The sequence below is a fragment of the Somniosus microcephalus genome, chromosome 4 (genome assembly GCF_052327205.1).
Source record: "Somniosus microcephalus isolate GS21.2 chromosome 4, FLI_Smic_1.0, whole genome shotgun sequence".
Lineage (NCBI taxonomy): Eukaryota > Metazoa > Chordata > Chondrichthyes > Squaliformes > Somniosidae > Somniosus > Somniosus microcephalus.
In genome coordinates, this window is record NC_140990.1 from 210,936,940 (window position 1) to 211,500,292 (window position 563,353).

The following is a 563,353-nucleotide window of genomic DNA, read 5'->3' on the forward strand; positions in this document are numbered from 1 at the left end:
TTTGAGATGTCCAATGGTCGTGAAAGGCGTTCTATAAATGCAAGTCTTTCTTTCATGGGTGCAGCATATGTAGTATGCCTTTTTAAATTAAAATTATAAGATTACATGGAAATACTCCCTAATTTTTACACTTTGCGATGTCAGCTGTGGCTCAGTTGGTAGCACCCTCACCTTTAGAGTCAGAAGGTTGTGGGTTCAAGTCCCACTCCAGAGACTTGTAGTACAAAAATCTCGGCTGACACCAGTGCAGTATTGAGGGAGTGCTACACTGTCGGAGGCATTGTCTTTCAGATGGGATGTTAAACCGAGGGCCTGTCTGCTCTCTCAGGTAGGTGTAAAAGATCCCATGGCACTATTTCAAAGCAGAGCAGGGAGTTATACCTGGTATCACTAAAAAAAAAATGATCTGGTCATTATCACATTGCTGTTTGGGGAAGCTTGCTGTGTGCAAATTGGCTGCTGTGTTTCCTACTTTACAACAGTGACTACACTACAAAAAAAAAGTACGTCATTGGCTGTGAAGTGCTTTGGGGCATCCAGTGGTTGTGAAAGGCACTTGATAACTGCAAGTTTCTTTTTATAGCTGAGGTTCAATGGGTAAAAGTTTGCCTTTAAAAGAACATTTAGTCAGAGGGAATGTAAACTTAGTGGAATATTGGCCCGGAATTTGCGGTTGTAGTGATGGTGAAACTGTTGGCGCTCGCTGTGATTACTGTGTAAAAATGACAGCGACTTCTAGCATCTACACATGCGCAGTTAAACGTGGAAATCCTGACGTTGCTGTCAGTGATAAGCTGCTCCTCCACAGGGTGCGCTGTTGCAGTCTTTGCAGATGCAATCAGCACAGAATCAGTGATTTGACGTGAACTTCAACTTTTTACGCACCATTCGCGCTGTAAAAAACATTGAAAATATTAAGCCTCGTTGAATGAGGTGTAATTGAGTTTTTGATGGTGTACTAAGTCATATTTACTGCTGAACTACCTCTTTGACCCTGAAAAACTAATTTTATAATTGTGGAGTGACATTCCCTCAGAATAACAATTAAAAATTCCATGATTTTGAAAATAAAAATTATTATTTTTTTAGTCTGTTTATGATATTTCAGATTCTACCGTAATCCCATGAGTATGTTCCAATCTTTATTTAGCTTTCTGTAAAATGATTAAAATGTGAATTATAATCCATGCTTTTTACTTCCTGGTTTGCTGTCTGTGAGAATTCTTCAATCCGATTGACTGATCAGCCTGCCTGGCAACTTTACTGTTGCCACAGATCCCCTATAGATGGGGTCAGATTCAAAGTCACATTGGAATAGAGGAAATTGGTGCTTTAGAGCCCGCTAAATATTTGTGGGCAGCTTTTTTCGAGGTCAGTGGCGAGCACTGTCACTTCGCTGCTGACCACAAATCCAGGCCATTATTTTCTTGTATAATGTACACAGATCAAAAGTTACACAAATCCAATGGATTACGTGAGACCTCCGCCTACCATGCCCCCTAGCAGCCAGAGTAGGAAACTTCTGTGCCTTCTTGTGTCCTCCACTGGCTCCAGAAGACTCCAGTGTGACCATGATTAGGACCTTTAGTTTATCTTGACTCAATAAGCCAAATTCTATTTTTATGACATGGGATTGTAGGAGTTTTATTTATTTTTTGGCAATCACATTCTGAGATTCTGTCGCTTTTTTGTGTGACGAACACAAACCAGTAGCCGTGATCCAGCAGTAGAGTTGTTGGGGGCTATTTCCCCCACTGTAGCACCAGTAGTTTAGGCGCAAAGAGTCTCCAAGTTGGCCAAGATAGGGCCTTGAGCTGCAACGCCTGGTTAGCCTGCCTTTAGCGCAGGACGCCATCTTGGTAAAGGAGTTTACACATGCGCTAGGAACAACCACACCGAGGATGAGTAAGCCTCTGATTACCAATTAAATTGGCTCCTAACACTCATTAAGTAGGCTGCATTTTGCTGGCTAGTGCTGCAATTGTTGACCTCTCCGAACACCAACCAGCTGAACAAGAGTGACGAAGTCATTGCTGAGGATTTCGAGCACTACTTAAAGACATGCTCAACTTTCACTGTTCACTTGCTGATTGAGATCGACTGAATACACTGCATTTGAAGAGGACTTTTGAGACACTCTGGGACACTTTGCCAAGATTTCACCAATACTCTATCAACATTTATTCTGACAATTCTCTCTGAGGACTTCACCTAAAGAGAGTGAGTGCTGTGCTACTGTATGTTATTGGAGACCTTATAGGAGTCACTAGGAGAAAGGATGTGATTGGTCATGGGGATCTTGCGAGTGGTCACTCTTGGTCTGGAGGAGGAATGGGAGGAGGAGATGAGGCCAGGCAGAGCAGCACCAGCTACTGGAGGAGAGAGGGGCAGGAGGGCGAGGAGGGCTCCAGATTCATGGTGACTTGCTGCATGCTCCACAATTTAGCAATCATGAGAGACCAGCCGTTACCACAAGCAATTGTGCCAGAGTGTCATGCTCAGGAGCCACTAGGGGAGGAGGAGGAAGAGAAGGAGGAGGAGTTTGAGGAGGAGGAAGATGAGGAGAATCAGACGGAGCACCAGAGGGTTCCAGGTGGATGGCCCGCACCTGAGAGGTAAATCATGCTTGACTAACCTACTGGAATTTTTTGAGGATGTAACTGGTAAAATAGATAAGGGAGAACCAGTGGATGTGGTGTACTTGGACTTTCAGAAGGCTTTCGATAAGGTCCCACATAAGAGATTAGCATGCAAAATTAAGGCACATGGGATTGGGGGCAAGGTATTGACTTAGATAGAGAACTGGTTGGCGGACAGAAAGCAAAGAGTTGGAATAAACGGGTCGTTTTCCGAGTGGCAGGCAGTGACTAGTGGGGTACCACAAGGATCGGTCCTAGGACCCCAGCTGTTCACAATATATATTAATGATCTGGACGAGGGAATTGGATGTAATATCTCCAAATTTGCACATGACACAAAGCTGGGTGGGAGAGTAAGCTATGAGGAGGATGTCGTGAAACTCCAGTACGATTTGGCCAGGTTGGGTGATTGGGCAGAAACATGGCAAATGCACTATAATGTGGATAAATGTGAGGTTATCCACTTTGGTGGCAAAAACAGGAAGGCAGATTATTATTTGAATGGCAATAGATTGGGAGAAGGGGAAGTGCAAAGAGACCTGGGTGTTCTTGTGCACCAGTCGCTGAAGGTAAGCATGCAGGTGCAGCAGGCGGTTAAGAAGGCAAATGGTATGTTGGCCTTCGTAGCAAGAGGGTTCGAGTACAGGAACAAGAATGTCTTGCTACAGTTGTACAGGGCCTTGGTGAGACTGCATCTTGAGTATTGTGTGCAGTTTTGGTCGCCTTACCTGAGGAAGGACGTTCTTGCCATGGAAGGAGTGCAGCAAAGATTCACCAGGCTGATACCTGGGATGGCAGGAATGACGTATGAGGAGAGATTGTGTCGATTGGGCTTATACTCATTGGAGTTTAGAAGATTGAGAGGGGATCTCATCGAAACCTATAAAATTCTGTCAGGCCTGGACAGACTAGATGCAGGAAGGATGTTTCTGATGGCCGGGGAGTCCAGAACCAGGGGTCATAGTCTAAGGATAAGGGGTAAGCCATTTAGGACTGAAATGAGGAGGAATTTCTTCACCCAGAGAGTGGTGAACCTGTGGAATTCTCTGCCACAGAGGGCGGTGGAGGCCAGTTCATTAAATATATTCAAGAAAGAGTTGGATATATTTCTTAAGGCTAAAGGGATCAAGGGATATGGGGAGAAGGCAGGGACAGGGTACTGAATTTGAATGATCAGCCATGATCTCATTGAATGGTGGAGCAGGCTCGAAGGGCCGAATGGCCTACTCCTGCTCCTATCTTCTATGTTTCTATGTTTCTAAGAACACAATAAAAAAGACCACCAATTCCACCACTACCCAATTACCATAATCACTCTTTATTTAGAGCAAACACAAACAATGAAAACATGACACAACATAAGAACATAAGAAATAGGAGCAGGAGTAGGCCATTCAATAAGATCATAGCTGAATCTTCTACCTCAACTCTATCTGTACTATCTACTTCCTTCACTATCCCCATAGCCCTTGATTCCCTTAGTATCCAAAAATCTATCGATCTCTGTCTTGAATATACTCAACTGACCATATATGACTGACTATCCACAGCTCTCTGGAGTTATGAATTCCAAATATTCACAAACCTTTGAGTGAAGAAAGTTTTCCTCATCCTAGTCCTAAATGGCCAACCTCTCATTCCAAGGCTGTGGCCTCTAGTTCAAGACTCCCCAGCCAGGGGAAACATCCGCCAGCATCTACCCTGTCAAGCCCTGTAAGAATTTAATATGTTTCAATGAGATCAACTCTCATTCTTTTAAACTCTAGGGAATATTGGCCTAGTCTACTCAATCTCTCCTCATGGGACAACCCCCCATCCTAGAAATCAGACTGGTGAACCTTTGTTGCACTCCCTCTAAGGCAAGTATATCCTCCTTAGGTAAGGAGACCAAAACTGTGCACAATACTCCAGGTGTGGCCTCACCAAGGTCCTATATAATTGCAGTAAGACTTCCTTACTCTTATACTCCAACCCCCTTGCAATAAAGGCCAACATGCCATTTGCCTTCCTAATTGCTTGCTGTACCTGCATGCTAACTCTCTGGGCTGGATTTTTATTCAGGGGACGTGATGGAAGCGGGACTACAACTTTCGGGGTTGTTGTCCCGCCTCCATCAAGATGTGGCCAATCCACGTGATTTTAACTTGATTGACCTTTTTGAGCCCGCCTAGCGGGCTCAGCAGGCCAATTAAGGGCCACCCGGCAACAGGTGATGTCACAGACTGAAATTTCATCTGTCAAGAAATAGTACTGGTGAAATTAATGGGACTAAAAGCCAACAAACCCCCTGGACCTGATGGCTTATATCCTAGGAGTTTAAAAGAAGTGGCTGCAAAGATAGTGGATGCATTGGTTTTGATCTGAAGACATCTGAACTGCCCTCTTCAGATTCTCAGCAGCCATCCACCTTGCGTGCTGATGCCACTCGGGGTGCACTTTATAGAGCCACCAGAGTAGGCAAGAGCACTTATAGGATAGCCACTAAGGGTAAGCACCAGGGTGAATAGTTTAATATTTGTAAATGCTGTTGGTTGGGGAATAAGGAAATGGCAGAGACGTTAAACAAATACTTTGTATCTGTGTTCACGGTAGAAGACACAAAAAACATTCCAGCCACGGCCCGTAAACTTTCAGGCAGGCTGTCCGTTGCACAAAGCTTGGCCCAGTCTTACTTCTAACATGAATCCTTCTCCACAGACTCAGTTAGAAATCTCTCCTGCGTGGTTTGGAGCCATCGGGAATCCCACACTTCAACTTTAAAAATAGGGATTAGGTTGAAAACTGCCTGTTAACTACCTGTTAACAGGCAGTTAACTGGCACTAAGCCCCTTCCCGCCTCGGGGAGGCGGGTCCCAGTGCGGGGCGGGTACCCGACTCCTTTTGAAACTGACATGGAGGTGGGTTGGGGGCGGGATGATGTCGAGACCCCTGATTTCGGGATTTTAACCCCCCCACGCCTCCAATCCTGCCTCCACGGCCCAATGAAAATCCTGCCCTCTGTATTTCTTGTACTAGAACACACAAATCTTTCTGAACACCAATATTTAATAGTTTCTCACCATTTAAAAAATATTCTGGCCCAGAAATTCGGGTCCCAACGCGTGAGTACGGACGAAGTGCCGGAATCTTGCATGCACTACACATGCGCAGGAAACCGGCACTTCCGATCCTCTGAAACAAGGGGTTCAGAGGTTGAATGCGTGCGCGCGGGAGTCTGCGCGTGCGCGTTGAACTTCCTTTTTTTTACAGGTTTTAACGTGCGGGTGAGTCTGTACTTTTTAGAAATGTAAAAAGCAGCCGTAAGGACTTCATTTTCAAAGGTAAGTGGTCAATTATTTAAAATTAAAACATTTTTTCCACAGGTTTTTCACTTTTAAATACTTTAAAGCAAGGTAAGTTTATTTTTAGCCCCATTTTTTTATAAAATTATTTTTTTCAAAAATTTAAATTTTTGTTTAAAATAGTTATTTAATGTCATTTATAGTTTATTTACAAAGTGTGATTTAAAAAAAAATTATTTGAAGGTAAAGTACAGTTTTACAGCCTCAGCATTTATACGTTTTGACAGGTCTATCTGTCAAGACTTATGGATGGAGCATTCCCTGCTCCGATTGGCTGCCTGTTGCTCACGTGATCCCAGGGGACGCTTCACACTAACTACGCCCCTGGGACACGCCAGCATAGCGCGCCGGCCTCTGGGACAGGCCTCGGAGAGGAATTCCACGCAGGCCAAGAGGTCAACTGCCGGCGCGCTAGGTAAGTGTAGGTCGGGGGCTTGCACCCGCGGGAAGCCCCCGACCCGAATTTCTGGGCCCGTTCTTCCTACCAAAGTGAATAACCTCACATTCCCCCACATTATACTTCATCTGCCATCTTATTGCCCACTCACTTAACCTGTTTATATCCCTTTGCAGGCTCTATGTGTCCTCCTCACAGCTTACTTTTCCACCTAGCTTTGTATCGTCAGCAAACTTGGATACATTACACTCGGTCCCTTCATCTAAGTCATTGATAGAGATTGTAAATAACTGAGGCCCCAGCACTGATCCTTGCGGCACCCCACTAGTTACAATCTGCCAACCCGTTATTCCTACTCTCTGTTTTCTGTCCATTAACCAATCCTCAACTCATGTTAATATATTACCCCCAATGCTATGAGCCCTAATTTTGTGTAATAACCTCTTGTGTGGCACCTTATTGAATGCTTTTTGAAAATCCGAATAAACTACATCCACTGGTTCCCTCTTATCTACCCTGATAGTTATAACCTCAAAAAACTGTAACAGATTTGTCAAACACGATTTCCCTTTCATAAATCCATGTTGACTCTGTCCAATCATACTATAATTTTTTTAAGTGCCCTGTTACCAGGGCACTTAAATTCTAGCATTTACCCTACTACTGATGTCACGCTAACTGGCCTATAGTTCCCTGTTTTCTCTCTCCCTCCTTTCTTGAATAGCCGGGCTACATTTGCTACCTTCCAATCCGCGGGGACCATTCTAAAATCTATTCTGGAATTCTGGAAGATCAAAACCAATGCATCCACTGTCTCTGCAGCCACTTCTTTTAAACTCCTAGGATGTCGGCCATCAGGTCCAGGGGATTTGTCGGCTTTTAGTCCCATTAATTTCACCAGTACTATTTCTTTACTAATTCTAATTTCTTTCAGTTCCTCATTCTCACTAGACCCTTAGTTCCCCACTATTTCTGGAATGTTTTTTGTGTCTTCTACCGTGAATACAGATACAAAGTATTTGTTTAATGTCTCTGCCATTTCCTTATTACCCAACCAACATCATTTACAAATATTAAACTATTCACCCTGGTGCTTATCCTTAGTGGCTATCCTATAAGTGCTCTTGCCTACTCTGGTGGTTCTATAAAGTGCACCCCGAGTGGCATCAGCACGCAAGGTGGATGGCTGCTGAGAATCTGAAGAGGGCAGTTCAGATTTCCTCCTGCGATGTCCTCGAGAGGCTGTGGTCCGTGATGGCCCTGCCTCCGACTGCACCATCTCAGCATGGGCTTCAGCAGTCTGGGCCGCCTGGCTGACAGGCAACTGCAAAGGCAATGGTGGAGTGCGGGGAGGGCACAGGAATGCTGCCATCCGAAGAGAGGCCAGTAAGTTCCTGCTCCATGATTCCCACGCCACCACCTCGGGACGTTTGTTCAGCCCGCCCAGTGATGATCTGGAGGACAGATCTCTGGGCAGCTGAGATACTCTACAAGCCCCTTTCAACCGCGGAGCCCAGAGCCACCAGGGCAGCTGCCTGAGCTTCCATTGCAGCACTTTGTCGTTCCATGCAAGCTGCCACGACTGCAGTGGAAACTGCGACACCAGTCATCAGGCGCTGCATGATGTCGGGCTCCACAGGTCACTGGCTGGAATTGTCCAGCCTCTCCACACTGGAGAGGATGGGTTCCAGGCTCTTCATCAAGCCACGGGCCAAGCTGGAGGCGTACTCCTCCATCCCCATAGCCACGGCCCATAAACTTTCAGGCAGGCTGTCCGTTGCACAAAGCATTTGGTTTGTCAAACCCATCAACCTTCTTCTGAAGCTTGGCCCTGTGAGGTCCTCATCTGACTTCTCTACAGCAGAACTAGTATGCGACCTTGCCCCCTGGCAAGGTGGCACCTGTGCTGTCCCTTCCATCTGGCATGGCTGATGCCCACTGGTACCCAGTGCGTGCCACTGTGAGGATCCATGTTCTACCCTAGCCTCTAAGTTAAGTGTGGTGCCGGCCTCTGAGCTGGTGACTGCGACAGTGGTAGCCATTGACACAGTACCTTCTTCCTCGGGTTTGAGGTCCTGGTCTTCAAACACTCTCTTCCTCAGGCGACCGAAGGCTGCACTGGCACACTGAAGGCGGTGTTGGACTTCGTCGTCGACGTCTGCCCTTGTTGACAGTAGGCTCCCGAGGTATGGAAAGTGGTCCACGTTGTCCAAGGCCTTGTCGTGGAGTTTGATAATCGGGGGGCAGCACTGTGTGGCGGGGGCAGGTTGGTAGAGGACCTTTGTCTTACGGATGTTTAGTGTAAGGCCCATGCTCTCGTATGCTTCGGTGAAGGTGTTTACGATGGTTTGGAGTTCGACCTCCGAGTGAGCGCAGACGCAAGCATCGTCTGCATACTGTAATTCGATGACAGAGGATGGGACGACCTTGGATCTGGACTGGAGGCGACGGAGGTTGAACAGATTCCCGTTTGTTCTGTAAATTAGCTCCACTCCAGTGGGGAGCTTACTGAGGGTGAGATGGAGCATTGCAGCAAGGAAGATTGAGAAGAGTGTTGGTGCGATGACACAGCCTTGCTTGACCCCGGTTCGTATGTGAATTGGGTCTGTGGTGGAACCGTTGGTCAGGATCATAGCTTGCATGTCGTCGTGAAGCAGGCGGAGGATAGTGACAAACTTTTGAGGGCAGCCGAATTTGAGGAGGACACTCCATAATCCCTCATGGTTGACAGTGTCGAAGGCCTTTGTGAGATCAAAGAAGGCCATGTACTGTTGCCTGCATTTCTCTTGTAATTGACATGCGGTGAAGATCATGTCCATTGTGCCCCTTAGTGGGCGGAATCTGCATTGCGACTCTGGGAGGAGCTCTTCGGCCACTGGGAGAAGGCGATTGAGGAGGATTCTTGCTATGACTTTCCCTGTGGCAGATAGCAGGGAAACTCCTCTGTAATTACTGCAATCGGACTTGTCACCTTTCTTGAAGATGGTCACAATTACGGCATCTCTGGTCATGGTCTACAGGGCAGCAGTGATACCTGCCCTGCTGTATGCCTCAGAGACATGGACCATGGACAGCAGGCACCTCAAAGCACTGGAGAGGTACCACCAACGCTGCCTCCGCAAGATCCTGCAAATCCATTGACAGGATAGGCGCACCAACGTCAGTGTTCTTGCTCAGGCCAACATCCCCAGCATTGAAGCTCTGACCACGCTCAATCAGCTCCGATGGACGGGTCACATTGTCCGCATGCCCGATACGAGACTCCCAAAACAAGCGCTCTATTCGGAGCTCCGGCACGGCGAGAGAGCCCCAGGTGGGCAGAGGAAACGCTTCAAGGACACCCTCAAAGCCTCCTTAAAAAAGTGTAACATCCCCACCGACACCTGGGAATCCCTGGCCCAAGACCGCACAAAGTGGAGGAGAAGCATCCGGGAAGGCGCCAAACACCTCGAGTCTCTTCGCCGGGAGCAAGTGGAAGCCAAGCGCAGGCAGCGCAAGGAGCGCACGTCAACCCAAGCACCCCACCCACCCGCCCCTTCAACCACCGTCTGCCCCACCTGTGACAGAGTCTGTAGGTCCCGCATTGGACTCATCAGTCACCTGAGAACTCATTTTTAATGTGGAATCAAGTCATCCTCGGTTCCGAGGGAGTGCCTAAGATGAGAAGAAGAAGACCTTCTTCCTCGCTCTCTTCCTTCTCCTCTTCCTGGGTTGGCGAGGTGGCTCTCCCTCCCCTTCCAGTTCCTCCAGGGGGTTGAGGTGAATCTTGCTCCTGGAAACCTACAATGATAAAGCTAGAAAGGTTAGAGTGCAGCATGTTTGGCCACTATAGGAGGATGTGTGTGATGAGACCATATGGAGTTTGTGAGTGAGGATAGGCTTGGGGGATTAGGGATCAGGAATAGTTGTGTGTGTGATGCTTCACATGGTTTAAGAGCTGTGAGATGTGTTTGAAGTGTGAGCCCAGAGGAGCATAAAATGATGGTTACAGCCACGGAAGGAGTGTTCACGTCACAGCCTGTCAGGCTGTTAGTCAGTCTGCGAATCCTTCCACTATTTCACACTATTCTCCAAGGGAAGTGTGTGAAGATACAAAAGCAACAACCTGCCAGAACTCAACAGTCCAGCATTTGAGCAAATAATCCTGAGTGTCTGAAAGGTTAATCAGACACCAAAAGACTGTTTCTCAAAATAAAAGCTCTTCAACCATGTGAAGCATCACACACACAAGGTACAGGTGGTTAGTCTTATACGGCAGGAGGGTTTTATGGACTCCCACAACCCATATGATGAGGGGAAGCGACCCACACCCACTGGACGCGAGTACCCAGCTCGATATTAATTCGAGCCGGAGTTCCAGTCTCTACTCGCCTGGACTGTGGAGCAGGGTTTAAATTACACACCTTTTGACTCAGAGGCAGGAATGCTACCGCTAAACCAAAAGCTTGCTCCAAATTCAGCCAGGTGACAACTCTAGCTCAGGGACTGGCTTGAAGATCACAGCTACAGACAAACACAACAAATGAGAACATATCACGGTAGAGGACACAAAAACTGCACCTTACCCCTCTCCAACACTTCACCCTACAACGGAGGTGCAAGCATGTGCAAAGAGTTGGGGAGGGAGAATATTATGGGCATTTCTGGGATTTGGAGTAGGGGGAAGAGGGAGACATAACCCATGACAACAAAACCTAGGGGGGGAGGAGAAACATGTTTCTCTCATTTTTCACCCCAGTGGTTGCTACTTTGCCTTCAAGATTACACATGCAGTAAGTCCAACAATCATTAAAGTCAGATTTTATTGTCTGTTTAAAAACCTGTGTTTTTTTCAGGTTCTATTAGTGTTCTGCAAGATGGCAATGGGGTACTTTAAATATGCCGATTGTGCCTTAAAAATGTACATGCAGCACACACTGGCTCCTGCCTTCAGGTTCCTGGAGGTGGCCATTGTGATGCTGGTAGTGTTCCTGTGAAGAGCTAAGAACCACAAAAAGAGGAATAAAATACAAAACCCACAAGCAGTGCAAAGCACAGAAGCTTCTAACGAGATAGCGTTGAAATGAAATGAATATAAATATAAAAGGAGCTAGCTCTACTCCCTCAGTCTCCCACTGTAAGAGACCTTCATGCTCCACTTGAAGTCTTAGTCCATCCCAGATACTTTCTTTGTAAGGTTAGGAAATGTTGCCTTGCCAATGGAAGCTGGGTTTTGTCAGCACCCCAACTTCTGAGACAGCAGGTTGCGGGTTCAATTCCCACCCCAGAGACTTGAGCACATAATCTAGACTGACACTCCAGTGCAGTACTGAGGGAGCGCTGCACTGTCGGAGGTGCCGTCTTTCAGATGAGACGTTAAACCAAGGACCCATCTGCCCTCTCAGGTAAATGTAAAACATTCCATGGCACTACTTCGAAGAAGAGCAGAAGAGTTTTCCCTGGTGTCCTGGCCAATATTTATCCCTCAAGCAATATCACTAAAACTGATTATCTGGTCATTATCACATTGCTGTTTATGGGAGCTTGCTGAGTGCAAATTGGCTGCTGCATTTCCTACTTTACAACAGTGACTACACTTCAAAAGTAAGGACTAAATGTAACATTTCCAAATTTGCTGATGATACAAAGCTAGGTGGCAGTGTCAGTTGCGAAGAAGATGTGAAGAGGCTTCAAGGGGATCTTGACAGGCTCAGTGAATGGGCGAGAACATGGCAGATGGAATATAATGTGGATAAATGTGAAGTTATCCACTTTGGTAGAAAAAACAGAAAGGCAGAGTATTTCCTAAATGGTGAAAGATTGGGGCATGCAGATGCTCAAAGGGACCTGGGTGTCCTTGTACATGAGTCACTGAAAGTGAATGTGCAGGTGCAGCAAGCCATTAGGAAGGCAAATGGTATGCTGGCCTTCATTACAAGAGGATTTGAGTACAGGAGTAAAGAAGTCTTACTCCAATTATATAAGGCCTTGGTGAGACCACACCTGGAGTACTGTGTACAATTTTGGTCTCCTTACCTAAGGAAGGATATACTTGCCATAGAGGGAGTGCAACAAAGATGTTTGATTGATTCCTGGGATGGTGGGACTGTCGTATGAGAAGAGATTGAATAAACTAGGCCTGTATTCTCTTGAATTCAAAAGAATGAGAGGGGATCTCATTGAAGCATACAAAATGATTACAGGGCTTGATAGGGTGAATGCTGGGAGAATGTTTCTCTTGGATGGGGAGTCTAGAACCAGGGGCCACAGCCTCAGGATAAAGGGTAGGCCATTCAGGACTGAGATGAAAAGAAATTTCTTCACACAGAGGGTGGTGAATCTTTGGAATTCTCTACCCCAGATGGCTGTGGAGACTCAGTCATTGGGTATATTCAAAACAGAAGTCGATAGATTTCTGACTAGTAAAGGCATCAAGGGATATGGTGATAGTGCCGGTGAATGGAGTTGAGGCAGAAGATCAGCCATGATCTCATTGAATGGCAGAGCAGGTTCGAAGGGTCGAATGGCCTACTCCTGCTCCTATTTCTTATGTTCTTATGTACCTCATTGGCTGTAAAGTGCTTTGGGATGTCCAGACGTCATGAAAGGCGCTATATAAATGCAAGACTTTCTTTGTGGAGAGCACGAATAAAGAGTATCAAGAAGTAGCCCAATTTTAGCAGACACCTTGTGAAGTATAAACAGGATGCATTTGAAAAGCTTTACTGCTTTGCAGAATACTTCAAGAGCTCTGGAAAATTGTTCAGTGCAGCATCTGGCCCCAGTCCCAGGACATGTACAATCAAATAATCTATATTGCATTTACAGTGAGGAACATAGGAACAGGAGGAGGCCATTTAACCCCTTGAGCCTGTTCTGCCATGCAATGAGATCGTGGCTGATCTGTGGCCTAACTCCATATATCCGTCTTTACCTCATATCCCTTAATACCTTTGGTTAACAAAAATCTATCACTCTCAGATTTAAAATTAACAATTGACCCAGCATCAACTGCCATTTGAGGAAGAGAGTTCCAAACTTCTACCACCCTTTATGTGTAAAAGTGTTTCCTAATTTCACTCCTGAAAGGCCTGGCTCTAACTTTTAGGCCTTGTCCCCTAGTCCTAGACTCCCCAACCAGCAGAAATAATTTCTCTCTATCTACCCAATCAGTTCCCCTTAATATCTTGAAAACTTCAATCAAATTATCCCTTAATCTTCTCAATTCCAGGGAATGCAATCTTAGTTTGTGTAATCGCTCCTCTAAATTTAAGCCTTGGAGTCCAGGTATCATTCTGATGAATCTACGCAGCACTCCCTCCAAGGCCAATATATCCTTCCTAAGGTGTGGTGCCCAAAACTGCTCACAGTACTCCAGGTGTGGTCTAACTAGGGTTTTGTATAGCTGCAGCATGACTTCTACCCCTTGTATTCTAGTTTTCTAGATATAAAGACCAGCACTCCACTAGCCTTTTTGATTATTTTCTGTACCTGTCCATGACATTTTAATGATCTATGTATATGGACCCCCAAGTTTCTTTGAACCGCCACTGTTTTTAGTTTTTCACCATTTAGCTAGTAATCTGCTCTATCCTTTTTAGGCCCAAAATGGATGACCTCACTTGCCTATATTGAAATCCATTTGCCACAGTTTTGCCCATTCACTTAATCTATCAATATCCCTCTGTAATTTTAGCTTCCATCTACACTGCTTACAATGCCACCTATCTCATTGGCAGACTTGGATACGATGCTCTCTACTCCATCATCTAAGTCATTAATAAATAGGGTGAATATTTTAGGCTCCAACACAGATTCCTGTGGGACGCCACATCCTGCCAATCAGAGTACCTGCCCATTATCCCTACTCTTTGTTTCCTGCTACTCAGCCAATTTCCTAACCAGGTCAATAATTTGCCTTCAATTCCATGAGCTTCAACTTTAGCTAACAGTCTCTTATGAGGGACTTTATCAAATGCCTTCTGGAACTCCATATAAATAACATCAATAGACATTCCCCTGTCCACTACTTTAGTCACCTTTTCAAAAAATTCAAACACATTCGTCAGGTATGACCAACCCTTTACAAGTCCATGCTGGCTCTCTCTGGTCAGCTGAAAATTTTCAAGGTGTTCAGTCACTCTATCCTTAAATATAGACTCTAGTAATTTTCCGACAACAGATGTTAGGCTAACTGGTTCATAATTCCCTGGTTTCCCTCTCTCACCTTTTTTAAATAGCGGAGTGATATGTGAAATTTTCCAATCTAAAGGAACGGTTCCTGAATCGAGAGAACTTTGGAAGATTAGTTAGGGCATCTGCATTGTTCTCACCTATTTCCTTTAAAACCCTGGGATGGAAACCATCTGGTCCTGGGGATTTGTCACTCTTTAGTGCCATTATTTTCTTCATTATTGTTATTTTGCTTATGTTAATTTTGGTGAGTCTCCGTCCCTAATTCAATTAGTTTCATTGGGATGCTATCCTCTTCCTCTACTGTAAATACTGATGCAAAGTAATTATTCAACATGTCCACCATTTCATTATTTTCATTTACAATGGGCCATATTTTCCGATCGGAGGCTTCCCGTGTGTGGAAGCCTCCGATCTGGAAAAAATCTACTCACTTACCTGTGGGCGCCCGAGGAGCATATAGTTCCGATGCTGGGCCTCTCGAACTCCAGGTGCGCAAGGCCTACGTATCCCAGAGGCGCATGCAGTTCGCAAGCATCCCTGGGATCATGTGGGCCATGGGGAGCCAATCAAAGAAGGGAATCTCTCTTCATACACTTGACAGATAGACCTGTCAAATATATGAATGGAGATCACCCCAAAACACTTTAAAACATTTTTTAAATTTTTTTTAATCACATTATTAAAATTAGTTGAAATTACAATAAATTAAATATTTTAAACAAAAATTTAATTTTTTGCAAAAAATAATTAAAGTTTTTTACGGGGCTAAAAATAAACTTACCTTTTTTTAAAGTATTTTTAAATGATAAATGACTGAAATTTAAAAAAAAAAAATTTCAACTCTTAACCTGGTAAAAGCAGGCCTTACGCTTGCTTTTACCAGGCGTAAGATTTCTAAGGGTTTTCTGTGGGCGGAGGTTCTACAGAAAGCGAAACTCTCCACCCGCAGAGGCCCTTCTCCAGGGCAGGCGTCCGATCTGTCAAGGGCATTCTTGACAGATCGAAAATGCCAGTTTTCAGCGCATGCGCTGTGCATGCCTGAAACTGGCATTTCCGATGTCCCTACGGGTGGGTACACAGCACGTTCCTACCCGTAGTGATCGGAATATCCGGGCCAATATCACCGTTATCAGTTTTCAAGGGGCTCAGATTGCTTCTGACCACCCTCTTTTTCCTAATATAATTGTTAAAAAATGTTGTATTGATTTTAATATCCCTCGCATATTCTTTTCATACACCCTTTTTGTAGCTCTTACTATCTGTTTTGCCACCTTTTGTTGTTCTTTCCCAGTCTCTCCCAGTCACCAAGATCTGTGCTATTTTCTGCATTTTTGTATGCTTTTTCTTTTAGTTTTATGTTGTCCCTTACGTCTTCTGTCGCTCATGGCTTTTTTCTGGCAAGTGGACCTCTTGCCTCTTAGGCATATAAATTAATTCTGTATCACGTTAAGTTATTTTTTGAACACCTCCCACTGACCGTTTTACCCATTAACAGATTTGCCCAGTTCACTGTGGACAGTCTCTGTCTCATCCCATTGAAGTCAGCCTTACCTAAATCTAGAATTTTAATAGCTGTTTTGCGTTTCTCCTTTTCAAACAGAACGTTGAACTCGATCATATTATGATCACTATTAGATAAATGTTTACGCACCGTTAGGCTGTTAACTAAATCTGGCTCATTACTTATTAGTAAATCTAATATGGCCTGTCCCCTTGTGGGCTCTAGGACATATTGGGCTGAATTTTTACCTTGCCATCAGTATGGGTGCGGGGGTGGGGGGGGTGGGGCGGTGGGGGGGTGGGTGTGGATCGTATCAGGAACCCGGACGTTGAAGCGGTGTGTCTTGCAGTGGCTTTTTAACAATTAACAATTAACTGGAGTGGGTCTTATGATGTCACGGATGACTCAATTTCAGCTCAGCTATTTAAAGGAGCAATGCACAGATGGCAGTTGAAGGTTGGTGGAGATGCAGGAGATGTTGGTGGGGGAGACAGTGCGTTGTTGACAGAGTAGGCTTGTTGTTGGTATATAAATTTATACAGATTGATAATCAAAAATGCAGGCTCAGTGCCAAAAAGCTGCCCCTTGATTTAGTGATGCCTCCCTGGAAATCCTGCTCCGGGGAGTCCGGGCCCGCAGGGAGGTCCTCTTCTCTGGTGACAGGAGGAAGAGGCCAGCAGTTAAGACCAAGAGGGCATGACTGGAGATCGTGGAAGAAGTGAGCAGTAGAAATGTGGTACCCAGGTCGTGGATACAATGCAGGAAGAGATTTAATGACCTCATGAGGTCAGGAAAGGTGAGTACAATGCCACATTGCCCTACATCCTGCTGTGCGTGTCACCCCAACCCCCCACTCTGCCTTCCCACATCACTCCTCACACCAACGTACCTTGCAGATGCACACATCCCTCACTGTCTATGCACCTACTCACATCCCCAACTGACCATCCACCACTGACACTCACCCTCATCCTAATGCAATCATAGAATCATAGAAATTAATTCCACAGAAGGAGGCCATTTGACAATGTCACACCACTCCCTCATAGTCACCCTCTACAGATGTAGCCCATAGATCCCTTACCCTCATTGCATGGCCCTCACTCAAAGGTCTCTTGTTTCCCTCCTTGCAGGAGAAGAGAGCACAGAACACACGGGAGAGGCAGCGAACCAGAGTTGGCCCTCCAGTAACAACATCTTTGACTGCAGCAGAGGAGGAGGCGCTGGAGCTCAGTGGAGTTGCGGTGCTGCTCACGGTGGGAGATGGAGAGAGGAGGACCTCCCAGCTACGTAGTGACAGAATTAAATATCATGCAGCCACATGGCATATAACAGTCACTCATGGTGACTTGATGTCAGCAGCCAGTGAAATATGATCATGTGCATAATGGTAACTTAAAGCATTCTTATCATAACAGTTCCAATTCATGTCTTTCCTCTCCCACAGGCCCATCAACTGCCCCCACCCCTCCACTGTCCAGCCAGAGGAGGAAGACGGCTCCTCAGAGGAGGTCGCAGTCTCTGAGGGTATACTGTCGCACAACCCATGCACACCCAGCACCAGCGCAGATACACACACGTCGGTGGGTCCAGTAAAAGGGAGTAGTGTTGTCATCTGGTGTCTCACAGATCACATGTGAGCAAGAGCAGATGGTGGAGACAGGGACAGCAGTGGCGAATCCTCGTTGGAAGGTGCAGGACGCTCCAAGCAATGCTCAGCTGGATACAGGTGCTGAACCTCGAGGGCCATCGACAAACAGGATGATTCTTGAGGAGCAGCAAAAAATACTGGAGGCTCTGGCAGCTTTTCCAGCTGCAATGTGCTCGATTGTAGGGAGAATGGAGGAGTCCATCTGGAACATAAGCAGCACAATATCGCATGCGATGGCTACAATGTGTTCGTCCATGGAAAGGTGGCCACCTGCATGGAGCATCAAATGTGCCAGTCGAACGAGTGCATGCTTGCTGTGAACAACAGCTTGCAGACTCTGATTGCAGCCATATCCAGGATGGATAGAAACCTAGAGTTGGCCGTTCATCGCCCCACTGATGTGCAGCAAGGTGCTCTCCAGCTCCTTGCTAGCAGGGAAGTGCAGGTGGGCCATGAGAGGGATGATGGTGAGAGGGGACATGGAAGTGGGGGCTCTACTCAAAGCGCTCCCAATTCTCCCCTGTTGCCCGCCCCCCCCTCCAGTCAGAGCCCCACATGCTGCCTCGGATTCCGATGGCCGAGTCTGTCCCTGCACAGGTGCAGGAGGAGCAGGCTTTGGCGGGGCCCTCACAGGCTCCAAAACCCAGAGAACGTCCGCCAAAAGAGTCTAAGAAATCAGAGCAGGGAAGTTAGCAGCCTGCCTCTGACTCTGCTGAAGCCACAAGGGTTACATGTCATAGAAGTAGCAGAAAAAGAAAAAGGACATAATTTTAGATGTGCAAGGGATACAGATGGGTGTGTTATAAAATGTTAGAAGGTTAAGTTTTGTTGAAGTTATGAGCCACATAAATTTATTTCTTTGCACCACTTTCCCATGTTGTCCATTTTTGCCTGTGACCTGGAAAATGGCCTTGTCAGTTGGAGTGAATGGTAAGACATTACTTAACTTCGAGCAATGGGTGTGTGTGACAGGAATGGTTTGGTCATTTTAGGACTGCTTTGTGGTGGGGGGGATGCAGGGGTGGAAATTGGCCCAGCATCTGGGAGACAGATGGGTGCACTAGTGCAACTTAATTAAATCGTGCCATTATGAGGCCATTCTGGGCCTCCCAGGCAGCAATATGCACCACTGCTGGTGCCATGTCCACTTCAGGTTCCTCCTCCTCCTCCTCGTGTTCCTCCTGTTCCTACCTCATTCTCCTCTTCCTCTGAAGAGGCTCTGCGTTCTGTGCCTTGCTCCTCCTGCAGCTCCAGTCCTCACTGCTGCGCTGTGTTGTGCAGAGCGCAGCATATGATGATCATTCTGGAGACCCTGGCTGGTACGTATTGAAGGGCTCCTCCAGATCTGTCCAGGCATCTGAATCGTATGTTCAGCATCCCAATTGCTTGCTCTATGACACATCTCGTCGTCATGTGGCTTTGATTATAGTGTTCTTCTGCCTCATTGCTTGGCCTCCTCAAGGGTGTCATCAGCCATGTCTTCAGCGGATAGCCCTCATCTCCAAGCAGCCAGCCGGTAAGTCTGGTCGGAGGTGCGAAGAGCTGAGGGAGGGTAGACTGGTGCAGGATGAATGATTCATGACAGCTCCATGGGAATCTGACACACACATGCATGATGATCTTGTTGTGGATGCAAATGAGCTGCACATTGAGGGAGTGAAAGCCCTTATGGATCACGAAGACTCCTGGGTGATGATGGGGTGCCTTGATGGGCATGTGTGTGCAGTCGATGATGTCCTGCACCTGTGGGAAGCCAACCAGAGCCACAAAGCCGAGCACCTGCTCAGGCTGCCTGGCTTCATCAGTGGCAAAGTGTACATAAGTGCCTGACTTGGCAAACATGGCATCAGTCACCTGGGTGATGCGTTTGTGGATGGCCAACTGCGAGATCCTTCAAATGTCTCCTGCAGATCCCTGGAAGGAGCTTGAGGTGAAGAAGTTGAGGGCAGTGTTGGCTTTGACAGCCACTGGTAAGGCATGTACACCAGGTCCTCTGGGCAGCAGGTCTTCTTCCAGCAAGCTACAATTGTCTGCCATGACCTGGCGCGATAGCCTGAGCCTCCTGAAGCACTGCTGCTCCATCATGTCCAGGAAGCTCATCCTCTGCCTGTATACCCTGTGTTGGGGGTATCGCCTCCGGTGCGGTGCACCCCTGTGCTGAGCCCCTCTTTCCTGTGGAACGGCAGGTCGGTGAGGAGAATGCTGCTGCTGCTGCTGCTGCTGTTGCTGGTCTTGTTGCTGCTGATGCTCATCTTGGTCCGAATCTGAGGTCGAAGGTGAAACAGCATAAGCGGCACCCATGCTGATCTGATAGATGCCAGGTAAAGTGAAGATCAGAGGCACAATCCTACAATGTAATGAGAGTGACTTGCAGTGTCATGAGAATGACTTCTAAAGTTGTAGAAGTCACCTGCAAACTCCTGAAAGCAAACTCTCAGCAAAAATGGTGTAAGCAAGACCCTTTCCTTTAGGCAAGGAAACAGCTGTGAGGTATGAGTATGTGATTTATTTTTAACTATCAGTTGTTCAACTCCCACAATTGCTGCTGTGTTCTCGCCTTACTTTCATTGGCGAGGTTCAGCAAGCCCATGAATCCCTTGGACGGCCAGTAAAAGCTCCAACATCAGCTTAAAAAGGCTGATAATAACCTCTTAACGAGCTCTCAACTACTTTAACTAGGTCGCCCACCTCTCCCGAGCGTGTCTTTGGCACGCTGCCTAACACGCCCGAGTTAGAGGTGGAAGCCAGCGGGTTGAAACCAGCTTCCTGATGCACTGACAATTTCAGTGCTTTTAACTGCCCACCCACTCGCAAACCCACACACTCTTCAAAGTATCCTGAACGCACTTAAAAAATTCACTACCTTTCTGACACGAGCTAGTCTGCTTGTCCCAATCTATATGAACGTTAAAATCACCCATTGAAACTACTCTGCCTTTACTACATGCTTGTCTAATCTCTGCATTTATACATTCTGCCACTTCACAGCTCCTTTTTTATTTTTTAATTCGACTCATAGAATCTCCACTCCCTGCTTACCTCTCATTATATCCTCTCATCATTAAATAATTTCATCCTTAATCACCAAGGCTACTCCTCTCCCTCTACCAGTTTCCCTATCCTTCTTGTAGACTTTATAGCCTAAAGATTCGGTTGCTTTGCGCCTCCCGTTAGCGCCCGTCATCACCGTGCGCAGCGCCTTGCTCGTGCCCCGGCCGCAATCTTCGGTAGCGCTCCCTGACTTACCGCCAGACGCTATGTCCGACAGGGTCAGGGGGGCCTACCTGCGGCCAGGGCAGCGCTAATTAAAGGCGAGGTGCTGGGCGGCCATTTATGTTGCTGGCTGCCTGCCAGCACCTGCCCCCGTTGCCATCCCTGGCCTCCTGTGCAGCCCCTCCGTGGAGTGCCGGCTGCGCTCCGTGAGCTCGGCACTTCTCTTGAGTGCCGGGCTCTTTTGCCGACACTCCGATCCCTGGTGGCCAGCTGGGTTCCGGGTCGCGCTGCACTAGTCCCCTCCCCTTTAATAAGGGGAGGAAGGCCTGCAGTACCACGGCGCGACCTGCCGCAGCGCCCACTGCGATATTCACTCGCAGCTCCCGAAGAGGGAGGTGGGGCTCTTCCAGTAGCGCCCCACCTCCCTCTTGAGGCGCTACCGGTGAATTTCGGGCGCGGGGGTGCTAATTATTTCGGGGCGCTAAAAGTAGTGTCCCATCGAAATTACCGCCCCAAAGGGGGTGCGGTGCAATTTTTCCCCCTATAATTTTTTAGTTCCCAGTCCTGACCACCTTGCAGCCATGTCTCAGTAATGGCTACCATGTTGTAACCCCTAAGTTGAATTTGCGCCTGTAGTTCATTCAATTTGTTCCCTATACTCCGAGCGTTTGCATAAAGAATGCTTATTTGGGCCACACACCTTAACCTGTCCTTCACTCTAGTTTTTTTCTCACACATTTCTTATCTCTCTCTCCTGATTTAATTACTTTACATCTTTTAGTTTTTCCCTTTACCTGTAGTGCCTAAAGCACAATTTCTGATTATTATTCTACTCCCTTCCCTTTTGTTTGTTTTAGAATTATTGGCCCAGAAATTCAGGTCGGGGGCTTCCCGCGGGTGCAAGCCACCGACCTGCACTTACCTAGCGTGCCGGCTGTTGAGCTGTGGGCCCGCGTGGGATTCCGGTCCTGGGCCTGCTCCAACTGCCGGCGCGCAGTGCTTGCATATCCCAGGGGCGCAGTTAGTTCGATGCATCCCCTGGGATCACGTGGGCCATGGAGAGCCAATGGTAGCAGGGAATGCCCATTCATAAAATTGACAGGAAGAGCTGTCAAAACCATAAATACTATAAGCCCCAAAACATCACTAAAACTTCAAATACATTTTTTTTAATCACATTTTTAAAATAACTATAAATTATATAAAATAACTATTTTAAACAATAATTTAAATTTTTGAAAAAATTAATTACATTTTCTAATGGGGCTAAAAATAAACTTACCTTTCTTTAAAGTATTTAAAAATAATAAACCTGTGGAAAAAATGTTTTAATTTTAATGAATTCACCACTTACCTTGTTAAAAGCAGGCCTTGCGCCTACTTTTTACATGTGTAACTCCTGGAGCTTACCCTCCCGGAAAAACCTGGGAAAAAAAGGTAATTTCAATGCGCACGCGCTGCCTCTCCGGCGCACGCGTTCCACCTCTGAACCCCTTCTTTCAAGGGAACGGAAGTTCCGGTTTCCCGCGCATGTGCAGTGCAAGCACGAAACCGACACTTTCGTTGGGCCTACGTGTGAGTACTCAGCGCGTACTCACGCGTGGGGACCCGAATTTCTAGGCCATTATTTATACTTTTGTAGGTTTGTGATGCGGTGTTAAAATAAACTCTGTAATATTTGCTATCTCCACCTCAGTTTCCTTTTTTAACATTTTGTGGTTAACATTTCTATTTTTTTCCCTATTTGTATTGTGTGTGTCTGTGGAGCAGGAGGCGCTCGGGGCAGCTGAAACATTGTCCTCAGTCTAGAATATAGTTCACCCATTAAGGCAGATACATAGCCAGACAGACAAATGTTAAAATAATAACAGCAGTTACCACTTATATCTGAAAACCAATAGATTACAATAAACTATGATCTGAATTTTGAATCTTACTGTCAAAAATAACATGTTAACTGGTCAGTCATCTCATTGATGTTTGCAGAATGGCTGCCACATTTGCCTGCACAACAACAGTTACTATATTTCAAAGTTATCCATTGTATGTGAAACATTTTGAGACATTACTGAGGGAAGTGATATGGCACTATATAAATACGAGTCCTTTATTACGATGATATTCATCCCAGTTCTCTGGAGTGGAAGCAATAAAACTGAGTAAATTAAACATTTTCCCCCTGCCATTAATTTAACAGCTTTCAAGAACAACAGTGTCCCGTAATGGCCATGTAATATTTTGCATTTCTTTCTCAAAAGTGTTTGTAGAGCACAAGAATGATTGCTTTAGGGATCTTTCTTATGTTCTACAAACACTTTGAGTAAACAGTTGAAATTTCCCTTCTGCCCAATGTATAATCCATTTTAGACAGCTGTGTCCACAGCTCAGATAATCGACTCCTCCTTTGCCGACTGTTATCAGTTTTTGAGCGTCAACATCTTGCCAATATTTATGGAGATAGCTGGTTGTGTTATCTCCTAACACTTTGTCATCTTATTAGCTTACCAAACAGGACTAATAGTAATGACCATCAGGGACATGAAACTGAACTCTTTTTAATGCTGTGTCAGATTATGTCTTCTAATGGTTTTCTGCTTTGGGCCCATTAAGATTTATCAAAAGATAATAAAGCATCGGCAGCAGCTGCCACTCACCATCAATTTGGCAGATTTTAAGTGCACACTGTCCAGTAGTGTCCAAGCAATATTTTGTATTTCACTGGAGCTAACCAAATATGTCCTATGGATACATGGGGGCCAATTTTGACTTAAGACAGACTTCAAGTGGGCGGTGGGTGGGGAAATCGGGCCGTCTGCCCGATGTCATCACTGTGAGGCTCAAACTATTTTTGATGATTGAGCCTGATTTGAGCCTCTTGGCGAGCAATGGGGGGCGGTGGGGGCAGTAGGAGTGGAGCGGGGGGTGGGGGGGAGGAGCCGATGACAGGCAGCTCGTCCAATTGGAGGGCAGGATTTGCGATGGGGCTACTGAGGGAGTTTGAGCAGCTAGGGGCCAAATTAAAAAGCAGAACCACAAGGGTAATAATCTCTGGATTACTACCTGAGCCATGTGCAAATTTAGCTAGGGTAAACAAAATTAGAGAGTTAAAAGCATGGCTCAAAGACTGGTGTGGGAGAAATGGGTTTTGCTTCCTGGGACACTGGCATCAGTACTGGGACGGGAAAGAGCTGTTCCGTTGGGATGGACTTCACTTGGCCAGTGCTGGGACTAGAATCCTGGCGAATCGAATAGCTAGGGCTGTAGAGAGGGCTTTAAACTAATTAGTGGGGGGAAGGTTTTAAGAGAGCGAAAAATAAAAATGACAGCGGAGAAGGCAATAGAGCAAGGTAGCAGTGGGGGAATTAAAAACCAGAGCATGTCAGGAAGGGACAGAATGTATAATGATAAAGGTAAAGTAGTAAAAGGGGTAAAAGCAGGAATAAATTGTCAGAAAACATATTTGAAAGTTCTTTATCTGATTGCACGCAGCATTCATAACAAAATTGACGAGTTGACGGTGCAAATAACTACACATGGGTATGATCTGGTGGCCATTACGGAAACATGGCTGCAAGATAATCATGAATGGGAACTAAACATACAAGGGTATTTGACAATTAGGAAGGACAGACAGGAAGGAAAGGGAGGTGGGGTTGCTATGTTAATCAAGGATGGAATCACTGCAATAGTCAGAAATGATATTGGGTCAAAGGATCAGGATAGTGAAACAGTTTGGGTGGAGATAAGGAATAATAAGGGGAAAAAGTCACTAGTGGGCGTAGTCTATAGGCCTCCTAACAGTTGCAACTCTGTTGGTCGGAGTATAAATCAGGAAATAGTTGGGGCTTGTAATAAGGGAACAGCTATAATCATGGGGGATTTTAACTTTCATATTGACTGGACTAATCAAATTGGGCATGGCAGCATTGAGGAAGAGTTCATAGAGTGTATTAGGGATGGCTTCCTTGAGCAGTATGTAACTGAACCAACCAGGGGGCAGGCAATCTTAGATCTGGTCCTGTGTAATGAGACAGGATTAATAAAAAATGTCCTAGTAAAGGATCCCCTTGGAATAAGTGACCATAATATGGTTGAATTCCAAATTCAGTTTGAGGGTGAGAGAGTTGGATCTCAAACCAGCGTACTAAGCTTAAATAAAGGAGACTATGAAGGTATGAGAGTAGAATTGACTAAAGTGGACTGGGAAAACAGATTAAAGTGTAAGACGGTACAAGAGCAGTGGTCTACATTCAAGGAGATATTTCACATCTTTCAAGATAAATATATTCCACTGAGGAAAAAGGGGAGTAAAAGAAAAGACAGCCATCCGTGTCTTAGTAAAGTAATAAAGGATAGTATTCGACTGAAAACAAGGGCATATAAATTAGCCAAATCTAGTGGGAGGATAGAAGATTGGGAAGCATTTAAAAGCCAGCAAACAATAACTAAAAGATTAATTAAGAAAGGGAAGATAGATTATGAAAGTAAACTAGCAAAAAATATAAAAACAGATAGCAAGAGTTTTTACAGCTACATAAAAAGAAAAAGGGTGGCTAAAGTCCCTTAGAGGATGGGACTGGGAAACTAGTGGTGGGGAACATGGAGATGGCAAAGACGCTGAACAAATATTTTGTATCAGTCTTTACAGTAGAGGACACTAAAAATATCCCAACACTGGACAAACAGGGGGCAATGGGGGGGAGGAGGAGCTAAACACGATTAAAATCACTAAGGAGATGGAACTCAGTAAAATAATGGGACTTAAGGCGGATAAATCCCCCGGACCTGATGGCCTACATCCTAGGGTCTTGAGAGAAGTGGCGGTAGGGATTGTGGATGCATTGGTGATCATTTTCCAGAACTCCCTGGACTCAGGAAAGGTCCCGGCAGATTGGAAAACTGCTAATGTAACACCCTTATTTAAGAAGGGAAGTAGACAAAAAGCTGGAAACTATAGACCAGTTAGCCTAACATCTGTGGTTGGCAAAATGTTGGAGTCCATTATTAAGGAAACAGTAACAGAGCATTTGGATAAACATAATTTAATAGGACAGAGTCAGCATGGTTTTACGAAGGGGAAGTCATGTTTGACAAATTTGCTCGAATTCTTTGAGGATGTAACATACAGGGTGGATAAAGGGGAACCAGTGGATGTAGTGTATTTGGACTTCCAAAAGGCATTTGACAAGGTTCCACACAAAAGATTACTGATCAAGATAAAAAATCACAGGATTGGGGGTAATATACTGGCATGGGTGGAAGATTGGCTATCTAACAGAAAACAAAGAGTTGGGATAAATGGTTCATTCTCGGGCTGGCAATCAGTAACTAGTGGTGTTCCGCAGGGGTCAGTGCTGGGACCCCAACTCTTTACAATCTATATTAACGATTTGGAGGAAGGGATCGAGTGCAACATATCCAAGTTTGCCGACGATACAAAGATGGGAGGGAAAGCAGTGAGTGAGGAGGACATAAAAAACCTGCAAAAGGACATAGACAGGCTAAGTGAGTGGGCAGAGATTTGGCAGATGCAATATAATGTTGGAAAGTGTGAGGTTATGCACTTTGGCAGAAAAAATCAAAGAGCAAGTTATTATCTAAATGGAGAGAAACTGCAAAGTGCTACAGTACAAAGGGATCTAGGGGTCCTGGTGCATGAAACACAAAAAGTTAGTATGCAGGTGCAGCAGGTGATCAGGAAAGCCAATGGAATCTTGGCTTTTATTGCAAGGGGGATGGAGTATAAAAACAGCGAAGTCTTGCTGCAGTTATACAGGGTATTGGTGAGGCCACACCTGGAATACTGCGTGCAGTTTTGGTTTCCATATTTAAGAAAAGATATACTTGCTCTTGAGGCGGTTCAGAGAAGGGTCACTCGGTTGATTCCAGAGATGAGGGGGTTGACGTATGAGGAAAGGTTGAGTAGGTTGGGACTCTACTCATTGGAGTTCAGAAGAATGAGAGGCGATCTTATCGAAACATATAAGATTGTGAGGGGGCTTGATCGGGTGGATGCGGTGAGAATGTTTCCACTGATGGGTGAGATTAGAACTAGGGGGCATAATCTTAGAATAAGGGGCTGCCCTTTCAAAACTGAGATGAGGAGAAACTTCTTCACTCAGAGGGTAATAAATCTATGGAATTTGCTACCCCAAAGAGCTGTGGAAGCTGCAACATTAAATAAATTTAAAATGGAGATAGTGTGGCGACACGCCACCACTGGACATAATCCGCTCACGGCGGCACAGACAGTCTAAGCAGAAGCCCCCAGCCGGGGACCCTTTCCTCCAGCAACTTGTTTCCCGCAGGGACAGGCTGCCGGGAACACTTCCTGTCTGGGAAGTATTTAAGTGGATGCGTGGGCTTTTCTAGTTCCTGTTTGTCATGTGGTTGGAATAAAAGCAGTTGTGTTTTCAATAGCTCTGGTCTCGACTCCCACGTTTGCCGCGGTATCTCAACACTGGTGACCCCGACGCTCAGGACGAATCCTAAGCTAGCATGGCGGATACAAACGCAGTCACGGTTAAATTACCAGACTTTTGGGAGAACCTCGCCGAAGCCTGGTTCGTTCAAGCCGAGTCCAGATTCCGGCTGAAAGGCATTACAGTCGACGCCACGAAGTACGACTACCTCGTCGCCTCGCTTACCTACGCTACAGTCCCCAAGGTTTGGGCAGCGCTGCAGAATCCACCAACGGAGGGCAAGTACGAACATCTGAAGGCTGCGCTACTTGAAAAATTTCAAACGTCCTCTTACCAGCGCCACTGCCAACTCCTGGACCTCCCCGGCCTTGGTGACGCTTCACCATCAGACCTGCTTTCCCACATGCTGTCCCTCTCAGATGACAAAAACCCCGGCGCCCTTTATCGCACGCTTTTCATTCGGCAGCTCCCCGCCAGCATCCGCCCGCTCATTGTGGAGTCTGACTCCACGGACCTGAATGATATAGCCGAAGAGGCCGACCGGCTGCTCTCTGCACAGGCCGCTCGCGACGTCGCGCCCGACCTCACGGCAACGACCACGCGGTCTTCCCGGGCCGCTAGGCCCGACCGCCCTACCACTCTGGGTCACTGCTACTACCACACCTGTTTTGGCGCTAGGGCTCAACGCTGCACGCCACCGTGTACCTTCAAACCCCCCCCCGCACCGGCCCCCACGATGGCCGCGGGGCAGAAGGAGCCCCTACTGTACGTCACTGACGACAGAACCAACTGCCGATTTCTGTGCGACACAGGGGCCCAGCACAGCATCACCCCCGCCTCCGCCCTCGAGATCCAACGCGGCACACGGGGTATCACACTGGCTGCAGCCAACGGCTCTGAAATCCGCACATATGGCACCCGCATGGTCACGCTCGACCTCGTGCGCCGCCGCTACCGCTGGGAGTTCCTCACAGCCAAGGTCCTCTGCCCACTCATCGGCGCCGACTTCCTACGCGCCCACGGCCTCCTTGTCGACATTCCGAGGCACCGCCTCGTCGACATCAACACTATGGCCCCCATCGTGGGTAGGGAAAAAGCAGGTAATTACAGACCTGTAAGCCTTACATCAGTTGTGGGCAAAATGCTGGAGTCCATCATTAAGGATGAAATAGCGGAGCACTTAGCAAATGGGGACAGGATAGGACAGAGTCAACATGGATTTACAAAGGGTAAATCGTGCTTGACTAATCTATTGGAATTTTTTGAGGGAGTAACTGGTAGAATAGATGGGGGAGAGCCAGTAGATGTGGTGTACCTGGACTTCCAAAAGGCCTTCGATAAGGTCCCACATAAAAGATTAGCATGGAAAATTGAGGCTCATGGGATAAAGGGGAAAGTTTTGGCGTGGATAGGGAACTGGCTGTCAGATAGAAAACAGAGAGTTGGAATAAACGGCTCATTTTCTGAATGGCAGGCAGTAACAAGTGGGGTACCACAGGGATCTGTCCTGGGCCCCCAGCTGTTCACAATTTACATTAATGACCTGGATCAGGGAGTCGGATGCAGCATTTCCAAATTTGCAGACGACACTAAACTAGGAGGGGGGGTGGGCTCAGAGGAAGAGACCAGGAAGCTCCAGAGCGATTTGGACAGACTGGGCGATTGGGCGGATAAATGGCAGATGCACTATAATGTGGACAAGTGCGAAGTTATCCACCTTGGGTGCAGGAACGGGAGGGCAAATTATTATTTAAATGGCAATAGATTGGGAGAGGGGGAAGTACAGAGAGACCTGGGTGTTCTTGTACACCAGTCACTGAAGGCGAGCATGCAGGTGCAACAGGCGGTCAAGAAGGCAAACGGTATGCTGGCCTTCATAGCAAAAGGGTTAGAATACAGGAACAGGGATACCTTGCTGCAGCTGTACAGGGCACTGGTGAGACCACACCTCGAGTACTGTGTACAGTTTTGGTCGCCTCATCTGAGGAAGGATGTTCTTGCCATGGAGGGGGTGCAGCGGCGATTCACCAGGCTGATACCAGGAATGGCGGGAATGACCTATGAGGAGAGACTATGTAGTTTAGGGATGTACACACTGGAGTTTAGAAGATTGAGAGGGGACCTCATAGAAGTGTATAAAATTCTGACAGGTCTAGACAGACTGGATGCAGAAGGAATGTTTCCCTTGGCGGGTGAGAACAGAACTAGAGGACATAATTTAAGGATAAGGGCTAAACCATTTAGGACAGAGATGAGGGGGAATTTCTTCACTCAGAGAGTGGTGAACCTGTGGAACTCATTGCCACAGAGGGCAGTGTACGCCAGCTCATTAAATATATTTAAGAGGGAATTAGATATATTTCTACGGGCAAAAGGGGTTAAGGGTTACGGAGAGAAGGCGGGGACGGGATACTGAATTAAAGGATCAGCCATGATCTCATCGAATGGCGGAGCAGGCACGAAGGGCCGAATGGCCTACTCCTGCTCCTATCTTCTATGTATCTATGTATCCCCGGTGCCTTTACCCCGGCCCGTTCGGCCGGCCTGACGACCTACTGCCTCGCCAGAGCCACGGACGACTACTCGGCACTCCTAGCTGAGTTTCCCGCCCTCACTAACCCGACCTTTTCGGCCAAAGCCGCCAAGCACGGTGTGGAACACTATATCCCCACCACTGCCCCCCAGTTTCTGCCCACGCCCGCAGACTCAACCCGGCCAAGCTGGAAATCGCGTGGGCCGAGTTCACCAACATGGAACAACTCGGCATCATCCGCCGCTCCAGCAGCCCTTGGGCCTCGCCCCTCCACATCGCCCCCAAGCCCGGCGGAGGCTGGCGCCCTTGCGGGGACTACCGCCGCCTCAACGACGCCACCACCCCCGATCGATACCCGGTGCCACACATCCAGGACTTCTCGGCCCGACTGGCCGGACGAACCGTCTTTTCCAAAGTCGACCTGGTGCGCGGTTACCACCAAGACCCCGTACACCCCGCGGACATCCCCAAAACGGCCGTCATCACCCCATTCGGCCTGTTCGAGTTCCTGAGGATGCCCTTCGGCCTCAAGAATGCAGCACAGGCTTTCCAGCGCCTTATGGACTCAGTCCTCCGGGACCTGAACTTCCTATTCGTCTATCTAGACGACATTCTCGTGGCCAGCTCCTCCAAACAGGAACACCTCGAACACCTTCGCATCCTGTTCGGGCGCCTAGCCCAACACGGGCTCATCCTCAGCCCGGCGAAGTGCCAATTCGGCCTAACCGAGATCGATTTTCTCGGTCACCACATCACCCCTGCTGGGGCCGTCCCCCTGCCCAACAAGGTGCAGGCCGTCCAGCAATTCCCCCGCCCCACAACCATCAAGGGCCTCCAGGAGTTCCTCGGGATGGTGAACTTCTACAACAGGTTCATCCCCAGAGCCGCAGCCCTCATGAAGCCCCTATACGACTCCCTCCGAGGAAAATCTGGCAAGATGGACGTAGCCTGGACCACTGACACGGCAGCCGCCTTTGACGCCACCAAAAACGCGCTCGCCGACGCCACTCTGCTCGCGCACCCGAGGGCCGATGCCCGGGTCGCGCTCACCACCGACGCCTCCGACCACGCGGTCGGGGCCGTGTTCGAGCAGTGGGTCAATGGCGCGTGGCAGCCACTTGCCTTCTACAGCCGCCAACTGCGCCCCCCGGAGGTCAAATACTCCACTTTCAACCGCGAGCTTCTCGCACTCCACCTGTCGGTCCGCCATTTCAGGTTCCTCCTGGAAGGCCGCCCCTTCACCGCGTATGTGGACCACAAGCCACTCACATACGCGATGGCCAAGCACACCGAACCCTGGTCCGCTAGGCAGCAACGCCAGCTCGCGGCCGTCTCCGAGTTTACTACGGACATTCAGCACGTCTCCGGTAGAGACAACGTGGTCGCCGACTGCCTTTCCCGTCCCGCCGTCTGTGCGAATCACCTCGCGGTCGACTACGCACAACTAGCAGCGGCCCAGCTCACGGACCCAGACCTCCTCTCGGCGGCTACCAGCCTTCCAGGGCTACGCCTAGCCAAGGCCGCGCACGGGCCCGAAGCCACGGCAGTCACGTGCGACGTCTCACTCGGCCAACCCAGGCCAGTCGTCCCTGAGACCTGGCGCCGCCGCGTCTTCGACGCGCTCCACGGGCTCTCTCACCCGGGTTCTCGCGCATCCGTCAAACTCCTCTCCAAGCGCTTCGTCTGGCGCGGCCTCAGCAGAGATGTTCGGACTTGGGCCACCTCCTGCCTCGCCTGCCAGCAGGCTAAGGTACAGCTGCACACCAAAGCACCCCTGGGAGACTTCGAGGTACCCAGCCGCCGCTTCGACCACGTACACGTCGACATCGTCGGTCCCCTGCTGCCATCGCAAGGCCAAACTTATCTCCTCACGATGGTCGACCGCTACACACGCTGGCCTGAGGCAGTGCCGCTGACCTCCACCACCACAGCCGACATCGCCAGGGCGTTCGTTAACACCTGGGTTGTGAGGTTCGGCGTACCAGCCGACATAACCTCCGACAGAGGCGCCCAGTTCACCTCCGAACTCTGGACGGCCACAGCACGCAACCTCGGGGTGACGCTCCACCGCACCACGGCGTACCACCCGCAGGCCAACGGACTTTGTGAATGCTTCCACAGGTCACTCAAGGCCTCACTCCGCGCCGGCCTGCAGGACAGTACCTGGACTGACCGCCTACTGTGGGTGCTACTCGGCCTACGCACCGCGGTCAAGGAAGACCTCCAGTCCTCGGCAGCGGAGTTAGTCTACGGACAACCGCTGCGCGTCCCAGGCGAATTCCTTCCGGAGCCTACCAAGCCTTGGTCGGCCGAACAGCAGCGGCTCGACTCTTTCTCTTCTGCTCAGCAGTTCGCCCCACTTCCAGTCAACCGACACGGCGAACTCGCACCTCACGTCCCGCCAAATTTACAGCAGGCGCACTTCGTCTTCGTGCGACACGACGCGCACCGCGGGCCCCTGCGACCCCCGTACGATGGTCCGTACGAGGTACTACAAACCGGGGACAAGGTCTTCAAGCTGCGACTCGGCGACAGGGTCGAGACAGTCTCCATCGACCGGCTCAAACCAGCTCACACAGAACCAGGGGAACAGGTCCCCGTGGCCCAGCCTCCAACTAGAGGCCGTCCCCCCGGCAAGCCAGCACAGCCGGCGGCGAACCGCCCGACCCAACCAACCAGACTGGCGACCACTCAGAGCCGCTGCGGCAGAACCATTAGACCACTGTCACGACTCGTCCACTCCTCCTAAGCGGATTTTGGGGGGAGCTCTGTGGCGACACGCCACCACTGGACACAATCCGCTCACGGCGGCACAGACAGTCTAAGCAGAAGCCCCCAGCCGGGGGCCCTTTCCTCCAGCAACTTGTTTCCCGCAGGGACAGGCTGCCGGGAGCACTTCCTGTCTGGGAAGTATTTAAGTGGATGCGCGGGCTTTTCTAGTTCCTGTTTGTCATGTGGTTGGAATAAAAGCAGTTGTGTTTTCAATAGCTCTGGTCTCGGCTCCCACGTTTGCCGCGGTATCTCAACAATAGACATTTTCCTAGCAGATAAGGGAATTAGGGGTTACGGGGAGAGGGCAGGGAAGTGGACGTGAGTCTAGATTCAGATCAGCCATGATCCTATTGAATGGCGGAGCAGGCCCGAGGGGCCGTATGGCCTACTTCTGCTCCTATTTCTTATGTTCTTATGTTCTTAAAGAGCGCTTGCACCTTGTAAAGTCTGGTGTCATTTTATTCTGCTGAAATTGTTTTGCCGATTTTGCGATTGGGGGTGAGAGATATCCCATGCCAGAGCTCCAAGGTTTAGTGGTGGAGGTTTTGGTGGAGCAGGTGAGGGTCTGGTGACTGGTCCTTTTCCTCTCTGTTGGCAGGAGGGTGCCAGGGCAAAGACTACAGCAGACCTGGCGGGAGGTGGCAGAAGCATGATTTCCAGGAGGAAGGTGCAGTGCTACAAAAAGTTCAATGACCTTACCCAGACAGCAAGGGTGCATATGATGTCTTGCTATATCTATTTCTGTCACCACAGTACTTCTCCCTATTGCTACATCTGCTTCTCCTCCAAGCACAAGCGGACACTGTGTTGAGATACCGCGGCAAACGTGGGAGTCGAGACCAGAGCCAGTGAAACAGTACAGCTTTTTATTTCAGCCTCATGGCAAAACAGGAACTGCTAAAGCCCGCGCATCCACTTAAATACTTCCCAGACAGGAAGTGCTCCCGGCAGCCTGTCCCTGCGGGAAACAAGTTGCTGGAGGAAAGGGCCCCCGGCTGGGGGCTTCTGCTTAGACTGTCTGTGCCGCCGTGAGCGGATTATGTCCAGTGGTGGCGTGTCGCCACAACTGCACCATTTCTCCTTCTCATTCTAATCACACACTCTCCTGCTGCTGCTGCCCACACAACAGGCACAAGCAGCATTCTGCTTTTACCTGCTAACAACTCCAACAAATCTTTTCACTCCTCTGCTAACTACTTCCATATTTACACTGGAGCCACATTCTTTCAAGTGACCATCTCCCCATTCTGCTTGCAACTTGCTGCTTCTCTCTCTCGGTAGGCACACTATATGAAGCTGCCTCACACATCTGCACAACCCTTTACAACAACCACACACTAACTCACTCCCACTCTTTCTGCAGGATACGCCGGCACATAACATCTGAGAGAGGACCAGAGCTGGGGGTGGGACAGCCTCACCTCTCCTTCACCGAGTTGGATGAGGAAGCTCTGCTGATCCTTGGCACAGGCAGCACGAACAGCATCGACAATGGTGAGACTGGAGGACACGTACAGCAGGCTATCTGCCTATTATTCTTAGCTTTTCTCTTTCCTGAAGCAATCACACAGACAGGCAGCATGGCAATCTGGTGCTGCATGGCGCTGTCAATCATCTGGTACTGCCTAACCTTTCCATGTCATGCTGGACCATGTCCTTGCCCCTTTTTCTAGGTCCTTCCAATGACTTATACCCTGCAGCAGAAGACTTGGAGGGAGACAACCCTCCCAAGCACCAGCATGGAAATCGGGACCTCTGGTAAGACTGATAGTGAGTTAGAGGGGTCTGTGCAGGGTGAAACACACAGCACAAGTGAGCAGGAGCTGGTGCTAGTGCAAAGAATAGACCAGGAAACTGCTCGCCGGAGTGTAAGCTCGGGTCCTAGCTCAGCCGGAGGACAGAGTTGCCAACTTCAGTAACCCAGCCTTTAAAAGGTAGATTTTCTATGTGCGCCAGCAACTGCTGAAGGCACTGGAGCTACCTAGGAGCTGATGCACCATGACTGGCAGTATGGAGGAGTCCGCTTCCAGCTTGAATGGCTTTCTGGCACAAAGCATCAGCACTCTGCAGTCTACCATGGAGCATGTGGTTACTTCTATGGATGCTGCAGCTGGACCCTCTATCCAGGAGTCTATTTTAGCAGCTCTAGCAGCTTTGACCAAAGCTCAAACTGGTGTTATTCAGGCTCTTGCTTTGCCATTTTTGAAAGGCTGGGGGAACTCATTGATAGCGGCTTCAATCTCCTACACTCTGGTCTCCCAGACATCAGTGGGAGTGACAGGCCACAGCCGGGCGGAGTGGCAGTGGCAGAATGAGAAAGGCACAGGTTGCCCTCTCTCAGGATGACAGCAAGTCTGCTTCCTCGCCACCCCCTCAACCAATACCTCCCGGTGCCAGGAAGCCAGTAGGGCCAGACCACCTTGACAGCAGCTGAGAAGCTGTAGTCTGCTGCCAAGAAGTGGGAGTCTGTAGTGGGGTCCTCTTGGGCCCAATCTCTGTGAGGTTGCTGACCACAAGCATTTCAAGGGCCCTCATCTGAGCATCAATAGCCTTCCACCACCTATGCTGAAGCCACGAGGGGTGCACCTCACTGGAGCACTAGAGTAGTGAAGGGATCATTTGAGGAAGGCACCATGGGCTAACTCCTAGGTGATAATGTTGTTTCATGGCAGTTATGTAAGCCATTAAAAAATCACATCACTTATGACTGTCTGCAAGGTGTTGTTATAGTAGCTACTGACCCTGCAATAATCAGTGTATTGTATATCAGTGTTGGTCAGTGGTTAGAAGTACTTTATTGGAGGGTGGAAGGACTGATCAGGACTACTCTAATCCAATTTCTTTGCCCTTTCTCTCGTTTTAAAAGTATTCTTCCAATTCAATTAGATATATACAAACAAATAATAATCTGAATCTGTTCATGTCCTCTTACAATCTCTTACATCCATCCTCACAGTTTATCATACACCTAATTTGGTATCTTTTTTTTATTCGTTCATGGGATGTGGGCATCGCTGACAAAGTCGGCATTTATTGCCCATCCCTAATTGCCCTTGAGAAGGTGGCGGTGAGCCGCCTTCTTGAACTGCTGCAGTCCGTGTGATGAAGGTACTCCCACAGTGCTGTTAGGGAGGAAGTTCCAGGATTTTGACCCAGCGCCTGTAGTGTATGTACCCGTCTACCTTTAAGAGAACTATTGTATGTAACCGTTCACCTTTAAGAGAACTATTTTAGGTGTGGCACTACTTTGTTTGGCTTCTGTATACTGTAATACTGACGGTGACCACACCAGTTTATAAGTGTTGTGTCAGGATTTATTGGGCAGATTCGCCCTGACCTTCGAATAGTAAAGTCCTGTTTTAAGTTACTCTGGTAGTCTGTGTATTAATTAACCAAACAACCCACAGACTTTACAGTGGCGATGAGTCCGATCATACCCTGCGGCAACAATACTTCCGAAGCAGTTAACGAGCGTCGAGAAAAGGCAACCGCCCTCGTCGTTCTGCTGGGAGAAAACTCGAGGCTGCAGAACTAGAAAGGAGGAAGAATTTAGAGACAAAGACTTCCATCGGCAACAGGCACTGACTGTCCCTTCTGCCACGGTGAGGAGTGAGCCGATCAGCACGAGAAGCAAGGCGGCCACGGTGACTGTGAGTAAGGGAAAGTAAAAAGAATAACCGGAGGATAAGGGCGGTGCACTCGACCACGGTCGAGGGGGAAAGGAGCCGGACAGAAGTCGGGTCCAGAGGCGCTGAGACTGGGGCAGCGTGGAGCAAGGAAGCCGCGGTACAGACAGGCTGGGGGACGCAACGGCGTCGTGAGACAGCTAGACCGCGACCGGCGAAAAAGGCCGGGCAGCGACCGAAGCCACGAAGCGCTGCGACCGGGAATGTAGGCGCGGGAAGAGATAAACTCAGCCGCAGCCGGGGAGGGAAGCACCGGACTGCGAGAGGGCTGGGAGGCGCGATTGGGAGCCAAGCGAGCGGGAGAGGCAGAGCCAACCAAGGGAGACTGAGCGAGAGCCAGTCCAGCGGCTGAAACTGTTCTCCGTCAACGGGGTGTACCCAGCGCTGGTAGAGCCGAGCGAGCGGGAGAGAGACAGAGCCCGAGCAAGGGAGACTGAGCGAGAGCCAGTCCAGCGGCTGAAACTGTTCTCCGTCAACGGGGTGTACCCAGCGCCGGTAGAGCCGAGCGAGCGGGAGAGAGACAGAGCCCGAGCAAGGGGAACTGAGCGAGAGCCAGCCCAGCGGCTGAAACTGTTCGCCGTCAATGGGGTGTACCCAGCGCCGGTTGCCCTGCCAAGAAAAGGGAAAGCACTGAAGCCGACGCGCAGGCTGTGAACCTGAAAGCCAGCGGCCGTCGCCCGTGGGGAAAGTGTACCCCTCCCGCCAGGGAAGAAACGCGGGAAGCCGCCATTAGGCGGGGAAGAAGACAGAAGCAGGGAACCGCCATTGAAGTGGGCGGGGAGAGAAGATAAGCACGGGAAACCGCCATTTTCGCGGGAACCGCCATCTTGAAAAAAAAAAAAAAATTTTTAAAGAAATAATTCGTGGTGTTTATCAGGAAGAGAGGAAGATGCCTAAGCGTGGTAACATCAACGATTTTAATTCTGAGGTAGACGACTGGGCCACGTATGTGGAACGCATTGAGATCTATTGTGAGGCCAATAAAATAGAAGAAGATGACAAAGCTATAACCTTGCTAAACTCGATGGGCGCGAAGACATACGGGCTCTTGAAGCATCTACTATCACCAGCTAAACCGGCGGATCAGACTTTCGATGATATTGTGGCTGTTCTGAAGGATCACTTGAACCCCACACCGTTGATGTTGGCGGAACGATTCAAATTCTATGCGAGAACGCAACGGAAAGACGAAAGCAACGCAGAATACTTGGTCGAACTGCGTAGACTAGTGAAATACTGCCAGTTTGGAGGGAATCTGGCAGAGGCATTGCGAGACAAGTTCGTGTGTGGATTGGCAAAGGAAGGAACGCAAAAGCGACTACTCGAAGAGAACGACCTTACACTTGACAGGGCTGTCCTTATTGCAGCATCGCACGAAGCCGCAACGAAGGGAACTGCGGAAGTGCAGCTAAAGACAGCGGCACTCAGTGTGGACCAAATTACCTCGACAACAACAAAATGTTATCGTTGTGGGAAGACAACACACGACCAGAACCAATGCTGGTTTAAGAACCAAGAATGTAGGAAATGTGGCAAACTGGGTCACATAGCTAAGGTATGCCGGTCAGGGAAGAAGACCAACAACCAAAGGAAGCCATCACAGGAAAAGTACAACAAGGTACACAAGGTGGCTGAGAAGAGTTCAGACGAACAGAATTCGGACTCAGACCCAAACGGCCAGGAGCTGGGTAGTCTGAGAATTCACAATGTGAGTAAGGAAGCTGACCTACAAACTATCTGGGTCATGCTAAAAATAGCTGGAGTCCAAGTGAAAATGGAGTTGGACGCTGGATCAGCTCTATCAGTCATAAATCGAAGGGATTACCACCAGCTATTCTCACATATACCCTTAAGAGATACCAAGTTCGTATTGCAGACATACACGGGGCATAAAGTATACCCCATGGGAAAGATAAGAGTCAAGGTGAGAGATAGGGGTAAAGAACACCCAAGAATGAACTTATACGTACTACCTGAGGGAGGACCACCACTTCTAGGACGGGAGTGGATCAAGAAAATAGACATGGAATGGCACTATCTAAAAGCCATAACGAGTGAGGACTCGGTGCAGACAATCAGCTCAGATTCTGAATCGGATGACGATAAGACCAACCCAAATGTGAAAGACAAGGCTAAAATGGACTTGCCGACTAAGGTTGGAAAAACGAAGGCAGGCAGAAAGGCTTATGCTCCAGAGAAGAACAAAGTTTCAGAACAGATCTCCACCGAACAACGACAACATAGTTTGACAGAGAATTCTGAGTCTGTTCAGTTTAAGGACATATCCATGACAGAAGAACACCGAGCTCGGACTCAACTTTATTTCAAATTACGACAACAATTAGAACAATTGAGTTACCGTCTCGTACAAGAGATGAAAACAATGAAAAAGTTCTATGACACCGAATGGGAGAATCTGGAAAGACAACAGAAGCAGCTAGCTCAAGCAGAGAGCGACCATAGAGCCATCGTGACCAATCACCGATCACATCTCCCTTATGATGTTCAGGAGTTAGAATATTTGCAGAAAGAAGCAAATGAAGAGGAATCTTCAGGAAGCCAGGATTTTATTCCAGTTCTTCTCTACGACGCCTTACAAGCAGAGTTTGAGAAGTTGAAGGAACAGTATGAACAGGCCCAGGCTACAATCCTGGAGGGGGTTAACTCGGCAACCTCCGAAAAGCTAGTTTCAGTGGAAGCTTATGAGCAACTAAAGGTTGAACATGAGCAAGAAGTCCAAAGGCTGCAGGAAATTCTTGATGAGCTCAAGGCCAAGACAGACTCATCGGTAGAAGTTCCATCCATAGATGAGAAATTAGAGGTGAAAGACATGGCAGAACATGAAAGTCAAGATGTCCAAGAACTCATAAAAATATTGAAGGAAACCCAAGACAAATATGAGGCGGCAATGACCGAGGTTCAACAACTTGAAGAACAGATTCAACTGGGAATTCTTTCAGTGAAAGAAAAGGCAACTGTAAGAAACACAGAGACTGTAAGAATGGCCCCTGAACATGAGCTAGAGAGCATCAAGGCGCAACTTCTCCGAGCGCTTAAAGCCAAAGTACAAGAGGAAAAAAAGGTGAAAGCATTGGAGGAAAAGGTGGATGAAATGGAGAAGACTCTGATCCACAGGGTCCCCGTGGAAGAGTTAACGGTCAGCCAACTCCTTCATATGCTGAGCGACAAGACTCTGCAATGGGAACCATTTGAACACGAGCTTCAATCTTCAAAGGGAAGGGGTTCGGAGCTCTCAAAAGTTTGGGGAATAGTTGAGGTTGCAACACAGATTTTACGGGGCTGCCGAAAGTACGCTGAATCACGTCAATGTGAACTACAGAATGTTGAAACAGCTGCTCCAGTAGAAGGATTGAATAGCCCGATCAATCAATCCCCGATGGAAGGGGAAGTATTGGAATCACAAATGAGGTCATTAGTGAAGGATTGTCAGGAAACCCAGGAAGAGTGGGATGAATATGAACGCATGAAGAAGTCTCTTCAGGAAAGATGTCTAGGGAGGGAACAACAGTCGGCTAACGTCCAGTTGGGTAAGGAAGAAGTAGCAGGCCCTCTCGCTAGACTAGCTCAGGACGACACTGAATATTACCATGACCTGTTGAGTGACACGGAATATTACGATGACTTGGTCTGCCCAGCTTGTGATGAAAACTCCCAAAGTGCAGAAATCAGGATGAAGCACTTAAAGTCTAAGGAACATAGGGAGATGGTGGCGCTACAGCTGGCAGCGGATAAAGGAGCCCCAAGAGTCTCCAAGAAGCAGAAAAGAAAAAGACGAAGCAGAAGACGATAACCATCTAAATCATTATCACTTCTATCAGATCATGCACGTGGGCCCTACGAAGGGGGCCAAATCAGTTGGAAAGTAGGAAAAATTACCAAGGCAGTCCAGCTGTTTGTAAAAGTCAGCACTGCTGGTTCAGCAGGACGGAAGTTCAAGCTGTTAAGCCAAGGGAAAGACTATTGGATGAGTCACACTAGAAATGTGAACCGGCTACACCACAGAGATGTTGTTCGGACCGAGTCAAGACCAGAGACTGAATCTGTGAACTGTTCCTGCAGAGACTGAATCTGTGAACTGTTTCCCGCAGAGACTATATCTGTGAATTGTTTTACATGAAGTTGATTATATGTTATGTTTAATGGGGAATAAGTATGTTGTAAGCTAAAAAGGGAGGATTGTAGTGTATGTACCCGTCTACCTTTAAGAGAACTATTGTATGTAACCGTTCACCTTTAAGAGAACTATTTTAGGTGTGGCACTACTTTGTTTGGCTTCTGTATACTGTAATACCGACGGTGACCACACCAGTATATAAGTGTTGTGTCAGGATTTATTGGGCAGATTCGCCCTGACCTTCGAATAGTAAAGTCCTGTTTTAAGTTACTCTGGTAGTCTGTGTATTAATTAACTAAACAACCCACAGACTTTACAGCGCCGATGCAGGAACGGCGATATACTTCCAAGTCAGGATGGTGTGTGACTTGGAGGGGAGCTTGCAGGTGATGGTGCTCCCATGCACTTGCTGCCCATCCTGGATGCATGTGCCTCATTTTGACCACAAACTTTTGTCTTATTCTAATCTACTTTAAGTTAGTTAACATCCCTGATAATTACAACTCTGTTTCCATTGCAAATCCCTTTAAATGTCTTAAAAATCTCATCCTTGATTTCTTTTGTGCTATTTGTTGGCCTACACTACACTGACAATATGGTAACAGAGCCTTGTTTGGTTTCTTTATTTAGCCATACAGCCTCTAGCAGTGAATTATCCAAATTGATGCCCTTGGTACTGAATCTGGGAAAAGTTTGTGCTGCAGAGTTATGTCCACTGTAAACTGGATAGATCCTACTTCAAACTGCTCAAGACATTTAACATCCATCAGAGAGGGCTTTTATTTAATCCATCTGGAATGGATTCAATCCATGTTGTATGGACTGTTGAATAAAAGTATAACAACATTGCCAAAGTTTGCAACAAGTAACCAGGTGTAGCTATCCAAGTGGGTTTCTTCCAGCAGGAGAATCTGACATTGTGGCCGTCAAGCTATTTTTTTTTGATTTGGTAACCAGAACGTCTTGCTTCTAAACAGGTATTTAAATCATTAATTTAGAGTTGATCTGAAGGAGTATCTCAGATTGAAAGTATTTCCTCTGTAACTCGTCATTGCTCCCAGAGTTGTCAACACCATTGACTTCATGTGAATAATGTTAGTGTGGCTTTCAAATCCAAAATACACAAACATCTTCAGGATTAAAGCAATGAGAATCAGCATGCCATGCATCCTTTGTAACATTTGCATATTGATTTATCATTGGCCCACAGGCATCTGTAAGGAATACCTATTATATTCACATGTGATCACATGTTGAGTTGTCATTGGCCTGCAGGCATCTGTAAGGACTGCTATTGTTTAGAAGACCCAGGGGGTCCTGACTCCATCTTGTCCACATGGTGCTGTACTGCTGTGAGTCAGATCAAACCTAATGCTTTCATTGAAAGAGTTTAAACTGTAATACTCCGTTGTCCTGCAATTTATTATTTTTGTACAAAGTGTGCAAAACAAGTCATGGTGTCAGAACAGGGATTTGAAATGGACATCGTTGGAGCTCCCTTACCTCGAATGAATTGGGAATCCTTGAACTTACATAGAGAATGGTGCAAGTTCAAGCAACACGTTGTGGCAAAGCCACTAACAGACCCTCACAGGGACTTGTATAATTGCCTTTAATCATGTTTATTACCTTTCAATGTTGGCTCTGGTTAAACAGAGCTAGATCGACAAAATCGCGATCTGACGCGATGACGTCATCACGTGGGTCATGTGACGTCCCTAATGGCGGGAAACGTGATGATGTCATGACATCAGAGGTAGAGGGTGTGGCCAGCCAGTCCTCGTGTGGAGTGACAGAGAAAAGACCTGTTTAGAGCTTCTCCTGCATTTTCTTGTTTTGTAAAGTTTTAATACATTAAACTCAGTTTGTTAACTTCCAGTGAGTTTATAGATTCTTTGCTAGGAGTGCAGAGACTCCTACATTGGTGACCCCGAATCCTCGCGATCGTTTTTCGCGGTGAACGCAGAGAACGGGCCAGTAATGGAGGCCAATGCAGTGGCCTTGAAGCTCCACCAATTCTGGGAACAACAGGCGGCCTCTTGGTTTGTGCAAGCCGAGGTGCAATTTGAGCTCCGCAACATCGTACAGGACCAGACCAGATATCTCCATGTGGTCTCCGCCCTCGAGAGCTCGATGGCGTCGAGAATCATCAGCCTTCTGGAGAGTCCCCCGAATGCTGACAAGTATGTCGCCATCAAGACACGATTGCTGCAGGTATTTGGTCTTACCAAAGCGGAGCGCGCTCGCCGTTTACTGACGCTACCAGGGTTAGGTGACTCCAAACCCTCGGAGCTTATGAGCCATATGCTGACTCTCCTGGGGTCCGAGCCCCAGTGCTTTCTGTTTCGCAAGCTGTTCCTTACTCAACTCCCCGAGCAAGTGCAGGCGGCCCTCGCCTGAGCAGAAACCGCAGACTGCGTTGCGCTCGCCGAAGAGGCGGATAAGATTTACGCGGTCCGGCAACAGTACTGCGCCCTCGCGCAATGCTCCGCCACGAGGAGCCCGGCCCCGGCTCCGACCACGGCGCCTCCGATGACCGGTTACTGCTACTACCATGCTCGTTTCGGACCGAAGGCTCGCTGCTGCCGCCCACTGTGCAGTTTCGTTACCAGACCGTCGAATAGACCGCCACGAGTCAAGCACACCGGTCCTGGTACTTCCCCCGCGGCCACGATGGCGATCGGCGCTTCCGGGAATCTCACCTACTTAACCGACTCCATCTCGGGCCGTCGTTTTCTATGCGACACGGGGGCGCAATGCAGCATACTTCCCGCCTCGGTCATCGACCTTCGCTCCGGCGGACGGGGTCCCCCTATGCAAGCGGCCAATGGGGGTTCGATCCGCACTTGCGGAACGTGGCTCGTCCAAGTATGTTTCGGTGGACAGTTTTTCACCTGGAATTTCGTCACCACTCAAGTCTCGCAGGCCCTGTTGGGTGCTGACTTTTTGGGCGCCAACGGCCTCTTGGTGGACGTGAAAAATCGACGCCTCGTTCGTGCCGCCACACTCGACGATATTTCAGGGGCGCGCAGCACGTCTGCGTCACACACGATTTCATGTGCGCAGCCACAGCCTGACGATTTCGCCGGTCTCCTCGAGGAGTTCCCCGAGCTGACGAAGCCCACCTTTTCAGCTCCGACCATCAAGCATAGGGTGGAGCATCATATTTCGACTACCGTCTCTCCCGTTTATGCCAGGGCGCGACGTTTAGAACCCAGCAAGCTAGTGGCAGCGAAGGCGGAGTTCGCCGTGATGGAGAAAATGGGGATCATCCGTCGGTCCAGTAGCCCCTGGTCCTCCCCGCTCCACATCGTCCCCAAGCCCGGCGGGGGATGGCGGCCCTGTGGTGATTATCGCCGCCTCAATGAGACAACGACGCCCGACCACTACCCCATTCCCCATATACAGGACTTCTCAGCCCATTTGGCAGGGACATTCATCTTCTCGAAAATCGACCTCGTCCATGGTTACCACCAGGTGCCAGTGCACCCTCAAGATGTCGAAAAGACAGCGGTAATTACCCCCTTTGGGCTTTTTGAATTCCTGCGAATGCCCTTTGGGCTTAAGAACGCGGTGCAGGCGTTTCAGCGCCTCATGGATTCAGTCCTGCGGGACCTTGACTTTTTATTTGTTTATTTGGATGATATCCTGGTTGCCAGCACCTCCAAGGAGGAACACCTCGCGCACCTTTGGGTCCTTTTCCGACGGCTTCAGCAGCACGGCCTCATCGTTAACCCGGACAAATGCCGTTTCGGCCTAGCGCAACTCGATTTCCTGGGCCACCGCATAACCCCCACTGGGGCAATGCCGCTTCGAGTCAAGGTGGAGGCAATCGCGGCGTTCCCGAAACCGAAATCCGTGAAAGCCTTACAGGAGTTCCTGGGGATGGTGAACTTCTATCATCGTTTCATCCCCAGGGCAGCACAGCTCATGCGTCCGCTCTACGAGGCCCTCAGAGGCACGACGGGAAAGGAGCCAGTGGTATGGTCGCAAGACATGGATCGCGCCTTCGAGGAGACGAAAGCTGCGCGCGCCAATGCGACCATGTTAGCACACCCCCTGCCGGGAGCCACCATCGCCCTCACGACGGACGCGTCAGACTACGCGGTGGGGCCATCCAGGAGCAGTGGGTCGATGGCGCGTGGCAACCTCTGGCCTTTTTTAGCCGCCAGCTACAACGGCATGAGCGCCGGTACAGTACTTTCGATCGAGAGCTGTTGGCTTTGTTTTTGGCCATCCGCCATTTTTGTTTCCTCCTCGAAGGACGTCGCTTCATCGCGTTTGTTGACCACAAGCCATTGATGTTCGCAATGGCCAAGTCTGCGGAACCATGGTCGGCTCGGCAGCAACAGCGGCTGACATACATATCGGAGTTCACCACCAACATCCGGCATGTGGCCGGTAAGGACAACATCGTCGCCAATTGCCTCTCCCGTGCCGCCGTCCAATTGGGCATTGACTACACACAGATGGCGGTTGACCAAGCGGCCGACCCGGAGACCCAGGGTTTTCGTTCGGTTCCAACCAGCCTCCAGCCGAGGGATGTGCCATTCCATTCCGCAGGTACTACTCTGCTCTGCGATGTTTCGCTGGGTGCACCCCGTCCGATCGTTCCGTCTAAATGGCGCCGAGCGGTTTTCGACGCCATACACGGCTTATCGCATCCTGGAGTGCGGGCATCGCAAAAGCTGCTGGTCTCCAAATTCGTATGGAGGGGAATACGCAAAGACGTCAGAGACTGGGCGAACACTTGTGTTGTTTGCCAACGGGCCAAGGTGCAGCGGCATGTCAGGGCCCCGCTCGCCACCTTCGAGGTTCCGGAGCGGCGATTTGATCACATTCACATCGACTTAGTGGGCCCGCTTCCACCTTCCCGGGGCTTTACGTACCTTTTGACGATGGTGGATCGCACCACGAGGTGGCCGGAGGCGGTCCCCATGACGTCCACCACCTCTGCGGATGTTGCTCGAGCTTTCGTTTCATCATGGGTAGCCCGTTTTGGTGTCCCTGCGGATATCTCGTCGGATCGGGGGCCGCAATTTTCGTCTGAACTGTGGAGTGAGGTGATTTCCGTGTTGGGCGTTAAACTCCACCGCACTACGGCCTATCACCCGCAAGCGAATGGCTTGTGCGAGTGGTTCCACCGTTCCTTGAAGGCATCGCTCAGGCCCAGCCTGCTGGATGCATCCTGGGTTGACAAACTGCCGTGGGTGATGTTAGGACTCCGCACGGCGCCGAAGGAAGATCTCCAGTCGGCGGCGGCGGAGATGGTTTACGGGCAACCGCTTCGAGTCCCGGGTGAATTCCTGCCATCCCCTACGTGACCATGGTCCGCGGCCAGGCAAAGAGAGACCCACCGGGATGCGGCCTGCTGTTTCCGCCCAGTTCTGACCTCACAGCACGGTTTGCCTTTGTCCAACGTCCCGGGGGAGTTGTCGAAAGCCAAGTTCGTGTTTGTGCACCAAGACGGCCATCATACCCCGCTCGCACCTCCTCATGCCAGGCCCTTCAAGGTTTTGCAGACAGGGGACAAGAGTTTCGTGACTGACGTCGGGGGCAAGCCAGATCACATCTCTGTCGATCGCCTCAAGTCTGCGCACCTGGACCTCGAACGACCGATCGAGCTGGTGCAGCCTCCGCGCCGCAGCCGGCCACCAGCCGCCGCCACACCTGACAGCGCCGTGTTACCTGCCAGCTCGCTGCCTGCTCAGCGTTTTCCCCTCCGGGAATTTAGGAGTCGGTCCAACAGACTTGTCCGACCTCCTCAGCGATTGACTCTTTTCGTTAAAGACAATTCTGGGGGGGCGTATGTGGCAAAGCCAGTAACAGACTCTCACAGGGACTTGTATAATTGCCTTTAATCATGCTTATTACCTTTCAATGTTGGCTCTGGTTAAACAGAGCTAGATCGACAAAATCGCGATCTGACGCGATGACGTCATCACGTAGGTCATGTGACGTCCCCAACGGCAGGAAACGTGATGACGTCATGACGTCAGAGGTAGAGGGCGTGGCCAGCCAGTCCTCGTGTGGAGTGATAGAGAAAAGACCTGTTTAGAGCTTCTCCTGCATTTTCTTGCTTTGTAAAGTTTTAATACATTAAACTCAGTTTGTTAACTTCCAGTGAGTTTATAGATTCTTTGCTAGGCGTGCAGAGACTCCTACAACATGGAATTAATGTTCTCGGGTCCGTTGAAAAGAAAAGGAGAGGAAGAAAAATGCAGCTACCTTCTCCTGTGGATCGAAGAAAAAGGGAGAGACATTTTTAACACATGGTCTCTCACCGCGGATGAAGCAAAGGTACTGAAATGTTATTTTGACCATTTTGAAGCATATGTGATGCCCAAGACAAATATGATATTCGCTAGGTACAAGTTTCAGGAGAAAGTACAAGGAGCTAGTGAGTCGTTTGAACAGTTCGTGACTGAGTTAAAACTGCTGGTAAAAGACTGTGTATATGCAGATAAAGATGAGATGGTCAGAGACCGCATCGTGTTTGGAATACATTCAGCTAAAGTGAGAGAGAAACTTTTGAATGTTGGGTCCAGGCTAACGCTGGACAAAGCTATGGACATAGCTAGATCGCACGAGATAGCCCAAGCACAGTTGAAAATCATAACCGGCACCACGAACAGCTCGAGTGAACAGACAGTGCACGCAGTTAATAGATACACACCAAAGAACACCACCCAGAGAGCGTGTTTCAGAACAGAAAGAACAGCGAGAGTTCTAAAAATGGGCGACACAGACATAAAACGCTTCAAAAACTGTGGATATTGTGGAAACAACTGGCATGGAGAAAAGGTGCAATGCCCCGCCAAAGGAAGGCAATGTACTAAATGTGGTAAACGGAACCACTTTGCTAAAGTTTGCAAGACTGTTTTCGGAAAAGCAGTACACACAGTGAGTGACAGCCAAATGCCAGATAGAGAGCCAAATGCAGAGGAATTGTTTATTGATTCTGTGTCACAGAAAAAACAGATTTCAGAGACTGAGCAAGCCTATGCCGATATTGAGATAGGAAAACAGGGCAAAGAGCTTAAGTTTAAACTAGACACTGGAGCTCAGGTTAATGTAATTCCTCTGAGTGAGTATCACAGCTTGAAGGATGAGTGTGAGCTACAGCCCACCTCATGCAGGCTGACCGGCTATGGGGGTGAGCAGCTCATTGTAAAAGGCACATGCGTGATGAAATGCAAGTACAAAGAAAGCGACATGATGTTGAACTTTTACATTGTTGACACTCAAGCACCTCCAGTGCTAGGTCTAAAGGCATGTTTAGACACGGACCTTGTCAAGCTAGTGCTATCATTGACAGCACCAGGTGATAAGCAGACAATCATGGAGGAGTTTGCTGACGTTTTCAAAGGAATCGGACTATTCCCAGGTGAATGCACTATTCACCTTGACCCAGCAGCAACCCCTGTGGTTTGCCCACCGAGAAGGATACCCCTTGCTCTACGTAGTCGCCTGAAGGAGGAGCTGCAGAGCATGGAGAATACAGAAATCATCGTCCGGGAAACAGAACCGACAGAGTGGGTCAACGCGTTAGTAGTGGTTGAGAAGCTCAGAGTCTGTCTCGACCCCAGAGATTTGAACAAGGCTATCAAACGCCCTCACTACCCTCTACCAACGCTAGACGACATCACACCCAAGCTAGTGGGAGCACGTTACTTCAGTGTAATGGACGCACGATCAGGATACTGGAATATCAAGCTCACGGAAGAGTCATCTAAGCTAACAACGTTCAACACACCATTTGGACGCTACCGATTTCTGCGTTTACCATTTGGTCTCATCTCAGCTCAGGATGAATTCCAGCGGAAGATCGACGAAACCTATGAAGGCCTCGACGGAGTCGTCGCAATCATAGATGACATCCTCATCTATGGCAGGAATAGAGAGGAACATGACGGGAACCTCCGTGCGATGCTACAAAGATCACGGGAGAAAGGTATCCGGCTCAACCCCGAGAAAAGCATAATCGGATCCACCGAGATCAGTTATTTTGGGCATCGCCTCTCAACTGATGGCATTAAGCCAGATCCAGAGAAAATCTCCGCCATCAAGAAGATGGAGCCGCCGAAGAACCGTGCAGAGCTAGAGACAGTACTAGGCATGGTTAACTACTTAGCCAAGTTTGCCCCGAGCCTCTCCGAAATCAACGCACCCATGCGTCAGTTGCTCAAACAATCCAATGAGTTCCTGTGGGACAAACAACATGACACAGCATTTCAGAAAATGAAAGACCTAATCACCAGAGAACCAGGACCAGTTCTTGCCTACTTCGACCCCAACAAAGAGCTCAGACTACAAGTGGACGCGTCAAAGTATGGACTAGGCGCAGTATTACTGCAAGAAGGAAAGCCCATCGGCTATGCTTCCAGATCTCTCACAGACAGTGAAATCAACTATGCTCAAATCGAGAAAGAGCTATATGCAATCCTGTTTGGATGTAAGCGTTTCCACCAGTAAGTCTATGGCTGACAAGTCATTGTGGAAGCTGACCGCAAGCCCCTCGAGTCAATCATGAGGAAACCACTAGCCGCAGCCCCACCAAGGCTACAGAGAATAATCCTTCAGCTACAGAAGTATGACTTCACAATCATTCACCGTCCAGGCAAAGACATTCCTGTCGCAGACACGCTCTCCAGAAAGTCTCTTCGCTACCAGGACAGCAGCCTCAGTGAAGGCATGGATGTGCAGGTGCACATGGCGTACAACAGCTTACCTGTGAGTGACTCAAAACTGAAGGAGATCCGAGCAGAAACAGAGAAAGATGCACAACTCACACTGCTGAGAAAAGTCATACATGAAGGATGGCCTGAGGAAAGGAGGAAATGCCCTCAGAGCATATCTGAATTCTGGAACCACAGAGACGAACTGTCACAAATCAATGGGATTGCCTTCAAAGGGGAGAAAATCATCATTCCTACCAGTCTCAGAGAAGAGATGTTGACAAAAATTCATGCTGGACATATGGGCATGGAAAAATGCAAACAAAGAGCACGCGACATTATGTTTTGGCCCGGAATGTGCAAACACATTGAGGACATTGTTGGAAAATGTTCCATTTGTCTAGAACACCGCCCATCAAATGTCATCGTATCCCAGACATGCCCTGGCAGGTCGTCAGCTGCAAGCAAGTGCATGCAAAACGTGTGCAGAGACAGCAACACCAAAAGAGATACTATGACAGGTCAGCTAGACTACTGCCACCACTGCACAATGGAGAATCTGTCAGAATCCAGGAGCATAACTACTGGAAGCCAGCAGTCATCATCCAGCCAGCTGACACTGAGCGATCATATCACGTCCACACCCCAGAAGGACAGGTGTACCGCCGCAATCGCAGGCACCTCCTGAACACCAAGGAACAACCCCGTCATTCCGACGAGAGGATCAGTTCAACAGAGTGTGATGAACAGAGCAATACACAAAACACATCATACTTACCTGAACCTAAACCTGAACCTGATTTGTTGACCAATTCAGGAGCATGCTCAGTTCCATACCACACAAGGTCGGGACGAGAGGTCAAGCCTAGAGTTTTCCTTGACTTGTGAACTGTCAAAGGGTGTAGGCGGATCGCTGCCCTAAAAAAACTGTACATCGTTATTGAAACGTTGAGATGTTTTCAGTGCTAGTTAAATGTTGAGTTTACTTATATGTTGATGCTACTGAGAACATTATGTAGAAGAAAGGTTCAAAAGTAATGCATAACATTTTACTTTTAAAAGAAAGGGGATGTAATATTTGCATATTGATTTATCATTGGCCCACAGGCATCTGTAAGGAATACCTATTATATTCACATGTGATCACATGCTGAGTTGTCATTGGCCTGCAGGCATCTGTAAGGACTGCTATTGTTTAGAAGACCCAGGGGGTCCTGACTCCATCTTGTCCACACGGTGCTGTACTGCTGTGAGTCAGATCAGACCTAATGCTTTCATTAAGAGTTTAAACTGTAATACTCCGTTGTCCTGCAATTTATTATTTTTGTACAAAGTGTGCAAAACAAGACATCCTTCATTCCATCTTTGGTAATATACTTCAGGCAGAAGAGCATTGGTCGATCTAGCCTGCCTATCCAATCATCCCCTTTTTTCCTGTAAGATATCTCCATATCAATTATAAAATGTAACAACTACAAATCTTTTCTGATGCCAGAATCGTGTCTATTTCCTTTCTGAAACCTCTTCACGTTTTCTGTTCAACTACTTACACTAGCAGTTTGTTCCATTGGTTGACTATCCTTCGGCTATAGAATTTCATCCGAATTGCTTATATGTCTTTTAATTTTCCTTATCCCAAAATGTGTTTCCTTGGTTCTAGAATGCTATATATGAGAGAAAAACCTACCTGTTTCACAAATAACACAGTGTCCGCTTGGCTCAGTGATAGTACTATTGCCTCTGAGTCAGAAGGTGGTGAGTTCAAACCTCACGCCAGGACATAATCTAGGTTCAATGCATCGTCAGATGTGCCATCTTTTGGATGAGACTTTAAACTGAGGCTCTATTAAAAAGAGCAGGGGAGTTCTCCTGCTGTCTTGGCCAACATATATCCCTCAACCAGCACCACCAAAAAGAGATTAATTGGTCTTTTATCATATTGCTGTTTGTGAGATCTTGCTGTGAACAAATTGGCTGCTGCATTTGCCTACAGAAGTGACTACACTTCAAAAGTAATTAATTGGCTGTGAAGCACTTTGGGACATTCTAAGGATGTGCAAGTTGCTAAATAAATGTAAGTTCTTTCTTCTTTAGAAACACATGTCTCCTCCTGCACTCAAGGATTTTTCACCTTGAATCATTCCACAGCATTTCCTCCATTGGCCTGCCATAAAGACCATTCCTGCTATTGCATTAAACCAATTCATAATTTTTAAAACTTTCATCGAGTTACCCCTTAGTCTTCTCAAGAGAGAAAAGTCTCAATGTACACAATCACTCTTCATAGCTCAGACCTTTAAAGTTCTTTTTACCTGTTACATTGTAAAACAAAACACAACAGAAAACTCCAACACAAGGTTCAGAATCAATAAAACATGAATATTTATTTAATTCTTCTTTTGAGCTAAAGTTAATCAGTGAACACATTTGAAGAAAGGTTACAGGCAGACCTCAAGACAGTTTCTTTGCAGTCCTTGCTAGGGGTGCAATGATCACTTCACAAATCAACTCATGGGATCGTAAATGTTGCAGCCAAGCTAGAAGCATAGTGGGTTGCATAATCATTTAGTATTTATAAGAAATATAAAAACATTTAAGCTGGATAAATAAGATGAACGAGAAGATAATCATGTTGCCTAATGGTTTTACGTACAACAGTGAATAGCTCATATCAGTTGACCTAATCTGTCTGTGTGGAGTTTGCACATTTTCCCCGTGTTTGCGTGGGTTTCCTCCGGGTGCTCCGGTTTCCTCCCACAGTCCAAAGATGTGCGGGTTAGGTTGATTGGCCATGATAAAAATTGACCCTTAGTGTTAGGGGGGATTAAATACGTGGGGTTACGGGGTTACGGGGATAGGGCTTGGGTGGGATGGCTGTTGGTGTAGGGACCGGGTGCTAGGGTTTGGATGATCAGCCAGGATCTCGTTGAATGGTGGAGCAGGCTCGAAGGGCCGAATGGCCTACTCCTGCTCCTATCTTCTATGTTTCTATGTTTCTAATCAGGACTAAACTTGTGAATTCTGTGAGTCTCAGTGATTGTGTCTGGCAATGATTAATTATTACTCTGTAGACTTTCTGCCTATTGACTACAAATGAGTGAAAAATCCAGCCTGTGCTGCCCTTTCACAACTTGCTGAGTTCCCTTTTCACTGGAACATTATGACTGGGACTAATTGTTGAACCAGCAATATGACAGGATACGATATTCCCTTTGACTCTTAACTTCATACTAAAATGACAGTATCATTGTTGCTATTTATATTCATAAACACAACAAGAGTCATTTTGTCACCGTTGTTGTGCAAAGCTACGTGTGTAACTTCACACGAGAGTACAGGCAATAGCGTATTATCTACAGGCAAGCATCAGTATGTCATGGAAACATGACTGGGAGGTTGAAAACTTCCAATAATTCAGATGGGAACAGCTAGCGTACTATTCAAATACAGACAAGTGATATCCTCATTTTCCATTTACTTGCCCTAAAATGGGGAATGACAAAAACAGGGTTTATTCAAACCTAATATACTCTTGGCTGGATAAACATTCAAGCTGAGCATTAAAGTTGCTCCAGCTTGTAATTTCTTCAGCACTTGCTGCAGTTACTCAGGGAGATTTCAGTTATCAATCAGGTGACAGTGTGACTGCTGCCTAATACTGGTGTGTGATTGGTCTAGCACAAAGATTACAGCAAAGTATAGCTGCAAATTGACAGATGCAGGTAAATAAAGGTAACAGTAAAACAGGACTGACAATACAGTGATATTATTCGTTATAAAATAGGAACAGGACTCTGCTGAAAAGAAATTGACTTTTAATATGATTACAAAGAGCATGTGCAGGACTGTAAATGGTCTATTTTAGTTTTCTTTACACTTGGGATTTTACTGACGAATATCTGTTGGGTTATGAGAGATATCTCATCAGAAAATCCTAAGGATTGTCATGTGGCAAATACTGACAATGGGGTGGAAATTTAAACCCAAAAAAACAGGTGGGGGGTTAAAACGTTAAAAAAACTGAATCCTGACCCCAACCCGCCCACTTCTGATTGTAACCGAGGCGGGACGGGGACAGGGGGCCAACCCGCTCTCAGGAGACGGGTCGCTAATCTAAATATTATAATGAGGCTGTGTGCCTCAGATTTAACCACCATTTCAAATTTAACTCTGGGTGGTCAGGTATCTCAGGGAACCCGGCAGCTAAAGTAAGGCACTAGCTGCTAGATCCAGGACGTAATGCAGTGTCCCTGCCTCACCCACCCACCACGATCGGACACCCTGGTGCCGCAGGCCTACCCGCCCGTAGCCAGCCAGCCAGCCTCTCCATCTTCTAATCAGGCCCTCCCGACCACTTTCTAGTCCCCCCACTCCTGACCTGCCTCCAGATTAAAATTCCAGCCAATGAGTGAGTTAATTCTATCTGGAAATACATGTATTCAATCAGTATTAGGATAATACCTGCTAACTAACTAAGCCTACCCTGTTTACTTACAAAATCCTCCACTGTAAATTGAACCATGTGCTGGTGCATTGTGCAGAAATCCAGCTTCTATCAATTATATGTTCCACAGCAGGGAATGCTACTGCTTTGCCTCCATTCAGCGGGTTCTGGTTAGGTTACTGTGGCTGGCTTCTACTGTTGAGTTCTGCTATAACATTTTCCACAGAAACTTGCGTCACATAAAAAAGTAATGTTCTATTTTCTTCACAAAGCAAAAGTCTCTGGATTGGGTTAAGAGTACAACTGTTGCAGCGAATGAGCCGAGTTCCATGGTTCTAACCATCCCAGAAGGCACAACAGTAAAAACAAGCAATGGCTTCCATCTGGTGGTGACAAACTGTCATTGCAATCTGGCCTTCAGTATGCTAGCTGATTTATTTGTTTTGTGAATCAACTATTGAAATTTAGATTTTCTTAACTAGGGTGGAATCATCTCACAGTACGATCAAATATCAGTTTAAAAAGGAAGTAGTTATTAACAAAATTAATATCGACAGCTTCTACTGAGATAAGAAAGTTTACAGTAAATGTAAAAAAGAGGTTACCCCAAAGTGTAATATAACTGATGGCCAAATAATCTACAATGCCACAAAGTGTTTCTTTTCCCTTTCATTTAATGACATGGGCTGTAAAATCACATTGTGCAATAGTAGGATGTGAATGTTTAATGAGTTTTTGTGACATTTTTCTGGCCGCTATTTATTTTACATGGGCTAATGTCTCTGATAAACAGCAGACTGAGGAATTATATACAAAGCCTCAATACTGCACATCATAATGTCAAGGCCATTGACTTCCAGCATGCTCAGCTGTGCTGGGGGAAATAAACAAACTTTTCCAAAGTGCACAAACCCACAAATACACACGGATAGCAGTTTGAGCATGCTCAGTTATGATTTTTCAAAACAGGATTTTAAAAATAGACAAATCCAGTCAAATTGACAAAAGGTCAGATTGTCTCTTTTCAACTGAAGCCTGAAAAGTAGTACAGATTTCAGGCTCAGATTCATTGTCATCCTGAAATAGGCCATTAATGATCATTTACGAATTTTCACTTTGGTTAGTTTTCAACTCCCAAACCAGCAAAAACACCAAGTACTGATTACAAAACAGAAAAAAAAATACATGTAAACTGGACATAAAAACTGAGAATGCACGTGAGATTGATAACCATCCTTCTTTTTCTTTCTCTATCAGGTGCAGATTAACCTGCATTGCATTTACAGCATTTTCTGTTTAAGCTTCATAAAATAAACCCTGACTAGACCATACAGTTAATCTAAACCTTTTGAATGCTATCAGCAGCTTTTCAGAGGTAAAACGAGTTCTGAGATCAAATACATGAGACTGACTTTTCATGACAGACAGAACTAAATCTATGAGATCTCAGCTGTGTCCAGTATCTCATCCAATACACTGAATTAGTTCTTTGAGTGGCAAAGACTTCAGTTCGATCACTGCACACTCCCGCCCACCCCCCACAATTTATTGCACACCTTGACTAACAAAAACAAACACAATTCAGATACACGAGCAGGCTAACATTATACCCTATTGGTCTACTCGGATTCTAGATTAAACATAAGGTACAAAATAAACACACCAGTCCAATGAAAACAAGAATTGTTGGACAAACAGCACCTAGGGTGGCAATCATGACATGTTCTAGAAGAACCTGAAGACTTATTTCAGAATGTAATGAGATAGACACTTTGTAAACATACAGTGGCTAGGGTATGAAGCAGCAGCATTGTAACAAATGTTCTGGCATTCACTAGCTGTAGCTACGAAGACAGGCCATGAGACTGAGCTGAATTCGACTCCTATTACATGACATGTTTCAATCGGCACCCAGTTCAAATTAGAGACTCCTGTAGAATCTTTGGTCCATTTGTTTTGAACATTCACTTAATGACTCTGTACTATTCAAAGGCACTATTTATTCTTGTGAGAAAATAATTAAATATGCGTCATCTATAACAACAATGGGTCAAATCAAAAACAATTTTTGCTTTTGTGCTCAAATATTAACAGTTGGCGGAGAGTTCAAAATATGTCAGCAGATTTGTGATTACTAATTCAAAAACTGAGGAAAGTATTTTGGACCTGAAATTGTGGTCGGAGGCTTCCCGCGGGCAAATGCCTCCGACCCACGAGAAAAGCACACACCTGGTACCTCTATCTTCGGACTCTTCCAGTCCTGGGCCTGCAGGCGTACGCCTGTGTAAAGGCCCACGAATCCCAGGGGCGCACGCGGTTCGCAAATGTCCCTGGGATCACGTGGGCCGGCTCAACCAATCAGATGGGGGGATTCCCATTATGCTTATGGGGATTCCATTTACGTACGGAGTCTCCATAAGCACGAATAGGAATCACATAAAAAACACTTTCACACAACCTAAATAAAAATAAATCACCCCCTGTTTAAAATTAATTAAAATACAATTTAATTAAGCATTTAAAACAAAAATTTAATTTTTTGAAAAATAGATTTAAACATTTTTAAAGGGGCCACAAATAACCTAAACTAATTTTAAAGGTTTTTGAATGTTTAAATGATTTTTAAGAATGTACTTTAATATTTATTTAAACCCTTACACTGATAAAAGAAGGCCCTACACCTGTTTTTACCAGGTGTAAGTGTTTTGTGAGCATTCGCTGGGCAGTAGTTGGGCAAGGGCTGAAACTTGACAGATCGCAAGTTCCGGGTTTTCGTGTATGCGCAGCGCATGCGGAAATCCGGAAACTTGCGGGGCACTTAGGGCCGTGTACGCTGTGCGTCTGTGGTCATAGGCCCCGGAAAATCTGGGCCATTATCTTCTTAAAATGGGAATCAATAAACCAACAAAATGATCACCGCGATCCACATGTCTTCAATGATTCCTGAGTATGTTTCTGCCAGGTTTTCTGTACAGTTTGGAGTTAGCTTCCAGAGTCAGCACAAGGAGCCAGCATTTGTCGATGTATTTTTGTGTTCGCTGCAGTGCAAGTGTATGATTAGTGCTAGTTATGAGACCTGGAGCAGAATCTCGAAAGTAACTGCTATTCAGCAAACAGGTGGTGGGGACCACTTGCACAGATACTTTTAGATAAGCACAAGAAGATTTTAAATAATGATTAAATATACGCATGGAGCTGGTCTGACTTTTGCCCATTTGTTTACAATTATTAAGAGAAAGGTGAGATTTACAGTAAAATATGAGGAGGCGAATATGGATCAACATCTTAAGTTATGTTGCCACTTTCTCCCCCTGTGCTACAAACAAAATGGTGGCTTTGACATCTGTTAGCACCAAAAGCCACATTAGGATGTAATTTAGAGAAAGTACCTGACTGACCAGCCACAGTTTTCAACTGTGCTTCTGTGCCACAGCCAAAAAATGAATGAAAAAACATTTTGTCATTAGGAGAATGCCTGCACAAACCATGACACCACACCTGTGCTCAAATAACGTGTGTGTATGCTTGCTATACATGTGATGCATATGCATATACAACGATTCCCTTACAGGATTCTTCAAATAACCTAATAATATTTATCGTGCTATGTTTCATTTTGGCAAAGGAATGCAGGCTTGCCTTCTATCACAACTGTAGAACAAATTTATTTTTTGATGTTGTGGCGGAGCCACCAAAGGACTCAGAGCGGTTGTACATAATTCCTTTAGCAGCAACGTAGTTACTGTCTGTGCCTGTACCTTTAATTACACTGTTTGACTGTACAATGTCTAGTTACCTTTACAGCGCGGTTTCAACGTGATGCCCCAATGGCGGGAAGAACGTGATGACGTCATGACATCAGTCTTCTGACCAGAGGATCAGTCCTCGTGCAGCCCTCAAGGAGAGTAGACCTGTAATTGATGTGTTCTAGCAGTTTCCAGTTTAAACTTGTTGCGTTTCATTAAAGTTCATTATTTTAATTGCCTGAGTCGAACTCAGTCTTTTTGATAGGAACCTCCGTTCCTACATTGGTGACCCCGACTTCTACAAGCGATTTTCGTGGAAGATTCGACATGGACACGAACGGCGTCACGCTGAAACTGCCACAGTTCTGGGAGCAACAACTAGACACCTGGTTTATCCAGGCTGAAGCCCAGTTCGCCATTAGGAACATCAACGCGGATCAGACCCGTTATTATTTCGTGGTCTCCACCCTCGACAGCGCAACTGCATCACGGATCATCAGCCTCATCGGTAGTCCTCCTACTGACAGCAAGTATGATGCAATTAAGGCGCGGTTGCTTCAGGTTTTCAGGCTCTCAAAGTCGGAGCGCGCTCGCCAGCTCATCACGCTGCCCGGCCTCGGGGACTCCAAACCGTCCGAGCTCATGAGCCAAATGCTCACGCTCTTGGGTGCTGAACCGGAATGTTTCATCTTCCGGGAGCTTTTCCTCTATCAACTGCCTGAACAGGTTCAGGCTGCCCTAGCCAGATCCGACAGTACAGACTGCGCCAAGCTTGCGGCCGAAGCCGATAAGATTTTCACGGTTACCCAGCAGTGCTGCGCAGCCACGAGGCGCCCATCCCCCACAGACGCGGTTCTGGCTTCTCCTACAGCGGGCTGGTGCTCCTACCACACCCGTTTTGGCACGAAAGCACGATGCTGCCGTTCCCCCTGCAGTTTTTCGCCCCAAAAAAAACAAGAAAGCGCAGGCGGCGTCCCTGGCAACGGATGACCAAGTCTAACGGGCGTTCCGCGGTGGCGATGGCCGTCGGCTCTACGGGGAAACTCCTCTATATCACCGATTCCCTCTCAGGCTGCCGTTTTCTTTGTGACACCGGGGCGCAATGTAGCATTCTACCTGCGTCGAAGCTCGACATGCAGACTGGGAACCTCGGTTTTTCCCTCGTAGCTGCTAATGGCGCAGCAATTTGAACGTTCCGAAAGTGGCGGGTCCAAGTCTGTTTCGGCGGTCAGCGCTTCTTTTGGGAATTCGTCACAGCCACAGTCTCACAGGCTATCCTAGGGACGGATTTTCTGTGTGCCAACAGCCTACTTGTCGATGTCCGGCACCGCCGGCTGATCAACGCGGCCACCTTCCACTCGATTCCATGCTACCACGGTACCTCCGTGGTGCACTTCATTGTCTGTGCTTTCACTCCTCCGGATGACTTCACGCGGCTCCTCGGGGAGTTTCCGGAGCTGACAAGGCCCACCTTCTCCTCTTCGGCGATGAAACATGGTGTTGAACATCACATCACCACTACTGGCTCCCCGGTTTATGCGCGGGCTAGAAGGCTCGAACCCGGCAAGCTCACGGCTGCGAAGGCAGAGTTCGACACGATGGAGCGGCTCGGGATCATTCGGCGATCCAAGAGTCCCTGGTCCTCTCCTCTCCACATTGTGCCGAAACCAGGCGGCGGCTGGCAGCCATGCGGTGACTACCGGCGCCACCACTCCGGATCGGTACCCAATCCTGCATATCCAGGATTTCTCGGCCCATTTGGCGGGAAATTCTTTCTTCTCTAAAGTCGACCTCGTCGGTGGCTATCACCAGGTTCCAGTGCACCCACAAAACGTCCCAAAAACCGCAGTCATCACCCCTTTTGGCCTCTTTGAGTTCCTGCAGATGCCGTTTGGCTTAAAGAACGCAGCACAGGCGTTCCAGCGTTTAATGGACTCCGTTCTTCGAGACCTGCATTTCACCTTCGTCTACCTTGATGACATTCTCATCGCCAGTGCCAGCAAGGAGGAGCACATCTCCCATTTGCATTCCCTCTTTATGCGCCTCAGCCAACACGGTTTAATCATCAACCCGGCCAAGTGCCAGTTCGGCCGGCAACAGATCGATTTCCTGGGACATCGCATAACATCGGACGGCGCCGTCCCTTTGTCGACGAAGGTTGAAGCGGTTACCTCTTTCCCACGGCCGTCGACAGTCAAGGTCTTGCAGGAGTTCCTGGGGATGGTCAACTTCTACCACCGTTTTGTCCCTAAGGCGGCTCAACTCATGCAACCTTTGTTCGGGGCCCTCAAGGGCAAGTCCAGTAAAGATCCAATCAGCTGGACAGCCGAGATGGTCCAGGCGTTCGGCGACACCAAGAGCGCTTTGGCCAACGCAACCATGCTGGCGCACCCACTTCCAGGTGCTACAATCGCCCTTACCACCGACGCGTCAGACTACGCCATCGGTGCAATGCAAGAACAGTGGGTCAACGGCACGTGGCAACCGCTGGCGTTTTTCAGCCGTCAACTACGGAAGAATGAAAAAAAGTACAGCACCTTCGATAGGGAGCTACTGGCCCTTTTCCTCGCCATTCGCCATTTTCGGTTTTTATTGGAGGGGCGTCCCTTCACGGCTTTTGTCGACCACAAACCCCTTACGTTCGCCATGGCCAAGACCGCCGAACCGTGGTCCACTCGTCAACAATGTCACTTGACGTTCATTTCCGAATTTACCACGGACATTCAACATGTGTCTGGTAAGGACAACCTGGTGGCAGATTGCCTCTCCCGTGCGACGGTCCACGCGGTGCACCGGGGGATCGACTACGCCTTCATGGCTGCAGATCAGGCCTCGGACTTGGAGGTCCAATCAAATAGAACCATTCCCTCTAGCTTCCAAGCGACCGACGTCATCTTCCAGGCCGCAGGTGCCATGCTCCTTTGCGACGTTTCCATGGGATTTCCTCGACCTATTGTGCCAGTCGCATGGCACCGGAAGGTTTTTGATGCCATACACGGGTTGTCGCACCCAGGGATGAAGGCTTCACAACGGCTTATGTTGGCTAGGTTCGTCTGGAAAGGTATGCACATCGATGTCCGTGACTGGGCTAATACCTGCGTTGTATGCCAGAAGGCCAAAGTCCAGCGTCATGTCAAGGCTCCAGTGGCTGCGTTCACTGTTCCGGAGCGTAGTTTCGACCACGTGCATGTGGACCTCGTGGGGCCGCCTCCGCCTTCTCAGGGTTATACTCATCTCCTCACCATAGTGGACCGCACCACTAGGTGGCCAGAGGCAATTCCTTTGGTTTCCACCACTTCGGCAGACGTCACTAGAGCTTTCATCTCCTATTGGGTTGCCCATTTCGGGGTACTGGCGGACATCTCTTCTGACCGCCAGCCGCAATTTTCCTCGGAGCTTTGGAACGCTGTGGCTCAGGGGCTCGGCACCAAACTTCATCGCACCACCGCCTATCATCCACAGGCAAATGGCCTTTGCAAGCGATTCCACAGATCGCTTAAAGCCTCTCTTTGGGCCAGTCTTCAAAGTGCAGGATGGGTGGACAGACTTCCATGGGTCCTTTTGGGTCTTCGTACGGCGTCCAAAGACGACCTACAATTGTCTTCAGCTGAACTCGTCTACGGCCAGCCACTCCGTGTACCAGGGGATTTCCTCCCTTCTCCCACGGAGCCATGGTCCGCCTCCCAGCAACTAGTTCGCCACCAGGAAGCGGCCAGATGCTTCGCTCCGATACCTACGTCCAGTCATGGTTTGCAGAACTCCTACGTGCCACCGGGACTGAAGAATGCGGAGTATGTATTCATCCGCCACGACGCTCACCGGGATCCGCTCAAGCCCCCTTACACTAGTCCTTTCCGCGTCATCGAACCAGGAGACAAATCCTTTTCGGTCGATGTCGGAGGGAAGCCGGATCACATCTCGGTGAACCGCTTGAAGCCGGCTCACCTGGACCACCCTGTCGTAGTCGCTCAACCACCCAAACGTGGCCGACCGCCCGCAGCCGCCGCACCAGATCAACCAAAGCCGCCTGCCAACTCGACCGCGCTCGCCGCGCCTGCTCAACCACAACCGACTGCCAACTCGACCACCATTCGTCAACTTGCTCTACCAGGGTATCGAAGTCGATTGGACAGGCTTGTCAGGCCTCCTCCTCGCCTCACTTTTTCTGTTAAAGACAATTCTGGGGGGGCGCATGTGGCGGAGCCACCAAAGGACTCAGAGCGGTTGTACATAATTCCTTTAACAGCAATGTAGTTACTGTCTGTGCCTGTACCTTTAATTACACTGTTTGACTGTACAATGTCTAGTTACCTTTACAGCGCGGTTTCAACGTGATGACGTCATGCCGTTAGTCACGTGATGCCCCAATGGCGGGAAGAACGTGATGACGTCATGACGTCAGTCTTCTGACCAGAGGATCAGTCCTCGTGGAGCCCTCAAGGGGAGTAGACCTGTAATTGATGTGTTCTAGCAGTTTCCAGTTTAAACTTGTTTAAGTTGCCGCATGGCGGCATGGCGGCGCTGGAGCTGCGAATGGACTCACTCTGGAGCATACGCGATGCTGAGGATGTTGTGGATAGCACATTCAGTGAGTTGGTCACACCGCAGGTAAAGGCTAGCTCAGACAGTAAATGGGTGACCAAAAGGCAGGGTAAAGGCAGGAAGGTAGTGCAGGAGTCACCTGCGGTCATCTCCCTCCAAAACAGGTTTACCGTTTTGGGTACTTTTGGGGGAGATGACTTATCAGGGGAAGGCACCAGCAGCCAGGTTCAGGGCACCATGACTGGCTCTGCTGCACAGAAGGGCGGGAAAAAGAGGGATAGTGCTATAGTGATAGGGGATTCAATTGTAAGGGGGATAGATAGGAGTTTCTGTGGCCGAGACCGAGACTCCAAGATGGTATGTTGCCTCCCTGGTGCAAGGGTCAAGGATGTCTCGGAGCGGGTGCAGAGCATTCTGAAGGGGGAGGGGGATCAGCCAGTTGTCGTGGTACATGTAGGTACCAACGATGTAGGTAAAAAGAGGGAGGAGGTCCTACAAGCTGAATTTAGGGAGTTAGGAGCTAAATTGAAAAGTAGGACCTCAAAGGTAGTAATCTCTGGATTGCTACCAGTGCCACGAGCTAATAAGTTTAGAGAGAGTAAGATAGATAAGCTAAATACGTGGCTTGAGCAGTGGTGCAAGGGAGAGGGATTTAAATTCTTGAGGCATTGGAACCAGTTCTTGGGGAGGAGTGACCTGTACCAAGGGGACGGTCTACACCTGAACTGTGAGGGAGCCGATGTCCTCGGGGTAATATTTTCTAGGGCGGTTCGGGAGGATTTAAACTAATTTGGCAGGGGGATGGGAACCTAGGTAGTGGAAAAGAGGGAAGTCATATGAAGTCAGAAATAGATGGTAGAAAGGTGAGAAGCAATAAGCAAAGGAGAGAAACACAAAGGGCCAAACTAATTCATAATGAGAGTGTGAAAAAAGCAAGCCTGAAGGCTTTGTATCTTAATGCTAGAAGCATTAGGAACAAGGTGGATGAATTAGTTGTGGAAATAGAGGTAAACAAGTATGATTTGATTGGGATTACAGAAACGTGGCTGCAGGGTGGGCAAGGCTGGGAACTTAACATCCAGGGATATACAATATTTAGGAAGGATCGGCAAAAAGGTAGGGGAGGTGGGGTAGCATTGCTGGTAAAGGAGGGGATTAATGCAATGGAAAGGAAGGATATTAACTCGGATGAAACGGAATCTGTATGGGTAGAAATGAGAAATAGCAAGGGGAGGAAAACGTTAGTGGGTGTGATATATAGGCCTCCAAATAGTAATATGGAGGTGAGGGAAGGCATAAAAAGGGAAATTAGAGAAGCGTGCGATAAGAGCACAGCTGTCATCATGGGTGACTTTAATTTACATATTGATTGGACTACCCAAATTAGTAAAAATTCTGAGGAGGAGGAATTCCTGGAATGTTTTCGGGACGGTTATCTGGACCAATATGTCGAGGAGCCGACTCGAGATCAGGCCATTTTAGACTGGGTATTGTGCAATGAGAAGGGACTTATCAGCAATCTTCTTGTACGAGGCCCCTTGGGTCAGAGCGATCATAATATGATCGAGCTCTCAGTCGAGATGGAGAGTGAGGAAATTGAATCAGAGACTAAGGTCCAGAACTTAAATAAAGGGAATTACGAGGGTATGAGACGGGAATTGGGTAAGATTGATTGGGTGGTGTTTCTGGGGGGATTGACAGTGGAGAGACAATGGCAAGCATTCAAAGATAGAATGGAAGAATTCCAGAACATGTTTATACCGGTTTGGCATAAAAATAAACCTAAAAAGGTGACTCAACCGTGGATAACGAGGGAAATTAGGGACAGCATAAAATAAAAAAAAAGGGCATATCAACTGGCAAAAAAAAGCACCAGACCGGAAGATTGGGGGCAGTACAGGATACAGCAAAAGAGGACAAAGGGATTAATCAGGAAGGGGAAAATAGAATACGAAAGTAAACTTGCAGCAAACATAAAGACAGACTGCAAAAGCTTTTATCGGTATATCAGGAGGAAAAGACTGGTAAAATCCCAAGTCGGTCCCTTGCAGTCCGATTCGGGAGAATATATAATGGAGAATAAGGAAATGGCAGACCAATTAAACTCATACTTTGGTTCTGTATTCACAAAGGAGGACACAAATAACCTCCCAGGAATATCGGCAAACATAGGGACTAATGAGAGGGAGGAGCTGACAGAAATTAGTATCTCTAGGGATATGGTGTTGGGTAAGTTGAGGGGACTGAAGGCCGACAAATCCCCGGGGCCTGATAAACTACATCCTAGGGTACTTAAGGAGGTGGCCCTGGAGATAGCAGATGCTCTAAGGATCATCTTCCGGAACTCCATTGACTCGGGAACAGTACCCGTGGATTGGAGGGTAGCTAATGTTACCCCAATATTTAAAAAGGGGGGTAGAGAGAAAGCAGGGAATTATAGACCAGTAAGCCTTACATCGGTTGTGGGCAAAATGCTAGAGTCCATTATTAAGGATAAAATAGCGGAGCACTTGACAAATGGGGAAAGGATCGGACAGAGTCAACATGGATTTACAAAGGGTAAATCGTGTTTGACTAATCTGCTGGAATTTTTTGAGGAAGTAACTGGTAAAATAGATGGGGGAGAGCCAGTGGATGTGGTGTACCTTGACTTCCAGAAAGCCTTCGATAAGGTTCCACACAAAAGATTATCATGCAAAATTAAGGCTCATGGGATTGGGGGCAAAGTATTAACGTGGATAGAGAACTGGCTGGCGGATAGAAAACAGAGAGTTGGAATAAACGGCTCATTTTCGGAGTGGCAGGCAGTGACCAGCGGGGTGCCGCAAGGATCTGTCCTGGGACCCCAGCTGTTCACAATATATATAAATGATCTGGATCAGGGAATTGGATGCAATATTTCCAAATTCGCTGACGACACTAAACTAGGAGGAGGGGTGGGCTCTGATGAGGATGTCAGGAGGCTACAGTGCGATTTGGACAGGTTGGGGGAATGGGCGGATACGTGGCAGATGCACTATAATGTGGATAAATGCGAGGTTATCCACTTTGGGGGTAAAAACAGGAGGGTAGATTATTATCTAAATGGCAATAGATTGGGAGATGGGGAAGTGCAGAGGGACCTGGGTGTTCTTGTGCACCAGTCACTGAAGGAGAGCATGCAGGTGCAACAGGCGATTAAGAAGGCAAATGGTATGTTGGCCTTCATATCAAGGGGGTTCGAGTATAGGAATAGGGATACCTTACTACAGCTGTACAAGGTGCTGGTGAGACCGCATCTGGAGTATTGTGTACAGTTTTGGTCGCCCCATCTGCGGAAGGATGTTCTTGCCATGGAAAGAGTGCAACGGCGATTCACCAGGCTGATACCTGGAATGGCGGGAATGACCTACGAAGAGAGATTAAATAGTTTGGGCTTGTACTCACTGGAGTTTAGAAGATTGAGAGGGGATCTCATCGAAACATATAAAATTATGGCAGGCCTGGACAGGCTGAATTCAGAGAGAATGTTTCCAATGGCCGGGGAGCACAGAACCAGGGGCCACAGTCTAAAAATAGCGGGCAAATCATTTAAAACAGAGATGAGGAAGAATTTCTTCACTCAAAGAGTGGTGAGCCTGTGGAATTCCCTGCCACAGAGGGCTGTGAAGGCTAATTCAATAAATATTTTCAAGAGAGAATTGGATATATTTCTGAAGGCTAAGGGGATTAAGGGTTACGGAGAAAAGGCGGGGACGGGGTACTGAACTGGTAAGATCAGCTATGATCTCAGACGAAGATCAGCCATGATCTCATTGAATGGCGGAGCAGGCTCGAAGGGCCGAATGGCCTACTCCTGTTCCTATCTCTATGTTTCTATGTTTCTATGTTTCATTAAAATTCATTGTTTTAATTGCCTGAGTCGAACTCAGTCTTTTTGATAGGAACCTCTGTTCCTACAATGTGACATTAAAATTTTTGCCTAACACTGAAGATGAGTGCTTCACATCAGTAGCTCTGATTGCAGTCACCATGGTCCTAGTGTATCTACCATTGGTTGTGATGCTTGGAAGTATAATAAAAACACTCTATTCATTCCTGGGAGCACCCTTTACAGGATTAGTGAACTGGATCAATAGGCACAATCCAGAGCTGCTCTTCTGGTCTCTGAAAGCTTGTCTAGGATAAAGTGAATTGGAGAAGGGATATGTTTACGCTAGAAGTCATAAAGGAGCTACGTACCAGAAGATGATATTTCTTCTGACAATGTAATCACTGGAATGCTTAATCTTAGCATTTTCTATCAAGTTTCAAAGAAATCATAGGTTGCTGCAGTGCTTTACCAACTACACAATGAGTTAGCTTTGTTACTTGGAGTCCTGATTCCAAAATGGCCTGTTAGTATTGCTAAGAATCAATCATGTCAATAAAGTCACTTTTTATTAAGGGGCAATCTTCATCAAAAAAATGCCTGACAAACTTTATTGGTTGTTTGACAAACAAGATGCGAGGGCATAATTTTCAAAAGATAGCATTGCATCACAGATTGTTCAGGAATGGCCTGGACATTAAATCATTGAAGTTTTAATGATTTTATTTATTGGTATCCAAGCCCTTTAAGGTCTTTCTCTCCAAACCCCCACACCACCCCACCCCCCACAAAAAATGTGAAGCCTCTTTTAAGATCATTGTTCATATCTGTAAAATGGTTGCAGTTTACCTTCATTGCTTTAACATTGCAACATTTAAAACACTGCTTAACAAATGCAAAATAATGCAATTTTCAGCAAAAAAAAAGCCTATTTTCATGAGCTTCTTGATCTGAGGCAAGAAAATATAAAAAGTAATAATATTTTTCAAGACTTAAACTGGCAGAAGTTGCATAAAGGTAAGTTATGAAAGAATTTGCTACTGCAAAGAATGGTACTCAATTAAATTAGGCTACCACAGTCATTCTACTAGGTATAGACAATACTTTGGTATCAACAGATGTCTCTTGCTTTATAGGGCATGACCTATACTGAGAAACTCTGTCACTGAGGACTACAGACATAGTGGTAGCTAGTTCAGGGGGTGCCAATTGGGAATTGATTTCAGCCAGCGGTACAGTAGCACTGGAATCTGTTGGTAGCGGTTTGTCTATATCATGCGATGAGCCCTGTTCTCTAGACTTGCTAGTCTGATGCTGGTTTTTATAGCCATCCTGGGGAGGTCCCTTTCGGCTCCGGTTCCTACCATCATCTGATCTTCCAGGAAAACTACTTCCATTGAGCCTGTGAACTTGCGCTCTAGGGTAGAATCCTCGTTTTTGACCAGATGGGCCATTACGTTGATAATTCTGCAAGAAAGGATGAAAAAAAGGTCAAAAATTATTATGCTTGATTTAAAATGCGACTGGGTTCTAATTCAGTTGGCAAAGATGAAGAAAGTAGGGAGATTGGCTCATAAAACATTGTAAAGTGTAAAATATAAGATGAATAAATCTAACAGATAACAGGCCCATTGGCTCTTCCTGTTTGAATTCATGAAACCGTCAAGTCTTCTGTCTGAACTTATGGTGTAACTGGGCATTGTTATTTGAAATTTTCGGCCGTGATTTTGCCGACACTCAGAGTGCGGGTTCGGAGACGGGTCCGCTGTCAATATTGAAATGATTGACAGCGGGTTGGGAGCCCGCTCTGAACCCGCTTCCGTGTAAGTTTCCAAAGTGTCGGGTCTGCAATTTTAGAACAGACTCGACACCAAGTGGTGGGGGAGGCATTTAAGATAGTTAAATGCTTTTTAAACACTTGTTAACTACAATTTTGCCAGCCTATTTCTATTTTAGCACTTTTTTAACGAGGTTCACGTCGTTCGGAGATCACGTCAGGTAAGTTTTTTATTCGTTAATGGGATGTGGGCATCGCTGGCAAGGCCAGCATTTATTGCCCATCCCTAATTGCCCTTGAGAAGGCGGTGGTGAGCCGCCTTCTTGAACCGCTGCAGTCCGTGTGGTGAAGGTACTCCTTTCGGGAGTTAGGGAGGGAGTTCCAGGATTTTGACCCAGCAATGATGAAAGAATGGCGATATACTTCAAAGTCAGGATGGTGTGTGACTTGGAGGGGAACTTGGAGGTGGTGGTGTTCCCATGCGCCTGGTGCCCTTGTCCTTCTAGGTGGAAGAGGTCGCGGGTTTGGGAGGTGCTGCCGAAGAAACCTTGGCGAGTTGCTGCAGTGCATCTTGTAGATGGTACACATTGCAGCCAGTGGTGGAGGGAGTGAATGTTTAAGGTGGTGGATGGGGTGCCAATCAAGCGGGCTGCTTTGTCCTGGATGGTGCCGAGCTTCTTGAGTGTTGTTGGAGCTGCACTCATCCAGGCAAGTGGAGAGTATTCCATCACACAGTAGGTCGGTTCTCTATGTCTCCCCATTGCTGTGAATAGGTGACAGCTGCAAAAGTGGTATAAAAACTACCATTTCACAGCTGTTCACTTTCCAGTGTCAGAAGCTTGAGCCTTCAGGACTTGGAAGACACTTTTGAGCTGTATGCAGTTTGGAAGTGTTTGGAGTAAACGCTCTATCCACTGTCACCTCCTTGGAGCAAGCTCTCTCACCATTGACAGATCGCTTCTGTCATCTGAACTTCAGCTGCCATCTATTCCAGCAACATCTTGCCCTTGAAAAAAATCTCACCTTGGTCCTCTGAATCCCTCCACGATCAGCCCCAACACCAACATCACCAACAACAATACCAACCTCCGCAATCACTTGATGCTGCACAGGTCACAGGGCATCAGCACTCGACAATATTGCTGCCCGGGAGGCCAGTGATGGCCTCACCATGGCCAGATTTACTTCACTTGATGCTGTACACCCTGGCTGCCACATGATGCGCCAAGTTGACACCACCCCACACCAGCACCATAAAGCATCCCTACAAGCCACTCCTTTCACACTCATCACAATTGGGAGGGTGGGGGGGGGTGAAGTTATGTCTCAGCATTCACTGCAACTCACTAAGCCACTTCCAAAGGTGAGCACAGATCTGTCCAATAAGGTAAAGTGTTGAAAATAAAGATTTCAATGTTTGACAGCACATTAACAGAAACTTTACATGAACATTGCATAAAACACCCAAACGCCTACCCTTGTGTGTTGTTATGATTTCACTAGGATGAGGGTGAGTGGCTACTGAGATGGGGAAGTGATAATGTAGATAGAGAGGGATGGATGGAGGTGCAAGGTAAGTTGGTCTGAGTAAGGATGTGCAGGAGTAGGGTAGGGAAGGCAGAGGGATGGGGATGTGATGAGTGGCACAGCAGAATGAGGTTGAGTGTGGCTTGGCAGTAATGTTTCATGATCTACTGAGATCATTAAAAGGTTTGTGTCACTACAGCCTGGTCCTCCTGACGACATCCCTGCATGTGCCCTTCTGTGCAATGTGCAACCAGGCTGTGTTGGTGTCCTGGGAGGTCTCTTCCGCCCATTGGAAGGGAAGAGAACCTCCCTGCGTGCTGTGACTCCCTCAATAAGCATATGGAGGGAGTCATGAGAGAGCCGGGGTTTAGCCGTGCACCTCTGTGCAGTGCTTGTCAGTGTTTTCAGCACCTCAATGCTGTAGAACACTGACAGCAGGACTGTCAAAATCAATTTGGACATGGCCCCTTTAAGGAAACTGGCTGATGACGCGTCATCGAATGACGTCATCAGACCCGCTTCCTATTAATTGGCTGGGAACCTCGCAGGATGGGCTTAACAAGCCCTATTAACGTAAAATCACTTGGAGAGTGCGGGCTGCAGTAGGCAGTGGGCTGGGACCACGCCATCGCCCTGCACCCGCCTCGGTCGGCGAAATCGCGGCCATTGTGTCAGTTATCCTTTTAACGTGCTGGTGGGTCATCTCCATGGCCGGGGACATCTTGGCAATTGTGGAAATTTTCTCGAGAACCCTTATTCTTAGGAAGCATAATAAGTGGGAGTTCAAAACAATCTTCCCTACTTTCTTAAAGCATCAGGCTTTCCATTTCTTCCCCTGTAGTGAGACCCTGTTAGAGCAAGTCATGGTTGCAAGATTAGCGAATAAGAGACCAAGTGGGAGAAATTCATTATAGCCCCGTTTGGGGCGCTAACTTTTAAAAGTTGAAAAAATTAGCGCCAGGCTCTAATGTTTTTCAACTTTTAAAAAATGTGGTTTTGCGCTCCAGGAAGGAAGTGGCGTGCTAAATCAAGCGTTCCACTTCCTTCCTGGAGCACAACAGGCAGCAGACGGGGTGGTAGGTGAGCAGCATTGTACACTGGGCCGTGCAGCGCTGCCGTGTTGGAAGGCTGCTTCCCTCCCTTAAAGGGAAGGGCCATCGCTGCAGGCTCTGCAAGAGAAAAACTTACCTGCTCCCCGACGGCAGCCGCGATCCGGCCCAACCAGCCCGATGCACTGCAGCAGAGTGCCGGGCTGATCAAACGCTGACAAAGAAAATGGAAAAAAAACAAAGAGCATTTGAGAATTTATTCCACTTACCTCAGGCCACCTCGCCTTTAAGTATCGCCCCCGAAGCGCCCGGCCTCCCGATGAACGCCTCCTGCAGCTGCCGGTGTTTTCGCCCGGCGATGCTGCAGGGAGCGGAACCAAAGTTCCGGTCGGGGCGCTACCGGGGCGATGCACACGGCAATGATGTCACGATCTCTGGGCAAAGGAGATCGGGGCGCAACGCCATAGTGCCGCCGCAAACCTCCCGCCGAATATAGCGGGAGTCGATCTTCTCGCCGGTCAGTAAGTCCGCCCCCCCGGAGGCGATAACGAGGCGCTAAGATGCCCAATTTCTAGCCCCAGGATTTGATATGGGTCTAGGTAAAGTCATTCAATGTCAGTACTATAGCTACCTTATTATTCTTTTCCAATTAATATAATGATCAGAGTTGATGACTATAGAATCTGTTATTGGGGTTCACCTCACACTGTTCCAGTGTGACTAATTCTCAAGATGCACCACTGAGTTTTTATTAAGAGTATAATTTTTAATTAGATTAATTAAAAACAATTAGATGGTGCAAAGGAAAGACAGTAGCTTGGTATTCTGGAAGGATGCGATCAAATGGGCTGAAGGGCCTTTTTCATCTGAACCTACCTTGTGGTCTAGGTGATTTAAAATTACTTTTGTTTGTGGTACTCAATATTCAGGATAGAATATTTTTCTACTTTGGACACCAAGGCCTCTGAATTCAGCCATGTAGTGAGCAATGCCCATAGCTGAAACAGGCGTTAGACCCTTTGTATATGCAAATAAGAGGCCTAACATCTCTTTGAGGCTCCACTGCAAGATTGGTTTGTCTTGAGGCTGCACTCAGGAAAACCAGATTTACATGCGGCCTAACAGGCGGTTCCTAGGCTGCAACAAAACAAGGTAAGCTTTTAAAAAATACTTTTCTGAACGTGGAGCCGGGTGGAACAGGACTGCAACACTCTCCCCCGCCCCGTCAATCGCCGCTGCTACTTCCTGACTCAGTCGTTTTCCCCCCTCAACCCGGTCACCCTCCCTTCCTGGTCGCCTGCCCTTCCTCACTTACCTGAGGGCCTCTATGACGCCAGCAGCAGCCGGATCTTTAATTGTGCCTCATTCGCAAGGTGCATGTTGCTCTCGGATGCTCGGTGGCTCGATGGAAATGAGGCCCAAGATCGGGGGCCTCTAGGGCCTCACCATTCAGGGGCAGTGATTGATCCCTGTGTGCCCAAAAATGGGCGTGCCCGAATTTCTAGGCCCCAGTGTCAAGATAGCATGGGCAGTTGGAAAGCAAAACTCCTTGTTCTCTGATCCAACAAGGCGCTTTTGCCCCAATTTCAGAACCAGCAAGATATTTCCATTTCCTCCGAAGGTTATCCTGTCACTAAGTGAGGTGGCTAATTTAATACCAAGTTATGGACAGTTTTGTGCTCAGAGGCTGTAGCCCTAGGAACTATATAGAGACTGCTCAAGTCATTTCACAACGTATCTTTACAATGAGCTGACAGGAAGCTTTCATCTCATCATGCTGGGCTGGATTCAAACTGAGGTCCTAAAAGCCAACGTGCTAGCCCACTGTGGCACTCAATCACCTTTTACAGGCACTATAATGACATTTTCACATTTGGTAGAAAACCAAGATGGCAATAACAATGGCAATGTGCTATTCTTACCTGTCTGTTTGCAGGTACCTTCTGAAAGTTAGAACTGTCCTTAGGATTCATTACTTTATGACTAACTGATGACAATGCACTAAGCGAGGATGGCAGTGAAGGAACATTACTGGAACTGCCTCGAGGATTCAGATGTAATGGAGTCAGTGAGGAGATGCACTGTGATCTTGTAGAGTAGTTATTCTTTGGATGTGAAACTGTGTAGAGAAAAGATTTTTAAAAACAAGATGTAAAGGTCCAGCTTTAGAGCCTGAAGAGGACATCTCATAAATCATGTCCAAGGTTACCATCTGGTTTTCTACATTGACTGTATTAGATTAAAGGTGCTATATAAGTGAAGGTTGTCATTCCTGTTGCAATAGATCTGAAATAACATATCTCTATTGTAGTCCGCCTTTACACATAGATTAAAGAAGTACCACAGAAATATATTGAAGTTACAACACAGAAAACAGCCCATTTGGCCCAACGAGCCCATATCTGCGTTAACCCTTTACCTGAACAAATGGACCTAATCACATTTATCCACCCTTTTTCCATATCCCTTCATTCGCTTTTGCTTCATCCACCTTTCTAATCTAATCTTGATTGTTGACATCGTTTCTGCCTCAACCACTAACTCTGGAAATGAATTCCACAGCCTCATAATTCCACGTAAAGAGGTTTCTCTTGCTCCTTGTTCTAAATCTCTTAAACTTAATCTTGTATCTATGATCCCTTGTTACACCCCTCAACTATTGCAAACTGCCTGCTTCTATCTACTCTGCCCCATCTTTTCATTATTTTAAACACTTCAATCATATCACCTGGCAATCTGCATTGTTCGAATTTTCAAATCTTTCTTTGTATTTGTGCTTCCTCATACCAAGCAACATCCTAGTGAATCTGCACTGTACCCGCTCTAAAGCCTCAATATTCTTCCTATAATGCAGAGCCCAAAACTGCACACAGTACTCTACTGAGATCTTATTAAGTTTTTATATAGGCTCATCATTATCTCTCGGCTTTTGCATTCTATACCTCTTATGATAAAACCTAGAATTCTATTAGGTCTTTTACAACCTTATCAAGCTGAGGTGCTGTCTTTGATGTCCTGTGAACCTGTCCAGCTCCCCAGCAAATCCCTCAGCTCTTCCACAACAGTGTTTACCATAATCGGTTCATTTGCTCATTTTGGGAAAAAGTATGTTATTTCCCATAATTCCAAGTTCATATTGCATTCAAATCATATTACAGTATTTGTTCTCTCATTTTCAGGTTACTCTGACCTTAGATTGTTTCCTCACCTTCTCCAAACAGCTGGATTTGGGACTGCAGGCTGTTGGTGTTACCAGTAAATCGTGCTGACCTGCCCAGGTCCTCATCATATTTGCGTTCACTTACAAATTGCTGTTAGGAAAAGATAAAAATGCAGTTAAAGTCAAAACATTGTCATTTGCAATGCACAAAATCAAAATTCAAAACATCTAGGCCTAGAAATTCAGTTGCGTTCGCCAGCCGCTAACGCCATAAGAGGGGTAGATTTGCAGCGCTAGGCACTTAGCGCCCGGGCGCAGAACGATCTGCGCCTACGCCCAACTTCAGTTGACATTTAGCGCCGGCGCAAAGTGTTTGCGCCCGCTCAGCTGCGCGCGCAGCTTATGACGTCATTTCGTCGTGCAACGCTGTTTGTGCGCCCCAAACCGGAAATTCAGTGGCGCCCGGCCAATGTGGGCGTGGCGCTGTTAAGAACTGTGAAGTGGAACGCAACAGAGGCCCTGTGGGCCTCGGGGAGCGCTAATTAAAGGGCACTTACACTGACCTATAAAGCCCAGCCATTTTGCTGCAATGACTTCAGTGCTTTGGATTTCTGGACAGAGACCAAGGAACAGAGCTTACTGATTTGGGACAACATAGGAGAGGTATTTTTGGCTTCTGGCCAGAGCTTGGAAATTTGAATCATTGTGATTTAACTGTTTGCAAGTTTATTATGGGGGCTGTATGGGGTTCCAACCCTCAGTTCCAGCATTATGTGCGAAGGGCTCGCAGACGCTGTGTGAGAGGGCCAGCCATGCCTAGACGCAGAGGGGCCATCAGGCGTCGGCAACGTAGGCCTTACCCACTCAGGGAATACCGGCAGCAGGTGTCCTATCTCACCATGACTGCCGCGCATTGTGTTAAGAGGCTGTGCTTCAGAAGGGAGGTGGTTGCAGAGATCTGCCAGCTGCTTCACAGAGATCTGCACCCACAGCTGATGTGCAGGACGTCTCTCTAGGTGGAAGTGAAGGTCACGGTGGCTCTGAACTTTTATGCAAGCGGCTCCTTCCAAGCCGCTGCTGGGGACATAGCGAACATCTCCCAGTTCGCCGCGCATCGCTGCATCCGGCAGGTCACCGATGCCCTTTTCGCGAGGAGACACCAATTCATTTCCTTCCCCATGACCCTAGAGAGGCAGGAGCAGCGTGCAGTCGGATTTGGCAGGATCGCGGACTTCCCCATGGTGCAGGGCGCCATTGACTGCACGCATGTGGCTGTGCGGGCACCTATCGACAATGCCGAGAATTACCGCAACCGGAAGGGCTACCATTCCCTCAATGTACAGCTGGTGTGTGACCACAGGCAGCGCATCCTAGCTGTCAATGCCCGCTTTCCAGGAAGCAGCCACGATGCATTTATCCTGCGCCAGACTACTGTGGCTGACATGTTCGAGGCACAGCCTCCACCAAGGGGATGGCTTATTGTGGACAAGGGCTACCCTTTGTGTACATGGCTCATGACCCCGCTCCGCGCGCCCAGGACCCCTGCGGAGGAGGCATACAACGAAAGCCATCAAGCCACAAGGAACATCATAGAGCAAACGATTGGCATCCTCAAGCAACGGTTCCGCTGCCTGGATCGCTCCGGCGGATCTCTACAGTATTCGCCGGATAGAGTCTCCCAGTTCGTCGTCGTTTGCTGCATGCTGCACAACCTGGCTATCCGCAGGACTCAGGCACTGCCACCTGACGTAGCACCACCACCTCAGGAGGACGCGCAGGAGGACCATGAGGAGGAGGAGGAGGAGTACCAGCCCAGGAGGGAGCCACAAGGTCCAAGGGCCGTCCGCCGGCGGCTTATTGAACGACACTTCTAGGCCCCCTGTCAGGGAATGGATTGTGGCAATGAACGCACCTGAATGCAGCCGCTCCGCAAGCCCTCAGCCGCTTAACGCAACAACCACTGGAAACATGACACCTGGACAAGCTGAATAAATAAAAAGCTTTATTTAACAAACTCAGGGCCCTTCCCACGTGAAACAGAAAAACAGACAAGACCCCCAAAAAACAGTCACAAAAATATCTCACTCCCACAACCTGGGGAGGAATAACAAAACTTGCCCATCCAATTGGCCTTCATCCTCGGCCTTACCAAAATAAGCCCCCCCCACAACACAAACACCCCATATAAAAAAAACCGTTGCCAACACACTCTACTGGGTGTGCCGAGAGGGCGAGTCCTTGTGCAGCCTTGTGCGGCCCCTGCCCGACCTGTTGCTCCGCCTCAACCTGGGCCCTGTGGGTGTTGCAAGGCTGGGGGAAGGCTCCTGAGGGGCAGAATGCGTGATGGCAGATGCCCTTGGGGGTCGGCCTAGACGAGGACCGGCCCTGGAGGGGCCGGCTGCTGACTGCTGCAGCTGTGGCTGGGCAGCATCAGTCTCTGCAGCAGCTCGTCGCACCTTGGCTGGGGGAGTTGCAGTGGCGGCTGCAGCAATGGGGGCAAGCTGGCTGATGCCAGGCGCTCGCTGGTCGCCAGAGACACTGGCACTCGGCCGGGCTGGCAGTGCAGCAAGCGCAGCAATCTGGTGGAGGCCAGACTGCTGTGCTGCAGCAGGGCGGCGGGTGCCCTGGCGATGCTTCCGCGACACAGCGAGTGTGGCAGAAGTGAGTGCCCGAACTGCCCTGGTCTGTGCCCGCATCAGATCAGTGAGTGTCTGCACGGCACCACTCATGAACTCGCGACTCGCGTCCTGCGCTGCCGCGAGTTGCTGGACACCCCTGTCCTGTGCTGCCGCGAGTTGCTGGACACCCCTGTCCTGTGCTGCCGCAAGTTGGTCGACACCCCTGGCCTGTGCTGCCGCGAGTTGTTCGACACCCCTGGCCTGTGAGTCCCCGAAAGCGGCCACACTATGAGCCAGGGACTCAATGGCCTGAGGCAACTGTCCCACAACCCCCATGAACTCCTTGTGGTGGCGCTCAGAATCCGCGGACATTTCATCTAGGAGGCGCACCTCCTGGGCGAGGACCGTCTCCGGACTGGAGGCCGGACTCTCCCTCTGGGGAGAAGGCCGCCGTTCTGCCCGACCCTTCCCACATGCCTGGACGCCACTAGGCCCAGGAACTGGCCTCCCCTGCAACACTTGCCCCCTCTGGGGAGAAGGCCGCCGTTCTGCCCGACCCTTCCCACGTGCCTGGACGCCACTGGGCCCAGGAACTACACCCCCCTGCAGCACTTCCCCCTGGCTCTCCTCCAGGCAAGACGTCTCCCCTCCATTGCCATCCCCTGGCGCGGATGAGGCTTCTCCCGATGTGCCGCCTTCCTGTTGGTCCTCGTCGTCCTCCTCTTCCGAGGGACTGGCACTCTCAGCTTCAAGGACCTCCTCCTCACCAGCTGAAAGCAGGAAGGCACAAGAGTAGCTTTAGAGTGAGGACAGGGCGTCAGCGAGGGAGGCATGAGTGGTGGCATTCAGCGCATTGGTCGGACAGTGGCAAAGGATGTAGATCTGATGCGCTAGGGGAACGAGAGAGGTCCAAACGGTCATGTCCTTACCATTGGGTCGCAGCACAGGGTCGGCATCTCCAATGGCAACAGGGCCAGTCACCCGGCCACGCATGAGTCGAGCCACGCTCTCCTCCAGCTCACTGAGCTCCTGGAACTGGGCACGGCCTCCCCCGGTGACATTCTGGCTCTTCAAATTCCGGGCCATCTTGGCCTGCAAGAGAAAGGACGGCCTCTAAGTACATTGTGGTGGCCTGTTGTTGTGTGCACTGCCTCCCATGGTGGAATAGCTTGGCCAGTGTGGTGGCCTGTTGTTGTGTGCACTGCCTCCCATGGTCGAATAGCTTGGCCAGTGTGGTGGCCTGTTGTTGTGTGCACTGCCTCCCATGGTCGAATAGCTTGGCCAGTGTGTTAAGTGCAGAAAGTGCTATTGAGGATCATGCCAGTGCCATAGCTGCGGGAGGAGGGCTGGCCATTAGGCCTTTGAGGTCCCTTTGCCCATAATGTGAGGTGCACATGCAAGGATGAGGAGGACACTGGAAAGGGTACTCACCTTGACCATCCGAGTGAGGTCGTTATACTTCTTGCGGCATTGGTCACCAGTCCTGGGGACATCGCTGTTGACTGACACCCTGTGGGCGATTTTCCTCCAGGCTCTCCTGTACTGCCTCCTGGGAGCCTTCTTGCCACTGTCCGGGCACAAGATCTCTTTGTACCTTTCCAACCCCCTAACCAGCACCCTCAAAGCATGCTGGGAGAAGCGCTGCGCTTGTTCACGGGCCTTCTCCATGGCTTCAGGCGCTATTTGGGTCCACCAGCAGTGTTCAGGCCTAGCTGCAGGGCTCCACTATCCAGGGCGTGGCTGCAGACCAAGTTGACCCTTCCCCCTTTAAGAGCTGGCCGGCGTCAGGGTGTCTGCTGTCAATCAAAACATGACCGCACCTGCGCTGCGCCCGGCCTCGGCGTTATCAGTCCGCACCGCCGGCTTATCGGCTAAAGATAGGAGTGCAACACCAGTTTCAGCGCTCGCCCAAACTCTTGGCCAAATCTACTGAATTTCGGCGAACTGACCTGCACTTTCCGGCGGGCGCTAACTTTAGCGACCGCCCGACTTTACCGCCCCAAAAGTGGCTATACTGAATTTCTAGGCCCTAAAGTTTGTTTTTTAAACCAACCCTACAGCACCCGAGCGCTGCTCCACACCCGCTCCCGCCGCTCCGCACACCCTCCCGCCGCTCCGCACACCCTCCCGCCGCTCCGCACTCCCTCCCACCGCTCCGCACCCCTTCCCGCCGCTCCTCACGCCCTACCGCCGCTCCTCACGCCCTACCGCCGTTCCTCATGCCCTACCGCCGTTCCTCACGCCCTACCGCTGTTCCTCACGACCTACCGCCGTTCCAGACACCCTACCGCCGTTCCTCACGCCCTCCCGCCGCTCCACACTCCCTCCCACTGCTCCGCACCACTTCCCGCCACTCCTCACGCCCTACCGCCGTTCCACATGCCCTACCGCCGTTACTCACGCCCTCCCGCCGCTCCACACTCCCACTCCCTCCCGCCGCTCCGCACACCTTTCCGCCGCTCCTCACGCCCTACCGCCATTCCTCACGCCCTACTGCCATTCCACACGCCCTACCGACGCTCCTCACGCCCTACCTCTGTTCCTCACACTCTACTACAGTTCCTCACACTCTACCGCTGTTCCTCACACTCTACCTCTGTTCCTCACACTCTACTACAGTTCCTCACACTCTACCACCGTTCCACACACTCTACCGCCGTTCCACACACTCTACCACCGTTCCTCACACTCTACCACCGTTCCACACACTCTACCACCGTTCCACACACTCTACCACCGTTCCACACACTCTACCACCGTTCCTCACACTCTACCACCGTTCCTCACACTCTACCTCTGTTCCTCACACTCTACCACTGCACCACACACTCTACCACTGCTCCACACACTCTACCACCGTTCCACACACTCCACCACTGCTCCACACACTCTACCACCGTTCCACACACTCTACCACCGTTCCTCACACTCTACCACCGTTCCTCACACTCTACCACCGTTCCTCACACTCTACCACCGTTCCTCACACTCTACCACCGTTCCTCACACTCTACCACCGTTCCTCACACTCTACCTCTGTTCCTCACACTCTACCACTGCTCCACACACTCTACCACTGCTCCACACACTCTACCACCGTTCCACACACTCTACCACTGTTCCACGCACTCTACCGCCGTTCCACACACTCTACCGCCGTTCCACACACTCTACCGCCGTTCCTCACACTCTACAGCCGTTCCACACACTCTACCACCGTTCCTCACACTCTACCGCCGTTCCACACACTCTACCGCCGTTCCACACACTCTACCACCGTTCCACACACTCTACCGCTGTTCCTCACACTCTACCACCGTTCCACACACTCTACCGCCGTTCCACACACTCTACCGCCGTTCCACACACTCTACCACCGTTCCTCATACTCTACCGCCGTTCCACACACTCTACCACCGTTCCACACACTCTACCACCGTTCCACACACTCTACCACCGTTCCACACACTCTACCACTGCTCCACGCACTCTACCACCGTTCCACACACTCTACCACCGTTCCTCACACTCTACCGCCGTTCCACACACTCTACCACCGTTCCACACACTCCACCACTGCTCCACGCACTCTACCACCGTTCCACACACTCTACCACCGTTCCACACAATCTACCACTGCTCCACGCACTCTACCGCCGTTCCACACACTCTACCACCGTTCCACACACTCTACCACCGTTCCTCACACTCTACCACCGTTCCACACACTCTACCACCGTTCCTCACACTCTACCACTGTTCCACACACTCTACCACCGTTCCACACACTCTATCACCGTTCCACACACTCTACCGCCGTTCCACGCACTCTACCGCGGTTCCTCACACTCTACCACCGTTCCACACACTCTACCACCGTTCCACACACTCTACCGCCGTTCCACACACACTACCACCGTTCCTCACACTCTACCACCGTTCCTCACACTCTACCACCGTTCCACACACTCTACCACCGTTCCTCACACTCTACCGCCGTTCCACACACTCTACCACCGTTCCTCACACTCTACCACCGTTCCACACACTCTACCACCGTTCCACACACTCTACCACCGTTCCACACACTCTACCACCGTTCCACACACTCTACCACCGTTCCTCACACTCTACCACCGTTCCACACACTCTACCACCGTTCATCACACTCTACCGCCGTTCCACACACTCTACCACCGTTCCACACACTCTACCGCCGTTCCACACACTCTACCGCCGTTCCACACACTCTACCGCTGTTCCACACACTCTACCACCGTTCCACACACTCGACCGCTGTTCCACACACTCTACCACCGTTCCTCACACTCTACCGCCGTTCCACACACTCTACCACCGTTCCACACACTCTACCACCGTTCCACAGACTCTACCACCGTTCCTCACACTCTACCACCGTTCCACACACTCTACCACCGTTCCACACACTCTACCACCGTTCCACACACTCTACCACCGTTCCTCACACTCTACCACCGTTCCTCACACTCTACCGCCGTTCCACACACTCTACCACCGTTCCACACACTCTACCACCGTTCCACACACTCTACCACCGTTCCTCACACTCTACCACCGTTCCTCACACTCGACCACCGTTCCACACACTCTACCACCGTTCCTCACACTCTACCGCCGTTCCACACACTCTACCACCGTTCCACACACTCTACCGCCGTTCCACACACTCTACCGCCGTTCCACACACTCTACCGCCGTTCCTCACACTCTACCACCGTTCCTCACACTCTACTACAGTTCCTCACACTCCACCACCGTTCCTCACACTCCACCACCGTTCCACACACTTTACCACCGTTCCTCACACTCTACCACCGTTCCTCACACTCTACCACCGTTCCTCACACTCTACCACCGTTCCTCACACTCTACCACCGTTCCTCACTCTACCACCGTTCCACACACTCTACCACCGTTCCACACACTCTACCACCGTTCCTCACACTCTACCACCGTTCCTCACACTCTACCGCTGTTCCACACACTCTACCGCCGTTCCACGCACTCTACCACCGTTCCACACAATCTACCGCCGTTCCACACACTCTACCGCCGTTCCACACACTCTACCGCCGTTCCACACACTCTACCACCGTTCCACACACTCTACCGCTGTTCCACACACTCTACCACCGTTCCACACACTCGACCGCTGTTCCACACACTCTACCACCGTTCCTCACACTCTACCGCCGTTCCACACACTCTACCACCGTTCCACAGACTCTACCACCGTTCCTCACACTCTACCACCGTTCCACACACTCTACCACCGTTCCACACACTCTACCGCCGTTCCACACACTCTACCACCGTTCCACACACTCTACCACCGTTCCACACACTCTACCACCGTTCCTCACACTCTACCACCGTTCCTCACACTCTACCACCGTTCCTCACACTCTACCACCGTTCCTCACACTCTACCACCGTTCCTCACACTCTACCACCGTTCCACACACTCTACCACCGTTCCTCACACTCTACCACCGTTCCTCACACTCTACCACCGTTCCTCACACTCTACCGCTGTTCCACACACTCTACCGCCGTTCCACGCACTCTACCACCGTTCCACACAATCTACCGCCGTTCCACACACTCTACCGCCGTTCCACACACTCTACCACCGTTCCTCACACTCTACCACCGTTCCTCACACTCTACCACCGTTCCACACACTCGACCACCGTTCCTCACACTCTACCACCGTTCCACACACTCTACCACCGTTCCTCACACTCTACTACCGTTCCACACACTCTACCACCGTTCCTCACACTCTACCACCGTTCCACACAGTCTACCACCGTTCCACACACTCTACCACCGTTCCACACACTCTACCACCGTTCCACACACTCTACCACCGTTCCTCACACTCTACCACCGTTCCTCACACTCTACCACCGTTCCACACACTCTACCACCGTTCCACACACTCTACCACCGTTCCTCACACTCTTCCACCGTTCCACGCACTCTACCACCTTTCCACACACTCTACCACCGTTCCTCACACTCTTCCACCGTTCCACACACTCTACCACCGTTCCACACACTACCACCGTTCCACACACTCTACCACCGTTCCACACACTCTACCACCGTTCCTCACACTCTACCACTGTTCCACACACTCTACCACCGTTCTACACACTCTACCACCGTTCCACACACTCTACCACCGTTCCTCACACTCTACCACCGTTCCACACACTCTACCACCGTTCCTCACACTCTACCACCGTTCCTCACACCCTACCACCGTTCCACACACTCTACCGCCGTTCCACACACTCTACCACCGTTCCACACACTCTACCACCGATCCACACACTCTACCACCGTTCCTCACACTCTACCACCGTTCCTCACACTCTACCACCATTCCTCACACTCTACCACCGTTCCACACACTCTACCACCGTTCCACACACTCTACCACCGTTCCTCACACTCTACCACCGTTCCTCACACTCTACCGCCGTTCCACACACTCTACCTCCGTTCCACACACTCTACCACCGTTCCACACACTCTACCACCGTTCCACACACTCTACCACCGTTCCACACACTCTACCACTGTTCCACACACTCTACCACCATTCCACACACTCTACCACGGTTCCTCACACTCTACCACCGTTCCAGACACTCTACCACCGTTCCTCACACTCTTCCACCGTTCCACACACTCTACCACCGTTCCACACACTCTACCGCTGTTCCACACACTCTACCACCGTTCCACACACTCGACCGCTGTTCCACACACTCTACCACCGTTCCTCACACTCTACCGCCGTTCCACACACTCTACCACCGTTCCACAGACTCTACCACCGTTCCTCACACTCTACCACCGTTCCACACACTCTACCACCGTTCCACACACTCTACCGCCGTTCCACACACTCTACCACCGTTCCACACACTCTACCACCGTTCCACACACTCTACCACCGTTCCACACACTCTACCACCGTTCCTCACACTCTACCGCCGTTCCACACACTCTACCACCGTTCCACACACTCTACCACCGTTCCACAGACTCTACCACCGTTCCTCACACTCTACCACCGTTCCACACACTCTACCACCGTTCCACACACTCTACCACCGTTCCACACACTCTACCACCGTTCCTCACACTCTACCACCGTTCCTCACACTCTACCGCCGTTCCACACACTCTACCACCGTTCCACACACTCTACCACCGTTCCACACACTCTACCACCGTTCCTCACACTCTACCACCGTTCCTCACACTCGACCACCGTTCCACACACTCTACCACCGTTCCTCACACTCTACCGCCGTTCCACACACTCTACCGCCGTTCCACACACTCTACCGCCGTTCCACACACTCTACCGCCGTTCCACACACTCTACCGCCGTTCCTCACACTCTACCACCGTTCCTCACACTCTACTACAGTTCCTCACACTCCACCACCGTTCCTCACACTCCACCACCGTTCCACACACTTTACCACCGTTCCTCACACTCTACCACCGTTCCTCACACTCTACCACCGTTCCTCACACTCTACCACCGTTCCTCACACTCTACCACCGTTCCTCACTCTACCACCGTTCCACACACTCTACCACCGTTCCACACACTCTACCACCGTTCCTCACACTCTACCACCGTTCCTCACACTCTACCGCTGTTCCACACACTCTACCGCCGTTCCACGCACTCTACCACCGTTCCACACAATCTACCGCCGTTCCACACACTCTACCGCCGTTCCACACACTCTACCGCCGTTCCACACACTCTACCACCGTTCCACAGACTCTACCACCGTTCCTCACACTCTACCACCGTTCCTCACACTCGACCGCCGTTCCACACACTCTACCACCGTTCCACAGACTCTACCACCGTTCCTCACACTCTACCACCGTTCCACACACTCTACCACCGTTCCACTCACACTACCACCGTTCCACACACTCTACCACCGTTCCACACACTCTACCACCGTTCCTCACACTCTACCACCGTTCCTCACACTCTACCACCGTTCCACACAGTCTACCACCGTTCCACACACTCTACCACCGTTCCACACACTCTACTGCCGTTCCACACACTCTACCACCGTTCCTCACACTCTACCGCCGTTCCACACACTCTACCTCCGTTCCACACACTCTACCACCGTTCCACACACTCTACCACCGTTCCTCACACTCTACCACCGTTCCTCACACTCTACCACCGTTCCACACACTCTACCACCATTCCTCACACTCTACCGCCGTTCCACACACTCTACCACCGTTCCACACACTCTACCACCGTTCCACACACTCTACCACCGTTCCTCACACTCCACCACCGTTCCTCACACTCCACCACCGTTCCACACACTCCACCACCGTTCCACACACTCTACCACCGTTCCACACACTCTACCACCGTTCCTCACACTCTACCACCGTTCCACACACTCTACCACCGTTCCACACACTCTACCACCGTTCCACACACTCTACCACCGTTCCACACACTCTACCACCGTTCCTCACACTCTACCACCGTTCCTCACACTCTACCACCGTTCCACACACTCTACCACCGTTCCTCACACTCTTCCACCGTTCCACACACTCTACCACCGTTCCACACACTCTACCACCGTTCCTCACACTCTTCCACCGTTCCACACACTCTACCACCGTTCCACACACTCTACCACCGTTCCACACACTCTACCACCGTTCCACACACTCTACCACCGTTCCTCACACTCTACCACCGTTCCACACACTCTACCACCGTTCTACACACTCTACCACCGTTCCACACACTCTACCACCGTTCCTCACACTCTACCACCGTTCCACACACTCTACCACCGTTCCTCACACTCTACCACCGTTCCTCACACCCTACCACCGTTCCACACACTCTACCACCGTTCCACACACTCTACCGCCGTTCCTCACACTCTACCACCGTTCCACACACTCTACCACCGTTCCTCACACTGTACCACCGTTCCACACACTCTACCGCCGTTCCACACACTCTACCGCCGTTCCACACACTCTACCGCTGTTCCGCACACTCTACCACCGTTCCACACACTCTACCACCGTTCCACACACTCTACCACCGTTCCTCACACTCTACCACCGTTCCACACACTCTACCACCGTTCCACACACTCTACCACCGTTCCACACACTCTACCACCGTTCCACACACTCTACCACCGTTCCACACACTCTACCACCGTTCCTCACACTCTACCACCGTTCCTCACACTCTACCACCGTTCCACACACTCTACCACCGTTCCACACACTCTACCACCGTTCCTCACACTCTTCCACCGTTCCACACACTCTACCACCGTTCCACACACTCTACCGCTGTTCCACACACTCTACCACCGTTCCACACACTCGACCGCTGTTCCACACACTCTACCACCGTTCCTCACACTCTACCGCCGTTCCACACACTCTACCACCGTTCCACAGACTCTACCACCGTTCCTCACACTCTACCACCGTTCCACACACTCTACCACCGTTCCACACACTCTACCGCCGTTCCACACACTCTACCACCGTTCCACACACTCTACCACCGTTCCACACACTCTACCACCGTTCCTCACACTCTACCACCGTTCCTCACACTCTACCACCGTTCCTCACACTCTACCACCGTTCCTCACACTCTACCACCGTTCCTCACACTCTACCACCGTTCCACACACTCTACCACCGTTCCTCACACTCTACCACCGTTCCTCACACTCTACCACCGTTCCTCACACTCTACCGCTGTTCCACACACTCTACCGCCGTTCCACGCACTCTACCACCGTTCCACACAATCTACCGCCGTTCCACACACTCTACCGCCGTTCCACACACTCTACCACCGTTCCTCACACTCTACCACCGTTCCTCACACTCTACCACCGTTCCACACACTCGACCACCGTTCCTCACACTCTACCACCGTTCCACACACTCTACCACCGTTCCTCACACTCTACTACCGTTCCACACACTCTACCACCGTTCCTCACACTCTACCACCGTTCCACACAGTCTACCACCGTTCCACACACTCTACCACCGTTCCACACACTCTACCACCGTTCCACACACTCTACCACCGTTCCTCACACTCTACCACCGTTCCTCACACTCTACCACCGTTCCACACACTCTACCACCGTTCCACACACTCTACCACCGTTCCTCACACTCTTCCACCGTTCCACGCACTCTACCACCTTTCCACACACTCTACCACCGTTCCTCACACTCTTCCACCGTTCCACACACTCTACCACCGTTCCACACACTACCACCGTTCCACACACTCTACCACCGTTCCACACACTCTACCACCGTTCCTCACACTCTACCACTGTTCCACACACTCTACCACCGTTCTACACACTCTACCACCGTTCCACACACTCTACCACCGTTCCTCACACTCTACCACCGTTCCACACACTCTACCACCGTTCCTCACACTCTACCACCGTTCCTCACACCCTACCACCGTTCCACACACTCTACCGCCGTTCCACACACTCTACCACCGTTCCACACACTCTACCACCGATCCACACACTCTACCACCGTTCCTCACACTCTACCACCGTTCCTCACACTCTACCACCATTCCTCACACTCTACCACCGTTCCACACACTCTACCACCGTTCCACACACTCTACCACCGTTCCTCACACTCTACCACCGTTCCTCACACTCTACCGCCGTTCCACACACTCTACCTCCGTTCCACACACTCTACCACCGTTCCACACACTCTACCACCGTTCCACACACTCTACCACCGTTCCACACACTCTACCACTGTTCCACACACTCTACCACCATTCCACACACTCTACCACGGTTCCTCACACTCTACCACCGTTCCAGACACTCTACCACCGTTCCTCACTCTCTCCCGCTGTTCCACACACTCTACCACCGTTCCACACACTCTACCACCGTTCCACACACTCTACCACCGTTCCACACACTCTACCACCGTTCCAGACACTCTACTACCGTTCCTCACACTCTACCACCGTTCCTCACACTCTACCACCGTTCCACACACTCTACCACCGTTCCTCACACTCGACCACCGTTCCACACACTCTACCACCGTTCCACACACTCTACCACCGTTCCACACACTCTACCACCGTTCCACACACTCTACCACCGTTCCACACACTCTACCACCGTTCCTCACACTCTACCGCCGTTCCTCACACTCTACCACCGTTCCTCACACTCTACCACCGTTCCTCACACCCTACCACCGTTCCACACACTCTACCACCGTTCCTCACACTCTACCACCGTTCCTCACACTCTACCACCGTTCCACACACTCTACCGCCGTTCCTCACACTCTACCGCCGTTCCACACACTCTACCGCCGTTCCTCACACTCTACCACCGTTCCACACACTCTACCACCGTTCCACACACTCTACCACCGTTCCTCACACTCTACCACCGTTCCACACACTCTACCACCGTTCCACACACTCTACCACCGTTCCACACACTCTACCACCGTTCCACACACTCTACCACCGTTCCTCACACTCTACCACCGTTCCTCACACTCTACCACCGTTCCACACACTCTACCACCGTTCCACACACTCTACCACCGTTCCTCACACTCTTCCACCGTTCCACACACTCTACCACCGTTCCACACACTCTACCACCGTTCCTCAAACTCTTCCACCGTTCCACACACTCTACCACCGTTCCACACACTCTACCACCGTTCCACACACTCTACCACCGTTCCACACACTCTACCACCGTTCCTCACACTCTACCACCGTTCCACACACTCTACCACCGTTCTACACACTCTACCACCGTTCCACACACTCTACCACCGTTCCTCACACTCTACCACCGTTCCACACACTCTACCACCGTTCCTCACACTCTACCACCGTTCCTCACACCCTACCACCGTTCCACACACTCTACCACCGTTCCACACACTCTACCGCCGTTCCTCACACTCTACCACCGTTCCACACACTCTACCACCGTTCCTCACACTGTACCACCGTTCCACACACTCTACCGCCGTTCCACACACTCTACCGCCGTTCCATACACTCTACCGCTGTTCCACACACTCTACCACCGTTCCACACACTCTACCACCGTTCCTCACACTCTACCACCGTTCCTCACACTCTACCACCGTTCCACACACTCTACCGCCGTTCCTCACACTCTACCGCCGTTCCACACACTCTACCACCGTTCCTCACACTCTACCGCCGTTCCACACACTCTACCACCGTTCCACACACTTTACCACCGTTCCACACACTCTACCACCGTTCCACACACTCTACCACCGTTCCACACACTCTACCGCTGTTCCACACACTCTACCACCGTTCCACACACTCGACCGCTGTTCCACACACTCTACCACCGTTCCTCACACTCTACCGCCGTTCCACACACTCTACCACCGTTCCACAGACTCTACCACCGTTCCTCACACTCTACCACCGTTCCACACACTCTACCACCGTTCCACACACTCTACCACCGTTCCACACACTCTACCACCGTTCCACACACTCTACCACCGTTCCACACACTCTACCACCGTTCCTCACACTCTACCACCGTTCCTCACACTCTACCACCGTTCCACACACTCTACCACCGTTCCACACACTCTACCACCGTTCCACACACTCTACCGCCGTTCCACACACTCTACCACCGTTCCTCACACTCTACCGCCGTTCCACACACTCTACCACCGTTCCACACACTCTACCACCGTTCCACACACTCTACCACCGTTCCTCACACTCTACCACCGTTCCTCACACTCTACCACCGTTCCACACACTCTACCACCGTTCCTCACACTCTACCGCCGTTCCACACACTCTACCACCGTTCCACACACTCTACCACCGTTCCACACACTCTACCACCGTTCCTCACACTCCACCACCGTTCCTCACACTCTACCACCGTTCCACACACTTTACCACCGTTCCTCACACTCTACCACCGTTCCTCACACTCTACCACCGTTCCTCACACTCTACCACCGTTCCACACACTCTACCACCGTTCCTCACACTCTACCACCGTTCCTCACACTCTACCACCGTTCCACACACTCTACCACCGTTCCACACACTCTACCACCGTTCCTCACACTCTACCACCGTTCCTCACACTCTACCGCTGTTCCACACACTCTACCGCCGTTCCACGCACTCTACCACCGTTCCACACAATCTACCGCCGTTCCACACACTCTACCGCCGTTCCACACACTCTACCGCCGTTCCACACACTCTACCACTGTTCCACAGACTCTACCACCGTTCCTCACACTCTACCACCGTTCCTCACACTCTACCGCCGTTCCACACACTCTACCACCGTTCCACAGACTCTACCACCGTTCCTCACACTCTACCGCCGTTCCACACACTCTACCACCGTTCCACACACTCTACCACCGTTCCACACACTCTACCACCGTTCCACACACTCTACCACCGTTCCACACACTCTACCACCGTTCCTCACACTCTACCACCGTTCCTCACACTCTACCACCGTTCCACACACTCTACCACCGTTCCACACACTCTACCGCCGTTCCACACACTCTACCGCCGTTCCACACACTCTACCGCCGTTCCACACACTCTACCGCCGTTCCTCACACTCTACCGCCGTTCCACACACTCTACCACCGTTCCTCACACTCCACCACCGTTCCTCACACTCTACCACCGTTCCACACACTCTACCACCGTTCCTCACACTCTACCACCGTTCCTCACACTCTACCACCGTTCCTCACACTCTACCACCGTTCCTCACACTCTACCACCGTTCCTCACACACTACCGCCGTTCCACACACTCTACCGCTGTTCCACACACTCTACCACCGTTCCTCACACTCTACCACCGTTCGACACACTCTACCACCGTTCCACACACTCTACCACCGTTCCACACACTCTACCACCGTTCCACACACTCTCCCACCGTTCCACACACTCTACCACCGTTCCACACACTCTACCGCTGTTCCACACACTCTACCACCGTTCCACACACTCTACCACCGTTCCACACACTCTACCACCGTTCCTCACACTCTACCACCGTTCCTCACACTCTACCACCGTTCCACACACTCTACCACCGTTGCACACACTCTACCACCGTTCCACACACTCTACCGCCGTTCCACACACTCTACCACCGTTCCAGACACTCTACCACCGTTCCACACACTCAACCACCGTTCCACACACTCTACTACCGTTCCTCACACTCTACCACCGTTCCTCACACTCTACCACCGTTCCACACACTCTACCACCGTTCCACACACTCTACCACCGTTCCACACACTCTACCACCATTCCACACACTCTACCACCGTTCCACACACTCTACCGCCGTTCCTCACACTCTACCGCCGTTCCTCACACTCTACCACCGTTCCTCACACTCTACCACCGTTCCTCACACCCTACCACCGTTCCACACACTCTACCACCGTTCCTCACACTCTACCACCGTTCCTCACACTCTACCACCGTTCCACACACTCTACCGCCGTTCCTCACACTCTACCGCCGTTCCACACACTCTACCACCGTTCCTCACACTCTACCACCGTTCCACACACTCTACCACCGTTCCACACACTCTACCACCGTTCCACACACTCTACCACCGTTCCTCACACTCTACCACCGTTCCACACACTCTACCACCGTTCCACACACTCTACCACCGTTCCACACACTCTACCACCGTTCCACACACTCTACCACCGTTCCTCACACTCTACCACCGTTCCTCACACTCTACCACCGTTCCACACACTCTACCACCGTTCCTCACACTCTTCCACCGTTCCACACACTCTACCACCGTTCCACACACTCTACCACCGTTCCTCACACTCTTCCACCGTTCCACACACTCTACCACCGTTCCACACACTCTACCACCGTTCCACACACTCTACCACCGTTCCACACACTCTACCACCGTTCCTCACACTCTACCACCGTTCCACACACTCTACCACCGTTCTACACACTCTACCACCGTTCCACACACTCTACCACCGTTCCTCACACTCTACCACCGTTCCACACACTCTACCACCGTTCCTCACACTCTACCACCGTTCCTCACACCCTACCACCGTTCCACACACTCTACCACCGTTCCACACACTCTACCGCCGTTCCTCACACTCTACCACCGTTCCACACACTCTACCACCGTTCCTCACACTGTACCACCGTTCCACACACTCTACCGCCGTTCCACACACTCTACCGCCGTTCCACACACTCTACCGCTGTTCCGCACACTCTACCACCGTTCCACACACTCTACCACCGTTCCACACACTCTACCACCGTTCCTCACACTCTACCACCGTTCCACACACTCTACCACCGTTCCACACACTCTACCACCGTTCCACACACTCTACCACCGTTCCACACACTCTACCACCGTTCCACACACTCTACCACCGTTCCTCACACTCTACCACCGTTCCTCACACTCTACCACCGTTCCACACACTCTACCACCGTTCCACACACTCTACCACCGTTCCTCACACTCTTCCACCGTTCCACACACTCTACCACCGTTCCACACACTCTACCGCTGTTCCACACACTCTACCGCCGTTCCACACACTCGACCGCTGTTCCACACACTCTACCACCGTTCCTCACACTCTACCGCCGTTCCACACACTCTACCACCGTTCCACAGACTCTACCACCGTTCCTCACACTCTACCACCGTTCCACAGACTCTACCACCGTTCCACACACTCTACCGCCGTTCCACACACTCTACCACCGTTCCACACACTCTACCACCGTTCCACACACTCTACCACCGTTCCTCACACTCTACCACCGTTCCTCACACTCTACCACCGTTCCTCACACTCTACCACCGTTCCTCACACTCTACCACCGTTCCTCACACTCTACCACCGTTCCTCACACTCTACCACCGTTCCACACACTCTACCACCGTTCCTCACACTCTACCACCGTTCCTCACACTCTACCACCGTTCCTCACACTCTACCGCCGTTCCACACACTCTACCGCCGTTCCACGCACTCTACCACCGTTCCACACAATCTACCGCCGTTCCACACACTCTACCGCCGTTCCACACACTCTACCGCCGTTCCTCACACTCTACCACCGTTCCTCACACTCTACCACCGTTCCACACACTCGACCACCGTTCCTCACACTCTACCACCGTTCCACACACTCTACCACCGTTCCTCACACTCTACTACCGTTCCACACACTCTACCACCGTTCCTCACACTCTACCACCGTTCCACACAGTCTACCACCGTTCCACACACTCTACCACCGTTCCACACACTCTACCACCGTTCCACACACTCTACCACCGTTCCTCACACTCTACCACCGTTCCTCACACTCTACCACCGTTCCACACACTCTACCACCGTTCCACACACTCTACCACCGTTCCTCACACTCTTCCACCGTTCCACGCACTCTACCACCTTTCCACGCACTCTACCACCGTTCCTCACACTCTTCCACCGTTCCACACACTCTACCACCGTTCCACACACTACCACCGTTCCACACACTCTACCACCGTTCCACACACTCTACCACCGTTCCTCACACTCTACCACTGTTCCACACACTCTACCACCGTTCTACACACTCTACCACCGTTCCACACACTCTACCACCGTTCCTCACACTCTACCACCGTTCCACACACTCTACCACCGTTCCTCACACTCTACCACCGTTCCTCACACCCTACCACCGTTCCACACACTCTACCGCCGTTCCACACACTCTACCACCGTTCCACACACTCTACCACCGATCCACACACTCTACCACCGTTCCTCACACTCTACCACCGTTCCTCACACTCTACCACCATTCCTCACACTCTACCACCGTTCCACACACTCTACCACCGTTCCACACACTCTACCACCGTTCCTCACACTCTACCACCGTTCCTCACACTCTACCGCCGTTCCACACACTCTACCACCGTTCCACACACTCTACCACCGTTCCACACACTCTACCACCGTTCCACACACTCTACCACCGTTCCACACACTCTACCACTGTTCCACACACTCTACCACCATTCCACACACTCTACCACGGTTCCTCACACTCTACCACCGTTCCAGACACTCTACCACCGTTCCTCACTCTCTCCCGCTGTTCCACACACTCTACCACCGTTCCACACACTCTACCACCGTTCCACACACTCTACCACCGTTCCACACACTCTACCACCGTTCCAGACACTCTACTACCGTTCCTCACACTCTACCACCGTTCCTCACACTCTACCACCGTTCCACACACTCTACCACCGTTCCTCACACTCGACCACCGTTCCACACACTCTACCACCGTTCCACACACTCTACCACCGTTCCACACACTCTACCACCGTTCCACACACTCTACCACCGTTCCACACACTCTACCACCGTTCCTCACACTCTACCGCCGTTCCTCACACTCTACCACCGTTCCTCACACTCTACCACCGTTCCTCACACCCTACCACCGTTCCACACACTCTACCACCGTTCCTCACACTCTACCACCGTTCCTCACACTCTACCACCGTTCCACACACTCTACCGCCGTTCCTCACACTCTACCGCCGTTCCACACACTCTACCGCCGTTCCTCACACTCTACCACCGTTCCACACACTCTACCACCGTTCCACACACTCTACCACCGTTCCTCACACTCTACCACCGTTCCACACACTCTACCACCGTTCCACACACTCTACCACCGTTCCACACACTCTACCACCGTTCCACACACTCTACCACCGTTCCTCACACTCTACCACCGTTCCTCACACTCTACCACCGTTCCACACACTCTACCACCGTTCCACACACTCTACCACCGTTCCTCACACTCTTCCACCGTTCCACACACTCTACCACCGTTCCACACACTCTACCACCGTTCCTCAAACTCTTCCACCGTTCCACACACTCTACCACCGTTCCACACACTCTACCACCGTTCCACACACTCTACCACCGTTCCACACACTCTACCACCGTTCCTCACACTCTACCACCGTTCCACACACTCTACCACCGTTCTACACACTCTACCACCGTTCCACACACTCTACCACCGTTCCTCACACTCTACCACCGTTCCACACACTCTACCACCGTTCCTCACACTCTACCACCGTTCCTCACACCCTACCACCGTTCCACACACTCTACCACCGTTCCACACACTCTACCGCCGTTCCTCACACTCTACCACCGTTCCACACACTCTACCACCGTTCCTCACACTGTACCACCGTTCCACACACTCTACCGCCGTTCCACACACTCTACCGCCGTTCCATACACTCTACCGCTGTTCCACACACTCTACCACCGTTCCACACACTCTACCACCGTTCCTCACACTCTACCACCGTTCCTCACACTCTACCACCGTTCCACACACTCTACCGCCGTTCCTCACACTCTACCGCCGTTCCACACACTCTACCACCGTTCCTCACACTCTACCGCCGTTCCACACACTCTACCACCGTTCCACACACTTTACCACCGTTCCACACACTCTACCACCGTTCCACACACTCTACCACCGTTCCACACACTCTACCGCTGTTCCACACACTCTACCACCGTTCCACACACTCGACCGCTGTTCCACACACTCTACCACCGTTCCTCACACTCTACCGCCGTTCCACACACTCTACCACCGTTCCACAGACTCTACCACCGTTCCTCACACTCTACCACCGTTCCACACACTCTACCACCGTTCCACACACTCTACCACCGTTCCACACACTCTACCACCGTTCCACACACTCTACCACCGTTCCACACACTCTACCACCGTTCCTCACACTCTACCACCGTTCCTCACACTCTACCACCGTTCCACACACTCTACCACCGTTCCACACACTCTACCACCGTTCCACACACTCTACCGCCGTTCCACACACTCTACCACCGTTCCTCACACTCTACCGCCGTTCCACACACTCTACCACCGTTCCACACACTCTACCACCGTTCCACACACTCTACCACCGTTCCTCACACTCTACCACCGTTCCTCACACTCTACCACCGTTCCACACACTCTACCACCGTTCCTCACACTCTACCGCCGTTCCACACACTCTACCACCGTTCCACACACTCTACCACTGTTCCACACACTCTACCACCATTCCACACACTCTACCACGGTTCCTCACACTCTACCACCGTTCCAGACACTCTACCACCGTTCCTCACTCTCTCCCGCTGTTCCACACACTCTACCACCGTTCCACACACTCTACCACCGTTCCACACACTCTACCACCGTTCCACACACTCTACCACCCTTCCAGACACTCTACTACCGTTCCTCACACTCTACCACCGTTCCTCACACTCTACCACCGTTCCACACACTCTACCACCGTTCCTCACACTCGACCACCGTTCCACACACTCTACCACCGTTCCACACACTCTACCACCGTTCCACACACTCTACCACCGTTCCACACACTCTACCACCGTTCCACACACTCTACCACCGTTCCTCACACTCTACCGCCGTTCCTCACACTCTACCACCGTTCCTCACACTCTACCACCGTTCCTCACACCCTACCACCGTTCCACACACCCTACCACCGTTCCTCACACTCTACCACCGTTCCTCACACTCTACCACCGTTCCACACACTCTACCGCCGTTCCTCACACTCTACCGCCGTTCCACACACTCTACCGCCGTTCCTCACACTCTACCACCGTTCCACACACTCTACCACCGTTCCACACACTCTACCACCGTTCCTCACACTCTACCACCGTTCCACACACTCTACCACCGTTCCACACACTCTACCACCGTTCCACACACTCTACCACCGTTCCACACACTCTACCACCGTTCCTCACACTCTACCACCGTTCCTCACACTCTACCACCGTTCCACACACTCTACCACCGTTCCACACACTCTACCACCGTTCCTCACACTCTTCCACCGTTCCACACACTCTACCACCGTTCCACACACTCTACCACCGTTCCTCAAACTCTTCCACCGTTCCACACACTCTACCACCGTTCCACACACTCTACCACCGTTCCACACACTCTACCACCGTTCCACACACTCTACCACCGTTCCTCACACTCTACCACCGTTCCACACACTCTACCACCGTTCTACACACTCTACCACCGTTCCACACACTCTACCACCGTTCCTCACACTCTACCACCGTTCCACACACTCTACCACCGTTCCTCACACTCTACCACCGTTCCTCACACCCTACCACCGTTCCACACACTCTACCACCGTTCCACACACTCTACCGCCGTTCCTCACACTCTACCACCGTTCCACACACTCTACCACCGTTCCTCACACTGTACCACCGTTCCACACACTCTACCGCCGTTCCACACACTCTACCGCCGTTCCATACACTCTACCGCTGTTCCACACACTCTACCACCGTTCCACACACTCTACCACCGTTCCTCACACTCTACCACCGTTCCTCACACTCTACCACCGTTCCACACACTCTACCGCCGTTCCTCACACTCTACCGCCGTTCCACACACTCTACCACCGTTCCTCACACTCTACCGCCGTTCCACACACTCTACCACCGTTCCACACACTTTACCACCGTTCCACACACTCTACCACCGTTCCACACACTCTACCACCGTTCCACACACTCTACCGCTGTTCCACACACTCTACCACCGTTCCACACACTCGACCGCTGTTCCACACACTCTACCACCGTTCCTCACACTCTACCGCCGTTCCACACACTCTACCACCGTTCCACAGACTCTACCACCGTTCCTCACACTCTACCACCGTTCCACACACTCTACCACCGTTCCACACACTCTACCACCGTTCCACACACTCTACCACCGTTCCACACACTCTACCACCGTTCCACACACTCTACCACCGTTCCACACACTCTACCACCGTTCCTCACACTCTACCACCGTTCCTCACACTCTACCACCGTTCCACACACTCTACCACCGTTCCACACACTCTACCACCGTTCCACACACTCTACCGCCGTTCCACACACTCTACCACCGTTCCTCACACTCTACCGCCGTTCCACACACTCTACCACCGTTCCACACACTCTACCACCGTTCCACACACTCTACCACCGTTCCTCACACTCTACCACCGTTCCTCACACTCTACCACCGTTCCACACACTCTACCACCGTTCCTCACACTCTACCGCCGTTCCACACACTCTACCACCGTTCCACACACTCTACCACCGTTCCACACACTCTACCACCGTTCCTCACACTCCACCACCGTTCCTCACACTCTACCACCGTTCCACACACTTTACCACCGTTCCTCACACTCTACCACCGTTCCTCACACTCTACCACCGTTCCTCACACTCTACCACCGTTCCACACACTCTACCACCGTTCCTCACACTCTACCACCGTTCCTCACACTCTACCACCGTTCCACACACTCTACCACCGTTCCACACACTCTACCACCGTTCCTCACACTCTACCACCGTTCCTCACACTCTACCGCTGTTCCACACACTCTACCGCCGTTCCACGCACTCTACCACCGTTCCACACAATCTACCGCCGTTCCACACACTCTACCGCCGTTCCACACACTCTACCGCCGTTCCACACACTCTACCACTGTTCCACAGACTCTACCACCGTTCCTCACACTCTACCGCCGTTCCTCACACTCTACCGCCGTTCCACACACTCTACCACCGTTCCACACACTCTACCACCGTTCCACACACTCTACCACCGTTCCACACACTCTACCACCGTTCCACACACTCTACCACCGTTCCTCACACTCTACCACCGTTCCTCACACTCTACCACCGTTCCACACACTCTACCACCGTTCCACACACTCTACCGCCGTTCCACACACTCTACCGCCGTTCCACACACTCTACCGCCGTTCCTCACACTCTACCGCCGTTCCACACACTCTACCACCGTTCCACACACTCTACCACCGTTCCTCACACTCCACCACCGTTCCTCACACTCTACCACCGTTCCACACACTCTACCACCGTTCCTCACACTCTACCACCGTTCCTCACACTCTACCACCGTTCCACACACTCTACCACCGTTCCTCACACTCTACCACCGTTCCTCACACACTACCGCCGTTCCACACACTCTACCGCTGTTCCACACACTCTACCACCGTTCCTCACACTCTACCACCGTTCGACACACTCTACCACCGTTCCACACACTCTACCACCGTTCCACACACTCTACCACCGTTCCACACACTCTCCCACCGTTCCACACACTCTACCACCGTTCCACACACTCTACCGCTGTTCCACACACTCTACCACCGTTCCACACACTCTACCACCGTTCCACACACTCTACCACCGTTCCTCACACTCTACCACCATTCCTCACACTCTACCACCGTTCCACACACTCTACCACCGTTGCACACACTCTACCACCGTTCCTCACACTCTACCACCGTTCCTCACACTCTACCGCCGTTCCACACACTCTACCACCGTTCCACACACTCTACCACCGTTCCACACACTCTACCACCGTTCCACACACTCTACCACCGTTCCACACACTCTACCACCGTTCCACACACTCAACCACCGTTCCACACACTCTACTACCGTTCCTCACACTCTACCACCGTTCCTCACACCCTACCACCGTTCCACACACTCTACCACCGTTCCACACACTCGACCACCGTTCCACACACTCTACCACCGTTCCTCACACTCTACCGCCGTTCCACACACTCTACCACCGTTCCACACACTCTACCACCGTTCCACACACTCTACCGCCGTTCCTCACACTCTACCACCGTTCCTCACACTCTACTACAGTTCCTCACACTCTACCACCGTTCCTCACACTCTACCACCGTTCCTCACACTCTACCACCGTTCCTCACACTCTACCACCGTTCCTCACACTCTACCACCGTTCCACACACTCTACCACCGTTCCACACACTCTACCACCGTTCCTCACACTCTACCACCGTTCCTCACACTCTACCGCTGTTCCACACACTCTACCGCCGTTCCACGCACTCTACCACCGTTCCACACAATCTACCGCCGTTCCACACACTCTACCGCCGTTCCACACACTCTACCGCCGTTCCACACACTCTACCACCGTTCCACAGACTCTACCACCGTTCCTCACACTCTACCACCGTTCCTCACACTCGACCGCCGTTCCACACACTCTACCACCGTTCCACAGACTCTACCACCGTTCCTCACACTCTACCACCGTTCCACACACTCTACCACCGTTCCACTCACACTACCACCGTTCCACACACTCTACCACCGTTCCACACACTCTACCACCGTTCCTCACACTCTACCACCGTTCCTCACACTCTACCACCGTTCCACACACTCTACCACCGTTCCACACACTCTACCACCGTTCCACACACTCTACCGCCGTTCCACACACTCTACCACCGTTCCTCACACTCTACCGCCGTTCCACACACTCTACCACCGTTCCACACACTCTACCACCGTTCCACACACTCTACCACCGTTCCTCACACTCTACCACCGTTCCTCACACTCTACCACCGTTCCACACACTCTACCACCATTCCTCACACTCTACCGCCGTTCCACACACTCTACCACCGTTCCACACACTCTACCACCGTTCCACACACTCTACCACCGTTCCTCACACTCCACCACCGTTCCTCACACTCCACCACCGTTCCACACACTCTACCACCGTTCCACACACTCTACCACCGTTCCACACACTCTACCACCGTTCCTCACACTCGACCACCGTTCCTCACACTCTACCGCTGTTCCACACACTCTACCGCCGTTCCACGCACTCTACCGCCGTTCCACACAATCTACCGCCGTTCCACACACTCTACCACCGTTCCTCACACTCTACCACCGTTCCTCACACTCTACCACCGTTCCTCACACTCTACCACCGTTCCACACACTCTACCACCGTTCCTCACACTCTACCACCGTTCCACACACTCTACCACCGTTCCTCACACGCTACTACCGTTCCACACACTCTACCACCGTTCCACACACTCTACCACCGTTCCACACACTCTACCACCGTTCGACACACTCTACCACCGTTCCACACACTCTACCACCGTTCCACACACTCTCCCACCGTTCCACACACTCTACCACCGTTCCACACACTCTACCGCTGTTCCACACACTCTACCACCGTTCCACACACTCTACCACCGTTCCACACACTCTACCACCGTTCCTCACACTCTACCACCGTTCCTCACACTCTACCACCGTTCCTCACACTCTACCACCGTTCCACACACTCTACCACCGTTCCACACACTCTACCACCGTTCCTCACACTCTACCGCCGTTCCTCACACTCTACCGCCGTTCCACACACTCTACCACCGTTCCACACACTCTACCACCGTTCCACACACTCTACCACCGTTCCACACACTCTACCACCGTTCCACACACTCTACCACCGTTCCACACACTCTACCACCGTTCCTCACACTCTACCACTGTTCCACACACTCTACCACCATTCCACACACTCTACCACGGTTCCTCACACTCTACCACCGTTCCACACACTCTACCACCGTTCCTCACACTCTACCGCTGTTCCACACACTCTACCACCGTTCCACACACTCTACCACCGTTCCACACACTCTACCACCGTTCCACACACTCTACCACCGTTCCAGACACTCTACCACCGTTCCACACACTCAACCACCGTTCCACACACTCTACCACCGTTCCTCACACTCTACCACCGTTCCTCACACTCTACCACCGTTCCACACACTCTACCACCGTTCCACACACTCTACCACCGTTCCACACACTCTACCACCGTTCCACACACTCTACCACCGTTCCTCACACTCTACCGCCGTTCCTCACACTCTACCACCGTTCCTCACACTCTACCACCGTTCCTCACACCCTACCACCGTTCCACACACTCTACCACCGTTCCTCACACTCTACCGCCGTTCCTCACACTCTACCACCGTTCCACACACTGTACCGCCGTTCCTCACACTCTACCGCCGTTCCACACACTCTACCACCGTTCCTCACACTCTACCACCGTTCCACACACTCTACCACCGTTCCACACACTCTACCACCGTTCCACACACTCTACCACCGTTCCTCACACTCTACCACCGTTCCACACACTCTACCACCGTTCCACACACTCTACCACCGTTCCACACACTCTACCACCGTTCCACACACTCTACCACCGTTCCTCACACTCTACCACCGTTCCTCACACTCTACCACCGTTCCACACACTCTACCACCGTTCCTCACACTCTTCCACCGTTCCACACACTCTACCACCGTTCCACACACTCTACCACCGTTCCTCACACTCTTCCACCGTTCCACACACTCTACCACCGTTCCACACACTCTACCACCGTTCCACACACTCTACCACCGTTCCACACACTCTACCACCGTTCCTCACACTCTACCACCGTTCCACACACTCTACCACCATTCTACACACTCTACCACCGTTCCACACACTCTACCACCGTTCCTCACACTCTACCACCGTTCCACACACTCTACCACCGTTCCTCACACTCTACCACCGTTCCTCACACCCTACCACCGTTCCACACACTCTACCACCGTTCCACACACTCTACCGCTGTTCCTCACACTCTACCACCGTTCCACACACTCTACCACCGTTCCTCACACTGTACCACCGTTCCACACACTCTACCGCCGTTCCACACACTCTACCGCCGTTCCACACACTCTACCACCGTTCCACACACTCTACCACCGTTCCACACACTCTACCACCGTTCCTCACACTCTACCACCGTTCCACACACTCTACCACCGTTCTACACACTCTACCACCGTTCCACACACTCTACCACCGTTCCTCACACTCTACCACCGTTCCACACACTCTACCACCGTTCCTCACACTCTACCACCGTTCCTCACACCCTACCACCGTTCCACACACTCTACCACCGTTCCACACACTCTACCGCTGTTCCTCACACTCTACCACCGTTCCACACACTCTACCACCGTTCCTCACACTGTACCACCGTTCCACACACTCTACCGCCGTTCCACACACTCTACCGCCGTTCCACACACTCTACCGCTGTTCCGCACACTCTACCACCGTTCCACACACTCTACCACCGTTCCTCACACTCTACCACCGTTCCTCACACTCTACCACCGTTCCACACACTCTACCGCCGTTCCTCACACTCTACCGCCGTTCCACACACTCTACCGCCGTTCCTCACACTCTACCGCTGTTCCACACACTCTACCACCGTTCCACACACTTTACCACCGTTCCACACACTCTACCACCGTTCCACACACTCTACCACCGTTCCTCACACTCTACCACTGTTCCACACACTCTACCACCGTTCCACACACTCTACCACCGTTCCACACACTCTACCACCGTTCCACACACTCTACCACCGTTCCTCACACTCTACCACCGTTCCTCACACTCTACCACCGTTCCACACACTCTACCACCGTTCCACACACTCTACCACCGTTCCTCACACTCTTCCACCGTTCCACACACTCTACCACCGTTCCACACACTCTACCGCTGTTCCACACACTCTACCACCGTTCCACACACTCGACCGCTGTTCCACACACTCTACCACCGTTCCTCACACTCTACCGCCGTTCCACACACTCTACCACCGTTCCACAGACTCTACCACCGTTCCTCACACTCTACCACCGTTCCACACACTCTACCACCGTTCCACACACTCTACCGCCGTTCCACACACTCTACCACCGTTCCACACACTCTACCACCGTTCCACACACTCTACCACCGTTCCTCACACTCTACCACCGTTCCTCACACTCTACCACCGTTCCTCACACTCTACCACCGTTCCTCACACTCTACCACCGTTCCTCACACTCTACCACCGTTCCTCACACTCTACCACCGTTCCACACACTCTACCACCGTTCCTCACACTCTACCACCGTTCCTCACACTCTACCACCGTTCCACACACTCTAGCACCGTTCCACACACTCTCCCACCGTTCCTCACACTCTACCACCGTTCCTCACACTCTACCGCTGTTCCACACACTCTACCGCCGTTCCACGCACTCTACCACCGTTCCACACAATCTACCGCCGTTCCACACACTCTACCGCCGTTCCACACACTCTACCACCGTTCCTCACACTCTACCACCGTTCCTCACACTCTACCACCGTTCCACACACTCTACCACCGTTCCTCACACTCTACCACCGTTCCACACACTCTACCACCGTTCCTCACACTCTACTACCGTTCCACACACTCTACCACCGTTCCTCACACTCTACCACCGTTCCACACAGTCTACCACCGTTCCACACACTCTACCACCGTTCCACACACTCTACCACCGTTCCACACACTCTACCACCGTTCCTCACACTCTCCCACCGTTCCTCACACTCTACCACCGTTCCACACACTCTACCACCGTTCCACACACTCTACCACCGTTCCTCACACTCTTCCACCGTTCCACACACTCTACCACCGTTCCTCACACTCTACCACCGTTCCTCACACTCTACCACCGTTCCACACACTCTACCACCGTTCCACACACTCTACCACCGTTCCTCACACTCTTCCACCGTTCCACACACTCTACCACCTTTCCACACACTCTACCACCGTTCCTCACACTCTTCCACCGTTCCACACACTCTACCACCGTTCCACACACTACCACCGTTCCACACACTCTACCACCGTTCCACACACTCTACCACCGTTCCTCACACTCTACCACTGTTCCACACACTCTACCACCGTTCCACACACTCTACCACCGTTCCACACACTCTACCACCGTTCCTCACACTCTCCCACCGTTCCTCACACTCTACCACCGTTCCACACACTCTACCACCGTTCCACACACTCTACCACCGTTCCTCACACTCTTCCACCGTTCCACACACTCTACCACCGTTCCTCACACTCTACCACCGTTCCTCACACTCTACCACCGTTCCACACACTCTACCACCGTTCCACACACTCTACCACCGTTCCTCACACTCTTCCACCGTTCCACACACTCTACCACCTTTCCACACACTCTACCACCGTTCCTCACACTCTTCCACCGTTCCACACACTCTACCACCGTTCCACACACTACCACCGTTCCACACACTCTACCACCGTTCCACACACTCTACCACCGTTCCTCACACTCTACCACTGTTCCACACACTCTACCACCGTTCTACACACTCTACCACCGTTCCACACACTCTACCACCGTTCCACACACTCTACCACCGTTCCTCACACTCTACCACCGTTCCTCACACCCTACCACCGTTCCACACACTCTACCGCCGTTCCACACACTCTACCACCGTTCCACACACTCTACCACCGATCCACACACTCTACCACCGTTCCTCACACTCTACCACCGTTCCTCACACTCTACCACCATTCCTCACACTCTACCACCGTTCCACACACTCTACCACCGTTCCACACACTCTACCACCGTTCCTCACACTCTACCACCGTTCCTCACACTCTACCGCCGTTCCACACACTCTACCACCGTTCCACACACTCTACCACCGTTCCACACACTCTACCACCGTTCCACACACTCTACCACCGTTCCACACACTCTACCACTGTTCCACACACTCTACCACCGTTCCACACACTCTACCACGGTTCCTCACATTCTACCACCGTTCCACACACTCTACCACCGTTCCTCACTCTCTCCCGCTGTTCCACACACTCTACCACCGTTCCACACACTCTACCACCGTTCCACACACTCTACCACCGTTCCACACACTCTACCACCGTTCCAGACACTCTACCACCGTTCCACACACTCAACCACCGTTCCACACACTCTACTACCGTTCCTCACACTCTACCACCGTTCCTCACATTCTACCACCGTTCCACACACTCTACCACCGTTCCACACACTCTACCACCGTTCCACACACTCTACCACCGTTCCACACACTCTACCACCGTTCCACACACTCTACCGCCGTTCCTCACACTCTACCGCCGTTCCTCACACTCTACCACCGTTCCTCACACTCTACCACCGTTCCTCACACCCTACCACCGTTCCACACACTCTACCACCGTTCCTCACACTCTACCACCGTTCCTCACACTCTACCACCGTTCCACACACTCTACCGCCGTTCCTCACACTCTACCGCCGTTCCACACACTCTACCACCGTTCCTCACACTCTACCACCGTTCCACACACTCTACCACCGTTCCACACACTCTACCACCGTTCCACACACTCTACCACCGTTCCTCACACTCTACCACCGTTCCACACACTCTACCACCGTTCCACACACTCTACCACCGTTCCACACACTCTACCACCGTTCCACACACTCTACCACCGTTCCTCACACTCTACCACCGTTCCTCACACTCTACCACCGTTCCACACACTCTACCACCGTTCCACACACTCTACCACCGTTCCTCACACTCTTCCACCGTTCCACACACACTACCACCGTTCCACACACTCTACCACCGTTCCTCACACTCTTCCACCGTTCCACACACTCTACCACCGTTCCACACACTCTACCACCGTTCCACACACTCTACCACCGTTCCACACACTCTACCACCATTCCTCACACTCTACCACCGTTCCACACACTCTACCACCGTTCTACACACTCTACCACCGTTCCACACACTCTACCACCGTTCCTCACACTCTACCGCCGTTCCACACACTCTACCACCGTTCCTCACACTGTACCACCGTTCCACACACTCTACCGCCGTTCCACACACTCTACCGCCGTTCCATACACTCTACCGCTGTTCCACACACTCTACCGCCGTTCCACACACTCTACCACCGTTCCTCACACTCTACCACCGTTCCTCACACTCTACCACCGTTCCACACACTCTACCGCCGTTCCTCACACTCTACCGCCGTTCCACACACTCTACCTCCGTTCCTCACACTCTACCGCTGTTCCACACACTCTACCACCGTTCCACACACTTTACCACCGTTCCACACACTCTACCACCGTTCCACACACTCTACCACCGTTCCACACACTCTACCGCTGTTCCACACACTCTACCACCGTTCCACACACTCGACCGCCGTTCCACACACTCTACCGCCGTTCCTCACACTCTACCGCCGTTCCACACACTCTACCACCGTTCCACAGACTCTACCACCGTTCCTCACACTCTACCACCGTTCCACACACTCTACCACCGTTCCACACACTCTACCACCGTTCCACACACTCTACCACCGTTCCACACACTCTACCACCGTTCCACACACTCTACCACCGTTCCTCACACTCTACCACCGTTCCTCACACTCTACCACCGTTCCACACACTCTACCACCGTTCCACACACTCTACCGCCGTTCCACACACTCTACCACCGTTCCACACACTCTACCGCCGTTCCTCACACTCTACCGCCATTCCACACACTCTACCGCCATTCCACACACTCTACCACCGTTCCACACACTCTACCACCGTTCCACACACTCTACCACCGTTCCACACACTCTACCACCGTTCCTCACACTCTACCACCGTTCCTCACACTCTACCGCCGTTCCACACACTCTACCACCGTTCCACACACTCTACCACCGTTCCACACACTCTACCACCGTTCCTCACACTCCACCACCGTTCCTCACACTCTACCACCGTTCCACACACTTTACCACCGTTCCTCACACTCTACCACCGTTCCTCACACTCTACCACCGTTCCTCACACTCTACCACCGTTCCACACACTCTACCACCGTTCCTCACACTCTACCACCGTTCCTCACACTCTACCACCGTTCCACACACTCTACCACCGTTCCACACACTCTACCACCGTTCCTCACACTCTACCACCGTTCCTCACACTCTACCGCTGTTCCACACACTCTACCGCCGTTCCACGCACTCTACCACCGTTCCACACAATCTACCGCCGTTCCACACACTCTACCGCCGTTCCACACACTCTACCGCCGTTCCACACACTCTACCACCGTTCCACAGACTCTACCACCGTTCCTCACACTCTACCACCGTTCCTCACACTCTACCGCCGTTCCACACACTCTACCACCGTTCCACAGACTCTACCACCGTTCCTCACACTCTACCGCCGTTCCACACACTCTACCACCGTTCCACACACTCTACCACCGTTCCACACACTCTACCACCGTTCCACACACTCTACCACCGTTCCACACACTCTACCACCGTTCCTCACACTCTACCACCGTTCCTCACACTCTACCACCGTTCCACACACTCTACCACCGTTCCACACACTCTACCGCCGTTCCACACACTCTACCGCCGTTCCACACAGTCTACCGCCGTTCCTCACACTCTACCGCCGTTCCACACACTCTACCACCGTTCCACACACTCTACCACCGTTCCTCACACTCCACCACCGTTCCTCACACTCTACCACCGTTCCACACACTTTACCACCGTTCCTCACACTCTACCACCGTTCCTCACACTCTACCACCGTTCCTCACAATCTACCACCGTTCCTCACACTCTACCACCGTTCCACACACTCTACCACCGTTCCTCACACTCTACCACCGTTCCTCACACTCTACCGCCGTTCCACACACTCTACCGCTGTTCCACACACTCTACCACCGTTCCTCACACTCTACCACCGTTCGACACACTCTACCACCGTTCCACACACTCTACCACCGTTCCACACACTCTACCACCGTTCCACACACTCTCCCACCGTTCCACACACTCTACCACCGTTCCACACACTCTACCGCTGTTCCACACACTCTACCACCGTTCCACACACTCTACCACCGTTCCACACACTCTACCACCGTTCCTCACACTCTACCACCATTCCTCACACTCTACCACCGTTCCACACACTCTACCACCGTTGCACACACTCTACCACCGTTCCTCACACTCTACCACCGTTCCTCACACTCTACCGCCGTTCCACACACTCTACCACCGTTCCACACACTCTACCACCGTTCCACACACTCTACCACCGTTCCACACACTCTACCACCGTTCCTCACACTCTACCACTGTTCCACACACTCTACCACCATTCCACACGCTCTACCACGGTTCCTCACACTCTACCACCGTTCCACACACTCTACCACCGTTCCACACACTCTACCACCGTTGCACACACTCTACCACCGTTCCTCACACTCTACCACCGTTCCTCACACTCTACCGCCGTTCCACACACTCTACCACCGTTCCACACACTCTACCACCGTTCCACACACTCTACCACCGTTCCACACACTCTACCACCGTTCCTCACACTCTACCACTGTTCCACACACTCTACCACCATTCCACACGCTCTACCACGGTTCCTCACACTCTACCACCGTTCCACACACTCTACCACCGTTCCTCACACTCTACCGCTGTTCCACACACTCTACCACCGTTCCACACACTCTACCACCGTTCCACACACTCTACCACCGTTCCACACACTCTACCACCGTTCCACACACTCTACCACCGTTCCACACACTCAACCACCGTTCCACACACTCTACTACCGTTCCTCACACTCTACCACCGTTCCTCACACTCTACCACCGTTCCACACACTCTACCACCGTTCCACACACTCTACCACCGTTCCACACACTCTACCACCGTTCCACACACTCTACCACCGTTCCACACACTCTACCACCGTTCCTCACACTCTACCGCCGTTCCTCACACTCTACCACCGTTCCTCACACTCTACCACCGTTCCTCATACCCTACCACCGTTCCACACACTCTACCACCGTTCCTCACAGTCTACCACCGTTCCTCACACTCTACCACCGTTCCACACACTCTACCGCCGTTCCTCACACTCTACCGCCGTTCCACACACTCTACCGCCGTTCCTCACACTCTACCGCCGTTCCACACACTCTACCACCGTTCCACACACTCTACCACCGTTCCACACACTCTACCACCGTTCCACACACTCTACCACCGTTCCTCACACTCTACCACCGTTCCACACACTCTACCACCGTTCCACACACTCTACCACCGTTCCACACACTCTACCACCGTTCCACACACTCTACCACCGTTCCTCACACTCTACCACCGTTCCTCACACTCTACCACCGTTCCACACACTCTACCACCGTTCCACACACTCTTCCACCGTTCCTCACACTCTTCCACCGTTCCACACACTCTACCACCATTCCACACACTCTACCACCGTTCCTCACACTCTTCCACCGTTCCACACACTCTACCACCGTTCCACACACCCTACCACCGTTCCACACACTCTACCACCGTTCCACACACTCTACCACCGTTCCTCACACTCTACCACTGTTCCACACACTCTACCACCGTTCTACACACTCTACCACCGTTCCACACACTCTACCACCGTTCCTCACACTCTACCACCGTTCCACACACTCTACCACCGTTCCTCACACTCTACCACCGTTCCTCACACCCTACCACCGTTCCACACACTCTACCACCGTTCCACACACTCTACCGCCGTTCCTCACACTCTACCACCGTTCCACACACTCTACCACCATTCCTCACACTCTACCACCGTTCCACACACTCTACCGCCGTTCCACACACTCTACCGCCGTTCCACACACTCTACCGCCGTTCCACACACTCTACCACCGTTCCACACACTCTACCACTGTTCCTCACACTCTACCACCGTTCCTCACACTCTACCGCCGTTCCACACACTCTACCGCCGTTCCTCACACTCTACCGCCGTTCCACACACTCTACCACCGTTCCTCACACTCTACCGCTGTTCCACACACTCTACCACCGTTCCACACACTCTACCACCGTTCCACACATTCTACCACCGTTCCTCACACTCTTCCACCGTTCCACACACTCTACCACCGTTCCACACACTCTACCACCGTTCCTCACACTCTTCCACCGTTCCACACACTCTACCACCGTTCCACACACTCTACCACCGTTCCACACACTCTACCACCGTTCCTCACACTCTACCACCGTTCCTCACACTCTACCACTGTTCCACACACTCTACCACCGTTCTACACACTCTACCACCGTTCCACACACTCTACCACCGTTCCTCACACTCTACCACCGTTCCACACACTCTACCACCGTTCCTCACACTCTACCACCGTTCCTCACACCCTACCACCGTTCCACACACTCTACCACCGTTCCACACACTCTACCGCCGTTCCTCACACTCTACCACCGTTCCACACACACTACCACCGTTCCTCACACTCTACCGCCGTTCCACACACTCGACCGCCGTTCCACACACTCTACCGCTGTTCCACACACTCTACCGCTGTTCCACACACTCTACCACCGTTCCTCACACTCTACCACCGTTCGACACATTCTACCACCGTTCCACACACTCTACCACCGTTCCACACACTCTACCACCGTTCCACACACTCTCCCACCGTTCCACACACTCTACCGCCGTTCCACACACTCTACCGCCGTTCCACACACTCTACCACCGTTCCACACACTCTACCACCGTTCCACACACTCTACCACCGTTCCACACACTCTACCACCGTTCCTCACACTCTCCCACCATTCCTCACACTCTACCGCCGTTCCACACACTCTACCACCGTTCCACACACTCTACCACCGTTCCTCACACTCTACCACCGTTCCTCACACTCTACCGCCGTTCCACACACTCTACCACCGTTCCACACACTCTACCACCGTTCCACACACTCTACCACCGTTCCACACACTCTACCACCGTTCCACACACTCTACCACCGTTCCTCACACTCTACCACTGTTCCACACACTCTACCACCATTCCACACACTCTACCACGGTTCCTCACACTCTACCACCGTTCCACACACTCTACCACCGTTCCTCACACTCTACCGCTGTTCCACACACTCTACCACCGTTCCACACACTCTACCACCGTTCCACACACTCTACCACCGTTCCACACACTCTACCACCGTTCCACACACTCTACCACCGTTCCACACACTCTACCACCGTTCCACACACTCTACCACCGTTCCACACACTCTACCACCGTTCCACACACTCTACTCCCGTTCCTCACACTCTACCACCGTTCCTCACACTCTACCACCGTTCCACACGCTCTACCACCGTTCCACACACTCTACCACCGTTCCACACACTCTACCACCGTTCCACACACTCTACCACCGTTCCACACACTCTACCACCGTTCCTCACACTCTACCGCCGTTCCACACACTCTACCACCGTTCCTCACACTCTACCACCGTTCCTCACACCCTACCACCGTTCCACACACTCTACCACCGTTCCTCCCACTCTACCACCGTTCCTCACACTCTACCGCCGTTCGTCACACTCTACCACCGTTCCTCACACTCTACCGCCGTTCCTCACACTCTACCACAGTTCCTCACTCTCTACCACCGTTCCTCACACCCTACCACCGTTCCACACACTCTACCACCGTTCCTCACACTCTACCACCGTTCCTCACACTCTACCACCGTTCCACACACTCTACCACCGTTCCACACACTCTACCACCGTTCCACACACTCTACCACCGTTCCTCACACTCTACCACCGTTCCACACACTCTACCACCGTTCCACACACTCTACCACCGTTCCACACACTCTACCACCGTTCCACACACTCTACCACCGTTCCTCACACTCTACCACCGTTCCTCACACTCTACCACCGTTCCACACACTCTACCACCGTTCCACACACTCTTCCACCGTTCCTCACACTCTTCCACCGTTCCACACACTCTACCACCATTCCACACACTCTACCACCGTTCCTCACACTCTTCCACCGTTCCACACACTCTACCACCGTTCCACACACTCTACCACCGTTCCACACACTCTACCACCGTTCCACACACTCTACCACCGTTCCTCACACTCTACCACTGTTCCACACACTCTACCACCGTTCTACACACTCTACCACCGTTCCACACACTCTACCACCGTTCCTCACACTCTACCACCATTCCACACACTCTACCACCGTTCCTCACACTCTACCACCGTTCCTCACACCCTACCACCGTTCCACACACTCTACCACCGTTCCACACACTCTACCGCCGTTCCTCACACTCTACCACCGTTCCACACACTCTACCACCATTCCTCACACTCTACCACCGTTCCACACACTCTACCGCCGTTCCACACACTCTACCGCCGTTCCACACACTCTACCGCCGTTCCACACACTCTACCACCGTTCCACACACTCTACCACCGTTCCACACACTCTACCACTGTTCCTCACACTCTACCACCGTTCCTCACACTCTACCGCCGTTCCACACACTCTACCGCCGTTCCTCACACTCTACCGCCGTTCCACACACTCTACCACTGTTCCTCACACTCTACCGCAGTTCCACACACTCTACCACCGTTCCACACACTCTACCACCGTTCCACACACTCTACCACCGTTCCACACACTCTACCACCGTTCCACACACTCTACCACCGTTCCTCACACTCTACCACCGTTCCACACACTCTACCACCGTTCCACACACTCTACCACCGTTCCTCACACTCTTCCACCGTTCCACACACACTACCACCGTTCCACACACTCTACCACCGTTCCTCACACTCTACCACCGTTCCACACACTCTACCACCGTTCCACACACTCTACCACCGTTCCACACACTCTACCACCGTTCCACACACTCTACCACCGTTCCTCACACTCTACCACCGTTCCACACACTCTACCACCGTTCTACACACTCTACCACCGTTCCACACACTCTACCACCGTTCCTCACACTCTACCACCGTTCCACACACTCTACCACCGTTCCTCACACTCTACCACCGTTCCTCACACCCTACCACCGTTCCACACACTCTACCACCGTTCCACACACTCTACCACCGTTCCTCACACTCTACCACCGTTCCACACACTCTACCACCGTTCCTCACACTGTACCACCGTTCCACACACTCTACCGCCGTTCCACACACTCTACCGCCGTTCCACACACTCTACCGCTGTTCCACACACTCTACCACCGTTCCACACACTCTACCACCGTTCCTCACACTCTACCACCGTTCCTCACACTCTACCACCGTTCCACACACTCTACCGCCGTTCCACACACTCTACCGCCGTTCCTCACACTCTACCGCCGTTCCACACACTCTACCACCGTTCCTCACACTCTACCGCTGTTCCACACACTCTACCACCGTTCCACACACTTTACCACCGTTCCACACACTCTACCACCGTTCCACACACTCTACCACCGTTCCACACACTCTACCACCGTTCCACACACTCTACCACCGTTCCACACACTCGACCGCTGTTCCACACACTCTACCACCGTTCCTCACACTCTACCGCCGTTCCACACACTCTACCACCGTTCCACAGACTCTACCACCGTTCCTCACACTCTACCACCGTTCCACACACTCTACCACCGTTCCACACACTCTACCACCGTTCCACACACTCTACCACCGTTCCACACACTCTACCACCGTTCCTCACACTCTACCACCGTTCCTCACACTCTACCACCGTTCCACACACTCTACCGCCGTTCCACACACTCTACCGCCGTTCCACACACTCTACCGCCGTTCCACACACTCTACCGCCGTTCCTCACACTCTCCCGCCGTTCCACACACTCTACCACCGTTCCACACACTCTACCACCGTTCCACACACTCTACCACCGTTCCTCACACTCTACCACCGTTCCTCACACTCTACCACCGTTCCACACACTCTACCACCGTTCCTCACACTCTACCGCCGTTCCACACACTCTACCACCGTTCCACACACTCTACCACCGTTCCACACACTCTACCACCGTTCCTCACACTCCACCACCGTTCCTCACACTCTACCACCGTTCCACACACTTTACCACCGTTCCTCACACTCTACCACCGTTCCTCACACTCTACCACCGTTCCTCACACGCTACCACCGTTCCACACACTCTACCACCGTTCCTCACACTCTACCACCGTTCCTCACACTCTACCACCGTTCCACACACTCTACCACCGTTCCACACACTCTACCACCGTTCCTCACACTCTACCACCGTTCCTCACACTCTACCGCTGTTCCACACACTCTACCGCCGTTCCACGCACTCTACCACCGTTCCACACAATCTACCGCCGTTCCACACACTCTACCGCCGTTCCACACACTCTACCGCCGTTCCACACACTCTACCACCGTTCCACAGACTCTACCACCGTTCCTCACACTCTACCACCGTTCCTCACACTCTACCGCCGTTCCACACACTCTACCACCGTTCCACAGACTCTACCACCGTTCCTCACACTCTACCGCCGTTCCACACACTCTACCACCGTTCCACACACTCTACCACCGTTCCACACACTCTACCACCGTTCCACACACTCTACCACCGTTCCACACACTCTACCACCGTTCCTCACACTCTACCACCGTTCCTCACACTCTACCACCGTTCCACACACTCTACCACCGTTCCACACACTCTACCGCCGTTCCACACACTCTACCGCCGTTCCACACAGTCTACCGCCGTTCCTCACACTCTACCGCCGTTCCACACACTCTACCACCGTTCCACACACTCTACCACCGTTCCTCACACTCCACCACCGTTCCTCACACTCTACCACCGTTCCACACACTTTACCACCGTTCCTCACACTCTACCACCGTTCCTCACACTCTACCACCGTTCCTCACACTCTACCACCGTTCCTCACACTCTACCACCGTTCCACACACTCTACCACCGTTCCTCACACTCTACCACCGTTCCTCACACTCTACCGCCGTTCCACACACTCTACCGCTGTTCCACACACTCTACCACCGTTCCTCACACTCTACCACCGTTCGACACACTCTACCACCGTTCCACACACTCTACCACCGTTCCACACACTCTACCACCGTTCCACACACTCTCCCACCGTTCCACACACTCTACCACCGTTCCACACACTCTACCGCTGTTCCACACACTCTACCACCGTTCCACACACTCTACCACCGTTCCTCACACTCTACCACCATTCCTCACACTCTACCACCGTTCCACACACTCTACCACCGTTGCACACACTCTACCACCGTTCCTCACACTCTACCACCGTTCCTCACACTCTACCGCCGTTCCACACACTCTACCACCGTTCCACACTCTCTACCACCGTTCCACACACTCTACCACCGTTCCACACACTCTACCACCGTTCCTCACACTCTACCACTGTTCCACACACTCTACCACCATTCCACACACTCTACCACGGTTCCTCACACTCTACCACCGTTCCACACACTCTACCACCGTTCCTCACACTCTACCGCTGTTCCACACACTCTACCACCGTTCCACACACTCTACCACCGTTCCACACACTCTACCACCGTTCCACACACTCTACCACCGTTCCACACACTCTACCACCGTTCCACACACTCAACCACCGTTCCACACACTCTACTACCGTTCCTCACACTCTACCACCGTTCCTCACACTCTACCACCGTTCCACACACTCTACCACCGTTCCACACACTCTACCACCGTTCCACACACTCTACCACCGTTCCACACACTCTACCACCGTTCCACACACTCTACCACCGTTCCTCACACTCTACCGCCGTTCCTCACACTCTACCACCGTTCCTCACACTCTACCACCGTTCCTCATACCCTACCACCGTTCCACACACTCTACCACCGTTCCTCACAGTCTACCACCGTTCCTCACACTCTACCACCGTTCCACACACTCTACCGCCGTTCCTCACACTCTACCGCCGTTCCACACACTCTACCACCGTTCCTCACACTCTACCGCCGTTCCACACACTCTACCACCGTTCCACACACTCTACCACCGTTCCACACACTCTACCACCGTTCCACACACTCTACCACCGTTCCTCACACTCTACCACCGTTCCACACACTCTACCACCGTTCCACACACTCTTCCACCGTTCCTCACACTCTTCCACCGTTCCACACACTCTACCACCCTTCCACACACTCTACCATCGTTCCTCACACTCTTCCACCGTTCCACACACTCTACCACCGTTCCACACACCCTACCACCGTTCCACACACTCTACCACCGTTCCACACACTCTACCACCGTTCCTCACACTCTACCACTGTTCCACACACTCTACCACCGTTCTACACACTCTACCACCGTTCCACACACTCTACCACCGTTCCTCACACTCTACCACCGTTCCACACACTCTACCACCGTTCCTCACACTCTACCACCGTTCCTCACACCCTACCACCGTTCCACACACTCTACCACCGTTCCACACACTCTACCGCCGTTCCTCACACTCTACCACCGTTCCACACACTCTACCACCGTTCCACACACTCTACCACCATTCCTCACACTCTACCACCGTTCCACACACTCTACCGCCGTTCCACACACTCTACCGCCGTTCCACACACTCTACCGCCGTTCCACACACTCTACCACCGTTCCACACACTCTACCACTGTTCCTCACACTCTACCACCGTTCCTCACACTCTACCGCCGTTCCACACACTCTACCGCCGTTCCTCACACTCTACCGCCGTTCCACACACTCTACCACCGTTCCTCACACTCTACCGCTGTTCCACACACTCTACCACCGTTCCACACACTCTCCCACCGTTCCACACACTCTACCACCGTTCCACACACTCTACCACCGTTCCTCACACTCTACCACCGTTCCACACACTCTCCCACCGTTCCACACACTCTACCACCGTTCCACACACTCTACCACCGTTCCACACACTCTACCACCGTTCCTCACACTCTACCGCCGTTCCACACACTCTACCACCGTTCCTCACACTCTACCACCGTTCCTCACACCCTACCACTGTTCCACACACTCTACCACCGTTCCTCCCACTCTACCACCGTTCCTCACACTCTACCGCCGTTCGTCACACTCTACCACCGTTCCTCACACTCTACCGCCGTTCCTCACACTCTACCACAGTTCCTCACTCTCTACCACCGTTCCTCACACCCTACCACCGTTCCACACACTCTACCACCGTTCCTCACACTCTACCACCGTTCCTCACACTCTACCACCGTTCCACACACTCTACCACCGTTCCACACACTCTACCACCGTTCCACACACTCTACCACCGTTCCTCACACTCTACCACCGTTCCACACACTCTACCACCGTTCCACACACTCTACCACCGTTCCACACACTCTACCACCGTTCCACACACTCTACCACCGTTCCTCACACTCTACCACCGTTCCTCACACTCTACCACCGTTCCACACACTCTACCACCGTTCCACACACTCTTCCACCGTTCCTCACACTCTTCCACCGTTCCACACACTCTACCACCATTCCACACACTCTACCACCGTTCCTCACACTCTTCCACCGTTCCACACACTCTACCACCGTTCCACACACTCTACCACCGTTCCACACACTCTACCACCGTTCCACACACTCTACCACCGTTCCTCACACTCTACCACTGTTCCACACACTCTACCACCGTTCTACACACTCTACCACCGTTCCACACACTCTACCACCGTTCCTCACACTCTACCACCATTCCACACACTCTACCACCGTTCCTCACACTCTACCACCGTTCCTCACACCCTACCACCGTTCCACACACTCTACCACCGTTCCACACACTCTACCGCCGTTCCTCACACTCTACCACCGTTCCACACACTCTACCACCATTCCTCACACTCTACCACCGTTCCACACACTCTACCGCCGTTCCACACACTCTACCGCCGTTCCACACACTCTACCGCCGTTCCACACACTCTACCACCGTTCCACACACTCTACCACCGTTCCACACACTCTACCACCGTTCCACACACTCTACCACTGTTCCTCACACTCTACCACCGTTCCTCACACTCTACCACCGTTCCACACACTCTACCGCCGTTCCTCACACTCTACCGCCGTTCCACACACTCTACCACTGTTCCTCACACTCTACCGCAGTTCCACACACTCTACCACCGTTCCACACACTCTACCACCGTTCCACACACTCTACCACCGTTCCACACACTCTACCACCGTTCCACACACTCTACCACCGTTCCTCACACTCTACCACCGTTCCACACACTCTACCACCGTTCCACACACTCTACCACCGTTCCTCACACTCTTCCACCGTTCCACACACACTACCACCGTTCCACACACTCTACCACCGTTCCTCACACTCTTCCACCGTTCCACACACTCTACCACCGTTCCACACACTCTACCACCGTTCCACACACTCTACCACCGTTCCACACACTCTACCACCGTTCCTCACACTCTACCACCGTTCCACACACTCTACCACCGTTCTACACACTCTACCACCGTTCCACACACTCTACCACCGTTCCTCACACTCTACCACCGTTCCACACACTCTACCACCGTTCCTCACACTCTACCACCGTTCCTCACACCCTACCACCGTTCCACACACTCTACCACCGTTCCACACACTCTACCACCGTTCCTCACACTCTACCACCGTTCCACACACTCTACCACCGTTCCTCACACTGTACCACCGTTCCACACACTCTACCGCCGTTCCACACACTCTACCGCCGTTCCATACACTCTACCGCTGTTCCACACACTCTACCACCGTTCCACACACTCTACCACCGTTCCTCACACTCTACCACCGTTCCTCACACTCTACCACCGTTCCACACACTCTACCGCCGTTCCTCACACTCTACCGCCGTTCCACACACTCTACCACCGTTCCTCACACTCTACCGCTGTTCCACACACTCTACCACCGTTCCACACACTTTACCACCGTTCCACACACTCTACCACCGTTCCACACACTCTACCACCGTTCCACACACTCTACCACCGTTCCACACACTCTACCACCGTTCCACACACTCGACCGCTGTTCCACACACTCTACCACCGTTCCTCACACTCTACCGCCGTTCCACACACTCTACCACCGTTCCACAGACTCTACCACCGTTCCTCACACTCTACCACCGTTCCACACACTCTACCACCGTTCCACACACTCTACCACCGTTCCACACACTCTACCACCGTTCCACACACTCTACCACCGTTCCACACACTCTACCACCGTTCCTCACACTCTACCACCGTTCCTCACACTCTACCACCGTTCCACACACTCTACCACCGTTCCACACACTCTACCGCCGTTCCACACACTCTACCGCCGTTCCACACACTCTACCGCCGTTCCTCACACTCTCCCGCCGTTCCACACACTCTACCACCGTTCCACACACTCTACCACCGTTCCACACACTCTACCACCGTTCCTCACACTCTACCACCGTTCCTCACACTCTACCACCGTTCCACACACTCTACCACCGTTCCTCACACTCTACCGCCGTTCCACACACTCTACCACCGTTCCACACACTCTACCACCGTTCCACACACTCTACCACCGTTCCTCACACTCCACCACCGTTCCTCACACTCTACCACCGTTCCACACACTTTACCACCGTTCCTCACACTCTACCACCGTTCCTCACACTCTACCACCGTTCCTCACACGCTACCACCGTTCCACACACTCTACCACCGTTCCTCACACTCTACCACCGTTCCTCACACTCTACCACCGTTCCACACACTCTACCACCGTTCCACACACTCTACCACCGTTCCTCACACTCTACCACCGTTCCTCACACTCTACCGCTGTTCCACACACTCTACCGCCGTTCCACGCACTCTACCACCGTTCCACACAATCTACCGCCGTTCCACACACTCTACCGCCGTTCCACACACTCTACCGCCGTTCCACACACTCTACCACCGTTCCACAGACTCTACCACCGTTCCTCACACTCTACCACCGTTCCTCACACTCTACCGCCGTTCCACACACTCTACCACCGTTCCACAGACTCTACCACCGTTCCTCACACTCTACCGCCGTTCCACACACTCTACCACCGTTCCACACACTCTACCACCGTTCCACACACTCTACCACCGTTCCACACACTCTACCACCGTTCCACACACTCTACCACCGTTCCTCACACTCTACCACCGTTCCTCACACTCTACCACCGTTCCACACACTCTACCACCGTTCCACACACTCTACCGCCGTTCCACACACTCTACCGCCGTTCCACACAGTCTACCGCCGTTCCTCACACTCTACCGCCGTTCCACACACTCTACCACCGTTCCACACACTCTACCACCGTTCCTCACACTCCACCACCGTTCCTCACACTCTACCACCGTTCCACACACTTTACCACCGTTCCTCACACTCTACCACCGTTCCTCACACTCTACCACCGTTCCTCACACTCTACCACCGTTCCTCACACTCTACCACCGTTCCACACACTCTACCACCGTTCCACACACTCTACCACCGTTCCTCACACTCCACCACCGTTCCTCACACTCTACCACCGTTCCACACACTTTACCACCGTTCCTCACACTCTACCACCGTTCCTCACACTCTACCACCGTTCCTCACACTCTACCACCGTTCCTCACACTCTACCACCGTTCCACACACTCTACCACCGTTCCTCACACTCTACCACCGTTCCTCACACTCTACCGCCGTTCCACACACTCTACCGCCGTTCCACACACTCTACCACCGTTCCTCACACTCTACCACCGTTCGACACACTCTACCACCGTTCCACACACTCTACCACCGTTCCACACACTCTACCACCGTTCCACACACTCTCCCACCGTTCCACACACTCTACCACCGTTCCACACACTCTACCGCTGTTCCACACACTCTACCACCGTTCCACACACTCTACCACCGTTCCACACACTCTACCACCGTTCCTCACACTCTACCACCATTCCTCACACTCTACCACCGTTCCACACACTCTACCACCGTTGCACACACTCTACCACCGTTCCTCACACTCTACCACCGTTCCTCACACTCTACCGCCGTTCCACACACTCTACCACCGTTCCACACTCTCTACCACCGTTCCACACACTCTACCACCGTTCCACACACTCTACCACCGTTCCTCACACTCTACCACTGTTCCACACACTCTACCACCATTCCACACACTCTACCACGGTTCCTCACACTCTACCACCGTTCCACACACTCTACCACCGTTCCTCACACTCTACCGCTGTTCCACACACTCTACCACCGTTCCACACACTCTACCACCGTTCCACACACTCTACCACCGTTCCACACACTCTACCACCGTTCCACACACTCTACCACCGTTCCACACACTCAACCACCGTTCCACACACTCTACTACCGTTCCTCACACTCTACCACCGTTCCTCACACTCTACCACCGTTCCACACACTCTACCACCGTTCCACACACTCTACCACCGTTCCACACACTCTACCACCGTTCCACACACTCTACCACCGTTCCACACACTCTACCACCGTTCCTCACACTCTACCGCCGTTCCTCACACTCTACCACCGTTCCTCACACTCTACCACCGTTCCTCATACCCTACCACCGTTCCACACACTCTACCACCGTTCCTCACAGTCTACCACCGTTCCTCACACTCTACCACCGTTCCACACACTCTACCGCCGTTCCTCACACTCTACCGCCGTTCCACACACTCTACCACCGTTCCTCACACTCTACCGCCGTTCCACACACTCTACCACCGTTCCACACACTCTACCACCGTTCCACACACTCTACCACCGTTCCACACACTCTACCACCGTTCCTCACACTCTACCACCGTTCCACACACTCTACCACCGTTCCACACACTCTTCCACCGTTCCTCACACTCTTCCACCGTTCCACACACTCTACCACCCTTCCACACACTCTACCATCGTTCCTCACACTCTTCCACCGTTCCACACACTCTACCACCGTTCCACACACCCTACCACCGTTCCACACACTCTACCACCGTTCCACACACTCTACCACCGTTCCTCACACTCTACCACTGTTCCACACACTCTACCACCGTTCTACACACTCTACCACCGTTCCACACACTCTACCACCGTTCCTCACACTCTACCACCGTTCCACACACTCTACCACCGTTCCTCACACTCTACCACCGTTCCTCACACCCTACCACCGTTCCACACACTCTACCACCGTTCCACACACTCTACCGCCGTTCCTCACACTCTACCACCGTTCCACACACTCTACCACCGTTCCACACACTCTACCACCATTCCTCACACTCTACCACCGTTCCACACACTCTACCGCCGTTCCACACACTCTACCGCCGTTCCACACACTCTACCGCCGTTCCACACACTCTACCACCGTTCCACACACTCTACCACTGTTCCTCACACTCTACCACCGTTCCTCACACTCTACCGCCGTTCCACACACTCTACCGCCGTTCCTCACACTCTACCGCCGTTCCACACACTCTACCACCGTTCCTCACACTCTACCGCTGTTCCACACACTCTACCACCGTTCCACACACTCTCCCACCGTTCCACACACTCTACCACCGTTCCACACACTCTACCACCGTTCCTCACACTCTACCACCGTTCCACACACTCTACCACCGTTCCACATACTCTACCACCGTTCCACACACTCTACCACCGTTCCACACACTCTACCACCGTTCCTCACACTCTACCACCGTTCCTCACACTCTACCACCGTTCCACACACTCTACCACCGTTCCACACATTCTACCACCGTTCCTCACACTCTTCCACCGTTCCACACACTCTACCACCGTTCCACACACTCTACCACCGTTCCTCACACTCTTCCACCGTTCCACACACTCTACCACCGTTCCACACACTCTACCACCGTTCCACACACTCTACCACCGTTCCTCACACTCTACCACCGTTCCTCACACTCTACCACCGTTCCACACACTCTACCACCGTTCTACACACTCTACCACCGTTCCACACACTCTACCACCGTTCCTCACACTCTACCACCGTTCCACACACTCTACCACCGTTCCTCACACTCTACCACCGTTCCTCACACCCTACCACCGTTCCACACACTCTACCACCGTTCCACACACTCTACCGCCGTTCCTCACACTCTACCACCGTTCCAGACACACTACCACCGTTCCTCACACTCTACCGCCGTTCCACACACTCGACCGCCGTTCCACACACTCTACCGCTGTTCCACACACTCTACCGCTGTTCCACACACTCTACCACCGTTCCTCACACTCTACCACCGTTCGACACATTCTACCACCGTTCCACACACTCTACCACCGTTCCACACACTCTACCACCGTTCCACACACTCTACCACCGTTCCACACACTCTACCACCGTTCGACACATTCTACCACCGTTCCACACACTCTACCACCGTTCCACACACTCTACCGCCGTTCCACACACTCTACCACCGTTCCACACACTCTACCACCGTTCCACACACTCTACCGCCGTTCCACACACTCTACCACCGTTCCACACACTCTACCACCGTTCCACACACTCTACCACCGTTCCTCACACTCTACCACTGTTCCACACACTCTACCACCGTTCCACACACTCTACCACCGTTCCACACACTCTACCACCGTTCCTCACACTCTACCACCGTTCCACACACTCTACCACCGTTCCACACACTCTACCGCCGTTCCACACACTCTACCGCCGTTCCACACACTCTACCGCCGTTCCACACACTCTACCACCGTTCCACACACTCTACCACTGTTCCTCACACTCTACCACCGTTCCTCACACTCTACCACCGTTCCACACACTCTACCACTGTTCCTCACACTCTACCACCGTTCCTCACACTCTACCACCGTTCCACACACTCTACCGCCGTTCCTCACACTCTACCGCCGTTCCACACACTCTACCACCGTTCCTCACACTCTACCGCTGTTCCACACACTCTACCACCGTTCCACACACTCTACCACCATTCCACACACTCTACCACCGCTCCACACACTTTACCACCGTTCCACACACTCTACCACCGTTCCTCACACTCTACCACCGTTCCACACACTCTACCACCGTTCCACACACTCTACCACCGTTCCACACACTCTACCACCGTTCCACACACTTTACCACCGTTCCTCACACTCTACCACCGTTCCTCACACTCTACCACCGTTCCACACACTCTACCACCGTTCCACACATTCTACCACCGTTCCTCACACTCTTCCACCGTTCCACACACTCTACCACCGTTCCACACACTCTACCACCGTTCCTCACACTCTTCCACCGTTCCACACACTCTACCACCGTTCCACACACTCTACCACCGTTCCACACACTCTACCACCGTTCCTCACACTCTACCACCGTTCCTCACACTCTACCACCGTTCCTCACACTCTTCCACCGTTCCACACACTCTACCACCGTTCCACACACTCTACCACCGTTCCACACACTCTACCACCGTTCCTCACACTCTACCACCGTTCCTCACACTCTACCACAGTTCCACACACTCTACCACCGTTCTACACACTCTACCACCATTCCACACACTCTACCACCGTTCCTCACACTCTACCACCGTTCCACACACTCTACCACCGTTCCTCACACTCTACCACCGTTCCTCACACTCTCCCACTATTCCTCACACTCTACCGCCGTTCCACACACTCTACCACCGTTCCACACACTCTACCACCGTTCCTCACACTCTACCACCGTTCCTCACACTCTACCGCCGTTCCACACACTCTACCACCGTTCCACACACTCTACCACCGTTCCACACACTCTACCACCGTTCCACACACTCTACCACCGTTCCACACACTCTACCACCGTTCCTCACACTCTACCACTGTTCCACACACTCTACCACCATTCCACACACTCTACCACGGTTCCTCACACTCTACCACCGTTCCACACACTCTACCACCGTTCCTCACACTCTACCGCTGTTCCACACACTCTACCACCGTTCCACACACTCTACCACCGTTCCACACACTCTACCACCGTTCCACACACTCTACCACCGTTCCACACACTCTACCACCGTTCCACACACTCTACCACCGTTCCACACACTCTACCACCGTTCCACACACTCTACTCCCGTTCCTCACACTCTACCACCGTTCCTCACACTCTACCACCGTTCCACACGCTCTACCACCGTTCCACATGCTCTACCACCGTTCCACACACTCTACCACCGTTCCACACACTCTACCACCGTTCCACACACTCTACCACCGTTCCTCACACTCTACCGCCGTTCCACACACTCTACCACCGTTCCTCACACTCTACCACCGTTCCTCACACCCTACCACCGTTCCACACACTCTACCACCGTTCCTCCCACTCTACCACCGTTCCTCACACTCTACCGCCGTTCGTCACACTCTACCACCGTTCCTCACACTCTACCGCCGTTCCTCACACTCTACCACAGTTCCTCACTCTCTACCACCGTTCCTCACACCCTACCACCGTTCCACACACTCTACCACCGTTCCTCACACTCTACCACTGTTCCTCACACTCTACCACCGTTCCACACACTCTACCGCCGTTCCTTACACTCTACCGCCGTTCCACACACTCTACCACCGTTCCTCACACTCTACCACCGTTCCACACACTCTACCACCGTTCCTCACACTCTCCCGCTGTTCCACACACTCTACCACCATTCCTCACACTCCACCACCTTTCCTCACACTCTACCGCCGTTCCACACACTCTACCACCGTTCCACACGCTCTACCGCCGTTCCTCACACTCTACCACCGTTCCACACACTCTACCACCGTTCCTCACACTCTACCACCGTTCCACACACTCTACCGCCGTTCCACACACTCTACCGCTGTTCCACACACTCTACCGCTGTTCCACACACTCTACCACCGTTCCTCACACTCTACCACCGTTCGACACACTCTACCACCGTTCCACACACTCTACCACCGTTCCACACACTCTACCACCGTTCCACACACTCTCCCACCGTTCCACACACTCTACCACCGTTCCACACACTCTACCGCCGTTCCACACACTCTACCACCGTTCCACACACTCTACCACCGTTCCACACACTCTACCACCGTTCCACACACTCTACCACCGTTCCTCACACTCTCCCACCATTCCTCACACTCTACCGCCGTTCCACACACTCTACCACCGTTCCACACACTCTACCACCGTTCCTCACACTCTACCACCGTTCCTCACACTCTACCGCCGTTCCACACACTCTACCACCGTTCCACACACTCTACCACCGTTCCACACACTCTACCACCGTTCCACACACTCTACCACCGTTCCACACACTCTACCACCGTTCCTCACACTCTACCACTGTTCCACACACTCTTCCACCATTCCACACACTCTACCACGGTTCCTCACACTCTACCACCGTTCCACACACTCTACCACCGTTCCTCACACTCTACCGCTGTTCCACACACTCTACCACCGTTCCACACACTCTACCACCGTTCCACACACTCTACCACCGTTCCACACACTCTACCACCGTTCCACACACTCTACCACCGTTCCACACACTCTACCACCGTTCCACACACTCTACTCCCGTTCCTCACACTCTACCACCATTCCTCACACTCTACCACCGTTCCACACACTCTACCACCGTTCCACACACTCTACCACCGTTCCACACACTCTACCACCGTTCCACACACTCTACCGCCGTTCCTCACACTCTACCGCCGTTCCACACACTCTACCACCGTTCCTCACACTCTACCACCGTTCCTCACACCCTACCACCGTTCCACACACTCTACCACCGTTCCTCCCACTCTACCACCGTTCCTCACACTCTACCGCCGTTCGTCACACTCTACCGCCGTTCCTCACACTCTACCGCCGTTCCTCACACTCTACCACCGTTCCTCACACTCTACCACCGTTCCTCACACCCTACCACCGTTCCACACACTCTACCACCGTTCCTCACACTCTACCACCGTTCCTCACACTCTACCACCGTTCCACACACTCTACCGCCGTTCCTCACACTCTACCGCCGTTCCACACACTCTACCACCGTTCCTCACACTCTACCGCTGTTCCACACACTCTACCACCGTTCCACACACTCTACCACCGTTCAACACACTCTACCACCGTTCCACACACTCTACCACCGTTCCACACACTCTACCACCGTTCCACACACTCTACCACCGTTCCTCACACTCTACCACCGTTCCTCACACTCTACCACCGTTCCACACACTCTACCACCATTCCTCACACTCTACCACCGTTCCACACACTCTACCACCGTTCCACACACTCTACCACCGTTCCACACACTCTACCACCGTTCCACACACTCTACCACCGTTCCTCACACTCTACCACCGTTCCTCACACTCTACCACCGTTCCACACACTCTACCACCGTTCCACACACTCTACCACCGTTCCACAAAGTCTCCCACCGTTCCACACTCTCTACCACCGTTCCACACACTCTACCACCGTTCCACACACTCTACCACCGTTCCACACACTCTACCACCGTTCCTCACACTCTACCACCGTTCCACACACTCTACCACCGTTCCACACACTCTACCACCGTTCCACACACTCTACCGCCGTTCCACACACTCTACCACCATTCCACACACTCTACCACCGTTCCACACACTCTACCACCATTCCACACACTCTACCACCGTTCCACACACTCTACCACCGTTCCACACACTCTACCACCGTTCCACACACTCTACCACCGTTCCACACACTCTACCACCATTCCTCACACTCCACCACCATTCCTCACACTCTACCGCCGTTCCACACACTCTACCACCATTCCACACACTCTACCGCCGTTCCTCACACCCTACCCCTGCTTTCAGCACCCTGTAACCCTTACCCAGTCTGGCCTATGTAATGATATCAGCAAATAGTGATGGTATTTGCCTGTTTGATTATTTATGCCTTACCAGCATATTTGCCTGATTGATTATTTATGCCTGACCAGCAGAGGGCATGTGAGAGACAGGCAGTTTAGTTTTGGTTTCGTTTTAGATGGATCTCTAAGATGGTGTCTCCTGTAATGCTGTTAACTGAATTGAACATACTTTAGATAAAAAGTCATTCTCTTTCATGAATGTGTCGTCATTGAACCCACATACAAATCAATACATGGTGTCAGAAGTGGGATTGAAAGAGATGAAGAGGAAAAATCTGAAGTTAAATCAGCTCTCCACATATTAGCAAGCCAAAAGCGAACATCATTACTTACCATTGGAGAATAGCTAACGAAGTGAAAAAATGGTAGGATTACACCCACCGGCGAAGCTTCAGTTGACAGGTAATGTAGCTGAAAATTGGAGGAGGTTCAAACAACGTTTGGAGTTGTATTTAGCGGCAATCGGAGCTGACGAGAAATGTGATAAAATGAAAGCGTCAGTGTTCTTACATGTCGTGGGTGATGAAGCGCTGGAGGTGTATAATAACTTCACATTCGCTGCTGATGGAGACAAAATGAAGCTGGATAAAATAATGGAACAGTTTGAGGCCTACTGTATACCTAAACGGAATGTGACGTTTGAGAGGCACAGATTTTTCACATGTGTACAGAAAACGGGAGAGAATATTGATCAGTATGTGACTGAACTGAGAAACCGAAGCAAAACATGTGAATTTGGGGGACTGACAGACTCGCTGATAAAAGACAGACTGGTGTGTGGTATTCCAGATAATGGTCTAAGGGAAAGACTGCTAAGAGAGCAAAATCTAGACCTGGGAAAAGCCATAGCACTGTGTAGGGCTACAGAGACTGTGAAGTCGCAGGCAAAGGAGCTGTTCAGTGAGAGTAGCTGCAACGTGGATGCAGTGAGAAAGAACGGACACAAACCGTTTAACAAAAAGAGCGCCAATGTGAAAAAAGAGGCGTGGCCAGCGAACAAAAATGAAAGGGGCAATCGAAAGTCATGTAGTCGATGCGGTACACAGCATACACCAAAAAAGTGTCCAGCATATGGTAAAACATGCAATAGTTGCAACAAAAACAACCATTATGCCCGTTGCTGCAAGAACCAAGCGCAACAAAGCAAGGTCCATACAGTAGATGAAAGCGAGATAGAGGAGTTCTATGTAGATGTTGTGTCTGAAAACAAAGAAGAAAACAGAGATTGGATGTTGACACTAAAAGTGAATGACATACATATTCCATTTAAATTGGATACTGGAGCACAAGTTAATGTGATATCAGAGACTGATTTTAAGAAAATTAGACCCAGACCAAAGATACATGGAATAAAAGTGAAAGTGACAGGATACTCAGGTACTGATATACCAGTGAAAGGAAGATGCATTGTCAAAGTAACACACAAGGACAGAGAGCACATGCTAGCATTAATCATGGTGCCAAAGGATGTGCAAGCCATACTAGGTTTAAAAGCCTGTGAGAGACTGAACCTGGTAAAGAGAGTCCTCATTGTGGAAAGCGAAGGAGAGACAGTCTATGATGAACTCATGAAAGAGTACAACGACCTATTTCAGGGTCTAGGCTGCCTTCCAGGAGAACACACGATCAGAGTAGATAAAAATATGCCAACGGTCATACATCCATGCAGAAAAGTTCCGTTTGCTCTTCAAAAGCAACTGAAGGCAGAGTTGGACAGGATGGAAAGCCTGAACGTGATTCAGAAGATAGATGAGCCAACTGAGTGGGTGAGTTCCCTCATCGTTGTGGACAAAAAGAATGGAAAGCTCAGAATTTGCCTGGATCCAAGAGATCTGAACAGAGCAATAAAGAGAGAGCACTTCAAGCTTCCTACATGTGAGGAAATCATGTCACAGTTTGCAAATGCAAGGTATTCCAGCAAGTTAGATGCATCATCAGGATTTTGGCAGATGAAATTGGACGAGGCAAGTTCAAGACTGTGCACGTTCAACAGTCCATTTGGCAGATACAGATTCCTAAGGTTACCATTTGGCATTGCCTCAGCTCCTGAAGTGTATCACAAAACTATCCATATGATCTATGAGCACCTGGAGGGAGTTGATACATCAGTGGATGACATCATAGTATGGGGAACCACGAGAACTGAGCATGACGAGAGACTGAAAAAAGTGCTGGAAGCAACAAGGAAAACAAACCTGAAGCTGAATAGAGAGAAATGCCAGCTCGGGGTGACAGAACTGACATTCGTGGGAGATACCCTTAGCAGTGAGGGCATCAGACCAGATCCCAGAAAGGAGTCCGCCATTGAGAATATGCCAAAGCCACAATGCAAAAAGGACGTGCAGAAGTTTAATGGAATGATCAACTACATGGGGAAATTCATATCCAACCTCTCAGAAAAGATGGCGCCACTGAGAAGACTAACTGAAAAGAACATAGAATGGGAATGGAATCATGAGCATGAGAAGTCATGGAGCGATCTGAAGAAACTGCTCACAGAGGAACCAGTTATGAGGTTTTATGACCCATCAAGATATCATCAGATGCATCACAGAGTGGGCTCGGTGCCGTTCTTCTGCAAAAATATGACTACTGGCAACCTATTGCATATGCATCGCACTCAATGACAGACGCGGAGGCGCGATATGCTCAAATAGAAAAGGAGCTGCTCAGCATCACATACGCCTGTGAAAGATTTCACCAGTTTGTGGCAGGACAAGCAATCAGTGTAGAGACTGACCATAAGCCCTTGATTGCATTGTTCCAAAAGCCACTAAATAGCTGTCTGCTTAGAATACAAAGAATGATGATCAGGCTGCAACGCTATACACTGAATGTTGCGTACACACCGGGTAAGCTGATGTATACAGCAGACACGTTGTCCAGAGCTGTTGACCCAAGTGAGCCCGCAAACACCAAAATGGATGAAAAAGTGAATGCCTACGTGGACATGATCACAAGTGCACTGCCCATAGCAGATGCAAAAATGGAGCTCATAAAGACTGAGACAAACAAAGATGAAACAATGAGACGACTGAGGAAAAGCATCTTGGATGGATGGCCTAACATGAAGCAAGACTGCTCACCTGACATGGCAGAGTACTGGAACTGCAGGGCGGAACTATCAGTGGTCGAAGACATCATCTACAAAGGAAGTAAAATAGTTATCCCAAAGAGTCTGAGAAAAGAGGTGCTAAAAAGGATCCATGGAGGACATCTGGGAATCGAAAAGTGTAAGAAAAGAGCATGAGAGGTGATGTACTGGCCACGAATCAACCAAGATGTGACAAATGAGGTGTCAAACTGCACAATATGCCTGAAATATCGAGCAAGCAATCCGGTAGAACCACTAAAATCACACCCAGCGCCAGACAGACCTTGCCAGAAGGTAGACGCTGACCTATTCGTATGTCAAGGGAAGGACTATCTTGTAGTCACAGACTATTACTCCCTGTATCCAGAGGTTTGTAGACTGTACACCACCACTGCAGATGCTGTGATAAGATGTATGAAAGCCATATTCTCCAGACATGGCGTGGCAAGCGAGGTCTTCACAGACAACGGACCCCAGTTTTACAATGCAAGTTTCCGACACTTTGCCAAAGAGTGGGACTTTGTCCACACAACGTTAAGTCCTCACTTTCCACAGTCCAATGGACTAGTGAAAAAATCGGTCCAGACAGTGAAAAGACTGATGTACAAGGCAAAAGACAGTGGAACTGACTTCTACCAGAGCATGCTTGTATACCGCACAACGCCGCTCGAGTGTGGTATGTCACCAGCCCAACTCCTTATGGGACGTCTGCTAAGGTCAAACCTACCCATCCCGGAGAACCTCCTGAAAACAAAAGAGGGGGAGAAAGTGAGGAAGTTCAAAGAACAACAGAAAGAAAAGCAAAAGTACTACTATGACAGAGGAACACAAAACCTACCTGAACTCCACACTGGTGACCAAGTAAGGTTCAAAGACAAAACAAACATATGGACTCAGAAGGGAACTGTCCTGAGTGAAGTTCAACCAAGATCATACACCATTCAGACAGATGAGGGTGCTGTTCTGCGAAGAAATCGTCAGGATCTTCTCATGGGACCAGCCACAGCAGGTCAAAAGACTGATACTGTTGAACAACCCGATCACACAGCAGGTCAAAAGACTGATACTGTTGAACAACCTGATCACACAGCTGAGAAATCATCATCTGAGGCAACAACTCAGATTCAAGGACAATCAATCAGAAAATCCTCAAGACGTGTGAAGCCTCCTAAGAGACTCATTGAGCAAATTTAAGGACTATTGTTATCGAAGGAAGTAATGTTATCTTATTCTCTCTTCAAGTTCTAGGTATTTACATATTTCATGTGAACACACAAAACAAGGTTAAAAAACCTTGATCATGATAATGATAATGTAAGTTCATTAAAGGTTACAGTTAAAATGCAGAGTAATACAAAGAAAACATGTTGTTAGATAAAAGTAAAATACTTTTGTTTTAAGAAAGGGAGATGTAATGATATCAGCAAATAGTGATGGTATTTGCCTGTTTGATTATTTATGCCTTACCAGCATATTTGCCTGATTGATTATTTATGCCTGACCAGCAGAGGGCATGTGAGAGACAAGCAGTTTAGTTTTGGTTTCGTTTTAGATGGATCTCTAAGATGGTGTCTCCTTTAATGCTGTTAACTGAGTTGAACATACTTTAGATAAAAAGTCATTCTCTTTCATGAATGTGTCGTCATTGAACCCACATACAAATCAATACAGCCTATAAGCGACTCCAGTTCCTTACCAATGTGGTTGACTATTAACTGCACTCAGAAGTGGCCTCACAAGCCACTCAGTTGTATCAAACTCAGAGCCACTAGGGACGGGCAATAAATTCCAGCCTTGCCAGGAATGCCCTCATCCCAAGAATGAAAAACAAAATGCAAGGAGACATACAGGACAGAGCTGTATAGTCTCAAGGAGCACTATAGTGCTATATAGCTGCACTGGACTGTACAGCTCCCTGCTACTATACTGCACTCTTTTGCTACTGCACCAGTTGTTCGAAGTTCCTATAATAAACCAGTGTGACTTATGTCTTGGTTAATCACCAAGTCCTTTGTGATAGTGTTCTAATCTTGTCTTACAGTAATCATAATTTAAATAATGCAGAAAACCACATTTTGTGGATGATGTGGGACAGAAAATATTTGGAAATTTGCAAGCAGTCAGAGGCCAGTGCTTCCATATACTTAGCTTACAACCTTGGCGTGAAATCTCATTTGGCAGGAAACAAGTTTGCTCACAAAAACTGTTACGGTTATGACTGTGCACCAGCAAAAACATTTTCAAATAATGTCATGGGGATTGAGCTTTCAACAGCCATGGAATAACTCATGCAGGAATGCTATAAAGAAATACAGCATGATCTACAGGGAGCCAGGGTTTAAAACAAGTATAAAACTCACATTGAAACACCAGGGGAGATTTTTCAACCTTCTTCCAAAATGGGCGCGAAGTGGGCGGGTGTCTATGGTGCCCATTTTTAGCTTCGAGCCTTATTTGAATTCAGCTGGCCAAGCTGCAGGCGCTGAAAAGATGCTCTGCTGCAGTTCACTGCAGTTTTCGAAGGCTGAAACTTGACCAACATTTACATGGAGCGGGCCAGCAGATTGGGCCTGTTGGGGGGTGGGATACCAGTTCCAGGCTGGTGGGGTGGTGGGGGGAGAGGGACAGTGTGTAAGGTCCCACAAAACTCTTTTTTAAAAAACTGCCCTTTTCCTGCACAGCCTGCAGTGGTCCCTTCAAGTTCCACTGGTTCGGCTGCTGAGTAGCTGGGACAACTGGGTCGAGCATGCCCAGTGCACGCTCCACAACCGGAGTCCTACATCCAGCGTAGGTTCCTGATTTTCATATTTAGACAGCCTCTTGTTTGTTTTGTGCGGGAGTGTCGGCTGTTCATTTAAAGGCTTAGCCTTGGGCGTCAAAGGAGTGGCCGAGGTGCCACCTGATTTTCGTCTGCCGGTCACCCATTTTTCAGGCAAGAAACAGACGGCCAGCAGTTGAAAATTACCCCCACCATTTTCTTTTACCTTTATCAGTCAAGCAGTATGGTTTGAACAGGTCAGGCTTTTGCGTTCATTGTATTCTGCTGCACAATCAGTACCATTTGAGACACTAGAAATGGCAGCATATGTAACTGATCTTTTCAGGTCTGTTCTGATTTCATGTTCCTGCACCCCAAATCCTAATTTCATTGAGCTATGTGCTGATTTCAGAATTGCATGCTTCACATTTTTAAAGACAGTTTTTAAAAAATAACAACTTTATGCAATATGAAAAAAGTCACTAGTTCTTCAGCGCTCAGCCAATCAGTTTCATCACAACCTGTTGTGTCTGACCCCATGCCTCCCAGATAGATCGGTTATTGTCCTGCCCAGTGTCATCCCCGGCATGTTACTTTTTCAGTTCCCCCACCCCCCTCGCACCGTACCCTGACCTGCCAATCTTAATCCCCACCTCCCCCACTACTCCAAAATTTGGGTCATCAGTGTTGACAAGTATGGATGTACACCACGTGGCAGCTTGTGCTAATAGACTAAAAAAGCAGGTTCAGGCCACTAATAAACTTGCAGGATTTTGGATGATTTTTGTGAGTGAACTGGATCCTGCGATGTTAACAGCAGTAACGTGTGCTCAGAGTTACATAAACAGATGTATAAGAGAGCAGTGACATCAAAGCATTCAGCAAGGATGGGGGAGAAATCCATTGAGCAGAATTAAGTTCTCCCTTGTCAGAATGATGCATTCAACTGCACTTCAGCGAGGCATGTGTTTGTTGCCCATCTCTGTGGGGGCCCTTTCTGTCACTGACCTTAATCTCTGCTCTAAGTTCAGCAAGCTGTGATTCTGACATCTGGATGGCCATATCTGTCAATCTCTTCAGCTTCTCAGCTCTCCTCTGTCTTGCATCCAGGATCTCCACTGAGAAACGTAACAGAAACATAACATGAATTAACAAATCCTGATGACTTTTGAGCAGTATATAGCCTGTGGGACATGCTTCACACTGTGTCTCTAGAACAATCAATCAGTAATTCACTCTATTTTGCCTATCTCTTAACAGCAGACCAAAATTAGTGGATGTCTTAACAGCGACACAAATCAAAGATGACAGCTAACTCTTTCCAGGACTACCTTAACTCTTACAATCATTTTCGTTAACCGTTCTGAAATCATTGGGCCAGAATTTGCAGTCAAAATTTATTTATTATTATGCGCAAATGGTACAGCAACTTCAAGCAAGGAGCAGATGCGTGTTTAAATGCCAATATCCAAAAGTTTTTGTCCGAGTTGTGCCGCCCCGCTGTTAGCTTCGCAAGAACAGCATTTCGCTGTCTGCCTCACCACAGGCATACATTGAACGTCATGAAGTTGCGATATTTGCGTGGTAGATACAAATTAAACCCGCTGTAGATATTTAGGGCTAATAATTAGTAGCGTAGGTACCCCTTTAACAATGTGATAATTGTTCGTTACTGCCAATCAACCTCTCTGGCACTGAAAATTAACTGGAGTCTCATTTCTTCAGGTTTTGAATTTTTCTGGGAGATTTTAAAAAGGTCAAATTATAAATTAAAATGTTTTTTCTTACTTTTCCTTTCTGGCTCTTTTTTCTCTCTCTCTCATTTCCTATATTACAACAATGACGACACTTCAATAGTATTTCATTGGCTGTAGAGTGCCTTGGGATGTCCTGAGATTGTGAAAGGTGTTATATAAATGCAAGTCTTTCTTTCTTTTTAATCCAAACTTCCTATCCCTCTCTTTATTTCTCTTTCTGTACCTGATTTGACATTGAATTCATCCCCTTTAATTTACCCTCCTTCTCAGTCCTTCCTGTGTTTATTTCCCCAATCCTTCAATCTGATTGGTTAAGGAGGTACCCTGTTGGTTTCCCTGTTCACTAAGGTCCCAGATGCCCTTAAGTGAATTTTTACTAGCAGGAGTGCATGGGTTTGGGAGCGGGTGGGGGGTTAAAAGTATGGAAATTGACAGCGCATCGGGAAGCCAGCTCCAACCCGCCGACTTCCGCATTTAACTGCAGCGAGTTAGGCTGCGTGCGAGAACCCCCCTTGGGAGAGGCAGGTTGTCAATTTCAATATGCCAATCGCTTATTAACAGCAATATTAACATGAGTTTAGGGATTTAACTGTGGGTGCATGGGTTTCCCGGGCTTCCTGGAACTTGCCAGTGAATGCAATGCGAGAACACAGCGGCAATTGAGGGGACCAAAGACATGGCAGGGAAAGATTCCAATTAGTACTGAAACTTCACAGCAGCTTTCTTGCCTGATTGTGTGAAAGGCTTTGTTCACAGTACTTGTGCTGGGAGGTTACTTTCACAGCATTAGAGGTTTGTACATCTGATCTCCACTTTGGAGCTCTGGTCTACCAGATCAGCATGGTTGCTGCTTATGCTGTTTTACTTTGGACCTCAGATGAGGACCAAGATGACCATCAGCATCAACAGTGCCAGCAGGAACAGCACCACCAGCCTGCTCCTCACAGGCCTGCCGCTCAATAGGAGAGAGGGGATGAGCAGAGAGGTACAGCTCGCAGGAGGCCACTCGTTTGATTGCCACATTTGATGCTCCATGCAGGAGCCCACTCTTTCCATGGATGAAGACATCATCGCAAAGGCCTGTGACATCATGCCACTCATGCTTGAGACGGACTCCTCCAATCTCTCTGCAAGTGTGCACAGCGCAACTGGAAAGCCTGCCAGTACATCACACATTCTCTGCTGCTGCTCCAGAGGTGTCCACTTTGTCGACGGCCTCCAAGGTTCAGCATCTGCATCCAGCTGAGCAGAGCTTGGAGCATCTTACGGCCTCCGACGCAGATTCACCACTGCTGTCCCTGTCGTCACCATCTGCTCTTGCTCACTTATGATGTGAGAGTCACCAGGTGAAAACCCATCTCCCTTACTGGTCCCACTGAAGTGTGAGTATCTGAGCTGGTGCATGGTCTGCATGAGTCCTGTGATGGTGCATCCTCAGAGTGAGTGACCTCATCTGAGGAGTCTTCCTCATCCTCCTGCACCACCTCATGCGGGATGCTTGAAGGCCCTGTAAGACGTGAATTAGAACTGTCAAGGTAAGAATGTTTTAGGTGATCATTATGCACATGATCATATTTCACTCGCTGCTGACATCAAGTCAACATGAGTGAGTGTTGTATGCCATGTGGCTGTCTGATATTTAATTGTCACCAGGCATCTGGGAGGCCCCCATCTCCGACGACCAGGAATGCCGAGACTCCACTGATGTCCAGCACATCCTCCTTTACAGCTGTCATTTGTGAGATGGCTGGAGGGCCACCTTCGGTTCTCTGCCTCTCACTGGTGTTCTGTGCACTCTTATCCTGCAAGGAGGGAAAGAGACCTATGAGTGACAGTAATGACATGTGTTGAACAGATGAATGGAGAACATTTGTTGAGTGTGACTATAAGGGAGAGGCATGACATTCCATAAGGATGAGGGTGAGTGTCAGTGGTGGATGGACAGATGCAGATGTGAGGAAGTGCATAGACAGAGAGGGATGGGTATACCCGCGCGGTAAGTTAGTCTGAGGAGTGATGTGCTGGAGTTTGCTTGAGAAGGCAGAATGAGGGGGCTGGCGTGATACACACATCAGGATGTAGTTGAATGTGCCACTATACTCAACTTTCTTGCCCTGTTTAGGTCATTAAACCACTTTCGACATTGAATCCAGGAGCGTGGCACCACACTCCAGCTCCTCTTGAGCAACCTCCAGCCATGCCTTCTTGGTTTCATTGGCAGGCTTCTTCCTCCCATCAGTAGGGAACACGGGCCCTTACAGCACCCAGGAGCACATCCAGGGAGGCGTCACTAAAACGAGGCGCAGACTTTGAATGTCTGGACTCCATTCTGTCAATTACTTGTATTCTACTCCCAACTCCAGAATCCATCAAATATCATCTTTGCAGTATCCCTTCAATTACTGGAGTAGAAATCGATTCAATGTGGGTCATCATCACGCCCGCTCAACCCAATTGGTCGGGAAACCCGGAAGTCATATGCTGATGCAGTGGCTGGGTTAAAAAGCCACTGACAGGCTTATTGCGCGCGAGCGGACCCCCACCCCCAGCTCCCAGCAGGTTGGCAAGTTAAAATTACCCCCCATGTTTCTCTCACTGCACCATTATCAGCTCGCATTTTCAGCACCTTGTGCGCAAAAAGTTTGGAGCTGAAGAGTGCAGGGCAAGTCTCACTAACGGCAAAGGCTGTTTGCTGCCCTGCTACTGCAAAATCTGGCTCAAATTACGGCAAATAGATGCTTCGATACGCTCTCAGAACAAGACATTTCTGTTGTTCTGTAACAAAATCATCCCTAAGGAAGTTAGATAGCAAGAGGAGCTTGAGCGGGGCTCACATCTGTCTACTGGTCCTCCAGCAAGATCCCGTGAACAGCTGTGGAACCTGAAATCCATTTGTCAATAGCAGACGTAACTCTTTCACCGGTATAAGCACTTAGTTAAACACTGAATTCTAGCTGCTTGTATGATGTATTTTGTTATTTGACTGAATACTTAGAACACTAAATCTTACCTACCAAATGAAATTTTAAGAACGACATGAAATTTGTTTGTGCAATCCACAACACAATTGGGATTTCTTCCAGGTTTCCACAGAAATATCAATGCCAAAAATCCCTCGACAGTTTAAAAAAATATTGATTAATAGGGAAAGAGATTGAAATAATTCTGTTCAAACATTAAACAAATGTAACAGCCTCTGCGTGCATGTTCATAAGAGTACAAACACCAAGCTTTGTTCTTCAGACGGCTCTGGGTTTGCAACTCATTTTAGGTCTGACTCCCAATTTACACCATTTTATAAGATGCACCCCTCTGTGATGTGGGCAGAAATGTCTCTATTATTGTGGAAAGCGTTCAAATGTTTATTGGGACCACATGTGTCAGTGAATTAGTACTCAAACTACTACAGCTGGGACACATCAGCAAATGCATCCGCGAATCATTCAATTCAGGGTCGTTGGGTTAGTATGAGAATGTTAGAAAAGTCAAAAGTTGAGAAGAAGTCATTTGACCCCATTGAAGATTACCCCCACCCCCCACCCCGACCAATTCTTTAACTCTCCATCACGACATCTAATTGTTTTTTGAATAACTCAATGTTTTGCCTTTATTGCCTTGCTTGTTGGACTATTGCAAACATCTATCACTCTTGAATAAAGATTTTTTTTCTGTTATCTGTTCCTAATATACGATTCACTAATTTCCATTTAAGTCTTCTGGCACACTTTGATGTTGAATTCATTTAGTAGATTACTTGGTTATCTGTGCAGTAAGTCTCACATTTTCCTGCCTTAAGGGAAATCGTTGTAGACGATTATGAGACTGTGGTGTGTTCCTAACAATCTGTAAAACAATGCAGTACTGAGAGGGAAATGAAAAAAGATTATAATAATAATTTCAAGAATAATTGTCCAAACCTTCCACTATATAATCCTAAGAAGAGCACATTGCCAAATCTCTACCACAGCTTTAAAAAAATGCAAGAATTACAGCCAAGTGGCATATGCCGTTAAACCTCATTATTACACACTCACGACCATGGCAAAGTGGTCTTTCTCGTCCAGAGTTGAACTCCTTAAGTGATTACAAGACAACGTCTATTACGAACAGAGCAATTGTTTATTACAATGAGAGATTATAACAGATGCCAGGGCAATTCAGACATGTCCTTTGTGTTCAGTTAAACCTCTCTCTCACTCTCTGTTGCTTACTAACCTGCCGCGCATTCCTAGATTTTATTTTACATATGCGTCTTCTATATTTGATACAGACACGTTCAGTGCATTCCACAGCTATGGTCTTGTGTGTTTGGCACTTGTTACAGCTTTTCTATATGTTCTCTATTTCATGTAGCTAATCTCTTCTGTAGAACCATAGAAGGAGATAATTTGGCCCATTATATCTGTGCCGGTTCCATACAACAACACTCCAAAACTGATCCCGCTGACCTGCTTCCTCCCCATAACCCAGTATCTTCCTCAGCATCGAATGTGTATCTACTCAGTTAAAAGATGCCTAACCATTCTGTGATAAATCCATTAAGTGGAACAAGGACTCAAAGAGGCGATATCGTAGAATTAACACGAGTACTTTATTAACAACTGGGAAACACGTTTACAGACAGCCTGCATCAGCATCCTGGCATTCCACCTTGTGCTGACCTATACAGGAAGCAAACTTCTGACCTTAACAGGAAGCAAACCTCTGACCTTAGTAGCAGCATTGGCTACAGCACCACCTGGTGGATAACCTTAATCATAACATCCCAGATTACTATATCCCTCCCCCCTTAAGATTTCAGTATGAATTTCTTAACAAACAACCATTCCTGAGGGTCACATAAGGAGTCTCCATTCATCATGTTCCATACTTGACGAATCTAACAGTTCAGTATCAATCTCTCTGGTGGCTTGCGAGCACCTTTGTGAACGTCTGACAGTAAAGTCCCTGCTTGTTTGTGGTGAAGCCACCAGCTGCTCCTGAGCAGTGCTCAGAGTATCTGACTCTGCAACGATGGTTTCCTCTTGACGGATAGGTTCCTGTGGAATTATCTCTGTCCCTGGTGGTGGCACCATAGATGCACTTGGATAACTGGGGGCAACCCTGTCTTCAGTCATTGCATCTGGAACCTTCATTTCAATTTCCCCTTGTCTGGGAAGTATCTGATCTACATGTCTGCGTACTACCCTACCATCTCCCAACATGACCTTGTATGATACTGGACCTGTCATTGAGTCTATGAAGCCAGGAATCCACTTTGGTCCATAACTGAAATTCTTGGTAAGGATCGCATCTCCTTCTCCAAAACTTCGGCTCTTTGTTCTTTTGTCATGGTTCTCTTTTTGTTTGTTTTGTCTGTTTTCCATTTTCCTTTTTAGGTTTGGGTGGACAAGGCCAAGAGTGGAGTGCAGTCTACGACCTAATAACATCTCAGCAGGAGAGAGTCCTGTGGTGGATTGAGGTGTTATTCTGTAGCTGAACAGAACCCGTGGACACTTTGGCTGCTAAACTCCCTTCTGCACTTTTTTTCATCATCTCCTTAAATGTTTGTACGGCTCTCTCCGCAAGTCCATTCGAGGACAGATGATATGGAGCCGAGGTCACCTGCACTATGCCATTTTTTCTCAAGAACTCTTTTGTCTCTGTACTCACAAAACAAGTGGCATTGTCACTCACCATGATTTCCGGTAGCCCTTGATTACTGAAGCTCCGACGCAGGCAGTCTATAGTAGTAGTGGCGGAAGCAGAATTTACAGGATAAACATCCATCCATTTGGAATGTGCATCAATGATTATGAGGAACATCTTCCCCATGAATGGACCCGCATAATCTAAGTGCAATCTTCTCCATGGTTTATCCGGCCACTCCCAGGGGTGGAGAGGAGCCGCTGTTGGTGCGTTCCGGTGTTCCTGACAAGTGCTGCATGTCTTGACTAGATTTTCTATCTCCTCATCTAGCTTTGGCCACCACAAGTAACTCCTAGCCAAGGCTTTCATACGCGAGACCCCAGGATGACACTGATATAGTTGCTCTAGGATAGACTGTCATGCTGGCCGTGGAATAATCACTCGTGCTCCCCACAACACACAACCATCCTGCACACTCAGCTCTGTTTTCCTGACACTGTAGGGTGTGAAGTCAGCCCCTTCCGGATGCTGTGGCCATCCCCTCACCACATATTCTCGAACTCTAGACAGTACTGGATCTTTACCTGTCCATGTTCTTACTTGCTCTGCAGTCACAAGTGCCATGTCAGTGTCCTCCAACATCAAAACTCTGTCCTCTGGAGCTGCACGGATAGGTGTGCCTGGCAGTGGAAGACGGCTCAAGGCATTTGTGTTCCCATGGTACTTTTCCGCCTTGTAGACGATGACATACTCATAAGCCCTCAACGTCACTGCCTACTTCTGGATCTGGGGTGACACCATCTGTGGAACTGCTTTCATTTCGTTGAAAAGAGAGAGAAGAGGTTTATGATCGGTGCATATGGTGAACTTCCTGCCATATATGTACTTGTGGAACCTCTGTAACTCAAACATTACTGCTAACCCCTCTTTGTCTAACTGGGAATAGTTTTTTTCCGCTGGTGTTAGAGTTCGGGACATAAACCCTATTGGTCTTTCAGTTCCATCTTCCATGCAGTGTGAAAGAATTGCCCCACCCCGTAAGGTGAAGCATCACAAGAGAGAATGATGTCTTTCTCTGCATTGTAGTGAACCAGCACATCCGACGACAGCATCAGTTTCTTGGACTGTTCAAATGAAACCCCCTGCTCCTCTCCCCACTGCCACTGTGTCTCCTTGCGCAGTAGTTTGTGAAGAGATGCTAACACAGTCGACAAGTTTGGTAAAAACCTGTTATAATAGTTCAGCAGTCCCAGGTAAGCTTTTAACTCAGCCACATTTGTAGGAGCAGGGGCGTCCTGCAGTGCTTGTACCTTCTCCTTGAGTGGATGGAGCCCGGTGGCGTCCACTCTGTGTCCCAGGAACACTGACTCATTCCCCAAGAAAGTGCACTTACTCCTCTTGAGCTGGAACCCTGACCTCTCCAATCTCTTTAGTACCTCTCTCAGAGTGCTCAGATGCTCCTGGTCAGTTCTTCCCGTCATCAGAATGTCATCCAGATAGATGGAAACATGTGGACTCCCTTGCAGTACACCTTCGATTGTCCTCTGGAAGATAGCTGGACTAGATGAGACACCAAACGGTAAGCAGTTATACGTAAACAAGCCCTTGTGTGTATTTATGGTGACATACTTCTTTGATTCGTCATCCAGTGTAATCTGCAAGTAGGCATGACTCATATCCAACTTTGTGAATTTCTTTCCTCCAGCCAGGTTTGCAAAGAGATCCTTTGTTTTGGGAATAGGATACTGCTCTAGTTTGGACACCCGATTGACAGTCAATTTATAGTCTCCACAGAGTCTTACCGAATTGTCCGGTTTTAACACAGGTACTATGGGAGCTGCCCATTCCGAACATTTCACCGGCTCCAGTATGTTCTCTCTCAATAGACGGTCAAGCTCAGCCTCTACCTTTGGCTTCATGGCATAAGGCACAGGTCGTTGTTTAAAAAACCTTGGCGGTGCCTCCTTGTCTACATAAATCTTAGCTGGGGGGGCCATTAAATGTGCCAAGTTCCTCCTTGAACACACTCTCATGTTCACTCAACACTTCTTGCAAAGTCAACTGTTTGCCCGCATCTATTTGATGTACTGCTCCCCAGTCTAATTTAAGTTCTTTTATCCAGCCCCGACCTAACAGGTTTGGTCCAGTACCCGATACTATAACTACAGGTAGCTGTTCCACTGTGTCCCTGTGTTGCACAGTTACCTTAGCTGAACCTAATGTCGCTACTTGTTCACCTGTATATGTTTTAAGATGCAGGGAGCAAGGCTTTAACTCTGGAACTTTTGCACGGTTCCACAATTTTGAGTACTCTGCCTTGTTCATTATGGTCACGCCGCACCCTGTATCCACTTCAAAGTTCACCTTAGAGTCATTTACTGTCAGTTGCAATGTGATAGGAGCCACTTTTGGAATGTTCTCTAACATGCTATACATTATGAACATGTCCTCTTCTTCCTCAGCTTCCCCGCTGATGTGGTGTGCTCCATGTTTTTTCACTTCTCTCCCTTGGTTTTGCTGTCCTGCCCCTTTTGGTTTGGATTCCTCCACAGGTGATTTCGCCCTGCAAGCTCGTTTTATGTGTCCTTGTTTCCCACACTTGTAGCACTTTTCCTCCAGAAACCGGCATTCACTCGCCAGGTGGTCGCCCTTGCATCTATAACATGCCTTCACATGCTCACGTTGTGGTTTCTGATGCATGTTCAACTTGTGCACAACAACCTGATCTGCAACTTGCGTAGCATTAGCCCTGTTTGAACCCTGTATTTCTTTTACATCTCGGTTTGCTGTCTCTATGGCTTGAGCATGTTCCAATGCTTTTTCATAAGTAAGCCCAGTCTCGGATAATAATCTACGTTGCATTCGGTTGTCCATAATTCCGCAAACTAGTCTATCTCGCAGCATTTCCTTCAGGTTGTTCCCATAATTGCAATCTTGTGCTAATTTATGCAACACCACTACATAGTCCATTACGCTCTCTTCCTCTTTCCTGTTCCTTGAATTAAACTTGAACCGCTGTACAATCTCACTAGGCTTAGGGTTGAAATGTTCTTTTAGCAAAGCCACTAATTCAACAAAATGATTTGTCTCCAGGCTTTTCAGGACTGAGTGTTTGGTACAGATTGTTGGTAGGTGAGTGATGGGGGCGGGGGGGAGTGGGTGCATTGAAAAGTGTGCGAGGCCAGTGGTGCAGTTGGTAGGAGACAGATTTTGAAAATGCATTCACTGACCTTGACCAGTGGTCTGAGGTCAAGAAGCTTCTTTGGGCACTGGAGCCAGGTCGTGGGGGTGAAGGTACTCCCATAGTGCTCTTAGGGAGGGAATTCCAGGATTTTGACCCAGCGACGATGAAGGAACGGCTAGATACTTCTAAGTCAGGATAGTGTGTGACTTGGAGGGGAACTTGGATGTGATGGTGTTCCCATGCGCCTGCTGTGCTTGTCCTTCTGGATGGTAGAAGTTGCGGGTTTGGGAGGTGCTGCCGAAGAAGCCTTGGCGAGTTGCTGCAGTGCATCTTGTAGATGGTATACACTGCAGCCACGGTATACCTGTGATGGAGTCAGTGAATGTTTAAGGTGATGGATGAGGTGTCAATCAAGCGGGCTGCTTTGTCCTGGATGGTGTCGAGCATCTTGAGTGTTGTTGGAGCTGCACTCATCCAAGCAAGTGGAGAGTATTCCATCACACTCCTGACTTGTGCCTTGTAGATGGTGGAAAGGCTTTGGGAGTCAGGAGGCGAGACACTCGCTGCAGAATATCCAGCCTCTGACCTACTCTTGGAGCCACAGTACTTATGTGGCTGGTCCAGTTAAGTTTCTGGTCAATGGTGACCCCCAGGATGTTGATGGTGGAGGATTCGACAATGGTAATCCCGTTGAATGTCAAGGCTGATAGTTAGACTCTTGCTTATTGGAGATAGTCATTGCCTGGCACTTGTGTGGCACGAATGTTACTTGCCATTTGTCAGCCCAAGCCTGAATATTGTCCGGGTCTTGCTGCATGCGGGCACGGACGGCTTCATTATCTGAGGAGTTGCGAATGGAACTGAACACTGTGCAATCATCAGCGAACATCCCCACATCTGACCTTATGATGGAAGGAAGGTCATTGATGAAGCAGCTGAAGATGGTTGGGCCGAGGACACTTAGGAACTCCTGCAGCGATGTCCTGGGGCTGAGATAATTGACCTCCAACAACCACAACCATCTTTCTTTGTGCTAGGTATGGCTCCAGCCAGTGGAGAGTTTTCCCCCCGATTCGCATTGACTTCAATTTTACTAGGGCTCCTGGATGTCACACTCGGTCAAATGCTGCCTTGATGTCTAGGGCAGTTACTTTCACCTCACCTCTGGAATTCAGTTCTTTCACACATGTTTGGACCAAGGCTGTAATGAGGTCTGGAGCCGAGTGTTCCTGGTGTGATCCAAACTGAGCATCGGTGAGAAGGTTGTTGGTGAGTAATTGCCGCTTGATAGCACTGTCGACAACACCTTCCATCACTTTGCTGATGATTGAGTGTAGACTGATGGGGAGGTAATTGGCCAGATTGGATTTGTCCTGCTTTTTGTGGACAGGACATACCTGGGCAGTTTTCCACATTGTCAGGTAGATGCCAGTGTTGCAGCTATAACAGCTTGGCTAGAGGCGTGGCTAGTTCTGGAGCACAAGTCTTCAGCATGACAGCCAGGATGTTGTCAGGGCCCACAGCCTTTGCTGTATCCAGTGCGCTCAGCCGTTTCTTGATATCACGTGAAGTGAATCGAATTGGCTGAAGAGTGGCTTCTGTGATGGTGCCGACCTCAGGTGGAAGCCAATATGGATCATCCACTCGGCACTTCTGGCTGAAGATTGTTGCAAACGCTTCAGCCTTGTCTTTTGCACTTGCGGAGCCTCCTCCTCTCATCAGTTGTTTAATTGTCCACTACCATTCACGACTGGATGTGGCAGGACTGCAGAGCTTTGATCTGATCTGTTGATTGTGGGATCACTTAGCTCTGTCTATAGCATGCTGCTTCCCCTGGTTAGCATGCATGTAGTCCTGTGTTGCAGCTTCCCCAGGTTAACACCTCATTTTTAGATACGCCTGGTGCTGCTCCTGGCATGCTTTTCTGCATTCCTCTTTGAACCAGGGATGGCACTCCTCTTTGAACCAGGGATGGTCCCCTGGCTTGAAGGTAATGCTAGAGTGAGAGATATGCCGGGCCATGAGGTTACAGATTGTGGTGGAATACAGTTCTGCTGCTGCTGATGGCCTACAACACCTCATGGATGCCCATTTTTGAGCTGCTAGATCTGTTCTGAATCTATCCCATTTAGCACGGTGGTAGTGCCACACAACATGATGGAGGGTGTCCTCAGCATGAAGATGGGACTTGGTCTCCACAAGGACTGTGCGGAGGTCACTGCTACCAGTGCTGTCATGGACAGATGCATCTGTGACAGGTAAATTGGTGAGGACAAGGTCAAGTATGTTTTTCCCTCGTGTTGGTTCTCTCACCACCTGCTGCAGGCCCAGTCTGGCAGCTATATCCTTCAGGACTCGGCCAGCTCAGTCAGTAGTGGTGCTACCAAGCCACTCTTGGTGATGGATGCTTGCTACACTCAGCGTTTCTTCCAAGTGGTGTTCAACATGGAGGAGTATTGATTCATCAGCTGAGGGAGGGTGGTAGGTGGTAGGTGGTAATCAGCAGGAGGTTTCCTTGCCCATGCTTGACCTGAAGCCATGAGACTTCATGGGGTCCCGAGTCAATGTTGAGGACTCCCAGGGCCACTCCTTCCCGACTATATACCACTGTGCCACCACCTTTGGTGGGTCTGTCCTGCCGGTGGGACAGGACATACCCAGGGATGGTGATGGAGGAGTCTGGGACATTGGCTGAAAGGTATGATTCTGTGAGTATGACTGTGTCAGGCTGTTGCTTGACTAGTCTGTGGGACAGCTCTCCCAATTTAGGCAAAAGTCCCCAGATGTTAGCGAGGAGGGCTGGGCTGAATGTGTCATTTTCGTGTCCGAAGTCGGTGCCAGGTGGTCCGTCCAGTTTTATTCTTCTTAATGCTTTTCGTAGCGGTTTGTTACAACTGAGTGACTTGCTATGCCATTTCAGAGCGCAGTTAAGAGTCAACCACACTGCTGTGGGATGGAGTCACATATAGGCCAGAACAGGTAATGACGGCAGATTTCCTTCCCTGCAGGACATTAGTGAACCAGATGGGTTTTTACGACAATCGGATAGTTTCATGGTTTACTGATACTAGCTTTTTATTCCAGATTTTATTTAATTAACTGGATTTAAATTCCCCAGGTGGGATTTGAACTCATCTCTCTGGATCATTAGTCCAGGCCTCTGGATTACTAGTCCAGTAACATAACCACTTTGCTACCATTCCTCTATAATAATTAATCACATTGTAAGGATGGAAATACAGCATTCAGGAGGGCTTAAAGCAATAAATCAAGAACCCAAAAGCAAACTAAATGGGCCACAGGAAGACAGGTCTTTAAAATCCTCACATTTGTGATGATAATTTTTTTTAGTACACTATCCAAGCTAATACTTAATGACACTGATCGCTGTAGTATAAATTATTTGAAAATTATAAGAACTTATTTAAAATGTTAGAATACAGCACTATCACCCTAATGTGCAGTATCACGGCATCCTTGGTTTCAGTCATTTCATTGTGTGGAAGTGGAGGCCAGATGTTGCCCACAGGGATTGAGGGAAGACTCAGGGAGACAGTTCTGGATCAGTCTCATGCATGTCTTAGCTGCTGGCTCAGAGCAGTATATGTATAGTTTAAGAGTAGGTTTTTGGACTGCCCTCTTGGTCACATCTGTGCATGGTCTAGTGAGACTAAAGAATGGGGAGAAAAACAACGGAAGACTTACCATAACAAAACAGAAGATATGTTTAGTGAAACTTCATCCATAGGCTTCTACTTTAGTAAAGTGCTGAGGATTTCAAAGCTGATTCAGCTAGTTGTTACTTGTGAAGGTTTCAAAGCCAACAATGTTGACAGTAACAGAGTAATTAGTGCCGCACTGATTACTTCCAAGGTGACTATTGACGCCATTGCCAACTGGTTGGTGCTGAGCAGCTCCAGAGTGCTCATAGATGGTCTATCCCTGAGCCAATGGAGAGCCCTGGGTTGGTGTGTTCTTTGTCAGATATGCTGCACTCAGTACCTTGTCAGGATTGAGGCAATCCGTATCTCTCCAAGGATGCTGATCCCTCTGGTAAGCAGCAATAGCTAAAGTGGAATTTATTAAGAGGAGGTACTCATCCTCCCCCAGCTTGTGTGCCTTTGAGCCCATCCCATAAGCAAATTCAATAAAAAATAGACACTATGTATGAATTAAATCAAATACCATATATCAATTACATATAAATACTTTAATGTGCAACTTAATCTATTTTTAATTAATTAATTTATCTTTAATAGACATACCTGTTACTCTTAAAGCCGCAGAGTTATGTAAAAATCTTTCTATATATACACTTTATTTTATGCCTACTTAATTTAAATTTCTATATAGAATTTAATCTTTTTTTACATTCATTTATTTGTTTTGAGGCAACATTCACTTTATTCCCATGGGGCAAAAATATATATCTTACATTACATCCAATAATACTCTTGAACTTATAAAACAGCATACCTTCTGACTTACCATGTTAAATGCTACAGGAAAGAGTCATTTATGATTTCATAAATGCATCATGAAATGCATGCACCATTGCACCTTATAAAAGTTATCTTCTCACTGATGATCCAATCCCTTCGATACTGAAAAGTATGGGTTGCTGGCTCGGTGGCAAAAGGAAGCAACCAGTCAGAATCAGGGGAATTTATAATGGGGAACAAAGAAATGGCAGACCAATTAAATACATACTTTGGTTCTGTCTTCACAAAGGAGGACACAAATAACCTCCCAGAGGTGTTGGGGAACATAGGGTCTAATGAGAGGGAGGAATTGAATGAAATCAGTATTTGTAGGGAAATGGTGTTGGGGCAATTGACGGGATTGAAGGCCGATAAATTCCCAGGGCCTGATAATCTACATCCTAGGGTACTTAAGGAAGTGGCCCTAGAAATAGTAGATGCATTGCTGGTCATCTGCCAAAACTCTATAGACTCTGGAACAGTTCCCATGGATTGGAGGGTAGCTAATGTTACCCCACTATTTAAAAAAGGTGGTAGAGAGAAAACGGGGAATTATAGACTGGTAAGTCTGACATCGGTAGTGGGGAAAATGCTAGAGTCCATTATAAAAGATGTAATAGCAGAGCACTTGGAAAACAGTGACAGGATCGGACAAAGTCAACATGGATTTACCAAAGGTAAATTTGGCTTGACTAATCTACTGGAATTTTTTGAGGATGTAACTGGTAGAATAGATAAGGGAGAACCAGTGGATGTGGTGTATTTGGACTTTCAGAAGGCTTTCGATAAGGTCCCGCATAAGAGATTAGCGTGCAAAGTTAAAGCACACGGGATTGAGGGTAAGGTACTGTCTTGGATAGAGAACTGGTTGGCAGACAGGAAGCAAAGAGTTGGAAAAAACGGCTCTTTTTCCAATTGGCAGGCACTGACTAGTGGGGTACTGCAGGGACTGGTCCTGGGACCCCAGCTATTCACAATATATATAAATGATCTAGACGAGGGAACTAGATGTAATATCTCCAAGTTTGCAGACGATACAAAGCTGGGTGGGCGTGTGTGCTGTGAGGAGGATGCCGAGAAACTCCAGTATGATTTGGACAGGTTAGGTGATTGGGCAGAAGCATGGCAGATGCAGTATAATGTGGATAAATGTGAGGTTATCCACTTTGGTGGCAAAAACAGGAAGGCAGATTATTATCTGAATGGCAATAGATTGGGAGAAGGGGAAGTGCAATGAGACCTGGGTGTCCTTGTGCACCAGTCGCTGAACGTAAGCATGCAGGTGCAGCAGGTGGTTAAGAAGGCAAATGGTATGTTGACCTTCGTAGCGAGAGGGTTCGAGTACAGGAACAAGGATGTCTTGCTGCAGTTGTACAGGGCCTTGGTGAGACCACACCTTGAGTACTGTGTGCAGTTTTTGTCACCTTAGCTGAGGAAGGATGTTCTTGCCTAAGTCTGGACTTCAAGGGACCCCTTCCCTCTGCCGACCGTAACGTATACTTCCTCAATATCATCGATGAATATTCCCGCTTCCCCTTCGCCATTCCCTGCCCAGACATGACCAGTGCCACGGTCATCAAGTGTCTCGGTAATCTATTCTGCATGTTTGGCATGCCGAACTACATACACAGCGATAGGGGGACGTCATTTATGAGTGACGAACTGTGCCAGTTCTTGCTCTCAAAGGGGATAGCCACTAGCAGAACCACTAGCTACAACCCCCGGGGTAATGGGCAAGTGGAAAGGGAGAATGCTACTGTTTGGAAGGCTGTCACATTAGCCTTAAAGTCAAAAGGCCTTCCGACCTCCCGCTGGCAGGAAGTCCTCCCAGACGTGCTCCACTCCATAAGGTCTCTGTTATGTACAGCCACTAACGCTACCCCTCATGAAAAAATGTTCGTTTTCCCCTGGAAATCGACCTCGGGCATATCTCTACCCGCGTGGCTGACGTCTCCGGGGACAGTACTATTGCGGAAGCACGTGAGAGGCCATAAAACGGACCCCCTTGTGGAAAAGGTACAGCTCCTCCATGCAAACCCTCAGTACGCCTATATCGAATACTCTGACGGGCGAGAGGACACTGTTTCCATAAAAGACCTCGCTCCCTCGGGGAGCGGAGAGAACGATGAGAGACTACCCGAGGAAGACCTACACTACAAAGAGACAGGACGCCCAGAGGTATCAATACCCAACTTTAACCTGGAGGACACTGCAGATAACCTGGAAGACACTGCGGAGGCCCGGACAGCGGAGGAACCAGAATCCGCTCCCCTAGAGGCACCCCAACCGGCTTTGCGCCGATCACTGAGAACCGCAAAGCCTCCTGACAGACTCACTTATACCAACTTTTAAGAAACATCACCCCGATGGACTAAATCTAAAGAAGGGGTGAATGTAATGAAATCTGTTTGTCTTGCCTGTATTCGTTCTTGCCTGTATTCGTTTTGCACTCATGTATATTACCCTCCCCCACACGGTGTATAGTTTCACTTCCTCTTTCCTGACTAACCTGGAAGGTTCCAGGTCTTGGCTCTTGGCTCCACCCCTGACTTCTCTTACATAAAGATCCCAGGATCTGTATGACTCATTCCTGCGAGCCAGTCAGTGTGTTGAGATGTTAGCTCTGACCTTAGTGATTAAAAGCCAACTTGTTAAAGTCTATAACTTCTAGTTTTGTGGTTATTGAAGGCACATCACCACACCGACACCCACACCCTAAGTCAAATACTAGCTCTCAGCTCAAGTCCTGCCACTTGGCCTCAGCCCTCAGCCCAAACACCAACTCTCATTACAACATCAGCATTGAAAAAATCTTTTTAACTGGGATTAAATATTACTCTATGCACATTGAACCAAGACTGTTGCGACAGGTGGTGAGAGAACCAACACGAGGGAAAAACCTACTTGACCTCGTCCTCACCAATCTACCTGTCGCAGATGCATCTGTCCATGTCATTATTGGTAGCAATCACCACCGCACAATCATTGTGGAGACGAAGTCCCATCTTCACACTGAGGACACCATCCATCGTGTTGTGTGGCACTACCACCGTGCTAAATGGGATAGATTCAGAACAGATCTAGCAACTCAAAACTGGGCATCCATGAGGCGCTGTGGGCCATCAGCAGCAGCAGAATTGTATTCCACCACAATCTGTAACCTCATGGCCCAGCATATCCCTCACTCTACCATTACCATCAAGCCAGGGGACCAACCTTGGTTCAATAAGCAGTGTAGAAGAGCATGCCAGGAGCAACACCAGGCATAACTAAAAATGAGGTGCCAACCTGGGGAAGCTGCAACACAGGACTACATGCATGCTAAAAAGCAGAAGCAGCATGCTATAGACAGGGCTAAGCGATCCCACAATCAACGGGTCAGATCAAAGCGCTGCAGTCCTGTCACATCCAGTCGTGAATGGTGGTGGACCATTAAACAACTAACGGGAGGATGAGGCTCCATGAATATCCCCATCTTCAATGATGGTGGAGCCCAGCACGTGAGTGCAAAAGACAAGGCTGAAGCGTTTGCAACCATTTTCAGCTAGAAGTGCCGAGTGGATGATCCATATCGGCCTACTCCTGAGGTTCCCACCATCACAGAAGCCAGTCTTCAGCCAATTCGATTCACTCCATGTGATATCAAGAAATGGCTGAGCGCACTGGATACAGCAAAGGCTATGGGCCCCGACAATATCTCGGCTATTGTGCTGAAGACTTGTGCTCCAGAACGAGCTGCGCCTCTGGCCAAGCTGTTCCAGTACAGCTACAACACTGGCATCTATCCCACAATGTGGAAAACTGCCCAGGTATGTCCAGAAAAAGCAGGACAAATCCAATCCGTCCAATTACCGCCCTATCAGTCTAAACTCAATCATCAGCAAAGTGATGGAAAGTGTCATCGACAGTGCTCTCAAGCGGCACTTACTCACGTATAACCTACACACTGATACCCAGTTTGGGTTCCGCCAAGACCACTCTGCTCCCGACCTCATTACAGCCTTGGTCCAAACATGGACAAAGGTGCTGAACTCCAGAGGTGAGGTGAGAGTGACTGCCCTTGACATCAAGACTGAGTGTGGCATGAAAGAGCCCTAGTAAAAGTGAAATCAATGGGCATCGGGAGTCATACTAGTCAGCCGAGGCATGTCCAGACCTGTACCTAGTGGAATACACATACACATACAGACAGGTATAACAGTGGTTTACCACATTCACCCCTTGTTTAAAAATGAGTCCGGCGGGGTGAAGTGTATTTAAAAGTTCGTGTATTGGAGTCTCTCCGGAGGTCTTGTCTGCCGCTGTGATCGACGTGGCGATGGCAGGGGTGGTGCAGCTTCCGGCGTCGCGTCCCGTGTAGGCTGGGGCACTGGAGTGTAGTCCTCGTGGGTGACGGTCCAAGGCGAGCCGGCTGCTGGGGTTGGATATCGGGTCGTTGGGGGGGGGGGTGGTAATGGGTAGTGGGTTACAGCGGTCCCCGAGGGTGTCGTGGGGGGGGGTGGTAATGGGTAGTGGGTTACAGCGGCCCCCGAGGGTGCGAGGTCTCGTATGGAGACTATGTCCTCCCGCCCGTCCGGGTACGTAATGTAAGTGTACTGGGGGTTGGCGTGGAGGACGTCGACCCTCTCGACCAGGGGGTCTGTTTTATTGGTCCTCACGTGTCTTCTCAGTAGTACCGGCCCTGGGGACGTCAGCCATGGCGGTAACGCTGACCCCGATGTGGATTTCCTTGGGAAGACAAACATTTTCTCGTGAGGGGTGGCATTGGTGGCAGTGCAGAGCAGTGACCGAATCGAGTGGAGCGCATCGGGGAGCACCTCCTGCCAGCGGGAGGTCGGGAGGCCCCTAGACTTTAAGGCTAGTAGGGCGGCCTTCCAAACTGTTACATTCTCTCTTTCCACCTGTCCGTTCCCCCGGGGGTTGTAACTGGTGGTCCTGCTTGTGGCTATACCCCTAGCGAGCAGGTACTGGCGGAGTTCGTCGCTCATAAACGATGAGCCCCGGTCGCTATGGATATAGCTGGGGAAACCGAACAGGGTGAAGAGGCTGTTCAGACATTTAATGACCGTGGCACTGGTCATGTCCGGGCAGGGGATAGCGAATGGGAAACGGGAGTACTCGTCAATGATGTTGAGGAAGTACACATTGCGGTCAGAGGAGGGGAGAGGCCCTTTAAAATCGACGCTCAGGCGTTCGAAAGGGCGAGTGGCTTTTATCAGGTGGGCTCTGTCTGGTCTATAAAAGTGCGGTTTGCACTCAGCGCAGACTTGGCAGTTCTTGGTCATGGTCCTGACCTCCTCAATGGAGTAAGGCAGGTTGCGGGCCTTGATGAAGTTCATTGAGCTTCCCAGGCCGGTACAAGATCTCGTAATTGTAGGTGGAAAGTTCGATTCTCCACCTCAAGATCTTGTCATTTTTGATTTTGCCCCTCTGCTTGTTGTTGAACATAAAAGCAACTGAACGCTGGTCAGTGAGCAGGGTAAATCGTTTTCTGGCCAGGTAGTGCCTCCAATGACGCACAGCCTCCACAATAGCCTGGGCCTCCTTCTCGACCGCGGAGTGTCTGGTCTCCGGGCCCTGGAGGGTTCATGAGAAGAATGCCACAGGTCTCCCCGCCTGATTAAGGGTGGCGGCCAGAGCGAAGTCGGACGCATCGCTTTCCACCTGGAAGGGGATGGATTCGTCCATTGCGTGCATGGTGGCTTTGGCAATGTCCTCCTTGATACGGTGGAAGGCCGAGCGGGCCTCTGCCATCAGGGGAAAAGAGGTGGATTTGATCAGCGGACGGGCTTTGTCTGCATAGTAGGGGACCCATTGGGCATAGTAGGAAAAAAACCCTAGGCACCTCTTCAGAGCTTTTAGGCAGTGGAGCAGTGGGAGTTCCATAAGGGGACGCATCCGGTCCGGGTCGGGACCGATGACCCCGTGTTCCACAACACAGCTAAGGATGGCGAGGCGGTCTGTGCGGAATATGCACTTCTCCTTGTTATATGTCAGGTTCAGGAGTTGGGCGGTGCGGAGGAATTTCTCGAGGTTTGCGTCATGGTCCTGCAAGTCATGGCCGCAGATGGTCACATTGTCTAGGTAAGGGAAGGTGGCCTGCAGCGCGTTTTGATCGACCATCCAGTCCATCTCCCTTTGGAAGACGGAGACCCCGTTGGTAACGCCAAAGGGAACCCTAAGGAAGTGATGGAGGCGGCCGTTTGCCTCAAAAGCAGTATACTGGCAGTCTTCGGGGCGGATGGGGAGCTGGTGGTACGCTGATTTCAGGTCAATGGTCGAAAAGACGCGGTGCTGCGCGATCTGGTTGACCATGTCAGCTATGCGGGGGAGTGGGTAGGCGTCCAGCAGGGTGTAGCGGTTTATTGTTTGGCTGTAGTCGATGACCAGGCGCTGTTTCTCGCCGGTCTTAACGACCACAACCTGGGCTCGCCAGGGGCTGGAGCTGCCCTCAATAATCCCCTCCTTCAGGAGCCGCTCCACTTCGGTTTTGATGAAAACCCTGTCCCCGGCGCTGTATCGCCTGCTCTTTGTGGCGATGGGCTTACAGTCGGGGGTGAGGTTAGCAAACAGTGGGGGGGGTGGGACTCTGAGTGTGGAGAGGTTGCATCTGGTGCGTGGCGGGCAATTTGGAGGCTGCTGGCTGCGGACTGTGAGTGGGGGGAGGGGGCCACCGTACGCCATCGTAACGCTTGCTTTTGAGGTGGCACTGGAAATCCAACCCCAGTAGAACGGCAGCGCAAAGTTGGGGCAGGACCAGGAGTTTAAAATTATTGAACACAGTCCCGTCTACTACTAGTGTCACCACGCAGTAGCCGCCAATGTCCGCTGACTGGGACTCAGCGGCCATAGAAATCCGCTGGTGCGCAGGCAGGACTGGGAGAGAGCAACGCCGCACCGTGTCGGGGTGGTTGAAACTCTCTGTGCTCCCGGAGTCAAAAAGGCAGTTTATTGCATGGCCGTTTACCTTAACGTCCATTTTGGACCGAGCTAGTTGGTGCGGTCTCGTTTGGTCCAGCGTAACAGAGGCCAGCGTAGGGGTCGGTGTGTCGCTGCGGGTATCAGATGGGGGGGGGGTTGGCGGCCTGCTGCGTCCCGGCTGGTGTCCAAGATGGCGGCGTCCATGATTCCCATGTGGCTGGAGTCGTCCAAGATGGCTGCTGCTGCGGTGGTCCACACATGGCTGGGGAGGCCCAAGATGGCGACCCGCACAGCCCACACGCGGCGCTGTTGGGGGCCCAAGATGGCGGCTCGCACGGCCCACACGCGGCGCTGCTGGCGTTCGAGGTGGCTTTGGCCTTGCAGACGCTAGCGTAGTGTCCCTTTTTCCCGCAGCCCGAGCAGGTCGCATTCTTCGCCAGGCAGCGCGCTCTGGGGTGTTTGGCCTGGCCACAGAAGTAGCATTTCTGGCCTTGGGATACTGCTGTCTGACTTTGGGACACTGCTGCGGTGGTTGGGCCATTGTTGGGCTGTGGCTGGGGTGGCACGGTGCTATGGGGCTGTCCTACCGTGTCCCAGGTTGTCGTTCCCCGCGGCGTCCATGGTGCAGAGGAGTAGGCATCCATGCCCCGGTAGGCTGCGTCCAGCGTTAGTGCGATTTCGGAGGCTTTGTCGAGGGTGAGGTCACTCTGCTCCAGCAGTCGCTGTCGGGTGTAGTTGGACCTGTGGCCCGCTACGAAGGCATCCCGGATCAGTTCCTCCATGTACTTAGTGGGCGTTACCGCCTTACACCCACAGGCCCGGCCAAGCACGGACAGTGCTTGGAGGTATTCCTCAGTCGATTCCCCAGGTTGTTGCTTGCGACTCCCCAGGAGGTGCCTGGCGTAAACTTCGTTCACAGGGCGCGTGTACTGGGTCTTGAAGAGCTGGAGGGCGGCTGTGTACGAGGTCGCGTCCCGGATGACTGAGTACACTCGGTGGTTCACCTTGGAGATCAGGACAGACAGTTTGTTCGCATCCGTTACGACCGCAGTGGAGGCAGTCAGGAATGCCTCGAAGCACATGAGCCAGTGAGCAAACTTGGTGGAAGCGTCCGCTTCCCGACTGTCCAGGTCCAGGCATGCTGGTGTGAGGATCTTCTCCATTATAAAAAATTTAGTTAATAAAATTGATGCGCCATCAATTACTCAAAAGACTGAGGTTAAGCGAGTAACAACCAGGCTTTTATTAACTAAAGAATGAAGGTCTAGTCTCGAGTGGTCGACCCGTCCAGAATACTAAGGGACTGGGAGGTAGTAACTTATATACCTGGAATAGTGGGAGGAGTCAGCCGAGGCATGTCCAGACCTGTACCTAGTGGAATACACATACACATACAGACAGGTATAACAGTGGTTTACCACACCTAGCACAAAGGAAGATGGTTGTGGTGATTGAAGGTCAATCATCACAGCCCTATGACATCGTTGCAGGAGTTCCTCAGGGCAGTGTCCTAGGCCCAACCATCTTCAGCTGCTTCATCAATGACCTTCCCTCCAACATAAGGCCAGAAATGGGGATGTTTGCAGATGACTGCACAGTGTTCAGTGCCATTCACAACTCCTCAGATAATGAAGCAGACCATGCCTGCACGGAACAAGACCTGGACTACGTTCAGGCTTGGGCCGATTTTGAAGGAATAGCCATGATTCAGAGAAATACACGATACCATGAACAGAATTCTGATATTATTAATACATGATATACTGGGTTTAAAAGTCTGGAAAGCCTCGGAGACACAGGCTGCAAACAGAACACAGGCTCCTGAGATAAAGATCAGTTGATAACAAAGTTATAAACAAGCTTTGAAATGGGAATTCGTTAAATATACTAAAACAATGAAAGATTGAAGCAAACCATTGGTGCTTCCGAAAGGTCTATGGTTTGCAACGAACACAATGAGAAGACCCAGTTTAAAGTGTTAAGAGCTAACATGTGAAATAGAAATAGAAACATTAAAAGAGGCAAGTGCCTTTGAAAACATGACATCAAATAAAAGAAACACCTGCTGGTCAAATAGTTTTATGTTAAACTTGGGAGACAGGAACCATAAGATTAAATATGCAACCCATTGAGATAGCTAGAAATGCAGGAAACACTCTGGTCAAAGTGTCTTTAATATAGATATAGTAAATATGATACCAACAAGGACACTTTGAAGATATGACTTCAATAGAGACACCAAGCAATTGCATTGTGTTTGTATTGAACTTGGAGCAGCACAGAGTCACAATGTCTGCTAAAAACCAGTAAAGCCAATATTAAGAATTGAATGAAGAATCTTCGATAAGAATGGCATTAAACAGAAACCATAGCTGTCATTGTTTTTATGATGGTTTTTGGAACACCTAAAGGTAGAGAAATAATTATGCATGCAATAGTTGAATTGATAGTAAGATAGAAAGCATTCAAACAGAGGTATCAATAAAGACAATTAGCTGACATCAGCAGAGAATATCAAAGAAGAAACCACTGCCAAAAGAGTATAAAACATAGACCTTTTCAACAGAAAGGCAGAACTCGCTGAACGGGCAAAGCGTTTCTCAACTCTTCAGAGACATCTCTGTAAGTCTTTAACTATGAGTCTCGGGAAGTCAAAGTGATTGATTTTGGTGGATGTTCTGGATTTAGAAATAAGTAAGAAATAAGAGATGTAACGAAGTAAAGATTTGAGAATAAGGATCTCTGAGAAATAAGAAATGTAAGCTAATTGTATTTTGAATTGTTAATGTTGTGACTGATTCAACAGATGTTAACTGAATGTCGGCTCTTAAATAAAACTATATATTTTTAGAATTGTCTCAAAGAGTAATTCTGTATAAACTTGCGAACCCACAATTCTGTACACTCTTTTGTAAGGAGTTGCAGAATTCTGGGGGGTATTCCGGACCCTCATAATATCCAGACGGTTACAGTCTAGTTCAAATTATTAAAAGTACTATCTGGAGGACGGTAACATCTTCAGTCGTTCCTTTCCTTTGATTGGCACCTTAAACATTCACTCCCTCCACCACCGGCGTAACGTGGCTGCAGTGTGTACCATCTACAAGATGCACTGCAGCAACTCACCAAGGCTTCTTCGACTGTACCTCCCAAACCCGTGACCTCTTCCACCTAGAAGGACAGGGCACCAGGAGCATGGGAACACCACCACATCCAAGTTCCCCTCCAAGTCACGCACCATCCTGACTTAGAAGTTTATCGCCGATCCTTCATCGTCGCTGGGTCAAAATCCTAGAACTCCCTCCCTAACAGCACTGTGGGAGTACCTTCACCACACGGCCTGCAGCGGTTCAAGAAGGCAGATCCCCACCACCTTCTCAAGGGCAATTAGGGATAGGCAATAAATGCTGGCATTGCCAGCGACGCTCACATCCCAGAAACAAATTTAAAAAACATTGCACAGAGCTCTGTGCACACTATGTAGCCCATCATTTCCAGTCTGCAAAGGATGGTAGACTCCCAGAGAGACCGTGGTGACCCAGACCTGATGCCGTGTGCGATGGCCGATCTGGCAGCTTCCATTGCAGAACAGGTGGAAACGACGCAATGTCTTAGTGCTCTAATGCAGTCTATGATTGGTGACATTCAATCTCAGACAGCAGTCATGCAGTCTCAGCTTGATGCAACGCAAGCTCTGACTGCTGCCACCGTGGCTGGGTCTACCACCGTCGACCGGGGCTTTCACAGTGTCACAGCAGGCCAGCAATCTGTGCTCCGACAGATTGCTAGGGATGCTGAGGTGCTGCCCCGGAGGAGTGGCAGTGGGTCAGTGGAGCAGGAACCTGCTGTCCTCTCTCAGGATGACAGCATTCCTGCTCCCATCACTGGCACTCCGCCATTGTCTTTGTCGCTGCCTGTCATCCAGCCAGCCATGCTGAGGTGATGTAGTCTACAGCAGGGCCTTCCAGGCCCAGAGCTGTTTGAGGCCGCCCTGCAAGGCTCTCTGAAGTCTCCCGCACAGACACTCAGCAGCCTTCCACCCACCGTGCTACAGTCACTGGGCCAACACTTCATAGGAGCACTAGAGTAGGCAAAGGCACAGTAATGACAGGTACTAAGGGATTGTACAAGGGTGAATAGGTAATAATGTTGCTGTAAATATGTGTTCACTGATTATTGATAAATTTATCAATTCAGTTTGCCTTATTTTATGGTGTGTCTCATTTCAGCTTTGCGCTGTGATATGGCCTGTGACAGGGATGGAATGATGGGGATGTGGTGAGCAACGGGGATCTGGGGTTTAATTCATTCGAACCACAGTCTGATGAGGCGGTCACGTACTTCCGGATCGCTGATTGAGTGGCTGCCTCCTCCCTCGCTCCCGTTCCTCCTCCTCCTCCTCCACTTCCTTGTCTTCTTCTTCCTCCTCATCCTCCTCTCCCGCTCCCTCTTCCTCCTCCTGAGGTGGTCCCGCAATTCCTGGTGGCAATAGCTGGGCTCTCATGATGGCCAAGTTGTGGAGCATGCAGCAGACCACGACGAAATGGGACACCCGCTCAGCCGAGCACTGGAGGGCTCCTCCTGAGCAGTCAAGGCAGCGGAACCATTGCTTGAGTACCCCAATGTTCTGCTCGATGATGTTCCTGGTGGCAGCTTGGCTCTCATTATATGAGTGCTGGGCAGGAGTGTTGGAGTTGCAGAGAGGAGTCATGAGCCAGGTGGAGAGCGGATAGCCCTTGTCTCCAACCAGCCAGCCGTGAACTTGATGTGGTTGCTGGAAGAGTGCTGGCACACTGGTCTAGCGTAGGATGAAGGCATTGTGGCTGCTGCCAGGATAGCGGGCATTCACATTGAGGATTCGCTGTCTGTGGTCGCACACTAACTGCACATTAAGTGAGTTGTAGCCTTTGCGGATACGGAGGACCTCAGGATTGTTATGCACTGCCCGCAAAGCTACGTGGGTGCAGTCAATGGTGCCCTGCACCATGGGGAATTCCGCTATCCTGGCAAAGCCACATGCATGTTCATCCTGCTTCTCTCTGGTGATGGGGAAGGAAATGTAGTCCCTTCTCCTACTGTAGAGAGCCTCTATGACCTCCGCGATGCAGTGATGGACGGCAAACTGCGAGATGTTTGCTATATCTCCTGTTACAGACTAGAAGGATCCATTGGCGAAGAAATTGAGGCCGACGGTGACCTTGACTGCCACTGAGAGAGTCGTGGTCACCCTGATCTGAGACTCGATGTCTGGTTTCAGGAGGTGGAAGAGTTCTGTGGCCACCTCCTTTCTTAATTGGAGGTAGGAGAAGTGCTCTCAGAGTACCCTCGGAGGGTAAGGCCTCCTGTTGAGAGCCCTCATGGCCCTTCTCCTCCCTCTGGGCACATGTTCCAATCTTTCTTGCTGCCTCCGTTCCCTCTGCCATAGATCCTGGAGGGCGAGGTCGACTGCCAGTACAGCCCCCATTAATGTAACCAAGTGTAGCACTTTGATATGTTGTGAGAATAAATGTAACTAATTGTTAGTAGCCACAACACTCCTGATACTAAACAACCTTTAAATGACTGAATTAGACTGTTGCACAATGTGAAACTGACAAGGAAGCAATGAAACAGCAATAACATGACAGCTTACTTATGATCCCTTTAAGTAATGCCCCTGGAGCTGGCATCCGCCTGCTTGATGCCTCCTCTCCCTGTCGCCGTCAGAGGCAACTGAATGAATGGTCTCTACCTTGGTGACAAAAAACTTGTTTTTATAAGAGGTGGGGGTGGAGTGGGCAGGGCAGAGGGGTTTAAGAAAGCAATTGTTGGTAAAGAAAGGAGCCCGGGCTTATTTATGCCCTCCAGGATGATCCTAAAATAGTGGGATGGTTTTAGCCGTGGAGAGTAAGGTCCAATAAAGCATGGCATGTTTGAATCGGATCTAGTGATGGATGGATATCTGTGTGCCTTGGACTTGAGAAAGTGCAGATGGGGGCTATGCCAGGGAGAAGGTCCAGTATGGGAGACCGAGAAGGTTTTGCTGGGGACAAGGACATCAAAGGTGGAGGTAAACTCAAAAAGCTCAAAGCAATCTGACATTGAAAGTTATTTTGATTAAACACACGTTTAAACATGCCTTGATACAGTTGGCACAATAGAACAGTTGTGCTTGACTTTGTGTGTTCTGTTAGAGTCTACTCATAGAGCTGCAGTTTAAATAACTAGCTGCACCTGAATACATTTTCCCGGAGCTGTCTCCAGGATTAATGGTCTTCTAGAGAGTTAGAGGATGAAGCACATTCCTTTGACTGAATGAACAAAGTGTAAGTGTGATCCTGCTGCTAAGCATGATCTGAGTCTCCACATTTCCCGTAAGTACAGCGTCTTTCAAAAACGATCATGACTTCAGAGGGCACAATGCCTACCTAACGGTAGGACAAAGGGAGATTTGAATGTGATACGTTATAATGAAATATGATGCTGATCTCGAGTAGACCTGAGAAGTGGATTTGAGTTACCTAATCTGCTTTTATGCAACACCTTGCTATATAACAGAATGTAACACTTTGGCCACTAAACACTTGTTTTTTTGGCGCTATGGGTGCTGTTTTAGGTCCAAAATGGCATCCACTCTGTGCCGCACACTTCTGGTATTGGGCACACCGGACACCATTTTGGGTAGCACGGGCACTCGGAGCGTGTGCCAGAAGTATGCAGAGTACGCAGATCGTGACATCAATCAGCGTGTAATGCTGATTTGATGCCAGCACTGCCATTTTCAATCTCAACGTTCCAGCTAGCGCCCTCTCTTAAATACGCAAGGCTGATCATGCATTCAGCAGCAGGAAGGAGCCCCCATCCGTGCTATTTAAAGAGATCATCAACTGCATTCATGTTATAAGAAAAGAAAGACTTGTATTTATAGAATGCCTTTCATGACCACCGAACGTCTCAAAGCGCTTTACAGCCAATGGAGTACTTTTGAAGTGGAGTCACTGTTGTATTGTGGGAAACGCGGCAGCCAATTTGCGCACAGCAAGGTCCCACAAACAGCAATGTGATAATGACCAGATGTTTTAGTGATGTTGGTTGAGGGATAAGTATTAACATAATAACATAAGAATTAGGAGCAGGAGTAGGCCCCTTGAGCCTGCTCCGCCATTCAATAAGATCATGGCTGATCTTCAACCTCGACTCCACTTTCCCGCTCGATCCCCATTTCCCTTGATTCCCTTAGAGTCCAAAAATCTATTTATCTCAGCCTTAAATATACTTAACCACTCGGTTTCCACAGCCCTTTGGGATAGAGAATTCCAAAGATTCACAACCCTCTGAGTGAAGAAATTCCTCCTCATCTCTGTCTTAAATAGCTGACTCCTTATCCTGAGAATATGCCCCCCAGTTCTAGACTCTCCTGCCAGGGAAAGCAACCTCTCAGCATCTACCCTGTCAATCCCCCTCAGAATCTTATATGTTTCAATGAGATCACCTCTCATTCTTCTAATCCCCTTTTCTCCATTTATTATTTCTACTTCTTTATACATTTCTGTTTCAGTTAATCTGTGCTATTTGCATTGTATTGGATTTAGATAGAATGGAGCATTCTTTTGAGGTTTCCACCAGCAAGACAGCCAAAAGGTGGAAGGATGCAAATGAACTATTAATTTTACATTTGCCTGCCACCTATCTCCTTACCTTATAATTCCCTCTTGGGGAAACCAGTTGAAAATGGACAGGAGAATCATAGCTTATGCACACTTTCCCCTCCCCGAATTGAATCATCCTTCTTTCCACTGTGTGCCAGAAAATCAACACATGGGGAACTGTCAAAACATTGAGTTGTGGGTTCGAGTCCCACTCCAGGGACTTGAGCACAAAAATCTAGGCTGACACCCAGTGCAGTACTGAGGGAGTGCTGCACCGTTGGAGGTGCCGTCTTTCGGATGAGATGTTAAACCGAGGCCCCGTCTGCTCACTCAGGTGGACGTAAAAGATCCTGTAGCAATATTTCGAAGAAGAGCAGGGGAGTTATCCCCGGTGACCTGGCCAATATTTATCCCTCAACCAAAATCACTAAAAACAGATTATCTGGTCATTATCACATTGCTGTTTGTGGGCTCTTGCTGTGCGCAGATTGGCTGCCACGTTTCCTACATTACAACAGTGACTACACTTCAAAAAAGTACTTCTTTGTTTCTTTCTTTCTTACATTATTTCTTATAGGCCCAATCTACTCAATCTCTCCTCATAGGACAACCCTCTCATCCCAGGGATCAATCTAGTGAACCTTCATTGCACTGCCTTTAAGGCATGTATGTCCTTCCTCAGATAAGGAGACCAAAACTGTGCACAGTACTCCAGGTGTGGTCTCACCAAGGCCCTGTACAATTGTAGTAAGACTTCCTTACTCTTATACTCCAACCCCCCCTTGCAATAAAGGCCATTTGCCTTTCTAATTACTTGCTATACCTGCATGCTAACGCTCTGTGTTTCCTGTACGAGGACACCTAAATCTCTCTGAACACCAACATTTAATAGTTTCTCACCATTTAAAAAAGATTCTGTTTTTCTATTCTTCCTACCAAATTGAATAACCTCACATTTCCCCACATTATACTCCATCTGCCATCTTATTACACACTAACTTAAACTGTCTATATCCCTTTGATGGCTTTTTGTGTCCTCCTCACAGCTTACTTTCCCACCTAGCTTTGTATCATCAGCAACTTGGATACATTACACTCGGTCCCTTCATCTAATTCATTAATATCGATTGTAAATAGCGGAGGCCCAAGCACTGATCCTTGTAGCACCCCACTCGTTACAGCCTGCCAACTGGAAAACGACACATTTATCCCTACTCTCTGTTTTCTGTCCATTAACCAATCCTGAATCCATGCTAATATATTACCCCAACCCATGAGCCCTTATCATATGTAGCAACCTTTTATGTGGCACCTTAATATAGGGAGAAAGGGATAGGCCGAGTAATTACAGGCCAGTCAGCCTAACCTCGGTGGTGCGCAAATTGTTGGAAAAAATTCTGAGGGACAGGATAAATCGTCATTTTGAAAGGCGCAGATTAATCAAGGACAGTCAGCATGGATATGTTAAGGGAAGGTCATGTCTGACTAACTTGATTGAATTTTCTGAGGAGTTAACAAGGAGGGTTGATGACGGAAGTGCATTTGATGTAGTCTACATGGATTTCAGCAAGGATTTCCAGTGGGGTGCCACAGGGCTCAGTACTAGATCTCTTGGTTTTTGTGGTATACATCAATGATTTAGACTTCAATGTAGGAGGCATGATTGCAGATGATACAAAAATTAGCAATGTGGTTGATAATGAGGAAGAAAGCCTGTAGACTGCTGGAAGATATCAATGGACTGGTCAGGTGGGCAGAAAAGTGGAAAATGGAATTCAATCAGGAGAAGTGTGAGGTAATGTGTTTGGGGAGGGCTAACAAGGCAAGGGAATACACAATAAATGGTAGGATACTGAGAAGTGTAGAGGAACAGAGGGACCTTGGAGTGCACGCCCACAGATCCCTGAAGGTAGCAGGGCAGGTAGATAAGGTGGTTAAGAAGGCATACGGGATACTTTCCTTTATTAGCTGAGGTTTAGAATATAAGAGCAGGGAGGTTATGCTTGAACTGTATAAAACACTAGTTAGGCCACTGTGTACAGTTCTGGTCACCACATTACAGGAAGGATGTGATTGCACTAGAGAGGGCACAGAGGAGATTTACGAGGATGTTGCCAGTACTAGAGAATTTTAGCTATGAGGAAAGATGGGATAGGCTGGGGTTGTTTTCTTTGGAACAGAGGAGGATGAGGGGAGACTTGATTGAGGTGTATAAAGTTATGAGGGGCCTAGACAAAGTGGATAGGAAGGACCTATTTACCTTAGCAGAGGAGACAATACCAGGGGGCATCGATTGAAAGTAATTGGTAGAAGGATTAGAGGGGAGTTAAGGAGAATGTTTTTCACCCAGAGGGTGGTGGGGGTCTGGAACTCACTGCCCGAAAGGGTGGTAGAGGCAGAAACGCTCATCACATTTAAAAAGTACTTGGATATGCACTTGAATGCCATAACCTACAGGGCTACGGACCAAGAGCTGGAAAGTGGGATTAGGCTGGCACAGACACGTTGGGTCAAATGGCCTCCTTCGGTGCTATAAATTTCGATGATTCTAAGGAGGTGCTCACTGAAATCTGCCACCTGTTGCAGGCAGAACTGTAGCCTCAGAGAAGGGCGATGATGGCATTGCCAGTGGCTGTGAATGTGAGCATGCCCAGGAATTCTTATGCATCGGGCGCCTTCCAGGCTGGAGCAGGCAATATTTCCAACATCTCCCAGTTTGCAGTGCACTGTTGCATAAGGGAGGTCATTGAGGCTCTGTATGCAAAGAGGAGTGAATACATTTCATTCGGTCTTGCCAGAGGGAAGCAGGCGAAGCGAGCATGCAGCTTCGTCAGGATGGCAGGCATCCCCATGGTGCAGGGTGCCATTGACTGCACACACGTTGCTTTGTGGGCACCAAGTGTGAATTCGGAGGCGTATCACAACCAAAAGGCATTCCACACCGTCAGTGTCCAGCTGGTGTGTGACCATACTCAGCGCATCATGCAGGTCAATGCTCAGTATCCTGGTAGCAGTCATGATGCCTTCATTCTGCGGCAGTCCGCTGTACCATCTGCATTTGAGCCACAATGACAAGCCAAAAAGTGGCTACTGGGCAACAAGGGCTATCCGCTGACCACCTGGCTCATGACTTCGGTGCGCAATCCAAGCACACGTGGGCAGCATGCATATAACGAAAGCCATTCTGCCACATGGAATCTGATAAAGCAGACCATTGGCGTGCTTAACCAACGCTTCCATTGCCTGGACCACTCTGGAGGAGCCCTGCAGTACTCACCAGAGCGCGTCTCAAGATTCGGTATTGTCTGCTGCATGCTCCACAACCTCGCCATCATGATGGCACAGCCTTTGCCACAATGAAGAGTTGAGGAGGAGGAGGAAGAGATGGAGGAGGAAGGGAGGAGGCAACCAAGACAGCCCCTTTCTGGCCGGGCTGTCTGTGATTGGCTCATTCAACTGCAGTACGAGTGAACGCAACCCCAATTCCCCATTCACCAACAGTTCGACACCTTACCATCCCTCTATTACTGACCATCACAGTGTCCTCTTGGTCACAATGCTACAATAAAAGCCACCACAAAATAAACATTCCAAACCAAATTTATAAATCAAACCATCCAATACTACGTACCAAAGTCAACTAATCACCCTTGCGCATTCCCTTAGTGCCTGTCTGCTGTGTGCCTTTGCCTGTATTAGTGCTCATATGCAGTGCTATCCCAGTGGCTGCAGCATGGCTGGTGGAAGGCTGCTGACTTTCAGTTGGGGAGACTGCAGATGGCTTTGGAGGGTAACCTCGAGTAGCTCTGGGCCTAGAAGGCCCAGCTGTATATTGCACTACCTCGGCATGGGCGGCAGCAGTCTGGGCTGGCTGGCCGACAGGAACGATAAGGGCGCTAGCCGAGTGGCAGTGGTGGGAGGATGAATGCTGTCATCCTGAGAGAGGACAGCAGGTTCATGCTCCATGGAGCCACTGCCACTCCCCCAGGGCGGCACCTCAGTAATCCTAGTAATCTGTTGGAGGACAGATTGCTGGACTGCAGTGACACCCTGCAAGCCCCTTTCCACACTAGTAACCACAGTCATGATGACAGCAGTCTGAGCTTGCGTGGCATCAAGCTGACCTTGCAAGACTTCAGTCTGAGCTTCCACTGCAGCACTCAGACATTAGGTGGCTTCTGCTTGTGCTGCAATGGAAGCTGAGACATTGGCCATCAGATGCTTCATCATGGTTGGGTCCACAAGTGCGCTAATGGAGTTGTCCACCACTTCCGTGCTGGAAAGGATGGTCTCCAAGCTCTGCGCAAAGCTCTGTCCAAGGTTGGTGCTGGACTCCTCCATGCTCCTTGACATTGCACTCAGGCTTTCTGGCAGGCCTGCCAATGCACCAAACATTTCATTGTGCATATCCATCAGCATTCTTCTGAAGACCGCCCCATCGAAGTCCTCATCGGAGTCCTCTGCAGCAGAATTCATGGGTGACCTCGCCCTCCGGCGAGCTGGCACCTGTGCTACCCTTTTTCCCTGCCCTGGGTGCAGGCCACTCATGCTCCGTGACTCACCAAGTGCAGATCCCGCCTTTATCCTATCTAATTTGCATGCACTGTCTGTATCTGAGCTGGTGGCTGCGAGTGTGAATTCGAGTGACGGTGGCGTGTCTTCAGCATCACTGCCTTCTTCCTCTTCCAGTTCCTGCTCCTCCACCACTGTCTGGCCAGGTTGCAGTTCTTGGGTATCTGAAAGGAGAAAGGCACAAGGGTAGGGTTGCGGTGAGGGGATGGGGGGAAAGCAAGAGGTGCATGTTTACACCATCTGCAGCTTGTAAATCAGAAGAGGTTGTGGGATGAGGGGGAAGTGGGATGTGAGAAGGAGGATTAGGTATGAGGATACCGTCACCTTGGATTGTTTCAGCCCCACCGTTGGCCACAGGCTGAGCAATGGCCGCTCCAATAATCTCCAGCACTGTCTCCTCCATAAGGGTATGGTCATGCAGGAATGCCCGTCTCCCAGCAGGTAGCCCCTGCTGCCTCCAGTTATGAGCCACCTTGTCCTGCAAGAGAGAGGGAAGTGTGTCAGTGAGTGTGGTGCAATGTGTTTGGGTGATGTCCCTGTCATGGTTGAATAGCTGGCAGTGTGTGAAAACTGTGAGATGTGGGTGTGAGGCTTGCAGCAGTGCTAAGTGTGCAAGGGTGAGGTGAAGCTATGAATGTGAGGTATGAGTCGTGATTGATAGAGATTGTTGGTAGGTGAGTGAAGCTGCGGTGGTGAATTGAGCAGTGTCTGAGCCTAGTGGTTCAGTTGTAAGAATATGGCATTTGAAGATGAATTCACTGACCTTGAACACACGATTGTGGTCATTAAACTTCTTGTAACACTGCATTCAGGTCCTCAGGGCTACACTACTGGCATTGACTCCGACGGCTATCTGCTCCCATTGCCTTCTCAGAGTTTCTCTGGATGGCCTCCTGGCCCCCTGTGAATACAGGGCCTCTTTCCTCCTGTCTTCCTCCTGTACTAAGGCGTCCAGTGCTGCGTCACAGGACCTTGGAGCACACTCTCTGCCCTGTTGTGCCATTACTTAGTGTTTTTCCTGCTCAGATTCTGTTCCCCAGCCACTTCCAGCATGTGCTGCAGCCAGAATGCACCTCCCTTTAAGAGGTGCAGGCTGCCTTTAAATAGTGCAGGCTAGCTTTAAGTGGTGCTATCCTCACAAGAACTTGGGCCCCCAGCTGAGGCGTGCGGCTACTCAGCAGCGCGTTCAGCATTGGGCTGCACGCTACTATTATTTAAATTAGCAGGCAGCACGAAGTTTGCGTGCTGTTGCATCGGAAGGAATGGCGCGGGTTGATTGTGTATCACAATCCCCGCGGCAGTTTTCAGGCCTTGTCCAATTTCAAGGCCTTTATGTACATTTGAACTGTTAAAAAGATGATTTTTTTTAAAAACACAACTAATTTGTGCATTCAAACAGAGGAGATTGAACCTCTGGTTCGTGCAAAATCTATTTAAGGAAAATGTAGTTTAGTGCCAGAAGACTTGGAAGGCAGAGAAAAATGTGGACAGTGGTGCCAGAGAACTGTAAAAACTGAGTCAGGTCAACTAAGGACACAGCATGATGGCGCCAGTGTGTTTCTGCAGCAGCATCTAATCAAGCAGCTGGAATGCTTATTTGTCCATTTGTTTAAGAAAGCAAAACTAATGAATGAGGGATTCATCTGCTCTAAATAAGCAACTCTTTAAGACACTTGACAAACCAATGAGTGTAAAAGTGCTGAGGTACAAAATGTCTCAGTAAATCCATTTTCCATAGTTTAACATCATGGTGATACAGTCGCCCCTCTCTCTTAAAATTTCTGATGTGCCACATTATGTATAGCTTCCAAATGCACACACAAAACATAAAGGGGTAGGAATTGGACATACTTGCACCCGTTTTACGGCCCAGCAAGGGCCAATTTTATGGTCCAACGTGCTGCTCCCAAAAGACACCGGGAAAGACATCCGATCTGATATTCAGTCAGGTGATTTTTCAGGTGTTCCTGATAGGGCCTAGTGCCTGGTTTAGACCCCTCGCTATCAGAGAATGGAGCAGGAGCCTGTCCTGCTTCACTCCAGATAATTAAGTGATCGCAAGGCGACCACCATCAAAAGGTAAGTGTTTTTTTTAACTACAGAATAATCATGGCTGCAGAGCCAGGAGGAGCAGACGTGCTCCCTGTCACCACGGTATATGGATCACATCCCCCATTACTGCTCCACACGCCCCCTCCCAGGACTTACCATCAGGATGCTTGTCTCAAATGGGCGCGCTACCTGTGGAGGCATGAGAGTTGTCAGCAGCTCGCCCAGTGAATAGTAATGAGGCCTAAGGCCCAGTGAATAGTAATGAGGCCTGAGGCCCAATGTTCGGCCAGCCTCGGGCTTCCTGGTTTGGGCGCCGACGAACTTATACCTGAAATATCTCCATAAAAGACACAGGGTAGAGTTTATAATTTGGGGGCAATCGGGAAAATGCGTCCCAATTGCACTGGTTAGGTTTCAAGTTTCCGCTAAAATTCATTTGCATAATTAGAAACGTAAAATCTTCCATGAACTGGCGTAATCAGGTAGTATTGTTGGAGTCGCTAGAAATCAACAGGCTCTGAGACTTTTGTTGCAGCAAAGGCAAAACGCGTGTTACTTTCTTCACTCTCCATGAGGACTGAGGTCCTCAGCCTTGTTGCAGGGCTATGATGTCATCACGCTTCCGACGCATGACGTCATCACGCTACCGACGCTCTTAAAGGGACCCTGCCCCGATAACCCAACCCAGTACGTACATATAACAACATTGGCTATACATTGTGAATTGTGTTATTGTCCCTATGTGGCCTCCGCCACATACGTCCCCCCAGAATTCACTAGCACTGGCAATGTCAGCTGTTAGGGGGGCCGGATCACACGGTCGGAACGGCTCCTCAATTCCGGGGCGGGGACCGGGGGGTTCGTCGGAGGAACCTCGGGCGCTCGGTGGTGGACTGAGGGTGCAGAAACCAGAGGTCGGCCCCGCCTCGGGGGCTGTGCCAACTCAACGGGTTGGTCCAGATCCAGGTGGGCCGGCTTAAGACGGTCCACGGAAATGCAGTCCGGTTTACCGCCGACATCCACTACGAAGGTCTTGTCCCCGGTTTCCAGGACGCGGAATGGTCCATCGTAGGGTGGCTGAAGAGGGCACCAGTGGGCGTCGTAGTGGACGAAAACGTACTCCGCCGCACGAAGGTCGAGTGGAACGTGGGACAGCGGGAGGCCGTGCTGCGACGTGGGCACCGGCACGAAAACCTTGGCATTGTCCAGAAGGTCAGACCGCTGACAGGCTGCGGACCAAGGTTCTATTGTGTTGGGGACGAAATCCCCAGGAACCAGAAGCGGCTGTCCGTAGACGAGCTCGGCGGATGAGGACTGGAGGTCCTCCTTGGGGGCGGTCCTGAGTCCCAGCATGACCCACGGGAGTCTGTCGATCCAACTGTTGTCTCGGAGGCTGGCCCGGAGCGCGGCTTTCATGGAGCGATGAAACCGTTTGCACAGTCCGTTAGCCTGAGGGTGGTATGCTGTGGTGCGGTGGAGTCTCAACCCGAGGCCTCGGGCGACAGCGTTCCAGAGCTCCGACGTGAACTGGGGCCCCCGGTCGGAGGAAATGTCAGATGGGGTGCCGAACCGGGCGATCCAAGTGCTGATGAACGCCCGAGCCACATCGGCGGACGCCGTTGAAGACAGCGGGACGGCTTCCGGCCATCGGGTGGTTCTGTTGACCATTGTGAGAAGGTGGGTGAACCCGCGGGAGGGCGGCAGGGGCCCCACTAGGTCCACGTTAACATGGTCGAACCGCCTCTCGGGCACCGCGAAATGCGCCAACGGGGCCTTAGTATGGCGATGCACTTTTGAGCATTGGTATACCACGCAGGTGCTGGCCCAGTCGTGAACGTCTTTCCTGAGCCCGTGTCAGACGAACTTAGCCGCCACCAGCTTCTGTGACGGCTTCCTGCCCGGGTGGGAAAGATTACGGACGGCGTATAAAACTTGCCGTCTCCACCCGTCAGACACGCCGGGACGTGGCTGCCCAACGGAGACGTCGCACAGGAGTGTGGTGCCGGCATCGTCGAACGCGACGTCTGCTAGTTGAAGGCCCGTGACCGCCGTTCTGTAGGCCTGGACGTCCGGGTCAGAGGTCTGGTTGGCCGCCATGCGGGTGTAGTCGATGCCGAGGTGTACGGCGCTGGCGACGGCTCAGGAGAGACAGTCGGCGACGGGGTTGTCTTTCCCAGCCACATGCTGGATGTCCGTTGTAAACTCTGAGATGAAGGCCAGCTGGCGTTGCTGACGGGCCGACCACGGCTCGGAAGCTTTCGCCATGGCGAAGGTCAACGGTTTGTGGTCCACGAACACGGTGAACGGGCGAGCCTCCAGTAGGAAACGGAAGTGTCGGACGGCGAGGTAGAGGCCGAGAAGCTCGCAATCGAAGGCGCTGTACTTCCACTCGTTGGGGCGGAGCTGCCGGCTGAAGAAGGCGAGCGGCTGCCAGGTGCCATTGACCCACTGTTTGTGGACGGCACCGACCGCATAGTCCGAGGCGTCGGTGGTGAGAGCGATCGGCGCATCAGGTAACGGATGCGCCAGCATGGTTGCGTTAGCCAGGGCCCTTTTCATGTCCGTGAAAGAATTTGCCATCTACTCGGACCAGTCGACGGCGAGCTTGTCAGGCTTGCCTTTGAGGGCCTCGTAAAGGGGCCGCATAAGCTGGGCTGCTTGGGGGACGAAGCGATGGTAAAAGTTCACCATGCCCAAAAACTCCTGCAGGGCCTTCACGGTGAGGGGTCGCGGGAAGTCCATCACGGCCTCCACTTTCGATGGCAGTGGCACCGCCCCGTCCTTCGTGATGCGGTGCCCGAGAAAGTCGATCGAGGACAGCCCGAACTGACACGTGGCCGGGTTGACGATTAGGCTGTGCTGGCTGAGGCGATGGAAGAGAGTCCGCAGGTGCGACACATGCTCCGTCCTGGAGGCGCTGGCGATGAGGATGTCGTCCAGGTATACGAACAGGAATGTCAGGTCCTGTAACACGGTGTCCATTAGGCGTTGAAAAGCCTGGGCGGCGTTTTTGAGGCCGAATGGCATGCGAAGGAATTCGAACAGCCCGAACGGGGTGATCACCGCGGTTTTCGGGATGTCCTGCGGCCGGACAGGGACCTGGTGGTAACCCCGGACGAGGTCCACTTTCGAGAATACCACTTTCCCGGCCAGGCGGGCGGAAAAGTCCTGGATGTGTGGAATCGGGTAGCGGTCGGGGGTCGTAGCGTCGTTGAGGCGCCGGTAATCGCCGCCTGGTTTCGGAGCGATGTGGAGGGACGAGGCCCACGGACTGTTCGACCGGCGGGTGATGCCGAGGCGCTCCATGGTGTCGAACTCGGCTTTAGCAATGTCGAGTTTCCCCGGGTCGAGGCGCCGAGTGCGGGCGTAGACGGCTGGACCGGTGGTCGAGATGTGGTGTTCTACCCCGTGTTTGGTGGCGGCGGACGAGAACATGGGCTTCGTGAGGTCCGGGAACTCGGCGAGGAGGCGGGAAATCTCGTCGGAGGCCGAGAGTGCGCTGGACAACTTCGTCGTGTTGGACCCGCTGAGGGAACACGGGAGCGAGCTGAAAGTCTCAGCGTTGATGAGACGTCGGTTCTTGACGTCCACCAAAAGGCCATTGGCGCAGAGGAAGTCCCCGCCGAGAAGGGGGGTGGACACTTTTGCCGTGACAAAGTCCCAGGTGAACCGCTGCCCGCCAAAACAAAGCACCACGCTCCGTTTCCCGAAGGTGCGGATGGAACTGCCATTGGCGGCTTCGAGGACGGGGCCGTGGTCCCCCCTTGCATGTCTGTGGTTGACGCGGGCAGGACGCTCACCTGGGCACCTGTGTAGCAAAGAAAACGACGTCCGGAGTCGGTGTCCATAATAAATAACAAACTGCCTGAACGGCCGACAGCCATAGCAGCTGACGAGTGGTCTTTCGTTTGTTTCGACGCGGGAAAACTGCACGGGGGCCGGCACTTCCTGGCTTTGGGGCCGAACTGTGCGTGGTAGAAGCAGAGGCTTGGGAGCTGCCGCCGTTGGGCTGTATCAGTGGGGGCAGGGCTCCGTGTGGCCACACAGTACTGTTGCCCGGCAGAGAAAAATTTGTCGGCCTCCTTGGCCAGGTCGCGGAAATCGGTACTGGAAGAGTTGGCTAAAGCCGACCGTACCTGACCTGGCAGCTGTTGAAGGAACAGTTCCTTGAAGAGGAAGCACGGCCTGTGTGTGCCCAGGAGGGCCAGCATGTGGTCCATCAGCTCTGAGGGCTTGGAGTCGCCAAGCCCGGGTAGAGAGAGAAGCCGGCGTGCACACTCGGCTTCGGTGAGTCCAAAAATTTCTAAGAGGTGTGTTTTCAGCGTTTCGAATTTGTTGATCTCCGGGGGGTTCTCGAGCAGGCTCATGACTCTGGCCGCGGTGGAGCTGCCGAGAGCAGAGACGATGTAATAGTACCTCGTGTCGTCTGCGGTGATGTCCCGGAGTGCAAATTGAGCCTCGGCCTGGGCGAACCAAGCGGCAGCCTGTCGTTCCCAAAACTCGGGTAATTTGATGGAAACGTCGTTCGTCGCCATTTCGGAAGAGGTCTTTGGAATCGTCCAAAAGAGCAGCGGGGTCACCAATGTTGGAGTCGCTAGAAATCAACAGGCTCTGAGACTTTTGTTGCAGCAAAGGCAAAACGCGTGTTACTTTATTCACTCTCCATGAGGACAGAGGGTCTCAGCCTCATTGCACGGCTATGACGTCATCACGCTACCGACGCTCTTAAAGGGACCCTGCCCTGATAACCCAACCCAGTACGTACATATAACAACATTGGCTATACATAGTGAATTGTGTTTAGGTACATATAACAACATTGGCTATACATTGTGAATTGTGTTATTGTCCCTATGTGGTCTCCGCCACAGTATAATGGAACATAACATAAGAAATAGGAGCAGGAGTAGGCTGTTTGGCCCCTCGAGCCTGCTCCGCCATTCAATAAGATCATGGCTGATCTGATCTTGGCCTGAACTCCACTTTTCTGCCTGTTCCTCATAACCCTTGACTCCCCTGTAGTTCAAAAATCTGTCTATCTCAGCCTTGAATATGTTCAATGACTCAGTCTCCACAGCTCTCTGGGGTAGAGAATTCCAAGAATTCAGGACCCTCTGGGAAAAGAAATTCCTCCTCATCTCTGTCTTAAATGGGCGACCCCTTATTCTGAAACTATGCCCCCTAGTTCTAGATTTTCCCACGAGGGGAAACACCTTCTCAGCTTTTACCCTGTCAAGCCCCCTCATAATCTTTTATGTTTCAATTAGATCACCTCTCATTCTTCTAAACTCCAATGAGTATAGGCTCAACCTGCTCAACCTTTCCTCAAATGACAACCCCTTCATCCCAGCAATCAACCTCGTGAACCTTCTCTGAACTGCCTCCAATGCAAGTATATCCTTTTTTAAATAAGGAGACCAAAACTGTACGCAGTACTCAAGGTGTGGTCTCACCAACCGCCTGTACAGCTGTAGTAATACTTACCTACTTTTATACTCCATCCCCTTTGCAATAAAGGCCAACATGCCATTTGCCTTCCTAGTTACTTGCTATACTTGCATGCTAACTTTTTGTGTTTCATGTACGAGGACACCCAGATCCCTCTATACCGCAACATTCTGTAGTCTCTCCATTTAAATAATATTTTGCTTTTCTATTCTTCCTATCAAAGTGGATAACCTCACATTTTCCCACATTATACTCCATCTGTCAAATTTTAGCCCACTCACTTAACCAATCTATATCCCTTTGCAGACTCTTTGGGTGCGATCTTGCCAGCCCTGGGGAGGTGGGTTTGGAGGCGGGACTGCCAGGAAAATGGCAGAATCTGGGGGCGGGTACCCATCCCGCCCCCAACCCACCTCCGTGCCATCTTCCCAGGAGGTGGATAGCCGACCCGTGCCGGGTCCTGTCTCCTGGAGGCGGGAAGGGGATTACAGCCACAGGTAGTTAACAGGCAGTTAAGAGGATTATCCACATTTTTCCAGCAGAGGTGCGGGCTTCCAGACGTCGGGAAACCCCGCCAGGGTCACCGAGGCGAGAAGTAGATCTGCGGGGGTCGGAGGGGTCCAAACGTGCGCTGTGGAGTAAGTGATGGGTGCAAGTGTGGAGAGGTAAGTGTGTGAGGTGAGTAAAAAGTGATAGAAAATCTTTACTTACCTTTGTTTCTTCCTGCAGGCTTCAACAGTTGGGGTGCGGAGAGTCTCACATCTCACCGGCAGAGATGACAGATGGCTGCTGCATTCTCTGATGTAACAGCCATCTAATTTCTGCTCACAAAAGAGGTTTGAAGAGTCTTGAATACAAGAACTCATCAAACAACAGAGACTGTCAGTGTTTGACAGCTTCACAGAGCTGTCAAACGATGACAATTCATCTGTCAAAATTTTTTTGGCAAACCTCCTCTGTACTCGCTCCAGGGCCTTGACATCCTTCCTAAAGTGTGGTGCCCAGAATTGTACACAATACACCAGCTGACATCTAACCAGAGATTTGTAAAGGTTTAGCATGACTTCCTTGTTTTTGTACTCAATGCCTCTATTTACAAGCCAAATATCCCATATGCTTTCTTAACCGCCTTCTCAAGATTTGTGACTATGCAACCCAGATCCCTCTGTTCTTGCATCCCACTCAAAATAGTACCATTTAGAATTTAGATTATACTGCCGCTTCATGTTGTTTCTCCCATAGTGCATCACTTCACACTTATTCACATTAAATTGCATCTGCCATGTATCTGTCCATTTCACCAGTCTGTCCTCCTGAAGTCTGCTACTATCATGCTCACTATTTACTACGTTGCCAAGTTTTGTATCATCCGCAAACTTTGAAATTGGACCCCCTATACCAAAGTCCAGGGCATTTATATATAACAAGAAAAGCAATGGTCCTGGGGGACCCCACTGCATACTTCTCTCTAGTCAGAAAAACATCCGTTCACCATTACTCTCTGCCTCCTATCTCTTAGTCAATTTCATACCCAAGTTACCACCATCCCTTTAATACCAAGTGCTTCTATTTTCCGAATAAGTCTGTTGTGAGGTACTTTATCAAATGTCTTTTGAAAATCTATATCATATATACAACATCTGCTGCACTACCTCCATCAATCCTCTCTGTTACTTCATCGAAAAACTCAATCGGGTTAGTCAGACACGATTTGCCTTTAACAAATCTGTGCTGGCTGTCCCTTATTAACCCATGCTTCTCCAAGTGAGAATTAATTTTGTCCTTGACAATGGTCTCTAGTAGTTTTCCCACCACTGATGTTAGACTGAAAATTACTTTAAAATACTATATTGAGCCATTTAATAGTTTCACTGGTGTACACTAGTCAGCTTCTTAGTAAATTAAATATTTTTGATATGAAAAAACGTTTAAAATGTGCCTACTAGTGCCTGTGAGCCTAAGAAAATGAGCCTTCCCGAACCACCACAATATGTGGAATCTCGCAATTTTGACCTGGGGGCGTGGCCAGTTTTTGGGAGAGGAATGGTAGCACAGTGCTTATGTTACTGGACTAGTAATCCAGAGGCCTCCCCAACCGCAAGACTGGCCAAACATATTAATGCTCGATAGGAATTGAAAAATTAGGATAAAAACCTCACCAACATGAATAGGAAAGGTTTCATGCACAGGGTGATGCTGCCACAGATAGTGCAACCTGCTATTGGAATAATTCAGTTACCGCTCAGAACACTTGAATACTGAACCGGTCAAGGACATACTGCTGATGTCAAATCTCAACGGGCAACGTTCGCATTTGAGTAGTGATGCTGCTTATTTCTTACATTACAACAGTGATGATGCTTCAATAGTACTTCATTGGCTGTAAAGCGCTTTGGGACATCCTGAGGTTGTGAAAGGCGCTATATAAATGCAAGTCTTTTTTATGAATGCTCAAAGAGTTGAACATCTGATGATAGAACTGGCACAGGGAAAACAGGATCTTAAAACAGGTTTTACAGGCTTCATTCAACCAGCTGTGATAAAGGAACCTCTGTCTATTACTTACTGGCTTCCTTTTTGACTTTATCCATTTCTGTCATCAATGCGACCTCCCGATCCATGATGCTGGAATGTTAAAGAGAAGGATATTAGAGCTGTCTGCAAATTGCCTTTATAGTATGAGTGCTACTCTTCACAGAATCGAAACAGACAGTGTTTTTTTCAACAGGCTGTTCAGAGATTTCCAAATATGAAAAGTCTGATTTCTAAAATAGAAGACAGTTTCTTCCCCTTACTTCTGAGGAGGCAATGCTTGCTCATTTTTGTCAATGAATTTTCATCAGAAGCAAAGCTAGTATCTGAATGCAACCTTGGCTTTTGAAGGTGAAGTTGTGCAGACGTATGCGGTAGGGGTTGCTTCAGCCTGTCCAGCCTGCCTGAGAGAATGTGCTGAGTATACATCTGGATGTGTAAACTATGTCTGCCTAAAATGTTTTATGTAGCCAGTGCTGAAAGTAAATAGCGAGCTTTGCTCATTATTTTCATTTAATTTCTAAACTAAACAACAGAATGTTTCAATAAAGTTGTAGTTGTAACCTATTAAAAATAATCTCCACAAGAGCCCTGCTTTCATGCCACCATAACCACACACCTTTTCATCCATTACTGCGTAGGATTATATTTCTTTATTGGGAAAAACAATAATAGCTGACATAGTGGGAACTCTTTCGACGACAGCACTCTGCTCTCTGCTGATCAGTACCAAAGTGAAACAGATAGTGTCCAAAATGGCCACAGTCAGTGAAGAGGGCATTCTTCAATAAGTGAAATACAGATCATTTGAACGTTTAAGATATTAAAAATTGACCTTAAATACAATTTGTTGACGAGAGATACTAACATTGATTTTCTAGCACCAGACATGACTGGAGGCTTTATAAATCAACTTTTCACAGTATAGGAGGAGCACCTGTGCCAGCTCTCTGAAAGAGCTATCCACTTGGTCCTATTTCCCTATCCTTTCCTGGCATCCTTTTAATTTTCTTTTTTCAAATGTTTCTCCATTTCCCTTTTAAAGGCTATTATGGATTCTGCTTTCATCACCGTTTATGACAGGGCATTCCATGTCCCAACGACCCTCTATGTAAAAAAAAACTCTTAACCTCTCCCTTTGTCCTTTTGTCGATGACCTTAAATTTATGCCGATCTTTCTCGCTTTTTAGCTCTCTAAATGTTGTAGAGTATTACTGCGCATTAGAGGCATCTGGTAGCAGTGAAAAGGTACCTGCTCTCATCTGGAGAAAGAATTAAAAACACAGCAATCATTAGAAGGATAATTGATCTTAAAAGATCCTGAACTAGATTTAAAAATTGGAAGGCTATTTCCCAGACGCTGATAAATTCTGCCTTTGATTTCTGTCAGGCAGAAAACCAGGAAATCCTTTAGCCAATTTGACATTTCAGCACAAAATGTTCTTGGCACCATGTAAAGAGTCGTCACTTTATGTAGAGGGCATGGATCCAAACAACTGTAGACACGATGCAGTCTTCCAGTGTAGCTATAGGATTCAGCAAGGTGTGGAAATAAAGCTCGATTAGACCAGCATTAATAAATGCACCGCCTGTAATATTGAAAGAACTTAGATTTGTAAATGAAAGCATTTTACAATCTCACTTTTCAATAATAAATAATTATAGCAGTCAACTAATGCCAGTTTCCTGCACTGTTGTAGACTAAAATTTCCTACCATAGACCTCAGTGCAATTATTTAACTGCATTACTCGGACCATAGCAATTGGAGTAGGCTATTCAGCCCCTTGACCCTGTTCCGCCATGAGGTCGACTTCAACTCCATTTACCCGCCTTTGATCCATATCCCTTGAAACCCTTAACTAACAAAAATCTATTGATCTCAGTCTTGAAAATTTCAATTGTCTCAGCATCCACAGCCTTTTGGGGGGAGAGTTCCAGATTGCAACTATCCATTGTGTTAACTGGCCTAGCTCTAATTTTCGGATTCTGCCCCCTTGTTCTGAATTCCCGCATCAGAGGAAATAATTTCTCTGTAGCTACTTAATTGAATCGCTTTTTCATTTTAAACACCTCAATTAGATCATCCCTCATTTTGGACGGACAAATAAGGCAAGGGAATACACAATGAGTGGTAGGACCCTAGGAAGTACAGAGGGTCAGAGGGACCTTGGTGTACATGTACATAGATCCCTGAAGGCAGCGGAACAGGTAGATAAGGTGGTTAAAAAGGCATATGGGATACTTGCCTTCATTAGCCGAGGCATAGAATATAAGAGCAGGGAGGTTATGATGGAGCTGTACAAAACGCTGGTGAGGCCACAGCTGGAGTACTGTGTGCAGTTCTGGTCGCCTCACTATAGGAAGGATGTGATTGCTTTGGAGAGGGTGCAGAGAAGATTCACCAGGATGTTACCTGGGATGGAGCGCCTCAGCTATGAAGAGAGGCTGGACAGGCTGGGGTTGTTTTCCTTGGAGCAAAGAAGGCTGAGGGGGGACCTGATTGAGGTGTATAAAATGATGAGGGGCATAGATAGGGTAGACAAAGAGGAACTTTTCCCCTTAGTAGGGGGGTCAATAACAAGGGGGCATAGATTCAGGGTAAGGGGCAGGAGATTTAGAGGGGATTTGAGGAGGAACTTTTTCACCCAGAGGGTGGTTGGAATGTGGAACTCAATGCCTGAAAGGGTGGTAGAGGCAGGAACCCTCACAACATTCAAGAAGCATTTGGATGAGCACTTGAAATGCCATTGCATACAAGGCTATGGACCAAATGCTGGAAAATGGGATTAGACTGGACAGGGATGGCTGGGCGGCGCAGACACGATGGGCCGAAGGGCCTCTTTCTGTGCTGTAAAACTCTATGACTCTATGACTCAGCCTTCTAACTTCAAGGAAATAAAGTTTATGCAATCTGTCCTCATAATGTAACCCTCTCAGCCCCAGTATCATTCTGGTGAATCTGGACTGAACCGTTGTAACATCCTGCTCCCATTTACGCAACTTATTGTGCCACCTAACTTAGTGTCATCTGCAAACTTGAATATGCAACTCTCTATTCCTTCATCCAAGTCATTAATATATATGGTGAAAAGCTGAGACCTCAGTACAGATCCCTGGGGAACACCGCTTGTCGCCACCCGCCAATCAGAGATTGTTCCCTTTGAAAAATATGCACATTAAAATTTAAGGATGTAACAAATTTTTTATACTTGTGATCTTGTACAATCCAAACCACCAGTATAAATCAGGGATATATTGCAGATAATTTCAGAAATTGTAGATATGAGAGTTACATTGCTAGACTGAGAGCTCATCTGTAAGGAAGCGTTGGATGCAATCTTTTTACTTCAGTAGTATAGAAAATATCCAAAGCAAAAAAATCTGTATTGTAAATTGATTAAAAGTTAAATGAAGTTTTAGAATCATAGAAATTTACAGCATGGAAGGAGGCCATTTCAGCCCATCATGTCCACGCCGGCCGACAAAGAGTTATCCAGCCTAATCCCACTATCCAGCTCTTGGTCCGTAGGTTACGGCACTTCAAGTGCACAGCCAAGCACTTTTTAAATGTGGTGAGGGTTTCTGCCTTTCAAGTTACTTGCTCTGCCTTTCCCAGTTCTCTCCTCTGCTGAAGATGCCATGCTGGTGTGTACGGCACTAAATAACTTTTAAGTTTAAAACATCAATCATAAATCTTGCAGAGATTACTTTTTCCAAGTAAAACACATACAACTAAACAAACCACTGCAGTATCAATATTTGCAAATATATATATGTCTATAGTTTAACCTGAATTTAAATAAGATAAACAGCTAATAATTTTCTGTAAAAGAAACTTCTCTGAATGTATTTACATTGTCTCTTTCTAAAGGCAGCAGAATTAACTGTCTGGAACTTTGGGAGGAATCCTCAATGAAGGTATCTTCTCTATCGCGGAGTCTCGTTCGTCACATGTAGGTAGCAATATTCCTCAACCTCAATGCCTCTTATTTCTGGGTCTCTGCCCTCTTTGTGCCTGATACACATTTTCTGAGGAAACCCTGGTGTGGGTGGGAAACTCCCACCTGAAATAGGCCAGGGTCATTTCAATTTTATGTAAATAACACAGGAATGGTATCGTAACACTTCCCATGTTATTGTCCAGGGTTTCTGCTCAGTGTCCCACAGCGTGGAAAAGTGCCCAGAAGTGTACGTTACAGCTTGCAGGGCTGCCCCTGCAGATCACAGTTGTCAGCAACCTCCTGGGGCATCAGGTTAATTTGTTCCAATTTAAGACTTTTTTCCTTGAACAAACCACTGGCCACCCAGCTTCTTTATCACACCTCACAAAAATGCTTGCAACAATCCTCGGTAGCATTTAAACACTTTGAGGGCCTTATCTTCCAGAGGTTATTTTTTTTGGACCCAGAAATATAGCCTTTTATTTCCTAAATCTCTTCATCTGAACTTTTAATTTGCTTGTTGAATATGATTTCTGCTCTGCATTGCGTTACACTGCCATTTTCTGCTGGTAGCTTCCTGTGCGGAGTGGGATCAATGCCGTTTGTGTGGGTCAAGTGACTTCTTTCTGGTAGATAAGGTATAACATTTTAATAAATACACCTGATTGCCAACTTAATGTTATAATTTTGCACTGGAAGAACTTCAGTATAATTGCATCAGAAAATACATAAAAAATGCTGGGTGGAAGTCCTCCAGTAAAAATAACTGCAAGCTGCCCAGATTGTTTTATCATACAACACCAGCAAAAATAAATGAAGATTTGATTGCATCAATAGAATGTTGAACTGTATAGCTGAAACAGTAGAAGAGGGGGGAGATTTTCTTGGGTCTACACCCGGGTGCCCTGAATTGCCTGGGCATAGTGAATATGGATAAATTGGGTGTGCTGGAGCACATGCCTGTGAAAGCGCATGAATTGCTTTATCACAATGGCTCAGGCAAGAGGTAGATACAGAGGTATGGAGAAAGAATGGAGAAGTAGGATTAATTTTACATTGCTCCTGCAAAGAGCTGGCACAGACATGATGGCTGAATGGCCTCCTTCAGGGCTGTAAATGTTTATGGATTCATGATGCTAAAGGTTAAAAATCAACTTCCCTTGCACTTACCAAACTCAGTCTGCTCGTTGCGTACAGCAACAACTTGCAATTATATAGTGCTTTTAACATAGTAAAACATCCAGAGGCGTTTCACAGGAGCGTAATCAGACAGAAATTGACACTGAGCCAAAAAAGGAGACATTAAGACACATAGGTAGGTTTTAAGAAGTCTTAAAGGAGGAGAGATAGATAGAAAGGCAGAGAGGTTTAGGAAGGGAATTCCAGAGCATAGGACCTAGACATTCTGATTTGTTACCTTCTGGGCTGTAATTCTGAAGATTAAAAATCAACTTCTTTGAAAAAATATATTCTATGTTATACTGAACAATAAATATCTGGCATAAAAACATAAAATGCCAGAAATAAAAACAGAAAATGCTGGAAATACTCAGCAGGTCAGGCAGCATCTCTGGAGAGAGAAACAGATTTAACCGGCGCTCAGCGGACCCATTTGGTGGCGGGTCAGCTGTGAAATTTTAAATGATTGACAGCAGGTCGGGAACCCGCTGTCAAAACGTGCACACCTGCATTTCCCGAAATTGGGTCTGCCAGCGCTGAGTAGACCCGACAGGCTGCAGTAGGGGACCCAATTCAAATCATTAGTGGCTTGTTTACAGCCACTGAAAAATGCTTTTTTCCCAGCTTTTTAACTTTCACAGGCCTCCCACCGGTTTCCCGCTGTGCCTAGACCTCGTCTGTGAAGCTGAGGTGGGAGGTCAGTGGCCGTTGAATCAGTTGATGAGTTGACAGCTTCAAATATCAAGTCAAAGCTCTCAGCTGATTCAGATATCTTCCCTTAAGCACTAGCATCTCTAAACTGCATTTCCACTACAGATTCAGGATGCTGCAAGTCTTTACATAAGTCTCCATGCAGTCTGACCTTATTACCTCTCCCACCATTGATAGATTGCTTCTGTCATCTCTACTTCACCTGCCATCTATTCCATCAGCATGGGTACACTTTATACTCCCTCACCTTGGTACTCAGAATCTGACCACGATCAGCCCCAACACCAACATCACCAGGTACACCAGCAGCACCAACAACACCACCAAATCATGTGATGCTGCACAGGACCAGGGCATCAGCACCCGACGACATTGTTGCCCGGGATGCCAGGGATGGCCTCACCATGGCCAGGCTTACTTCACTTGATGCTGTACACCCTGGCTACCACATGATGCGCCAGGTTGGCACCACTCCACGCCAACACTATAAAGCATCCCTACAACGCCCAAGCCATTCCTTTCACACTCATCAACATTGTGGGGGGTACCGTTATGTCTCACCATTCACTGCAACTCACTAAGCCACTTCCAAAGGTGCACACAAATCTGTCCAAGAAAGCAAAGTGTTGAAAATAAAGATTTCAAAGTTTGACAGCACATTAACAGAAACGTCACATGAACTATGACTAAAGCACACAAGTGCCTACCCTTGTGTGTTGTTAGTTGGTATGATTGGACTAGGATGAGGGTGAGTGTGAGGGGTGGCTATTGAGATGGGGAAGTGATCATATAGATAGAGAGGGATGGGTGGAGGTACAAGGTAAGTTGGTGTGAGTAAGGATCTACTGAGATCATTGAAAGGTTTGCGCCACTGCAGCCTGGCCCTCCTGACAACATCCCTGCTTGTGCCCTCCTGTGCAATGTACAACCAGGCTGCGTTGGTCTCCTGGGGAGGTCTCTTCCTCCCATTGGAAGAGGAGAGAACCTCCCTGCGTGCTGTGACTCCCTCCATAAGCGTATGGAGGGAGTCATGGGTGAGCCTGGGTGCAGCTGTGCACCTTGCCAGAACTGGAAAATGTTAGAGAAGTTTGTCAGTCTTGGGCTGTGCTAACACTGAGAACCACTCAAACTTTATTCTCATGGATGAAAAAATGGACAGACACATTTGATGGAATTAGTTATAACTTGCTGGTAGTCACACTCAGTGGAACCTCCTTTATCTGCCATAATAATGGGGAGACTCCCCTAGCTGGTGATGGTAATTGGTGAATACTCAAGAGAGCTCACATTTTGGCTTTTCACTTCTGGTACAGCACTATGCTTCCTAGGCACAGGGTGGAGACAAATACAATACAAATATTAACTAAATGCAATCCTACTTGTGCTGTGTAGCTTATTTATATCAAACAGGAGGAGACTGGTTTTAGCAGACTGTGCAGTAAATGTCATCTCATGCAAGGATTTGTCACATGGAAATTCTGGCAGATAATTGGGAAGGGGGATAATTGAAGTCTGGATAATGGAGGTTCTGGAGTATATTCAAATGAAATGGCTTCAAAACTCAGGGAAATCATGAATCTAGTGTTGAACTGATAGCTCCAAATTCTCTCCTAAAACTGAGCCAAATTAATGAATCCATTGTGTAAGAATATGACCTTAACAGGATGTACAGAAGTTTACTGCAAATAATGATTTATTGAGAGCACAACTTAATATCTGGTCCAGCAATAGTAATTTTATTTCAAACCCGAATGATCTCATTTCACTTCCTGCTTTTTCAAGAAATCTAGTCCAATTTTTCCGCAGGCACCAATTTTAATATTTTTAACTTTTTGACAGATTTTTTCACATAAACGGACCATTTACTGTTGATAAGAGCTGGCATGACTGGAGGAGGGTACAGGCCAAGTAACGACCATGTTGCGTTTGCAAGGATGACTCAATGACAGCATGTAGAAATCAACTCGTATTGTTTTAATGGCCGATCTAACTAACTCTTACAGGCCAAGGCAATCGAGTACCTATCACCAATGTCAGACATAATATAACGATAACAGCACTATCAAACTTCATGTGCTGGAGTAACTCTAATGCAGCACTGTAACTCAGTGTGCAGTCATAACATTTCCTCCCCCTCACAGAATTTCAAACATGAAATGTAGTGACAAAGTCCTGTAGGTGGCCAGGGCGAGAACGTGTACAACAGGCCGAGATGGGGGCTGGTGAAGAGCAGGCCGAGGTGGGGACTGGGGAGGAGCAAGCCGAGGTGGGGACTGGTGAGGTTGTGGCTGAGGCACAATATCTGCTTGAGGGTTGGCTGGCTGAGCCACATGTGCATCCCGCCACTCTGGGGGTAAGGCTTGGGGGTTAGATCCGTGTAATCCTGCATCAGGGGGTGCTGGCACATTCCGAAGGCGGCTGGCATGCCACCGAGAGCCGTCAGTGAGGCAGAAAGTGGCTGGTCCAAGTTGGCGGCTGATTTGGAGAGGGGAGGACCAGAATGAGGCCATCTTATTGTTGCGGTGAGGCCTGCGGACTCTGACCCAATCGGAGACTGAGATGTTGGGCGCCTTGGCCCTCTTCGACTGGTCGAAGCAGAGTTTCATCTTCTCCTGCTGTCTGGCGACTGTGGCTTGAGCCGGTGGAGCAGGGCTCTGAGCTAGCGAGGGGCGGAGCCTGCCAAGGGGCAGCATGAGCTCACGGCCTAGCATGAGGGATGCGGGTGAGACCCCTGTAGTGGAATGCTGGGAGGCTCTGTAGTGCAGCAGTGTGTGGAGGAGGGCCTTGTCAAACGCACACCCCTGGGATAGGTGTGCTCTGAGGCCATTTTTCAGTGTCTGGTTAAAACGCTCCACCCCCCATTTGACTCGGGGTGGTATGTGACGGATGCCCTTGCTCTCAAGGTAGGAGGAGAGTTCCAAAGAGACCATTTGGGGGCCATTGTCTGTGGTGATGGCCTTTGGATGCCCCCAGCGGGAGAAGAGGGACTCAAGGATATCGATGAAGACCCGAGAGGTGACGGAGCCCACGGCAGTGACCTCTGGCCATTTTGAGTGCAGGTCATAGGTCACCACTAGGAACCGTTGATGGTGGGGGACACCATGGATCTCCCTGCAGACGTCCAGCTGCAGGTGCTCCCAGGGCTGAGGGCCAGGCAAGGGGTTGCAGGGGTGGAGGAGCTTGGTGGCCAGTCGTGCCACTTACAAGGCAGGCTGCACAGTCCTTGACCAGGGCCTCAATTTCCCTGTCGATACCCGGCCACCACACTAGGTCTCGGCATCGTTGTTTGAGCTTCACTATGCCCAAGTGGCCCTCGTGCGCCATGGATAAAACACGCGCACGAAGGGCACTTGGGACCACAGTGCAGAGCCCACGTGCAACACAGGAGTCATTCCAGCAGGAGAGCTCCTCTTTAACTCTGGAGTAGGCAGACAGTTCCTCAGGCACCTTGCGAGGCCAGCCATCTCTGATGAAGGTGCACAGCTGGGAGAGGGCCGGATCCTGTTCAGAGGCCTCTTTGAGCTCCTGGAGAGAGACTGTGGTTTGGAGAAGCGTGTGCAGCATCTGTATGATATCCTGTTCCACATGTTCAAAACCAACGAGTGGGACTGGGGCAGAGACAGTGCGGGAGAGCAGATCTGCAACAACATTGTCACATCCTGGCGTGAACTGGAGACTGAAATTGTATTGGCGGAGGTGGTCAGACCAGCGGTGTAGACGCAGTGGTCTGTGGCCCGTGCCGAATGTCGACAGCAGGGCAGTGAGAGCCTGATGATCGGTTCGCAGGGTGAAGGCACGGCCATACGTGTACAGGTGCCACCGCTCACATGCCCAGACGCACGCCAGCGCCTCACGCTCGCCTACTGAGGACTTCTGTTCAGTGGGGCTAAGGGCTCGGGAGGCAAAGGCGATTGGTTTCTCCACTCCCTTCTCTATCTGCGATAACACTGCCCCCACAGCTGCAGCGGACGCGTCGCAGGTGACGAGGGTGGGGCTGGCGACGTCAAAGTGAGCCAACACTGGAGGCGACGTGAGCTGCGATTTGAGGAGACGTACAGCTTCCGTACAGGCTTGTGACCACACCCAGGAGCTGGCGCAGTGGGGCTGTGGTGGCTGAGTACTGGGGCAAAAACTTCAGGTAGTACCCAGTCATGCCAAGGAAGGAGGCAACCTATGCTGCAGAGCTGGGTTCTGGGATGCTGTGAATGGCATCCACGTTTGACTGGAGTGAGGATATACCATCAGCCAACAACTGAAACCCCACAAACTCGATCTCTGAAACCGCAAAGACACACTTTTCACCATTCAGTGTGAGCTTGTGTTTTTGCTAGAGCCGTGAAAACTCTGTGAAGGCGTTCGTCGTGAGTGGAGGTCGAGGGCCCGTGCACGACGATGTCATCCAGGTAGATGGCCACCCCAGGAATGCCCGCGAGCACAGTGGACATCACCTTTTGGAAGCAGCTGGGTGCCGAGCTAAGTCCAAATGGCATCCTGGTGTACTGAAAGACGCCAGCATGTGTCACAAAAGCAGTGAGGTCCCTGCTGCTGGGGTGGAGGGGAACCTGTAGATAGCCCTGTCGAAGGTCCAGTTTCGAGAACAGGATGGAGCCATAGAACTGCGCTGTGAGTTCCTCTGACGTGGGCAGTGGATATTTGTCAGGGATTATGGCCTTATTCACTGCTCGAAGAGCGACACAGACGCGTAGACCACCTGACTTTTTCTTTGCGACCACCAGGTTGGAGACCCATGGGGAGGCATCAACTGGTTCGATGATGCCAGCTTCCAGTAGCTGCTTTAGTTCAGCTGTGACCCTGTCACGGAGAGCAACCGGGATGCGGTGCAGTGGCTGAATGACAGGGGTAACGGTGGAGTCAACCATGGGCTGGTGGGTGAAGGCAGTCAGGCAGCCCAGACCCTCGAAGAGTGCTGGCCATGTTTGGCGCCACGGTGAGGCGACGTGCAGAATCGCAGACCCGCCGGTGTCCAAGAGAGAAAAACCCAGGTCAGTGAAAAGATCCAGTCCCATCAGGTTAGCTCCTTGGCGTGCCACATGAAAACAAAAATCTGGCAAAACTTTTGTTCCATAGCATACAGTGAGGTTGACTGAGCCCACTAGTTCAATTTTCAAACTACCATACCCGCAGAGGGCAGTGGAGGGCGCAGAGAGTGGCAGGGAGCTGAAAAAATGTTTGAATGTGTCCACATTCAGCAGTGAGACACTGGCACCGGTATCCAACAACAGAGGAATGCACACATCATTCAGGTTAATTGTGCATGACTTGAAAGCCACTACTGACCCAGAGCTCACGTTGTGAATTATAGTGCTTGAGGACTGAGAGTGTTCATTTGTAGCAACAGGGGCAGAGCGGCAGACATTTGCAAAGTGATTTTGTTTTCCACAATTGCGACAGGCTTGGCCGCGTGTGGGGAAATTCTGTGCTCTGGTAGCATGTGAACGAGATCCACAGTTTCCACACTGTTGCCGCGGTAGCGTGCGTTGCTGCCGTTGCGCGAGCATTACACTGTCAGAGCTGTCGGGGCCGAGGGCGCTGTCACTGGGTGTCTGTGGCTGAGCCGTGTGTGAGAGTTCAGAGTGGAAGGGGGCGCTGGAGAAGCCGCTCACTGGATGTCTTGCTAGTTTCGCTGCACATTCGGCTGCAGGCTCCACTTGAAAGGCAATGTTAACTGCCTGCGACAACAACAGATCGTTGGACTTGAGTAGCAGTCTTTCACGCACTCTCACGTTGTTGGTGTGCTCTATTAGCTGATCACGCACCATCTCATCTTATAGTGCACCGAACTTGCACGAGCTAGCTAACCCCCTCAAATTAGCCACATACTGATGCACAGACTCGCCGGGAAGTTGGTGACGCTGTCTAAAAATGAATCGCCGGAGGAGGGCGCTTTGAGGGGCAGAGAAGTGTGTGCTTAACAGAGCCACAGCCTCATCATATGTTTGTATTGAGTCTGCTGTCCATAATGTCCCAAGAACACGCTGGCCCTCCGCTCCCAAGCAATAGGATAACAGTGCCTTTTTCCATGCTGCACTCACATTTTCTAGTCCGAGAGCGATGAGGTAGGTTTCAAAGGACTTTAACCAGTGAACCCATGGGATCGGGGGCTCACCGGGTAGTGCAAGGAAGGGAGGAGGTGGTGGAAGAGAGATTTCAGCCATCCTCGTCGCCAAATGTTGCGTTTGCAAGGATGACTCAATGACAGCATGTAGAAAGCAACTCGTGTCGTTTTAATGGCCGATCCAACTAACTCTTACAGGCCAAGGCAATCGAGTACCTATCACCAATGTCAGACATAATATAACGATAACAGCACTATCAAACTTCATGTGCTAGCAATGTCAGACATAATATAACGATAACAGCACTATCAAACTTCATGTGCTAGAGTAACTCTAATGCAGCACTGTAACTCAGTGTGCAGACATAACAGACCAGCCCTCCAGTCCAACTAACACCATTCTCTCTCCTGCAGAAGTTTCACAGATTACTGTAAAATCTGAAAACAGCAAGGAAAGTGGTGAAAAGAAACTCAAAAAACTGGGGAATGTTCCTGTTACAGAAATGTTGTTAAACTTGTATAGAACCTTGATTAGACCACACTTGGAGTACTGTGAACAGTTATGGTCTCCATATTATAAAAAGGATATAGAGGCATAAGAACATAAGAAATAAGAACATAAGAAATAGGAGCAGGAGTAGGCCATTTGGCCCCTCGAGCCTGCTCCGCCATTCAATATGATCATGGCTGATCTTTTACCTCATCACCACTTTCCTGCACTATCCCCATATCCCTTGATTCCCTTAATATTCAAAAATCTATCGATTTCTGTCTTAAATATACTCAACGACTGAGCCTCCACAGCCCTCTGGGGTAGAGAATTCCAAAGATTCACCACCCTCTGAGTGAAGAAATTTCTCCTCATCTCAGTCCTAAATGGCTGACCCCTTATTCTGAGACTGTGACCCCTGGTTCTTGACTCCTCAGCCAGGGGAAATATCCTCCCTGCATCTACCCTGTCAAGCCCTGTAAGAAATTTGTATGTTTCAATGAGATCACCTCTCATTCTTCTAAACTCCAGAGAATATAGGCCTAGTCTACTCAATCTCTCCTCATAGGACAATCCCCCCATCCCAGGAACCAGTCTGGTGAACCTTCGTTGCACTCCCTCTATGGCAAGTATATCCTTCCTTAGGTAAGGAGACCAAAACTGTACACAATACTCCAGGTGTGGTCTCACCAGGGCCCTATATAATTACAGTAAGATGTCTTTACTCTTATACTCAAATCCTCGTGTAACAAAGGCCAACATACCATTTGCTTTCCTAATTGCTTGCTGTACCTGCATATTAACTTTCAGTGATTCGTGTACCAGGACACCCAGGTCCCTCTGAACACCAACATTTCCCAATCTTTCACCATTTAGGAAATACTCTGCTTTTCTATTTTTCCTACCAAAGTGGATAACTTCACATTTCTCCACATTATATTCCATTTGCCATGTTCTTGCCCACTCACTTAGCCTGTCTATATCCCCATGAAGCATCCTTGCATCCTCCTCACAACTTACATTCTCACCTAGCTTTGTATCGGCAACTAACTTGGATATATTACATTTGGTCCCCTCATCCAAATCATTAATATAAATTGTAACTAGCTGAGGCCCAAGCACTGATCCTTGCGGTACCCCACTAGTTACAGCCTGCCAACCCGAAAATGACCTGTTTATTCCTACTCTCTGTTTTCTGTTCGTTAACCAATCCTCAATCCATGCTAGTATATTACCCCCAATCCCATGAGACCTATTTTTGTTTAATAACCTCTTGTGTGGCACCTTATTGAATGCCTTCTGAAAATCCAAATACACCACATCCACTGGTTCGCCTTTATCTATTCTGCTAGTTACAACCTCAAAAAACTCTAACAGATTTGTCAAACAAAATTTCCCTTTCATAAATCCATGTTGACTCTGCCCAATCCTATTATTATTTTCTAAGTGCAGTGGAGAAGGTTCCAAAAAGATTCACTTGAATCATACAAGAAGTCAGAGGTTATACCTATCAAGAAAGACTGAACAGGCTGGAGCTCTTTTCTCTAGAAGGGTGTCTTGCGTTTGCAAAGATAATCCAGAGACCGTCAGTGAGTTCAGTTCATACTGCTTTTAATATGGCTGCCACACACACACACACACACACTTCCAGGCACAAGCAATCGAATACCTATACACAATACAATGATCACAGCACTATCAAACTCCATGTGCTCAGGCCAAGGCAATCGAGTACCTATCACCAAATGTCAGACATAACAGGGTGACTTGATAAAGGTCTTCAAGATTATGAAAGAGTTTGATAGGGTGAGACCAGAACTAGGGGTCATAATTATAAGATAGTCACAAATAAATCCAATAGAGAATTCAGGAGAAACTTCTTTACCCAGAGAGTGGTTAGAATGTGGAACTAGCTATCACATGGAGTAGTTGAGGCGAATAGTATAGATGCATTTAAAGGGAAGCTGGATAAACACATGCGGGAGAAAGGACTGGAAGGTTATGCAGATAGGGTTAGATGAAGATGGGTGGGAGGAGGCTTGTGTGGAACATAAACACCGGCATGGACCTGTTGGGCCGAATGGCTTGCTTTTGTGCTGTAAATACTATGCAGTACTATGTAAATAGGGATCCATCTCTAATTTAGGATCTGGATTCTCCTCTTTAGGGCAGGGCTCCAGCGAGGTGGGAGTTCCGCCTGCACCTGCAAATCCACCTCAGCCCAACTCTTTTTCCTGGGTCGGTGGTCACTATGCACGACAGGCTCCCAACAATATTCCCACAAATGCAGAGGAATCCCAAAGCCAAATTGATAAATTTTCCATGTTTCCCTTCCCCTCTGCTATTCTGCAGTGACCATTTACACCTCCTCTGGACCCATCTTTTGTTTCTACACTTGACCCATTACCTCCTTTTGCCTTGCACCATCCCTTTTGTCATTTAATTACTCCTGCCCTCCACCTTATCATTGACCTCTGTCTTTTCTGTTCCCTTCCTGTCCCCTTCTTCCTAGTTCTGTACATGCTTAAAAGCTGTTCATCACTTTCATCTTCCAGTTCTGATGAAAGGTCATTGACGTGAAATGCTGGCCCTGATAATAACTGCGTGGCGGGGTCGATAGATTTTTGAATATTAAGGGAATCAAGGGATATGGGGATAGTGCAGGAAAGTGGAGTTGAGGCAGAAGATCAGCCATGATCTTATTGAATGGCGGAGCAGGTTCGAAGGGCCAAATGGCCTACTCCTGCTCCTATTTCTTATGTTCAAACATCCTTTTATTCCCATCTCCAATATTTTTATGAATCATAAATAAAAGTGTTCAAAGAAAATGAAAAAAAAACATTTTTTTTATACACCTATGATTTTATTTCTCCCGGGTTGCTCGCAGCAGTGCCCAGGACATTAATCTTTCATTCCTAGAGACTCCAGGACAATCTGGGAGGGTTAGTAACCCAACATTGGACAGTGCATTCATCCACTGAGTCTCCAGGCAGTGTAACACAACATTTATCTGCAGTGAATTAGGGCTTAGGTTTAAAGTCAAATATGATATGTGATGCAGCACATCCCATTCACTCTCTTGACCTCAGACCCACCCTCAGACAATTACCCTTTACCATCCTGCTGTTACATTCCTATTCCTTGGGCTATTTATTTGACCTTTCAGCATGAGAATTTGTGGCATTCAGTGTCAAATTTAAGATGCAGGAATTCAAGCTCGCTCCGGTCACCCCTGAAGCCCAAATGAATACTGAGTACAGGAAGCCAGAGAGAGGAACCAGGACAGACAGTAAAAGAGACAGAAGGAGATAGAGGAAAGGCTGGAGAAACAGACATAAACCATACTGGGATCTTCCAGGAGTTTTCTGAAGCTATGTAAACATTATTTCTTGAATACTGTTCATGTTCTTCCGACCCCAATCTCTATCTTTGCTTTGGATGTTTCTCACCCTTGGCAGTTCTGAATGAGCCCTTTGCATTCTGCAGATACCAGAGATTCCTGTCGTAGGGATTTATGAAAAGCTGCTTGCAAAAAAAAATCAGTTCAAGCATGAAGTTAAATGAAAAACTGACTGCTTTAAGATACTCAAAAGAATTCTTCAATTTAATTGTAGCTATGTAGAAAAAAAGCTCATCAGAGGAGCAAACATTTACATAGAAATTGCCTCACGGAAATAGGCAATTCGGCCCAACCAGTCCATGTTGGTATTTATCCTCCACCTGTGTAATTTGAATAAAGTGCACTGAGATTCATAGGAAATGTAATCTTTGGGAAAACTAGGAAATTCTTGTCATTTAATTGACTTTTTCCAATTCAGGTACAGAAGCGTACAATTTGGAATCAATTTCTCCCAACAGAAATACAGGCTTCCATTCAAATGCCATGTGTACTGACCAAAGTGTCATCGGAAAATGGTCTGATACAAGTGCTGGGATCCAGTGGTCTACCCGCCACGCACACACATACTTTAAAAAACGTGAACATCTGTCAAACTGGAAAGTCAGCAGGTCTCTTCTGTGTGCTCAAGATTTTTACTTGAGAACACATGTCGGCCTTAAGACAGATGATTGTGGAATTTTTGGAAATGAAAGCCTTTTGTTGCATCCAAATGGAGTTCTTGTATTACTCTGGTGTGACTACTATGACTGACGGGCCACTTGGAGCCCACAAGCCTTGGCAATCCAGCCCATGATGCTGCAGTGACTCCATGTCAACATTTCTTTTCCTTGTGATGAATTTTGCACACTTATACTTCTGGTGCTACTGTTTTACTGTGTTTGAATTTCATAGGCCTGATGGTTTGGAAAGGGTTGCTTCTTCAATGACAGCTTTAGGATTTATCCACCAATGGGGAAGCAGTCCTTTTGCACCAATAAATGGGCAGTGACTGTCAAAAGTAGTGTGCTCAATAAATCATTCCCTGAATTGAGGCTTTGTACAGTAATTGTTTATATGTGGGCAACACATATAACTAAGTGACACATAACAAGGAAAGTTTTTAGTACCCCTGTTGCCGATGGTTACATGAATGTACAAACTATAAATTCAAACCTAAAAACATAAAAAGCTGGAAATACACAGCATGTTGATCAGTATCTGAAATAGAACCACAGTTTTCATATGAAAACTGCACCAAAGTTGGCACGGCCATTTATATAAGACTACAGACTAAACTGAGCAAGCCCAAGAGTGCAAAGGGGGGGGGTGAGAACAGGCCAAAAGTTTGAATCTACTAATTACTTTCACAAGAATGTAGCTAATGGATTTAACAGTCTATTCTTTTCCTCAGCAATTTTCTCTGCTTAGCTCTCCTGAAGGGATTGATTCTTTCCTGTGAAAGGGATCCACGGATGCCAGGCGCCCTCTGAGGCTTCACCCATGGGTCCCTATCACAGTAAAGTGGTCAATATTCACATGTCAGCCATAGAGGTGAGTGTAGGCAGGCTATCTGACTGTAGTGAGGCATCATATCAGAACCTAATCTTGTCCTCATTCAGTGAGCGCTCACATACACCCAGCAGCGGTTTCTGGATCATGTTCTGGAACAGGAACCATGGCCAATTCTTCCCTCTTTAATTCAAAGGCACTGAGGCTAAACACAGTGCCCCACTGTCACCCCAGCTTAGATACACTATCTCAGACAGGCAGGGAATCAAAGCTGGGAACTTTCTGGTCTATATAACGAACAGCTGATTAACATATTCTTAAATGTAGGAAAGAGGCACAATGGACACTTGAAATTCATCTTACTGTTCATGTGGGCTTTTGGGGGTGAAAGTAACAGGACAAGATGTAAATAACTTTAAAAATTAAACCATTTAAGGATTTAGAATGCTCTAATGTTAAACTTAATGCTTGAACATTTCACGTCAACAACACACACACTGGCCGGAGTTTTAAGGGTGAAGGCGGGTTGGGGGCGGGGAGTCTCCGAGGCGGTCGGGAAATCCAGGAGGACTTTAACGGCATGGCCTGATTTTCATGCGAGGCCTCAGTTTCCCGCCCGCAGCCAGCCAGACTGAGAGACAGGCTGGCTGCGGGCGGTTGGCCTGCAGACGCACAGAGGAGGAAGGGAGGGTTTGCGTGGGGGGCGGGCCATTGAATGCTGGGGTGGGGGGAGTCAGATAGAGGATCGGGGGTCAGGCCGGGCCATTAAATGGTGGGGGGGGGTGGGGGTCAGATAGAGGATCAGGGGTCAGGCCGGGCCGTTAAATGGTGGGGGGGGTGGCGGGGGGGGAAGGTCAGATAGAGGATCAGGGGTCAGACCGGGCCATTAAATGGTTGGGGGGGCGGTGGGGGGGAGGTCAGATAGAGGATCGGGGGTCAGGCCGGGCCATTAAATGGTGGGGGGTGGTGGGGGCTCAGATAGAGGATCGGGGGTCAGGCCGGGCCATTAAATGTTGGGGGGATGGGGGGGTCAGATAGAGGATCGGGGGTCAGGCCGGGCCATTAAATGTTGGGGGGGTGGGGGGGGTCAGATAGAGGATCGGGAGTCAGGCCAGGCCATTAAATGTTGGGGCGGGAAGGTCAGATAGAGGATCAGGGGTCAGGCCGGGCCATTAAATGTTGCGGGGGTGGGGGGGTCAGATAGCGGATCGGGGGTCAGGCCGGGCCATTAAATGTTGGGAGGGTGGGGGGTCAGATAGAGGATCAGGAGTCAGGCCAGGCCATTAAATGTTGGGGGGGGGGAAGGTCAGATAGAGGATCAGGGGTCAGGCCGGGCCGTTAAATGGTTGGGGGGGGGTGGTCAGATAGAGGATCGGAGGTCAGGCCGGGCCGTTAAATGGTTGGGGGGGGGGGGCGGTGGTGGTGGGAGTTGGGCAGAGGGGGGAGGGGGGTTTAAGAGGATTGGGGTCGGATGATTGGGGGGGGTTGGTGAAGGGAAGGTCGAGGCCGGTCACCGGAGGATCGTGGGGAGAAGATTGTGGCCGTGCACCAGAGGATTGTTGGGGGGATGGGAGGGAGGGAGGATCGTGGCCCGACTCAGCATCATCGCTGGGGGGCAGAATGCCTGTGGTGGTGATCAGAGGCCTTGTGGGGGGGTCTCCGGTCGCGGGGGCTGGGTTAGGCAGGGACCCTGGATCCAGGAAGTAGGTATAAAGCCACTTACCTCCTGGATCCAGCAGTCCCCGCCTCGCTTTAACTGCCAGGTTTCACGAATTGTGTGAAACCCGTCCACATGCAGTTAAAAACAAAATGGAGGTTAAAAAAGAGGCTTCCAGCCTCATTATGGGTTGGTCGCCCGCCCCCTGTCAAAACCGGAAGTGGGCGGTTTGGAAGCGGGTTCAGGTCGGGAATCCGATTTTTAACAATTTAACTAACCTCACGCTCCAAACCCACCCATTTTATAAGGTTAAAATTCCCCCCACTGTGCCTACATTAAATATGTATCAACAAAATTCATGTTCGGATTGTCTGAGAATTATACAAAAGGGTTACATTTGTAAATAGTTACAACTGGCAATAACAAATTCAAAGTGGGGATGTTTGAGGTGTTAACATTAAAGTTTAATGAACAAGAAGGGAATGGGGGAAAGCAAGGGGACTTCAACCTCAAACTATACCCAGCACGCCGATGAGTGAGAGGGCATGACTCATGAACTTTGGTTCAAATCTAATCAAGGGGCTACTGATGTAGTGAGTTTTTGTGGATCACTGCAGATAGAGTTCCCAATGTGCATGGTTGTGAAAGGAGCCCAGTGTTTGAGAAGAGAAAGATCATCTGTAAAGTTCAGCTAATTCTTGGAGAACAGCAGTGCAGTCCCATTATTTACATATAAGTCACAACCTACAGTGTATTGGAATCTAGGTTGGTGTTTGGCGCAGGAGTCTGTTCTTCTGTAGAACGAGCAAATCAGCTGGCTTTGGAGACTTATGAGCCACAGGTGCTTTCCTCATTGCTGTTTCATGCCAGAGTGTCCCAATTAAAATGGGACAGTTGATGAGTATGTTAATTAGCACAAGAGACCTTGCCATTGCAAAAAACATAAAACCAATTAAGAACTGAGGAATATTGTGTATTTCACCAATTCTACTTTACAACAATCAGAGTTGGGCACTTACTGGGATAAAAATAGGAATGCTGGAAATAAACAGAAGGTTGATCAGCATCTGAATAGAAAAGTTGGTTAACATTTCAGGTGTAGGCCCCTGTCCAGTTCTGACAAAGGGTGCCTACCCGAAGCATTAACCTGTCTTTAACCTTTACAAGAGCTGGCAGACTTGCTGTGTATTTCCAGAATTTCTGCTTTTGTTTCAGATTTAAAGTACAGTCCCCAACAATCACAATGTCCGCACTTAGGCTGGGCACTTACCATCACCACAGGCGTCAATTACAAAGGTGCCGCTTAAAACATATTGGGAGAGAAATTCAGTTGGTTAGCACCTCCCGTTAGTGCCTGGCAGGGGCACTGATGGAGCACTAATGAGGTAGTGGCAGGATGAGGTGAATCCAGCGCCGCACGTCAAATCCAATCGCCCGTTAGTGCTGCTGCTAACAGTTAGTGCCTGGGTCTTTAGCGCCAGGCAGATTGTGATGTCAGTGAGTGTGCAACACTCACTGAGCACCCGATCTGCCAAACTGATTATCGGCCCTTGCCTTAGAGCCTCGCCCCAAAAACGACAGGAAGAGGAGGCATGAAGCAGGCGGATGGCGGCTCCAGGGGCGATATTTAAAGGGATGAGTCGCAGCTGTCAGGTTAGTGCTGTTTCACTGCTTCCTTGCCAGTTTACGATTGTGCAAGAGTTCAATTCAGTCATTTAAAGGTTTTTTAGTATCAGGAGTGTTGTGGCTACTAAAATGTTGTAACATTTATTCTGACAAAATTTCAAAGTGTTACACATCGTTACATTAATGGGGGCTGTACTGGCAGTCGACCTCACCCTCCAGGATCTACAGTGGAGGGAGCGGAGGCAATGAGAAAGCTTGCAAGATGTGGCCAGAGGGAAGAGTTGGGCCATGAGGGCTCTCAACAGGAGGCTTTACCCTCTGAGGGTATTCCGAGAGCACTTCTCCTATATCCAATTAAGTGAGGAGCAGTGTATTAGAAGGCTCCGCTTCAGCAAGGACGTGGTCGCCGAAATCCGACACCTCCTGCAACCAGACCTCGAGCCTCAGATCAGGGCGACCACGGCTCTCTCGGTGCCAGTCAAGTTCACTGTCGCCCTCAATTTCTTCGACAGCAGCTCCTTCCAGTCTGCAACAGGAGATATAGTGAACATTTTGCAGTTCGCCGTCCACTGCTGCATCCAGGAGGTCACAGAAGCTCTCTACAGTAGGAGAAGGGACTACATTTCCCTACCCATCACCAGAGAGAAGCAGGCTGAATGTGCATGTGACTTTGCCAGGATAGCGGGCTTCCCCAAGGTGCAGGGCACCACTGACTGCACCCACGTGGCTTTGCGGGCACCACATAACAATCCTGAGCTCTTCCGTAACCGCAAAGGCTACCACTCACTTACTGTGCAGTTGGTGTGCGACCACAGACAGCAAATCCTCAATGTGAATGCCCACTATCCTGGCAGCAGCCATGATGCCTCTACCCTGTGCCAGACCGGTGTGCCAGCACTCTTCCAGTCACCACATCAAGCTCGCAGCTGGCTGGTTGGAGACAAGGGCTATCCGTTCTTCACCTAGCTCATGACTCCCCTCCGCAACCCCAGCACTCCTGCCCAGCACTCATAATGAGAGCCATGCTGCCACCAGGAACGTCATCGAGCAGACCATCAGGGTGCTCAAGCAATGGTTCTGCTGCCTTGACCACTCGGGAGGAGCCCTCCAGTGCGCGACTGAGCGGGTGTCCCATTTCATCGTCGTCTGCTGCATGCTCCACAATTTGCCCATCATGAGGGCCCAGCTCTTGCCAGCAGGGACCACCTCAGGAGGAGGGAGATGGGAGAGGAGGAGGAGGACGAAGAGGAAGACGAGCAGAAGGAGGAGGAGGTGGAGGCGGAGAAACAGGAGCGAGGGAGGAGGCAACTACTCAACTGGCCTTCCGGAAGGGCGTTCCGTGACCGTCTCATCAGACTGTGGGTCCAATAAATTAAACCCCAGATCGTCATTGCTCACCACATCCCCATCATTCCATCCCTGTCACAGGCCATATCACAGCGCAAAGCTGAAATGAGACACCACAAAATCATCCAAAGCCAATTAATAAATCTATCAATAATCAGTGAACATATTTACAACGCTATTCACCCTTGTGCAATCCCTTAGTGCCTCTCGTTACTGTGCCTTTGCCTACTCTAGTGCTCCTACGAAGTATTGGCCCAGTGGCTGCAGCAGGGCTGGTGGAAGGCTGCTGAGTGTCGGTGCCAGAGACTACAGATGGCCTTGCGGGACGCCCTCGACCAGCTCTGGGCCTGGAAGGCCCGGCTGTAGACTACACCACCTCAGCATGGGCAGCAGCAGTCTAGGCTGGCTGGATGACAGGCAACGACAAGGGTAATTGCGGAGTGCCAGTGGTGGGAGCAGGAATGCTGTCTCCATTCCTGCTCCATTGACCCACTGCCACTCCCCCAGGGCAGCACCTCAGCATCCCTAGCAATCTGCTGGAGCACAGATTGCTGGCCTGCTGTGACACTGTGAAAGTCCTGGTGGACGGCGGTCGACCCAGTCACGATGGCAGCAGTCAGAGCTTGTGTTGCATCAAGCTGAGACTGTATGAGAGCAGTCTAAGAATCGATGGCACCAAGCATAGACTGCATTATAGCACTAAGACGTTGTGTGGCTTCCGCCTGTGCTGCAATGGCAGCTGCGACATCACCCATCACACGCGGCATGAGGTCTGGGTTGCCATGGTCTCTCTGGGAGTCCACCATCCTTTGTAAACTGGAAATGATGGGCTCCGTGGTGTGCGCAGAGCTTTGTGCAATGTTGGAGGTGGACTCCTCCACGCTCCTTATCATTGCCGAGAGGCTCTCAGGCACCCTTGCCATTGCACCTATCATCTCCGTGTGCATGCCCATCACCCGTCTTATAAAGGGCTCCCCATCGATGTCCTCATCTTTCTCTTGTGCAGCAGAACTTACACGTGAACTCGCCCTCCGGGGAGCTGACTCCCGAGCTACCCTTTCCCCCTGGCCTTGCTGCAGCTCACTCGTCCCCGGTGCATCACCCTGTGCGGATCCCGCTACTATACTAGCCTCTGGAGAACATGTAGTGCCAGTATCTGAGCTGGTGCCTGCGGGTGAGACATGCAGTGATGCGGTGTCTTCTTCATCCTCCTCTTCTTCCACCTCACTCTCTACGGTGCCCTCAGGGACAGGCTGTTCAGCTGCTTGCTCATTATCTGAAAGCATAAAGGCACAAGAGTCAGGTTAAGTTGAGGGGAGGGGGGCAGGAAAAGAGAAAGGCATGCATACAGCATGATTAGGTGGAAAGTGGGAAAGGCTTGTGGGGTGAGGGGGAAGTGGGATGTGAGAAGAAAGAGTAGGGATGAACATACCGTTGTTGTCCTCAAGGGGGTCAACGTCACCGGCGGCCATGGCGCCCACCACCTAGCGCCCAATAATCTGCAGCACTCGGTTCTCCAGCGCAGACAGTGGTTGGGTATCGGCTTGTCCCCCGCCTATGTGTTCATGCTCCCCACCGTTGTGAGCGACATTGGCCTGCAAGAGAAAGGAAAATGTGTGAGTGAGTGTGGAGCAATGTGTTTGAGAGACGTGCCTGCCATAGTTGAATAGCTATCATTGTGTGCAAGGCGTGAGATGTGGGTGTGAGTGTCGGTAGGTAGAGATTGTTGGTAGGTGAGTGCTGGGGCTGTGGTGCTTTGGGCAGTGTGTGCAGACTGTGGTTCAGACGGTGGTATGTAGCATTTGTTGAGGCATTGACCCACCCTGACCACCCGAGTGAGGTCGTTAAATTTCTTCCTGCACTGTGTGTAGGTCCTGGGGACCACAGTGCTGCCCGAGACGTGCTGCACTACCTCCCTCCACATGGTGCGGGAGACTTGTGGCGAGGGCCTCCTGCCGCTTGCTGGGTACAGCACCGCCCTCCGTCGCTCCACAGCGAAGACCAAGGCCTCCAATGCCTGGTCACAGAATCTGCGAGCTCTCTCCCTGGGCCGTTGATCTGCCATAATGACACCTCCTTCAGTGATCCGGTTCCTTCTGCTTGGCCTTCTGCTGCTTGCTGAGACAGCTGCAGAATCAGCAATGCTGAGAATGAGGTTCTGCAGCATGATTGAACCTTCCCTTTAAGAACTGGAAAGAGCCTGTGGCAATGATGACCTGCGATTAGGCTGCACCTGAAACTGCTTAGCGCTTTGAGTCTAACGCCACTGAACTAGGTCATTAGCGCTTGATTTAGCGCTCCCATCCTTTCTTTGAGCGAAGACACTGAATTTTGTGTGAAGCGAGATTCATTAGCGCCTGGCGCTAAATCTCAAACTTTGCCAAAGTTAGCGCCCACTCTTGGGCTATAATGAATTTCTGCCCCATTAAGTGTGCTGGCTATTCCATGCCAGTTCAGTACTCACCATTTTGAAAGCCCCGCTGATTTCAGACAAAGTCAGCCCTTCAAGCAGCTTCAGTCAGCCGTTCGCACTGTTGACAACTAGAGGACACAGTTGCAAAGTGGGGACTTCGGGCAGCTTCAATCAGATGGTTTTACCGCCCACCGCGTATAGCAGGCAAATCGCGTTAGCTCAAACTTGCCCGCTGTATGCGTCGGGGACTGTATTTGTACTGGGATTCCCACCCCTCCCCCACCATCATATGGTGCATGAAAGGAAAAGGTATTTTGAAAGTGGATAAGGTTTTCACTGTTCAAAACCAAAAAGGGGTTTTGAAGTCATTGTGGAAGTGCAAGTTGGCACTGAGAGACACACACACACAGCTGCACAATTCCCAGTATTCCTGTTCTCAAAAGGGATTTAGCAACTGAGGAGAATAATGGTTTTGTGAAGTTTGTTTGAAATGTGGTGACGTTTTTAAGTCATTATCGGAAGTACAAACCTACACACAGTGTGCAAAATGACCACAAGTGAAGAATGTCTTGTGTAACAAAGAACAGTTACACAATTTCACCAGACATAGTCCACAGAGGAAATCTTCCCCCCCAACCCTCCAAACCTCCCACACTTGCACTGCCCGGGCCCAGTCTGTCCTGAACAAGTCTGCACTATGGATCTCAGCATGTGATAAATGACCTGTTCTTAAAAAAGCAGTCTTAGAAATGGAGCCATGTAAAATACATGCCTTTTGCAATTCTGGAGGGATTCCTTCAAATATATGGCAGTGTAGTTACTGCTGTGGAGAACAAAAATGTCTCACTGGAAATAATCCATGGAAAATGTCACAACTCGCTTTTCACTACCAAGAAGATTGTAAAGGTGTGGTTATTCCGACATTTACAACGTCTGGGTCTGCTTTTTGCACAGGTTTTACTGAATGCTGTACATGCTGACTACTACCGGGATTGGATAAGGTGAATTCTCAGAGTCCGAGTCCTCGGCAGAACGCATCAGAACGTGCTTGTGATTTTCCAATATGCACTGGCGCTGGATGAAGACTCAGAAAATCTACCCTTGTGTCAGCTGTGGCTCAGTGGGTAGCACACTTGCCTCTGAGTCAGAAGGTTGTGGGTTCAAGTCCCACTCCAGGGACTTCGAGCACATAGAGCTAAGCTGTTACTCCAGTGCAGTGCTGAGGGAGTGCTGCACTGTCGGAGGTGCCGTCTTTCGGATGAGACATTAAACCGAGGCCCCGTCTGCTCTCTCTGGTGGATGTAAAAGATCCCATGGCACTATTTCGAAGAAGAGCAGGGGGATTATCCCCAGTGTCCTGGCCAATATTCATCCCTCAATCAACATAACAAAAACAGATTATCTGGTCATTATCACATTGCTGTTTGTGGGAGCTTGCTGTGCGCAAATTGGCTGCCGCGTTTCCCAAATTACAACAGTGACTACACTCCAAAAAAAAGTACTTCATTGGCTGTAAAGCGCTTTGAGTCGTCTGGCGGTCGTAAAAGGCGCTATATAAATGCAAGTCTTTCTTTCTTTATGTATCTGTTTAATAATCGCAGCCTTATAACAGTAATCCTTGTTATAGGACAAAGCATATGTAGCCTGTGGGTTAAATGTCCACCCGCAGTACCGTGAATGCACTGAGGTCAATGGAACATTTCCCCATATTCTGTCACTAGTGCAGCCTGAACACGTTATTGTCACTTTAACCTACCTGCTTATCACTTTAAGTTAGGCCATACCCCATAGCGTAGATTTTCCAATCCAAGCGTGGAAAGAGCAGGAACATTGAAACCACCCAAACCATGCATGGCTGACCCTGGTGAAGATTTCTGAAATCAGGCCTCATTACACATGGCGAGAGGTCATAGTGATCTGCCAGTCATTTGGGGCTGCTTGGTTATGAGGTGAGATATCCAACGCAACTGCGGGTATTTCAAAAAGGAATACGTTTTGGTCCAGAAAAAAAGTTCTGCAACACTTGTTTGGCACTATATAGTGTGAGAAAGGAGCAGGGTTACATCAGGACAACCAGGCTGCCAGATTCAACAATGGAGGTGCTGCTGAAAGAAGTGCGACATGGGACGATTACTTCTTTTCCTATGCTCCAGGACACCCTCCCCACAGGAGAGAAGCCCGGGAGGATGCTGTGCGTAACGTCCGTGTGTAATTGAGACACGGACTGCAGAAGTTGGTTATAACAGGTGTTTACTGAATGGAGACAAAACTGGAACTGCTATACAAAGTTACTACACAGGCTTATATACAGGGGTGGTCACTACTGGTACTGCAGTATACAGGGGCTGCAGAATATAGTTCCTTCTTCAAGGTACATACACTACACTGTGTTCTGTGTCAATGCTGTGTCTATCATCCAGAGTACCTGGCTCCAAAGATGGGAAAAGTTTGCAGACCTGATCATATCCGTCAAAGTACGGTTACCACCATTACCTTATACCAAAGGGGGCATGCCACCAAGTATTTCCTCCCACTCAGACTATCTTACAACCCTTGAATGCATAGCAAGCATGTCTATTCTGCAGCAGGGCATAAGTTGCAGCTGCAACTTTATCTGAAAGTTTTAACACTTAAAAAAAGGCCTCATCCATAAAAATCCCTCTGGCAAAATATAGCTGTATGATGCATGTGCGTTTACTCACCCTCACAGCAGGCTCCAGGGTGGATATTTGTGTGTTTCTTTATGCACTCCTCACACTTGCACCATCTCAACAGGGCTTCTCTGCTTGTTAGAGAAGGTTGCGCATAACAGCCTCATAACACCAAAAGGTGGAGTGTATTTGAAGAGGCCACACTGAAAATCATTGCCATGGAGTAGATAGTTGAAGTGGGGGAAGCTGAAGCTGGAGGCCTCCCCCTAAGTTCAGAGCTATTACTAACCCTCTTAGGTTCTTTCTTCCCCTACTCACACCTCCCCCGCCCGCGACCCCCCAGCATACCTCAAGCATAACATCCCATGACACCGAGTATGATCATATAAATACATTCTGCTTTGCCTTACTATATAGGCAACTCAAATTAATAAAGGATTACTTTTTTCAGCACAGTAAATTATTTCTTCCATTTTCCATATTTTTTTGTTCTAGTAAATGAGCATCTATTGGGAGAATCAGGAAACTGGATGAGCTACAGACAGTTATGTCATGTGGAGAAACATTTACCAGACTGGTTCCTGGGATGGGGGGATTGTTCTATGAGGAGAGGTTGTGTAGACTAGGCCTATATTCTCTAGTGAGAAGTCACACAACACCAGGTTATAGTCCAACAGCTTTATTTGAAATCACAAGTTTTCGGAGCACTGCTCCTTCGTCAGGTGAAGTCAAGAGATGCATATAGACACAGCATATACAGTCACAGAACACAGCAGTGTTCTGTGACTATATATGCTGTGTCTATATGCATCTCTTCACTTCACCTGACGAAGGAGCAGCACTCCGAAAGCTTGTGATTTCAAATAAAGCTGTTGGACTATAACCTGGTGTTGTGTGACTTCTCACATTTGTCCACCCCAGTCCAACACCGGCATCTCCACATCATGGCTACTATCGACACCACAAACTGCCGGCTCAAAGTGGCGAGGATCTCCAAGAAGATCGTGCATATCGACACAGACATCAAGTCTCTACAGAGATGCAAGAAAGCAGACAAGATCCCGAAAGGACTACGGATCACGAACCCACTCAAGTCGGCCTACAACACAGACTACGCTGAGAGACTCTGCCGTCGTACCTCTCGCACACTCCTCAACCATCTCGTACACCAGTTCTACAGCAGACGCCACAACCTCAAAACCAAGATAGAGTCCATGTTCTCAGCCTGTGCTCAGGACACAGCAGACCAGCTACGAGACACCGCCAAACAGACGAGGCAACGGAACTACGCTACCTACATGCACACCAAGAACAGGAAGCTTGAGAAACTCGGCATCACCACCAGCAGCAACCAAGCCTCCCCCGGTACCACAGTTGAAACCACAGGGAAGTCCATCATCAACTTGTCTGACCACACCCTTCAACCAGACGAAATCGAAGTTCTCAGCCGAGGGCTCAATTTATGCCCCACCACCAAAATGGACCCCATCAGTCTCGCGGCAGACACAGAGGAATTCATCAGGAGAATGAGGTTCCGGGAATTCTTCCACAAATCTCAAGATGTCAGCAGCGAACCCAATGAGACAATCAATGATCCAGAACAGCAGACAGAGGGATCTGCAGTGCAGCAACCGAAGAAGAAAGAGTCAAATTGGACCCCTCCAGAGGGTCGCTGCCCTAAGCTTGACATGTATGCTCAAGCTGTCAGGAGATGCATCAACGCCAGATTCATCAGCCGCACTCACAAGACAGTCCAGAATGTCAACCGAGCACAACGCAACGCCATCCACGCTCTCAAGACCAACCGCAACATCGTCATCAAACCAGCAGACAAAGTAGGAGCCATCGTCATACAGAACAGAATGGACTATTGCAAAGAAGCAGACCAACAACTGGACAACCAGGAACACCACAGACAGTTACCCGCAGATCTGACCAAAGAACACACCCGCCAACTCAACAGACTGATCAAGACCTTCGATCCAGAACTTCAAAGCATCCTACGCGCTCTCATCCCACGTACTCCCCGTGTGGGAGACTTCTACTGCCTCCCAAAGATACACAAAGCCAACACACCCGGACGTCCTGTCGTATCAGGCAACGGAACCCTGTGTGAGAACCTCTCTGGGTACGTCGAGGGCATCCTGAAACCCATCATACAGGGAACCCCCAGCTTCTGTTGCGACACTACAGAATTCTTACAGAAACTCAGCACCCATGGACCAGTTGAACCAGGAACACTCCTCGCCACGATGGATGTCTCGGCACTCTACACCAGTATCCCCCACGATGACGGCATCACTGCGACAGCCTCAGTACTCAACACCAACAACAGCCAATCTCCAGGCGCCACCCTACAACTCATCCGCTTCATCCTTGACCACAATGTCTTCACCTTCGACAACCAGTTCTTTACCCAAACACACGGAACAGCCATGGGGACCAAACTCGCACCCCAATACGCCAACATCTTCATGCACAAGTTCGAGCAAGACTTCTTCGCTGCACAGGACCTCCAACCAACGCTATACACCAGATACATCGACGACATTTTCTTCCTATGGACCCACGGCGAAGAATCACTGAAAAGACTACACAATAACATCAACAAGTTCCATCCCACCATCAAACTCACCATGGACTACTCAGAATCGGTTTCATTCTTGGACACACGAATCTCCATCAAAGACGGACACCTCAGCACTTCACTCTACCGCAAGCCCACGGACAACCTCACAATGCTCCACTTCTCCAGCTTCCACCCTAACCACGTTAAAGAAGCCATCCCCTATGGACAAGTCCTGCGAATACACAGGATCTGCTCAGACGAGGAGGAACGCGATGGACACCTACAGACGCTGAAAGACGCCCTCGTAAGAACGGGATATGACGCTCGACTCATCGATCGACAGTTCCGACGGGCCACAGCGAAAAATTGCATAGACCTCCTCAGAAGACAAACACGGGACATAACCAACAGAGTACCCTTCGTCGTCCAGTACTTCCCCGGAGTGGAGAAACTACGCCATGTTCTTCGCAGCCTTCAACATGTCATCGATGACGACAAACACCTCGCTAAGGCCATCCCCACCCCTCCACTACTCGCCTTCAAACAGCCGCCTAACCTCAAACAGTCCATCGTTCGCAGCAAATTACCCAGCTTTCAGGAGAACAGCGACCACGACACCACACAACCCTGCCACGGCAACCTCTGCAAGACATGCCAGATCATCAACACAGATACCATCATCACACGTGAGGACACCACCCACCAGGTACATGGTACATACTCATGTGACTCGGCCAACGTTGTCTACCTCATACGTTGCAGGAAAGGATGCCCCGGAGCATGGTACATCGGCGAGACCATGCAGACACTGCGACAACGGATGAACGGACACCGCACAACAATCGCCAGGCAGGAGTGTTCCCTCCCAGTTGGGGAACACTTCAGCAGTCAAGGACATTCAGCCTCCGATCTTTGGGTAAGCATTCTCCAAGGCGGCCTTCGAGATACGCGACAACGCAAAATTGTCGAGCAGAAACTGATAGCCAAGTTCCGCACTCATGAGGACGGCCTCAACCGGGATCTTGGGTTCATGTCACGCTACATGTAACCCACCTGACGTAGAGTCATCCAGACTTGAGTCGTCGTTGGCTTGTTCTCTCTACACAGGTGCGGCCGGACCTGCTGTGATTTCCAGCAAAAAAATTTTTTTTTTTTATATTGTATTTTGCTTGTTCTTCTTTGTTTTTCATACAGACCCCAGCAGCTGCAACATTTGACCCCTTGTGACCCCACCTCATTGTTCTTTGATGTAATGTTTTTCTGACTGACCTGTTTGGACACCATTCACACCTTTGATTGCTGTGATTATCTCTCTGCCGAGGTGTGATAAAGGGCAGTTAGAAAGATTACCTGTAATCATCTGGCACTGTTCTGTGACTATATATGCTGTGTCTATATGCATCTCTTTACTTCACCTGATGAAGGAGCAGCGTTCCGAAAGCTTGTGATTTCAAATAAAGCTGTTGGACTATAACCTGGTGTTGTGTGACTTCTCACATTTGTCCACCCCAGTCCAACTCCGGCATCTCCACATCACATATATTCTCTAGAGTTTAGAAGAATGAGAGGTGATCTCATTGAAATATATAAAATTCTTAAGGGGCTTGAAAGGGTAGATGCAGGGAGGATGTTTCCCCTGGCTGAGGAGTCTAGAACCAAGGGTCACTGTCTCAGAATAAGGGGTCGGCTATTTAGGACTGAGGTGAGGAGAAATTACTTCACTCCAGAGGGTAGTGAATCTTTGGAATTCTCTACCCCAGAGGGCTGCAGAGGCTCAGTCGTTGAGTATATTCAGGACAGAAATCAATAGATTTTTGGATACTAAGGGAATCAAGGGACTCAGCCAGGATCTTATTGAATGATGGAGCAGGAGTGAAGGCTGAATGGCCTACTCCTGTTCCTAATTCTTATGTTATGTTCTTATAACACTTAACATACCAAAATCAATGGAGCTCTGTAGAGGGCCTAAGCGTTTCTTTAATGCGACTTGGTCACAGTACACTTTGCTTTGTGGATTTGCATAGCTCCTGTTATCCCATGTGTTTGCACATAAAGTCCAGTAGTTGGTGCCTAGGCACGCATCTTAGGCTGGGGTAGTATCGTACTGGTTTGAGACCTGTAGCTGCAGTGAATAGTTTGTAGCTGACAAGACCCATATTATCACTGTGTCAGTTTTGCTCAGTGGCAGCACTCTACCTTTGAGTCTGATGATTGTGGATTCAAGACCCACGCCAGGGCCCGAGCATGTAATCAAGGCTGATACTTGAGTGGAGTCTCCATTGTTGGAGGGTCTGTCTTTCAGATGGAACGTTAAACCTGTTCAGGTAGAAGTAAAAGTTTCCACAGTACTATACGAAGAGGAGGAGGAATTTCTTCCCATATCCCAGCCAATATTTATCCCTCAACCAACCAAAACAGATTATCTGGACAATCATCTATTTTGCTGTTTGTGGGACCTTGCCATGCACAAATTGGCTGCTGTGATTGCCTACCGAACAATGACTACACTTCAAAAATATTTTTTTAGTTGTGAAGTGCTTCAGGATGTCCTGAAGACATGAAAGGTGCCATATAAGAAAACTGCACTCTGATCGCCAGGAGAGACCTGCTAAAACACATGTGCAATGCTCTGCTCTCGATCTGTAATCTATGATTATGTTGAGAGCACAGATTACAGTGCCTACACTCTCAAAACATTCAGAAAGATTAAGTTTACAAAATGCTCAGGAGGTCTAACAGACCCCACCCCTTCCCCAAGCACTTTTAAAATCTGACCTGACAGTACACTGGAGTTATATGTATGTGGCATCAAACCCAAGAAGTACGGGAGTGCCTCACTAAGGGAGTCTCACACCACTGCGTTCCACAGTCAGACTGAGACCCGAGTTTGGAGTTATACTATCACTTTTGCATCACTGCACACCAGAACCAAGCTCACTATGATACAACTGTATCTTCAATGTGCTCATTTGTTTTACCCCAATCATTGTTAAAGGAGCTTTACACCGGAATTGAAGAACTTTATTAATTTGGTGTCGAGACATTATCTAAGCAATCTCAAAATATTTTTAATTTACAGTAGCTCTTTTAAAAAAAAAACGAGCTTTGATTTAACCTATTAGTCTTTAACACTGTCAGAATTGCCATTTTGGAATCAGGTGTCACAGCAACCACGCTCTCCCATTATACTGCTGGTATAGCACGGCAGTCGCCTATAGTTTTTCTTACAAAATCATCATCAGCATTATTTCTCTGAGATACTCGAGTGAATAGCTGAGCTATAGAGGCCAGCAAAGTCTGGACTATGCTGAGTTAGCTGGGATGCCTTTTGGATGCTACTATCAGCCTCAGTGCTCCTGAATTAGGAAAGGAATTTTCCCACTGTTCCTTTCTTTGATTATTATTATATCACTTGGCCACTTCTTTGAGTTTTAATAATTTTACAAAGTTCTGTTTTCCAGTCAGACCTAGCATAGGTCGCTCCGCTTCTATAACATTGCTTTCAGTCCAGCAGCTATGTGATGATTTCTTATATAGGAAACTTTCGATTAACCGGCCCCTAAATAACCGGAACGCTCTATCCACCGGCAAAATTCAGGAGTCGGTTCAGGTAACATTTTTTACTTTTAGTCACTTTTTTTACTCCATTTGTTGCTGTGCAAGGGTGTAGCTGAAGCTGTTGCTAAGCTACAGAGACGTTTACAACTTGTGCCGATTGTTTTGAAGCTGTTGCTAAGCAACAGGGTTTGTTGCTTTATACGGAGCTCTGAGCTCCATATCTTTTACTATAGCGTTCGGTTATCCGGAATTGTTGATGAACCAGCAACACGTCGGTCCCGTCCGTGCCGGATACCAGAAAGTTTCCTGTACTCCTATAGTATCTTTGGGGAAAATGATTCACATTCAATATCACAAGCTGAGCAAAGCTTGATCTCTTAGTAAACTCATGTAAGAAACTGCCAATAAATTTGTACAAGTCTCTCAACTCGCACCAGGTGACTCACAGATAATAAAAGCAGCCAAAAAATACAGAATCTGAAAACATTCAGTTGTCTGTCTTTGAAATGTCTGCAATAAAGGCCAGTACAAACAGGACACTCAATAGTAAAGACTACTTTGCACATATTTTGCTTTGGGCACTTTTCAACCCTGCCAAGTGCTTTTGTTAGAATCACAGAATGACTGCCGTATGGATTTGCAATCCAATTCCTCGATGTCAGCTATCTTCAGTGACCAATAGTGAAAAAATTGCTGAATGTACTGATCGTCAGAAACCGTCTGCAAAGCAAACTGAAGATTAGAGGAGAGATTTCCTGCCTGCTATTTGTCATAAATGGTAACTCATTCTTTATACTTTATAAATTGGTACAAAATCATTTGGCCAGAAGTGAACATAGGAACAGTTGTAGGCCATTCAGCCCCTCGAGCCCGTTCCACTATTCAATTAGATCATGGCTGATTTGTACCTAGAACATAAGAAATAAGAGCAGGAGTGAGCCATGCGGCCCCTCGAGCCTGCTCCTCCATTCAATAAGATCACGGCTGATCATCGACCTCAGCTCCACTTTCCCGCCCGATCTCCATATCCCTTGATTCGCCTAGAGTCCAAAATCTATCTATCTCAGCCTTGAATATACTCAAAGACTCAGCATTCACTGCTCTCTGGGGCAGAGAATTCCAAAGATTCACAACCCTCTGAGTGAAGAAGTTCTTCCTCATATCAGTCTTAAATGGCTTACCCCTTATACCTCAACTCCATTTACCCGCCTTGGTTCCATTTCCCTTAATAAGCTTACCTAACAAAAATCTATCGATCTCAGTTTTGAATTTTTTTATGGACTTAGCCTCAGCAGTTTTTCGGGGAGCAGGTTCCAGATTTCCACTATCCCTTGTGTGAAGAACTGCTTCCAGATACCACCCCTCAACATCGGAGCTCGAAGTTGAAGGTTATGTCCCCCTGGTTCTGGACTCCCCCACCAGAGGAAATACTTTCTCTATCTAGCCTATTAATCATCTTAAACACCTCAATTAGATCACCCATTAATCTTCTCTACTCGAGGGAATACTTCCATTTATAGTTTTGCTACAAATAGTGGACGGAGGAATTCTTCCTCCCTAGCACTCTTCTCAATGTGTCCATTAATATGTGAACACTTGGCTTTTGATTTGACCATTGTAAGAATTTCATACACTCTATAGAACAATCGATGGTCAGTGGTCCGTTGTGTGTATGCCTGTGGAAAACTGAATTGGCTTTGGGCACAATAAATGTCCAAACCAATCACAGGGTTCTACAGCACTGAGGGAGGCCATTCGGCCAGTCATGCCCGTGCCATCAATGAAAACTCTGTAGTAGCTGGGCTTTACGCACAACTCAGGATCATCAGATTTATACCCCTTTAGCTTGATGGAGTACTGTCGACCACTGACTTATGGTCTGCCCACTGCTTGAAGCGCACTCACATGTAAATGGACTGGAGACAGCATCAGAGGCGCACTTCTTTATGGGTCTTGTGAGTTGCCATTGGGTTCGTTGCCCCCTGTGCTGTGCCTCTAAACATGTAGGGCTGTTTCTGCATGGCCAGCACCACCAGGTGATGAATATAAATGGGGAAAACAGTTCATGCAGGTACACTTGCTGCACTCAATTCTTATGTTCCTGACCCACCACTTCTCACCTTGGTGTCAAGCTAGTTGGAGTGCTGCTATCCTGAGACTAAACATCAAAGGTAATAGAGCTAGAAGGTGCTACTTCAGAATCACTTGGCATTTTAGATGCTATCCCATCAAATGTCTGGAGTGGGGAAAGCGATTTGGGAATGTTTAGACCAGACTCTGAATTTAGTATCTCAGTGTCATACCATACGGTTCATTTACTCAGTGAGTCACTGTAGGAGCACAGAGGGGCATTATCCTCTATGTTGCTCAGCCTCATATTGTTTTGAGTGGATTATACAGATGGAAAGGCAGCTTGTAATAAAATACTCCAGCACCTCCTGGCTTTACAAAGGAAAGTTTTCTATTTATTTTGGCGGGCCTCTTCTGTCTGTAGACCTGCTTTGACCTGGCGGAAAAGTTGTGGCGGTTTCTCCACCCAGTTAAAACACAGTTGGGGTCTCATTGATGTAATAGGACCCCAACTTGTATAAGTTCATGAGGCCTCCGCCTGCTTTAGATGGGCATATCATCCACCTGCACAACCCCTGCAGGTTAAAATCCAAAATAGTTTGAAATGGTTGAGTTTTTTTTTAATTCGTTTATGGGATGTGGGCGTCGCTGGCAAGGGCAGCATTTATTGCCCATCCCTAGTTGCCCTTGAGAAGGTGGTGGTGAGCCGCCTTCTTGAACTGCTGCAGTCCGTGTGGTGAAGGTACTCCCACAGTGCTGTTAGGGAGGGAGTTCCAGGATTTTGACCCAGCGACGATGAAGGATCGGCGATATATTTCCAAGTCAGGATGGTGTGTGACTTAGAGGAGAACTTGGAGGTGGTGGTGTTCCCATGCGCCTGCTGCCCTTGTCCTTCTAGGTGGTAGGGGTCGTGGGTTTGGGAGGTGCTGCTGAAGAAGCCTTGGCAAGTTGCTGCAGTGCATCTTGTAGATGGTACACACTTCAGCCACGGTACGCTGGTGGTGGAGGGAGTGAATGTTTAAGGTGGTGGATGGGGTGCCAAACAAGCGGCTGCTTTGTCCTGGATGGTGTCGAGCTTCTTGAGTGTTGTTGGAGCTGCACTCATCCAGGCAAGTGGAGAGTATTCCATCACACTCCTTACTTGTGCCTTGTAGATGGTGGAAAGGCTTTGGGGAGTCAGGAGGTGAGACACTCGCCGCAGAATACCCAGCCTCTGACCTGCTCTTGGAACGGGTCAGTTTTTAACTGCCCACCTGCCTGGGTTCCGCCAGACGGGTCGGGTTATAATTGAACCCCTGTGTCACTTTGACAGTTCTTGAGTTCTTGTTCATTACCTAAAATAGTACCCTGCCTTTTCTCTCTTCAGATGCTGAAAGACCTGCTGTGTATTTCTGATATTTTCGGTTTTCATTTCAGCCTTGAATTCTCATGTATTTCGTTTTTGTGAATTTCCTATGGCAGCATAATCGACAAGTTATGCTGAAATTTATGCCCGGCATCACGCCCAATTTGCCAATGCCAATTTACACCCAAGTTTAAATATAACCTATAAATCAGTCTCATACAATAGATTTCACTGCTCCGACAGGGGTTTTATTTGAATTGAATACAAATAGACAAAATGCACCATTCTAATTAGGAGTGTACAGTCTAGCTACACATATTTCCATCCCGAACGCCAGACATCGGAAATGTGTAGGGCAGCAAGCCTTTACCTGCTGGTCTTTTCTAATTCACCCCTGGTCAAATGATTTTGTATCAATTTGTAAAGGAACCTTAGAGACCTTGTTTAAATGCTCCCCAGCCCCACGATTACATCCACCCTTCTGATACTTTTCCAACTTGTGCTCTGAGACAGTGCAAAACAAAGAGTAAGAATATAATCGGTGTTACATCAAAATGACTTTATTAAAGAAAAATATCTGGCCGAATGAAGAAGAATGCATGCTCAGTGGCATGATTTTACTTCCAGATGATCACGTTTCTCCGAACCTGCCCCAGGTACACCTTACTTTATGGTTAAAATGCTGATCAGCAGGTACTGTGCAAAAATCAGCTCGACAAGTCTGCCTGCCTCATCCTGTTCTTAAACCCAGTGCTCACCACCCCATCTCCCTGTATGTACCTCGACCTGATGCGCAGTATGAGAGATGCCCGTGATTAAATGCTTCATCACCTGGTGTAAGGCTGTGTTTGTCATTGTTCAGTTTTGTCGCACATCTTTTTTTAATAATCTAATTTAAACAAAACACAAAATTGATCCACGTGATATTGTTTTATTCAATAATAAATGTGGATTTGTTTCTACTTTAGAGAAACAATTTTGCTTATTTAACCTTTTGGCAGATGCAGGAGAAACCCAGTTAATTTATCTTTTCAATCTCTTCCAAAAAATCATATACTACCATTCCAAAAAACTGTAATTTGCACTTTGATGAACTTCCTAATGTAGCAAGTATGGTAGCATCGTGTTTATGTTACTGGGCTACTAATCCAGAGGCCTGGACTAATGATCCGGAGATGTGAGTTCAAATCCCACTACGGCAGCTGGGGAATTTAAATTCAGTTAATTAAATAAATCTGGAATAAAAAGCTAGAATCAGTAATGGTGACTATGAAACTACCGGATTGTTGTAAAAACCCATCTGGTTCACTAATGTCCTTTAGGGAAGGGAATCTGCTGTCCTTACCCGGTCTGGCCTATATGTGTCTCAAGACACAGAGGAATGTGATTGACTCTTAACTGTCCTCTGAAATGGCCTAGCAAGTCATTCAGTTGTACCAAACTGTTATAAAGAAGATGGACTGCAGCGGTTCAAGAATGTGGCTCACCACCACCTTTTAAGGGCAATTAGGGATGGGCAATAAATGCTGGCCTTGCCAGCGGCACCCACATTCCATGAATTAATTTTTTTAAAGTAATTTCAGCCTCCCCATTTAGAAAATGTCTCGGGGTCCATTACTTGCTGGCATGCATCATACTCTTCTCCTAATAACATTATCATGTTGACTGATTCATTGCTATAATTTTAAATTTCAACTCACAGAGCATCAAAGCATTTAGAAGGACTGGAAACAACCTTTGTGTGACTCATTGACCTAGAAATTCAGTATAGCCACGTTTGGGGCGCTACAGCCGGGCGTTCGCTAAATTTAGCGCCCGGCGCAACTTAGCGCCACCTTCGCCGAAATTGAGTTGCATCGCCCCAAGAGGTTGCTGCTGCGCTAAAGCAGACGGTGCACGACTATCATAAGGCGCTAAGCTGGCGAGCCGAGGCGCTACCACCGAAGGCGGGCGCAGTGCAGGTGCGGCGAGTTGTTGATTGAAGGCAGACACGCTGGCGGCGGTCAGCTCTTGAAGGGGGAGGGTCGATTTGTTTTGCTTCCACGCCCTGCACACTGCAGCCCTGAATCCAGGCCTAAACAGAGCTGCTTCAAGATTGCAACGCCCACAACTATGGAGAAGGCCAGGGAGTGAGCGCAGCACTTCAGCGAGGGTGCCCTGAAGCTTCTGGTTGGCACAGTGGAGCGCAGGCGACCTGTCCTGTTCCCTGACAGTGGCAGGAGGCCGCTGCCCAGCGAGTACAGAAAAGCCTGGAGGGAGGTGGCAAACAGGGTGACCTCCAGCAGCTTGGTCCTCAGGACACCCACGCATTGCAGAAAAAAGTTCAACGACCTCACTCGGGTTGTCAGGGTGAGTACCCTTTCCAGTATCCTCTTCATCCCTGCATGTGCACCTCACTTTACGGCCAAAGGGCCCTGAAAGCCCCAATGCCCAGCCCTCATCCAACAGCTATGGGACTCTCATGAAAATCACATGCACATTCACCACTTTACACACTGTCAGGGCTATTCCACCATGGGAGGCAGTGCAGGCAAGATCAGGGCTTGACACTGTCAGGGCTATTCCACCATGGGAGGCAGTGCAGGCAAGATCAGGGCTTGACACTGTACTCAGAGGCCGTCCTTTCTCTTGCAGGGCAAGCTGGCCCACAATCGCAGGCAGCAGCTACGAACCGGGGGAGGCCGTCCTGACCTTAAAGAGCTCAGCGACCTGGGGCAGCGACTTGAGCGGATTATGAGAGGCTGGCTGATTAGCCCCATCGCCACTGGAGATGCCGACCCCGTTCTGGACAGCAATGGTAAGGTCATCACCTTTTTGACCTCTCTCTTTCCACTTGTGCCTCACACCAGCATCCTTTGCCACTCTCGAACCAATGCAGTGCATAGCAGCACTCATGCCTCCCTCGCTGCTGCCCTGTCCTCAATCTAAAGCAACTCTTGTGCCTCCCTGCTTTCAGATGCTGAATTGCCAGGTGAGGAGGCGGGCCCTCAAGCTGGCACTGTATCTGATTCAGAATTCGAGGAGGAGGAAGAGGAAGCCGGCCCATCTGTGCCACCCTCAGCCGAGGCAGCCCATGGCCATGATGGGGACACGTCTTCCCTGGAGGGGAGCAGGGGGGAAGGGTCTGATGAGGGTGAAGCTCTGAGGCCCAGCGGGCTGCAGCAACGCGGGAGGGGTGGGGAAGCTCGGCGGCCTTCTCCCCGGAGGGCGAGTGCGGCCTCCAGTCCTGCTACGGTGAGCGCAGAGGAGGTGCGGCTCCTTGGTGAAATGGGCGCCCAGGCTGAGCGCAGGCACACTGAGCTCATGGCTGCAGTGGCAAGGATGCCTGACTCCATAGAGTCACTGGCAAGGAGTGTTCAGGAATTCGGGGCAGCACAGGCCAGGAGTCTGCAGGAATTCAGTGCAGCACAGGCCAGGAGTCTGCAGGACTTCGGGGCAGCACAGGCCAGGAGTCTGCAGGACTTTGGGGCAGCACAGGCTAGAAGTCAGCAGGACTTCGCTGCATCACGTGCGGCTTCCAGCCAAGTGCTTAGTCGTGCCATGCATTCACTGGCTGGTCTGATGCAGACACAGATCAGGGCCACACGGGCACTAACTGCTGCCACCCTCGCTGGATCAGCCAGGAATCACCAGGGCCCTCGCCGCACCATAGCAGCCCAGCAGGCTGTGCTTCAGCAGATTGCTGCGCATGCTTCAGTGCTGGCCCGTGCAAGTGCCAGTGTATCGGCCGACCAGGGAGTGCCTGTGCTCTGTCAGGTTGGCAGCATTCCTGCTGCCAACACTGTCACTCCTCCACTGCAGCTGCCACCACCCGTAGGACAGACTGCTGCCGCCCAAGCAGAGTTGGAGCAGTCAACAGCCGGGCCCTCCAGGCCCAGAGCTGGTTCAGGCTGTCCCCCAAGGGCATCTGCCGACTCACCATCTGATGCTCAGCAGCCATCCTCCAGCCTTGCTGCAGCCACTGGGGTCCCATTAAGGAGGAGCTGCAGGGCGGGAAGGGACCAATTGCGCAAGCGAGGCGGATCACCCTCACAGGCGAAAAAGTAGAAGGTGTGCCAAAATGTTTTTTTTTTATATGAAGGCCGAGAATGTGATTTTTTTTATATGAAGGTCGAGGATCATGGTCATTTTTGTTTAACTGTTTTTTTCATTTTCTCCAGGTTGTGAGAGCCAGTTATGTGTCTGATTGTTTTTGGGGGGGTTTCTCTGTATTTGTTTGTCATGCGGGAAGGGCACAGAGTTTGTCAAATAAAAAATGGTCTTTATTCAGATTGTCCATGTTTGCACTTTGAACTATTTGTTGCCTTGACCAGCTGTGGATTTGCGGAATGGCTCCATTCATGTTCTTTCAATGGCACAAGCCATTCCCTGAGAGGGGGCCTAGAACCGACTTGCAATAAGCCACTGACGGACGGCCCTTGCACTTTGTGCCTCCCTCCCGTCTTGGTGCTCCTCCTCCTCCTCCTCTGGTGGTCCTCCAATGTCTGCTGGCAGTGGCTGAGTCCTGAGGATAGCCAGGTTGTGCAGCATGCAGCACACTAAACGAAATGGGATACTCGCGAGTACTGTAGGGCTCCCCCGGAATGGTCCAGACAGCGGAACCGTTGCTTCAGCACGCCGATTGTGTGCTCAATGATGTTCCTGGTCGCTTGATGGCTGTCATTGTATCGTTCTTCAGCAGGGGTGGTGGGCGCACGGAGCGGGGTCATCAGCCAGGTGCACAAAGGATAGCCCTTGTCTCCGATAAGCCAGCCTCCTGGGTGAGCCGGGGCTTTGAAAATGTCTGCCACAGAAGTCTGGCGCAGGATGAAGGTGTCGTGGCTGCTGCCTGGAAAGCGGGCATTGACAGCTCGTATGAGCTGCCTGTGGTCACACACCAACTGGACTTTCAGTGAATGATAGCCCTTCCGCTTGCGGTAATCCTCGGCATTCTCTAGAGGTGCCCGCAAAGCCACATGCATGCAGTCAATAGCGCCCTGGACCATGGGGAAGCCCGCTATTCTTGCAAATCCCATTGCGCGCTCTTGCTGCTTGTCCGGGGTCATGGGGAAGGAAATGTACTGACGTCTCCTTCTGAAGAGGGCATTCGTCACCTGGCGGATGCAGCAATGCACCGCGAACTGGGAGACATTGGCAATGTCCCCAGTAGAGGATTGGAAGGAGCCGGTGGCTTGGAAGTTGAGAGCCACTGTCACCTTCACTGCCACCGACAGCGACGTCCTGCTCCTCAGCTGTGGCCGCAGATCTCTCTGAAGCAGGTGGCAGATCTCAGTGACCACCTCCCTTCTGAATCGCAGCCTCCGAATACACTGCTCCTCAGACATGTTGAGGTATGAGAACTGCTGGCGGTATACCCTGGGTGGGTAAGGCCTCCTGTGCCGATGCCTGTTGGCCCTCCTCCATCTGGCCATGATTGGCACTCTCTCTTGGCGTCTCTGAGCCCTTTCAATGCAATGGAGAAACCCAACATTTCCACCCAATGCAGCCCCCATTATATGTGGCGACTCAAGGCTATGGCACTGAAAGTTAAATCCAACTGCAATGCTCTGGCCTGAAGCCAGAAGTACCTGTGCGAGCGTTGAGTCAAAGCAGAAAGCTCTCTCCCTTTGCCTCTCTCCAAAACTCTCTCACACAGAAGGAGTGGAACAAAATGGCTGCCACAAAGAATGCAGGAAGAGTCCCCTTTAAATAGCACCCCCCGTGCCCCACAGCGACTGGGAACCGTTCCACTCAACCAGTCGCTGGGAGCGCCAGGTGCACAGAAGGGGGGCGCCACTGAAGTTCCGGTTCAGGGCGCACCAAGGGCGTTGCACCATGAAATGACATCAGGATCTGCGCGCGCACCTGAGCGGGTGCTGCGGTTTTGCGCCGCCGCTAATTCTTGACTGAAGTTTGCGAGAGGTGCAGATCGCGCCACGCCCGGGCGCTAGCCCCTTCGCGCCCCACTTCTCGCCCTCTTAAGGCGCTAGCGGCTGGCGCTAACAACTGAATTTCTAGGCCATTGTATTTTGAACTTCTGCCACAAGCTGAGACCGGACACCTTTCGGCAGAATATCCACACACATCAATCTCAGCATACAAGTGTCAAGTGCCAAGGTTCATCAGGGTAGTGTGTAACTTGGAGGGGAATTGGAGGTGGTGGTGTTCCCATGTGCCTGCTGCTCTTGTCCTTCTAGGTGGTTGAGGTCGCGTGTTTGGGAGGTGCTGCCAAAGAAGCCTTGGCGAGTTGCTGCAGTGCATCTTGTAGATGGTACACACTGCAGCCACAGAGCACCAGTGGTGCAGGGAGTGAATGTTTAAGGTGGTGGATGGGGTGCCAATCAAGCGGACTGCTTTGTTCTGGATGATGTCGAGCTTCTTGAGTGTTGTTGGAGCTGCACTCATGCAGGCAAATGGAGAGTATTCCATCACACTCCTTACTTGTGCCCTGTAGATGGTGGAAAGGCTTTGGGGAGTCAGGAGGTGAGACATTCGCTGCAGAATACCCAGCCTCTGACCTGCTCTTGTTGCCACAGTATTTATATGGCTGGTCCAGTTAAGTTTCTGGTCAATGGTGACCCCCAGGATGTTGATGGTGGGGGATTCAGCGATGCGAATGCCATTGAATGTTAAGTGCTTTGTGCATTGAGTGCTGCTGGAGTTTTGGTAAGTGGGAGAAAAATCATTTAAGTGTATTTTGTGAATTTTAGTGTGTTAAGAAGTCAATTATTTGAAGTAAGTTAAATTTTTTAAGGGTATATTAAACTATTGGGCAGTTTAAACCGGAAGTAGAATCCAGGTATAAAAGGGGAGGGGCTAGTGCTGTGCACGGAGTGCTTTGTGCATTGAGTGCTGCTGGAGTTTTGGTGCGTGCGAGAGTTCGGGCAAGTGGGAGGTGAGGGTGTGTTTTTTGCTCTGTTTTTCCCCCCACTCCCAGGCTTAGGCAGCACTGCGGAGGCGGAGCAGCAAGACGAGTCAACCAAACAGGCCCCACAGACAGTATTCAAGGAGGAGGTTGGTGATCAGCTGATTGGTTGGTTTTCTTCCTTCTCTTCTCTTTTATACCTTTAGGTTGGTAAGTCCTATTGAATAGTGGTGTGATATTATCATCTATATCCGGGCAGGGTCTTCATAACTAATAATAAGAAATTTAATTAATTATATAGAATGGAGCAGGTGATGTGTTACTGTTGCGAGATGTGGGAGCTGGTGGACCCCATTGAGGCTCACGGTGATTACATCTGTGAAAAGTGTTTGCTGCTAGAGGAACTCAAGGTACAGGGATCCAGGATGTAGTTTTGAAGGAGACGCAGCCCTTGCTCTTGTCCAGCAGGATCGAGGTTCTTACTCCCTGTGAGGGCGGGAGCGGGGACTGCAGGGAGGATGAGCAACCTGGCCACAGCACCGTGGTACAGGGGGCCATTCAAGTGGAGGGAGTAAAAAGAAATGTTGTAGTGGTAGGGGATAGTATCATTAGGGGGATAGATAGGGTTCTCTGCAGTCAAGAGCGGGAGTCCCGAAGGCTGTGTTGCCTGCCCGGTGCCAGGGTTAAGGACATCTCTTCTGGGCTGGAAAGAAACTTGGAGTGGGAGGGGGAGGATCCAGTTGTCGTGGTCCATGTTGGTACAAACGACGTAGATAGGACAAGGAAGACGGTTCTGTTAAAGGTGTATGAGCAGCTAGGGGTCAAATTAAAAAACAGAACCTCAAATGTAATAATCTCTGGGTTATTACCTGAGCCACGAGCGAATTTGGCTAGGATAAATAAAATTAAAGAGTTAAATGCGTGGCTCCAAGACTGGTGTGGGAGAAATGGGTTTTGCTTCTTGGGACACTGGCACCAGTACTGGGACAGGAGGGAGCTGTTCCGTTGGGACGGATTCCACTTGGCCAGTGCTGGGACTAGAGTCCTGGCGAATCATATAACTAGGGCTGTAGAGAGGGCTTTAAACTAATTAGTGGGGGGGGAGGTTTCTAGAGAGCAAATAATAGAAATGACAACAGAGAAGGTCATAGACTTAGGTAGCAGTGGGGGAATTAAAAAACAGAACGTGTCAGGAAGGGACAGAAGGTATGGAGTAAAAGGTCAAGTACTAAAAAGGGAAAAAACAGGAACTAAGTGTTACAAAACATATTTGAAAGTTTTTTATCTGAATGCACGTAGCATTCGTAACAAAATGAATGAGTTAATGGCACATATAACGACATATGGGTATGATCTTGTGGCCATTACAGAAACATGGCTGCAGGGTGACCATGACTGGGAATTAAACATACCAGGTTATTTAACAATCAGGAAGGACAGGCAGGAAGGGAGAGGAGGTGGGGTGGCTATGTTAATAAAGGAAGGAATCACTATAATACAGAGAAATGATATTGGGTCAAAGGAGCAGGATAGTGAAACAGTTTGGGTGGAGATAAGGAATAATAAGGGGAAAAAAACACTAGTGGGTGTAGTCTATAGGCCTCCGAACAGTTGCAACTCTGTTGGACGGAGTATTAATCAGGAAATAGTTGAGGCTTGTAATAAGGGAACAGCTATCATTATGGGGGATTTTAATTATCATATTAACTGGACAAATCAAATTGGGCAGAGCAGCCTTGAGGATGAGTTCATTGAGTGTATTAGGGATGGGTTTCTTGAGCAGTATGTAACTGAACCGACCAGGGGGCAAGCAACCTTAGATTTGGTCCTGTGTAATGAGACAGGATTAATTAAAAATGTCCTAGTAAAGGATCCCCTTGGAATGAGTGACCATAACCTGGTTGAATTCCATATTCAATTAGAGGGTGAGAAGGTTGGATCTTAAACAAGCGTGCTGAGCTTGAATAAAGGAGACTATGAAGGTATGAGAGCGGAATTGATTAGAGTGGACTGGGAAAATAGATTAAAGGGTAAGACGGTACATGATCAGTGGTGTACATTTAAGGAGTTATTTTACAACTTCCAAAAAATATATATTCCACTGAGGAAAAAAGGGTGTAAAAGAAAAGATAGCCATCCGTGGCTAAGTAAAGTAATTAAGGATAGTATCCGACTAAAAACAAGGGCATATAAGGTAGCCAAATCTAGTGGGAGGATGGAAGATTGGGAAGTCTTTAAAAGACAGCAAAAAATAACTAAAAGATTGATTAAGAAAGGGAAGATAGATTATGAAAGTAAACTAGCAAAAAATATAAAAACAGACAGCAAAAATTTCTATAGTTGTATAATAAGAAAAAGGGTGGCTAAAGTAAATGTTGGTCCCTTAGAGGATGAGACCGGGAAATTAATGGTGGGAAACATGGAGATGGCAAAAACACTGAACAATTATTTTATATCAGTCTTTACAGTAGAGGACACTAAGAATATCCCAACACTGGACAAACAGGGGGATCTAGCGGGGGAGGAACTAAATACGATTAAAATCACTAAGGAAGTGGTACTTGGTAAAATAATGGGACTCAAGGCGGATAAATCCCCTGGACCTGATGGCTTGCATCCTAGGGTCTTGAGGGAAGTGGCGGTAGGGATTGTAGTGGATGCATTGGTAATAATTTTCCAAAACTCACTGGACTCAGCAAAGGTCCCGGCAGATTGGAAAACTGCTAATGTAACACCCTTATTTAAAAAGGGTAGTAGGCAGTAGGCTGGAAACTATAGACCTGTTAGCCTAACATCTGTGGTTGGTAAAATGTTAGAGTCCATTATTAAGGAGACAGTAACGGGACATTTGGATAAACATAATTTAATAGGACAAACTCAGCATGGTTTCATGAAGGGGAAGTCATGTTTGACAAATTTGCTTGAGTTTTTTGAGGATGTAACATACAGGGTGGATAAAGGGGAACCAGTGGACGTAGTGTATTTAGACTTCCAAAAGGCATTTGACAAGGTGCCACACAAAAGATTACTGCTCAAGATAAAAAATCATGGGATTGGGGGTAATATTCTGGCGTGGGTGGAGGATTGGCTCTCTAACAGAAAGCAGAGAGTTGGGATAAATGGTTCGTTCTCAGATTGGCAACCAGTAACTAGTGGTGTTCCGCAGGGGTCAGTGCTGGGTCCCCAACTCTTTACAATCTATATTAACGATTTGGAGGAGGGGACCGAGTGTAACTTATCAAAGTTTGCAGATGATACAAAGATGGGACGGAAAGTAGTGAGTGAGGAGGACATAAAAAACCTGCAAAGGGACATAGACAGCCTAAGTAAGTGGGCAGAGATTTGGCAGATGGAATACAATACTGGAAAGTGTGAGGTTATGCACTTTGGCAGGAAAAATCATAGAGCAAGTTATTATCTTAATGGCAAGAAACTGGAAAGTACTGTAGTACAAAGGGATCTGGGGGTCCTGGTGCACGAAACTCAAAAAGTTAGTGTGCAGGTGCTGCAAGTGATCAAGAAGGCCAATGGAATGTTGGCTTTTATTGCTAGGGGGATGGAATATAAAAACAGGGAGGTATTGCTGCAGTTGTACAAGGTATTGGTGAGACCGCACCTGTAATACTGCATACAGTTTTGGTGTCCATACTTAAGAAAAGACATACTTGCTCTCGAGTCAGTACAAAGAAGGTTCACTCGGTTAATCCCGGGGATGAGGGGGTGGTCATATGAGGAGAGGTTGAGTAGATTGGGACTCTACTCATTGGAGTTCAGAAGAATGAGAGGCGATCTTATTGAAACATATAAGATTGTGAAGGGGCTTGATCGGGTGGATGCGGTGAGGATGTTCCCAATGAAGGGTGAAACTAGAACTAGGGCATAATCTTAGAATAAGGGGCTGCTCTTTCAAAACTGAGATGAGGAGAAACTTCTTCATTCAGAGGGTGGTAGGTTTGTGGAATTTGCTGCCCCAGAAAGCTGTGGAAGCTACATCATTAAATAAATTTAAAACAGAAATAGATAGTTTCCTAGAAGTAAAGGGAATTAAGGGTTACGGGGAGCGGGCAGGAAATTGGACATGAGTCTAGGTTCGGAATGGTCATGGCCCTGTGGGTAGTGGAGTGGGCCCAGGGGCTGTGTAGCCTGGTTCTGCTCCTACTGTGTTCTAATTCTGTGTTAGATTTCGGGAGATGGTTTTATTCCTGTTCCTGGCTGGGGTGGAGATCGCCTTTACAGAAGGTAAGTACTGTAGAAAATATAGGGACAGAGTGACCTCCTGGAAGAATTTCGACCGCCTAGATGGGTCGGAGAGGAATTTCCCAGATTTTTTCTCCCAAATTGGCCATTGGGTCTTTATCTGGTTTTTCGCCTCTCCCGGGAGATCACATGGGTTCGGGTGGATGCAGAGTGATGGAAGATTTGAGGTTAGGATCAGATCAGCCATGATCTTATTGAATGGTGGAGCAGGCTCGAGGGGCCGATTGGCCTACTCCTGCTCCTATTTCTTATGTTCTTATGTTCTTACAAAGGGATCTGGGGGTCCTGGTGCACGAAACTCAAAAAGTTAGTATGCAGGTGCAGCAAGTGATCAAGAAGGCCAATGGAATGTTGGCTTTTATTGCTAGGGGGATAGAATATAAAAACAGGGAGGTATTGCTGCAGTTGTACAAGGTATTGGTGAGACTGCACCTGGAATACTGCATACAGTTTTGGTGTCCATACTTAAGAAAAGACATACTTGCTCTCGAGTCAGTACAAAAAAGGTTCACTCAGTTAATCCCGGGGATGAGGGGGTGGCCATATGAGGAGAGGTTGAGTAGATTGGGACTCTACTCATTGGAGTTCAGAAGAATGAGAGGCGATCTTATTGAAACATATAAGATTGTGAAGGGGCTTGATCGAGTGGATGCGGTGAGGATGTTCCCAATGAAGGGTGAAACTAGAACTAGGGGGCATAATCTTAAAATAAGGGGCTGCTCTTTCAAAACTGAGATGAGAAACTTCTTCACTCAGAGGGTGGTGGTTTTGTGGAATTTGCTGCCCCAGAAGGCTGTGGAAGCTACATCATTAAATAAATTTAAAACAGAAATAGTTTCCTAGAAGTAAAGGGAATTAAGGGTTACGGGGAGCGGACAGGAAATTGGACATGAGCCTAGGTTCGGAATGGTCATGGCCCTGTGGGTAGTGGAGTGGGCCCAGGGGCCGTGTAGCCTGGTTCTGCTCCTACTGTGTTCTAATTCTGTGTTAGATTTCAGGAGATGGTTTTATTCCTGTTCCTGGCTGGGGTGGAGATCGCCTTTACAGAAGGTAAGTACTGTAGAAAATATAGGGACAGTGATCTCCTGGAAGAATTTCGATCGCCTAGATGGGTCGGAGAGGAATTTCCCAGATTTTTTTCTCCCAAATTGGCCATTGGGTCTTCATCTGGTTTTTCACCTCTCCCGGGAGATCACATGGGTTCGGGTGGATGCAGAGTGATAGAAGATTTGAGGTTAGGATCAGATCAGCCATGATCTTATTGAATGGTGGAGCAGGCTCGAGAGGCCAATTGGCCTACTCCTGCTCCTATTTCTTATGTTCTTATGTTCTTAAGGGGCGGTGGTTAGACTCTCGCTTGTTGGAGATAGTCATTGCCTGGCACTTTTGTGGTGCGAATGTTACCTGCCACTTCTCAGCCCAAGCCTGAATGTTGTCCAGGTCTTGCTGCATTCGGGCATGGACTGCTTCATTATCTGAGAAGTTGCGAATGGAACTGAACACTGTGCAATCATCAGCGAACATCCCCACTTCTGACCTTATGATGGAAGAAAGGTCATTGATGAAGCAGCTAAAGGTGGTTGGGTCTAGGACACTGCCGTGAGGAACTCCTGCAGTGATGCCCTGGGGCTGAGATCATTGACCTCCAACAACTACAACCATCTTCAGACTCTGGATCTACGTCTGAATAAAGAATGATTTAATGCTTGACTATACTGCTGGGTACAAAGTAGACAAACCTTAAGCCCTGGGAAACCATTACTTTAAGCATTAAAAAGCTTACTACAAGCACCACATTTTCAGATAATAATAAACTTCATTGAAACATACAAGATTCTGAAGGGGATTGACAGGGTTGATGCCAAGAGGTTGTTTCCCCTGGCTGGAGTGTCTAGAACTATGGGGCATAGTCTTAGGATAAGGGGTCAGCCATTTAAGACTGAGATAAGGAGGAATTTCTTTACTCAGAGGGTTGTGAATCTTTGGAATTCTCTGCCCCAGAGGGCTGTGGATGCTGAGTCTTTGAGTATATTCAAGGCTGAGATAGATAGATCTTTGGACTCTAGGGGAATCATGGAGATCGGGCGGGAAAGTAGAGTTGAGGTCGATGATCAGCCATGATCTTATTGAATAGCGGAGCAGGCTCGAGGGGCCGTTTGGCGTACTCCTGCTCCTATTTCTTATGTTCTTAAAAGCAAGAAAATAGATAAATAAATTGACCTGGCTGATAATTATCCCTCAATCAACATCACTAAAACAGATTATCTGGTCATTATCACATTGCTGTTTGTGGGAGCTTGCTGTGCGCAAATTGGTGGCCACGTTTCCTACATTACAACAGTGACTGCACTTCAAAAAGTACTTCACTGTCTGTAAAATGCTTTGGGACGTCCTGAGGTCATGAAAGGTGCTTTATAAATGCAAGTCGTTTTTTTTATTAGAAAGATGTTTAAAACGGCACATTTTGAAGGTTATGAAGCAATATTGTAGCTTTTATTACTAGACAGTGATCTCTCATATCTATTACAAGTTTATATATCTTCCCCTTTGTGATGTTAATATGTGTAAATGTGAATGGTAAAATAAACATGCAGTGAACTACACAAAACACACAATTATTTCATTAAACATCGCTAAATAATACAATACACTTGTATTTGTTGAATGCAACAATCGAGCTGTGGAAACTGCAGGTCGATCTTTCTCACTCCTTAATTGACTCCAAGACAAATCAGTGTTCTTGCTCATAGATGCTTATCTGCTTAGATCAAGTGTCTTGTGGGTTGAGAATTAGAGCAAGAAGGGTATTCTGTATTGAATTTTTATGAAACTTCATATACTTGAGACTACTCTGCCATGCAGCTGTAGAATTGAGAATACACTGGCTTGACTTGCACTCCTGCTTTCACTTTTTCCTTATGCGGGCAGGAATCCATGTCCCACCATGCTGTAAAGCAGGTGGCCAGTGCACCATTGTGCTGCACCGATGAGCCATTGGACGTTGTGTTTCATATTTTACTCTGTAGCTCTGTAGATTCCTTGAATTCATCGTCGCTGGGTCAAAATCCTGGAACTCCCTACCCAACAGCACGGTGGGAGTACCTTCGCCACACGGACTGCAGCGGTTCAAGGTGGCGGTTCACCACCACCTTCTCAAGGACAACTACGGAGGGGCAAAAAAATGCTGGCCTTGCCAGCGATGCCCACATTCCATGAATAAATTTTTAAAAATTGAAGCGCTGATAACAACAAACGGTGGGAGAGATTCACACTAGCCTGTCAGAGCCTGAAGGATTTCACTTCTACTTCGTAGCATTCAGTATAAAATCTTACATAAAGTTATTTATGCAGCTGCCATGATAGCAGAGCACCCTTCAAGTTACATCATTGATTTATTTTTTTACTTTTCTTCGAATTATTTTGTACACAATTTATATAAAACTAGAGGTGAACCAAGAATGATTAAAAAAAAACAACTTTTATGGTTTCGTACTGAAAGTTTGATCAAGCACAAGTTTGCCTGAAACCTGAATGTTAATTTTTGTCATAATCTACATAAGTGATTATTGCGCAGAGCTGATTTACACTGAGACCAGGTCATTCGATGGAATCTGGAACAGTACCCATGGATTGGAGGGTAGCTAATGTTACCCCACTATTCAAAAAAGGTGGTAGAGAGAAAGCGGGGAATTACAGACCGGTAAGCCTGACATTGGTAGTGGGGAAAATGCTAGAGTCCATTATAAAAGATGTAACAGCAGAGCACTTGGAAAACAGTGACAGGATCGGACAAAGTCAACATGGATTTACAAAAGGTAAATCGTGCTTGACTAATCTACTGGAATTTTTTGAGGATGTAACTGGTAAAATAGGTAAGGGAGAACAAGTGGATGTGGTGTATTTGGACTTTCAGAAGGCTTTCGATAAGGTCCCACATAAGAGATTAGCGTGTAAAGTTAAGGCACATGGAATTGGGGGCAAGGTATTGACTTGGATAGAGAACTGGTTGGCAGACAGAAAGCAAAGAGTTGGAATAAACGGGTCTTTTTCCGAGTGGCAGGCAGTGACTCGTGGGGTACCGCAGGGATCGGTCCTTGGACCCCAGCTATTCACAATATATATTAATGATCTAGACAAGGGAACTAGATGTAATATCTCTAAATTTGCAGACGACCACAAAGCTAGGTGGGCGTGTGTGCTGTGAGGAGGATGCTGAGAAACTACAGGATGATTTGGACAGGTTGGGTGATTGGGCAGAAGCATAGCAGATGCAATATAACGTGGATAAATGTGAGGTTATCCACTTTGGTGTCAAAAACAGGAAGGCAGATTATTATCTGAACGTCAATAGATTGGGAGAAGGGGAAGTGCAACGAGACCTGGGTGTCCTTGTGCACCAATCGCTGAAGGTAAGCATGCAGGTGCAGTAGACGGTTAAGAAGGCAAATGGTATATTGGCCTTCATAGCGAGAGGGTTTGAGTACAAGAACAAGGATGTCTTGCTGCAGTTGTACAGGACCTTGGTGAGACCACATCTTGAGTATTGTGTGCCGTTTTGGTTGCCTTATCTGAGGAAGGATATTCTTGCCATGGAAGGAGTTCAGCGAAGATTCACCAGGCTGATACCTGGGATGGCAGGAATGACGTATAAGGAGAGATTAGGTCGATTGGGCTTGTACTCGCTGGAGTTTAGAAGAATGAGAGGGGATCTCATTGAAACTTATAAAATTCTGGCAGGACTGGACAGACTAGATGCAGGGAGGATGTTCCCAATGGTCGGGGAATCCAGAACCAGGGGTCACAGTCTAAGGATAAGGGGTAGGCCATTTAGGACAGAAATGAGGAGGAATTTCTTCTCCCAGAGAGTGGTGAACCTGTGGAATTCTCTACCACAGAAGGCAGTAGAGGCCAATTCATTAAATATATTCAAGAAGGAGTTGGATATATTTCTTAAGGCTAAAGGGATCAAGGGGTATGGGGAGAAAGCAGGGACCGGGTACTGAACTTGGATGATCAGCCATGATCGCATTGAATGGCGGAGGAGGCTCGAGGGGCCGAATGGCCTACTCCTGCTCCTATCTTCTATGTTTCTATGTTTCTAAGGGTCCCTGTGCACCTAATATTTTGGTTGTATACTTAGACTCGTAATCGCAGGAAATTTGTGTTTTCCGCTCTTTCCCATGGGGGCGGAGCCACATTAATGAACCACGAAGGGCCTGGGCACAGGTCTCAATGAACCAGCATAAAAGATCGAGGAGATTCAGCCGTAGTGTAAGAATGGCCGTAAGTCACTTACGCTCAAACTTATTCGAACTTTCACGCTGAAAATTGGCATTATGTCGCAATTGCGCATTTGCTTGGGGCAGAAATTTTAGACCATATAATCTTCAGTATTGTTATATTAAGATAGAAGATGACTTCAGAGTATGGATCAAGCTTTTAGAAATCTAGCACAGTCGTCCCCATAGATGTGACCCCTTAATGATGGAATCATTATTTTTCCATACATAGACTGCTAAAGTTTATAAAATGGTTGCAACCTTGGCTCAGTGGTAGCAATCTCGCCTTTGAGTACGAAGGTCGAGGGTTTCAGTCTCACTCCAGAGACTGAAGTCTATAATCTAGGCTGACACTTCAGTGCGGTCGTGAGGGAGTGCTGCACTGTCGGAGTGGTCATTTGGAAGGGATTTTAAACCGAAACTCATCTGCCATCTCAAGTCAACATAAAAGATCCCATGTCTGTAGTCAAAGAAGAGCAGGGGAGTTCTGCTGATGTCTTGGACAATATTTATAAGAACATAAGAAATAGGAGCAGGAGTAGGCCATTCAGCCCCTCGAGCCTGCTCTGCCATTCAATAAGATCATGGCTGATCTCCTACCTCAACTCCACTTTCCCGCCCGATCCCCATATCCCTTGATTCCCCTCATATCCAAAAATCTATCGACCTCTGTCTTGATTTCCTACATTGCAACAGTGACTCCACTTCAAAAGTACTTCAGTGGCTGTAAAGCGCTTTGAGACGTCTGGTGGTCGTGAAAGGCGCTATATAAATGCAAGTCTTTCTTTGTTGAATATACTCAATGACTGAGCCTCCACAGCCCTCTGGGGTAGAGAATTCCAAAGATTCACCACCCTCTGAGTGAAGGAATTTCTCCTCACCTCAGTCCTAAATGGCCGACCCCTTATTCTGAGACTGTGACCCCTGCTTCTAGACTCCCCAGCCAGGGGAAACATCCTCCCTGCATCTACCCTGTCAAGCCCTGTAAGAATTGTGTATGTTTCAATGAGATCACCTCTCATTATTCTAAACTCTAGCGAATATAGGCCTAGTCTACTCCATCTCTCCTCACTCAACCAACTTCACTAAAACAGATTATCTGGTCATTTATCTCACTGTGGTTTGTGAAATCTTCCCGTGCGCAGACTGGCTGCCATGTTTTCCCTACATTATAATTGTGACTACACGTTAAAAGCTCTTCACTGGCCACGAAACACTTTGGAATGTCCCGAGGTTGTGAAAGGCAATATATAAATGCAAGTTCTTTCTTTAAAAGGTGTCTGTGAACCTCCAGATGTTCTGTTTACAACTTTATTGCTGAGAAAATGACACCTCATCCAAACAAAAGCAGTCCGTTTTCCCCTATTATTATTGAAAGAGCCAGCAAAGCCAACAGAGGCCTCCACTTAAGGTTAAGCCTACACTCAGGTGCATTTAAAGACTAAGGGGTCGGTTTTAACCCACAGCACCCGGCATGAACAGGGCCAGGGGGCCTTCAAAATGGAGCATTGTGACTTAACGCCCGCTGCCGCTGGCCACCATTTTAACTGCTCACTGCAGCTGGGAGGCTGAGGCGTCCGCTGGAAGCGGGCGGGAGCCTCATAAATCTATGCAAATCAGGGTCCTATTAAAGTCAACGGTGTTAGATCCGTGTATTTTGATGTTGTGTGTCCTTCAATAACTAGACACGAGACTGCAGGGAACAATCAACAGGTGTTTACTGGATGAGAGTTACTCTAAAACTAAACGTACAGATCCCTACTCAGGGTTTATATACAGGTGTGGTCACTGCCGGTACTACAGTATACAGGAGCTGTAAAAAGTAGTTCTCCCCTTAAAGGTACATACACTACAATTCCTCCCCTTTTAGATTAACAGTACCATAACATTCATTTAACAATTAACACTTTTAACATGCACATTAACTGAAAATAGTCCATTTATAAATTCAGTCTTTGGGGCGGCTTCCTGATCCTTTCTGGATAGCGCCTTTCCTGAGTGTCTTGCTCTTGGTGCGGAGGCCCCCTGTCATCAGTTGGTTCATCAGCTTCCGATGCTACTGTTTCTGGGGTAGATGCTACTTGTACGTCGGGTTCATCACCAGGTGCGCGAGACATGGGGTTGACTCGTTCCTGTGACTCTAGGATCTGGTTGACATGGCATCTCACAATGTTCTCCCCAACATCCACTGTGTACATTAGTGGCCCCTGCCGTGTGCATATCGTTCCTGGTTGCCATTTCTCTGTTCGGTAGTCGCGGGCCAAAACTGGTTGCCCTACATTGAAGCTCCTTGTCGGCTTCTCAATAATGTGCTGGAATTGCTTATTCTCAACATCTCTTCGTGCATTTGGTCTGAGCAAATCCAGACGAGATCTCAACCTTCGGTTAAAGAACATCATGGCCGGGGTCTGGTTGGTGACTGCATGTGTCGCATTTCTGTAGGCTAACAGGAAATTGTCCACCTTATGCTGCAGTGGAATGTCGTCATCGCACATGGCCCTTACTGCTTTCTTAAAGGTTTGTACGAACCTCTCAGCCAATCCATTTGTGGCTGGATGATACGGGGCGGATGTGTAATGCCTTACCCCATTCCTTTTCATGAATCTTCGAAACTCTTCGGACACAAACTGTGGTCCGTTATCAGAGCAAATCTGCTCTGGCAAGCCGTTCCTGGCAAATATGGTCCGGAGGACTGCAATAGTTTTCTCCGTGGTGGTGGACGACATTTTGATCACCTCAGGCCATTTCGAGTGCGCATCCACGGCTATTAAAAACATTGAGTCCATGAATGGACCAGCAAAATCAATATGCACCCATTGCCATGGAGATGAGGGCCACTCCCATGGGTGTAGAGGGGCATGTGGTGGTGCATTTTGGACCTTCTGGCATCCTGAGCAGCTCTTTGTCAAGTCCTCAATTTGCTGATCGATCCCTGGCCACCACACATAAGCCCTAGCAAGGCTTTTCATTTTCACCCCTCCCAGATGGCCTTCGTGAAGCTCATTTAGCACTCTCTCCCTTAACTTGGGTGGAATTACCACTCGGGATCCACACATCAAGGTCCCCTGGCATACTGACAGCTGTTCTCTTCTGGATGAGAATGCTGGCAACAGTGAGTCGCCATGTGTTGGCCATCCCTTCACCGTCAAGTCATATACCCGAGACAGTGTCGGGTCATTTCGGGTCTCCTTCTCTATATCAGTGTTAGTTACTGGCAAGCGTTCAATTATAGTCGAATAAAATATTTCGACAGGGTCCACTGCTGGTGCTTCCTCCGCAGTTGGCAGTGGCAGGCGTGATAGCCCATCAGCGTTTCCATGCTGTTTTGTGCCCTTGTACTCGATTTCATATTGGTTCGTCCCTAGAAAAAGGGACCATCTTTGTAGCCGTTGCGCAGTCATCACCGGAACGCCATTCTTTGGATTAAAGATGGAGACAAGTGGTTGATGGTCAGTCAGCAAGGTGAACTTCTGCCCGTGCAGATAGTGGTTGAAATTTTTCACTCCCCACACTAGGCTGAGGGCCTCCCTGTCAATCTGGGCGTAGTTACGCTCGGCTGAGGTTAGTGACCGAGACGCAAAGGCTACCGGCCTCTCCGAGCCATCCGGGAACTTGTGCGACAGCACCGCTCCAATGCCATAGGGTGATGCATCACACGCCAACCGAATTGGTAGTGCTGGGTTGAAATGAGCCAACACCTCTTTTGACGTGATCAATTCTTTGCACTTCTGGAAAGCTCATTTACATTCATCATTCCACTTCCATGGTACCCCCGTTTGCAGTAGGGTGTTCAGTAGGTGTAGTACTGTAGACAAATTCGGCAAGAACTTATGGTAGTAGTTCACCAGCCCGAGGAACGACCTCAGCTGTGACACATTTTCCGGTGCTGGAGCCTTGACTACTGCCGCAATCTTTTCAGGGGACTTATGTAACCCCTCTTCATCAATAACGTGGCCACAATACGAGATCTGCTTCTGGAAAAACTCGCATTTGTGGCGATTTGCTCGGAGCCCATATTCCTTTAATCTAGTGAGCACAGCTGCTCCAGGTTGGCAAGGCGATCACTGTCATTTTCGCCCGTGACCGGGATGTCGTCCAAATAACACTGGGTCCCTGGAATCCCTTGCAGGACTTGATCCATTGCCCTTTGCCAAATAGCCGGAACTGATGCTACCCCGAACACCAGCCGGTTGTATTGGTAGAGACCTTTATGAGTGTTGATCGTGAAGTACTGTTTCGAGGCTTCTTCTACCTCCATTTGCAGGTACGCCTGGGCCAGATCAATCTAGTGAAGCGTTTCCCTCCAGATAGCGAGGCGAAAATATCTTCAATCCACGGAAGCGGATATTGTATTTGTACCGTGTGAAGGACTGGGTTCACTGTCACCTTAAAGTCCCCACGGATGCGAACCTTCTTTGGTTCCCCAGGCGTATTACTCAATGACCTCTTCATTACAGGAACGATGGGTGTAGCCCACTCGCTCCAGTCCACTTTGGACAGTACTCCTGAACGTTCCAAACCTTCCAGCTCTGCTTCGGCGGCTGGGCGGATCGCATAAGGCACCGGTCTGGCCTTAAAAAACTTTGGGCTTGCATTTTCCTCTATTTTGATCATCGCTGTTATGCCTTTTAGTGTTCCAAGTCCCTCCTGGAACACTTCTTGTGCGTCAGTTAGCATTTTTGACAGTCGTCCAGGTGTGGCGTCGTCATCCTTTTTGGCATCTACAGTCAGTGCTTGTATGGAATGCCAATCTAGCTGTGTCTTCCGGATCCATTCACGTCCTAGTAGGGGTGGTCCTCCATCTGGCAATACATATAAGTCCATTTTTGGTGTTTCCTTGCCGTTGTATATCACGTTCACCCTTATTTTTCCTTTGGGGTAGACTTTTTGCCCTGTGTACGTCTTCAAGGCAATCTCTGTATCTCTCAAGGGTATATGTGAGAATAGCCGCTTGTAGTCCCTTCGGTTTATGACTGTTAGGGCTGATCCTGTGTCCAATTCCATTTTCACTTGGACTCCAGCTATCTTGAGCGTGACCCAGATAGTTTGGTGATCCTCCATTTTGATCACCTTATGTAGTTTCAGACAACCCAGCTCCTTGCTTCCGGAGTCTGTATCACTTTTCTGTTCGTCTGAACTACTCTCCGTCACCTGAAGTACCTTCTTGTACTTCTCCTGTGGAGATTTCTTGCTGCTGGTTTTCTTTCCCGACCTGCAGACTCTTGCTATGTGTCCTACTTTTCCACACTGTCTGCACACTTTGTCCTTGAACCAACAATCATTATGGTTGTGTGTTGTTCTGCTGCAGTGATAGCACTTCACTGTTCCGTATGACATTTCATTTGTGCCATATTCTTGCAGTCTCCGTTGTATCTCTGCAGCGCCCCGTGCGGCTGCTTCGTGTGATACTGCCATGCTGAAAGCCTTGTCCAGCATAAGATCCTTTTCTGATAGAAGCCGTTTCTGGGTTCCTTCACTTTGAAGCCCACACACAAACTTGTCCCTTAAAGCATCTGCTAGTCCCGTTCCAAACTGGCAGTGTTTCGATAGCTTGCGCAGTTCCGTTAAATACTCAGCATTACTTTCATCTTTATGCTGGTTCCTTTTGTGAAACTTAAATCTTTCTGCTATCAGCAGCAGTGTGGGGTTTAAGTGGTCCTGTAGGATTGACACTATGTTTCCAAAATCCTTTTCCACTGGCTTCTCTGGGGTTACTAGGTTTCGCAGTAAGCCATACGTTTTTGCACCCATTGAATTCAACAATACCAGCGCTTTCCTCTCATCTGGCACTTCATTCACCTTGCAGTACACTTCTATGCGTTCGACATATGTCGTCCAATCTTCGACTTCATTGTCGAACGCTGTGATACTGCCACTCTTCGGCATCCCTGGGTGTGGTTAGACTGGCTCAAAATGGCGTTTTCCCGCGCTCTCCCTTCTTCTCCGCTGCGGCTCAAAATGGCATTTTCCCGCGCTCTCCCTTCTTCTCTGCTGTGGCTCAAAATGGCGTTTCCCGCGCTCTCCCTTCTTCTCCGCTGCGGCTGCTCGGCCCTTGAACACCGGCTGCGCTCTGCGCGTTTCCCTTTCTTCCCCACTGACACTGCTTGTCCCTTGAACACCGGCTGCGCTCTGCGCGTTTTCCTTCGTGCCTCTCTCTCTTCTCCCGTCGACGCCGTTCGGTCCTGAACACCGGCTGCGCCCTGTGTGCTCTACCCTCTCTCTTCTCCCGTCGACGCCGCTCGGTCCTGAACACCGGCTGCGCCCTGTGCGCTCTACCCTCTCTCTTCTCCCATTGACGCTGCTCGGCCTTTTCTGTGCCGTCGGTCGGCTCTAGCCGCCGCTGTCCGGGAAGGGTCTGCGCCGTACCTGTTGCCAGCCCGTTTCGCTGGACCGCCGTGACTGGAGAACCAAGCCCAGCTCTCAACAGCCTCCCCTGCGATGCGCAAGTCTCCGCTGGATGGTCGACGCCCGTGCTTCTAGACTCGGCCTTCTTTTTTTTTCTTTTCTCCAGGAGCGAATCCCTGGGAGGTGATGCAGAGTTGCAGGTAGGTTTGAATCTTCTCGTCGCCAATGTTAGATCCGTGTATTTTGATGTTGTGTGTCCTTCAATAACTAGACACGAGACTGCAGGGAGCAATCTACAGGTCTTTACTGGATGAGAGTTACTCTAAAACTAAACGTACAGATCCCTACTCCGGGTTTATATGCAGGTGTGGTCACTGCCGGTACTACAGTATACAGGAGCTGTAAAAATAGTTCTCCCCTTTGATGCGCTATCAATTACTCATAAAAGACTGAGAGTTAAGAGAGTAACTAAAGGCTTTTATTAACAAAAGAATGAAGGTCTGCCTCGAGTGGTCGACCGGTCCAGAAATACAAAGGGCTGGGGAGCAGTCACCTTTATACTAGGACTTGTGGGAGGAGTCAGCCGAGGCATGTCCAGGCATGTACACAGTGGAATACAAACAGTGGTTTACCACATTCACCCCTTGTTTAAAATTGAGTCCGGCGGGGTGAAGTGTATTAAAAGTTAGTGTATTGGAGTCTCTCCGGAGGTCTTGTCTGCCGCTGTGATCGGCGTGGCGACGGCAGGGGTAGTGGAGCTTCCAGTGTCGAGTCCTGCGTGGGCTGTGGCACAGGCGTGTCGTCCTCGTAGATGTCGAGCGGGTCGCGGGGCCCAGGCCTGCCGTCTGCTGGGGCTGGATATCGGTTCGTGGGGGGGGTGGTAGTGAGTAGTGGGTTACTGCAGCCCCCGAGGGTGCAAGGTCTCTTATGGAGACTGTGTCCTCCCGCCCGTCCGGGTATGCAATGTAAGCATACTGGGGGTTGGCGTGGAGGAGGTCGACCCTCTCGACCAGGGGGTCCGTTTTATGGGTCCTCACGTGCCTTCTCAGTAGGACCGGCCCTGGGGATGTCAGCCATGGCGGTAGCGATGTCCCCGATGTGGACTTCCTTGGGAAGACAAACATTTTCTCATGAGGGGTGGCGTTAGTGGCAGTGCAGAGCAGTGACCGAATAGAGTGGAGCGCATCGCGGAGCACATCCTGCCAGCGGGAGGTTGGAAGGCCCCTAGACTTTAAGGCTAGCAGGGCGGCCTTCCAAACTGTCGCATTTTCTCTTTCCACCTGTCCGTTCCCCCGGGGGTTGTAACTGGTGGTCCTGCTTGTGGCAATACCCCTAGTTAGCAGGTACTGACGGAGTTCGTCGCTCATAAACGATGAGCCCCGGTCGCTATGGATATAGCTGGGGAAACCGAACAGGGTGAAGAGGTCGTTCAGACATTTAATGACCGTGGCACTGGTCATGTCCGGGCAGGGGATGGCGAACGGGAAACGGGAGTACTCATCAATAATATTGAGGAAGTACACATTGCGGTCGGAGGAGGGGAGAGGCCCTTTAAAATCAACGCTCAGGCGCTCGAAGGGGCGAGTGGCTTTTATCAGGTGGGCCCTGTCTGGTCTATAAAAGTGCGGTTTGCACTCAGCGCAGACTTGGCAGTTCCTGGTCATGGTCCTGACCTCCTCAATAGAGTAAGGCAGGTTGCGGGCCTTGATGAAGTGGAAGAACCTGGTGACCCCCGGGTGGCAGAGGTCATTGTGGAGGGCCCGCAGTCTATCGATCTGCGCGCTGGCGCAGGTGCCACGCGATAGCGCATCCGGGGGTTCATTGAGCTTCCCGGGCCGGTACAAGATCTCGTAATTGTAGGTGGAAAGTTCGATTCTCCACCTCAAGATCTTGTCATTTTTGATTTTGCCCCTCTGCTTGTTGTTAAACATGAAAGCAACTGAACGTTGGTCAGTGAGCAGGGTAAATCGTTTTCCGGCCAGGTAGTGCCTCCAATGACGCACAGCCTCCACAATCGCCTGGGCCTCCTTCTCAACAGCGGAGTGTCTGGTCTCCGGGCCTTGGAGGGTTCGTGAAAAGAAGGCCACGGGTCTCCCCGCCTGATTGAGGGTAGCGGCCAGGGCAAAGTCGGACGCGTCGCTTTCCACCTGGAAGGGGATGGATTCGTCCACTGCGTGCATGGTGGCTTTGGCAATGTCTTCCTTGATACGGTGGAAGGCTAAGCGGGCCTCTGCCGTCAAGGGAAAAGAGGTGGACTTGATCAGCGGATGGGCCTTGTCTGCATAGTAGGGGACCCACTGGGCATAATAGGAGAAAAACCCTAGGCACCTCTTCAGGGCCTTGAGGCAGTGGGGCAGTGGGAGTTCCATAAGGGGACGCATCCAGTCGGGGTCGGGGCCGATGACTCCGTGTTCCACAACACAGTCAAGGATGGCGAGGCGGTTTGTGCGGAATATGCACTTCTCCTTGTTATATGTCAGGTTCAGGAGTTGGGCGGTGCGGAGGAATTTTTCGAGGTTTGCGTCATGGTCCTGCAAGTCACGGCCGCAGATGGTCACATTGTCCAGAAATGGGAAAGTGGCCTGCAACGCATTTTGATCTACCATCCGGTCCATCTCCCTTTGGAAGACGGAGACCCCGTTGGTGACGCCAAAGGGAACCCTAAGGAAGTGGTAGAGGCGGCCGTTTGCCTCAAAGGCAGTATACTGGCGGTCCTCAGGGCGGATAGGGAGCTGGTGGTACGCTGATTTCAGGTCAATGGTCAAGAAGACGCGGTACTGCGCGATCTGGTTGACCATATCAGCTATGCGGGGGAGTGGGTAGGCGTCCAGCAGGGTGTAGCGATTTATTGTCTGGCTGTAGTCGATGACCAGGCACTGCTTCTCGCCGGTCTTAACGACCACAACCTGGGCTCACCAGGGGCTGGTGCTGCCCTCAATAATCCCTTCCTTCAGGAGCCGCTCCACTTCGGTTTTAATGAAAACCCTGTCCCCGGCACTGTATCGCCTGCTCTTTGTGGCGATGGGCTTACAGTCGGGGGTGAGGTTAGCAAACAGTTGGGGGGGGGGTGACTCTGAGTGTGGAGAGGTTGCACCTGGTGCGCGGCGGGCAATTTGGGAGCTGCTGGCTGCGGACTGTGAGTGGGGGTAGGGGTCCACCATACGCCATCGTAACACTTTTAAGGTGGCACTGAAAATCTAACCCCAGCAGGACGGCAGCGCAGAGGTCGGGCAGGACCAGAAGTTTAAAATGATCGTACATGGTCCCGTCTACTACGAGTGTCACTACGCAGTAGCCGCCGATGTCCGCCGACTGGGACTCGGAGGCCATAGAAATCCGCTGGTGCACAGGCAGGACTGGGAGAGAGCAACGCCGCACCGTGTCGGGGTGGATGAAGCTCTCCGTGCTCCCAGAGTCAAAAAGGCAGATTGTATCGTGGCCATTTACCTTAATGTCCATTGTGGAACTGGCCAGCTGGTGCGGTCTCGCTTCGTCCAGTGTAACGGATGCCAGCGTAGGGGTCGGTGTGTCGCTGCGGGTATCAGATGAGGCGGTGTTGGGGGCCTGCTGCGTTCCGGCTGTCATCCAAGATGGCGGCGTCCATGATCCCCATGTGGCTGGAGGCGTCCAAAATGGCTGCTGTACCGGTGGTTCGTACATGGCCGGGGAGGCCCAAGATGGCGGCCCGCATGGCCCACACGCGGCGCTGCTGGGGTTCGGGGTGGCTTTGGCCCTGCAGACGTTAGTGTAGTGTCCCTTCTTCCCGCAGCCCGAGCAGATCGCGTTTTTCGCCGGGCAGCGCGCTCTGGGGTGTTTTGCCTGGCCACAGAAGTAGCATTTCTGGCCTTGGGGCACTGCTGTCTGGCCTTGGGACACTGCTGCGGTAGTTGGGTCATTGCTGGGGTGTGGCTGGGGTGGCACGGCGCTATGAGGCGGTCCTACCGTGTCCCAGGCTGTCATTCCCCGCGGCGTCCACGGTGCAGAGGAGTAGGCATCCATGCCCCGGTAGGCTGCATCCAATGATAGTGCGAGTTCAGAGGCCTTGTTGAGGTCGAGGTCACTCTGCTCCAACAGTCGCTGTCGGGTGTAATTGGATCTGTGGCCCGCTACAAAAGCGTCCCGGATAAGTTCCTCTGTGTACACGGCGGCCTTTACATCCTTACAACCACAGGCCCGGCCAAGCACAGACAGTGCCTGAAGGTATTCCACGGTCGATTCCCCAGGTTGTTGTTTACGACTCCCCAGAAGGTGCCTGGCGTACACTTCGTTCACTGGGCGCGTGTACTGGTCCTTGAGGAGCTTGATAGCGTCCGCGTACGAGGTCGCGTCTTGGATGACCGAGTACACTCGGTGGTTCACTTTGGAGGTCAGGACATCCAGTTTGTCCTCGTCCGATTTGATTGCTGCGGAGGCGGTCAGGAATTTTTCGAAACACTTAAGCCAGTGAGTAAACTTGGTGGATGAGTCCGCCTCCCGATGATCTAAGTCCAGGCATGCTGGTGTGAGGATCTTCTCCATTATAAAAATTTTGTTAATAAAATTGATGCGCTATCAATTACTCATAAAAGACTGAGAGTTAAGAGAGTAACTAAAGGCTTTTATTAACAAAAGAATGAAGGTCTGCCTCGAGTGGTCGACCGGTCCAGAAATACAAAGGGCTGGGGAGCAGTCACCTTTATACTAGGACTTGTGGGAGGAGTCAGCCGAGGCATGTCCAGGCATGTACACAGTGGAATACAAACAGTGGTTTACCACACCCTTAAAGGTACATACACTACAAACGGGACCCCCGATTGCACTTTAACCCTTTAAGTGTGGAAGTCCCTGAGACTTTCACTCCAGGTGAAAGCAGGTCGGCAGCTGTTGGGAAGGACGAATAGGCCCTCTAAGGTAAGAAATAAAGAAAGAATTTGTATTTGTACAATGCCTTTCATGACCTCAGGACGTCCCAAAGCACTTTACAGACAATTAAGTACTTTTGAAGTGTAGTCACTTGTAATGTAGGAAATGCAGCAGCTAATTTGTGCACAGCAAGGTCCCACAGACAACGATGTGATAATGACCAGACAATCTTTTTCAGTGATGTTGATTGAGGGATAAATATTTTCCAGGACACCAGGGAGAACTCCCCTGCTCTGCTTTGAAGTAGTGCCATGGGATCTTTTATGTCCACCTCAGAGGGCAGACGGGGCATCGTTTTAACTTCTCATCTGAAAGACGGCACCTCCGACAGTGCAGCACTCCCTCAGTACTGCACTGAAGTGTCAGTCCAGATTTTGTGTTGAAGTCCCTGGAGTGGGATTTGAACCCACGACCTGCTAACTCAGAGGTGAGAATGGTAAACGAAAATCATTCCTTTGCAGGGCCAGGAGGAGCTGGGTGCTTATCCAGCCCCACAAGGAAAGTTACTACCTGCCCTGCCCCAGACTCCCCACCCCACCCCACCCTCTTCCCTCCCGTGAGAACTCCCAAAACACCCTCACCACGACTTTCCTGTTTGCTGGTGAGCCTTGCTTTGATGCTGGCCAGCTGCTTCTGTCTGCCTGAACTTCATTCAGCATTGTAAGCAGTGTAGATGGAAGCATAAAATTACAAAGAGATATTAATAGTTTAAGTGAATGGGCAAAACTGTGGCAAATGGATTTCAATGTAGGCAAATGTGAGGTCATCCACTTTGGAACTATAATGGATAGAACAGTGTATTTTCTAAATGGTGAAAAGTTAGTAACAGTGGAGGTCCAAAGAGAATTGGGGGTCCATGTACAAAGATCATTAAAATGTCATGGACAGGTACAGAAAATAATGAAAAAGGCTACTGGTATACTGGCCTTTATATCTAGAGGACTAGCATACAAGGGGATATAAGTCATGCTACAGCTATACAAAGCCCTGGTTAGACCACACCTGGAGTACTGTGAGCAGTTCTGGGCACCACACCTTAGGAAGGATATATTGGCCTTGGAGGGAGTGCAGCTTAGATTTACCAGAATGCTACCCGGACTCCAAGGGTTAAATTACGAGGCGAGATTACACAAACTAGGGTTGTATTCCCTGCAATTTAGATGCTTAAGGGGTGATTTGATCGAAGTTTTCAAGATATTAAGGAGAACTGATAGAGGAGATAGAGAGAAACTATTTCTGCTGGTTGGGGAATCTTTGACTAGGGGGCATAGCCTAAAAATTAGAGCCAGGCCTTTCAGGAGTGAAGTTAGGAAATACTTCTTCACACAAAGGGTGGGAGAAGTTTGGCATTCTTTTCCAGAAACAGCAATTGATGCTAGATCAATTGTTAATTTAAATCTGAGCATGATAGATTTTTGTTACATAGGATATACGGCACAGAAACAGGCCATTTGGCCCAACCTGTCCCTGCCGGTGTTTATGCTCCACTCGAGCCTCCTCCTGTCTTTCCTCATCTAAATCTATCAGCATAACCCTCTATTCCCTCCTCTCTCATAAGCTTATCCAGCCTCCCCTTAAATACATCTATATTATTCGCCTCAACCACTCCCTGTGGTAGCGAGATCCACATTCTCACCACTCTTTGGGTAAAGAAGTTTCTTCTGAATTCCCTATTTGATTTCTTGGTGACTATCTTATATTGATGGCCTCTAGTTATGCTCTTCCCCACAAGTGGAAACATTCTCTCTGTATCCACTCTATCAAAACCTTTCATAATTTTAAAGACCTCTATTCGGTCACCCCTCAGCCTTCTTTTTTCAAAAAGAAAAGAGACCCAGCCTCTTCATCCTTTCCTGATAGCTATATACCCTCGCATTTCTGGTATCATCCTTGTAAATCTTCTCTGCACCCTCTCCAGTGCCTCTATATCCTTTTTATAATATGGCGACCAGAACTGTATGCAGTACTCTTGTGTGGTCTAACCAAGGTTCGATAAATGTTTAGCATAACTTCCTTACTTTTCAATTCTATCCTTCTAGAAATAAACCCTAGTGCTTAGTTTGCTTTATTTATGGCCTTGCTAACCTGTGTCACAACTTTTTAGTGATTTGTGTATTAGTACTCCGAGATCCCTTTGTTCCTCTACCCGACCCAGACTCGCACTCTCCAAGTAATAAGTGACCTCCCTATTATTCCTACCAAAATGTAATACCTTGTAGGAGTCTACGTACTCCTAGCAAAAAATACTGAACTCGGAGAGGTTCAACAGAAAAGGTTTAATTCTTGAGACTGCATGTTGAACACAAAATGGCGTCAGAGCCTACACCAAGCATGACTGCCTTTCATCAGTCCATAGTTTCGACTGCTCCTCCCCCGCTCTGGGCTTAACTATGTTGCAGTTCGAGTTTCTTAAAGGTGTGATCCTTCTTAAAGGCATGACGCCTGACTTATAGTCTACGGACCGAAAAGCGGATTGTGTCCTTTCTGTGGTCGGTACGCCACACAGCTCCCCCCAGAATCCACTAGTAGGGAGTGTACGAACTGGCGTGGCGGCTTGATGGCACGGCCGGAACGGCTCTTGGCGGTTGGTGTCGGGAGCGGGGCGGTCGGACGCGTCGGGCTCTTAGGCGGTCTGCCCCACGGTGGGGGTTGGCCCACTTGAACGGGTTCGTCGGGCTCTAGGTGCGCCAGCTTGAGCCGGTCGACCGACACCTTGTCAGTTCTGCCGCCCACTTCGAGGAGGAAGAATTTGTTCCCCGTCTGGAGTATCTTGTAGGGTCCATCGTATGCGGGCCGTAGAGGTCCTCGGTGGGCGTCATGGCGCACAAAAACAAATTTGGCCATGTGCAGCCTAGGTGGTACGCGGGTTGCTGGTTCGCCGTGCCAGCCGGTGGGTACCGGAGCGAACTGTTGTGCTCGGTTGGCGAAAGCGCGGCGTTGCTGGTCAGCCAACCAGGGGGTCGTGGCGGTGGGCAGGAACTCTCCGGGTACGCGCAGCGGCTGGCCGTACATGAGTTCCGCCGCCGAGGCTTGCAGGTCTTCCTTGACCGCGGAGCGTGGGCCAAGTAGCACCCACGGGAGGCGGTCGATCCAAGCCTCGTCCTCGAGGCTGGCGCGGAGGGACGCCTTCATGGACCTGTGGAATCGCTCGCACAGTCCGTTGGCTTGGGGGTGGTAAGCCGTGGTGCGGTGAACAGCCACCCCGAGGTTTCGGGCGATGGCGGCCCACAGATCAGAGGTGAACTGCGGGCCTCTATCCGACATCATGTCGGAGGGGACGCCGAACCGAGCGACCCAGGTACCGATGAACGCCATCGCGATGTCAGCGGTGGTGGTGGACGTCAGTGGAATGGCCTCGGGCCAGCGGGTGGTATGGTCCACGATTGTCAGCAGGTGCGTGTGACCTTGTGATGGCGGCAGGGGGCCGACGAGGTCGATGTGGACGTGGTCAAACCTTCTTTCTGGCAAGGTGAACTCCTCGAGTGGGGCTTTGACGTGCTGGTGGATTTTGGCACGCTGGCAAGCTATGCAGGATCTGGAGCAGACGCGCACATCTTTGCGCAGGCCGAGCCAGACAAATCGGTTGGCCACCAGTCTAATGGACGCGCGGGTGCCGGGGTGTGAGAGGCCGTGGACGATGTCGAACACCCGTTTTCACCAGGACGCCGGGACTACGGGGCGGGGTTGCGCCAAGGAGGTGTCGCATTTGACTGTGACGGCGGACGGGCCGCAGGCGACGTCGGTCAGTCGCAGCCCTGGGACGGTTGTGGGCGCGGACAGCAGATCGGGGTCGGTGCGTTGCTCCGCTGCCAGTTGAGCATAGTCCACTGCCAGGTGGGCGCCGTGGATGGCGGGGCGGGATAGGCAGTCGGCCACCACGTTGTCTCGACCGGAGACGTGCCGGATGTCCGTGGTGAATTCGGACACCGCGGCGAGCTGGCGTTGTTGCCTGGCTGACCACGGGTCTGCAGATTTCGCAATCGCGAATGTCAGGGGTTTGTGGTCGACAAACGCGGTGCAGGGGCGACCCTCCAGAAGAAATCTAAAATGGCGCACTGCCAGGTACAGTGCGAGGAGCTCGTGGTCAAAGGCACTTTATTTGGCCTCCGGGGGGCGCAGTTGGCGGCTGAAAAAGGCCAGCGGTTACCAGGCCCCGTCGACCCACTGTTCATACACGGCGCCGACCGCATGGTCGGAGGCGTCCGTGGTGAGGGCCACCCTGGCATTGGGCTGTGGGTGAGCGAGCATGGTGGCGTCGGCGAGCGCCGTTTTGGTCGAGTCGAAAGCGGTCAACATGTCCGCCGACCACTCGATCGCCATTCTGTCTTTCTTACTCCGGAGGGCTTCGTATAGGGGCCGCATGAGGGAGGCCGCTCCGGGAATGAAGTGGTTGTAAAAGTTGATCATCCCCAAGAACTCCTGGAGGCCTTTGATGGTGGTAGGCCGGGGGAACTGCTGGACGGCTTGCACCTTGGCGGGCAGGGGAATGGCTCCGTCCTGCGTGATGTGGTGGCCGAGGAATTCGATCCTGCTGAGGCTGAATTGGCACTTGGCTGGGCTGATGATGAGCCCGTGCTCACTGAGCCGCTGGAACAGGGTGCGGAGGTGCTCGATGTGTTCCTGCTTGGAGGAACTAGCTACCAGGATGTCATCCAGGTAGACAAAGAGGAACTTCAGGTCCCGGAGGACCGAGTCCATGAGCCGCTGGAAGGCCTGGGCCGTGTTTTTGAGGCCGAAGGGCATTCGGAGGAACTCGAATAGCCCAAAAGGGGTGATTATGGCCGTCTTGGGAACGTCCGTGGGGTGGACTGGCACCTGATGGTAACCGCGCACCAGGTCGACTTTGGAGAAGACTGAGCGGCCGGCCAGTCTAGCCGAGAAGTCTTGAATGTGCGGTATGGGGTACCGATCCGGCGTGGTGGCGTCGTTTAGGCGCCGGTAGTCCCCGCAGGGGCGCCATCCCCCGTCGGGTTTGGTGACGATGTGGAGTGGGGAGGCCCAGGGGCTGTTGGAGCGGCGGATGATGCCGAGCTGTTCCAATGTGGCGAACTCGGCCCGCGCGATCTCCAGCTTGGCCGGGTCCAGCCTGTGGGCGTGGGCATACACCGGTGGGCCTGTGGTGGGGATGAAGTGTTCTACCCCGTGCTTAGCAACTTTCGCGGAGAAGGTCGGGTTGGTGAGGGCTGGGAACTCAGCCAGGAGTGCTGAGTAGTCATCCGTTGAGCGGGCGCGGCACTGCCACACCATTTCGGCGGGTTGGGGGGGGTGCCATGGCGCCCGGGATAGGTGACATGGTGTTCATGTCCACGAGGCGGCGCCGAGGCATGTCGACCAACAGGCCGTGGGCGCACAGGAAATCCGCACCGAGGAGTGGGGAGAGCACCTTGGTGGTGATAAACTCCCAGTGGTAGCGGCGGCCTGCGAGGTCGATGGTGACGGTGCAGGTGCCGTATGTCCGGATGTCGATGCCGTTGGCGGCAACCAGCGCAGGGCCGCGGCCGCCTCGCTGGATCTCGAGGGCGGACGCGGGGATGATGCTGCGCTGCGCGCCCGTGTCGCATAGGAAACGGCGTCCGGAGGCGCTGTCCGTAACGTACAGCAGCGCGCCTGCTTGCCCCACGGCCATCGTGTAGGCCGATGTGGGGGCGGTTGGAAACGTGCAGGGATGGCTGCAGCGGCGTGCCCGTGCGCCAAACCGGGTATGAAAGTAGCAGTAGCCCTGAGTCGGAGGGCTTGGGGGACGTGGGGGCCTGGGGGGCCTCGTGGCCGAGCTGTGTGGCCGCGCGATAGAGGGTGGAGCGCGCGCCGACGCTACGGAGGCCAGGTCGGGGGTGACGGCGTGGTTGGAGCCGGTGGACAGGAGCTTATCGGCTTCGTCGGCCAGGACCTCGAGGTCCGTGAGGCTGGACGCCACGATCGCCGGGCGGATGCTGGGAGGTAGTTGGCGGATAAAGAGCGTGCGGAAGAGGGAGCCGGGCGGCTTCTCGTCGGTCAGAGCAAGCATGTGTGAGAGCAAGTCTGACGGCGTGGAGTCACCGAGGCCCGGGCGGTCGAGGAGGTGGCAGTTGCGCAAAAATTGGGAGGCTGTGAATTTTTTAAGGAGCACGGCCTTGAGATGTGCGTACTTGCCTTCCTCCGAAGGGTTTTGTAGTGTTGTCCAGACTTTCATGATTGTGGAGCTGCCCAGGGAGGCGAGGAGGTAGTCGTACATCGTTGCGTCGGCAGTGATGCCGCGGAGTCGGAATTGCGATTTGGCTTGAAGGAACCAGGCGGTGGCTAGGTTCTCCCAGAACTCCGGCAGCTTCACAGAAACTGCGTTTGTGTCAGCCATGGTTACGCTTAGGAGTCGTCCTGAGCGTCGGGGTCACCAATGTAGGAGTCTACGTACTCCTAGCAAAAAATACTGAACTCGGAGAGGTTCAACAGAAAAGGTTTAATTCTTGAGACTGCATGTTGAACACAAAATGGCGTCAGAGCCTACACCAAGCATGACTGCCTTTCATCAGTCCACAGCTTCGACTGCTCCTCCCCCGCTCTGGGCTTAACTATGTGCAGATCGAGTTTCTTAAAGGTGTGATCCTTCTTAAAGGCATGACGCCTGATTTATAGTCTACGGACCGAAAAGCAGATTGTGTCCTTTCTGTGGTCGGTATGCCACAACCTCACATTTATCTGTGTTGAGCTTCATTTGTCAATTATATGTCCATTCTGCAAGTTTATTAATGTCCTCCTGTAATTTGTTGCAGTCCTCCTCAGTATTAACTATCCCCCCGCCCCAATTTGGTGTCATCTGCAAATTTAGAAATTGTGTTTTTGATTCCAAAGTCTAAATCATTAATATAAATTGTGAACAGCAGTGGTCCCAGCACTGATCCTTGTGGAACACCACTACCCACCTTCTGCCACTGTGAATAGCTATCCTTTACTCCTGCTCTCTGCTTTCTGTCCTAAGTGCCCAGTTATTGCATCCTTTATAATAGATTCCAGCATTTTCCCAACTACTGATGTGAGGCTAACAGGTCTGTAGTTCCCCGTTTTCTCTCTCCCTCCTTTCTTAAATAGCGGGGTTACATTTGCTATCCTCCAATCTGCAGGAACCGTTCCAGAATCTATAGAATTTTGGAAGATGACAACCAATGCGTCCACTATCCCAATGGACACCTCTTTCAAATCCCTAGGATGTAGGTCATCTGGTCCTTGGGATTTATCGACTTTTAGTCCCATTAATTTTGCTAGTACTGGTTTTTTTTACTAATAATAATTTCTTTAAGTTCCTCATTCTCGCCACACCCTTGGTTTTCTCGTATTTCTGGGAGGTTTTTTGTGAAGCCATTTCCTCATTCCCCATTATAAATTCTCCCATCTCTGACTGTAAAGGACCTACATTTACCTACTTAATGTATACCTCTTTCCTTACCCTCAATTGTTCCCTTATGGCTTTATTCATCCATGGAGTCTCATTAGTGTTTAATTTGTTCTTTTCTTTTAGTAGAATATAATGTTCCTGCACTCTGTTGAACGCCGTTTAAAATGTTTCCCATTGCTGTTCTACATCATTGTTTGCCAATATTGTTGCCCATTTTATTTTCCCAAGTTCTATTCTCAGCCCCTCAAAATCAGCTTTTCTCCAATCTATTAACCTGGTTTTCATTGTGCTTACGTCCTTCTCAATTACCATCTTAAAGCGTATTATATTATGGTCACTATTTCCTAGATGTTCCCCTACTTTTACTTCTCTTATCTGCTCTGGTTCATTCCCCATTATTAGATCTAATAATGAATCCTCCCTTGTTGGGCTTTTTAAATATTGGTTTAGAAAGGAGTCCTGTAGACATTGTAGGAATTCCATTCCTTTATCCCCTTTACCTACTTCTTCTGTCCAATTAATATTGGGGTAGCTGAAATCTCCCATGATTATTATTCTGTTTTTTTACTAATTTCCCTAAACTGTCTGTATATTTCTTCCTCCATCTCCCTTCCACTATTAGGTGGTACGTAGATGACGCCTATTAGTGTGATTGATCCTTTATTATCTTCTATTTCTATCCATATGGATTCTATTTTTGTCTTGCTGATAGCTGCATCACTTTTTCTACTGCCATTAGGTTATTCCTAATAAGTACAGCTACTCCACCTCCCCTTTTTCCCTCTCTATCTTTTCTAAATATGTTATACCCTGGAATATTTAATTCCCAATCCTGACTTTTCTGTAGTTATGTCTCAGTAATCCCTACTATGCAACGCATGATTGCCTCCAGCTCCCCTGTTTTATTACGGACACTGTGTGCATTGCTGTACAGACGGTTTAACTCATTTTTAACCAAATGTATTAAAGGATATGGGATAAAGGCGGATATATGGAGTTAGGTTGCAGATCAGCTATGATCTCATTGAATGGCGGAGCTGGCTCAAGGGTTTAAATGGCCTACTCCTGTTCCTATGGACTGAATTTTTATCTTGGAGCCGTGATGGGTGTGGGGGGCTGTGGATCGTGTCAGGAACCCAGAAATTGGAGAGGCTTTTTAATGAAGCCACTGCAATTGAATCAGACTTCCAGGATTCCCGACCAATTAACTGGAGCGGGTCCGATGACATCACTGATGGCTCTACTTCAGCTGAGCTATTTAAAGGAGCAATGCACAGATGTCAGTTGAAGGCTGGTGGAGGTGGAAGCCAGATTGTGACAGAGAGGAACTGTTTGCGCTACAACACTTCGACAATACTAAATCTTAATTATGCAGAGTCAAAGGCAGAAGACAGCCCAGAGATTTAGTGATGCCTCCTTGGAGATATTACTCCAAGGAGCCAGGGCCCACAGGGACATCCTCTACCCTGCTGATGGGAGGAAGAGGCCAGCGTCACTGACAAAAAATGCATGGCTGGAGAGTGCAGGAGAGCAGCAGGAGAATTGTTCAAAGGGCATGGATCCAGTGTAGGAAACATTTTAACAACCTCATGAGGTCAGGAAAGGTGAGTAAAATGACACATTGCCCTACGTCCTGATGTGCCTGTCACCCCAACCCCCTCACTGCCTTCCCAAGTCTACTCCTGCACGTCATTCCTCACACCAACCTACTTTGCAGGTGCACCCATCCCTCACTGTCTTTGCCCTTACTCACATCCCCATCTGACCATCCACCACTGACAGTCACCCGCCCCCCCCCCCATTTTAGTACAATGTTATGCCTCTCCCTCATTGTCACTCTCAACAGATATTGCCCATCCATCCCTTACACTCATTCCATTTCTCTCACTCAAAGGTCTCTGGTTTCCCTCCTTGCAGGAGAAGAGAGCGCAGAACACGTGGAAGAAGCAGTGAACCGGTGGAGACCCACAAATCACCACACCGCTGACTTCAGCAGAAGAGCAGGCCCTGGAACTGAGCTGCATTGCGGAGCTACTGGCGGTGGGAGCTGGAGAGAGGAGGACCTCCCAGCAACCTGGTGACAGAATTAAATATCATGCAGCCACATGACATACAACAGTCACTCATGGTGACTTGATGTCATCAGCCAGTGAAATATGATCATGTGCATAATGGTAAATTAAAACATATTAGAACAGTTCCAATTCATGTCTTTACTCACTCACATACCCATCAAGTGCCCCACCCCCCCCCCGCACTGTCCAGCCAGAGGAGGAAGACGGCTCCTCAGAGGAGTTCGCAGTCTCTGAGGGTATACTGTCGCACAACCCATGCACACCCAGCACCAGCACAGATACACACACGTCGGTGGGTCCAGTAAGAGGGAGTAGTGTTGTCATCTGGTGTCTCACAGATCACATGTGAGCAAGAGCAGATGGTGGAGGCAGGGACAGCAGTGGCAAATCCTCGTCGGAGGGGGCAGGACGCTCCAAGCAATGCTCAGCTGGATACAGGTGCTGAACCTCAAGGGCCATCGACAAACAGGATGATTCTTGAGGAGCAGCAAAAAATACAGGAGGCTCTGGCAGCTTTTCCAGCTGCAATGTGCTCAATTGTAGGGAGAATGGAGGAGTCCATCTAGAACATAAGCAGCACGATATCGCACGCGATGGCTACGATGTGCTCTTCCATGGAAAGGTGGCCACCTGCATGGAGCATCAAATGTGCCAGTCGAACGAGTGCATGCTTGCTGTGAACAACAGCTTGCAGACTCTGATTGCAGCCATATCCAGGATGGATAGAAACCTAGAGTTGGCCGTTCATCGCCCCACTGATGTGCAGCAAGGTGCTCTCCAGCTCCTTGCTAGCAGGGAAATGCAGGTAGGCCATGAGAGGGATGATGGTGAGCGGGGACATGGAAGTGGGGGCTCTGCTCAAAGCGCTCACACTTCTCCCCCGTTGTCCCCTCTCAGTCAGAGCCCCATATGCTGCCTCGGATCCCGATGGCCGAGTCTGCTCCTGCCGCAGGAGGAGCAGTCTTTGGCGGGGCCCTCACAAGTTCCAAAACCCAGAGGACGTCCGCCAAAAGTGTCAAAGCAGCCACAGCAGGGTAATGAGCAGCCTGCCTCTACCTCTGCTGAAGCCACAAGGGTTGCACGGTGTAGGAGTTGTAGAAAAAGAAAGAAGACACCATTGTAGACACACAAGGGTATACACATGGGTGTGTTATAAAATGGTTACATTTCTGTTAAAGTTATGAGTGACATTAAACTATTTCTTTGCACCACTTTCCTCTCCGGTCAATTTTTGCCTGCTGCCTGGCAAATGGCCTTGTCAGTTGGAGTGAATTGTAAGACATTACTTAACCTCGAGCTGTGAGTGCATATGACAGGGATGGTTTGGTCATTTTAGGACTGCTTTGTGGCGTTGGGGGTTGGGGGGGGAAGTTGGTTCAGCATCTGGGTTCCATGTGGGTGCTCTGGTGCAACTTAATTAAATCAGGCCATTATGAGGCCATCCCGGGCCTCCTGGGCAGCAATATGCACCACTGCTGGTGCCATGTCCACTTCAGATTCCTCCTCGTCCTCCTCGTGTTCCTCCCGTTCCTACCTCATTTTCCTCCTCCTCTGAAGAGGCCTTGCTCTTCCTGCATCTCCAATCCTCGCTGCTGCGCTGTGTTGTGCAGAGCACAGCATACGATGATCATTCTGGAGACCCTGGCTGGTGCGTATTGAAGGGCTCCTCCAGATCTGTCCAGGCATCTGAATCGCATCTTCAGCATCCTGATTGCTTGCTCTATGACACATCTCGTCGTCATGTGGCTTTGATTGTAGCGTTCTTCGGCTTCATTGCTTGGTCTCCTCAAGGGTGTCATCAGCCATGTCTTCCCTTGTGTCCAAGCAGCCAGCCGGTAAGTCTGGACGAGAGTGCGAAAAGCTGAGGGAGGGTGGACTGGCGCAGGATGAATGAGTCATGACAGCTCCCTAGAATCTAGCACACACATGCATGGTGATCTTTTTATGGTTGCTGACGAACTGCACATTGAGGGAGTGGAAGCCCTTATGGTTCACGAACACTCCTGGGTGATGTGGGGGTGCCTTGATGACCACATTGTGCAGTCGATGATGCCGTCGATGATGCCCTGCACCTGTGGGAAGCCAGCCGGAGCCGCAAAGCTGAACGCCTGTTCAGGCTGACTGGCTTCATCAGTGGCAAAGTGTACATAAGTGCCTGACTTGTCAAACATGGCATTGGTCACCTGGGTGATGCATTTGTTGGCAGCCAACTGCAAGATCCTGCAAATGTCTCCTGCAGATCCCTAGAAGGAGCCTGAGGGCGGTGGTGACTTTGAAAGCCACTGTTAATGTGTGTCCACCAGGTTCACTTGGCAGCAGGTCTTCTTCCAGCAGGCTACAAATGTCTGCCACGACCTGAGGCGATAGCCTGAGCCGCCTAAGGCACTGCTGTTCAGTCATGTCCAGGAAGCTGATCCTCTGCCTATATACCCTGTGTTGGGGGTATCGCCTCCTGCGAGTTACACCCCTGTGCTCATCCCCTCTGTCCTGTGGAGCGGCAGGTTGGTGAGGAGAAGGCTGCTGCTCCTGTTGGTGTTGTTGCTGCTGGGGCTCATCTTGGTCCTCATGAGGTCCAAGGTGAAACAGCATAAGCGGCACCCATGCTGATCTGATATATTCCAGGTAAAGTGGAGATCAGAGGCACAATCCTCCAATATAGTGAGAGTGACTTCCAAAGTTGTAGAATTCGCCTGCAAATTCCCGAAAGCAAACTCTTAGCACAAGTGGTGTCAGCAAGAGCCTTTCCCTTAGGCAAGGAAGCAGGTGTGAGATGTGAGTATTTGTGATTTATTTTAACTGTCAATTGTTCAACTCCCACAGTGGCCACTCTGCTCTCACCTTACTTTCACTTGCGAGGTTAAGCAAGCCCGGGAATCCTGTCGACAGCCAGTAAAAGCTGCAACATCAAGTAAAGAAGGCTGTTAATAGCCTCTTAATGAGCTCTAAACCGCTTTAATTAGGTCACCTGCCTCTTCCAAGCGGGTCCCTGGCACGCTGCCTGACTCGCCCCAGTTATAGGCAGAAGGTAGCAGGTTGAAGCCAGCTTCCCGACGCACATTTCAGCGCTTTTAACAGCCCACCCACTCACAAACCTGCACTATCTTCAAAGTAAAAATTCAGCCCTATGTTCCTATGAGGTGAGGGAATGGTTGAGCAAATTAACAGCTGTGGAGGTATCATGGTGAATGGCATGACAAAAGCCAGGCAGTGGGAGTTTGGAAGTTCCAGAGGAAAGGCAATTGCAAGTGGGTAGGGAATTGTGGGTGGTGAGAGATACAAGGACGTGGTCAGAGATAGCCTTGCCGGTGATTGAGACCATGGGAGTACAGAGACCACAGAAGATGGCGAGGTAACTGCAGAAAGTTAATGGGCATTTAAACCTCACAGCCATTGAAAAATTTTGTGTTGATTTCTCATTTCTCAAAGGAACTAGAAGCACAGAAACAGGAGTAGGCGATTCAGTCCATCGAGCCTGTTCTGCAATTCAACAGCCTTTGCTCCATATTCCTTGATACCTTTACCTAACAAAAATCTATCGATCTCAGTCTTGAAAATTTCAACTGACCTCCAGCATCCACAAACTTTTGGAGGAGCAAGTTCCACATTTCTACTAACTTGTGTGTGAAAAAGTGTTTCCTCATTTCCTAACTGTGCTAGCTCTAATTTTAAGTTTATGCCCTTTGGTTCTGGCTTCCCCCACCAGAGGAAATCTTTCTCTGTGTCTACCCTATCAAATCCCTTTATCATTGTAAAGACCACGATTAGATCACCCTTCAATCTGCTTAACTCAAGGAATATAAGTTTATGCAACCTGTCCTCGTAATGTAACTGTTTCAGTCCCAGTATCATTCTGGTGAATCTGCAATGTACCTTCTCCAAAGCCAATAGATCCTTCCTGAGGTACGGTGCCCAGAACTGAACGCAGTGCTCCAGTTGGAGTTTGACCGAAGCATCACTTCCTTACTTCTGAATTCCATCCCCCTTGAGATAAAGGCCAACATTTCATGAGCCTTTTTGATTACTTTTTAGATCTGTGCACTAGCTTTTAGTAATTTGTGCACATGGACACCTACATCTCTTTGCTCTACCACACCTCCTAGACTCACACCATTAATCTGGTTCAACAAAAGCTCAAATTGTTAATTTGTTTCCATATCACACATTGTAGTTAAATTGTATTAAGTGCTTTTTTTACATCTTTAAAGTGTACAAATAACTGATCTTTTTTGCCAAGTTTTCTCCCCATCTCTCCTCTCATGAGGATGTTACCTTCTGCAGGGATACCACTCTACAAATGCTGGTCGCTCTCAACTACCTCAGCCAAGTAGCCTTGGTAGTGAGTGTCAGTGTGCTATTCGACCATGGAGATGACCACAGCCAAACCCCAGCTTGTCATATCCTGATATGAACACACACTGTGGCTTACTGGACAGTGATCAACAGTAGCCGAATTTCCCCCTCCCTATCGTAGGGGCACCAAGGTGGTTGCACCCCTAATTTCATCCCAGCTGGGGTGTTCAAACCTGGGACTTTCCAATCTGGATGGCTCAACAATTTAACTGGATCAACTTGCTGAGACACTGCGAACTCCTGGATTCCAATAGTATGATTACTCACTGCGTTCCAGAAGCTGATAGTATTAATAAAATAACTATGTAATGTCATTAACTGCTAAATCTGTGGCTATTAAATTGCAGCAATGGTGGAAGATAATGGGGGAGAAATTCAGTAGCGCCCAGGAAGGGGCACTAACATTTGAGAAGTTGGAGGTTTCGCGCCAGGCGCTAATCAATCTCGCTGCCCGCTAAAATTCAGTCACAGCACTCAAAGAATGCAGGGCGGCGCTAAATCAGGTGCTAATGGCATAGGTGAGTGGCGTTAGGCTCCAAGCGATAATGAATATGAGATGTTGTGTAATCGGAAGTGAGCATTGGCGCAGGCGACTTCCAGCCATTAAAGGGCAGGGTCACTGGAGTCTGCACACCAGCCCCCCAGTGATTCGGGGAGTGCAGAACGGTGATCTGCTGTGGGATGAAATACAAAGTCATTTGACGGGCCGCGACACTCCGGGGACAAAGCAGCCTTTATTTGGCCGCAGATACATCCTGCGCTCTCTGCCACTCATAACTGACCTTTGGAACGGAAATTCCTTGACAGCTGGGGCGCATCCCTTTAAGTAGCGGCCCGCCAGCTGGCTGATTCACGCCTCCACTCCCTGGCGCTGTCGGCTTTGCAGATCAGGCGCCCAGTGAGCGTTACCCGCTCACTGACATCACAATCTGCATGGCGAAAGGGACCGAGGCACTAACTGTTATGTGGGGCCGGCGAATTTGCCGTGCGGCGCGGGATTCGCCCCATCGCGGTGCTACTACCTGAGCACCCCATTAGCGCCCCTGCCAGGCGTTAACTGGGGGCGCTAACGTACTGAATTTCACCCCAATGTCTTTTATGAAACAAATTCTTGAAAAATATCCTTATTAAAATTGTAAACTTTTCCTCTGTCACGTATTAGATTTAGAATCCCTTACCAGGCCTGCAACTCTGCAAAGGTAGCCTTGATCTTCTTTACAGAAGCATCCATTTCCTCTTTGATCAGGAGTTGGTATCTGACCAACGAGACGGTGCATCGCTGCAGGTCTTTCACCGATTTTTCAATGCTCGTACCTATTTTGAGAAACACAAACTTCAGTATCATCATTAGGTAGTTTAATAATATCTTTCCTATTTTGCAGGGTAATTATAAATTGCGTCCATAACCAGCCAGCGTGACTGCAGGATTACAGTGAGTGTAACTCTCCACACTAGCATTGGCCACCATTCTGAGCAGGCACATGAACAGCCCTTTAATTATCAGGGTAACTGCATCGATGCAAGTGAGAGTAATTAATTTTTTTTATTGAACAACTGTACTGATAACCGTCATCAGGAGGAAATTTGTATCACAAGTCTGGCTTGGATTCAGAGGTGAGAGGAAGGTTTTCTTATTCAGTCCATCAAGTAGTAGCCTCCCTGAAGTTAAACTTAATAATGGCCTTCAGTTAAAATTAAGGTATACATTGTACATTTAGTAATTCCATAGCGATCAGCCCATTTTAAAACAACTTGTTTCACTTTGGCTTTAATTACAATACTTCTTTTTACATACCAGTGATATCTGTCCACAATGCAGTGTTGCAGCCCAAATACCTTTTCATTACAAGCTTAAATTCTGTGGTTTATATTTTCTTGGGTCTCTGTGGTATAGTGGGGACAGTTGGTAAATAAGTGCCCTAGAGTATATCTTTAACTGGTGGTATTGAATTAATTTAAATTAATTAAAGGGGTAAGTCATGCCAGGAGAGCCCAATCCTGTGTTATGCTCCTCTTGCTCTATGTGGGAATTCAGGGACGCTGCCAGTGTCCCTGACGACCATGTGTGCCAGAAATGCATCCAGCTGCAGCTACTAACGGGCCGTATTGAGGCGCTGGAGCTGCGGATGGATAGGTTGTGGAGCATTCACGATGCTGAGAGGGTCATGGATTACACGATTGATGAGTTGGTCACGCCGCAGGGTAGGGCTGCACAGGCAGAAGGGAAATGGGTGACCACCAGGCGGAGCAATAGAAGCAGGCAGGTAGTGCAGGGGACCCCTGTGGCCATCCCCCTTTCAAATTGGATACTGTTGAGGGGGATGACTCACCAGGGGAAGGCAGCAGCAGACAACTTCCTGACACCAGGGGTGCTTCTGCTGCTCAGGAAGGGAGGAAAAAGAGTGGGCGAGCAATAGTGGTAGGGGATTCTATCGTAAGGGGAACAGATAGGCGTTTCTGTGGCTGTAGACGTGACTCCAGGATGGTTTGTTGCCTCCCTGGTGCCAGGGTCAAGGATGTCACTGAACGGCTGCAGGGCATTCTGAAGGGGGAGGGTGAACAGGCAGAGGTCATGGTTCACATTGGGACCAGTGACATAGATAGGAAGAGGGATGAGGTCCTGCAGCAAGAACTTAGGGAGCTAGGTAGCAGATTAAAGAGTAGGACCTCAAAGGTTGTAATCTCTGGATTACTCCCGGTGCCACGTGCTAGTGAGTATAGGAATAGGAGGATAGAGCAGAAGAATGCGTGGCTAAAGAGTTGGTGCAGGAGGGAGGGCTTTAGTTTCCTGGCTCACTGGGCCTGCTTCTGGGGAAGGTGGGACTTGTACAAGTCGGACGGGTTGCACCTGAACCAGAGCGGGACATATATCCTTGCGGAGAGGGTTGCTAGCACTATTTGGGGGGGTTTAAACTAAAATGGCAGGGGGTTGGGAACCTGAGCAGGGAGACAGAGGAAAGGAAAACAGGGATAACAGCAAAAGATAGGAAGGAGAAAAACAAAAGTGGCAGTCAGAGAAATCAACAGTTTAAATCAAACATGGCCACAGTAAATAATAATTCTAATAGGTCTAAGAGCGTTAAAAAAACAAGCCTGAAGGCTTTGTGTCTTAATGCGAGGAGCATTTGTAATAAGGTGGATGAATTGGCTGCGCAAATAGAGGTAAACGATTATGATTTGGTTGGGATTACGGAAACATGGCTCAAGGATGGCCAAGACTGGGAACTCAACATCCAGGGGTATTCGATATTCAGGAAAGATAGGCAAAAAGGAAAGGGAGGTGGGGTAGCATTACTGGTTAAAGAAGGGATTAACACAATTGTAATGAAGGATATTAGCTCTGATGATGTGGAATCTGTATGGGTAGAATTGAGAAATACTAAGGGGAAAAAAACATTAGTGGGAGTGGTATATAGACCTCCAAACAGTAAGGCGGAGGTTGGGGATGGCATTAAAAGGGAAATTAAAGAAGCGTGCAATAAGGGCACAGCAGTCATCATGATTGACTTTAATCTACATATAGATTGGGCCAACCAAATTAGTAACAATACTGTGGAGGAGGAATTCCTGGAGTGTTTACGGGATGGTTTCCTGGACCAATATGTCGAGGAACCAACCAGAGATCAGGCCATCTTAGACTGGGTACCATGTAACGAGAAAGGATTAATTAGCAATCTTGTTGTACGAGGCCCCTTGGGTCGGAACGATCATAATATGATCGAATTCTTCATTAAGATGGAGAATGAAGTAGTTGACTCAGAGACAAGGGTCCTCAATTTAAATAAAGGAAACTACGATGGTCTGAGGAGCGAGTTGGGTAGGATTGATTGGGGAATGGCACTCAAAGGGTTGACGGTGGATAGGCAATGGCAAACATTCAAAGACCGAATGGATGAGCTACAGAATTTGTTCATCCAAGTTTGGCATAAAAATAAAACAAAAAAGGTGACTCAACCGTGGCTAACAAGGGAAATTAGGGATAGAATAAGATCCAAGGAGAGGACATATAAATTGGCCAGAAAAAGCAATAATCCTGAGGATTGGGAGCAGTTTAGGATTCAACAAAGGAGGACAAAGGGATTAATTAAGAAAGGGAAAATAGAATATGAGAGTAAGCTATCAGGCAACATAAAAACTGACTGTAAAAGGTTTTATAGATATGTGAAGAGAAAAAGATTGGTGAAGTCAAGCGTAGGTCCCTTGCAGTCAGAATCAGGGGAATTTATAATGGGGAACAAAGAAATGGCAGACCAAATAAATACATATTTTGGTTCTGTCTTCACAAAGGAGAACACAAATAACCTCCCAGAGATGCCGGGGAACATAGGGTCTAATGAAAGGGTGGAACTGAAAGAAATCAGTATTTGTAGGGAAATGGTGTTAGGAAAATTGATAGGACTGAAGGCCGATAAATCCCCAGGGCCTGATAATCTACATCCAAGAGTACTTAAGGAAGTGGCCCTAGAAATAGTAGATGCATTGCTGGTCATCTTCCAGAACTCGATAGACTCTGGAACAATACCCTTGGATTGGAGGGTAGCTAATGTTACCCCACTATTCAAAAAAGGTGGTAGAGAAAATGCGGGGAATTATAGACCGGTAAGCCTGACATCGGTAGTGGGGAAAATGCTAGAGTATTATAAAAGATGTAATGGCAGAGCACTTGGAAAGCAGTGACAGGATCGGACAAAGTCAACATGGATTTACAAAAGGTAAATCATGCTTGACTAATCTACTGGAATTTTTTGAGGATGTAACTGGTAAAATAGATAAGGGAGAACCAGTGGATGTGGTGTATTTGGACTTTCAGAAGGCTTTCGATAAGGTCCCACATAAGAGATTAGCGTGCAAAATTAAGGCACATGGGATTGGGGGAAAGGTATTGACTTGGATAGAGAACTGGTTGGCGGACAGAAAGCAAAGAGTTGGAATAAACGGGTCGTTTTCCGAGTGGCAGGCAGTGACTAGTGGGGTACCGCAAGGATCGGTCCTAGGACCCCAGCTGTTCACAATATATATTAATGATCTGGACGAGGGAATTGGATGTAATATCTCCAAATTTGCAGACGACACAAAGCTGGGTGGGAGGGTAAGCTGTGAGGAGGATGTCGTGAAACTCCAGCACGATTTGGACAGGTTGGGTGATTGGGCAGAAACATGGCAAATGCACTATAATGTGGATAAATGTGAGGTTATCCACTTTGGTGGCAAAAACAGGAAGGCAGATTATTATTTGAATGGCAATAGATTGGGAGAAGGGGAAGTGCAAAGAGACCTGGGTGTTATTGTGCACCAGTCGCTGAAGGTAAGCATGCAGGTGCAGCAGGCGGTTAAGAAGGCAAATGGTATGTTAGCCTTCGTAGCAAAAGGGTTCGAGTACAGGAACAAGGATGTCTTGCTACAGTTGTACAGGGCCTTGGTGAGACCGCACCTTGAGCATTGTGTGCAGTTTTGGTCACCTTACCTGAGGAAGGACGTTCTTGCCATGGAGGGAGTGCAGCGAAGATTCACCAGGCTGATACCTGGGATGGCAGGAATGACGTAGGAGGAGAGATTGTGTCGATTGGGCTTATACTCACTGGAGTTTAGAAGATTGAGAGGGGATCTCATCGAAACCTATAAAATGCTGTCAGGTCTGGACAGACTAGATGCAGGAAGGATGTTTCGGATGGCCGGGGAGTCCAGAACCAGTGGTCATAGTCTAAGGATAAGGGGTAAGCCATTTAGGACTGAAATGAGGAGGAATTTCTTCACCCAGAGAGTGGTGAACCTGTGGAATTCTCTGCCACAGAGGGCGGTGGAGGCCAGTTCATTAAATATATTCAAGAAAGAGTTGGATATATTTCTTGAGGCTAAAGGGATCAAGGGATATGGGGAGAAGGCAGGGACAGGGTACTGAATTTGGATGATCAGCCATGATCTCACTGAATGGCGGAGCAGGCTCGAAGGGCTGAATGGCCTACTCCTGCTCCTATCTTCTATGTTTCTATGTTAACAGATAATTTCAACAACTGTACTGATAACCGTCATCAGGAGGAAATTTGTATCGCAAGTCTGGCTTGGATTCAGAGGTGAGAGGAAGGTTTTCTTATTCAGTCCATCAAGTAGTAGCCTCCCTGAAGTTAAACTTAATAATGGCCTTCAGTTAAAATTAAGGTATACATTGTACATTTAGTAATTCCATAGCGATCAGCCCATTTTAAAACAACTTGTTTCACTTTGGCTTTAATTACTATACTTCTTTTTACATACCAGTGATATCTGTCCACAATGCAGTGTTGCAGCCCAAATACCAAGATTCCTCTTTGTAATATTTTGTGCTTTTATTTAACTCGGGAAAACTACTTTGAAGTAAATTTAGCCTGGAGCTGCCACTTTGTTTCGGTTATACTGAACCATGTGACTGTACTGAACCATGTGACTGTTTACATAGCATACTGGGCTGGATGGGCAGGCACCGATCTGTAACAAACCATCCCATTGGTTCAATTAATGTAACAGAATGGGAGAATCAAAAATCATATTTATTTAATCAACTGGATAATAATGTAAAAGCACTTTCTCCATAGGTATTCAATTTCTTTAAAAAAAATCCATTCCCCACTGACAAACTTTGATTTGTTTGCATTCATTTATTAATTCATTCCCCCTCCTTTCTGTGGTCTCCATGGTCCCTGCCAGCGCCATTCTACCACCTGCCAGTAGGGGGTGTGTGAGAGCGGATTGTTGTCTTACAACGAAGGGCCCGGTTTCTGTACCAGGGTACAATGTGAGGTAACTCCAATACACAACCCCACTATACAGCTCTCTTAGTGCTGCAAACTTAATGCAGCAGTTAAAGTATCTTGCCAAGAATTTCTGCTTTGCAAACCAGACATCTCTGCATGGCATTTTGAGTTTTGTTTAAAGTAATGATATCCAGATAAATCCCTATAAGTTTTCACATTTACATTTTGAAGCTATTCGAAAAGTTGATTATTATGTGAATTATTTAACAGACCCACACGGGTATGGTCACTTTGCCACCCTCTCCGCAGAGCTTCTCATTTACATTCTGGCTTGCAAGCTCAAAATTCTTGACCACAAGTGTTCCTTTAAGAAAAGGAACAAGCACAATAAATACTCAGAAGGATATTATCTGGGCTGCATGCTGAGTTCGAAAGTTAGCAACTAATCTCTTGGTTTCGCTTCCCCCTCAGTATTTCATAAAACTCTTGGCTCTGGACTCTGCAGCTGCACTCAGGGTTTTGGCATTATTTAGTAACAGCTATTTCTTTGAGGACCTTTCACTGTGAACGGCTTTGCTCAATGGGCCCTGTAAAACTGATGGCTGCCGAGTCACATCTGGAGGTGGTCAGCAACGTTCAATTCAGTTCAATTCAATTCAATTTTTATTTGTCATATATGCAGCAGACGTGTGTACTGCACAATGATTTTTACGAGTCCTCCCAACATTGGAATAAATATGGCATAACAATGATAAAATACTAATAGAAATACAGTAATAATAAATAAAACAACAGTAATAAATAATAATAAATTATACGTTCATGAGTCTTATGGCCTAGGGGTAGAATTATTCTACAGCATAAGCTAAGCTGAGATCATTGGGTCCATTTTTCCAGCAATCATTCATCAGTATGGAGCAGGCTTCAGAGCCTGGGACAATACTATTATTTTCCAATAAATGCAGAGTTTTATTCCCTCCACAAAATCCCGTTCAGAAGATTTACTCGACCCTCCTTTTCTTCACCACGCAACCATTTACATAGAATTCAACAGAATGTACAGCACAGAAACAAGCCATTCGGCCCAACTGGTCTATGCCGGTGTTTATGCTCCACATGAGCCTTCACTCAGGTTGCCAACTCTGGTTGGGGGCAATCCTGGAGTTTTGATCACGTGACATTCTGACCATGTGATGCCCAATCATGTGACATCTGTTCACATAACTTCTACAAATGTTACTGCATTTACCTTATAAAGGTTGGGTCGGCTGTAGTTGAGTATGTTTGCTCGTGACTTTGGGCCAGCAGCCATTGTGTGACAAGTTCCAAGAACCAGGAGGCCATCCATGAGCAGGTGAAGAGGGGAGACCGAGTGCTGGGAAGAGGGGAGACTGAGGGCGGGGGAGAAGGGACACAAGGGGCGGGGAAGAAGGGACACAGGGGGCGGGGAAGAGGGGACACAGGGGGCGGGGAAGAGGGGACACAGGGGGCGGGGAAGAGGGGACACAGGGGGCGAGGAAGAGGGGAGACCAGGGGCGAGGAAGAGGGGAGACCGGGGGCAGGTAAGAGGGGAGACCGGGGGCGGGTAAGAGGGGACACAGGGGGCGAGGAAGAGGGGAGACCGGGGGCGGGGAAGAGGGGAGACTGAGGGCGGGTAAGAGGGGACACAGGGGGCGAGGAAGAGGGGAGACCGGGGGCGAGGAAGAGGGGAGACCGGGGGCAGGTAAGAGGGGAGACCGGGGGCGGGTAAGAGGGGACACAGGGGGCGAGGAAGAGGGGAGACCGGGGGCGAGGAAGAGGGGAGACCGGGGGCAGGTAAGAGGGGAGACCGGGGGCGGGTAAGAGGGGACACAGGGGGCAAGGAAGAGGGGAGACCGGGGGCGGGGAAGAGGGGAGACTGAGGGCGGGTAAGAGGGGACACAGGGGGCGAGGAAGAGGGGAGACCGGGGGCGGGGAAGAGGGGAGGCCGAGGGCGGGAAGAGGGGAGACCGAGGGCGGGGAAGAAGGGAGACCCAGGGCGGGGAAGAGGGGAGACTGAGGGCGGGAAGAGGGGAGACTGGGGGGGGCGGGGAAGAGGGGAGACTGGGGGCGGGGAAGAGGGGAGATCAAGGGCGGGGAAGAGGGGAGACCGAGGGCGGGGAAGAGGGGAGACCGAGGGCGAGGAAGAGGGGAGACTGGGGGGGTGGGGAAGAGGGGAGACCGAGGGCGGGAAGAGGGGAGACTGGGGGGGTGGGAAAGAGGGAAAGAGGGGAGACCGGGGGCGGGGAAGAGGGGAGACTGGGGGACGGGAAGAGGGGAGACTGGGGGGGGGTGGAGAAGAGGGGAGAACGAGGGTGGGGAAGAGGGGAGACCGAGGGCGGGGAAGAGGGGAGACCGAAAGCGGGGAGACCGAGGGCGGGGAAGAGGGGAGGCCGAGGGCGGGGAAGAGGGGAGACCGAGGGCGGGGAAGAGGGGAGGCCGAGGGCGGGGAAGAGGGGAGGCCGAGGGCGGGGAAGAGGGGAGACTGAGGGCGGGGAAGAGGGGAGACCGAAAGCGGGGAAGAGGGGAGACCGAAAGCGGGGAGACCGAGGGCGGGGAAGAGGGGAGGCCGAGGGCGGGGAAGAGGGGAGACCGAGGGCGGGGAAGAGGGGAGGCCGAGGGCGGGGAAGAGGGGAGGCCGAGGGCGGGGAAGAGGGGAGGCCGAGGGCGGGGAAGAGGGGAGACTGAGGGCGGGGAAGAGGGGAGGCCAAGGGCGGGGAAGAGGGGAGACCAGGGGCGGGGAAGAGGGGAGACCAGGGGCGGGAAGAGGGGAGACCAGGGGCGGGAAGAGGGGAGACCGAGGGTGGGGAAGAGGGGAGACCGAGGGCGGGGAAGAGGGGAGACCAGGGGCGGGGAAGAGGGGAGACCAGGGGCGGGAAGAGGGGAGACCAGGGGCGGGGAAGAGGGGAGACCAGGGGCGGGAAGAGGGGAGACTGGGGGGGCGGGCAAGAGGGGAGACCGAGGGCGGGGAAGAGGGAAGACCGAGGGCGAGGAAGAGGGAAGACCGAGGAAGAGGGGAGACTGGAGGGGTGGGGAATCAGAAGGTGGGTGAGCGATTTGCAGAGGGGAAACCAGAGGTGGAAGGAACTTTGATTCCACTGGTAACTAATGGTAACTCACTGAAGTTGCACTGATAACTAATAGTAAAGTGGTATCACTCATATTCCCCTTGTCAGCCATTGGTCAGTGGATAGCACCCTCGCCTCTGAATCAGAAGGTTGTGGGTTCAAGTCCCACTCCAGGCACATGAGTGAAAAAACTTAGGCCAACACTCCAGTGCTTTCTCAGGTGGACCTAAAAGATCCCAGGAGACTATTTCGAAGAAGAGCAGAGGAGTTATCCCCGGTGTCCTGGCCAATATTTATCCCTCATTCAACATCACTAAAACAGATTATCTGGTCATTATCCACAGTACTGTTTGTGGGAGCTTGCTGTGCACAAATTGGCTGCCGTATTTCCTACATTACAATAGTGACTACACTTCAAAAAGTACTTCATTGGCTGTAGAGCGCTTTGGGATGTCCGGTGGTTGTGAAAGGTGCTATATAAATGCAAGAATGCAAGTCTTTCTTTCTCATAAGCAACAATAACTCACTGATAGTCTATAATAATAAGTGTAATGCCCCGATATCCTGCCTGTAACTAGTAGTAATCCTATAACGTGCTGATATTTACCCTGAAACCATAGGCAGAATCCCCCTGCACTGCACAAGGTGTGGTCAGACTCCCAGTCGAGGCCACTTTTAACAGGCCCGATCTCTTTCCTTATCTCCCTGGACTCTGGTTCCGTGTGAAGGTGACACTCTGAACTGGGAGCCTCAGTCAGAGCTGATCTGTACTTGGACTTCACACTTCAAAACCAGAAGGTACAGACCAATCTGAACCAAACAGAGAGATCGAAGGGCAGCGGGCTCTGTGTTTGGGACACTTCTCACAGGGCACATTGTCCTGAACTCAGCTCAGCACCAACATTTATAAACCACTCCCTGAGCTCAGACTCAATAAAGGTGTGTTTTCATAGAATTATAGAAATTACAGCACAGGAGGAGGCCATTCGGCCCCCGGTCCATGTGCTTGCGCTTTCTATTGTAACCCCATGCCCCTCCGCAAAGATCTTTTTATATTCCTCCTTTCCAAATATATATCCCATTCCCTTTTAAATGAAGTTTTAGTCTGTACCTCAATAGCCACATGTGCTGATATATCCCACAGTCTAATAGTCTTCAGTTCTTCTTCCTCCTTCCCCCTTGTTTCTTCCAGTGAGAATCCTTGTTTTCCGTTTCCTAGTTCCCCATTAGCCCACCAATGGAAATAACCCTTTACTATTTACCCACAGCAAGGCCTCCGAGTTTCACTCACCCCTTTACTGGCTGCTCCTCTCTTTGTGCTGCTCATTCTCACCATCTTGCTGCTGCTGTTGCTGGTTGTGTGGGAGATGCTGGCCCCCATACTCACCCCCAACCTATCCCCCCCACTCGCTTGAGCCCTAATGTCCCTTCTCTCCCACGACCTCCCATCCCCTAATTCGCCATCTCTCCCTGAGCCCCCCATTCCCCAGTCCCTCTTGCCCTTAGTCCCCCATTCCCCAGTCTCTCTCGCCCCCATTTCCCAGTCTCTCTTGCCCCGAGCCCCCATTCCCCAGACTCCTGCTCCCCGAGCCCCCATTCCCCAGACTCCTGCTCCCCTGTGCCCCCATTCCCCAGTCTCTCTTGCCCTGAGCCCCCATTCCCCAGTCTCTCTTGCCCCGAGCCCCCATTCCCCAGACTCCTGCTCCCCGAGCCCCCATTCCCCAGACTCCTGCTCCCCTGTGTCCCCATTCCCCAGTCTCCATCTCCTCGAGCCCCCATTCCCCAGTTTCTCCTTGATTCCCCAGTCTCCTTCTGTTCCCCCCCACTCTCGAGCCCCCCCCCCCTGATTTCAGACGCCCCCCACCTATTTCAGACCCTACTCAGGCACAGACCCAACAAAATCTCTCCTAATACGTCTTTAGCCACGTGGAAAGTAACTCCTGCTCGGTTCAAAATATTTATATTCTTTTAATGTATCAAAACTATACACGTAGGGAGGGTGCCATACCATTTACATAGAATTACATAGAATTTACAGCACAGAAACAGGTCTTTCAGCCCAACAGGTCCATGCCGGTGTTTATGCTCCACACGAGCCTCCTCCGATCCTACTTCATCTCACCCCATCAGCATTAGGTTCTGTTCCTTTCTCCCTCATGTGTTTATCTAGCTTCCCCTTAAAGACATCTATGTTATTAGTGACTATCTTAAATATATATAATATATATGACCCCATTTTTTGCTATAGAACAGTTATATGGCATCCATTATGTGGCCGGAAGTTGTCTCAGCTTTGCACTGACATCAATAGTGTGGCATCACAGCAGTGCAAGGTCACAAGTCAAATTCAGGCAAGCTTCCGGAGACCACCTTCACCTTGAGGGGAGAGCCAACCAAATCTTCGCACTGGCTACAGTATAACTGCGCTCAGTGTGAGGGGAACTTTTCATTTGTTTTCTGCCCTCCCTTCTTTTCCCCTGCTCTCCTGAAATCATTGACTTCCAGCCGGAGTAGAGTTCCACAGGAACCGGGCTCCTTCCAGTTCCATGCCCAAGTGGTCTTTATTCGTGTGAAGGCCTTTACAGTGACGGTGCATTTACACTTCAACGGCAGCATCAGTGTGAAGCTTCTCACAGATTCTGCAGTTACAATGTGAGTGCAGCCGAAATCTAGAGTCAGGGCCCAACCCGATACCAGAGCCAAGGAGTGAGGATTCCCGGGGGACTTGGTCTCACTCAGCTTCACTTGAAGGGCTTGAAACCCAATTTACACTCCACAAGTTTAGCGGCAGCTGTAACGCCAAAACAACTTTGCATCCGGCACTAAACCTGTCATCTAAATCCACTCCGAGAGTCAGCCGGCTGTTCAACCTGGGAAAGCATCGCGCCTGAACCTGATCCTGTTTTCACCTGGCGTCCACACACGTGGACTCATGCCAGAGGTTGGTGAATAGCAATCAAGGGTGGGAACCTTTGCCAATTTTGCACTCCCCAACCCAGGGCCAGTTCTGGCATTCCTACTGCCGCCCCAGCTGACATTAGAGAACTCAGCACAGATCGCGGTTCGAATCCGGTACATTCCCGGGCTGCACAGCTAAGTCCTCGGGAGGTGTGAAATAAATAAATAAATGTTAAATGCACCCAGGAGGGTTAACTACAGTTTGACAACTTTTTCAACATCAGGTTTAACTGTTCGCAAAGAGCTGGCTGTGCTGTCCTCGGGTATCTGCAGTGAAATCGTTGAGTTCAGTACTTTTCAATAAACATTAATGCAGAGAATTCTCATTCAGTGTGGGCAGCTCCTGATGAACAACAAGTGTGATGGAATTAAATATATATTTCTTCAAAGTGCAACTGAAAGAGAAGTGCACAGCGAATTAAGCAAAGCGCGGAGGATGAACAGCAGCTTCCAGAGATAAACAGCTGCTCGGTGCAAGCTGGGATTTCACTCGCTGCTTTCAGAATGTGTCGCGGGGTTTTTATAACTCCCAAAGGAACCCCACATCTTATTGGAAACATTCAAATTATTCTTCATTTTTTAAGCAGATGTCCCCTTCAGTTAATATTTCCAGTATGTCTTTAACCATTTAACCAGGTGAGATGATTTCCCCCACTGCTTCATTCGTAGCTGAAAAACAGGCAACCTCAGATCACTTGGTTTTAATATGACAGTGCCTGTTCCTTTATCCATTTATTCGTTTAGTTTCTCTCCACCCTCCTGTAAAGGGACATTTTCTACTTTAAGCCGCTATATAAATGCAAGTTGCTGTTGGTGAATTGGGTAGATTTGGGTCCCCAATATACACAACACAGACTTAATGGGGTAAACATCCACAATAGTTACTCAACAATGTGAAGAATTTAAACTATGGTCAGGGCACCTGGGCCAATGTTACACCAGTTGTGCTAGAACACATGGGCCAGTGCTATACCAAGGTGTGCTAGAACACCTGGGCCAGTGCTATACTAAGGTGTGCTAGAACATATAGGCCAATGCTATACCAAGGTGTGCTAGAACACCTGGGCCAGTGCTATACCAAGGTGTGCTAGAACACCTGGGCCAGTGCTATACCAAGGTGTGCTAGAACATATGGGCCAGTGCTATACCAAGGTGTGCTAGAACACATGGGCCAATGCTATACCACGGTGTGCTAGAACACCTGGGCCAGTGCTATACCAAGGTGTGCTAGAACACATGGGCCAGTGCTATACCAAGGTGTGCTAGAACACATGGACCAGTGCTATACCAAGGTGTGCTAGAACACATGGACCAGTGCTATACCAAGGTGTGCTAGAACATATGGGCCAGTGCTATACCAAGGTGTGCTAGAACACATGGGCCAGTGCTATACCAAGGTGTGCTAGAACACATGGGCCAGTGCTATACCAAGGTGTGCTAGAACACATGGGCCAGTGCTATACCAAGGTGTGCTTGAACACATGGGCCAGTGCTATACCAAGGTGTACTAGAACACCTGGGCCAGTGCTATACCAAGGTGTGCTAGAACACATGGGCCAGTGCTATACCAAGGTGTGCTTGAACACTTCAACTCACTTTATCTTGATCCCAGAGCCAATAACTATCAATCTTTGTTAAAAGTTTTGGAAGTTCAATGGCCAAAAACACCATCCAAAATGGACCTAAATTAACAACAGAATAATCAATGAACTATTATTTTTGGAATCAGAAAATAATGGAGCTCTACAATGGTGCCACTGTGGAAGTAGTTTAGCTCAGTGCCTGTAATTGTCACAAGCTTTAAGGGAGTGTCATATGGGAAGAAAATTCTAATTGGCTTTATTTTCAGGCCTGAAATAAACTGCTCCCCTGCCTGTTAACAATGAAGCTGGGTCTTCAGAGAAGCAGCCTAATATGAAAGCATTGCTTTGACCTGGCTGTCGAAAGCCTGCTTGTTCTACTCTATGTGTGGCTGGCTTTCCCTATTCTGCAGTTCATTTGCTTCCACCATTTATTTACACATTGTGGTGGTGGTCAGATGGGATTCTGTGGGCAGAAGGACGTCCACATTAGTGTCTTCAAAGACTCAGTTAAAGGATTCTGAAAAGGACTCTCACGATTGTGGCTGCTTTATTAATTTCAAGGCGGTAGTGTGTAAGTCAAGCATTGTATTATTGACTATTTTGCATAAATCCATTTGCTTCTATGTAATTATAATTCTTGTTAATAAATTCAATAACTAGTGTTGGCCTGAAGGGTATGGTCTGATGGCATGGTGTTTTCCACCATTCAGAGTGCACAGGAGTGCATATTGGGCAGCTTGTACAACTTGTATATCAGTGTATAAGGGTAAGTGGCAATCCTGTGGCGCACCAACCATTTCCATTCACCGCATGTATAAGGGTGTATGTTCCGGATCACAGGAAACACAGGTCTGCATATGGAAACTGCAATTTACTGTGAAGAAAGTTGGGAGATGGCCTTAATTGTAACACCATGTAGAAACTTAACTGGACCAGCCACATAAATACTGTGGCAACAAGAGCAGGTCAGAGGCTAGGTATTCTGCGGCGAGTATCTCACCTCCTGATTCCACAAAGCCTTTCCACCATCTACAAGGTACAAGTAAGGTGTGTGATGGAATACTCTCCACTTGCCTGGATGAGTGCAGCTCCAATAACACTCAAGAAGCTCGACACCACCCAGGACAAAGCAGCCCACTTGATTGGCACCCCATCCACCACCTTAAACATTCACTCCCTCCACCACCGGCGTACTGTGGCTGCAGTGTGCACCATCTACAAGATGCACTGCAGCAACTCGCCAAGGCTTCTTCAGCAGCACCTCCCAAACCCTCGACTTCTATCACCTAGAAGGACAAGGGCAGCAGGCGCATGGGAACACCACCACCTCTAAGTTCTCCTCCAAGTCACACACCATCCTGACTTGGGAATATATCACCGTTCCTGCATCGTCGCTGGGTCAAAATCCTGGAACTCCCTCCCAACAGCACTGTGGGAGTACCTTCACCGCACGGACTGCAGCGGTTCAAGAAGGTGGCTCACCACCACCTTCTCAAGGGCAACCAGGGATGGGCAATAAATGCTGGCCTTGCCAGCGATGCCCACATCTCATAAGTGAATTAAAAAAAAATATATATAATTTGTAACTACATGCTTACGGATTAATTTATTGAGCGTTATGTAAAGGAATCTAATCTGATCCTGCCTGACATTTTCTTCACACATTACTAAAGTCAGGGTGGTATGGTAAGGACCTGTTGTTATCATTGGCCCAGAAATTCGGGTCCCAACGCGTGAATACGGACGGAGTACTCACGCGTGAACCCGATGGAAGTGCCGGAATCTTACATGCACTACGCATGCGCGGGAAACCGGCATTTCCGATCCTCTGAACCAAGGGGTTCAGAGGTTGAACGTGTGCGTGCAGGAGTCTGCGGGTGTGCGTTGAACTTCCTTTTTTTTCCAGGTTTGCCCGTGCGTGAAGGCCTCCACTTTTTACACTTGAAAAAAGCAGACGTAAGGACTTAATTTGAAAAGGTAAGCGGTCTAATAATTAGAATTAGAATTTTTTTTCCACAGGTTTATTATTTTTAAAGACTTTACAGTAAGGTAAGTGTATTTTTAGCCCCGATTTTTTATAAAATTATTTTTTTCAAAAATTTAATTTATTGTTTAAAACAGTTATTTAAAGTTATTTATAGTTCATTTAAATAGTGTGATGTTTTTTAAAATTTTATTTCATGTTTAAGTACTGTTTTGGGCGCCCGGAGTTTTCATGAGTTTGACAGTTCTTACTGTCAAACTCATGAATGAACTTTTGCATCCTCCGATTGGTTGTCCAGTGCTCATGTGATCCCAGCCGACGCATCGCACTAAGTACGCCGCTGGGTCACGCAAGCACAGCGCGCCGGGAGCTGAACCGGGCCACAGACAGGAAATCCACGCAGGCCCAGGCTTCAACTGTCGGCGCGCTAGGTAAGTGTAGGTCGGGGGCTTGCACCCGCGGGAAGCCCCCGACACGAATTTCTGGGCCAATATTCCTGACTGGTTAAATTAGAAGTAGTAGCGAAATGCATTTCCACCTGCAATGCCCATGCAAACATGGACCTGAATTTCCTTGGGGCTTCTGCCAGACTCCCACCGTAACCCTGGCTGAAGACCAATGGAGGGGGCTAAGAGAACATTGCTGAGGTCTGAAGTCGAGGGGCATGAAGTGAGCAGCCGAGGAGGAGCGGACCTAGCTGGGAACCGGAGCAGAGGCCAGTAAATAAAGAGCGCGGTCGGAGAGGGGCCTGAACTCACTGTGAGCAGCCGAGGAGGAGCGGACCTAGCCGGGACCCGGAGCAGAGGCTGGTAAATAAAGAGCGCGGTCGGAGAGGGGCCTGAACTCACTGTGAGAAAAGAGAGAGAAGTAAAAAGTAATCGAAGTGTGACGTCACCAGAAAGCAGGTAAGTGATTGGTTGGTGAGTATTTCTCTCTTTCTCGCTTTCTTCCAAATTTAATTTTGTGGTTTATACTTTCTAAGGTGTCTGTGGTGTAGCGGGGACTGCTGGTAAACAAGGGCCCTTCAGTATATCATTTAATTGTAGTGTAATTGGTGGGATTGATTTGATTTAATTTGAATTAATTAAAGGGTAAGTCATGGCAGGACAGCTCGGCCCCGTGGCATGCTCCTTCTGTGCTATGTGGGAAATCAGGGACACTTCCTGTGTCCCTGACGACCATGTGTGCGGGAAGTGTTTCCAGCTGCAGCTACTAACAGACCGCATTGCGGCGCTGGAGCTGCGAGTGGATACATACTGGAGCATTCGTGATGCTGAGGATGTCGTGAATAACACGTTTAGGGAGTTGGTCACACCGCAGGTAAAGGCTGCACAGGCAGGAAGAGAATGGGTGACCATCCGGCAGAGTAGTAGGCGCAGGCAGGTAGTGCAGGGGTCCCCTGTGACCAACCCCCTCTCAAACAGATATACTACTTTGGATATTGTTGGGGAGGATGGCTTATCAGGGGAAGGCAGCAGCAGCCAACTTCCTGGCACCGTGGGTGGCTCTGCTGCACAGGACGGGAGGAAAAAGAATGGGAGAGCTATAGTAATAGGGGATTCTATTGTAAGGGGAATAGATAGGCGTTTCTGCGGCCGCAAGTGTGACTCCAGGATGGTATGCTGCCTCCCTGGTGCAAGGGTCAAGGATGTCTCAGAACGGCTGCAGAACATTTTGGAAGGTGAGGATGAACAGCCAGTTGTCGTGGTGCATATAGGTACCAACGATATAGGCAAAAAATGGGATGAGGTCCTAAAAGCTGAATATAGGGAGTTAGGAGGTAAATTAAAAAACAGGACCTCAAAGGTAGTAATCTCAGGATTGCTACCAGTGCCACGTGCCAGTCAGAGTAAAAATAGAAAGATATTTCAGATGACTACGTGGCTAGGGGAATGGTGCAAGGGGGAGGGATTCAAATTCCTGGGACATTGGAACCGGTTCTGGGGGAGGTGGGACCAGTACAAACCGGACGGTTTGCACCTGGGCAGGACCGGGACCGATGTCCTAGGGGGAGTGTTTGCTAGTGCTCTGGGGGAAGATTTAAACTAAAATGGCAGGGGGTTGGGAACCTGAGCAGGGAGACAGAGGAAAGGGAAACAAGGATAGAAGCAAAAGACAGGAAGGAGAAAAACAAAGGTGGCAGTCAGAGAAATCAAGGGTTTAAATCAAACATGGCCACAGTAAATAATCATTCTAAAAGGTGTAAAAGTGTTAAAAAAAAACAAGCCTCAAGGCCTTGGGGGTGAAATTGGGTATAGCCCCACTTGGGGTGCTAGAATTGGCGGTGCGCAAATTCTATCGCCAGGCGCAACTTAGCGCCACCTCGAGCGATATTGGGTTGCATCGCCCCTAAAGGTGATTGCGGCGTTAAATCAGGCGCTGCACGGGACTCCTAAGGCGCTAACCTGGCGGCGCTACTCAATATCTGGGCGGCCGGGCGCAGCGCAGGTGCTGTCAATAATCGATGACCATGAGACATGCTGGCGCCGGCCAGCTCTTAAAGGGGCGGGTCATCTAGGATCAGCAGCCACACTCATCGCCCTGTAGGCCTCAAAATCGGCGCTGTGCATTCTGTGGCATTACAAACTTTGACCAGATGGAGAGGGTGAGGCAGAGAGCGGAGCGCTTTACTGAGGGCATTGGATGCTTTGGTTGGCGCAGTGGAGCGCCGGCGAGCAGTGCTGTACCCTGACTATGGCAGGAGGCCTCATCAGAACGAGTACCGCAGAGCTTGGAGGGATGTTTCGCAAATAGTCAAATCCAGCAGCGTGGCGCCCAGGACTCCTGTGCAATGCAGGAAGAAGTTCAACGATCTCACTCGGGTCGTTAGGGTGAGTGGCTTTTTGGCAATCTTCTTCATCCCTCCATCTGCACCTGACTTTATGACCAGAGGGTGCGCGATGCCCCAATGGCCATCTGTCAGCCAGCACCCATGGCCCTTTCTGGGAACGCACACGCACATTCAACTCAGGGCATTGATGCGCCATCAATTACTCGAAAGACTGAGGTTAAGCGAGTAACAACCAGGCTTTTATTAACTAAAGAATGAAGGTCTTGTCTCGAGTTGTCGATCCGTCCAGAATACTAAGGGACTGGGAGGTAGTCACTTATATACCTGGAATAGTGGGAGGAGTCAGCCGAGGCATGTCCAGACCTGTACCTAGTGGAATACACATACACATACAGACAGGTATAACAGTGGTTTACCACAGGCATACTGTAAGGGCTGTTCCACCATGGGGGGCATGAGATGACAACTCAGGGCATACTGTAAGGGCTGTTCCACCATGGGGGGCATGAGATGACAACTCAGGGCACACTGTAAGGGCTGTTCCGCCATGGGGGGCATGAGATGACAACTCAGGGCATACTGTAAGGGCTGTTCTACCATGGGGGGCATGAGATGACAACTCAGGGCAGCATGTTTCATCACTTCCCATCCTTTCTCCTGCAGGCCAAGCTGGTCAGGAACCGGAGGGAACAGATTCGTACCGGAGGAGGCCCTCCTCAGCTGCAGACACTGACGGACCTGGAGGAAAGAGTCCACCAGATTGTTGGAGGCCGGATGAGTGGTCCTGTCACCACTGGAGCTGCCAACCCCATTGTGCACAGCGATGGTAAGGTCATCACCTTTTTGATCTGTCTCCTTCCACTTGTTCCCCCCACCAGCATGCTTTTTCACTCTGGACCCATGTCAGAGCATTGCCGCACTCTTGTATCCCTTGCTGCCACCCTGTCCTTTCGCTAAAGCCACTCTTCAACCACCCTGCTTTCAGATGCTGCATCACCAGCTCGGGAGCCGGGCCATCAAGCTGCCAGGGACACTGACTCCAGAGGCAACAAGCAGGAGGAAGCCGAACCATCCATACCACCCTCAGGCGAGCCAGCCCATCTGCAGACTGGGGATAGTGCTTCCCTGGAGGGGAGCGGGGGGGATGGCTCTGAGGAGGAACCAGTTGCAGGAACCAGCGGGCTCCAGCAACGCAAGGGGGGTAGGGAAGCTTGGGAGCCGTCTCCCCGGAGGGCGAGTCAGGCCACGATGACTGCTGCACAGAGCGCAGAAGAGGTGCGTTCCCTCGCAGAAATGAGCGCCCAGGCTCAGCTCAGGCACACTGAGCTGATGGCTGCAGTGGCAAGGATGCCTGAATCCATCGAGACACTGGCAAAGAGTGTGCAAGACTTCGGGGCAGCACAGGCGAGGAGTGTACAAGACTTCGGGGCAGCACAGGAAAGGAGTGCCCAGGGCTTTGGGGCAGCACAGGAAAGGAGTGCCCAGGGCTTCGGGGCAGCACAGGAAAGGAGTGCCCAGGGCTTCGGTACATCACTGGAAAGGACTGTCCAGGGCTTCGGTACATCACTGGAAAGGACTGTCCAGGGCTTGACCGAAGCACTGGAAAGGACTGTCCAGGGCTTGACCGAAGCACTGGAAAGGACTGTCCAGGGCTTCACCGAAGCACTGGCACCTGCCACGCAAGTGCTGAGTGCTGCCATGTAGTCACTCTCTGGCCTCTTGCAGAGACAGATTGAGGCCACGCAAGCACTGACCGCTGCCACCCTCGATGGATCAGGCAGGATTACCTGGGGCCCTTGCAGCACCACAGCAGGCCAGCAATCTGTGGACCAGCCGATTGGTTCGCATGCTGCGGTGCTGCCCCGTCAGAGTGCCAGTGTGTCAGCCGACCACGGAGCAGGTGTCCGCTCTCAGGATGTCAGCATTCCTGATGCCACCGCTGGCACATCTCCACTGCAGCTGCCATCACCTGCAGGACAGATTGCTTCCACCCATGCCCAGTTGGAGCAGTCAGCGTCCGGGCCCTCCAAGCCCAGAGTCCGTCCAGGCCGTCCCTCAGGGGCATCTGCGCTTTCGGACAGTCAGCAGGCGTCCCCCAGCCTTCATGCAGCCACTGGGGTCCCATTACGGAGGAGCTGCAGGGAGGGAAGGGGCCGTTCTCGCAAGAGAAGTAGATCACCATCAAAGGGAAAAGAGTAGAAGGTGCTGCTGAGACGTCTTATTTCTAGAAATCAAGGCCGTGGATGCTGGTCTGAATGTTAGTAATGTTTTGGATAGTCTCCCGGATGTGCGAGTCACTTGGTCTGAATGTTAGTAATGTTTTGGATAGTTTCCCGGGTGTGCGAGTCACTTGGTCTGAATGTTAGTAATGTTTTGGATAGTCTCCCGGGTGTGCGAGTCACTTGGTCTGAATGTTAGTAATGTTTTGGATAGCCTCCCGGGTGTGCGAGTCACTTGGTCTGAATGTTAGTAATGTTTTGGATAATCTCCCGGGTGTGCGAGTCACTTGGTCTGAATGTTAGTAATGTTTTGGATAGCCTCCCGGGTGTGCGAGTCACTTGGTCTGAATGTTAGTAATGTTTTGGATAATCTCCCGGGTGTGCGAGTCACTTGGTCTGAATGTTAGTAATGTTTTGGATAGTCTCCCGGGTGTGCAAGTCACTTGGTCTGAATGTTAGTAATGTTTTGGATAGTCTCCTGGGTGTGCGAGTCACTTGGTCTGAATGTTAGTAATGTTTTGGATAGTCTCCCGGATGTGCGAGTCACTTATGTGTTAGTTTGTTAGTTAAGCTTTCCGGTGCCATTGCTTTGCCATGTTGGAAGGAAGCACAGTTTTCAAAATAAACAAATTATTTTATTGACATTGGCCATGTCTGCTATTTACATTCATACTGGCCTTCATAAGCTTTGGGTTATCCGAATGGTTCCAATCCTGGTCTTCGATTGGCACCAAGCATTCCGTGAGAGGGGCCTAGAACTGACTCCTTATCAGTCTCTGACGGACGGCCCTTCCAGTTTCTGGGACCCTCCCGTCTTGGTCCTCCTCCTCCTCCTACTCCTCCTCCTCCTGCTCCTCCTCCGCTGGTCCTTCAATGTCTGCTGGCATTGGCTGGGTGCGCAGGGTGGCGAGGTTATGGAGCATGCAGCAGACAACGACGAAGTGGGAGACTCGCTCTGGTGAGGACTACAAGGCGCCTCCCGAATGGTCCAAACAGCGGAACCGTTGCTTCAGTACGCCGATTGTGTGCTCCACAATGTTCCTCATCGCCTGATGGCTGACGTTGTAGTGCTCTTCTGCAGGGGTGCTGGGCGAACGGAGCGGGGTCATCAGCCATGGGCACAGAGGATAGCCCTTGTCACCGAGAAGCCAGCCTTCTGGGTGAGCCGGGGCCTCGAAAAGGTCTGCTACTGAAGTCTGGCGCAGGATGAATGCGTCGTGGCTGCTGCCTGGGAACTGAGCATTGACCGCGAGGATCAGCTGCCGGTGGTCACAGACCAGCTGCACATTCAAGGAGTGGAACCCCTTTCGGTTGCGGAAGTCCTCAGGATTCAAAACAAACGCCCGCAAAGCCACGTGCGTGCAGTCAATGGCGCCCTGCACCATGGGGAAGTCGGCTATTGCCGCGAAGCCCTCTGCGCGCTCCCACTGCTTCTCCGGTGTCGCAGTGAAGGAGATGTACTGCCGCCGCCTTTTAAACAGGGCCTCTGTTACTTGCTGGATGCAGCTATGCACCGCAAACTGGGAGATGTTGGCAATGTCCCCAGTTGCTGCCTGAAAGGAGCTGGTCGCATAGAAATTCAGTGCTACTGTAATCTTGACAGCCACCGACAGAGAGGTCCTGCACCTTATCTGCGGCTGAAGATCTGCCTGAAGCAGGTGGCACAGCTCAGTCACCACCTCCTTTCTGAATCGCAGCCTCCTAAGACACTGCTCCTCCGACATGTTGAGGTAAGAGAACTGCTGCCTGAATACCCTGGCAGCGTAAGGTCTGGTGTGGCGACGTCTGTTGGCCCTCCTCCGTCTGGCCATTCCTGGCCCTCTCTCCCTCCGTCTCTGTGCCCTTTCCAGATGGTCAAGCAGCGGGACGTTCCCCTCCAAAGCAGCCCCCATAATAATAGGTAACAAGAAATTATACAGGGTGTAAACGCTCACCAGCAGCAGGGTGATGGTCTGAAGGCTGAAGGTCCTCTGACAGCGCTGGGTCACTAGTGATATGGCTCTCAGAGTGCAACTCTGCAACTCTGTGAAAATCTCAAAGAAGTTGAGCTCCCAAAATGGCTGCCGCTTTTATACCAGTGCAGTCCCCTTTAAAGAGCGCCCCCCTAAGCCCGAGAGCGACTGGAGAGCATTCCAGTAAACTGTCCTTATTAGCGCCAGGCGGAACGAAGGGGCACACCACTGAATTTCCGGTCCGGGGCACCAAAAAGGCGTTGCACACTGAAATGACATCATGATCTGCCTGCGCCCGCGAGCGGGCGCTAAGATTTAGCGCCAGCGCTAAAACCCACTCAATATGGCAAGAGGCGCTGGGTTCACTGCGCCCGTCCAAAAATTGGCTAACGCCACACTTCTCGGCCTCTTTAGGCGCTAATCGCTGGTGCTACCAACTGAATTTCTCCCCCCTTGTGTCTTAATGCGCGGAGCATTCATAATAAGATGAATGAATTAGCTGCGCAAATAGAGGTAAACGGATATGATATGATTGGGATTACAGAAACATGGCTCCAGGGTGACCAAGGCTGGGAACTCAACATCCAGGGGTATTCAATATTCAGGAAAGATAGGCAAAAAGGAAAAGGAGGTGGGGCAGCATTGCTGGTTAAACAGGGGATTAACACAATTGAAAGGAAGGATATTAGCTCTGATGATGTGGAATCTGTATGGGTAGAACTGAGAAATACCAAGGGGCAGAAAACGTTAGTGGGAGTGGTATACAGACTTCCAAACAGTAATGCGGAGGTTGGGGATGGCATTAAATGGGAAATTAGAGATGCGTGCAATAAGGGCACAGCAGTTATCATGGGTGACTTTAATCTACATATAGATTGGGCTAACCAAATTAGTAGCAATACTGTGGAGGAGGAATTCCTGGAGTGTATACGGGATGGTTTCCTGGACCAATATGTCGAGGAACCAACTAGAGATCAGACCATCTTAGACTGGGTATTATGTAATGAGAAGGGATTAATTAGCAATCTTGTTGTGCGAGGCCCCTTCGGTCGGAGTGATCATAATGTGATAGAATTCTTCATTAAGATGGAGAATGAAATAGTTGACTCAGAGACTAGGGTCCTGAATTTAAATAAAGGAAACTACGTTGGTCTGAGGCGCGAGTTGGGTAGGATCGATTGGGGAATGTTACTCAAAGGGTTGATGGTGGATAGGCAATGGCAAACATTCAAAGATCGCATGGATGAACTACAGAATTTGTTCATCCCTGTTTGGCATAAAAATAAAACAAAAAAGGTGACTCAACCGTGGCTAACAAGGGAAATTAGGGATAGTATAAGATCCAAGGAGAGGACAGATAAATTGGCCAGAAAAAGCAGTAAACCTGAGGATTGGGAGCAGTTTAGGATTCAGCAAAGGAGGACAAGGGGATTAATTAAGAGGGGGACAATAGGGTATGAGAGTAAGCTTTCAGGGAACATAAAAACTGACTGTAAAAGCTTTTATAGATATGTGAAGAGAAAAAGATTGGTGAAGTCAAGCGTAGGTCCCTTGCAGTCAGAATCAGGGGAATTTATAATGGGGAACAAAGAAATGGCAGACCAATTAAATACATACTTTGGTTCTGTCTTCACAAAGGAGAACGCAAATAACCTCCCAGAGATGCCGGGGAACATAGGGTCTACTGAGAGGGAGGAACTGAAAGAAATCAGTATTTGTAGGGAAATGGTGTTAGGGAAATTGACGGGATTGAAGGCCGATAAATCCCCAGGGCCTGATAATCTACATCCTAGGGTACTTAAGGAAGTGGCCCTAGAAATAGTAGATGCATTGCTGGTCATCTTCCAAATTCTATAGACTCTGGAACAGTTCCCATGGATTGGAGGGTAGCTAATGTTACCCCACTATTCAAAAAAGGTGGCAGAGAGAAAACGGGGAAATATAGACCAGTAAGCCTGACATCGGTAGTGGGGAAAATGCTAGAGTCCATTATAAAAGATGTAATAGCAGAGCACTTGGAAAACAGTGACAGGATTGAACAAAGTCAACATGGATTTACAAAAGGTAAATCGTGCTTGACTAATCTACTGGAATTTTTTGAGGATGTAACTGGTAGAATAGATAAGGGAGAACCAGTGGATGTGGTGTATTTGGACTTTCAGAAGGCTTTCGATAAGGTCCCGCATAAGAGATTAGCGTGTAAAGTTAAGGCACATGGGATTGGGGGCAAGGTACTGGCTTGGATAGAGAACTGGTTGGCAGACAGGAAGCAAAGAGTTGGAATAAACGGCTCTTTTTCCGAGTGGCAGGCACTGAATAGTGGGGTACCGCATGGATCGGTCCTAGGACCCCAGCTATTCACAATATATATAAATGATCTAGACAAGGGAACTAGATGTAATATCTCCAAGTTTGCAGACGACACAAAGCTGGGTGGGCGTGTGTGCAGTGAGGAGGTTGCCGAGAAACTCCAGTATGATTTGGACAGGTTGGGTGATTGGGCAGAAGCATGGCAGATGCAGTATAATGTGGATGAATGCGCGGTTATTCACTTTGGTGGCAAAAACAGGAAGGCAGATTATTATCTGAACGGCAGTAGATTGGGAGAAGAGGAAGTACAACGAGACCTGGGTGTCCTTGTGCACCAGTCGCTGAAGGTAAGCATGCAGGTGCAGCAGGCGGTTAAGAAGGCAAATGGTATGTTGGCCTTCGTAGCGAGAGGATTCGAGCACAGGAGCAAGGATGGCTTGCTGCAGTTGCACAGGGCCTTGGTGAGACCACACCTTGAGTATTGTGTGCAGTTTTGGTCGCCTTATCTGAGGAAGGATGTTCTTGCCATGGAGGGAGTGCAGCAAAGATTCACCAGGCTGATACCTGGGATGGCAGGAATGACGTATGAGGAGAGATTGGGTCAATTGGGCTTATTCTCGCTGGAGTTTAGAAGAATGAGAGGGGATCTCATTGAAACTTATAAAATTCTAACAGGACTAGACAGACTAGATGCAGGAAGGATGTTCCCGATGGCCGGGGAGTCCAGAACCAGGGATCACAGTCTAAGGATAAGGGGTAAGCCATTTAGGACAGAGATGAGGAGGAATTTCTTCACTCAGAGAGTGGTGAACCTGTGGAATTCCTTACCACAGAAGGCAGTGGAGGCCAATTCATTAAATATATTCAAGAAGGAGTTAGATATATTTCTTAAGGCTAAAGGGATCAAGGGATATGGGGAGAAGGCAGGGACAGGGTACTGAATTTGGATGATCAGCCATGATCTCATTGAATGGCGGAGCAGGCTCGAGGGGCCAAATGGCCTACTCCTGCTCCTATCTTCTATGTTTCTATGCTATGCAACACCCCATCCCCCAGATGGTGTGCAGGCACTGGGTTCTCTGGCTTCTTGGGGTGCCTGCAGTAGTGTCTGTGCCCACCTGCCTCGTGCAGATCAGCTGCCCTGCCACTGACCCCAGTGGGGTCAGCGTTGGAGGGCACCAGCGGGCACGACTTGGAGCCTATGTTTTTTTGTCGCTCTGCAATCGCTAGGAGGTATTTTAAAAGCCGGTCAGCTTTCCCAAATACCATTATTGAAATGAACAAATAAAAACCCCGTAATAAATGACAATAATATTGTCTGCGGAGTGCAGTACCTTCATTCTGCTTGGAATCGGAAGGTAATTAATTGAAAAACTGCCAAGTAACTGTGTCCATAATTTACAGCAATGCATGAGGACAGCAGATTAATCATGTCTATAGCTTATGAACATGCGCGGGGGCTGAGTGGGATGTACTGGGATATACTGGAATTGCTTCTACTAATAACATTGTCAAATTTAAAATTCCCAAACCTTCCATCTCCAGTAGCTGCTGAGTTATTGTTTGTTGGGAAAAGGGTTGTCCTAATGACTGTCAGCAAGGAGTTGCAGTAAGAAAAAGAGAAGTTGATGCAACTTCGTATCCCATTAATCATCTTACTGAGCCTGCAATTAACAACTTTCTCCTTACAGTACTTAAATTCTTTTCCTTTACTCTTTCTTGCTCATGTAACGTCCCTGGCCAAGAGGATAGTTATAAGATGTGTGTGCGGGTATTAATCAATGGGGCCTGCTGGTTGGGTGCTGGTAAGCAGGCAGGAGCAGCCTCTGGTTCCAGCTGAACAGTGTTTCGGGGGAAGAACCCCTGGTTCATCCTGAATCCCTGCATGTGGCAACATGATTGAAATCGGGAACAAGTTAACAGGCTTCTCGGTCTGTGAGATCCGTGTGTTGGGTTTATTGTTGGAACGATCAAAAAAACAAAGAATGAGACAGACGAGTACGGCTACTGTGACCTTAATTGACATAGGAAGAGGTAAATTGCTGATATTGTGATACTGGAAAGAGAGGAAAAGTTTGAAATGTATCCCCAACTATACATGTCTTTATCCTACAAGGACACAAGACAACATATGGCTTTCAGTTACATAGAAATGCATAGAAGGTATAACACAGAAACAGGCCATTTGGCCCAACCAGTCCGTGTCATCATTTACCCGCCAAGTAAACTCAAAACAATGGCGCCAAAAGCGGCCATAAACTGACCGTAACATTTTAGCTCTAGTATATTTTAAACAGTTACCAAATAAAGTTTCACTTAGTGTTAAAAGGGAGGAGGGGCAACTGCCATATTGAAGCTGTACAAAGTCCTTGTGACATTACAAGAAGTTACCCTTTTACCTCTTTTCTTGTTTGATACTGGGTCTCCTGGTGTTGTTGGAGACTGTGGAGCAGTGGAATGGGAACCAGACAATGCTCTTGGTTTTGGCTTGTTTGTTGTTGGTCTGGTGGTCTGACGTTTTTGAGTAACAGGCTGAGGTATTGGCTCCAAAGGCAGTTTCTCCTCTTCGGGAGTGAGACCAACTGGAAAAAGGTTGAAGTTAACAATTTCAATGCTGGCTTCCTAAACAGAGGTAGATTATAATATGACCCCGTGTGTATGACATGATACAACCCCCAGCACACTCTGAGCCATATATTAACAGAAAAATCTAATATCCATATATAATACTTACACACACCTTTGTTGGTTGAAAACTGTTAAATTAACTGACCATGTGCACTCTAGGAACTAGAGTGTGGTGGAAAAGCTTAATTTATTTTACCATTTTTCCATGAATTTTCTGTTTGTTATGACAGTTACTGCCACTTGATGTTGTGGTTGTACCAGTTTAATTCATGTATTGCCAGTACCAGTTCCCGAGTCGTTCGTTTGAGTATCTGTGTACATCACACACCCAAACATTTGGGAATTTGGAGATGTGGCATGTGTATTATACATGAATATTTAAGGTAAAAGCAGTATTTCAATTCTTATTTACAGAAATCCATTCTCGTGCAAATGCAACAGAGGCCAGCACGATGGCACAGTTTGCTCGAGCCGCAGGTTACACCATGGGAGTTCCTGGCATGTTGCAGTGGGGAAAACACTGGACAGAGATCATCTGTTTTATCACCAGAGGGAAGGGACAATTAAATCTGTGACCAGGGTTCAGTGAGAAGCTACAGAACACAAGCAGTCCAGTGTGACCGGGGGTGAAATTAGTCTTGGACAATGGCATCAAATAGGTGATAGCCAATTGGCAGCCCATCTCACAATTTGCCCGATTTTCCTTTCAATTGACTTCAATGTAAAACCAGCTGCCAATTCATTATCGCTCATTTTGGGCTACTACCTAAGACCACTTTCACCCCCATATTGTCCTGTTCAGAACACAGTGTACGACAGAAAAAATAGATCAACATTTCTACTGGAGACTTTGATCAAAATTAGCACTGAAGGATCACACCTGAAATGTTAACAATTCTTTCTCTCAGATGTTGCCCAGCATTTTTATTTTTTATTTTGTACTTTCCTGTTAAGTTTAACAGATAAAACAATGTCGGGAGCTGACCTGCTTTTTCTGGTGCGTGCAGCCGATGTAACTCCAGGTTTACTGCTGCCTTCTCATCGTTGGAAACGGTCTCCATTCTCTCACTGAGAGAGTCTACTGAGGAATCATCATTTGCAGAGCCGTTGGCATGGTACCCGTTCAGCCCACCTTTGGATAGGGGGAGATCCGCATTCTCTTCCAGTCTGTCAGGCCTCTCCTTCTCTTCCTTCACTTGGCCATTTGGCTGTTTTGGTTTTCTTTTCCTTTTCTTATTGTGCTAGGTGAAATAATTGTTAGATTATTCATATTGCCAACAAAATAATACAATTTAGTATTGCACATTTGAAAATAAGGCTTCTCAAGCTTACCTTCTTTTTACCTGGCACGTTCCATTCTTTCAAAACCTCCACTGCACTGCCTGACCAAGAACAGAAAAGAAAACATCAAGAAGGGAACTTCAACATTACCTAATGACAGTTTCCTTTATCGATTAACTAAAATGACTGGTATTGTGCGTGCAGAACAGGGTTTCAATAAAATTAGAGAGAAAGCATTCTCATTACAGAATCCCTATCCCTTTGTTTATTCAGCAGTATTCGTTCCAACTCATTGGTCGGGAATTTCCTCAGAGCTGCTCCTGCTCTGCCGCTGTAACTTTGCCGGAAGTGCAGTGGAAATCCCGTTTACACGTCTCAATGGCGTTTCTACCGCATTTCCGGCAAAGTTACGGCGGTGGAATGGGAGCAGCTCTGAGGAAATTCCGAGCCATTCATTTTGTACCTCTCAACGAGGTGCTTAGCATGTGAATTACAGCATTACCTCCCAGACTCGGCTCCCTCTACATGATGCATATGTCTGTTAACATAGTCCTACATTACATAATTAGACCTTTGAGAGTTCTCACCATTAAATGAGCTTGTACAAATTACTTTGAGTCTAATACTCATTTGTTTCACACCCAATGTCAAAAAGCGTACCTCCACTCTCCTGAGTGTAAAACATAATAATGAGCTTGTGCAGGATATAGCAGGATTCTCTTAGAATAATTCTCTGCAAAATGCCCGTGTGATTTAAAAATGACTGTATAACCATATTAACAGAACAACTTGCATTGATACAGTGCCTTTAACATAGTGAAAGGTCCTCAGGCACTTCACAGTTCAGTGTCAGAGCCTAGCAGGAGCAGGAGGGGGAGGTTTGGCGGAGGTGACCAAAAGTGAGGTCAGAGCTAGGTTTTAAAAAGGCTTTTGAAAGTGCAAAGAGATTTGGCGAAATAAAGAGGTTTAGGGAGTACCTGAGCGTGGGGGAAAGATGGCAGAGAGCCCTGCCACTGATAGTAGAGTGGGGGCGGGGTTGGGAAGCATGTGCAGAGGGTGCTGGCAGGGACGTAGGGTTGGATAAGGTTACAGACATACAGAGGTGCGAGACCATGGAGGGATTTGAGGACAAGGATGAGAATCTTAAAATCGATGTGTAGAGGGGTGGAGAGTTCATGGAGATTGGTGAGGTGTGGAGTGGCATTTTGTGTGGCATAGGATGCAGGCACCAGCGTTCTGGAAGAGTTGGACTTTATGGAAGGTGGAGCTTGGGATGCCAGCAAAGAGGGCATGAGGAAAGTAGAATCCAGAAGTAGCAAAGGCATGGAAAAGCATTTCAGTGGCATGAGGTAGGGATGGACTAAGTTATGTTTGAGGTAGAAGTAAGCAGTTTTGGTGCAGATGGTCATAGTTTACTTTGGGTTTGAAGCTAAGCTCAGGGTCAAGCGGGACACCAAGGTTGCATACTGTCTGGTTGAACTTGAGTGGACATCGGGAAGGGGGTTGGGGTAAAGCACAGAGTTTCTGGCGAGGGCCAACGGGATGACTTCAAGCTTGCCAACGGTGAGCTGCAAATAATTCCTGACTCATTCACACTGGACTGTTGGACAGGCATCCTGGCATCAGGGTGAATGTTAGGAAATCAAGGGTGGTAGTGGAGAATTAAAGTCGGGTTTCATTGGTGTAAGATGAAAAGCAACCCCATGCTTATGGAATGTTGGGACCTTGCTGTCACTAATTCTATGACATAAACTCTTTCCCCTTTTAATGTCCATTACTCAGTGATAATGGGGCCTATGTGGTCCTGAAAATCCACTTTAAAAAAAAAGTGACTGCTTTTACTCCATAATTGATGATCTGTTAACAAAATTGTGAAAACTGCTGATGTTTGAAAAAAACATTTCCTTAGTGGGTCATTAATCTCAGAAGAAATGAGCTGTTCCCGCTTTTTCCATTAAAAGGGGAATTTCACCCCCTTTGGCATCAGGCATCAAAGAAACCATCTGTAACATCTTGTTACCAGACTAACATGGTTCAGCTTTATATTCTGAAACAGTCCCATGAATGAAGCAGTGGATGGGATCAGCGTGCAGTACATCTTAGGAAGAGTTTATGGTGAACCACAGAGCTGAATGTTTGAGGGTGTTGTCAAACCTATTTACAATGGCAGCAAGGGCAGAAGCAATTTTTTTTACCATCCATGAAGGCCTGCACTGCCTTGTTCACATTGTTATCGAAGTGTTGTAGCACCAGGACAATTTCATTGTTGCTTCTGTTTGGAACCACAGTTCGAACAGCAGTGATCTGGAATAGGGAACAGGTTCATTAATAAATAAGTAACACTCCTCTTTTTTGATGAAGCTTTACATGGTTACACATGCCCTTTTTTTTACCCCTTACTTTTGTCTCCTAGGCCTCATGCACCTGAGAGGCAGGTATGGCTGGCCTGGTCTCTGACCATTAAAAGTACATGAGAGTAGCCCACTGGTAGCTCCCCATCTAGTTTCCCTTCTCTGTATGAGAATCATAAAGCAGAGACTGTAGCATCAATAAAAATAAAGAATATAAAAGGAAAAGGGAAGGTAAATGGGATTAGTTTAGATCGCTCCAGTTGAAGAACTAGCACCAGAACAGGCATGATGGATCAAGTAACTTCCTTCTGTGTTGAAATTTCTATAAAAGGTTTCTACGATTCTATGCCTGTTCCCTGCTTAGTAACATTCTGTGCCCCTGACTGGGAGGTTCATTCTGTGTTCCCCATTACAACAGTGCTCCAAAGAACAGCATCATTTTGCCACTTGATTAATAATCACTTAAAAGCCCGACACATGGAATAGATAGTCTGGGCGCAAAATTCAGTTACGCCCCGTTTCTAACACCCCAGCCGCTAAATTCGGCTTATCGCCCCACACAGGAAGTGGAGTGCAATCTCAGACGTCCACTTCCTGGAGGGGCGGTAACCGAGGCGATGTCGGGGCGCAATTGTTTCAATGCCCCTGCCCCTTCAGTTAAAAGGGAGGGCTATTGTGCACTCTGCAGGGCCTCCGATGGCCCCAAATAGGCCACCAGGGCGGCGTGGTGCCGCAGCCACAGCCCGGCACTGGGACGCGGTGCCGGGCTGCGCGATTGTGGCCAGCACCACGCCACAGCCAAAAAAAGAAAATGGCGGCACGGGTCGTGGCCACACCTCCCCTTTAAATACTGCCCTGCAAGCGGAAGTCGGCCTGGTTCGTGACTCGCGAGGCTGGCACTGACACCGCCCGCGGCAGCCTCGGGGGCGCAGCCGAATTTCTGCTGCAGGGCGATAAGGGGTACTAAGGGGTTGCGGCGCACGGCGATGACGTCATCGCCGCTGGCGCAGTGGCCCAGGCGCTACTGGCAGGGGCACAGTGCTATCGGGTAGCACCTCAGCAACACCCTGCCGAATTTCTCGGGAGGTGCTTTTTCCGCACCCCCAGGCGCTAATGGCAGGCGCGAAGGAGCCGAATTTCTAGCCCTCATGGAGTTGTGGAACCCAGAATTCATAAGTACTTGTCTGAAAAGAAGGATATTCAAGCAATATTGCACCTACATACAGGCTCTGAGGTTGTTGTGTCGGTACCTTTCTACCTAGACACAATTTAGGACTCAGAACTCAGAGATTCAAACCTGAAGTGCTTTATTGGAAGGAAAGGAAGTTCTGGCAAGTTCCGAACAAAGAGAGCTAAACTTAACCGAGAGAATACCCAACCATTTATCTCCTGTGACAGCGCCACCACAGGTGGGAGGAGAACACACAATAGAGCAGCCCGAGGCGGGAGGGCTTGAAGGCTTAAAAGGGAGCAGTCAGAGGCACTGAGGCCCACAGCCCCGAGACCGGAGAAGCAGCGGACCTGCGCGGGAGCAGCCCGAGGCGGGAGAGCTTGAAGGCTTAAAAGGGAGCAGTCAGAGGCACCGAGGCCCACAGCCCCGAGACCGGAGAAGCAGCGGACCTGCGCGGGAGCAGCCCGAGGCGGGAGAGCTTGAAGGCTTAAAAGGGAGCAGTCAGAGGCACCGAGGCCCACAGCCCCGAGACCGGAGAAGCAGCGGACCTGCGCGGGAGCAGCCCGAGGCGGGAGAGCTTGAAGGCTTAAAAGGGAGCAGTCAGAGGCATACCAATCCAGGTTCCAGGAGAGAGGTAAAAAGTAATCCAAGTGTGACGTCACCAGGGAGCAGGTAAGTGATTGGTTGGTGAGTATTTCTCTCTTTTCAATACAAGCTTGAATTCTGTGGTGTTAAATTTCTGTGGTGTAGTGGGGATAGTTGGTAAATAAAGCGCCCTAGAGTATACCTGTAACTGGGGTATTGAATAAATTTTTTAATTAATTAAAGGAGTAAGTCATGGCAGGAGAGTTCAGACCCGTGTTCTGCTCCTCTTGCTCCATGTGGGAAGTCAGGGACGCTACCAGTGTCCGTGACGACCATGTGTGCGGGAAATGCATCCAGCTGCAGCTACTTGTAGACCGCATTGCGGCGCTCGAGCTGCGGGTGGATGAATTTTGGAGCATGCGCGATGCTGAGAGGGTCGTGGACAGCACGTTTAGCGAGTTGTTCACGCCTCAGGGTAGGGCAGCACAGGGGGGTGACCATCAGGTGGAGCAACAAAGGAAGGCAGGTAGTGCAGGGAACCCCTGCGAACATCCCCCTTTCAAACAGGTATACCAAGTTGGATACTGTTGAGGGGGATGACTCACCAGGGGAAGGCAGCAGCAGCCAGCTTCCTGGCACCAGGGACGCTTCTGCTGCTCAGGAAGGGAGGAAAAAGAGTGGGAGAGCAATAGTGGTAGGGGATTCTATCGTAAGGGGAACAGATAGGCGTTTCTGTGGCCGCAAACGTGACTCCAGGATGGTTTGTTGCCTCCCTGGGGCCAGGGTCAGGGATGTCACTGAGTGGCTACAGGGCATTCTTAAGGGGGAGGGTGAGCAGGCAGAGGTCGTGGTCCACATTGGGACCAACGACATAGGTAGGAAGGGGGATGAGGTCCTGCATCAAGAATTTAGGGAGCTAGGTAACAGATTAAAGAGCAGGACCTCAAAGGTTGTAATCTCTGGATTACTCCCAGTGCCACGTGCTAGTGAGTATAGGAATGGGAGGATAGAGCAGATGAATGCGTGGCTAAAGAGTTGGTGTAGGGGGGAGGGTTTTACTTTCCTGGATCACTGGGCCTGCTTCTGGGAAAGGTGGGACTTGTACAAGTCGGACGGGTTGCACCTGAACCAGAGCGGGACAAATATCCTTGCGGGGAGGTTTGCTAGCACTGTTGGGGGGGGTTTAAACTAACTTGGCAGGGGGATGGGATACAGAGGGGAGCTGAAATAGGGGGTGATGTGCTGCCAATTATAGAGAAAAAAACAAGTCAGCTTGGTAGACAGGGCAAATATATAAGGGCAAGGCTGGATGGCATCTATTTTAATGCAAGGAGTCTTGCAAGTAAGGTGGACTAACTGAAGGTGTTGATAAACACATGGGAGTATGATATTGCTGCTATCACGGAGACATGGTTGAGGGAGGGGCAAGACTGGCAGCTCAATATTCCGGGGTACAGAATCTTCAGGCGAGACAGAGGGGGAGGTATAAGAGGAGGGGGTGTCGCAATATTAATTAAGGAGTCAATTACTGCAGTAAGGAGGGATGATATATTAGCAGGTTCCTCTAATGAGGCCATATGGGTGGAGCTTAAAAACAAAAAGGGGGCAAGCACTTTGCTGGGAGTGTACTATCGGCCTCCAAACAGTCAGGGGGAGATAGAGGAACAGATATGTAGGCAAATCTCAGAGGAATGTGCAAATAATAGGGTAATAATAATGGGGGATTTCAACTTCCCCAATATTAACTGGGATAGTCAGAGTGTGAAAGGCTCAGAGGGTGTAGAATTCTTAAAGTGCATCCAGGAGAGCTTTTTGAGCCAGCATGTAGAAAGTCCTACAAGAGAGGGGGCGGTACTGGACCTAATTCTAGGGAATGTGGCCGGCCAAGTGGAAAAAGTGCTAGTAGGCGAGCACTTTGGTGACAGTGACCATAATATGGTAAGATTTAAGGTGGTCATGGAAAAGGACAGGGATGGGCCGGAAATAAAGGTTCTAAATTGGGGGAAGGCCGATTTTAATAGGATAAGGCAGGATCTGGCCAAAATGGACTGGGATCAGCTACTTGTAGGAAAATCCGCATCAGAGCAATGGGAGGCTTTCAGAAGGGAGATTGGGATCATACAATGGCAACATGTTCCCGTAAAGGTCAAGGGTGGTTCCAAAAACCACAGGGAACCTTGGATGTCAGGGGATATACGAGAATGGATTAGGAAAAAAAGGAGGGCTTTTGGCAGATACAAAAGGCTAAAGACGGAGGAAGCCCTAGAGGAGTACAAAAAGTGCAGGGGGATACTTAAAAAAGAAATTAGGAGATCAAGGAGGGGCCATGAAATAACACTGGCGAGCAAAATAAAGGAAAATCTTAAAATGTTTTATAAGTATATTAAGGGTAAGAGGATAACTAGGGAAAAAATAGGGCCCATTAGGGACAAAAGTGGCAATCTGTGTGTGGAGCCGGAAGATGTAGGAGGGGTTCTAAATGAATTTTTTGCATCTGTTTTCACTATGGAGAAGGACGATGTAGACATAGAAATAGGGCGGGGGGTCTGTGATATGCTCGAACATATTCACATCGAGAGGGAGGAGGTATTGGCGGTTTTAGCTGGCCTAAAAATGGATAAATCCCCAGGCCCGGATGAAATGTATCCCAGGCTGCTGTGTGAGGCAAAGGAAGAGATTGCGGGGGCTCTAACACATATATTCAGGACCTCTCTGGCCACAGGGGATGTGCCAGAGGACTGGAGAACCGCTAATGTAGTACCATTATTCAAGAAGGGAAGTAGGGAAAACCGGGGAACTACAGGCCAGTGAGCCTAACATCAGTGGTAGGAAAATTATTGGAAAAAATTCTGAGGGACAAAATTTGTCTCCACTTGGAGAGGCAAGGATTAATCAGGGATAGTCAACATGGCTTTGTCAAGGGAAGATCATGTCTGACTAATTTGATTGAATTTTTTGAGGGGGTGACTAGGTGTGTGGATGAGGGTAACGCAGTAGATGTGGTATATATGGATTTCAGTAAGGCCTTCGATAAAGTCCCGCACAGGAGACTGGTCAAGAAGGTAAGAGCCCATGGAATCCAGGGTGCCTTGGCACATTGGATACAAAACTGGCTTAGTGACAGAAGGCAGAGGGTGATGGTCGAACGTTGTTTTTGTGACTGGAAGCCTGTGGCCAGTGGGGTGCCACAGGGATCGGTGCTGGGTCCCTTGCTGTTTGTGGTCTACATTAATGACTTGGATATGAATGTAAAAGGTATGATCAGTAAGTTCGCGGAGGATACAAAAATTGGTAGGGTGGTAAATAGCGAGGAGGGTAGCCTCAGTCTGCAGGACGATATAGATGGGTTGGTCAGATGGGCGGAACAGTGGCAAATGGAATTTAACCCGGAAAAGTGCGAGGTGATGCACTTTGGGGGGACTAACAAGGCAAGGGAATACACAATGAATGGTAAGACCCTAGGCAAGACGGAGGGTCAGAAGGATCTGGGTGTGCAAGTACACAGATCCCTGAAGGCGGCGGAACAGGTGGATAAGGTGGTAAAAAAGGCATATGGGATACTTGCCTTCATTAGCCGTGGCATTGAATATAAGAGCAAGGAGGTTATGATGGAACTGTATAAAACACTGGTTAGGCCACAGCTGGAATACTGTGTGCAGTTCTGGTCGCCACACTACAGGAAGGATGTGATCGCGTTGGAGAGGGTGCAGAGGAGGTTCACCAGGATGTTACCGGGGCTGGAGCGCTTCAGCTATGAAGAGAGACTGGGCAGATTGGGTTTGTTTTCCTTGGAGCAGAGGAGGCTTAGGGGGGACATGATTGAGGTGTACAAAATTATGAGGGGCATAGATAGGATGGATGCTGAGGAGCTTTTTCCCTTAGTAGAGGGGTCAATAACTAGGGGGCATAGATTCAAGGTAAAGGGCAGGAGGTTTAGAGGGGATTTGAGGAAGAACTTTTTCACCCAGAGGGTGGTTGGAGTCTGGAACTCACTGCCTGAAAGGGTTGTGGAGGCAGGAACCCTCACAACATTTAAGAAGCATTTGGATGAGCACTTGAAATGCCATAGCATACAAGGCTACGGACCAAATGCTGGAATATGGGATTAGATCAGACAGGGCTTGATGGCCGGCGCGGACACGATGGGCCGAAGGGCCTCTATCCATGCTGTATAACTCTATGACTCTATGACTCTATGAGAACACACAATACATAACATTTCCTCCCCTCTTAAATGGAAGGTCCACATTATTCCTCAATAGGTAAGTTACTTTCAATACACTCAACTAACCTAGGGTAGAGGTAGACTGCCTCAAACCCTGACTTTACCCTGGGGTTTATTCTGCCCCAGTCTTGTGGGTAAGTCACTAAGCCTACAGATCCAAGCATCTTGGAGGCCGCCGCTCTCTGACAGGATACCGGCGGTCATCGCTGGCTTCCACAGCAGTAGGCATTGACACAGGCCTGGATGGAGAAGGTGCCTGTGTCAGTTGAAAGTCAGGAGTTTGCACAGGTGGAACAGTCTCTTTGACTTCCTGTGTTGGAGAAGAGCACTGTGGCAAAGGATGCTGGTTTGCGGTATCATTCGGAAACAGTTCAGGCCAACCAGCCGTTGGAGCCTCTGTGGCTGTCTCTGCTCCTAGCAACAGTTGATCTGTGTGTCTTCTCCAGACGACGTCCTCAGCAGTCTCAACCGTGTAAGACACAGGGCCCGTCTGCACGATCACCATAGCAGGAACCCATTTCGGTCCAGTGTTGTAGTTTCGAGCTAGGACATGCTCTCCCGGATGAAACCGTCTCTCCTTGGCTCTTTTCTCTCTCTTTTCAACTTGAGCTTGTTGTTGACGATGGACAACCTGCTCTGCCCTTGGAGGTTTGAGTAAGTCAAAACTTGTCCGCAACTGCCTCTTCATCATGAGCGAAGCGGGGGAAGTTTTGGTTGTGGCATGCGGCTCGTTCCTGTAGGACAACAGGAAGCTGTTCAGACGTTGGTGGATTGAGCCCTGACCTTGCGATGCCTTCGAGGCATGCTTCAAAGTTTGCACGAACCTTTCTGCCTGGCCGTTAGTAGAGGGATGATAGGGCGCAGACCTGATGTGTTGGACACCATTCACATGCAGGAAGGTTGCAAACTCCTGTGATACAAATTGTGGACCATTGTCACTTACGAGTTGTTCCGGTGAGCCATAACGGCTGAACATCTCACCAAGTTTCTCAATTGTTTTCTCTGCCATGGTAGACCTCATCACAGCGACCTCCGGCCACTTGCTACGAGCGTCCACAACCACCATAAACATCTTCCCTTCGAAAGGACCGGCGAAGTCCACATGTACTCGCTGCCACACTTCTGCAGGCCAATCCCAGGGGTGTAGGGTTGCCAGCTGTGGAACATTCCGGACCCTTTGACATGGGGAACATGTTTTAGCTTTCTCCTCAATATTCCCATCGAGACCTGGCCACCAGAAGTAGCTTCTTGCCATTTCCTTCATCCGAACCATTCCACTGTGGCCTGTATGAAGTTGTTGCAGTATAGGTTCCCTCAGAGGTGGCGGAATGATGACACGGCGTCCCCAAAGAAGACAACCTGCCTGGACGGAGAGCTCATTTCTTTTTGAAACGTAAGGTTTCAAACTAGGAGAATCTCCTATTGCTCTCCCTCGAATGACATCGTCCATTACCTCAGACAGGACTGGATCGTTGCGGGTGTACCTTCGCACCTGAACTGCAGTGACAGGTGCTCCCTCCACTTGTCTAAAGTAGAAGATGTCAATCTGACGAGGCTCTGGGGGAGTAACAGGCAAGGGTAGCCTCGAGAGACCGTCTGCGTTGCCGTGCAAGTCTGATTTGCGATATTTGATGTCGTATGTGTGTCCTGACAACAGTGAAGCCCACCTTTGCATCCTGCTTGCAGCGAGAGACGGAATTCCGGTGTGGGGCCCGAAGATTGAAGCCAATGGACGGTGGTCTGTCAGGAGTGTGAACCTTCTCCCAAACAGGTACTGATGAAATTTTCGAATTCCAAAAACGATTCCCAAGGCCTCGCGCTCGATCTGCGCATAGTTACTCTCGGCCTTGTTCAAGGTGCGTGATGCGAAGGCGATAGGTTTCTCTTCACCCGAAGGCATGATGTGGGATATGACTGCTCCCACACCATATGGTGATGCATCACATGCTAGCTGCACGGGTAGCTTTGGGTCAAAGTGTGTCAGGACCTCCGAATTCAGCAATGCTTTCTTTGCTTGGGCGAAAGCTTCATTGCACAGTTCAGTCCATTTCCATGTTTTGCCTTGACATAGCAACTGATGTAATGGCTTCAGCAATGTTGCTAAGTCTGGAATAAACTTCCCATAGTAGTTAAGTAGCCCCAGAAATGAACGTAACTGGCTCACATTCTGGGGTGCTGGGGCCTCCACGATCGCCTTGACCTTTGGCGGCGCCTTATGCAGGCCAGTAGCGTCAATCACATGCCCCAGGTACTCAACTGAAGACTGAAAGAATTCACATTTGTCTTTACGAACTCTGAGTCCGTACTCTTTCAGTCGTTGTAGTGTCGCATCCAAGTTCAGAAGATGATCCTCCTCATTTGTCCCAGTGACAAGGATGTCGTCCAGGTAGCATTGGACTCCTGGCAGTCCACTCAAAATCTGATCCATTGCCCTTTGGAATAGAGCAGGGGCCGACGTAATTCCAAACGGAAGGCGGCAGTACCTGTATAGCCCCTTGTGTGTCACAATTGTCAGCAGCTCCTTTGATTTGTCATCGACATGCATTTGTAGATAAGCCTGGCATAAGTCTATTTTGCTGAACTTTTGCCCTCCGGCCAGGCCCGTAAAAAGATCATCAATGAGGGGAAAAGGGTACTGTTCCACAGACAGCACCGGGTTAATAGTCACTTTAAAATCCCCGCAGATTTGAACAGATCCATCCTTTTTCAGGGCAGGAACAATGGGTGTGGCCCATTTGCTCACGCTCACAGGCTCCAGGACTCCATTCTCGACGAAGGCCTCCAAGTTAGCCTCAACTTTTGGCCTAATTGCATAGGGTACAGGTCGGGCTTTGTGAAACTTCGGCTTGCTGTCAGGTTTAATGTCCAGTCTCACGCTGATCTTTTTCATGCTCCCAAGTTCCCCATTGAAGAGTTCTGCATGTTTGTTTAACACTGCAGTCAGACCTGACTCCCCTTTTGACATCATGCGGACTGCAGGCCAGTCCAGCGTGATTTTCTCTAGCCACGCGCGTCCCAGTAGTGATGGGTAATTTCCCTTTACCACATATAGTGGCAGTTTTGCAGTCTGTCCGTTCAATTTAACTGTCACCTCAATGGCGCCTCTCATGGCCACAGGTTCGCTGGTATATGTCTTTAGCACAATGTTTGTTGGCTGAAGGGTAAGATGCTTTAGCATTTTGTTGTAGACAGTGTCTGAAACAAGGGACACAGCCGCGCCTGTGTCCACCTCCATCCGCACTGATTGTCCCTCCACCAGTGGTGACACCCAGTAGCCGTTTGAACCACCTGCAACCGTCAGTATATGCACCTCTTCCTCCTCAGAGGTGTCGCTCCCCTCTGTTTTGCTTGTTCCATCATACTGCACTGAATGAACACTCTTTTTCCTCTCTTGTCCAAATACAGACATTTTGCTTGCATGCTTCCCAGCTCTGTCTGTTCTTTTTTTACCTCTACAGGCGCGTTCAATGTGACCCTTTTTGCCACAATTTCGGCATTCCAGCTCCGTACACCAGCAGTCATTAGCGTGATGGCCCGTTTTCCCACAACGGTAACATGTGCCGTTCCGCGCACCTTTAGGCTCAGACGACACCTTGTGAACTCTCCCTGTTGAACTCAACTGGTGAGCCTCCTTTTCCGCCATCTCCATGGAGACACTAACTTCAATGGCCTTTTCAAGAGTAAGGTTGTCCTCAGTAAGAAGGCGCTTCAGTGTGGCTGCATTTTGCAGACCACACACAAGTCTGTCTCTAATGGTGTCATTCAGCACCTCCTTGAACTGGCAGTGTTCCGACAACCTTTTTAAAGCAGCAATAAACATCGTCATTGATTCCCCCTCCTCTTGATTCCGTTTGTGAAATCTAAATCTCTCAGCCATAACCAGAGGTTTTGGTGAAAAATGTGCTCCAAGAATTTCCACTAGTTGCTTATATGTTTTAGTTCCTGGCTTATCTGGCTGCACGAGGCTGCGAAGTAAATTGAAAGTCTTCGGCCCGATTACACTCAAAAAGGTAGGCACGACCTTTTCATTTGCCACCGCATTCGCCAATACAAAATAGTCAAAACGTTCCGTATATGCGCTCCATTGCTCCACATTTTCATCAAAATCACCGATGTTTCCTAATATAGTAGCCATCTCACGTTTCAAATTAAATTTTCTGTTTACTCACTGCACCCGTAACGTACGCAGATTCATCCGCTCCTCGTTGCCACTTGTTGTGTCGGTACCTTTCTACCTAGACACAATTTAGGACTCAGAACTCAGAGATTCAAACATGAAGTGCTTTATTGGAAGGAAAGAAAGTTCTGGCAAGTTCCAAACAAAGAGAGCTAAACTTAACCGAGAGAATACCCAACCATTTATCTCCTGTGACAGCGCCACCACAGGTGGGGGGAGAACACACAATAGAACACACAATACATAACAGAGGTCAATCGCCAAGGATGTACAGGAACTGACAGATGTGACTCTCGAGTCTACAACTCTCAATTGCAACAACATTAGGGAAGCTTTTTATTCATTGCAGACACCAGTGGGGCATGTGACACCTTCACTGGAACGTGCAGCAGACCCCTACCTTAGAAACAGCCAGTGACCAGTCTGTGCCTCCACCTCCAGCGAGACACAAACTCCAGCTCTGTTGCAATAAGGTAGAGCATAGATAGCACCCTGCATACTGGCTCCCAGACCAGGATGGCAGCGTTGCACATTGCTGCCTCTCAAGGCTTTCAGGATCTGAAAGCTGTCATTAGACCAGCCATCCAGGTGATCAGTGGGAATACAGATCCAGAGCCCTGTCGGATGGCAACGGCTGGAGTCCACCTGCCTGATACTGCCATCTGTCAGAGCAGCAGCATGTGCCAAGCCTGCAGGCTTCCTTCTCGGAGCACCCTACTAGTGGAATGTAGGAGGTGACACCAAGCTGCCCAGGAACAAGCTCCAGAGATACAACCAGCGATGGCCCCCTGCCAGTAGCCAGATGCCATGAGAGGAGGGCCACCTCAGTCACATGATGCTTTTGTAGAGCATGAGCATCCAACCGCCTGTGGTGATACTGACCCTTAGGTTGCACCTAGGGGAAACATTTGAATAAGTGAAAGAAAGGCGCATGTAACCACCCAGAGGAAGCATGGTGTTAGGAAAGATGAGGTTGGCCTGGGCTCACTATAGATGCAGTGCTTTGTTATTCATGTAGGTTAGAGTCATACAGGAAATGGCGCATTTATTTGATGCAGCCATGTTCAGTTGAGTAATGATTACTGGCATGGTCACATAGGAACAAAGAGGGCTGCTGTGTAGTCATGATGTAGGATATGTCGTGGATTGAGGGAATGTCCCTTTATTTGAAAGTGAGGAAGAAGGAGGTAAGGTGGTGATGTCAAAGGTAGACTGTGTTACACAGAAGAGAAGACTTTAGTGATGTGATGTGCCCTTGCAGCAGTCACTGAGGAATCCTCTGAGTGCAGGTTATCGTGATGCCCCCTGTATATAATTCTGGCTCCAACAGAGCCAAGACCTCCTCACCAGTAACGTCAAAGTCCAGCCCTTTTTGATTGGCGAGGCTGTGAAGGGTACTGCTGGCCCTGAACTCTTCATTTCAATCATGTTATCATGGGCCATTGCCAAATGGAGGCCAGACACGTCCCACAGGAAAAGGAAGTAAAACAAACTGTAGGACAAATAGTTACATTAAAAAGCTCTATTTTAATAGAATCCTTTCAATACCTGTGTGGAAGCTGCAATAGCCCTGTCTCCAATGAGCATTTGCTGGCTTTCTTTTGTTCGAGAGCAAATAAAGGAACTGGAACAGCATTGAAGCTCAATTTAGTCAAGATCCCACAACCTGTGAATGAAAGGCCAAAGGCACACGGAAGAGGAAGCCTACTGAGGGCCACAGGTGGGGTGAAGTGGACTGCAAATGATCCCTAGCCCGCATCACTGCTAACACCTCTTTACATTGGAAGATATGATGTGCAAATCTTCTTGGAAAAATAACGGCAAATTCACATACACACGCCGCTATTAATGCGCAAATTGGCCAGCAAGTTCAGGAGATTCAGAGATACGCCATGAGTTGTGAATCTCCAGAACTTGCTGGTCGATTTACATTGCTTCACCATTTGCTTCACACAAATGGCATCTCATCCTTAGCCTCCCCGTAATTTTTGAGAACTTGCTGGATTTGCACATTAATTGACCATTAAACCACAGAATGTTAAGGCACATAATTAACAGTAAGTACCCTTTAACAACATGATAATTGTTAATACAATGCCAACCAACCCCTTCAGCCCAGAAATGGAACAATTTAAACCGCTGAGTCTCATTCCTGCATGTAGTAAATTTTTCTTTGAAATTTTAAAAATGTCAAATTTTAAATTTTTACATTTTTTTCTTGCTTTACATTTCTGTATCTGTTTTTCTCTCTCTCTCTATTAATCTGATCTTTCTTTCCCTCTCTTTATTTCTCTTTCTGTTCCTGATTTGTCTCTAATTCACCCTCCTTCTCCAACGTTTCTCTGTTTTTTTCTCAATCCTTAAATCTCATTTGTTAAGGGTTAAGGAGTAGACTGTTGGTCCCACCATTCACTAAGGTCCCAGATGCCCCGTTGCCCTCGCCAGCTTGCATTTCCAACAAGTTACAGCGCAAATTATATTCAGGCTGAAGGGTGCAGGAAAAAATCTAGCTAACAGTGCACGCTGCAGTAGGATTTTCCCATTAACATACAGTTTGAATCTACATCAGCACAAGTATTGTGGTGCAGTTTACTGACATTTTATAAAACTCCCTGTGTATGTAATCTCACAGTAAGCAACTCAGCAGCATTTGCTGCACCCCCCCCCCCCCCAATCATATGCCTCTCCAATTTACATGCTCAACAATCTCAATTTAAGTGGAGCACCAGTAATGTGTAGATGTGTATAAAGACTCACTGGACTAACCTGAATTTTAAATTTTTTATCCAATTTGATTCATCCATATAGCATGTGAAACCCTAGTACTGTGTGCTTAATAGATATGAAACTTCTCCTGTTAAAGAACCAGGAGCTGTGGAGATAGTTCTGTCTGAGGTTCAACCTCTGACTCTGTACCTACAGCACCGATAGCAATAGTTCGGCAGTGGTGAGGGGGCCTCTAGATGCGATTGGTGGGAGGGGGGAGCCTGGGGCAAGGGAGGCCCAAGGCTTCCTTGTGAGCACTCCTGGCCCACAAGGAAACCTAAAATAACATTTTAAAACTTAGCTGCCTGGGCCTCTTCTCACCACGATCCACCTCCCAGCAAGTCTGGCCTTGTTGTGTATGTAATATGTGTGCTACTTTGAACCTATGGACAGGACTGCACTACTTGTTGGGCGTAGTGATACGCAGTACCACTCCTGGCCATAGGGGTATAAATAGTACTGTGGGTACTGATCTCCCCTCAGTTCCCGCCTGTGGGCATGAAGTAAAGACCTACGTATAGTCCCTACCTCCAACCAGTAAAGACCTGTTTTATTGTTACTGATTAAGTCTGAGTATTAATTACTTGAACAACTCACAGATTTAACACTGGCGACGAGTCTGATTCGGACCCTGCGGCAGTCACTCCACGGCAGCTTCGTCCACAGCCAGGACGTTGCAGAGAGGTTTCCACCCTCTCCACCCCACTGGAAGACATCCTGACCTCGGAGCCTCCATCGGCGACCGTCAGCTTCTTCTCCAGCTTGGTGGTGGGTAAGCCGTTGTCTGAGCCGGGCAGCGACGCGACAGGCAGTCGACCGCGTTGGCCGCACGAACGGGGCTGGGGGAGCTGGAGGAATAGGGCTCGAGAGCCGCTTCGAGCGGGAGGCATTTCAACGGAGCGATCGCATCTCCTGATAAGAGCCGAGAGCCGCTTCGCGATCCAGCGATCGCATCCGCTGATAAGGGCCGCACTCGGGCGATCGCGGCGAAGATAAGGGCCGCACTCGGGGGCTGAAGGGAGACGGCGTTGGGGGACGGGTGAAGACCGCCAAGCGCGGGAAAACCGCCATTTTGTGGGTGGAGGACGACGGCAAGAGCGGGAAGCCGCCATCTTGGATAGCAGTAAAAAAAAAAAAAAAATCTGAGAAATTGCAAATCTACAATGCCTAAACACGGGAATATTAGCACCTTTGATAGTGACCTCGAAGATTGGGCCATATATGTTGAAAGAGTAAAAAATTATTGTAAGGCCAATAAAATTTGTGACCAAGATAAAGCTCTAACATTATTAAATTTAATGGGTGCGAAGACATACGGGCAATTGAAACACCTGTTATCACCAGATGAACCGGCGGATAAGACGTTCGATGAGATTGTTACTGTCCTGAAAGATCATCTAAACCCCACGCCGCTGATGCTAGCGGAACGATTTAAATTTTACGACAGAAGGCAGCTACAGCATGAAAGCAATGCTGATTATTTGCTGGAATTGCGTAAATTAGCGAAATATTGCCAGTTTGGAACGGGACTGACAGAGGCACTTCGAGACAAATTTGTGTGTGGTTTATTTAAACAGGATACACAAAAGCGACTGCTCGAGGAGAATGAGCTGACGCTTGAGAAGGCGGTCACTATGGCAGCAGCACACGAAGCCGCAGCGAGAGGCACGGCAGTAATGCAGCTACGGTCACCGGAGCTCAGTGCACACAAATTGGGTGTGAGTTCTGGCAAATGTTATCGTTGTGGAAAGACAACGCATGATCAGAACCAGTGTTGGTTTAGAAACCAAGAATGTAGAACTTGTGGTAGGCTTGGACATATAGCTAGAGTATGCAGGTCAGCGAAGAAGACCAGCAACAAGAAGTCACCGCAAGGAAAATACGCAAAGGTACACAAGGTGACCGAACAGGAGTCCGATTCAGACGCTAGCAGTAATGAACTGGCTAGCTTAAGAGTACTCAACGCTGGTAAGGGTGCAGACCTCCAGACAATTTGGGTCACTCTTCAGATAGAAGGAGTCCAAGTAAAACTGGAATTGGACACTGGATCGGCATTGACGGTCATAAATAAGAAAGATTACGGAAAGTTATTCCAACATATTCCCCTACAGGATACGGGGATTATATTGGAAACATACACGGGGCAAAGAGTGTACCCCATCGGGAAAATAGAGGTTGCAGTGGTCCACAAGGGCGAAGACAGTCAAATAATGGACTTATATGTGATATCTGAAGGAGGTCCTCCACTACTAGGACGGGAGTGGATTAGGAAAATGAATATGGACTGGCATTTCCTACAAACAATAACGAGTGAGAACTCGGTGAAGATAGTCGGCCCAGACTCTGGAACGGATGATGGTAAGCCCAACTCAGGTGCAAAAGACAAAGTTTCAGCACAGAATTCCACTGAGCAACAACAACATAGTTTAACTGTGGATTCTGAGTCTGGCAAGTCTACTGATGTGCCCATTTCTGAGGGACACCGGGCTCGAACTCAACTCCATTTCAAACTACAACAGCAATTAGAACAAATGCTTCGCCGTTGTGAGCAAGAGTTGAATGCAACGAAAGAGTTCTTTGATATAGAGTTGGAGAATCTGGAAAGACAACAGAAGCAGCTGATGGAGAAAATGGAACAGGAGCACACAAAACGTCTGATGTCAGAGGAGTTAACGGTCAGCCAACTCCTGCATATGCTGAAGGACAGGACTCTGAAATGGGAAAAACTTGAACACGAACTTCAATATTCAAACGAAAGGGGTTCGGAGCTCTCAAAGGTTATTGGAAGAGCTGAGGTGGCAACACAGACTGAGATGACTGCAACAGAGCAGCCCTTGGATGCCAAAAGTACGCTGACTCACGTCAACGTAGAACAACAGACCGCTGAAACAGCTGCTCCGGTAGAGGGATTGCATAGTCCGATCAATCAATCTCCAAAGGAAGTTGAAGTATTAAAATCACAAATGAGGTCACTAGTAAACGACTTGCTGAAAGCCCAGAAAAAGCTGGATGCAGAGGTACACATGAAGAAGTCTCTTCAGGAAAGATGTCTGGATTTGGAACAAGAGCTGGCTAACGTCCAGCTGGGTATGGAGGAAATAGACGACCCTCTCACTGGTCTAGCTCAGGACGACACCGAATATTACTATGACCTGGTGGACGACACCGAATATTACGATGTCCTGTCCTGCCCAGCTTGTAACTTCGACTCCCAAAGTACAGAAATCATGGAGGAGCACCAAAAGTCTACGGAACATCGGGAGAAGCTGGCTCTACGACGGAAACAGGAGGAAGAGAAGGAGGAACTGCGCATGCAGCTGGCAGCTGTGGCAGCTGACAATGGAGCCCAGAGAGTCTCCAAGAAGCAGAAAAGGAAAAGTAAAAACAGAAGATGACCCATCTGAACCATTATCACCTCTACCAGATCACACACGTGGTCCCTCCGAACGGAGCCAATTCAGTTCGGAAGTTCAAACTGTTAAATCCATGGAAGGACTGTTGAATGAGTCACTCCAGCAACGTGAACCGACTCCACCACAGAGATTGAATCTGTGAACTGTTTTCCGCAGAGACTGAATCTGTGATCTGTTTTGACATGAAGTTATCTATGTATCTATGTTATTCTGTTATGTAAACCTGAAGTTATATATGTATATATGTTATTACGTTATGTTAAATGGGGAGATGACTGTAAAGCTAGGAAGGGAGGAATGTTGTGTATGTAATATGTGTGCTACTTTGAACCTATGGACAGGACTGCACTACTTGTTGGGCGTAGTGATACGCAGTACCACTCCTGGCCATAGGGGTATAAATAGTACTGTGGGTACTGATCTCCCCTCAGTTCCCGCCTGTGGGCATGAAGTAAAGACCTACGTATAGTCCCTACCTCCAACCAGTAAAGACCTGTTTTATTGTTACTGATTAAGTCTGAGTAGTAATTACTTGAACAACTCACAGATTTAACAGGCCTGACGGAGAAGCCGGCACTGCTCTCCGCTCAGACCTCCGACTAATATTGCAGTCGGGTCCCGATGACATCATCGGACCTTTATATAAAGAAGGATCCCGCTGTCTTCCCACGGGTGTCCCGTCGCCTGCTCAAAAAAAACAGGTTAACATCGGAGCAGGGCGAGAAGGCAGCGGGATCAGAGGAGGTATGTCACTGCCCTCATTTTAACTGTCCTGAGAGTTAACGTCAGGACCAATGAGTCAGTGTTGTGACACAGTGCTTTGGTACTAATGCAAACGATGCTTAGGAAATCAAGGACTATTTCTTTAAATAGGCACAGATTGGAATACAAAACCTACAACGAGACCTGGGCGAGTGCAACTAGACCTGGGTGTCCTTGTGCACCAGTCGCTGAAGGTAAGCATGCAGGTGCAGCAGGCGGTTAAGAAGGCAAATGGTATGTTGGCCTTCGTAGCGAGAGGGTTTGAGTACAGGAACAAGGATGTCTTGCTGCAGTTGTACAGGGCCTTGGTGAGACCACATCTTGAGTATTGTGTGCAGTTTTGGTTGCCTTATCTGAGGAAGGATGTTCTTGCCATGGAAGGAGTACAGCAAAGATTCACCAGGCTGATACCTGGGATGGCAGGAATGACGTATGAGGAGAGATTGGGTCGATTGGGCTTGTACTCGCTGGAGTTTAGAAGAATGAGAGGGGATCTCATTGAAACTTATAAAATTCTAACAGGACTAGACAGACTAGATGCAGGAAGGATGTTCCCGATGGTCGGGGAGTCTAGAAACAGGGGTCACAGTCTAAGGATAAGGGGTAAGCCATTTAGGACAGAGATGAGGAGGAATTTCTTCACCCAGAGAGTGCTGAACCTGTGGGATTCTCTACCACAGAAGGCAGTAGAGGCCAATTCATTAAATATATTCAAGAAGGAGTTGGATATATTTCTTAAGGCTAAAGGGATCAAGGGATATGGGGAGAAGGCAGGGACAGGGTACTGAATTTGGATGATCAGCCATGATCACATTGAATGGCGGAGCAGGCTCGAGGGGCCGAATGGCCTACTCCTGCTCCTATCTTCTATGTTTCTATGTTTCTGGAATTAAACTGCAAAAATCTCAACTATTGACAGAAATCTATCAACAGGAAAGGCTCAGTCACAATATCATTGTGAAAATATATGTAGACCATAGGTATAACATTCCAAATGCTGGATTTGAAATAAAGAATTCCCAACTTGTTATATACAGTGTAAACCTTTCTCTTATACCCTTAAACCTATAAATATAATGCTGAGTATTTGTGCTGAGCCCTTACCTTTTCCTTGAACTTTTCCTGAATATTGGTTTCAGACATTGCTGTTCTGATGCTGGCCTGATATCAAACACGATCCCAATCGAACCTGCAGGAAATACAGGGCAAAACGGTCAATACTCTAAGCTTGTGTCTTAACTAACTGATCCTGGAAGATTGAAAACCATCATTAGTGCCAATTTAAGATTAACACAGAATGAGCCAAACATTATAAATGACAACATTTGTACAGTTGCTACTTCACTCTACTAACTTAATGTCTGATAAATTCATCTATTGTTGATGTTAGCAGGGCTCCAGTTTATCAGCAATAATGATTATTCACATTCTGTCAAAATACAAATACTTCATGCACTAAGGAACGTCAGGCAAATGGTTTAGAAACAAGCAGCATCAATGATCTGGTATATTCCTGACTATTCAATCAATAGTGTTTTGTAGACTTTATCCTTCAAGCCCTTTCAGCCCAGTGTTTCAGGCAGAAAGCCATCCAGAACACTGCTGCATTTTCATGATCATTCTCTGTTTACCTTCATTACGTATATCCTACAAGATCCAATTAGTAGTGTTTCACTACACACCAACACCACTCATATCTTCCACTGGCAACCAAAAAATGGAATAGTAGTTACTGGCAAAATCTTTGTTTCTGCGTCAAATTGGGTCACATTCAGTCAACGTGAGATGACTTTACAATCAAACCATACATTCCTTTTGGGTTTTAAGGTAATACAGTACAAAACAGAAAATGATAGTTAGGAGACCAATAGACCTCTGAATCTCCACTCGCAAATCATACACGTGGCTATAGTAACAAAGACTGTTCTATCAGCAATTATTCATCTCCCAAATATTTCCTCCATCTCTAGGCTCACCCACTCCCTAACAACCTGGCTCTATGCCTGACTGAAATTATCTCACGGTCTCAAGCCTTTCATTTCTTTGGCACAAAGCAATTGTTTTAATGCCTGTTTCAACAGAATCTACCAACTAATTCAATATTTTGGAATTTGATCTGAAATTCACATCATAGTCAAGCCTTAGACATTTTGATTGAGAGCTGAGCAGTGCCACTCAGCTGGAATTGCCATTTTCACAAAGAACTGCAGAATACAAATTCAATATTGTCTCCCTTAATTATGCATTATCAGCTGCACATCTATGAACATTAAAGGCTTTCGGCCTTTCAGAGGCTCAAATGGGAACTTCCGCCCAAACCTTTTAAATAAAAATTCTGCAACCGTTTGTTTTCCCACATTTTTTTTGAATGATCAGCAATCCTAGATATTGATTTCATCATTTCACCATCAAGGCTGCTTATGCAGAGGGACTGCAGATCCTCTTAAACTCTACCACCAAGTGATGCCAGTACAGAAAATCTGTTTATGATTATTCTGTTGGAGTCGCTTGAAATCAACAGGCTCTGAGACTTTTGTTGCAGCAAAGGCAAAACGCGTGTTACTTTATTCACTCTCCATGAGGACTGAGGGTCTCAGCCTCGTTGCAGGGCTATGACGTCATCACGCTACCGACGTATGACGTCATCACGCGACCGACGCTCTTAAAGGGACCCTGCCCCGATAACCCAACCAAGTACGTACATATAACAACATTGGCTATACATTGTGAATTGTGTTATTGTCCCTATGTGGTCTCCGCCACATACGTCCCCCCAGAATTCACTAGCACTGGCAATGTCAGTCGTTGGGGGGGCCGGATCACACGGTTGGAACGGCTCCTCAATTCCGGGGCGGGGACCGGGGGGTTCGTTGGAGGGACCTCGGGTGCAGAAACCGGAGGTCGACCCCGCCTCGGGGGCTGTGGCAACTCAACGGGTCGGTCCAGATCCAGGTGGGCCGGCTTAAGACGGTCCACGGAAATGCAGTCCGGCTTACCGCCAACATCTACTACGAAGGTCTTGTCCCCGGTTTCCAGGATGCGGAATGGTCCATCGTAGGGTGGTTGAAGAGGTCCCCGGTGGACGTCGTGGCGGACGAAAACGTACTCCGCCGCACGAAGGTCGAGCAGAACGTGGGACTGCGGGAGGCCGTGCTGCGACGTGGGCACCGGCGCGAAAACCTTGGCGTTGTCCAGAAGGTCGGACCATTGACGGGCTGCGGATCCAAGGTTCCGTTGCGTTAGGGATGAAACCCCTGGGAACCCGCAGCGGCTGTCTGTAGGCGAGCTCGGCGGACAAGAACCGGAGGTCCTCCTTGGGGGGGGTCCTGAGTCCCAGCAGAACCCATGGGAGTCTGTCGATCCAACTGTCGTCCCGGAGGCTGGCCCGGAGCGCGGCCTTCATGGAGCGATGAAACCGTTCGCACAGTCTGTTAGCCTGAGGGTGGTGCGGTGGAGTCTCAACCCGAGGCCTCGGGCGACAGCGTTCCAGAGCTCCAACGTGAACTGAGGCCCCCGGTCGGAGGAAGTGTCAGATGGGGCGCCGAACCGGGCGACCCAAGTGCTGATGAACGCCCGAGCCACATTGGCGGACGTCATTGAAGACAGCGGGATGGCTTCCGGCCATCGGGTGGTTCTGTCGACCATTGTGAGGAGGTGGGTGAACCCGCGGGAGGGCGGCAGGGGCCCCACCAGGTCCACGTTAACATGGTCGAACCGCCTCTCGGGCACCGTGAAAGGCGCCAACGGGGCCTTAGTATGGCGATGCACTTTCGAGCGTTGGCATACCACGCAGGTGCTGGCCCAGTCGCGAACGTCCTTCCTGAACCCGTGCCAGACGAACTTAGCCGCCACCAGCTTCTGTGATGGCTTCCTGCCCGGGTGGGAAAGATTATGGACGGCGTCGAAAACTTGCCGTCTCCACCCTTCGGGCATGACGGGATGTGGCTGCCCAATGGAGACGTCGCGCAGGAGTGTGGTGCCGGCATCGTCGAACGCGACGTCCGCTAGTTGAAGGCCCGTGACCGCCGTCCTGTGGGCCTGGACGTCCGAGTCAGAGGCCTGGTCGGCCGCCATGCGGGTGTAGTCGATGCTGAGGTGTACGGCGCTGGCGATGGCTCGGGAGAGACAGTCGGCGACGGGGTTGTCTTTCCCAGCCACATGCTGGATGTCCATTGTAAACTCTGAGATGAAGGCCAGCTGGTGTTGCTGACGGGCCGACCACGGCTCAGAAGATTTGATCATGGCGAAGGTCAATGGTTTGTGGTCCACAAACGTTGTGAACGGGCGAGCCTCCAGTAGGAGACGGAAGTGTCGGATGGCGAGGTAGAGGCCGAGAAGCTCGCGATCAAAGGTGCTGTACTTCCGCTCGTTGGGGCGGAGCTGCCGGCTGAAGAAGGCGAGCAGCTGCCAGGTGCCGTTGACCCACTGTTCGTGGACGGCGCCGACCGCATAGTCCGGGGCGTCAGTGGTGAGAGCGATCGGCGCATCAGGTAACGGATGCGCCAGCATGGTCGCATTAGCTAGGGCCCTTTTCGTGTCCGTGAAAGAATTGGCCATCTCCTCAGACCAGTCGACGGCGAGCTTGTTGGGCTTGCCTTTGAGGGCCTCGTAAAGGGACCGCATAAGGTGGGCTGCTCGGGGGACGAAGCGATGGTAAAAGTTCACCATGCCCAAAAACTCCTGCAGGGCCTTCACAGTGAGGGGTCGCGGGAAGTCCATCACGGCCTCCACTTTCGATGGCAGTGGCACCGCCCCGTCCTTCGTGATGCGGTGCCTGAGAAAGTCGATCGAGGACAGCCCGAACTGGCACTTGGCCGGGTTGACGATTAGGCCGTGCTGGCTGAGGTGTTGGAAGAGAGTCCGAAGGTGCGACATGTGCTCCATCCTGGAGGCGCTGGCGATGAGGATGTCGTCCAAGTATACGAACAGGAATGTCAGGTCCCGTAACACGGTGTCCATTAGGCGTTGAAAAGCCTGGGTGGCGTTTTTAAAGCCGAATGGCATGCGGAGGAATTTGAACAGCCCGAACGGGGTGATCACCGCGGTTTTCGGGACATCCTGCGGCCGGACAGGGACCTGGTGGTAACCCCAGACGAGGTCCACTTTCGAGAATACCACTTTCCCGGCCAGGCGGGCGTAAAAGTCCTGGATGTGTGGAAGCGGGTAGCGGTCGGGGGTCGTAGCGTCGTTGAGGCGCCGGTAATCGCCGCACGGGTGCCACCCGCCACCTGGTTTCGGAGCAATGTGGAGGGGCGAGGCCCACGGACTGTTCGACCGGCGGATGATGCCGAGGCGCTCCATGGTGTCGAACTCGGCTTTAGCGATGGCGAGTTTCCCTGGGTTGAGGCGCCGAGCGTGGGCATAGACGGGCGGACCGGTGGTCGAGATGTGGTGTTCTACCCCGTGTTTGGTGGCGGCGGACGAGAACGTAGGCTTCGCGAGGTCCGAGAACTCGGCGAGGAGGCGGGAAAACTCGTCGGAGGCCGAGAGTGCGCTGGACAACTTTGTCGTGCTGGACCCGCTGAGGGAACACGGGAGCGAGCTGAAAGTCTCAGCGTTGATGAGACGTCGGTTCTTGACATCCACCAAAAGGCCATTGGCGCAGGGGAAGTCAGCGCCGAGAAGGGGGGTGGACAATTTTGGCGTGACAAAGTCCCAGGTGAACCGCTGCCCGCCAAAACAAAGCACCACGCTCCGTTTCCCGAAGGTGCGGATGGAACTGCCGTTGGCGGCTTCGAGGACGGGGCCGTGGTTCCCCCTTGCATGTCTATGGTTGACGCGGGGAGGACGCTCACCTGGGCACCCGTGTCACAAAGAAAACGACGTCCAGAGTCGGTGTCCGTAATAAATAACAAACTGCCTGAACGGCCGACAGCCACAGCAGCCGACGAGTGGTCTTTCGTTTGTTTCGACGCGGGAAAACTGCACGGGGGCTGGCACTTCCTGGCTTTGGGGCCAAATTGCGTGTGGTAGAAGCAGAGGCTTGGGGGCTGCTGCCGTTGGGCTGTATCAGCGGGGGCAGGGCTCCGTGTGGCCACGCAGTACTGTTGCCCGGCGGAGATAAATTTGTCGGCCTCCTTGGCCAGGTCACGGAAATCAGTAATGGAAGAGTTGGCTAAAGCCAACCGTCCCTGACCTGGCAGCTGTTGAAGGAACAGTTCCTTGAAGAGGAAGCACGGCCTGTGTGTGCCCAGGAGGGCCAGCATGTGGTCCATCAGCTCCGAGGGCTTGGAGTCGCCAAGCCCGGGTAGAGAGAGAAGCCGCCGTGCGCGCACGGCTTCAGTGAGTCCAAAAGCTTCTAAGAGGTGCGTTTTCAGCGTTTCGAATTTGTTGAGCTCCGGGGGGTTCTCGAGCAGGCTCACGACTCTGGCCGCGGTGGAGCTGCTGAGAGCAGAGACGGCGTAGTAGTACCTCGTGTTGTCTGCGGTGAAGTCCCGGAGTGCAAATTGAGCCTCGGCCTGGGCGAATCAAGCGGCAGCCTGTCGTTCCCAAAACTCGGGTAATTTGATGGAAACGGCGTTCGTCGCCATTTCGGATACGGTCTTTGGAATCGTCCAAAAGAGCAGCAGGGTCATCAATGTTGGAGTCATAGAAACATAGAAACATAGAAGATAGGAGCAGGAGTAGGCAATTCGGCCCTTCGAGCCTGCTCCGCCATTCAATGAGATCATGGCTGATCATCCAAATTCAGTACCCTGTCCCTGCCTTCTCCCCATATCCCTTGATCCCTTTAGCCTCAAGAAATATATCCAACTCTTTCTTGAATATATTTAATGAACTGGCCTCCACTGCCCTCTGTGGCAGAGAATTCCACAGGTTCACCACTCTCTGGGTGAAGAAATTCCTCCTCATTTCAGTCCTAAATGGCTTACCCCTTATCCTTAAACTATGACCCCTGGTTCTGGACTCCCCGGCCATCAGAAACATCCTTCCTGCATCTAGTCTGTCCAGGCCTGACAGAATTTTATAGGTTTCGATGAGATCCCCTCTCAATCTTCTAAACTCCAGTGAGTATAAGCCCAATTGACACAATCTCTCCTCATACGTCATTCCTGCCATCCCAGGTATCAGCCTGGTGAATCTTCGCTGCACTCCTTCCATGGCAAGAACGTCCTTCCTCAGGTAAGGCGACCAAAACTGCACATAATACTCAAGGTGCGGTCTCACCAAGGCCCTGGACAACTGTAGCAAGACATCCTTGTTCCTGTACTCGAACCCTCTTGCTACGAAGGCCAACATACCATTTGCCTTCTTAACTGCCTGCTGTACCTGCATGCTTACCTTCAGCGACTGGTGCACAAGAACACCCAGGTCTCGTTGCACTTCCCCATCTCCCAATCTATTCCCATTCAAATAATTATCTGCCTTCCTGTTTTTGCCACCAAAGTGGATAACCTCACATTTATCCACATTATAGTGCATTTGCCATGTTTCTGCCCAAACACCCAACCTGTCCAAATCGTACTGGAGTTTCACGACATCCTCCTCGCAACATACCCTTCCACCCAGCTTTGTTTCGTCTGCAAATTTGGAGATATTACATCCAATTCCCTCGTCCAGATCATTAATATATATTGTGAACAGCTGGGGTCCTAGGACCGATCCTTGCGGTACCCCACTAGTCACTGCCTGCCACTCGGAAAACGACGCATTTATTCCAACTCTTTGCTTTCTGTCCGCCAACCAGTTCTCTATCCAAGCCAATACCTTGCCCCCAATCCCATGTGCCTTAATTTTGCACGCTCATCTCTTATGTGGGACCTTATTGAAAGCCTTCTGAAAGTCCAAATACACCACATCCACTGGTTCTCCCTTATCTATTTTACCAGTTACATCCTCAAAAAATTCCAGTAGGTTAGTCAAGCATGATTTACCTTTTGTAAATCCATGTTGACTTTGTCCGATCCTGCCACTGCTTTCCAAGTGCCCTGCTATTACATCTTTGATAATGGACTCTAGCATTTTCCCCACTACCGATGTCAGGCTTACCGGTCTATAATTCCCCGCTTTTTCTCTACCACCTTTTTTGAATAGTGTGGTAACATTAGCTGCCCTCCAATCCATGGGTACTGTTCCAGAGTCTATCGAGTTCTGGAAGATGACCAGCAATGCATCTACTATTTCTAGGGCCACTTCCTTAAGTACCCTGGGATGTAGATTATCAGGCCCTGGGGATTTATCGGCCTTCAGTCCCATCAATTTTCCTAACACCATTTCCCTACAAATACTGATTTCTTTCAGTTCCACCCTTTCATTAGACCCTATGTTCCCTGGCATCTCTGGGAGGTTATTTGTGTTCTCCTTTGTGAAGACAGAACCAAAATATGTATTTAGTTGGTCTGCCATTTCTTTGTTCCCCATTATAAATTCCCCTGATTCTGACTGCAAGGGACCTACGCTTGACTTCACCAATCTTTTTCTCTTCACATATCTATAAAAGCTTTTACAGTCAGTTTTTATGTTTCCTGCAAGCTTACTCTCATATTCTATTTTCCCTTTCTTAATTTATCCCTTTGTCCTCTTTTGTTGAATCCTAAACTGCTCCCAATCCTCAGGATTATTGCTTTTTCTGGCCAATTTATATGTCCTCTCCTTGGATCTTATGCTATCCATAATTTCCCTCATTAGCCATGGTTGAGTCACCTTTTTTGTTTTATTTTTATGCCAAACTTGGATGAACAAATTCTGTAGCTCATCCATTCGGTCTTTGAATGTTTGCCATTGCCTATCCACCGTCAACCCTTTGAGTGCCATTCCCCAATCAATCCTACCCAACTCGCTCCTCAGACCATCGTAGTTTCCTTTATTTAAATTGAGGACCCTGGTCTCTGAGTCAACTACTTCATTCTCCATCTTAATGAAGAATTCGATCATGTTATGATCGCTCCGACCCAAGGGGCCTCGTACAACAAGATTGCTAATTAATCCTTTCTCGTTACATAATACCCAGTCTAAGATGACCTGATCTCTGGTTGGTTCCTCGACATATTGGTCCAGGAAACCATCCCGTAAACACTCCAGGAATTCCTCCTCCACAGTATTGTTACTGATTTGGTTGGCCCAACCTATATGTAGATTAAAGTCACCCATGATGACTGCTGTGCCCTTATTGCATGCTTCTTTAATTTCCCTTTTAATGCCATCCCCAACCACCGCCTTACTGTTTGGAGGTCTATATACCACCCCCACTAATGTTTTTTTCCCTTTAGTATTCCTCAATTCTACCCATACAGATTCCACATCATCAGAGCTAATATCCTTCATTACAATTGTGTTAATCCCTTCTTTAACCAGTAATGCTACCCCACCTCCCTTTCCTTTTTGCCTATCTTTCCTGAATATCGAATACCCCTGGATGTTGAGTTCCCAGTCTTGGCCATCCTTGAGCCACGTTTCCGTAATCCCAACCAAATCATATTCGTTTACCTCTATTTGCACAGCCAATTCATCCACCTTATTACAAATGCTCCTCGCATTAAGACACAAAGCCTTCAGGCTTGTTTTTTTAACGCTCTTAGACCTATTAGAATTATTATTTACTGTGGCCACGTTTGATTTAAACAGTTGATTTCTCTGACTGCCACTTTTGCTTTTCTCCTTCCTATCTTTTGCTTTTATCCTTGTTTCCCTTTCCTCTGTCTCCCTGCTCAGGTTCCCAACCCCCTGCCATTTTAGTTTAAACCCACCCCCACAGCACAAGCAAACACTCCCCCTAGGACATCAGTTCCAGCCCTGCCCAGGGGCAAACCGTCCGGTTTGAACTGGTCCCACCTCCCCCAGAACCGGTTCCAATGTCCCAGGAACTTGAATCCCTCCCCCTGGCACCATTCCTCTAGCCACGTATTCATCTGAAGTATCCTTCTATTTCTACTCTGACTAGCATGTGGCACTGGTAGCAATCCTGAGATTACTACCTTTGAGGTCCTGTTTTTTAATTTATCTCCTAACTCCCTATATTCCGCTTTTAGGACCTCATCCCACTTTTTACCTATATCGTTGGTGCCTATATGCACCACGACAACTGGCTGTTCACCCTCCCCTTCCAAGATGTTCTGCAGCCGCTCGGAGACATCCTTGACCTTTGCACCAGGGAGGCAACACACCATCCTGGAGTCTCGTTTGCGGCTGCAGAAACGCCTATCTATTCCCCTTACAATTGAATCCCCTATTACTATAGCTCTACCCTTCTTTTTCCTCCCATTCTGTGCAGCAGAGCCACCCCTGGTGCCAGGAACTTGGCTGCTGCTGCCTTCCTCTGATAAGCCATCCCCCCCCAACAGTACTCAAAGTGGTTTATCTGTTGGAGAGGGGGATGGCCACAGGGGACCCCTGCACTACCTGCCTGCGCCTAGTACTCTGCCTGTTGGTCACCCGTTCCCTTTCTTCCTGCCCAACCTGCGGTGTGTCCAACTCCGTAAACGTGCTATTCACGAGTTGTTAGAAATCAACAGGCTCTGAGACTTTTGTTGCAGCAAAGGCAAAAAGCGTGTTACTTTATTCACTCTCTATGAGGACTGAGGTTCTCAGCCCCGTTGCAGGGCTATGACGTCATCACGCTACCGACGCTCTTAAAGGGACCCTGCTCCGATAACCCAACCAAGTACGTACATATAACAACATTGGCTATACATAGTGAATTGTGTTTAGGTACATATAACCACATTGGCTATACATTGTGCATTGTGTTATTGTCCCTATGTGGTCTCCATCACAATACTATGATAATCCTTTTCTTTTAAGTTGTGTATTAAACCACACCTCCCACGATCCCATTCACATTAGGAAAGTGAGCAACGTAGATCCTCTCAAGATCAGGCCACAGTTTGGGTCACATGATGCCTTCGGTAGCTTCAGCTACTATTAAATTCCCATCCGTCAGCAGAGCAGTGACAATACAGGTAATTTTCAGTTTGGGCTCAGACGGAAAACTGGTGGTTGTGGATCGGTCGCCCGTCATACAACTCGCTCAATTTTCCTGTCGATTGACTTTGAATTTGGGACAGAAAACCGGCCAAAGAAAGCTACTTGCCTTGATCATATGCTGAAAAGAAGCCAAGAAACAGTGTGGAATTTCTAGGCCAAAGGCTTTCGATCACCTAGTCCTGGAATGGATTCCATTCTGGATCTCCAACCGTGGATAGCACAGGTGGAGAGTCCATGGGGGTAACTTTCAACATCAGCGGGGGCGTAACACTGATGGCAGCGATAGGCATTTTGTGTGCTTAAAAAAAAGTGAATTGGCCAGTAAATTGAATTAAGCAAAAAATAAGTAACACAGCAAAATAAGAATTTAGTGCTAAAAATTGGAATGATCAGATAACGTGAATTAAGCAACTTTATATGAAGAGGTGTAGACTCTGGCCCCAAAATTCCTCAAAGGTTACACCAGGCTCTCACCCTAAATCCAGTGGGAGTCCAGCAGAACCCACTGGAAAAAGACTGACTACAAGACAATGATACCAAGGGGGCAGAGATATGGGTAGGGACTCCCTACAGTGGGAGTTCCCACTCCTGGCTCAGAAGTGACCTGGCATACTACTGGAGGCCAGTGCGCTGAGAAAGATGAGGCATACTGACCTCAAATTCAATGCAAGTGGGTCCTACTGGGGAGTCCAGGTGAAGGAATAAAGGTTTGTGCTTATTTCAGAAACAAATTTTGGGTTGGCTCCCTCACACAGGATGCTCGAATGGGTCTTGAGGATGGGCGTGGAGTAGTTGTGCACCTTGCTCCTCTCCCTGGCCTGTGGGTAGTCACTGAGTCACTGGATGTTCTGGCTGCATGGGGTAGGTGAGTGTTGCAGATGTACCCTTAGAGCCGTGGACATAAGGAAGGCCCACACAGACTCTGGAGAGGTTGGTACTGGAGGGCACTGGTGGGCGCAGTCCTGGCAGTTACCCCGGGATTATGGCCCTCAGATTGTTGGGCTCTGTATCACTTTACCAGTAATCCACAGCAAGATTAATTTAATTTCATGAACCTTCTGGCCAAAGCCCAAAAATAATAATGGATTACGAATCTTTATTTCAGGAACACTACATGTGGGTAAAAAAGACAAGCTACAATTGTGTGTAGTTTTCAAATTCTAGACAATAACATTTATTGTTAGAAATAAGTAGAAAATATTTATTTTGCTGTATCAGAGATTTTTGGTGCATATTCTCAAACTTACAAACTGCCCCCTCTTGACAGTCCTACTGATATATTAATTACTCACACCTCAACCTACATTAAGGATCATCTGCTCACAAACATGATCTGAAGATGCTCCTAAAGGTGCCTGCTAAACAGGTTTCATTGTAAACGGTTTTAAAACAGACCATTATTAGTGAAGCTAAGCATCACTGTGTGATACGGTGCATTGTATTGCAGTACACAATGAACCTCACTGCAACGTGAACTTGTTATTGAGATACATTCTCTATGCATAAAATGCAAATCATTTTTATTCTGCACGCTTTTAATTAATATTACCCTCTGTGCCAACAATGGCTTCAAAAAGACATTGCAGTGAACTGATTGATTGAACTTTCAAACAAATAAGAATCAATTCCAGCTACTCACAGCTCTGAGTCACTCTGCTCCCCAAAGCACTGTGCATCTGACCGCTTTTCAGCCAAGCTCTTGCCTTTGTATTCCAGGTATTTTAGCTGGCTGGCTGGCATTTCAGACTAACAGACATGCTGCTGGCTAAGTTTTAATCACATAATAATGAAAGTTTGCATTGCGAATGCTACGCGCAGCAGCACCCTGAGCCAATGAAAATCCTTGAAGGAATTAATATTCTTCTTCTCAATGTTTGATGCACTCCACCCCCATCTAAAGCATCTGATCATAGTATTCCCTTACTGTCCATAGGAAAGGGCGACTCTCTCCATAGCTTTCCATTTTTCTATTCGAAGATGTAGGTGACTTTATTAATTACCATTGCTTTCACAACAAAAAAAAGATTATGGGAGAGGGCAGTGGGGAGCTGTTAATATTCAAGATACACTTTCTCCATGGAGTATTGATGTGTAATATCAATTTATTTAGCCATGACAATTCATAGAAACATAGAAGATAGGAGCAGGAGTAGGCCATTCAGCCCCTCGAGCTTGCTCCGCCATTCAATGAGATCATGGCTGATCATCCAAACTCAGTACCCTGTCCCTGCCTTCTCCCCATATCCCTTGATCCCTTTAACCTTAAGAAATATATCTAACTCCTTCTTGAATATATTTAATGAATTGGCCTCAACGGCCTTCTGTGGTAGAGAATTCCACAGTTCACCACTCTCTGGGTGAAGAAATTCCTCCTCATCTCTGTCCTAAATGGCTTACCCCTTATCCTTCGACTGTGACCCCTGGTTCTGGACTCCCCTGCCATCGGGAGCATCCTTCCTGCATCTAGTCTGTCTAGTCCTGTTAGAATTTTATACGTTTCAATGAGATCCCCTCTCATTCTTCTAAACTCGAGCGAGTATAAGCCCAATCGACCCAATCTCTCCTCATACGTCATTCCTGCCATCCCAGGTACCAGTCTGGTGAATCTTCGCTGCACTCCCTCCATGGCAAGAACATCCTTCCTCAGATAAGGCGACCAAAACTGCACACAATACTCAAGGTGTGGTCTCACCAAGGCCCTGTACAACTGCAGCAAGACATCCTTGTTCCTGTACTCGAACCCTCTCGCTAAGAAGGCCAACATACCATTTGCCTTCTTAACCGCCTGCTGCAGCTGCATGCTTACCTTCAGCGACTGGTGCACAAAGACACCCAGGTCTCATTGCACTTCCCCTTCTCCCAATCTATTGCCGTTCAGATAACAATCTGCCTTCCTGTTTTTGCCACCAAAGTGGATAACCTCGCATTTATCCACATTATACTGCATCTACCATGCATCTGCCCAATCACCCAACCTGTCCAAATCATACTGGAGTTTCTCGGCATCCTCCTCACAGCACACACGCCCACCCAGCTTTGTGTCATCTGCAGACTTGGAGATATTACATCTAGTTCCCTTGTCCAGATCATTTATATATATTGTGAATAGACTGGGTCCTAGGACCGATCCCTGCGGTACCCCACTAGTCACTGCCTACCACTCGGAAAAAGACCTGTTTATTCCAACTCTTTGCTTCCTGTCTGCCAACCAGTTCTCTATTCAAGTCAGTACCTTGCCCCCAATCCCATGTGCCTTAACTTTACACATTAATCTCTTATACGGGACCTTATCGAAAGCCTTCTGAAAGTCCAAATACACCACATCCACTGGTTCTCCCTTATCTATTCACAGAATCACAGAAACCCCACAGTGCAGATAGAGGCCATTTCGGCCCATCGAGCCTGCACCGACACATAGCCCACCCGATCCCCGTAACCCCTACACATATCCCACCCTATCCCCGTAACCCCACATATTTTAATCCCCCTAACACTAAGGGTCAATTTATCATAGCCAATCAACCTAACCCGCACATCTTTGGACTGTGGGAGGAAACCGGAGCACCCAGAGAAAACCCACGCAAACACGGGGAGAATGTGCTACCAGTTACATCCTCAAAAAATTCCAGTAGATTAGTCAAGCACAATTTACCTTTTGTAAATCCATGTTGACTTTGTCCGATCCTGTCACTGTTTTCCAAGTGCTCTGCTATTACATCTTTTTTTATGGACTCTAGCATTTTCCCCACTACCGATGTCAGGCTCACCGGTGTATAATTCCCCGTTTTCTCTCTACCACCTTTTTTGAATAGTGGGGTAACATTAGCTACCCTCCAATCCATGGGAACTGTTCCAGAATCTATAGAATTTTGGAAGATGACCAACAATGCATCTACTATTTCTAGGGCCACTTCCTTAAGACCCTAGGATGTAGATTATCAGGCCCGGGGGATTTATCGGCCTTCAATCCCATCAATTTCCCTAACACCATTTCCCTACAAATACTGATTTCATTCAGTTCCTCCCTCTCATTCGACCCTATGTTCCCCCAATTCTTTACAGGATTGTGGATGCTCAGTTTGCCGTTTCTCCTCGGTAGTTGTGGCATCTTCACTGGTGTTAATCAAAGTGTTTTTAATAAACCAAACAGATATTTGTATCTGTTTTATGGATGAGGATAAGAGATTAGATAAACTGTATTATAGCGGTACCACCGGGTGTCCCTTACCTATTATACATAATTCCCTTTAACTATGTTTGTACATACAGTTTACCTGTACGGGGCGTTGCCCCTTTAAGGACGCGAGCCGGCCCAGCTCGGCCTTCCGCTCCCGTGACGGCTGCCGGCCCGGTTCGGCCTCCCGCTCCCGCGACGGCCGCCGGCCCGGTTTGGCCTCCCGCTCCCGCGATGGCCGCCGGCCCGTTTCGGCCTCTCGCTCCCGCGACGGCCGCCGGGCCGGTTCGGCCTCCCGCTCCCGACTTCGGCCGCAACGGCCAGCTGCAGTGCCGGATGCTGGGTAAACGCGCTGACATCATCATGCACATCACGTGACCGCCCTAAGCGCAGGCAAACGCGATGACGTCACGATGCAAGTCACGTGACGCCCCAAGCGCGGGAAACGCGAGCAACGTGATGACGTCACGACGCAAACGCGATGACGTCATCACAGAAACCTCCGGACTGCCTAGTCAGTCCTCGTGGCGTCCCCACTGGGGAAAGTCCTGTTCCACGGCTCTCCTGCATCGATCTACGTTGTTTGTTGTATTTTGTCAAATCCTTCATTAAAGACTTATTGGATTGTTTCTCCTGAGTCGACCTCAGTGATTTGGTTAGGAATACACCTATTCCTACAGTATAACACTTACATGGATAACCTAAAACTGCAAGATTTCTTTTCCTTTGAGGAGCCCTTTTTGCACCTGTACTCCATACTGCAGCAGTTTCATTTCACATGGAAAGATAGCATCTCTACCTGACTCACAAAGCACAATGCACACAGTGGGAGGAAGCACTGATATTCAGTGTCAACCCTGCCTAGATTCAGATATCAGAATAAAACTGCCCTGCAAAGATGTCTTCCCATGCCTGGACTTCATACCACTGTAAACATCCATACCTGTTTTACACGAGGATTTTCATACCAAATTCATACCTGTCACAGCATGAAGTTCCTGAGAACATTGCCGAATAGAGCAGCTGAATTCAACTTATCAAACTGCTCCATTACCACCAAGACTACCTGATCATGTGCGGGTTAGGTTGATTGGCCATGATAAATTGACCATTAGTGTTAGGGGGATTAAAATATGTGGGGATAGGGTGGGATATGTGTCGGTGCAGGCTCGATGGGCCGAAATGGCCTCTATCTGCACTGTGGGGTTTCTGTGATTCTGTGATGTGGGTTGACTGCCCGCACCCCAACCTGCCTCTGTCAAAACCAGAAGTGAGCGAGTTGGAGATGGGTTGGGGTCAGGATTCAGATTTTTAACACCTTAACCTCTCACCCGACTCCAACACACCCAGTTTTGGGGATTAAAATTCCCCCGTGTCCCAGATGCAAAGTGTGTTGTGACAAATTTCTCTACCTTCCTGTCACCATTAATCCAATGCCTATTCATTCCTATCCCACAAAGAATTGGGCCAGTAGATTTAAATATATTCAACATGGCTGGCCAGGCTATATAAAATGGCAAACGCATTACCTCCAAAGCTCAGAGAAAGGCACGTATATGTGATACAGTAAAATGATGCTGTGCATCACTCCATATAGCCCTGTCTACATAACAAAAGCATGTGGTGGTTTGAAGACACTAATTGCATTCCAAAAGTCTTTTTTAATGAAATGTCCAGTTCTGACTAAAGGTCATCGACCTGAAACATTAACTCTGTTTCTATTTCCACAGATGTTGCCTGACCTGCTGAGTATTTCCAACATTTTCTGTTTTTATTTTTAAATGAATGTTGCCTTATCAAAGTGATAGATGTTAGCACTAAGAAATGGAATACTCTGTCACTTTAGACACCCAGTATTAGCATCAAGCACTCCCAGGTCAGGTATGGTATTGTTAAATGTAAAGTAAAGCAGCCCCTACCCTCCCCCAACATTGCACCTCCAACTGCACCAATGTGACATTTTTCATTTTCTACATCAGCTATATGGCCTTTCTGAGTGAGCTTGCCTGTTGTTGTCATGGTAATGGAGATGCTGCCCACATTAATTCCTTCATGATGGTCACACTCGTACAATCTTCCCGCCACTGATCTGCTATAATAATCAAGGAAAATTTTAATCTTATCTACATGCGTTGGAGAGACCAGTCCCACAATACAGTGTAACTGGGCTAACCAGCTATCTCATGTATAATGTATTATTGCCTGTGTAATCTCAGCATGGCCAGCCCATTCCCTGTAGGCCAAGGTTTTAAATGATCGCAGCAAGACCTGCTTCAGTTGCGTTCAATGACACCTAGTACACAGGATCAAGGCTGCTATTTTATGTGATCTGCTTTCAGAAGCTGGAATACTGTACTTTAAAGAGTGGGATCAGCATCTGCTGCTGAAGATCAATAAAGCCCGATACAGTTTGTGACCCGCTAAAAGCGATCCCTTACCTCACAGCATGCAGTTTTCATTATGAGAGGCAGCAAGAAGTATTGAGATCAGCTTATGGCCACTAATGTATTTCTAAACTGCAAAGAATAGTAACGTGGCTGCTGGGAACTGATCGCACAGAGACAGCAGTCTAGTTCCAGTAAACTCTCTGTCACTGAAAGCAGCATAAGCAGGTCTTCCTGCTAACACAGGGAATGCCAGTCACAATGATGCCACATTATAGTCCAGGAGATTCCCTCCACCCCATCTCTGGCCCTAATTTAAATTTCAATGAAAATGTCATTAGGTACTCCTTTGATGGCTCAGTAGCTGAATGCACTGAGCCACACACACCAGGACTGTTTCAGGCTTGTGTTGCGATTTCAGCCAGATTAGTGGTGGGGATTTCTACAGTTGGCCTCAGTGTCCCTAGGTTAGGAAAGTGGGGGGTGGGGGGAAGAAATCAGCCAGGATTCCCACTCTTTCATCACTATTCAATGACTCCTGCTGGTCTGTCTCTCAAAATCCTCCCCTTTGTCCACCAATCCCTCCATGACCTTGCCCCTCTCTAACTCTACAAGCTCCTCAACACCTACGTCCGTACCTGCTGTTCCAACTCTGGTCTACTGGACATTTCTCCCTCCCCCACTCCCCACTCCCCACTCTTCCAGCGGTCACAGAGCCTTCAGCCATCTCTCATTCCTCCCTCCCCCCACCCCAAACCCTTCCATCTCATGACATCTCAACAGCCTCCTTAAAATCTATCACACTGACATTACCTCCTGACCATGCCCCGCACCCCCCCTCCACCTATGTCCCTCCTATTCTTGCTCAAGTCTGACCTCCAACTGTGAAGCACTTTGGGGCATTTTGCTGCATTAACAGTGATATAGGAACATAATTTGTCGTTGTGAAAATGTTCATGAACATATGTCAGTGGAGGACAGCATTGGATTTGGCTATTTTCAAGTAACCAGCCACAACTTGCACTCTAGCTTCACACATCAAGAATGGACACTTAGGTGAGGTGACTGAAACCAACAAGTGTCCACAGAGGGGAGAAAATTGGAGGGAAAAATTAGAAAATAAATAATTAAAACTCAGCAGAGTAGTTTAGAAGAGAAAAGCAGCAAATGTACGAACTCTATGGTGCATAGTAGCTACATGTGTCCTAGTAGCAAATGGCACAGCTCGGCATCTGCCCCTCTGCTGACCCGAGGCGGCAGGTTTCCACGGTCATTCCCAGGTAGGCTTATCCGGGTCCACAAAAGTGGTTGGTGGCATCTTGGCAGTTGCAGAACAGGCAACGCTGGCTCCTGGTCATTCTGGGCAACCTTCTTCCATGCAGTACCGTGTAAAGAATGCAATGCTGTGATTGGGGTGCTTCTGAAGAAACCTCCAGCATAATGGTCAGTCAGGCAGGCATTCTCATCTCCTTGTAATGCCCTCAGAGGTCTGTTGGCACAACCCTCTTTAGAGAGAGGAGTCTCCACCAATACAGCATCTGCCAAAGCAAGCTATGCAACATCTCTCTGCAAAGGCAGCGGTGCGGGTGCTGGTAGGAGCGGATGGAGCTCCTTTCAGACAGTCTAACGCTTCTGGCATCCCTCCACCGCTCCTTCTCTTCCTCGGAGCATGTCCGTTCAGAGGATCCCTCTTGGCCAAACCACTGGTGGTAATAAAGGGAGCTTTATAAAGGGCCACTTATCTTTAAAATCTGAGGACCTTCTTAAGGCACTCCTGTCCACAGGTCCACTGGTGGCCTCCTGCCCACCAGTTTTCAATGAGCATGATGGGGGCTCGACCGCTAGCATGCCCGCAGACCAGAAAAAGATGTCGCCCTCTCCCCCACCTCCTTTTGCATAGGATTATGAGGTTCCCACCTGCTTCAGATGGGAGCCCTCTGCATCAGCACACTCTTCCCATGCCCTGGATAATTGGGCATCCTGTAAATCACGCTAAGTGGGCAGGACCGAATCCTGCTCCATTTGCCAACCAATCTCCCTAAACCCCATCTTTGGAGGCAAATGGGGTGATGTAGAGACCAAAATCAGGCCCATTCTCCCCTCCCATGTAGATAAACATTACATCCAAAGCTTTCCACATTCATTTCAAGAACAGCAATTGTCCTTTAAAGAAAAAGATAGATTTATAAAAGAAAAAAAGAGTAAAACAGATGTCAGCCTTGGCTTGGTGTAAGCATGTAACCGAGTCAGAAGGCTGTGGATTTAAGCCCCGCTCCAGAGGCTTGAGCACATAATCTAGACTGGCACTTCAGTACAGTACTGAGGGAACGGATACTGTCGGAGGTGCTGTCTTTCAGACGAGATGTTAAACCACCTGCCCTCTCAGGTGGACATGAAAGAATCCATGGGACTATTCGAAGAAGAGCAGGGGAGTTCATCGGTGTCCTGGACAACATTTTTCCCTCAACTAACACCCAAAACAGATGATCTGATCATTTATCTCATTGCTGTTTGTGGGACCTTGCTGTGCATACATTTGCTGCTGCGTTTCCTACATTACAACAGTGACTACACTTTAATTGGCTGTAAAGTGCTTTGGGGCGTCCGGAGGTCAGAAAAGGCGCTATATAAATTCTTTCTTTCTTTAAAACTACTTATTAATTCTAAGCACACAATATTAGAATGATAAGACAAAAGAATTCATCAACCAAACCAAAGCAAATAAATAGTATTTTTCAAATGAACTGGTAATTATCAAGCTTGACAGATTTTTGAAAATGTTTTATCATGATGCAAAAACTCCACAACAGACATTTTTGACAGTGCCTTAAATCTGGTTTCGTAACTGCAGCAATCTAATCTGACCCACCTTGTCCAGGTCAGATTGTGTTCACTGCGGAGCCACGGCCACCCTGGCCTGAAAGGACTTTTGACAGCATTCCAACACTGCCTGTTACCTGATGAGCCAAAGGGGCCTTGGCCTCTGCACAGCCTTCAGCTGGTACAGCAGCTGCTGTTAACAGCCATTCGTACCAAGGGATAGCAAAATACTGCGGTTGCTGGAAGTCTGAAATAACAACAGAAAATGCTGGAAAAACTCAGCAGTCCAGGGCAGCATCCGTGGAGAGAGAAACGGAGTTAACGTTTCAGGTCGAAGACCCTTCATCAGAACTGGAAAAAAGGCAGGAAGTGGGATAGATTTTAAAGCAGGTGGGGGCTGGGAAAAGGAGGAGGGGATGAAAGAACAAAAGGGAAGGTCAGAGGTAGGATAGAAAGCAGGAGAGATTAAGAGACATTGAGAGACATTAAGAGATATTCAAGGAATAAAGGATGGCTCTCGATGAAGTGTGAATGGCCCTGGCAGAATAAAGGACAGCTGTCATGTGGGAGGGAAGAAAAAAGCCCAGATGAAAGTGTGGATTAAAAAAAAAGGTATATATATATATATATGTATAAAATAGGGGCCAAGGTTATGATCTGAAATTGTTGAACCCTATGTTGAGTCCAGAGGGCTGTAGAGTGCCTAATCGAAAGATGAGGTGCTGATCCTCAAGCTTATGCTGAGCTTCCATGGAACAATCTAAGAGGCCGAGGACAGTGAGGTCTGAGTGGGAATGGGGCGGTGAATTAAAGTGACAGGCCACCGGGAGCTCGGGGTCCCCCTTACAGACTGAACGGAGGTGTTCCGCAAAGCGGTCACCCAATCTGCGTTTGGTCTCCCCAATGTAGAGGAGTCCAAATCATGAGCAGCAAATACAGTATACTAAATTGCAGGAAGTACAAGTAAATCGCTGTTTCACCTGGAAGGGGTGTTTGGGGCCCTGGACAGTGGGAAGGGGGCAGGTATAAGGGCATGTGTTGCATCTCCTGCGCTTGCACGGTAAGGTGCCGGGCGAAGGGGAAGGGGTGCTGGGGGTGGTAGAGGAGTGGACTAGGGTGTCGCGGAGGGAGCGGTCCCTACAGAATGCTGAAAGGGGAGGGGAGGGGAAGATGCGTTTGGTGGTGGGATCACGCTGGAGGTGGCGGAAATGGCGAAGGATGCTCCGTTGAATGTGGAGGCTGGTGGGGTGAAAGGTGAGGACAAGGGGAACTCTATCGTGGATCCGGGAGGGAGGGGCAGGGGTGAGGGCAGAAGTGGCAGGAGATAGAACGGACACGGTCGAGGGCCGTGTCAACCAGAGTAGAGGGGAATCCTCGATTGAGGAAAAAGGAAGACATGTCGGAAGCACTGGTATGGAAAGTGGCATCGTCAGAGCAGATGCGGCGGAGACGGAGAAACTGGGAGAATGGAATAGAGTCCTTACAGAAGGCTGGGTGGGAGGAAGTGTAGTCCAGGTAGCTATGGGAGTCAGTGGGCTTGTAGTGAATGTTTGTCAATAACCTATCCCTAGAGATGGAGACGGAGAAGTTGAGGAAGGGAAGAGAAGAGTCGGAGATGGACCATGTGAAGGTGAGGGAAGGGTGGAAATTGGAAGCAAAGTGAATGAAATTGTCTAGTTCAGGGCGAGAGCAGGAGACGGCACCGATACAGTCATCAATGTACCGGAAAAAGAGGTGAGGGAGGGGACCCGAGTAGGACTGGAACAAAGAGTGGTCCACATATTCCACAAAAAGGTAGGCATAGCAAGACCCATGCGGGTACCCATAGCAACACCTTTGATTTGGAGGAAATGAGTGGAGTCAAAGGAGAAGTTGTTCAATGTGAGAACAAGTTCAGCCAGACGGAGGAGGGTGGTGGTGGATGGGGACTTCTTGTGCCTCTGTTCAAGGAAGAAGCGGAGCGCCATCCTGGTGGGGGATGGAGGTGTAGAGGGATTGTACGTCCATAGTGAAAAGGAGGCGGTTGGGGCTGGGAAACTGGAAACTGTTAAAGTGGTGGAGGGCGTCGACAGTTTCCAGTTTCCCGGATAGGGAAAGGTTATTGACAAACATTCACTACAAGCCCACTGACTCCCACAGCTACTTGGACTACACTTCCTCCCACCCAGCCTCCTGTAAGGACTCTATTCCATTCTCCCAGTTTCTCCATCTCCGCCGCATCTGCTCTGATGATGCCACCTTCCATACCAGTGCTTCCGACATGTCTTCCTTTTTCCTCAACTGAGGATTCCCCTCTACTGTGGTCGACAAGGCCCTCGACCATGTCCGTTCTATCTCCCGCACTTCTGCCCTCACCCCTGCCCCTCCCTCCCGGAACCACGATAGAGTTCCCCTTGTCCTCACCTTTCACCCCACCAGCCTTCACATTCAACGGAGCATCCTCCGCCATTTCCGCCACCTCCAGCGTGATCCCACCACCAAACGCATCTTCCCCTCACCTCCCCTTTCAGCATTCCGTAGGGACCGCTCCCTCCGCGACACCCTAGTCCACTCCTCTACCACCCCCAGCACCCCTTCTCCTTCGCCCGGCACCTTACCGTGCAAGCGCAGGAGATGCAACGCATGCACTTATACCTCCCCCCTTCCCACTGTCCAGGGCCCCAAACACCCCTTCCAGGTGAAACAGCGATTTACTTGTACTTCCTGCAATTTAGTACAGTATACTGTATTTGCTGCTCACGATGTGGACTCCTCTACATTGGGGAGACCAAACACAGATTGGGTGACCGCTTTGCGGAACAGCTCCGTTCAGTCTGTAAGGTGGACCCCGAGCTCCCGGTGGCCTGTCACTTTAATTCACCGCCCCATTCCCACTCTGACCTCACTGTCCTCGGCCTCTTGCATTGTTCCACGGAAGCTCAGCGTAAGCTCGAGGAACAGCACCTCATCTTTCAATTAGGCACTCTACAGCCCTCTGGACTCAACATAGGGTTCAACAATTTCAGATCATAACCTCGGCCCCTATTATATATATATTTTCCCTTTTTTTTAATCCACACTTTTGTCTGGGCTTTTTTCTTCCCTCCCACATGACAGTTGTCCTTCATTCTGCCAGGGCCATTCACACTTCATCTAGAGCCATCCTTTATTCCTTGAATATCTCTTAATGTCTCTCAATGTCTCTTAATCTCTCCTGCTTTCTATCCTACCTCTGACCTTCCCTTTTGTTCTTTCATCCACTCCCCCTTTTCCCAGCCCCCACTTGTTTTAAAATCTATCCCTCTTCCTGCTTTTTTTCCAGTTCTGATGAAGGGTCTTTGACCTGAAACGTTAACTCCATACGGTTGGGTTAGAGGCATTTGAAATGCTCATAGGTTTTCTGGAGTTGCCAAGCCAAGGGTTTGTAGTTAAATTGCTAATCTCTTCCAAATATTTGCTAACTACCAACTGCATTGCTTAATCCTGGATGCTTTCCAAATTTTGTCTGATTTGAGTTAGCAGGTTGGCTAGATTTGAAAATTCAAACTCGTTCTCAGAGTTTTAACTTTTTTCGAAACTCTTTACATTTAGCATTGCATTTCAACACTGAATGTATTTATCTAGATGGGGGAGCCTCACCACGATGCCCCCTTTTAGAAATCAGTTGCAAAGAAACAAAGATTGACATCAACATCCTTTTCTATGGAAAAAAAATATATTTTGTTCAAATGTTCCTCTGAGATTTCCATGGCCAATTTAGTAGTATTACAAGACTAGCAGAATAATGTCAACAGCTAGAAATCTGCCAGATCTACCTCCTTTGCCCCTAATGCAAAGTACACCAACATGATGCAAAGTGCTGCTCCAAGATTCCTGGATCAATGCGTGGCAGATACCCTGGGAATGCTGGAAATGGTGTGGAGCAGACACTTTTCGCTGGTGTCATGCACTATGGACCTTGACCTTCGTCTCGGCTTCCTAATAATAAAACATGTTTAATAAGAGAGTTTAACTGCAATCAGTAGCAGATGGAGCAAAGAGATCCTGTGAGAAGGGAATTGTACCGAAAGGAATCCATCTTTTCTTACTTCAAAATGAGAAGAAATGAAGTGAAAATCAGTTAAAAGATTGTTAATATGGCACAGATGTGGTAATTTTATTTTTATTCATTTTTATAATCTACTTCCTCGCTCAGATAATTGAAATGACATTAAATGGAGATGCCAGGTTAGCAGATAACATTGCAGTGTCTGCGAGTTCTCACTCGCTGCACTTTCAATTTTCAGGGAGAATAGATTAAAAAGACATTTGTGCATCTGCACCATTGTGGACTGTATTTCAATGGTTCCAGTTTATGTTGTCTTCTTAATTTACGCAGCACTGAGGTGAGGAGTGGAACTCTGGCTGCATGAAAACCTCAAATTATGATGAATTAAATCTGAAAGAAAAGAATTACATAGAAGGTTGCAGTTCATATCATTAAATAGTTCATTTTTTTCAGTGCTATTTGTGTTTTGAAGCCATTTAGTACTTACACTATGATTTTATATAGTCTTGTTGAAACATTGTACCGTCAAGAAATTGTACTTCAGTTGTACTATAGAACATGTTAAGATAGAAAATTAAGAAGTGAGAAAACATAGTCCAATCTGTCTGGCTCATTTGGGAAGATTTTCCTCTGTGTGTTTTGTTTAACAAAATCATAAGTCTTAGACGATGATGTTATACTGATAGGGTGGCGCTTTCAACTGAAGCATCCATCAGCTGGATAGATATGAAACCAGCCTGTCCACAGCTCCAAAGTCACTCCAGGTATCCACAACCTGAAGTCAATGGAAAGGAAAATCAGGCAGGCTGTACAATGAGCGGTCTGCCCGATATTGCCCGTTTTACACCCCCAGGGCCTAAACGCGATGTGGAGGCTGGAGACCATTTGCTTGCCTTCCCAATTAGTGAGGTTGTGTAAAGATAAGGGCCTAGAAATTGAGTTGCCTTAGCGCCGCTTTTGCGGCGCTAGAGGGCCTAGCGCTGCAATTGGCGCCGGCGCCGAAATTGCCTGGGGCCCTTCCGCCGCGCTAGACTGGTAGTGCTGCGCCGGCACCGATGACGTCATCGGTGTGCGCAGCGTCCCGGTTGCCATGGCGACGGGCCCCAGCGCCGAAATTCAGTTGCGGCCGCCTCGCCCGTGGCAGCCGCAACTAAGACTCTGGCAACAGAGTCTTACCTGACTTTGCGCCGGCGCATTAAAGGCCCCGCGGCGGCCGGCCGCTTTCCCGCCGGCCGCCTGGCCGCAGCTCCCTCCCCGGACTTCCCCCCCCCCACCCGGAACAGAAGCAAGCCCGGCACTTGTCCGAGGTGCCGGGCTCATTTTTAGAACGATTTTCGCGGGCCGCGGCCGGGTGCAGGCAGCTCCTCCTTAAGGGAAGGAGGAGGCCTGCACTTCCCGAACCTGCCGCACCGCAGCGGGCGCCGCAGCGCCGGAATAGCGCCGATATTCAGCACGTAGCGCCAGTTTTCAGGCGCAAACACCTCTCAGCAGCGCCGGCAGCCGTTTGGGCGCAGAACTATTGAATTTTGGGCCCGACCAGCGCGACTTAGCTCCGGCACTAACTTCCGGCGCTAAAGCCCTGGCTGTGCCAAAACTCAATTTCTAGGCCAAGAGACCACAAGATAACAAGTATCTTATGGCCTTTTATCTGTACAGTAAAAGAATAAATTAAACTATTTCTGAAGCCTGTCTTGTATATACTGGGAACAAAATAATTCCCTGCTTGGCGCAGTTATTTCAGCTTTGTCTAAGAGTGACCTTTTTTTTTAAATCACCAAAAGACTACACTTTCTTAACTACAGTCAATTCCATTTTAACATTTTCTAAAGCGTTTGTAACATGATCTCCAGCTGGTTCCAGCCCACCCAATGTGGTCTTTTCCTCCAGCTGTAACCTTGGCACACAGTCAACAGAACTGTCAGTGAAACCGAAGCCAGGAGCAGAACGACACGTCCACTGGGCAGACTCCTGGGCAATAGCCAGGAAATTGCCACGTACTCAGAAGAAAGTTCAGTGGCAATATGAAACACTCAGCATTGAAAGAAAAAAATACTGGAACTAAAATAAAATTGTTACTCCCCTTGCCCTGTTTCAGTTATAATTGTTCAACCTCCCTGGTTCTTCAAACAACAGCAATGGTGGGCAACTGGGTCATGGATTCCTTAGTCATTTTCAGCATTAGTGTTGCTTGGTATTAATCCAATAGGAGGCTCACATCCTCCCACTTTACTAACCCTCTTCCATACCCAAGAGATGCTCAGCCGACAGAAACCATCACAATACGGTTTGCAGATACAGGTGTCAGATCATGACTGGCAAGGAAGCAATGTCCTAACCATTACACTTTCTGTTCACTTTTTTTCTCAGTTTTAAAAAGAACACTTGATGTTCCTAATTAATTTATTGGGAATTCAATCATAAATACTGTTGGCATAAACACAGCACCCAAAGTATTATTGAAATGAAAAGAAAGTACTCAATCCAGCATGTTGTAATGTGGTAGCGATAATGCCGCAAAAGCCTCAAAGCCTATCTTCGTGACGACATTATGTAGCACACAGCAAGTTACAATGTTTCTGTAAATTCTCTTTGTGCTACCATGGGTCACACCGGACACCATCTTGGTTAAGGCATTAGCGCGGGCGCAGCTAACGTCTGCCGGAAATATGCAGAGAAGGCAGATCATGACGTCAATCAGCATGTAACACTGATTTAATGCCAGCGCTGCCATTTTGGACCTCAACGCTCCAGCTGACATCCTCTCTTAAGCTCGCACAGCTGAACACGTGTTAAGCAGCATGAAGGACCCGCCACCAGCGTCATTTAAAGGGACCATCAATTACTTACAGGTTAGTTGCTGGTTAATTTTTCCTGGCTGTAGTTACAATTCTACAAGTGTTTGGTGCTTTCTGTAGTTGTTTCAAGTTGCAAAAGTCTACAGGGAATGGCGTGGCAGATGCTGAAGGACTTTTTCCTGACTTCAAGGCTTCTTCACAAACCACTTGCACCAAGACATGGGTGTACTAGTAGGAATTCCCCTTGGAATACAACATGACTTGGAGAATGAACAGAGGCCACCTAGAACAGGACATGCTGCTGGAAGAGGGAGGAGGAGGAGGGGGAGAAGGGCTCTCAGCAAGAGGCCATACTCACCCAGGGTGTTCAAGGAGCAATTCTCCGACCTGAAGCTTCAGTGGGACGTCCTCACTGAAATCTGGCACCTGCTGCAGCCACAACTCCAACCTCAGAGCAGGGCAAGGACCACATTGCCAGTGGCTGTGAAGGTGAGCGTGGTTATGAACTTCCATGCGTCTGGCTCCTTCCAGGCTGGCGCTGGAGATATTTGCAACATCTTGCAGTTTGCCATCCACAGTTGCATAAGGGAGGTGAGTGAGGCTCTCTATTCAAAGAGAGCTAACTACATTTCCTTCTCTCTTGCCAGAGACCAGCAGGTGGAGCGAGCACAAGGTTTTGCTAGGATTGCAGGCTTCCCCATAGTGCAAGGGGCCATTGACTGCACGCACATCGTTTTGCGGGCACCACACATCAACTCTGCCCTATACCGGAACCGAAAGGGATTCCACTCCATCAATGTCTCGCAGATGTATGACCATTGGTCACAGGTCATGCAGGTCAATGCCCGGTACCCTGGCAGCAGTCCTGATTCCTTCATTATGCGGCAGTCCGCTGTGCTAGCTGCAATTCAGCCACCACGGCAAACCAAAGGGTGGCTAACGGGTGACAAGGGCTATCCGCTGACAATATGACTCATAACTCCAGTTCGCAACACACGCACATGTGCGCAGCATGCATACAATGAGAGCCATGCTGCCACAAGAAATGTGATAGAGCAGACCAACTGGCATGCTGAAACAATGCTTCCGCTGCTTGGACCATCCTGCAGTATAGAATCATAGAATGGTTACAGCACAGTAGGAGGCCATTCAGCCCGTTGAGCCCATGCTGGCTCTCTGCAACAGCACTTCAGCTAGTCCCACTGCCCTGCCCTTTCCCTGTAGCCCTGCAATTTTTTTTCCTTCAGGTACTTATCCAATTCCCTTTTGAAAGCCATGATTGAATCTGCCTCCACCACCCTTTCAGGCAGTGCATTCCAGATCATAACCACTCACTGCAGAAAAAAGTTTTCTTTGGTTCTTCTGCCAATCACCTTAAATCTGTGTCCTCTGGTTCTAGACCCTTCCACCAATGGGAACAGTTTCTCTCTATCTACTCTGTTTAGACCCATCATGATTTTGAACACCTCTATCAAACCTCCTCTCAACCTTCTCTGCTCAAAGGAGAACAACCCCAGTTTCTCCAGTCTATCCACGTAACTGAAGTCCCTCATCCCTGGAATCATTCTTGTAAATTTTTTCTTTAATCTCGCTAAGGCCTTCACATCCTTCCTAAATTGCAGTGCCCAGAATTGGACACAATAATCCTGTTGAGGTCGAACCAGTGTTTTATAAAGGTTCATCATAACTTCCTTGTTTTTGGACTCTATGCCTCTATTTATAAAGCCCAGGATCCCGTATGCATTTTTAACCGCTTTCTCTACCTGCCCTGCCACCTTCAACAATTTGTGCACATACACTCCTGGTCTCTCTGTTCATGCACCCCCTTTAGGATTGTACCCTATAGTTTATATTGCCTCGCCTCATTCTTCCTACCAAAATGTATCACTTTGCACTTTACTGCGTTAAATTTCATCTGTCACGTGTCCACCCATTCCACCAGCCTGTCTATGTCTTCTTGAAGTCTATCACTATCATCCTCACTGTTCACTATACTACCAAGTTTTGTGTCATCTGAAAATTTTGAAATTGTGCGCTGTACATCCAAGTCCAAGTCATTAATATATATCAAGAAAAGCAGTGGACCTAGTACCAACCCCTGGGGAACACCATTGTGTACCTTCCTCCAGTCTGAAAAACAACCGTTCACCACTACTCTCTGTTTCCTGTCACTTAGCTAATTTCGTATCCATGCTGCCACTGTCCCTTTTATTCCATTGGCTTCAACTTTGCTGGCAAGCCTATTATGTGGCACTTTATCAAACGCCTTTGGAAGTCCATGTACACCACATCAACCAGTACTCGGCTGAGTGGGTCTCACAATTCGTGGTGGTCTGCTGCAAGCTGCACAACCTTGCCTTCATGAGGGGACAGCCCTTGCCACCAGCTATCAGGCGAGCAGCTGAGGAGCAGGAGCAGGAAAAGTAGGAGGAGGAGGAGGAAGAAGAAGGAAGGTGGCAACCTAGACAGCCCCGTTCTGCCCGTGCTGTACGTGAAGAACTAATTCGAGTGAGATACAAGTAACCGCAACCCCATTTCCCCATTGACCAATAGTTCCATACTCTTTACCTTCCCTCTGTCACTGACCATCACATCGTCATCTTGGCCACAATGCAAAAATAAAAGCCACCACAAAATAAACATTCCAAAACAAATTTATAAATGAAACCATGCCATATTGGATATAAATGTCAAATAATCACCCTTGTGCATTCCCTTAGTGCCTGTCTACCATGTGTCTTTGCCTCTCCTAGTGCTCCTATGCAGTGCTACCCCAGTGGCTGCAGCATGGTAGTGAAAGACTGCTGACTTTCAGTGGAGGACGACCTTGAGCAGCTCTGGGCCTAGAAGGCCCGGCTTCAGACTGCACTCTTTTGTTCATTAATAAATAGACATTCTTATGATGAACACAACTAGCTTTTGCTAGACACTTTTATTGAGCACATGTGGACTAGGTACAGTATCTGTAGAGGCTTCCATCTTGACTGCTGCCTTGTGGGTAGCCTAGTGCCTCATGGGTAATGTAGTCTTAATATACATACAGCTGGGTAGTGTAGTCTTATACATACAGCTATATACAGCTCTACACAGCTCTACGGCTCCACCTAGTGTCCACTATAGAATGACATGTTATTGATCATTACATCCCCCTTTCTTTGAGGTTTAACAAAATCAATATCAATCAACTTTCAAGAAAACAATAAAGATAATATCAGTAACTCTTTTGTTAGTGCTCTATAAACATAAACATTTTCAAAACAGTCAACACATTTTCAAAGCTTTACATTGTACTCAAAGATTAAGTCTATCAGGCTTTTTTACTTCACGTGTGGATCTTCTCAACACGGGTAAGTCTGATGTGTCTTCATGAGATTGTTCTGGTGGTGAATGACAAGATGCAGTTGCGGCATTGTCATCAATCTGCTCTTGAATAGTCTCTTGTGTTTTTAGGAGGGAACGGCGGTTCCTCCTGAGAATCTGTCCTTCCTCAGTTCTAACAGTGTATGATCTTGGTCCTACTTCCTCAAGAACTGTAGCTTTCCTGTTCCATGCATCTGGATCCTCAATCCTGACAACATCATCCCTTGTCAATGGTTTTAGAGTTTTGGATGACTTGTCATAGTGTGATTTCTGTTTCAGCTTTAACAGTTGAAGTCTCTGTCTCAGTTCCTCACTTTGCTGTTCTTTTGCACAGCAGGGTAGCGTGGTGCGCAACTTGCGACCCATTAGTAGTTCAGCAGGTGAAGAACCACAGTCTAAAGGTGAGGCTCGGTAGCTCAGCAGGGCAAGATAAGGATCAGACTTGCTTTCTGTCGCTTTCTTCAGTAGCTGCTTGAGAACTTGAACACCTTTCTCTGCCTTACCATTTGACTGAGCATACAAAGGACTGGATGTAATGTGCTGAAAGTCATAATGTGCTGCAAACTGTTGCCACTCCTTACAGTTGAAGCACGGACCATTGTCGCTAACGGCAATCCTGGGAATTCCATGTCTGGCGAAGATGGATTTCACATGCATTATGACACTGCTTGCTGTGGTGCTTGAGAGCAGCGCCATCTCAGGATAGTTAGAATAGTAGTCAATCACTATTAGATAGTCTTTACCATTTAAATGAAAAAGGTCCATACCAACATTTTGCCATGGTGCTGTTGGTATGTCAGCTACTATCATTGGTTCCTTTGCTTGTTTGTTTTGGTGTTTCTGACATGTCTCACATTTGCCTATCATGTTCTCAATGTCCTTATTTATGCCAGGCCAATAAACAGTGTCTCTTGCCCTCCTTTTGCATTTTTCAATTCCGAGGTGTCCCTCATGAATCCTTTTGAGCATGTCTTGACGTAGAGCCTGTGGAATGACTATCCTGTTCTGTTTTAGTAATAGTCCACTTGCGACACTCAATTCTGAACTTATGTGAAAATATTTTGGACAGGAACCTTTTGGCCAACCATGATGAATGTGCTCTATTACTGTTTGTAACACTGTATCTTTTACTGTTTCTTCTGCTATTTGCTTTGATTTTGTGTCTGACACGGGCAGCGCAGCAGTGACCATACTCACATGAACATCCACGTCTTCTTCAGTAGAGCTCACATGACTCATTGTGGGTGCTCGGGATAGTGCATCTGCTAACACTATGTATTTGCCTGGTGTGTAGATCAGTTCAAAGTCATATCTTTGCAGCTTCATCATGAGTCGTTGAATCCTTGGAGACATCTCATTCAGGTTTTTTTTTATGATGGCAACCAGAGGGCTGTGGTCTGTCTCAACTGTGAAGGTGGGAAGTCCATATATGTAGCCATGAAACGTTTCTACTCCAACTACCAAGCCTAGACATTCCTTTTCAATCTGGGCGTATCGACACTCAGTATCAGTCATAGACCTGGAGGCATAGGCAACAGGCTTCCAATCTTCACCCTCTGCTTGTAGCAAGACTGCACCTAGGCCATCTTTTGATGCATCCGTTGACACTTTGATTCTTTTTGTTGGGTCAAAGAAGGTGAGTACAGGTGTGGTTGTCAGCACTGTTTTGAGGTTTACCCACTCTTGTTCATGTCTTTCTGTCCATGCGAACTCATTTGTTTTATGTAGCAGGTCTCGCAGACAGGCTGTCTTGGCTGACAAGTTAGGAGTGAACTTTCCAATGAAGTTTATCATCCCCATGATGCGTAGCACTCCTTTTTTGTCAGTGGGTCGGGGCATTTTGAGTATGGCGTTTACTTTTTCCATATCTGGCTCTATTCCTTTACCAGATAGATTATCGCCTAGGAAAGTGACTTCCTGGACGCCAATCTGACACTTGGCTTTGTTGAGCTTCAGTTCATTCCGGCGTATGCTCTGTAGCACTTTAGTCAGTCTCTCATTGTGTTCTTTCAGTGTGGAGCCCCAGATGATGATGTCATCAACATAGACCCGAACTCCTTCCAGACCTTCAATTATGTGTTCCATCGCTCTATGAAAGATTTCAGATGCAGATATTATCCCGAAAGGCATTCTGAGGAAACAATACCTGCCAAATGGTGTGTTGAAGGTACAGTATTTGGTGCTCTCTTCATCCAGTTTTAGTTGCCAAAATCCTTGTGAGGCATCGAGCTTTGTAAAGTATTTGGCACCTGACATTTCGCTGGTGATTTCTTCTCGCTTGGGAATCTGGTAGTGTTCACGTTTTATGTTTGCATTTAAGTCCTTTGGATCTATGCATATTCTTAGATCATTGTTCTTTTTCTTTACACATACCATGGAGTTAACCCAGTCTGTTGGCTCTTCGACTTTCCTGATGACTCCTACTGTGGTCATTCTGTCCAGTTCATTCTTGAGCCGGTCACGCAGGGGTGCTGGAACTCTTGGTGGAGCATGTACCACTGGCTGAGCATCCTCCTTTAGCTGGATCTTGTATGTGAATGGTAGAACTCCAAACCCTTTGAACACATCCTGGAAATTATTCACTACAGAATCCACTGAGTCATCTGGTCTGCTTATGGCACAGTTTATACGGTAGACTCTCTTGGCCAGTTCTAAGTCTTCACAAGCTTTGTCACCTAATAGTGAATCAAGTCTTTCAGCCACAACAGAAAACATGAGATGATGCACTTTGTCTTTGACTGTCACTTTAAGTCTGCACACACCTAAGCTATCTATTTTCTGTCCATTATATTCCTTCAGTAGTACTGACTTTTACTGTATTTTTAGCTTTTCTTTCATATTGTTAATGTCACTCATACTGATTAAGTTTGCTTTTGCCCCAGTGTCTAGTTTCAAGGTAACTAATGCTCCATTTACCTGCAGTGTGATCATCCATTTGTCCTCTTTTACTGCATTAACTTTATGTTCAGCATTGTCCATTTCTGAGGGCTGCACATTTTCTGTATCCTTTTTGATATTGTCACATGACACCATTCCTACAAAAAATGTCTCACTTAAATCAGTGTCCTCAATTACATTAACTCGTTGCCCTTTCTTAGTTTTTACTTTTGAAAAGCATTGTTTGGCAAAGTGATTCTTTCCATTACACTTTGTGCACATTTTTCCAAACGCTGGGCATTGTCTTAACTGGTGTTTGTAACCACAGCGTTTACAATTAAAAATTTCATCCTCCGATTGCTTTTCATTTCTGTTCTGCCCACGTTTCTTCCCCTTGGAGGACACTGACAGCAGCATTATCACTCATTACAATCGCGTTATTATTGATTTCACTGAAAGTCTTCGCATGCTTTCGAGCTAGCTCACTGGCATGGCATATTTTCACCGCATTTTCCAAATTTAGTTCGGTTTCTCTCAACAGGCGTTCCCTGACTTTTTTTATCATGAATACCAAACACAATCTGGTCACGAATCATGGATGCTTTGAGCTCAGAGAAATTACATGTCTGTGCTTTCAGTTTCAGATCAGTTATAAAGCTATCAAAAGTCTCATTTTGCTGCTGTGTCTGAGAACAGAAGATGTATCTTTCATAGGTCTCATTCTTTTTGGGAGAGCAATGTGCATCAAATTTTTTTAACACATCTTCTAATTTTTCTCTGTTCTCCTCTGGATTAAATACAAATGTATTAAATACCTCTATCGCCTGTGGGCCTGCAACCATAAGCAGCAACGCTATCTTCCTTGCATCTGGCTTCGTACCGAATCCGATGGCTGCAATGTAGAGTTCGAATTGTTGTTTAAGAGTCTGCCAATTGTAGTCGATGTTTCCTGTGAGTTTCAAATGCTCTGGTGGCTTCAAATTCTCCATGTCGCTTTTCACAATTTTCAGCAGATCTTCACCATCCTGGTACCATCTTATGTTCATTAATAAATAGACATTCTTATGATGAACACAGCTAGCTTTTGCTAGACACTTTTATTGAGCACATGTGGACTAGGTACAGTATCTGTAGAGGCTTCCATCTTGACTGCAGCCTTGTGAATAGCCTAGTGCCTCATGGGTAATGTAGTCTTAATATACATACAGCTGGGTAGTGTAGTCTTATACATACAGCTATATACAGCTCTACACAGCTCTACGGCTCCACCTAGTGTCCACTATAGAATGACATGTTATTGATCATTACATGCACCACCTCGGCATGGACGGCAGCAGCCTGGGCTGGCTGATGGCGGGCAACAGCAAGGGCACCGGTGGCGTGGCAGAGGTATGAGCACAAATACTGTCATCCTGAAAGAGGACAGCAGGCTCATGCTCCACAGAGCCACCGTCAGTCCCCCGGGGCGGCGCTTCAGCAAACTAGTAATCTGATGGAGGGCAGATTGCTGGACTGCTGTGACACCCTGCAAGCCCCTTTGAACACTGGTATCCGTAGCCATGATGGCAGCGGTCTGAGCTCGCATAGCAGCAAGCTAAGTTTGCATGAAAACAGCCTGAGCTTCCACTGCAGCACTCAGACTTCATGCTGCAATGAAAGCTGAGACATCGGCCATCAGACACTGCATCATGGTTGGGCCCACAAGTGTGTTGATGGAGTTGGCTATGGAGTTGGAGTTGGAGCTGGAAAAGATGGGCTCCAAGCTCTACGCAAAGCCCTGTGCCAATTTGGTGCTGGACTCCTCCATGCTCCTTGACATTGAGCGCAGGCTTTCTGGCAGGCTTCCCAATGCACCAAGCATTTTGTTGTGTACACCCATCAGCCTTCTTCTGTAGCCTATCCTATCAAAGTTCTAATCTGAGTCCTCTGCAGCAGAATTCCTGTGTGACCTCATCCTCTGGTGAGCTGGCATCTGCGCTATCCTTGCCCCCTGCCCTGGCTGCAGCCCACTTGTACCTGGTGTCCCACCATGTGCAGATCATGCCTCTAATCTATCCTCTGAGGTACACGCAGTGTCAGTATCTGAGCTGGTGGCTGCAAGCATGAAATCAAGTGACAGTGCTGCATCTTCCTTATCAATGTCTTCTTTCTGTTCCTCCACTGCCTGGGTATCTGAAAGGAGAAAGGCGCAAGGACAAGGTGGTGGTGAGGAGTGGGGGGGGGAAATTAAGAGGTGCATGCTTACAGCATCTGCAACTTGTGAGTCAGAAGAGATTGAGGAAAGAGGAGGAAGTGGAATGTGAGGAGGAGGATTAGGTATGAGGATACCGTCATCTTCAATTGAATCAGCCCCACTGCTGGCCTCAGCAATGGCCATTCCAATAATGGCCAGCACCATCTAGTCCATGGGGGTTGGAACATGCAGGTGCATCTGTCCCCTTTGGTTAGTTCCTGCTGCCTCTAGTTGTATGCCACCTTGTCCTGCAAGAGAGAGGGAAGTGTGACCGTGAGTGTCATGCAATCTGTGTGATGTGGCTGTCATAGTTGAATAGTTGGCAGTGTGTGCAAGCTGTGAAATGTGGGTGTGAGGCTTGAAGCAGTGCTAAGTGTGTGAGGATAGGGTGGAGCATATGAATGTGAGGTATGTGTCCTGATTGATAGAGATTGTTAGTAGGTGAGTGATGGGGGTGTGTTGAATTGAGAAGTGTCTGAGGCTAGTGGTGCAGTTGGTGGGATATGGCATTTGAAGATGCATTCACTGACCCTGACTGCTCGTTTGAGGTCGTTGAACTTCTTGCGACAGTGCATCCAGGTCCTCGGGGCTTGGTTCCTGGCATTGACTGCCATGGCTATCTGCTCCCACTGCCTTTTGACTGTGTGTCTGGAGGGCCTCCTTCCCTGCGGATATAGGCCATCTCTCCTCCTGTCCACGTTCTCCACCAAGACCTCCAGTGCAGTGTCCGAAAATCTTGGAGCCCTCTCTCTCCCATGTTGTGCCATTCTTCACTGTTTCCCAGGTCAGATTCACTTCCTACATGACTCCCAGCACCTGCTCCAGCCACAATGCACCTCCCCTTTAAGAGGTGCAGGCTAGCTTTAAGCAGTGCAGGCTAGTTTTAAGTGGCAATAGGAAGTTACGATTTTGGGGCCCCTTCTGATGCACGCAGCCAATCAACAGCGCAGTTAGTGCTGGCTGCATGAAGCAATCATGATACTGAGTAGACAGCACGAAGATGGCGTGTTGCCTGCATTTCAATCAATGGGCACGGGTCAATCGCGCATCGAGATCCTCGTGCCCGTTTTCAGGAGCTATCCAATTTAGCCCCCAGGGAGTTATGTTTAAATGACCCCAGTAATTTCCTATTATGTTGGATACATGTTGACACTGTTGCAAAATGCTACGATTCTCGTTATAGTCTCCAAAGCTAATACAAAGAGAAATAATGTTGAGTTGCATGTTGGTGTAGATAGGGTACTTGTTTTATTACCAAATGGTCACTTATATCTTAATGTTTGGATAAGGTTGGCTAAGTGTGCCACTGAAAGTGGAGGGAGAATGGTAGCACAGTAACTTCACAAGTTAATTATTTACCAACTGAGATCATGCCTTGCGTCATCAGATTACAGACTATTTTATATGGTTCTACAGTACTGAACTTTGCACTTTCCAAATGAACTTTTCTTAGAATTTAATTTAATTACTGAATCCACCACTTTAACTTTCAGACAGTAAAGGTTGCTCAAGTCTGAGAACTCATAGCTGATATTATTATGAAGAATAAAGTGGCTCGGTGAGGGCTGGGCTGTTTAGAAACAGCAGATGACTCATGTCTAAGAGTTGCTAACACTGCCTCAGACAAGCCACAAGGGCAGGACAACCTGTCCTATGGTCAGAGTGTCTCGCTCTATTTTGAGGACCTTCAGTTTTGTAAGCACCTTCAGTTTTGTAAGCAGAGTATGTTGTGTTTTAATATTTTTATCTGCCATAAAAAGGTTTTGAATGAAATACCTCATAAAGGCCAAACGTAGAATCATAAAAAATTCAGATCTTTGTGGCGAGTGATCATATTCATGATTTCTTAAAGATGAAGATTTCTATCAGGATCTCACCAGTGGCGATGTGCAGTAAAAGGTCCAATCTACATGACTGAAAGCAAATCTCTGTGATGGGTTTAGCCAAAAATTAGAAAATGGAGGTAAAGAACACATGTTCCCTCTAATAACAACAGAAAATGCTGGAAAAACTCAACAAGCCAGGGCAGCATCCGTGGAGAGAGAAACAGAGTTAACGTTTCAGGACGATGACCTTTCGTCAGAATTGTTTTTTTTAGTAGCGCGGTCCCTTTAATGGGCTGAGCAGCCCATTCAAATTCTCACGCAAAGGCAGTTTCTTGCATTGTAAAGCTGGCGAACGGCCTGCGCGGGACCTCCAGACCGCTGCTCACCAGAATTGGAACTTTTCTTTTCTGTATGGCTCAGTACTACACTGAGCTTCAAATTTACCAGCTGCGCCATTCAGGAGCAAAATATACCAGCCCTGTATTCCTCTTCCCCGCCCACCCTCCCCCACCCCCAGAACACGCGGGGTGGGGGGGGGAGGGGGAAAGAGGAATACAAAGGTCTACCCCCGCAAAGTGGCCTGAAGCAGCAGTAATGGTAGCTGCCTGTGATGCTCTCTGCTCTGTTCCTTTTTAGGTATTCTGGCCTAGAAATTCAGTATAGCCACGTTTGGGGCGCTACAGCCGGGCGTTCGCTAAATTTAGCGCCCAGCGCAACTTAGCACCACCTTCGTCGATATTCAGTTGCATCGCCCCAAGAGGTTGCTGCTGCGCTAAAGCAGGCGATGCACGACTATCATAAGGCGCTAAGCCGGCGTGCCGAGGCGCTAACACCGAGGGTGGGTGCAGCGCAGGTGCGGCAAGTTGCTGATTGAAGGCAGACACGCTGGCGCCGGTCAGCTCTTAAAGGGGGAGGGTGGACTTGTTTGGCTGCCACGCCCTGCACACTGCGGCCCTGAATCAAGGCCTGAACATAGCTGCTTCAACATTTCAATGCCCACGACTATGAAGAAGGCTAGGGAGTGAGCGCAGCGCTTCAGCAAGGGTGCCCTGAGGCTACTGGTTGGCGCAGTGGAGCGCAGGCGACTTGTCCTCTTCCCTGATAGTGGCAGGAGGCCACTGCCCAGCGAGTATAGAAAAGCCTGGAGGGAGGTGGCAAACAGGGTGACCTCCAACAGCATGGTTGCCAGGACTCCTGTGCAATGCAGAAAAAAGTTCAATGACCTCACTTGGGTTGTCAGGGTGAGTACCCTTTCCAGTATCCTCCTCATCCCTGCATGTGCACCTCACTTTATGGCCAAAGGGACCTGAAAGCCCCAATGCCCAGCCCTCATCCAACAGCTATGGGACTCTCATGAAAATTACTTGCACATTCATCACTTTACACACTGTCAGGGCTATTCCACCATGGGAGGCAGTGCAGGCAAGGTCAGGGCTTGACACTGTCAGGGCTATTCCACCATGGGAGGCAGTGCAGGTGAGATCAGGGCTTGACACGGTCAGGGCTATTCCACCATGGGAGGCAGTGCAGGCAAGATCAGGGCTTGACACTGTCAGGGCTATTCCTCCATGGGAGGCAGTGCAGGCAAGATCAGGGCTTGACACTGTCAGGGCTATTCCACCATGGGAGGCAGTGCAGGCGAGATCAGGGCTTGACACTGTCAGGGCTATTCCACCATGGGAGGCAGTGCAGGCGAGATCAGGGCTTGACACTGTCAGGGCTATTCCACCATGGGAGGCAGTGCAGGCAAGATCAAGGTTTGACACTGTCAGGGCTATTCCACCATGGGAGGCAGTGCAGGCGAGATCAGGGCTTGACACTGTCAGGGCTATTCCACCATGGGAGGCAGTGCAGGCGAGATCAGGGCTTGACACTGTCAGGGCTATTCCACCATGGGAGGCAGTGCAGGCGAGATCAGGGCTTGACACTGTCAGGGCTATTCCACCATGGGAGGCAGTGCAGGCGAGATCAGGGCTTGACACTGTCAGGGCTATTCCACCATGGGAGGCAGTGCAGGCGAGATCAGGGCTTGACACTGTCAGGGCTATTCCACCATGGGAGGCAGTGCAGGCGAGATCAGGGCTTGACACTGTCAGGGCTATTCCACCATGGGAGGCAGTGCAGGCGAGATCAGGGCTTGACACTGTCAGGGCTATTCCACCATGGGAGGCAGTGCAGGCAAGATCAGGGCTTGACACTGTCAGGGCTATTCCACCATGGGAGGCAATGTAGGCAAGATCAGGGCTTGACACTGTCAGGGCTATTCCACCATGGGAGGCAGTGCAGGCAAGATCAGGGTTTGACACTGTCAGGGCTATTCCTCCATGGGAGGCAGTGCAGGCGAGATCAGGGCTTGACACTGTCAGGGCTATTCCACCATGGGAGGCAGTGCAGGCGAGATCAGGGCTTGATACTATCAGGGCTATTCCACCATGGGAGGCAGTGCAGGCGAGATCAGGGCTTGACACTGTCAGGGCTATTCCACCATGTGAGGCAGTGCAGGCGAGATCAGGGCTTGACACTGTCAGGGCTATTCCACCATGGGAGGCAGGGCCGGCGAGATCAGGGCTTGACACTGTCAGGGCTATTCCACCATGGGAGGCAGCGCAGGCGAGATCAGGGCTTGACACTGTCAGGGCTATTCCACCATGTGAGGCAGTGCAGGCAAGATCAGGGCTTGGCACTGTCAGGGCTATTCCACCATGGGAGGCAGGGCAGGCAAGATCAGGGCTTGACACTGTCAGGGCTATTCCACCATGGGAGGCAGTGCAGGCAAGATCAGGGCTTGACACTGTCAGGGCTATTCCAACATGGGAGGCAGTGCAGACAAGATCAGGGCTTGACACTGTCAGGGCTATTCCACCATGGGAGGCAGTGCAGGCAAGATCACGGTTTGACACTGTCAGGGCTATTCCGCCATGGGAGGCAGTGCAGGCAAGATCAGGGCTTGACACTGTCAGGGCTATTCCACCATGGGAGGCAGTGCAGGCAAGGTCAGGGCTTGACACTGTACTTAGAGGCCGTCCTTTCTCTTGCAGGGCAAGCTGGCCAACAATCGCAGGCAGCAGCGACAGACCGGGGGCGGCCGTCCTGACCTCAAAGAGCTCAGCGACCTGGAGCAGCATGTGGAGCGCATTATGGCAGGCCGGCTGATTGGCCCCGTCGCCAGTGGAGATGCCGACCCTGTTCTGCACGGCAATGGTAAGGTCATCACCTTTTTGACCTCTCTCTTTCCACTTGTGCCTCACACCAGCATCCTTTGCCACTATCGAACCAATGCAGTGCATAGCAGAACTCATGCCTCCCTCGCTGCCGCCCTGTTCTCACTCTAAAGCAACTCTTGTGCCTCCCTGCTTTCAGATGCTGAATCGCCAGGTGAGGAGGCGGGCCCTCAAGCTGCCACTGTCAGTGATTCAGAATTCGAGGAGGAGGAAGAGGAAGCCGGCCCATCAGTGCCACCCTCAGCCAAGGCAGCCCATGGCCATGACGGGGACACGTCTTCCCTGGAGGGGAGCAGGGGGGAAGGGTCTGAGGAGAGTGAAGCTCCGGAGCCCAGCGGGCTGCAGCAACGCGGGAGGGGTGGGGAAGCTCGGCGGCCTTCTCCCCAGAGGGTGAGTGCAGTCTCCAGTCCTGCTACGGTGAGCGCAGAGGAGGTGCGGCTCCTTGGTGAAATGGGCGCCCAGGCTGAGCGCAGGCACACTGAGCTCATGGCTGCAGTGGCAAGGATGCCTGACTCCATAGAGTCACTGGCAAGGAGTGTTCAGGAATTCGGGGCAGCACAGGCCAGGAGTCTGCAGGAATTCAGTGCAGCACAGGCCAGGAGTCTGCAGGACTTCGGGGCAGCACAGGCCAGGAGTCTGCAGGACTTCGGGGCAGCACAGGCTAGGAGTCAGCAGGACTTCGCTGCATCACATGCGGCTTCCAGCCAAGTGCTTAGTCGTGCCATGCATTCATTGGCTGGTCTGATGCAGACACAGATCAGGGCCACACGGGCACTAACTGCTGCCACCCTCGCTGGATCAGCCAGGAATCACCAGGGCCCTCGCCGCACCATAGCAGCCCAGCAGGCTGTGCTTCAGCAGATTGCTGCGCATGCTTCAGTGCTGGCCCGTGCAAGTGCCAGTGTATCGGCCGACCAGGGAGTGCCTGTGCTCTGTCAGGTTGGCAGCATTCCTGCTGCCAACACTGTCACTCCTCCATTGCAGCTGCCACCACCCGTAGGACAGACTGCTGCCGCCCAAGCAGAGTTGGAGCAGTCAACAGCCGGGCCCTCCAGGCCCAGAGCTGGTTCAGGCCGTCCCCCAAGGGCATCTGCCGACTCACCATCTGACGCTCAGCAGCCATCCTCCAGCCTTGCTGCAGCCACTGGGGTCCCATTAAGGAGGAGCTGCAGGGCGGGAAGGGACCAATTGCGCAAGCGAGGCGGATCACCCTCACAGGCGAAAAAATAGAAGGTGTGCCAAAATGTTTTTTTTTTATATGAAGGCCGAGAATGTGATTTTTTTTATATGAAGGTCGAGGATCATGGTCATTTTTGTTTAACTGTTTTTTTCATTTTCTCCAGGTTGTGAGAGCCAGTTATGTGTCTGATTGTTTTTGGGGGGGGTTTCTCTGTATTTGTTTGTCATGCGGGAAGGGCACAGAGTTTGTCAAATAAAAAATAGTCTTTATTCAGATTGTCCATGTTTGCACTTTGAACTATTTGTTGCCTTGACCAGCTGTGGATTTGCGGAATGGCTCCATTCATGTTCTTTCAATGGCACAAGCCATTCCCTGAGAGGGGGCCTAGAACCGACTTGCAATAAGCCACTGACGGACGGCCCTTGCACTTTGTGCCTCCCTCCCGTCTTGGTGCTCCTCCTCCTCCTCCTCCTCCTCTGGTGGTCCTCCAATGTCTGCTGGCAGTGGCTGAGTCCTGAGGATAGCCAGGTTGTGCAGCATGCAGCACACTAAACGAAATGGGATACTCGCGAGTACTGTAGGGCTCCCCCGGAATGGTCCAGACAGCGGAACCGTTGCTTCAGCACGCCGATTGTGTGCTCAATGATGTTCCTGGTCGCTTGCTGGCTGTCATTGTATCGTTCTTCAGCAGGGGTGGTGGGCGCACGGAGCGGGGTCATCAGCCAGGTGCACAAAGGATAGCCCTTGTCTCTGATAAGCCAGCCTCCTGGGTGAGCCGGGGCTTTGAAAATGTCTGCCACAGAAGTCTGGCGCAGGATGAAGGCGTCGTGGCTGCTGCCTGGAAAGCGGGCATTGACAGCTAGTATGAGCTGCCTGTGGTCACACACCAACTGGACCTTCAGTGAATGGTAGCCCTTCCGCTTGCGGTAATCCTCGGCATTCTCTAGAGGTGCCCGCAAAGCCACATGCATGCAGTCAATGGCGCCCTGGACCATGGGGAAGCCCGCTATTCCTCCAAATCCCATTGCGCGCTCTTGCTGCTTGTCCGGGGTCATGGGGAAGGAAATGTACTGACGTCTCCTTCTGAAGAGGGCATTCGTCACCTGGCAGATGCAGCAATGCACCGCAAACTGGGAGACATTGGCAATGTCCCCAGTAGCGGATTGGAAGGAGCCGGTGGCATAGAAGTTGAGGGCCACTGTCACCTTCACTGCCACCGACAGCGACGTCCTGCTCCTCAGCTGTGGCTGCAGATCTCTCTGAAGCAGGTGGCAGATCTCAGTGACCACCTCCCTTCTGAATCGCAGCCTCCGAATACACTGCTCCTCAGACATGTTGAGGTATGAGAACTGCTGGCGGTATACCCTGGGTGGGTAAGGCCTCCTGTGCCGACGCCTGTTGGCCCTCCTCCGTCTGGCCATGATTGGCACTCTCACTTGGCGTCTCTGAGCCCTTTCAATGCAATGGAGAAACCCAACATTTCCACCCATTGCAGCCCCCATTATATGTGGCGACTCAAGGCTATGGCACTGAAAGTTAAATCCAACAGCAAAGCTCTGGCCTGAAGCCAGAAGTACCTGTGCGAGCATTGAGTCAAAGCAGAAAGCTCTCTCCCTTTGCCTCTCTCCAAAACTCTCTCACACAGAAGGAGTGGAACAAAATGGCTGCCACAAAGAATGCAGGAAGAGTCCCCTTCAAAAAGCACCCCCAGCGCCCCACAGCGACTGGGAACCGTTCCACTCAACCAGTCGCTGGGAGCGCCAGGTGCACAGAAGGGGGGCGCCACTGAAGTTCCAGTTCAGGGCGCACCAAGGACGTTGCACCATGAAATGACACCAGGATCTGCGCGCGCACCTGAGCGGGCGCTGTGGTTTTGTGCCGCCGCTAATTCTTGACTGAAGTTTGCGAGAGGTGCAGATCGCGCCGCGCCCGGGCGCTAGCCGCTTCGCGCCCCACTTCTCGCCCTCTTAAGGCGCTAGCGGCTGGCGCTAACAACTGAATTTCTAGGCCATTGTATTTTGAACTTCTGCCACAAGCTGAGACCGGACACCTTTCGGCAGAATATCCACACAATTCACAATTCACAATTCAAATCGCTTTATTGGCATGATAAGTTACATCTTATGTTGCCAAAGCATCAAAATACATTTATGGTTGAGCACATAAACGCAGTTCTATTCATACAGTGTATAAACAGGTATATCCCTGAGTGTATAAATATACATTCGCATTGTTTATATATATTCATTTCTTAGTTTACTGGTTGTCCCTCTGTTCATGGCAAGCTGTAACATAGTGTGCCGCCAGTGTTACACAGCTTCTCTCCTCTCCCAGTAGGAATGGGAGTTTTTGGTTGTCATTCAGATTTCTGAATTCAGGGCATATTTGTGAGAATTTTTGGTAGAAATTCTCCCTGATGTCCTGATATTTTCCACAGGCTGTGAGGAAGTGCATCTCTGTCTCCACTACTCCCTGATTGCAGTGAGAGCATATCCTGTCTTCTCTTGGCAGCCTGGTCTGCCTGTGTCTGCCTTTTTCGATCGCTAGGCATCAATCTCAGCATACAAGTGTCAAGTGCCAAGGTTCATCAGGGTAGTGTGTAACTTGGAGGGGAACTTGGAGGTGGTGGTGTTCCCATGCGCCTGCTGCTCTTGTCCTTCTAGGTGGTTGAGGTCGCGTGTTTGGGAGGTGCTGCCAAAGAAGCCTTGGCGAGTTGCTGCAGTGCATCTTGTAGATGGTACACACTGCAGCCACAGAGCACCAGTGGTGCAGGGAGTGAATGTTTAAGGTGGTGGATGGGGTGCCAATCAAGCGGACTGCTTTGTTCTGGATGATGTCGAGCTTCTTGAGTGTTGTTGGAGCTGCACTCATGCAGGCAAATGGAGAGTATTCCATCACACTCCTTACTTGTGCCCTGTAGATGGTGGAAAGGCTTTGGGGAGTCAGGAGGTGAGACATTCGCTGCAGAATACCCAGCCTCTGACCTGCTTTTGTTGCCACAGTATTTATATGGCTGGTCCAGTTAAGTTTCTGGTCAATGGTGACCCCCAGGATGTTGATGGTGGGGGATTCAGCGATGCGAATGCCATTGAATGTTAAGTGCTTTGTGCATTGAGTGCTGCTGGAGTTTTGGTAAGTGGGAGAAAAATCATTTAAGTGTATTTTGTGAATTTTAGTGTGTTAAGAAGTCAATTATTTGAAGTAAGTTTAATTTTTTAAGGGTATATTAAACTATTGGGCAGTTTAAACTGGAAGTAGAATCCGGGTATAAAAGGGGAGGGGCTAGTGCTGTGCACGGGGTGCTTTGTGCATTGAGTGCTGCTGGAGTTTTGGTAAGTGGTAGAAAAATCATTTAAGTTTATTTTGTGAATTTTAGTGTGTTAAGAAGTCAATTATTTGAAGTAAGTTTAATTTTTTAAGGGTATATTAAACTATTGGGCAGTTTAAACCGGAAGTAGAATCCGGGTATAAAAGGGGAGGGGCTAGTGCTGTGCACGGAGTGCTTTGTGCATTGAGTGCTGCTGGAGTTTTGGTGAGTGCGAGAGTTCGGGCAAGTGGGAGGTGAGGGTGTGTTTTTTGCTCTGTTTTTCCCCCCACTCCCAGGCTTAGGCAGCACTGCAGAGGCGGAGCAGCGAGATGAGTCAACCAAACAGGCCCCACAGACAGTATTCAAGGAGGAGGTTGGTGATCAGCTGATTGGTTGGTTTTCTTCCTTCTCTTCTCTTTTATACCTTTAAGTTGGTAAGTCCGATTGAATAGTGGTGTGATATTATCATCTATATCCGGGCAGGGTCTTCATAACTAATAATAAGAAATTTAATTAATTATATAGAATGGAGCAGGTGACGTGTTACTGTTGCGAGATGTGGGAGCCGGTGGACCCCATTGAGGCTCACGGTGATTACATCTGCGTCAAGTGTTTGCTGCTAGAGGAACTCAAGTTCCATGTTATGGAGCTTGAGACCGAGCTTCAGACACTGCGACACATCAGGGAGGGGGAGAAGTTCCTGGACTCCATGTTTCAGGAGATGGTCACACCTATGAAGTTAATTACTGCAGATGTAGTCCGTGGTCAGGGACAGGACGGTGTGACTGCGAGTGAGGAAGGTACAGGGATCCAGGATGTAGTGTTGAAGGAGACGCAGTCCTTGCTCTTGTCCAGCAGGATCGAGGTTCTTACTCCCTGTGAGGGCGGGAGCGGGGACTGCAGGGAGGATGAGCAACCTGGCCACAGCACCGTGGTACAGGGGGCCATTCAAGTGGAGGGAGTAAAAAGAAATGTTGTAGTGGTAGGGGATAGTATCATTAGGGGGATAGATAGGGTTCTCTGCAGTCAAGAGCGGGAGTCCCGAAGGCTGTGTTGCCTGCCCGGTGCCAGGGTTAAGGACATCTCTTCTGGGCTGGAAAGAAACTTGGAGTGGGAGGGGGAGGATCCAGTTGTCATGGTCCATGTTGGTACAAACGACGTAGATAGGACAAGGAAGAAGGTTCTGTTAAAGGAGTATGAGCAGCTAGGGGTCAAATTAAAAAACAGAACCTCAAGGGTAATAATCTCTGGGTTATTACTTGAGCCACGAGCGAATTTGGCTAGGATAAATAAAATTAAAGAGTTAAATGCGTGGCTCAAAGACTGGTGTGAGAGAAATGGGTTTTGCTTCTTGGGACACTGGCACCAGTACTGGGACAGGAGGGAGCTCTTCCATTGGGACGGACTCCACTTGGCCAGTGCTGGGACTAGAGTCCTGGCGAATCATATAACTAGGGCTGTGGAGAGGGCTTTAAACTAATTAGTTGGGGGGAGGTTTCTAGAGAGCAAATAATAGAAATGACAACAGAGAAGGTCATAGACTTAGGTAGCAGTGGGGGAATTAAAAAACAGAACGTGTCAGGAAGGGACAGAAGGTATGGAGTAAAAAGTCAAGTACTAAAAAGGGAAAAAACAGGAACTAAGTGTTACAAAACATATTTGAAAGTTCTCTATCTGAATGCACGTAGCATTCGTAACAAAATGAATGAGTTAACGGCACAAATAACGACATATGGGTATGATCTTGTGGCCATTACAGAAACATGGCTGCAGGGTGACCATGACTGGGAATTAAACATACCAGGTTATTTACCAATCAGGAAAGACAGGCAGGAAGGGAGAGGAGGTGGGGTGGCTATGTTAATAAAGGAAGGAATCACTATAATACAGAGAAATGATATTGGGTCAAAGGAGCAGGATAGTGAAACAGTTTGGGTGGAGATAAGGAATAATAAGGGGGAAAAAACACTAGTGGGTGTAGTCTATAGGCCTCCGAACAGTTGCAACTCTGTTGGACGGAGTATTAATCAGGAAATAGTTGAGGTTTGTAATAAGGGAACAGCTATCATTATGGGGGATTTTAATTATCATATTAACTGGACAAATCAAATTGGGCAGAGCAGCCTTGAGGATGAGTTCATTGAGTGTATTAGGGATGGGTTTCTTGAGCAGTATGTAACTGAACCGACCAGGGGGCAAGCAAACTTAGATTTGGTCCTGTGTAATGAGACAGGATTAACTAAAAATGTCCTAGTAAAGGATCCCCTTGGAATGAGTGACCATAACATGGTTGAATTCCATATTCAATTAGAGGGTGAGAAGGTTGGATCTCAAACAAGCATGCTGAGCTTGAATAAAGGAGACTATGAAGGTATGAGAGCGGAATTGATTAGAGTGGACTGGGAAAATAGATTAAAGGGTAAGATGGTACATGATCAGTGGTGTACATTTAAGGAGTTATTTTACAACTTCCAAAAAATATATATTCCACTGAGGAAAAAAGGGTGTAAAAGAAAAGATAGCCATCCGTGGCTAAGTAAAGTAATTAAGGATAGTATCCGACTAAAAACAAGGTCATATAAGGTAGCCAAATCTAGTGGGAGGATGGAAGATTGGGAAGTCTTTAAAAGGCAGCAAAAAATAACTAAAAGATTGATTAAGAAAGGGAAGATAGATTATGAAAGTAAATTAGCAAAAAATATAAAAACAGACAGCAAAAGTTTCTATAGTTATATAAAAAGAAAAAGGGTGGCTAAAGTAAACGTTGGTCCCTTAGAGGATGAGACCGGGAAATTAATGGTGGGAAACATGGAGATGGCAAAAACACTGAACAATTATTTTGTATCAGTCTTTACAGTAGAGGACACTAAGAATATCCCAACACTGGACAAACAGGGGGCTCTAACGGGGGAGGAACTAAATACGATTAAAATCAGTAAGGAAGTGGTACTTGGTAAAATAATGGGACTCAAGGCGGATAAATCCCCTGGACCTGATGGCTTGCATCCTAGGGTCTTGAGGGAAGTGGCGGTAGGGATTGTGGATGCATTGGTAATAATTTTCCAAAACTCACTGGACTCAGCAAAGGTCCCGGCAGATTGGAAAACTGCTAATGTAACACCCTTATTTAAAAAGGGTAGTAGGCAGAAGGCTGGAAACTATAGACCTGTTAGCCTAACATCTGTGGTTGGTAAAATGTTAGAGTCCATTATTAAGCAGACAGTAACGGGACATTTGGATAAACATAATTTAATAGGACAAACTCAGCATGGTTTCATGAAGGGGAAGTCATGTTTGACAAATTTGCTTGAGTTTTTTGAGGAAGTAACATACAGGGTGGATAAAGGGGAACCAGTGGACATAGTGTATTTAGACTTCCAAAAGGCATTTGACAAGGTGCCACACAAAAGATTATTGCTCAAGATAAAAAATCACGGGATTGGGGGTAATATTCTGGCGTGGGTGGAGGATTGGCTCTCTAACAGAAAGCAGAGAGTTGGGAATAAATGGTTCGTTCTCAGATTGGCAACCAGTAACTAGTGGTGTTCCGCAGGGGTCAGTGCTGGGTCCCCAACTCTTTACAATCTATATTAACGATTTGGAGGAGGGGACCGAGTGTAACATATCAAAGTTTGCAGATGATACAAAGATGGGACGGAAAGTAATGAGTGAGGAGGACATAAAAAACCTGCAAAGGGACATAGACAGGCTAAGTAAGTGGGCAGAGATTTGGCAGATGGAATACAATACTGGAAAGTGTGAGGTTATGCACTTTGGCAGGAAAAATCATAGAGCAAGTTATTATCTTAATGGCAAGAAACTGGAAAGTACTGTAGTACAAAGGGATCTGGGGGTCCTGGTGCACGAAACTCAAAAAGTTAGTATGCAGGTGCTGCAAGTGATCAAGAAGGCCAATGGAATGTTGGCTTTTATTGCTCCATTCATGTTCTTTCATTGGCACAAGCCATTCCCTGAGAGGGGGCCTAGAACCGAGTTGCAATAAGCCACCGACGGACGGCCCTTGCACTTTGTGCCTCCCTCCCATCTTGGTGCTCCTCCTCCTCCTCCTCCTCCTCCTCTGGTGGTCCTCCAATGTCTGCTGGCAGTGGCTGAGTCCTGAGGATAGCCAGGTTGTGCAGCATGCAGCACACTACAATGAAATGGGAGACTCGCTCAGGCGAGTACTGCAGGGCTCCCCCGGAACGATCCAGACAGCGGAACCATTGCTTGAGCACGCCGATTGTGTGCTCAATGATGTTTCTGGTAGCTTGATGGCTGTCATTGTATCGCTCTTCAGCAGGGGTGCTGGACGCTCGGAGCGGGGTCATCAGCCAGGTGCACAAAGGATAGCCTTTGTCCCCGAGAAGCCATCCTCGTGGGTGAGCCTGGCTTCAAAAATGTCTGCCACAGAAGTCTGGCGCAGGATGAAGGCATCGTGGCTGCTGCCTGGAAAGCGGGCATTGACAGCTAGTATGAGCTGCCTGTGGTCACACACCAACTGGACGTTGAGCGAATGGTAGCCCTTCCGGTTGTGGTAATCCTCAGCATTCTGTAGAGGTGCCCGCAAAGCCACATGCGTGCAGTCAATGGCGCCCTGGACCATGGGGAAGCCCGCTATTCCTCCAAATCCCATTGCACGCTCTTGCTGCTTGTCCAGGGTCATGGGGAAGGAGATGTACTGACGTCTCCTTCTGAAAAGGGCATTGGTCACCTGGTGGATGCTGCAATGTACCGCGAACTGGGAGATGTTGGCAATGTCCCCAGTAGCGGATTGGAAGGAGCCGGTGGCATAGAAGTTGAGAGCTACCGTCACCTTCACTGCCACCGACAGAGACGTCCTGCTCCTCAGCTGTGGCTGCAGATCTCTGCGAAGCAGGTGGCAGATCTCAGTGACCACCTCCCTTCTGAATCGCAGCCTCTGAACACACTGCTCCTCAGACATGTTCAGATATGAGAACTGCTGGCGGTATACCCTGGGTGGGTAAGGCCTCCTGTGCCGACGCCTGTTGGCCCTTCTCCATCTGGCCATGACTGGCACTCTCTCACGGCATCTCTGAGCCCTTTGAATGCAATGCAGGAAGCCAACGTTTCCACCCATTGCAACCCCCATTATATGTGGCGACTCAAGGCTATGGCACTGAAAGTTAAATCCAAGTGCAAAACTCTGACCTGAAGCCAGAAGTACCTGTGCGAGCGCTGAGTCAAACCAGAAACCTCTCTCTCTTTGTCTCTCTCCAAATATCCGTCTCTCACAAAGAAGGATTGCCACAAAATGGCTGCCACTTATAATGCAGGAGGAGTGCCCTTTAAATAGCGCCCCCCGCGCCCCGCAGCGACTGGGAACCGTTCCCCTCTACCATTCGCTGGGGGCGCCAGGCGCACAGAAGGGCAGCGCCACTGAAGTTCCGGTTCAGGGCGCACCAAGGGCGTTGCACCATGAAATGATGTCAGGATCTGCGCGCGCAGCTGAGCGGGCGCTGCAGTTTTGCGCCGCCGCTAAATCTTGAGTGAAGTTCGCGAGAGGCGCAGATCGCGCCGCGCCCGGGCGCTAGCCGCTTAGCGCCCCACTTCTCCTCCTCCTAAGGCGCTAGCGGCTGGCGCTAACAACTGAATTTCTAGGCCTCTCTGTCTTGTTGCCCGTCCCTCTTGGACCCTCTGATCTGAGGGGGACCAGGGACAAGGGTTCTCAACATCGTCTTCAAGCACCCTTCAAAGTGGGTGCACCACCAGCATTGCCAGAGGAAGTTGTGCAGGAAGCACTGTTAGATCCCGCCCACCTCATTTCCATGGCATTACAATACGCGCACCTATTGGAGGCACAGGCACTCCAGGCTCCTTCAGGGGAAGCCCTGGAAAACCTGGGGCAACGTAAAGGGAGTGGAAACCTGGCATCACGAGTCTCCGCCCATTTTTCCCTCTCCCTTGTGCCTATAACTGAATGTTCCCCAGGTGTATAAAGGAGGAATTATGTTCCCTTTATGTCACAAAAAGACTATGGTTTATAATTCTTTCTCTTACCTTTTAAATTATGAATATTGTATGAAATAATTATGTCCACGGAAGCATTCGCCTCTTTATTTTAAATGATGGAAGGGGAATTATATACGCACATATTAAGCACTTGTTTGTTAATATTTGCACAGTGTAATTACGAGGCTTTAATCTTTAATACAAGCACCTCATTATAAGTATCTGCATTAAACTGACCGTTAAATTGGGATTTTGACTTTTGAAACCCACGACAATTTGTAGCTATTTCTATAAATTGATAGATAGATATTCTTTATAGGCTAATCCTCTTACTATTGAATTTTATCGACTGCTCTAACAAAAGGGGTGCCTTGGAGGGTCAAAACACTTGAGTGCTTTACGCCCTAAAATGTCATGATTTCAAACACTAAACCTAAATTAAATGCCTACACTGGGAAACTGTGCTATTTCCTGGCAAGGGTGATGGTTGAAGCACAATCCAAAAGCAAGTTTTTCCAGACTGGAAAAGAAAAAGATGGCATTATTTGTTTTCATATAAGCTATATCAGGTGTCAGCCGTGGCTCAGTGGGTAGCACTCTCTAGGTGGGAGGGGCTAGGAGTGAGCCAGGTGTGACTGGTTGCCTAATTGCAGCTGGGTGTTGGAGGAAGTTTTGTAAAAAGTTGGTGGAGGGTTTTGGGGTTTTGTTTTCAGGTTTTAGGGCCTTTTTGGCCCACAAAAAACAGCCAGATGGCTGCTGAGGGGTCCGGAGTGCCGGGCCCCTCAGAGGACAATATTCCCGAGAGGAATTTTATTAGGGAAGAAACTGTGGTGGGAAGGGGAAAAAAAAGGCCCAAAGATTTGGGCCGGGACCTCAGGAGGTTTGGTAAAGAAAATACGGTGGTGGTGCAATGTGAAGATAAGAAGATTCGAGCCTGGGATATAATCCAAACGGTTCATGAGGACTGTGGTGAGGGAAGCTGTTTTGCCTGCTGACCAAAACCAAATGTGGGATTTGAGGTGACGGTCAGTGGCCGTGAGGAGGTGGAAAAACTGCTGCTCAGTCTGAAAGTTGGGGAGAAATTTTTGGAGGTGACTCTGCTATATTCAGAGGAGGTGGTGGTTTCATTTTTGAACTTGCCTGTGTACATCGAGGACGAAGTGCTGAGCAAAAAGTTGGAGTCGTGGGACGTTAAAATCTGTTCCGAAATAAAGAGGAGGTACTATCCGGGAACACGGGTAGCAGACGGAACCCAGTATGTAAAGGTGCGGTTCCCAGAGGGGGTGAGGTCTTTGCCTTACAGTATGAAGTTCGAGAGACTGGAAGGAGTACAGTACTTTCGTGTGCTGCACGAAAACCAAGTAAAGGTGTGTTACTATTGTCTGGGACATGACCATCTCGTAAGAAACTGTCCTGATTTGTATTGTTACAATTGTGGTGAGTCGGGACATATCGCACAGGGCTGCAAGGCGGAGAGCGGTGGGGTGTGTCGAAAAGGCCCTGCCCGCTGTGAGTGTGTGGCAGAAGGGAGCGAAATGAGTGATGAGGAGATGGGAGAAGGAGCAGGAGAGGAGTGTGGAACGGCCGGAGGTGCGGTGCAGTCGGGGGACACAGCCAGTAAAATGAAGGAAAAAGGAGCACAGGAAGAGGCAGAGGTTGGCGGAGCGGAGATCGAGATGGAGATGGCGGAAAACACGGCGAGTGCTATGGAGGGGAATAAAGACAGCAGCGGGCAGCAAGGGTCGAGTGCAGACTCGAGCCTTAGTGCAGTTCGGCTCTCCCTGGGGAGTCTGGTGTCTGCGGGGGGAGAGGAGGCAGGAGCGGAGTGTGTGGTGGAAGTGAGTGCTCCAGGGAGAGGCAGGGAGTCGGATATTTTGGTGAGCGGGAGGGGGCAGGGCGGGGAGAGGGTGCAAGAGGCAGGAGCCTTAAAGGGACAGCAGAATGGGATCGGCGAGATAGAGACGTCAGAAGGGAACAATTTAGGTGCGCCATTGTCCCATGGAGTGAGGGAACAAGGTGCAAGGGTCAGAGGTAGAGACGTGGTTGAAGGGGGCGGCACAGTGGGACAAACTGCGATAGCAGGAAGACTCTCTATGGGAGATGAAGTATCTGACGGGGAGCAGGATTATGTATCGGACGGGGAGCAGGCACAGGGGGTTGCAGAAGAGCTTGAGTGTGAGGAATTAGAGGGGGACAGAGACATGGAAGTCAGGGGTGGGGTGGCATCATGTGGAAAGGGAAAGGTTAGTGAGGGGCAGAAGGAGGGAGAAAGGGCAGCTCCTGGGTCCAAACTTAAGGCAAGGAAGAGACTGAAACAGCAGGGAGGGGTCAAACAGGAGGGGCAAAAGAGCCGGAGGCTGCAGGAAAAAGCAACAGCTGTCCGAAAAGTTGAGAAGGAGCATGAGAGGAGGGAAAAGCCAGAGATTAAATGATGGGGAGATTATTGGGCATACTCCCCTTCTTTGGAGCCATGATTACATTGGTCTCGATTAATGTGAACGGACTGAGGGGTGAGAAGAAATTGCAGCAGTTGTTGCAGGGTTTTAAAGGCTCGGACTTGTTGTGTCTGCAAGAAACCTTTTGGGATGAGGATATTCTAGAAAGAGTTCAGAAGGTTTGGAAGGGAGAGGTGTTTGCAAGTTGTGCAAACAATAACCGTAGAGGGGTGGCTGTTTTGGTGAGTCCGTCCATAGAAGAGAACATTGCCTTGGTGGACAAGGACACTGAGGGGAGATTTTTACGACTAAGGGTAAAATTGGAGGGATTTAATTGCGATCTTTTTAATATCTATGCACCGAACGACCATTGCAAGCGTCGCGAGTTTTTTCGGGGGTTATTCACTGAAGTGGCAGAGGTGGAAAATCCTTGTATAGTGGGGGATTTTAATGTATTTTTATCTTGGATGGACATTTCAGCCCAGATGACCTTTAAAGAGGATAACTCCAGAGGGATGATTATAAAAATGATGGCAAATTTAAATTTGAGAGACTTATGGAGGGACCGGAACCCCATAAAAAGGGAGTTCTCCAGAGCAGGTTGGGTGGGTGATGTTTTAAAACAGAGCCGAATAGATTTTGTATTAATGCGGGAAAGGTTAAGTTCGGAGGTGATGGAGATTTATTATAAAAAAGTATTTTTTAGTGATCACTCGGCTTTGGTTCTTAGAATTAGGAACAGCAGAGTTAAGATCGGTTCAGGGGTGTGGATTTTAAACAATCAATATCTGAAGGAAAGTGCTTATCAAGAAGGGATTATAAATATAATAAAGAATGCGCGGAAGGAACTTTTGTTCTTGAAAGAAAGAAGAGTTTGGTGGGACAATTTCAAATGTGAGGTAAAAGTTTTTTCGGTACGTTATGGGAAAAAGAGGGCGGCAGCTAACTGGCATCGAGAAGAGAATATAAACAAAAGGTTTACGGATGTCTGTAAAGCAGTTGACAGAGGGGATAAGGGAGCTGAGACTAAGTTCCGGGTGCTAAAGGAAGAGTGGGAATTATTGCAAGCTGAAAAATGCAAGGGGGCCATTCTCCGTGCAAAGGCTAGAGATGCATTGGAGGGCGAAAGATGCACTAGATATTTTCTAGAGCAAGAGAAGCTGCGATAGAGATTATTGTTAATTGAGGAGTTGAAGGTTGGGGAGAAGATCATTCATGAAAGTGAGGAGATTTTGGAGGCGGCTAGCAGCTTTTATCAAGAGCTATATACAAAAGAAGACATTTCCAATTTGGAGATGGAGAAGGTTACTGCTTTTATTGAAAAGGGTTTAAAGGAGGATGAGAGAAGCATGTGTGATAAAGAAGTAGGATTAGCGGAAATAAAAATAGCAATAAGTGGAATGAAGGGGGGGAAAAGCCCAGGGTCCGATGGACTAAGTGCAGAATTTTATAAGGAATTTTTTGAGATTTTAAGTCCATTGCTCTTAGAAGTTTTTAAGGAAATTAAAATTGAGGGAAGCCTGGCCCCATCTATGAGGAGAGGTACCATAAGCTTAGCTTATATAAAAATAAAGGGGATAGACGGGATCTGAAGAATTGGAGGCCCATCACATTATTAAATGTGGATTATAAGATCTTGGCGAGGGTTATGGCAAATCGTTTGAAGGAGGTGTTACCGGAGATAGTTTGGCCCTCTCAGTCCTATGGAGTCATAGGCCGGGACATCGCAGACTCTGTGGTCTCAATCCGAGATGCGATAGAGCTCATGGAAGAGAGTGGGAGGGAGGCTTATGTATTAAAGATAGATCAAGAGAAAGCTTTGATAGGGTCTCTCATGAGTTTTTATTGAAGGTTTTGGAAGCATTTGGTTTCAAGGAAAATTTCATTCAGTGGATAAGGATTTTTTATTCAAACATATTTAGCTGTGTTAAATGTAATGGTTTTTTATCTAAGTATTTTCCGATACAGAGATCAGTGAGACAGGGTTGTCCCCTGTCCCCACTGCTGTACACATTGGTAGCAGAACCATTAGGTTACATGATGCAAAAGAAACAAGGTGTAGTTGGGATTGTGGTACCCAGTTCCGGGCTGGTGTCAGTGATACACCAATATGCAGATGACACAACCTTAACATTGAGAAATGGGGAGTCAGTGAGGAAAGCTATGGAGGTAGTGGAGGAATGTTGTAGAGCTTCAGGTGCCAGAGTGAATTATAGTAAGTCCCAATGCCTGGTTGCAGGGAGGGGTAGGGGGGAATAGTTGGGGGAATGTCCCTTTAAGGTGGTGGAGGTTTTGGAAGTTCTGGGGGTGCATATGGGGTGCAAGAAAGACAGGGAAGAAGTGGATCGATTAAATTGGGAACCGAAGGTTATGAAAATTAAAAAGATTTTGGGAAGATGGGAAAGAAGGTGGCTGAAAGTGCAAGGAAGAGCGACAGTGGTGTCTGCTCTCCTGCTATCTAAGCTATGGTACTTATTGACGGTGGAGGATATTCCTGAGTGGGCAGAAAAGTCCATCCGAGAGGCTTGTGTGAGGTTTTTATGGGAAGGGAAACCAGCCTTGGTGGCTTACAATATCATCATTGGATGGAGAAATCAGGGAGGACTCAACTTCCCAGATATTGATTTGAAGAAAAAATCCTTTAGAATCAAATGGGTGAAGAGATTTCTTCAGAAGTCAAATTCAAGTTTTTGGAAGAGTTGTTTTGAGCATTTTTTAAAATGAAGTGTGATAGGAGGGCAGGGGGTATTGTATATGGAATACAATAATATGTTTTTGAAATCGATTAAGCTTCTCCCTAGGTTTTATAAGGGGGTTGTAGAGACTTTGGCTCAATTTTTAAAAAGTGTGCAGTTTATGCCCAAGGGGGCTGAGGAATTTTTAGAACAGCCTTTATTTTTGAACAGGTGGGTCAACATCGAAGGAGAGGTTTTATTTAATCAAGCTTTTATGAAATACGTGGGGATAGGGTGGGTTATGTGTTGGTGTAGGGGTTACGGGGATCGGGTGGGATATGTGTCGGTGCAGGCTCGATGGGCCGAAATGGCCTCTATCTGCACTGTGGGGTTTCTGTGATTCTGTGATTTCTGTGATATATCGGTGAAAGATGTATTATACGAGGTGATTCCAGGTTGGTTGCCGGAAGCGATAGTTAGGGACATGGTGTGGGAGGAGGATCAGGAGGTAGAAGGAAAAGCAATAGAAATCATGTATGAGAAGATTTGTGAGGGCAATGCCACAGGATTGGATGGAAGAAATAAATGCGGAAATCTCCAAAGGAAGTAAAATGCGTCCTGCTTTTCCAAGCTTTGTACTGGAGAAAGGGGGAGTTAGTCCAATTTGACAACTGTAATACTCGAGATTTCTATGAGGTATTCAGAGAATGGAGATTCAAGTCACCTGCTGGTCAGAAGTTTTGGCAGAGTATATACCCACAGCTGGACTTCAACAGGATTTGGAAGGGAGTGTGGGCGAATTTTAAATGCCCAGAATGGATTGAACTGGATTTCAAATTGGCTCATAACCGGATTTTTACCATGACGGTCTTGTGCAAGATTGGACGAGTGGAGGCGGCAACTTGCCCAATGTGTGGGACACAGGATGAGACTCTGTCCCATTTACTGGTGTTATGCCCGCAGTTAAATGACTTTAAGTACTATGTTCGACAGTTGTGTGAAGCTCTTTTGCTGGGTGGGGACCGAACAGCGAGAATGGGAATCCCGTGGGACTCAATTTTGAGATGGGGATTGCAGGAGAGTCTGCCAGAGTCTAGCGGAGTGGCAATTAATTTAATGTTCAGTTTGGCTAGATTCGTGATTGTGCAAAGAAGGAATGCTCTGTTTTTTAAGGGGAGAATCAATCTAAAAGAGTATTTTAAATATAAGCTAAAAGACCATTATAAGGCTCTGTGGATGTTTTATTCAGAAAGGAATTTAAGGACAGTATTTTACAACCAATTTTTAAAGTGACAAATTAAACTTCAGGTTTTGATGTTAAAATGTGGTGGCGGAATGGCTGTGTAGGGCGGTGGAATTGATTTGTATCATACAATGTAATGATCACAATGTTGTAAATGCTCTTAATGTTCAATAAAGTATTATAAAAAATTTTTAAAAACATTGGTAGCACTCTCGCCTCTGAGTCAGAATGGTTGTGTGGTTCAAGTCCCACCCCAGAGACTTAAGCATAAAATCTGGGCTGACACTCCAGTGCAGCAGGTGTAAGTGTTGCAGTGTTGGAGGTGCTGTCTTTCAAATGGAACATTAAACCAAGGCTCTGCCTGCCCTCTCGGTTGGATGTGAAAGACCCCATGACACTATTTTGAAGAAGAGCATATTTATCCCTTAACCAACATCTAAAACAAATTATCTGGTCATTATCACTTTGCTGTTTGTGGGACCTTGCTCTGCACAAATTGGCTGGCATATTTCCTACATTACAACAGTGACAAAACTTCAAAAATCCTGTGTGCAGGCTGCCATCTTGACTGTTGCCTTGTGGGTAGCCTAGTGCCTCATGGGTAATGTAGTCTTAATATCTATAAAGCTGGGTAGTGTAGTCTTATATACATACAGCTATGTACAGCTCTACACAGCTCTACGGCTCCACCTAGTGTCCACTATAGAATGACATGTTATTGATCATTACATCCCCCTTTCTTTGAGGTTTAACAAAATCAATATCAATCAACTTTCAAGAAAACAATAAAGATAATATCAGTAACTCTTTTGTTAGTGCTCTATAAACATAAACATTTTCAAAACAGTCAACACATTTTCAAAGCTTTACATTGTACTCAAAGATTAAGTCTATCAGGCTTTTTTACTTCACGTGTGGATCTTCTCAACACGGGTAAGTCTGATGTGTCTTCATGAGATTGTTCTGGCGGTGAATGACAAGATGCAGTTGCAGCATTGTCATCAATCTGGTCTTGAATAGTCTCTTGTGTTTTTAGGAGGGAACGGCGGTCCCTCCTGAGAATCTGTCCTTCCTCAGTTCTAACAGTGTATGACCTTGCTTCCTCAAGAACTGTAGCTTTCCTGTTCCATGCATCTGGATCCTCAATCCTGACAACATCATCCCTTGTCAATGGTTTTAGAGTTTTGGATGACTTGTCATAGTGTGATTTCTGTTTCAGCTTTAACAGTTGAAGTCTCTGTCTCAGTTCTTCACTTCGCTGTTCTTTTGCACAGCAGGGTAGCATAGTGCGCAACTTGCGACCCATTAGTAGTTCAGCAGGTGAAGAACCACAGTCTAAAGGTGAGGCTCGGTAGCTCAGCAGGGCGAGATAAGGATCAGACTTGCTTTTTGTCACTTTGTTCAGTAGCTGCTTGAGAACTTGAACACCTTTCTCTGCCTTACCATTTGACTGAGCATACAAAGGACTGGATGTGATGTGCTGAAAGTCATAATGTGCTGCAAGCTGTTGCCACTCCTTACAGTTGAAGCACGGACCATTGTCGCTAACGGCAATCCTGGGAATTCCATGTCTGGCGAAGATGGATTTCACATGCATTATGACACTGCTTGCTGTGGTGCTTGGGAGCAGCGCCATCTCAGGATAGTTAGAATAGTAGTCAATCACTATTAGATAGTCTTTACCATTTAAATGAAAAAGGTCCATACCAACATTTTGCCATGGTGCTGTTGGTATGTCAGCTACTATCATTGGTTCCTTTGCTTGTTTGTTTTGGTGTTTCTGACATGTCTCACATTTGCCTATCATGTTCTCAATGTCCTTATTTATGCCAGGCCAATAAACAGTGTCTCTTGCCCTCCTTTTGCATTTTTCAATTCCGAGGTGTCCCTCATGAATCCTTTTGAGCATGTCTTGACGTAGAGCCTGTGGAATGACTATCCTGTTCTGTTTTAGTAATAGTCCACTTGCGACACTCAATTCTGAACTTATGTGAAAATATTTTGGACAGGAACCTTTTGGCCAACCATGATGAATGTGCTCTATTACTGTTTGTAACACTGTATCTTTTACTGTTTCTTCTGCTATTTGCTTTGATTTTGTGTCTGACACGGGCAGCGCAGCAGTGACCATACTCACATGAACATCCACGTCTTCTTCAGTAGAGCTCACATGACTCATTGTGGGTGCTCGGGATAGTGCATCTGCTAACACTATGTATTTGCCTGGTGTGTAGATCAGTTCAAAGTCATATCTTTGCAGCTTCATCATGAGTCGTTGAATCCTTGGAGACATCTCATTCAGGTTTTTTTTTATGATGGCAACCAGAGGGCTGTGGTCTGTCTCAACTGTGAAGGTGGGAAGTCCATATATGTAGCCATGAAACGTTTCTACTCCAACTACCAAGCCTAGACATTCCTTTTCAATCTGGGCGTATCGACACTCAGTATCAGTCATAGACCTGGAGGCATAGGCAACAGGCTTCCAACCATCACCCTCTGCTTGTAGCAAGACCGCACCTAGGCCATCTTTTGATGCATCCGTTGACACTTTGATTCTTTTTGTTGGGTCAAAGAAGGTGAGTACAGGTGTGGTTGTCAGCACTGTTTTGAGGTTTATCCACTCTTGTTCATGTCTTTCTGTCCATGCGAACTCATTTGTTTTATGTAGCAGGTCTCGCAGACAGGCTGTCTTGGCTGACAAGTTAGGAATGAACTTTCCAATGAAGTTTATCATCCCCATGATGCGTAGCACTCCTTTTTTGTCAGTGGGTCGGGGCATTTTGAGTATGGCGTTTACTTTTTCCATATCTGGCTCTATTCCTTTACCAGATAGATTATCTCCTAGGAAAGTGACTTCCTGGACGCCAAACTGACACTTGGCTTTGTTGAGCTTCAGTCCATTCCGGCATATGCTCTGTAGCACTTTAGTCAGTCTCTCATTGTGTTCTTTCAGTGTGAAGCCCCAGATGATGATGTCATCAACATAGACCCGAACTCCTTCCAGACCTTCAATTATGTGTTCCATCGCTCTATGAAAGATTTCAGATGCAGATATGATCCCGAAAGGCATTCTGAGGAAACAATACCTGCCAAATGGTGTGTTGAAGGTACAGTATTTGGTGCTCTCTTCATCCAGTTTTAGTTGCCAAAATCCTTGTGAGGCATCGAGCTTTGTAAAGTATCTGGCACCTGACATTTCACTGGTGATTTCTTCTCGCTTGGGAATCTGGTAGTGTTCACGTTTTATGTTCGCATTTAAGTCCTTTGGATCCATGCATATTCTTAGATCATTGTTCTTTTTCTTTACACATACCATGGAGTTAACCCAGTCTGTTGGCTCTTCGACTTTCCTGATGACTCCTAGTGTGGTCATTCTGTCCAGTTCATTCTTGAGCCGGTCACGCAGGGGTGCTGAAACTCTTGGTGGAGCATGTACCACTGGCTGAGCATCCTCCTTTAGCTGGATCCATGTAAGTGAATGGTAGAACTCCAAATCCTTTGAACACATCCTGGAAATTATTCACTACAGAATCCATCGAGTCATCTGGTCTGCTTATGGCACAGTTTATACGGTAGACTCTCTTGACCAGTTCTAAGTCCTCAGAAGCTTTGTCACCCAGCAGTGAATCAAGTCTTTGAGCCACAACAGAAAACATGAGATGATGCACTTTGTCTTTGACTGTCACTTTAAGTCTGCATACACCTAAGCTATCTATTTTCTGTCCATTATAGTCCTTCAGTAGTACTGACTTTTTCTGTATTTTGGGCTTTTCTTTCATATTGTTAATGTCACTCATACTGATTAAGTTTTCTTTTGCCTCAGTGTCTAGTTTCAAGGTAACTAATGCTCCATTTACCTGCAGTGGGATCATCCATTTGTCCTCTTTTACTGCATTAACTTTATGTTCAGCATTGTCCATTTCTGAGGGCTGCACATTTTCTGTATCCTTTTTGATATTGTCACATGACACCATTCCTACAAAAAATGTCTCACTTAAATCAGTGTCCTCAATTACATTAGCTCGTTGCCCTTTCTTAGTTTTTACTTTTGAAAAGCATTGTTTGGCAAAGTGATTCTTTCCATTACACTTTGTGCACATTTTTCCAAACGCTGGGCATTGTCTTAACTGGTGTTTGTAACCACAGCGTTTACAATTAAAAATTTCATCCTCCGATTGCTTTTCATTTCTGTTCTGCCCACATTTCTTCCCCTTGTAGGACACAGCACCGACAGCAGCATTATCACTCATTACAATCACATCATTATTGATTTCACTGAAAGTCTTTGCGTGCTTTCGAGCTAGCTCGCTGGCTTGGCATATTTTCACTGCATTTTCCAAATTTAGTTCGGTTTCTCTCAACAGACGTTCCTTGACTTTTTTATCATGAATACCAAACACAATCTGGTCACGAATCGTGGATGATTTCAGCTCAGAGAAATTACATGTCTGTGCTTTCAGTTTCAGATCAGTTATAAAGCTATCAAAAGTCTCATTTTGCTGCTGTGTCCTTGAACAGAACATGTATCTTTCATAGGTCTCATTCTTTTTGGGAGAGCAATGTGCATCAATTTTTTTTAGCACATCTTCTAATTTTTCTCTGTTCTCCTCTGGATTAAATACAAATGTATTAAATACCTCTATCGCCTGTGGGCCTGCAACCGTAAGCAGCAATGCTATCTTCCTCGCGTCTGGCTTCGTACCGAATCCGATGGCTGCAATGTAGAGTTCGAATTGTTGTTTAAGTGTCTGCGAATTGTAGTCGATATTTCCTGTGAGTTTCAAACGCTCTGGTGGCTTCAAATTCTCCATGTCGCTTTTCACAATTTTCAGCAGATCTTCACCATCCTGATACCATCTTATGTTCATTAATAACTAGACATTCTTATTATGAACACAGCTAGCTTCTAGCTAGTCATTTATTCAGTACACATTCTCTAGGTACAGTATCTGTAGAGATGCAGCATGTGTGCTCCTGTGTGCAGGCTGCCATCTTGACTGTTGCCTTGTGGGTAGCCTAGTGCCTCATGGGCAATGTAGTCTTAATATCTATACAGCTGAGTAGTGTAGTCTTATATACATACAGCTATATACAGCTCTACACAGCTCTACGGCTCCACCTAGTGTCCACTATAGAATGACATGTTATTGATCATTACAGGCTGGGACATCCTGAGGTTGTAAAAGGCCCTATATAAATGATAATCTTTCTTTATATCGGCAGCAGTTAAGGAAAAGGTGATAATGCCCTTAAGCCTTGATCTTCCAGGTAAACCCTTAAATCCGTTTTGTAACTTTTTCACCTGATTTGCATCATAAGTTACTTGTAGCTGATATAGCAGAGATGAAAATAAACCTTACATTTAACCTATTTCATTTCTCATTACAGCATTAATGTTATAATAGATTATTTTAGGAAACGGGGTGATAACATAAAGTTACAATGGAGAATTCAGAAGCACTGCCTACTAAATTCACCCTCTTAGAATGTCTCTGGTATTCAATAGCATCCCCTGCAGTTTTCCAATCTAAATTAGCTTTCTTAAGGACAGGTCGCTTTCCTTTGGGAAATTTGAGAAGTAAATTTGTAAAGCTGCCTGCATCGGACCAACAAAGGGAGATTATGTGACTTTAAGAGAAGAATTTGCCGACTGCACGTCAGCACCATGCTGCCTTCTCAATAGTATGGTTGTCCGACGAACAGTGGACAGATGACTGTCTTATGAACATGTTTAACATTCATCCTCTGATGACACCAACAGTGGGCCAGATCTTGCTGGAGCGAGCCATCTTGCAGCGTGCGGCATTAGTTAGATAATTTCCTGAACCCTTCAGCGTCGAAAAAGTTTTGCACCGTAACTTGCTGGAAGTGCGAGCTGATAATGGCGTGGCGAGGGCAACAGGGCATCTGGGATCTTAGTGAACAGTGGGACCAACAGTCTATCTCCTTAACCAAAGAGATTTAAGGACTGAGAAAGAAACAGGAATATCAGAGAAGTAAGGCGAATTAAAGTCAAATCAGGTACAGAAAGAGAAATAAAGAAAAGGAAAGAAAGATTGGATTAATAGAGAGAGAGAAAAGAGATTGGAAAAGTAAGAAAACATTTAAAATTTAAAATTTGACATTGTTTAAATCGCTAGGAGGAATTTACTACATCCTGGAATGAGATTAAACACTTTAAACTGTTCCCTTTCTGGACCAGAGTTTGATTACATAGGATTACATAGGATATATGACACAGAAACAGGCCATTCAGCCCTGTTGGATCCGTGGTTCAGTGGATATGCTGTTATTAAATAATCACACAAATGCTGTACATTAACAATAAACAGGTCTTTACTGGAGGAGGGTAGTCTCAAGACTCGGGGTACAGAGGCATCCGCAAAGCTTATATACAGGTGTGGTCACTGCCGGTACTACAGTGTACAGGAGCTGTAAAAGCAGTTCTGACTTAAAGGCACATACACTACAATTCCTCCCCTTTTAGATTAGTAGTACCCCTAATATTCAAATAACAATTAACATTTCAACATGTACATTAAACAACAAAAGTCCATTTATAGATTCAGTCTTTGGGGCGGCTTCCTGACCCTTTCGGGATAGCGCCTTTCCGAAGGTTCTTGTTCTTGGTGCAGAGGCGATTCTGACCCCTTTTCATCGGGTAGTTCATCGGGTTCCACTGCTACTGGGTCTGAGGTATGTCGGGTTCATCCCCAGGTACTCGAGACATGGGGTTGACGCATTCCTGTGACGCTAAGATCTGATCGACGTGGCGTCTCACAATGTTCTCCCCGACATCCACTGTGTACATTAATGGCCCCTGCCTTGTACATATCGTTCCGGGTTGCCATTTCTCTGTTCGATATTCACGGGCCAAGACTGGTTGCCCTACATTGAAGCTCCTTGTCGGCTTCTCATTGATGTGCTGGAATTGTTTGTCCTCAACATTTCTTCGCACATTTGGTCTGAGCAAGTCCAGACGAGATCTCAACCTTCGGTTAAAGAACATCATGGCCGGGGTCTGGTTGGTAACTGCATGTGTCGCGTTTCGGTAGGCTAATAAGAAATTGTCCATCTTATGCTTTGTGGAATTTCATCATCGCACATGGCCTTTATCGCCTTCTTAAAGGTTTGTACGAACCTCTCAGCCAATCCATTGGTGGCTGGATGATACGGGGCGGATGTGTAATGCCTTACCCCATTCCTTCTCATAAATTTTTGGAACTCGTCGGACACAAACTGTGGTCCATTATCAGAGCAAATCTGCTCTGGCAAACCATTTCTGGCAAATATGGTCCGTAGGACTGCAATCGTTTCTCTGTAGTGGTTGAAGACATTTTTATCACCTCAGGCGACTTTGAATGAGCATCCACTGCTATTAAGAACATTGAGTCCATGAATGGACCAGCGAAATCAATATGCACCTGTTGCTATGGAGAGGAGGGCCACTCCCATGGGTGTAGAGGGGCATGTGGTGGTGCATTTTGGACCTTCTGGCATCCTAAGCAGCTCTTAGTTAGGTCTTTGATTTGTTGATCAATTCCCGGCCACCACACATAAGCCCTAGCAACGCTTTTCATTTTCACTCCCCCCAGATGACCTTCATGTAGCTCATTTAGCACTCTCTCCCTTAACTTGGGTGGAATCACCACTCTGGATCCACACATCACTGTCCCCTGGCATACTGACAGCTGTTCCCTTCTGGATGAGAATGCTGGCAACAGTGAGTCGCCATGAGTTGGCCATCCCCTCACCGTCAATTCATATACCCGAGACAGCGTCGGATCATTGCGGGTCTCCTTCTCTATATCCGCGTTCGTTACTGGCAATCGTTCAATTATTGACGAATAAAATATCTCGATAGGGTCCACTGCTGGTGCTTCCTCCACAGTAGGCAGTGGCAGGCGCGATAGCCCATCAGCGTTCCCATGCTGTTTCGTGCCTTTATATTCTATTTCATATTGATTCGCCCCGAGAAACAGGGACCATCTTTGTAACCGCTGTGCAGTCATCACTGGAAAGCCCTTCTTAGGATTAAAGATGGAGACAAGTGGTTGGTGGTCAGTCAGCAAGGTGAACTTCTGCCCATGCAAATAGTGGTTGAATTTTTTTACTCCCCATACTAAGCTGAGGGCCTCCCTGTCAATCTGGGCGTAGTTGCGCTCGGCTGAGGTTAGTGACCGAGACGCAAAGGCTACTGGCCTCTCCAACCCGTCAGGGAATTTATGCGACAGCACCGCTCCAATACCATAGGGTGATGCATCACATGCCAAACGAATTGGTAGTGCTGGGTTGAAATGGGCCAACACCTCTTTTGATGTGATCAATTCTTTACACTTCTGGAAAGCTCGTCTACGTTCGTCATCCCACTTCCATGGTACCCCTGTTTGCAGTAGGGTGTTCAGTGGGTGTAATACCGTAGACAAATTTGGTAAGAACTTGTGGTAGTAGTTTATCAGCCCGAGGAATGACCTCAGTTGTGACACATTTTCCGGTGCTGGAGCCTTGACTACTGCCTCAATCTTGTCAGGGGACTTATGTAACCCCTCTTCATCGATGACGTGGCCGCAATACGAGATCCGTTTCTGGAAAAACTCGCACTTGTGGCGATTAGCTCGTAGCCCATACTCCTTTAATCTGGTGAGCACCTTCTCCAAGTTGGCGAGGTGATCACCGTCATTTTCGCCCGTGACCAAGATGTCGTCCAAATAACACTGGGTCCCTGGAATCCCTTGCAGGACCTGATCCATCGCCCTTTGCCAGATAGCCGGAGCCGAGGCTACTCCAAACACCAGCCGGTTGTATTGATAGAGACCTTTATGAGTGTTGATCGTAAGGTATTGTTTCGAAGCTTCTTCTACCTCCATTTGCAAGTACGCCTGGGCTAGGTCAATTTTGGTGAAGCGTTTACCTCCAGATAGCGAGGCGAAAATATCCTCAATTCGTGGAAGCGGATATTGCACCGTGTGAAGGACTGGGTTCACTGTCACCTTAAAATCCCCACAGATGCGGACCTTCTTTGGTTCCCCAGGCGTATTACTCAACAACCTCTTCATTACAGGAACGATGGGTGTAGCCCACTCGCTCCAGTCCACTTTGGACAGTACTCCTGAATGTTCCAACCCTTCCAGCTCTGCTTCAACAGCTGGTCTGATCGCATAAGGCACTGGTCTGGCCTTCAGAAACTTTGGGCTTGCATTTTCCTCTATTTTAATCATTGCTGTTATTCCTTTTAGTGTTCCTAGTCCCTCCTGGAACACTTCTTTTGCGTCAGTTAGCATTTTTGACAGTCGTCCAGGTGTGACGTCGTCATCCTTTTTGGCCTCAACCTTCAGTGCCTGTATGGAATGCCAATCTAATTGTATCTTCTGGATCCATTCACGTCCTAGCAGTGGTGGTCCTCCATCTGGCAGTACATATATATCCATTTTAGGTATTTCCTGGCCTTTATATGTCACTTTCACCCTTATTTTCCTTTGGGGTAGACTTTTTGCCCCGTATACGTCTTCAAGACAATCTCTGTAGCTTTCAAGGGTATGTGTGAAAATAGCCGCTTGTAGTCTCTTTGATTTATGACTGTTAGCGCTGACCCTGTGTCCAATTCCATTTTCACTTGGACTCCGTCTATCTTGAGTGTAACCCAGATAGTCTGGTGATCCTCCATTTCTGTTACCTTATGTAGTTTCAGACAACCCAGCTCCTTGATTCCGGAGTCTGTGTCACTTTTCTGTTCGTCTGAACCACTGTCCATCACCTGGTGTACCTTTTTGTACTTCTCCTGTGGAAATTTCTTACTGTTGGTTTTCTTCCCAGACCTGCAGACTCTTGCTATGTGTCCTGCTTTCCCACACTGTCTGCACACTTGGTCCTTGAACCAACAATCTTTCTGGTCATGTGTTGTTCTGCCGCAGCGATAGCACTTCCCTGTTCCATAGGACATTTCATTGGTGCCATATTCTTGCGGTCTCCGTTTTATCTCTGCAACACCCCTTGCGGCTGCTTCATGTGATAATGCCATACTGAAAGCTTTGTACAGCGTATGGTCCTTTTCTGATAGAAGCCGTTTCTGGGTTCCTTCACTTTGTAGCCCACACACAAACTTGTCCCTTAACGTATCTGCTAGTCCCGCTCCAAACTGGCAGTGTTTCGATAGCTTGCGCAGTTCTGTTAGGTACTCAGCATTGCTTTCGTTTTTGTGTTGGTTCCTTTTATGGAACTTAAATCGTTCTGCTATCAGCAGCGGTGTGGGGTTTAAGTGGTCCTGTAGGATTTCTACTATGCTTTCAAAATTCTTGTTTACCGGCTTCTCTGGGGTTATTAGATTTCGCAGTAACCCATAAGTTTTTGCACCTATGGAATTTAACAGAACCAGTGCTTTATTAGCATCTGGCACTTCATTCACCCTGCAGTACACCTCAATACGTTCCACATATGTCGCCCAATCTTCGACTTCATTGTCGAACGTAGAGATACTGCCACTCTTCGGCATCCTTGGGTGTGAGTTAACTGTCAAAAATGGCGCCTCCCGCGCTTCCCCTTCTTCTCCGCTGGCACAAAATGGCGTCTCCCGCGCTTTCCTTCCTTCCCGCGCTCGCCCTTCTTCTCCGCTGCGGCTTCTAAAAATGGCGTCTCCCGCGCTCTTTTTTCTTCGTGGCTCAATGGCGTCTCCCGCGCTCCCCTTTCTTCGCCCTGCGGACCCTGTTCAGCCCGTGAGCCCTGGCTGTGCTCTGCGCGTTCTTCTTTTTATATTTTTCGATGCCGCTCAATCTAGAACCCGGCTGTTTCTCTACCCTTTCTCTCTCCGGTTCGTTTTCTTTTTCTCGACGCTGCTCGGTGTTCAACCCCCGGCTGCGCCCTGCGCTCTTCACCCTCTGTCTTACCCCGTCGACGCTGCTTGGCTTTCTCTCCGCCGTCGGTCGGCTCCAGCCGCCGCTGCTCGGGAAGAGTCTGCGCTGGACCTGTCGTCGGTCTCTTGCTGCTCGTCGTGGCTGGGGAACCAAGCCCGGCTCTCCACAGCCTCCCCTGCGAAGTTCAATCTCTGCCTGACTGCTGGGCGGTTGCTCGTGGTCGACGCCCGTGTTCCTGGCCTCGACTATTTTTAATTTTTTTTAATGTTGCAGGTAGATTCGAATCGACACTCGTCGCCACTGTTGGATCCGTGGTTCAGTGGATATGCTGTTATTAAATAATCACACAAATGCTGTACATTAACAATAGACAGGCCTTTACTGGAGGAGGGTAGTCTCAAGACTGGGGGTACAGAGGTATGTGCATAGCTTATATACAGGTGTGGTCACTGCCGGTACTACAGTATACAGGAGTAGTTCTGACTTAAAGGCACATACACTGCAAGCCCAACCAGTCCCAGCCGTTGTTTATGCTCCACTCGAGCCTCCTCCTGTCTTTCCTCATCTAAATCTATCAGCATAACCCTCTATTCCCTTCTCCCTCAGATGTTTGTCCAGCCTCCCCTTAAATGCATCTATACTATTCACTTCAACCACTCTCTGTGTTAGGAGTTCCACATTCTCATCACTCTTTAGGTAAAGAAGTTTCTTTTGAATTCCCTACTGGATTTTTTAGTGACTATCTTATATTGATGGCCTCTAGTTTTGCTCTTCCCCACAGTGGAAACATTCTCTCTGTATCCACTCTGTCAAAACCTTTCATAAGTTTAAAGACCTCTATTAGGTCACCCCTTAGCCTTCCTTTTTCAAGAGAAAAGAGACCCAGCCTGTTCATCCTTTCCTGATATGTACACCCTCGCATTTCTGGTATCATCCTTGTAAATCTTCTCTGCACCCTCTCCAGTGCCTCTATGTGCTTTTTATAATATGGCGACCAGAACTGTACGCAGTACTTGAACATTGCATTAACAATTATCACATTGTTAAAAGGGTACTTACGCTGCTAAGTTTCAGCCCTAAGTTTATGATGAGTTTAATGGGCAATTCATGTGCAAATCCAGCAAGTTCTTAAAAATAACAGGGAGGCTAAGGGCGAGATGCAGTTTGTGTGAAGCAGATGGAGGAGTGGCGTAAATCGACCATCAAATTCTGGAGATTCGTAATTCACGCCATGGCCGGAATTTTGCCGGTGCTCAGAGGGCGGGTTCCATGTCAGTTTCCCAAGTGTCGGGTCTGTCTGCGCTTTACAGATCCAACACCAAACGATGGGTGAGCCAATTCAGATATTTAAAAGCTTCTTAAAAGGTACTTAAGCACCATTTTACCGTGTACTTACCTTTTTCATGAGGTTCCTGGCACTCGGGGATCACATCAGGTAAGTAGGCCGGGCTGTCAATGACTCTCCATTTCTCTGAATAGTTGACAGCTGCAAAAGTGGTATAAAAACTACCATTTCACAGCTGTTCACTTTCCAATCTGAGAAGCTGGAGCCTTCAGGATTTGGAATACACTTTTCAGCTTTCTGCAGTTTGGAAGTGTTTGGAGTAAACTCTCTATCCACTGTCACCTCCTTGGAGCAACATCTCTCACCATTGACAGATCGTTTCGGTCATCTCAACTTCAGCAGCATCAGTACCCTTGAAAAAATTTCACCTTGGCCCTCAGAATCCCACCACAATCAGCCCCAAGACCAACATCACCAGGCACACCAGCATCACCAACAACAACACCAACCTCCTCCGCAATCACCTGATGCTGCACAGGACACAGGGCATCAGCACCCAACCACATTTCTGCCCAGGAGGCCAGGGATGGCTTCACCATGTCCAGATTTACTTCACTTAACGCCGTACACCCTGGCTGCCACATGATGCGTCAGATTGGCACCACCCCACACCAACACCATGAAGCATCCCTACAATAGCCAAGCCATTCCTTTCACACTCATCGCCATTGCGGGGAGACCGTTATGTCTCACCATTCACTGCAACTCACTAAGCCACTTCCAAAGGTGCACATAATCTGTCCAAGAACGCAAAGTGTTGAAAATAAAGATTTCAATGTTTGGCAACACATCAACAGAAACTTTACATGAACATTGGCAAAAACACCCAAGTGCCTACCCTTGTGAATTGTTACTTGGTATGATTGGATACGGATGGGGGTGAGTGTGTGGTGTGGCTAGTGAGATAGGGAGGCAATAATGCAGACAGAGAGGGATGGGTGGAGGTCCACGGTAAGTTGGTGTGAGTAAAGATATGCAGGAGTAGGGTAGGGAAGGCAGAGTGATGGGGATGTGATGAGTGGCACAGCAGGATGAGGTTGAGTGTGGCTTTGCAGTAACGTTTCATGATCTACTGAGATAATTGAAAGGTTTGCGCCATTGCACCCTGGTCCTCCTGACAACATCCCTGCTTGTGTCCTCCTCTGCAATGTGCAACCAGGCTGCGTTGGTCTCCAAGGCAGGGGTCTCTTTCGCCCATGGGAAGGGAAGAGAACCTCCCTGTGTGCTGTGACTCCCTCCATAAGCATATGGAGAGAGCCATGGGAGAGACTGGGTGCAGCTGTGCACCTCTGTGCAGTGATTGTCAGTGTTTGCAGCACCTCAATGCTGCAGAACACTGACAGCACAACTGTCAAATGAATGTGAACATGATCCCTTTAAGGAAACCGGCTGATGACACGTCAGCAAATGACATCATCAGACCTGCTTCCTTCAATTGGCCGCAAATGTGCTGGGCGGGCTTAACAAGCCCCATCAATGGAAAATTCTTCTCACAGAGTGGGATGGAGCTGGGAGCGGGGTCACTACCCACCACCTACCTAGGCCACACTGAGCCCACCTCGGTCGGCGAAATTGCAGCCCATATCTCTTAATCCCCTGAACTTGCTGGCCGATTTGTACATTACTAACAGTGTGTGTCGTTAACATGCAAGATTCGGTCCAGTAAGGTCTCGGCCAGTGGTGTCAAACATACGCCTCATGGGACAGTCCCGGCCCACAGACTTCCCATTAACGTTCGAGGGAAAATCTCTTGAAAAGACGAGGCCGCTTTCTGAGCAGCGGTGCATGGAATCGGAGGAAAGAGCTGGAGACGTTACCAGTCATAGAAACTGGCGGGTGCAAAAAGCAGAAGATGTATTGGGAGTTGAGCACCGGTTACTGAAGAGAAGCCAGTAGTAGTTTATCTGGAATAGCGGCAGCATGTTGAATCAACAGGTGGGGATCAGAAGGCCAAGAACGGAAGAGCAACGATGCATGGGTTAGTAGATACACAGCTAAATAATAAAACTAGCCAATTATTATATTCTTTACTAATTGCTGTTTGCAGCTCATTGACATGTAATGCACTTTCAAAAAGGCATTGCTTAAATTTATACAGTCACCTCAGCATTTGTTTTAAACCAGTCAGTGCTGTATACAGCTATCAACATAAAATCGGCATATTAATCACTCAATAAAGCCAGCCAGCAATTCATTAAGTTAATTAAGAAATTCAACCAGCAGCTTCATAATTATTTATTATTTAAATAGTTGACTAATTTAATATTAAATGTGAAAGACAAATATATACTGAAGAGATATAAATGTAAGGGATACAAGCTGTCTCTAAAATGGAAAAAGAGGTAAGGAAGACAATGTACTGTAGAAACCAAACAGGGAAAGGAAGGGGAAAGAATATATTAAAAACATTCAAAGGTCTCATCTGTAAAATATAAAAAGAGTGGAATAATTGAAGATGAATGAAAAAAATTAACTAATTAAGGATTATCATCCAGGGCTAAATATGGTTTATCTTTATCTATTTCTATTTTATTAACTTTTGCTGAATGTGGCCTATGCCAAGTGCCGGGATATTGGATCCACCATATAAAATGAGTTTGACACTCTTGTTCTACACTGGCATCCTGTTCACTGATATTGTCACAGAACAACAACAAATCTGGAGGATGGCATTTCTCCTGTTGGTAATTTTACTGAAAAATTCACTGTGACTACAAATGGTTCAAAAATGCTAATAGAGGCCATCCATAACAAATATTAAACAATAAAAATGAGCAGCAGGTGGGTTCCCTGAATACCAGCAGCATATATTACATTTACTCAAACATTTGAGTAAACATATTTCCATGCAAGTATTGGCAAGTGGGAATGAAAGGCAGAGGCAAAGACAAAGAGCCAGGCAGCTACACACTTCATGGGCAAGACAATCGATTCAAGGCAGGAGATTGTCTATATGGCTCCCTCTGCACGGGAAGAATCCTAGCTGAAAGCAGCACTCCTTGCTTTTGATTTTACAGGTCCATTTTAAAGAAAGAAAGAATTTATATTTATATAGCATCTTTCACGATCTCAGGACATCTCAAAGCAGCTAATGAAGTTCTCATGAAACGTAGTCACTGTTGCAATGTAGGGAAATGCGGCAGTCAATTTGGACACGGCAAGCTCCCACAAACAGCAATGAGATAAATGACTAGATTAAGGGGTACAAATTGGGTAGCGCCCCCTCTGGGGCCCTACCTTCACCGGGGCGCTAGTGCCCCCGCAGCCGATTTCCCAGGTAGCGCCCCGAGAGGGCTACGTGGCGCTACGTGCCGCGGTACATAGAAACATAGAAACAAAGAAGATAGGAGCAGGAGTAGGCCATTCGGCCCTTCGAGCCTGCTCCACCATTCAATGAGATCATGGCTGATCATCCAAATTCAGTACCCTGTCCCTGCCTTCTCCCCATATCCCCTGATCCCTTTAGCTTTAAGAAATATATCCAACTCTTTCTTGAATATATTAAATGAACTGGCCTCCACCGCCCTCTGTGGCAAAGAATTCCACAGGTTCACCACTCTCTGGGTGAAGGAATTCCTCCTCATTTCAGTCCTAAATGTCCTACCCCTTATCTTTAGACTATGACCCCTGGTTCTGGACTCCCCGACCATTGGGAACATCCTTCCAGCATCTAGTCTGTCCAGGCCTGACAGAATTTTATAGGTTTTGATGAGATCCCCTCTCAATCTTCTAAACTCCAGTGAGTATAAGCCCAATCGACACAATCTCTCCTCATACGTCATTCCTGCCATCCCAGGTATCAGCCTGGTGAATCTTCGTTGCACTCTTTCCATGGCAAGAACGTCCTTCCTCAGATAAGGCGACCAAAACTGCACACAATACTCAAGGTGCGGTCTCACCAAGGCCCTGTACAACTGTAGCAAGACATCCTTGTTCCTGTACTCGAACCCTCTTGTTACGAAGGCCAACATACCATTTGCCTTCTTAACCGCCTGCTGCACCTGCATGCTTACCTTTAGCGACTGGTGCACAAGAACACCCAGGTCTCTTTGCACTTCCCCTTCTCCCAACCTATTGCCATTCAAATAATAATCTGCCTTCCTGTTTTTGTCACCAAAGTGGATAACCTCACATTTATCCACATTATAGTGCATTTGCCATGTTTCTGCCCAATCACCTAACCTGTCCAAATCGTACTGGAGTTTCATGACATCCTCCTCACAGCATACCCTCCCACCCAACTTTCTGTCGTCTGCAAATTTGGAGATATTATATCCAATTCCCTCGTCCAGATCATTAATATATATTGTGAACAGCTGGGGTCCTAGGACAGATCCTTGCGGTACCCCACTAGTCACTGCCTGCCACTCAGAAAATGACCCGTTTATTCCAACTCTTTGCTTTCTGTCCGCCAAACAGTTCTCTAGCCAAGTCAATACCTTGCCCCCAATCCCATGTGCCTTAATTTTGCACACTAATCTCTTATGCGGGACCTTATCGAAAGCCTTCTGAAAGTCCAAATACACCACATCCACTGGTTCTCCCTTATCTATTATACCAGTTACATCCTCAAAAATTTCCAGTAGATTCGTCAAGCATGATTTACCTTTTGTAAATCCATGTTGACTTTGTCCGATCCTGTCACTGCTTTCCAAGTGCTCTGCTATTACATCTTTTATAATGGACTCTAGCATTTTCCCCACTACCGATGTCAGGCTTACCAGTCTATAATTCCCTGCTTTTCCTCTGCCACCTTTTTTGAATAGTGGGGTAACATTAGCTACCCTCCAATCCATGGGTAATGTTCCAGAGTCTATTGAGTTCTGGAAGATGACCAGCAATGCATCTACTATTTCTAGGGCCACTTCCTTAAGTACCCTTGGATGTAGATTATCAGGCCCTGGGGATTTATCGGCCTTCAGTCCCATCAATTTTCCTAACACCATTCCCCTAAAATACTGATTTCTTTCAGTTCCACCCTCTCATATGACCCTATGTTCCCCGGTATTTCTGGGAGGTTATTTGTGTCCTGCTTTGTGAAGACAGAACCAAAATATGTATTTAGTTGGTCTGCCATTTCTTTGTTCCCCATTATAAAGTCCCCCGATTCTGACTGCAAGGGACCTACGCTTGACTTCACCAATCTTTTTCTCTTCACATATCTATAAAAGCTTTTACAGTCAGTTTTTATGTTCTCTGCAAGCTTACTCTCATATTCTATTTTCTCTTTTTAATTAATCCCTTTGTCCTCCTTTGTTGAATCCTGAACTGCTCCCAATCCTCAGGATTATTGCTTTTTCTCGCCAATTTTTATGTCCTCTCCTTGGATCTTATGCTATCCCTAATTTCCCTTGTTAGCCACGGTTGAGTCACCTTTTTTGTTTTATTTTTATGCCAAACTGGGATGAACAACTTCTGTAGTTCATCCATTCGGTCTTTGAATGTTTGCCATTGCCTATCCACCGTCAACCCTTTGAGTAACATTCCCCAATCAATCCTACCCAACTCGCTCCTCAGACCATCGTAGTTTCCTTTATTTAAATTGAGGACCCTAGTTTCTGAGTCAACTACTTCATTCTCCATCTTAATGAAGAATTTGATCATATTATGATTGCTCCGACCCAAGGGGCCTCGTACAACAAGATTGCTAATTAATCCTTTCTCATTACATAATACCCAGTCTAAGATGGCCTGATCTCTGGTTGGTTCCTCGACATATTGGTCCAGGAAACCATCCCGTAAACACTCCAGGAATTCCTCCTCCACAGTATTGTTACTAATTTGGTTAGCCCAATCTATATATAGATTAAAGTCACCCATGATGACTACTGTGCCCTTATTGCACGCTTCTTTAATTTCCCTTTTAATGCCATCCCCAACCTCCGCCTTACTGTTTGGAGGTCTATATACCACTCCCACTAATGTTTTTTTCCCCTTAGTATTTCTCAATTCTACCCATACAGATTCCACATCATCAGAGCTAATATCCTTCATTACAATTGTGTTAATCCCTTCTTTAACCAGTAATGCTACCCCACCTCCCTTTCCTTTTTGCCTATCTTTCCTGAATATCGAATACCCCTGGATGTTGAGTTCCCAGTCTTGGCCATCCTTGAGCCACGTTTCCGTAATCCCAACGAAATCATATTCATTTACCTCTATTTGCGCAGCCAATTCATCCACCTTATTCCAAATGCTCCTCGCATTAAGACACAAAGCCTTCAGGCTTGTTTTTTTAACGCTCTTAGACCTATTAGAATTATTATTTACTGTGGCCACGTTTGATTTAAACCCTTGATTTCTCTGACTGCCACTTTTGTTTTTCTCCTTCCTATCTTTTGCTTTTATCCTTGTTTCCCTTTCCTCTGTCTCCCTGCTCAGGTTCCCAACCCCCTTCCATTTTAGTTTAAACCCTCCCCCACAGCACTAGCAAACAAACCCCCTAGGACATTGGTTCCAGCCCGCAGTACTGCAGGCCTTCCTCTCCTTATTAAAGGGGAGGGGCCTGGCACAGTACGTCCCGCCACCCAGCTGGGCCACCATTGATCGGGAGTGCCAGCAAACGAGCCCGGCACTCAAGGCGAGTGCGGGACTCATGGAGAGCAGCCGGACTCATGGAGAGCAGTCAGCACCCCGCGGGGGGGCTTCACGGGGGCTGGTGGACAGCAACAGGGGCAGGTGCTGGCAGGCGGCCAGCAACAAAAATGGCCGCCCGCCACCTCCCCTTTAACTAGCACCGCCCCGGCCACAGGTAGGTCCCCCTGACCCCAGCGGACCTAGCATCTGATGGTAATTCGGGGGGCACCACCCAATATTACAGCCAGGGCGTGAGCGGGGCGCTGTGCACGGTGATGATGTCATCGCCGGTGGTGCAGCGCCGCGCGGTGCAAATGGCTAGCGCCGCCACTAACCTCCCGCTGAATTTCACGGGAGGCGTTAGCAGTGCCATGCCCAGGCGCTAGTTGATTTGCGCCCTGGAGGCGCAAATCAACCGAATTTAGCCCCCTAAATGTTTTAATGCCATTGGTTGAGGGATAAATATTGTCCAGGACACCGGGAGAACTCCCCTACTCTTCTACGAATAGTGCCATGGGATTTTTTACGTTCACCTGAGAGGGCTGACGTGGCCTTGGTTTAATGTCTAGCTGAGTTTGTGACCACAGGAGAACAGTAAATACATCCGGCTTTTCATATCATTACTTAACATTTAGCTTACTGTGCACTTCAAAGAACTAACCCTTTGACTGAGCATTTTACACAGTATGTAGAAAGCTAGACAGGAACAGCTGGTCCAGGTTCAAGCATCCTGCAGAATGAAGACAAATATGAAAAAATGTTTGACATATTTACGATCAAATAGATTAACCTACTGTCTAACCTGACAATTTTTATTCTATCTGTAATCGTTGATCAGGATTTTCGAACACCCCTCGCTGATCTTCCTTGCTGTGTGTACACAAGCATTGGTGGCTGAAATAAAGACAGACATTTCCCATTTCCCTAGAGGAAGAACATACTCTGAATATGTTATTTTCACAGTATTTTGTAACAGCTGTTTGGCTGGGCACTGGAGTTTGTCTTTTGTCTCCCAACTTGGAAGACCATTTATATCTGGTTACTCTTTTGTTCTAAATATCTTTGTGACTTTTGAAACAGAAATAAAAACAAGCTGCTAATTGTTTTCTTAACTTTTGTCTATTTTTCATGAACCGTGAAGTAAACCTTGTGAGGAGCGAGTTTCCCTTTCAGTGTAGCATTGACACTGAAGCAGTTCAGCAACTAATTGTACAACAGCAGTGATTCTGAGAACTGACAGTTCAGGTCCCATGGGTTGCTTCTCGCTCAGACTCACTTATCTTAGTTGGGCTTCATTTGGCATTTTTCAGCTAACCCATATGAAGATACAGAATTGACGGGCAGAAAAAGACCAGCTGGCCCATCAAGCCTGCCCCATACATGAAACAAAAAAAGAGGGTGTATGATACACGTCAGGTGAATTCTTCAAGTGAGAACCAGACCAAATACAGTAAGTTGAGAGGGGATGTGAAGATGAAAATAAGATTGGCAAAGAGAGATTATGAGAGTAGAATGGCTGTTAACATAAAAGGGAACCAAAAATCTTCTGCCAGCATGTAAACAGTAAGCGGGTAGTAAGAGGTGGGGTGGGGCCCATTAGAGACAAAGAAGGTGATATATGCTTAGAGGCACAGGGCAAGGCTAGAATACTCAATGAGTACGTTGTATCAGTGTTTACTAAGGCGGTGGATGCTGACAAAATATCGGTAGAAGTGGAAAAGGTGGAAGCAATGGAAGGGGTGAAAATTGATAGACAGGATGTACCAGAAAGGCTGGGTATGCTTAGAGTGGACAAATCACCTGGTCCAAATGGCTTGCATCTCAGGTTGCTAAGGGAATTGGGGGAGGAGATAGCGGAAGGACTTGCCATAATTTCCAATCTTCCTTAGATGCGGGGAAGGTGCCTGAGGATTAGAAAGTGGCAAATGTGACACCATTGTTCAAGAAAGGGTATAAGGACAAACCTAGTAACTACAGGCGGTCAGTTTAACATCAGTGGTGGGTAAAAATTTAGAAACAATAATCAAGGAAAAATTAACAGGCACTTGGAGAGGTTTAAACTAATTAAGGAGAGCCAACACGGATTTGTAAAAGGCAGATCATGTTTGACTAACCTAATTGAAATTTTTGATGAAATAACAGAGCGGATTAATGAAGGGAATGCAATGGATGTTGTCTACATGGATTTTCAGAAGGCATTTGACAAAGTACCACATAGAAGGCTGGTTAACAAAATTGAGGCTCATGGAATAGGTGGGTCAGTGGCAGCTTGGATAAGGAATTGGCTTAAGGACAGAAAACAGCGAGTTGTGGTAAATGGCTGTGACCCCAGCACTGACCCTTGGGGAACACCACTATCTACCATCCTCCAGTCAGTCCCATTCCCCCGCTCTATCCCCATAGCCCTGCAAGTTTATTTCCCTCAAGTGCCTATCCAGTCTCCCCTATTTTTTTGGTATATATAAATGACCTGGATATTGGAATAGAGAGTAGAATTTCTAAATTTGCCGATGACATCAAACTTGAGGGTTGTGGCAAACAGTGATGATGATACCAGTCGACTTCAACAGGACATAGAAAGGCTAGTGGAATGGGCAGACAAGTGGCAGATGTAATTTAATACAGAGAAGTGTGAGGTGATGTATTTTGGCAGAAGGAACAGGGAGAGGCAATATACACTTAATGGCACAGTTTTAAAGAGTGTGCAGGGACAGAGGGACCTGGGAGTTAATGTGCATAGGTCCCTGAAGGTGGCAGGACATATTGAGAGAGTGGTTATCAAAGCATATACGGGAAAAATTCGGTTGCTTTGCGCCTCCCGTTAGCACCCTAAGTGGGAGGTTAGCGGCGGCGCTAACCGTTAGCACCCCGCGGCGCTGCGCCGCCGCCGATGATGTCATCATCATGCGCAGCACCCCGCTCGCGATCTTCGGACGCTATATCTGACTGTGTCATGGGGGCCTACCTGCGGCCAGGGCGGCGCTATTTAAAGGCGAGGTACCAGGTGGCCGCCTACCAGCACCTGCCTCCACTGCCGTCTCCGCCCCATGGAGTGCCAGCTGCGCTCCATGAGCCCGGCACTTCTCTTGAGTGCCGGGTGCTCTTTTGCCGGCAGTCCGATCCCCGGTGGCCCAGCTGGGCCCCAGGTCGCGCTGCGCACGGCCCCACCCCTTTAAAAAGGGGAGGATGGCCTGCAATACCACGGCACGTCGCGCCGCGATATTCCCTCGCAGCGCCCCAAGAGGGAGGCGGGGCACTTCCAGTACCGCCCCGCTTCCCTCCTGGGGCACTACTACTCAATTTCGACAGCGGGGGTGCTAGGTTTTCTGGGGCGCTAAAAGTAGCGCCCCAGCTAAGTTAGCATCCCAAAGGGGGAGCGACTCAATTTTTCCCCATGGGATCTTGGGCTTCATAAATAGAGGTATTGAGTACAAAAGTAGAGAAGTTATGCTGAACCTTTATAAAGCGCTGGTTAGGCCACAACTGGAGTATTGCGTCCAGTTCTGGTCACCACACTTTAGGAAGGATGTGAAGACCCTTGAGAGGGTGCAGAGGAGATTTACCAGAATGGTTCCAGGGATGGGGCATCTTAGCTACAAGAACAGGTTGGAGAAGCTGGATTTGTTTTCATTAGAGCAAAGGTCGTTGCGGGGTGATTTGATAGAGGTGTACAAGATTATGACGGGTTTGGATAGGCTAGACAGGGAAAGGCTGTTCCCACTAGTTGATGGTACAAGGACTAGGGGACACAGATTTAAGGTTTTGGGCCAGAGATACAGTGGGGTATGTGAGGAAAAACTTTTTTACACAGCGAGTGGTGATGACCTGGAATTCACTGCCAACGGAAGTGGTGGAAGCGGAGACACTCAATGTTTTCAAGGGGAGACTGGATAGGCACTTGAGGGAAATAAACTTGCAGGGCTACGAGGATAGAGCGGGAGAATGGGACTGACTGGATTGCTCTACAGAGAGCCGGCATGGACTCGATGGGCTGAATGGCCTCCTTTCGTGCCGTTTTGACACTACGGGCTCGATTTTGCCATTGGGGGCGGGCTAGGGTGTGCCAGGTGGTTTTCGTGACAGGACCTCGACTCCGATGTGAAGTGGGAAAAAAGTGCGATTTTGCCCTAATTGGGCACTTGATTTCCAGCGTGTGGAAACCCCTGGCTCAATGAGTCTTTTTATACAGAAAGTCGCCTCTGATTATGTCATCAATGCTGCTGAATTTAAGGCCTGCAAGCAGCCTTGCTTCTTCTGGAGACTTTAAACTTTATGACCATTGTTGTGATCGCTTCATTCAGCAACTGTGTCCAGCAGTAGGCCAAAGTATGCTCCAAGGTTCGATGAGGCCTCCCTCCAAGCTCTGGTGGAGGGAGCAAGATCAAATAAGGAGGTGCTCTTCCCTTCCTCAGGGAGGAAAAAGCCTCCCCAGCAGACTAAAGCTGTGTGGATGCAAGTGGCCCAGGAGGTCAACTCAATGTCTATGTGCAGCAGAACCTGGCTGCAATGCAGGAAGAGGTTTCATGACCTTCTCCACACAGGAAAAGTAAGTATGACATTCCCATCACCCTTAATCTGATCCCCATCGCCTCTCATCACCAACACTCTGCTTTGCCAACCTCTTCCTCCACATCCCACTTGACCCTTACATCCCTGCACCCTTACCCATTCCCTCTCTCTCTATGGTCACATTCACTTAGCTATTCTACCATGCAGCCCTCACACTCCCTATCACTGTGATGCAATGCCAACAACTTACAACACACAGGGAGGGCCCTTTGTCTCCTTCTAAGCATCTATGCTATGGATTCTCTACACTCACTCCTTCATTCTCACTCAAACTCCACTTGTGTCCCTCATTGCAGGAAAAGAGAGCCCACAATAAGAGGGAAAGAGTGAGGACAGGAGGAGGGCCACCCTCAGTAGCCCAGCTCACCACTTCGGAGGAGGCGGCCCTGGAGATCGCCGGAGTGGAGGACGATTCGCAAGTGGGGGGCGGACAGACGGGCGCATCACAGTAAGCTGGTGACAGAATAGTTTTGCATCTCTCTCATTGACATTGCATGAGTGACTGATAAGTCAATCTGTTAGAGCATCAGAATCATTATGATCATCTGCACAATTCAATGTGCATGCAACCTTTACCTCCATCTCTAACTCTTTCCTTTACTCCCCCACAGGACCATCAACAGCCCCCATCCCCACTGTCCAGGAGGAACAACCTGAGGTTTAAGACTCCAGCAGAATTCAACGCACCCAGCACCAGCGCAGACACTCACACCTCGGTGGGACCGTCGCGAGATATAGTGTTGTCAGCTGGTGTATCACAGCTCACAAGTGAGCATCAGCAGATTGTGGAGACAGGGACAGCAGTGAAGAGTCCTCGTCGGAGGGCGCAAGACTCTGCCAGCTAGGCTCAGCTGCATGTCGACCTTGTGCCTCCGGGTCCATCCAGAAGGAGAACAGTGCTGGAACTCCAGGAACAGGTGCAGGAGTCTCTGGCAGGTTTTGTCTCCAGGGTCGCTGCGAGTGTGGAGCGAATGGAGGAGTCCATCGCGAACATGAGCAGAGCCTCTGTGGAGTCATTGGCGCATGAACGCAGCACCACGGAAAGGATGGCAACATCCGTGGAAAGGATGGCTACTGCCGTGGTAAGGCTGGGTACCATAGAGGAGAGGATGGCTACAGCCATGGAGGAGCTTAGTCGCCAGGGTATTGAAAACATGGTCATTGTTCAGAATAGACTTACATCTCTTGAGGAGCGATGGTCAGCTATTGAGCATAGAAACCAGACCTTCATGGAAGTCCTCTGGAGTAGGACTTCCAGTACAGTACAGAAACGGGTCCTCATGGCCCCCCTGAAGTGCAGCAAGGTGCTCTGGGGCTGACCGATGAGAGTGATGTTGGTGGTAAGAAGGGGCACTTCGGGAAGGTGTGCAGAGGGAACCCCGCCGGAAAACCCGCCACCGCCGCGTGTGCGCCGTGGGAGCGGCCATCTTGGACGCCATCTTGCCCGACCTCGTGGGGTCTGCCATCTTGTGAGCAGACAGCGTGGACGCCATCTTGTCTCGATCAGGGCCCTAAAGTGGCATCGGTCACAGTGGACCAGACCAGGCCGCACCCGCTATCCAAATCAATGGTGGACATCGAGGTAAACGGGTGCAGGGTTAAATGTTTAATTGACAGTGGAAGCACGGAGAGTTTTATCCACCCTGAACTGGTACAACAACTCTCCCTAAAGGTGGTCCCTACTCGGGGTACCATCTCTATGGCTGATAAAACCCAGACATCGACCATTATGGGTTACTGCACGGTACAATTGTCCGTTAACGGAACTGTATACGATAATTTTAAAGTATTAATCATGAAGAATCTATGTGCGAGCGTAATCTTGGGCCTGGATTTCCAGTGCTACCACCAAAGCATCACGCTCAATTACGGTGGGTCCCAGCCGCCCCTCACAGTGTGCGGTCTGGCTACCCTGAAGGTAAAGCCGCCTTAGCTATTCGCGAACCTTACCCCTAACTGCCGGCCAATAGCGACCAAAAGCAGGAGGTACAGCTGGGAGGACAGGCGGTTTATCGCGACCGAGGTAGACAAGCTCCTGAAAGAGCGCATTATTGAATGCAGCAATAGCCCGTGGCGCGCCCAAGTGGTGGTGGTAAGGGGTAGCGAGAAGAAACAGATGGTGATCGACTATAGCCAAACGATCAACAGGTACACCCAACTAGACGCCTACCCGCTACCCCGCATATCAGAAATGGTGAACCAAATCGCCCAATACCGGGTGTTCTCCACCATCGACCTCAAGTCAGCGTACCACCAGCTCCCTATCAGACCAGAGGACCGCCCGTACACCGCCTTCGAGGCGAACGGACGCCTCTACCAATTCCTCAGAGTCCCCTTTGGGGTGACGAATGGGGTCTCGGTCTTCCAGAGGGAGATGGATCGCATGGTCGATGACCACCACTTGCAGGCAACCTTCCCCTACCTCGACAACGTCACCATCTGCGGTCACAACCAGCAGGATCACGACTCTCCGTGCTTCCACTGTCAATTAAACATTTAACCCCACACCCGTTTACCTCGATGTCCACCATTGATTTGGATAGCGGGTGGGGCCTGGTCTGGTCCACTGTGACCGATGCCACTGTAGGGCCCTGATCGAGACAAGATGGCGTCCGCGCTGTCTGCTCACAAGATGGCGGACCCCACGAGGTCGGGCAAGATGGCGTCCAAGATGGCCGCTCCCACGGCGCACACGCGGCGGTGGCGGGTTTTGGTTTTCCAGCGGGGTTCCCTCTGCACACCTTCCCAAAGTGCCCCTTCTTACCGCACTTAAAGCAGGTGGTGCCTTTCGCCGGGCACAGGTTTCTGGTGTGCTTTGGCTGCCCGCAGAAGTAGCAGTTGGGTCCCCGACGCGTCGCGGCTGTCGTAGGGCTTCTGGGGGGAGAGCGGGGCCCCGACGGTGTCGGGCTGCCGGGCGGGGAAGATGCCTTCCAAGATGGCGGCGCCCTTGGTGCACACGTGGCGGCGTGGACGGCGCGGGCTGAAGAGTAGGCGTCTGAGTTTCTCTGGGCCACATCCAGGGATCGCGCGGTGTCCGCAGCCTGTTTCAGGTCCAATCCCGTTTTTTCCAGCAGTCTTTGCCGGATGTAAGTGGAGCTGAGGCCTGTGATAAAGGCATCGCGAACAAGCTCGTCGGTGTGCACTGCGGCTTTTACATCTCGGCACTTGCAGTCTTTGCCAAGCATTTTCAGGGTGCCTAGGAACTCCTCCACCGATTCCCCAGGTCGCTGTGCGCGAGTGGCGAGCAGATGCCTAGCATACACCTCATTCGTAGGCTGCTGGTAATGCGCCTTTAAGATGTCGCAGGCGGCCAGGTACGTGTCGGCGTCTTGGATGAGGGGGTAAACCCGGTGGCTTACCCAATTCCGCAGAATTCCGAGTTTCATACTCGCAGCGTCCGTAGCGTCTTTGACGGCTGCGGAATTGTCCAGGAAGAATTCCATACACATAAACCAGTGTCCGAAGCGTGCTGATGCGTCCGGAGCATGCTGATCCAAATCCAAACGTTCGGGTTTCAGGAGTTGATCCATTGTGTTGAAAAATAAGTTAATAAAATTGATGTGCCTCAATAATCCCGAGACTCGATGTTAGCGAAACAAAACAAGGCTTTTATTAACTTAGAAGATAACACGCTGTAGAGAGAGGTATCTTCCCTGGAGGTCTGCAGTACTGGCTGTGAGGCCAGACTGAGCTGGCTTACATAGAGGCCAGGTATGGGCGGAGCCCTACACACAACACATTCCATACATTCCAATACACAATACAATGGTGAGGAGAAACCTGAAACCAACCACAGCCACAGGCAATACAATGGTAAGGGGGAACCTGAAACCAACCACAGTCACAGGCAGTGATGAATGGAATATTTCATCACATAGCGCACCACCTCCTGACCATTCGGAATGGCCAAGGTGGAGTCTGTAACCTGGCCCAGACTACACCACTCTCCTGGTTGTTGGGTGATGCCCAGGTCAAGTGGCCCAGAAAGGGAGAAAATAGATGGGTAGAATTTAACTAGAGTGATAAGCAAAATTTCAGGGGTGGAGGAGTGAGGGTAGATGAGGGAGGGAGGAGTTAACAAACTGACTGCAATAATCAGCTCTTTTATAATAACCGGCACTTTCTTTCTCATTAGATTTGCACACTGTGAAGTAATCAGACTGCAAGTCAAGTACAAATCTATCATCATCACTTTGCTATTTCAAGGAATCTGTTTGCTTTTTGATTTGATTTGGCTGAGGAGAGCTGTTGAAAGTTAATTAAATTCCCTGTTCCTTGGCTTGATATCAAAGTCTGGTACAGGAGTTTATTTGCTAAACTACACAAAGCGTTGCCGTTAGCTCCCCATCGCACACTGGGTATGATAGAGATTAGATACTGTGGGAGATCACACCTTCATGCACTATAACTAAGCCACATGTTGTAAAGTACTGAGAATGATGAGGCTAAGGAAAACAGGCACAGACCGCAACTTGGAAGATATACAGGTTGACTATCCCTTATCCGAAAATCTTGGGACCAGCTGTGTTTCGGTTTTCGGAAATTTTCGGATTTCAGAAGGTATTATTTCAGACTGGGAAACTCTGAACATTAAATTAATTTGGTAATTAGTATTTGCATTTAATATAAATTTTAAAAGTTCAGGCTACCTCTTGCGACTGTTCCGTGTCTCATTCCCCTTCCTGCTTCTCTGTACTGCCGCTCACAGTCTGTTTACAGCTCCCCCTGCTCCGTGTCTCATTCCCCTTCCTGCTTCTCTGTGCTGCCGCTCCCAGTCTGCTTACAGCTCCCCCTGCTCCGTATCTGAATTCCTTGACTTAGCGGGGGTTTGGGGCTCGACTGCCGCCACCAGTTGTGGGAAAGCCGGATATCGGCTGACTCCTACGCTAAGCTGGCCCGCAAATCAGGTCAGAAAAGCATCAGCCGCGTCGGGTCATGTTTGGCGCCACTCGGGTTATGTCATGCGCACAACTTACGCTCCACAAAAAAACTTTCGGTTTTCAGAGGTTTTCAGTTTTCAGAAGTGCGGATAAAGGATAGTCTACCTGTACAAAATAGAGTCTAAGGCCTAGAAATTCAGTTGTTTGCGCCAGCCGCTAGCGCCTTAGGAGGAGGAGAAGTGGGGTGCTAAGCGGCTAGCGCCCGGGCGCAGCGCGATCTGCGCCTCTCGCGAACTTCAGTTAAGATTTAGCGGTGGCGCAAAACCTTTGCGCGCGCTCAGCTGCGCGCGGAGCTCCTGACATCATTTCATGGTGCAACGCCCTTTGTGCGCCCCAAACCGGGAATTCAGTGGCGCCGGCCTATTGTGCGCCTGGCGCCCCTAGCGACTGGTAGAGGGGAACGGTTCCCAGTCGCTGCGGGGCGCGCTAATTAAAGGGCACTCCTCCTGCAGTATAAATGGCAGCCATTTTGCACCACTCCTTCTTTGTGAGAGACGGATCTTTGGAGAGAGACAAAGGTAGAGAGCTTTCTGGTTTGGCTCAACACTCGCACAGGTACTTGTGGCTTCAGGCCACAGCTTTGCACTTGTCTTTAACTTCAGAGTCATAGCATTGATTGGAAACATATAATGGGGGCAGCAATGGGTGGAAACGTTGGGCTTCTCCATTGCATTCAAAGGGCTCAGAGACGCCGTGAGAGTGTGCCAGTCATGGCCAGACGGAGAAGGGGCAACAGGCGTTGGCAAAGGAGGCCTTACCCACCCAGGGTATACCGCCAGCAGTTCTCATATCTGAACATGTCTGAGGAGCAGTGTGTTCGGAGGCTGCGATTCAGAAGGGCGGTGGTCACTGAGATCTGCCACCTGCTTTGCGGAGATCTGCAGCCACAGCTGAGGAGCAGGACGTCTCTGTCGGTGGCAGTGAAGGTGACGGTGGCTCTCAACTTCTATGCCACCGGCTCCTTCCAATCCGCTACTGGGGACATTTCCAACATCTCCCAGTTTGCGGTACATTGCTGCATCCGCCAGGTGACCAATGCCCTTTTCAGAAGGAGACGTCAGTTCATCTCCTTCCCCATGACCGTTGACAAGCAGCAACAGCGTGCAATGGGCTTTGCAGCATTAGCGGGCTTCCCCATGGTGCAGGGCGCCATTGACTGCATGCATGTGGCTTTGCGGGCACCTCTAGAGAATGCCGAGGATTACCGCAACTGGAAGGGCTACCATTCGCTCAATGTGCAGTTGGTGTGTGACCACAGGCAGCTCATCCTAGCTGTCAATGCCCGCTTTCCAGGCAGCAGCCACGATGCCTTCATCCTGCGCCAGACTTCTGTGGCAGACATGTTCGAGGCCCAGCCTCACCCACGAGGATGGCTTCTCGGGGACAAAGGCTATCCTTTGTGCACCTGGCTGATGACCCCGCTCCGTGCGCCCAGCACCCCTGCTGAAGAGGGATACAATGACAGCCATCACGCAACCAGGAACATCATTGAGCAAACAATCGGCGTGCTGAAGCAACGGTTCCGCTGTCTGGATCGTTCCGGAGGAGCCCTACAGTACTCGCCTGAGCGAGTCTCCCATTTCGTTGTCGTGTGCTGCATGCTGCACAACCTGGCTATCTGCAGGACTCAGCCATTGCCAGCAGACATTGGAGGACCACCAGAGGAGGAGGAGAAGGAGGAGGAGGAGAAGGACCAGCACAGGAGGGAGGCAGAAAGTGCAAGGGCCGCCCGTCGGCGGCTTATTGCAAGTCGGTTCTAGGCCCCCTCTCAGGGAATGGCTTGTGCCAATGGCAGAAGATGAATGTAGCCGCTCCACAAGCCCTCAGCCGAGCAGGGCAACCAGGACTTCCAAAAGAAAGCATGGACAGTGCGATTTAAGAATTTTTTTTACTATGATACCTCTGTGCCCTTCCCACATGATAAACTAATGGAGAGAAACCCCCCCCCAAAAACACAAATACACCAGTCTCGGCCTTTACAAGTGAAACAAATAGACCAGTCTCGGCCTTTAAATATGAAACAAATACACCAGTCTCGGCCTTTACAAGTAAAACAAATACACCAGTCTCGGCCTTTAAATATGAAACAAATACACCAGTCTCGGCCTTTATATATAAAACAAAACATTTGGCCACACCTTCCTCCTTCTCTATGTCTGACTCGGACACAGTGCCAGCTTGAGAGGCCACCTTCTCACCTGGCGAGTCACCATCTGAAAGCAGGGAGGCACAAGAGTTGCTTTAGAGTGAGGACAGGGCAGCAGCGAGGGAGGCATGAGTGCTGCTGTGCACTGCATTGGTTCGATAGTGGCAAAGGATGCTGGTGTGAGGCGCAAGTGGAAAGGGAGAGGTCAAAAAGGTGATGACCTTACCATTGGTGCCCAGAACAGGGTCAGCATCTCCAGTGGCGACGAAGCCACTCAGCCGGCCTGCCATGATCCGCTCCACTCGCTGCTCGAGGTCGCTCAGCTGTTTCAGGTCAGGACGGCCTCCCCCGGTCTGTCGCTGCTGTCTTCTGTTATGTGCCAGCTTGGCCTCCAAGAGAAAGGACCGCCTCTAAGTACAGTGTCAAGCCCTGATCTTGCCCGCACTGCCTCCCATGTTCGATTAGCCCTGACAGTGTCAAACCCTGATATTGCCTGCACTGCCTCCCATGTTTGATTAGCCCTGACAGTGTCAAGCCCTGATCTTGCCCGCACTGCCTCCCATGTTCGATTAGCCCTGACAGTGTCAAGCCCTGATCTTGCCCGCACTGCCTCCCATGGTTGAATAGCCCTGACAGTGTCTAAAGTCCTGATTGCGCAAGTGTTTTTCATGACAGTCCCATAGCTGCTGGATGAGGGCTGGCCATTAGGGCTTTCAGTCCTGTTTGGCCATAAAGTGAGGTGCACATGCAGGGATGAGGAGGATACTGGAAAGGGTACTCACCCTGACAACCCGAGTGAGGTCGTTGAATTTTTTCCGGCACTGGGTTGGTGTCCTGCCAACCACGCTGTTGGACGTGACCCGGTTTGCCACATCCCTCCATGCTTTCCGATATTCGGCGGGCAGCGGCCTCCTGCCACCCTCAGGGAAGAGGATATGGCGCCTGCGGTCCACTGCGCCAACCAGCAGCCTCAGGTCACTCTCACCGAAGCGCTGCGCTCTCTCCCTGGCCTTCTCCATTCTCCTGGGCGTGGAGCTGTTCCAGAAGCAGTGTTCAGGCCTTGCCTTAGGGCTGCAGTGTGCAGGGCATGGCAGCCAAGCAATTCCACCCTCCCCCTTTAAGTGCTGACCGGCGCCTGACTGTTTGCCCTCAATGAGCAACTCGCCGCACCTGCGCTGCGCCCGCCTTCGGTGTTTGCGCCCCGGATCGCCGGCTTAGCGCCTAATGATAGTCGTGCATCGCCTGCTTTAGCGCAGCAGCAACCTCTTGGGGCGTTGCAACTGAATATCGGCGAAGGTGGCGCTAAGTTGCGCCGGGCGCAAAAGTTAGCGAACGCCATGCTGTAGCGCCCCAAACGTGACTATGCTGAATTTCTAGGCCTTAGTATGTTATGTGTGAATTCAATTTATGCTTGTTATTTCCAAGTACATTTGCATTAATTCTGGTAATGGCTGGATTGAACTGGATCCAGTTCCCAGGCAATACATTGGCAAAGTGCCAAACAGAAACATTTCATTGGTTCCACAAAAGATGTCTTTAATACAGACTGAAAAACATGTAGATGCAGACTGGTAATTGAAAGGTCATGGTTCATCTCTAACTGAAATTAAATTGTTCCAGCTCATCGAGAAAAAATCATGAATATTGATTTGAATATATTATGAATCAATGGAGCCTTGAGAAAATATCTCCATTGAAAGAACATCTCTAATAATCATATCACCATTGACTGGCTCCAGCTGAGTTTCTGCTTGTTTTTTCTGGGGGGGTGAGCACTTTCCAAGATGCATCAATCTTATGATCCTCCACGTACCAGAACCAGCCACGACACATGTGATTACATTATATAGAACATGTTTTACCAAAGACGGGGAGAAGTTAGCCACATGTCTTTAAACAGTTAACGCTCTGTGTATAAACATCCTGCATCAGGAACAGGGTGTGCGCTGTGACCCATCACCACCATCAATACTGTTCGCTCCCATATTTTATATATATATATATAATAAAACACGAATGTGTGTGTGTGTGTTACATATGTATATATACTTAAGGAAAGTTACTGGAAACTGTGTTATCTAATGTCAGAGTTTTTATGATACTGTTATCACCGACAGGAATTTCTGGGCCAACCTTCTTTCTCCACCGAACGTTATCAATCTCTTGAGAGAAAGCAATGGTTCAGTTGAAAATGAGACAACTATAATTCCATTTTCAACTGATGCAAGGGTTTTGTTACAAAGAAGCTGAAAATTTGTAAAACATATTCTCCAGGAAGCTCTACAAATTATATTTTTGTCATACTTCTGGGATATTAAAGGATTGTCTGTGTCTTTGATATGTATTGAAAGATCAAGCGTGCACCTCGGCTGTGCAAGTTCCAGAGCAGGATTATTATTAATCAACTTCTTCCAGACAATACACGCACACAAATACACACACCAAACACACACGTGTAGCGGTTCGTGTAGATCGCCACTAAATAAGAGAGTTTGACTTCGACGAACTATTAACAAGTTGTTTATTTACAGGAACAGACTAATTACATTAGGTAAGATGGCAGGTAAGATGGCTGACTGTAGGAGCACCATGGTGTAGGTCTTGTCCCAGCGGGGACTCCACGAGGACTGCGAACTCACGGTCCCCGCACTTGCTCACGGTCCCCGTACTCGGCTTTCCTACCGCCACACGGATCGTCCGCCTCTACGTCCACAGCGACAGCAAGTATAAATCTCTCCAAGCGCGGGGTACAGTATGTTCAGGCCCACAAAATCGGAGCGTGCCCTGCGGGGATACCACGAGGACTCACCCCCGCGAAACACGAGGACCCACTCCTCGCGCACAAGGACCCATCCCTCGTGAACCACGAGGACCCATCCCTCGTGAAAAACGACGACTCCTTCTCCACCGACGACGCACCAGCCCTTCAGCCTGCTGGTTGTGTTACCTACTACACGATTCGGCGTGAACAAAAAGCGTGCCACCCTCCCGGCTGTTTTCTCCTAAATCTACAACTGTTACAAGTGTTGCCGCCCTCCAGGCAGAGTTAACCCCTCCTGCAAGCAACAACAACCTGGACCGTTGCCGCCCTTTCTCCAGTTTTCCCTTTAACAAACGCAAACGTCTACTAAGCTGCACACATCGAGGACGGGTCCAACAGGCATCCTGCGGCCGCAATCAGCCACATGAAAGTTGCTAGCCTCACCGATCACTGGTTAACGCAGTAACTCTTCACCCTCTGTTGTGTTAACGTCGTAGCACTATGGCACGCACCGTTCCGCGTGTTCCAGCCTCCTGAAGATTTCGCTCACCTGTCGGCGAGTTCACTCACCTCGCCTGTCAAGTCCTTCTGGAACGATCATTTGGCGTTCCTGCAGAGTTCGTCGTAACAAGGACTTGTTCCAACACCAACAGAGTCATCGCCCGCGTTCGCCCTACCTGCCCATCACTCTGACAAGGCCTGCTGTTTCGCATGTCTCCACGGTCCTTCGCTGGACGGATACACTTTATTCGCCACGACGCGCGTACAGATCCGCTCACGAGCAGCATCTTCGGACCTCGCTCGCCAAGTCGAGACAGCACGACCGCCGAGACCACCAGCTTGTCAGACCATCTCATCCTTGGACTTTTGTTAAAGCGAATTCTGGGGGGGCCCATGTGGCAGTACCACTGGTTGTCCCTTACATAAAGATATACATAATTCCCTTTAACTTACCTTACTGTATGTATAACTTACCTGTTGGGGCCGTTGCCCCTTTAACTTACCTGTTGGGGCCGTTGCCCCTTTAAGATGCACCCTAACGTGTTGACGTCATGTACGACGTGACGTGCGTGCGGCGGCCGCCGGCCCGACTCGGCCTTCCATGACAGCGGCCGGCACAGCCCGGCCTACCGCGTCTTCGGCCAGCCGACAGGAGCGACACGATCTTCCGCTCCCGCGGCAAGCACCGGCACAGCCCGGCCTCGCGACCTCGGCCTCACCGGCCAGCCTCCATACCGGGAAGAGGCACCGACACAATGGCACAGGTCATGTGACCGCCTAAGCGCACGCGAACGTGCTGACGTCACGACGCGGTCACGTGACGCCCAAAGCGCGGGAAGACACAGCAGAGCGTGATGACATCATCACGCTCTCCACAGGACTGCGAACTCAGTCCTCGTGGAGTCCCCGCTGGGACAAGACCTACACCACGGTGCTCCTACAGTCAGACATCTTACCTGCCATCTTACCTGATGTAATTAGTCTGTTCCTGTAAATAAACACCTTGTTAATAGTTCGTCGAAGTCAAACTCTCTTATTTTGTGGCGATCTACACGAACCGCTACACACGTACAGATACACATACCAAACACACATGTACAGATACACACACCAAACACACACACAGATACACACACCAAACACACACACACAGATACACAGACCAAACACACACACACACAGATACACACACCAAACACACACACAGATACACACACCAAACACACACACAGATACACACACCAAACACACACACACAGATACACACACCAAACAATGCACACACATGGATACACACACCAAACAATGCATACATGTGGATACACATACCAAACAATGCACAGGCACAGACACATGCACACATACACATGTATATGGTTTTATTTTTGAAGAGTTCTGATGATAGCTACAAGCTTTCACTAATTTTAAGTCCCGGACTAACTAAACATTAGAAGAGGAAGCTGCAGAGTCAAGGACATATGTTACTGCTTGTCTAACATTGCTATCCACTAATTGCATCTATTTATGTTGTATATATAATAAAGCAGCATTTTCAACCATATATTTCACTTAATAAGCTGACTGTGAAAAATGAAGTGAACCTTGTATGAAGCTGGTACACGGGGCCGACTGGGGCAGTTAGGGAGGGAAGATTTGCTCTAGTTGCTACATCTTAGAGACATTGTAAATTTAATCAGCTTCGTATTTCAACTTAAACCGTAAGTACATTCTTTTAGAAAGCTTATTCGAGTGTGCTAGAAATAATTACTTGGAAGAATTTTTTCCTCCATATTGAGGATGTCACTAACGCAATGGAAAGGAGAATCGGGCAGGGTGTATAACGGGCGGCCGATCTGCTGCTGCCCATTTTTATACACCTGCCGAAATTGGAAGTTCGGCCAATTGTAAACCAAAGTAGCTCTTCCCACTATGTCCAGGATGTCACTAACATGTAACACTTAGAGAACGAGGCCTAGAAATTGGATCCCCTCCCCCCAAATGGGGCATGATCCTGGTGCAACACATGTTACATGCACCAAATGGGGCATGATCCCAGTGCAGCACATGTTACATGCACCAAATGGGGCATGATCCCGGGGCAGCACATGTTACACGCACCAAATGTGGCATGATCCCAGTGCAGCACATGTTACACGCACCAAATGGGGCATGATCACAGTGCAGCACATGTTACACGCACCAAATGGGGCATGATCCCAGTGCAGCACATATTGCTCGCACCAAATGGGGCATGATCCCAGTGCAGCACATGTTACACGCACCAAATGGGGTATGATCCCAGTGCAGCACATGTTACACACACCAAATGGGGCATGATCCCGGTGCAGCACATGTTACACGCACCAAATGGGGCATCATCCCAGTGCAGCATATGTTACACGCACCAAATGGGGCATGATCCCAGTGCAGCACATATTGCTCGCACCAAATGGGGCATGATCCCGGTGCAGCACATTTTACACGCACCAAATGGGGCATGATCCCGGTGCAGCACATGTTACATGCACCAAATGGGGCATGATCCCAGTGCAGCACATGTTACACGCACCAAATGGGGCATGATCCCGGTGCAGCACGTTACATGCACCAAATGGGGCATGATCCCAGTGCAGCACATGTTACACGCACCAAATGGGGCATGATCCCAGTGCAGCACATATTGCTCGCACCAAATGGGGCCTGATCCCAGTGCAGCACATGTTACACGCACCAAATGGGGCATGATCCCGGTGCAGCACATGTTACAGGTACCAAATGGGGCATGATCCCGGTGCAGCACATGTTACATGCACCAAATGGGGCATGATCCTGATGCAGCACATGTTACACGCACCAAATGGGGCATGATCCCAGTGCAGCACATGTTACATGCACCAAATGGGGCATGATCCCGGTGCAGCACATGTTACATGCACCAAATGGGGCATGATCCCAGTGCAGCACATGTTACAGGTACCAAATGGGGCATGATCCCGGTGCAGCACATGTTACACGCACCAAATGGGGCATGATCCCGGTGCAGCACATGTTGCACACACCAAATGAGGATGGCAGCAGGAGCAAGGCCAATCGGTCTGTCGGCAGGTGCCAGTTGTATCCCCAGGCCCAGCTCACCGCTCGCGGAGTTGGCCAGCTCAGTCCAAGGGCCTCAAGTGATTGGGAGAAGGAGAGGCAATCGGGAGAGGGTCGATCTGTGGCCATGGTTTTAATGTGGAGCTGGGAGGAGAGCTCCTGCACTATCTGGCTCCACATTAAGGTAAGTAAAAAAACTTCAAACTTACCTTTTGGATGGCAGCCTCCAGCGGCTGGTTTGACTGCCAAGCGCTTGAGGATAGTGACCACAGTGTGCCAGTTTCAGACGGGTACCCTGGATGACTACAGGCTACCGTAACCAATATGGCATATGGCGAACTACCAGCACGTAAAACGGGAGCTGCTCAATTGAATTTCTAGGCCCTAGTCTCCTCAGGCTGTAAAGAGGCAAGAATGTTTGATCTGGAGTGGATTGTGAAAATTTAATTTTAATTACCGCTATATATTTGTTCCAGTTCAGTGACAAGACAGCCATGGGGAGAGAGGGAAAGATTCAATTCTTTTAATTAATTTTTTTTTGCCCTTGTTTTATTTATGGTGGCCTAGAATTTCCACGGCGTTTTGGCAGAATTTCAGCATATAATCAGGGCAAGTAACATATTTTAGCAGTAAAACAGGACACAAGCTGTTTCCACCGGTTTTCCATCCCAAAATGGATCCCATTGCGTTTTCTCTCCCTTTCCATGAGTCCCGAGTGACCCAAGACGCTGTTCTGAGTTTCCAGCTTTTACACTCATGATACACTCAGGGTAAGTTGGACTGATAAGGCACATCTGCTGCCAGTATCAGCTGAGACAGGCGACAATGAGAAGCTTCAGTGTCTGGAGAGTTTCAGTAGCAATTTCTGTAGTAGGGAACGATTTTTAGCAGCAATTGTTTTGGCATTCTGTCTACATAGACCTTGACTTGCATCCCACTGTCTCTGACAACGTGAGATGGCCAGGAGATTTTCACTCAGCCGCCCCCCCTTGCCACCCCCACCTCACACACAGTGAGGACTTCCTAGGAGCAGTCATGGCATACCCTATGGGTATACCCTTGCATGCCAGTATAATTGAGGAGGAGGAGCAGCACAGGATGGAGCAAAGGATATTCAGGCAGCATTTAATGAAGATGGACTTCTACAGCGATTATCCCCCCGCCCTGCCCACCCCCCACACACAGAATATACAGGTATCACAAGTCATATGAGGACCTTATGACGAGATGTGTATAAGAAGATCGCAGTTCACTAAAGTGACAATAGCGGAAGTGCTGCCACCCTAATATCTTGAAGCCATGGCCATCTGCCCATACCGCTCTCTCTGTGGCTATGAAGCTAACCACCACACTCAACCTTTATAGCACATGCTCATTTTAGGCAGCCTTTGGGGACCACTGTAATATCAGCCAGATATTACAGTATGGGAATGAATTCATCAGGTGACTGGCACATTTTACAAGTGAGCAGGGTAATTCACCATGTTTGGCATCACAGCAAATCAACGGTGAGATAAGCACATCTGGTTTTACCAGGTTGCCGGCTCTCCTGAGGTTCAAGGTGCAACAGATGGCTCTCTTATTGCTTTGTAAGCTCCGACAGAAATGCTTCTCAACTGCCTCAGCAAGAAGGGCTTCTACTCCCTGAATGTACAGTTGTGTGGAACAACATTAAAAATCCTACAGGTCAATGCTAGATTTGTTGGAAGTTGTCACGATGCATTCATATTTTGAAATTTGCCCCTCAGACCTCTTCAGGGCAGAAAATCAGGTCAACAGATGGCCTTTGGTTGACAAAGCCTACTATTGTACCTGCTCCCATGGAAATGACATCACTAAGAGTGGCCAAAAAGCAGCAGAGGAGAACTACAAAGAGGCACATACCACAACATGATTGGTCATCAAGAGGACAATCGACTTTTGCTTCCGCTGCCTAGACAGGTCAGGAGAAGTTGCACATAGTTGTAGTCTGCTGTGCCTTGTACCCATCAAACAACATGTCTGGACTTTGACATTGCTGGGGAAGCAGCCCCAACGTTGTTTGAGGCAGAACTACATGGAGCAGAGCATCATGGTGACCTGCACTCAGAGGATTTCTCAGTGACTGCTGCATGAGGCAGCAGAGCATGTCGTATCACTGAAATCTTCTCTTCCGTGTAACAGTCTATCTTTGACACCAGAGATTTACCTCCTTCTCCCCCACTTTCAAATAAAGGGACATTCCCTCAATCCACCATTTATAGAAACATAGGAATAGGAGTATGCAAATCAGCCCTTCGAGACTGCTCCGCCATTCAAGTAGACCATGGCTGATCTGTATCTTAACTCCATTTACCCACCTTGGTTCTGTAACCCTTAATACCCTTGCCTAACAAAAGTCTATCAATCTCAGTTTTGACGTTTTCAATTGACCTAGCCTCGACAGCATTTTGTGTGAGAGATTTCCAGATTTCCACTACCCTTTGTGTGAAAAAGTGCTTCCTGACATCACCCCTGAATGACCTTGCTCCAATTGTAAGGTTATGCCCCCTTGTTCTGGATTCTCCCACCAGAGGAAATAGTTTCTTTCTATCTACCCAATCAAATCCTTTAAACATCATAAACACCTCTATTAGATCACCCCTTATATACAAGCGAATACAAGCTTAGTCTACACTCTTCCTACAACAGGACAACACATCAGCTTTCTTTGCCCCTATATAACTGTGCCAATATCATTGCCCAACTGAATAAACCAGCAATAAATAAGTGCACCATTTCCTGTTAACCCCAATCACCTTGGATAACAAAACACAACATCAGTGCATATTGTATTTCATTACAACAATGTACAAAGTGAACACAAGCCAACCTATTCTTTCCTAACACCGTGCTTCCTCTGGGCGGTTAGAATCATAGAATGGTTACAGCACAGTAGGAGGCCATTCAGCCCATCAAGCCCGTGCCAGCTCTCTGCAACAGCACTTCAGCTAGTCCCACTCCCCCGCCCTTTCCCTGTAGTCCTGCAAATTTTTTTCCTTCAGGTACTTATCCAATTCCCTTTTGAAAGCCATGATTGAATCTGTCTCCACCACCCATTCAGGCAGTGCATTCCAGATCCTAACCACTCGCTGCGTAAAAAAGTTTTTCCTCATGTCGCCTTTGGTTCTTCTGCCAATCACCATAAATCTGTGTCCTCTGGTTCTCGACCCTTCCGCCAATGGGAACAGTTTCTCTCTATCTACTCTGTCTAGACCCCTCATGATTTTGAACACCTCTATCAAATCACCTCTCAACCTTCTCTGCTCAAAGGAGAACAACCCCAGCTTCTCCCGTTTATCCACATAATTGAATTCCCTCATCCTTGGAACCATTTTTGCAAATCTTTTCTGCACCCTCTCTAAGGCCTTCACATCCTTCCTAAAGTGTGGTGCCCAGAATGGGACACAATACTCCAGTTGAGGCCGAACCAGTGTTTTGTAAAGGTTCATCATAAATAACTTCCTTGCTTTTGTACTCAATGGGGTCGATTTTAACTCAGGTGCGGGCAATTGTTGGATTCCCCGAATTTCGTGATTCCCACACAAATCTAAATGGATGTGTGAGATTGATGCAATTTTAACTCAATTGGCCAATTGTGATCCAACGTGTGGGAAGCCTTTGCAAATGGGTTTTTCATGACTGCAAGTCCCCTCCGATGACGTCATCATTGCTGCTGCATTTAAGGTCCACAGCAAGCCTTGCTTCCTCTGCAGGCTTCTAAGCTTTCCCCTTATGATGGCACAGGAGCCTGCAGGAACAATGGTCAGCGGGAGGGCAAGAGCTGCGCCTAAATTTGATGAGGCATCACTGCAGGCATTGTTGGATGGGGCTAGGGCCCACAGGGAGGTCCTGTTCCCTTCTTCAGAGAGGAAGAGGCCTCCCAGTCAGACCAAGGCTGTGTGGCTACAGGTGGTTGGGGAAGTCAACTCCTTGGGGCTCACACAGCGCACATGAATGCAGTGCAGGAAAAGATTCCATGAACTTAATCGCACTGGAAAAGTAAGTATGAAGTTTCCATTACCCTCAATCTGATCCCCATTGCCTTTCCTCACCAGCACTCAGCTTTAGCAATCTCTTCCTCCACATCCCACTTCACACTCACATTCATGTACCCTTAGCCATTCCCTCTCTCTCTATGCTGACATTCACCTAACTATTCTACCATGCAGCCCTCACAATCCATCTCACTCTGATGCTTTGAACACAACTGACAACACACAGGGAGGGCCCTTGGTCTTGCAACCCTCACTCCATCTTTGTCTCCTTCTAAGTATCTATGCTATGCAATCTCTACACTCACTCCTTCATTCTCACTCAACCTCCACTTGTCTCCCTCATTGCAGGAGAAGAGAGCTCACAACAGGAGAGAGCGAGCCAGAACAGGAGGTGGGCCACTCTCATTAGCCCAGCTCACGCCCTGGGAGGAAGCCATCCTGGAGATTGTCGGGGCTGATACAGATGCAGAAGTTGGGGCAGGACAGACAGGTGCATCCCCGCAAGCTGGTGACAGAATAGTTTTCCATCTCTCTGATTGACATTGCATGAGTCGCTGATAATGATTCTGAAGCTACATCATATGGACTTATGATCATCTGCAAAATGCAATGTGCATGTAACCTTGGCATCACATCTCTAACTTTTTCCTTGGCTCCCCCACAGGACCATCGAGAGCCCCCGTCCCCACTGTGCAGGAGGAAAAGCCTGAGATTCCAGACTCCTCAGAGGAATCTGCAACCTCTGAGGGCGCAGCGCCAGCAGAAAAAAGCGCCCCCAGCACCAGCACAGACACTCATACCTCGGTGGGACCTTCGGGACATAGAGTAGAGTTGTCACCTGGTGTTTCACAGCTCACAAGTGAGCATCAGCAGATTGTGAAGACAGGGACAGCAGTGGAGAGTCCTCGTCGGAGGGCGCAGAACTCTGCCAGCTCGGCTCATCTGCATGTCGACCCTCTGCCTCTGGGTCCATCCGTCAGATCAGAAGTGATGGAACTCCATGCACAGATGCAGGAGTTTCTGGCAGGTTTTGTCTCCAGGGTCGCTGCGAGTGTGGAGCAAATGGAGAAGTCCATAGCGAACATGAGCAGAGCCTTTGTGGAGTCAGTGGCGCATGAACGCATCAACACGGAAAGGATGGCAACCTACGTGGAAATGATTGCTGCCTCCATGGTAAGGCTGGCTACGGTAGAGGAGAGGAGGGCTACGGCCATGGAGGAGGTTAGTCGCCAAGGTATGGAAAACATGGTGAGTGTTCAGAATAGAATGACATCTCTTGAGGAGCGATGGGCATCTATTGAACAGAGAAACCAGACCTTCATGGAAGTCCCTCTGAGTAGGACTGCCATTGCAGATATGGGTCCCCATGGCCCCCTTGATGTGCAGCAAGGTGCTCTCAAGCCACTTGCAGGCGCGGAGGGGAGCTGACCCATGAGAGGGAGGTTGGTGGCAGGCCTCAAGGAAGTGGGGGTTCCTCTCCAAGCGCTCACACTTCCATGCTATTGCAGAGCCCTGCCAGAGTCCACACCCAAGTGAGATAGATGTCTCAATCGCCGCAGGAGCAGCAGACTGCTGACGAGCCCTCACAGGCTCACCACCCCAGAGGACGCCCGCCAAAGGTGTCGAGACAGGAGCAGCAGGAAAGTGAGCAAGGGGCCTTCACATCTGCTGAAGCAACAGGGGAACCACTACGTAGGAGCACACGTAAGAGGAAAATAAAGCACAAGCAGTCACAAGGGTAGTCACTTGGGTGAAATATTGTGTATATTGTAAAAATGCCATCAGTTGGTTCTTGTGCATAAAAATTCTGATGGCAACTGTTGCAGTTCTGGCGTGTGTCATTTCGCGAATGGGGCTTTCACATTGAGGGCTTAGGATTACTTGCAGTTGTCAGGATGCTGGTCAAATAGCTAGGAATCCGCAGGGTTTGGCCATTGTCAATGCTCAGGTAAGAAGCTGCGAGGCAAAAGAGTTTGATTTACTAGGCTAAGCAAATCTGGCCAGGATGAGTGCGTTCCTTGCATCCCGGGCAGCAATGTTCCCGCGTAATGCTGCCGCTGGTTGATGGCCCTCTGCAGGATGCTCATTTTCACCCTCCTCCTCCTCCTCCTCCTCATCATCATCATCTGAGGAGGGTATGTGAGGAGCCACTTGGTCCTCAGGAATCTGCAAGCCACAACGCTGTGCCATGTTGTGGAGTGCACAGCAAACCACGACGATTCTGGAGACCCTGGCTGCTGAGTACTGTAGGGCTCCACCTGATCTATCCAGACATCTGAAGCGCATCTTCAGCAAGCCGATGGTTTGCTCGATTATGGATCTGGTGGAAATGTGTCTGGAGTTGTAGCGCTCCTCAGCTTCGTTGGCTGGCCTCCTCAACGGCGTCATTAGCCACGTCCTCAGGGGATAGCCCTTGTCTCCAAGTAGCCATCCGTGAAGTTGGTCTGGCGGCCTGAATAGCGGAGGCACACTCGACTGGCGCAGTATGAAGGAGTCATGGCAATTGCCAGGGTACTTGGCACAAACATGCAAAATCTCCTTCTTGTGGTCACACCCCAGCTGAACATTAAGGGAGTGGAAGCCCTTGCGGTTGACAAAAATACCTGGATTGCGATGGGGTGCCCTAAGGGCCACATGTGTGCAGTCAATGACGCCCTGCACCCTTGGAAAGTCTGCCAGATGAGCTAATCCAACCGCTCGCGCTGTCACATTTGCGCGATCCCTGGTGAAATGGATGTGATTGTGCGCGAGGGCAAAAAGGGCATCGGTTACCTGCGTGATGCAAGTGTGTGCGGCTGACTGGGTGATGCTGCTGATGTTTGCTGATGATCCCTGGAATGAGCCTGAGGCAAAAAAGTGCAGTGGTGACTTTGATGGCCACTGGTAAGGAGTGTCCACCTGGTCCTTTGGGCTGCAGGTCTTGCTGTATCATTGCGCAGATGTCAGTCACTACCTGTTGCGAAAGTCGGAGCCGCCTTTGGCACTGCTGCTCAGTCATGTTGAGGTAGCTGACCCTGTGTCTGTAGACCCTGTTTGGGGGGTATCTCCTGCGCCGACGGGCTTCCATGTGCTGGCCCCTTCTGGCCTGTGCTGCTTCAGGTGGGTGAGCAGCAGCCTGTCGCTCCTGCTGCTGCTGCTGTTGCTGGTGCTGCTGTTGTTCCTGGTTCTGCTGCTGCCATGCCTGGTGCTCGAGCTCCTCTAATGCCAAGAAGGGAAGGAGAAAAATGGCTCCCATGCTTCTGGCATATGCCTCCGCTGAGGAAGCGCTGAGTGAGGGTGGCAAGAGGGGTATCCCAAGAGTTCACACTGGAGATGTGTGTGAGGCTCCAACCTTCCACAGGTGTGGTTAAGCCTGGTAAAAGTTGCCCCAGGCCTGAAACAACAAAGTCCTGCCACCTGCAAATGATGACTGATCAAATCTCCTCTTTAATGGTTGACCTGCAGCTGATAGTCAGCAAGCCAATAGTGCTCACGCCAGGTTTCACAGGCGTGATCCCCACCAGGCGTGTTTTATGTGGGAAAAGGGTTAAAAATGCAAGGGCCTGTTAAAATGGCATTATAAAGGCCAATTATTGCTGATTAAGGGCCTTAAAGACCAATCCCGCCTGTTGGAGGCGGGACTGGTTCGGGACCATCAGACATGCCTGGGTTTAAATGGCTCGGGAACCAGGCGGGGGGGGGGGGCCCACCCACCAGTTTTAGCGATTTTAACCCCCTGCATGCCTCAAAGCCTGCCTCACGGCTCAGTTAAAATCGACCCCTATGCCACTATTTATAAAACCCAGAATCCCGTATGCTTTTTTAACCACTTTCTCAACCTGCCCTGCCTCCTTCAATGACTTGTGCACAAATACCCCCAGGTCTCTCTGTTCCTGCACCATCTTTAGAATTGTACCCTTTAGATTATATTGCCTCACCTCATTCTTCCTCCCAAAATGTATCACTTCGCAATTTTTTGCATTAAATTTCATCTGCCACGTGTCTGCCCATTCCACCAGCCTCTCTATGTCCTCTTGAAGTCTATCACTATCCTCCTCACTGTTCACTATACTTCCAAGTTTTGTGTCATCTGCAAATTCTGAAATTGTGCCCTGTACACCCAAGTCCAAGACATTAATATATATCAAGAAAAGCAGTGGTCCTAGTACCGACCCCTGGGAAACACCATTGTATACCTTCCTCCAGTCCGAAAAACAACCGTTCACCGGTACTCTCTGTGTAGGATTCGCAAAATTGGACTTTGTATTAATAAGGGTCAAATGGCAGAAGAGGCCGTGATTTTAAAGACTGTTTTAAAAGAAGCCCAGAAAAAGGGGTATACAAAATGGCTGCCATACCATGTGACCAGCTTATTGGGACACTTTAAAATGGTTCCTGCGCAACCTCAGACAGATTTGTGGATTCAACCCACAGTAAGTTCTGGAAGCCGTTTCTGAGAGAACGAAACCAGACCCACACGTATGCATATAGATTAGATGCAGATCTAGTCAAGATCGGCCTGGAGACAGAGGCCATCTAAATGTTGACCCAGACAAAAGGGGACAATTTCATATTCATGAGAACAGCACCCAGGACTAGATAACGAGATCAGCAGGACATTAAAAACAATGAAGGTAATTCCAGACCAGAGATGGGCCTCTTACCAGCCGTTTAAGACATTTTAAAATATAATGACTACCCCACTGTGCTCCCAGCCCGCCAAAAATTAAACAAAGACTAACCTGATTTTGGGCGGGAGACGGAGGTTTCTGGAAGAAAGTATATCTGGAAGACTTTTTGGGTAGTTGGACACGCAGGCACACAGGCAGACACGCAGGCTTGGAGAGCTGGAAACACACAGCTTGAATCCGGACACCCAGAAGAAGGAGCAGGCAATCGCAGGAGGAAGAAGAAAGCCAACATCAAGAAGGCCGTCTCGAAGCCGGCGTCCCGCCCCGGGGAAACACATCGGGAGATCATCGACCGTCCCCGGGCTGTTGCCGGAACGAGAGGCCATCGACCCAACTTGGGAGAAGAGACAAAAAAATAAAAACCCCAAGAGGAGAAACCTTCCAGCCACCCCGGCTCAGGAGAAGAGAGAAAAGAAAACTGAAGAAGCGATGGGAGCCAGCCCAAGGCTCCTCTAACCAGGGTCGAGCCGACGATCCTCGACCCCGCCGACATCCAGGCCCGCCGGTGTCCAGCCGCCCCCGACCCCCACCTCAGGAGAGAGGTGTGGTGCAGCTCGCAGAGGCTCCACGATCCACGTGGAGACGAAACGCCTGAAAGGACCAAACACAGACTCGATTTCAAAACCTTGCACTTCCCAGTGGGATTGGTGAGCATGTTTCTGGCCCTTCACAATCAGATCTAGATAGGTTTAATAAGGGGGTGGATTTAAGGGTACAATTAACATGAGTTGTTGTCCCTCGATGTTCCGTGTGTTTCCTTATTTCATGATGATCTTTGTAGAGTATAAGATGCCTGTATTTGTCTGTTAGTACTGTGTCGTTATGATTTGTTTGTGTTTTTCCCTCCCATGTACTGCCTTATCTGCTTGCATTTGATTTGATATTTTTCCTTATGCAATAAAATTTCATTTTGTTTCATCAAACTTGGTCTACAAGAGTTTTCTCTACATTGTAGTTCCTGCACCTAAGTCCAGAGTATAGAATCTAAGGGGCGAGTGGGTCGAACCACTCAAGGTTTTACTGTGCAAGAGAGAGAGGCCTCTAGAGAGAGAAACCTCAGAGAAATCTCTCAAGGAAAACCCCTTAGAGAAAATGGCGACCGCGGCAGAACTCTCGCAGCAGGATTGCAATGTAGTAGATCCAAATTTGAATGGTCAAAATGCAATGGATGAGAGGATAGCGGATTATGTCTTTGGCAAGGTAAATCTCACTAAACAGTGGATTTCCGATCTCTTGCTGGATGGGCGTCCGGTGGACGCAGCCATCAGGTGGACAGAAAGCAAAGAGCATAAGAAGTCAGTGGAAAAGGCAGTGTGGCTGATGTGTCACAAGAAGCAGGTCCAGATCTTGGACCGGGTCGTTGCAGCACAGGCAGCCAAGATCACAACCCAGGCAGCAGAGATAGAGGAAAAGGCCATGTGTGGGGAAAAACTCATCACAGCGCTTCACGCGCTGAATCAGGAACGCCAAGTGGTAGCTAGTCAACATCAGGCTAGGATAGAGTACCTGGAGTGCCAGGTTACTGAGGCAAAGATTAATGAAACGAGGATACGGGAGAAAAGCACCCGCCTCGCACAACAGCTAAGAGCGCAGGAGGAGAGAGTAGTGGAGGTTAAGGCAGCTTACAAGCTGGCCCTCGAGCACGGGTTTGAGAGCACGGACCACGGCCCCTGCCAAAAGACCATAGAGGACCTAAGAACGGCCCTGGTTAAGGCAAGAGGCATGGTGTGTCTCGTCAGCCCGAAAGCCAGTCACATGGACTTTTTAAAGGAATCAAAACAGCCGATTCCAGCTGAGGTAATTGTGGTCCCAGCCACCGAGCCCTCAGCACCACCGAGCTATAGTGAGACTTGGTCGGAAAAGGAGGGGGTAGCGAAAGAGGAGGTAGCCGAGGTGGAGTGTGAGGAGGAGCCACTGGTCGCAAAGCCGGGACTGGCACCGATGTGTCCCGCTCGGCACCAGAGGTTCGGTCCCAACGCTGCCGATGGCAGTGTCGGACCCCACCAGAACCAACTCATGGTGCCCTACGCTGGCCCGCAATTAAGGTCCATGGTGAGCCACCTCACACGACTCACATTAAAGGGAGATCCCTCAATTCATTTCAGGGAGATAGAGGAAACAGCAGCCATTAATTACTGTGATGATCAGGAACAGGTGAAACTGTTGCTTTTCTCCCTGGATTCCACAATCCTTCAGTGCCTCTCAGAGGATGGCAAGAGGGGACGGAAAGGGTATACGGATCTCAGGGAGGAAGTTTTAGAGGTAATGGGAGTGGACGACGGTAGTCCGTTCGACCGTGTGGAAGGGACCGTGCAGTTATCTGGAGAACCCCCACGGGTTTTCGCAGAAAGGCTGTGGCCAGTATATCGACGCAGCTGTCCGGTTATGCCTGAACGTGCTCTAATGAGCAATGAACAGCGGGTTCATTGGCTCTGTTGTTTGGTTACCAACAGTTTGCCAGAGATACGGGCCCTAGCCAGGCCATTGTTTGATCCCCAAGGTCCTGGTGTCACGGAGGAGACGGTACTCCGTCAGCTTAATGTGGCATACAAGAATTGTAGAGGTCAGGAAACACCTCCCCAGAAGGGAAAGGTGCATGAGGCAAAACCCGCAGCCCCAAGCCAGAAGGAGTGGCGTCAGGAGGGGAATCGCCCTGTCCAAGCCAAGCTCAATTGCTACGGGTGTGGGAAGGATGGACATTGGCGCAAGGACTGTAGAAATCCGTGGAAGGATAATAAAGGGAGATTTCCCGCAGCCCAAGCCCAAGCCCAGACCGCTGCCCCAGCCCCAGCCCAAGCCCAAGCCGTAGCTCCTGCCCCAGCACAAGGAGCTGGTGCAGTTATGAATCCCGCTGCAATTGAATCGATTTTAGAGACAATGCGGTCTCTGATGATTTCGCAGGGGAAAATAACTGTCACCACCGGTCTTGTCGCTCCCGAAACCCCGACAGTTGCACCCAAATGACTAGAGCCAGCACAGCCTGTCGACCTGTGTCCCCCAGAAAGACACGCACAGGAAGAGACCTTCTGTAAAATGGAGGAATACCTGCGGTGCCAGGTTGGGGAGGCTAAGTTAGTTGAGCAGGTTTTAAGGGAGGAGAACGCTAGGTTAACAGCGAGGGCTGGCAGTTTAGAGGGTCAGCTAAGGGCTTGTAAATGGTTTCACATAAATCAGTGCAAACTGTTTAAACCGGGTGCAAGAGCATCAGCAACCGAAGCCAGGTCTGAGGGTAAAGATCCTCAGCCTGAGGCGCGCGATGAGTCACAGACCACACAAGCTGGCGTTGTAGCCTGCTTGGAAGGAGAAGAGGTCCCGCCCACCTGGGGGGAGCTTTCTCCGATGGCCTGGGACTCGGACGAGGAGGGGCCCGAACAACAAGGTCCCGACCTCGACACGATTCTGGAGGAGGTGGAGTCGGAGGACGGAGGTCCCGCCCTCGACTCGAGCGTGGGGGAGGTAGAAATTGGGGGCAGAGATTCTCCACCTGTAGGGACAGGTGGGGAGGAGCCGTCTGCCGCAGGCCCAATTCCCGAAGGGGCGGAGCCTGAGGGGAGGGAGCCGAAGCCCACAGTCGTGGAAGAGCCACGGGCTGTGAGAGCTGAAGTCCCACCCGAAGGTCCACTCGCCAAGGGATCCTGCCCAAATCCCAAAGGGGCGGAGCCTGAGGGAAGGGAGCCGAAGCCTACAGTCGTGGAAGAGCCACGGGCTGTGAGAGCTAAGGTCCCACCCGAAGGTCCACTCACTAAGCGAGCCACGCCCAAGGTACCTTTTCGCAGGTCGACTCGAACGCCTCAGCCTGTAAAACCTTGGCCCAATTCCCCCGCTCCCAGTAGACGCCGACTTCAGAAATCCATGAAAAAACACAGTCCCCGATTAACAGCAAAAGGCTGCGGGGAACCAGAACCACAGGTTACTGCAGCCCCGCCACAGGGAGCGGCAAGCTGCAGTCCAACCAGGGATTAGACAAGCCACCCGGGGACGGGCGGCGCTGTACATAAGTTTAGTGATGTGCCTCAATAAATCCGAGACTCGATGTTAGCGAAACAAAACAAGGCTTTTATTGACTTAGAAGGTAACACACAGAGGAGAATGTATCTTCCATCCAGAGGTCTGCCGTACTGGATGTGCTGCAGGCTGGGCCAGCTTACATAGGAGCCAGGTATGGGCGGAGCCCTACACACAGTACAATACAATGGAAATGAAACTGAAACCAACCACAGTCACAGGCAGAGAAATACTGATGAGTGATGAATGGAATATTTCATCACATTCACCCCTTCTATAGATTTAGTCTGTTCGGGGGTTTGGTAGTCCTCTGCGACCGACGTGGCTGTTGTGGTGCCGCGGGTGTCGGCTGGGTGTCCCCGGTGGCCTCCTGGGTCTCTGCCAGGGGTGCCGCCAGGGTTGTTGAAGGGGTAGTTGGTGGGGGTACCGTTGGTCGATGTTCTTCCGGGGGTGATGAAAGAGTAGTGGGTGGGTAAGAGTTGCTGTGGTCGTTGTTGCTGCTGTTGTCGTGGTTGTTGTCGTTACTGGCTGGGGCGACGTCTTTTATGGACACGGTGTCCTCCCTTCCGTCGGCGTGCCGGACATACGCGTATTGGGGGTTGGCATGGAGTAGGTGCACTGACTCCACGAGAGGGTCCGTCTTGTGGCCCCTCACATGCCTTCGCACGAATACCGGACCTGGGGTGGAGAGCCATGACGGCATGGATACGCCTGAGGTGGATTTCCGGGGAAAGACAAACATTCGCTCGTGAGGCGTGGCATTAGTGGCAGTACACAATAGCGACCGTATCGAATGGAGCACATCTGGGAGGACTTCCTGCCAGCGGGAGGTAGGGAGGCCTTTGGTCCTTAGAGCTAGAGAGACTGCTTTCCATACTGTCCCGTTCTCTCGCTCCACTTGACCGTTACCCCGGGGGTTGTAGCTGGTGGTACGGCTCATGGCGATCCCCCTGGACAGCATGTACTGGCGTAGCTCTTCACTCATGAAGGACGCCCTCCTATCCGTATGGATGTAGCTCGGCATACCGAACAGGCAGAACAGGCTGTTGAGGCATTTAATGACCGTGGCGCTGGTCATGTCTGGGCAGGGGAAGGCGAATGGGAAACGAGAGTATTCGTCCACAATGTTCAGGAAGTAAACATTGCGGTCGACGGACGGGAGGGGGCCCTTGAAATCTAAGCTGAGCCGCTCAAAGGGCCGTGTAGCTTTGATTAAGTGGGCTCTATCTGGGCGGTAGAACCGAGGCTTGCACTTAGCGCAAGTGCGACAGTTCCTGGTCAGGGACCGAACTTCCTCAATCGAGTAGGGTAAGTTGCGGGACTTTATGAAGTGGAACAGCCGCGTGACCCCTGGGTGGCAGAGGTCATTGTGGAGGGTCTGTAGCCGATCCCCGGTGGCGCTGGCACACATCCCTCGTGAGAGGGCGTCGGGGGATTCGTTAAGGGCCCCTGGCCGGTAAATGATGTCATACTCGAAGGTGGAGAGCTCGATCTGCCACCTAAGAATCTTATCATTTTTAATCTTCCCCCTCTGTTTATTATTGAACATAAACGCTACCGACCGCTGGTCGGTAAGTAGGGTGAAGCGTTTGCCGGCTAGGTAGTGGCGCCAGTGGCGCACTGCCTCCACGATGGCTTGGGCCTCCTTTTCTACGGAGGAGTGTCTGATCTCAGGCCCTTGGAGGGTCCTCGAGAAGAAAGCTACGGGCCGCCCCGCCTGGTTGAGGGTGGCCGCCAAGGCAAAGTCAGACGCATCACTTTCCACTTGAAAGGGAGTGTTCTCGTCCACTGCCTGTAGCGTGGCCCGCTCAATATCCTGCTTAATGCTTTTGAAGGCGGCATGGGCCTCAGCAGAGAGCGGAAAAGAGGATGCTTTCAAGAGGGGGCGGGCTTTGTCGGAGTAGTTGGGGACCCATTGGGAATAATAAGAAAATAACCCCAGGCACCTTTTCAGGGCTTTGGGAGTGTTGGGCAGGGGCAGCTCCCGTAGGGGGCGCAATCGGTCGGGGTCTGGTCCGATTTCCCCATTCTCCACCACGCTGCCTAGTATGCAGAGGCGTGTGGTGTTGTAAACGCAATTGTCCTCGTTGTAGGTGAGGTTGAGTTTTTGTGCGGTTTTCAGGAACCTCTCGAGGTTCGAGTCGTGATCCTGCTGGTTGTGACCGCAGATGGTGACGTTGTCGAGGTAGGGGAAGGTTGCCTGCAAGTGGTGGTCATCGACCATGCGGTCCATCTCCCTCTGGAAGACCGAGACTCCATTCGTCATCCCAAAGGGGACTCTGAGGAATTGGTAGAGGCGTCCGTTCGCCTCGAAGGCGGTGTACGGGCGGTCCTCTGGTCTGATAGGGAGCTGGTGGTACGCTGACTTGAGGTCGATGGCGGAGAACACCCGGTATTGGGCGATTTGGTTCACCATTTCTGATATGCGGGGTAGCGGGTAGGCGTCTAGTTGGGTGCACCTGTTGATCGTTTGGCTATAGTCGATCACCATCCGTTTCTTCTCGCTACCCCTTACCACCACCACTTGGGCGCGCCGCGGGCTATTGCTGCATTCAATAATGCGCTCTTTCAGGAGCCTGTCTACCTCGGTCGCGATAAACCGCCTGTCCTCCCAGCTGTACCTCCTGCTTTTGGTCGCTATTGGCCGGCAGTTAGGGGTAAGGTTCGCGAATAGCGAAGGCGGCTTTACCTTCAGGGTAGCCAGACCGCACACTGTGAGGGGCGGCTGGGACCCACTGTAATTGAGCGTGATGCTTTGGTGGTAGCACTGGAAATCCAGGCCCAAGATTACGCTCGCACATAGATTCTTCATGATTAATACTTTAAAATTATCGTATACAGTTCCGTTAACGGACAATTGTACCGTGCAGTAACCCATAATGGTCGATGTCTGGGTTTTATCAGCCATAGAGATGGTACCCCGAGTAGGGACCGCCTTTAGGGAGAGTTGTTGTACCAGTTCAGGGTGGATAAAACTCTCCGTGCTTCCACTGTCAATTAAACATTTAACCCTGCACCCGTTTACCTCGATGTCCACCATTGATTTGGATAGCGGGTGCGGCCTGGTCTGGTCCACTGTGACCGATGCCACTTTAGGGCCCTGATCGAGACAAGATGGCGTCCACGCTGTCTGCTCACAAGATGGCGGACCCCACGAGGTCGGGCAAGATGGCATCCAAGATGGCCGCTCCCACGGCACACACGCGGCGGTGGCGGGTTTTCCGGCGGGGTTCCCTCTGCACACCTTCCCGAAGTGCCCCTTCTTACCGCACTTAAAGCAGGTGGTGCCTTTCGCCGGGCACAGGTTTCTGGTGTGCTTCGGCTGCCTGCAGAAGTAGCAGTTGGGTCCCCGACGCGTCGCGGCTGTCGTAGGGCTTCTGGGGGGAGAGCGGGGCCCCGACGGTGTCGGGCTGCCGGGCAGGGAAGATGCCTTCCAAGATGGCGGTGGCCTTGGTGCACACGTGGCGGCGTGGACGGCGCGGGCTGAAGAGTAGGCGTCCGAGTTTCTCTGGGCCACATCCAGGGATCGTGCTGTGTCCGCAGCCTGTTTCAGGTCCAATCCCGTTTTTTCCAGCAGTCTCTGCCGGATGTAAGTGGAGCTGAGGCCTGTGATAAAGGCATCGCGAACAAGCTCGTCAGTGTACACTGCGGCTTTTACATCTTGGCACTTGCAGTCTTTGCCAAGCGTTTTCAGGGTGCCTAGGAACTCCTCCACCGATTCCCCAGGTCGCTGTGCGCGAGTAGCGAGCAGATGCCTAGCATACACCTCATTCGTAGGCTGCTGGTAATGCGCCTTTAAGATGTCGCAGGCGGCCGGGTACGTGTCGGCGTCTTGGATGAGGGGGTAAACCCGGTGGCTTACCCAATTCCGCAGAATTCCGAGTTTCATACTCGCAGCGTCCGTAGCGTCTTTGACGGCTGCGGAATTGTCCAGGAAGAATTCCATACACATAAACCAGTGTCTGAAGCATGCCGATGCGTCCGAAGCATGCTGGTCCAAATCCAAACGTTCGGGTTTCAAGAGTTGATCCATTGAATTGAAAATTAAGTCAATAAAATTGATGTGCCTCAATAAATCCGAGACTCGATGTTAGCGAAACAAAACAAGGCTTTTATTGACTTAGAAGGTAACACACAGAGGAGAATGTATCTTCCATCCAGAGGTCTGCCGTACTGGATGTGCTGCAGGCTGGGCCAGCTTACATAGGAGCCAGGTATGGGCGGAGCCCTACACACAGTACAATACAATGGAAATGAAACTGAAACCAACCACAGTCACAGGCAGAGAAATACTGATGAGTGATGAATGGAATATTTCATCACATTTAGGTTTAAGTTTAAGGTGTGTAAATATTAAATGAATAGAGTTTAAGTAGTTTTAAATCTGCCCAGTATGTGTGTTGTTTTGGACCGAGGTCGAAAGACTCGATCATGCCGTCACCTAAGCCAGAATCTCTCGAGAACCTGGCTATATTGTTTGATTTATTGCAGGAACCAGGAGAAAGATGAGAGGGATCCTCGTCGCGTTCGTGGTAATCGGATGGAGCTGGGCCTATCGGGGCCACACCAAGGACTCCACCATATACGGGTGCTCTGGAAATAGAGGCCCCATCGCGACTGACGGAACCGGCTCACGGGACGCTGAAGAGACTGCTGCCTACTTCCATGAAGGGAGATGGCCAGGCTGGCTGGGGTCAAACTCTACTGAATACTCCAGCCAGACGGGATTTGCATACAGAGAAACGTCTCTGATGTGCCCCAGGGTGCGGATCATTGCGCCCAGGATCAGCGTCACCGTGGGCAAGAAGATTTGCTTAAATTGTTTGGGACATGTACCTTTGGACCGCTGGTGGTGGCTGCGCAAGTTGAGCAGCACCATGAAGAACTCGACGGTGGAATGAGAAAGATTGGATAATAACACTCATCAGACAATAACGGGAACTCACGGGGGGTTGAGTGTCTGTTGGGACAAATGGTGGAAACCAGATGAGGGGATCTACATCTGTATGTGGGGTTCAGAACGCGCTTGCCCCACAGGCGTCTCCATCTTTTTCCAAAGACAGTGGCAGGATGCTGGACAAGGAATGAGGTGGGACGTCAGCACACGGGCGTGCAGAGTCCCATACTCACAGATCCCAGTAAACGCCACGGAGCTCATCACCCGACCCCGCAAGCCGCTGCCCACAGTTCCAGTAGCTAAAGCCCTCAAGGAAGGGTGCCCCACCACGACAAAGGGACCCGGGAACGGATTGGTGTTGGTACCCACAGATCAGGTACTGTACCAAGGGGTCCACTACGCGGTGGCTTCGGTGATTTTAAACCTCACCGAGGTAAGATTACCAGCGTGGTGCCCTAAGGAAACGGAGCAATTATACCAGGTCCTGTTAACAAACATGTTTAAACAGTTTTACAAATTCGACTTTGCCGATGTTGACAGAGCTGAATTGTACACCACATCACATGAGGTCTTGGACAGAGTAGGGAGACAAAGAAGGGGTGCAGTAAATGATATTTTCACAGCTTTTAACACAGGAACTTCCATCATCAACACACTGGATGACGTGGAGCTGCAAACCCAGATCAATGGTTTAAAAACACAGTTAAGAAAGATACTGACTGATGAGAATAAGGTAGTGGGTTCTGAGTTACATGAGGACCAGGCCATGACACTACACTTAAAAGAGATTATAGCTGAGCTGGAGAAACACGCCAGAACGGTAAATGCTCTCATCAGGGAGGATCGGAATGCGTCCGATCAGGCTGCGCGGAACGAAGCTTGTGTGCTATACGGGGCGTGGTTACTGGGTGAGGGCCGCAGTAATCTGGAGGATTTAAAACAAGGTTTGGTCCCCTCCTGGATCAGCAACAAGCACCTCGCAGCCCTCCACCCTTTTGAGAATACATTGAATCCGTGCCAGCTCAGACTAGCTTCAGAGGCCTATCCAGTCCCAGTGGACTGTGGATGGTCTAATCACACCATTTTGGGTATAGTGGTAAGAATGCCGGTGATGGGAAAGACAGCCAAACCCGCCCCGGTATACAGGGTGGAGAACATTGGAGTCATTCAGTGGGGTGCGCACATTCGCTACACGGGGGTCCCACATTACGTCATTCGATGGGAGCATGCAATGATGGGTACCGACCTCTCGGGGTGCCGGAGCCGGGGAGCACACATCATCCTGTGTCCCCAGCACTTGACTGCCCATTCAAAACCACAGTGTGGGTTCAGAACTGCTGGCGCGAAGCCTATAAATTGCACCATGGAGGCAATGGCACAAGGCCATGTGCCCCCGCAGGTGGCATATATAGGAGGTGGGACATACTGTGTCACCACTGCAGCGCCCCACTACTGTAGTGTATGTGCTTTAAGTCAGAACCACTTTTTACAGCTCCTGTATACTGTAGTACCGGCAGTAACCACACCGCTGTGCGCATGCCTCTGTACTCCAGTCTAGAGATTGCCCTCCTCCAGTAAAGACCTGTTATTTGTTTATGTACAGCATCCGTGTAATTATTTATCCACTGAACCACGGATCCAACAGTGGCGACGAGTGTTGATGCGAATCTACCTGCAACATTAAGCAAAACAAAAAAAACAAAAAAAATAGTCGAGTCCAGGAACATGGGCGTCGACCGCGAGCAACCGCCCAGCAGTCAGGCAGAGATCCAACTTCACTGGGGAGGCTGTGGAGAGCCGGGCTTGGTTCCCCAGCCACAACGAGCAGTAAGAGACCGACGACAGGTCCAGAGCAGACCCTTCCCGAGCAGCGGCGGCTGGAGCCGACCGACGGCAGAGAGAGAGAGCCGGGCAGCATCGATCGGGTAAGAAAAAGGGTGAAGAGAGCAGGGCGCAGCCGGGGGTTGATCACCAAGCGGCGTCGAGGAAAAATACTGCAAAACCGGAGAGAGAGAGGGTAAGAAACAGCTGGGTTCTAGACTGAGCGGCGTCGACAAATATCAAGAGAAGAACGCGCAGAGCACAGCCAGGGATCACGGCCTGATCAGGGTCCGCGGGGCGAAGCAAGGGGACATGCCATTGAGCCGCGGAGAAGCAGGGAGAGCGCGGGAGACGCCATTGAGCCGCGGAAAAGCAGGGAGAGCGCGGGAGGCGCCATTGAGCCGCGGAGAAGGAAGAGCGCGGGAGACGCCATTTTGCGAAGCCGCAGCGGAGAAGACGGGCGAGCGCGGGAAGGAAGGAAAGCGCGGGAGATGCCATTTTGTGCCAGCGGAGAAGAAGGGGAAGCGCGGGAGGCGCCATTGGTGATAGTTAACGCACAACCAAGGATGCCGAAGAGTGGCGGTATCTCTACGTTCAACAATGAAGTCGAAGATTGGGCGACATATGTGGAACGTATTGAGGTGTACTGCAGGGTGAATGAAGTGCCAGATGATAATAAAGCACTGGTTCTGTTAAATTCCATGGGTGCAAAAACTTATGGGTTACTGCGAAATCTAATAACCCCAGAGAAGCCGGTAAACAAGAATTTTGAAAGCATAGTAGAAATCCTACAGGACCACTTAAACCCCACACCGCTGCTGATAGCAGAACGATTTAAGTTCCATAAAATGAACCAACACAAAGACGAAAGCAATGCTGAGTACCTAACGGAACTGCGCAAGCTATCGAAATACTGCCAGTTTGGAGCGGGACTAGCAGACACATTAAGGGACAAGTTTGTGTGTGGGCTACAAAATGAAGGAACCCAGAAACGGCTTCTATCAGAAAAGGACCTTATGCTGGACAAAGCTTTCAGTATGGCAGTATCACACGAAGCAGCCGCAAGGGGCGCTGCAGAGATACAACGGAGACCGCAAGAATATGGCACCAATGAAATGTCCTATGGAACAGGGAAGTGCTATCGCTGCGGCAGAACAACACATGACCAGAAAGATTGTTGGTTCAAGGACCAAGTGTGCAGACAGTGTGGGAAAGCAGGACACATAGCAAGAGTCTGCAGGTCTGGAAAGAAAACCAACAGTAAGAAATCTCCACAGGAGAAGTACAAAAAGGTACACCAGGTGATGGACAGTGGTTCAGACGAACAGAAAAGTGACACAGACTCCGGAAGCAAGGAGCTGGGTTGTCTGAAACTACATAATGTAACCGAAATGGAGGATCACCAGACTATCTGGGTTACACTCAAGATAGACGGAGTCCAAGTGGAAATGGAATTGGACACAGGGTCAGCTCTAACAGTTATAAATCAAAGAGACTACAAGCGGCTATTTTCACACATACCCTTGAAAGCTACAGAGATTGTCTTGAAGACGTATACGGGGCAAAAAGTCTACCCCAAAGGAAAAATAAGGGTGAAAGTGACATATAAAGGTCAGGAAATACCTAAAATGGATATATATGTATTGCCAAATGGAGGACCACCACTGCTAGGACGTGAATGGATCCGGAAGATACATTTAGATTGGCATTCCATACAGGCACTGAAGGTGGAGGCCAAAAAGAATGACAACGTCACACCTGGACGACTGCCAAAAATGCTAACTGACGCAAAAGAAGTGTTCCAGGAGGGACTAGGAACACTAAAAGGAGTAACAGCAACAATTAAAATAGAGGCTAATGCAAGCCCAAAGTTTCTGAAGGCCAGACCAGTGCCTTATGCGATCAGACCAGCGGTTGAAGCAGAGCTGGAAGGGTTGGAACCTTCAGGAGTACTGTCCAAAGTGGACTGGAGCGAGTGGGCTACACCCATCATTCCTGTAATGAAGAGGTCGTTGAGTAATACGCCTGGGGAACCAAAGAAGGTCCGCATCTGTGGGGATTTTAAGGTGACAGTGAACCCAGTCCTTCATACGGTGCAATATCCGCTTCCACGAATTGAGGATATTTTCGCCTCGCTATCTGGTGGTAAACGCTTCACAAAAATTGATCTAGCCCAGGCATACTTACAAATGGAGGTAGAAGAAGCTTCAAAACATTACCTTACGATCAACACCCATAAAGGTCTCTATCAATACAATCGGCTGCTGTTTGGAGTAGCCTCGGCTCCGGCTATCTGGCAAAGGGTGATGGATCAGGTCCTGCAAGGGATTCCAGGGACCCAGTGTTATTTGGACGACATCTTGGTCACGGGCGAAAATGAAGGTGATCACCTTGCTAACTTGGAGAAGGTGCTCGCCAGATTAAAGGAATATGGGCTACGAGCTAATCGCCACAAGTGCGAGTTTTTCCAGAAACAGATCTCGTATTGCGGCCACGTCATCGATGAAGAGGGGTTACATAAGTCCCCTGACAAGATAGAGGCAGTAGTCAAGGCTCCAGCACCGGAAAATGTGTCACAACTGAGGTCGTTCCTCGGGCTGGTAAACTATTACCACAAGTTCTTACCAAATTTGTCTACAGTATTACACCCGCTGAACACCCTACTGCAAACAGGGGTACCATGGAAGTGGGATGACGAACGTAGACGAGCTTTCCAGAAGTGTAAAGAATTGATCACATCAAAAGAGGTGTTGGCCCATTTCAACCCAGCACTACCAATTCGTTTGGCATGTGATGCATCACCCTACGGCATTGGAGCGGTGCTGTTGCACAAATTCCCGGACGGTTTGGAACGGCCAGTAGCCTTTGCATCTCGGTCACTAACCTCAGCCGAGCGCAACTACGCCCAGATTGACAGGGAGGCCCTCAGCCTAGTATGGGGAGTAAAAGAATTCAACCACTATCTGCATGGACAGCAGTTCACCTTGCTGACTGACCACCAACCACTTGTCTCCATCTTTAATCCTAAGAAGGGCGTGCCAGTAATGACTGCACAGCGGTTACAAAGATGGTCCCTGTTTCTAGTGGCGAATCAATATGAAATAGAATATAAAGGCACGAGACAGCATGGGAACGCTGATGGGCTATCGCACCTGCCACTGCCTACTGTGGAGGAAGCACCAGCAGTGGACCCTATCGAGATATTTTATTCGTCGATAATTGAACGATTGCCAGTAACAAATGCGGATATAGAGAAGGAGACCCGCAATGATCCGACGCTGTCACGGGTATATGAATTGACGGTGAGGGGATGGCCAACACATGGCACGTCACTGTTGCCAGCATTCTCATCCAGAAGAGAACAGCTGTCAGTATGCCAGGGGATAGTGATGTGTGGATCCAGAGTGGTGATTCCACCCAAGTTAAGGGAGAGAGTGCTAAATGAGCTACATGAAGGTCATCTGGGGGGAGTGAAAATGAAAAGCCTAGCTAGGGCTTATGTGTGGTGGCCAGGAATCGATCAACAAATCGAAGACCTAACTAAGAGCTGCTTAGGATGCCAGAAGGTCCAAAATGCACCACCACATGCCCCTCTACACCCATGGGAGTGGCCCTCCTCTCCATGGCAACGGGTGCCCATTGATTTCGCTGGTCCATTCATGGACTCAATGTTCTTTATAGCAGTGGATGCTCATTCAAAGTGGCCTGAGGTGATAAAGATGTCTTCAACCACTACAGAGAAAACAATTGCAGTCCTACGGACCATATTTGCAAGAAACGGGTTGCCAGAGCAGATCTGCTCTGATAATGGACCACAGTTTGTGTCCGATGAGTTCCAAAAATTCATGAAAAGGAATGGGGTAAGGCATTACACATCCGCCCCGTATCATCCAGCCACCAATGGATTGGCTGAGAGGTTCGTACAAACCTTTAAGAAGGTGATAAAGGCCATGTGCGACGAGGAAATTCCACTACAGCATAAGATGGACAATTTCTTATTAGCCTACCGAAACGCGACACATGCAGTTACCAACCAGACCCCGGCTATGATGTTCTTTAACCGAAGGTTGAGATCTCGTCTGGACTTGCTCAGACCAAATGTGCGAAGAAATGTTGAGGACAAACAATTCCAGCACATCAACGAGAAGCCGACAAGGAGCTTCAATGTAGGGCAACCAATCTTGGCCCGGGACTATCGAACAGAGAAGTGGCAACCCGGAACAATATGTACAAGGCAGGGGCCATTAATGTACACAGTGGATGTCGGGGAGAACATTGTGAGACGCCACGTCGATCAGATCTTAGCATCACAGGAATGCATCAACCCCATGTCTCGAGTACCTGGGGTGAACCCGACATACCGGTAGTATCTACTTCAGACCCAGTAGCAGTGGAACCCGAAGAACTACCCGATGAAAGGGGGTCAGAATCGCCTCTGCACCAATAACAAAAACCTCCGGAAAGGCGCTATCCCGAAAGGGTCAGGAAGCCGCCTCAAAGACTGAATCTATAAATGGACTTTTGTTATTGAATGTACATGTAAAAATGTAATTGTTATTTGAATATTAAGGGGGTATTATTAATCTAAAAAGGGAGGAATTGTAGTGTATGTGCTTTAAGTCAGAACTACTTTTTACAGCTCCTGTATACTGTAGTACCGGCAGTAACCACACCGGTATATAAGCTGTGCGCATGCCTCTGTACTCCAGTCTAGAGATTGCCCTCCTCCAGTAAAGACCTGTTATTTGTTTATGTACAGCATCCGTGTAATTATTTATCCACTGAACCACGGATCCAACAACTACCAGCATGGACAGCACGGTTGGTGGCCGGTTACTGACAGCAGCTTCTGTTTCAAGCCCAGGGCAGAAGTTCAAGTGGCCCAAGAGCGAATTGTCCCCATTCCTGAACCTTCCACTGTTCACATCACTGTGAAAGAGAATTTCACCGATTTGCAGCAATTCGTTGCACATTTTGGGTATATCATTCCCCCTCTCCCTGAACACCTCACCAAGATATTAAAAGCCGTTGTTGTTTCACAGAAACACTTCTACACACTGGAGCAGAAGACTTTAGAGATAGGGGCAGACATATTGGATATAGTGACCCCACCTGTTCACTAATATATAAGTCCCTTCCTGGATTAGGATAGCCTCCCACATTCTTGTTGTGTGCCAGGTTGTCATTGTAGTTTATTTACTGTTTGTACACTGTAAAAAGGTCAAACATTCGCAGAAGTATGAGAATAGAGGGGAATGGAGGGAGCATTATGTGCGGGTAGAAGAAGAGACACCCGTTTAGATTTTGCTGCTCTGTATAAAGTTAAAATTTTCCTTCCCTCCTCTATTATTTTTGACATGTATTCATGTGCATTTTGAATTTTTCGTGTATGTACTTTATTTTTATTATTGAAGTTTTATTAGATGTAAAGTTTTATTAGAAGGTAATGTGTATGCACTAGGTGATGTAGGGGTATAAGGACCCCCTCCATGCCTGGAAGTAAGTTGTTAGTTTTAACTCCAAGGTATTGCCATCTATGGATGCTTAATGTACACGAGATTTTTCTGAAATGGGAAATGCATGTGTCGTGGGTCATAGATAGGTAAATACTGGGGATGGTTAGATTGTGGAAAGTCAGAACATTTTGCTCACCCAGAATTATGATACTTCAAGCAAGTTATAGTATCATCAGGGGGGAGTGTAGGATTCAAAAAATTGGACTTTGTATTAATACGGGTCAAATGGCAGAAGAGGCCGTGATTTTAAAGACTGTTTTAAAAGAAGCCCAGAAAAAGGGGTATACAAAATGGCCACCATACCATGTGACCAGCTTATTGGGACACTTTAAAATGGTTCCTGCGCAACCTCAGGCAGATTTGTGGATTCAACCCACAGTAAGTTCTGGAAGCCGTTTCTGAGAGAACGAAACCAGACCCACACGTATGCATATGGATTAGATGCAGATCTAGTCAAGATCGGCCTGGAGACAGAGGCCATCTAAATGTTGACCCAGACAAAAGGGGACAATTTCATATTCATGAGAACAGCACCCAGGACTAGATAACGAGATCAGCAGGACATTAAAAACAATGAAGGTAATTCCAGACCAGAGATGGGCCTCTTACCAGCCGTTTATGACATTTTAAAATATAATGACTACCCCACTGTGCTCCCAGCTCGCCAAAAATTAAACAAAGACTAACCTGATTTTGGGCGGGAGTCGGAGGTTTCTGGAAGAAAGTATATCTGGAAGACTTTTTGGGTAGTTGGACACGCAGGCACACAGGCAGACACGCAGGCTTGGAGAGCTGGAAACACACAGCTTGAATCCGGACACCCAGAAGAAGGAGCAGGCAATCGCAGGAGGAAGAAGAAAGCCAAAATCGAGAAGGCCGTTTCGAAACCGACGTTCCGCCCCGGGGAAGCACATCGGGAGATCATCGACCGTCCCCGGGCCGTTGCCGGAACGAGAGGCCATCGACCCAACTTGGGAGAAGAGACAAAAAAATAAAAACCCCAAGAGGAGAAACCTTCCAGCCACCCCGGCTCGGGAGAAGAGAGAAAAGAAAACTGAAGAAGCGATGGGAGCCAGCCCAAGGCTCCTCTAACCAGGGTCGAGCCGACGATCCTCGACCCCGCCGACATCCAGGCCCGCCGGTGTCCAGCCGCCCCCGACCCCCACCTCAGGAGAGAGGTGTGGCGCAGCTCGCAGAGGCTCCACGATCCACGTGGAGACGAAACGCCTGAAAGGACCAAACACACACTCGATTTCAAAACCTTGCACTTCCTAGTGGGATTGGTGAGCATGTTTCTGGCCCTTCACAATCAGATCTAGATAGGTTTAATAAGGGGGTGGATTTAAGGGTACAATTAACATGAGTTGTTGTCCCTCGATGTTCCGTGTGTTTCCTTATTTCATGATGATCTTTGTAGAGTATAAGATGCCTGTATTTGCCTGTTAGTACTGTGTCGTTATGATTTGTTTGTGTTTTTCCCTCCCATGTACTCCCTTATCTGCTTGCATTTGATTTATTTTTCCTTATGCAATAAAATTTCATTTTGTTTCATCAAACTGGGTCTACAAGAGTTTTCTCTACATTGTAGTTCCTGCCCCTAAGTCCAGAGTATAGAATCTAAGGGGCGAGTGGGTCGAACCACACAAGGTTTTACTGTGCAAGAGAGAGAGGCCTCTAGAGACAGAAACCTCAGGGAAATCTCTCAAGGAAAACCCCTTACATCTGTTTCCTGTCACTTAGCCAATTTCGTATCCACGTTGTCACTGTCCCTTTTATTCCATGGGCTTCAACTTTGCTGGCAAGCCTATTATGTGGCACTTTATTTAATGCCTTTTGTACGTCCATGTACACCACATCAACCGCATTGCCCTTATCAACCCTTTAAGAACATAAGAACATAAAAAATAGGAGCAGGAGTAGGCCATTCGGCCCTTTGAGCCTGCTCCGCCATTCAATGAGATCATGGCTGATCTTCTGCCTCAACTCCATTCACCGGCCCTATCGCCATATCCCTTGATTCCCTTACTAGTCAGAAATCTATCGACTTCTGTTTGGAATATACCCAATGACTGAGCCTCCACAGCCCTCTGGGGTAGAGAATTCCAAAGATTCACCACCCTCTGTGTGAAGAAATTTCTTCTCATCTCAGTCCTGAATGGCCTACCCTTTATCCTGAGTCTGTGGCCCCTGGTTCTAGACTCCCCAGCCAAGGGAAACATTCTTCCAGCATCCACCCTATCAAGCCCTGTAATAATTTTGTATGCTTCAATGAGATCTCCTCTCATTTTTCTGAATTCAAGAGAATACAGGCCTAAATAACAATAGAAAATGCTGGAAAAACTCAGCAGGTCAGGCAACATCCATGGAGAGAAATTTGAGTTGACGTTTCGGGTCGAACCCTTCTTCAAAACTGGAAAGAAAATAGATTGGCAGCTAACATAAAATGCAATCCAAAAATATTCTATAGGCATATAAATAATAAATGGGTGTTAAGAGTAGGAGTGGGGCCGAGTAGGGACCAAAAAGGAGACTTACGCATGGAAGCAGAGATTATCGTTTCTAAAAGCTTCCCCACTACCGAGGCTAAACTGACTGGTCTGTAGTTGCTGGGTTTATCCTTACACCCTTTTTTGAACAAGGGTGTGACATTTGCAATTCTCTGGTCCTCTGGCACCACCCCCGTATCTAAGGTGGACTGGAAGATTATGGCCAGTACTTCCACAATTTCCACCCTTAGCATCCTAGAATGTATCCCATCCATTCCTGGTGACTTATCTACTTTAAGTACAGCCAGCCTTTCTAGTACCTCCTCTTTATCAATTTTTATCCCATCCAATATCTCAACTACCTCCTCTTTCACTATGACTTTGGCAGCATCTTCTTCCTTGGTAAAGACAGATGCAAAATATTCATTTAGTACCTCGATCTAATTTCTTTTCTTTCCAGTTTTGAAGAAGGGTTCGACCTGAAACGTCAACTCAAATTTCTCTCCACGGATGTTGTCTGACCTTGCTGAGTTTTTCCAGCATTTTCTGTTGTTATTTCGGATTTCCAACATCTGCAGTATTTTGCTATCAGAATACAGGCCTAGTTTATTCAATCTCTTCTCATACGACAGTCCCGCCATCCCAGGAATCAATCTCGTGAGCCTTCATTGCACTCCCTCTATGGCAAGTATGTCCTTCCTTAGGTAAGGAGACCAAAATTCTACACAGTACTCCAGGTGTGGTCTCACCAAGGCCCTATACTCCTGTACTCAAATCTTCTTGTAATGAAGGTCAGCACACCATTTGCCTTCCTGATGGCTTGCTGCACCTGCACATTCACTTTCAGTGACTTATGTATAAGGACACCCAGGTCCCTTTGGGCATCTGCATTCCCCAATCTTTCACCATTTAGGAAATACTCTGCCTTTCTGTTTTTTCTACCAAAGTGGATAGCTTCACATGTATCCACGTTATATTCCATCTGCCATGTTTTCGCCCACTCACTGAGCCTGTCGAGATCCCCTTAAAGCCTCTTCTCATCCTCTTCACAACTGACACTGCCACCAAGCTTTGTATCATCAGCAAATTTGGAAATGTTACATTTAGTCCCCTCAGCCAAATCATTGATATAGATTGTGAATAGCTGGGGCCCAAGCACCGATCCTTGCGGTACTCCACTAGTCACAGCCTGCCATCCTGAAAAAGACCCGTTTATCCCTACTCTTTGTTTTCTGTTACCTCATCAAAGTACTCAGTCGAGTTAGTTAAACACGATTTGCCTTTAACAAATCCATGCTGGCTTTCCTTAATTAATCCACACTTGTCCAAGTGATTGTTAATTTTGTCCTAGATTATCGTTTCTAAAAGCTTCCCCACCACCGAGGCTAAACTGACTGGTCTGTAGTTGCTGGGTTTATCCTTACACCCTTTTTTGAACAAGGGTGTGACATTTGTAATTCTCCAGTCCTCTGGCACCACCCCCGTATCTAAGGCGGACTGGAAAATTATGGCCAGTACTTCCACAATTTCCACCCTTAGCTCCCTTAGCATCCTAGAATGTATCCCATCCATTCCTGGTGACTTATCTACTTTAAGTACAGCCAGCCTTTCTAGTACCTCCTCTTTATCAATTTTTATCCCATCCAATATCTCAACTACCTCCTCTTTCACTATGACTTTGGCAGCATCTTCTTCCTTGGTAAAGACAGATGCAAAATATTCATTTAGTACCTCAGCCATGCCCTCTGCTTCCATGCGTAGGTCTCCTTTTTGGTCCCTACTCGGCCCCACTCCTCCTCTTACCACCCGTTTATTATTTATATGCCTATAGAATATTTTTGGATTGCATTTTATGTTAGCTGCCAATCTATTCTCATACTCTCTCTTTGCCCCTCTTATTTCCTTTTTCATTTCCCCTCTGAACTTTCTATATTCAGCCTGGTTCTCATTTGTATTCTCAACCTGACATCTATCATTCATCTTACTGTCTATCTCTTTCATCATCCAGGGAGCTCTGGCTTTGGTTGCCCGACCTTTCCCCCTTGTGGGAATGTACCTCGACTGTATCCAAACCATCTCCTTTTTAAAGGCAGCCCATTGTTCGATTACAGTTTTGCCTGCCAATTTACCCAGTCCAGATCCGTTCTTAACCCACTGAAATTGGCCCTCCACCAATTAAGTATTTTTACTCTAGATTGCTTCCTGTCCTTTTCCATAGCTAATCTAAACCTTATAGTACTATGATCACTGTTCCCTAAATGTTCACCTACTGACACTTGCTCCACTTGACCCATCTCATTCGCCATAACCAGATCCAGCAATGCTTCCTTCCTCATTGGCCCGGAAATGTACTGATCAAGAAAGTTCTCCTGGACACACTTCAGAAATTCTTCTCCCTCTCTGCCCTTTACACTATTCCTATCCCAGTCTATATTAGGATAGTTGAAGTCCCCCACTATTACTACTCTATAGTTCTTGCACTTCTCTGTAATTTCCCTGCAAATTTGCTCCTCAATATCCTTCCCACTAGTTGGTGGCCTATAGAATACACCTAGTAGTGTAATGGCACCTCTATTGTTTCTCAACTCTAACCAAATAGATTCTGTCCTTGACCCCTCCAGGACATCCTCTCTCTCCAGCCCTGTAATATTATCCTTAATCAATACAGCCACCCCACCTCCTTTCTTTCCTTCCCTATCTTTCCTGAACATCTTATATCCAGGTGTAGTGGTTCGTGTAAATCGCCACTAAATGAAAGAGTTTAACTTCGACGAACTATAAATAAGTTGTTTATTTACCAGAACAGGATAATTACAGCAGTTAAGGTAGCCGGTAAGATGGCTGACTGCAGGAGCACCATGTTGTAGGTCTTGTCCCAGCGGGGACTCCACAAGGACTGAGTTCCCAGTCCCGTGGGGAGCGTCATGACCTCATTACGCTCTGCTCTATATTCCCGTGCTTTGGGCGTCACGTGACCGCATCGTGACGTCAGCACGTTCGCGTGCGCTTAGGTACATCTCCCCGGTACGGAGGCTGGCCTTTGAGGCCGAGGTTGCAAGGCTGGACTGTGCCAATACTTGCCGCGGGAGTGGAGGATCGCTTCGTTCCCGCCTGCTGGCCGATGCGGCCGAAGTCGCGGTAGGCCGGGCTGTGCCAGCGGCCGTCTAGGAAACCCGAATCGGGCCGGCGACCGACGCGCATGCGTCACGTGATGCGTGACGTCAGCGCGTTAGGTCGCCTCTTAAAGGGGCAACGGCCCAACAGGTAAGTTAAAGAGACAACAGCCCCAACTGGTAAGTTATACAAATAAGTAAGTTAAGTACATACAGTTAAGTAAGTTATACATACATAAGTAAATTAAGTTAAAGGGAATTATGTATCTCAATGTAAAGGACAACCAATGGGACCGCCACACAGGAATATTTAGTACCCAATCCTGTCCTTTTTTGAGCCAGGTCTCCATTATCGCCACGACATCATATTTCCATGTGACTATTTTCGCCTGCAATTCACCAACCTTATTTACCACACTTCTTGTGTTTACACACATGCACTGTAAACCTATCTTAGGCCTTCTTGTATTCTCTCTTAGTCTGACCCCACCTAATACTCTACTATTTCTTACTCAATGCTATCTGTCTCTCCCAATCCTTTGTGCACCTTGTTTCTCCTTTCTAATGCTACATCCTGGTGCCCATCCCCCTGCCAAATTAACTTAAACTCTCCCCAACAGCACTAGCAAAACCACCCCCGCCATGAGGATTTTGGTCCCGGCTCTGTTGAGGCGCAACCGGTCCGGCCTGTACAGGTCCCACCCTCCCCCAGAACCGATCCCAATGTCCCAGGGATCTAAAGCCCTCACTCCTGCACTACCTCTCCAGCCACGCATTCAGCTGCTCTATCCTCCTATTTCTATACTCACTAGCTCATGGCACCGGGAGCAATCCGGAAATTACTACCTTTGGGGTCCTGCTTTTTAATCTCTTTCCTAGCTCCCTAAAATCTGCTTGCAGGACCTCATCCCTCTTTCTACTTAAGTCTTTGATACAGATATGGACCACGACCTCTGGCTGTTCACCCTCCCCCCTCAGAATGTCCTGCAGGCACTCAGTGACATCCTTGACCCTGGCACCAGGGAGGCAACATACCATCCTGGAGTCATGTCTGCGGCTGCAGAAATACCTGTCTGTTCCCCTAACTATTGAATCCCCTACCACTGTTGCTTTCCCGATCTTCCTCCTCCCCCCTTGTACAGCTGAGCCACCTGTGGTGCTGTGGACTTGGCCCTGGCTGTACTCCCCAGGGAATCCATTGCCCTCAGAGAGTGAGATGCACTCAGAGGGATTCCTGCACTACCTGCCTGGTCCTCCTAGTCTGTCTGGCAGTCATCCATTCCCTCTCAGCCTGCACACTCTTATAATGCGAGGTAACTGTAATGTATATACCTTTAAGGGGGAACTACTTTTTACAGCTCATGTATACTGTAGTACCGGCAGTGACCACACCTGTATATAGCACTGAGTAGTAATCTGTACAGTTCAGTTCCAGAGTGAGCCACGTTGAGTAAACACCTTTTGTGCCGTTCTCCTGCAGTCTTGTGTCTTGCTACCGACGGACACAACATTGGCGACGAGGCAAATTCGATCCTACCTGCAACTCTGCATCACCTCCCAGGGATTCGTTCCTGGAGAACAGTAGATTGGAGGTCAAGGCCAGAGACACGGGCGTTGACCACGGGCAACCGCCCAGTCATCCAGCAGAGACTCGAGAATTGCGGGGGAGGCTGTTGAGAGCCAGGCTTCGCTTTCCAGTCGCGGTGGTCAAGCGAAACGGGCTGGCAACAGGTAGTGCGCAGACCCTTCCCGGACAGCAGCGGGCTAGAGCCCGACCGAGCGGCACAGCAAAGGGCCGAGCAGCGTCGACGGGAGAGAGAGAGAGAGAGGGCAGAGCGCACAGGGCGCAGCCGGTGTTCAGGGGCCGAGCAGCGTCGAGGGGAGGGAGAGAGACGCGCAGAAACCCGCGAGGCGCCGCCATTGCCATGAGGACCGCCGAGAGCGGCGTTGGCAGCAGCGCAGGAGAAGCGCGCGAAACCTACAGGGCGCTGCCATTGCCACGAGGACCATCGAGAGCGGCGTTGGCAGCAGTGGGGGAGGAAGGAAAGCACGGGAGACGCCATTTTAAGCCATTGTAAACCACACCCAAAATGCCGAAGAGTGGCAGTATCACCGCATTTGACAATGAAGTCGAAGATTGGACGACATATGTCGAATGAATAGAGGTATACTGCAAGGCAAATGAGGTGTCAGATGACAAGAAAGCACCGGTATTGTTAAATTTAATGGGTGCAAAGACGTATGGCTTATTACGAAATCTAGTAACCCCAGCGAAGCCAGTGGAAAAGAGTTTTGGAGACATAGTGACGATACTACAGGAACATTTAAACCCCACACCGCTGCTGATAGCAGAAAGATTCAAGTTTCACAAACGGAACCAGCATAAGGATGAAAGCAATGCTGAATATTTAACAGAACTGCGCAAACTATCGAAACACTGCCAGTTTGGAACGGGACTGGCAGATACCTTAAGGGACAAGTTTGTGTGTGGGCTTCAAAGTGAAGGAACCCAGAAACAGCTTTTATCTGAAAAGGACCTTACGCTAGACAAGGCTTTCAGCATTGTGGTATCATATGAAGCAGCAGCACGGGGTGCTGCAGAGATACAACAGAGACCGCAAGAATATGGCACAAACGAAATGTCATATGGAACAGAGAAGTGCTATCGCTGCGGCAGAATAACACACGACCAGAATGATTGCTGGTTCAAAGACAAAGTGTGCAGACAGTGTGGAAAAGTAGGACACATAGCACGAGTCTGCAGGTCGGAAAAGAAAACCAGCAATAAGAAACCTACCAAAGGAAAGTACAAGAAGGTACATAAGATGACGGAGAATACTTCAGACGAACAAAAGAGTGATAACGACTCCGAAAGCAGGGAACTGAGTTGTCTGAAACTACATAATGTGATCACAACGGAGGATCACCGAACCATTTGGGTCACTCTCAAGATAGCAGGAGTCCAGGTAAAAATGGAATTGGACACAGGATCAGCCCTAACAGTCATAAACCGACGGGACTATGAGCGGCTATTCTCACACATACCCTTGAGAGACACAAAAATTATTTTGAAGACGTACACGGGGCAAAAAGTCTACCCCAAAGGAAAAATAAGGGTGACCGTTATATATAACGGTAAGGAAACACCAAAACTAGACCTGTATGTATTGCAAGATGGGGGACCACCATTACTGGGACGTGAATGGATCCGGAAAATACAGCTGGATTGGCATTCCATACAAGCACTGACTGTGGCTGCCAAAAAGGAGGACGACGTCACACCTGGGCGACTATCAAAGATCCTAACCGACGCGCAAGAAGTGTTCCAGCAAGGACTCGGAACACTAAAAGGCATGACAGCAACAATTAAAATCAAAGAAAACGCAAGCCCAAAATTTTTTAAGGCCAGACCGGTACCTTATGCGATCTGCCCAGCCGTCAAAGCAGAGCTGGAGAGTTTGGAACATTCAGGAGTACTGTCCAAGGTAGACTGGAGCAAGTGGGCTAAACCCATCATCCCTGTGATGAAAAAGTCATTGAGCAGCACGCCTGGGGAACCAAGGAAGGTTCGCATCTGTGGGGAATTTAAGGTAACAGTGAACCCAGTCCTTCACACCGTGCAATATCCACTTCCACGGATTGAAGATATTTTCGCCTCGCTATCTGGAGGGAAACGCTTCACTAAGGTTGATCTGGCCCAGGCGTATCTGCAAATGGAGGTAGAAGAAGCATCAAAAAAATACCTCACAATCAACACCCATAAAGGTCTCTACCAATACAACCGGCTGGTATTCGGGGTAGCATCAGCTCCGGCTATTTGGCAAATTGCAATGGAACAAGTCCTGCAAGGGATCCCAGGACCCAGTGTTATTTGGACGACATCCTGGTCACGGGCGAAAATGACAGTGATCACCTCGCCAACCCGAAGCAGGTGCTCACTAGATTGAAGGAATATGGGCTCCGAGCTAACCGCCCCAAATGCGAGTTTTTAAAAAACAGATCTCGTATTGTGGCCACGTTATCGATAAAGAGGGGTTACATAAGTCCCCAGGAAAGATTGAGGCAGTAGTCAAGGCTCCAGCACCAGAAAGCATGTCACAACTGAGATCGTTCCTCGGGCTGGTAAACTACTACCATAAGTTCTTGCCAAATTTGTCTACAATACTACACCCACTGAACACCCTACTGCAAACTGGAGTGCCATGGAAGTGGAGTGACGAATGTAAATGAGCTTTCCAGAAGAGCAAAACACTAATCACATCGAAAGAGGTATTGGCCCATTTCAACCCAGCACTACCAATTCGGTTGGCGTGTGATGCGTCACCCTACGGCATTGGAGCGGTGCTGTCGCACAAATTCTCGGATGGCTCAGAGAGGCCAATAGCCTTTGCGTCATGATCACTAACCTCAGCCGAGCGTAACTACGCCCAGATTGACAGGGAGGCCCTCAGCCTAGTGTGGGGAGTGAAAAAGTTCAATCACTATCTACACGGGCAGAAATTCACCTTGCTGACTGACCACCAGCCTCTTGTCTCCATTTTGAATCCGAAGAAGGGCGTTCCGGTGATGACTGCGCAACGACTACAAAGATGGTCACTCTTTCTAGGGGAGCACCACTACAACATTGAATATAAGGGCACGAAACAGCATGGAAATGCTGATGGGCTATCACGCCTGCCACTGCCTACTGCGGAGGAAGCACCAGCAGTGGATCCTGTCGAAATATTTCATTCGACTATAGTTGAATACCTACCGGTAACTAACGCTCGTATAGAAAAGGAGACCCGAAATGACCCGACACTGTCTCGGGTATATGATTTGACGGTGAAGGGATGGCCAGCACATGGCGACTCACTGTTGGCAGCATTCTCGACAAGAAGAGAACAGCTGTCAGTATGCCGGGGGACCTTGATGTGTGGATCCCGAGTGGTAATTCCACCCAAGTTAAGGGATAGCATGCTCAATGAGCTTCATGAGGGTCATCTGGGAGGGGTAAAAAATGAAAAGCCTTGCCAGGGCTTATGTGTGTTGGCCGGGAATCGATAAACAAATCGAGGACCTGACCAAGAGCTGCTCAGGATGCCAGAAAGTCCAAAATGCACCACCACATGCCCCTCTACACCCATGGGAGTGGCCCTCATCTCCATGGCAACGGATGCATATTGATTTTGCTGGTCCATTCATGGACTCAATGTTTTTAATAGCCGTGGATGCGCACTTGAAATGGCCTGAGGTCATCAAAATGTCCTCCACCACCACGGAGAAAACTATTGCAGTCCTACGGACCATTTTTGCCAGGAATGGCTTGCCAGAACAGATTTGCTCCGATAACGGACCACAGTTTGTGTCCGAAGAGTTTCGGAGCTTTATGAAGAAGAATGGGGTAAGGCATTACACATCCGCCCCGTATCATCCAGCCACAAATGGATTGGCTGAGAGGTTCGTACAAACCTTTAAGAAGGCAATAAAGGCTATGTACAATGACAACATTTCGCTGCAGCAGAAGGTGGACAATTTCCTGTTCGCCTACCGGAATGCGACACATGCAGTCACCAACCAGGCCCCGGCCATGATGTCCTTCAACCGAAGGTTAAGATCTCGCCTGGATTTGCTCAGACCAAACGTACAAAGAGATGTTGAGAGTAAGCAATTCCAGCACATCCATGAGAAGCCAACAAGGAGCTTCAATGTAGGGCAACCAGTCTTGGCCCGCGACTACCGAACAGAAAAATGGCAGCCAGGAACGATATGCACACGGCAGGGCCCACTAATGTACACAGTGGACGTTGGGGAGAACATCGTGAGACGCCATGCTGACCAGATCCTAGAGTCACAGGAACAGGTCAACCCCATGCCTCGCCCATACATACCTGGTGAGGAACCCGATGTACAGGTCGCACCTACCCCAGAAACAGTAGCATCGGAACCCGATGACCCAACCGACGACAGGGTGCCAGAATCGCCTCCGCACCAAGAGCGAGACACTCAGGAAAGGCGCTATCCAGAAAGGATCAGGAAGCCTCCCCAAAGACTGAATATATAAATGGACTATTTTCAGCTAACGTTGTATGTTAAAAGTGTTAATTGTAATTAGTTTGATATTTAATTGTTAAATGAGTGTTATGGTACTATTAATCTAAAAGGGGAGGAATTGTAATGTATATACCTTTAAGGGGGAACTACTTTTTACAGCTCATGTATACTGTAGTACCGACAGTGACCACACCTGTATATAGCACTGAGTAGTAATCTGTACAGTTCAGTTCCAGAGTGAGCCACGTTGAGTAAACACCTGTTGTACCGTTCTCCTGCAGTCTTGTGTCTTACTACCGACGGACACAACAGTAACCACCTCCTGAAACGTGCTGTCCACGTAGCTCTCAGCCTCAAGGATGCACCGCAGTGATGCCAGCTGCTGCTCAAGCTCCGAAACCCAGAGCTCGAGCTCCTCCAGCTGATGACACTTCCTGCACATGTGGTTATCCAGGACATGGGAAGCATCCGGGAGTTCCCACATGGCACAAGATGTGCATTCCACGGGACTGAGTTGGCCTGCCATGCCTCTATTTAATAGACTATTAACTAACTTAACAGAAATAAACTCAAGACTTTAAAAAAATCACCAGCTACTCACCAATTTTTCTTTTCTTTTCAGCTCCTTCCCTTGTGCTGACGTCACTAACCTCGGTCCCTGACGCTCGCACTCCCTCTGGGCTCTCGGGCCTACCTTTATCTCCAGCTGCTCCTCTCGCCCTCTCCTCCTTCTCCCTCTGCGCCGAACACCCACTCTCTCCAAATTCCCAACTTTAGTACTCTGCTTAGAAGCACTCCGTTTAAGATCACTCTGTGCAGACCACTTTCTGTGCCTTTCTTTCACTTATTCTAGTAATTCCTCCAGATGTAACCTGAGGGTCAGTATCACCACAGGTGGTTGGATTCTCATGCTCTACGAACGAGTCATGTGACCGAGGTAGCCCTCCTCTCATGACAGCTTGCTCCTGGCAGGCAGCCACCACTGGATCTTGCTCCTGGGCAGCCAGATCTCGTCTCTTACGTTCTACTGTTGTGGTTCTCTGAAGGGGAAGGCTGGAGGCCAGGAATGTGCTCTTGTCTTGAGGCACACATCATTGATATCGCCAACGAAGAAAAAGCTTTCCTGATGATGCCGCAAACGAGAGTGTAGATTCAAGAGTCACACTTGTCAGTTGCCACACAACCTCGGAGACTGATCTCAAAGCTCGCACATTGGCACAATGCTCCTCAAACATCCTTCTTTTCAGGCAAGTACCTGAGTTTTTGGTTCCATAATTCTGGACCCATGAGCAGCCTTCTCCTCAGCCTCTGCTAGGAAGGTGGCACATCCTCACCCATTGTCCGCTCCTCCAGCTCCCTTGTGCCCTGTGAATCATCCAGTGTGATGTGCTCCCTAACACTTCTAATTCCTCCCAGGTGAAACTATCAGAGCTGGGGCCTGGGAGTGAAAAAACACAAGATGCAGCAAGTGGCATTGAGGGGTTTGGGGCAGGAGCACTTGGGGCAGGGTCATGCTCCAGAGACTCCTGTGTGACCTGTTCCTCATCATCATTTTACTCATCATTAGCATCATCGTTATCCTAGAATCAGAGAATGATACAGCACAGAAGGTGGCCATTCGGCCCATCATGCCTGTGCCGGCTATCCAATTAGTCCCAATCTCCTGCTGCTTCCCCACAGCCCTGCAAAATGTTCCCCTTCAAATATTCATCCAATTCCCTTTTGAAAGTTACTGTTGAATCTGCTTCCACCACCCTTTCAGCCAGTGCATTCCAGATCTTAACAACTCGCTGCATAATTTTGTTTTCCCTCATGTCACCTTTGGTTCTTTTGCCAATTACCTTAGTCTGTGTCCTCTGGTTACTGACCCTTCTGCCACTGGAAACATCACCATAATCGACATTGAAGAAATATATGCCCTGCTGTCCCCCCTCATTATCTTCCTCTTCCTCCTCCTGTGCCCCCTGTTGAGGTGGTAGATCTTCAGGAAAGAAAGGTAGAAGCTAAAACCAGGTGCATATTACTTCTCTGGGATTACAGGGACAGAGAAGAGGGTGGAAGCTTGTGGTGGTGTGGTTCTTCACAGGGGTGCCACGGACAGTGTAGCTGTTCAGTCACTAACCTACCAGTGGCAAAATACTCTGCAACAACCTAACCAGCCAATGGGAATTCAAAAGTTTGCATGAATTTGACATGTTTACGTGTACTTATTTAAACGATAGAAGTAGGGAATTACATTTTTACATTCCAACTGTCAGGTTCATTTATTGTAGGATGGAAATAATAATTCTGTCCAAAAGCGCTGGATTTTAAGAGTGAGGAATGTGTTTCCTTATGTATGTTTTTCTTCCAATGTATCAATCAGTCACATGTAAGCATGGAAAGCTAAAGCTGTTGGTGTGCTAATCAAGGTTTAACTGACCAATACTTAAGGTTTTATAGTATAACAAAGCACACTTGTTAATATGATTTAGCTGTTTTATGGGGCAGACCTAAATCATGTGCATAACGAATTGTCCAAAAGAGCAGTGTGATTGACAATGAGGGCCAACACCTGCTAACTGTGCTAACCAGCCATTTAAACCACTGCAAAAGTACAGGGAAGAGCTGGGCAGCTGTTCATAGTTGTGTTACAAAGGCTGTCATACAAAGGTAAAGAAGGTATGATGACCAGGTGCTGGATGCACTTCTGCACCATTTGAGGAGGTCACTCTTGACATTGTTGGGTTGGGGAGCACTGGGAAGGTGGCAACAATGAAGCCAAAGGCTATCCAGAGCTCACAGCTAGTATTACAATATTCATGCAATGCTGTCTTACTGGGTAATGGTCACACACACACACTGAGCTACAGTAACGTAACAGAGAGTATCAGGAAATGAAAATAGTGCTTGAAGGTGGATATTTTGTTCTCTTTTGTTTTCTCAGGGATGGAATAACTAAGTCAAAGCGCAACTCCATAGCATGTATCCTGTACCAGACACAGCTTCCAGTTAATGACAGTATAAATGTGTCTAATGAGACTGAAATTTAGCAGCGAAGCATTGACAGAGTTATGGCACCTCTTCCAGGAAGACCTCCACACAACTTGTACGGGACTGCCAATGGCCATCAAAGTCAAGGGCCCCTCAATTTTTATGTGTTTGGTTCTTTCCCATCTAGCACTGTGTATCAAGGAAGGAACAAATACATCATTCAGCAGAGCCACGGTCTCCATCACTTTCACCATGGACCAACAGCAGCAAGATGAGAGGGCAACGTGAATCCATAGAACCAGTGGTTTTCATGAGTCCAAAGGATCGTCGACTCCACCTATTGCTACTTCAGCCCCTGAACACAATGCAGTGCCTACGAGATGCCAGGGGATTTTCTTTATCACGGTGTGAGCATGGTATCAGCCACCAGTACAGAATCATGCAACACAATGCCTGCTTTCCTAGAAGATCTTATGACGTCTTAATCTGTGCCACTCTTAGTTGAACACAAGAACATAAGAAATAGGAGCAGGAGTAGGCCATTTGGCCTCTCGAGCCTGCTCCACCATTCAATAAGATCATGGCTGATCTTCTACCTCAACTCCACTTTCCTGCACTATCCCCATATACCTTGAATCCCTTAATATTCAAAAATCTATCGATCTCTGTCTTGAATATAATCAATAACTGAGCCTCCACAGCCCTCTGTGGTAGAGAATTCCAAAGATTCACCACCCTCTGAGTGAAGAAATTTCTCCTCATCTCAGTCCTAAATGGCTGACCCCTTATTCTGAGACTGTGACCCCTGCTTCTAGACTCCAGAGCCAGGGGAAACATCCTCCCTGCATCCACCCTGTCAAACCCTGTAAGAAATTTGTATGTTTCAATGAGATCAAATCTCATTCTTCTAAACTCTAGAGAATATAGGCCTAGTCCACTCAACCTCTCCTCATAGGACAATCCCCCCATCCCAGGAACCAGTCTGGTGAACCTTCATTGCACTCTCTCTATGGCAAGTATATCCTTCCTTAGGTAAAGAGACCAAAACTGTACACAATACTCCAGCTGTGGTTTCACCAGGGCCCTATATAATTACAGTAAGATGTCTTTAATCTTATACTCAAATACCAACGTACCATTTGTTTTCCTAATTGCTTGCTGTACCTGCATGTTAACTTTCAGTGATTCGTGTACAAGGACATCCAGGTCCCTTTGGGCATCTGCATTCCCCAATCTCTCACCATTTAGGAAATACTCTGCTTTTCTGTTTTTTCTACCAAAGTGGATAATTTTACATTTCTCTGCATTATATTCCATTTGCCATGTTCTTGCCCACTCACTTAGCCTGTCTATATCCCCTTGAAGCCTCCTTGCATCCTCCTCACAACTTACATTCCCACCCAGCTTTGTTTCATCAGCAAACTTGGATATATTACATTTGGTCCCCTCATCCAAATCATTGATGTAGATTGTGAATAGCTGAGGCCCACGCACTGATCCTTGCGGTACCCCACTAGTTACAGCCTGCCAACCCGAAAATGACCCATTTATTCCTACTCTGTTTTCTGTCCATTAACCAATCCTCAATCCATGCTGGTATATTACCCCCAATCCCATGAGCCCTAATTTTGTTTAATAACCTCTTGTCTGGCACCTTATCGAATGCCTTCTGAAAATCCAAATACACCATATCCACTGGTTCCCCCTTATCTATTCTGATAGTTACAACCTCAAAAAAGTCTAACAGATTTGTCAAACACGATTTCCCTTTCATAAATCCATGTTGACTCTGCCCAATCCTATTGAAGGGGCATGAAGAGTGGAAGGTTAACACCAGGGAGACATTATGCAGCCAGAAGTACCTACACCAACCACCAACACAAGCAGAGTGATTGTGCAATAAAACTTATGCTACAACCAGAATTATTACCAAAAAAAATATTCATATTTTGAAGCAACGCTTCCTATGTCGAGACCAATTGGGGTAGCCTTAGAGTACAACCTCACCCACTAGGGTTTTTGAATAATTGTCGGCTACTGCATACTCCATAACTTCACCCCAAAGGGAAGCCTCAGCATGCAGGTCGATGGCCAGGATAGCAAAGCAATGGCACCGTGTGATGGTGAAAATCCCAATGAGGAATTAACAGTGGTACCAACAATGCAACAAAGAAGACAAGTGTGGCAGGCACGAATACCAGATGCATTCCAAGCACTGCCACAGCTGCACTATTTCCTAAAGGGCAAATCACTTTGCCCTACACTTTATGCTCAGTTCTTCAAAATTCATCGATTGCTATTTTATGCTGGGCTCCTCCTATATTGTAATCAATGACAATAAAATACTCCGGTACAGTGTTCAAATCAAGTGCCGTGCATTTATTTTTCCTAGTGTGTGAATGTTGGCAACTTAAGTTGGCACAGTGCTGTTCTTGGTACTTTGTTTTAGATGTGTGACACCTGAACTACCACTCCTTCGAAGTGATTCTCTTGTGAAATGAATAAGTGTAGCTGACTCCAGCATTTCACTGGCAGCCTGCTGGGATTCAGGGGGCCTTACCTTGGGATGTGCATTGCAAGGATGTTGCATTTGAGTCAGCCATTTCTGAAACTGCAGTAATCAATTAGTATGGTCTGTTTTCAGCTACCATCTCCCATGCCTGATGTATCAAACACCTCTGAGAATGGGAGGGGAGGATGAGTATCAGTCCCATAAAGTGTATGTCTCCTCTCCATGACTTCTTGCAGGAGAGCTTGAAGCTCCTTGTCTGTAAAACTAACTATCCTCACCATGTGACCCTCAATTCTACAGTAAGTTTGCTTAGTAAACGTCTGGTCTGACCTTCCCAGTACTGCTTCGGGTGCTTAACGGCCTCCTACCTACAGTTCACAACTGCCTGCAAGGATGAGTGTCCCTCTGTTTTCATTAGCTGGCCAGCTGTGAAGGAGATATCACCCATAGATTGGAAACAGCAATATTGTGAGTAAGCCAGCAAGGGTAAATTCTCCCCAAAACCTTTACTATCCCACAGTTAAACCCTGAATAGCACACATACAGCAATGCCTAGGCTCCAGAGATTCGACAGGAGAATAAGATGTTCCTCCCTGTTTCTGCAATTCTGCCTGCCTAAAAACTCTTTAAAAGTAGCAACAGTGCCACTGAAAATAACTAAAATTACTGTTTGTTGTTCTACTTATATGTAGTAAATATTTGTCATCCACATTTATTAAAATAGATATGTGTGGCGGAGCCACTAAGGGACTCAGACCAACTGTATATAATTCCCTTTAACAATATGTTAGCTACAGCCTGAGTCTGTATCTTTGTTTTTACTGTTTGCATGTACAGAGCGCGGTCCCTTTAAGAGCGTGGGTAAACGTGATGACGTCACGTCGTTCATCACGTGATCCCCCACCTCGTGGAGCCTCCGAACTGACTGAACCAGTATACGTAGTTCTCTTGCATTTTGTTGTTAAACTCTGTTAGTTTTTCATTAAACATCGTTTGTTTGATCGCCTGAGTCGACCTCAGTCTCTTGATAGGAACTAGACATTCCTACATATGGAATCATTTTTGCTCTTTTTTTTGTTTGGTTATCTGAAGAATATTTGCCACTTCTTTCTAGCTTCAGCTGAAAGTGCTGATATCATGACACAATGACATCTAACTACTAAGTGAATTTGTTGTAAATTCCTCTTTGATATCTTTAGTTATAGCAGAGAGACTATTGCAGCCATTTTGAAGTTTACAGAGAAATCTTCAGAATGTCTTTGTTTGCTATTTATAGCGAAACTGCAAAACAAGTGTAGAAAGAACACGTTTAGGATTTCATTACAGATTGTGAACAGAGAAAATCTTTCCCCCCTCCCCCCCAAATTTTGAAAATGGATTTAATAATGATTCAGATTTGCTGCAAATTCTTGGAACTATAGATGTTTATAGCACAGAAGGAGGCATTAAGCCCATCGTGTCTGTACCAGCTCTTCGCTACAGTAATCCAACATTAATCTCACTGCCCTGCTCTCTCCTCATTGCCCTGTATCATCCTCTACTCAAATATTTATGCTATTTTCTCTCAAAAGATGCAATGGTCTCTGCCTCAGTCACTTGCTGTGGTGACCTTTCCAGGCTCTGCATAAAGAAATTTCTCCTAACCTCTCTCCTCACTCTCCAAACCGTAACATTTGCATATTGAATTATCATTGGCCTGCAGGCATCTGTAAGGAATACCTATTATATTCACATGTGATCACATGCTGAGTTGTCATTGGCCTGCAGGCATCTGTAAGGACTACTATTGTTTTGAAGATCCAGGCTAGGGGTCCTAATGCCAGGCTTTTCCCCACGGTGCTGCTATGAGTAAGATCAGACCTAATCTTATATATATAAAAGGATACTTCTGTCTGTCATTCCGTCTGTCTGTCTGTCTTTCTGTCTGTCTGTCTTGAATTAACTCGAAAGTTATAGAGCGTACCTACACGTGCGTTACGTCGAAAGAAAGCTGACGATTCCAGAACCGTCCTAAGCATATTTACGTTTCGGCCGGACAAAAATTGCGCCCGCGGTATCCAAAAAACGTTCAACATTCTGCTCATTATCCGCTCATTAACATCGAGTGACGTCGAGGTCGACCAATCGTACGGCGGGTTCCTGGCGCGTGCGGCCGGGCCCTCCTACGGTCGAGTGACGGGACGATTGACCAATCCTACGCTTCGGTGACCTGACGGTCCACCAATCGATGCCTGTGTGGGCGGGCCTTATCGTTCTGAACCGAGGTGAGTCGCCGCCATCTTGATTCCAAACTTTTCCTTTCTTTTTCCCGCTTTCTGCGTCTTTAAAAAAAAAGTTGCTTTTAAAACACATATTGTTTTTAAAAAAAGTTAATTACTTTCTAAATCTTTTATCTAATCTCATTAATTTTCCTACCTTTCCCCGTTTTTCCAGGTAGGCCTCGAAGCCTGGGCATCTGTTGCCAGCCATGCTGGACCCCAGGCAATTGTTTTGTGGCAAGCTCCTCCCACCCCTCACCCCCCCGCACTGGGCCCGATTCCGAACCAGCAGCCAGCCATCTTGGTAAAGGCTGGCTGGGCTCACTGCAAGCTCCTGGCGGTTCATTCAGGGGGGGGCGGGGCTCGGGAGGGGAGGGGGAGCGGAGAGGGTTACCCCGGCAACCGGGCTCACCAGCCGCAATCAGCCACTCAGGCCCAGGCCCGGAGATCGGGAGGCGGAGAGGGGAGGAGTGTTACCAAGGCAACCGGGGCTCGGGAGGGGAGGGGGAGCGGAGAGGGTTACCCTGGCAACTGGGCTCGCCAGCCGCAATCGGCCGCTCAGGCCCAGGCCCGGAGATCGGGAGGCGGAGAGGGGAGGAGGGTTACCAAGGCAACTGGGGCTCAGGAGGGGAGGGGGAGCGGAGAGGGTTACCCTGGCAACCAGGCTCGCCAGCCGCAATCGGCCGCTCAGGCCCGGAGATCGGGAGGCAGAGAGGGGAGGAGGGTTACCAAGGCAACCGGGCCCGGCCAGCCGCAATCGGCCGTCTCAGGCCCCCCTTCCCCCTCCCCCCTCCCCCTCTCCCCTCCCTCCCCCTCTCCCTCCCCCTCTCCCCCCTTCCCCCTCTCCCTCCCCCTCTCCCTCCCCCCTCCCTCCCCCTCCCCTCCCCCTCCCCCTCCACCCTCCCCCTCCCCCTCCCTCCCCTCCCCTCCCCTCCCCCTCCCTCCTACTCCCCCCTCCCCTCCCCTCCCCCCTCCCCCTCCCCCCCTCTCTTTCTCGCTCTCTCTCTTCCCCCCCAGTCGCTCGCTCTCTTCCCCCCCAGTCGCTCTCACTCTTCCCCCTCAGTTGCTCTCTCTCTTCGCCCCCAGTCGCTCTCTCTCTTCCCCCCAGTCGCTCTCTCCCTTCCCCCCAGTCGCTCTCTCTCTTCCCCCCAATCGCTCTCTCTCTTCCCCCCAGTCGCTCTCTCTCTTCCTCCCAGTCGCTTTCTCTCTTCCCCCCAGTCGCTCTCTCTCTTCCCCCGAGTCGCTCTCTCTCTTCCCCCCAGTTGCTCTCTCTCTTCCCCCCAGTCGCTCTCTCTCTCTCTTCCAACAACAACATGCCCTCAAAAGACCCTCGGCACCGCCGGGCACTTCAGCTAGTGCATAATAAAAGAGTTAAACTGTAATACTCCGCTGTCCTGCAAGTTATTATTTTTGTACAAAGTGTGCAAAACAAGACACTAACCTCTCTCCTCACTCTCCGAACCTCTCTCCTCACTCTCCAAACCTCTCTCCTCACTCTCCAAACCTCTCTCCTCACTCTCCAAACCTCGCTCCTCACTCTCCTAACCTCTCTCCTAACCTTTCTCCTTACTCTCCTAACCTCTCCTCACTCTCCAAACCTCTCTCCTCACTCTCCAAACCTCTCTCCTCACTCTCCTAACCTCGCTCCTCACTCTCCTAACCTCTCCTCACTCTCCAAACCTCTCTCCTCACTCTCCAAACCTCTCTCCTCACTCTCCAAACCTCTCTCCTCACTCTCCAAACCTCTCTCCTCACTCTCCAAACCTCTCTCCTCACTCTCCAAACCTCTCTCCTCACTCTCCTAACCGCTCTCCTCACTCTCCAAACCTCCCTCCTCACTCTCCTAACCTCTCCTCACTCTCCAAACCTCTCTCCTCACTCTCCAAACCTCTCTCCTTACTCTTCAAACCTCTCTCCTCACTCTCCTAACCTCTCCTCACTCTCCTAACCTCTCTCCTCACTCTCCAAACCTCTCCTCACTCTCCTAACCTCTCTCCTCACTCTCCTAACCTCTATCCTCACTCTCCAAGCCTCTCTCCTCAGCCTCCAAACCTCTCCTCACTCTCCTAACCTCTCTCCTCACTCTCCTAACCTCTATCCTCACTCTCCAAACCTCTCTCCTCAGTCTCCAAACCTCTCCTCACTCTCCTAACCTCTCTCCTCACTCTCCAAACCTCTCTCCTCACTCTCCTAACCTCTCCTCACTCTCCTAACCTCTCTCCTCACTCTCCTAACATCTCTCCTCACTCTCCAAACCTCTCTCCTCACTCTCCTAACCTCTCCTCACTCTCCTCACCTCTCTCCTCACTCTCAGTGACCATTTTAAATTGATGACTCTGCAATCAAGGAAGTAGTCTTTTCCTAATCAGCCTATCAAAATCCTTCAGAATTATAAAAACCTCTATTAAATCCCTTAGCCGTCTCTGTGGAATCCGTTATCTTCAGTGGAAATATCCTCAGTATCTCAAGTCTCTCCTCATAAGATTAGTTCTCCCTCCCTAGCGAATGTGCATGGTACACTCTTTACAGTTTTAATGTTCATTCTATAACGGGACACCCCAAGCTGCACACAGTATTTTAACTAATCCATTGAAGTTGTCTTCAATTATCAAGATAACACTTTTTTAAAAAGGTGTGTCGGCCATTTGGAATTTCACTGAGAAATCATGTTTTCAAAAGGAACTCTCAAAGGCAAATCATGTTTGGTATAAATGCAGTAAAAGTACATAAATCATTGAGGTAGCAAATCAGTGCCCACAGATAAATAAGGAGAAAATGGACAGACAGCACCACAATTTTCCTCACGTGTGTTGCACAGGATTATTAAAAATAATTTACTGGATCTGCTAAATGCCTGAACCATTGGAAATCATTTACACAGGCTCCACTTTCAGAGGAGGAACATGCTGCTTAGCTCTGTCACATCAGTCAATCGAGTTTCTGCATATTTCTCAGCTGCCGATAAAACCTTGCATGTGTGCTGGTGCCTGAGTTCCAATGTGTTCACTCATCACAAAATCCTTTAAGTGAGAAAACACAGCAATTATAACCTAGAAAGCTGACAGCCTGCATTTGAAAATGATTGTGAAAGCTCCCAAGATTATATATATTACCATTCTATAATATGACATGAATATGTCTTTGTGAAAGCAAAGTCTTCTTGGTCACTCGTCTTGAGAAGTCCCAGTCCCATCTACCAGGCTGGTGGTCTGCTAACAACACTGCGCCTGTCAATCTCAAGTATGTGCAAACCGTCAGTAAGCTGCAGTAATTGCTTAGTCATTCATCTTGCTGCTTAAAAAAACATTTTATAGTGAAAGCCACGTTTGGCAAAGTTAAACACAGTAAATCCTCAAGTGAAACTGAGGGGTTGCTTATTATTATGCTGAACAGGACAGGTTTATTGAACAGAGAAGAAGGTTTGAAGGGCACACCAGACAAAGGTTGAAAATAAGATTTTGGAAAATCTTTCTTTCATTAAGTTGAAATTCAGAAAAATTGGACCATCTCCTTTTCTAGCTGATCATTCCCAGGACCTCAAAAGAATGGGCTTACCTTCTTCTGTCCTCCCTTCATCATTCAAATACAATGGCTTGGTGTCACCTTACCATTACTTGTTTATTTATCTCTCTTACTCTCTTCATTCTTGGTGCTGTCTGAAGCTTTGGTTCTTGGCCTTTCACTTAGGCTTCTCAGTAAATAATATAAGTGCTTGCTAATATTTTGTGCAGCTACTCAGTGATTATTTACTGTGGTTTAGAACAGTCCAAAATCTTAACCGGTTTGCCTCTGTTGTTATTCATCCTCAACAATCTAATGGGAGGACAGTTGACATGTTTGCACCAAATGGGAATTAAAATGCAGATCCAAGTGTAAAAGTAAACGATGATGCTGTGAATAAGTTTATTAAACAGTAATTCAACTATAGTTTATACAATTTATATTTATTACAACAATAGATAGGTTTTATCGCGAACGTTTCATTGGGTTTATTAGAAAAATAATATTTAAATAACCAAAACCTCTCCGCCTCGCTACCTCTCTTTCCTCATTTAAGACGCTCCTTTAAACCTACCTCTTTGACCAAGCTTTTGGTCACCTGCCCTAATTTATCCTTATGTGGCTCGGTGTCAAATTTTTTGTCTTAAAATACTCCTGTGCAGCACCTTGGGACGTTTTACTACATTAAAGGCGCTATATAAATACAAGTTGTTGTTATTTAAATCCATTGGAATCAAAATGTATGCCCAGGTATAAATCACCTAAGGACTGTGCGGTACTCTAACAGATACATAACTTTATCACTGATACATGACGATCCTCTCCATATTACGAGTCACTGACTTGTCAGCTCATATCGAGGATGATTTTCAAGTGTCGCCCCCCCCCCCCGGTTTCTTGTCTGAAAATGGGCAACCGGCACAGGAAAATCCAGGGGGACTGCCCCTTGGACACTCCAGGACCGTCTGATGCAATTTTCAGGTGGGCCTGTAAATGGCCGCACAGCACTCCCGCCTGTTTGAGGTGGGAGGCTCTTTCCATGTGAAAATCGGGCTCCATGCCATTGCATGGCCCCAGTAGCAATGTTGACGTACAAATGGGCGGAGCTTGTTCCAATGATTTGTACCAGGCGGTGAGCGGCCTAACCAGGGGTTCATAAAGGGACGGCTGCTGGTTGCTGCTCAAGGGCCTCAAACCTCTATTTCTTTTATTTTGGGGGGGCCAGGAGATGCTGGAGTGCAAAATAATAGCATCCCACTGCCAGCCCGTTCTGACCACCCTCTGGAAGCAGCACCCCCTGTCCACACGCCCAAGGCCCGACCTGCCGGCCAACTAAGCGTAGGCATTTCCTGCCCTCCCACAAGCAACAAGCAGCAGCCGAGTGCCCATTTGCTGCCCGAAGCTAACCGGTTGCATTCAAATGAGGCCTAAGCCTAAAAATGCTTTGGGCCTCCTGGCGTTGGCTTCAGGTGTGCCACCCACTGGTCCCTGGCATGGAGTGGCCTAACCAGTGGTCCTTAAAGAGACCACTGCAGGCCTGCACCAAAATCTACGTGGGGTCAGGAGTGCTCCTCCACACCCCTTAAAAATACTCTGTCATAGAGTCATAGTCATAGAGTTATACAGCACAGAAAGAGGCCCTTCAGCCCATCGTGTCTGCGCCGGCCATCAAGCCCTGTCTATTCTAATCCCATTTTCCAGCACTTGGTCCGTAGCCTTATATGCTATGGCGTTTTAAGTGCTCATCTAAATGCTTCTTGAATGTTGTGAGGGCTCCTGCCTCTACCACCCTTTCAGGCAGTGAGTTCCAGATTCCAACCACCCTCTGGGTGAAAAAGTTTTTCCTCAAATCCCCTCTAAACCTCCTGCCCCTTACCTTGAGACTATGCCCCCTGGTTATTGACCCCTCTACTAAGGGGAAAAGTTCCTCTCTATCTACCCTATCTATGCCCCTCATTACTAGTCCCTGTGTGGCCCTCTACCCCCGGTTCCATGCTGTCAGCCACCTTAGCGTAGCAGTCAACCAATTTCCCACCTTCCCTCACTGGCAAGCTGCCTTGGGACGCTCATTCAGAGCTCGCCCGATAATGAGGCCTGACCACCAAGACTGTTCAGGCCTCTCGCCACTGTGATCGGGAGGGTGGCATGATTTCAACACCCACCGCCTGCCCGAATACTGCAGCATACCTGATTTGGCCCCCATGTCTTCTCTCCAACTACTGATCAAGTTTGGTGGTGTCCCGCACCATGGGCTTTGGTCATTTACCTCATTTTCTCAATTTACAAAACACATCTTTCCTACAGCTCTGTTTCTCAAGGGCGCAAACTCTGCTTTCTGAGCCCTGGAATATTGTTGTTAAACTATGGCACTGCGATAGATTTATTGACCCAATTCTACTTAAAGAGCCTCTTCATTCCCAAATTAGTCTGATTTGCCTTTCTTCCAGCAACATCTGTTTTGTGTTGTAGCCTCCAGTCAGCCAGCACTATCTGCAATAAATTAGTAAATCAGAATCCAGTTTCTTTCAAACAGTTTGTTCCATTTTCCTTTGGGGCAGGACAACATTTATCCCCTCCTTACGAGTTGATTTCTCCCATATAATACAAATACTTGTTCTCTCTTGGCCTGACTCAACAATTGCTCCAGTGCTGTGCCCAAATTTCACTCATTATTTATGGCATCCTCTCTAATGGTAATATCATAGACAGCAGCCTCATTATAAAACTATGTCTGTCTGATGGGGCATTAGAAAGAATCCTTTCCATTGAGGTTCTCAACATTGGATGACTAAAAGCACCCATTTTAACACAGAACATTTAAGTGAGTGCCACTTTGAATATATAACAAAACCTTTGTCCAAAACACTCCAACGGCTAATTATTACAACACCAGGCATGGTACCAGAGTCTAAAAATGGAAAATCCACACAGTGCCTCCTATGAGTTCATATCCTGGATTAGTTAAAAGTTGGCAAGGGAATTTTGCATACTGTAAGTCTTGCAAGTCTCACCAAGACAGTGACTTTCAGTGAGGAAAGACAGATATACCATTGAATAACGACAACTTTGCATGCAGCTTCTCCAGATCACAGCATCCCGAGCCCTGGACTGTCTGCAAGATGTGTGTGTGAGGCAAGACGTACCAGATGTGAGTAAACTGCCAGCGTTTACCCGCTCTACATTCATTTCATTGAACTGGTGGTGTTTTTTAACAGTCATTTGTAATATCAATGCCTGATTATTGTTTCTTTATGCAAAGAAGTAGTAGTAAATTAAATGAATAGGCAATTAAGGAATTCAGGAGAAACTTCTTTATCCAGAGAGTGGTTAGAATGTGGAACTTGCTATCACATGGAGTAGTTAAGTCGAATAGCATAAATGCATTTGAAGGATAGATGGAGAGGGGTGGGAGGAGTTGGGCCAAATGGCCTGCTACTGTGCTGTAAATATTATGTAATTCTACGTAATTAAATATTCTTATCTTGTAAAAACAGCATACTGCTTGTACTTGGGCAAATCAATTGTAAAGATAAGAACAAAACCATTCCTGTCACAGTGCCAGCACAACTGCATCAGATGATGTTCAATGAGCGAGGATGACTGACCCAACCTGTATTTGCAAGGTTAGCCCATTTAATTAAGTTGAATTCGCTGTCTGCGTGCATTGACCTAGGCACAGGGAGCAAGATACATGAGCAGGATATCCAGTGAGGCTGCTGGGAAAATCTGAAGGCCTGCAGCCGCTTAAAGGTAAGTGGCTACGTATGGGGTTAAAAATTCTTAGCGTCTTTAGAATGTATTTAAATATTTGTCAGCCTTTCCAAAAGCGGCGTGGCGGAAAGAAATGTCAGACCAAGGGAATGCAAATCCAAAATGGAGGCACAAAATGGAGTCACACTACAGCATCTGACCCCCTGTTTGATGACTTGCAAACTGGAGGTGCAGCTGTGTAAGGCGGGTGCAAGGAGGACTGCCCTGTTTGGTACTTAAGAGCATCCAACCCAACAGATAGCAGTGCAGCATGCCTGGCAGGAGCTGGCAGCCAGCCTCAGTGTTATGTATAGTGCCTGCAGGACCCAGGAGCAGGCATGGAAGAAGATCACATACTTTAAGGAACAGAGCAAGATAAGACTACCCAAGAGTACCATGTACCTAGTAGCTGCTCAAGACTGCAAGCAACGCAGTGTTGTCAACCTGTTCTACATTTACTGTTGGTTCATGTCAATGACCCTACAGATCTTTCATTGCATCTCATGCACACCCATGCTCCAGCAAGGAACACGTTCACACTAGAGCTTAGAAATGAAAGATTTGGCACATTCACATCTTTAAAGAGCTTCATACATAAAATCCTTGTAACACAACCTAACTGTATGCTGCATGGTCACTTACTGACGCCCAGGATGGGTTGGAGGTTGGACAACTGTTTGCCATTGTGTACTTGCTTCTCCCAAGAATACGTCTCTGCTTGCATGGCAAGATGGCACATAATACAAAAGAACTCTAATTGAGGTGTTTAAGATGATTAAAGGATTTGATAAGGGAGATAGAGAAAAACTATTCCCTCTGCTGGGGGAGTCCAGAACAAGGGGCATAACCTTAAAGTTAGAGCCAGGCCGTTCAGGGGTGTTGTCAGGAAGCGTTTCTTCACACAAAGGATAGTGGAAATCTGGAACTCTGTCCTCCAAAAAGCTGTTGAGACTAGGTCAATTTAAAATTTCAAAACTGGGATTGATAAATTTTTGTTCGGCAAGGGTATTAGGGGTTATGGAAACAAGACGGGTCAATGGATTTAAGATACAGATCAACCATGATCTAATTGAATGGCGGAACAGATTGCAGGGGCTGAAGGCCTACTCCTGTTCCTATGTTCCTATAACAAGAGAAGGGCACACATCTTTGATTCCCTTGGAGGAGACCACTCTGGACATCCCAACCCCTAGTCTGATGGCTTGCAAAGTGGAAGTGCTGCTGTATGAGGAGGGTGTGAGGAGGACTTCCTTGTTTGGCACTTAAGAGCACCCTCCCCAACCGATAGTAGTGCAGCATGCCTGGCAGGAGCTGACAGCCAGCTTCAGTGCATAAGAGCATGGAGGCAATCGAGGAAGGTGAAACTTTCATAAACTCGACCAGTACCATCCTACTCTTGTTTTCCTTCACACTCATTGCCACACAAGAATACAGATAGTCACGCAACCATCACACAGTTTACTTCAGCGCAAGCTCTGTTTGAAGCCAGCGTTCTAACACGTGTGCCTTTTCTGTCATTGTCAGAGCAGGCTGGCAGCACTGTAAGCTTCCCAGAGCAAGACAGCACCACACAGCATCCAAGAATATTTCTCTGCTTGCACACAAGTATCAACATTTACAAGCGGCAGCAAACCTGGAGAATGCAGTTAGCGAGCTTGAGGAGGTGGCACCAGGCGAGTCATTGCCTACAGGTGATAAGGAGCATGCGGTGTGGCAGAGTTGGAAACTGTTGGGTGGGTGACCATGTGGCTGCCATCAATGACCCTTTGTACTCTGTATCCAAACCAGCTTCCTGCCCCTCACCCCCCCCCCCAATTAACTTGACCATCACTTGCCCATTCCCTGGACACCACAGCTTGCACCTAAATGCCTCGGATCCCTGAGCAACTGTGAAGGGTGGTAACGCACAAACATCTTTTCACGTCCTCGCTCACTTTTCATCTGTTCCTGTTCTGCTGAAGACCTGTAAATGCTTCACTTACAGTCTGCTTTCCAGTGACTTTGCAACAACAATGAAGTATTATTTTTCAGGGTGTTAAAAAGCAAACTTACCCGAATGAGTAAAGTAAAATTTTCCCCCAAAGGTTATTCCAGAAATGACATATCATTAATAAAAATGTCATCAATGTTGAAAATATCTGTAATAAAAAAACAATGCAGTGCTAAAAGGTATGGTGAACATTCGAACCAAAAAAAATAAATCCAAAATTCCTTTGTGGCCACTTAAAGGGGATTAAACACAATCCCAGCACAAAGGCAGGGCATTCTGACAGGTACTCATTTAAATCTTTTTGCATACATTCTAGGGCTTTCAGGAAGCTACGACACAAAAGGATGCAATCTCATTGTGGGCGTCCCCAGTGCAAAAACAAATACGATTCAGGTTGTTTAAATAACAAGGATCAAATAACGGATAAAAGTAGAAACTAGCAAATGATTTGAAATGGATTGGGAATGCATAGTGGGCGCAATGCTTTCAGAAGCAAGGAAACAGTAAGATTCGATTTGAGAGGATTTGATCATTTCTTCCACAATGCTGCTAACTTGTGGAATTAGCTGCCATCTGGTGCAATGAATGCAGGTTCTGTGGGTCCTTTTGAAAGTCTCAGATTTCTTTTCAGGAGGCTGCACAAGGGTATAAATTAACTATAATAAAAACAGAAACTGCTGAAAATACTCAGCCGGTCAGGCAGCATTTGTGTAAGAGAAACAAAGTTAATGTTTCAGGTCGATGACCTTTCATGAGAAGGTCATCGCCCTGAAACGTTAACTCTGTTTCTCTCTCCACAGATGCTGCCTGACCTGCTGAGTATTTCCAGCATTTTCTGTTTTTATTTCAGATTTCCAGCATCTGCAGTATTTTGCTTTGGTATAAATTAACTGGATAAAGTAACCTTTTAGAAAACAGAGATAACAATGAGTTGGAGCTGCATATAACATCAATTCACCAGATGAAAAAGCATTGGATGGACAAATGCCTTATCTTTTTCCACTCATTAGCTTTCTTAATTTATATTTTGCCTCCATGTTATCATTGCTTCTTTTGTCTTCCCTTCCTTTCACTGCACATTTTAAGGGAACAGATGTTTTGCTCCCAGGCCTCTGCCGATGCTGCTGTGTTACCAGCTGCTGGATAGTGTGCAAGAGTGACTCCATTTTCCCTCCTTCCATGTTGGAAAGCACCTAGCCTCCACGTAGTATCTCCCCTGAAACCTGGCCAAGATTTGGTGCCCACCGTGTGAGAAATAATAAGCACAGAACCATGACCTAGCACAAGTGTCAGCCATGGCTTAGTGGTAGCCTCTGAGTCAGAAGATTGTGATTTAAGTACTGAGGGAGCTCTTTCAGATGAGATGTTAAACCGAGGCACCATCTGCTCTCCCAGGTGGACATAAAAGATCCCATGTTTCGAAGAAAAGTGGGGAATTCCGCATCCAACACCTAAAAACAGATTATCTGGTCATTATCACATTGCTGTTTGTGGGACCTTACAGTACAAAAGTACTTCATTGGATGTAAAGCGCTTTGGGATGTCATGAGGTTGTGAAAGATGCTATATAAATGCAAGTCTTTCTTTCTGTATGGCACACAGATACAATGCACCAGTGTATCACCTCTCAATCCGTGTATCCTTGTGTTCCAATGGCTATGCACATGTGGCTCATCCCTAATCACATCCTGACCACATTACTGGTTACCATCTTGACTCCATCAGCATGATTAGAGTGCAAACAATATTACATTTCCCAGTTTTGTATTCAGAGCCAAGAGAAACAGAAAACACATTACTTTATCACTGATGCTTAAAATTGTCTGACATTGTCTTTGAAGCAGAATTAGAAAAATTGCATTACTGGCTCACGAAGTTGCATATAAATGTAGTCTATGTTTAAAGTGTTAAAAGCCAGACTAAAAATCACTGTCATCTGGATCTATAAAAGCCAGTGTATAAATTAAGGACACTCAATATAATGGAACGTCTGGAAATAACCCAGCAATCCTCACCTTTATGCAGCATCTGAAATCATTTTGAAGTTATTAACATAAATTGTGTCTGTCTTCATCTTTCCCTGACTGACATTACTTTCTGTTATGATGTATAATAATATCATGTAACATCAACCAGCAATTGATCAACTTTACACAGTTTTACCTAATTGTATATACTATAACATTTGAAAAAGAGTTTGTTTTTAAATATCCAGCGACTATAATATAGTTTATGCAATATTTTATGTATGGTCATAAATATTGTATTAATAAAAATCACAAATGGGACTTGAATTTGGTTGAAGTGAATGAGTAGACCAGAACATTTCATCGTTGCACACATTCTAGCTACTCTTGCATCAAGCTACCTTAAAAACCACAAGAATAGCTTTGCTCACTCTGGACTATGATTGTCAGTTGTGTAAACAGAACAAAGCCAGCACATAGAGTGTCTTGAAAATATTTAATTTATAAAATATATAAATATACACAAAGCTAGAACATTAAAAAAAAGCAGTAACAGGACAGACATCAATTCCCATGTAAATAAAAAGTCTGGGTTTAACTCAATGATTGAATGGTTAGAGGTCTTTAGCCCAACCACTGTTGGCTCTCAATTAATTTCATACATAATATACCGAAAAGATTGTATTAGTGTGTCCCAATTGTGTACAGTGCAGTGTTCAAAACATATGGCAGCCTAGCACAATCACTGGATTTAGCTCTCTACCTGCACCAGCAGCAAAGAGATTCGTCGGAATTCACCGACCGTTCATACCAAATCATGCTGGAGCTGTAAAATAACAAGCTGTCTGCAGTCTGCACCGTACTGCCTGCCCCTGCTACCCTGCACAAGCCCCTGCTTAATGCAACCTTTGCTTCCAGACTTCCAACCAAATCCACAAAGCAAGCAAAAGCTGGGCTTCTTCGACGTTTGGGTTTCCCTGTTAGTTCGGCAGGAAATTATTCCTCCTAAGGAGAGGACAACAGCCCTAACTTAAAGAATGCACACAAGAATCAGATACATGTTAGAAGCAAAATGCTTCAGCAAACAAAAGACACTCAGGCAAAAGCTTTTTTTCTAAAGCACACAGAATAAAATCAATTCCTGTCCATATTTGAACTCCCTGGAAATTCAGGGCAGGTCAGTTGAAAGTACATTTGGAAAAGAAAACGACTGTGTGACTCTGTGGCAATAGTTAAGCTTACTTTACCTCAAGGGAAGGCCGTTTGGTACTCCTGTTGTGGTAGATAATAAAGATCACCTGGATTGGCTGGTGGTGCACAGCCTAAAATATCCAAAGGCTGTAGTGAATGAAGCCCTCAATTCAGCCGGCAAAATAGTTAAGACAAGCACTGGCTCTGCCCTCTTGGAAGAATTTCCCTACGTTTATCAGTGTGTGCAAACAGAGCACACAGCTGCCAAATGCAGCCCTTCCCTAGGCTCTGCCAATATTCTCCTTCCTGTCTCGCTCAATCTTTCCATTCACTGCAACACAGAAAGAAGAAGGGGAATTTAAACAAAAACACTGCAACTGAAGTGTAAGAATCAGTTGCAATTTTTGTTTAAATAGGCTTATCATTTTCAGTGGCCTGCTCTCTCCCAATTTGCACAGTGAAATAAGAGAGCACAGTGTGCTTTACAATTAATTCTAAACTAGGGTATTTAGCTCAACATACACCAAAATACTGAGAGGAAAATGTATATTTTGTCATATTCGGAAGTTGTGAGTTGTGGGACCGGAATCCCTCGGGACGCATTCCTGCGGTTTTGCTGGGATAGCACCCGTGGGTGCCCTCCAGCGCTGACCCCATCGGGGTTTGTGGGGTCATGCGAGGGAATGTAATTAGCAGGGGGCAAGCCATGAACGGAATGTCTCTGACGCTTGCCTGCCCCATGCACCCCGAAACTTTGACTTGCACTCACCCTTGGGGTAGGGGGTGTCTAGGCCCCCCAACGATCCCCATCATTATCTTCTAGGCCCCCTTGGGAAGGGGCTCATCTGCATAAACATTTTTTTCTTTTAATTTTCTTCTTTGGGTGTCCAGGTTGCTGTCCTGGTCTGCACCCCAGTTGTGAGGCCTACATTTGCCCACATCTGGAGACCAGTATACCTTTCCAGCCTTCACTGATACACCAAGTCCCAAATGAACCTAAAGAGTGGCTACTCCTAGTGTAGGGTGTCTCTGCCACTTGCTCTGCTCCCCTAGCCATTAATTACCTTTTAAGGAATAGACAACAGTTCTGTCCCTTACAAGGCAAAGAGGAATCTCCTAGAAACAGTGGAGACCCGAAGCCACTGATTCTTCCTGGGGGGTTCCACCAATCTCCCACATGAGCTGCAGTGGGTGACCAGTGGAACTGCCAAGGAATTTAATGGCCAGTAGGTCCTGGTGTCTTTTTTGAACACCTCGCTACAGTAATCTCTGCACTTTGTTTTCTGAGATACTGCCCAGTGAAAAATGTATTGATTAATATTTAATTTAACTGAGCTCTCGGGGGGGGGTTGATCGTAGGCCTCGGGATGGAGGGGGGGGGGCAAAGAGCGATCAGTGACTGGAAGGGGGTAGCGGCAGTCGGCAGCAGCACGTGGAATTGGGGCCTCGGTCGGGGATCAGGACCTGGGTTAGGGGTCGGGGGCCTGTAGTCGCAGGGACCAGAGGAGGGAGATTGGAGGGCCGAGAGTTGTGACTATGGGCAATCAGGGATCTCAATGCCAGGGGGTGGGAGTGGGAGCATAAGCATCGGCGATCGGTATCGTCCTTTAATGTGGGGTTGGGAGGAGCACTCCTGCTTCCCATTCAGGTAAGTTACTTACCTTCTTTATTGCAGGCAATCCCTAGGGCTGGTTTCCTTGAGTGCCAGCGATGGTGCTGGCTGCCTCACGGCAAACCAATCTTGGAGAGGGGACCTCAGGCAGGTGTTAGGCTCCTTATTTGCATATGCAAAGGGACTAACACCTGCTTCAGGTGTGGGTAAAGGACACCTTTATTTGTCCTTAGCCAATATGGCAGTCGGCACACTTCTGGTCAAAAGCTCTGGAGTAGGACTTGAGCCCTTCCTGCTCACCATTTTGGTCCCATAGAAGGCCGTGTTTTGCCTGTAGCTACAGAACCAATTTCTAGGCCCATGAATTCAGAATCCCACCATGGTATGTTGTGAAATACAATCTAAAAATTCTCAGCTATCATCAGAAAATGACCGTGAAAGCTGTTGCAAACTGGTTTCATTGAAATCCTGACTACCCCTGCCCAGTCTGACCTGCATGTGACTCCAGTTCAACACTATGTGATTGATTCAATGCCCTCTGGGCCCCAAGGGATGGGCAATAAATACTGCCTTGCCAGTGTCCCCCATATCTCAAGAACAATTTTTTTTTTAATTGCATTAGAACTAAAGTTCTTTTTGTAAGAATTATTTTTCTTGTCACAAACTTCTGTGGCCTTGTGCCCAGGAAATGTTACCGCCCACCGAGCCTTGTTGAAGTTAATCCAGGAAAGTTTTTACGTCAACTTGCAAACTTGTCATCGGGCTCAGTGATAGTAATCTCACCTCTGAGTCAGAAACTTGTGGGCTCAAGTCCTACTCCAGAGATTTGAGCAGATAATCTAGGCTGACTCTCCAGTGCAGTACTGAGGGAGCGCTGTACTGTCAGAGGTGCTGTCTTTCAGATAGGAAATTAATGATTAAACGAGGCCCATTCTGGACATAAAATTTCTCACGGTACTATTTCAAAGAAGAGCAGGAGAGTTCTCCTGGCCAATATTTATCCCTCAACCAACATAACAAAAACAGATTATCTGGTCATTATCACATTGCTGTTTGTGGGACCTTGCAGTGCACAAATTGGCTGCCGCGTTTCCTACATTACAGCAGTGACTCCACTTCAAAAAGTACTTCATTGTCCATAAAGCGCTTTGGGACATCCTGAGGTTGTGAAAGGCGCTATATAAATGCAAGTCTTTCTTTCCTTCTTTTTCACACTAAAGCTGGACCTGTTGTGTAAAAAGACACTTCAATTCTCATCCAAACAGATTGTACAAGTGAGGCGAAATAAATACAGGCCATTGCAAGTGATGAATGCCCACCTCAGAGACTTGAACAAAATAACAACTTGCATTGCTACAACATCTCTCACATAGAAAAGGCACTTCACAAGGGCATGAACAAAAATTATGGTGAGCAAAAGGAGATATTAGAGGTGGTTTTCAAGAAGGGTGGAGCGGGAGATGGAAAGGCAGTAGGGTTTAGGGAGGGAATTCCAAAGTGTGGGCTCGAGGCAGCTAAAGACACAGCTGCCTGCCAATGGTGGGGCAAAGGGAAAGCGGGAAGCATAAAAAGCCAGAATCAAAGGAATGGAGTGTACAACTGTGGGGAGAGGGACGAGGTTATGGGGTGAAGGAGGATCTTCTTCTTCTTAGGCAATCCCTCGGAACCAAGGATGACCTGCTTCCACACTAAAAATGAGTTCTCAGGTGACTGATGAGTCCAATGCGGGATCTACAGTCTCTGTCACGGGTGGGGCAGACGGTGGTTGAAGTGGCGGGTGGGTGGCGTGCTTGGGTTGACTAAGAGTGGAAGATGCCTGTGTGATGAAATATTCCATTCATCACTGCCTGTGACTGTGGTCGGTTTCAGTGTCATTTCCCTTCCCCCAGTCCTCATTGTATTGTTTATTGGAATGTGCTGGAATGTGCTGTGTGTGTAGGGCTCCGCCCATACCTGGCCCCTTTTGTAAGCTAGCTCAGTCTGGCCTCAGTCTCCAGAAGGAAGATACCTCTCTCTCTTACGTGTTACTTTCTAAGTTAATAAAAGCCTTGTTTTGTTTCGCTAACATCGAGTCTCGGAATTATTGAGGCACATCAATTTTATTAACTTATTTTTCAACACTATGAATCAACTCCTGAAACCCGAACGTTTGGATTTGGATCAACATGCTCCGGACGCATCAGCACGCTTCGGACACTGGTTTGAGTGTATGGAATTCTTCCTGGGCAATTCCGCAGCCGTCAAAGACGCTACGGATGCTGCGAGGATGAGACTCGGAATTCTGCGGAATTGGGTAAGCCACCGGGTTTACCACCTCATCCAAGACGCCGATACGTACCTGGCCGCCTGCGACATCTTAAAGGTGCATTACCAGCAGCCTACGAATGAGGTGTATGCTAGGCATCTGCTCGCTACTCGCGCACAGCGACCTGGGGAATCGGTGGAGGAGTTCCTAAGCACCCTGAAAATGCTTGGCAAAGACTGCAAGTGCCGAGATGTAAAAGCCGCAGTGTACACTGACGAGCTTGTTCGCGATGCCTTTATTACAGGCCTCAGCTCCACTTACATCCGGCAAAGACTGCTGGAAAAAACGGGGTTGGACCTGAAACAGGCTGCGGACACCGCGCGATCCCTGGATGTGGCCCAGAGAAACTCGGACGCCTACTCTTCAGCCCGCGCCATCCACGCCGCCACGTGTGCACCGAGGGCGCCGCCATCTTGGAAGGCATCTTCCCCGCCCGGCAGCCCGACACCGGCGGGGCCCCGCTCTCCCCCCAGAAGCCCTATGACAGCCGCGACGCGTCAGGGACCCAACTGCTACATCTGCGGGCAGCCAAAACACACCAGAAACCTGTGCCCGGCGAAAGGCACCCTCTGCTTTAAGTGCGGTAAGAAGGGGCACTTCGGGAAGGTGTGCAGAGGGGACCCCGCCGGAAAACCAACCGCCGGAAAACCCGCCACCGCCGCGTGTGCGCCGTGGGAGCGGCCATCTTGGACGCCATCTTGCCCGACCTCGTGGGGTCCGCCATCTTATGAGCAGACAGCGTGGACGCCATCTTGTATCGATCAGGGCCCTACAGTGGCATCGGTCACAGTGGACCAGACCAGGCCGCACCCGCTATCCAAATCAATGGTGGACATCGAGGTAAACGGGTGCCGGGTTAAATGTTTAATTGACAGTGGAAGCACGGAGAGTTTTATCCACGCTGAACTGGCACAGCAACTCTCCCTAAAGGTGGTCCCTGCTCAGGGTACCATCTCTATGGCTGATAAAACCCAGACATCGATCATTCTGGGTTACTGCACGGTACAATTGGGCGTTAACGGAACTGTATACGATAATTTTAAAGTATTAATCATGAAGAACCTATGTGCGAGCGTGATCTTGGGCCTGGATTTCCAGTGCAACCACCAAAGCATCACGCTCAAGTACGGTGGGTCCCAGCCACCCCTCACAGTGTGCGGTCTGGCTACCCTGAAGGTAAAGCCGCCTTCGCTATTCGCGAACCTTACCCCTAACTGCCGGCCAATAGCGACCAAAAGCAGGAGGTACAGCTGGGAGGACAGGCGGTTTATTGCGACCGAGGTAGACAGGCTCCTGAAAGAGCGCATTATTGAACGCAGCAACAGCCCGTGGCGCGCCCAAGTGGTAGTGGTAAGGGGTAGCAAGAAGAAACGGATGGTGATCGACTATAGTCAAACGATCAACAGGTACACCCAACTAGACGCCTACCCGCTACCCCGCATATCAGAAATAGTGAACCAAATCGCCCAATGCCGGGTGTTCTCCACCATCGACCTCAAGTCAGCGTACCACCAGCTCCCTATCAGACCAGAGGACCGCCCGTACACCGCCTTCGAGGCGAACGGACGCCTCTACCAATTCCTCAGAGTCCCCTTTGGGGTGACGAATGGGGTCTCGGTTTTTCAGAGGGAGATGGACCGCATGGTCGATGACCACCACTTGCAGGCAACCTTCCCCTACCTCGACAACGTCACCATCTGCGGCCACAATCAGCAGGATCACGACTCGAACCTCGAGAGGTTCCTGGAAACCGCACAAAAACTCAACCTCACCTACAACGAGGACAAGTGCGTTTTCAACACCACGCGCCTCTGCATACTAGGCAGCGTGGTGGAGAATGGGGAAATCGGACCAGACCCCGACCGATTGCGCCCCCTACGGGAGCTGCCCCTGCCCAACACTCCCAAAGCCCTGAAAAGGTGCCTGGGGTTATTTTCTTATTATTCCCAATGGGTCCCCAACTACTCCGACAAAGCCCGCCCCCTCTTGAAAGCATCCTCTTTTCCGCTCTCTGCTGAGGCCCACGCCGCCTTCAAAAGCATTAAGCAGGATATTGAGCGGGCCACGCTACAGGCAGTGGACGAGAACACTCCATTTCAAGTGGAAAGTGATGCGTCTGACTTCACCTTGGCGGCCACCCTCAACCAGGCGGGGCGGCCCGTAGCTTTCTTCTCGAGGACCCTCCAAGGGCCTGAGATCAGACACTCCTCCGTGGAAAAGGAGGCCCAAGCCATCGTGGAGGCAGTGCGCCACTGGCGCCACTACCTTGCCGGCAAACGCTTCACCCTACTTACCGACCAGCGGTCGGTAGCGTTTATGTTCAATAATAAACAGAGGGGGAAGATTTAAAATGATAAGATTCTCAGGTGGCGGATCGAGCTCTCCACCTTCGAGTACGACATCATTTACCGGCCAGGGGCCCTTAACGAATCCCCTGACGCCCTCTCACGAGGGATGTGTGCCAGCGCCACCGGGGATCGGCTACAGACCCTCCACAACGACCTCTGCCACCCAGGGGTCACGCGGCTGTTCCACTTCATAAAGTCCCGTAACTTACCCTACTCGATTGAGGAAGTTCGGTCTCTGACCAGGAACTGCCGCACTTGCGCTGAGTGCAAGCCTCGGTTCTACCGCCCAGATAGAGCCCACTTAATCAAAGCTACACGGCCCTTTGAGCGGCTCAGCTTAGATTTCAAGGGCCCCCTCCCGTCCGTCGACCGCAATGTTTACTTCCTGAACATTGTGGACGAATACTCCCGGTTCCCATTCGCCTTCCCCTGCCCAGACATGACCAGCGCCACGGTCATTAAATGCCTCAACAGCCTGTTCTGCCTGTTCGGTATGCCGAGCTACATCCATACGGATAGGGGGGCGTCCTTCATGAGTGAAGAGCTACGCCAGTACATGCTGTCCAAGGGGATCGCCACGAGCCGTACCACCAGCTACAACCCCCGGGGTAACGGCCAAGTGGAGCGAGAGAACGGGACAGTATGGAAAGCAGTCACTCTAGCTCTAAGGACCAAGGGCCTCCCTATCTCCCGCTGGCAGGAAGTCCTCTCGGATGTGCTCCATTCGATACGGTCGCTATTGTGTACGGCCACTAATGCCACGCCTCATGAACGAATGTTTGTCTTTCCCCGGAAATCCACCTCAGGCGTATCCATGCCGTCATGGCTCTCCGCCCCAGGTCCGGTACTCGTGCGAAGGCATGTGAGGGGCCACAAGACGGACCCTCTCGTGGAGCCAGTACACCTACTCCACGCCAACCCCCAATACGCATATGTCCGGCACGCCGACGGAAGGGAGGACACCGTGTCCATAAAAGACGTCGCCCCAGCCGGCATCGACAACAACCACAGCAATAGCAGCAACAACGATCACAGCAACTCTTACCCACCCACTACTCTTTCATCACCCCCGGAAGAACATCGACCAACGGCACCCCCACCAACTACCCCTTCAACAACTCTGGCGGCACCCCCGGCAGAGACCCAGGAGACTACCGGGGACACCCAGCCGACACCCGCGGCACCACAACAGCCACGTCGGTCGCAGAGGACTATCAAACCCCCGAACAGACTAAATCTATAGAAGGGGTGAATGTGATGAAATATTCCATTCATCACTGCCTGTGACTGTGGTCGGTTTCAGTGTCATTTCCCTTCCCCCAGTCCTCATTGTATTGTTTATTGGAATGTGCTGGAATGTGCTGTGTGTGTAGGGCTCCGCCCATACCTGGCCCCTTTTGTAAGCTAGCTCAGTCTGGCCTCAGTCTCCAGAAGGAAGATACCTCTCTCTCTTACGTGTTACTTTCTAAGTTAATAAAAGCCTTGTTTTGTTTCGCTAACATCGAGTCTCGGAATTATTGAGGCACATCAGCCTGTGCGTGAATTCTTTTAACGTGGGGTGGCCGTTGCACACCACCTACCACACGGGCTTGACAGAGCAAGGTCTTGGTCCAATGGCAAGGGGATCCAAGACGATTGGAGACTAGGCTCTGCTACATCGGCCAAGCACACACACACACATAATCCTACTGTCTTCCTCCCTCCTTCCCGCAGGCCCTCTCTGCCTGGGTTTCATAGGCTGCAGTGTGGTCCTTCTGACCTCGCTGTTGGCCCTTGCTGCACCTTCCCTGGGCCCTGACCCCGCTGTTGGTCCACGCTGCGCCACTCCTGGGCCTCGACCTTGCCCCTGGGCCTCGTCCTCGCCCCTGGGCCTCGTCCTCGCTCCTGGGCCTCGTCCTCGCTCCTGGGCCTCGTCCTCGCTCCTGGGCCTCGTCCTCGCTCCTGGGCCTCGTCCTCGATCCTGGGCCTCGTCCTCGATCCTGGGCCTCGTCCTCGCTCCTGGGCCCCGTCCTCGCTCCTGGGCCTCGTCCTCGCTCCTGGGCCTCGTCCTCGCTCCTGGGCCTCGTCCTCGCTCCTGGGCCTCGTCCTCACTCCTGGGTCCCGTCCTCGCTCCTGGGTCCCGTCCTCGTTCCTGGGCCTCGTCCTCGCTCCTGGGTCCCGTCCTCGCTCCTGGGTCCCGTCCTCGATCCTGGGCCTCGTCCTCGATCCTGGGCCTCGACCTCGCTCCTGGGTCCTGTCCTCGTCCCTGGGTCTTGTCCTCGCTCTTGGGTCCCGTCCTTGCTCCTGGGCCTTGACCTTGCTCCTGGGCCTCATCCTCGCTCCTAGGCCTTGTCCTCGCTCCAGGGTCTCGACCTCGCTCCTGGGCCTCATCCTCGCTCCTGGGCCTAGTCCTCACTCCTGGGTTCCGTCCTCGCTCCTGGGCCTCATCCTCGCTCCTGGGTCCCGGTCTTTCTCCTCGGCCTCAAACACCCGGTGTAGGTCTGAAGCCCCAAATAAGAGCCCACAGGCCCCGTGTTTGCCCCGGTTACAGGCCCGGTCAGTGACCGCCTGGGTGAGCGGGGTCACTGGCCGCCATCTTGTGACGCCTTGCTAACCTGTGTATTACTCCAGGTCTCCACTCCCTGACTCCATCCTCCCGCTCTCTCTCCTCAACTCCCGCTCTCTCTCTCTGACTCTCTCTCTCTCTCCCCAACTCCCACTCTCTCTCCCCAACTCCCGTTCTCTCTCCCCAACTCCCGCTCTCTCTCCCCAACTCCTGCTCTCTCTCCCCAACTCCCGCTCTCTCTCCCCAACTCCCGCTCTCTCTCCCTGGCTCCCGCACTCTTCATCTTCCCTTGTTGGAGAGAAGGTCATTGATGAAGGAGGATATGAGATGGAGAAGTGGTGAGGCCATGGAGAGATTAAAACACAAACATCAGAATTTTAAATTTCAAGCATTGAGGACTAGAAACCAATGGAACACAATAAGGATAGGGGTCATGGTAAGCAGGATAGGATACGGGGAACAGAGTTTTGGATGAGCTAAAGTTTGTGGATGATGCAGGTTGGAAGGCAAGTCAGGTCAGCATTGGAATAATCAACTCTGGAGGTGACAAAGACATACGAGACTGAGGTAGGGGTGGAAATAGACGATGTTATGGAGGTGGGAGTAGGTGATCTTGGTGACGATGAGAGTATGGGTTCATAAGCTCACTCAGGTTGGAGTCAAACAGGATGTCAATATTTCAAACTGTCTGGTTATGCCTGAGGCTGTGGCCAGAGAAGGGGACAGAATCAATGGGAAGAGTACAGAGTTTGTGGCGGAGACCAAAGGCAGCGGCTTCACTCAACCCAATGCTTGGAGGAAATTACGGTTCATCCAAGACAGGATGTTGGGAAAGCTTTTGGACAGCACAGAGATGGTGATGGGGTTGAGAGAGATGGTGGCGATATACAGCTGGGTATCAGTAGCATACATGTAGAAGTTGATCTTATTTCTGTGGATGATGTCGCCAAGGGATTGCATGTAGATGAGGAGGAGGAGGGGGCCAAAGATATATCCTTGGGAGAGCCTGGAGGTAACAGTGTGGGGGTGGAGGGAGAAGCCATTGCTAGAGATTGGATAGATAAGATTGGAACCAAACTAGAGCAGTCCCACCAAGCTGGACAATGGAGGAGAGGCGTTGGAGGGTGATGGTATGGTGAACGTGTCAAAGGCTACAGAGGAGGACCAGGATGGATAATGTACCACAGTCACAGAGAATGTCATTTAGGACTTTGAAGATACTGGAAACAGGTCAAATAATGTTGGAAAAAAATGAAATTCAGCAATGTATCTGCAAGTTGGGCTATGAATATGCTTCAATATTGAAACTAAAATAACATCATCAGCTCCTTTTAAGATAATGAAGAGATTTCAAATTAATCTATATTATGGGACAATAAATTCAACTTTAAAATTCTAGTTCACCAAATGAGTGAATTAAGGATGGTTGCTGCAGTATTATAAATACAGCGGCCTGTCTAGTATGATACTCTGTTACTGTAAACTCCAAATTAGTCATGGCTCTTAACCAATAGAGAACCTGTATGGACACCCTCCCTGTAATGTGCCCCTGACTAGAGCACACTTTCTTGCGTGACTGCCAAAGACTGTATTACCGAGAGTTGTACATTTCACCTCTAAGGATACAGAACAAAGAGGATTCATTCAGGAAACATCAGTGAAGGACATCAGACCACCCGCTTCCTCCAACTATTTCCTGCTACCAACATATCTGAAGCAAGGTGTTATTTTATATAAAAAAGTAAAAGTGTGAATTGTATCAGATTGGATGAAGTCAATCTTCAAGAAATTATGCATACTTCCAGATTATCAGGGCTCCCAGCTCATGCCTGGACTTTTCCTAAAAATATCCCCTCTGTTTTCCTATGTTCTTTTAAATGTAACCTGCGTGCTTTTCCTCCAAACTGTCAAAAACTAAGCACTACCTTTGTACGGTATGGGAATATTGCAATTGTAGTGCTATTTTGCTAAATAATAGATCCTGTCTGTTCAGTAGCTGGTTATTCCAATGCTGTAACTGGCCCCGAAATTCCTAGGGCTGAAGAAGGCATAGGTAGCAGTTACACTGGGGAAAGGGGGTAGAAAATGGACTGGAACTAAGCTCCACCGGGATTTTGCCACATTTCAATCGGGCATTGAAATTCCAGTCAGGGCGGAGGCCATGAGCAGATCTTCCGCCCGTCTCCCAATATCAAAGGGCATCTTGGGTGGAGTTCCCAGGCTTTCCCAGGAAATTCATGTCTTTAAGCACTTGAAAGGCCTTGGCGGAAGTCCTGGAGGTCTCCAGCAGAGATCTGGCATGTTACTTTGAGGCCTTCTAAAGGCATCCAAGCCTTCACTAGAGTGATTACCTCCCCAGTTGGAGTTCTTTGCCCATTTAGGTCTTGGGAGGACTCTATTGGGCCTTGGAAGGGAAGATCAGCCTGAGCTGGAGTGGCCTCCACTGACGTGCTTGTTGCAGGCACTGGCGGCCAGCTCTACCTATGAAAATGATGCCAGCCCAGAGTTTGAACCGGGTCTTGCCTTTGGGTGAGGGCAGGCAGGGGTCCTCTTCCACTGCAACTACGCCAGCAGAGTGGGGCCCCAGGCATTTCAAAGCCAGTTAGTTGATACTGTAAAACACCAGGTCAATTGCTCTTGTACATGAGCACTTGATTCTTGGGATATGGGTGTCACTGGCAGGGCCGGCATTTTCGCCCATCCCTAGTTGCCTTTGAGAAGGTGGTTGTAATGTATTATCACATGGTTTGTCACATAGTTTAGTATGAGCATGCTCAGTTCGCTCTGGCCTAGTAAACAAGCATCTTGACGAGCAACTCATCGTGTCTCTGTCCTTCATTTGTTCTACCCACATATATTAAATTTTTGGCGACGAGAATGGGATCCCAAAGCCATTTTTAGGGATCATGGAAGGACACAGTTTTCAACCTTTGAGTGGAAAAGTTTAAGGTGAAATTGAGACACCTAAACTGAATTTCTTGCAATGTTTTACCGTTAATGCTGATGCAGAATTGTCTGTGCTTCACCTTCGTGTGTATGTATACACAGCAACAGTGGCGTTGATTCTCACAGGTACACAGGTAGCGTTCAACAGGATCAGGACAATCATGGTCATGCCTGCGAGATTCATCAGAAGCCTTGACATGTATGACCGAGCTCACGAACCATTCAGTTCTTACATTGAGCAGATGGAGATGTTTTTTAAGGCCAATAACATTATTGAGACCGAAGGTGTATGTGAGAGTATTCAAGCTCAAAATAAAGTAATTAGTGAACGTAAAAAAGCAATTTTTCTAATGGAGATCAAGTCAGATGTCTACGGAAAGCGAAGGATGTGTCGTTTGAAGAGATTGTCGAGAAACTTGAGGACCATTTCGACCCAAAGTCGTTAGAAGTAGCAGCGAGATATAAGTATGGTACCAGAAACCGAAAACAAAGTGAAACCATCAGTGAGTACATTGTAGCTCTTAAGAACTTGTCTTTGCATTGTAACTTTGGCACATTTTTGGATCGTGCGTTGTGAGATAAGTTTGTGTGTGGACTGGTGGATGAGCACACACAGTCCAAATTACTGAACACTCTGAACCTAACATTTGACATAGCATGCAAAATTGCCCTATCTATGGAGATGGTGTCTAAGAATGCTAGGGAGCTCCGTCCAACTCAAGTGACTAGTGCAGCTGAGGTCTACAGTCACAAAGCCACCACTGAACCTAAAGTTGTGAGACCAAGTCAAAAGTATGTTGGTGAGAGCAGTTCAGTGAATTGTTATCGCTGCAATGGAAATCACTCACCACAGTCCTGTCAATACAGAAATGCAAAGTGTTTTCACTGCCAGAAGCAAGGCCATATTTTAATAACTTGCTGAGCTAGATGGAAAGCAGGAAGTAAGAACCATTCTAGTGGCAATGCAAAGCAGCGACAACAAAAGGGAGGAGTTCATATTGAAGCGAACACATCTGATGTTGAAGAACTAGGCATCTACAGTATCTATGCCACTAGCGGCAACGCTAGCAGTCGTGAGGCAGACTTCTGTACAAAACTTTTGATCAATGATCAATATATTGACATGTGTATCGGCATAGCGGCGGACTGCTCTATCATGATTGAAGACACATACAAGAGTAAGTTTAATCAAATACCACGTACAAAGAGTACCGTAGAGTTAAAACCTACTCCGGAGAAATCCTAGAGACATGTGAACAAATGGAATGCCAGTGCAACACAATGCCAATCAGTAAAGCTGCCTATCATTGTAGCGAGCTACAACAACAGGAAATGGAAGGGGGTTGGGAACCTGAGCAGGGAGGCAGAGGAAAGGGAAACAAAGATAAAAGCAAAAGATAGGAAGGAGAAAAACAAAAGTGGCAGTCAGAGAAATCAAGGGTTTAAATCAAACGTGGCCACAGTAAATAATAATTCTAATAGGTCTAAGAGCGTTAAAAAAACAAGCCTGAAGGCTTTGTGTCTTAATGCGAGAAGCATTTGTAACAAGGTGGATGAATTGGCTGTGCAAATAGAGGTAAACGAATATGATTTGGTTGGGATTACGGAAACGTGGCTCAAGGATGGCCAAGACTGGGAACTCAACATCCAGGGGTATTCGATATTCAGGAAAGATAGGCAAAAAGGAAAGGGAGGAGGGGTAGCATTACTGGTTAAAGAAGGGATTAACACAATTGTAATGAAGGATATTAGCTCTGATGATGTGGAATCTGTATGGGTAGAATTGAGAAATACTAAGGGGAAAAAAACCATTAGCGGGAGTGGTATATAGACCTCCAAACAGTAAGGCAGAGGTTGGGGATGGCATTAAAAGGGAAATTAAAGAAGTGTGCAATAAGGGCACAGCAGTCATCATGGGTGACTTTAATCTATGTATAGATTGGGCTAACCAAATTAGTAACAATACTGTGGAGGAGGAATTCCTGGACTGTTTACGGGATGGTTTCCTGGACCAATATGTCGAGGAACCAACCAGAGATCAGGCCATCTTAGACTGGGTATTATGTAACGAGAAAGGATTAATTAGCAATCTTGTTATACGAGGCCCCTTGGGTCGGAGCGATCATAATATGATCGAAATCTTCATTAAGCTGGAGAATGAAGTAGTTGACTCAGAAACTAGGGTCCTCAATTTAAATAAAGGAAACTATGTTGGTCTGAGGAGCGAGTTGGGTAGGATTGATTGGGGAATGGCACTCAAAGGGTTGACGGTGGATAGGCAATGGCAAACATTCAAAAACCAAATGGATGAACTACAGAAGTTGTTCATCCCAGTTTGGCATAAAAATAAAACAAAAAAGGTGTCTCAACCGTGGCTAACAAGGGAAATTAGGGATAGCATAAGAGCCAAGGAGAGGACATACAAATTGGCCAGAAAAAGCAATAATCCTGAGGATTGGGAGCAGTTTAGGATTCAACAAAGGAGGACAAAGGGATTAATTACGAAAGAGAAAATAGAATATGAGAGTAAGCTTGCACGGAACATAAAAACTGACTGTAAAAGCTCAGCGTAAGTCGGCGGGGGTCGGGGTCGGCGGGGGTCCGTGGGGGGGTCGGCGGGGGTCGGGGCCGGCGGGGGTCCGCGGGGGGGGTCGGCGGGGGGTCGTGCGCACGACTTACGCTAACGCTCAGCGTAAGTCGGCGGGGGCCGGGGTCGGCGGGTGTCCGCGGGGGGGTCGGCGGGGGTCGGGGCCGGCGGGGGTCCGCGGGGGGGGCGGCGGGGGTCGGGGCCGGCGGGGGTCCGTGGGGGTCCGCGGGGGGGTCCGTGGGGGTCGGGGCCGGTGGGGGTCGGCGGGGGGTTCGGCGGGGGTCGGGGCCGGCGGGGGTCCACGGGGGTCCACGGGGGGGTCCGCGGGGGGTCGTGCGCACGACTTACGCTGGATTTACGCTGAACGAAAAAACCTTCGGTTTTTAGAGGGTTTCGGTTTTCGGAAGTTCGGATAAAGGGTAGTCTACCTGTACATATTTTGGTTCTGTCTTCACAAAGGAGGACACAAATAACCTCCCAGAAATACCGCGGAACATAGGGTCTGATGAAAGGGTGGAACTGAAAGAAATCAGTATTTGTAGGGAAATGGTGTTAGGAAAATTGATGGGACTGAAGGCCGATAAATCCCCAGGGCCTGATAATTTACATCCCAGGGTACTTAAGGAAGTGGCCCTAGAAATAGTAGATGCATTGCTGGTTATCTTCCAGAACTCAATAGACTCTGGAACAGTACCCATGGATTGGAGGGTAGCTAATGTTACCCCAATATTCAAAAAAGGTGGCAGAGAAAAAGCGGGGAATTATAGGCCGGTAAGCCGGACATCGGTAGTGGGGAAAATGCTGGAGTCCATTATAAAAGATGTAATAGCAGAGCACTTGGAAAGCAGTGACAGGATCAGACAAAGTCAACATGGATTTACAAAAGGTAAATCATGCTTGACTAATCTACTGGAATTTTTTGAGGATGTAACTGGTAAAATAGATAAGGGAGAACCAGTGGATGTGGTGTATTTGAACTTTCAGAAGGCTTTCGATAAGGTCCCGCATAAGAGATTAGCATGCAAAATTAAGGCACATGGGATTGGGGGCAAGGTATTGACTTGGATAGAGAACTGGTTGGTGGACAGAAAGCAAAGAGTTGGAATAAACGGGTCGTTTTCCGAGTGGCAGGCAGTGACTAGTAGGGTACCGCAAGGATCGGTCCGAGGACCCCAGCTGTTCACAATATATATTAATCATCTGGACGAGGGAATTGGATGTAATATCTCCAAATTTGCAGATGACACAAAGCTGGGTGGGAGGGTATGCTGTGAGGAGGATGTCATGAAACTCCAGTACAATTTGGACAGGTTAGGTGATTGGGCAGAAACATGGCAAATGCACTATAATGCGGATAAATGTGAGGTTATCCACTTTGGTGGCAAAAACAGGAAGGCAGATTATTATTTGAATGGCAATAGATTGGGAGAAGGGGAAGTGCAAAGAGACCTGGGTGTTCTTGTGCACCAGTCGCTGAAGGTAAGCATGCAGGTGCAGCAGGCGGTTAAGAAGGCAAATGGTATGTTGGCCTTCGTAGCAAGAGAGTTCGAGTACAGGAACAAGGATGTCTTGCTACAGTTGTACAGGGCCTTGGTGAGACCGCACCTTGAGTATTGTGTGCAGTTTTAGTCGCCTTATCTGAGGAAGGACGTTTTTGCCATGGAAGGAGTGCAGCGAAGATTCACCAGGCTGATACCTGGGATGGCAGGAATGATGTATGAGGAGAAATTGTGTCGAATGGGCTTATACTCACTGGAGTTTAGACGATTGAGAGGGGATCTCATCAAAACTTATAAAATTCTGTCAGGCCTGGACAGACTAGATGCTGGAAGGATGTTCCCGATGGTCGAGGAGTCCAGAACCAGGGGTCATAGTCTAAGGATAAGGGGTAGGACATTTAGGACTGAAATGAGGAGGAATTTCTTCAGCAGAGAGTGGTGAACCTGTGGAATTCTCTGCCACAGAGGGCAATGGAGGCCAGTTCATTAAATATATTCAAGAAAAAAATTGGATAAACTTCTTAAGGCTAAAGGTGTTGTGTCTGTGTGTAATAAGACACAGACTGCAGGAGAAACGGTACAACAGGTGTTTACTCAACGTGGCTCATAGTGGAACTGCCTGTACAGATTACTACTCAGTGCTGTATACAGGTGTGGTCACTGCCGGTACTGCAGTATACATGAGCTGTAAAAAGTAGTTCCCCCCTTAAAAGGTATATACATTACAATTCCTCCCCTTTTAGATTAACAGTACCATAACACTCATTTAACAATTAAATATCAAACTAATTACAATTAACACTTTTAACATGCAACATTAGCTGAAAATAATCTATTTATATATTCAGTCTTTGGGGAGGCCTCCTGATCCTTTCTGGATAGCGCCTTTCCCGAGTGCCTTGCTCTTGTTGCGGAGGCGATTCTGGCCCCCTGTCGTCGGTTGGTTCATCAGCTTCCGATGCTACTGTTTCTGGGGTAGATGCGACCTTTACGTCGGGTTCATCACCAGGTACGTATGGGCGAGGCATGGGGTTGACTTGTTCCTGTGACTCTAGGATCTGGTCAGCATGGCGTCTCACGATGCTCTCCCCAACGTCCACTGTGTACATTAGTGGCCCCTGCCGTGTGCATATCGTTCCTGGCTGCCATTTTTCTGTTCGGTAGTCGCGGGCCAAGACTGGTTACCCTACATTGAAGCTCCTTGTTGGCTTCTCATGGATGTGCTGGAATTGCTTACTCTCAACATCTCTTTGTACGTTTGGTCTGAGCAAATCCAGGCGAGATCTTAACCTTCGGTTAAAGAACATCATGGCTGGGGCCTGGTTGGTGACTGCATGTGTCGCATTCCGGTAGGCGAACAAGAAATTGTCCACCTTGTGCTGCAGCGGAATGTTGTCATTGTACATAGCCTTTATTGCCTTCTTAAAGGTTTGTACGAACCTCTCAGCCAATCCATTTGTGGCTGGATGATACGGGGCGGATGTGTAATGCCTTACCCCATTCTTCTTCATAAAGCTCCGAAACTCTTCGGACACAAACTGTGGTCCGTTATCGGAGCAAATCTGTTCTGGCAAGCCATTCCTGGCAAAAATGGTCCGTAGCACTGCAATAGTTTTCTCCGTGGTGGTGGAGGACATTTTGATGACCTCAGGCCATTTCGAGTGCGCATCCACGGCTATGAAAAATATTGAGTCCATGAATGGACCAGCAAAATCAATATGCACCCGTTGCCATGGAGATGAGGGCCACTCCCATGGGTGTAGAGGGCCCTGTGGTGGTGCATTTTGGACCTTCTGGCATCCTGAGCAGCTCTAGGTCAGGTCCTCGATTTGTTTATCGATTCCCGGCTACCACACATAAGCCCTGGCTAGGCTTTTCACTTTTACCCCTCCCAGATGACCCTCATGAAGCTCATTGAGCACTCTATCCCTTAACTTGGGTGGAATTACCACTCGGGATCCACACATCAAGGTCCCCTGGCACACTGACAGCTGTTCTCTCCTTGTCGAGAATGCTGGCAACAGTGAGTCACCATGTGCTGGCCATCCCTTCACCGCCAAATCATATACCCGAGACAGTGTCGGGTCATTTCGGGTTTCCTTTTCGATACAAGTGTTAGTTACCGGTAGGTATTCAACTATAGTCGAATGGAATATTTCGACAGGATCCACTGCTGGTGCTTCCTCCGCAGTAGGCAGTGGCAGGCGTGATAGCCCATCAGCATTTCCATGCTGTTTCGTGCCCTTATATTCAATCTCATAGCGGTGCGCCCCTAGAAAACGTGACCATCTTTGTAGTCGTTGCGCAGTCATCACCGGAACGCCCTTCTTCGGATTAAAAATGGAGACAAGAGGCTGGTGATCAGTCAGCAAGGTGAATTTCTGCCCGTGCAGATAGTGATTGAACATTTTCACTCCCCACACTAGGCTGAGGGCCTCCTTGTCAATCTGGGCGTAGTTACGCTCAGCTGAGGTTAGTGATCGTGACGCAAAGGCTATTGGCCTCTCTGAGCCGTCCGAGAATTTGTGCGATGGCACCGCTCCAATGCCGTAGGGTGACACATCACATGCCAACCGAATTGGTAATGCTGGGTTGTAATGGGCCAATACCTCTTTCGATGTGATTAGTGTTTTGCTCTTCTGGAAAGCGCGTCTACATTCGTCACTCCACTTCCATGGCACCCCAGTTTGCAGTAGGGTGTTCATTGGGTGTATTATTGTAGACAAATTTGGCAAGAACTTATGGTAGTAGTTCACCAGCCCGAGGAACGACCTCAGTTGTGACACATTTTCCGGTGCTGGAGCCTTGACTACTGCCTCAATCTTCTCTGGGGACTTATGTAACCCCTCTTTATCGATAATGTGGCCACAATACTGTGGTAAACCACTGTATTGTATATTGCCACCTCTGGGTGGCGCTGTGTATGGAGGCATGCCTCAGCTGACTCCACCCACCACTGTGTGGGTTTCGTTCAGACTTGTTCAGTCACTCACGAAGAAGCATGGTCTCTTCTTAGCTAATAAAAGCCTTATTCATCTCTTCTTTCGACTCATCATCTCTTCTTCGACTCATCACCTTTTATGAAGTAATTGATAAGCGTATCAATTTTATTAGCTAAAAGTTAAATGGCGACACCTGAGGAGCAACAACAGCAACGGATACAGCAGACATTGCTGAGAGCCCTCAGACCACCACGCCTGGACCTCGACCCTCAAGATGTGGGTGCATCAGCCAAGTTTGAACACTGGCTGAGCTGCTTTGAATCCTTCCTCGCAATCTCACAGGTTACAGAGGAGGATCACAAACTGAAAATTTTGACCGCCCAGGTGAGCCATCAAGTATATATGCTAATCCGGGACTCTAATACGTACGTGGCGGCCCTCGAGCTACTAAAAGGGCAATATACGCGCCCAGTGAACACAATTTACGCCCGACACCTCTTGGGATCCCGCAGGCAGCAACCGGGAGAATCGGTAGGGGCATTTGCACGGGCGCTACTGGCACTCTGCAGAGACTGCGATTGTAAAGCGGTAACGGCTGTGGAGCACGCGCAGGGACTCGCCTGTGATGCCTTCGTCAGGGGCCTCCAGTCAGACCACACCCGGCAGAGACTGCTAGAAAGCAAGGAACCCGACCTGAAGACGGCCATTGCCCTTGCGCTCTCGTTAGAGGAGGCCCACCGAAACCTCGAGGCATACCCCCGTAACGGCGCCGAGACATGGCAATCGAAACCGTGGGACACGGGACCGCCGCCCCCGGCACCAACCGCTGCAGCGACCCAACCGAGACAGCAGCCTCCGGTAAGAACTGCTTCGATGCCCAGTAACCAGGCCCAAAAATGCTATTTCTGTGGCCAGTTAAAACATCCCAGAGCGCACTGCCCAGCTAAGACAGCTACCTGCTCGGGCTGCGGGAAGAAAGGCCATTACGCTAACGCCTGCAAGGGGAAGCCAGCCAGCAGCGCAGCGTGCGGGCCGTGGGAGCAGCCATCTTATCCGCCATTTTGTGTACCCCCGGCCGCATGGCATCCGCCGCCATCGTATCCAACGCACTCAACCGCCATTTCGTCACCGGAACCGACCACCGTCTCGGCGGATGACTATAGTGACTCACTAAGCCACATACTGGCCTCCGTGATGCTGGATCAAGGCCACCCTCACCATCTATCCAGCTCCATGATGGATATCGCGGTAAACGGCCGCGCCACCAGTTGCCTGATCGACAGCGGGAGCACAGAGAGTTTCGTCCACCCCGACACGGTACGTAGCCACTCCCTCACGATTCTGCCAACGCACCATCGCATTTCTATGGCGTCCAAGTCCCAGTCAATGGACATCAGCGGCTACTGTGTGGTGACCCTGTCAGTAGGGGGCACTGAATATCAAAAATTTAAACTGCTAGTCCTGCCCCGTCTTTGCGCTGCCGTCCTGCTAGGGTTGGATTTTCAGTGCCACCTTAAGAGTGTCACACGAGCATACGGTGGACCCCTCCCCCCACTCACAGTCTGCAACCAACAACTTTTAAATCGCCCGCTGCAAACCACCTGCAGCCTTTCCACATTAAAAGTCCCCCCCCCTCCCCTGTTCGCTAACCTCACCCGCGACTGTAAACCCATCGCTACCAAAAGCAGGCGGTACAGTGCCGGGGACAGAGCTTTTATCAGCTCTGAGGTGGAGCGGCTCTTGAAGGAGGGCATTATCGAAGGTAGCACTAGCCCCTGGCGAGCCCAGGTTGTAGTCGTTAAAACCACTGCAAAACGCCGCATGGTAATCGACTACAGCCAAACCATAAACCGGTACACCCAGCTGGACGCGTACCCCCTCCCTCGCATATCTGATATGGTCAATCAGATTGCGCAATACAAAGTATTCTCCACCATCGACCTTAAGTCAGCGTACCACCAGCTGCCCATCCGCCATGAGGACCGCCAGTATACTGCCTTCGAGGCAAACGGCCGCCTCTACCACTTCCTTAGGGTCCCCTTCGGCGTCACCAACGGGGTTTCGGTCTTCCAAAGGGAGATGGACCGAATGGTTGACCAGAACGCGCTGCGGGCAACCTTCCCCTATTTGGATAACGTCACCATCTGCGGCCACGACCAGCAGGACCACGACGTTAATCTAGCAAATTTCCTCCGTACGGCCCAACGGCTGAACCTAACGTACAATAAGGAAAAATGTATGTTTCACACCAAGCGCCTGGCCATCCTCGGCTGCGTGGTGGAGAACGGAGTCATCGGGCCCGACCCCGACAGAATGCGCCCCCTAATGGAGCTACCCCTTCCCCACTGCCAAAAAGCACTGAAGAGATGCCTGGGGTTTTTCTCCTACTACGCCCAGTGGGTGCCCCTCTATGCAGACAAAGCCAGGCCCCTCATCAAAGCCACCTCCTTCCCCCTGACACCAGAGGCGTGTGCAGCCTTCACTCTTATCAAGAACGATATCGCGAAGGCCGCAATGCACGCGGTGGATGAGTCCATCCCCTTCCAAGTGGAGAGCGATGCCTCCGACTTCGCCCTAGCCGCGACCCTTAACCAGGCGGGCAGACCCGTGGCCTTTTTCTCAAGGACCCTCCAGGGCCCCGAGACGAGACACTCCTCCGTCGAAAAGGAGGCCCAGGCTATTGTAGAAGCGGTGCGTCACTGGAGGCATTACCTGGCCGGGAAACGATTTACCCTGCTCACTGACCAGCGTTCAGTAGCTTTTATGTTTAATAATAAGCAGAGGGGTAAAATCAAGAACGACAAGATCTTGAGGTGGAGAATCGAACTCTCCACCTACAATTATGATATCTTGTATCGGCCAGGGAAACTCAATGAGCCCCCAGATGCCCTATCACGTGGTACATGCGCCAACGCGCAGAGTGATAGGCTGCAGTCCCTCCACAATGACCTCTGCCACCCGGGGGTCACCAGGTTTTTCCATTTTATCAAATCCCGTAACCTGCCCTACTCCATCGAGGAGGTCAGGACCATGACCAAGAGCTGCCAAATCTGCGCCGAGTGCAAACCGCACTTCTATAGGCCGGACAGAGCAAGCCTGATCAAGGCCACCCGCCCCTTCGAACGCCTGAGCGTCGATTTTAAAGGGCCCCTCCCCTCCGCTGACCGCAATGTGAAGTCCGGTGGGGTGAAGGGTACTACAAGTTAAGTCTATCAGGAGGCCTTGTCTGACGTCCTGATCGTCGTGGTGGCGGCGGTGGTGTTGCAGCATCCGACGATGAGTACTCCCGTTTCCCCTTTGCCATCCCCTGCCCAGACATGACCAGTACCACGGTCATCAAGTGTCTGAATGACATCTTCGCTCTGTTCGGGTTCCCCAGCTATATACATAGCGACAGGGGCTCATCGTTCATGAGCGACGAACTTCGGCAGTACCTGCTAACAAGAGGTATCGCCACGAGCAGGACCACCAGTTACAACCCCCGGGGGAACGGCCAGGTGGAAAGGGAGAACGCGACGGTTTGGAAGGCAGTCCTCTTAGCACTAAAATCTAAGGGCCTTCCGACCTCCCGCTGGCAGGAGGTCCTCCCTGCAGCGCTTCACTCCATTCGGTCACTGCTTTGTACTGCCACTAATGCGACCCCTCATGAGAAAATGTTCGTTTTCCCCCGGAAGTCTACATCGGGAACCTCGCTACCGGCATGGTTGACTTCTCCTGGGCCCGTCCTACTGCGGAGGCACGTGAGGACGCATAAAACGGACCCCCTGGTCGAGCGGGTGCACCTCCTACACGCCAACCCCCAGTATGCCTGGGTGACATACCCAGACGGGCGGGAGGACACGGTCTCCATACGAGATCTCGCACCCTCGGGTACCCCTGAATTACCACCGTTATCCCCCTTACCACCGTTATCCCCCTTACCACTGTTATCCCCCACCACCCCTCCCAACCCAACCCCTGCAGACGGCATGCCAAAGCCCCAGGAATCTTCGCCAACCACCCAGACACCAGACCCGACGTCGGATGCTGCAACACCACCGCCGCCACCACGACGATCAGGACGTCAGACAAGGCCTCCTGATAGACTTAACTTGTAGTACCCTTCACCCCGCCGGACTTCACATTAAACAAGGGGTGAATGTGGTAAACCACTGTATTGTATATTGCCACCTCTGGGTGGCGCTGTGTATGGAGGCATGCCTCAGCTGACTCCACCCACCACTGTGTGGGTTTCGTTCAGACTTGTTCAGTCACTCACGAAGAAGCATGGTCTCTTCTTAGCTAATAAAAGCCTTATTCATCTCTTCTTTCGACTCATCATCTCTTCTTCGACTCATCACCTTTTATGAAGTAATTGATAAGCGTATCAAATACGAGATCTGTTTTCTTAAAAACTCGCATTTGGGGCGGTTAGCTCGGAGCCCATATTCCTGCAATCTAGTGAGCACCTGCTCCAGGTTGGCAAGGTGATCACTGTCATTTTCGCCCGTGACCAGGATGTCGTCCAAATAACACTGGGTCCCTGGGATCCCTTGCAGGACTTGTTCCATTGCCCTCTGCCAAATAGCCGGAGCTGATGCTACCCCGAATACCAGCCGGTTGTATTGGTAGAGACCTTTATGGGTGTTGATTGTGAGTTATTTTTTTGATGCTTCTTCTACCTCCATTTGCAGATACGCCTGGGCCAGACCAATCTTAGTGAAGCGTTTCCCTCCAGATAGCGAGGCGAAAATATCTTCAATCCGCGGAAGTGGATATTGTACGGTGTGAAGGACCGGGTTCACTGTTACCTTCAAGTCCCCACAGATGCGAACCTTCCTTGGTTCCCCAGGCGTGCTGCTCAATGACTTTTTCATCACAGGGACGATGGGTGTAGCCCACTCGCTCCAGTCTACCTTGGACAGTACACCTGAACATTCCAGACTCTCCAGCTCTGCTTCGATGGCTGGGCGGATCGCATAAGGTACCGGTCTGGCCTTAAAAAATTTTGGGCTTGCGTTTTCTTCAATTTTAATCATCGCTGTCATGCCTTTTAGTGTTCCGAGTCCTTGCTGGAACACTTCTTTCACGTCAGTTAGGATCTTTGACAGTCGCCCAGGTGTGACGTCGTCATCCTTTTTTTCAGCCACAGTCAGTGCCTGTATGGAATGCCAATCCAGTTGTATTTTCTGGATCCATTCACGTCCCAGTAATGGTGGTCCTCCATCTTGCAATACATACAGGTCTAGTTTTGGTGTTTCCTTACCGTTATATATAACGGTCACCCTTATTTTTCCTTTGGGGTAGACTTTTTGCCCCGTGTACGTCTTCAAAATAATTTTTGTGTCTCTCAAGGGTATGTGTGAGAATAGCCGCTCATAGTCCCGTCGGTTTATGACTGTTAGGGCTGATCCTGTGTCCAATTCCATCTTTACCTGGACTCCTGCTATCTTGAGAGTGACCCAAATGGTTCGGTGATCCTCCGTTGTGATCACATTATGGAGTTTCAGACAACTCAGTTCCCTGCTTTCGGAGTCGTTATCACTCTTTTGTTCGTCTGAAGTATTCTCCGTCATCTGATGTACCTTCTTGTACTTTCCTTTGGTAGGTTTCTTATTGCTGGTTTTCTTTTCCGACCTGCAGACTCGTGCTATGTGTCCTACTTTTCCACACTGTCTGCACACTTTGTCTTTGAACCAGCAATCATTCTGGTCGTGTGTTGTTCTGCCGCAGCGATAGCACTTCTCTGTTCCATATGACATTTCGTTTGTGCCATATTCTTGCGGTCTCTGTTGTATCTCTGCAGCGCCCCGTACTGCTGCTTCATATGATACCGCAATGCTGAAAGCCTTTTCCAGCGTAAGGTCCTTTTCAAATAAAAGCCGTTTCTGGGTTCCTTCACTTTGAAGCCCACACACAAACTTGGCCCTTAAGGTATCTGCCAGTCCCACTCCAAACTGGCAGTGTTTCGATAGTTTGCGCAGTTCTGTTAAATAATCAGCATTGCTTTCATCCTTATGCTGGTTCCGTTTGTGAAACTTGAATCTTTCTGCTATCAGCAGCGGCGTGGGGTTTAAATGTTCCTGTAGTATCGTTACTATGTCTTCAAAACTCTTTTCCATTGGCTTCGTTGGGGTTACTAGATTTCGTAATAAACCATACGTCTTTGCACCCATTAAATTTAACAATACCGACGCTTTCTTGTCATCTGACACCTCATTTGCCTTGCAGTACACCTCTGTTCGTTCGACATATATAGTCCCATCTTCGACTTCATTGTCAAATGCGGTGATACTGCCACTCTTCGGCATTTTGGGTGTGGTTTAAAATGGCGTCTCCCGCGCTTTCCTTCCTCCCCCGCTGCTGCCAACGACGCTCCCGACGGTTCTCGTGGCAATGGCGGCGCCCTGTAGGTTTCGCGCGCTTCTCCTGCGCTGCTGCCAACGCCGCTCTCGGTAGTCCTCGTGGCAATGGTGCCACCTCGCGGGTTTCTGTGCATCTCTCTCTCCCTCTCTTCGACGTTGCTCGGCCCCTGAACACCGGCTGCGCCCTGTGCGCTCTGCCCTCTCTCTCCCTCCCCCGTCGACGCTGCTCAGCCCTTTGCTGTGCCGCTCGGTCGGGCTCTAGCCCGCCGCTGTCCAGGAAGGGTCTGCGCACTACCTGTTGCCAGCCCGTTTTGCTGGACCACCTCGACTGGAAAGCCAAGCCTGGCTCTCGACAGCCTCCCCTGCAATTCTCGAGTCTCTGCTGGATGACTGGGCGGTTGCCCGTGGTCGACGCCCGAGTCTCTGGCCTTGACCTCCAATCCACTGATCTCCAGGAACGAATCCCCGGGAGGTGATGTAAAGTTGCAGGTAGGTTCGAACTTGCCTCATCGTCAATGTTGTGTCTGTGTATAATAAGACACAGACTGCAGGAGAAATGGTACAACAGGTGTTTACTCAATGTGGCTCACAGTGGAACTGCCTGTACAGATTACTACTCAGTGCTATATACAGGTGTGGTCACTGCCGGTACTACAGTATACATGAGCTGTAAAAAGTAGTTCCCCCCTTAAAGGTATATACATTACAAAAGGGATCAAGGGATATGGGGAGAAGGCAGGGACAGGGTACTGAATTTGGATGATCAGCCATGATCTCATTGAATGGCGGAGCAGGCTCGAAGGGCCAAATGGCCTACTCCTGCTCCTATCTTCTATGTTTCTATGTTTCTATGCCAACTCTCATGGGCAAAGACTGGTTGAGAAAGTTAAAAGTAGACTGGAAAAACATCTTCAGTGTAGATGCTTCAAAGAAACAACTTGACACAATGCTGAGCAAGTACAAAAGCATGATAGCAAAATACTGCAGACGCTGGAAATCCGAAATAACAACAGAAAATGCTGAAAAAACTCAGCAGGCCAGGCAACATCCGTGGAGAGAAATTAGAGTTGACGTTTTGGGTCGAAACCCTTTTTCAAAACTGGAAAAGAAATAAAATAGATCGAAGGCAGGGCTGCGATAGAACAAAAGAAGTAAAAGAGACATTAAGAGGTATTCAAAACCAGACGAGATGGTAATAGGACAGTGGAGACAAAAGATGGCTGAGATTAGGTGTGAAGTGTACTGGCAGGATGAGACAGAGCTGCCATGTGGGAGAGGGAGAAAAAAAGGAAAGGTGGGGGGGGGGAGGGAAGACCCAAAACAAAGGGGTGGAAAAAAAATATAAGTAAAAATGTAATAGGGGCCGAGGTTATGATCTGAAATTGTTGAACTCGATATTGAGTCCGGAAGACTGCAAAGTGCCTAATCGGAAGATGAGGTGCTGTTCCTCGAGTTTACGTTGAGCTTCCGTGGAACAATGCAAGAGGCCAAGGACAGTGAGGTCCGAGTGGGAATGGGGCGGTGAATTAAAATGACAGGCGACCGGAAGCTCGGGGTCACCCTTACGGACTGAATGGAGGTGTTCCGCAAAGCGGTCACCCAATCTGCGTTTGGTCTCCCCAATGTAGAGGAGACCGAATCGTGAGCAGCGAATACAGTATACTAGATTGCAAGAAGTACAAGTGAATCGCTGTTTCACCTGGAAGGGGTGTTTGGGGCCCTGGACAGTGGGAAGGGGGGAGGTAAAGGGGCAGGTGTTACATCTCCTGCGCTTGCACAGGAAGGTGCCAGGCGAAGGGGAAGGGGTGTTGGGGGTGATAGAGGAGTGGACTAGGGTGTCTCAGAGGGAGCGGTCCCTACGGAATGCTGAAAGGGGAGGGGAGGGAAGATGTTTTGTTTTGGGTCTTCCCTTCCCCCCCACCTTTCCTTTTTTTTTCTCTCTCCCACATGGCAGCTGTTTCTCATCCTGCCAGTACACTTCACACCTAATCTCAGCTGTCTTTTGTCTCCACATGTCCTATTACCATCTCGTCTGGTTTTGAATACCTCTTAATGTCTCTTTTACTTCTTCTGTTCTATCGCAGCCCTGCCTTCGATCTATTTCATTTCCTTTCCAGTTTTGAAAAAGGGTTTCGACCCGAAACGTCAACTCTAATTTCTCTCCACGGATGTTGCCTGGCCTGCTGAGTTTTTCCAGCATTTTCTGTTGTTATTTAAGTACAAAAGCATGTCCTCAGACAGTTATGAGGACATCACTGGGTATGATGCGCATATCCGCATCAAATCGAACATGAAGCCTATCTATTGTAAGGCAAGGCTGGCCCCCTATGCGTTGAAAGGTCAGGTGGAGGAACAGCTAGAGAAACTGAGAGAGAACGGAATGCTAGTAAAAACTGACAAAAGTGAATGGGCTACCACGACTGTGGTAGTGCCCAAAGCAAACAAAACTGTACGCTTGTGCGGTGACTACAAAATTACTATCAACCAAGCAGTTGATGATGAGCAGTGCCCGTTACCTACATCACAAGATTTGTATGCATATCTCTGTGTCAAAGGTTTTCTCTAAGCTCGACTTGTCAGATGCTCAGCTGAATGTTGACAAAGAGAGTCAACAGTATCTCACCATCAACACACACAAGGGACTGTACTCATACACCAAGCTGCTGTATGGTGTAAAGTCCTCCCCCAAACTCTTTCAGCTACGATGGATAACATTTTGCAAGGAATTCCAAATTGCTTATGCAATCAAGATGATGTGCTGATCGCAACAAGCAGCGAGGAAGAAAATCTAGAAGTGTTAGATTTAGTGCTTCAAAGGTTGCATTCCCACAATGTCAAATTGAAAAGGAGCAAATGTGCTTTTGTGCAGCCCGAGGTTGTGTACCTTGGTCTGAAAGTTGATGCAAATTGCTTACAACCAGTTAAGGAAAAGGTGAGCCCCAACAGCAGCAGCACTAACCTTCTCCTCAACGACCTGATGCTGCACAGAACAGAGGGCATCAGTGTGGGTCTGCACCGCGCCGGACGTGATACCTCCAATGCAGTATACAGGCAGAGGATGAGCTTCCTCAACATGACTGAACAGCAGTACCAAAGGAGGCTCAGGCTCACACCAGGTCATCGCAGACATGTGTAGATTGCTGGAGCAAGACCTGCAGCCCAGAGGAGTGCGTGGACACGCCTTACCCGTGGCTGTCAAAGTCACCAGCGCCCTCGACTTCTTCATCTCAGGCTCCTTCCAGGGATCTGCAGCAGACAATTGTGGCATCTCGCAGTCAGCTCCCCACGGATGCATCACACAGGTCACCGATGCCCTGTTTGACCAGTCAACCAATTATATCAACTTTGCCACTGATGAAGCCAGCGTTACTAAGCGGGCGTTCGGTGCCGCTCTGGCTTACTTCCCATGGGTGCAGAGCGTCATCAACTGCACACATGTGGCCATCAGGGCACCCCATCATCACCCAGGAGTCTTTGTCAACCACAAGGGCTTCCACTCCCTCAATGTGCAACCATAGGAAGATGATCATGCATGTGTGCGCCAAATTCCTTGGCAGCTGCCATGACTCTTTCATCCTGAACCAGTCCACCCTCCCTCAGCTCTTCGCTCCTCCAAACAGATGTTCCAGCTGGCTGCTTGGAGACAAGGGCTATCCACTGTAGACGTGGCACATGACACCCTTGAGGAGGCCAAGTACTGAGGCCGAGGAGAGATATAATGAAAGCCACGTGTCCACTAGATGTGTCATAGAGCAGACATCAGTTATGCTGAAAATGCGCTTCAGATGCCTTGGCAGATTTGGAGGAGCCCTTCAGTATGCACCAGCCAGGGTCTCCAGAATCATCGTGGTCTGCTGCGCCCTGCACAACATAGCGCAGCAGCGAGGATCAGCGCTGTATGAGGAGCAAGGCTCTGAGCCCACAGCCTCTTCAGAGGAGGAGGAGGAGCAGGAGGAGCATCAGCTGGAAGATGAGGAGGAGAAGCAGAAGCTGGAGGAACCGGCAGTCCAGATCGCAACAGCACCCGAGCACATTGCTGCCCGGAGGCCAGGGATGGCCTCATCATGGCCAGATTTACTTAACTTCACGCATTACACACATAGGGCTGCCATATGCTGTGCCAGGCTCCCAACACCCCACAGCAACACCATAAAGCATCCCTACAATGACCAGGCCATTCCTTCCAAACTGACCACCATTGCTGAAGGTAACGTTATGTCTCACCATTCACTCCAACTCACTAAGCCACTTCCAAAGTTGCAGACAAAATTGGAGTGGTGAAAATAAATATTTTTATCTGTGACATCAAAGTAACGGAAGATTAACATAAACAGTTATTAAAACACCCAAGTGCTTACCCTTGTGCATCTGCTTGTGTGTCATTTTCTCTTATGCGTGCTTCTACGAGGTGCTACCCCTGTGGCTTCAGCAGAGGTAGAGGCAGCCTGTTCACTTCCCTGCTGTGACTGCATAGACACTTTTGGCAGACATCCTCTGGGTTTTGGAGCCTGTGATGGCCCCGCCAAAGGCTGCTCCTCCTGCGGCTGTGCAGGGGCAGATTTGGCCATCGCAATCCCAGGAGGCATGTGGGCCTCTGACTGAGGGGGATGTAATGGGGAGAAGTGTGAGCGCTTTGAGAAGAGCCCCCACTTCCATGTCCCCTCTCACCATCATCCCTCTCATGGGCCACCCGCACTTCCCTGCTAGCAAGGAGCTGGAGAGCACCTTGCTGCACAGCAGTGGGGCCATGAAGACACAAGTCCACGTTGACATCCCTACTAGAGAGGAGGTCTATGAGCCTCTCCCATCTATTCTCCATAGATAGCATGTACTCATGTGAGTGGCTTATTAGCTGCTCCATGCAGGTGGCCATCCTTTCCATGGAAGAGCCTACAGTTGCCATCGTCTGCGGCACGGTGCTGCTCATGTTGGAGATGGACTCCTTCATTCCCTGCACATTTCCTGACATCGCAGTCACAAAACCTGTCAAAGCCTCCTGCACTTCTTCCTGCACCTCCAGGATCGCCCTCTTCCTGGATGGCCCCAAGGCTCAGTGTCTGCAGAGCAGAGCTCGGAGCATCCTGCACCCTCTGGCGAGGAGACTCCACTGCTGTCCCTGTCTCCACCATCTCCTCTTGCTCACTTGTGGCTTGTATCTCGCATAGGACCCACTGAGGTGTGCGTACCTGTGCTGGTGCTGGGTGCGCTTATGTCTGCTGACGGTGCGCCCTCAGAGGCTGGAGGCTCCTCTGAGGAGTCGTCTTCCTCTTCCTCCTGGACAATGGGGAGTGGGGGTGGACCTGTGGGAAAGTAAAGAGATGAGTTAGATTGGGTAATGATACCATTATGCACATGATGAACATTCACTGGCTGCTGACATTAGTCCCCGTTTGAGTGACTGAAGTATGCCATGTAGCTGTATGAGATGTAATTCTGTCACCGGGTTGTTGAGATGTCCCCCTCTCTCCGTCTCCTACCGTCAGCTGCTCCGCGATTCCTGAGACTTCCAAGGCAACCTCCTCTGCTGCAGGTAACATCAACAATGATGGCGTTCCACCTCCGGTTCTCTCCCTCTCCCTCTTATTGTGAGCTCTCTTCTCCTGCAAGGAGGGAAAGAAGAGAAGGTTGTGTTATGTATTGTGTGTTCTCCTCCCACCTGTGGTGGCGTTGTCACAGGAGATAAATGGTTGGGTGTTCTCGGTTAAGTTTAGCTCTCTTTGTTCGGAACATTCCAGAACTTCCTTTCCTTCCAATAAAGCACTTCATGTTTGAATCTCTGAGTTCTGAGTCCTAAATTGTGTCTAGGTAGAAAGGTACCGACACAACAAGTGGCAACGAGGAGCGGATGAATCTGTGTACGTTACGGGTGCAGTGAGTAAACAGAAATTTTAATTTGAAACATGAGATGGCTACTATATTAGGAAACATCGGTGATTTTGATGAAAATATGGAGCAATGGAGCGCTTATACGGAACGTTTTGACTATTTTGTATTGGCGAATGCGGTGGCAAATGAAAAGGTCGTGCCTACCTTTTTGAGTGTAATCGGGCTGAAGACATTCAATTTACTTCGCAGCCTCGTGCAACCAGATAAGCCAGGAACTAAAACATATAAGCAACTAGTGGAAATTCTTGGAGCACATTTTTCAACAAAACCTCTGGTTATTGCTGAGAGATTTCGATTTCACAAACGGAATCAAGAGGAGGAGGAATCAGTGACGGTGTTTATTGCTGCTTTAAAAAGGTTATCAGAACACTGCGAGTTCAAAGAGGTGCTGAAGGACACCATTAGAGACAGACTCGTGTGTGTTGTGTATGTACCTTTAAGGGAATAACTGGTCTTAGACTGCAGTACCGGCAGTGACCACCCCTGTATAAAAGGCTCTAGCAGGCTTCTGTAGTTTCAGTTTCAAGCTGCCTCTTGTTCAGTAAAGTACCTGTTAAACTGTTCTCCCGAAGTCCGTGTATTATTGAGGCGCGGACTTTACAGTGGCGACGAGTAAGTTCAAACTCACCTGCAGTGTGGCATCATCTCACGGGGATCTCGCCTGAAAGGAAGGTCCTGGAAGGTCGTAGTCTGAGCAACGGGCGTCGACCGAGGGCAACCGCCCAAAGAATCCATCGGTGTTTGGAGAATTGCGGGAGAGACTGTGGTTCCAGCGAATTGCGCTGGTGGCAGGTAGCGCGCTGACCCTTCCGGACTGCGGCGGGCTCAAGCTCGATCGAGCGGCTCTACAAATCGGGCCGCGCAGCATTGCCCGGAAAAGAAAACAAGAGAGAGAGGGTGGAGCGCATAGGGCGCGGTCGGTGCTCAAGAACAGGACAGCGAAGAGAAACTAAATGGGGGGGAAGGAAAGCAAGACGCGCCGAAGCTGCGGGTTGCCGCCATTACCCCATAGAACGCTAGGAGCAGCGTGGCAGTAAGGGGAAGAAGCAAAAGCGCGGGAGGCACTATTTTATCCCGTTGGGGAAGAAGCAAAAGTGCGGGAGGCGCCATTTTATTCCACTGGGGAAGAAGCAAAAGCGCGGGAGGCACCATTTCAAATCGCCCAAGATGCCGAAAAGTGGCAGTATCACTGCTTTCGACAACGAGGTAGAAGACTGGACCACGTATGTAGAAAGAATCGAAGTGTACTGCAAGGCAAATGAGGTGGCCGATGGAAAGAGTGCGTCGGTATTATTAAATCTGATGGGTGCGAATACGTACGGCCTATTGCGGAATTTAATTACCCCAGCTAAACCAATGGAGAAAAGATTTGAGGAGATTGTTCATATCTTACAGGAACACCTAAGCCCTACACCACTGCTGATAGCAGAAAGATTCAAGTTCCATAAAAGAAACCAGCACAAAGATGAGAGCAATGCTGACTATCTTACGGAACTACGCAAGTTATCGAAGCACTGCCAGTTCGGAGCAGGACTGGCAGACACCTTATGGGATAAGTTTGTCTGCGGGCTCCAGAGTGAAGGAACCCAGAAACGACTACTTTCAAAAAAGGACCTGACGCTAGAACAGGCTTTCAGCGTGGCAGTATCCTATGAAGCAGCAGCACGGGGAGCTGCGGAAATACAACAGAAACCACAAGAATACAGCGCTAACGAAATGGCGTATGGAGCCGAAAAGTGCTATCGCTGCGGCAGAACAACCCATGAGCAGAAGGACTGCTGGTTTAAAGACAAAATATGCAGGCAATGCGGGAAGATGGGACATACAGCAAGAGCCTGCAGGTCGGGAAAGAAGACCAACACGACAAGAACTACCAAGGAACAGTACAGGAAAGTAAAGAAACTGACAGATAGTAGTTCAGAAGATCAGGAGAGTGATAAGGACTCCGGGAGGAGGCGACTAAGTTGTTTAAAGCTACACAACGTGATCGCAAAAGAAGATCACCGAACCATTTGGGTCACCCTCATGATAGCAGGGTCCCCAGTGAAGATGGAATTGGACACAGGATCAGCCCTAACTGTCATGAATCGACGAGACTATGAGCGGCGATTCTCACACATACCCTTAAAGGACACGTCCATTGTATTGAAGACATACACGGGGCAAAAGGTCTACTCCAGAGGAAAAATAAGGGTGCCAGTTGAATATAACGGAAAGGAAACACAGAAACTATACATGTATATACTACGAGATGGAGGACCACCATTATTGGGACGTGAATGGATCCGAAGACTACAATTGGATTGGCATTCCATTCTGGCACTAACTGTGACTGACAAAAAAGATGATGACGTCGCACCTGGACGTCTGTCACAAATTCTATCTGACGCGGAAGAGGTGTTCCAACAAGGACTTGTGACTCTAAAAGGAGTAAAGGCAACCATAAAGATTGAGGATAACGCAACCCCAAAATTTTTCAAGGCCAGACCGGTGCCATACGCGATGCGCCCAGCTGTGGAAGCTGAACTGGAGAGTCTGGAGCGTTCGGGGGTGCTGTCTAAGGTGGACTGGAGTGAGTGGGCCACACCCATCGTTCCTGTAATGAAGAAAGCATTGAGCAGCACGCCTGGGGAGCCAAGGAAGGTTCACATCTGTGGGGACTTCAAGGTGACTGTGAACCCAGTCCTGCATACAGTACAGTATCCACTTCCGCGGATGGAAGATATTTTCACCTCACTATCTGGAGGGAAACGTTTTACAAAGATTGACCTGGCTCAAGCGTATCTACAAATGGGGGTGGAAGAAGCATCTAGGAAATACCTCATGATAAACACTCACAAGGGCCTTTACCAGTACAATCGACTGGTATTTGGGGTAGCATTGGCCCCGGCTATGTGGCAGAGGGCAATGGAACAAGTCCTGCAAGGGATCCCGGGGACCCAGTGTTATTTGGACGATATCCTGGTTATGGGTGAAAATGACAATGAACACCTTGCCAACCTGGAACAGGTGCTCACGAGATTGCAGGAATATGGGCTCCGAGCCAACCGTCCCAAATGCGAGTTCTTCAGGAGACAAATCTCGTATTGTGGCCACATGATTGATGAGGAAGGGTTGCATAAGTCGCCGGACAAGATTGAGGCTGTAGTCAAGGCTCCAGCACCAGAAAATGTGTCGCAACTGAGGTCGTTCCTCGGGTTGGTGAACTACTACCATAAGTTCTTGCCGAATTTATCTACAATTCTGCACCCACTGAACGCCCTCCTTCAAACTGGTGTAACATGGAAATGGAGTGATGAGTGTAAGCGTGCCTTTCAGGAATGTAAATGCCAAATCACTTCAAATGAAGTATTGGCCCACTACAACCCAACACTACCGATTCGGTTGGCATGTGATGCGTCACCTTACGGCATTGGAGCGGTGCTGTCACACAAATTCCGTGACGGTTCAGAGAGGCCAAGAGCCTTTGCATCGCGCTCGCTAACCTCAGCCGAGCGTAACTACGCCCAGATTGACAGGGAGGCCCTCAGCCTGGTGTGGGGGGTGAAGAAGTTCAATCACTATCTGCAAGGGCAGAAATTGACCCTACTGACTGATCATCAACTCCTGGTCTCAATTTTTAACCCAAAGAAGGGCGTTCCGGTGATGACGGCGCAACGGCTGCAAAGGTGGTCACTTTTTCTAGGGGCACATCAGTACGACATAGAGTACAAGGGTACGAAACAGCATGGAAATACTGATGGGCTGGCGCGCCTACCGTTGCCTACGGCGGAAGAAGCACCTGCAGTGGACCCTGTGGAGATATTCCATGCGACCATAGTCGAATGTTTGCCTGTTACAAACGCAAGTATTGAGAAGGAAACCCGAAATGACCCGACACTCTCTCGGGTCTATGATTTGACGGTGAAGGGATGGCCAGCGTATGGCGACTCACTGTTGCCAGCATTCTCGCCAAGGAGGGAACAGCTGTCAGTGTGCTGGGGAACCTTGATGTGTGGATCCCGAGTGGTAATTCCACTCAAGTTGAGAGATAGAGTACTCAATGAGCTTCACGAGGGTCATCTGGGAGGGGTAAAAATGAAGAGCCTAGCCAGGGCGTTTGTGTGGTGGCCGGGAATCGATAAAGAAATCGAGGATATAACCAAGAGATGCACAGAATGCCAGAAGGTCCAAAACGCTCCACCACAGGCCCTGCTACATCCATGGGAGTGGCCCTCATCTCCATGGCAATGGGTACACATTGATTTCGCTGGTCCATTTATGGACTCAATGTTTCTAATTGCTGTGGACGCCCATTCGAAATGGCCAGAGGTCATTAAAATGTCCTCCACCACCACGGAGAAAACTATTGCAGTCCTAAGGACCATCTTCGCCAGGAATGGGTTGCCAGAACAGATCTGTTCCGACAATGGCCCACAGTTTGTGTCTGAGGATTTCCGGAGGTTCCTGAAGAATAATGGGGAGAAACATTACACATCTGCCCCATATCATCCAGCCACAAATGGATTGGCTGAGAGGTTTGTTCAGACCTTTAAAAAGGCCATAAAGGCAATGTATAATGACGACATACCACTGCAACACAAGGTGGATAACTTCCTGTTTGCTTACCGGAATGCGACATATGCAGTCACCAACCAAACTCCAGCCGTACTGTTTTTCAACCGGAGACTAAGATGTCGCTTGGATTTGCTCAAACCAAACAAAGATGAGATGTTGAGGATAAGCAGTTCCAGCACATAAATGAGAAGCCAACCAGGAGCTTCAAGATAGGGCAACCAGTCTTGGCCCGCGATTACCGAACAGAAAAATGGCAGCCAGGCACGATATGCACACAGCAGGGACCACTAATGTACACAGTGGACGTTGGAGAGACCATCGTGAGACGCCATGCTGACCAGATTCGAGAGTCACAGGAACAAGCCAAACCTGTACCACAAGCATGTGCACCTGGTAATGAGCCCGAAGTACAGATTGCGTCTACCTCAGAAGCAGGGGTATTGGAAGCTGATGAACCAACCAATGACAATGAGCCAGAATTGACTCCACCGCCAGAACAGGATACTCGAGAAAGGCGCTATCCAGTCAAGATCAGGAAGCCTCCTCAAAGACTGACCTTATAAATGACTATTTCAGTTGATGTATATATTACTGAGAAAATTGTAATTGTAATTAGTTATTATTTAGTTGTTAAATGAATGTTATGTACTGTTTATCTAAAAGGGGAGGAATTGTTGTGTATGTACCTTTAAGGGAATAAATGGTCTTAGCCTGCATTACCGGCAGTGACCACCCCTGTATAAAAGGCACTAGCAGGCTTCTGTAGTTTCAGTTTCAAGCTGCCTCTTGTTCAGTAAAGTACCTGTTAAACTGTTCTCCCGAAGTCCGTGTATTATTGAGGCGCGGACTTTACAGTGTGTGGTCTACAAAATCCAGCCACAAAGAAGCGCCTTCTTACTGAGGACAACCTTACTCTTGAAAAGGCCATTGAAGTTAGTGTCTCCATGGAGATGGCGGAAAAGGAGGCTCACCAGTTGAGTTCAACAGGGAGAGTTCACAAGGTGTCGTCTGAGCCTAAAGGTGCGCGGAACGGCACATGTTACCGTTGTGGGAAAACGGGCCATCGCGCTAATGACTGCTGGTGTACGGAGCTGGAATGCCGAAATTGTGGCAAAAAGGGTCACATTGAACGCGCCTGTAGAGGTAAAAAAAGAACAGACAGAGCTGGGAAGCATGGAAGCAAAATGTCTGTATTTGGACAAGAGAGGAAAAAGAGTGTTCATTCAGTGCAGTATGATGGAACAAGCAAAACAGAGGGGAGCGACACCTCTGAGGAGAAAGAGGTGCACATACTGACGGTTGCAGGTGATTCAAATGGCTACTGGGTGTCACCACGGGTGGAGGGACAATCAGTGCGGATGGAGGTGGACACAGGCGTGGCTGTGTCCCTTGTTTCAGACACTGTCTACAACAAAATGCTAAAGCATCTTACCCTTCAGCCAACAAACATTGTGCTAAAGACGTATACCGGTGAACCTGTGGCCATGAGAGGCGTCATTGAGGTGACAGTTAAATTGAACGGACAGACTGCAAAACTGCCACTATATGTGGTAAAGGGAAATTACCCATTGCTACTGGGACGTGCATGGCTAGAGAAAATCACGCTGGACTGGCCTGCAGTCCGCATGATGTCAAAAGGGGAGTCAGGTCTGACTGCAGTGTTAAACAAACATGCAGAACTCTTCAATGGGAAACTTGGGAGCATGAAAAAGATCAGCGTGAGACTGGACATTAAACCTGACAGCAAGCCGAAGTTTCACAAAGCCCGACCTGTACCCTATGCAATTAGGCCAAAAGTTGAGGCTAACTTGGAGGCCTTAGTCGAGAATGGAGTCCTGGAGCCTGTGAGTGTGAGCAAATGGGCCACACCCATTGTTCCTGTCCTGAAAAAGGATGGATCTGTTCGAATCTGCAGGGATTTTAAAGTGACTATTAACCCAGTGCTGTCTGCGGAACAGTACCCTCTTCCCCTCATTGAGATTCTTTTTACGGGCCTGGCCAGAGGGCAAAAGTTCAGCAAAATAGACTTATGCCAGGCTTATCTACAAGTGCATGTCGATGACAAATCAAAGGAGTTGATGACAATTGTGACACACAAGGGGCTATACAGGTACTGCCGCCTTCCGTTTGGAATTACGTCGGCCCCTGCTCTATTCCAAAGGGCAATGGATCAGATTTTGAGTGGACTGCCAGGAGTCCAGTGCTACCTGGACGACATCCTTGTCACTGGGACAAATGAGGAGGATCATCTTCTGAACTTGGATGCGACACTACAACGACTGAAAGAGTACGGACTCAGAGTTCGTAAAGACAAATGTGAATTCTTTCAGTCTTCAGTTGAGTACCTGGGGCATGTGATTGACGCTACTGGCCTGCATAAGGCGCCGCCAAAGGTCAAGGCGATCGTGGAGGCCCCAGCACCCCAGAATGTGAGCCAGTTACGTTCATTTCTGGGGCTACTTAACTACTATGGGAAGTTTATTCCAGACTTAGCAACATTGCTGAAGCCGTTACATCAGTTGCTATGTCAAGGCAAAACATGGAAATGGACTGAACTGTGCAACGATGCTTTCGCCCAAGCAAAGAAAGCATTGCTGAAATCGGAGGTCCTGACACACTTCGACCCAAAGCTACCCGTGCAGCTAGCATGTGATGCATCACCATATGGTGTGGGAGCAGTCATACCCCACATCATGCCTTCGGGTGAAGAGAAACCTATCGCCTTCGCATCACGCACCTTGAACAAGGCCGAGAGTAACTATGCGCAGATCGAGCGCGAGGCCTTGGGAATCGTTTTTGGAATTCGAAAATTTCATCAGTACCTGTTTGGGAGAAGGTTCACACTCCTGACGGACCACCGTCCATTGACTTCAATCTTCGGGCCCCACATCGGAATTCCGTCTCTCGCTGCAAGCAGGATGCAAAGGTGGGCTTTACTGTTGTCAGGACACACATACGACATCAAATATCACAAGCCAGCATCCCTTGACACAGTGCTCTTCTCCAACACAGGAAGTCAAAGAGACTGTTCCACCTGTGCAAACTCCTGACTTTCAACTGACACAGGCACCTTCTCCATCCAGGCCTGTGTCAATGCCTACTGCTGTGGAAGCCAGCGATGACCACCGGTATCCTGTCAGGGAGCGGCGGCCTCCAAGACGCTTGGATCTGTAGGCTTAGCGACTTACCCACAAGACTGGGGCAGAATAAACCCCAGGGTAAAGTCAGGGTTTGAGGCAGTCTACCTCTACCCTAGGTTCGTTGAGTGCATTGAAAGTAACTTACCTGTTGAGGAATAATGTGGACCTTCCATTTAAGAGGGGAGGAAATGTTATGTATTGTGTGTTCTCCTCCCACCTGTGGTGGCGCTGTCACAGGAGATAAATGGTTGGGTGTTCTCGGTTAAGTTTAGCTCTCTTTGTTCGGAACTTTCCAGATTCCTTTCCTTCCAATAAAGCACTTCATGTTTGAATCTCTGAGTTCTGAGTCCTAAATTGTGTCTAGGTAGAAAGGTACCGACACAACAGGTTGAGTGAGAGTGATGGAATGAGTGTAAGGAATGGATGGGCTACATCTTTAGAAGGAGATATTGATGAGTGGGGTGCCAATGCCAAGTAGCCTCCTTGTGCATTGTTAGTTGATATGATTGCATTAGGATGAGGGTGAGTGTGAGGGGTGGCTAGTGAGATGGAGATGTGAGGATGTGATGAGAGGCACAGCAGGATGAAGTTGAGTGTGGCTTTGCACTCACTTTCCTGATCTAATGAGATCGTTGTAGCATTTCCGGCATTGCACCCAGGTCCTCTGACCACATCCCTGCTATTCACCTCCTCTGCTACCTCGAGCCAGGCTCATTTTGTCTCCTAGGGAGGTCTCTTCCATCCATCAGAAGGGAAGAGGACCTCCCTGCGTGCTCTCACTCCCTCCACAAGCATATGGAGGGAGTAATCAAAGAGCCTGGGTACAGACCTCTGCCTCTGTGCAGTCATGTCTCCAAAGCTTAGCAACACTCAAATGCTCCAATACAGTGCCTGCACAATCCTAGATGAACCTTCAAATGCAATGTGGCCAAAGCTCCTTTAAACATCCCAGCTAAAAATGAGTCATTGATAACGTCATCATATCCGCACCATTTAATAGGACCGGGTAACATGCAGGCTTGCCTTAATAGGGGCCATTAAGGGAAAGTCGCTCTGAGGAGCGGCTTGAAATGAGGAACAGGGCCGTGACCCGTCACGGCAACCATCCACACCCGCCCCGCCCAAGTAAACAAAACTCTAGCCTAAAAATGTTTCAATCAGCTTATAAATAATGGAATGCAAATGGCTGTGGATTAGGAAAGGTAAATAATGCTCTAACTGAGCTATTGAACTCCACAGAAATGAATATCATATGAGCTTGGACTTTCCACTGAATTACCATTATTTGTGAGGCGAATTTAGGGCAGTAAGTAGAGTGCAATGTATTCATAAACGCCTCAAAAATACCATAAAATCTTCACCTGCTTTCCCCTCCAAAAAAACTGCCAGTTCTCTTTGAGGCTTGACAGAAGTTTCACATTTAAGTAGCATTAAGGGAACATGGCTAATTTCTACACCCCATTCTCCTCCATCGTCACTCCAAACTCGCCAAAATAATTACAACTACTATTACAATGGCGGTAATAGTTGCAGCAAAATATCCCTGAGGTGGATACCACACTGTGAGGAGGCCATTTTGTGTGTTGCTGCTAAAGGTTGGTGTTTTTAGTGATCAATTTAGTTATTTGTGTGTTGAGTCCAGGCTTTTACTCAGCTCTGCTCAAATTACTGCTTTGCTCTCTAACCATAGATTTCTCAATAGGAATCCCATTATTTTGTCACAATGAGGAGGATGTCAACATGGAGGTGACCAAGATGGGTGCTCTTAATCCCCTGATTTTAACCCCCCCCCAACCCCCAACCCCCATGCCAGACGAGAACAGGACATTCAAGGGGTTAAAATAGAAGCAGCGTCCTTACCTAAGTTTGTGCCACCATTTTTAATTCTGAGTTTTAGGAAGCATGTGATAGATGAGGCCCTCATAAGGTCAAGGTCTGATGATGTAATTCAGATCCCAATGCTATTTTAACCCCGGGCTGCATCAGTCACACACAATGCCGACAACGCCCAGGAAAATTGCCACGGATCGGATCCAGGGCCAGAAGAAGCCCAGATAATTGCTTTTTAATTTTTTTTAATGGTTCCCTTGTGGGCCAGGAGGAGCAGGAGCCACTTCTGAGGTTGCTGCTCCTTCGGCCATCTTGCTGAGAAGTGATGTTGCCCTTTAACTGGCAGCAACCTTTTAAATGCTGCCCCATAACTGTATTTCCCGCCTTTCCTGCGGCAGTAAGCCAATGAAAGGAGGCACAGCAGGTGTCCGCAGCACGCCCGTCTAATTTAAATGAGACCCGAGGCCTAGTTTCGATTGGGCCTCGGGCCTACCTGTTCTGGGGCGAGGATTGCTCCCTGTGCCCAGTTGGCAAATTCCAGCCCTGGGACAAGATCTGGCAGTTACGGCAAAATCACAAACACCAGTACCCTCCAGCACCACACCTGCCTGAGTGTGCAGCCTCAGTTGGAGGCCTGCTAATTTGGGTGATGAAGGCAGGCCACAAGTGCCAATGCAGGCACATCTCTGGCACCTGCCTGACTCAAGAAGCTGGAAAATCTGGCACCTACCAATTATTCGAGAGAAGTTGCTCAGGTCCCCTTAAAACCCCAGCCAACTCCCCTTCATGCCCCTGTGTGAGGGGGCCAATCAAGGTATTTAAAAATAAAACTTATCATTCTTTGGGGGTCCAGGTCACTTGGCTGGCCTGGACCCCAATGGTGGGGCCCACTTCTGCTCATCTTGATTCCAGTATGCCTCAACTCACTAGGCGCACCGGCCTCCAGTACTATAGCAGGTCTCAACTGAGCCAGGGAAGTGGGAACTCCCAGTGTAGGGAGTCCCTGTATTTGTCTCTGTCCCTAATGACATGTGCCTAGAAAGGGACTGCTGGAGGTTACATCCCTTCCAAGGCATGCCACAAATTCCCGGAAATAGTGAGGACTTGGCCCAAGCAGGTCCCTGCAGTATTCCAGTGGTTCCGCCGGACTTCTGGTGGGAGACCGGTGGAATCCCCATGGATTGTTTGGGGCCAACATACCAGAAGTGCACTAAGAGAAAAGAATAAATTCCCCACTTCTATAAACATGTTCATTTTTTTCTAAGGTTCCTGAAGTAATAAATAGGCACTTGGACTACTGCACTATTTATCTACAAGTACAGTTTTAAGGCTGACTTTATAAATAATAACGTCAATTTAATATGCTACAGATGTTTTCAATTTTATTTGAAAGCTTAATTTTTTTTTAAATCAACTGCTGAAAATTTGCAGTCTCAGTCCTTAGGCAGTTAAAAATTATGAATTTCATATATCTTATTTCAATCAAATATCACATCTGCGAAACATTATGTATTCAAACCAGAGAGATTAACATATGTTCCAGCAAGCTGCAGTGTTCAACACTGCTTCAGTAACTCTGAATATTGTCCAAACTGAGATGAAAAGAATACTTGAACTATAAATCATTTTGGAGGTTGATTATAGCTGGAGTTATACTCCATATCCTGAACTGACCTGTTTGTGTTCACAATAGGGGTGGAGTTTCTGCAGAGTGTTTCCGATCTCCTGCCATAACTTCCATTGTTTGCATTTATATTGGAATTTTTTGAAGTTCTCAGCAGTTCCATAGTCAGTTCTGGGCTCCAGTGTGGACACGTACTCTGGATGCTGGTGTGATAATCATTTATATCTGTGCGCAGATGTACACATCCTACCAAAGCCAAGCAGTTAAGGTAAAAGTGACAACTTAAGGAAGAAAGTTTTGCTGAATTAACAGGGAGAGCTAAGTTATATTTCATGGTGCGAACTGGAAAATGGGGACAGTAACCCTCAACTGCCTGAATTTTCCTCCTACTGCTTTAATCTTCTGCACAGTCAAATCACTGATCATGTCAGTAGTGGAAAAACTTGCAAAAATTTATTATCGGGACAGAGTAAGTGAGCATTTGGAAAAGTACAAGTTGTTTAGGGAGAATCAGCAAGGCTTTGTGAAAGGTGGGTCATGTCTAATAACCTGATATAGTTCTTTGACAGAGTCACCGCAGTGAGTGATACAGGAGGAACAATGGCCGTCACATACGTGGATCTTCAGATGGCATTTGATAAGGTTCTACATAAGAGTTTCCTAGAAAAATTAGTTGGGCACCAGTGGTCTACAACAAGAAGAACTGGAGGCACAAGGCCAGGAACTGTCCCCACTGCACCCCCCCCATCTCCCCCCTCCCCCCCCACATCCCCCCACCCCCCTCCCCCCCGCCCCCCACCTCCTCCCCGACCTGCCCCCCCCACCTCCCACCCCACCATCCCCCTTCCCCCGCACCTCATTATAATCTGAATGCTGAATCTATTACAGATGCAGACACAGCTGTATCCCTTAGGGATCTCCCAGAAATTCCAGAACAACATAAAGGGAACGGAGACCTGACATAACAGTACCCCACCCCATCCCTTTTTCCTGATCTTGGCATCCGAGGAATAGGCATTTTCCAGAGGCAAGTGTCAGGAGAATCAGTGCCTTAGTAAAATGTGTACAAGAATACATCTGCATCCAGTATCACTGTGTCATTAATGTATGGGCAAGAATTAAGATACAATTTTGTCAACAGAATCAGTGTATAAATGTGTGCTCGCACAAACACCACATAAGCAACATGTACAACCTCATCAATATACAAACAAATGTGAAACACTGTGGAAAATATTAACATTGTAGGAATGTCTAGTTCCTATCCAAAAGACTGAGGTCCACTCAGGCGATCAAATAAACGAGGTTTAATGAAAAGTAACAGAGTTTAACAGATAACTACAGGAGAACATCGAATATAGGTCTAGTCAGTTCGAAGGCTCCATGAGGACTGCTAGGGCGGTCCCGTGGCCGACGTCATGACGTCATCATGTTTTTCCCGCCGGTGGGGGATCACGTGATGAACGGCATGACGTCATCGCGTTTGCCCGCGCTATCAAAGTGATCGCGTTCTGTACATGTAAACAGTGAAAACAAAGATACAGATTCAGGCTGTAGCCAACATATTATTAAAGGGAATTATATACAATTGATTGGAGTCCCTTAGTGGCTCTGCCACATGCGCCCCCGCAGAATTGTCTTTAATAGCAAAAGTAAAAGGGCGAGGAGGCCTGACAAGCCTGTCAGATCGACTTCTGTAGCCTTGAAGTGGAAGCTGATGGACGGCGGGCGAGCTGGCGGGTGGTTGCGTTTGATCTGGCACGGCGACTGTGGGCGGTCGGCCACGTTTCGGCAGTTGTGCGATCTCGACTGGGCGGTCAAGGTCCAAGTGAGCCGGCTTCAACCGGTCAACCGAAATGTGGTCCGGTTTACCACCGACATCGACCAAAAAAGATTTGTCTCCCGGCTCTATCACATGGAAAGGACCAGTGTAAGGGGGTTTGAGTGGGTCCCGATGAGCATCGTGATGGATAAACACATAGTCGGCTGGGATGTGGGAACTCTGCAAGCCGTGATGCGATGTAGGCACTGGAGCGAAACTTCTGGCTGCCTCCTGGTGGCTGATGAGCTGCTGGAACGTGGACCATGGCTCTGTTGGAGACGGAAGGAAATCCCCTGGTACGCGTAACGGCTGGCCATATACGAGCTCCGCCGAGGACGATTGAAGATCTTCTTTAGGTGCCGTATGAAGACCCAAAAGGACCCATGGAAGCCGGTCCACCCAGCCCGCGCCTTGAAGGCTGGCTCGCAGTGCAGCTTTGAGCGACCTGTGGAATCGTTCGCACAGGCCGTTCGCCTGTGGATGGTAGGCGGTGGTGCGATGTAGCTTGACGCCGAGCCCCTGAGCCACAGCGTTCAAGAGCTCCGACGAAAACTGCGGCCCACGATCGGACGAGATGTCCGCCGGTACCCCGAACCGGGCGACCCAAGAGGAGATGAATGCCCTGGCAACGTCTGCGGAAGTGGTGGAAGACAGAGGAACCACCTCCGGCCATCGAGTGGTGCGGTCCACCATTATAAGAAGATGAGTAAACCCGTGCGAAGGCGGAAGTGGCCCCACCAGGTCCACATGCACATGATCAAACCTACGTTCCGGAACGGCGAAAGTGGCCAATGGAGCCTTGACTTGACGCTGCACCTTGGCCTTTTGGCAGACCGCGCAGGTGTTGGCCCAGTCGCGAACATCCATGTGCATGCACACGAATTTGGACGACATCAACCATTGCGAAGCCTTCATGCCAGGGTGCGACAACCCGTGGATGGCGTCAAAAACTTTTCGGCGCCAGGCGACCGGGACGATAGGGCGAGGATCCCCTACGGAGACGTCGCAGAGTAGCGTAGTGCCCACGGCATGGAATTTGATGTCGGCCGCTTGGAGGCTAGAGGGGTTGGTTCTGTAGGATTGGACCTCCGGATCTGAGGCTTGATCCACAGCCATGAGGGCATAGTCGATGCCGAGCTGGACTGCATGCACAGTCGCGCGGGAGAGGCAATCCGCCACCAGGTTGTCCTTACCGGACACATGCTGAATGTCAGTGGTGAATTCTGAGATATACGTCAACTGACGTTGTTGCCGAGCTGACCACGGTTCGGCGGTCTTGGCCATAGCAAACGTTAGTGGCTTATGGTCCACAAAAGCCGTGAACGGACGTCCCTCTAGCAAGAACCGGAAATGGCGGATGGCCAGAAAAAGGGCCAGCAACTCCCAGTCGAACGTGCTGTACTTTCATTCGTTTCACCGTAGTTGACGGCTGAAAAACACCAGCGGTTGCCACGTCCCCTGCACCCACTGTTCCTGCACTGCACCGATGGCGTAGTCTGACATGTCGGTGGTAAGGGCGATGGTGGCGCCTGGCAGCGGGTGTGCCAGCATGGTTGCGTTGGCTAAAGCGCCTTTTGTGTCGACGAATGCCCGGTCCATGTCGACCGTCCAGCTGATCGGGTCCTTGCCAGACTTGCCCTTGAGGGCCTCGTACAGGGGCTGCATGAGCAGAGCTGCATTAGGGACGAACCGGTGATAAAAATTGACCATCCCGAGGAACTCCTGCAGGGCCGTGACGGTCTGCAGGCACGGGAATGAAGTAACTGCCTCCACCTTCGTTTGCAGGGGAATTGCGCCGTCTGATGTGATGCGATGGCCTAAAAAATCAATCTGCTGCAGGCCGAACTGGCACTTGGCCGGGTTGATGGTCAAGCCGTGCTGACTGAGGCAACTAAAAAGGATGCGCAAATGGCAGATGTGCTCCTCTTTATTAGGGCTGGCGATGAGGATGTCGTCGAGGTAGACGAATAGAAACTTGAGGTCCCGAAGCACGGAGTCCATGAAGCGCTGGAAAACCTGTGCAGCGTTCTTCAATCCAAACGGCATCCGCAGAAATTCAAACAGGCCGAATGGGGTGATGACTGCAGTTTTTGGGATGTCTTGCGGGTGTACGGGGACCTGGTGGTAGCCACGGACAAGGTCGACTTTTGAAAAAATGGTATTTCCCGCCAAATGTGTAGAGAAATCCTGAATATGAGGGATCGGGTACCGATCAGGAGTAGTGGCATCGTTCAGGCGTCGGTAGTCGCCGCAAGGCCGCCATCCGCCGCCAGATTTCGGAACAATGTGGAGAGGCGAAGACCAGGGACCATTCGACCGGCGAATAATCCCTAGCCGCTCCATCGTGTCGAACTCCGCTCTCGCAGCCGCGAGCTTGCCAGGTTCGAGGCATCGGGCCCGTGCGTAGATCAGGGAACCAGTAGTGGTGATGTGGTGTTCGACACCATGCTTCGTGGCCGTGGAAGAAAAAGTGGGTCTGGTCAGGTCTGGGAAATCTCCGAGGAGGCGAGTGAAGTCATCCGGAGGTGGGGACGCGCAGGAGACAGTGCGCGCCACGGTGTTACCGCGGTAGCATGGGACAGAGTGAAAAGTGGCCGCATTGATCAACTGGCGGTGCCGTACATCCATCGGGAGGCCGTTGGCGCACAAAAAATCCGCCCAGAGGATGGCTTGAGAGACTTTGGCCGTGATGAAATCCCAGTAAAACCGCTGGCCGCCGAAGCACACCTGGACCCGCCAGCTTCCGAAGGTCCGAATGGCCCCGCCATTAGCCGCCTGGAGGGAGGGACCGTGCCCCCCAACTTGTAGATCAAGATCTGACGCGGGTAGGATGCTACACTGCGCCCCGGTGTCGCAAAGGAAACGTCGACCAGATAGGGTGTCGATGAAGAGGAGTTTTCCCGAATTACCGATTGCCATCGCAGCCGCGGGGCGCTCCTTATACTTGGTCCTCTTTCGACAGGGTGGCTGCTGTTTTTTTTTGAGCGAAAAGCTGCAGGGAGGGCGGCAGCATCTTGCTTTCGCGCCAAAACGGGCATGGTAGAAGCACAACCCCGCAGGTTGAGGGGCTGGAGCAGCGTCTGTGGGGGATGGACGCCTCATGGCAGCGCAGTACTGCTGTGTCACCGCGAAGATCTTGTCCGCATCGGCGGCCAGCTCTGCACAGTCGGTGACTTCCGACCTGGCTAGGGCAGCCTGCACTTGCTCCGGTAGCTGGCTGAGGAATAGCTCCCTGAAGAGGAAGCATTCCGGTTCAGAGCCCAGGAGCGTGAGCATTTGGCTCATGAGCTCGGACGGCTTGGAGTCCCCGAGGCCGGGCATATTGAGCAGCCGGCGGGCGCGCTCCGACTTCGTGAGCCCGAAGACCTGTAACAACCGCGCCTTTATCGCATCATACTTGCGATCTTCTGGTGGAATACCAAGCAGGCTGACGATCCGCGAGGCTGTGGCGCTGTTGAGGGTGGAGGCCACGTGATAGTAATGGGTCTGATCCGCAACGATGTTCCTGATGGCGAACTGGGGTTCAGCCTGGATGAACCATGCGGCTGGCTGTTGCTCCCAGAACTGTGGTAGCTTCAAAGCAACGGCATTCGATTCCATGTTCAGTAACTTCTGCGAAAACCGCTCGCAAAAGTCGGGGTCACCAATGTAGGAATGTCTAGTTCCTATCCAAAAGACTGAGGTCCACTCAGGCGATCAAATAAACAAGGTTTAATGAAAACTAACAGAGTTTAACAGATAACTACAGGAGAACATCGAATATAGGTCTAGTCAGTTCGGAGGCTCCACGAGGACTGCTAGGGCGGGCCCGTGGCCGACGTCATGACGTCATCACGTTTTTCCCGCTGGTGGGGGATCACGTGATGAACACCATGACGTCATCACGTTTGCCCGCGCTATCAAAGTGATCGCGCTCTGTATACTCCCAATCTCTCTCTCTCTCACACTCCCAATCTCTCTCTCTCTCACACTCCCAATCTCTCTCTCTCTCACACTCCCAATCTCTCTCTCTCTCACACACTCCCAGTCTCTCTCTCTCTCTCACACTCCCAATCTCTCTCTCTCACACTCCCAATCTCTCTCTCTCACACTCCCAATCTCTCTCTCTCACACTCCCAATCTCTCTCTCTCACACTCCCAGTTTCTCTCTCTCTCACTCCCACTCTCTCTCTCTCTCTCTCACACACTCCCAGTCTCTCTCTCTCACGCTCCCAGTCTCTCTCTCTCTCACACTCCCAGTCTCTCTCTCTCTCTCACACTCCCAGTCTCTCTCAATTCAATTCAATTCAATTCAAATCGCTTTATTGGCATGATAAGGTACATCTTATGTTGCCAAAGCATCAAAATACATTTATGGTTGAACACATAAACGCAGTTCTATTCATACAGTGTATAAACAGGTATATCCCTGAGTGTATAAATATACATTCGCATTATTTATATATACTCTTTTCTTAGTTTACTGGTTGTCCCTCTGTTCATGGCAAGCTGTAACATAGTGTGCCGCCAGTGTTATACAGCTTCTCTCCTCCCCCAGTAGGTATGGGAGTTTTTGGTTGTCATTCAGATTTCTGAATTCAGGGCATATTTGTGAGAATTTTTGGTAGAAATTCTCCCTGATGCCCTGATATTTTCCACAGGCTGTGAGGAAGTGCATCTCTGTCTCCACTACTCCCTGACTGCAGTGAGAGCATATCCTGTCCTCTCTTGGCAGCCTGGTCTGCCTGTGTCTGCCTTTTTCGATCGCTAGGCTATGTTCGCTAAGCCTGTACCTTGTCAAGGTTCTTCTCAGTTTGTTATCCTTTACCATGGTCAGGTAATCAGCTATGTTGTATTGTCTGTTTAGGGCCAGGTAGCAATTGAGTTTGCTTTGGGTTTTTGTTGTTTCTGCCCAATATGTCAGATATTTTTCCTTTTGCTTAGCGACGATTGTGTTGGGTCGAATTCTTTGTGTTACGCTGTCACTGTCCTGGGGCTGGTTATTGTTAGTAGTGTTAGTAGTTACTTCACTGAGTCCCAGGACTAGTTGACTGAGGGTATTCTTCTTTATGGTCAGCTCTTGGCATTTCAGGGCGTCGTAGTGATAGCATTGGGGGTTCTCTCTCTCTCCCAATCTCTCTCTCTCACACTCCCAGTTTCTCTCTCTCTCTCACTCCCACTCTCTCTCTCTCTCTCTCACACACTCCCAGTCTCTCTCTCTCTCTCACACTCCCAGTCTCTCTCAATTCACCTCAATTCAATTCAAATCGCTTTATTGGCATGATAAGGTACATCTTATGTTGCCAAAGCATCAAAATACATTTATGGTTGAACACATAAACGCAGTTCTATTCATACAGTGTATAAACAGGTATATCCCTAAGTGTATAAATATACATTCGCATTATTTATATATACTCTTTTCTTAGTTTACTGGTTGTCCCTCTGTTCATGGCAAGCTGTAACATAGTCTCTCTCTCTCTCTCTCACGCTCCCAGTCTCTCTCTCTCATGCTCCCAGTCTCTCTCTCTCTCACACTCCCAGTCTCTCTCTCTCTCTCTCTCACACACACACTCCCACTCTCTCTCTCTCTCTCTCACACACTCCCAGTCTCTCTCTCTCACACTCCCGGTCTCTCTCTCTCACACACTCCCACTCTCTCTCTCTCTCTCACACACACTTCCACTCTCTCTCTCTCTCACACACTCCCACTCTCTCTCTCTCTCTCACACACTGCCACTCTCTCTCTCTCTCTCACACTCCCAGTCTCTCTCTCTCTCTCTCACACTCCCAGTCTCTCTCTCTCTCACACACACTCCCAGTCTCTCTCTCTCTCACACACTCCCTCTCTCTCTCTCTCTCTCTCCCTCACACACACTCCCACTCTCTCTCTCCTCTCTCTCACACTCCCACTCTCTCTCACACTCCCACTCTCTCTCTCTCTCTCTCTCTCACTCCCACTCTCTCTCTCTCTCACTCCCACTCTCTCTCTATCTCACACACTCCCACTCTCTCTCACTCTCTCTCTCACACTCCCAGTCTCTCTCTCTCTCACTCCCAGTCTCTCTCTCTCTCTCACTCCCACTCCCAGTCTCTCTCTCTCTCTCTCACTCCCAATCTTTCTCTCTCTCTCTCTCTCACTCCCAGTCTCTCTCTCTCTCACACTCCCAGTCTCTCTCTCTCTCTCACTCCCAGTCTCTCTCTCTCTCTCACTCCCAGTCTCTCTCTCTCTCACACACTCCCAGTCTTTCTCTCTCACACTCCCAGTCTCTCTCTCTCTCTCTCTCTCTCTCACTCCGTCTCTCTCTCACACTCCCACTCTCTCTCTCTCTCTCTCACACTCCCAGTCTCTCTCTCTCTCTCACACTCCCAGTCTCTCTCTCTCTCTCTCTCTCACACTCCCAGTCTCTCTCTCTCTCTCTCACACTCCCAGACTCTCTCTCTGTCTCTCACACTCCCAGTCTCTCTCTCTCTCTCACACACTCCCACTCTCTCTCTCTCTCTCACACACTCCCACTCTCTCTCTCTCTCTCACACACTCCCACTCTCTCTCTCTCTCACACACACTCCCTCTCTCTCTCTCTCTCTTACACACTCCCACTCTCTCTCTCTCTCTCTCTCACACCCCCACTCTCTCTCTCTCTCACACACTCCCAGTCTCTCTCTCTCTCTCACTCCCAGCCTCTCTCTCACACACTCCCAGTCTCTCTCTCTCACACACACACTCCCACTCTCTCTCTCTCTCTCTCACACTCCCACTCTCTCTCTCTCTCTCTCACACTCCCACTCTCTCTCTCTCTCTCTCACTCCCAATCTTTCTCTCTCTCTCTCACTCCCAGTCTCTCTCTCTCTCACTCCGTCTCTCTCTCTCTCTCTCACACACTCCCAGTCTCTCTCTCTCTCTCACTCCCAGTCTCTCTCTCTCTCTCTCTCACTCCCAGTCTCTCTCTCTGTCTCACTCCCAGTCTCTCTCTTTCTCTCTCACACACACTCCCACTCTCTCTCACACTCCCAGACTCTCTCTCTCTCTCTCTCACTCCCAGTCTCTCTCTCTCTCACTCCCAGTCTCTCTCTCTCTCTCTCACTCCCAGTCTCTCTCTCGCTCACACACTTCCAGTCTCTCTCGCTCTCACACTTCCAGTCTCTCTCTCTCTCTCTCTCTCTCACACTCCCAGTCTCTCTCTCTTCCCCCCAATCTCTCTCTCTTTCTCTTCTCCCCAATCTCTCTCTCTTCTCCCCCGTCTCTCTCTCTCTCTCCCCCAGTCTCTCTCTCTCTCCTTCCCTCTCTCTCTCTTTCTTCTTCCCTCTCTCTCTCTCTCTCCTTCCCCCTCTCTCTCTCTCTCCTTCCCCCTCTCTCTCTCCTTCTCCCCTCTCTCTCTCCTTCCCTCTCTCTCTTTCCCTCTCTCTCTCCTTCCCTCTCTCTCTCTCTCTCTCCTTCTCTCTCTCTCTCTCTCCTTCCCCCTCTCTCTCTCTCTCCTTCCCTCTCTCTCTCTCTCCTTCCATCTCTCTCTCTCTCTCCTTGCCTCTCTCTCTCTCTCCTTCCCTCTCTCTCTCTCTCTCCTTCTCTCTCTCTCTCTCTCCTTCCCTCTCTCTCTCTCTCTCCTTCCATCTCTCTCTCTCCTCCCATCTCTCTCTCTCCTTCACTCTCTCTCTCTCTCTCTCCTTCCCTCTCTCTCCTCCCATCTCTCTCTCTCTCCTCCCATCTCTCTCTCTCTCTCCTTCACTCTCTCTCTCTCTCTCCTTCCCTCCCTCTCTCTCCTTCCCTCTCTCTCTCTCTCTCCTTCCCTCTCTCTTGCTCTCTCTCTCCTTCCCTCTCTCTTTCTCTCCCCTTCCCTCTCTCTCTCTCTCCTTCCCTCTCTCTCTCTCTCTCCCTCCTTCCCTCTCTCTCCTTCCCTCTCTCTCTCTCTCCTTCCCTCTCTCTCTTCCCCCCAGTCGCTCCCTCTCTCTCTTCCAACAACAACATGCCCTCAAAAAAGCCTCGGCACCGCCGGGCACCCCCAGCTAGTATATATATAGTATATAAGAACACAAGGAGACACAACATGGTGGCAGCGGTATAAGTGAGTACAAATTCTGCTATACGAACTACGAATAAGATGAAAAGTGATTTTATGAGCTGTTTGTGACTGTGGTGATTGAAAGTGAAACTAAAATGACGGCTGCCACTGCACTGACTGTGCAAATGCAACCCCTCATGAACTGGGAAACCGACGATATAGTAGAAGCATTCCACAAGTTCAAACAGAAATGTGAGCTTACATTCAAAAGCTTCCTGAAGGGTACTACCAATGAGGAAAAGGTTAGTTACATTCTGTTGTGGACAGGAGAAAAAGGCCTAGATTTGTATAATAGCTGTAGTTTGACTGAAGAGGAAAAGGAAAACCCAGCGACAATTTTTGATAAATTCAGCAAACATCTAGAGCCTAAATCCAATCACCGTATACACAGATACAAATTCCAGAGTCTAAGACAGGAACCTGGTGAAACAGCTGACAATTTCCTGACAAGGCTGAGAAATGAAGCCAGTAAGTGTAAATTTGAGGAAATGGAGGAAAGGCTTGTGAACCAGCTAATATGGGGGTCAGCGCATGTAGAGGTGCAAAAAGCCCTGATAGGAAAAGAAAAGCTCGGAATAACAGAGGCTATAGATACTGCGAGAGCTCATGAAGCAGCAAATGAAAACGTTGATTTCTCAAACAGCTGACATGCGGACAGCTTCTGAGACGGACAACAGAGTAGATGCAGTGAGAGAAAAGTACAACACACAAAGACATGCACATGACAATGGGGGAAACATGTGCAGAAATTGTGGAAGACCACACGATTACACAGACAAGAGGAAATGTCCAGCATATGGAACAAGCTGCAATACATGTGGCAAACTAAACCACTGGGAAAAGAGGTGTAGAACGAAGAAAGGAGGAACATACATCAAAAACAAAGGCGACAGCAGAACCAGAGAAAGAAACACAATATACATGCCATGCATGAGCAGGATGATGATGATGATCGCGACAATGCACTAAACATCGAAACCATAAAGATACAGCTTCACGAGATGTCCAGGGCGGAAAATACTCCGAGGAGAGAATTGCACACCATCATCCAAATCAAAAAAAGGTCAAAGATCGGCCCACAACCATCAACTTAAAGTTGAAGCTGGACACAGGGGCTCAGAGCAACATTCTCCCATTGAGACTGTACCAGCAGATCTTTCCCGAAAACCTGAGAGAAGATGGCTACCCGAAAAGCGGTTGTTTAAAGGCAAGTAATGTCACGCTGACAGCATACGGGGAGAGTGAGATTAAACAACTCGGAATAACCTTTATCAAAGGGGCACATAAAAGAAAGAACATCAACTGCATGTTCTATGTCACCGACACTGAGGGGCCAGCGATCCTGAGATTAAACAGCTGCGAGAAGTTGAGATTGATCTCAGTGCATCACGAGCTGACGGAAACGTCAATGAAGATAGACAGCAACACCCCACTGGAGAACCGCCCACAAATCAAGAGTAAAAAAGACTTGATAGACATGTATCCGGAATGTTTCGATGGTACAGTGGGATGTTTCAGAGATTTCCAATACCACATCACCATCGATCCAGAGGTAAAGCCCTTTATCCATGCTCCACGAAAAGTACCCATCGAGCTGAAGACAAAGCTTGAAAGAGAGCTAAAGGAGATGGAAGAAAAGGGAGTGATCGTAAAGGTCACTGAACCCACAGACTGGGTAAACTCAATTGTGGTACGATAAAAGCCAAACGGACGTCTCAGAATATGTTTGGACCCCAAAGATCTAAACCAGGTGATAAAGAGGGACCACTATCCCACCCCAACGCTAGAGGAGATTACGCCATCACTGGCAGGAGCCAAGGTTTTCTCAAAACTAGGTGCCAGAAAAGGATATTGGAACGTGAAGTTGGATGAGGAATCAACAACACTGACAACATTGAACACACCATTTGGGCTTTACAAATTCCTGCGGCTACCATTCGGGCTAAAGGTCAGTCAAGATATCTTTCAACAGAAAATAGACGAGACATACAGAGGCTGTGAAGGAGCTATAGGAATAGCTGATGATATTCAGATCTATGGAGCAGATGAAAGAGACCATGACATGCACCTACATGAGGCCATGGAGAGTACCAGGAAGGCTGGCATCAAGTTAAATGCAGATAAGTGCATAGTTAAAGTCAAGGAATGCCAATTCTTCGGTATGATTTATACACCAGAGGGAGTCAAGCCAAATCCAGAGAAGATTGCAGCGATTGATGAAATGAAACCACCCAAAGACAAGAAAGAGCTGAGGAGTTACCTCGGTTTGGTCCAATACATGAGTTCTTTCATCCCACACATGTCGGAACATACAACAAATCTCAGAGAGCTATTGAAAGAAGACGCCAAATACCAGTGGTCTGAATCACACGAAAGGAATTTCAAACAACTTAAAGAACTGCTGTGCAAAGAAACAAGTCTATCATATTATGACAGAAGAAAACCAGTCACTCTGCAAGTAGACGCTTCTACCAGAGGACTAGGGGCAGCTCTGGTGCAGGAAGGAAAGCCGATAGCTTTCGCATCAAAGGCCTTGACGTCAGCCGAGACGAGATACGCCAACATAGAAAGAGAACTATTAGCAGTAGTGTACGGATGCGAGAAATTCCATACATACCTATATGGCAGGCGATTTACAATAGAGAGTGACCATCGTCCACTAGAACAGATCTATAAGAAGGATCTGTGCAAAGCGCCTGCAAGACTGCAAAGACTACTTCTAAGGATCCAAAGCTATGACTTCACGCTTAAATATAAGCCAGGAAAGGAAATGGTGCTAGCAGATGCATTGTCTCAATTGTCACCATATGAGAAACACGAGGTGGAGGGCCTAACAGTAAAAATCCACCACCTAGTGAATGTTACCCCTACAAAGTTCAGTCAAATCCGAGATGAGACTAGCAAAGATGAGGAGTTGCAACTACTCACACAACAAGTTATACAGGGGTGGCCGGAGAGAATCCAGCAGGTACAGGCGACAATTCATCAATACTGGACGATTAAAGACGATATTGCAGTAGAAGACGGTATTCTCCTTGCTGGATCGAGGATCATCGTGCCAAAGACGATGCAGACACAACTTCTCCATCTCATACATGAAGGCCACATGGGAATGGAGAAATGCAAGCTGCCAGATCAGCTGTATACTGGAATAGGCATGTACAAAAATATCGAACAGATGGTCTCTGCACGTGGTATATGCCAGAAATACAGAAATGCACAACAGAAAGAGGAGATGATACCTAGTGAAATACCGTCAAGACCATGGCACACTGTTGGGGCCGATCTCTTCATGTGCAATCAAGAATGGTATCTCATAGTGGCAGATTACTATTCCGAGTTTCCTTTTGTGAGAAGGATGAAAGACTTGAGAGCCACAACTACCACCAGGATTGCAAAGAGCTTGTTTGCTGAACAAGGAATCCCAGAAAAGGTAATCTGTGACAATGGAACCCAGTTCACATCGAGTGAATTCAGAGCTCTGGCAGAAAATTATGGGTTCAAAATAGTAACCTCATCCCCACATTTCCCAAGGGGACACGGGTTCATCGAAAGACAGATCCAGACTGTCAAGAGAACTCTCATCAAAAGTAGTGAGATGGGGGAAGACCAAGACCTTGCCCTCCTATCACTCAGATCAACACCACTGAAAGCAGACATGAAATCACCTGCAGAATTGCTGAATGGGAGGAAGTTTAAGACTACACTACCAGCAAAAATACATCCTCCCCAGGACCAGGAGGACTTCAGACAAAAGCTGGCAGAAGCACAAATTGTAGGAAGCAAACATTACGATAAACATGCAAAGACGCTACCAGAATTGCTGAATGGACAATCAGTGCATGTGCAAGACCCGGTGTTGAAAACCTGGAATCCAGCCAAGGTCATTGGAAAAGCTGATACTCCAAGATCCTACTTCGTAGAGACTGAACCAGGTAACCAATGCAGACGGAACAGACTCCACATCAGACCTTCACCTGAACTGGATAAGCAGCAGACAACATCAGCAACATTGACAACACCAGCTACCACAAGCAGTACAACACCAGAAACAAGCGCTACAAATCAAACAACCACGAGCATGCACACTCCAACTCCAAAGGCGACAGCAACAACAACAACGAGAGCGGAACACACCAAAACACCGCAGAGAGGAATGGTCACCAACAAATCCACAAGATGGAGGGACAACATCCAACCATCTGAGCGATAACGCGAATAAAAAAAAACTCATGATTCGTTGTAGTTGAAATAATAGTTTAGATAAAATATTTGTTAATTTAAATTGTTAAATTTCATGTTTTAGTTTTTTGAGAAAGAGGGATGTTACATTGTTATAGTATCACATCGTTAAATGGAACTACTGTACTTTGGTATGGAACTACTTTGGTATGGTGTAGTTATATTGCTATGTGGCACACTGTGCACGGGCAGTGCATAGTGCAGCGTCGGACATCTTGTATCACTCCGCACCATGCGGCAGCACTGTAACAAAAGCAAGAATACAGCAAAGTAAAAGCACTAACTAAAAATGAACTAAAAGTGTCTGTAATATATATAGTATAAGAACACAAGGAGACACAACAGCCTTCTTTTTCTCTCCTCCATTTTATGTACACAAGAGTGAATTTCCTAGCAGTGATTTGCGCCAACCAGTGGTCAGGAGAGGTATTTACACAAGGGTTTCCTGGGTCAGCTCCTTTGCATGCCCATTGGAGTAGTGATTGACCTAAATCCTGTGTAAAATGGGTGTATGTGGTGGAGTGCATGGAAATTACAGTTCAGCCTTTAAAAATCCAATTCTGGCTGAACACTGCAACAGCAGACTGAGGGACAAGCAGGTAAGGAAGGAGCAATGCTTGGCTCACTGATTTGACTGGCAGGTAACTTTACTGCGTATCTACTCAATTTTTTCTGATACTTTGCAAGAACGCCTACAGCAGCAGCAGCTGACACAGGCAGCTGAACAAGGCAGTAGGGCAGGGCCCACCAGCACAGAAGAAGATTCTGACCTGCAAGCACTCCGAGGAAATTGAGATCAGGAAACACAGACTGTTGGATGACTATGGCAGTAAACCAGCCCGATATGTCACTCATGCCACCTGGAGGGAAGTGGCATTGACACTGTGCCCAAACCTCTCATTCCCAGGACTGCAGACCTGTGCCACAAGAGGTTAAATGACCTTGCCAGGCAAGGTAACACACTGGACACTCTCCCTTTTCATTCTCGGTGTCAGCAACACACCTTACCTTCAAAGAGGAACAGTGCAACAGTGACTACAATTCAAAAGTACTTAATTTGCAGTGAAGCCCTTTGGGGAGTGCTGAGGTTGTGAAAGGTGCTATATAAACACAGGTTCTGTCTTCTTTCTATCCTTCTGCCTGAACAAGAACAACATTACACTGGGAAAGCAGCAGATGTGGGGATCATAATGGAAGAAAAGTGATGAGGATAAAAGAAGAGACCAAGCCTCTGGGCTAATGAAGTGGGAGATTCTGGTACAGATTCCATTTAGATATTGCAAACAGGACCAGAATGAACAAGGCTGCTATAAACAGAGCAGCTGTCACCATTAATTTGTTGAATATTGACAGAACATTATAAAGGTTTTATTCCAACAGTGTTTTTCAAAACAATCTGTGACACAGCACAACTCAATATTAAAGAGAATTAAACATATTTATCACCTTTGACACTTTAATGAATAATGTTCCCCGGTTCAATGCAAATTCTCCAACCTTGATATGTTACAGAAAATAAAACTTTGCATTCATCTGTGACTTGCAAACAGAAACTGTTTGGCTGTCAACAGAAATGATCAGTTGTCAAGTGGGACTGGAAATGAAACCCCATAGCAGCAAATGAGTTCAATTCAGGGGATTTATCTGACTCTGTGCTCCGCAGAGGAATTACAACACAGGCAATTCTGATTTTTTTTGTTTCAAGAGGTGGCACTAATGGTAAGTTATGTTTGGGGTCAGTTTTAACAGTTAGAGGCACATTTTGAATGTTATACACTTTGGCTGCTGGAATTGCTAAACAGAAGAAAACTTCCAGTGATGTGAAAGGTTACATGTGGGAGTCATAGATTTTAGAAGCCAGTAAATAATGAGGTGCTGGATGATGTGAAAGCCTCCTTGTGAAGTGTTCGTCAAAAGTCCAGCCATTCCCTGAACAGTTTATAAATCATGGTTGTGTTTTGTTATTTGTTCTCAGAAGGTGGTTGATGCTGACAAGGCTACATTTATTACGCATTCCTACTTGCCAATGTTGGGTAATGTTGGGCCTTCTCCTTGAATGACTGCAGTCCCTGTAGTGATGGTGCTCCCACTATGGTGTTAGGGAATTCCAGGACATTGAACCAGCAACAATGAAGGAACGGTGATATATGTCCAAGACAGGATGGTCACAGGGGACGGAGGAGCTTTCAAAATGAATTTGACAAGTTGCTGCAGTGCATTCTTTAGATAGTGCACAGTACAGCCACGGTACACTACTGTAGGAGTCTACGTACTCCTAGCAAAAAATACTGAACTCGGAGAGGTTCAACAGAAAAGGTTTAATTCTTGAGACTGCATGTTGAACACAAAATGGCGTCAGAGCCTACACCAAGTCCGACTGCCTTTCATCAGTCCACAGCTTCGACTGCTCCTCCCCCGCTCTGGGCTTAACTATGTTGCAGTTCGAGTTTCTTAAAGGTGTGATCCTTCTTAAAGGCATGACGCCTGATTTATAGTCTACGGACCGAAAAGTGGATTGTGTCCTTTCTGTGGTCGGTACGCCACACAGCTCCCCCCAGAATCCGCTAGTAGGGAGTGTATAAACCGGCGTGGCGGCTTGATGGCACGGCCGGAACGGCTCTTGGCGGTTGGTGTCGGGAGCGGGGCAGTCGGACGCGTCGGGCTCTTAGGCGGTCTGCCCCATGGTGGGGGTTGGCCCACTTGAACGGGTTCGTCGGGCTCTAGGTGCGCCAGCTTGAGCCGGCTGACCGACACTTTGTCAGTTCTGCCGCCCACTTCGAGGAGGAAGAACTTGTTCCCCGTCTGGAGTACCTTGTAGGGTCCGTTGTATGGGGGCCGTAGAGGTCCTCGGTGGGCGTCATGGTGCACGAAAACAAATTTGGCCATGTGCAGGCTAGGTGGTGCGCGGGTTGCTGGTTCGCCGTGCCGGCCGGTGGGTACCGGAGCGAACTGTTGTGCTCGGTTGGCGAAAGCGCGGTGTTGCTGGTCAGCCGACCAGGGGGTCGTGGCGGTGGGCAGGAACTCTCCGGGTACGCGCAGCGGCTGGCCATACACGAGTTCCACCACCGAGGCTTGCAGGTCTTCCTTGACCGCGGAGCGTAGGCCAAGTAGCACCCATGGGAGGCGGTCGATCCAAGCCTCGCCCTCGAGGCTGGCGCGGAGGGACGCCTTCATGGACCTGTGGAATCGCTCGCACAGTCCGTTGGCTTGGGGGTGGTAAGCCGTGGTGCGGTGAACGGCCACCCTGAGGTTTCGGGCGATGGCGGCCCACAGATCAGAGGTGAACTGCGGGCCTCTATCCGACGTCATGTCGGAGGGGACGCCGAACCGAGCGACCCAGGTACCGATGAACGCCCTCGCGATGTCGGCGGTGGTGGTGGACGTCAGTGGAATGGCCTCGGGCTAGCGGGTGGTACGGTCCACGATTGTCAGCAGGTGCGTGTGACCTTGTGATGGCGGCAGGGGGCCGACGAGGTCGATGTGGACGTGGTCAAACCTTCTTTCTGGCACGGTGAACTCCTCGAGTGGGGCTTTGACGTGCTGGTGGATTTTGGCACGCTGGCAAGCTATGCAGGATCTGGACCAGACGCGCACATCTTTGCGCAGGCCGCGCCAGACAAATCGGTTGGCCACGAGTCTAATGGACGCGCGGGTGCCGGGGTCTGAGAGGCCGTGGACGATGTCGAACACCCGTTTCCGCCAGGACGCCGGGACTACGGGGCGAGGTTGCGCCAAGGAGGTGTCGCATTTGACTGTGACAGCGGACGGGCCGCAGGCGACGTCGGTCAGTCGCAGCCCTGGGAGGGTTGTGGGCGCGGAGAGCAGATCGGGGTCGGTGCATTGCTCCGCTGCCAGTTGAGCATAGTCCACTGCCAGGTGGGCGCCATGGACGGCGGGGCGGGATAGGCAGTCGGCCACCACGTTGTCTCGACCGGAGACGTGCCGGATGTCCGTGGTGAATTCGGACACCGCGGCGAGCTGGCGTTGTTGCCTGGCTGACCACGGGTCCGCAGATTTCGCCATCGCGAATGTCAGGGGTTTGTGGTCGACAAACGCGGTGAAGGGGCGGCCCTCCAGAAGAAATCTAAAATGGCGGACTGCCAGGTACAGTGCGAGGCGCTCGTGGTCAAAGGCGCTGTATTTGGCCTCCGGGGGGCGCAGTTGGCGGCTGAAAAAGGCCAGCGGTTGCCAGGCCCCGTCGACCCACTGTTCGTACACGGCGCCGACCGCGTGGTCGGAGGCGTCCGTGGTGAGGGCCACCCTGGCGTTGGGCTGTGGGTGAGCGAGCATGGTGGCGTCGGCGAGCGCCTTTTTGGTCGAGTCGAAAGCGGTCAACGTGTCCGCCGACCACTCGATCGCCATTCTGTCTTTCTTACCCCGGAGGGCTTCGTATAGGGGCCGCATGAGGGAGGCCGCTCCGGGAATGAAGCGGTTGTAAAAGTTGATCATCCCCAAGAACTCCTGGAGGCCTTTGATGGTGGTAGGCCGGGGGAACTGCTGGATGGCTTGCACCTTGGCGGGCAGGGGAATGGCTCCGTCCTGCATGATGTGGTGGCCGAGGAATTCGATCCTGCTGAGGCCGAATTGGCACTTGGCTGGGTTGATGATGAGCCCGTGCTCACTGAGCCACTGGAACAGGGTGCGGAGGTGCTCGATGTGTTCCTGCTTGGAGGAACAAGCTACCAGGATGTCATCCAGGTAGACAAAGAGGAACTTCAGGTCCCGGAGGACCGAGTCCATGTGCCGCTGGAAGGCCTGGGCCGCGTTTTTGAGGCCGAAGGGCATTCGGAGGAACTCGAATAGCCCAAAAGGGGTGATTATGGCCGTCTTGGGAACGTCCGTGGGGTGGACTGGCACCTGATGGTAACCGCGCACCAGGTCGACTTTGGAGAAGACTGAGCGGCCGGCCAGTCTAGTCGAGAAGTCTTGAATGTGCGGTATGGGGTACCGATCCGGCGTGGTGGCGTCATTTAGGCGCCGGTAGTCCCCGCAGGGGCGCCATCCCCCGTCGGGTTTGGTGACGATGTGGAGTGGGGAGGCCCAGGGGCTGTTGGAGTGGCGGATGATGCCGAGCTGTTCCATTGTGGCGAACTCGGCCCGTGCGATCTCCAGCTTGGCCGGGTCCAGCCTGCGGGCGTGGGCATACACCGGTGGGCCTGTGGTGGGGATAAAGTGTTCTACCCCGTGCTTAGCAACTTTTGCGGAGAAGGTCGGGTTGGTGAGGGCTGGGAACTCAGCCAGGAGTGCTGAGTAGTCGTCCGTTGAGTGGGCGCGGCACTGCCACGCCATTTCGGCGGGTTGGGGGGGGCCATGGCGCCCGGGATAGGTGACATGGTGTTCATGTCCACGTGGCGGCGCCGAGGCATGTCGACCAACAGGCCGTGGGCGCACAGGAAATCCGCACTGAGGAGCGGGGAGAGCACCTTGGCGGTGATAAACTCCCAGTGGTAGTGGCGGCCTGCGAGGTCGATGGTGACGGTGCGGGTGCCGTACGTCCGATGTCGGTGCCATTGGCGGTAGCCAGCGCAGGGCCGCGGCCGCCTCGCTGGATCTCGAGGGCGGACGCGGGCATGATGCTGCGCTGCACGCCCGTGTCGCATAGGAAACGACGTCCGGAGGCGCTGTCCGTAACGTACAGCAGCGTGCCTGCTTGCCCCATGGCCATCATGTAGGCCGGTGTGGGGGCTGTTGGAAACGTGCAGGGATGACTGCAGCGGCGTGCCCGTGCGCCGAACCGGGTATGGAAGTAGCAGTAGCCCTGGGTCGGAGGGCTTGGGGGACGTGGGGGCCTGGGGGGCCTCGTGGCCGAGCTGTGTGGCCGTGCGATAGAGGGTGGAGAGCGCGCTGACGCTGCGGAGGCCAGGTCGGGGGTGACGGCGTGGTTGGAGCCGGCGGACAGGAGCTTATCGGCTTCGTCGGCCAGGACCTCGAGGTCCGTGAGGCTGGACGCCACGATCGCCGGGCGGATGCTGGGAGGTAGTTGGCGGATAAAGAGCGTGCGGAAGAGGGAGCCGGACGGTTTCTCGTCGGTCAGAGCAAGCATGTGTGAGAGCAAGTCTGACGGCGTGGAGTCACCGAGGCCCGGGAGGTCGAGGAGGTGGCAGTTGCGCAAAAATTGGGAGGCTGTGAATTTTTTAAGGAGCGCGGCCTTGAGATGTGCGTACTTGCCTTCCTCCAAAGGGTTTCGTAGTGTTGTCCAGACTTTCGTGATTGTGGAGCTGCCCAGGGAGGTGAGGAGGTAGTCGTACATCGTTGCGTCGGCGGTGATGCCGCGGAGTCGGAATTGCGATTCGGCTTGAAGGAACCAGGCGGTGGCTAGGTTCTCCCAGAACTCCGGCAGCTTCACAGAAACTGCGTTTGTGTCAGCCATGGTTACACTTAGGAGTCGTCCTGAGCGTCGGGGTCACCAATGTAGGAGTTTACGTACTCCTAGCAAAAAATACTGAACTCGGAGAGGTTCAACAGAAAAGGTTTAATTCTTGAGACTGCATGTTGAACACAAAATGGCGTCAGAGCCTACACCAAGTCCGACTGCCTTTCATTAGTCCACAGCTTCGACTGCTCCTCCCCCGCTCTGGGCTTAACTATGTTGCAGATCGAGTTTCTTAAAGGTGTGATCCTTCTTAAAGGCATGACGCCTGATTTATAGTCTACGGACCAAAAAGCGGATTGTGTCCTTTCTGTGGTCGGTACGCCACACTACTGAATAGATATTGAATCCAGTGGCAGGGGTGCTGATCAAGTAAACTGCTCTGTCCTGGATGGTGTTGAGCCTACTGAGTATTGTTGCAGCTGCACCCATCCAGGTGAGTGCTGAATATTTCATCACACTCTTGATTTGAGCCTCATGGATGTTGGAGAGGTTTGGAGGGGTCAGGAGGTAATCCACTTGTCCAGTGTACCCAGCCATGCTCTTGTAGTTATGCTGCGAAGATGGCTGGTCCAGGTAAGCTTCTGGTTAAATGGTGACTCCCAGGATATTGATGATGGGGGAAGTCAGTGAGTGTTGTGTCATTGAAAGTTGGGGGAGATGGCTGGACTTTCTCTTGTGCAAGATGATCATTATTTGATGCAAATGCTATTTGCCACTCATCAGACCAAGCATGGATGTTGTTCAAGTCCTGCTGTAGAGTGAAATGGACTATTTAATTATTGGAGGAGTTGTGAATGCAGAAAATACTATGGAATCATCAGCAAACAGCTGCACTGCAGGTGCAATGATTGGCCTCCAACAACTATGATCATCATCCTTTGCCACTAGTATGACTCCATCCACTGGAGGATTTTCCCTTTGACCCTCATTGACCTCAGTTTTGGAGGGCTCTTTAATGCTATGCTGAAGAAAATGCCTTGACATCAAGGGTAGCTACTCTCTTGGTCTGGCAGTCAGCTCTTGCATCCAACAACAACAACTTACATTTATATAGTGCCTTTAACGTAGTAAAACGTCCCAATGCGCTTCACAGAAGTATTATCAAACAAAATGTGACACTGAGCCACATAAGTAGATATTAGGACTGAAAGAGATAGGTTTTAAGGAGTGTATTAAAGGAGGAGAAAGAGGAAGAGAGGCAAAGAGGCTTAGGGAGGGAATTATAGAGCTTAGGTCTCAGGCAGCTGAAGGCACGGCCACCGATGGTGGAGCGATTAAAATCGGGGATGCGCAAGAGGCCAGAATTGGAGGAGCGCAGATATCTCAGAGGGTTGTAGGGCTGGAGGAGTTTACAGGGATAGGAAGCGGTGAGGCCATAGAGGGATTTCAAAACAAGGGTAAGAATTTTTAAATTGAGGTGTTGCCGGACTGGGAGCCAATGTAGGTCAGCGAGCAAAGGGATGCTGGCCGAACGGGACTTGGTGTGAGTTAGGATACAGGCAGCAGAGTTTTGAATGAGTTCAAGCTTATGGAGGGTGGTAGATGGAAGGCTGGCCAGGAGAGCATTGGAATAGTCAAGTCTAGAGGTGACAAAGGCATGGATGAGGGTTTCAGCAGCAGATGAGCTGAGGCAGGGGCAGAGACGGGCAATGTTACGGAGATGGAAGTAGGCGGTCTTGGTGTTGGGGCAGATATGTGGTTGGAAGCTCATCTCAGGGTCAAGTAGGACACCAAGGTTACGAATGGTCTAGTTTTGCACTGAATGATGGCACAATTGACTGGTGAAATGGGCAGACATATGGCAGATTAAATTTAACGCAGAGAAGTGTGAAGTGATACATTTTGATAGGAAGAATGAGGAGAGGCAATATGAATTAAATTGTACAATTTTAAAGGGGTTCAGAAACAGAGAGACCTGGGGGGGTGTGTACACAAATCTTTGAAGGTGGCAGGACAGGTTGAGAAAGCTGTTAAAAATGCACATGGGATACTTGGCTTTATTAATAGAGGAATACAGTACAAGAGCAAGGAAGCTATGCTAAACCTTTATAAAACGCTGGTTAGGCCTCAACTGGATATTGTGTTCAGTTCTGGGCACCACACTTTAGGGAGGATGTTAAGGCCTTAGAGAGGGTGCAGAAGGGATTTACTAGAATGGTACCAGGGATGAGGGACTTCAGTTTTGTGGAGAGATTAGAGAAGCTGGGGTTGTTCTCCTTAGAGCAGAGAAGGTTAAGAGGAGATCTGATAGAGGCATTCAAAATCATGAATGGTTTTGATAGAGTAAATAACGAGAAACTGTTTCCAGTGGCAGAAGGGTTGGTAACCAGAGGACACAGATATAAGGTGATTGGCTAAAGAACCAGAGGTGACATGAGGAAACATTGTTTACGCAGCGAGTTGTTGTGGTCTGGATGCACTGCCTGAAAGGGTGGTGGAAGCAGATTCAATAGTAACATTCAAAAGAGAATTGGATAAATACTTGAAGGGAAAACATTTCCAAGGCTATGGGGAAAGAGCAGGGAATGGGACTAGTTGGATAGCTCTACCAAAGAGCAGGCACGGGCACAATGGGCCAAATGACCTCCTTCTGTGCTGTATCATTCTATGATTCTATAATAGAGTGAGCATCAGACCTTGATATCACATTGAAAACTACTGCACTCTGACTTACATAATGCACTTGCTGGGATGCACTGAACTACTGGTGAGAGATTGTAGCCAATACTGTTATAAGACAGAAATTGATTGCAGTTTTATGTTTGGCTATTGTTTACTCATTTGTAGTAGAGATGAGAAATTGTTTGTGTCACCACATTAACTTCAGTTTGAGCCAAACCAAACTAGAATGAGCAACTAGAAACCAGGATTGAACTGTTAAAATCAATTAGAAATTAATAAGAAAGATGTGAATATGTCACCAACACAGCTGTTGGTTTGATGTTCCAGTTTGTTGCTACTGCTGTATGCCTCCATATACCCATTTAAATTTGTTCTCTTCATTATAGTATTCATTGTACTCCACACTCCCCTGAGACCTTTGAGTGAGAGAAATGGAATGAGTGTAAGGGATGGATGGGCAATATCTGTTGAGAGTGACAATGAGGGAGAGGCGTAACATTGTACTAAAATGGGGGGGGGGCGGGTGACTGTCAGTGGTGGATGGTCAGATGGGGATGTGAGTAAGGGCAAAGACAGTGAGGGATGGGTGCACCTGCAAAGTAGGTTGGTGTGAGGAATGACGTGCAGGAGTAGACTTGGGAAGGCAGTGAGGGGGTTGGGGTGACAGGCACATCAGGACCTAGGGCAATGTGTCATTTTACTCGCCTTTCCTGACCTCATGAGGTTGTTAAAATGTTTCCTACACTGGATCCATGCCCTTTGAACAATTCTCCTGCTGCTCTCCTGCACTCTCCAGCCATGCATTTTTTGTCAGTGACGCTGGCCTCTTCCTCCCATCAGCAGGGTAGAGGATGTCCCTGTGGGCCCTGGCTCCTTGGAGTAATATCTCCAAGGAGGCATCACTAAATCTCTGGGCTGTCTTCTGCCTTTGACTCTGCATAATTAAGATTTAGTATTGTCGAAGTGTTGTAGCGCAAACAGTTCCTCTCTGTCACAATCTGGCTTCCACCTCCACCAGCCTTCAACTGACATCTGTGCATTGCTCCTTTAAATAGCTCAGCTGAAGTAGAGTCGTCAGTGATGTCATCGGACCCGCTCCAGTTAATTGGTCGGGAATCCTGGAAGTCTGATTCAATTGCAGTGGCTTCATTAAAAAGCCTCTCCAACTTCTGGGTTCCTGACACGATCCACAGCCCCCCACACCCATCACGGCTCCAAGATAAAAATTCAGTCCATAGGAACAGGAGTAGGCCATTTAAACCCTTGAGCCAGCTCCGCCATTCAATGAGATCATAGCTGATCTGCAACCTAACTCCATATATCCGCCTTTATCCCATATCCTTTAATACATTTGGTTAAAAATGAGTTAAACCGTCTGTACAGCAATGCACACAGTGTCCGTAATAAAACAGGGGAGCTGGAGGCAATCATGCGTTGCATAGTAGGGATTACTGAGACATAACTACAGAAAAGTCAGGATTGGGAATTAAATATTCCAGGGTATAACATATTTAGAAAAGATAGAGAGGGAAAAAGGGGAGGTGGAGTAGCTGTACTTATTAGGAATAACCTAATGGCAGTAGAAAAAGTGATGCAGCTATCAGCAAGACAAAAATAGAATCCATATGGATAGAAGTAGAAGATAATAAAGGATCAATCACACTAATAGGCGTCATCTACGTACCACCTAATAGTGGAAGGGAGATGGAGGAAGAAATATGCAGACAGTTTAGGGAAATTAGTAAAAAAACAGAATAATAATCATGGGAGATTTCAGCTACCCCAATATTAATTGGACAGAAGAAGTAGGTAAAGGGGATAAAGGAATGGAATTCCTACAATGTCTACAGGACTCCTTTCTAAAGCAATATTTAAAAAGCCCAACAAGGGAGGATTCATTATTAGATCTAATAATGGGGAATGAACCAGAGCAGATAAGAGAAGTAAAAGTAGGGGAACATCTAGGAAATAGTGACCATAATATAATACGCTTTAAGATGGTAATTGAGAAGGACGTAAGCACAATGAAAACCAGGTTAATAGATTGGAGAAAAGCTGATTTTGAGGGGCTGAGAATAGAACTTGGGCAGCACGGTGGCATAGTGGTTAACACTGTTGCCTCACAGCACCAGGGACCCGGGTTCGAATCCGACCTCGGGCGACTGTCTGTGTGGAGTTTGCACACTCTCCCCGTGTTTGCGTGGGTTTCCTCCGGGTGCTCCGGTTTCCTCCCACAGTCCAAAGATGTGCGGGTTAGGTTGATTGGCTATGATAAATTGACCCTTAGTGTTAGGGGGGATTAAATACGTGGGGATAGGGTGGGATGTATGTTGGTGTAGGGGTTACGGGGATCGGGTGGGATATGTGTCGGTGCAGGCTCGATGGGCCGAAATGGCCTCTATCTGCACTGTGGGGTTTCTGTGATTCTGTGATTATAATGAGAGTAATTGGGTCACCCGTCGCCGCCTGTTGGGTCTGCTCAGCGCTGACAGACCCGACATTGGGAAAGACGCATTGTGGCAGGTTGACAGCGGGTTCCCGGCCTGCTGTCAAAAAAAAACACTTTCCCACCTGACCCGCCACCGACGCCACCCGCTGACACCCCAGAAAATTCCGGCCATTGACTGTAGTTGCTTCATTTATATAGGTAACCTCAGGTAGACAGCTCAATTATATCTTTTTCTTTTATTTATAGTGATGTGCAGCATTATACCCATTCCTGAGGCGAGTCTGATTTAAGCTAGCATTGTTTTGGTAAGTGCAATTTGACTGATTTATGTTAGTAGAGAATGAACTTTTACTGATTTGAAATTCAATTTTCCCTTTTTTTATATGAATTATAAATGAGCTCTATTCAACAAAGCAACCTCCTTGGTAAAAGTAACTATTTAAAAATAGCAAACCATCTCCAGTGCTTGATTTAGCATGAACCAGATGGTATGCACTCCTTGTTAACTTCTGTATGATGTGATGTTCTGGCATTTTATATTGGCCCAGAAATTCGGGTCGGGGGCTTCCCGCGGGTGCAAGCCCCCGACCTGCACTTACCTTGTGCGCCGGCAGTTGAGCTGTAGGGCCCCTTGGAATTCTGATCCGGGGCCTGGCCCAGCTGCCGGCGCGCAGTGCTTGCATGTCCCAGGGGCGCAGTTAGTTCGATGTGTCCCCTGGGATCACGTGGGCCATGGGCAGCCAATCAGAGCAGGGAATGCTCCATTCATAAGTCTTGACAGGAAGTGCTGTCAAGACTTATAAATACTACGGCCCCAAAATAGCAGTAAACCTTCAAATAAAAAAATTTTTAAATCACATTTTTAAATAAACTATAAATTACATTAAATAACTATTTTAAACAATAATTTAAATTTTTGAATTTTTTTTTTTAATATTCTAACGGGGCTAAAAATAAACTTACCTTGCTTTAAAGTATTTAAAAATAATAAACCTGTGGAAAAAATGTTTTAATTTTAATTAATTGACCACTTACCTTGTAAAAAGCAGGCCTTACGCCTGCTTTTTACATTTCTAAATTCTAAAGACTTACCCTCACGGAAAAACCTGTAAAAAAAACATAAGTTCAAAGTGCACGCGCAGCCTCTCCCGCGCACACGTTCGACCTCTGAACTCCTGCTTTCAGAGGAACGGAAGTGCCGGTTTCCCGCGCATGCACAGTGCATGCAGGAAACCGGGACTTCCATCGGGCCTACGGGTGAGTACCCCGTGCGTACTCACCCGTGGAGACCCGAATTTCTGGGCCGTTGTTGATATTGTGTCAACAATGTGATCGACTCTTAACTGCCCTCTGAAATGGTCTAGCAAGTAACTCATTTGTAACAAACCGCTACGAAACACAATAATAAGAATGAAACCGGACGGCCCACCCGGCATTGACCTCGACACCGGCTACGGACACGGCAATGGCACATCCAGCCCAGTCAACCCTGCAAAATCTTCCTCAGCAACATCTGGGGACTTGCGCCAAATTTGGGAGAGCTGTCCCACAGACTAGTCAAGCAACAGCCTGACATAGTCATACTCACAGAATCATACCTTTCAGCCAATGTCCCAAACTCCTCCATAACCATCCCTGGGTATGTTCTGGCCCACTGGCAGGACAGACCCACCAGGGGTGGCGGCACAGTGGTATACAGTTGGGAAGGAGTGGCCCTGGGAGTCTTCAACTTTGACCCTGGACCCCATGAAGTCTGGGCATCCATGAGGTGCTGTGGACCATCAGCAGCAGCAGAATTGTATTCCACTACAATCTGTAACCTCATGGCCCAGTATATCGCTCACTCTACAATTACCATCAAGCCAGGGGACCAACCCTGGTTCAATAAGGAGTAGAAGAGCATGCCAGGAGCAGCACCAGGTATACCTAAAAATGAGGTGCCAACCTGGGGAAGCTGCAACAGAGGACTACATACATGCTAAAAAGCAGAAGCAGCATGCTATAGACAGGGCTAAGTGATCCCACAATCAACGGATCAGATCAGAGCTCTGCAGTCCTGCCACAGCCAGTCGTGAATGGTGGTGGACCATTAAACAACTAAACGGGAGGATGAGGCTCCATGAATATCCCCATCCTCAATGATGGTGGAGCCCAGCACGTGAGTGCAAAAGACAAGGCTGAAGCGTTTGCAACCATGTTCAGCCAGAAGTGCCGAGTGGATGATCCATATCGGCCTACTCCTGAGGTTCCCACCATCACAGAAGCCAGTCTTCAGCCAATTCGATTCACTCCACGTGATATCAAGAAACGGCTGAGCGCACTGGATACAGCAAAGGGTATGGGCCCCGAAAACATCCCGGCTATTGTGCTGAAGACTTGTGCTCTAGAACTAGCTGCACCTCTAGCCAAGCTGTTCCAGTACAACTGCAACACTGGTATCTATCCAACAATGTGGAAAACTGCCCAGGTATGTCCTGTCCACAAAAAGCAGGACAAATCCAACCCAGCCACTTACCACCCCATCAGACTACACTCAATCATCAGCAAAGTGATGGAAGGTGTCATCCACAGTGCTATCAAGCAGCACTTACTCACTAATAACCTGCTCACTGATGCCCAGTTTGGGTTCCGCCAAGACCACTCGACTCCCGATCTCATTGCAGCCTTGGTCCAAACATGGACAAAGGAGCTGAATTCCAGAGATGAGGTGAGAGTAACTGCCCTTGACATCAAGGCAGCATTTGACCAAGTGTGGCATCAAGGAGTCCTAGTAAAACTGAAGTCAATGGGAATTGGGGGGAAAACGTTCCACTGGTTGGAGTCATACCTAGCACAAAGGAAGATGGTTGTGGTGGTTGAAGGTCAATCATCACAGCCCCAGGACATCGCTGCAGGAGTCCCTCAGGACAGTGTCCTAGCCCCAACCGTCTTCAGCTGCTTCATCAATGACCTTCCCTCCAACATGTCAGAAATGGGGATGCTCGCTGATGACTGCACAGTGTTCAGCGCCATTCACAACTCCTCAGATAATGAAGCAGTCCATGCCCGCATGCAACAAGACCTGGACGACATTCAGGCTTGGGCTGATAAGTGGCAGGTAACATTCGCACCATAGAAGTGCCAGGCAATGACTATCTCCAACAAGCGAGAGTCTAACCACCTCCCCTTGACATTCAATGGCATTACCATCGCAGAATCCCCCACCATCAACATCCTGGGGGTCACCATTGACCAGAAACCTAACTGAACCAGCCTCATAAATACTGTGGCAACAAGAGCAGGTCAGAGGCTAGGTATTCTGCGGCGAGTGTCTCACCTCCTGACTCCCCAAAGCCTTTCCACCATCTACAAGACACAAGTAAGGAGTGTGATAGAACACTCTCCACTTGCCTGGATGAGTGCAGCTCCAACAACATTCAAGATGCTTGATACCATCCAGGACAAAATAGCCCGCTTGATTGGCACCCCATCCACCACCTTAAACATTCACTCCCTCCACCACCAGCGTACCGTGGCTGCAGTGTGTACCATCTACAAGATGCACTGCAGCAACTCGCCAAGGTTTCTTCGGCAGCACCTCCCAAACCCGCAACCTCTTCCACCTAGAAGGACAAGGGCAGCAGCCACATTGGAACACCACCACCTCCAAGTTCCCCTCCAAGTCACACACCATCCTGACTTAGAAGTATATTACTGATCCTTCATCGTCGCTGGGTCAAAATCCTGGAACTCCCTACCCAACAGCACTGTGGGAGTACCTTCACCACACGGACTGCAGCGGTTCAAGAAGGCGGCTCACCACCACCTTTTCAAGGGCAATTAGGGATGGGCAATAAATGCTGGCCTTGCCAGTGATGCCCACATCCCATAAACGAATTTTTTAAAAACTGCTTGCTGTGGTAGAACTACCCAATTATCCTGGAAAAATAGGAACAATAATTACCAGTAAAAGCATTCTATATAGTGACAGTTAGCATAAATGGAAAGCAATATATGTAGGACATTATTAGAATTAAATCTAGTTTTATTGGGTAATTTTTCCTCGATTTTAGTGTCATTGGAGACTAATGGAGCCCCAGCCAGCGACCAAAAACAACAACAACAACTTTCATTTATATAGCGCCTTTAACACAGTAAAACATCCCAAGGTGCTTTACAGGAGCGCTATCAAACAAAATTTGACACGGAGCCACATAAGGACAGATGAGATCATAGAGGTAGGTTTTAAGGAGCATCTTAAAAGAGGAGGGAGAAGTAGAGAGCAATATTCCCTCTAATTATTTTTTGGGTGTGCGGCCCCTTTAACGGCGTGGCCCATTCATATCTCCACACATACATGGTTTTTCTATTATAAAGCCGGGAAGCAGCCGTGCAGCTAAAAGAGGTGAAGAGGTTTAGGGAGGGAATACCAGTGCTTAGGGTCTAGGCAGCTGAAGACATGACCGCCAATGACGGAGTGATTAAAATTGGGAAAATTTGGAGGAGTGCAGAGATCTCGGAGGGTTGTAGGTTTGGAGGAGGTTACAGAGCTAGGGAGGGGTGAGGCCATGGAGGGATTTGAAAACAAGGGTGAGAATTTTAAAATCAAGGCATTGCCAGACCGAGAGCCAATGTAGATCAGCGGGCACAGGGGTGATGTGTGAACGGGACTTGGTGTGAGCTGGGACACGGACAGCAGAGTTCTGGATGAGCTTAAATTTATGTAGGGTGGAAGATGGGAGGCTGGCCAGGGGAGCATTGAAATAGTCAGTCTAGAGGTAACAAAGGCATGGATGAGGGCTTCAGCAGCAGATGAGCTGAGGCCGGAGTGGAGGCGGGCGGTGTTACAGAGATGGCAATAGGCGGTCTTGGTGATGGAGTGGATATGTGATCGGACCATCATTATACCTGTGATCTAAATCACTCGGCAGTAACAACTTTCTAAAGGAAAATGGGCAGCAACGCACTGCAGGTAAAAGAATGTTGGTTCTTTCCATTTATTTTTGGAGAAAAAATATTTAGTAGAAATTTTGTCTCATTTCCATAAGTGGAGAAATAATTAAATAAATAACACAATCCATACAGGACTGGAGTATGAATATTCTGAACATATCAAGAAGAATCTGTTGATGGGGAAGCCTGGTGGAAAATCTCCAAGTTTCACTCTCATTGGTGAGATCAAAGTCACTCTGTTTGGTCTCACCAGAAACCCTGCACCCTAGCCCCCCATTTCAGTCCCTCTCTTGTAGCTCACTAGGACTGAACTCAGTGATGTGCAACCCGGGTGTCCTGAGCTGAGCTTCAAATCCCCTGTCATATTCGTCACCAAAACTTGTGAAATTAATGGATGGAAAAGATCGGGTAGGCTCCCTTACAGATATGCAATCCTCCCCTTCCAATTTCCCCCTATTCACTTTGCCAAGCAATCCAATATATCCAGATACAGGAAGAGGAAAATCTACCCTGATTATACAACAAGTGACAATCTAGACAAAGCCATAGATGTTATAGTTGAGCTGCCATTTTCTCGTCTCTAGGGTGTAAGGTTGCAATGGCCAGAATAGTAAGGTGTACAGGCAGATACATAAAATCATGGAAGTATTATTGTGAATCAATTAGATTAGTGAGGTTGCACTTGGAGACCACTTCCTATTCTGGTCACCAAACTTCCAAAACGATTAAGGTCAGCGGGAATGGCTCCAGGATGGGGAAGAGTTTCTAAATCTGCTGTTTATTCTTGTTAAAAATGGAATAGGGTATTGGTCAAGAGTTTAAAATTAGAAAAAGGAATCAACAAATTTGAAATGGTTTGAGAGGAACAAAGAGGAATGTATTTTTCATTTGGTGTAAAGAGGGTTACAGTCAGGGTATTTTTTTTTTACATTTTCTCCCACCGGGGAATTACTGCCATGTTTCAGAGTCTGGAGTGGGCGATGAAGAAGAGGCTCAAACAGAATTAGAGACCTGTAGTTTGTGACCACCAGCAGAAATCGGGCCAGATAGAAGCCAGCTCTGTCTCTTTTGTAATGAAAATCTCAACTCAGCAGGTAATTGTGTCTGTGATTGCAGCCAGGAATCCTGCCCTCGGTGGGACAGCACTTCACCTCTGCAGAGTGATTTATTCTCCCATTAATATAAATTATGAAAGAAAAAATTATGCATTTATTAAAAGGGCAACATTACTGTCTATCTCTTCCTATATTCCTCTTGATGGCAACTATGGAAACTGAGCACTACAGTCTGTCTTGAGGACACCACAATATTTAAACTGTTTCTAATCACTGTCATACTTTTGTGCAGCAGTGTTTTTCCATTCGAACAATCAGCAGTGAATCTGTTGCCAGTCACCCCAGAGAGAATAAATGGGCCCTCTGGAGAAGTGTTTAAAAAGTCACAAAAGGCATAAGATAAACATGGGTTCAAGCAGTAGTTCTTTATTTAAAGTCATGTATTTCTGCAATAAGCTGTCACCAGGGACGATGAATGCAGAATGTGATGAACTATTCAAGAGGGATTTGGATGGGTTCCGAAGTAGAAAGGGGGTCGGTTGGAGGGGTGCAATTTGAGAGAGATAGTGATAGAAATGTATGTCAGAGAAAAGAAATCAGAAGACTTGGCTTGGAGTCAGTGTGAGCAATCAATGAAATGTCCTTTTCAGTGCCTTGTCTCCTTACTTTATTAAACCAGCTATAGTCAAAGGATCAAAGTGGTACTTGGGCTTTTAGTTTGATGGCTCACTTCACCATTGAGCTCACTGGGTTACTGGGTTTTCTTCAGTCTATTCACTGCACCGAGTGCTCCCCTGATGCTTTGGAAACGGATGCCTGGGCCTCCTAACAACTTTTCCTGAGTAAACGACAACAAAAGCAAACAAACACCCTTTACGCTTTGATCTGGGGCCACGATAAACCCTCTGAACACTACAATAACATTTTCCATACCATTTAAAAATCTATAACAGGATCTGAAAAAATACAGCTCATGAGCAAAATGCAACAAAGGAAGAAAAGTTCTGAATATCACTTTTATGCAATTTAATCACATTTAGCACTAAAAATCTACGGAAATTGATTTTACAATGTAATTGAATTGGAGTAATGGATGGGCTACACAAACATTGCTATATGGATATTTATTACCTTCAGGAAAAAGTAACATAATACCAAATACTTACAATTAGTGCCACTAATAATCAATCTCAGTATTTTTATATTTACCCCACTCCACTCAATTCTGAATCAAACATATGACGACTTTGGCTTAACCTGAAGGAAATGTCTAAATGCGGATTAGTATTTCTCTGCCCTGATATATATTCATACTAATATTCATACTGATATACTGATCATGCACATTATAATATGGTACTCTTTATTTAGGGGAGATCCAAATACTATCTGAAAGACTTTCTTCCTCTAATCATAAGTTCATTCCACCGTATGTTCCTATTATGTATCTGGAAATTAAGAAGTAGTGTTTCATTGTCCATATTTTTATTCGTAACATAGCATAAACCCAAGATGGGAACATGTTGAATATATTATTTATTTCCCCAAATAAACACAACCTATTCCTTTAATTGGAAAGTATGGAATGGGCTGCTGGCAATATTGTAGTCAGTAGTAATTACTGTATTGCTCAGTTGCACTCTATTTTTCAGGTACCACAATGGACAAATAAACCACATCCTAGCACTTCTCAAACAGTGGACTTTTTGTTGAGGTGTAAATTTCTCAAAGCCATTAAAAAAAACAAGTAAATATAAGTTATTTGGATCCTGTTCTGCTCCAATTTTCTCACCTCAGCAGGATTCTGACCCTCTAACATAGAAAAAGCTAAAATGAATAGTATAGAATTTCCATAGATTGTCCATACTACATCTTGCACCCGATCCTTATTCTTGAGAAGGATCTTTGACAATATTTTGAAGTTTACAGCCCCCAGCAGAACCTCCAGGGAAGCACCACTAAATCGGGGACCACCTTCTCTCTTTGTAGCCATTTCACCAATCTTGTTCTTCTATTTTTTCTTCAAAATACCTCCAACCCTCTGCCTCCCTTTAAGCAGGCACCGGAAAATAGCGTCATGTGGGTGGGCGTCATGCCCATTGACCCGTAATGTGCGTCATTTGGGTGGACATCATGCCCACTGACCCGTAATGTGCGCCATGTGGGTGGGCATCATGCCCACTGACCCGTAATGATGGCGTGAAACCTGAAAGCGTTACTCAAATGTCACCCTGCCGCTATAATCGGCCAAGTTTAACTGTCGCGTGGTGTTACTGGCACGTCGCCCGCTATCACCCCACTCCCACTCCGTTCCCATCTCCAGGTTAATATCGAGGCCATGAATTCAGGAAAATAATGGCAAGTCATAACTATTAAGTATATACAATGATTCTCTAGGGTAGATTTGTCTTTGTGATAGTGTAAAAGGGGTGATAGCGAATCGGCAGCCCGTTTTACATCACCCTTGATTTTTATTGCCAGTGACTTCAATGGAAATAAAAATCAGGAGCAATGTTTAACGGGTGGCTGATTCGCTATCACCTGTTATACACTATCGCGCAAAGTCAAAATCTACCCCTCTGAATGTTCGTCAGCCATTGAAACAAATGGATGGAAAATCATTGGCAAAGTACCAGTCATCTTACATTACACTTATGTGGCAGCTGAGGTACCCAACTAAGTAGACATGGGTAGAAACATCCAAACTCCCAGTCAATTGCTTCCTTTTAAATAATTACATAAATACTTTAACATTTGTGCAGTATTTGGCAATTAAGTCGTGCAAACCAAATTGCCTCGGCCTTGTTAAATTATAGAGTTAAATAAGGAATATTTTTAGCTCAACATATGGATTTGAGATGTATGGATGAGACTTCAAAGGGTAATAAAAAAATATTATGGCAAAAGCTTTAAGTGATGGTACAAGACCTCATGAAAGGACATTCAGAAAAGTTCTTGTATTGACGTACAGAAACTGCAAATGCTGCAAATCTTAAATAAAAACAGAAAATGCTGGGGGAAAACAGCAGGTCGGGCAACATTTGTTAATAAAAAGGCAGGTGCTGATGTTTCAGGTGAGTATCCTTTCTAGAGAGGGTTTTTGTTTTGTGGAATGCAAGAGCTGTCACAGAATACATTGTCATCTTTGCCAACAATATTTAAAGTACACACTGATGGAAATTCAGACCAGGCAACAAATATGTCATACATTTATGTTTTTGTTAGCTTCAGACTCGACTATTCCAATGCTCTAAATAACAACAGAAAATGCTGGAAAAACTCAGCAGGCCAGGCAACATCCGTGGAGAGAGAAATAGAGTCAACGTTTCAGGTCGAAACCGTTCGTCAGGACTGAAAAAACACAGGAAATGAAACAGATTAAAAGGTCAGTTTGGGGGCTGGGAAATGGGGATGAAAGAACAAAAGAGAAGTGAAGAGACATTAAGAGGTATTCAAAACGAGACGAGATGGTGATAGGACTAGTAAAGAGACAAAAGATGGCTCTAGATTAGGTGTGAAATGCACTGGCAGAATGGGAGACAGCTGCCATGTGGGAGAGAAAAAAAGGGGGACGGGCACAAAACAAAGGTGTGGATAAAAAATATATATAAAAATGTAATAGTGGCCGAGGTTATGATCTGAAATTGTTGAACTCGATATGGAGTCCAGAAGGCTGTAAAGTGCCTAATTGGAAGATGAGGTGCTGTTCCTCGAGCTTACACTGGGTTTTCGTGGCATAGTGGTGGCATAGTGGTTAGCACTGTTGCCTCACAGCACCAGGGACCCGGGTTCAAATCCGGCCTCGGGCGACTGTCTGTGTGGAGTTTGCACATTCTCCCCGTGTTTGCGTGGGTTTCCTCCGGGTGCTCTGGTTTCCTCCCACAGTCCAAAGATGTGCAGGTTAGGTTGATTGGCTATGATAAATTGACCCTTAGTGTTAGGGGGATTAAATACGTGGGGTTACGGGGATAGGGTGGGATATGTGTTGGTGTAGGGGTTACGGGGATCGGGTGGGATATGTGTCGGTGCAGGCTCGATGGGCCGAAATGGCCTCTATCTGCACTGTGGGGTTTCTGTGATTCTGTGAATGCAAGAGCCCGAGTGTGGTGAGGTCTGAGTGGGAATGCTCTCCTTGCCAGCCTCCCATTTCCACCCTCCACAAACTTGAACTTATCCAAAGCTCTGCTGCCCGTATCCTAACACGCACCAAGTCCTGTTTACCCATCACCCCTGTGCTCACTGAACTGCAGTGACTCCCGGCCTAGCTACACCTCGAATTTAAAATTTTCACTCATGTTCAAATCCCTCCATGGCCACATCCCTTCCTATCTCTATAACCTCCTCCAGCCTTACAACCCTCCAAGAACTCTGCGTTCCTCCAATTCTGGCCTCTTGTATATCCTCCATTTCGCCCCACCATTGGTAGCCGTACCTTCAGCTGTCTAGGCCCTAAAATTCTCTCTCTAAATCTTTCCACCTCTTCACTTCTTCCTGCTCCTTTAAGTTGCTACTTTAAACCTACCTCTTTGACCACACTTTGGCCACCTGTCCAAATAACGTCTTATGTGGTTCGGTGTCAAATTTTGTTTGATAACACTCCTGTGGAGCGCCTTGGGTCATTTTACTATGTTAAAGCTGCTATATAAATGCAAGTTGTTGTTGTTAGAAATTTATGGACTCGGACCCTAATGGGTGACATTTATCTATAGCTATAGTCAGTGACTGGCAGATTCAAGGGTGTTTATTAATGATCAAGTCAACTACATGAAATAGAGGTCATAGAACTACTGGGATGCAGCAACAACAGAATGATTACATTTAACATGATCGGGGATTCATATATACCAAAATGAGGGAATAACTAAAGCAAATGAATTGGAGAAAGATGTTCAACAACATTTCAGTAGAGGATAAGTGAAACACCTTCAATGGAATAATGCTGAGCATTCAGAACGAATATATTCCTACAATCAGCAAGCTCCGATTAAATAAGTATCATTCTAAATGGATTAACAAGCAAATTAAAAGTGACATAAAGAGAAAAACAAAGGGGGGGCGGGGCGATTTGCACCAGATACTTTTGGTGCTAATGAACCTCTGAGGTGGCCAAGATGGGGTGGGTTAAACTCACATTTAGCACAAGACGCCATCTTAGTAAAGGGGTTGAAGCTTGCACTAGGAACGGCCGCCCAGAGGATTGTTAAGGGGCTGATTGCCACTTAAACTGCCTGCTAGCGCTCATTAAGGAGGTTGCACGGTATTTTGGTAGCTAGCGCTTGACCTACGTCCTCTTCTAACAGCAACCAGCTGATTAGGAGTAAACCAGTCATTGCTGAGGATTTTCAGCGTTACTTAAAGGTATATCACCTCTTACTGTTCACTTGCTGCTGGAGGTTTGAAGAGGACTTTTGAAACACATCGGGAGACTTTCTGGGACACTTTGTCAAGACTTCACCAGCACTCTATCAACATTATTCTCTGAGGACTTCACCGAAAAAGAGTAAGGGGGTTACTTTGCCCAAAGGTTGAAAGCAGGTGCTAAATGGGTGCAGTGTTAATAAGACACGCCTGTTTGAAAGTCTGGATTTAGCACACAATTTTGGTCCTAATTGCTGATTACCATAATTTGAATTTGCCTGGAGGTGCTAAACCAGAAACCTGTAGGTTTAGCACTCAAGTGCTGATTAGATGCAATTTTCATGGAGCAGTATCTGTGGGCTCCTCGCACCCACTTCCACTGAAGGTGTGGAGTGCTCCAGCTGGCACACAGCGGCATGTTGCAGGATGGCTCAGGGACTGAGGGAGAGGGCACACAGGTTCTCGGATCTGGCACTGGAGGTCCTGGTAGAGGAGGAGGGATTTCCTGTACCTACAGGGGGTGAAGGAGCCCACCTCACCCTCCCGTTCCTTCCTTCTGCAGCAGCTGGTGTTGCTCTGCCTGGCCTAATGTCCTCTTCCCATTCCTCCTCCAGACCAAGGGGACCCCTAGCAAGATGCCCAAGACCTTTCTCCTGGTGACTCCTATAAGGTGTCCAATAAGGTGAGTAGCACAGCACTTACTCTTATTAGGTGAAGTCCTCAGAGAATTTCCAGAAGAAATGTTGGTGAAATCTTGACAAAGTGTCCCAGAAAGTCTCCCGATGTGTTTCAGAGGTCCTCTTCACAACTCCAGCAGCAATGACCATGGAATGGTGAGTGTCCCTTTAAGTAGTGCTTGAAATCGACTATAAAGCCGTGTTTACTCCCAAACAGCTGGTCGCTATTAGGAGATGGCATTCGTTGAAGCGCTAGCCACCAATATACCGTACAGCCTCTTGAGCGCTACCAAGCAATTTAAGTAGCAATCAGCTAGAAAGAAAAGAAAGACTTGCATTTAAATAGCACCTTTCACATCCTCAGGACATCCAAAGTGCTTTACAGCCAATGAAGTACTTTTGAAGTGTAGTCACAGTTGTAATGTAGCTGTTTAACAAGCCTCCGGGTGGCTGTTCCTAGTGCTGTCTTCAACGTCTTTACCAAGATGGCGTCTTGCACTAAACACAAGCTAAACCGGCGTTGCAGCTTAGGACCCCATCTTGGCTACCTCGGAGCGTCTTTAGCACCTAAAGTATTCGGCAAAATTCGCACCCTCAGTGCTATGCTACTCTACCTTGTTGGACACTTTATAGGAGGGCTTGGTCATCGGCATCTTGCAGGGGTCCCCCTTGGTCTGGAGGAATGGGAGGAGGAGATGAGGCCAGGCAGAGCAGCACCAGCTGCTGGAGGAAAGGAAGGCGAGGAGGGCTCCAGATTCATGGTGACTTGCTGCATGCTCCACAATTTGCTGATCATGAGAGACCAGCCGTTACCACCAGCAATTGTGCCTGAGGGTCATGCTCAGGAGCCACAAGAGGAGGAGGAGGAGGAGGCTGAGGAGAAGAGAGGGACAGGAAGGCGAGGTGGACACCTTCCCCTCCCACCCCCACCACAGGTACAGGATATCCCTCCTCCTCTAGAGCTCCTCCACTAAGGTCTCCAGTGCCACCTCCCTCAGTCCCTGAGCCATCCTGAAACCTGCTGCTGTGTGTCAGCCAGCACCCTCCACACCTTCAGTGAAAGTGGGTGCGTAGAGCCCACATATACTGCGCCATGAAAATTGGGTCTAATCAGCGCTTGAGTGCTAAGCCTGCAGGTGTCTCTGATTTAGCGCCTCCAGGCGAGTTCAAATTATAGTAATCAGCAATTAGGACCAAAATTGCATGCAAAACCCAGACTTCCAAACAGAGTGAACAAGCCCGGTATTCAAGTGCTGGAGGCAGTGCAGTGAAGAGCCACGTGGCTGATCAATGTCAGAGGACTGGAGAAACTTGGACCTTTCAGCCTAGAAAGAGGCATCTGAGAAATTACCTTGCTGAGGAATATGAAAGTTAAGGGATAAAAAAGGTAAATTTAAGACTGATACCAACAGCAACAATTTGCATTTATACAGTGGGGTAAACAGCCATTTACACATTTCTTCAAGGTTTCCACCAATCTTCCACCAAAGTTACTGTGGGAGATCAGAAATGTTTACCCCAGTGCCTTTAACATACAAAAATATCCAAAACTGCTTCACAGAGGCATAATAAAAATAAAAGGATGCTGAGCAAAGAAGATTTTAGGAAGGTTAAACAGATAGGTTTTAAGGAGGGTCTTAAAAAGGGGGAGAAATTTAAACAGAAGGTTGAAATGTTGAAATTTGAGGGATTGGGAGCCAAAGGCCGGAATTTTCCTTACCTTGGCAGGTCCGGTGCGGCTCATGTTCATGGCGGGTCCCAACCCTACTGTTGGCTCCATCCCGCTGTACAGAATGAACGTACCCTAATGGGGCCTATTAAGCCCACCCAGCGCGTTACCCGGCCCAATGAGATGGAGTGGGTCTGGTGACTCATTACGTGATTTAAGCTGGGATCCTTAAAGGGACCCTGGCCACTTTAAATTTTAAGTTCAATCTAACATAGTGGGTGTTGAATCTTTACTGTACAATCATATAATAAAAGTTATATGAGTGACAAAGAAATATTTAAATAAAATTATCATTAAGTAATATGACTCCATCTACAAATACAATCAAGAACATAATTTAAAAAGTACATTAATTGGGAAGTTATTGGTGCATTAGTCACAAATCTATAAACTTTTGTATCAGTAACTGGTACAAATAAAAGATGGGTGTGTATAGGGCCAGAAATTCGGGTCCCCATGGGTGAGTACGCGCTGTGTACTCACCCGTAAGGCCAACGAAGTGCTGGTTTCGTGCATGCACTGCGCATGCACTGGAAACCGGAACTTCCGTTCCCTTGAGGTCAAATGCGTGCGTCGGAGAGGCAGCATGTAGACCTGGAACTTCCGATTTTTTTACAGGTTTCTCCGTGCGGGTAAGTCCCTAGCAGCTGTGCATGGAAAAAGCAGGTGCAAGGCATGCTTTTAACAAGGTAAGAGGTTAATTAAGTAAAATTAAAACATTTTTTCCACAGGTTTATCATTTAAAAATATTTTACAGAACGGTAAGTTTATTTTTAGCCCCGTTAAAAACTTTAATTATTTTTTTCAAAAATTTAAATTTTTGTTTAAAATAGTTAATTTATGTAATTTATAGTTATTTTAAAAATGTGATTTAAAAAAAAAAATATTTGAAGTTACTTAGGTTTTGGGGCCGATCTCTATTCATAGATTTGACAGGTTTTCCTGTCAAATCTATGAATGGAGATTCCCTGCTCCGATTGGCTCCCCATGGCCCACGTGATCCCAAGAGATGCTGCTAACTAACAGCACCCCTGGGATACGCGAGCACTGCACGCCGGCAGCTGGAGGAGGCCCAGGATCAGAATCCCATGCAGGCCCACAGCACAACGGCAGGCATGTTATGTAAGTGCAGGTCGGGGGCTTGCGCCCGCAGGAAGCCTCCGACCCGAATTTCTGGCTCAATGTGTTTCTGGGATTTCTGCAGCTCTTCTGTTGAAGTTAACAATGGACAAGTGAGAAAACCTCCGCAGAAATTTACCCTAATGTCTCAGACTGAAAAATTAAATTAGTCATATTTAGGGACTGAAAGCAAATTTGAACCAGTGGAATGAGTGATGAGAATGAAATTGTTACAGTTGATGATTTAATGTGTAACTGGACAATCACAGTATACTGTGAGAAAAACTTGACCAGAAACAACACAGAAATTTATTAAAATAGTATATGTCACTTTTATAGTGCAGATCAATTCACTGCAATTACCCTTCAGTTGGAAGGCAACAGCCGGGAATGGCCAGTGAATAATTAACATTTACCAGTAGCTTTTCAATTAGAACAGAATCTCTATCAATCTGATAGCTGATGTAATCAACATGTTTTTATTTTGGTTTGTTTTCCATGCTGTCAAGTCATCAGCTGGAGCAATGGCCACGGAATTCACGCCTCAGGTTGACAGACGTGGTTCCCAAGCTGTGTGAATCCCGTGGCCATGCAAGGAAATTTAAAAAGTAGTGGGGAAAAAGGCTCTTAAGTGCCTGTAAAGTACCTCATGATGATTTCAATTGGGTCGCCCGCTACTGCAGGTCGGGTTGGCTCCACGCTGACAGATGCGCCTGTGGGAAAGGCGTGTGGGAGCGAGTTGACAGCGGGTTCCCGACCCGCTGTCAAAAAAAACAACTTCCCACCCAACCCGCCACCGATCGCGCCCGCTACCACCATGAAAAATTCAGCCCAATGTAGGTTGCAAGGACAGGAATGTTGGGTGAGCGGGACTTGTGGGACAGGCAGCAGAGTTTTGGATGAGCTGAAGTCTACAGAGGCTGGTGCATTACAGGCTGGCCAGGAGAGCATTGGAATAGTTGAGTCCGAAGGTGCCAACACATGGAAGAGGGATTCAGCAGCAGAAGGACTGAGGCTGGCGGAGATGGACAATGTTACTTCACACAAAAAGTGATCAGTGCTGGGAATCAGCCACCAGATAAAGTGGTGGAAGCAAAAACATCAATCATTTAAGAAACAGTGAGATGCTGAAATAAAAGAAGCTGAGACAATTGAGTAAATGCAAGTATCACCAACAGAAGGTCATGAGAGTCGATCCGAATTTCAAACATGAAAGCATTCAAAAGCTCTCAGTCCAGTGTGTATCATACCAGACAGTTGGAAGATAAAAGGCTTTCAAGATGTTTTATCTTGAAATCTTCAATTGCTATTTTTGGAATTTTCTCAACCATCAATGTAACTTATTCTCTGTCAGTGAACCACTATCTTATGTAAAATAAAACTCTTGACTATTAGTCTCTATAGATATGTGTTCAAAAAGCTGGTTGAAAAACCATTTTTGTAGTTCATAAGCCTAATATAAGCATAATAATCTGAATACAGAAAATGGCCCATTTTATTCTGCAATAGAACAATGACCAATATATAAAACCATTGTTTAGGGACAGTAGGAGAATGGACACATACTTCTTTTTGGCTTTGCGCATCAAGGGTAGGATGTCAGTGCTGGGAAATGGAACTCTTTTACATTTTTTGCACCCAGGATGAGCATCAAGCGCCTCTCGGCCAGGTATGACACAGGCAGATGCAGACAATGGCCTGGATTCTCCTCCCATTGGCAGGTTTACGATAAGGTGGTTCTGACACCCACCAAGGTGAAACCGCTGCTAACCTACCACAATTTTCTCCCAGAAACCTCATTAGCCACACAAGCTGGTTTGGAGCCAGAAAACTGCCCTTCATTGACTTACCACTGCTGGAAAGGAGGGGAATACTGCTCCGGTGCAGTCTTTAAAAGGTTGCAGCCAGTCAAAGTGCCACATTGCTTCTCAGCAAGCTGGCAGCAACCTCATGGTTACCCGTAGTTCAAAGGTCCCGACATTTTCCGATAGGTCCATGGCGATATAGCTGGCAAAAGTGAGGAGTGACTGTCTAATGGGTGCTCAGGCCAGGAAAGCCCATAGGAGATTGGTGAAATCTGTGTTGAGGGAGGTGGCAATGGGAATCAGTACAACTTCCATCCAGCAAGAACAGCCACACAGCGCAGGAAGATGTGCAATGACCTCACAAGGGTGGTCAAAATCAGTCAAGTCTGTTAATAAACTTGCTCTACCACTCGTACAGCTTCACGCACCTCATTTACCCATCTTACTCTTTTTTTCTCCCAGTACCTGGGTGTCAGGGGAGCTCATTTCTGCAAAAGGCAACCACTCCAAATACCTTATTTACTCAAAACCAGTCTCTCAACTCACTTTTCTAGACACCTACAGATGTGTAATAATGGTCTTCTCTCACTCCAGAGGAAAAGATGGCAGACAACCAGCACCTGAGGGGAGGACCTTGGGTCTGCAGAAAGAGGTGTTAGATTTAATAGCAGTGGACAGGAGAGCCCGTATGGGAGGGTGAGGGTAGAAGAGACCATGAGAAAGTTGGTAAAGGCAGAGCAAGGCTCATTATATGCAGTTTCAGCTTCATGTGATTTCTTAAAATATTGCAATGTCATTACAGTTGTCCACTATTTCTTTAAGGGAAAATACCACAGTGTGCACAGCTTGACAAGCTCTTCTGTTTTTAACACCATAGCAGGTGGCTTAGAGGAAGAGACCAGCCATTCCGATAACTGTTGGATTCACAGCTGCTGATACATTCTCACCAAGTCCATCCTGGCATCTTACCCGTGCAGGCACCAGCACAGACACACCCATCGATCTAATGTGCTGGCAGTGGATATGGTTTCCCCACAGATGTTTGAGATGATGGAGAAATGGGAGTAGTTCGTTACCCGCATCTGCAGCATGTTGCAGGAAGTTGCTCACGACCTGCAACACACCTTGGAGACGATGACAGCCTGGGAAGTTCCTGCAGCAGCAAAACACCAGGAGGAGCTTCTAAGGACGTTGGAGGCTTCTGGATTGACAGATACCAACGCTTCAATAGATGCTTTGAACAGAACACTTAGTTCAAGACTGCTGAATCTCACTTCATGTAGGACAATAGACATGGAAAACAGCAAATGCTAGAAATCTGAAATAAAAACAGAACATGCTAGGAATACACAGCACACCAGTTAACATCTGTAAAGGTAAAAAAAAAGGTCATGACATTCCAGGTGTGTATCTTTCATCGGACTAAAGATTTCAGGTAAGCTATGCACTTGAAGTAATACCATGTGCCTGTGTTAGAGCATCTACCATCTGTTTGCACAGGACAGATTTAACCTGGGAATTCTACCTAAAACTGACAAGAAATTTCTTCAGGACTGAAAAGGTCGTTTCAGTAAAGGTTAAACTTACATTAAAACTGTCAAACGAATCAAATTGTCAAGGCCACTGCCTTAATAATGTTATAAAGGAGCTACTGTATTCTGTTGGACAGTTGTCTGTGTGTCTATTCTCTACTGTGCAATGAATTGCTCTGGAATTACTTACGAAATATCTGCATACCTGATGGATTTCTTTGACTCACAAGAATGTCTCAGAGTACCAATGACTCAGCATTTGCCATGCCAGTGGGAAGCCAGAAGTATTTGAATAGGCTTTTCTTGTCTGCAGTGAGGAGGTACAGAAAACAAACTGTTCAAATATAATGTTGCAAGTCTGTACATAAGAAAAGCACACATGAGAGATCTAATACAGTCTCAGTCTGTTACCCTGAACCAACAATATGCAAAGCGCAAAGACCACCAATAGCAGGGGGTCAGCAGGATGTGCTGTTGGTGTGGGTTGCTGGGTGGGGTGGTGGGGCGGGGGGTGTGGGGGGGGGAGGTGTGGTCTGTGGAGTTGACAATTTTTGTGATTTACGGACTCCTAATGATAATTCCATTCCTGGATCATCATCTGTTTCATTTTGTTAATGTTTGATAAGACAGATTCACATACTGAAAGGAAAATAGCAATACAACAAATTAAAAGTTCTGAGCTTTTAGTACTGTTTTTCAGATTTTATTTTGGGCCTGATGTAATGATAGGCATATAACAGTCACAAATACATCAGAGGAAATGCAAAGAGGAATGAAACTGCAGCAATGATTAAGTGAGTTGCAACTTTTTTTTAAATTTTCTCTTCTCCCCTCCTGAAGACACTGATTTAAACCAAAATTATTAGGATATGGGCGGCTGGTAAAGCCGGCATTTTTTTCCCAACTTAATTGCCCTTGAGAAGGTGATGGTGATCCACCTTCTTGAACCGCTGCAGTCCATGTAGTGAAGGTTCCCCCACAGTGCTGTTAGGGAGGGAGTTCCAGGATTTTGACCCAGCGACGATGAAGGAACGGCGATATACTTCCAAGTCAGGATGGTGCGTGGCTTGGAGGGGAACCTGGAGGTGGTGGTGTTCCCCTGCGCCTGCTGCCCTTGTCCTTCTAGGTGGTGGAGGTCACGGGTTTGGGAGGTGCTGCTGAAGAAGCCTTGGCAAGTTGCTGCATCTTGTTGATAGTACACACTGCAGCCAAGGTGGAGGGAGTGAATGCTTAAGGTGATGGATGGGGTGCCAATCAAATGGACTGCTTTGTCCTGAATGTTGTTGAGCTCCTTGAGTGTTGTTGCACCTGCACTCATGGAGGCAAGTGAAGCGTATTCCATCACACTCCTGACTTGTGCCTTGTAGGTGGTGGAAAGTATTTGGGGAATCAGGAGGTGAGACAGAATTTTGAGTCAAGAAATGCTGGAAATACACGACAGGCCAGTCAGTATCTGTAAAAGGAAGTCAGGTAAACGTTTTGAGTATAGAACTTTTGTAAAAACTAGAAACTCGAAACTGAGTGAGCCCATCCTGCTCATGATGGAATATGGATCCACAGGCCCTTCTGTATCTTATCTAATAGCCAGACTTCATGTAACCTACCTTCAAAAAGTTAACTATAATTCAAGTGTTCCAATTTTACAATGAAAGACGCCTACATGATAAAGCCAAGCTGGCTTCCTTAGTCTGACATTGGCCCATATTTTCCGATGCCTATGGGTGTGTTCGCGCTGTGTACACACCCGTAGGGACATCGGAAATGCCAGTTTCAGGCATGCGAAGCGCATGCGCTGAAAACCGGCATTTCCGATCTGTCAAGAATCCTCTTGACAGATCGGACGCCTGCCCTGAAGAAGGGCCTCTGTGGGTGGAGAGTTCCACTTTCTGAAGAACCTCCGCCCGCTGAAAACCCTTAGAAATCTTACGCCTGGTAAAAACAGGCATAAGACCTGCTTTTACCAGGATAAGAGTTGAAAAAAGTAAAAAAAATGTTATTTTCACTCATTTATCATTTAAAAATACTTTAAAAAAGGTAAGTTTATTTTTATCCCCGTAAAAAACTTTAATTATTTTTTTCAAAAGATTAAATTTTGGTTTAAAATATTTAATTTAATGTAATTTTAACTCATTTTAAAAATGTGATTAAAAAAAAATTATTTAATGTTTTAGTGTCTTTTTGGGGTGATCTCCATTCATATATTTGACAGGTCTATCTGTCAAAAGTATGAAGGAAGATTCCCTTCTATTGGCTGGCCTGGCCCACATGATCCCAGGAATGCTTGCGAACTGCGCCCCTCGGATACCTGGGCCCTGCGCATTTCGACTGTGGAGAGGCCCAGGAGCAGAAGTGTCTGGACCTCGGGACCCCTTAGGTAAATTCGTAGATTTTTTGCCGATAGGAGGCATCTGCACGCAGGAAGCCTCCTATCGGAAATTACGAGCCATTATTATGTTTAAAACAAACTTGTGGAATGGAATTTAAAACGAAAACAGAACATGCTGGAAACATACAGAGGACAGTCAGAACAGACAGGGCAACATTCAGGTAGGGCCCTTCTTCAGAGTGAACTTTAAGGTGGCAGTCTGAAATTTCAATTCTAAAATATTTCACATGGACCCTGGATCTGGGTTATAATATGAATGAGTTCTGGTTCTTTTTTTTTAGATTTCTTAGTAATCTCCTTCCTTCCTTTCAGGCAATGACTCATGCAATCGGTATGGTTTCACAGGAGCCACACAGTCTCTGGTACCTCACAAAAGTAGTCATTCTTCATATGTGAATGTATCGGCAGGCTATTCAACCATGGGATCATCACAGCCGAGCCTGATCCGGTCCTCACTGGACATCCACAGATACGCACTTCCCCAACAGAAGTCACCAGATGGGAATCCAGGGTGATTTTCTCTTCCATAACCCAGAGGTGCTGAGGCCAATTCTAACACCCCTAACATCACTTCAGAGCTGACCAAGAGTCAAATCTGTGACTTTGCTAGTTAATATAATTCAATTCCACGTTAGACAATAAGTACCTTTACCAAATGAACTATAGAATGCCGAGCAGGTTTCGTTAAACCAGCAGCTTCTGTGTGCCTGACATCTAAACAGCACTGACATTTATTGTTAAGCACTAAGCAAATGCTACAAATACATGATAAGCACTTTTATTACAGCAACACAAAATCAGGCAAAAAGCAGCAGGAATTAAAACATGACAGTAAAACAAAATGAAAGGTACTTCGCTGGTATCTTATAAATCAAGCAGTCAAAGTAACCTTTAAACCAACTCCTTCATTTATTCAGCAAAATGAGAGCATTCTAACTGCAGTCAAGTTATTGCATTACCACTTGAAGAAAGTTCCATTTTGCCTCTGTACAGTGTCAGCACCAATGTTGTCAGCTATGATTTGTAACATAAGGAAGTGGTTTCCTGGCAGTGACCACAAAGGAACAGGAGATCTCAGATCTGGTCACAGTGTGAGACCATCCTTTCCTTGTGCTAAATGATTCACGTATCAGATGTCCTGCAGTGCTTCCCGTCCTGGACGAACCAGATACCTCTTTGTATTGATCTGCTAACCACTATATTAGTGTTAATAGGAAGGACTGTATTCTTGCAGCAACTGTGTTGAAAATATTTAGTGATTTTCTTCAAGCACACTGTCCAGACACTTTAAACATTTTCTTTTATGTGAGGAACACCACATAAAGGTAAGTGTTGCTATTGGTGTTAGTCACCACACCAATGTCTAAAGGGCTCTGAAAAGCCGCAGGAGTCCTGCCAAATGTCCGATGAGAGTCCGGCGGGAGCGCAAAACGGGGGGTACTCTGCTGCGCCGAGTGTCTGCTGTTTCTGGGATTCTCCCGCCAGCCTTTAAAAGGCAGAACCTCCACCCACCCCTTACAAGGCAACTGACACCAAGAGGGCACCCCCGGGATGATGGGAACTCCCGAGGGAAACAGTTCCCACTCCCTGGCTGAGTCAAGTGTTGGACCGGAGACTATCCTTCATATATGAAGCTGGAGATCGATATCAATGGGCAACTCAGCTGCCCATCCCAGCCGGATTCTATCCTCACCTGACATCCATTCAAAGGTTCTTTTGAATAGGAGGTCACTGGTTAGCAATCAGGAGTAGGAACCCTGGATGATTTCCCCTTACCTTTTTTTGATGAGGTAACAGAGAGGGTGGATGAGGGAAGTGCAGTTGAAGAGATCGTAAAGTCTCTGAAGAATGGATTCAGTCAAGAATATTTTTTTGTGGACTTTATGGGATTTTTCTGAGGGTATTTTCCCTGTTACGGGATCGCCCTGTGCAGATACATGAAAAACAGGTTTGTTAAAACTCCAGAGAACGCATGGCAGTTGGCTGTGACAAAAGAACTCATCCAGTATGTATGGGTCTGCCCGACAGTCCTGGAAAAAGGAAGGGGGCCATTGAAATTGATTAGAAAAACCACTCTAATATGCAAAAGCACTTCTCACCTCCATCTCAGAAGAGAAGCAGAACAATGAACCCACTAGCTCACCCAGCCAGAAGGAAGCCTGTTTTCCCAATACAAAGACCGAAAGATATGTCCCAGACTTAGGGCCATTAACCCAATACACATGGGTCCGAGGATAACTCATCACAGAATAAGCACCGGAGTGCTCAGAAGCAAATGGATTTTTAAGATTGGTGGGAAAAAGGGGCAGGCAAACTATCTATAAAGATAGATTCTTTTCCACCATTCTCTCTCTCTCTCTCTCTCGCTCCTGCTCCAACAAGACAAGAAGTATCAGAGAAAGCCGACGAGCAGAGCGATCGAAACCGGGGTAAGCATAGTCTCTCAGAAGTGACGTTTTTGGGCTATTCTGGGGTGGGAGCTTCGTTTGGTTCAGCCAGGCGAAGGGGTTTATGCGACTGGGTAATTCGTTGGTGGGGGTGGAATTAGCGTCCACCATAGCAATAAGGGAATTACTGCTCGTTATAGTCTCCCGTTTTGTACAGTATGTATGTTGATTGTAATCTGGATTTTATTCTCCACAGGGATTGTGATTTTGTTTAGTAGTGCATGTTTTAGCCAGTGTATGTTAGACCAAATAAATACAAGTTTGATTTTTCACCGAAGCATTCCTGTCCGTGACTTATTTCATTTACACTCTGAATAATAATTCCTGGGTATAGAACTTTCGTAAGGTGGGGGCGATTCGAACCGTCCGTCCAGCAATTGGGCTAGGATCAAAACTGTTTACATCTTTTGGTGACCAGCGGTAGGATCTGGGTTAAAAGAGTGTAAAAAAAACGCCTACACAGTTGATGTGTATATGTACTTTCAAAAGACGTTTGATGAAAGTACCTCAAATTAGGCGTGTTCAAAAAATTGAAGCCAGTGGGATAAAAGGGGCAGTAGCAGCGTGGATACAAAATTGGCTAAGGGATAGAAAACATAGAGTTGTGGTGAATTGCTGCATTTCAGACTGGAGAGAGGTATACAGTGGCATTCCCCAAGGTTCAGTACTAGGACCACTGCTGTTTTTGATATACATTAATGACTTAGACTTGGGGGTACAGGGCACAATTTTGAAATTTGCAGATGACATGAAACTTGGCAGTGTAGTAAACACTCATAGAATCATAGAATGACTACAGCATGGAAGAAGGCCATTCGGCCCGTCGAGCCCGTGCCAACTCTCAGCTAGTCCCACTCCCCTGCCCTTTCCCCATAGCCCTGCAATTTTGTTTCCTTCAGATACTCATCCAACTTCCTTTTGAATGATAAGGTTGAGTCTGCCTCCGCCACCCTTTCAAGGCAGTGCATTCCAGATCGTAACCACTCGCTGTGTAAATAACCTTTTTCTTATGTCGCCTTTGGTTCTTTTGCCAGTCACCTTAAATCTGTGTCCTCTGGTTCTTGACCCTTCCGCCATTGGGAATAGTTTCTCTATCTATCCTGTCCAGACCCCTCATGATTTTGAACACCCCTATCAAATCTCCTCTCAATCTTCTCTGCTCTAAGGAGAACAACACCAGCTTCTCCAGTCTATCAACATAACTGAAGTCCCTAATTCCTGGAATCATTCTCGTAAATCTTTTCTGCACCCTCTCTAAGGCCTTCACATCCTTCTTAAAGTGTGGTGCCCAGAATTGAATACAGTTGGGGTCGAACCAGTGTTTTATACAGGTTCATCATAATTTCCACACTTTTGTACTCTATACCTCTATTTATGAAGCCCAGGATCCCATAAGCCTTTTTAACTGTTTTCTCAACCTGCCCTGCCACCTTCAACGATTTATGCACACATACCCTCAGGTCTCTCTGTAACATTTAGTTTATATTTCCTCTCCTCATTCTTTCTACCAAAATGCATCACTTCACACTTTTCTGTGTTAAATTTCATCTGCCACGTGTCTGCCAATTTCACCAGTCTGTCTATGTCTTCCTGAAGTCTATCACTCTTCTCCTCACTGTTCACTATACTTCCAAGTTTCATGTCATCTGCAAATTTTGAAATTGTGCCCTGTACACCCAAGTCCAAGTCATTAATATGTATCAAGAAAAGCAGTGGTCCTAGAACTGACCGCTGGGGAACACCACTGTATACTGTAGCAGTTGACGCAGACCATGGATTTTTGGATTTTTAACCCCTATTAAAAACTGGACAGGCTGTTTGGGGGGGTGTGGGGGGGGGGGCGAGCAGTGTAAAACCCACTCAAGCTGGAGATGACTCATTCGTATGGAAACGAACTGTCCTGGGGTACAATGGCCCGAGAGGCCCACTCCCGAGTCTGGATTAACAAGGCTGACGACTCATTGCTCTAGTCACGATGAACTTGTTAAGTTAATTGGCAGGAAGATCAAAAAGAGATCAAAAACCATTTCAAACCATTCAAGAGATCGAAAACCCATTCCCCCAGGCCATGTGTCCATTAATATCACAGACTGCGGTCTGTGTATTGGAGGGGTATAAAAAGAGCAGTTTGGATAGCTCTCTCTCTCTCTCTCCTGCCCTCCACACAATGTAACATCAAGAAGAGCTGAGCCTTGCTCTTCCAACTGAGACGAACGTCGACTAAGGCTGGGACTCGCATGACGCAAGGCCGGTACGGAACCAGGTAGCCGAGACGTACAGGAGGAAGCTGCAAGCAAGATAAAAGGGGCAATCTAGGTGAGCATTGCCAAGCCTACACACCCACAAGATCACTTAGCTGTGTGAGGGGGTGCCTGTTTGTTCCTACCAAACAAGAGGGGGTTTAGCGTTGGAAGGGTCCTGTCATAGTTTAGTTCACAGGAGGGTGTTTTTTGGCCGTGGTAAGTCAGCATGGCAGGGGCTTGTTGGACAAGTCAGGGTCGTACTGTTTTAAACTCTACTGTTGTGTTCACACTGCTCGTACTGTATGCGAGTGGAGTGGTTTTTGTTAACCTTAATAAACACTGTACGGGTGAGCCTGAAAATGCTGTCCGTGTTCAAATCTGTCCTCAGTAATCCTTATCGTCCAGAACTTGTAAGGGGGTTTACGTGCTCGCTACGGGCGGGGCGAAACCACTTACAATATTTGGCGATTGCGGCAGGGGCCATAGGAAATTGGCCACCGCAAAAACCGGTTACAATACTTTTCTCCAGTTCAAAAAACAACCGCTCACCACTACTCTCTGTTTCCTGTCACTTAGCCAATTTCGTATCCAGGCTGCCACTGTCCCTTTTATTCCATGGGCTTCAATTTTGTTGGCAAGCCTATTATGTGGCAATTTGTTGAACGCATTTTGAAAATCCATGTACACTATGTCAACCGCATTACTCTCATCAACCCTCTCTGTTAACTCTTCAAAAAACTTCATCAAGTTGGTTAAACAAGATTTGCCTTTAACAAATCTGTGCTGGTTTTCCTTAATTAATCCACCACTATCCAAGTGACTGTTGATTTTGTCCCTGATTACTGTTTCTAAAAGCTTCCCCACTGCCAAGGTTAATCTCACTGGCCTGTAGTTGCTGGGTTTATCTTTACACCCTTTTTTGAACAATGGTGTAACATTTGCAATTCTCCAGTCCTCTGGCACCACCCCCATTATCTATGGAGGATTGGAATATTATGACCAATACCTCCATGATTTCTGCCCTCAATTCCCTCAGCATCCTAGGATGCATCCCATCTGCTCCTGGTGATTTATCTACTTTAAGTACAGCCAGCCTTTCTAATACCTCTTCTTTATCAATTTTTATCCTATCAAGTATCTCTACTACCTCCTCCTTCACTATGTCTATAGCAGCATCCTCTTACTTGGTGAAGACAGATGCAAAGTACTCATTTAGTACCTCAGCTATACCCTCTGTATCCATGCATAGGTGTCCTTTTTGGTCCCTAATCGGCCCACCCCTCCTCTCACTACCCTTTTACTATTTATATGCCTATAGAAGACTTTTGGATTACCTTTTACGTTGGCTGCCATTCTATTCTCATATCCTCTCTTTGCCCCTCATTTTCTTTTTCACTTCTCCTCTGAACTTTCTATATATAGCCTGATTCTCAGATGTATTTGCAACCTGACATCTGTCATACACACTCTTTATCTGCTTCATCATGTTCTCCCTCTGTTTCATCATCCAGGGAGCTTGGATTTTAGTTGCCTTACTTTTCCCCCTAGTGGGAATGTACCTCAACAATACCTGAACTATTTCCTCTTTAAAGGCAGCCCATTGTTCCATTATAGTTTTGCCTGCCGGTCTTTGATTCCAGTTAACTCGGGCCAGATCCGTTCTCATCCCACTGAAATTGGCCTTCCCCCAGTTACACATTTTTACTCTAGATTGCTCCCTATCCTTTTCCATAGCTAATCTAAACCTCATTATATTATGAACACTGTTCCCTAAATGTTCACCTACTGACACTTGCTCCACTTGACCTACCTCATTCTCCAGAACCAAATCCAGCAATGCCTCCTCCCTCATCGGGCCGGAAACATACTGATCAAGAAAGTTCTCCTGAACACACTTCAGAAATTCTTCCCCTTCTCTGCCCTTAACACTATTACAATCCCAGTCTATATTAGGATAGTTGAAGTCCCCCATTATTACTCCGCTATAGTTCTTGCACCTCTCTGTAATTTCTTTGCAAATTTGCTCCTCCATATCTTTACCACTATTTGGTGGTCTATAAAATACACCTAGTCGTGTAATTATACCTCTATTATTTCTTAACTCTAGCCATATAGATTCTGAGGAAGATAATAATAGACTTCAAGAGGACATAGGCAGGCTGGTGGAATGGGCGGACACATGGCAGATGAAATTCAATGCAAAAATGTGTGAGGTGATACATTTTGGTAGGAAGAATGAGGAGAGGCAATACATGCTAAATGGTACAATTTTAAAGGGGTTACAAAAAGAGAGAGACCTGGGGGTGCTTATGCACAAATCTTTGAAGGTGGCAGGACAGATTAACAAAGCAGTTAATAAAACATATGGGATCCTGGGCTTTATAAATAGAGGCATAGAGTACAAAAGCCAGGAAGTTATGATGAACTTATATAAAACAGTAGTTTGGCCCCAGCTGGAGTATTGTGTTCAATTCTGGGCACCTCACTTCAGGAAGGACGTGAAGACTTTGGAGAGGGAACAGAAGAGATTCACTAGAATGGTTCCAGGAATGAAGGACTACAGTTACGTGGATAGACTGGAGAAGCTAGGGTTGTTTTTCTTGGAGCAGAGAAGGCTGAGGAGATTTGATAGAGGTATTAAAATCATGAAGGGTTTAGATAGAGTAAATAAAGAGAAACTGTTTCCACTGGCTGAAGAGTGGATAACTAGAGGGCACTGATTTAAGGTAATTGGCAGAAGAACCAGAGGCGACATAAGGGAAAGCTTTTTTACGCAGTGAGTGGTTAGGATTGGAATGCACTGCCTGATCGGGTGGTAGATACAGATTCAATAATAGCCTTCAAAAGAGAATTGGTTTAAATACTTGAAGGAGAAAAAATTGCAGGGATGCGGGGAAAGATCGGGGGAGTGGGACTAACTGGATTGCTCTTCGAAAGAGCCGGCGTAGACTTGATGGGCTGAATGGCCTCCTCCTGTGCTGTACTATTCTATGATTTTATGATTCAAGGGGCTCTGAGGCTAATTGTAGCATTCCAAATGTTGCCCTGGCTGAGCTCATCTAGCTCAGCACGGACTGGAGAGCCACCCTGAGAGCTTCCTGGTCCGTATACTTACAGACTGCCTTTCCCAACTGAGGCGAGGGACGGGGGAGGTCTTTGAAATATTAGTTTATATTTCATTGATAAAATGTCACGTGGGTTAACCAAAGTGCTCTATTGAGATAGATAACACTCTATTGATGTCAGTAAACAGAACCATATTCTTCTTGAAACAGCACTGAAAATATTTACCGAAATGATATTTTTCTTTTGTTTTAGCCAGATACAGATTTAAATTGTGGATGCTATGGCTAATATACATGAGGTCTCAGCGATATATTGAACTCAGTTGACTATATATTGTCTTGTGATTGACCAAGTATTAGTTACAATCCTAGACACATTACAACAGAAAAAGAGATGACTTCTGCCATTGCTATTTTTGTGTGTCCGCTAGTTAAAATTTCATCTAACAAAAATCATACGATTCCTATATTTCTGGGTACCTAAAATATACAAATTACTGTCTGATATAGACAAATTTGTTGAAAGGTAAGGGGTAAATTTCCTCAAACCTTCTCCCGCTTTACCGCCATAACGCCACCTGAAGTTTGCTGGACTCCCTTTTTACGCACATAAATGGCATTTCTGCTGAACTCCGCCCAACTTACAGCAGCGGAGCGAGAAAAGGCCCAAGGAAGATAACCCTCATAGGAACATAAAATAATTTAGGGGCAAGAAAAGGGCCATTAGACTCAATAAGCCCTTTCTTTTTTTATTGATCAATCTCACCACCTTCTCTTCACGCCCTAGAAATTGTTGTTGGTGCACTGTCCGTGGGGTAAACTTTAGGTTACGAAATGTTTCTTGGAGAATTTAATCCTGCTGGTTTACCCACAGTATTACTGTTCTCAGCCTGTACAACTGGAATTCTCTTCCCGCAGTATGGACCAGCCAATGAGAAGGGAACAACAGTAAATCCTCTACATCAGTTGTAAGCTGCAATTAGGAATCAGTTAAGAATTCTAAATAGTAGTCAAGAAGGCAAAACTAGTTGATTATTCATCAAGTTGCAGTAGATTGGGTGTTACTGAGTGAAAAAAGCCAGTTTGATTGCACAGGAGCAATCAACCCTTCTACAAGGACTCCAGGAGCAACGGCAAACACTTAACAGGACCATCAGACACCCCCTTCCCCTAAAGTGCCTGATGTATCAGGCATCGAAGAAGGTAACTTAAATCACCCAATGTCAGTCAGTCACCATAGTCTGGGATATTGCTGACTCACATATGTATAGCTCAAGAAAGTGTACAAGCACCAGAATCCCTGCTTTTACCAGGCGTAAGATTTTTAAAGGTTTTCAGTGGGCGGAGGTTGTGCAAAAAGCAGAACTCTCTGCCCGCGGAGGCCCTTCTCCTGGGAAGATGGAGCTTCTTGACAGATCGGAAGTGCCGGGTTTTAGCGCATGCACTTCACATGCCTGAAACCGGCACTTGCGAGGCCCCTACAGGTGTGTACACACCTCGTACATACCCGTGGGGGTCAGAATATCCGGCCCAAAGACTCATTCCACAAGGGAATCACAAGAAAGTGATAGGTTAGGTGTCACATATCTGAAACAAACCACAAGCACCAAAGGACTAAATAATACATCTGTGACTTCCTTGATGTTGTGTATGTACCTTTAAGAGAATAACTGGTCTCAGACTGCAGTACCGGCAGTGACCACCCCTGTATAAAAGGCGCTAGAGAGCCTCTGTTGGTTAGTTTCGTTTATGCCTTTCACCAGTAAAGTTCTGTTTGTTTTCTCTCCTGCTAGTCCGTGTCTCAATCATTCACGGACTTAACACTGGCGACGAGTTAGAAACGAACTTACCTGCAACTCAGCAGCAGCTCCGACGACGTTGTTGAAGGTCGGAGCCAGAAGAAAGAAGAAAAAAAAAGAAATAGGCCATTGAAACTCGAGAAACGGGCGTCGACCGTCAATCATCGAGTTCAAAACTTGCAGGAGAGACTGTCCAGAGCCAGGCTGGGTTCCTCGGTCCGTGGTTTCCCAGCTAATCGGGCTGGTGGCAGGTAGTGCTCTGATCCTTCCTGGGCTGCGGCGGGCTGAAGCTCGATCGGGTGGCCTTTCAACGGGGCCGGGCAGCGAGTCGGGAAGCAAGGAGAGAGAGAGAGGGTGGAGCACACAGGGCGCGGCCGTGTTTCAAAGCTGGGCAGCGTTCGGACCTCAGAAGAGGGAGGGAAGTGTCCCAGAGGGTCCGCTCCACGACGGGAAGATAATAAAAGAAAACGAATTAATATTTAACGCGCAGGAAACCGTGGAAAGCAGCGCTAACAACAGCGGGGAAGAAGACAAAGCGCGGGAGGCGCCATTTTGTTAAATCGGGGAAGAAGGCAAAGCACGGGAGACGCCATTTTAGAATTGCAAGATGCCGAAGACTGGCTGCATCGCTGCTTTTGATAATACATTAGAGGACTGGACCACGTATGTGGAAAGAGTCTAGGTATATTTCGAGGCAAATGAAATAGCGGAGGGGAAAAAGGCATCAATATTGCTAAACGTAATGGGCGCTAGAACGTACGGCCTATTGCGGGATCTGATTACGCCAGCCAAACCGAAGGCGAAGAGTTTTAATGAAATTGTTGCTGTTCTACAGGAGCACTTAAACCCTGCACTGCTGTTGATAGCAGAAAGATTTAAATTCCACAGGAGAACTCAGCACAAAGATGAGAGCAATGCTGAGTATCTTACGGAACTACGCAAGCTATCAAAGCACTGCCAGTTCGGAGCAGGACTGGCAGATACCCTACGGGACAAATTTGTCTGTGGACTCCTGAGTGAAGGAACACAGAAGAAGTTACTCGCAGAAAAAGAGCTGACGCTAGATAAGGCTTTCAGCGTGGCAGTATCGTATGAAGCAGCAGCCAGGGGAGCTGCAGAAATTCAACAAAAACCACAGGAATACGGCACCCACGAAATGACACGGGAATTTGCAAAATGTTATCGCTGCGGCAGAACTAACCATGACCAGAAGGACTGCTGGTCCAAAGACAAAATATGCAGACAATGCGGGAAGATTGGACACATTGCACGAGTTTGTAGGTCTGGGAAGAAGACCAGCGACAACAAAAAGGCTACTAAGGAACTGTACAAGAAAGTACAAAAGATGACGGACAGTAGTTCCAAAGACCAGATGAGCGATAGTGAATCCAAGAACAGGAGATTAAGCTGTCTCAAACTTCACAATGTAATCGCAAAAGAGGATCACCGAACCATTTGGGTCACCCTCACGATAGCAGGGTCCCAAGTTAAAATGGAATTGGATACAGGATCAGCGCTAACCGTCATGAATCGACGAGGCTATGAGCGGCTATTTTCACACATACCCTTGAGAGAGACATCCATCATCTTGACGACGTATACGGGGCAAAAAGTATACCCCAGAGGAAAAATAAGGGTGCCTGTCGAATACAATGGCAAGAAAATACGGAAATTGTATCTCTACATACTGCCAAATGGTGGACCACCGTTATTGGGACGGGAATGGATCAGGAAGATAAACTTAGATTGGCATTCCATTCATGCAATGACGGTGGACGGTAAAAAAGATGAAGACGTCACTCCTGGACGATCTTAGCTAACGCCAAAGAGGTATTTCAACAAGAACTGGGCACGCTTAAAGGCGTAACTGCCTCGTTAAAAATAGAAGAGAATGCAGTTCCCAAGTTTTTCAAAGCGAGACCGATACCATATGCAATTCGTCCAGCCGTCGAGGCAGAGCTGGAGAATCTGGAGAAGGCGGGCGTGTTGTCTAAGGTCGACTGGAGCGAGTGGGCGACACCCATCGTTCCTGTCATGAAGAAAACGTTAAGCAATAAGTCCAGAGAGCCAAGGAAGATTCGCATCTGTGGGGATTTCAAGGTGACGGTGAACCCTGTCCTTCACACAGTACAATATCCTCTTCCAAGGATAGAAGACACCTTCGCCTCACTGTCTGGAGGGAAGCGTTTTACAAAAATTGACCGAGCACAAGCATATTTGCAGATGGAGGTTGAAGAGTCCTCTAGGAAGTATCTCACGATAAACACTCACAAAGGTCTTTACCAGTATCATCGATTGGTATTCGGAGTAGCATCAGCTCCGGTGATATGGCAAAGAGCGATGGAACAAGTCCTGCAAGGGATTCCGGGGACTCAGTGTTACTTGGACGACATCCTTGTAACAGGTGAAGATGACAGTGAACACCTTAACAACCTAGAACAGGTGTTCACTAGACTACGGGAACATGGGCTGCGAGCCAACCGCCCCAAGTGCGAATTTTTTAAGAAACAGATATCGTATTGTGGCCACGTGATTGATGAAGAGGGGTTACATAAGTCCCCTGACAAAATTGAAGCGGTTGTTAAGGCCCCAGCGCCTGAAAATGTGTCGCAACTGAGGTCATTCCTCGGGTTGGTGAATTACTATCATAAGTTTTTGCCGAATTTGTCGACAATTCTGCATCCACTGAACGCCCTGCTACGAACGGGGGTAGCATGAAAATGGAGCGATGATTGTAAACGTGCTTTTCAGAAGAGTAAGGACTTAATCACTTCGAAGGAAGTATTGGCTCACTACAACCCAGCACTGCCAATCAGGCTGGCGTGTGATGCGTCTCCCTACGGCATTGGGGCGGTACTGTCACATAAATTCCTTGATGGTTTGGAGAGGCCGACAGCTTTTGCGTCACGCTCGTTAACTTCTGCCGAGCGTAACTACGCCCAGATTGACAGAGAGGCCCTCAGCCTAGTGTGGGGGGTGAAGAAGTTCAATCACTGTCTGCACGGTCAAAAATTTACTCTACTAACCGATCATCAACCTCTTGTCTCCATTTTCAACCCTCAGAAGGGCGTACCGATAATGACAGCACAACGGCTGCAGAGATGGTCCCTTTTCCTAGGGGCACACCAATATGACATCGAGTACAGGGGAACTAAACAGCATGGAAATGCTGATGGATTGTCACGTCTACCGTTGCCGACGGTGGAAGAAGAAGACCTTGCAGTGGATCCAATGGAGTTATTCCACTCGACCATAGTCGAATGTCTCCCTGTGACGAATGCAAACATAGAAAAGGAAACACGGAATGACCCGACACTATCACGGGTCTATGATTTAACGGTGAAGGGATGGCCAGCACATGGCGAACCACTGCTGCCAGCATTTTCGCCAAGAAGAGAACAGCTGTCAGTGTGCAGAGGAACCTTGATGTGTGGATCCAGAGTAGTAATTCCACCTAAGTTGACGGATAGAGTGCTCAATGAGCTTCATGAGTGTCATCTGGGTGGGGTAAAAATGAAGAGCTTAGCCAGAGCGTTTGTGTGGTGGCCGGGAATCGATAGAGAAATCGAAGAGATGACCAAGAGCTGTGCAGGATGCCAGAAGGTCCAAAACGCCCCACCACAAGCTCCTCTGCATCCATGGGAGTGGCCCTCATCTCCATGGCAAAGGGTGCACATTGATTTTGCTGGTCCCTTCATGGACTCGATGTTTTTAATTGCGGTGGATGCACATTCAAAGTGGCCAGAGGTAATAAAAATGTCCTCAACCACCACGGAAAAAACTATCGCAGTTTTACGAACCACATTCGCCAGGAATGGGCTGCCTGAACAGATTTGCTCTGACAATGGACCACAGTTTGTGTCTGAAGAGTTCCGGAGGTTCTTAAAGAACAAGGGTGTTAAGCATTACACTTCTGCCCCATATCATCCAGCCACTAATGGATTGGCCGAGAGGTTTGTCCAAACATTCAAGAAGGCTATCAAGGCAATGTGTAATGAAGATATACCCCTACAACACAAGGTGGACAACTTCTTGTTTGCCTACCGGAATGCGACACATGCGGTTACCAACCAAACTCCAGCCATGATGTTCTTCAATCGAAGACTACGATGCCGCTTGGATTTGGTTAAGCCAAACGTCCGAAGAGATGTGGAGAACAGGCAGTTTCAGAATATGAATGAAAGGCCGACCAGGAGTTTTAAGATAGGTCAACCAGTTTTGGCCCGGGACTACCGCACTGAGAAATGGCAGCCAGGAACGATTTGTACACGACAAGGACCTCTCATGTATACCGTGGACGTTGGGGAGAGCATTGTAAGATGCCATGCTGACCAGATTCTAGAGTCACTGGAAAACGTCAACTCCACACCACGATCTGATACACCTGGTAATGAAATCAACGTTCTAAGTGCAGCTACCGCAGAACCAGTAATATTGGAAGCAGATGAACCAAACAACGACATTGATTCCGACTCAACATTGCCAGAAGAACCTGATACTCCAAAGAGGCGTTATCCAGGCAGAATCAGGAAGCCTCCTCAAAGACTGAACTTATAATTGCTTAAACTTAACCAATGTATCTAGCAACAGTAATTGTGATTGTAATTCGTTATCATTAGTTGTTAAATGAATGTTATGTACTGTTTATCTAAAAGGGGAGGAATTGTTGTGTATGTACCTTTAAGAGAATAACTGGTCTCAGACTGCAGTACCGTCAGTGACCACCCCTGTATAAAAGGCGCTAGAGAGCCTCTGTTGGTTAGTTTCGTTTATGCCTTTCACCAGTAAAGTTCTGTTTGTTTTCTCTCCTGCTAGTCCGTGTCTCAATCATTCACGGACTTAACACTTGATACATCTGTAACTTGGTTGATACTGCAGCTCTCCCCAGGAAGAAGCCCAGAACATAAAAATTGAGAGCCATGTTAACTTCAACAGCAACTGGAGGAGCTGTACCAATGTTACATATTGTGCTGAGGTCTTTCTGAAACCACAACTCCGTCACAGTTTCTCCATTAAAACTACGCCTGCTGTTATTACCAGGTATGCCAATGCCACCCAGTTCCACCTCTCCACCACCTCTTTTGACTCCTTCATTGAGTCTGTGCTATCAGACTGGTTGTCCTACATCTCGTTTTAGATGACCTGTAACTTCCTCCATTAAACATTCGGAAGGCCAAAACCATCTTCTTCGGCAGCCACCATGAACTCCATATCCTCGCCACTGACTCCATTCCCCTCCCTGAATACTGGCTCAGGCTGTTCACCATCTCAGCAGCCTAGTCAGCCCTGAGCTGAGAACCTGACTTCATATCCTTTCCATCACAAAGACCACTTACTTGCAGCTCTGTAACATCACTCATCTCCACCCCTACCTCAGCCCATGTATCACTTATACCATGAAATGTGCCTTTGTCACCTCCATACTCAATTACTCTAACGGTTTCCTAGCCATCCTCCTGTCCTCCACCCTCTGTCAACTTCAGCTCATGTGAAATTCTGTGCCCATATCCTATGCCACCTGATGTCATGTGTAATTCTTTCCTGCTCTTGCTAATCCTCCTCTGCCAAGTCCAGAGCTAGTGGAGCTCTGTATGCAGCCCAAATAGTAACCAAAAACCTATAAACCGGGAATAAAATGCTTCTACTTACCTTTAAATGAAGACCCCAGCTTTCTGCCTACAGTCACTCCCTTAACACTATTTCATCTGTGGGAAATGAATGCATCACACCAGCAGTGTGTTCCTATCACAATATGTGATGAGTACCCTTGAAAAATCTAGGAGGAGATATTGACTAACCCCTGAAAACGTGCATGGGGATTGTGGGGCGTGATTAACATGTATCCGTTCATTGCATTGCAGGCAGCATGGTAAATTCATGCTGCTTGCTGTTTTACATGATTGCTGCATGCAGTCAACGCTACCCGCGCTGTTCATTGGCTGCATGCATCAGCAGGGGGCCCAATATCATGAGTGGCAAGCACTACTTAAAAGCAGCCTGCACCTCTTAAAGGGGAGGTGCATTGTGGCTGCAAGTAGTGGGCGTCGTTTGAAGACTGAATCAGTGCTGTGATACTTTGAGCAATGGCTGAACATGGGAGCGAACATGCACCAACGATTTCAGACACTGCATTGGACATCTTGGTGGAAGAGGTGGAAAGAAGAAGAGATGTCCTGTATCCACAGGGGGGCAGGAGGCCCTCCAGACAGATGCTCAGCAGGCAGTGGGACGAGGTAGTGGCGGAGGTCAATGTCAGGAGTGTTGATCCAAGAACATGGATATAGTGCAGGAAGAAGTTTAACAATCTCACATGGTTGTCAAGGTGAGTGAGCTCATCATCAAATGGCATATCCTACCAACTGCACCACTAGCCTCATCGACTTCTCAATTCACTACACCCCCATCATGCATCGACCAACAATTTCTATCAATCAGGACTCAACACTAAAATTCATATGTTTTACCTCAGCCTCACACACTTAGCACTGTTGCAAGTTTCACACCCACAGCTTGCGCACACTGGCAGCTATTCAACCATGACAGCCGCATCACCCAAACAGATTGCACGACACTCACTGACACATGTCCCTCTTTCTTGCAGGAGGAGGTGGTGCATAACAGCAGGCAGCAGGAAAGAACTGGAGGAGGACAAGCGCACCTGCATGTTTTAACACCCATAGAGTAGACAGTGCTGACTATCATGGGAACGGGCATCGCTGAGGTCGGGGTCACTGACAGGGCTGAAGTGATCGATGATAAAAGTATCTGCATAACCAATCCTCCTTCTCTCATCCCATGTCTCCCTCATTCCTCAATCTCTCCTGATTTAGAAGTTGCAGATGGTGTAAGCACACATGTGTTACTTTGTCCTCTCCCCTCACCACAACCCAACCCTTGTCCCTTTTTCATTTCAGAAACCCAAGAACTGGAGCATTCCCAGTCAGTGGTGGAAGAGAAAGAGGACAGTGAAGATGAAAAGACCTCATCACTCGATCTTACACTCGCAGTCACCAGCTCAGATTCTGATACTGCACGTATTTTAGAGGCTAGATAGAGGAAGGATCTGCACATGGTGAGACAAGTGCGCAGGAACCAGGGCGAGGGGAAAGAATAGCACAGGTGCCAGCTCGCCAGAGGGTGAGGTTGCACACTAGTTCTGCTGCAGAGGATTCAAAGGACTTCGATGGGTCAGACTACAAAGCAATGCTGGTGGGTGTATATAACCAAATGCTTAGTGCGCTGGAAAGCCTGCCAGAAAGTCTGCGTTCAATGTCAAGGAGCATGGAGGAGGCCAGCACCAACTTAGCACAGGGCTTTGCGCAGAGCTTGGAGCCCATCCTTTCCAACATGGAACGGGTGGTCAGATCCATCAACACACCTGTGGAACCCACCACGATGCAGCGTCTGATGGCCGATGTCACAGCTTCCATTGCAGCACAAACAACTTTGATCAAAGGCCTGAGTGCTGCAGTGGAAGCTCAGACTCCTGCCTTGCAAGCTCAGACTGCTGCTATCATGGCTTTGGAGACCACTGTTCAAAGGCTTCCAGGGCAACACAGCAGTCCAGCAATCTGTTCTCCAACAAATCAGTAGGATTACTGAGGAGCCGTCCCAGTAGAGTGGCAGTGGCTCCATGGAGCATGAACCTGCTGTCCTCTCTCAGGATGATATAATTCCTGCTCTCACCCCTGCCATTCTCCTTGTTGTTGCCTGTCAGCCAGCCAGCCCAGACTGCTGCAGCCCAGGCCAAGATGGTGCAGCCCTCCAAGGTCATCTGAAGTCTCCTCAATTGAAGATCAGCAGCCTTCCACCAGCCAGGCTGCAGCCACTAGAGAAGCACCTCATAGGAGAACTTGGAGAGGCACGGGGTGCACAGAAGAGTAACTAAGGAAATGCAGAAGGGTGATTAGTTTATTTTTGTATGCATTATGCCATGATTAAATTTATAAATTTGGATTGGAATGTTTATTTTCTTTTTCTTTGGAAAGAGGATGATATGATGTCAGTGATAGAGGAAAGGTAAGGAGTGTGAGACTGTTGGTGAATGGAGCGATGTGGTTGAGGTTGCTGGTATTGCTCATCAATGATTTGATCACATAGAGCCTGGGCAGATTGTATCCTCTCTTCCTCTTCCTGTTCTGTTCCTCTACTCCACCTCTTCCTCGTGCTCCTGTTCCTCAGCTTCTTGCCTAATAGGTGGTGGTAAGGGCTGTTCCCTCATAATGGCGAGGTTGTGCAGCATGCTCAGCTGAGTACTGCAGGGCTCCTCCAGACCGGTCCAAGCAGCGGAAGCGTTGCTTGAGGATGCCAATGGTCTGCTCTATAATGTTCCTTGTGGCAGCATGGCTCTCATTGTAGGCCTGCTGTGCACGTGTGCATGGGTTCCAGCCCGGAGTCATGAGCCATGTCGTGAAAGGATAACCCTTGTCACCCAGTAGCCAGCCTTTGACTTGCCACAGTGGGTCAAATATAGGTGCCACAGAGGACTGCCACAGAATGAACAAATTGTGACTACTGCCAGGATACCAGGCATTGACCTGCATGATGCGCTGCCTGTGGAACCCCTTCGGGTCATGAAAATGGCTGAGTTCAGAGGAGGCACACGCAAGGCAATGTGCGTGCAGTCAATGGCACCATGCACCACGGGGAAGCCTGCAATCAAGCAAACCCGCCTGCTTGTCCCTGGCAAGAGGGAATGAGATGAAGCTGTCTCTCTGTGTAGAGAGCCTCAGTGACCTGCCTTATGCAGCAGTGTACCGCAAACTGTGAGATGTTGCTTATATCTCCAACAGCAGTCTGGAAGGAGCTAGATGCATAAAAGTTCATACTACTGATGCTCCACAGTGCTACAGGGAAATAAGGGTGAAGAAGCTGCTGTAGTCACAACCGGCGCTCAAAAACAAGAATGAGACCACAGTTGTTCAATATATTTGAAACATCAGTAACTCATGTTGAACCACAAATGTTCTATATAGGAAAATGGATCCTTTGCAACTGGCTTCAAGGAGGCAGATAGCCAAAGGGCCTTAAATTGTTCACAA

General features: G+C 48.7%; 1 protein-coding gene and 1 long non-coding RNA gene across 2 annotated transcripts; one reads left to right on the forward strand and one right to left on the reverse strand.

The window, feature by feature from the left end:
* Nucleotides 1-66,309: 66,309 nt before the first annotated feature.
* On the reverse strand, nucleotides 66,310-456,722 carry LOC147120195 (SPATS2-like protein). The gene is made up of 12 exons (XM_085985783.1): nucleotides 456,513-456,722; nucleotides 306,634-306,718; nucleotides 288,275-288,383; nucleotides 286,131-286,180; nucleotides 285,784-286,039; nucleotides 284,570-284,752; nucleotides 257,738-257,873; nucleotides 178,654-178,712; nucleotides 135,425-135,534; nucleotides 73,287-73,389; nucleotides 72,001-72,197; nucleotides 66,310-67,192 (listed from the first exon to the last, which is right to left on the reverse strand). The coding sequence occupies exons 2-12, from the start codon at nucleotides 306,670-306,672 to the stop codon at nucleotides 66,791-66,793; spliced, it is 1,644 nt and encodes a 547-aa protein (XP_085841909.1). The 5' UTR covers nucleotides 306,673-306,718; nucleotides 456,513-456,722; the 3' UTR covers nucleotides 66,310-66,790.
* On the forward strand, nucleotides 438,826-440,680 carry LOC147120196 (uncharacterized). Its single transcript, XR_015077850.1, has 2 exons — nucleotides 438,826-439,135; nucleotides 439,241-440,680. It is a non-coding gene; the product is annotated as an uncharacterized LOC147120196 (long non-coding RNA).
* Nucleotides 456,723-563,353: the final 106,631 nt, after the last annotated feature.

Bases quoted from the DNA above. Each gene is read 5' to 3' on its own strand.
- LOC147120195 (XM_085985783.1), bottom strand. From the start codon at position 306,672: ATGTCTGAAACCAATATTCAGGAAAAGTTCAAGGAAAAG. The intron at 286,181-288,274 runs GTAAAAAAAATT...GTTCTTGGTCAG, and splicing joins AGTGCAGGCCTTCATGGATG to GCAGTGCAGTGGAGGTTTTG. The intron at 284,753-285,783 runs GTCAGCTCCCGA...ACCTTTTTCCAG, and splicing joins GCACGCACCAGAAAAAGCAG to TTGGTCTCACTCCCGAAGAG.